General features: G+C 41.1%; 1 protein-coding gene and 1 long non-coding RNA gene across 14 annotated transcripts; one reads left to right on the top strand and one right to left on the bottom strand.

Annotated features, from left to right (window-relative positions):
• Window positions 1-102,624: 102,624 nt before the first annotated feature.
• Window positions 102,625-472,926, bottom strand: SLC4A4 (solute carrier family 4 member 4). 11 transcript variants are annotated; one of them, XM_089679581.1, is made up of 29 exons: window positions 472,675-472,926; window positions 387,157-387,230; window positions 338,251-338,433; window positions 234,440-234,575; window positions 217,791-217,951; window positions 215,914-216,093; window positions 214,507-214,548; window positions 211,945-212,040; window positions 206,467-206,543; window positions 193,545-193,577; window positions 192,562-192,719; window positions 187,328-187,415; window positions 183,561-183,715; window positions 182,345-182,458; window positions 181,015-181,189; window positions 172,445-172,578; window positions 169,217-169,488; window positions 162,534-162,601; window positions 157,716-157,907; window positions 153,928-154,041; window positions 152,517-152,678; window positions 149,564-149,742; window positions 147,313-147,385; window positions 142,154-142,222; window positions 140,828-141,001; window positions 139,771-139,932; window positions 125,353-125,449; window positions 117,856-117,932; window positions 102,625-108,036 (listed from the first exon to the last, which is right to left on the bottom strand). In XM_089679581.1, exons 1-28 carry the CDS (start codon window positions 472,725-472,727, stop codon window positions 117,889-117,891), a joined length of 3,465 nt encoding a protein of 1,154 aa, XP_089535707.1. In that variant the 5' UTR covers window positions 472,728-472,926; the 3' UTR covers window positions 102,625-108,036; window positions 117,856-117,888. The 11 variants fall into 11 exon arrangements, with proteins under 11 accessions (XP_089535707.1, XP_089535708.1, XP_089535709.1 ...); XM_089679582.1 differs by having other exon boundaries at window positions 125,359-125,449; XM_089679583.1 differs by having other exon boundaries at window positions 215,941-216,093.
• LOC149460512 (uncharacterized) lies at window positions 311,578-317,506 on the top strand. 3 transcript variants are annotated; one of them, XR_016313056.1, is made up of 5 exons: window positions 311,578-311,745; window positions 314,452-314,529; window positions 314,946-315,104; window positions 315,453-315,545; window positions 316,319-317,506. It is a non-coding gene; the product is annotated as an uncharacterized LOC149460512 (long non-coding RNA). The 3 variants fall into 3 exon arrangements; XR_016313057.1 differs by lacking the exon at window positions 311,578-311,745 and adding an exon at window positions 311,867-312,055; XR_016313055.1 differs by lacking the exon at window positions 311,578-311,745 and adding an exon at window positions 313,987-314,077.
• Window positions 472,927-505,948: the final 33,022 nt, after the last annotated feature.

The following is a 505,948-nucleotide window of genomic DNA, read 5'->3' as shown; positions in this document are numbered from 1 at the left end:
AGAGAAAACTTTTTCTAAAGGACACTACCAGAAATATGGAATAGCTTTCCAAGTCAACTACAAGTTAATACGTCAGTGTAAAGGGTCTCATCCACACCTGCTAATGTAAATGCATTCACAAGCAGGGCCTTGGATACTTTTTTCCTCAGAGGAGTCAGTCTTGGGCACCAGAGGAGAATAATTAGGCAGCGTACACAGTAAGTCCGGCCATGGACAGATCAAAATTTGGCTAGTTCAGTGGGAACCAGACGAATATCGATCTATCTATGGGCAGTCTAATTGTACTGAAGTCAATCTATCAATCAGCCTGTTGGGAGTTTTTTTGAATATATAACCAACAGCAGCGATTGTTGTTTTCTGGCGGCTTGGAAACCTCCCACTGTCAGTGCACAATAGTGCAGCGGAAGTGAATCATACAATTTTCTATCCTTCAACCTGTGGTTAAAAAGTGCATAATGTATGATCTGCCTCAATCACAGTGAATTATGTGTGTTTCAAAATTGTGCTAACAGTACGAGGGGCTTAAAACTACTCACTGTGTACACAATAACATAAGCTACAGTCCTTGTACCCAAAGAATATGCTATATTTACTGTGCCACAAGCGAGAGTCTACAAGACAAGAAACCTCAGCACAACCATTTGTAAAAAATTACACTGTTCCTTACATTTCTATGGAAGAAAATGGTGCTCTGTTGCTTTAAAAACCAATAAATCGAATATTCAGACAATGCTCAAAAATAACAACAATAACCAATTATGATATTCATACAACATATAAAAAATATAAGTTTATTTTACACAGTATACTGTGATCTGTTATACCAAACAATGATAAGGTGAGTATCCCTCTGCAGATCAGTCTCTGGCTCTTTGCAGCCACTTCTACATGCAGTCCCTTTAGGAGTGTATACAAGGAGTGCAGCGCTAAAATTCAAATGAAAAGGCTAAATCAATAAAATGTATAAAAATATACATGTATAAAATAAATTAATAATGAATAATATAGCAAATAAAAAGTTCATAAAAGTTCATATATTAATAATGGTGATACAGGATCCCAACCACTGCAACAATTAAGTGCTTGTGTTTTGAAGGTATAGTAAGAATGAGCACTCACCAGATGCGCATTGAATATGTGCATATAAATATATCCAACATGGTCCACTTTAGGGAACAGGATATGCCAGGCGTTTGGTTAACTTCCTTCAGTGTATTATACAGCACAGCAGAGACTCTTGGGTTGGGTAGGTGGTCAGCTCATCCAGAGGTCCCCTTTAAGGATGGATGGGTCTGCAGCCTGTATTACAGGGACTCCCTCCTGGTATTTGAATGGGCCAGGCTCAAAAGTAGGCTCAGGGATAAATAGTAAAGGTTACTCTATGACCATCAATGTACAACCAACAGGACTGGATGTAGCATTATCCACAAAAAGACGTATTCTTGAATGGTGTTCAATAGGATGTTTGAATGGATCTTGTAATAACTGTCACAGATGCGCCATGTAATCTCCTTTTGGTTGCTGAGTTACAGAGGATAGAGGCACAAGAGGCTTTCCATGTGCAGGCGGGTGGATGGACGGACAGATGGAGGTGTCCAGGAAACTGTTAGCAGAGGAGAGCGGACATCTCTACTTCTTCCACAAAGACCTCACCTTGCTGGTTCCAATGTGAATTAAGCTAAAAAAAGGAAATAGCAATAAAAACGCACCCCGTGTATTGAATAAAAAACTATGTATTCCACTACATATGTACTCACAATGGTATAATAAAATACTGCATTGAATCCAACTTAAACATGGAGTTTTCTCACCAAACTTCCAAATGGCACATGTCGGCTCCGCCCAACTAGTTTCATCTCTAATCACATTACTTCTTCAGGGTATCTACATTTGCTTTTCTGCACACAGCATACCTTGAAGAATATCTTCATTATCTCCTTTATGACAGCAATACACAAACACTATATTGCCAAAAGTATTGGAACACTCCTCCAAATCATTGGATTCAGGTGTTCCATACACCTCCATGGCCCCAGGTGTATAAAGTCAAGCACCTAGGTATGAAGACTGCTTCTAAAAACATTCATGAAAGAATGGGTCGCTCTCAGGAGCTCAGTGAATTCAAGCGTGGTACCATGATAGGTTGCCACCTGTGCAATAAGTCCATCTGTGAAATTTTCTTGCTTCTAAATATTCCACTGTCAACTGTTAGTGGTATTATAACAAAGTGGAAGCAACTGGGAACAACAGCAACTCAGCTACAAAATGGTAGATCACGTAAAATAACAGAGTGGGTAAGCGCATGCTGAAGCGCACAGTACGCAGAAGTAACCGTCTGCAGAGTCAATAGCTAAAGACCTCCAAACTTCATGTGGCCTTCAGATTAGCACAACAACAGTGTGTAGAGAGCTTCATGGAATAGGTTTCCATGGCCAAGCAGCTGCATCCCAGCCTTACATCACCAAGTGCAATGCAAACCGTCGGATGCAGTGGTGTAAAGCATGCAACCACTGGACTGTAGAGCAGTGGAGACATGTTGTCTGGTGCTTCTCTGTCTGGCAATCCAATGGATGTTTTTGGGTTTGGTATTTTCCAGGAGAATGGTACTTGCCTGACTGCATTGTGCCAAGTGTAAAGTTTGGTGGAGGGGGGGATTATGGTGTGGGGTTGTTTTTCAGGGATTGGGCTTGGCCCCTTAGTTCCAGTGAAGGGAACACTTAAGGTGTCAGCATACCAAGACATTTTGAAAATTTCATGCTCCCAACTTTGTTTGGGGATGGCCCCTTCCTGTTCCAACATGACTGCGCACCAGTGCACAAAGCAAGTTCCACAAAGACACGGATGAGCGAGTTTGGGGTGGAGTAACTTGACTGGCCCAGACAGAGTTCTGACCTCAACCAGAAAGAACACCTTTGAGATGAATTAGAGCAGAGAATGTGATCCATTCCTTCTCGTCCGACATCAGTGGCTGACCTCACAAATGCGATTCTGGAAGAATGGTCAAACATTCCCATAGACACACTCGTAAACCTTGTGGACAGACTTCCCAGAAGAGTTGAAGCTGTTATAGCAGCAAAGGGTGGGCCAACTCAATATTGAACCCTACGGACTAAGACTGGGATGCCATTAACGTTCATGTGCGTGTAAAGGCAGGCGTTCCATTACTTTAGCCAATATTGTGTATATACAGCAGCAGGACAAGTGTACCTTGCCCAGCCACTGTATATATGCATCACTATCATGTTCAAACACAGTCTGTGTGCGAACCTCAGAACTGTGACCAAGGTGTCACCAGAAGCTCATACTCAATGAAAATTAGCAACCAACATGCCAGGCTCCTAATGACTTTAGCACTGTGTAGCGAAATACAGTGCTGCAAGATCGAGAGTCCCACCTAATAGCCGTGAGCATCATACCCCATTTAAAGTGCCATCTCCTACTTGCAAGAACTTGCGTTAGCAAGGGATAAGATAAGTAAACTGCTTTTTTATGTTACCCCAAGAAAAAAAAAACAAGCATTTAAACCTTGCAGTAACTTGGAAGCCCCACTTTAAGGGTAATATTTGATTTACCTGGAGTTCAAGACAAATTTACTTTTGTTTTTGATTTTTTTAACACAGCATTCCACAAGCAACAACATATGCAGTAATAAATACTGCTGCAGCCTGTTTTACATAATTTGGTTATCTTATGTTATTGTTTATCAACTGTCATTCCATATATTGTCCCAGTGTAGTACACTATCCGAATTCTCAGTGAATGTCCTCCAATCACAACATTACTCCTAGCGTCATTCCTGTTTTGGACAAAAAAAATAATAATATATTTTTTCCTATTCTCTATATCTCATTTCAAAGACTGAGCATTACTTTTGTGAATTCTAAATGTAGCCATAAAGTTAACATGGTAGGTAGTTTCTCTTCCACAACTGTAAAGCAGATACATGTCAATCATGATGAACAGCACCTGCCAATCTGCTGAAAGGAAAAAACAGCAACCGACAGGATCCGAACTTTAGGATTGCTCACCCAAGAAGGATAGCTCCAGGAGATGACAGCTGAGCATAAACAAAAAAGTGAAGTCTCCTGGGTGATGTCATTGACCAAATATAGACCTGTGAAATTTCTGGGGAATCTTTGTTTAAGGATTTGCCAAAAACTGTGTGTGTGTTACTTACTGCTTACTCTTAATTACTCATACACATGGGGGGTGGTATCTGGGTGCCTCCTTATTGTTAAAGGGCACTTCTAGATTCTGATAAGCCTTCCTACCACAGACCCCCCACAACCACTGGGCCAGGGTTTGGGAGAGAGGCAGTTGTTTTCATTAATGTGGTTGATGGTCCCCCCTCATGTTGAGGGCATATGATCTGGTATGGCATGCTTCCCTTATCCCCCCCCCCCACACACACACACACACACACACCATCTCTTTCTGGCCAACCAGGCTGCATGGTAAGATAAGGGATTGTTGTAGATTTTTTAGAGGGGGGGGGCTCGCTTTTTTATTTTTTAGAAAATTAGTGTCTCTTTTTGGAGACGGAAGACAGAAAAATGTTACAAATTAGTATACACAGCTATTAAGCCTGTACAGTATGCAGGTATATTGCATATGGAAATGAAGTAAAAAATACCTTGGAATTCATAAAGACTGGCACAGACAGATTTTGCAAAAGTGTCTGTCATATAATTTAAAACTGATAAACAGAATGCACCAAATTCATGTTCCTTTCTATAACTTGTACCTGAATTCAGAGCATGCTGCACCACTTGTAGGATGCATGTGAGACAATTTCATAAAATCTGCCTGTGTCAATTTCTCTCTCAATATGCCAAAAGAGAGCTGGCTTTAATTAGCTTAATTTTTGTAAGATATGAAGTGTCAGTACTTGATTTTGAATTTGATGAATTAATTGCACAACAATGTAAAAGTGGCACATTTTAGATTAGAACTACCTGAAATTTTATGCACAAGTCGTTGTCAGATCCAAAAGTGCCACAGATGCTTCTTGAATTTGCCGCAATACATTAACAAGAGGGATTAATGCCAGAAGATTGGCACAGCAACTTTATTGAATTCCCCCATAGTGTTTTGATTCAGAAACTGAAGACGAAAGGACTAAGCAGGCAAATTGATAAAACAAAATAATAATTACAGCACTGATTCAATAATATAAAATATTTTTCCGTTTGAAAATTCCTGCACAATAAATCATTAAAAAAATACTTTTGTCAAATATAGTCTTCCAAACAATTCTTTTAAAATGTTTTTAACCAAAATGAATTTCAAACAAAATACTGTAAGTTCAAATAAAACGATCCAACGGTATAATGACAAAAAAAATTCCTATCACTAATATTTTTCTTTCAAGTGTACAGCAATCTTTGATCCAAAGTGTCCTTCACCACTAATACAGGAAAAAGTATGTACCGGACATGCGTGCCTATCTCAAAACAAGATTAGGTAAACACAGCTTGTATCAATTCCAAAGATCTTTAAGGCTTGACTTCCACTGCTGTCCTCTCCCCATTCAGTGGTTAGATTTCATAGCCAGCATTCCCCTTTGATGAAGTCAGAATGGACGAAACATGTAGGGTGCCTGACGCTGGGAATAAGTAGGAACTGTGTGCTTTCATTTTTGTTGTTTTTGTGAGCTGGAAAGAATTGAAGTTGCTGGTCTCTGTATATCTTTGCCAACACTTAAACTGCTGAAACAGCTTTTGATTACTTGTGTCAAATACATTTGGCTGTTTAAAGATACTACACTATTGGAACCTGTTTTGTTTTCCTTGTGTGGCCTTCTGGCTGCTCTGGCAAAATTACTGAAATGGGTTAACAATATCTATGCCCGTAGAGGAAGATCACTCAAAGCCAAACTTCCTGTCTGGAATCTACAATGTGCTTTTTTTACATTTTTAAAGAATATATTTTGTTTCCCTTTCAAACATCTACACCATATAAGGTTTGGTTGGCACTTTTATCAAGTAGTTGTAGCGGCTTTACTCCTCTAGCCTAGACTGAGTATTTCATTACATTTATGACATTGTATTAGTTCTCCCTTAAGAAGTGGGCCTTGACCCTGTGAAACTTGATGTCTACTTGCAAAGTATTAACTATATTTTCTACAGACTTTTTTTGTGACACCTATATTGTTGAAATGTTATGCTTTTAAGTGCCGGTTCACACTGATGCAATGGGGAATTCACACAGGTTTTTGTGTGTAGCATTACCCCCTTAGGAGTCACTAGAAATGTGGGTCCCCCTATAGTCCTGCACAAGGGAATTAAAACTTGGATAGGGTAAGGGGTGTATGGGATACCCAAGGGTATAGTAACTGAGGACAATGTCCTGGAACTATGTGCAAGTCTCTAGACAAAAATCCTCTTCTTGGAGAGCTAGCCAGCATCTCCCGTACTACCACCCCAGACCCCAGATTCTCCTAATCCAGCTGCATGAAGGAATCCCTGGAAAGGGGATCCAGTGCCTGTCACAGTAAATGTAAGACAGTCCTGGGTAGGCAGCTAATCTAGTTTCCCACTGAAGTGCTCCTTCCCCTTAATGGCCCAGGGAGGGAAGATTTACTCACTGTGTCTGTGAGCAGATGGGTTGGTGGCTGCTACCAGGCCTTCTAGCTGGCCCACTCCTTCCCTGATGCACAGGTGACCCTCGCTCTGGGGGTCGGTGAAGTCCTGAGCTTTACCATTTCCAGTGTCCCTTCCTGGAGGTGAGCCCCTCTCCATCTGCGCTCCCTCCCAGGCTCCTACTCTCCAGCCTTACTTCCTCTCCATCTTCCACCCAAACTCTCTCCTCTCCTCCTCCTCCTCTCCCTTCCCTCTAGCTGAGCATGCTCAGTCACTCTTGAGGGCTGTCCTGGCCCCAAGCCAAGCCCCCTGTTGGTGATTGGCCAGGATCCCTTGAGAGTGCAAACCAGCCACTCCTCACTTCCTCCCGCTGCTTCTAGAACTTTCTCCAAAGCTCTAGTGCAGGGTTAAATCCCAGAGTTGATCTGCAGAGCTTCTCAGCTCCTGACCGAAATTTGACCCCTCTGACTATTACACTGTGGCTGCTACTCAGTCCTTCTGACTAAGAATGGGACTCTAGCTCCCCCTATCTACCTAAAAGGGTGCTACATGTGCGATTTCCACACCGCATCAAAATCACACCCCATTCATGCAAACTTCTGCAGGTGTGTATGTTAAGTTAACGAAACCCCGAAATTGGTTTGCAAAACGTGGTGCGATCCTGCATGATTTTAGTGCAACTGCTTTTCAATTTGAGCCATACAGAATGTATGTCTCAAATTGCACCGCACAGAAATCACACGTGATTTGCCGAGGAATGTGGTGCGATTCCTTTGCAAATCACATGCAATGTGCACTGTGACCTGGCACTAAATATCTTTTTTAACAGAATGTTTGTATAATAAACGTATATTTTTTTTTACATATAATCTTGGTGTTGCACCTTTAAAGTCCTATTAGGTAGTGATGGTAGGGTCTTTTCAGGTTTTCTTCAGTATTTATAGCTGCTGGTTATTGGTAGAAGAATAAGTTATTTGGTTCACAGTTTTGCAATATAATTTTTTCACAATTTATGATATCCATCAGCGAGGAAGGGTTTATACATTTAAGTAGGCAAATTTCAATTAGTATTTCAGAGACTGGAAATTGAGAAAATGAATACATTTGCACCACAGCTACTAAGCCTTTTTGGAAAATCTGAGGAATAGAGCAGAAATATTGTATCTGGAAACAAAAAAAAGTAATTGAAAAGATAAACATCATTGTGCAAAGAGCAAGCAGATTGCAGCTGGAAATAAGAATTTGTTGCCTTTTCTTTAAAGACTGAATAAATGGCAAATTTTAACAGATTTGAAACCACAGCTGTTGCAGGCTCCATCATTAGGTCTTCCCCTTGTGTGTGACTACCTGCTGCCAGGTTAGCTGCTTAGCTCCCTGTGTTTCCTAATGGAACTTTCTGAGCATGTGTCCAATGATTTCCTGTGTTCCCTGAATATTATCAGTGTCTCCCATGTTCCTGACTCCAGCCAGCAACTTGCATCCCAGAACCCGTGTGATTTTCGGTACACTTCAGCCTGTAACCAGCATACCAGTACCTTTGACTTCCTTGTTCACCCCAGCCAGCACCCTATCTACCTTCACCTCTGTGACTCCCTGTGTATACCAGCCAGCAACCTGCATAACAGCACTGAATTTCCATCCCGCTCCTTGGAATTTTCTTGTCACTATGGTTGAAAACAAACATCAATATGACCTCACTAATGATTTGAAAATCAAACAAATGTTCCTACACTTTCCCTAGACCCACAAACTGTAATTCACTACAACTGATCACTGGCAATATGCAGCATGGAATATAGTACCGTGTATACAGTAGTCCATAGGTAGGGACAGTTAGTGCCTGGTACAGCAGGTAGTGACACTAGATGTTAGGCCCCTTTTAAGTAGAGCCCTCCTATACTAATGTCAGGAGTGAGTCAGCACCTACATGTAGGTAGGCAGGGACATACACAGTTTTGGGGCATCAGAGACAAACACTCCACACCTGTGAGTATGTAACCAACACACATGGGCCCTGGACAGAGCAGGAGGCTGGTTGGTGCGAACCTGTATGCAGGAGTAGCTGGCTGTAGACATTCTGTCCCTTAAGGAGGTAGGGGCTGGGGTGGATTGCAAAAGGCAAATTGCTAGGAGGTGTCTACAAAAAACACAGTCCTGTGAGTACTGATGACCCTGGGTAGAGGAGAGACTAGAGGGAGGTGGCTGTGGGATGCTGCACATGCTTTTACTTATGATTACTCTGGATCATCCACTTTATATGACTGACTGTGTATGTCAAGAGTCTCCAAAAATCATATCCTAGTGATGTAAATGTCTTATCATTCTCTGATAACACCAGCAAGGCGCAGTGAAGCTAACTACCGTGTGGCTATTCCTTCTCCTGGATATAAAGGTCTATAGCCGGGAATGCCATGAGGAGGCCTGTGGTGATAAGCAGGGCATATAATGGCAGGGGGGTCAGCATAGGTGGGATTGTGTTCTGTCAGCGCTGGAGCAGGGGTAGGGCCATGTACTTGGACGCCAAAACTAGCCAACCCCAAAGGCCCTCTAACAAGCCACACTGTACAGCCCTGTAGTAGCACAATACACTAGCATTTTTTCTCTCCCTCTTAGCACTGATGGCTGTCTCTCACTCTCACTATACTGCTACACACTGACAAAGGTCTGCTAGAAGAGCAGCCTTTTTTTTAGTGCACAAGTATTTTGGCCAAAAGCCATCATTGGCCAAAGTTGTGCATCTAACCAGAATCCATGCTCACTTGCAGTAAGCTGCACCCACTTTCCATACTTTACTAAAAGTTTAACGTCACAGCAATCCCCTCCCATCCTGAGTTCTGGCAGTCTGGACTTATACTCACCTTCTGCCCTGATCAAGCTATCGTACTGATGACCCAACCAGCTCCTCTTCATTCTGTACATGCACAACGCAGCCCCAATTATTTCTATTGGAAAAGTAGCAGACATAGCAGCTTCTAGCAGTCGCTTGTAGAATAGCTACCAGTATCTCTATAGGAATGAATGTGGCTTTGGTGTGCATGCTCAAAATGAAAGGGAGTTAGATTGATCCACGTCACTTGTAAAATTGATATATTGGGGCCAAGGGAAGGAAAGGTCCATGCTGCCTGCACTCAGAAAAGGTGGGGCAACTTTAACAAAGCTGAAGTTATCATTAAAGGATGCTCTCTCACTCTTATTTTCCCTGGTTGGCCCCAGGTACTCCAGTAAACATTGTTACTACCTAGTCCACGATGCATTTGTATGGAACTATTTGGAAAGGAGGACATCAAGTACAGTTTGAGGCTAATACTCTGCTTTACCCTCAGCCCTCGCATGACATCAAGTACATATCTGACTGCCAAACCCCATCTATGCTTTTACCTTAAATACTTCTGAGTCTCCAGAGTTCACTACATACTTTTTATTTTATTCTTCCATAATAAGCCCATGCAAATGATTTAAGTTACAATGACCACCCTTTGATCAGTGTCTGGAGCTGGCTCTATTATAAATGCTATCTTAGAAATTTATAAGGTAACATGACATCATTCCAATGTATCACTTCACTCATAGGAACTCATAGGATGGTCCAGCTTGGCACAATGTAAGCATGCATATGCGAGACCTGATCGGCCTCTGTGGAAGCTGGATCCCTCGCTCAGAAAGGACTCCATTTAGAGAATGCTTTGCATTTTTTTTTCAATGAATGCAAAGCATTCTTTGATAGGATGACATGGAGAGGGCCAGTGATGTTTCTGACCTTCCTCTCCACCTTATACAATCAGAGAAAAATGGAAGCAACTGGAAAGAGCAGCAACTCGGCCACAAAGTGGTAGTCCATGAAAAATGACAGCGGGTCAGCGCATGGTCCAACTGTCTGCAAAGTCAATAGCTAAAGACCTCCAAACTTGGTGTGGCCTTCAGATTAGCAGAACAACAGTGTGTAGAGAGCTTCATGAAATTAGTTTCCATGGCTGAGCAACTGCATCCAAGCCTTACATCACCAAGTGCATGCAAAGCGTCAGACACTGTGGTGTAAAGCATGCCGCTACTGGACTTTAGAACAGTGGAGACGTGTTCTCTGGAGTGACGAATCACACTTCCCTGTCTGGCAATCTGATGGACGTGTCTGGGTTTGTCAGTTACCAGGAGAATGGTACTTCCCTGACTGCATTGTGCCAAGTGTAAAGTTTGGTGGAGGGGTGATTATCGTGTGGGGTTGTTTTTCAGGGGTTGGGCTTGGCCCCTTAGTTCCAGTGAAGGGAACTCTTAAGGCGTCAGCATACCAGGACATTTTGGACAATTTTATGCTCCCAACTTTGTGGGAAGAGTTTGGGGATGGCCCCTGCCTGTTCCAACATGACTGCGCACCAGTGCACAAAACAAGGTCCATAAAGACATGGATGAGCAAATTTGGGCAAAGGAACTTGAGTCCTGACCTTAACCCGATAGAACACCTTTGGGATGAATTAGAGTAGAGATTGTGAGCCAGGCCTTCTTGTCTGACATCAGTGCCTGAACTCACAAATGCACTTCTGGAAGAATGGTCAAACATTCACATAGATACACTCCTAAACCTTGTGGACAGCCTTCCCAGAAGAGGTGAAGCTGTTATAGCTGCAAAGGGTGGGCCAACTCAATATTGAACCCTATGGACTAAGCCTGGGATGCCATTAAAATTTATGTGCATGGAAAGGCAGGCGTCCCAATACTTTTGGCAATATAGTGTATATTATCTCTGCAGTTCAGCTTTAAAGAGTTTCTCCCAAACATTTACACAGGTTTGTACTTCTCTATTTATGATTATGTATGCTGTTTTACAAAACTACAACAATAGGTTGGTCTTTGTATTAAAGCAGAGATAAATATATGGTCAGGATAAAGCCAAATGGCAATGGTATTGCTTAATAATGAATTCCCCACTATGACAGGTTATTTGTATGAAAGATAATCTCGAATAAAAGGTGACATAGGCACCACTGGAATCCATATTTATGTAAAATATGGTTCACAGCATAAAGAAAAACTGTAAAGCTTGTTATAATAATTCTCACAGTACCAACAATTCTGCTGACCTCAAGGGGAAAAGCTGCTATTTAAGCAGCAATACAATGCCTTAGTTGTATAACATGTTGTTATATAGTATACATAAAAGTTTTGCCAGCATAAGCACAAGTAACATATTTTCCAGTTGTTTTGTGATTCCTATTATCATTTAGCAAGTCATTTATGTCCTAAATGACCTTTCAAGCCAGCAGCCTAAGATTCTGCAGTTTTGCCATCTAATAAACAGACACATGGTGGCAGTAGGGTGTCATTTTGGAATCTATTGCTCTCCTGCCACCAACAAATCGATGTTAACTATGTTAACACATAGGATGTACCATTCTATTATCTCATCAGAGCAAAATAAATTTGTAGGCAATAGAAGAGCACAAAGAATCCAAAACCCGAACACTCTTGAAAAAGCCAAAAGCATTACAGCTCAGAATGTAAGCCTGCAACATCAGTTTTCAGAAAATGTAACCAAAGCAAAATATATTTATGCCCTTGCCAAAAGTGCTGGTTGGCGAATAAATATTAGTATGCTTTGTTTGAATGAATGAATGAATGAATGAATGTGCTTTGTTGCTATGTATAACAGCTCTCTTACTTTATGTGTGTTTTTTTTTTTACATTAGCCCACCTGCCAGTTGTATTATGGTTACATTCCCTTGCACTTTAGATTATAGCCCATACTAGGTGCATTTTAATGCACTTGCGTTTCTATTGCAATCAGTGAATAATATGTCACAATGCATCCTTGTTGATGTACAAGGCAAAGTGCATTGCAATTTCTGTTACAACACAGATTTTCATGTGTTCCATTGATGTTATTATTATTATTATTATACAGTATTTATATAGCGCCAAAGGGTATGTTCAGCGCTGTACAGTAGCAAGGGGGACAGAAGATGAGACAAGGCAGTAACAAAACAGTACACGAGGGGTTCGAGGGCCCTGCTCTTTCGAGCTTACAATCTAGGAGGGAGTGGAAGGTGATACCTGAAGGGGTGCGCCTGAAGGTGAGGAGGGTGGGTGACAGTCTGATGGATTGGGGTAGGGAGTTCCAGAGGATGGGGGAAGTCCTAGGGAAGTCCTGCAATCGGGCGTGGGAGGAGGAGACCAGGGAGCTAGAGAGTAGGAGGTCCTGTGAGGAGCGGAGGGCACTGGTAGGGTAGTATTTGGGGGGTATCAGGTCAGTTATGTAGTGTGGGGCGGCGTTATGAATGGCTTTGTAGGTCAGGGTTAGCAGTTTGAATTTGATGCGTTGGGCAATCGGGAGCCAGTGAAGGGATTGGCAGAGGGGGGAGGCAGATGTGGAGCGGTTGGTGAGGTGGTTGAGTCTAGCTGCTGAGTTTAGGGTCGACTGGAGTGGGGATAGCGTTCTTTGGGTAGGCCAGTCAGAAGGGAATTGCAATAGTCCAGGCGTGAGAGGATGAGGGAGTGTACGAGTTGTTTGGTGGTGTCTGGGGTGAGGAATGTGCATATCTTGGAGATGTTGCGGAGGTGGAGCCTGCAAGATCTAGATAGCAGTTGGATGTGGGGTAGGAAGGAGAGGTGGGAGTCCAGGGTGACACCCAGGACTTTGGCGTGTGGGGTGGGAGAGATGGTGGCGTTGTTAGTAGTGATGGAGAGGATGGGGGGGGGCACGGGGTGGGGGGAAGACCAGGAGCTTGGTTTTGGATAGGTTAAGTTTGAGGAAATGGAGCGACATCCAGTCTGATATGTCGTTTAGGAGGTGGGCGATGCGGGCAGAGAGTGAATTGATATCTACAATTAACACGTTTACCTTAAAATGAAGGATGAGCCCCATTTGGTATTTAATTATTTATTTTGAAATCTTGCTCTTTGTTTGTACTAAGTCTCTCGCCTATGTACGAATTTGAAATTTTTTCACCCTAGGAATGTTTGCAACTTATGCTTGTGTATTGGGCCTTTTTTTTTTTTGTTTTTTATTTTCTTTTAACTTTCTTTGAACTTAACTTTCTTGCTATTACAAAGGAGGGAGGAAATAAAGTCATATTTACCTATATTCTTGTGATTTTTTCTTTATACTTACCTATTTTTGTGAGTTCTGCCAGGGTCCCTGTTTCCACAATGCCATTTTGAAAATGACCATGATACTGCACATGCATGAACTGAAGTGTCCTTCATCTTCCACATGTGCAGTACGACACTACCCACATCTGTAGAAAAATACAAAAAAGTTTCCCACCCCTGCCCCCCCTCAAGTTAAGGTAATTTCCTACATCACACGCATGAGATAAAGGACATGTAATCATGAGCTTCATTTATCTAATGTGTGCACTCACAGTTTGGATACAGGATTAGGGATTAGGGAAATGGGGGGAAGTCCACTTTAAGTAGACATCCGAGGTCTGTTAGACCTCTGATGTCACCTATGGACCCCAATAAAGCTGATCAAGCACAGATCATGCTTGATTAGCTTCATCCCCAGCCCTGCCACAGCAGCTGGGGAATGAGAGCTCTGAACTGGGAAGGATGGGAGGAAAATACTGTGTGAATGGGAACACATAACAAATATATAATGGGATTTTCTCAAATATGAAGGCAAAAGTGGAAATACAATTTAAGACAAAAAAGTAAGGCTGCTTAGGCACAATTTACAATTCTAGATGTTTCATATGGGATAGGAAGTCTTCACTTTTGAATTTAACCACTTCCCATCCAGCCCATGTACATAAACGGCCGAAAGGGAGCAGTGCTGAAGCAGGTTGCTGTTCATAAACGGCCCCCTCATTCACTGCCTGTGCGTGCTCCCTGGACACAGTGGAACACTGATCACTGTACGGGACCTCTGTGTGAGGTCCTGATTCATGTGATCACTGATTGGCCAATCAGTGATCACATGAATAGTAGTAAGCAAGATGTCACTTCCTGACATCATTGCTTACTACTAGTGAAATCTGTGAATGATTACAGAGGTCACATGGTACAAGGCTATTCACAACAGCCTTGTACCATGTGACAAGCTGTGACCAATCACAGCTCTCACAGTATTTCTCAATGGCTGCAAGAATGCAACCAGAGAGAAGGAGAAATGATTGCTTTTACAGCCTTTATGGGTGTAAAACCAATCAGTGTAAAAAGAGAAAAAAAAAATCTTCATCACCCCCCACAAGTAGTACAGTGTCACTATGGTGACACTGTACTGCTAGGATGACAGAATGTTAAAAAAAAAAAACATAAATAATAATATAAAAAAATAAAATAAAAATGTAAAAAAAAATGTTAAATTATAATTTGTGGTTATAAACTCATTTTGGGTTTTTTTTTTACTAAAAAGATAGCTGAATACATTTTGGCCAAGATTTATGAAGAATGATTATTTATTTGCAAAATTTTATAAGAAAAACACTTTTTTTTTTCAAGAAGTTTGAACTTTTTCATTTATATAGCAAAAAAATAAAAATCCCAGTGGTGAATAAATACCACCAAAATAAAGTTTTATCTGTCTCAAAAAAAATGCTAAACAATTCATATAGGTACAGTGTTGCATGACCGTGCAACTGTCCTTCAAAGTGTGATAGCACTGAAAGCTGAAGATTGGCCTGGACAGGAAGGGGGTGAAAGTGTCCGGACTTGAAGTGGTTAAACACACTTTAGCAACTGCAAAATAACAACTACATAACAGAATGAAATGACAAATCTGTTATTATAAGAGATTAAAAATACAATATTGACACCAAACCAATTTTTTCTACCTAACAAAGGAACTGAGCTTCTTCAGCAGTTTTACCGCCCTCTACTTCTTATTGTTTGCACTGAACCCCTGTTAGAGACACAGCACGTCTGCTTTTCTTTGATGGTCATTTATTAACAGCAAACATGCTGATGAAAAAAAAGAGGAAAGAAACATAAAATCTCCTTTGTGGAAACTCATAAGAGGGGAGATATATTTTTTTGTGAATCAAGCAATATGACTGTAAAGCGACAATAGTCACTGCAGTTCTAAAGTATGTTTGGAATATCGAACGCAGCTGATGAAGCAGCATTAGGATATTATTCTTTGCTACTAAGCATTACTGCCTTCATCTTCTGTAAGCCACAGGAGGTTTCTGATCTCTGTCTAACTGCTCAGCAGAACAGCTTGTTCTACTTTCTACTTTCTACTCTGTACTGGAAGTTTCCAGTATTTTAATTAAGCAGTGTTACATGGGATTCCTGTACGCTTCTGGGACACCTACACTTAAAAACAATGGTCAATTTTATCCATGCGTGAATAGAATACCGGATAAGTCAACCCTTATCTTTGCACTTTGACAAAGTTAATTAAATAGTCTATAAATCTTTATATTATCTAGTATTTATCCTGCTGCCTGCCCTTTGGCCCAGAGGTCCATCACATAAAACATTCAGGAGCAGTCAGCCTCAAATCTGGCAATCTACATAGAAAAAAACTAGTGTTTTACTAGACTAGAGAGACTGAGGACCTGTCACTCACCAATCTCTCTCTCTCTGTCTGCTCACATTCTTGTTTAATAATTTTTATCCAATAGTGACATTAAAGCACAACAGTACAAAGAGCAGCTAGTCTACCCACACAGGGGCTACGACTGATGCCATCAAGTGGAACAAACTTGCATAAAAAGAATAAAGGAGAAGGACCATCCTCCGCAAACAATTGCATTAAACACAAAATATAAGAAGTAAACGTTCAGGGAAGATGCCATGGTTGTCAGAAGCAGCCCAGATATTAAAACTAGCAAATTGTGTAACAAATCCTGGGCATGGATAGATCTAAGGAGGGCACATGCCCTCATAAGAAGAGAGACAAAGAAGGAAACAGGAAAATTAGACAGAAGCAAGAGAAGGGAAGGAGCAATGGATAAGGGATCTGGAATCATAGGACTCACCAGTCAGAGCTAGCCCATGCTTGTTTAAGGAAGGTCAGGGAAGGCATACATCAACCACAGTTCCCAAATTTTCAAGAATTTGGCCTAAAAGTCATTAAGAATACTAGACATGTGTTAATTAAGTATCAGAACCGTCAAACGGTCTTTCAGTCCCTGGAAAGGGACTGTAGGTTTCTTCCATGCTTGGGCAATCGTCCTCTTGACTGCTATGAACAGATAGGATGCCAGTTTTTGCTGACGAATGAATAAGCTCAGAATAGGACAATGCAACAAAGCGAATTTAGCCTCCTTTAGGATGGTCAGGGGAAACTGATAATACAGCAGACCATACACACGAGGCCAAAAGCCTACCAGTCGTGGACATGTCCACCAGGTAGGTAAAACATCCACACAATGGCCACACCCCCAGAAACAGCAGTCAGTATAGTTTGGGTTAGCATGAGCTATGCAAGTGGGGACCCAATACCACCACCACAGCACTTTGTATGCTGCCTCCAGTGTGGCAGTGTTAAATGAACATTTAGCAATAGACGACCAGGCCTTGCTCCAGTCTGCCACATTAATTTCAAATCCCAGGCCTCGTTCCCATTGGGCCACATAGCAGAGAGAGGCATGATATGATTGACTATACAGAGAAACATAGAGAGAGGAAATGAGACCGGGGAGTGCTGGCAGGTATGCTCAAATGTGTTTTTTCAAAATGGATAAGACAACGTGCGTTAAGAGAGGATATGCAGTGTGAAAGCTAAAGGAAACAAAAATACTTTGACTGAGGAGCATTGTGGGATTCACGAAAGGCAGCCCACATCGGGGGGGGGGGGGAACAGGTGGTCAGAAAGTGTTGCACTTGTATGAGACCATGAGAGGTCCTCTAGGTGAAAGCCCAAGGTTGGTCAGGGCCAGGAGGAAATTGGAGGCTGTTGGTAATAGGTGGCAAATGGAGGAAGGGAGAAATAAGGGAGCTTGAGTAACACACCTAGTCCCTTTGATGCAAGCTGTGTTGCATAATTGGGTTTAAAACCATTGGTCACATTTTCTGTGGGAGCCATATAAGAGTCTGTATAGAAAGAAGAGTCAGTCAGTGGAGAGATTTGGGCAGCCAAAAAATACTTAGAGGTATGAGGGACCCCCAATCCCCCTTGTAACCTATGTATGAACAGGGTAGCCTTAGGGACCATGGGGCGTTTGTCAGCCCAAATAAAGCCAAGAATTCTACCCTGCACCAGACGGAGGGAGTGTGGAGGCACCCATACAGCTTAGGTGCAGAAATAATACAGAAGCTTAGTTAAAACTGTCATCTTCACTGAATTGATGCGACCTATCCCAGACAGAAATTAGCTCTGCCATGACTGCATGAGGGAGGTCAGTGAGTGAAGCAAGGGATAATAATTAGCAGAAAACAATGAGGAGTACGTAGGGGTCAGTCGAATGCCCAAGTAACTCATAAATGAGGACGCCCAGCTAAATGGAAAGTGGGATTGTAGGCGGGTAACCAGAGCTTGGTCCAAGGTGACATTCAATGCAACAGACTTGTCTAAATTGACTCGGATGAAAAGTGCGTCAGGAGGTGTAGCAGATAAGGAAGAGTCACGAGAGGGTTGGTCAGCGTCAGAAGGGCATAGTCCACAAAAAAGCTGAAGTCATGGTCTGCATAAGGAATTCCGGGACCATTTCGGTCCGCGTGAAGCGTGATTGATAAAGGTTCTAGTGCCAAAAGAAATACTCCACTCACTTTCAGTGAAACAGCATGGAGCAGTGCTAGGACATGGTCATCCAGTGCTCAGGATAAAGATGGAAAAAAACACCCAGGTGGTGGAGGAGATGAGGCTAAAAGTACCAAAATGTATGTTATGTTTGTAGCATGTGCAGAATAGTACCAATAGCTCCGGTACACCAAACTGAAGAGTTTAATATCGGTATACAAATATGGGGCTATTTAAGCTTTTAAGCTGTTGCCTATGGATCGTAAAATGTACGTCATTTGTTGCCATTGCATGGGTGTGCACAAGTTTAAAGCTTGACATGTTTGGTATCAATTTGCTCAATGTAACATCATCTTTTATATTCTACAAAAAAAAATCAGTTACATATTGTGGTTTTTAGCATTAAAATTCATAAAAATGTGTTTTTTCCTAAAAACCGCTGGCCAAATACTGTGTGCCATAAACAATTGCAAAGCCTACCAATTTATTCTCTAAGGTAAAAAATATACAGTGGAATTCTAAGTAATTTTCTAGAAAAAAAAACCTGATTGCTACATTTAAACAAAAAGTGACAGAAAAGGCCTGATCCTTTATGGATATTTCAGTTTACCAATCCTTACATGTAATTGCTATATTGTACTTTTTTTTAGTACATTTTCTTGTGTTTACACCGGCTGATACAGCCAGTAAGTGTGTTATTTATCAGCTTCCTTTAAAAGACCAAGCAGTATGGTGGTTAGAGTGCTTACAATGGTCAGCTTTTATTCTATTATGTAAAACCATTATTCCAAAAGCAAAAGAAATGTTAACTAGGGTTTTGCTTTCATTTCTTAGTCAAATCCATCTACATTTTCTAGTTCATCTAACACTACCCTTTTCCCAAGCTGACAATACTGCTGTCCAAAGGTGACTGTTGCTCCATCATAGTGGAGCCTAAAAAAGAAAACTAATGGAGCCACCACATACAGCATAATGATTGGTATGCTGCAACAGTTTTTTGGTTTTGGGTTTAGATGCGCTTTAGCCATATACATGTACTTCAAATAGCTGCAAACAACAAGGGTGAAAAGACTTTCTGATAGTAACAGCTAAGGAGGAATAATGTCCTAGGCTGCTGTGAAAATTGTGACTTGAAAGCAAAAGTTTAGCTTAAAAAAAAGACAGTCCATGCAAAATGTAGAATAAAAGGTAAAATAAATAAAAACTGTTTTTAATGAAATGCTCAACTTTAATTCAGAGCTATCCCACATAGTAGTTCTTTTCTGCCACAAGATGTCCTCCATCCATATGTAAAATGTCCTACAGCCATTATCATTCAATCTTCTTCCCTGAGCCCAGGCATAATTACTGCACTTACATGTCATTATATGAAGGCCAAGCAAGCAAGAAGAGTAACCAACCCCCTGACTTCTGCTGAAGAAAAAGAGAAGGAACGTCTTGACATTATCAGACCAGTCAGAAGAATCTTAGAAAAAAGGCATGCATCTACACTATGGCTGGCCATACATTATACAATTATCTGCAGATTTTCTGCCCAATTTCCTTTAGATTTACCTTCAACTATGTAGTGCAAGGGCCTGCCTAATTGGATACAACTGAAAGTGTTGTTTAGGTTTGTCCTCCTATTATATGGTTTTTGGTAAATCTAAACCAAAAATCTGCAGATAATTGTATAATGTATGGCCAGCCTATATTGCCAAAAGTATTGGGACATCCTTCCAAATCATTGGATTCAGGTGGTCCAATCACCCCATGGCCACAGATGTATAAAATCAAGCATCTAGTCATGCAGACTGCTTCTACAAACATTTGTGAAAGAATGGGTTGCTCTCAGGAGCTCAGTGGATTCAAGCGTGGTACCGTGGTAGGTTGCCATCCGCGCAATAAGTCCATCTGCGAAACTTCCTTGCTACTAAATATTCCGCGGTCAACTGTTAGTGGTATTATAACAAATTGCAAGCAACTGGGAACAACAACAACTCAGCCAAGAAGTGGTAGGCCACAAAAAATTACAACGGGGTCAGAGCATGCTAAAGCACACTATGTGCAGAAGTAAGAAACTCTCTGCAGAGTCAATAGCTACAGACCACCAAACTCTGTGTGGCCTTCTGATTAGCACAACAACAGTGTGGAGACAGCTTCATGCAATGGATTTCCATGGCCGAGCAGCTGCATCCAAACCTTACATCACCAAGTGCAATGCAAAGCATCGGATGCAGTGGTGTAAAGCACACCACCACTGGACTCTAGAGTAGTGGAGACATGTTCTCTGGAGTGACGAATCACACTTCTCTGTCTGGCAATCCAATGGGCATGTCTGGGTTTGGCACTTGCCTGACTGCATTCTGCCAAGTGTAATGTTTAGTGAAGGGGGGAGTACAGTGTGGGGTTGTTTTTTAGGGGTTGGTCTTGGCCCCTTAGTTCCAGTGAAGGGAACTCTTAAGGCGTCAGCATACCATGACATTTTGGACAATTTCATGCTCCCAACTTTGTGGGAACAGTTTGGGGATGGCCCTTTCCTGTTCCAACATGACTGCACACTAGTGTACAAAGGTCCATAAAGACATGGATGAGCAAATTTGGGGTGGAGAAACTTGAGTGGCCTGCACAGAGTCCTGATTTCAACCTGATAGAACACCTTTGGGATGAATTAGAGCAGAGAAAGTGAGCCAGGCCTTCTCATCCGACATCAGTGCCTGACCTCACAAATGTGCTTCTGGAAGAATGGGCAAACATTCTCATAGATATACTCCTAAACCTTGTGGACAGCCTTCCCAGAAGAGTTGAAGCTGTTATAGCTGCAAAGGGTGGGCCAACTCAATATTGAACCCTACAGACTAAGCCTGGGATGCCACTAAAATTCATGTACGTGTAAAGGCAGGCGGCCCAATACTTTTGGCAATATAGTGTATGTTTAAATGTACAGTAGGTCTATAGAGAGAGTTAAAATGCTAGATTTCCACCTTTAAAGAAATTCAGGACAATTCATAAGAGGTGTTTTTGTTGTAGCAATTCTAGTCTATTTATTTTGTCAACTTCTTCCCTAATGTTCAACAGATTTTTTTTTTTTTTGTACCCTTTCTCTATAACATGTTTATTAACCAATTTATGGAGAAAGGGTTCAAGAAAAATGACCTCTAGAACATTAGGGGAGAAATTGATAAAATGAATAGATTTGAATACCTACAATTGTACCCTTTCTTCAGACATTTTGAATAACCAATTTATTTAAATTGTATTTTTATTTCAAGGGATTCCGACATAAACAGCCTTTCTTTGGTATTAATTTTTATTTTAAAATCATTGTACTGGCCTCATACTCTTTTTGAACATTAAACAAGAGGTATTCAGATCAGGTTGTCTCTGACACTGACCTGTCGTTATCCAATGAGATTCTGCCTGGGGGCATATAAGGCTTCTAGAAAATGGCAGCAGCTAAGCTTCCTGAGGATGCACAGAGGTGCCTAAATGCATTGAGGCAGGGTATCACTTATGGGATACCCTGATATGTCATCACTTCCAGGATACCCAAATATGTCATTTCCAGTTGCAATGCATGCTAGCTCTATGAGCAGCAGTGCTTTTGAGTCTAAGTTGTTTATGTTGGTGTCTTTTATAGGCACCAAATAACGTGAGTGCAATATTCTATTACCTTTTTTGTTTTGGGTTTATTATGTTGATCACCACTGAGAGAGAGTTGACATTTCTCACCGTGGAACTATGTATAACATTTGTATTTATATACCATAGTGTACAACTTTGCACACACTAGATTTCAGCTCTTCAAGCATACATAGTGGTGAAGATTGCATACCATATAGTCTCAGGTTAAAAAAAGCATCATAATGAGACTTTATAGGAAAAAACCCAAGCTATAATAGAGCAAAGAACCAGCATGTAATGTCAGAACAAATGGAATTGTAGCATTTAAATATCCCTTGGTCCCACCCACCAGCCAGCAGACCAAACCTGGTGGGAAACAGCATTAAAATTAAAATAATATGGAGTGTACCTTTCTAATGACTAGAGATGAGCGAAGAAATGAAAAATTCGATTCGACTGATTCGGCGAATTCGTGGACAATATTCGATTCGAGTCGAATAAATTCGCTGTGAATTTAACTTAAAAAAGGGTGTTTCTAGGCTTCAGAGAGACTTAATATTAGTGCAGAACACTGTACCTTTAATTTAAATGCCCTTGGAGTCTGCTGGGGAAGAGAAATAATACTGTCTGTCAGTATGACATGCAGATGAGTGCCGTCGATCTTAGAATCACTGCACACTTCACTCCTTTGGCCAGTCACGGGGCCAAAACCAGTGTTTGGAGCCACAGTGTGGCGGTGGAGGCAGCAGCAATGGGAGGCCATACAGCAACCTATGACAAAATGGAAACCAGCTGGAGCGTGAGGAGACCTGAAAGTGGCACATGGCAGAGTGGGAGCAATGGGAGGCGGTACAGGGACCCAGGTCACACTGTGGGCCCAGCAGCAGCGTGACCAGGCGGTACGGGGGCCCATGGCCGATATGGGGCTTGGTGGCACCTATGGAAGGCCTGTAATCTGCCAGCAACCTATGACAAAATGGACAACCGCAGGAGTGTGAGGAGATTTCAAAGTGGCACATGGCAGAGTGGAAGCAATGGGAGGCCGTACAGGGACCCAGGTCACACTGTGGGCTCAGCAGCAGCGTGACCAGGAGGTACGGGGGCCCATGGTCGATATGGGGCCTGGCGGCACCTATGGAAGGCCGCTAATCTGCCAGCAACCTATGACAAAATGGACAACCGCAGGAGTGTGAGGAGATTTCAAAGAGGTACATGGCAGAGTGGAAGCAATGGGAGGCCGTACAGGGACCCAGGTCACACTGTGGGACCAGCATCAGCGTGAACAGGCGGTACGGGGGCCCATGGCCGATTTGACCTCATTCATCCCATAGTCCTGCCGACTCACGAATAGCGTGGCCTCCTCAAAGGGCCTGAGCAAGCGCAGGTGTCACACATGAGCTGACAATGGCTGACATCTAAGTTACACAGGGAGTACCTTTATCCGCTTTTAACATCAGGAAATCTGTGATGGCCTTTAGCTGTTCGTAAAGGCGGTCTAACATATGTAGGGTTGAATTACACCTTGTTGCAACGTCACAGCATGAGGAGTCGGTACGGGGGCCCATGGCAGATTACATGTCTGGCAGCAGCAATGGGAGGCCCGTAATCTGCCAGCACCCTATGTCAAAAAATTTAACACACCAGCAGTGTGAAGAGACCTGAAAGTGGCACATGGCAGCAGAGTGTGGCGATGGAGACAGCAGCAATGGGAGGCCGTACAGGGACCCATGAGAGACTCTGGACTTGGCAGCAGCATGAGGAGGTGGTATATAGGGGCCCATGGCAGATTAGGGGCCTGGCAGCAGCTATGTGAGGCCCGTAATCTGCCTGCACCCTATGTCAAAAAATTAAACACACCAGCAGTGTGAAGAGACCTGAAAGTGGCACATGGCAGCAGAGTGTGGCGATGGAGACAGCAGCAATGGGAGGCCGTACAGGGACCCATGAGAGACTCTAGACTTGGCAGCAGCATGAGGAGGCGGTATATAGGGGCCCATGGCAGATTAGGGGCCTGGCAGCAGCTATGTGAGGCCCGTAATCTGCCTGCACCCTATGTCAAAAAATTAAACACACCAGCAGTGTGAAGAGACCTGAAAGTGGCACATGGCAGCAGAGTGTGGCGATGGAGACAGCAGCAATGGGAGGCCGTACAGGGACCCATGAGAGACTCTAGACTTGGCAGCAGCATGAGGAGGCGGTATATAGGGGCCCATGGCAGATTAGGGGCCTGGCAGCAGCTATGTGAGGCCCGTAATCTGCCTGCACCCTATGTCAAAAAATTTAACACACCAGCAGTGTGAAGAGACCTGAAAGTGGCACATGGCAGCAGAGTGTGGCGATGGAGACAGCAGCAATGGGAGGCCGTACAGGGACCCATGAGAGACTCTGGACTTGGCAGCAGCATGAGGAGGCGGTATATAGGGGCCCATGGCAGATTAGGGGCCTGGCAGCAGCTATGTGAGGCCCGTAATCTGCCTGCACCCTATGTCAAAAAATTAAACACACCAGCAGTGTGAAGAGACCTGAAAGTGGCACATGGCAGCAGAGTGTGGCGATGGAGACAGCAGCAATGGGAGGCCGTACAGGGACCCATGAGAGACTCTAGACTTGGCAGCAGCATGAGGAGGCGGTATATAGGGGCCCATGGCAGATTAGGGGCCTGGCAGCAGCTATGTGAGGCCCGTAATCTGCCTGCACCCTATGTCAAAAAATTAAACACACCAGCAGTGTGAAGAGACCTGAAAGTGGCACATGGCAGCAGAGTGTGGCGATGGAGACAGCAGCAATGGGAGGCCGTACAGGGACCCATGAGAGACTCTGGACTTGGCAGCAGCATGAGGAGGCGGTATATAGGGGCCCATGGCAGATTAGGGGCCTGGCAGCAGCTATGTGAGGCCCGTAATCTGCCTGCACCCTATGTCAAAAAATTAAACACACCAGCAGTGTGAAGAGACCTGAAAGTGGCACATGGCAGAGTGTGGCGATGGAGACAGCAGCAATGGGAGGCCGTACAGGGACCCATGACAGACTCTAGACTTGGCAACAGCATGAGGAGGCGGTATATAGGGGCCCATGGCAGATTAGGGGCCTGGCAGCAGCTATGTGAGGCCCGTAATCTGCCTGCACCCTATGTCAAAAAATTTAACACACCAGCAGTGTGAAGAGACCTGAAAGTGGCACATGGCAGCAGAGTGTGGCGATGGAGACAGCAGCAATGGGAGGCCGTACAGGGACCCATGAGAGACTCTGGACTTGGCAGCAGCATGAGGAGGCGGTATATAGGGGCCCATGGCAGATTAGGGGCCTGGCAGCAGCTATGTGAGGCCCGTAATCTGCCTGCACCCTATGTCAAAAAATTAAACACACCAGCAGTGTGAAGAGACCTGAAAGTGGCACATGGCAGCAGAGTGTGGCGATGGAGACAGCAGCAATGGGAGGCCGTACAGGGACCCATGAGAGACTCTAGACTTGGCAGCAGCATGAGGAGGCGGTATATAGGGGCCCATGGCAGATTAGGGGCCTGGCAGCAGCTATGTGAGGCCCGTAATCTGCCTGCACCCTATGTCAAAAAATTAAACACACCAGCAGTGTGAAGAGACCTGAAAGTGGCACATGGCAGCAGAGTGTGGCGATGGAGACAGCAGCAATGGGAGGCCGTACAGGGACCCATGAGAGACTCTGGACTTGGCAGCAGCATGAGGAGGCGGTATATAGGGGCCCATGGCAGATTAGGGGCCTGGCAGCAGCTATGTGAGGCCCGTAATCTGCCTGCACCCTATGTCAAAAAATTAAACACACCAGCAGTGTGAAGAGACCTGAAAGTGGCACATGGCAGAGTGTGGCGATGGAGACAGCAGCAATGGGAGGCCGTACAGGGACCCATGACAGACTCTAGACTTGGCAGCAGCATGAGGAGGCGGTATATAGGGGCCCATGGCAGATTAGGGGCCTGGCAGCAGCTATGTGAGGCCCGTAATCTGCCTGCACCCTATGTCAAAAAATTTAACACACCAGCAGTGTGAAGAGACCTGAAAGTGGCACATGGCAGCAGAGTGTGGCGATGGAGACAGCAGCAATGGGAGGCCGTACAGGGACCCATGAGAGACTCTGGACTTGGCAGCAGCATGAGGAGGCGGTATATAGGGGCCCATGGCAGATTAGGGGCCTGGCAGCAGCTATGTGAGGCCCGTTATCTTGCAGCACCCTATGTCAAAAAATTAAACACACCAGCAGTGTGAAGAGACCTGAAAGTGGCACATGGCAGCAGAGTGTGGCGATGGAGACAGCAGCAATGGGAGGCCGTACAGGGACCCATGAGAGACTCTAGACTTGGCAGCAGCATGAGGAGGCGGTATATAGGGGCCCATGGCAGATTAGGGGCCTGGCAGCAGCTATGTGAGGCCCGTAATCTGCCTGCACCCTATGTCAAAAAATTTAACACACCAGCAGTGTGAAGAGACCTGAAAGTGGCACATGGCAGCAGAGTGTGGCGATGGAGACAGCAGCAATGGGAGGCCGTACAGGGACCCATGAGAGACTCTGGACTTGGCAGCAGCATGAGGAGGCGGTATATAGGGGCCCATGGCAGATTAGGGGCCTGGCAGCAGCTATGTGAGGCCCGTAATCTGCCTGCACCCTATGTCAAAAAATTAAACACACCAGCAGTGTGAAGAGACCTGAAAGTGGCACATGGCAGCAGAGTGTGGCGATGGAGACAGCAGCAATGGGAGGCCGTACAGGGACCCATGAGAGACTCTAGACTTGGCAGCAGCATGAGGAGGTGGTATATAGGGGCCCATGGCAGATTAGGGGCCTGGCAGCAGCTATGTGAGGCCCGTAATCTGCCTGCACCCTATGTCAAAAAATTAAACACACCAGCAGTGTGAAGAGACCTGAAAGTGGCACATGGCAGCAGAGTGTGGCGATGGAGACAGCAGCAATGGGAGGCCGTACAGGGACCCATGAGAGACTCTGGACCTAGCAGCAGCATGAGGAGGCGGTATATAGGGGCCTATGGCAGATTAGGGGCCTGGCAGCAGCTATAGGAGGCCCGTAATCTGCCAGCACCCTATGTCAAAAAATTAAACACACCAGCAGTGTGAGGAGACCTGAAAGTGGCACATGTTTGAGGCATGATTCATGGCGGATTTAGTCAGTTGTGTCAGGAACTGGTGGTTTGAAATCCAGACTAATCCACGCCTGATTCATTTTCACAAACGTGAGTCTCTCCACACTTTGGGTGGACAGTCGTGTCCTCCGCGGAGTTACAATACCTCCTGCCGCACTAAACACGCGCTCCGATGCCACGCTACTGGCCGGGCATGACAGCCTTTCAAGGGCAAATTCAGCTAGTTGGGGCCAAAGGTCAAGTTTCGTTGCCCAGTAGTCAAGGGGATTGTCTACCTCGGTTGGCAGGGTGCTGTCCAAGTAGGCCCAAGCCTGTTGTTTGAGCTCCTGCTCCAGGTCCACCTGATGCTGCTGCTGCTGCTGCGGCTGGTTAGTAGTTTCCTCACTGCGCTGGTGAAGAAAGCTACTCATCATCGACTGCAGACTGAGGCAGCCGCTGCTGGTGGAGCTGCCACTGCTCCTACCACCCCACCCCTCCCCTGCTGCCATGCCAGCGGAACGCGAGCGCACAGGGCCCACAGTGTCTGAGGATGGACGTTGGCGCACAAAGGCAGAGACCAACTGACTACATAGGTGGTTTTTATAGTACGTAATTTTGGCCTCCCTCTCAGCAGGTGTGAAAAAGGCCACCATTTTGGACCGGTAGCGAGGGTCCAACAAGGTGGACAGCCAAAAGTCATCCCTCTGTCTGATGGTTATTATTCGGCTGTCGCTACGCAAGCAACCGAGCATGCTATGGGCCATTTGTGCCAAGGAATGCGAGGGACTCCCTGCCTCCATCTCCACAGCATACTGCCACGGTGCGTCTGGGTCCTCTGTCTCCTCCTCCTCCTCCTCTACCAGATGCTCCTGCTCCTCCACTCCTGTCCGCTGAGTGGAAAAACCACCCATTTCACTCAATAATTCCTGAGCACAAATGTCCTCCTCTACCTCCTCCTCTTCTTCCTGTCCTGCCCCCACAGGGGTCATGTGGCGTTGAGATCTGTGCGCCACGTCTACCGCACCCTGACCAGCCATTGTTAACAGCATTTGTTCCAGGACGTGCAACAGAGGAATGACGTCGTTCATCCCATAGTCCTGCCGACTCACGAATAGCGTGGCCTCCTCAAAGGGCCTGAGCAAGCGGCAGGTGTCACGCATGAGCTGCCAATGGCTGACATCTAAGTTACACAGGGGAGTACCTTTATCCGCTTGTAACATCAGGAAATCGGTGATGGCCTTTCGCTGCTCGTAAAGGCGGTCTAACATGTGTAGGGTTGAATTCCACCTTGTTGCAACGTCGCAGATCAGGCGATGCTGTGGAATTCCGTTCTGCCGCTGCAGCTCAATGAGGGTGTTCTTTGCGGTGTAGGAATGGCTGAAATGCATGCACAGTTTACGTGACATTTTAAGGATGTCTTGCAGTGGGATGGTGGATTTTAGGAACCGCTTGACAACCAGATTGAACACGTGAGCCATGCATGGCGCATGGCACAACCTTCCTTGACGCAGAGCAGACACCATGTTCTTTCCGTTGTCAGTCAACATGGTTCCGATTTTTAGTTTGCGCGGAGACAGCCATCTGTCGATTTCTCTGTTCATTACACTCAGCAGTTCCTCCCCTGTGTGACTACGTTCGCCAAGGCATACCAGGTGCAGCACAGCGTGACACCGTTGCGCCCTGCACATGTGATATGCCGGTCGGGTAATGGGACTTGGCACGGGGGTGGCGGCTGAGGACACGGCGGAAAAAGAGGTGGTAGAGGCGGACATGCTTGCTGGACCAAGGACGTGCAAACGTGGAGGCAAAAGCGTCGTGACCTGTCCAAGTTGCTGGTGCGGCTGTGCCGGCACCACGTTCACCCAGTGGGCCGTAAATGACATGTACTGTCCCTGACCGTAGTTACAGCTCCACACGTCGGCGCTGCCGTGCACTTTGGCAGAGACCGACATGCTCAAAGACTGGCCCACCATCTCTTCTACATGTGAATGCAGGGCTGGCACTGCCTTTTGGGCAAAGAAATGACGGCTTGGCACTCTCCACCGCGGCGCGGCACAAGCCATCATTTCTCGGAAAGGTGCTGAGTCCACCAGTTGGAAAGGGAGGGACTGCAGCACCAGCAACTTGGACAGGAGGACGTTCAGCTTTTGCACCATCGGGTGCGTGCTCGCAAACTGTTGTCTCTTGGATACGGATTCCAAGAAAGACTGTTGACGGAATCCGAGAAGAGGAGTAGCAGGAGAAGGAGCATCTGAACGAGCGGAAGATGCCAACGAGCGACAACTCTCCTCAGCAGAGGTGTTGGAGCCTTGACTGGCTGATAGAGGGCGATTGACGACGTCGGGTGACGGAGCAAGTAACGGAGCGGGTGATGGAGCGGGGGCTGGGGCAGGCAGAACCGCCGTATGTTTATCACGGTTTTCCCAGGCCACCGAATGGTGACGCTGCATATGCTGACGCAACGCTGTAGTCCCAACATGGGCCCCCTGGCCACGCTTGCATTTCTGGCCACATAGTCGACATACGGCTACGTTTACTTCCTCGGGCGGCTTGAGGAAAAATTGCCACACCACCGAGTAGGAAACTTTGCCCCCGCTACTCTTCACTGGCTGACTGCTACTTCCTCCGTGCGCACCGGCACCACTACTGGCCGTGGTGGTAGGCTGCAGTGGAGCTGGTGCTCTACTCCGTGGACGTTTGGCTCCACTGACACTGATGCGACCCTGCTGCTGTCTCCTGGGCAACCCACCGACTGTTTTGCTCGCTGCCAAGCTGCCACCCTCTTCTCCTGATGATGCGGAAGAAATTGCCTGATGACGACGAGGCTGCCAAGTGCGATCAACCTCCTCATCATCAAGTAGGGTCTCCGCCTCACTACTAGCCCCCTCGGCTGCGTCTGGGTCAGGAGACAGACCTGTCTCTAGACCGGCTACCGAGCCACTCTCCTCGCCAGTACTTGTTCGCTTGGCTGCTGAAAAGGCCGATGTCTCCCCCCGTTCCTGACCGCCCTCTGTTAGCTCTTCCTCACTGTACAGTGGGGCTGAGCCCACAGCATGCGATACTTCGCTTGGTGAGGGAACAGCAAAGGACAGGGGCAGGTAGAGGACACGTGATTTCAGTGGGCTTGCTCCCGGGCCATGCCAACTAACGGTTGTGTCTGACGTACCCACCGACCGTTGGCTGTAGGTGTCAGAGGTGACCTGGGAAGAGGAAGACGACCGAGCCAACCAATCAATGACGGCAGGGTTGTCGGTGGAGACACGACCGCTGGATGACACCGGGAGCACTGGCCTCTGGCTGCGAATACTGCTGCCTCGACCCCTTCCTCTGCTGCCACGTCTGCTCGCTCCTAAAACATTGCCTCCTCTGCCACTCCTCTGCATGTTGTCTGACATACTATTTAATTCAACGATTAGGTGTCCCTGAGTAACAATTCTCTGGCACTCAGTAACAATTCTGTCTGTCCCTGAGTATGAATTCTGTGGCCCTGAGTAACAATTCTGTGTCTGTGCGAGTAACAATTCTGTGTCTGTGCGAGTAACAATTCTGTGTCTGTGCAAGTAACAATTTTGTGTCTGTGCGAGTAACAATTCTCTGGCACTCAGTAACAATTCTGTCTGTCCCTGAGTAACAATTCTCTGGCACTCAGTAACAATTCTGTCTGTCCCTGAGTAACAATTCTCTGGCACTCAGTAACAATTCTGTCTGTCCCTGAGTATGAATTCTGTGGCCCTGAGTAACAATTCTGTGTCTGTGCGAGTAACAATTCTGTGTCTGTGCAAGTAACAATTTTGTGTCTGTGCGAGTAACAATTCTCTGGCACTCAGTAACAATTCTGTCTGTCCCTGAGTAACAATTCTCTGGCACTCAGTAACAATTCTGTCTGTCCCTGAGTATGAATTCTGTGGCCCTGAGTAACAATTCTGTGTCTGTGCGAGTAACAATTCTGTGTCTGTGCAAGTAACAATTTTGTGTCTGTGCGAGTAACAATTCTCTGGCACTCAGTAACAATTCTGTCTGTCCCTGAGTAACAATTCTCTGGCACTCAGTAACAATTCTGTCTGTCCCTGAGTAACAATTCTCTGGCACTCAGTAACAATTCTGTCTGTCCCTGAGTAACAATTCTCTGGCACTCAGTAACAATTCTGTGTCTGTGCGAGTAACAATTCTGTGTCTGTGCAAGTAACAATTTTGTGTCTGTGCGAGTAACAATTCTCTGGCACTCAGTAACAATTCTGTCTGTCCCTGAGTAACAATTCTCTGGCACTCAGTAACAATTCTGTCTGTCCCTGAGTAACAATTCTCTGGCACTCAGTAACAATTCTGTCTGTCCCTGAGTATGAATTCTGTGGCCCTGAGTAACAATTCTGTGTCTGTGCGAGTAACAATTCTGTGTCTGTGCAAGTAACAATTTTGTGTCTGTGCGAGTAACAATTCTCTGGCACTCAGTAACAATTCTGTCTGTCCCTGAGTAACAATTCTCTGGCACTCAGTAACAATTCTGTCTGTCCCTGAGTAACAATTCTCTGGCACTCAGTAACAATTCTGTCTGTCCCTGAGTAACAATTCTCTGGCACTCAGTAACAATTCTGTCTGTCCCTGAGTAACAATTCTCTGGCACTCAGTAACAATTCTGTCTGTCCCTGAGTATGAATTCTGTGGCCCTGAGTAACAATTCTGTGTCTGTGCGAGTAACAATTCTGTGTCTGTGCAAGTAACAATTTTGTGTCTGTGCGAGTAACAATTCTCTGGCACTCAGTAACAATTCTGTCTGTCCCTGAGTAACAATTCTCTGGCACTCAGTAACAATTCTGTCTGTCCCTGAGTAACAATTCTCTGGCACTCAGTAACAATTCTGTCTGTCCCTGAGTATGAATTCTGTGGCCCTGAGTAACAATTCTGTGTCTGTGCGAGTAACAATTCTGTGTCTGTGCAAGTAACAATTTTGTGTCTGTGCGAGTAACAATTCTCTGGCACTCAGTAACAATTCTGTCTGTCCCTGAGTAACAATTCTCTGGCACTCAGTAACAATTCTGTCTGTCCCTGAGTAACAATTCTCTGGCACTCAGTAACAATTCTGTCTGTCCCTGAGTAACAATTCTCTGGCACTCAGTAACAATTCTGTGTCTGTGCGAGTAACAATTCTGTGTCTGTGCAAGTAACAATTTTGTGTCTGTGCGAGTAACAATTCTCTGGCACTCAGTAACAATTCTGTCTGTCCCTGAGTAACAATTCTCTGGCACTCAGTAACAATTCTGTCTGTCCCTGAGTAACAATTCTCTGGCACTCAGTAACAATTCTGTCTGTCCCTGAGTATGAATTCTGTGGCCCTGAGTAACAATTCTGTGTCTGTGCGAGTAACAATTCTGTGTCTGTGCAAGTAACAATTTTGTGTCTGTGCGAGTAACAATTCTCTGGCACTCAGTAACAATTCTGTCTGTCCCTGAGTAACAATTCTCTGGCACTCAGTAACAATTCTGTCTGTCCCTGAGTAACAATTCTCTGGCACTCAGTAACAATTCTGTCTGTCCCTGAGTATGAATTCTGTGGCCCTGAGTAACAATTCTGTGTCTGTGCGAGTAACAATTCTGTGTCTGTGCAAGTAACAATTTTGTGTCTGTGCGAGTAACAATTCTCTGGCACTCAGTAACAATTCTGTCTGTCCCTGAGTAACAATTCTCTGGCACTCAGTAACAATTCTGTCTGTCCCTGAGTAACAATTCTCTGGCACTCAGTAACAATTCTGTCTGTCCCTGAGTAACAATTCTCTGGCACTCAGTAACAATTCTGTCTGTCCCTGAGTATGAATTCTGTGGCCCTGAGTAACAATTCTGTCTGTGCGAGTAACAATTCTGTGTCTGTGCAAGTAACAATTTTGTGTCTGTGCGAGTAACAATTCTCTGGCACTCAGTAACAATTCTGTCTGTCCCTGAGTAACAATTCTCTGGCACTCAGTAACAATTCTGTCTGTCCCTGAGTAACAATTCTCTGGCACTCAGTAACAATTCTGTCTGTCCCTGAGTAACAATTCTCTGGCACTCAGTAACAATTCTGTCTGTCCCTGAGTAACAATTCTGTCTGTCCCTGAGTATGAATTCTGTGGCCCTGAGTAAGAATTCTCTGGCACTCAGTAACAATTCTGTCTGTCCCTGAGTAACAATTCTCTGGCACTCAGTAACAATTCTGTCTGTCCCTGAGTAAAAATTCTGTGGCCCTAATAACGTTTCTGTGGCCCTAAGTAACAATTCTCTGGCACTGAGTGAAAATTCTGTCTGTCCCTGAGTATGAATTCTGTGGCCCTAACTAGCGTTTCTTTGTCCCTAAATAACGATTCTGTGGCCCTCATTAACAAGTCTGTGTCCCTGAGTAATGGTTCTCTGTCCCTAAGTAACTTCTCTCTGTCCCCAATTCTCGTTTCTGTGGCCCTAACTCTGTCCCTGTCCCTAGTACAGAGCGGTCTGCCTCTGTTCAATGACTGCAGGCAAATGAAGATTTCCAAAATGGCCGCTATATATACCTCGACCATTACACAGTGCTGGCTGGCTGGCTGCTGATTGGCTGATGCGATCACATGTCGTTGAGGAATGCATTATGGGGCAGCGCGCCTTGTCTGCGCGCCTTCCCCGACATCCCCGCTCCGTCGCCGCACATGTCAGCCGCCATTTTCGGAAAAATTTCGATTCGCGCGTCCGAATTAGAATCGAAATTTTTCCGATATTCGACTCGAATTCCACTTCGGATACTTCGATTCGCTCATCTCTACTAATGACCATACAAATACTGCTTGGACCAATAGCAAAAATAGTATTGAAACAAAAAAGGCTCTACCTCCTTCTCTATAATTGGGACCTGATGGGGAAAATAGCAATGTTGATGTAGCCAATTGTTTAGTGGAAAAGAATGAAAAATCTCCTGTGCTCAAAGGACCAGCTATGGCATATATGGAAAAATCTTCATATACCTTAGCATTCAAACCAATACGCAATACTATGCAGCCCCCTAAGGGCTGGGGTAGCCCAATATAGCACTAGAAAATATGAAGAGAAAAGGGACGCACAAGGAATAGTGCCTCATCATTGGTGTCAGTGGGAGGAATAGTGCCCCATCATTGGTGTCAGTGGGAGGAATAGGACCCCATTGTTAGTGGCAGTGGCAGGAACAATGCCCCACTGTTGCTGACAGTGGGGGGAATAAGGGCCCAAGAGCCAGATAAAAGCAGGTAAAGGGACACATCCAGCCCCAGGGTCATAGTTTGGAGATCACTGATCTAAACCTCATAGTTCTTCGAGGGATAAGACTTCTGTTAATTCCTGACAAGAAAATATGTTTGTAGATATGATTGGAGCTATCATAGTATATCAAGTTGTTATTTCCTAAATCATGTAGATTCGCATGGCTGGTGTCAATATTATAACATATACATGTTTCTGATTACATTTGCTTTAACCACTTGCCGACCGCGCATAGCCGAATGACGGCTGCACCGCGGCCGGCTAGTTCTGGGTGGACGTCCTATGACGTCCTCCCAGAACGCGCTCTCCTGCGCGCCCCAGGGGGCGCGCACCCGGCGATCTCCGTGATCGCTGTGTCCTACGGACACAGCTGATCACAAGATGTGGTGAAAGGCCGATCCCACCGGCCTTTTACCACGTGATCAGCGGTGTCCAATGACACGCTGATCACAGGAAAATGCAAGTGCCGGTTCTCGGCTGCACTTTCCTCACGCTGTCAGATCGTGAGGAAAGTACTGCCGAGAACCGGCAGTTGTCAGAGCGGGGATCGGCACCGATCATCAGGGCACTGATGATCAGTGCCCTGATGATCGGTGCCCAGCAGTGACCCCCGCAAGTTCCTCCCAGCAGTGCGCCCACTAGCCCCGCCCACCCATGCCCAGCAGTGCCCCCACCTGTGCCCAGCAGTGCCCCCACCTGTGCCACTCTGCAGTGCCACCTACCTGTGCCCAGAAGTGCCACCTACATGTGCCAGCAGTGCCACCCACCTGTGCCCACCCACCTGTGCCCACCAGTGCCACCCACCTGTGCCCACCAGTGCCACCTACCTGTGCCCACCCACCAGTGGTGCCCACCAGTGCCGCCCACCAGTGCAGCCCAGCAGTGCTGCCAGTCAGTGCCACCAGTCAGTGCCCAGGGGTTGTGCCAGTCAGTGCCGCCAGTCAGTGCCCAGAAGTGATGCCAGTCAGTGCCGTCTATCAGTACCCATAATCAGTGTCACCTATCAGTGCCGCCTATCAGTGCTGCATATCAGTGCCGCCTATCCGTGACCCCTAATTAGTGCTGTCTATCAGTAGTGCCTATCCGTGCCACCTCATTAGTACTGCCTATCAGTGCCCTTTAGTGCTGCCTATCAGTGCCCATCAGTGCCGCCTATCAGTGCCCATCAGTGCCGCCTCATCAACGCAAATCAGTGAAGAAGAAAAAATACCTGTTTGAAAAATTTTATAAAAGAAACAAATAAACTTTTTTTTTTTTTTCAAATTTTTTGCACTTTTTTTAATTTATAGCGCAAAAAGTAAAGCGCCCAGTGGCGATTAAATACCACCAAAAGAAAGCTCTATTTGTGAGAAAAAAATGATCAAAATTTCATATGGGTACAATGTTGCATGACGGCGCAATTGTCAATCAAAGTGCGGCAGCGCTGAAAGCTGAAAATTGGCCTGGTAAGGAAGGGGGTATAAGTGCCTGGTAGGCAAGTGGTTAAAACAAAGCTAAGGCAACAGATTCTCACTTTCCCTCCAATGATTCAATGTATGCCAAGTCTCTTGTCAGTGCTGCTCCCTGTCTTCCTGACTTCTTCCGTTGTCAGTCTTCAGCCATTTTGATTGGTGGTGCAGGATGATGTAGGGTCTGCGCATTTACAGGGGTCAGTCACTCTGGCACACTGGCGCTGTGCCCAAACTGCAAACTGAGCTGCACATGCTCAGAGGAGAGGACTACACACAGGAAGGTAAGTTTATTTTATTGCAAAACAGGCATATTATTTCTATCTGCTCATAAAATGTTTTAATTTGATTTAGTTCCACTTTAAAGCATGTTGTTGCCCATCCTGGTACCAGTGGCGGGCAGAACTAGCACTGGATATAAACACTAAACAATTGCCACTAGAAAATAAGAAAAGAAAAGGGGTGCACAAGCCTTGCGCATTACCTCAACAAAAACTTTAATCGTAAAAAATAGTAGATGTATACTCACAAACAACAAATGTAAACAGGCGTATCATGACGAACAATTGTCCATGGTCTGAAAAGGTGCACGAGTCCCACATGTGAAAAGGACACTTGGAAAAAGCTGACGCGTTTTGAGGAGTTAAATTAGGAGTAGGCTCTGGTGAAGATGAGATTGCTCCTCGAAATGCACCAGCCATTTCCAAGTGTCCTTTTCACATGTGGGACTCGTGCACCTTTTCAGACCATGGACCATTGTTGGTCATGATATGCCTGTTTACATTTGTCTTATGTGAGTATACATCTACTATTTTTTACGATTAAAGTTTTTGTTGAGGTAATGCGCAAGGCTTGTGCACCCCTTTTCTTTTCTTATTTTCTAGTGCCAATTGTTTAGTGTTTATATCCAGTGCTAGTTCTGCCCGCCACTGGTACCAGGATAGGCAACAACATGCTTTAAAGTGGAACTAAATCAAATTAAAACATTTTATGAGCAGATAGAAATAATATGCCTGTTTTGCAATAAAATAAACTTACCTTCCTGTGTGTAGTCCTCTCCTCTGAGCATGTGCAGCTCAGTTTGCAGTTTGGGCACAGCGCCAGTGTGCCAGAGTGACTGACCCCTGTAAATGCGCAGACCCTACATCATCCTGCACCACCAATCAAAATGGCTGAAGACTGACAACGGAAGAAGTCAGGAAGACAGGGAGCAGCACTGACAAGAGACTTTGCATACATTGAATCATTGGAGGGAGAGTGAGAATCTGTGGCCTTAGTTTTGTTTTAAAGCAAATGTAATCAGAAACATGTGTATGTTATAATATTGACACCAGCCATGCGAATCTACATGATTTAGGAAATAACAACTTGATATACTATGATAGCTCCAATCATATCTACAAACATATTTTCTTGTCAGGAATTAACAGAAGTCTTATCCCTCGAAGAACTATGAGGTTTAGATCAGTGATCTCCAAACTATGACCCTGGGGCTGGATGTGTCCCTTTACCTGCTTTTATCTGGCTCTTGGGCCCTTATTCCCCCCACTGTCAGCAACAGTGGGGCATTGTTCCTGCCACTGCCACTAACAATGGGGTCCTATTCCTCCCACTGACACCATTGATGGGGCACTATTCCTTCCACAGACACCAATGATGGAGCACTATTCCTCCCACTGACACCAATGATGAGGCACTATTCCTCCCACTGACACCAATGATGAGGCACTATGCCTCCTTCTGACACCAAGGATGGGGCACTATTCCTCCCACTGTTACCAATGATGGGGTACTATTCCTCCTACTGACACCAATGAAGGGCACTATTTCTTCCACTGATACCAATGATGGGGCACTATTCATCCCGCTGACACCAGTGATGGGACACTGTTCCTCCCACTGATACCAATAATGGGGCACTATTCCTCCCACTGACACCAATGATGGGGCACTATTCCTCCCACTGATACCAATAATGGGGCACTATTCCTCCCACTGACATCAATGATGGGGCACTATTCCTCCCACTGACACCAATGATTGGACACTATTCCTCCTACTGATACCAATAATGGGGCACTTTCCTCCCACTGACATCAATGATAAGGCGCTATTCCTCCCACTGATACCAATGATGGGGCACTATTCCTCCCACTAATACCAATGATGGGCACTATTCCTCCCACTGTTACCAATGATGGGGCACTATTCCTCCCACTGATACCAATAATGAGAAACTATTCTCCCCTTATACCATGTTCTGCTCCTTCTAGTCACAGTTTGGCCCTCCTAAAGTTTGAAGGACAATGAACTGGCCCTTTGTTTAGAGAGTTTGGAGACCCCTGGGTCGCAAACGTGCACACCAGAGACTGACGCAGTCTGCCATTTTGTTAAGAGTAGCCATATTATTCCCTCATTCTTCCCCCCTCTCACTCTCTGAGAGGCACAGTGACAGATGTGTGTGTTAAAAGTGTCACAGGCCAGATCCCAGCAGGGAGCCACGAGGTGCCTCACTGTCCCGAGAATCTGTGCCATTTCCCTCCTCGGAAGAGATAAGACAAGCTTTCTCAGGAGTTGAAAGAGATTCTGACCTAATGAACCTAATGCAGCGTAGGTGACAGAATCAGATAACACTCCTCAAAATCTATTTTTCCCCTATGTCTCATATCTTGGAATATGAGAAACTTACATAAAAACCAGACATACCCTCAGATTGGCTAGGAGGAGCCGAACAGTTTGATGGCTCACTCGACTCGTCTCGCATACACAGGAAAGCAGAAAAATAGATCTCGTGAGCCGTTTAGTATAGAATTACATAATTCATATCTAATCAATCCACAGACTTGTCTGCATAATAATCTACCTGCTTGTGGAATGTCACTTGTGCAGATGGGAAGTTATGGGCCAAAATATGAGTTATGAAAAATTTTGGCTCTAGTTTAGGCCTACGCCCAGACGTGCCCTCCCAAACGGGGTATTGGTCCTTTGACTTCAGCAACACCCCCTGCTGGGAACTACAAATTGGACTGTCAGGCCCAAGATTAGAAGTTGAAGAATTCTCCCATTTTTTCCATTGTAACATAGGGAGATCAAAGCACCCTTCTGCTCGGAAACTTGGATCTGCTAACCCAGGACTTTGGCAAGTACTTTAACCCTTTCACCTCTCTCTGATATCTCTTTGCTGTGCTATGGTTCTTTGCATATGTATATATATATATCCTAGTTACATCTTTTGTCTGTAAATATTTGTATTGAACCCGTTTGACCTTTTAGTAATAAACCTTTCTTTCTAAAAGTGTTGAACTGTTTCTATAGCTCTGTATTGCAATTTACGAATTCCTGCCTCTAAAGAGACACTACTGTTTGTTTAATCCTCTGTATAACAGGCCTGTGTTATGACCGTGTTATGCAGACGATTATTTCACATATTATAGTGTTATAGCTGTTATTGCCAAGTTTCATCTTTCTCTGTACAAAAAGGAGGCGGTGACAGTGTAAAGGGTTAATTGCGTAATTAACCTGACCCAGCAATAATCACTCAGGCTGACGGCACATCGATCTGTTGTCCATTAGCTGGAAACTCGTTGTGCTGGGTGCAGCTGGGTGTGGCATTGTTACGCACGTTACATCGTGGTTTTAGATTGGCTAGTCCTTCAGTCACGAGTTTGGGGAGAAGGTCTGGGGTCTGACGCCGCGATCGTGACATATTGGTGGCAGCGATTGTGGGATCGTGACACCCTGGTTTAAATCATAAATATATTGGGGAAGGGAGGAGAAAAAAATATGTCCACCCTTAAAGTGGGGCTCCACACAAAGGGCTTCCCCCCCACTCCTCTTGCATAAATGGCAATTTTTTTAGTGGGGGCAGTGGGTACCTGGTTTTGACAGATACCCGCTCCCGGTCCCGCTCCCGCTCCCGTTCCGACCGCCTAGGCGATCGGAGCAGAAGTTCTCACCTCAGTCTCCCCACAGTCTTCTGGGACACATCACAGGTCCCAGAAGACTGCGGGATCAATCACAATACACAGCACGGCTCTTGCGCGCACAGTGGTCACCCAGCTGTGAAGCTGCAAAAAGCCGAATGTTCACAGTTAAGATGCTGGCGCCTGGGACCAAAGAGTGGTGGATAAAATGGCTGGGGTGAATGCAGAGCTATATCCTGGGACTATTGAGTGTCTGTTTATTAAAAGACAGCAGCTATAGGATTTGTAGCTGCTGGTTGTTACATTTTTAAAATATGACTGAAGCTCCTCTTTAATCAAGACTTAATGTTACTACTACATAAACCAAATAATATTATCATTCAGAATTTAAATCCTTATGTTATGTATGCATAAATGTTATGTATCGATACCCAGAAAACTAAAAAAAAAATGAACAAAACCAAATATCATTAACCGAAAACCACAACAAAAATCATATTCCCTATTGAAAGTGGGGCACCAGGATCTCCGATGTCTTTACCCACATAACTTAATTCTTTAACAGAAATTTCTCCCAGTCTCCACTACATGTCAAGCAGGAAACATGATCCAAAACTTAAAAATTAAGTTGTGGAACTTAATGTCCCTCCTGCACAAAATGTAAGCAATGGCTGGTTCAAACAAATGATAATGCAAAGCTGACTTATGCAAACAAAATCCTGTCTTTAATCCTCTGAGTCATTTCTCAATCATATAACAAACCTCATAGGCACTTCAGTCAATTTACTACATATTTTGAATTGCAGGTATAAAAACCTTTATGTTTAAACAATGATCATTTAGAGCAGTGGTCTTCGACCTGTGGCCCGGGGGCCAAATGTGGCCCCTTGCTTGCCTTTATCTGGTCCTTGGGGCACTATTCCTCCTACGAATAGGTAAATAGTTCCTGTACTGACATCAACAATTGAGCTTTATTCTTTCCACTGATACCAAGGATGGGACACTGTTCTTAACACTGACACCAATAATGGAGCACTGTTCCTTGCATTGACACCAATGATGGGGCACTATTATTCCCACTGACACTAACGATGAGGCACTAATAATTCTCCTAATACCAAAGATGAGACATTGTTTACTCCCACTGATGCTGTGAAATTTTCTACTCCCACTGGCCTTGGTCCATCCCCCTAAAATCTGAAGCACAGGAACCTGGCCCTTTGTTTAGAATGTTTGGAGACCCCTGCTTTAGATGAATGGTATACACAGCATCACCTTTAAGGACACTTGCAATCAGCACATCCAAGGCTTTAATAAGTTTATCACAAAGAGAAAATGCTCTTTTATAAAAAATCAAATTAAATTTGATTCAGCAACAAAGCTAAAATTGTCTCTTAAAATATTCCATTGATTTTAAATAATTTTGCTAATATCGGGAAATTATGCATTATACCAGGTAACAAACGGGATCCTTTTGAATTCTACCATTTACCTTTTTACCATTTCCCTATTTATTAAAATCAAATCTAAAAGCTTAGGCAGAAACACTTTTGCTTAAGTGTATCCCTCATGCCTCATAGTCTCCCTCATTTCTTTTCCAGATACATTACAATTTTATCGACTCTTAACATCTGAGAGTTGGAAGTAGCATGAATTACGATGAAAGCATTATGGAATAAGAAATTCCTGTCAGTTTGACAAAAAGATTACTCTTGAGAGTGTCACTACCCCAATATATTAATGTATCTAAAAAGCAACCTCCATTTCACTCCAGTGTATAAAAAGTTTTGAAATTTATTAAATTTCATGTCATTCTTGTATCCATGTTAAAAGGGTTGATTGTATAATAATAAAAAAGGGGTTGATTGTGGCTCTGTTCACGGAAAAAAAAAATGATTATCTTTCCAAAATCAGGAATACTGTTGAAACAACGTATCTGTGAAAAAAACACTTCTTCCTCTTATTATAATATTCTTTTTCTATTTCCAGTAAAGGGATACATTATCATTTGATATTACATCAAGTTTGACTTACATAGTTCATTATACACATGTATTTTATTGATTGCTTTATATCTGTGTTACATCTCACAATTTATCTAAATAAACTTTGCAAGAATATCACTGGACTTAATTTAGATGTCAAGCTGAAACAGGATCTAGCTCTGAAGGTCACACTAGCTGAATGATTAGCATGTGTGACATGTTCCTAATCTGTAGTTTCTGTCTGGAATTAATGAGGAGTCACAAACTTTGTTCTAGTCAGTATTTTGCAGCAATTAACTCCATTACTAGAGAACCCATAGCCTAACAGTCACACCCCAGTGTGAAATATTCATATATAAAAAAAAAATAGGCGTTTTAATTGATAGTTACCCTTTGCTGGTCAAGACTCAAAGCTGCACAAATCACTCATTAATAATTAAATTAGGTGATTCATTTGTCCATTTTCATTAGCATCTGCTAAACTTGACACATTTTTCCAAAATTAGTTACATTTACTTTTGTGTACATTAATGCAAATGTACATTAGAAGCATAATTTGATTACCAGCAGAGAAAAAAATAACAAACCATCATTCACCCCCATGGTTTTCCTTATAGCTGGAAAATCTCTAAGTAATGACAAGGCCAGATCCTATGTAACAAAAATGCTTATTAAAAAGCAATTGCAAACTTGCAATCTACTAAAATAACATAAAACATTGTTTATTTTGTACACTTTGGTATACATATGTGATAAACATATATGTATAACATTTGTATAGAGAACTAATAGAATCAAATATTATCTGAGGGACAGGAGCTATTAAAAGACCACAGGAAATCTTTGCAGCTATTTTTATGCTCACCACTCTTATTACCCCTAGGTCTCCATACATTCACAGACTCTCACAGGTCCCCAGGTTCAGTAATGGTAGCTTGAAAACCACAGGTCACAATATCTGGCTCTCTCACTTATTCAGTAGACTTTTTTTTTAGCACTAGCTATCTTAACGCTGTCAGAAAGACCCACTTTACTCTTAACCATTAACTGAGTACTTTGAGTGGGGTTGGACCCCAAACCCAGAATATTTTATAGCCTTTATCCATTCATCTCATGTTTAGGTCAGTTGACCTCTTACCTCACTTTCTTCCTGGAGTCTTCAACCATGACTTTCTGCTTAGGCACACGTAAAATAAAATAAAATGCATGCAAACTGGTAAATCCTTGGAGATCACCAAAAATAAACACAAAGAAAGAAAGGGGTTGCAATACAGAAAGTCAATTTTATTGTTATTTGTCAATTTCAAAGTTATTTGTCAAGTTCAACATCCACTACATGTCATTAACATACAGTATATAACACAGAAATCAGAAGTGGCATACAGAATGCATATTATTGACTGGACAAAACAAATCCATTGGTAATTCGAAAGTGACATCAAGCAGCAGGCATGGTTACTGAGATACATTCAAACTATACCTGTCAATCTCTAATCCAAAAGACAATCTAAAAAGGAAATAAATGTAAGATTTACAGAAAAAGATACAAATCAAAGTCACAATTGTGCCCATGAGGTGACAATGAGGTAGATTTACTAAAACTGGAGCACTCAGAATCTGGTGAAGCTATGCATGGTAGCCAATCAGCTTTTAACTATAGCTTGTTCTATTAAGCTTTGGCAATAAAGCCTGGAAGCTGATTGGGTTCTATGCAGAGCTGTGCCAGATATTGCATGCTCCAGGTTAAGTAAACCCCCCTACCCAGCACCCCCAAAACCCCCCACCACCACAAGCCCATACCTATTGCATCCAAAGTACGTATTTAATATATCTCTTATTGTTTCCAGACAGTGATATGAACACCATCATGTCTTGGTCTCAGTATCTGATCTATGAGCATAAATGTAATCTCGTCTCTATATGTCCTTACTCCAGAAAATGTTTAGGAACTGGAATTTTAATCTACTTAGTCCTAATCAAGAATCTATGCTGTGATATTCTATCCATAATCTACTGTTTTGTCTGTCCAATCTATAGCGGATTGCACAGACATTTCAACAGGTGCACTGTATATAGGCTCTGATAAGTAGGATGCAGGGGAGGACTGACAACTCATGGGGCCCCCGGGCAATAGGAGATCATGGGGCCCCTGTGTCATTGCCCAAACTCAAAAAAGCCTATGAAAAAGGTACCAAGGGCATCACATGGGGCCCCCTGCTGACCCCGGGCCCTCGGGCAGTGCCTGAGTTTCCAAATGGTCAGTCCGCCCCTGGTGTGATGGCATTTCATCCTATAATTTCTAGTGCCACTAGAGTTATAAAAGGTGTGACCCTTAGTAGCATTTCCAGTAAAAGAGGCTACCAGGTCTTTTGGGGGAATAGATCTGTACCTCATCAGTTCTTCCACTGTTTCTTATACACCTAATTACTTTATTGTTTTTGATTGTGTATTTTTTGTGTGCTCATTCAGAATATCTGGCCATATATTTAGGTCCACCCAGTTCACTGATTCTGACAATTGGTTTCATGGCTATCTGCTACACAGTTTGATTCCCAGATTTTGAACAATCGGCTTGTCACATGGACTTTGGTCTCTGTGTCCTATATTCTGATCTTGGCTTGGTGAATGGATCTCTGTTTCCTTGATGTAATGCTATTTAGGGGGACACCTTTTATAACTCTAGTAGTAACAAATTTTAGGATCAAATGCCATGTACCTTGGCTTTGGTACATGGACTCTAATCTTCACTGCCTGACTGAATATTGTTACTCATACTTTGATCTTACTTGGACTGAATGAATCTCCTCTGCCACTGCTATCCACACTGTCTGAAGGTTCTGGCCACTAGTTTCCATACCTTGCAGGTAGCAACATTAACAACATCAAGGAAAACATGTGACTACCATATAAATCAGAATGAAGACACCAAAAAAACCCAAAACACATTGCTGAGATAATGGATCTATCCGCTATCTAGAACAGCCTTTGGTGCCTAGAGTTTCTTCAGGGGTGCCTTGGCAAATGTCTAAAAATTGCCCAAAATTTGTATACAAGCCAGCAGGTGGAACAAGCCTGCCTTTTAGTTACACAAAGCCACAGGTTTTCATTGTGCACCTTTACAACCTTCTAACCGCCAGTGCCCTGACAACCAATGGCATCAGTTTTGTAAGGAGGATATCAGCTTCCTGCACAGCATCCTAGTTTGACTCTCCCCTGCCCCTCTCTATCAGTGCTGGGGTCACATTTGCTCAGTGATGGAGAAAAACTGAGGGAGAAGAGAAACACTGGAATACTAGTCAGTACAAGTGTGCAAAAGTGTATTTGCTTTGGAGGAATAAATCACCTCTAATGTTGGATGTCCGACATGTGTGGATGTTGTTACGTTATATAAAACTATTAGAATAATTTTTCACATTTTAGAATGGGGTGCCCTTTTAAAATTATGGACAGTCTTGAGGTACCCCATTTTAGTATTCAAGACTGTCCATAATTTTAAAGGGTGCCTTGACTGAAAAAAGGTTGAGAAACACTGATCTAGAACACCAGATAAGCAATAGATATAACTGCTAGTTCCTGCTTTGGCGGCCAGTGGTGGGAGAACAGGTGGCACGTCATTGGGGAGATTTACTAAAACTGGAGCAAACAAAATCTGGTGCAGCTGTTCATAGTGACAAATCATATTTTAGGTTTTATTGTCAACTCTTAATTGAACAAGCTGCAGTTAGAAGCTGGATGGTTACTACGCACAGCTGCTCCAGATTCTGGGTTCACCAGTTTTAGTAATCCCCCTCCCCCCCATGTGCTTCTTGGGCACCTCCCTCATTTCATTAGGGCAGTAGTTCCAATAAGGCTAATAATCGACTATACAGTGCCTTGAAAAAGTATTCATACCCCTTGAAAAAGTATTCATACCCCTTGAAATTTTCCACATTTTGTCATGTTACAACCAAAAACGTAAATGTATTTTATTGGGATTTCATGTGATAGACCAACACAACGTGGCACATAAGTGTGAAGTGGAAGGAAAATGATAAATGGTTTTCAAAATTTTTTACAAAAAAATTTCTGAAAAGTGTGGCTTGCATTTGTATTCATCCCCCCTGAGTCAATACTTTGTAGAATTATCTTGCACTGCAATTACAGCTGCAAGTCTTTTTGGGGATGTCTCTACCAGGTTTGCACATCTAGAGAGTGAAATTTCCACCCATTTTTCTTTGCAAAATAGCTCTGTCAGATTGGATGGAGAGCGTCTGTAAACAGCAATTTTCAAGTTTTTATCCTCAATTGGATTTAGGTCTGGACTATGACTGGGCCATTCTAACATGAATATGCTTTGATCTAAACCATTCCATTGTAGCTCTGGCTGTATGTTTAGGGTCGTTGACCTGCTGGAAGGTGAACCTCTGTCCCAGTCTCAAGTCTTTTGCAGACTCTAACAGGTTTTCTTCTAAGATTGCCCTGTAGTTGGCTCCATCCATCTTCCCATCAACTCTGACCAGCTTCCTTGTCACTATTGAAGAAAAGCATCCCCACAACATGATACTGCTACCACCATGTTTCATGGTGGGGATGGCATGTTCAGGGTGATGTGCAGTACTAGTTTTTCGCTACACACAGTGTTTTGCTTTTAGGCCAAAAAGTTCAATTTTGGTCTCATCTGCCCAGAGCAGCTTCTTCCACATGTTTGCTGTGTCACCCACATGGCTTCTCGCAAACGGCAAATGGGACTTCTTATGGCTTTCTTTCAACAATGGCTTTCTTCTTGCCACTCTTCCATAAAGGCAAGATTTGTGGAGTGCACAACTAATAGTCGTCCTGTGGACATTTTCTCCCACCTGAGCTGTGGATCTCTGCAGCTCCTCCAGAGTTACGAGAGTTGAGCCTCTTGGTTGCTTCTCTAATTAACGCTCTCCTTGCCAAGCACTGTAACTAACGTTATGGGCTAAATCCTTTAGATCCCATTCACACTTGAGAGAATTAAAGCATGTTTCCTGATGTGTCAAGATTTCTATTATATTCCATGTTGCCCGTTCACATCTGAGCATTATGCCATTTGAAGCCTATCAATCGAAGCTCAAAAAAGTGCAGACTTCTTTGGGGCATTTTTCAAGTGATTTGTTGCCTTTCTTTTTCCTAGTAACTAACGTTGTGTTAGCTAAAATAAAATTTTCAAAATGCCTAAAAGCGCCCAAAAACAGTGCAAAAAAAAGCTCCAAAACTTCCTGCACTCACGGTCAAGTGTGAGGGGTTAGGTTAACCCTGCAAGTGCCATGCTATCTGTTAATAAATTATAAATAAGCGTAAATTCAATGTAGATAAGCTTAGTTGCCTCACAATTTAAAGGACAAATAGAGAGGCTTGATAGGGTAAAGGGGAGCCCCTTAAACTTGATATTTACAAGAAAAGTCAATATTCTCATATCATTTTAACTGCATACATTTTGGGATAGTTTGACACATGGTTTCTAGTAATGACAATCTCTACTTTTGTATTTTTTAATTACATGTGATATGGCCTAAAGTTTGTGGACATCTGATCAGCATACCTACTATACATGAGCTTAGTAGCAATCACTGCATCCCCTGTTTTTGGAGTTTATTTGTGGGAATTGGTGCTCACTAAGTCAAAAGAGTGTTTGTGAGGTCAGGTTAATATTTTGGACAAAAAAGACCTGGCTCTATGCAGTCCAGTCAAGCTCCTCCACACCAAACTAGCCAAACCATGTAAATGGACACATTCATGCTTGAACATAAAAGGGCCATCCCAAATAGGACTTTAAGCACACAATTAATCTAAGATGCCTTTGTATGATGTAGCATTAACAGTATCTGTCACTAAAAAAACCTTCAGATTGATTGATTAAAAAAAAAAGGCAAATGGGCTGGTCACTTTGCTAGATAAGTTGAGATTTGCCAGGGAATTTACCCCCATGCTTAAGGAATGTGGTGAAATTTCACTTTATGATTGGATGATGTAAGTCAATAGGGCTTTACCTTGTTCACTAACCTCTGGGACATTTTTTTGGAAAGTGCAACTTCCCTTGCAATGTAAACAGCCATTTTACCTTTAGTGAATGTAAACCACTTTAGCTCAATAATTTGGAGGACTGTTTTTGGCTGTATAGATAGCTCTTCTAGTCAAGTATTTACAAACTTTTAGCTATATATATAGAATGCTCCATTTGAATTGTCCAAGATTTTGATATGTTAACTAAACTTTCAGACATTTTAAGATCAAATATACATTTTTCAAAGAAGCATCAGAAAAACCTGAGAGTTGACACCCAGGGCTGCTGTTAGAAACCACGGGGCCCCTTACAGCCAACCTGACAGGGCCTCCTTCAAAAATAATTTTTAAAAACACAGTTTACTATGCTTCAGTTATGAATGAACACAGTGAGTGATCAGAGCTGATCACTCAACTGTGTTTTATTAAGGAAAGGAAGGGGCTGGTTAATATGACATATTTAGCAGACCCTTTCCCCACTCTCCATCCTGAAGGATCCTATTGTGTGCTTGCAGCTGCTGGTGGGAAGGAGAGGAGGGCAGCCGGCATTGTGGGGCCCAGGCAGCGGGGTGAATCAGATGTGCACAGGGAGGGTGATCGGCATGGTGGGTAGGTGGGTGGGGGGGCACTTACTGGAACTGATCCCCTGTATGGCTCCCTCTGTAGCAGATAAAAAACAGAGGGAGGGAGAGGAGAAGAATCCACATCCAATTCACCCAACTGCCTGGGCCCCCCTGCTGGCCTGGGCTCCGTACAGGAGAACTGGTGGTACCCCCTTATCCACAGCCCTGCTGACACCTAAGTCATGGTTCTGAAAGCCTAAGTTCACATAAACACATACAGTTGTGGCCAAAATTATTCAACCCCCAATGCTGTAAAGGGGTTTAGGGACTATAGTGTACATTTGGAATTGTATTCAGAATCAAATCCTACAAGGACGTTGTAACTACCCAAATGCAACTAAAATGACATCAATTGTTTATGTAATACAGTAGTAAATGGTTCTTATGTGGTTTCTTCATTGCCACAATTATTCAACCCCTTAAAGACTACCACTCTGAAGAACAGAGGTTCATACAGGTGCTTTCCATCAGGTATTGAAAACACCTGTGGATGTCACCGAGCAGCAATCAAGCATAATAAGCACCAATTAGGCAGCTTTAAAATGACTGTGATACTCAGCTCCTTCTAGACATTTACTGGTGTGGTTACAAACATGGTGAAGGCAAGAGAATGGTCCAGGAAGACAAGAGAAGAGGTGATTTCTCTTCACAGGAAGGGCAATGGCTATAAGAAGATTGCAAAGATGTTAAACATACCAAGAGACACCTTAGGAAGCATCATTCGCAAATTCAAGGCAAAGGGCACTGTTGAAACGCTACCTGGTCGTGGCAGAAAGAAGATGCTGACTTCGACTGCTGTGCGCTACCTGAAGCGTAGAGTGGAGAGAAGTCCCCGTGTGACTGCTGAGGAACTGAGAAAAGATTTGTCAGATGTGGGTACAGAAGTTTCAGCCCAGACAATAAGACGCACACTGCGTAATGAAGGCCTCCGTGCCAGAACTCCCAGGCGTACCCCCTTGCTGTCTCCAAAGAATAAGAAGAGTCGACTGCAGTATGCCAAAAGCCATGTGGACAAACCACAAAAGTTGTGGGATAGTGTTCTGTGGACTGATGAAACAAAATTAGAACTGTTTGGGCCCATGGATCAACGCTATGTTTGGAGGAGGAAGAACAAGGCCTATGATGAAAAGAACACCTTGCCTACTGTGAAGCATGGTGGAGGGTCAATCATGCTTTGGGGCTGTTTTGCTTCTGCAGGTACAGGGAAGCTTCAGCGTGTGCAAGGTACCATGAATTCTCTTCAGTACCAGGAGATATTGGATGGAAACGTGATGCAGTCCGTCACACACCTGAGGCTTGGGAGACGTTGGACCTTTCAACAGGACAATGATCCCAAGCATACCTCCAAGTCCACTAGAGCATGGTTGCAGAGGAAAGGCTGGAACATTTTGGAGTGGCCATCGCAGTCACCAGACTTAAATCCGATTGAGAACCTCTGGTGGGACTTAAAGAAAGCAGTTGCAGTGCGCAAGCCTAAGAATGTGACTGAACTGGAGGCCTTTGCCCATGAAGAATGGGCGAAGATACCCGTAGATCGCTGCAAGACACTTGTGTCAAGCTATGCTTCACGTTTAAAAGCTGTTATAACTGTAAAAGGATGCTGTACTAAGTACTAAGATTGAATGTCACTTGGGGGTTGAATAAAACTGATAATGCTGTGAGCACAGAAAAGACATTTGTGGTTATTTCATTATAACTGTTATGTTATATTTGTCTGACCTACAAGTGCCTCTTTAATGTAAATGTAAGCAAGATGACTGAATGATCAAAAGCAATGTCAAACTGGCCAAAACACTCAATTTCAGTGGGGGTTGAATAATTTTGGCCACAACTGTACATAAATAATCAGCACAATGGGATATTATGTAATATTCAGTAAGATGTGTTTCTTGTGCTGCTGTGTCCTGGTTTAGCAGAAATCTTCCTCCTCTGATTCCACCCTCCACCACCATCATCTCCCAGTTTGTCAGGAGTTAGACCTAAGGGAGCTGAAACAGGCATTCAAGAGTGCCAAACTATGTCTTCCCTTTTCGTCCAACTCCTCCAATCATAGAAGCTGGTACTATAGCTTCTATCAATGGAACATGATTTATGAATGGAGAGAGTGGATCTTTCAATCATCCACTCATCTTCCATTTGTAGATTGCATTTCATTCATAGAAGCTGTAGTAGCAGTGGAATACGATGGTACAGTCAGCCACTCATGATGAGTTCCTGTCACAGCTCCTTTAGTTCTAATAACCCCCGCTGCACTAGAAGATTATAGAGGGGTGGTGAGAGAGACATTAGAGGAGGAAGATTTCTACTAAACCGGGACAAAGTGGCCCATGGGACACATCACACTACTGGTAAGCAATATCCCTCATGCTAATTTTTTTTAAGCAAACTTAGGTTTTAAAATATTATTTATAACAAGACTCCTTTGTATTAAATAAATGTACCCTTTCACCAAAATTCTGCACAGGGGAAAATGATGCAAACCTTTGGTCATAATATTCATCCAGAAATACAGACCTTTTCACATTAAAGGGAAACATTTCTTACAAGTCTGAGTCCCACTCCGTGTACCTTTTAATATGTACCCTCTACTCCTCCTTTTCATATTACTTTCTTGCGTTCCCAAAATCTCACTTCTTTACCCCTCTGCTCCACCCCAAAACTTGAACATCTCACCCTCACTACTACCATCTCCCTACTACTGCTCCCATCACCTCCTGCTGATACTTCACTCTCCTGCTGACCCAAACACCAGGACTGGAAGGCATGTGCGCTTGTGTACATCCCGCTCCCATGTTACTTTCCTCCCCCTTCTTCTTCTCCTAACCTCTGGGGATATCTCCCCAAAACCTGGCCCTCCACTTTTTCACCCCCACACCAGGCATCCTCTTTCTTCCAGGAATAGCCGCAATCCCCTCAATTTAATATCAGTCTCCGTGTTCCCAAAAACCACCCTCCCTTTTTCATGTGCGCTCTAGAATGCCCGCTCTGTCTGTAATAAGCTCACCTCTGCCCATGACCTTTTTGTCACCCGCTCCCTTAACCTGCTAGCAATTACAGAAACCTGGCTTCAAGCAGCAGATTCTGCTTCCCCCGCAGCACTTTCCTATGGAGGCCTCATCTGGACCCACTCACCCAGACCCAGTGGTCAGAAAGGTGGTGGGGTTGGTTTGCTTCTATCCCCACTGAGCACCTTTCAAGTCCTCCCTAACCTTCCCTCTCTATCCTTCTCTTCTTTCGAGACTCATTGCATCCGGCTGTTTTCTCCCATTTCTCTGAGGATTTCAGTGATCTACCGGCCTCCTGAACCGGTGTCCCACTTTCTTGATGATTTCTCTGCCTGGCTATCCTACTTTCTCTCCTCTGAACTACCCAATATCATTCTCAGAGATTTTAACATCCCTATTAATGTCAACAACCCGGCTACATCCCAACTCTTCAACCTAACCTTATCTTTTGCATTAGCACAATGTATACAGTCCTCCACTCACTCTGATGGGAATACATTAGACCTTGTTTTCTCACATCTTTGCACTCCCTACAGCCTCACAAACACCCCCTTTCCTCTCTCTGATCACAATCTTATCACCTTCTCAGTCTCCTCATCTTCAAACACCTATCCCTCCAAGCAGCAAACAATTACCCTCAGAAACCTTCACAACTTGAACCCTGCTCCTTTCCTCTCTGCAACTGACCAACTCTAAGACAGAATCTCTCCCCTGTCCTGCCCTGACATGGCCACTGCTGTCTAAAACAGTACACTTTCATTCACATTAGACTCACTTGCTCCTCTAACAACACGAAGCATCAGGCCCCGACCGTTACAACCTTGGCAGACTGACCACACCAGAAATCTTAAACGACATAGTCGTGCGCGGGAGCGATTGTGGCATAAAACCAAATCCCAGCAAGCATTCACCCAATATAAATCTGCTTTCTTAACATACAATTCCTCCCTTCATGCTGCCAAACAAGCCTACTTTGTCACTCTTATTAATACCTTCTCATCCAGTCCTCGTCGTCTCTTCTCTACTTTTAACTCTCTACTTTCTCTACCTCCACCTAGTACTTCACTCACTGCATTACTAACCTACTAAGTGACATATCGGCATGGATGTCACTCCACTTCCTCAAACTCAATCTTTCCAAAATGGAGCTCATACTATTCCCTCCAGCCCGTGCCCCCTCCCCTGACTTCTCCATCAAGATCAATAACATAATCATCAGTCCCTCCCCTCATGCCAGGGTACTAGGTGTAATCCTAGACTCCCATCTGTCCTTTCAGCCCCAAATCCAATCACTGTCCAAATCTTGTAGACTTCCCCTCCGCAACATCTCCAAGATACGCCCGTTCCTAACCTCGGAAACCACTAAGCAACTTATTCACTCCCTTGTTATATCTCGCCTTGACTATTCTAACTCCCTCCTCATTGGCCTACCTCATCGCAGGCTATGCCCTCTTCAGTCTATCATGAATGCTGCTGCCAGACTCATCCACCTTACTAACCGTTCGGTATCTGCCACCCCTCTCTGCCAATCCCTCCACTGGCTTCCCATTGCCCAACGGATAAAATTCAAAACACTAACAATAACGTATAAAGCCACGTATAAAATCAGGAGATAAGATGTGGACATTTGAACAAGAGGAGGAGCAGAGAAGACAGGATCAAATGGCCTTTTTACACAATGCAGAGGATTAACTCCTTAGGTTCCACAGTGAGTATAACAAACACGCTTTACTTCATATACAGACTGATTTTACTGTTGTGAGTTTTTGTAACACTTTAAGTAAAGTAAAATAGGAGAAGAATAATATAAGACTTTATATGTATTTATTTATTTATAGACATTAATGCTCACCTGCCCTCTTCTCTAGCTTGGAAAGCTAAAATATTTAAGTGGGGTCAAATATTTTCAACTTTTAAAACATATTTGCAGTGAAACTAATTTATATGAGATACTGGAATATATTTAATGCAGAGAGTTAATATAAGTTTGAACTACCATATGATTTAAATCTTATAATAATGTTCACATGAAGAGCCAAGGAGAAACAAGAGCGTGAGAAGAGACCTGAGCATGTCAAACTTAGATCAAAGTTTTCTCTAATTTAAACTAATTACAAACCTCTGAAATAATCTTGCAGTTTCTCAGGTCATTGTGACATAACAAATGTGGGAAGGCAAGTACAGTACCGTGTACGAAGGTAAAATATTCCTCTCCCACGTGGTTTCTCATAAATACTATTAGTCACCTTTTGTTCTACAGTCACTTGATGGAAGATTGCTGTTAGGAGACATGGCTTCAATTTAACCTTCACTTCTTGGTTATATCCTATTTCTCAATGTTATGTAAAGAACAGGTATCCCGTAAAAGCTGCTCATACTCGATATTAAACACCTGTTTGTCTTTACAATTGTCAAGGTGCTGTGTCCTGCCAGGGTAAGAGGAAGCAGTTCATTGTGCCAAAGTAATAGTTACCCTGGCTACAGGCCAAGGGAGATAATTGAAGGGAAATCTGAGACAGAAAAAGTGATCTGAATTCAGTGATCTGAGTAAAATAGAAAATATTAACAATACAAAAAGCAAATATAGTTACAGTATACTATTGTGTAAGCCCCTTATCAGTCCACCTCTAGAATATATAATGCAATGTAATTCACAGAAGGGCAACACATTCAGTTTATTAACCATCCCCCTATACACCCATAGCACATATTTACCTTTGGTTCCTTGCCACCAGGAGCAAGGACAGAAATCACTATGAAAGCTCCAGGTTATTCTAGTCAAAGCTTACACAGGGCAGAATGCTTTCTCCTTGACTCCCTACGACAGCACTGGACCAGTCACCAAGCACCAGCATGTTCACTTAAAGCAGTGGTTCTCAACCTTCCTAATGCAGTTCCTCATGTTGTGGTGACCCCCAACCATAAAATTATTTACCCAGTAATTATAATTAATGAGTGTCGTTTTACCTCCAGTACTGCTGCTTTCAACACAGTAGCTGCTTTTAACAGAGTAGCTGCTTTCAACACAGCAGCTGCTTTCTACACAGTAGCTGCTCTTTACATATTGGAAATATGTGTTTTCTGATGGTCTTAGGGGACCCCTGTGAAAGGGTCGTTCAACCCCCAAAGGGGTCGCGACCCACAGGTTGAGAACCACTGACTTAAAGCCACATACCTATCTACACCAGGAAGTGCTGGGTGTTTTATTCCTCCCCCTGGGGTTGAACAGAGTGGCAGCTGGGTAAAAAAAAGGTAGGTATATGTTTGATTGCCTCTGCATGGGCAAAGCCCAAGTTTTATATAAAAATTAAACAAATATAACAAACAGGATCTTAACGTTTCTCCCGTTCTGTTCACATCTAATCCTCGTGGTTATAATGAACTGTTTCACTAGTATTTAACACTGCAAAAGTTTTTTTTTCTATTTGGCAGCCATGATAAAAACAGCCTGCATGACCTTCATCAACAGAGCAGCTCAACATCAATATCAATAGGGAAGAGCTTCAAGAGGGCAATTTCTTTAAAAAAAACGAGGGGTCAAAGCACTAACTTAAATCTGGTGTGCACAATCAATGAACGTGTTGTGGGAATCATAGGAGGTGCATATACAAAGTAAAGGGACTTTACTGGTATTGAAGGGGAACACCATTCATATATGAACCTTTATTACAATGAATTAAAAGATACAACCAGGTTATAGCCACATTAAAATCAAAGAAACTGCACACTGCCTTATAAACACATTCAACTGCTAACTTGCTAGACCACAGAAATTAGCCTATTACAAAAATACATCTGAATAATAGAAATATGTAGAGATATATATTGTGGTCGTTAGTCCTCACGAGTCAACGCATTTCTCTTAATCCGCTTCCTCAGGATGCATGAGAGTTCAGCAGTAATAGCTATGGAAAACCAGAAAAAGACATATAGAATCTAGATACATAATATTCAAATATATATGCTTAAATTCACACTTTATCCTTGGGGGGGCGGGCATCGGAACAGATAGGAGATAGGCAGCCAACAAACGACAGTGAGTTTTGTCCTATTTAAATAATAATGATAACAGAAACAATTCAAGTCAAAACGTAAATGACACACAGGCTATAACACCTGAGACATGGGAGACTTACCTACCCAAAAGTAGAATGGAAGAAGAAACAGGACGGGTAATTCCAAATATAATGTGAAAAAAGAACATCACCAACAGGGAAGTCTTGCTGTAGCCATCTAAATGAAAAGACAACAAATAAGTACCCCATAGTTCTTGTTCTCAAAAACACACCATAAGAGTGAATCCAAAATTATCTAGAACCCTATATTTTATCTATTCACATTGAAATGATGACTCTAAGGAAGGCAAGTTCCATTCACCTTTACCTTCACCTAGCCAAAAACACCCTGGCACAATCAAGAAAATACTGAATGTAATAAAGTGACACAATCAAAATTGCAACCAAATTTATGGAGATAACCAGTTCACTGAAAAATGGACTTCAGCTAACAAGAAACCTACTTAGTAGCATATGTAGTGAAGGTCCAAGCAATAGAAAAAATTACCATAACATCACATCAATCCATGTGTTATGATATGGGCATACAAAGACCTATTAACCACAGGACCTAACAACAGGATCAGCTGGCACTTTTTCAGGTGGGTAAGTGTGGCTACATGTGAAGAGATGTTTAAGTTAGCTTAAGACATGTTAGCTGGTCCTGTTGTTGTCAGGTCCTTATATACCCATATCTATGGTGTTTTGCCATACAGAACATGTGGATTGATGTAATGTTATGGTCCTCTTTTGTAACTCTTCATATCTATTGTTCTATCTATAGTAGAATGGCCTAGCTGGGGTGATGTGGATAGGACCAAGCTGAAAAGGCAATGTGTTCAGCTCCCTGTGCCTTTACAGTCAATAAGGCTGTTAGTAACTGCCTCGTTATAGCTTAAATCTCACACAACACACACACTTACATGCAGATTTGCATGCATGATTTAGTTCACACACCCACACAAGTGCATTAAACTGTCTAAAACAGCTAATGTCAATCTACACCTTGGTGTGGAAATCCACAGAAATTTAGGATATACTGTAGATCTACGTTGGCTAGCCAGTAAGTGGGTAATGATTTATCATTTCAGAGTTGTGTTTCTCAGCATCATTATAATAAGGTATTCCATAGTAATAAAAAAGTTAAATAAATGTTTTTATTTTTAAAGAATTTGGACCTTCTTCTATCTAAGTAAAATCAATCATATTTTAACAGGAAATGTCTCCTTGTATGAAGCAAGGGAACTCATTGCTACTATCTTCAATGTATAAAATATGTGCCACAGAAAATATGTAAGGTCAAAGGCAGCGAATGTATGCTTTTTGCTTTTCTCTGTTGCACATTGACATTTAAAATGCTTAATGAGCCATGTAATAAACATTACACGTGGCACATTCCAATAAATAGTATTGGCAGAGGATATGGATTCTTGAAAATACAGTTAAATTATTTACTGTTGACACATAAAAGTCAAAGATTAATTTAGGACCACATCAGGTTTAAACCCCAGAGACATGCTGCTGCATAAAGTGGAATTAAACATTTAAAAAATAATAAATTGGCCCCCAGTATCTTTATGCTATAAAGTATTACTATGCACAGCATATTAGCACATTATGGAAGACTTACCTGTCAAACGATCCCATACAGTGCTCTCTGCTGTTACAGGTGCTCTTCTCCATGTCTTCCTTCCTTTCTTCTCCCTCTTTTCCTTTAAGACATCCCAATGGCTAGGAACCATTTTGGCACTAATAGGATCTCTTTTGCCATAAAAATCCTGTTTGTCAACATTTTTTACTTTTTAAGAGTTTAATTCCATAGTAAGCAATTACCATAAATCATGGAGTAAAAATAATGGATGTATAGCATTTAAAAAGAACAAAATGTGGAAAAATGTTTAAATTACTGTGTTATTAAATGAAAAATATGTATTTTCTTTGTTTAAAACATTGCAATTGGCACCAATTTTGGCACCAATAGGAATTCTTTTGTCATAAAAATCCTGCTTGTCAACATTTTTTACTTTTTAAGAGTTTAATTTCATAGTAAGCTATTGCCATAAATCATGGAGTAAAAAATAATGGATGTATAGCATTTAAAAAAGAATAAAATGTGGAAAATGTTTATATTACTGTGTTATAAAATGAAAGATATGTATTTTCTTTGTTTAAAACATTGTAATTGCCACTAATTTTGGCACAAATAGGAATTCTTTTGTTATAAAAAATCCCGTTTGTTAGTATTTGTTACTTTTTTAGAGTTTAATTTCATATTAAGCAATTACCATAAATCATGGAGTAAAACATAATGGCTGAATAGCATTTAAAAAGAATAAAATGTTGACAAATTTATTATTACTGTGTTATAAAATGAAAGATATGTTTTTGTTTGTTTAAAGCATTGTAATTGTTGTCATTTTAACATTTAAAACACCAGAAGCCATTTTAAAACAGAATGCTATTTACTCCCTGCAGGACATTGTAGTGCATAATGCAAAGTTTGCCTGTATTTTATGTTTTATTCATATATGTAGTGTCTTCCTGCTGTTTTCTACATAGAACTGCACTGTCCTGTGACAGGTTTCCTCCTTCTGACACATTTTCCCTTCAATTATTCATTTATATAAACCCAATCACTAAAATACTATTTACTGTAAGCTTTGCCACGTTAATGTAATGTAGACCGTTTTTTGAAAATATTTTTACATTTTCGTCTATTAATAAAATAATACCTGGTAATCATACCATGAAAATCCTTGTTCAGATACTTCCTTTTATAGGGTGACAAAGTTCTGTCCGTTTCTTCCAGTTGAGCTCCTGTGTTGTCCTCTCTTCAGACTACAAGTGGTTCTTCGAACACATGACAGAGACATGTTCTGTAGATTATGGCCTAGTTACTTGCTGGGCTGCATGTTCTCTTCGTGTACAGCCATCCATACTCTGTAACCCTTTCCTGCCCAAAATAGTTCAGGGCACTTAGACTCACTGAGGCGCTGTCGACATAGGATCCTCCCCTGAATGTCAGTACCCCCAGGAGGCCCCCAACCTAGCCTACCCAGCACCAGCCTGTTCACTACCTTCTTCAGGACTTAGAGCAATGACCCCCAATAGCAGTTTTACTCAGCTCCTCTTTCCACAAGTTATTCCCATCCTAAGGTTAAGATGAGAAAGAGTCCACACAATGACAACCTTTTAACTCTTTACTGAACCAGTTGCTTGACATATTACATATTTTTAGTCATCCCAGTGATGATGGCACATTTCTTAGTTGCAAACAGAATGAGAAAAACAGAGATGAGAGCTGAGTCAAGCAGCAGCCCATACCTTTATGGGTTTGCCAGAGTCCTACATCCCAAACTAAACAGATGTGAATAGTTCCATTAGTCCTGCACCTCTCCTACCTTTCTTCCCCCAGAGGGGACGCTTGCATAAGTGTTGGCCTGCTCCTTGCACTGCTTCAAATGATCAAGTCCCAGGTGGAATCCCACCCGATTATTATTACAGAGCCCTCTACTCAAGATACCCCACAGTGGCAAGAGCAGGGCTGGCACTTCCTAACCATTGATGGCATGCCCCACTCCCTACTCTGGTACCTCTAGGCACCTGCTCTGCCTACTCTTCACAGCATGGTTCCCAACCCTAAATATGGCTACATCTGATGGCCAATTTGGAGAAGAACACCAGGCACTCCTGTGTTCCTACCCTACCACTATTGCCTCCATCAGCAAACCCACCCTAAGAAATGTCATGCAGGCAATGCTGGAGCGCATATAAAAAATAAGTAGAAGAGAGTGCTCACATCTAAGTGCAGAGGATTTATTAAAATCAAGGTTAAAAAGTTAAAATGCGCTCATTGCATCAGAAGGGTTAATTAGAGTATCATTAAAACTGAGCTGATCCATTTGTACAGTGGCCAAGTTACGCAGAGGTTGGTGGGGATATGGCCCGAAAATGTAGAGCTGCACCAGGAAGCTGCAAGTATGAGGGAGGTGTAGTGAGCTAGGATATCCACTCTGAGGAGCAGCATTCATCTTTAGTACCTTCTTAAATGATTTTTATGGATTGTCCCCATGCCCACTCATATAATTGACGAATACAGTGCCATAGTTGTTGTGTATTGCTATTGCTGGAGTGTATGCATGTAAACAGGAAGAGGCTGCAAGGAAACTGCAAGAGACCATCTGCACTGAGATGAAACAAAGGATAAAAAAAAGGGAAACATAATAGTTTATTTAACCAATTGCTGACCGCAGATAGCCGAATGGCGGCTTCACTGCAACCGGCCAGTTCTGGGAGGGCGTCATATGATGTCCTCCCAGAACGCGCCCTCCCGCGGGCCCCCTGGTGGCGCGCACCCGGCGATCTCAGTGATCTCCGGACACAGCTGATCACGTGATGTGGTAAAAGGCCAATCACAGCAGCCTTTTACCACGTGATCAGCCATGTCCAGTGACACAGCAGATCACCGGTAAATGCAGTTGCCGGTTATCGGCTGCACTTTCCTCACGCTGTCAGAGCGTGAGGAAAGTACTGCCGATAACCGGCAATTGTCAGAGGATGGATCGGCACCGATCATCAGGGCACTGATGATCAGTGCCCTGATGATCAGTGCCCAGCAGTGCCACCCAGCAGTGCCACCCACCAGTGCTGCCCATCTGTGCCCAGCAGTGCCACCCACAAGTGCCCATCAGTGCCACCCACCTGTGCCCATCAGTGCCCAGCAGTACCACCCAGCTGTGCCCATCAGTGCCTAGTAGTGCCACCCACCTGTGCCCAGCAGTGCCACCCACCAGTGCCCAGCAGTGCCACACACCTGTGCCCATTAGTTCCCATCAGTGCCACCCACCTGTGCCCATCAGTGCCTAGTAGTGCCACCCACCTGTGCCCAGCAGTGCCACCTACCAGTGCCCAGCAGTTCCACCCATCAGTGTTGCCCAGCAGTGCCACCCATCAGTACCCAGCAGTGCCGTCAGTCAGTGCCACCATTCAGTGCCACCCATCAGTGCCCATCAGTGCTGCCCATCAGTGCTGCCCATCAGTGCTGCCTATCAGTGCCCATCATTGCAGTATATCAGTGCAGCATCATCAGTGCCACCTCATCAGTGCCAGCTCATCAGTGCCGCCTATCAGTGCCGCCTATCAGTGCTGTCTATCAGTTCCCATCAGTGCTGCCTATCTGTGCCACCTCATCAGTGCTGCCTAACAGTGTCCATCAGTGCCGCCTATCAGTGTCCTTCAGTGCTGCCTGTCAGTGCTTATCAGTGCTGACTATCAGTGCTGCCTATCAGTGCAGACTCATCAACACACATCAGTGAAGGAGAAAAATTACCTGTTTGCAATATTTTGTAATAGAAACAAAGAAAGACTTTTTTTTCAAAATGTTTGCTCTTTTTTGTTTATAGCACAAAAAGTAAAACACCCAGCGGCAAGTAAATACCACCAAAAGAAAGCTCTATTTGTGCAGAAAAAAATTATAAAAACTTCATATGGGTACAATGTTGCATGACCGTGCAATTGTTATTCAAAATGTGAGAGTGCTGAAAGCTGAATATTGGCCTGAGCACAAAGGGGGTATAAGTGCCCGGTAGGCAAGTGGTTAAAAGAAACATTTCAATTGTTTATAATACAAGGGGCTTTAGTGGAAGGGTGTCCTCCACATTCTATTCTAGAGTATGGCTTGTGCTGATCAGCATGCACAGTTACATAGTGCTCCTATTCACAAAAAGAACAAAAACATCAATTTAAGACTTAAACATTTTAGATTTGAAAACCTAAGTACTTTTGTCCCAGCATAGTCTGTTAGTGAAGATCCAATAAAGATGAGTTACTGTTGTAAATGTCTTGCTTGTTTCCTGCAGGAAAAGGAGGTGTCTGCACTGCCCATACCATACCAAGTCAGGCTACAACTGCCATTTTAAGGTGCAGGTTAGAAAATAATACAAAGAGAACAGCCTATTTGCCTTTAGTAAATCAACCCCCTGTGTCACTGTGAACTTTACTGTTTATTTACAGTATATTATTATTATTATTATTATTATACAGTATTTATAAAGCGCCAATAGTTCGCTCAGCGCTGTACATTACAAAGGGGGACAGAACATGTGACAGAACAATACCAATACAATGCAAAACATGAGGGGATTGAGGGCCCTGCTCTTTCGAGCTTACAATCTAGGAGGGAGGGGATAGTGGTACAGGAGGAGATAGCTGTGGGGGATGGAGTGGTAGGAAGAGTGGAGGAGGTCGGCAAGTTAGCAGGGGCTGGGGTAGGCTTCCCTGAAGAGTTGGGTTTTCAGGGTGCGCCTAAAGGAGAGGAGAGTGATAATCTGATGGGTTGGGGCAGGGAGTTCCAGAGGATGGGTGACACCCTGGAGAGGTCCTGGAGGCGGGCATGGGAGGAGGAGACCAGGGAACTAGAGAGAAGGAGGTCTTGTGAGGAGCGGAGTGTGCGTGCTGGGCGCTACTTGGATATTAGGTCAGAGATGTAGTATGGGGCAGTATGGTGGACAGCTTTGTACGTCAGTGTTAGGATTTTGAATTTGATCCGTTGCGCAATCGGAAGCCAGTGGAGGGATTGGCAGAGGGGGGTGGCGGAGATGGAGCGGTTGGAAAGGTGAATGAGTCTGGCAGCCGTATTCAGGATCGACTGAAGCGGGGATAGCCAGCGGTGAGGCAGGCCAGTGAGGAGAGAGTTGCAGTAGTCGAGTCGTGATATGATGAGGGAGTGGATGAGCTGTTTAGTGGTTTCTGGGGTTAGGAACGTGCGTATTTTGGCGATGTTGCGGAGGTGGAGTCTGCACGAGTTTGTTAAAGATTGAACTTGGGGCTGGAAGGATAGGTTGGAGTCCAGAATGACACCCAGTACTCCGGCCTGCGGGGCGGGTTTGATGGTGGCGTTGTTGGATGTGACGGAGAAGTCAATGGAGGGTGGTGTCCGGGCTAGGGGGAAGACAAGAAACTCGGTTTTGGAGGGGTTCAGTTTAAGGAAGTGGAGCGACATCCAGTCTGATATGTCGCTCAGTAGGTGTGTGATTCGGGCAGAGACCGAGGGGGTGAGGTGGGGGGTTGAGAGATAGATTTGTGTGTCGTCGGCATAGAGGTGGTAGTTGAAGCCGTGAGAGTGTATGAGTTGGCAAGGGAGGAGGTGTAAATGGAGAAGAGAAGGGGCCGAGGACAGAGCCTTGAGGGACCCCAACAGAGAGGGGGAGTGAGGGGGAGGTGGTAGCATTATAGGTAACGCTGAAAGAGCGTTGTGACAGGTAGGATGAGAGCCAGGAGAGAGCAGAATCTCTGAGGCTGAGGGAGTGTCGTTTTTTGAGGAGGAGGGGGTGGTCGACTGTGTCGAAGGCCGCAGAGAGGTCAAGGAGTAGGAGGACTGAATAGTGGCCATTAGCTTTGGCGGTTAGCAGGTCGTTGGAGAGTTTGAGTAAGGCAGTTTTGGTGGAGTGTAGGGGACGGAAGCCGGACTGTAGGGGATCGAGGAGGTTGTTGTCATTGAGGTGAGAGCTTAGGCGGGTGTATATAGACCTAAACAGCATATTTCTGACTACTATTTTCATGTCATATTGAAAAGTAGGTGCTGCGATGTATGCACAGCTTTGGAAAATTACTGGAAGGTGTTTTAGAAAATAAGTGCTGAAAAATGTAAAAATAATTTTGACTTTGGTATTATACTGTCCACCCATTAAACCTATTTAACAAGTATTAATATTTTATTGAATTCATGATTGTTTATATATGCATATAGTCACAGTGAAACAGAGCTACTTTCAGGCTCATATTATTGCAACTATAAGCACAGTTTAAATCTAGAAGGTTTCCTCTTGGCATTGTGCACCTTTGCACAGGAAAAAAACAGAAATCCTTCAGTAGAACTTGACATTCAGGTCAAGCTTTCTTGGCAAATTACTTGTAAATTGCCTATTATTACCACGCGTCTGGTACAAATGGCAATAACAAATAAGAAAACAATTTGGAAAACATTGAGAAAAAAATTAGAGAGGGTTTCCTGAAGTCCAGTAATTTATTTGCAGAAGCCTATGTACTTCAAAAATCAGTAACAGTATACCATTTCATTTGAAACCAAACTTATATCAAGTTTCTGAGCAATGTATACTTTTATTATACCCTGCAGGTTCCTTAGCTGCCTGGATAAACCATTTTACAAGAAAGGCATGACCATCTCTACATATAGGGCTCCCAAAAGTCAAATGGACTGCTATGATTTACTGCTCTAAATGGATATACACAGCACAATGTTTCCTAAAATGTACTAGATTAGGTACTAGATTTTATGTACCTTACATGAAAATGGTAAAGTAAGTCTTCATTTAGGTATATACTGTATATAATCACTATGGTTCTATGGTATACAATGTATGATACCCCAAAATAAGCAATCATTACAACTGTTATCAATCTTTTCTTTCCTTTACTATACTTAATGTTTAAAGCAGAACTACCTTCCATGTGGGCACCACAAACCAAAAATGGTATTTAATTCATTTCAACTATCCAAAGCAAATTCCCCCATTCATCCATGTCTCTATGCTTTATATTTTGCTGAGAATCCACTTTGAAATGTTTCTCTATGAAGACGTCAGAAGTCAGAAACGCATCAGAGGCTGAGCCGTGTAACGTTATCACTCCCGGAAGTCCCAGATCAGCCATATTTATATACCCTCTCCTTAGATGTCAATTCTTGAAGGGGAAATATGAAAATTGTTTAAAAAGGCAAAGTGCTCTGGATAATTTAGTGCACCTGTTTTGTGAGTAGTGAATTAACGTTCTGGATAATTAAACATTTAAGTGGGTTCATACTGCACCATGAGGGTTTCTGTCTTTTTACCGCTGTAGAATGGAGTTGAGCTGCATAACAGAGTGAGACCTGTCCTATATGTTCTGGGAGGATTGCTGCAGGAAAGCTCTGGTTGACCTCACCATTGTGTAGGTCAATCTTTGAAGTAAGAGACAGCAGTGACAGGTGGTGGGACACAACAGCGGAGCATTTTTGCACCTTTTTCTGGAGCACGCACATTATGAATGCATATGTTACCATGCACTATTAGTATTGTGGAGATACATAGTTGTAAAAGGAAGATTGTAGACTGTGATTTAAGAAAGATTGATGCACATTAATAATTAATAGGTCACATTATCACAATTTAAAGCATTTTTGGTCATGGTCATTTATTTATGTACAGTGTATGATTGCATGTTTTTTGCATAGTTTTCCCATATACTATTATTTTTGTTTAAAAAGTGCCTTGCAGCCTTCGGAAGAGTGCATGCATGTAGACATAAATGTAATAAAGAATGTAGCGCTACACCCAAACTATATATGCACATAAAAATAAATATATATAAATGTGAAATCACAAAATCTCATATAAAATATATACAGTTGCAAGAAAAAGTATGTGAACCCCTTGGGATTACGTGGAGTTTTGCATGAATTGGGCATAAAATGTGCTGTGAACGTCATCTAAGTCACAACAATAGAAGAACACAGTCTGCTGAACATAATACTACACAAACATTAGATGTTGCCATGGTTTAACTGCACATAACATGTAAACATTCACAGTGCAGGGAGGAAAAAGTATGTGAACCTTTGGACTTAATAACTGGTTGACCCTCCTTTGGCAGCAATAACCTCAACCAAACGTTTCCTGTAGTTGCAGATCAGACCTGCACAACGATCTGGAGTAATTTTGGACCACTCTTTTTCACAAAACTGTTTCAGTGTAGCAATATTCTTGGGATGTCTGGTGTGAATCGCTCTCTTAAGGTCATGCCACAGCATTTCAATCGGGTTGAGGTCAGGACTCTGACTGGGCCACTCCAGAAGGCGTATTCTGTGCTGTTGCAGCCATTGTTTTGTTGAATGACTTGTATGCTTTGGGTCATTGTCCTGTTGCATCGCCCATCCTCTGCGGAGCTTCAGTTGGCGGACAGATGGTCGTACGTTTTCCTGCAGAATGTCTTGATAAACTCTGGAATTAATTTTCCCATCAATGACAACAATCCGTCCAGGCCCTGAGGCAGCAAAGCAGCCCCAAACCATGATGCTCCCTCCGCCATGTTTTACAGTGGGGATGAGGTTTTGATGTTGGTGTGCTGTGCCTTTTTTTCTCCACACATAGTGTTGTGTGTTCTTCTCAAACAACTCAATCTTCGTTTCATCTGTCCACAATATATTCTGCCAGTAGTGCTGTGGAACATCCAGGTGCTCTTTTGCAAACTTCAAACATGCTGCAATCTTCTTTTTGGACAGCAATGGCTTCCTCCGTGGTGTCCTCTCATGTACTCCATTCTTGTTTAATGTTTTCCTTATTGTAGATGTGTCAACAAAAATGTTAGCATGTGCCAGAGATTTCTGTAGGTCTTTAGCTGACACTCTGGGATTCTTCTTTACCTCATGCAGCATTCTGCGCTGTGCTCTTGCAGTCATTTTTACAGGACGACCACGCCTAGGGAGAGTAGCAACAGTGTTAAACTTTCTCCATTTGTAGACAGTCTGTCTTACCGTGGACACATGAACATCAAGGCTTTTGGAGATACTTTTGTAACCCTTTCCAGCTTCATGCAAGTCAACTATTCTTGATCGTAGGTCTTCTGAGAGCTCTTTTCTGCGAGGCATGGTTCACATCTGACAGTGCTTCTTGAAACCAGTAAACCCAAAACAGGTGTGTGTTTTTTAAGGGCAGGACAGCTGTCAGCAACACATCCAATATCATCACACTGATTGGAGTCAAGGTTGGCTCACTCCTGGCTCCAATTAGCTCTGGGAGAAGTCATTAAGCTAGGGCTTCACATACTTTTTCCTCCCTGCACTGTGAATGTTTACATGTTATGTGCAATTAAACCATGGCAACATCTTATGTTTGTGTAGTATTATGTTCAGCAGACTGTGTTCTTCTATTGTTGTGACTTAGATGACGTTCAGAGCACATTTTATGCCCAATTCATGCACAACTCCACGTAATCCCAAGGGGTTCACATACTTTTTCTTGCAACTGTAAATGTGACAGTGTTGTCAATTGATATTAATTAGTGCTCATAAATGATAAAATCAACACAATATAATAGATAGCTCAAAACATGTGAAAAAACATTTCCATATATATATGTATAAACCGAACATACACATATATATGATTATAATCACACGTGCCTCTTGTGAAGTGAAATAACCATTACAATGGTACAAACAACAGTGTTTCTCAAAGTCCAATAAATATTGCTGGTGACCAAACAGTAAACAGTGCTTCCAAATATTACTGTTAGTGACCATAGGTGAAACTCGTGCAGGTCTCTGAGTGTATGCAAATCTGAGAATCCAACCACCATCTGGATAAGCCTCTCACCTCATCCCTTCGACCCTTGCGGATCAAAGAGCAGTAGTGGATCCCCCTCACGGATCCTCCAAGCAAAAAATCACTCCAAAGGTTGTTTTCTCAGAAATAAGTATTCCCACTCTGGCTCTTCTCCAGGAAAGTGTTGCAGTATCAATCTCTCAAATGAGACAAAATGAATCCTCCCATAGTGCAGTAAATTTTATTTATACCATAGGGACAGATAACATATAAGCATTTGCATTTACGTAGCAGCCAGTCCAAGAAACCTCATGCTTTCAGATGAGGATATGTCTGTGTGGGTGTACAGCTGAATACACAGGTGTACCAAAATGGCCGCCACGCCGGAAATGCGTCACCACGTCAATCCACTACTGCTCTTTGATCCGCAAGGGTTGAAGGGATGAGGTGAGAGGCTTATCCAGATGGTGGTTGGATTCTCAGATTTGTATACACTCAGAGACCTGCACGAGTTTCACCTATGGTCACTAACAGTAGTATTTGGAAGCACTGTTTACTGTTTGGTCACCAGCAATATTTATTGGACTTTGAGAAACACTGTTGTTTGTACCATTGTAATGGTTATTTCACTTCACAAGAGGCACGTGTGATTATAATCATATATATGTGTATGTTCGGTTTATACATATATATATGGAAATGTTTTTTCACATGTTTTGAGCTATCTATTATATTGTGTTGATTTTATCATTTATGAGCACTAATTAATATCAATTGACAACACTGTCACATTAATATATTTTATATGAGATTTTGTGATTTCACATTTATATATATTTATTTTTATGTGCATATATAGTTTGGGTGTAGCGCTACATTCTTTATTACATTTATTTATCACAATCACTGGTATATGATTTAATGTTAGCAGCTTCCCCTGGGATTTATATACACATTTATTTATTACTTTTATTAGTTTAAAACACTTGGGAGCGCAGGAGGTTCACACCACTACTATGCATGTAGACATGGAGTGATTGAAAGATGCTGCATGAATTCAGGAACACTGATATACAAGAATAAGGATAAAAAAATGTGAAAACACGCATTTTATTTTTTTAAATTTAGTAGTTGTTTATGACACTGAAATAGCAAACTAAATGTAATTCGGTTAGGGTTTACATCAATTTACGAGGGGCGTTCAAGTCAAATCAGGACTTCTGCATTTATATAATAAAAGAACATATTCCAAGGAGTGGAAACTACATTTATTTTTCAACATACTCCCCTGCTACATTTATATACGTATCCCAGTGGTTAACTAATGCCTGGAAAGCTTCAGCATAGAAGGATTTATCAGTACGCCTGAACCATCCTAAGACAGCCTGTTTCACTTCGTCATCGTGATCACTGTTCCCACAGATAGATCTCTTGTGCAATTTCATGACAGGTTATGAGTTGATTATCCAGGATCAGGCATTTCACATGCTGAATGTTCATAGGAATGACTTCTGTGGGCTGGGAACGACCGCAGCTGGGATCCTCACTGATGGATGTACAGCCATCTTTGAAACATTTACACCATTCAAATGTCTTACTGTGGCTGAACGTCTCATCACCGTACTGTGCTTGAAGTCTTCTGTGAATATCCGCAGGTTTTCTGCCTTAGTTCACAAGAAACTTCATTGCCACACTGTTCCATGCACACACTAACACTGTTGCCTGCCATCTTGATTAATGGTCTCTGGACTGACCAGTGACCTGTTTGCCGCCTACCAGTAATTGGACACACTTGCCACTTACTATTGCATGTAGTACCACTACTCTAGCATCCCTTTTTATACCTATAAAAATAAAAATCCCAACTTGAACGTCCCTTGTATTTATGTATTTATTTATTTATTATTACTGGCATTTATTCCTGTCAATTTACACACCACTTTACATATATTTTTTTTTTCCTGATGTAATGTCCCTGCCATAGGCTGGATAAATTCAGTTTTGGCTCTGCTGTGTGCAGCTGAGCAGCTATTTATTTTTTATTTTTGGTCAGGTCTATCCCTAAACCTTGGAAAGAACCTTTCAGAAATAGGATAGGAGGGTTAGCCCCTGAGTTATAAAATGTATTTGACCCCAGCCAATCCCTGGGGAAGGGGGCATCCAGAAGGTGTGGCTGGGGAGAAGATGGGATGGTCTGATCAGAGCTCTCTCTCTCTCCCCTCTCTCTCACTCTCTCTCCCTTTCCCTCTCCCTCTCCCTTTCTCCCTCTCCCTCTCTCTCTCTCCCTCTCCTTCTCTCTTTCTGGGCCTGGAGGAACCTTGTTGGAGGACACTACCTTAGGACATTGGATTGGAGAAGGATCCCTTTCACTAAAGACTGTCTCAAGGAAACTGGTGGGGTAGCTATCTCTGGACATTGTGAGTAGGACCTTTTGCCTAGAGCCCCGTATATGCCTGTACTTTGCAGGTTAAACACCAGCTGTTGTGACTGCTCTTACAGAGGCTTGGACTATCTGGCTGTCCCCTCTACCCTCAGCAATACTTTAGGTTGCTATTGAAGGACTTTGCCTGAGAATCTGTCCTCTAATGCCTGCATGTGTTTTGGGGTATCCTGCACCCTTATCCCTGCCTTGTTCAAGTACTGCAATAAATCTTCAAAAGTACACCCCTAGACTGAGCCAGAATGTTGTTGGTGTGCTCTGTAAATAGTACCTGGGGTGGCAGCCTCTAAACAGGTAGGGAAACCTAGGTTATTTCCAGCAGCCCCATCTGGGCTAAGAACTACACTTATGTTTTATGATGATTAAAAAAGATCAAACAAGAACAAAAGTATGATTATTGCCTAATTAGGCTTAATCTGTATTACTCTTCAATAATGAAACAAGAAATCTGATTAATAGCTTTTTGCAACAACTACTTTTTGTTCCAAATATTTCTCCGGTTGTGTTATAAATAGCCATAGGCCACCAGATGGCAGTGCTTGTCCAAAATAAAAAAAAATTACATACTGTAAAGTTCTGTGTCATCCTTTAATTACTTTGTATCTTTTGTGTAACCATGACTACATGTTAAATGAGTTGGATTAACACCTAATATATATTCATATACATTTCCATTGTATGTTTTTGCCTTCATCTGAATCGACAGTGGGTATAGGATTCTGTATATGGAGGTTTTCTAATGAGCATATTTATTTATTAATTTAACATGACTATCTGTGTGCAGATAATAAGTCAAAAGCTATCGATATCTTCTATGAAGACAAATGTGAGTCTAAAAAGATGTAAAACAAATTTTCCCAGGGAGGGTCGGTCCAAATATGTGAACTGAGGAAGAATCCTGGTGGTCATAATGAGGTGCTAAGTTTTCATGCTCATTATCTTGCTGGTGCTCCCTCTTATGCTTTCATATATGTATATAGGCAAGAAAAACAGATGCAGATGTATCAAGGATCATTTGGTGTTCGTTCTTCAACAGTATGGGATATGAGAGCTTCTTCATTTCTCTAGGAAAACAGCCACTGAGGTTGATTTACTAAAACTGGAGAGTGCAGCTGTGTATAGAAACCAATCAGCTTCCAGGTTTTTTTTTTGTCAAAGCTTTATTGAAGAAGCAGAAGTTAGAAGCTACCATGTAAAGCTGCACCAGATTTGCACTCTCTAGTTTTAGTAAATCAACTCCTTTGTGTTATACATTTGTAGAATAGAAAACTAGGAAGATGGTAAATTAATAATGAAGGGGCATATTTGTGGGGCCTTGACTTCCACGCCCTTTCATTGGCACCTTTCTCCTTAATCTAGTAGTAAATTGGGGGCAGTTGCTATTTTTATTTAAAGTGTTACTAAACCCCGGACCCTGCATTCACTAAATGTGGTCTCCGACAGTACACCCAATATGGAAATGCAATTATTTTAGTAAATATAAACTGCTTAATACCTTTTCTCATCAGCAGTCTTGTGACTTCTCTCAGTGTTCAGCAGAACACTGGTTAAAGCTTGCAGGAGGAGTTTTCTTTCTGCTCTAGGAGGATGCAAAACCCCTGACTTCTGTCTGGACAGTGCTGATTGGCCCTGTGCTGATCACATGTACTCTGTAAAAACCTCTCTTGCACTACACACTAAACTGAGCATGCACAGAGTGTCTCCACATGATATGTCTTTTAAGGAGACAAGTGGGAGACACTGGAAAAAGGGGAGGATCAAACAGCATTTTTAAACAATGCAGAGGATTAACCCCTTAGGTTCCACAGTGAGTATAAAAAGCATGCTTACAGCATATACAGACTGATTTTACCATTGTGGGTTTAGTAATACTTTAAATATGCAAATAAATCTGCATATGTGTACATGTGTTGCCCACTAAATGCCATGTGAGAGAGGGAAGGAGGCACCACTAAGTGCAGTATGGTAAAAAAATATATATATTTCTTCCATGTGGGTAAGTGCAATATGGTAAAAAAAACTTTAATGACAAACAGTAGAAATGCACTCACAGGAGTAAATAAAGGTAAAGCATATCTGCATATCCGGAAGAAGGGTCTCTCTTCTCCATCCTGTGGGGAACCGCTAGTGGAAAAAGTCCAATGGTCGTGCTGGAAGTGAAGTCCAAGGAGGCAATCTGAAGTGGAGCAGAACCAGCGTGGAACACACTGGCGGATGTGACATCACGGGAGTATGTTCCATGCTTCTTGCTCCACTTAAGATTACCTCCTTGGACTTCACTCCCAGCACGACCATTGGACTTTTTCCACTAGCGGTTCCCTACAGGATGGAGAAGAGAGACCCTTCTTCCGGATATGCAGATATGCTTTACCTTTATTTACTCCTGTGAGTGCATTTCTACTGTTTGTCATTAAAGTTTTTCACCCTACTGCACTTACCCACATGGAAGAAATATATATTTGAAATATATTTTAAAAATATTCTTCCCACATATATTGACATATTTTTGAAATGCTACAATTTTGGCCAATTTTCATATATTTCAATATATATATATATATATATATATATATATATATATATATATATATATATATATACACTGTATGTTGAAATGCTTTTTTTTTACACATTATATGAAAAATATTTTTAAAAATACATTTCAAATATACTGTATATCTTTAAAAATACAAATCTACATTTTTAGAAGGCATTTACAAATATATGTAAAAATATATGTTAAAATGACTTTTTTATATGTTAATATTTTTTAAAATATATTCTTCAGATTTTGTTTAACTTATAAAAATGTCATTTTAACATATATTTTAACATATATTTGTAAATGCATTCCAAAAATGTAGATTTGTTTTTTTAAAGACATACAGTATATATGAAGTGTATTTTTAAAAATATTTTTCATGTATTTTGTAATAAAAACGCATTTCAACATACAGTGTGTGTGTGTATATATATATATATATATATATATATATACTCCTTTGGCTGTGTTTTTAATGTCATTTAATTTATATCATTGCTTGTGTACACATGCCCTCTACCTCTTTTTTTGCGCCAAAATTGTATCTTATTTTTCACTAAATGCCATGTGGTATCTTATTTATAATCTGATTTCCAGTTACCCATGGTCCTTCAACATCAAATAATCTGCTATCGCCCACAGCCCGCTATCCATTCATAATCATAAACCTTTCAAGTAACATTATTTTTATTAATGCCTTGGAGAGAGCTCATGTAACTGACTCAATACGTGCCCCAGAAATCTGCTTAGAGCTTGATTTCAAATTAAAATATTCTCTCCACAAAATGTTTCATATTCTGTGAGACTCTGAGATAGATTAATGCTCAGCTACAGTGATGCTGAAAGGATAAAATGTCTCTTGTTATGACAGTGAGACTATTCAGAAGGTGGCACTGAAGGCATACAATTTGAAACAAAAAAGGCATGATAGGTTTTATACTTATATTTCTTAACTTTATATTATGCACCCTTTTTAAGAGCAAATGTTTACTAAGTATTCCTTTCAATGTATATTTTTTATCTCAAATTCCCCCTAAAGTGTGTACATGATTTCTGAGTAACATTGATCAATTAAAAAAAAGCAATAAGCTTTAGTATGTGTTTTTGAAATAGTAAATTGAGTTAAATTTGACCGGAGTTGTCGTTTTGGCTGGCATAAGCTTCTTCAGAAACAAGTAATAAGCAATAGCTGTAAAAAAAAAGTTTGCTAAAATCTTTGCAATATGTATAATTTACCTGCAAGGCACAGATTTTATGTCTACAAAAATTTGGGATTTCAGGAACGCATAGGTTAATATAGCCTGGATGTGAAGGTGCAGTTTCATACTTTTTATTTTATGTTGTCCCAATTAGCTATCACATAGACATAGCTCTATTGTCAGGAATCAGTAGCAGGGATGTTCAGGAAACTGGGACGAGATGCTTTAAGTGACGTGTATATGTAGTGAATCAAATTCCATCCAAACACCAGCAAACATAAAAACATCTAAGTGAACCAAAAACCCAGTGATAGAATACCTGACTAATAACAAACACACAGAAAGCCTAACTAACAACTAAGGGTCCATGCACACCGGGCTTAAAAAAATGCTGCTTTTAGAGGAGTTTAGTGTTTCGCCTATAGAAGCAGTTAATGTTATCCTATGTCTCCGTGCATATTACGACATTTACAGGCATATTTTAAGCTCAACGTTCAGAGGCAGGAAAAAACCCCTTCTGTTTTGCTTTCATGAGAAAAAAAACATTTAGAGGCAGAAAGAAACGCTGTATGCTAGTACACAAACCACTCAAAATTTGCATTTTTTTATGCCAGGAGCATTGACTTTTTTAAGCCAGTGTGCATGGACCCTTGCTATGCAAAATATGTACAAAATGGGGGCACAGAAAACCAACAGAAAACTGGAGGTGCAGGGAGCATATAGAAAGGGAAAACCAAATACCAAAAGGAACAAGGAAGAGCAGGGATAATGCAGCAGGGTACTGGGTACAGGGTACAGGTGAGTGAAAGGCACTTGTAGGGCAGGAACTAAAAACTCTCCCAGCAGCCAGCATCAGGTTGATACTGAGTATTGGGATCTGCTTGCTGCTGGGAGACACCTACTGGTGGACACCAAAACTACAAGCTGCCACATAGGGAGGCTATGTGCCACCAGCAGGTGATCCAGGTCCTGACATCTATTACACTTGTAACAATTTAAACTGTAAAGTAGTTGCTGGCTCTTGAATTACCAAATGTATTCTTTATGTATTTATTATTGCCATGTGTTCTAGCTACATATGCAGTAATAAATATGCTTTTTATGTATTTTATGTTAAATCACCCTGGCACGTTGGAGAGTCTTTACTTTTGTGCTTTTACACACAAACCGATGCCCTGGTTTTCGTTTAACAGACTGAAATTTAAGTTACTACTACTTTGTATCACACATGTTGTAACTTTTTTCTTTAAATACATTTTTTTAAAGTACTGCATCCTCAGATGTACATGTTGTTAATTGCTTAGGTCCCTGACACAAGCACCTGAATCTACTTAAAAAATATACAAAAAGCAATTAGTATTCTGTTTCACTAGAGAGACTGTGTGGAGAGTGGAGAGACAAGAAACAGTGTTTTTGCTATGGGGCCGTATTACATTATGCGTAGTTGTCTAGTTATATCTCTGACTGGATGTAAGCCAACTATCCCCTGAATAATTGTTAGATAAGCCACTGTAGGGCTGGTCAGCAGTGCAGGAACAGGGTCATCCAATGCCCAGGGCTAAAATGTAGGACTGTGCCTCATCCTGCTGCTAATGCATGATGTAAATGGGTGCACCACCCTGCCTGTTCTGGCATTCTCACTCTCTGCCTCTGCACTGAGCATGCATAGTCATTCACTTTCATTTTAGCAGCTGGGGATTGATGGGCAGATTCTCATGCACAGCATGTTATTCATGTCATCTATAGATGGTTGGGGGAAGACAATGGAGATGTTGGAGCACAGTGTGTAAGCACTAGCTGTGGTAACCAAGACTGTGGCCTGTGGCCTGTGGCCTGTGGCCTGTTACATGGGAGCATAGGGTTCACTAGTTGCCCATTGCTGACCTGGTGCATGCATGCAGTGGGGATCTTGTGAGCACCACTCCTCCCTCCTTGGGCAAAGATGCTCCATGCAGGGCAGCTGTCCCTCCTGCCCCCCTGTCCCCTCTTTTCTCTGCACTTCGCTTTCTTAAAAATTCTGTAACTTTCTCTTTATATTAAAAAAAATTACACAGCAGCTACTATTATTCCCAACCGTATTCAAATCTGGATCCTTTATGAGCCATAGAAAGGAATTGTAACACAAATTGGAAAGAGAGCAGCAGTTGCTTGCTAAGAACAGGGGGCAGCAAGCAAACCTCTTATCTGCTTAGAACGTGGGTATAGTTGTAGTCAACTGAACCTAATGCTGTTAGACACAGAGATCAAAGGTCTGAGATTGAGAACTCACATTCTGATTTCCTGTTGAATCAGCTTTTCGGAATAATAACTATTATTCAGGAATATATAATAACAGTGAATAAAAATTTCCTTGCTCTGCAGCAGTGTGAGAAGTTGTCATGCCGTCTATGGGAATTATTTTAAACAGTCAAGCACAATTGTCCAAAAACTCAGCCAGCAGTTTTTGGCATGCTGTGCTAAAATATATGACTGTATATCAGGATGCATTATGCACAGCAATACATACTGCCAGCCCATAGCTTTATTTGTCTGTTGTTATAAAGAGCTATATTTATAGCTATTTATAAAATGTCATACATACATAACTTCAGTATACTATTTTTTCAAGCAGAACTAATAGCATGGATTGCAATATAAACAGAATTAAAAATTAAAACAAGAATAAAGCATCTTTCAGAAAAAAGTATAAATCTTTTGAAAATTCTTGAAAAAAATGATTGTTATGTTTGAAAGCTGTGCCATATATTCCCTTCAAAAAGAAATTGTTTTAGGGGAAGGATTATTTGGAATAAAATATAAAACAATGTTTTCTTCTCAGTGTGTCTCAGTGAAATCCCCTGGTGATATAATGAATTTAATAAGATCCTCTGAGAACAGAACAACCGTTGCTTTGGCAAAATCTGTACCATGTTAGTTGACTACTCTTGTCTCCTGCGACTCCTATACTTCTGACTTCTGTGATCCAAAATAATATTACATTTGCAGTGATTGCTATATTCCAAATGTGTTTCCGAATTTGATTGATGTTGTATTGTTTGTATTTTACCAAACCTTTCAAAGTGTTCTAGTCTACAAGATTATAAAAGACATTATTAGTATGCACATTAGTATAACCTTTATTAAAATTTCAAGAAGGTTCTAATAATATAACAAGAAACAAGAGGGCGGGGGGTGAAATTTATTTTTGGATCTTGAGACTGGAATTTAGATTGAGAAATATAGTTTTGTTTTTGCCTTTTGTTTTTTTATTGTTAGGTAGTTTTGCACTTTAAGATAGAAACAAATATTGAAAGTGATATTATAGGCTATTTTTTAAAAATAATAAACATATCATACTTACCTGCTCTCTGCAGTGGTTTTGCACAGAGCAGCCCCGATTCTCCTCTTCTTGGGTCCCTCCCCTGCACTCCTGGAACCTCCCCCCTGCCAAGGCACCCAAGCAGCACTCTGCTGAGCCTGTGCTCTGCAAGTCCATTAACACACAGAGCAGCAGCTCGGCCCCTCCCCCTCTCTTTCTTAATTGGCTCATTGGCTGACCTGACCTTGGCTTGGTGTCAAGAGATCCCCGAACCTTCCACTTCTTAATAGGTGATTTAACAGTACTGATTGGCATATTCAAGGCTTTGGACATCTTTTTATGTCCTTTTCCATCTTTATAAAGTTCCATTACCTTGTTATGCAGGACTTTTGACAGTTCTTTTCTGATCCCCATGGCTCAGTATCTAGCCTAGTCAGTGCTTCCACATAAGAGCTAACAAACTCATTGACTATTTATACACTGACACTAATTGCAATTTAAAAAGCCACAGATGTGGGACATTAACCTCTAATTGGCATTGTAACCCGTGTGTGTCACCTTGTATGTCTGTACCAAGGCCAAACATTCCAGGGTATGTAAACTTTTGATCCGGCCATTTGGGTGATTTCTGTTATCATTATGATTTAAAAAGGAGCCAAACAACTATTTGATAATAAATGGCTTCATATGATCGTAATCCTTCAATAATAGAGCATTTTTTTGGCATGATCAGTCATATTTTCAATATCAATGCCAAAATTTCTCAATTTCTGCCAGGGTATGCAAACGTTTGAGCACAACTGTGTAAACCCACCTCATTGGATATAATCCAAACATACATATGGTAAAACTGGGGAACAGAATTGACAAAATACTTTTGTTTGCAGATTACCTACTCCAGATCTTAACACAACCATCCAGTTCTATACCTAAACTACTTTCTATTGTCAAAAATTGCTCCAAAATGTCTTCTCTCACTGTCAATAAGGCCAACTCCATAGCCATGAACATCACCCTTTCGTCTGACATATCAACCTCCATTAAGCTCACCTTTACTTTAAATGGCCCTACTCTAACATTGAATGTCCAGGCATAAACCTAACCCCTTCCCATCACATGCTTTAGTCAGCAAATTACATTCCCACTTTCCAAAAATACAAAAAAGCAAGCCCTTCCCTGGATCCCCTCTCAATGGAAGTCTTAATCCGTGAGCCCTCTATTCAACACCACCTAGTTGTATGGGACAGTCAAAAATATATTAGTATACTTATCTCATGCTTATTGTCACTGTTTGGTAACCCACTCTTCCCACCAGGCTTAGACTCCCCTGCTGCCTTTTAGTAGGGGATTCCAGGCCTGGTGGTAATAGTGAGTTTTGGTGAAGCGCCCATATTTTTATATGTTCATATTTCTTTCTAAACAGAAACTTTGGTGGCTTAGCAATGTACTAGCAACAAGTCAGAGCAGGATGAAGCTGTCTCTGGGAGTTGTTCAGTCAGGCTTCTGCAGATGCGTAAATGGCCTACACCTATATCAAAGGCGTTGTCCAACTTTTGTGTAGGCTACACAGTTTTTTTTTTTTATCTACAGGCACACTTTATCTGCACAAGCAGTTTTTTGTAAAGGTGAGCTAACCCTTCAAGAATTTACATTTTGGAGGCAGCCAAGACAAAGTCACAATCCTCATACTGGGGCTGTTAAGAGTTGGGCTATGCCCAAAGAGACTGCTCCAGCCATTTACAGGTAAGTCATTACACTAAAATGCCCCTCTGCAAGAAGTCAAGAAGTGGAGTGGCATAATAAAACATGTCCCCATCCAAGAACTAAAGAAGTTCTGTCAACAGTTCTGTTGTACAGAAATGCTTTATTGACCATGAGCTTAAGTGTCTCTTCAATACCTGCTTGCAATTCACTACTATGCCAGAAACATTGTTCCAGTGATACTTTTCTAAGAGGAAGGTGAGCCGAAACACGCTATGGATCTCATAAACAATGAGCCGCCCATCTAATAGTCAAGTTTACCTTGATGAAAGTGGAGAAGTAGGGTTAGGACCTCTTCCAGAAGGGTGTAGTGAGCACAAGCACCTCTGAGATGGGATGGCTGTAGGTAATACTGGACAAAAGTGACATCTGGGGTCTGAGATGCTGGAAGGGCACCCTGCATATTTGGGCCCACCTAATGAAATCAGACAACTGCTGCACAGTCTGGAAGAACTGGAGGGCCCTGACACACACTCTGTAGACATCTGGGTAGAAACTGGCATTGCCAGGATTTCCTTTGGGACAGAGGTTGTGGTACCACCTAATCAAGAATTCATACTCCTCAAGAAAGTCAACTTTAGCAATAGAATGCAAGACTTCTCTGTCCTTGTGAAACTCTTACCCTCATAAAAAATGGCCCCATTGCTTCCACAATGGTCCAGCAAGGTGTGGTACTAGTTAGAATCCCTGACACCAAGACTCTACTGGTAGAACTAGTAGTACTAGTAACTACTACTATTTACTAGTAGTACTAGTTAGAATCCCTGACTCCATAGCTTCTGGAAAGTGTATCTAAATGCTTGTGACAGATTTATCACTGCCCTATTGTTATTATCCCATTTGCACAGTGCCAGATAGCAAGGTCTGTGCTACTGTATGTGCATAGAAGTCACCTTCCAGTATATGGTAGGTGATAGGTGAACCTGTTTTTTAAATAGAGTTTACTTTATATGCAACTTTTGTTATTTTAGTTAACCCATTTCCATTGCACTGGGATCCTATAGCTAGTATTAGCTTAAGGCTGAATAACCAGCATAGGCTAGAGCCAAGTTAGGCATCTAATGGCCACTTCTGGTAGTTAGATGTCCGGGTATATTGGATGCCTATATAACAGATTACAGTACATGCTACTAGGGACTAAGCACAGAGCAGATAGGTTAACTCTGAGTCTTGGTATATAAAACTTTTATTATTTCCATATTGGTGTACATGTATACTTATGGTTAATGTCATATGATGGGTGCAGTAGTTCCTCTGCTCCCAATTACTTTGTAATAATTAAATAATATAATTATAATAGTAAATAATTTCCCAGATTACTAATTAATTATCCTGGGTAGGAGCACTGCCAACTTTAGCAAATGTTCTGGTTCTCTTATTTACCTACAGGTTTAGCATATCCTGTTTGAGGAGGGCCACCTCCCCCCCCCCCAAAAAAAAAGAAGAACTAAATATGTATTAAGAAATAGGGATAACTCAATACAATAAAGTAGTAAATAATTAAAATGATAATTTTTGGACACATTAGTACAGCAGTCTATTTGATTTACTTTTTGGCAACAATAATTTATTTGACATTATAGCAGAGCTCCAGCCAAGAATAGCAAATTAAAAAATAAAATAAAACTATTTTTCAGCAATATATACTTTCAGTTCATAGATTTCCCCAGCAGTAGTTTTTTGTGTCCACAGTCTAGTAGCCAGCATCAATCAACCCACTTCCTTGGAGTCCAGATAGCCCTGGACTCTTCCTAGCTCGTGACTGGATAGTGAAGGAGAAGCAGCACAATGATCATCTCTCATTTACTCTGCCTTATCTCCCTATCAGTAAGCTTCTTGTCAGCACATTAATGGATTGGCTCCTTGTGCTGTTTTGTCCTCACGCACTCAAGCTCTGCTTCACAGGGGCTACAAGAACCTTAAGCCAGGTCAAATTCAAGTCCTTCCACAACTTGCCTTTAAAATACATTTAATCAGGGGCGGACTGACCATTTGGAAACTCGGGCACTGCCCGAGGGCCCGGGGTCAGTAGGGGGCCCCTTAAGATGCCCCTGGTACCTTTTTCATAGGCTTTTTTGAGTTTGGGCAAAGACACAGGGGCCCCATGATCCCCTATTGCCCGGGGGCCCCATGAGTTGTCAGTCCGCCCCTGCATTTAATGATGTATGAACTATTGCAGGGTGGCTTGATTTGTGTCTTTGATCTCTGCCTAGAGTGCAGCTTTAAGGTTCTTTTCTACAAGTTTTGCAGAACATAGTTGTAGTATATTAGTGTATTCGTTCTACAAGTGAGAGAACATCTTACTGTAATCACCAGAAGATCAAAGTCTAAACAAGATTAATCATAATCTATCTACCTTGTACTACGCTTCTAATATTAATTATTTATTATCTACAAAATGACCTTCTGAACGAAGCCCTACGCTTGTTCAAAGTGATTATATATTACCAATGGAATTTATATGAAGCTCTTTGTTCTGCAGGGAATTTCAAAGCAAGCTTGAGCAGCATTTCTCACTGAACTACTGTAGATATAAAGTCACATGAGAACCCTCCCATCAGTGCATCTGTCCAAAGCAAACTCATTTTCCAATCTTACGGTTTAATATTAACGAAGATGCTGAGAAGAAAAACTAAAATCAATATTAAGCAGTCACGTGCTAAGGAAAAAGGTTGGCTTTTTTCTTAAGCAATTTAAAAGAAGGGTTCAAGGCTAATAAATGAATAATATCCTGAGATAGCTTGATTGGTGCCATAAACACTACAAAAGATCACGTTCCACTGTTTATTTTGGCATGTGAGTACCAGTGACCCAAGCAAATCTGCAGTGGAATTTTCCTAACAGTCACCCTTTGACATTTTGCATATTTAAAATATACAGGCTTATACATGAAAATTCAGTTAATGCACATTTTTGCTTTTTATTGTAATATCGACATAAAAAAATGGAACTCCAGACACATATAAAAGATACAAATAATGCAGTTCTGCATTTAAAGTGGTTGTAAAGGCTCAAGGATTTTTTACCTTCATGCATTCTATGCTTGAAGGTAACAAAAAAGCCTTCTCTGTGTAGCAGTGCCCCCAGCCCCCCCCCCCCCCCCAATGCTCACCTAAGCCCCTTCTCGATCCAGCAATGTGCACTGGAGTCTCGACTATCCTGGACACACACTTCTCATTGGCTGAGACGGAAGCTGGGGACATTGGCTCCCACTGCTGTCAATTACAGCCAGTGAGCCAATGAGGGGACAGGGCCGAGCCGTGGCTCCGTGTGTGAATGGACGCATGAAGCAATGGGTGACTCCATAGCAAGCTGCTTGCTGTAGGGGCACCCAACAGGAGGGAGGGGCCAGGATCGCTGGCTGGGGAAACCCAGAAGAAGAGGATCCAGGCTGCTCTGTGCAAAACCACTGCACACAGCAGATAAGTATAGACATATTTGTTATTTTTTTCTTAAAAAAAAAATAATAAGCCTTTAGAAGCACCTTAACCTTCCTGGCAGTAATCCCAAGTGTAGCTCGGGGTTAATTTCAGTACCAGAGGCGGTAACCGCTAGAAACACTCGGGATTACACTGCAGCGATCCCTTGAGCCTTACCTTATCCCACGTTCCCGCGAGGTCCTCCCGCTGTGTCCACCAACCATGTCCGCCGGCTAATGCCGGCATCCGTCTTCCGGCCGATGCCAGCATCCGTCTTCCGGGTTCCATTCCCTGTGAGCGTCGGGACATACGGGGGGGCGGAACTGGTGGGAGATTCAAAAAAGTAAAAATTTGACATACACACAATACACTGTAATCTCTTAGTATTACATTACTGTATCAAAGCATTTCACATACATTTTGTCCCTAGTGCTTTGTCCTGTGCCCTGCCTGCCTTTTAACGTTCTTTCTGCCTGGAAACTGAAAAACGTTCATGGCATCCAAAAAGCGTCCCTTTAGGTCAAAAGCGGTTTTAGACCAGCTAGAGAATAGAGATAGTAAATTAGAACTACTTGCAGAATTGAGTGATAATGATTTGTGGGGAAATTCGCCATCAGACACTGAAAACGATTTTGCAACTTTGCTCAGTGATGTGCGAACTTGGCGCTATATTTCAAATTTCAGTGTTTTTGGTTTGATTACATTATTGAATTAAATTTATTATTATTAATATTATATTATTTTTTATGATTATTTATTATATTATAATTTATTATTTCGTGTTTCAAACTTTATCATGCCTGGGATGTTTACTAGACTCTTGTTTGGACAGATTTAAATGAGTTATTCCTAAGAATTTCAGGCCTACAATATAAAACAACAAATTTCCATGAAAAACAATGTACCGCTTTGACATTCAAAAATATTGATTAGTTAGACCACCAGGGAGGTTAATAATATATCAATAAATGTGAACAGCGTAAGTATCTGAATTTGACTTGGTATTAGCCCCATGAGTTCCATTTGAAAGAGGAAAAAACTGCACAAGGACCAGATAGCTGTGCTAAGGCGCTATCAAGGATCATGCTGATAGTAGCAGAGGGCAGAGTTAAAAAGAGCTCATTAGTCTGCTGCTTCTTCTTATACTCCTAGTTGCAGAGCTGTGGTGCAGACATATTGCCTCCCAGCTACCAGTTAGCCACCCTTCAAAAAGTGATCTACACTTTTTAAAAGAGGCGCAAATGTAAATGAGCCCTTATTGTAAAATTATAATAATTTGTTCTAAAAAACAATTATATTGCTACACTAGTAAACAAATATGTGGCTATATATTAAGTTAAGAAGGGTTAAAACCTTTTCTGCTGTGGTTCATAAAAGTGAAGTGTTTCATTTACCAGGAGTCTTTCAGGATAGAGGTTTAATGTGTTTATTCACTTTGTTTTAAAAAATGTCCTGTGTTGAAAGTCAAGATGTTCCTTGTCCCTGCTATAAAAAGACTACTATAGATGTCTGCTAATTAGATCATAACCTAGAACCTACCAAAACTGGCCATATATCTTTCACTGATCTGTCTTCAATAAACTTAGGTTTGGTTGCTATGAGTAACTGTTCATAAAATTTGCATTTATTTATGTAGCGATACCCCCCCAGAGATCTCTTGTTAATACTTGTCCCCAGTGGTTGCCTTGACCTTGCAAGCCTCCCGACACCTCTGACACTCTGGGTTCACACATATTTCAACAGTATGAAATAACACCTTTAGTAACACCTCTATATTAGATGTGTTCAAACGTGTAAACCACAAAATGAATCATACATACCAAGTGAAAGCATAAAAGCAAAACACTGATAGAATGGAAATAACCAAATAGGAACACTTAACAGCATATATGGCCACGTATAGTATGTTGTAACTATATAACTAATGTAACTACAACACCAGCAGCAGGAAGGGGAAGAAAAGGCTTGTTGACTTCTCAGCTCCCTCTGAGCCACCAGCGTCACAATAGGGATGCAAATCTCTCTCTCTCTCTGTATATATATATTTGCATTCTATATATAAACAGATAACTTAGATGGCTTAGATGTGAAGAGATCCCTTTATCTAGAAATAGCAACTTGAGTCCTGAGATGTTTAAATTTCATGATGTGATAGTAGCTTCTGTCTTCTGCTTGCAATGATGGGGCCCATATACAGTAGTGAGTAATGGTAATTCAATGAGGATAGCAGGCTGTGGTAAATACTCAAAGTAAAGATCTCTTGGTACTGAGGTGTAAAGGTGTTTGCATGCAGTGTCTCTACAGTGTTGTAAGAAAGAGGTTGGGTATCCGCCCACTCACCAATCCCATGGATAGCACGGCCTCCTAGGAACAGGATTTTTGTACTGGCTCTTGGTTGTTCGCAGAGAAGTGCAGACTGACCGCCGAGAACCTGTCAGCAAAGTATGCAGAGATGACTGGCTGGAAACTGACTATTGCCAGTTCCAATGCAGAGAAGCTGATCACCGCTGTCCTTAACTGATGTGCAGAGTCCTGTAGTAGTAGCCAGAAATCAGTCTCTTGCTGTAGAATATATCTCCTCTCCCAGCTACCTTCTGGTTCCCCAGCTCTGTGGTTGTTGTAGTTCAATCAGCACTCAGAAATACAGTATGTATTGGCTATAGTTCCTCTGCTGCTAGAAGAACTGGATCCACTCTGCTTACAAGAATTGATGTAGCAGTCCCAGTACTGGGCAATAGGGGGAAAAGGATTAACCATAGTCTCATCTATGAATGTACCTAAATGGCATAATGATACATTGACTAAAAATGGCGACATTTATTAAAATCAAAATAGCTCTGTAGGTCTATACATTTTTTGCACTTTATAGCGGAGCATCTTGGAGTAGAGGAGATGCCAATAACATCCAGTCAGATTCTGGCTGTCCAATGCTGGCTAGAAAATTAAGCAATCCCCTACTATCAAAAACAGCCCTACTGTCTATTTATTGTAGATGAGCCCAAAAGTGCTTCACAGACTGACACAATAAAACAATGGGATCAATTTACTAAGGAAGTAGAGATTGTTCATTTTGCAAAGCTAATGCTTACTGAACTTAGCATCATGTGCAAGGGAAATGGAGGAAATCAGGGAAACCTTGGATGACTGGAGTGATCATAGCCTCACCTTATTTACTAAGCTCAAAGGATATTAACTTTGCTAAATTATTATTTTCTATTCCTTTAGTAAATCAGTCCTATTATTTACATTTTACATTTCATATCCCTGACTAAAAAGCTAAAAAATAAAGAAGAAATTGTCCTTCAAAAAAAGATGGATGATATTAACCATTTCAATACTGGGCACTTTCTCCCCCTTCCTGCTCAGGCCATTTTCAGCTTGAATGAAAATTGTGCGGTCATGCAACACTTTACCCAGATGAAATTTTTATCATTTTGAGACAGATAGAGCTTTCTTTTAGTGGTATTTAATCACCACTAGGTTTTTTATTTTTTGCTAAACAAACAAAAAAAGGTGGGAAAAAAAATTTTTCTTCATTTCTGGTATAACATTTTGCAAATAAGTAATTTTTCTTCTTCAATGAGACTGCGCCTGAGTACTGATAGGCTGCACTGATGGGCACTGATAATCTACACTGATAAGGCTGCACTGATGAGCATTGATAGGTGGCACTGATTGGAACTGATAAGCTGCACTGATGAGGCTGCACTGATAAACAGGGCACTGATGATCAGTGTGTTGATTATCAGTGTAAACAAAGTGCTGACAGCCTTGCTAGGTATCAGCTGTCTCTTCATCGCACAGACATAGCATGTGAGGAAAATAGTAACATTGTACTACTTTAGGGAAGTGATCAGTATTTTTTTTTTTTTACACAATTTGCTTATAGCAAAGAATTACTTTGCTATAAGCAAGCATTTACCTGAATGACATCGATTCATTCAGGTTTTTTTTTTTTTTTTTTGTGCTTAGCTGTGATTTGGCCACAGCTAATCACATGACATGTGCATGTGACCTGCTGTGACCATTCACAGCTAGGCACTAGTATACAATGGATGGCATGAATGAAGCCATCCATTGTATACAACTGTCATGTGACCTGCTGTGATTGGTCACAGCGGGTCACATGGTACCGGCAACGGGGCCGGTACTCAGATCTGTCATCAGCCGTGTCCGAGGTACACGGCCGGTGACAGATTGCGCCGCTGCGCGGCTCTCCAACCGCGCGAACTGCGCATGTGCGGGAGGACACCAAATGGCATACTCCCCAGAAAGGTAAAGCATTTTTGCGGCCGCCAAACGGCTATAGGCTGGGCGGCAAATGGTTAATCACCACTGGGGTTTTTATTTTTTGCTAAATTAACAAAAAAAGACAGCAAATTTTGAAAAAAAAAACCCACATTTTTCTTTGTTTCTGTTATAAAAATTTGCAAATAAAAAATTGTTCTTCATAAATTTAGGCCAAGATTATTTTCTTTGGTGAAAATAACCCAAATTAGGATGTATTATTTAGTTTGTAGGAAAGTTATAGAGTTCACAAACTATGGGATATATCTGAAAATTGATCAGTCCTGATGTACTGACAGCCAAGTTCTTGAGGTCCAAGAATGTCAGAACAGTACAGATATCCCCCAAATGACCCCTTTTTGCAAAGTAGACAGTCCGACGTATTTCATATGAGGCATGGCGAGTATTTTGAAGTTGTAATTTTTTTGTCATAATTTTTCAGAAAATGAAGAAATTCAAAAAATGATTTTCACAATTTTTTTTTATATATACCGTCACCAGTGCAGTTCAGCGTCATCATATAACTGACATGGTGGTGATCAGGGACACTGACTGGTGACAGTATGAAAAAAAATTATTTTTTTTTTATTATTTTAAATTTGTTATTAAATGTTTTTCTCTTTTTTTAAGATTTTTGTTTTCATATTTCACTATGACCAAAGTAGTATAATGTTACCATAGTAACATTGTACTACTTTGGGGAAGTGATCAGTATTTTCTTTTTTTGTTTTACACAATTTGCTTATAGCAAAGAATTACTCCTGCGCAGCCAGGCAACACATATTTTAAACTTGCATGCAGAAACAAGAAACAGTCCATGGGCTTGGTTTTTTAGTTTTATTAGGAAATGTAACTTGGATAGGGTATAGGGGTTATGGGATGCCCACATTTGATTGCAGAATAACAATTTGAGGACAACTTCCTTCTCTACAAAATGCTACAATGGCAGATGAATGACTGTGGTCCAGCCGGAAACCTGGCAGTCTCTTTTAGCAAAGTACAGCAACTTACAGGAGCTCTGAGTCCCCATGAATGGATTTTAACAAAGTCTCAACTTGTCGGAGCTCTAAGTCCCCTAAGTGTTCAAAATACCAGCCCACCTGGCTACGGGATCTGATCCCAGGACAAGAGATTGGGTAAGCTATAACTGTCCCCTGAAGACTTCCCAGAACTTGCATCCAGAAGACTTCTCCCTTCTAGGGCCAGGGGGTGTAGACATAGTCACACTGTGCTTGTCCTGCAGCTGTGGATAGAACTGCCTTCAGGCCTCTGTAGCTGAGCTGGTTCCTCTCCAAGTTTGGCAGGCTGTCCTTCCCTGGTGGACTGAAGGGCAGTGGAGCTCTGCCTTTCAGTCTTCCTCCTCCAGCTTCTAGCCTCCAGCCTTCTCCAGGGCCCCCTCCCAGGCTACACAGCAGCACCTCTCTGCACTCCATCTTTGACTGACTCCCCTACTGGCCAGGCTCTGCAAATATTTATGGGCTGATCTGCCTCACTGCCAGGCCTCCTGCCTGGGATTGGCCAGACCCCCATAAATATGAAGATCAGCCCCATCTCACCTCCTCCTACTAGTGTCTAGAAACTTCTCCAAGTTTCTAGAGTGGGGGGGGGGGTTACCAGAGTACTGACCTGTAGAGCCCTCCAGCCCTGACCTAAAGTAACTCTCTTACAAAAACCCTAGCGAGCCTCTAACTACTCTATACAGCTATGTACACCCGAGGACGCTACACAAAGGAAACATTTCTAAAAAATAAAAATTTTCAGTAATTTTACTCAATGCAGCATTTATATATCTAGCAAGGCTAAACATATCTACTCCACAACATCAACAACAAAGTCTTCAATCTCTAAGGATAGTATAAACTGCACTTTCTATGTAATATAGTGCCGTGGTAAAATGGAAAGGCAAATTTCATCTTTTTTACATCTTTTTTGCTTAAATCATTTTTGTAACAATAAAATTAGATAATACTTGTTTGCATGATGGCATGATTGCACAGGTTTAGGACTGGGCAACAACAGTCTTTACATGTTCCTTTAATGTACATTTGATCTCTTGCTGCTCTTTTATGCTATCCTGACATTACACAACATGGACCCATCTATTCAGAGATTTCTCCTATTTAATCTATAATGTCACACATCCAACCAGTACTAAACTTGAAGCTCACAATCAATTATTTAAATTACATTTCATTAGAGTTCCTCTAAATTTTACTGGATTGAGTGATGTTTGAGTACGTTTCTTTTCTTGCCATTTGTGTAGTCTTTCTCCTTGCTTGTCTCAGTCAAGGAAAGTGAATTTTTAGGTCTTTTACTCAAAACATTTCATAAAAAATGTAATGCTCCATGCACACTAGCTTAAAAATAAGCTCTCAGCAGCTGCTTTGAGCATTTTTTTCAGCCTCTAGAAGCAGATATTGTTATTCTATGTGTCCATGCACACTATCTTAGTCTAGAAGCGTTTTTGAAGCTTCAACTTCTAGAAGCAGAAATAAAACTTTTTTTTCTGTGTGTTTTGAGAGCAATTTTCCAGTAGAGAAAAAGGCTTAAAAAAGTGTTAAAAATTTGTAAAAACACAGCCGGTTTTTGACAAGCCCTTTAGTAAAAAAATAAATAAATGTCCCCCCGAAGTGGATCCAACATCAAGCTAGCCACTGACCCAAACAAACAAACCTGACGTTGGCCATTTGACAGCTCTGCCACCTCCAACCACTAAATAAACTAAGGGGCAGGGTCGCCCAGCAACATCGCTGGGTAACCACACCCCCCTTGTGATGTCATTGACCAGATATGCTGTTCACAAGTAGGCAGGGCCACCCTGCCCCTGACATCACTGGGTGGCCCCGCCCCTTAGTTTGTTTAATGGCTGGACGAGGCAGAACTGTCAGACGGTGGGAGACAGCATCAGATGCAGACATTTTTTTTTGTTCGAGTTGGTGGCTGGCATAGGAGCCCCCCCCCCACACAACGCACCCCCCCCATGATGAGGGTATGTGGTCTGGTATGGTTCAAGAGAAGGGAGCCCACTCATCCCCCCCTACTTTCCTGGCATGCCAGGCCGCATGCTTGGATAAGGCTCTGGTATGGATATGAGGGAGACCCCACACCATTTTTTTTTTGTGACAGCTGATGAGTTATTGCTTGTTAATGATGTGGCTTGCCGGCATGCTCCTTAACAACCAACTAAACTGCGAAAGAGCAACAAAACATCAGCACACAAAGGGGAAAAACATAAAAAAATGCTTATATTAAGCATTTTTCATACAGAGTTTTTCACCTGCTGATGTGCATGAAGCCTAAAAGTTGTATTTACGTTGACAAATAAATTGTCTTCAACAATCATAAAGGAGAAAGAGGTTTTCAAATAGGCCTCATAAGCTTCAGCTTTAAAGCCCAACTCCAGTTTGCATGCTCCACCTGAAAATTGTCCATCCAGCCCAATTATGTTCTCCACTAGCAATTGTATATTTTATAGCACATGATGACATCAAAGCCATTACAGCCTACAGCTGCCAGAATTGGGAGCAGCTGTGCATGGTGACGAATCGGCTTCTATCTTTCATTTTCAAAGCTTAACTACTTCCTGTCCAGCGATGTACCAGTACGTCGTTGGACTTCCAGTGTTGATAATGGAGTGATGCCTGCCGCTGCAGGCATCACCCCAGTACTGCTTTTTAGAACTGGCGGTCGGCTCTCTTGTAATAGCAATGGAAGTGGCTTTCCAGCTGCTAGATTTCTATTACAAGCAGCGGGAGGGGTCTCCCCTCTCCCACCCCCTTCTGCCACTCTCTAGGGCTCTCCCATCCCTCAAGGAGTCCCGAGACCCCGGGATCGGCTTTGAACGGCTTTCTATTATAGTTAACCGAAAGCGATGACCTGACATTACCTGACCTGACATCATTTCCACAAACTTGGCAAACAGTGCCATTTTTAAAAAATAAAAGCATTCAGAAACACCGATCTTGGTGTTTTTGAATGCTTTTAAGTACAGAGGAGGGATATGGGGTCTTATAGACCCCAGATGTCTCCCTAAAGAGTAGCCTATAGCTGTCACAAGGATGTTTACATTCCTTGTGACAGCAATAACAGTGATCAAAAAAAGAAGGAAACAGCGTAAAAATAAAAATGAATAAAATTAATAATGAAAAACAGTTTTTTACGTGCCCCCATCTTCCCGTGCTCAAGCTCTAAGGTGAATTCTTGCATCAGATCTGCAAGCATGCAAACAGCTATCGACCCACACATGTGAGGTATCACTGCGAACGTCAGATCATGGGCAGTAATTCTAGCACCCGACCACCTCTGTGGTAACCTGTAATCTAAAGTGGTAACCTCTAAAGGCTTTTAAAACATGCACAATTTTAAACCATGACATGTTTGGTATCTATTTACTTGGTGTAACATCATCTTTTATATTGTAAAAAAATGGGTTATGTATTGTGTTTTTTTGCAATAAAATTTTAAAAAGTGTGTTTTTTCCCCTAAAATTGCGTTCATTCTCTAGGCCCTCTGGTTTAAAAAAAATATTTAATGTTTGGGGGTTCTAAGTGGTTTTCTAGCAAAAAAAAAAATGATTGTTAGATGTGAACAAAAAGTGCCAGAAATGGCCCGGACTAGAGGTAGTTAAAGTAGTTGTATACCTCAGACATGAAATATGAACACTCGATCGAACCAATGATCCTTTCTGACCACCACCCAATTTTGATGACATTACAATTTCCTGATGCGCCGGGCGCATCCAAATCATGGAGATTGGACCCCTTTCTTCTTACAGACTCCTCTGTTTCCCTCCAGATCCGTGATTCTCTGACCAATTATTTCAAAGAAAATGTATCTCCTGAAACGACCCCTCTCACACAGTGGGAAGCACATAAATGTGTAACCCGCAGGCTTCTCATGTCTATAACCGCCTCGCGAAAACGTCTAGCTCAGGCATCTTTTGCCTCCCTACTGCAAAAAGTTCGTACACTTGAATGCACACATAAACGCTCTAGAGCCTTGAATTCTGCATCTGAACTAGATCAAGTGCGTAAACAACTTCTAGATGTTGTAGACAGGAAAGCCAAACGTAGTTTTATTCTTCAACAAAAACTCTTTTATGAACATGGAAATAAGAGTGGCAAGTTTCTAGCCCGGGCCTTACAAGCCAAACAGGCAACTCGACACATATACCAGCTTACTTCTAAGCAGGGACGCTTATTGAAAACATCAAAGAATATTGCAGCTGAATTTGAAAACTATTATTCTGCCTTATACAATTTACCTGTACCATCTAAACCTCCAGGTGACACTAGATCACGTCAGACAATTATCCAGACTTTCCTGAACCAATATCTCCCAAACCCAATTACTAGAACACAAGCAAAAGAGTTAGATGGTGCTCTGACCCTGACGGAGTTACAACAAGCTATTGCACAACTGAAACCTGGTAAAAGCCCAGGTCCCGATGGATTTGTCACTGCCTACTATAAGACTTTCCACGACATATTGGCACAACCATTTTTACGGGCCTTCAATACCTTAGATACACCAGGGCAATCCTTGCGCCATCTCACTGAGGCACATATTACGGTTATACCAAAAGAGGATAAAGACCACACACTACCAGCAAATTATCGTCCGATCTCTTTATTGAATGTCGATTTAAAGATCTTTGCAAAAATCTTGGCCAATCGCCTATTACATATTATAGATCCCATTGTATCAATGGATCAAGTGGGCTTCGTACCTGGGAGAGAAGCCAGAGACAACACCATACGGGCCATAAATGTTCATCATTGGTTAATTCAAAAACAACAATCAGGCTTTTTCTTATCACTAGATGCCGAGAAGGCCTTTGATAGGTTAGCATGAGATTATATGGAGGCGGTTCTTTTTGGCCTTGGATTGCCTCAGCGTTTCCGTACCTTCATTATGTCTTTATATACCTCTCCCACAGCTAAAGTGCGAGTTAACGGTCTACTCTCGGACTCTTTTTTGATAGGCAATGGCACCAGGCAGGGATGCCCACTATCCCCCCTCCTTTTTATTTTAACACTGGAACCACTGATGAATTGCATCAAACAAAACGATAATATCAAGGGGATTCATATCAATGGCAAAATTCATAAGATAGCGGCCTTTGCAGATGACATCTTGCTTTTTCTAACAGATCCCCATATCACTTTACCTAATCTGCTAAAAGATTTTGAACTGTTTCATTACCTGGCCAACTTCAAAATAAACTTCTCTAAATCCCAAGCTCTTAATGTCTCTCTTCACCGGGAGGTGATTAGGCAAGCAAAATCGAACTTCCCTTTTGCCTGGCAGTCGGAGGCAATTACATACTTGGGAATCCAATTACCGACTAATCTAAAGGAACTCTATGATTTGAATTTCCTACCCCTCTTGCGTAATATTTCCAAAGACCTCCAGACTTGGAACAAACCTTGGTTTTCCTGGTTTGGTAGAGCAGCCATTCTCAAAATGAATGTGCTTCCAAGAATACTGTACCTACTCCAAACAATACCGATTGCATTACCGAGTTCTTTCTTTACATCTTATAAAAGGCTCTGCTCCTCCTTTCTTTGGAATAACAAACACCTCAGAATTAGCTTTGTACAACTCACCATGCCTAAGAGAAGTGGAGGTATTGGACTACCTGACATTACACGGTACTACAGGGCGTGTCAATTGGCAAGAGTAGTAGACTGGACCTCGAACTGTGATCGTAAGATTTGGGTTGACGTAGAATCTGATTTTTCGATGATTTCGCTTGCCTCCTCCCCTTGGCTGGGAAATGCTCATATTCCCACTGAATTTCGGGATCACCCTCTTGTAGGCCCCACGTTAAACTGTTGCCGACAGATATTCCAGAACACTGAGCTCTCTTCCTCCCCGGGCCCCTTAACCCCACTCAAAAAGAACCCAGACTTTTTGCCGGGTATGTCCCGGACTTTCCTCTCTGGATGTGACCTTCCAGATAATCTGACAATACATCACCTTTTCAAAAATACTAAGTTCTTATCTAGAGAGGACATTTTGAAGTTATGGCCATCCCTGAACCTAACACCGTGGATCTATAGACAAATTCATCATTTTACACATAACGCCTCGCATTTACAAGACTACTCCAGGTCGCTTACTCCATTTGAGAAACTTTGCTTCTCGAATTCCCCCCAGCGACATGTTATATCCAAGCTTTACTCCCTTCTTGAAACTACTAGTATATCTCAACCTCGAAAAGCGTGTGAGGCTTGGATACGAGATTTACAAATACCTTTGTCAACTGACGACTGGGATCACATTTATGAACATATACATTCGGGCTCCATGTGTGTTTCCACGCAGGAAAGTAATTACAAATTATACTCTAGATGGTACAGAGTTCCGTCCCTGCTGCATAAATTTGACCCTCACATTTCAGAGTTGTGCTGGAGATGTAAACAGACAACAGGCACACTCCTACATATCTGGTGGGATTGTCCCTTGTTGCAGCCTTTTTGGGAAAAAGTGCGAGATATAGTCTCACAAGTGACTACTTACACTCTGGAATACACCCCGGCTCAATTTTTACTTCACCACTCCTCAATTCCGTTAAGGATGTACCGTAAGTCTCTTACCCTGCATATGATAAGTGCGGCAAAACAATGCATTCCTGTCCACTGGCGATCAGAACAGATTCCTACTGTGCGGGAGTGGTTTCATAGGGTCATCAGAGTTGCGGAGATGGAGGAATTGATTTCAGTGACAAGAGACCACCCGGAGAGATTTCGGAAAACTTGGGCGTGTTGGAAACACTTCCAAACTACCAATTTCTATAATCTCTATATGAATAACTAAAACTAATCTACAGGTCGTGAATACCGTTCAAAGTTATCACCTCTGGAATAGCGCCGCGGACCGTGTTTATCGAAATGTATGTTAAGTCCTACGGATAATACCTATTAGCTTGTCTACTATATTATATTATGGTTGGCTTAATAGCTATTACCTATTACTTGATCCATTCTTCCTCTTTCACTTCCTTCCCACCTCTCCCCCCCCCCCCCCCCCCCCTCTCCGTTCCCCCCCCCCTTTTTTTTTTTTTTTTTCCCTCTTACTCCTCCCTGTGCTTTCTAAATCTTCCTCCATATACAGTACTCTCCTCTTTTTCTTTTCTCTCTTTTCTTTCCTTTTGTCTCATATTTCTCTCTTAAACAACTATTTCTACATACAAGCAGAATCTTAACTTAACCGGGTGCGGAATTGCACGAGGCGTCCGCCTCAGACATCAATGCTGTTTTGTGCTCCACTACCCGATTACTTAAGCGCTTTTTACCCCCGACACTTGCATCCTCTATACCTCTATTGCTTACCATCCATATTTGCGAACTTGTTATTCTACTTTGTTTACTGGGTAGCGTGATCTCCTGTTTATGTTTACTGCATACGTCAATTACATGTCTGACTACCCGTCTGCGTTACGGGAGATTGCTTCAGTTATACGTGTGCAGAATGTGCTCCGTACATGTCTTTAATCTCAAATGTCTTGTATTTCAATAAAAATTTTTGGAAGAAATATGAACACAGCATATTTCTCTATAGTATTAACTTAATCCAGAGCAATGCTCCAACTTAAAAAAATCAATTGTTCTCTATGGTGCCTGTTCACACCTGACTGCGCGAACAGGCACCATAGGGAACAAATGATTTTTTAAGTTTGAGCATTTTTGGAGCTTCAAGCTACAAATCGATCAAGTGTGAATGCAGCCTTATACGTAGTAATTTTCCTTTGCTGCCTCATTCCTCTGCTATCTGCATGAGTCACTTCTAACAAGTTTTCCTGACACCAAGAGAAAAACAGTGACAGGGGAGTGCACAGCTTGTGATTGACAGCCTCTGTTCCTGTGTGCTGTGTGAAGGGACGTACAGTTGCAAGAAAAAGTATGTGAACCCCTTGGGATTACGTGGAGTTTTGCATGAATTGGGCATAAAATGTGCTCTGAATGTCATCTAAGTCACAACAATAGAAGAACACAGTCTGCTGAACATAATACTACACAAACATTAGATGTTGCCATGGTTTAATTGCACATAACATGTAAACATTCACAGTGCAGGGAGGAAAAAGTATGTGAGGCCCTAGCCTAATGACTTCTCCCAGAGCTAATTGGAGCCAGGAGTGAGCCAACCTTGACTCCAATCAGTGTGATGATATTGGATGTGTTGCTGACAGCTGTCCTGCTCTTAAAAAACACACACCTGTTTTGGATTTACTGGTTTCAAGAAGCACTGTCTGATGTGAACCATGCCTCACAGAAAAGAGCTCTCAGAAGACTTATGATCAAGAATTGTTGACTTGCATGAAGCTGGAAAGGGTTACAAAAGTATCTCCAAAAGCCTTGATGTTCATGTGTCCACGGTAAGACAGACTGTCTACAAATGGAGAAAGTTTAGCACTGTTGCTACTCTCCCTAGGCGTGGTCGTCCTGTAAAAATGAATGCAAGAGCACAGCGCAGAATGCTGCATGAGGTAAAGAAGAATCCCAGAGTGTCAGCTAAAGACCTACAGAAATCTCTGGCACATGCTAACATTTTTGTTGACACATCTACAATAAGGAAAACATTAAACAAGAATGGAGTACATGGGAGGACACCACGGAGGAAGCCATTGCTGTCCAAAAAGAATATTGCAGCACATTTGACGTTTGCAAAAGAGCACCTGGATGTTCCACAGCACTACTGGCAAAATATACTGTGGACAGATGAAACCAAGATTGAGTTGTTTGGGAAGAACACACAACACTATGTGTAGAGAAAAAAAGGCACAGCACACCAACATCAAAACCTCATCCCCACTGTAAAACATGGCGGAGGGAGCATCATGGTTTGGGGCTGCTTTGCTGCCTCAGGGCCGGGACGGATTGTTGTCATTGATGGGAAAATGAATTCCAGAGTTTATCAAGACATTTTGCAGGAAAACGTACGACCATTTGTCCGCCAACTGAAGCTCCGCAGAGGATGGGTGATGCAACAGGACAATGACCCAAAGCATACAAGTCATTCAACAAAACAATGGCTGCAACAGCACAGAATACGCCTTCTGGAGTGGCCCAGTCAGAGTCCTGACCTCAACCCGATTGAAATGCTGTGGCATGACCTTATGAGAGCGATTCACATCAGACATCCCAAGAATATTGCTACACTGAAACAGTTTTGTGAAGAGGAGTGGTCCGAAATGACTCCAGATCGTTGTGCAGGTCTGATCTGCAACTACAGGAAATGTTTGGTTGAGGTTATTGCTGCCAAAGGAGGGTCAACCAGTTATTAAGTCCAAAGGTTCACATACTTTTTCCTCCCTGCACTGTGAATGTTTACATGTTATGTGCAATTAAAACATGGCAACATCTAATGTTTGTGAAGTATTATGTTCAGCAGACTGTGTTCTTCTATTGTTGTGACTTAGATGACGTTCAGAGCACATTTTATGCCCAATCCATGCAAAACTCCATGTAATCCCAAGGGGTTCACATACTTTTTCTTGCAACTGTATGTCTCTTTCCTCCAATCAGTTCTCAGAGCTCTCCTCAATGAGTGTAACTTCAGCTCCCCGCACACTGCTTTTCATAGTTGAGAGATCTTGTGTAAATTCTGTACTTTCAATGGATGTAGGGGACAGATGCTGCAGATAGACAGGTACAACTTATGAGGGAGGATTTGCTTAATCTCTGTGTATCACCCAAGGTTAGTCACTACTAGGTATATGTGAGAGTTTACAACCACTTTAACTGAACAAGCTGAAGCTAGATGCTGATTGGTTACTAAGCACAGCTTCTCCAGATTATGGCTGCTCCAGTTTTGCCAAATTCCCCGGTGTGAATGAAAAGTGCCATGCTGACACCAACTCTAGGAATGGGACCATGACACTCTGTATTCACAGTATGTGTTCAGTCTTACAGATTGAGTGACACTAGATGACACTCGGGACTGAAAAGATCTTTAGTTGGGAAGAATTACTGCAGTGATTGATGGTATTGACTCAAAGCATAGGGAAAGACTCAGAGCAAAAGCCAGCATATTTTATCAGTGCTAATGTTTGGTCTTATAATGCTGTGATCCATGATAAGAATTCTTCTCTGCATGACGTCCACAACATTTAGTGCCTTCCATACCCTAATCTTCATACCACTCCATCATAAATAAATGCTGAGATTCAAGACGTGATAACATACACCTACATTGCTGTATCCACTTTCCTCTGCGTATCCATTGGTTGTAGTGTATGCTTGATGTACTGCTCCACTCCACATGGCCTTGTATTACAGTTTACAATAAGTCCCGTCTGCGAAACGGGAGACAGCATGTCATGTCTATGTTCTGACTGTGATCTATAGCTGTATATGCTCTATATGCTATCTTGTCTATTCTCATATTAATAAAGTATTTTTGTAATAACAGAATTCTTCTCTGAAGCCCCACATGCAAAGGGCAAAAGCATGGAACACAGACAAGGTGAATGTAAGGGAATTCCTGTACGGCAACTGGCTAATAGAAATGAGCATAGGCTTGCGCATGCGTGCAGAAATGTGCGCACACGAGTGCACACACGAAGGGAGAGTGCCCACTGTTTCTGGTGCCAGACAGACTATTTAAAGGAAGCTCTTACTCTCTGTCAGTGCTTACTGGTCTTCAGCTAACTTCCTGTTTCCTGCTGTATCCTGTGTGTATCAGTTACCGACCCGGCTTGCCACCGACCTGCTCTTGGATCCTGTTTATGCTTCTGCTCATCGGTTTCTGATCCTGGCTTCCTCCTGACCACGTCCCTGTCTAATGTTTCGGTACCTCATTGCCTGCTCGTTGCTGACCCTGGCTATTACTCTGACTACGCTTCTGGTTCCAGTTTTGGCTCTACAGTCTTGCCGAGTACCTGTCCTGGCTGTCATTGCATCAGCTCCAGTTGTCGATGTGTGCTCCAGCCTCACGCTTATCAGAAGTTCTGGCAAACCACGTACCCAGATCTTGCCGTTCCAGTCCAGTGCTTCCTTCACTTCAGCTTGCCGTTCCGGCATCTCCTCTGTTCCTTACTGGATGCCCTATCTAATTTACCGAGGTTACATCACCAGCTGCAAATTCCACAATCAATATCCACAGGCACTCGTGTTCCTCCTGTCCCTCGGCACCATCTGTTTCACCTTTAGTGGGGCCTGGGTTGGAGATACAAGAGAGGCTGACCTCGTCAATTCAGACTTCTATCAGGTACGTGACAGTGAATGCCATCTAAGCATCAATGCTGAGGGGGGAGGTTGAGTATTTTACTGTCAGCTGACTGGAGTAATGGTACTGCAGGAACAATTAAAAGGCAAAATTTTTAAACCTACTACAGGACAATTTTTTGGTACAGTTAATGAGGCTCCAGCTAGGAATGATGCTCTGCTGGACCTGGTAATCTCAAACCATACAGAGCTTATTACGAATATCCATTTAAAAGAACATCTGGGTAGCAGTGACCATAAAATGATTTCATTTATTGTTAGCTGTAAACAGCAAGCACATACAGGAAAAATAAAAATGCTCAATTTAAGAGAGCTAATTTTCCAAGGCTGGGAGCTGTTCTCCAAGATTTAGACTGGAAGAGAATATTTTCATCAAGCACAACACAGAAATGGGCGTTCTTCAAAAAGACTGTATGTGAACACACTACAAAATATATTCCCATGGGTAACAAGTTTAAAAGGCTAAAAATCAAACCTATGTGGCTTATGGCCAAAGTTAAAAAAAGCTATAGATAATAAGAAAAGAGCTTTTATTAAATATAAACATGAAGGAATGCTATCATCGTTTAAACATTACAAAGAATATAACAGAATATGCAAAAAGAAAATAAAGGCCTCAAAAATTGAAAACAAACGACAGATTGCAAAAGATAGCAGGACCAACCCCAAAAAATTCTTCAAATATATTAATAGTAAAAAGGTCAGGTCCGAGCATGTAGGCCCTTTACAAAATAATCTAGAGTGGGTGACTGGGGACAAAGAGAAGGCAAATTTATTTAATACCTTCTTCATCTCTGTGTATACAAAGGGGCATGGGGGAGCTCTTGTCCATAATGGGCATGGTATTGACACAGCTCCAGATGATCCACATTGGCTCACAATTGATATGATCCAAAAATAGTTAAACAGAATAAAGGTGAATAAAGCAGCTGGACCAGATGGCATACACCCACGGGTCCTTAACCACAAGCCTACAGGGCACTTATACCTCCTTAATGCCCAGGCCAATTTCCAGCTTTCAGCGCTGTCGCACTTTGAATGACAATTGCGTGGTCATGCAACACTGTACCCATATGAAATTTTTTCCTTTTTTTGTGACAGATAGAGCTTTATTTTGGTGGTATTTAATCACCTATGGGTTTTTTTTTTTCTTAAACAAACCAAAAACCGCTGAAAATTTTGAAAAAAAACGTTTTTTCTTAGTTTTTGTTATAACATTTTGTAAATAAGTGATTTTTCTGCTTCACTGATGTGCGCTAATGAGGCTGCAGTGATGGGCACTGATAGGCTGCACTGATGGGCACTGATGAGGAGGCACTGGTAGGTGGCACTGATGGGCATTGACAGGCATCACTGATGGGCACTGAAAGGCAGCGCTGATAAATGGCACTGATATATGGCACTGATTGGCGGCACTGACAGGCACTGATAGGCGGCACTGATGCGCACTGATAGGTGGCACTGACTGGCACTGATAGGCTGCACTGATAGGTGGCACTGATTGGCATTGATAGGTGGCACTGACTGGCTGTGATGGGTGACACTGAAAGGCAGCTCAGATGGGCACTGATATGTGTCATTGATGTGCACTGGTAGGCACTGATATGTGGCATTGATGTGGCACTGGCACGAGGCACTGATGAGCACTGACACAAGGCACTGATGGACACTGACAGGTGGCACTGCTGGGGCTACACTGATCATCAGGGCACACTGATCATCAGTGCCCTGATCATCAGTGTACATGTCCTCTCCACGGAAAGCCGATTACCGGCTCTCCTTTCCTCACGAGCTGTCAGCGTGACAGCTCGAGAGGAGAGAAATGCCGATAACCGGCATTTCCCTGTTTACATGTGATCAGCTGTGATTGGACACAGCTGATCACATGACCGAGCCGACATCTTCGGCTCTTTCTGTGATCAGTGATCTGCTGTGTCCGAGGGACACAGCGTCCTGCCGATCGCCGTGCTGTGCGCTCCCTGAGCTGTGTATGCGCTGTGAAAATGGGAGGACGTCATATGACGTCCTCCCAGAACGAGAGAACCACCTTGCTCCCGTCATATAACTATATGGCGGGCAGGAGGTGGTTAAAGAATTGAGCTCTGTCATTATAAAGCCATTGCTTCTAATTTTTTAGGGACTCTTTAATGACTGACATAGTACCACTGGATTGGTGTAAGGCCAATGCGGTGCCAATATTTAAAAAGGGGTCAAAATCTTTAGCAAGTAATTATAGACCTGTTAGTTTAACTTCTATAGTTGGGAAGATACTGGAGAGTTTAACCACTTCCCGTCGAGCCCATATATATAAACGGCCGGACGGGAGCAGTGCAGAGGTGGGTGGCCGTTTATAAATGGCCTCCCCGCTCCCTGCTTGTGCGAGCTCCCTGGGATTGCGCAGCACCATGATCCAGTGGAACACCGATCGTTGTACGGGACCTCTGTGTGAGGTCCCGATCATGTGATCACTGACTGGCCAATCAGTGATCACATTATTATTATTATTATTATACAGTATTTATAAATGAAGAGTAGTAAGCAAGAAAGTCGCTTCTGACATCATTGCTTACTACGTGTGAAATCTGTGAATGATCACAGAAGTCACATGGTACAAGGCTATTTACAACAGCCTTGTACCATGTGACAAGCTGTGACCAATCACAGCTCACACAGTATTTCTCAATGGCTGCAAGAATGCAGCCAGAGAGGACAAATTATTGCTTTTACAGCCTTTATGGGTGTAAAAGCAATCAGTGAAAAAAAAAAATCATCACCCCCCATCACTATGGAGACACTGTACTGCTAGGGTGACAGTATGTAAAAAAAACGAAAACATAATAATATAAAAAAAAATAAAAATGTAAAACAAATTTTTGAAAAATTATAATTTTTGGTTATAAACTAATTTGGGTTATTTATTTTTACTAAAAAGATAACTGAATACATTTTGGCCAATATTTATGAAGAAAGATTATTTATTTGCAAACTTTTATAAGAAAAACACTTTCTTTCAAAATTTTTGGACTTTTTCATTTATATAGCAAAAAAAATAGAAATCCCAGTGTTGAATAAATACCACCAAAATAAAGTTTTATCTGTCCAAAAAAAATGATAAAAAATTCATATGGGTACAGTTTTGCATGACCGCACAATTGTCATTCAAAGTGTGATAGCACTGAAAGCAGAAAATTGGCCTGGACAGGAAGGGGATAAAAGTGTCCGGACTTGAAGTGGTTAATAAAAGACTAAATAGATGAGTTCTTTCTGGAAAAAAATATTTTAAGCAACAAACAGCATGGATTCATTAAAAACAAACCTGATTTCTTTTGAGGAGGTGAGCAAAACCTTGGACAGAGGGGTGGCAGTGGACGTGGTATACTTGGATTTTGCAAAAGCATTTGACACAGTTCCCCATACACGGCTAATGTGTAAGGTAAAGTCTACGGGCTTGGAAAAATCTGTATGTAAATGGAAGGAAAACTGGATAAAAGATCGTATTCAGAGTAGTGGTTAATGATTCATACTCTGAATGGTCTAGGGTTTTCAGTGGTGTACCCCAAGGTTCAGTGTTGGGACCCTTACTTTTTAATATATTTATAAACGATATAGGGTCTGAGATTGAAAATACCATTTCAGTCTTAGATGACACCAAGCTGTGCAGTGGAATAACGTCCTTACAGGATGTCTCCAATTTACAAGCCGACCTCAATGCACTGTTTAATTGGGCAACTATGTGGCAAATGAGGTTTAATGTTGATAAATGTAAGGTTCTGCACTTGGGGGCTAAGAATATGCATGCATCATACATACTAGGGGAATACAACTGGGGGAATCAATGGTGGAGAAGGATCTGGGAGTTCTGGTAGATCACAAGCTTAATAATGGCATGCAATGCCAAGCTGCGGTTTCTAAAGCGAGCAAAATCCTCTCGTATTAAGAGGTATAGATTCCAGAGAGAGAGATATCATATTACCCCTGTACAAATCATTAGTAACACCTCATCTGGAATATGCAGTTCAGTTTTGGGCACCAATTCACAAAAAGAACATTGGGGAACTGGAGAAAGTACAGAGAAGAGCAACTAAACTGATAAGAGGTATGGAGGAGCTCAGCTATGAGGAAAGATCAGAGGAATTGAAATTATTCTCTCTTGAGAAGAGGAGATTAAGGGGGGATATGATCAACATGTATAAATACATCAGTGGTTCATATAGTGAACTCGGTGTAGAGCTATTCACTCTGAGGTCAATACAGAGGACAAGGAGGGCACTCTTTACGTCTGAAGAAAAATAAATTTAATCTCCAAACACGGAAAGGTTTCTTTACACTGAGAGCTGTGATAATGTGGAATAGACTCCCTCAAGAGTTGGTTCTGGCCAGCTCAGTGGATTGCTTTAAAAAAGTTGATCCAGGGAATATCCGATTGCCTCTCGGGGGATCAGGAAGGCATTTTTTTCCTTGAAGAAGCAAATTGGGTCATGCTTTGCTGGGTTTTTTTGCCTTCCTCTGGATCAACTGTGGGCATAGGATTATAACTTTTTTTTTCTTTTAATGGTTGAACTGGATGAACTTTTGTCTTTTTTCAGCCAGACTGACTATGTCACTATGTAATATCTATTTGTTTTCCTCTAGTTTTGGCTAGCAAACACTAAAATGAACAGGGATATATAAAGTAAGTCTGAAATTGTTCACCTTTATGAGCTTTGGAGGCCACTTTCTGGCAATGTGAAGTTACAAACATCTAACGATGATGGACACAAACACCTAGACCCTTGTCAATATCATGGCAATATCAGCAAAGCATGGTTGTGGTTCAGTAGATGTATACACATAGCCAACAAGTGTCCCTCTGTACTGTAACATCAGGAATACAGGTGATAAGTGGCCACCATCTTGGTGCGTACTAAGTATAGGGAACAGAAGAATCAGGACACATGAATGCATAAAGTTACTTTATTTTCAATATACATTTAATTTTTGAAAAATATAAATGCTAAAATATCTTCAATCTTTTGATTCCATAAAAGACACAATAGAAAGCTTCATAAAATTGAAAAATACTATCCTGTCATTATCATTATGCTCATTGTTACAGGTAAAATCACTACAGTCTCTGCTGCTTTCTTCATCTGCTCCATGTTTGATCATATTTCATTACATACAAAAATCATCATGTCTAACAAAAGACATATAGGCCATTTGAAGTATCCATGAGAGTATGAAAGTGCAGATCAACACCCTCCCTCTTTTCCCTCCTTGCTCTCCTGAAATAATACAAATACTACGTTAGCCATATTAATGGCTATAAATTAGAACAGTTGTGTTAACACTATGTCAGCAGTATAGGTCTGGGACAAAAACCTTCATTGATGTTGAAAGACCTGGAAACAAGATTCTCTACAACACAGTATTTTTTACAGTAAAATAACACATTGACATAACCTTCATTATTCCCTTAAACTGAAAAAACGTGTCAAGTTATATTAAAACAAATATATTGCTGTTTAGATTACCCCTCACCTCCTTTCCCTGTAGTAGCTGGATTGGCGATCCAAAAAGGTCCGCCTGCCAGTTGTCCAGGCAGACTTGATCAGAAGGTACATGCATTCTTATAGACAGGCAGATGTATTTAGACTTGTGTCTGTTTACACCTGCCTACATCCGGGTCTGACCTGTTCAGAAGGGGATCCATCCTCTTCTGTCTAGAGTGAGCACTGTGTCATCCACCTGCTCTGCTCTGATCAGCAAGGGATCTGCTCACAGATCCCCTGCTGATCGGAACAGAATCTGCCCCATCTGAGAGGAACCTAAGAAATTAAGAAAGCTGTTAACATTGGCACAGGAATACACAGTAACAATAAGTGGAGAGAGGTTCTAACCCAAATATTTTGTTGCAGTCTTTGTCCCCACTGGTTAGATTTCCCATCATAATCCCCCTAGTAGGAACACAGACAGCATTAAAAACCTAACAGATGTTCTATTCCTTCCCTCATGCCATCCAAAAATTAAAGTAAAGGTTTTGGCTGCAGTTAGGCTTTAAGTAATGGCATTGACATGTTTGCTGCCCTATGGAAACTGAACAAGTATTCTGTAGATGACAAAGGTTTATAAATAGCCATAAAAAATATGAACAAATGTCATTGAACACAATAAGTAATTCAAAGGCCAATATAGGCACAAGGGGATAAGATAATATAATTAAAAAGTTAATCAGTTCATGATCCAGCGTTAGTGTCACATTTTTCAGAAACACTGCATTTTTCTGTTATCTACCATAAAAAAGAATAGTTTTCTTTAAAAAGTTTACAGGTTACTACTGCACAGAGATGAAAATTAAGTTTCTTTTGTCAAGTGGGAAGACATTTTCTAAGCTGATAAAGCAGTACTTAATCTTTTTTTTTTTTTTTAAATTAATGCTGTGAAATAAAAAAAAAACTGTGTGGAAAGGTTTGGATGGGAGCAAACATTCCTCAAATCATGTATCACATCCTAGCTCTAAAAAAAGGCAATAGGATCCTCTATGAGTCTGTACCCCAGAGGGGTACCCCAATGGAGCAGAAAATGACATGGTTGGCGTTATAAGTACCTACTCGCAGTTTGTTACTACAATGGCTCTTTTCATAAAGTGGGGCAAATGGCAATGATCACATGCAAAGTGCAGTAACCCAAAGCAGCCAATTGGATTTGTTTCCTGAAATCAGATCAGTAAAGATTATTATTATTAATTGACTGGTAGCTTTCCTTACTGCATATTGCTTGTGCCTTACCTTTTAAAGGGTTGATTTATAGAGCAGCAATATGGCCTAACCATAGCCACACCATATTGCTGCTTTAAAAAATATTGTGACACATTTATAAAGAACATCTCTGTGCTTTATAAATGTGACTTCTGCTTCATGACTCTTAAGAAAGCAAAGCCCTGTTCATTCCAATCAATAGGGAAAAACGTTCTTTGAGAAGGAGGAAACCTGACACATGATGTTGACATTATGCGTTAGGTGATAGGGCTCCTCTACTAATCCAGACTGATATGCATGTTTTGTGCATTTATGCCTGAAATATCAAATGCAGGTGTAGCGTGGAGTAATCACTGAAATGCGCTGCAGAGAGTAGACAGTGGTATCCGCTCACTCTTATAAATTACCCCTACTATTCCCTTCCTTAGCCCCTGCTTTTACTTTTCTCATCAGCTACCATAAGGATACAGGTTCTTCCCCATACCTACTACCTAACATCTCCCCCACCCCAACATTTCTCCTATCCTTTATACTAAATGTGAAAACTTTGCAATTTGAGAGGTACCCATGGAAATTGACATAGCCTAAACTTGGTCACTAGGACTATAGTTCCTGGATGGAATATCACTGAACAACTACAGGGAATAGTTACGTTTATAACATTGTTCTTCTGCTATATTATGTACTGTCTTGAGACCTTCCCAATTGTTATATCTATAATTTCTGTCTATTATAGGTTTAATAATGTTAATTTTGTATCCTTGGCTGCATTTAAATAACAAATGTTTAAAAAAAATAAATAGAGCCCCTATTGCTAAGAAGATGTACCTTTGATTGCTGACAAATGGAAAGAAGGGAGTCACACTTTATATACAATATCAGAATATAAGTTTTACAAAATTTTAGTTGAAGAGTACTTTACTGGAAGGCAAGATACAGAATCCAGCAAACAATAAGTAGCATGGAAGTAATAACCCTCTGCACTGATGTGACAAGAAAAAGCAGTCGGTTGCAAAGTTTATTTGTGTTATTAGGAAACCTCTACCAAGCAAATCTGCTGACCTCCTCCTAAAAATGCTAGTTACCTGGCTGTCTTTTGTTTTGGGTAATTTGAGTCACTGAACAGATATGCAGCAAGGTAGGATACAGTGAAGTCATGGTCTTTATACTTATTCTGGGCCAGTATGTTAGAAAGAACTAAAGCCACTGAATCATCTGAGCAGCCAATCAACTAGCCTTTTCCAAAGGAAAGATTAGCAATGACAGTCTATATTATTCTGTGCATACAGGTTCCCTTTAGGCAGTTTAGGGGGCAGTATAAAGAAATATCACCGTTTATGTCCTTGTGCAAAACACTACTTTAGAGGAGCTAACAAGACAGAGGCTTACAGAAAACATACAATAGTGTCCCATACCTACCTAAAATGTTAACATCAAACCTGTAGCTCACATTGATTTTCAGTTTCAAATAATACATTATTAAATCAAATCAGCAGTTAATTTCAAGTACAAGAAACATTTGACTTTCATAATGGAAGACTTAGATATAAAACAACGGACAATTTTTGTTAGTGTCCCTGTTCAATGTGCCTATTTTTGTGTGTAATACAGAAAAGAAGAGCTATTATGAATATGTAACGATTTGCAGGCTCCCCCACCCCACTTCCCCCCAAAAAACTGACATATTTTGTTGTGACTTTAGACTTTGGCAATAAAGTAAAAGGGTATGGACATTGTGATTCTGCTGTCAGCACTTGTATGACATCAGTAGTGTAAACAACTAGATCTCATTGATTTATGCAAGAAGGATTTCCCTCTTTGATATCCACTAATCAACTGAAGGGAATCTACTGCAAAGGATAACTTGAGACCGATATGTATACAAACAGAACTGTCTCAGTATGTCTTGTTTATTAGGAATTTACCTCGTGAATTAGGTCCTAATCAATGATCATGGTAAAACTGTTCTGTTTCTTTTACAAAATAGACAATTCAAAATATTAAAAATTAGAAGGGTTCACCAGACTGTGTAGTGACAATGGAGAAGACTTGTACCTATTTCCTATTATTACATACATGGCTTCATTTTTCAATTCCAAGTTAAAATATAAAAATGTGGCTAGTTTATTTAATCAGGTAGAAACCTAGCAGTTCTCTGAGTTTTAGAAAATGACTTATGCTGTATGCCAATACGGGAGACTGAATGTCAGATAGCATAGTACACAGCATACTGCGGTGGCTGAAAAATTGTGTCCCTGAATGTGACATCATTGCCCTTGAAGGGTAAAACGTGGGCCAAGAAAATGTTAATTTTTCCATCCAATTTAAAGATACTAGGCACTATATAAAGAACTAAAGTGATCAGTGCTGACAATCAAAGGAGTATAGAAGCTTGTAGAAGAATTCATATTCAAGCTCCCTTTTCTATGTGACACACATAAGCATTGTATAGAAACATATTAACTAATAAACAAGAATGTGTTAGAGAAATTGCATAAATACCAAAAAAAAATAATAATTACAGTTTAAAAAAATCAACATTTCTAGGTTTTAATTGATCCCTGTTACCAGCCAACATGATTAATTATTGCCTAGGTAATCCTATCATACATCCCACACCACTTAAAATAATGGATTAAAAGTAAACCCCGTCTCCCTCATGACATCATTTAAAAAAATCAACTACCTCTGAAATGACTTTGTTGATCTCTTTAGTATAAAGTACAATTTTTTTAAGAGTTTGTCAAGTCCTAAGTATGGAGATTTGTGTTATAATATAAATCACATTGTGTACAACACATTCATACAGAAAAAAAGCCCAGTTTTCTACAAATAAGAGGTAGAACTACTTCAAACTATATGTTTCCTGCTGCAGGAAAAGAATTCATTTGTACAGTAATTTAAAAAAGTTAAAAAAAAATTAACAATATATAAGTTGAAGGTTAGGCCCCATATTTTATAGACAAGCTAGAATATATTAAATACTCTCCAGTAAATACATTGTGTATTTATAAGCAGGATGCATAGCATAGGGGCTTATTACCTTATGGCAATTGGTTTTATATTATTGATACATTTGCAAGTCAAGTACCAGTAAATATTTCTTGTTGATTAATACTATAGTTCTGTTCTGTCATGGAACTGCAAGCAGCTCTTAGATATGGAGTGGACATGCTGATCATTTTACAGTAGGTTGCATAGTTGCAAAGGAAGCGCTGCATTTAGAGCAATACAGAATTTCATCAGGCATTTGTTTTGTGCGATAAACAGATTATGAATTTTCAGGGGAGACACGTAGAAAGGCAATAACTTATTCTGACCAGAAATCAGCAGGATTAATACACCAGTCTGTATATACAGTTCACAGTGGAAGCGCTCTAGTCAGTACAAGCTGTTTTATAACTGCCAGCATGAGCATCATATAATGTCACACTAAAATAGTGTTGATTTTTCGTTTGGCTATTGATGACACAAGATCCGAAGAAGATGCAAAAAGTGATTCACATTTTCACAATGTTGTCTCTGTTCCTCGGGTTCTCCAGAAGTAAGTGTCATCATCTGGCTCAAGCTCTATCCTAATTTGAGGCACAAGTCGTATGGGAGTACTTGGTAAGCTGCAAGAAATAAAAAAAGATAAGTTATAGTTGAAGCTACACATTTTATTTTCAAGCTGCCAATGTTAAACCCTAAACCTAATATTAAATGTTTTCTATCAATAACTTGCATTTCTGTACCAGTTTTGGAGGACTTATCTTTTAAAAACCACTTCAGCCCCAAGCCATTTCTGGCACTTTTTGTTTACATTTTAAAATCAGTATTTTTGTTCGAAAATGTCTTAACATTAGATATTTTTTTTAAAGAAGGCGCCCTAAAGAATAAATTGGTGCTTTTTCATTTTTCTAGAAAGAAAAATGCCACCAGCACACCAAAGAATCTCAAAAAGGGTCTGAAGCTTTATTTAGTGGTCACATAATATCAACAGCAGCAACGTTTCAGAGCCATGCAGGGCCCCTGCACCTGCCTGACGAAGGGGCCTTGCGTGGCTCTGAAATGTTGCCGCTGTTGATATTACGTGACCACTAAATAAAGCTTCAGACCCAATTTAAGGATTTTTCTTTCTGGATTGTCTATGGTTCCCAGCCTGTGGTCACTACAGCACCCAAACACTATTTACAGCCACTTGCAGGAATGTGTGCGTTGAGAAAACTACATTTAAAAAAAAAATGTTATGTCACACGGTATTTGAGCAATGGTCAAATGCAATTTTTTGGGGAAAATACACATTTTTGAATTTTGAATACATAACCAAACAATTTTTTGTAAAATATAAAAGATGATGTTACACCGAGGAAATAGATACCAAACATGTCAAGCTTTAAAATTAGGCATGCCCTTGTAACTGTGAAAAACTACGTAAACTTAACTAATAATAGACAATGCTTTAAAAGCCCTTACAACTTACCACTTTAGATTTACAGAGGAGGTCTAGTGCTAGAATTACTGCTCATGATCTGACTACCATGGTGATAGCTCAGAACCGATGCACTTGGGGGACTTTAAATTTTTTCTGTTTTTTTTAATTATTAATTTTTTTTTTTACACTGTCACTCTAAAAAAGTTTTTATTACTGTTATTGCTGTCACAAGGAATGTAAACATATCCTGTGACATTTGACAGGTATTTTGTATGGAGGGATCTGGGGTCTATAAGACCCCAAATCCCTCCCCTGCACTTGAAAGCAAGATTGGTGTTTTTGAACATTTTCAGATTTTTAAAAATGGCACTGAAAATTTCAGAGTAAACCAGAAGGGATGTTAGGTTTACAATAAAGGAGAGCCGATCAAAGCCATTTCCGGCTTTGTTCGGCTGTCTAGCCAGCCAGCGGATGCGCCGGATGGTTGCTCGGGACTCCTGTTGGGATGGAAGATCCCAAGACAGCCGCGGAAGGTGGCAGGAGGGGGCGGAGTCTCCTCCTACTGGTTGAACAAGCAATCAAGCGGCTAGTTAAAAAAAAAAACACCCCTGCATAAAAAAAAAACAGGCAGACTTGATGGACCACTCGGTCTTTTTCTGCCGTCACTTTTCTATGTTTCTAAACATGTCTGTCACCAGATATGATTCTTGCATTTTATTTGGAAGGGAAGAGGGGATGTGATCTTCATTGCTACCCTGCTAGTAGAGCTAGAGTAGAGAGCTCTATTAGCAGCCTCCCACAGAGAGCCTCCCACAGAGTGATGATGATTCTCAGCCGCCCGTCACTTGTACTCACCCCGCGACTCACCAGGGAATCTTCCCTCCAATATCAGAGTCTTCCCATTAGTCGGGCTTGCAGTCTTGGATGATGGATCCAGAGCACAGATCCATCCTCCGTGCCTTACCCACAGGCAGGACATAGAGGTCCTCCCCTCCAGAATGAACTTGGAATCTGTGATCGAGGATCAAGGGTGCCCTACAGAAGGATATAGAGGATGTAAGACATAAGGTATCCCAGGTGGATGTCAGGGTGGCATCCTTGGAAGAAGCAAGGGACTCTTGGTTGACAGCACTGGAGGAATATTGTGCCTTTTCCAACAAATGCTTTACTACCATTCTCCTTCACTTGGAGGATGCTGAGAATTGCAGAGGGAGGAACAATCTGCGCTTAAAGGGTATATCGGAAGCCACCTCTGGAGCAGACCTTAAAACCACTGTTCATGCCATCTGTAACACCATATTGGGTAAAGCCCCAAATGCAGAGCTTGAATTAGACAGAGTGCATTGGATCCCACTGCCCAGATCTGGCGCCTTGGGTTCTCCCTGGGATGTTTTCTTCCGAGTCCACTTTCACACCATTAAAGAGGTTATACTTCATAAAACTTGGCTGAATGGTCCTTTGGACTTCAATGGGGAGCATATCCAGATTTTTCCTGACCTTTCTCAACACACCCAGCGAAAGAGGGGCATGGTGCACCCCCTGTTGGAGGTGATTCAAGCGACTGGAGACACTTATAGATGGGGATACCCCTTTCATATTCTCATCAGCAACCAAAACCGTTCCTTCACCTTGTATACCCCATGCAGACTTTGGAGGAGATGGAGAGTCCGAATACCACGGAAGAGTTAGACCTTGCATCATCTTCCACCAAAGCCATTAGCCATTACAGCCCCTTGTCCAGATGGCCTGACTCTAAATTACTATAAAACTTTTAGGGAGATCCTTTCTCCTCATTTCTTCAATTCGATTTCGGACAGCCACCTTCCCCCGCCAGACATGTTAAGGGCTCATATCACAGTTCTTCTGACTCCAAACAAGGACCATACCTTATGTAGGAATTATCGACCCGATGCCCTTTTAAATATCGACCTCAAATTGTTTTCAAAGATCATAGCAAATAGGCTTCTCCCTCACATCCCTGAGCTTATTCATGCTGACCAAGTGGGATTTGTCCCACGGAGAGAGACGAGGGGCAACACAACAAAAGTCATCAACCTGATCCATTCCGCTCGATCGAAGATCCAACCATTCATGCTATTATCCATTGAAGCTGAAAAGGCCTTCATCCAAGTAGATTGGCAGTTCTTGCAAGCCACTTTAGATCATATGGGACTGGGCACCCATATGGCGTCATGTATTCTGCATTGTATTCACACCCTACAGCCACGGTGAAAATTAATGAGACGCGTTCAGAAAACTTCCTACTGATTAATGAAACACGACAGGGTTGCCCTCTCTCTCCAGGGCTACAGCTTTCACTTAATGAATACAAGATAGAGGCCTAGGCTGACGATCTTTTGTTCAGTCTTACCAATCCAGAGATATCTGTACTGGAATTGCTTTCCCTGCCTGCTCAGTATGGTGAGCTTTCCAATTTCATTATTAATTTTTCTAAATCGGTGGCTCTAAATATCAATCTGGTGAAGGATCGTGTTGCACATTTACAGCAATGTACCCATTCCAATGGACCTTGTCCTCCATGCGTTATCTTGGCATTAACATCACTTTTGACACCTCTGCGTTATGTGAGGCAAACTGTAGCCCTCTGTTATCTAAAATTAAGTCGGACCTTAGAAAATGGAAAGGCTTAACTCTGACTTGTTTTTGTCACTGTAATGCCTATAAAATGACGCCCATACATATCCCTCAGGCATTCTTCGCCTCTCTGCGTGCTATGCAACCTGATTCTGTAGGGGTAGCAAAGTGGCCCGGACGAGATTCACCTTGCTAACCCTCCCCAAACAGAGCAGTGGAGTTGGCCTGCCAGACCTGCCATTATACTACATAGCATTGCACCTCTCCAGAGTGGTGAGATGATGCACGTTACCAAGATCTAAGCTGTGGGCCCAAACTGAACAACACTCTGCGCAGGTGACACTTTCAGCTTTGCCCTGGTTAAAGGTGAAATATTACTATTCTCTTAAAAGTCACCCCACTGTGGGAGCCACTTTTAAGGTTATCCACCAGACTCTTCAACAAAACAACAAAAGGGGTTGTCACCATATCCCCCCCCCCTTACTTCAGTGCTCTTCAACCCTGTCTTTCCTCCGGGAACCAATAGGCAGCTACGTCATCTGGAGGAGGCGGGATACACACAGTGTAGACATTTTATGACTCATCAGGGTTGGATGCCCCTTCAAACAATTGGCACTCTAGTACAACCCCCGTTGAGTTAACTGGTTGGCCTACCAATTGCGTCACTTCTTGCAATCTATTCCAGATCCGGGCCTGTATGCCAGATCACTCACCCCCTTTGAACATTTATGTGCCACAAAGGAATATACACCTCACCTCTTATCCATCTTGTATAAGATGCTGAGTACACCAGAGGAGGATTTTGTCCTTCCTTATGTGCGCAAATGGGAAGCTGACTTGCAGGTGTCCTTTTCTAGGGAACAAGTAGCCCGGATCATTCGATTGCTAACCGCTTCCAAGAACAGGGATAGAAACTCTTGTCCATTTTTGGAAATGCCATCTGCTGAATCAGTTCTTAGTCTTGCAGTGACCTCAGTGAACATGGGTACAGACCCATCGGCCTACCTATTACATTTCAACTCTGTGCCTTTACGTTGCTATAAACGTGCCTTGACTGTTCACCTACTGATTGCGGCACATGCATGCATTCCTGACTTATGGAAGCAAACCTCCCCTCTAACTATGAGTCATTGGTTTGCGAGGTTGAATGAAATTAGATCTATGGAAAGTCTAACTTCCTCCCTTAACAATAAGGAAGACGCATTTCAGGAGACATGGCGACCTTGGACGGTGTATACTTGCTCAGCGCAATACCTGGACTTCATGACTGCTACCCCTGGGCCCATCTGTGCCCATTTGATATTGGTTGGTTGGTGCTACTGCCTACTCCAGGCCATTTGTACTGGATGGTTCTTCTGGGGGGGAGTAAATGGAGTGGGGGAGTATAGTGTGCTTCCCTAGCCACCTAACCCTCCGAATCAGGAATGCTTCACATTCCTACTCCGTCACATACCCTCCCTTCACTTCCCCCTCTATCCCCTCCCCCCTTTTAATTTTTTTTTCCTTTTATTCCTTTTATTTAAGTCCTCATCTGGGAACTGCACAGGGTATCCCCTCCCCCAATTTTTCTCCCTGAGTGTCATTTTTCACAATATTTTTCTGTTTACACTGTTTATGGGAACGAGGTTGTTGTCCATAGTAATATGTCTTGACTCAGGCATTGTTTATTTTAGGATTATTACCCCGCTGTTCCAGTATAATTAGCATTTAACCAGTCTCTGATGTAGACAAAATGTACCTAGTCTAATGTTATTGGATACTGAAAATGTATTCACAGATTGTGCCCTTACATACTCATGGTGGTCCCTTGTGGAGCTCTTTCTCACATGAATTGTACATTGGAGTGATGGCACTTGTTTTGTAAATGCACAATGTCTAAATAAAGAATTAAAAAAAAAGATAATTTGTTTTAATTTAAAATTAAAAAATGCTATACTTCTCTGCTGTGTGCAATGGCATTACACAGAACGGTCCATGACCTCCTCTTCTGGAGTCCACCACTGATGTTCTCCACTCCTTATTCCTCCAAGTGCCCCCTCAGCAAGTCCTGTGCACTCCTGTGTCCACTACTCCAGAGCTGGGCTGTGTACAGCCATAGACATACACAGCGAAGCTTGGCTATGCCCCCTGTTCCCTCCTCAGGGGATTTGACTGATAGAAGCAGAAGCCTATGGCTCCCACTGTTGCCTGTGTCTCCTGTGAGAAGAGGAAGAGAGGAGAGAGGGACTGCAGATGGGACAGTGATGGATCGGTTGAGGAGTCAGGTAAGTATTTAGGGATGGGGAGGGGGGGGGGGGACAGGTAGTGGGATATTTTTTACCTTAATGCATAGAAAAAACTTGGACTTTAGAACTACTGTACTTTAAAATATGTGAATACTTGCATGTCTACAGCCTGCCCACTGCTTTGACTTGACTTTGCATGAATACCTTTATGCTGCCATGATCTACAAACATGGCAATGTCTATTTTGTTCTATCTGTTGCAGAAATATTTACAACATAAGATAAGTTTTATCTTTTTAGGCTAATTACTGCACTTGAAGAACAATAAAACTGGTTACAGGGTGCAACCTCCCACTATTTAACAAAAAGATGTTTCTTTTTATCCTTGTGTTTTACATGTACACTGTCGGTAAATTATGTTGGTAAACACTGACCTACATACAGTACCGGGATACATATATTGTAGTCGATTTCCAATTAACCCACTAGCTTATTCAGGCTTTTAATACTAGCATGTAATTTTATAAGCCTATTTACTCACATTTTTCTCTGGATTATACCCCTATTATTTGATTGATGTTTTCTGTGATTATAGTAATATAATGCAAAGCCATTGTATGTACATTGCATGATACAACCAACAACAGCAAATGTACATTTTTATTGAAAGGATACCTGATGCATCATTTTCATACACATGATTGATTAAATCCCTCTTTTCAATGTGCAGTCAATAATATACCTAATAAATCCTTTTATGCAGCTGAAAGTCTATGCCATGAATTTAGGCTGATCCCAGGTCCTTGTTTTGAGCATTGCTAACTATTATCATGTTGTTTCTGCTGTGAAAAAGGGCAATAATGAAATCTGGCACAGAGAGATTTCCTCTCAAGCAGAAGGTATCTAACAATGTTGTACACCACTGTCAGCACCATAAGAGTTTAATGGTAACCCTCAGCATTTGATAGAGAAACCAGAGGATGGGTAAACATCTCCCTACCTATCTTTCCAAGGGAAACATCTGTCCAACCCTTAATCTACCTAGCTCTTGTAGACTGAGTTATAGGATAAGTTCACCTTTGTACAAAAATAATAAATGCACATTTTTTTTTTGCAGATAAAAAAAAATTTGCATTTATTATTTTTTGTTGCAGGAGTCTGTAAAGCATTGCACCAGCAATCAGCAGATCACTGGTGCCATGCAGGTCTCCTGCAGATCTGTTAGTACATCTGCTTGCCCATACGGGATGTACAGGCAAGCATATAAACTGACAGGAAGACTCAGAGAACTACCACCACTGCTCCACAGCGTCATGTTAGTTCATTGAGAACCACAAGCCAACAACCGTAGTTTCTCATTTCTCACAGCGATTGAGTGACGTGGCAGGGCGGGCAGAGCCCTGCACAGCTACATTTTTATTAAATTTGACAGCTAGCGAGGGCGATCCCTCACTAGCCGTCAAAGTGGGGGAGCGGGGGCCAGTCTGATCATAACATGTTACATGTTACACATTAAAGGTGAACTTATCCTTTAACTATGAATAGACATTACTGTGATATGCTCTTAGAGAGGAAGTTAGTAGTTTTGGTAAACGTCTGTTACGGCATGCAAGCATCATTCTTTTATGAATCTGGGGGGGAAAAAATCATGAAAAACTTCTCTCAACACAATTAATGGTGCACTAAAATATTAGTGGAGTGTAAAACAACTTTTTCTGTTTAATTTTAAAGTGGTTGTAAAGGCAGAAGGTTTTTTTTACCTTCATGCAGTCTATGCATGAAGGTAAAAAAAACCTTTTACATGCATCTTCACCTGCCAGCCCCCCCATACTTACCTGAGCTCGATCTTGATCCAGTGATATACAGAGGCCATTGGCTCCCGCTTATGCCAATCAAAGCCCGTGAGGAGGGATTAGGCGGTGGGGCGTGTGTCTTATAGACACACTTAGCTGTCTCGGGAGTGAGCATGCAGGTGTGCCACATTACGCAGTGGAGAGCAGGATTGGGGCTGCTCTGTGTAAAACCATTGCACAGAGCAGGTAAGTATACTATGTTTGCTATTTTAAAAAAATAAAAAACACGCTTTACAATTACTATAGTGTGGAATATATATCCCTATTCTTTACTCCACCATGAACACCTTGCTTAGCATTAGTTATATCTAAACATATAGTATAATACCAGCCCTACATAATTTCAAAAGTCTTACAACTCTTTCTGTAATAAAAATTGTTTATGGGACCACCATGCTGGCTACAAGAGTCATATATATGTGGATGAGCAGAAAAAATGGGAGCTCCTTCTCAGCATATAATGTACTTGAAGTTGAAATGCACACGGGTAACTATACTGTGAATGCACTAAGGGTCAAGAGACATATCACAGTGTTTATCACCAATGAGCTAAGATCAGTACAGGAATAGATAGCAAATCATCCAGGATCATTTAGGAGCTTATATACATACAGTACAAGACTGTTGACTCACACCTGATTCCAAAGATCATTACCCAATTACATAATCAAAATTCAAATCCTTTTTCAATATGTACCACCTTATATTATGTAATGCCAACATTATAAGGTATTCTACTGCAAAACTATGGATTTCAATGTTTTACTTGTATTCACTCATTGTTTCAATTTCCCATAACCTCAGTAACTAAGTGACTTAGGTAAGTCAGGTATCTGACTTATCAGGTCATATAAACCCCCTCTCTGAGCAACTATTCCATTTATAAGTTTAAAAAATTGGTGAGGTTTACTGAACATGGTCTTCTACTTTTGAATGTCAACATCACTATGTTAAAGGAATGGTATTCTTATTGCATTAAGCATACTGGGTTGCAGAACATTATTGGCTAGCCCATGTTAGTATTCATTGTAGGCTAAGATAAAAACTGAATGTTGTGTCTTTCAAGACAATGATTGAAAAGTATGTGAAGAACATTATGTGAAAATATCTAGCATTGAAACTGGAATTGGAAGAGATATAACAAATGCAGAGTTTCACAGTGTCACACATCAACATTTCCTAGCTTAATGCCGACATTTCCTGGTTTCCAAGAAAGAAAAAAACACTGCCTAAATGAGGGAACTTTACAAAACTGAAATATCTGAGAACGTAGGAAGATAAAATAGACAGGTGGAGTTACATAGATATATAAATATAAAGAGTCACATGCATAGTACTCAAAAAGCAAAGTTTATCCAAGTGGATGATAATTAAAGCTGAATTCCAGGCTTGGATTTTATACATTGCATTCTTTTTAAAAAGGGCAAGGCTACCTGGGAATGGAGCCCATGCCTACCTGGGAATGGTGCCCATGCCCAGCAGGGCAGTCACTCGGCATGACACCCAGAAGACAACAAGGATCACTATAGTAGCAGACACTACAACACTGATTTACAGCATCCACTGGGATCCCACAGGTAATGAATATTCACACTTGCATTGGTCCAAGCAGGACCAATGTAACTATGCTATATAATCCATACCTGGATTTCAGCTTTAACATTTATCTAAACCTAAGAATAAAAAATGTAATATATTGCAGCTTACCAGTCCTTAGATGTGGTAGCTACATTCGTTTTTTGTTAATGCTTTTTTACTTTATTTTACCTACTGAATCTGCCAGTAATATAATTCCTGTCGTAGAGTAACAATGATCACTCACCCTACTGTATATAAGGAGGAGCAGCTGGTCACCATAGGACTGGACCAAAATGAAGCAAATAAGAGAAGTTCATTGTCAGGTTTTACTCTAAGGGTTAATTTTAATGGCAATAAAATCCCCTGAACTGAAATTTATGGTGGAGGGTTCCAGTACCCAAAACAATCATACTGCAAGTCAGGGACTGATGCATCAAAAAAAAAAAAAACCCAAAAAACAGAAAATGGATAGAGAAAGATGCAGAGGAAAAAAAAGAAAAGATGAGAGCCAAATTTTGAAAAACCGTGTGGAAAGCTGGCTAAACTATTTTCTTTACTCTTAACTTAGTATCAAATTTGCTCACATACAGTTTCATGGATGCAAAGCATCAGTATTGTCATTTTCTCACATAAAACAACCATTTTGCTAGGGCATGTTTGAAAATTATTACTGTTCAAAACTTTTCTTTCACAATGAATAAAAACTACTCCTGTAATTGGAAAGAAAAGAAAGTTAGTTAATGCATGCACGGTACAAGAGAATACTCACCTTTGTTTGTGTGTCTGAAGAAATGGAAGTCTTTCAGCATGATGTGTGTCGTTCAAGGAATGTAAATGGCTTTTCTCCTGCATGAAATACATAAATAGGTAAACAGACAAAATTGCAACTTGATTATACAAATAGCTACAAAGTAATGACAAATATGGTTATTAGTGAAATGAGGACAGTATACTTTCAGATTAATATTAGCCATTTTCCAAAGATTATGCAGCATTCCTACTTCAATGAATAGTGACTTTGTGAGTATAAAATATATAAAAAGTGCCTACTAGACAAAAACAAAGTAAGAGTAGTAGTTCAAGACACTCTGGTGAATAAATAAATATTCCTCTATTCTCCATAGGAAGACACAGTTTGTTGATATAGCTAAGCAACGTAGAGTTACACTGCCGCCTGCATGAGAAATGGGCAATAGGCACTGCCTATTACCATGATGGTAAACACTTCTGTTTGTTTGGCTCTGGGGCCAGGCACTGTGGTAATTCAACCTACATTTTTAAATTTGCTGCCATTTCTTCACTCATTCAGGATCTGCTGATGCCAGTTTATAGAGCACTATCCCGCTCCTCTCCTCTGGCTGCTCTGGCTCTGCCTACCCAGTGTCATATTCCTAGCCTGACCTTCAATACTATTGATGCAACATCTAACAGTCACTGTATTTAGTGCGCATGCAGATCCCTGAGGTGAAGCAGCTGCAAGGTATGTGTTAGCATCTCCTAAGCCTAAACCTAAACCTAGAGAAACTACTCTCCTGCCACTCTTTCATGAGGATAATGAAATTAGCATTTTTGCCCTACAAGCAGCTTGACAACCTTCCCTAACAGTGATAAAGCTTACTTATGCCAGGCTTTAAAAGGATTACAATTGACAGAGTGGGCTAACACCTTCCTATCCTGTATCTTAATGTCTTTTCATTTCTTCATGTCAGGTTCTAAACAATCAGGGCAAGCCAAAGCATAAGGATATGTCCAACACTGCTACCCCCACCAGCTCTATCAGGGGTTAGGGGACATCAAATTGCTTTTGTGGAGATTTGGGAAGCTCAAATAGAGGATGCATGGATATAGGAAATAATATAAAAATAAACTTTCACCTCCATATTCCACTTTGATACTTTTGCGATGCATCTACCAGTTTCTCATCAATGTCAGATGGTTCTATTTTCAGCTGTTCATGGGGTTATTTTTTTTGTTTCCCCAGCCATAAATGTTTTTATTCATAAACAGCTGTTACAGCTTCTAAACCCAAAGGTGGCATTCATCCCATCTTGGATTTAAAGGCACTCAATGCCTTTGTGCATCCTCAAACGTTTTGAATAGAATCTGGTCAGTTATTGCTTTGCTTCATCTCAAAGACATTATGGGGTTTATTTACTAAAGCTGGAGAGTCCAAAATCAGACTCCCTTCTGCATAGAAACCAATCAGCTTCTAACCTCAGCTTGTTCAATGAAGCTTTGGCAATGAAACCTGGAAGCTGATTGGTTTCTATGCAGAAGGGAGTCTGATTTTGGACTCTCCAGCTTTAGTAAATAAAGCCCTATATGACATACAATGACATTAGCATCCACTGAGATTGTGTATTTACATATTTCAATTTTCAAGGTCCTCAGCAATTTCTTTGCTTCACTGTTTGTAAAAACCTCTGTAGTTTGTGGCCCTACCCTTAGCCCCAGCAATGCTCACAAAGGTCTTCACACTAGTTACAGATCTTCTTTGTCTCAGAGGCATTCTAGTCATGAAAAACATCTGGACCAACATCTGCTGTGGGAGCAGACCTCCCTGACATTGGTCTCCATTTGTTAATCATGATGTAGCTTTTGGAGGTCTTCAGATGGATCCTGAACATCAAGAAGTCAGCAGTAATTCAATCATGTGGGTTGGAGTGCTTAGGTTTTTTACCAGATACCTTTGAGGCCAAGGTCTTCCTGTAGCCAGAAAAGTTGACAAAACCACAAGACAGGTTCAGAAACTTCAATCTTGATGTTGATTTTCCTGCGGAGCAGCACATATTTTCTGGCATTGATGGTATTGACCTTAGAAGAAGTTCAGTTCCACTCCAGCACTTGTCAACAGTACATTTTCACGTCATAAAACAAAATGTATTCTTCTTTTGGCCAAAATGAGCTGATTAAATTCTCGAACCAGGATGTCCCTATCATGGTAATGGTGTCTCCAGTGTCATCAGAGAACAGATTTGTTTTTCCCCATACAATGGAAGCTCATCATGATGGATGAAAGTCTTCTAGATTGGGCTGGAGTTCTGGACCCTCTGTTTGTAAGTTGTTGATCTGGGGGAAAATTGAAGCTTCCAATTAACGTCCTGGAGTTGCAAGCATTTGTTTGTCATTGCTTCACTGGACTCCTTTCTAATCAGTCATCTGGTCCGAGTTCATATAAGCAATGCCATAGCTGTGGCTTACATCACTCATCAGGAAGGGCACTAGGAGTGCTGCAAAAGTACAAGAAGTAGAGTATATCCTGTCCTAGATGTAGCTTTATTTTTCAGCAGTCTTTGCAGTGCACATTCTTGGGATGGAAAATTGACAGGCAATTTAGTAGCATTGTAGAATCTACTTTGCATGACTGAGGCTGAAAGCACTCTAATCATTCTTATAACCCCAGATTGTCCTAGGAAAATCTAATATGTTGATCATGTTTTTCCTGTTAGCTGAAGCACTGTAACATCTACTTGACTGGTCAGCTCTGTTATCCCAAGGATTGATTGTCTACCCTGCTTCTCGTTCTCTAGCTCTGGCAACTTGGCTGCTAATAATCAGGTTTTGATATACAGGCATAGTTGAAATTTAGTAATCCTAACTATGCTAAGCGCTCGTAAATTTACTTCTATTTACCTCTACTTCTACTTCTCTGGTACTTTTTTAGGCAACTGTGTTCTTTTTTTTCCCTCCAGTTGGAAGTAGAACAACATTTGGACCTTAGAACCCTCCAAGGCTGGGTGTCTCTACCCTGGCTGTTTTTTTCAACATCCTCTTGCTAACTATTCGCAACTCAAACTTTTATACAAGGGATTACACACATTTCTCCCACTGTGGAAGTCAAAGCTATTAGTTGGTGCTACAGGATCCTCCATTCAAATTTATCTGGAACATCTTTTTGCTGTTACTATCCCATATTGTAGCCTTTTGTGTGGCCATAACTTCAGCCAGAAGGATTTCTGAATTTTCAAGGGGTTTTAAGACCAAGGACCTCCTTTTTTTATCCAAAGTGGTCTCTATCTTTAAAAGCTGAAGTTTTGTCTTACATTAATACATTCTCTACATTAAGGTAAAAAAACTATTAATTTTCAGCTCCCCCCCTTCCCCCATGCGCCCAAAATACTTAGCTGAGCTTGATCTCGATCCAGCACTGCTCTAATCTTACAGCCTCAGAGACAGAAGTGGGAATCAGTGGCCCCTGCTGCTGTCAATCAATCCCTGTGAGGACGGAGTTGGGGGTGGGGCTGAGCCATGCTATGTTAGTGTTAAAAGACATATGCAGCCCGTCTCAGGATCAAGTCCACGCAGCTTGCTATGTGGGCACTCAGAATGGAAGAGGAGCCAAGACTACTAGCGAGGGAATCCAGAAGAGGAGGTTTGGAACTGCTTTGTGCAAAATCAATTCACAGAGTAGATAAATATAACATGTTTGTTATTTAATAATAATTAAAAAAAATCTACCTTTACAATCACTTGGTGTTACTTTCCCTGTGTCAGGGACCACCGCGACGCATGAGTCTGCACATGCGTAGGTGTCCGACAAGACATGCAGGCAGGCGGGCACTAGGACCCAGGCGCGCCTGTCACCTATGACGGCGCTGGTCAGGCACTAGGACCCAGGAGCACCTGTCAGCGCCGGGCGGGCTACTTAAACAAGCCCTGCACAGACACAAGTTGCCTGATGGTCTTCTCCCTGTTCCTGTGTTCCTGCTCTTCCTGTATGCTGATTGCCTTGTTGCTGACCCTGCCTGGACCTGATACCGCTGTCTTCTCCTGTCCTGACCTTTGGCTCGCCCTGACCATCCTCTGCCTGCTCCTTTTGTCTGACCTCCTGTTACCGAACCCGGCTTGTGACCCAATTACGCTTTGTCTACCGATCTGTACCGTCTGCCACGCTGTTACCTACCCGGCTTGCCTGACCATGTCACACCTCTTCACATCTGGCTCCTACCCGCTACACGCCATTGGCGGTTGCCTTTACCACTGTTGGTGTCACTCAGGGGTTGCGACCTGGTCCTGGTCTGCTTCAAGTCCATCCCCACCATCAGGGGCTCTGGTGAACCAGCAGACCTGGGCTTAGACTCCGCGCCCTGGGGGACTCCGGCCAGTGGGCCACTAGAGGTCACTATCAGTGTTCGTGACACCCTGTGTCTGGCACTGGTTCACCCCAGATTTCTCTCTATTGCCTGCAGGTGGTGAGGGTCATCAGGGTTTCCCTCTTGATCACTACTTCTTTTAGACAGATGGATTCACTGTTATTTATTCCAGAAAAGCCTAAAAGAGGGTCTTCATGTTCACTATTTTTAATTGGATTCTACAAATTGTGCAGAACTATGAATTGCGAGATAAAGTGTCTCCTTTTTCCATTAAACCCTTCTGAATTAGGGCGCTGCATGCTTTTTTGGGTTCTCTCAGATCAGTAAGGCTGAGACCTAGTCCTCTGCATAAGCATATTCTAAGTTCTGTAAGGTTTTAGTAATTAGGTTCTCCAAGTGGCTGTTTAATGCCCTTGGCTTCCCTTTTGCTTTGGTTTTTCCTTTCCCACCTCTCTGTTTGGAATGTTTTTAGACTTCCCTAGGTCGCTTAATTATTCTAGCTGTGTCCCTCAATGAAAGATAAAAAACCATTTGGATTTTTATACTCACCGTAAAATCCTTTTCCTAAAGTACATTGAGGGACACAACTCTACACTCTCCAATGCCATATTTCTCTGTTTGGACTGCTAGCTACAACTGTGAATGTGTGAGGTTGGAGAGGTTATAGCCTCAAAAGGGCTGACCTTCACACTCCTATGAGCTTAGTTTCTATTTCTTCTGTAGTTGGTAGTATAACCCAGGAATGCTCAATTCTCTTTCTCATGACCAGTCTTTTCCATGTAGTGTATGCTCTACCATTACATTTCATAATACCTGCTACATAAAACATTGTCTGTGTTAGAAATCACTTATTTTACCACATACAGGACAAGTGAATAATAAAATGCACTTGAAATCACTTACATTATAGAGGCACTTACTTACAGAAGCACTTACATTACATCAAAGTAAAAGACTTAAACCTATTGGCATAGTACAAAGGCACATATCACAAATATGAACGGGAAAGTCATTGTGAAAGCTCGTAGCTTCTTCTTGGCTTTTTTATGAATGTGAACTTACACATGGATAGCTTAGAAGGTAAACAAGATAACTGAATTTGCAAATTGGTCCTTAATAACATGGGAACTATATTGTAAATAAGATATGTAGCCTGGTTGTGGCAGGCCAATTATTTTTCTGCCCACTGCGAAATTCTTTCAATGCATATAAGCTCATAGCTCAACTAATACTTTAATCCCATCACAGATCTCCTCCTAATGTCCTTGTAATAAAGATGGAAACAACCAGCTTTCAGCAATGCACAGAACGTTGTGTACATGGAACAGATCACAAGAGAGGAACATATAACATTATGTACACATGCACAAAAACATAATATAACAATAATTATGACATGATTGAAAATGAAAAAAAAAACCAGAAGAATGAATACAATTATATACACATAGATGAATAGAACAAAATCACTTATTGATTAGAATGATGGTGGACCATGATAATTGAGATTTGTACCCCAGTGATAATGATTAGAGAGTCAAGATGTTAATGAGATTAAATATTTTTTTTTAATACAGGCAAAACAGTAAGCAATAAAAGAAATAGAAAATGCATAACCATAAAGATACCTGGAGAAACATAAAGAGGACATCATGCCATTTTAAATTAATCTTTATTTCTTTGATTTATACATCTGTTATTGTTACTGTCTTAATGCATATACAATTTGTAAGTGATGGGGCAGCAACATTTTTATTATATATGTATGCTCTGCTTTCTGCAAAGTAATGTTATACAGTAATTGTTTTATACTTTTAGATTGTAAGCTCTAATGAGCAGGGTCCTCTGATTCCACTTGTATTGAATTGTATTTTAACTGTACTGCCTGCTCTCATGTTGTAAAAGAGCTGTGTAAACTGTTGGCGCTATATAAATCCTGTATAATATAATTGTACTGGCTCTGACAGCAAGTCTTTAAGAGTGATCAGAATGAATGGAAAATAGGGCTATCAATGTGGTTTAATTTTTGCTGCAATACAAATATCTACTGAATAGAAAATTTACAAATCTGTGGTGCAGTCATCAAATATGGAGTAGCATGCATGTAAAATATGTGAAAAATAAGTATAAATGTGTACTCATTTAAAACTCTCAATGGTTTCCCATTAAGATCCATTAAGTGTATTACTATGATTTACACTGATCTGATTTGACATTGTGTAGTAAAAAGGGTTTGTTGGGTTCTGCTTTATCTGGCTTAAGTGGTTAAATGGCTACTCTCATTAAAATAAAGAGTTTTATATATAACAATATGGAATTATGTGATATTGAATGTTAGGACAGAAAGGGGTTTATTTACTAAAGCTGGAGAGTCCAAAATCAGACTCCCTTCTGCATACAAACCAATCAGCTTCCAGGTTTCATTGCCAAACCTTCATTGAACAAGCTGAGGTTAGAAGCTGATTGGTTTCTATGCAGAAGGGAGTCTGATTTTGGACTCTCCAGCTTTAGTAAATAAACCCCAAAGAGTCTGTAAGCAAGAATAGATAGCACACTTGTCTACGCACGGTGGTATAAAGCATGCACTGATCTGTAATTGCTCCAAGATCACAAGTGTCTCATTTGACCTTAATGGGATCCCCAAACATATGGTTCCAGGTATGGTACAGTGCAAAAGAAGTCCTAATTGTGATTATAATCTACAGACTTTAAATTTCTGAAGCAGAGCATAGTTTCAGGATGCGATGCCTGACCCTCTAGTGACCAAATAATATATATTATATACAGTATCACACAAAAACACCCATAGCTAAGTCATAGGGGTTTAATCCAAAAATGTTTGGGTAAAATGTGGTGTCCAAGATATGGTACATATCTGATCACAAAAGTTAAAATAGTCAGGTAAAGTTGCTATAGCAGCTTGAATTAATCTGCTATGATAGACTCTTAATTGGTTGAAAACATTGCTTGTCTTATCTGTCTGGAGCACAGCTAATTATTAAAATTGATTAAATGATATAGACATATGGACACGCACAGATGAAGGAGACTGTAGTATAAAGCTGAGAGAATGACAAGACATTAGTGGAAAGAATGATTAGTACGTGAAAGGAGAATGTGAGAGAATGGCTGCTTTTGTCACACGTGGCATGCAAGAGGTCACATCTACTCACTCTCACCGGGTTTGCTATCAGATAAGAATGGCTCCTGTTCCATGATGTCCATTGGGATTTTTATACTGGGGACATTTTCTGTATAGGGACTGTCAGACTGTGAAAGAAATGTGCACAATTTCTTAGATGAAACATTGTTACTTGTTTCCACAGCATCCGTCTTCTTGTTGAAAAGATGGCAGTGCTCCAGACCCAAAGTAGATAATTTTCAAATACAACCCCATTCTCTTTTAAGGCACCATAATAGCAGAATTCAGAGTTCAGGGGTCATTCCTAGTGGTTTGTTTGACGGTCTGTATAACAAGCTATTGGACATCAATTCCAACAATTCTGCAAACATTCTTATGTCTAAGATTATCATATCACTTATTTATGAATGTGTATTTTTTTGTTTTTTTTCTTGCATAAAGAACCAATTTAATCCTCTTATTTATTGCTATATTGATGTCAGACTGCATATACTGTAGAAAATATTTTTGTCTCTTTTTGTTTTAACTACAGCACATAGGAGAGTTGGGCTGCTGTTCTCAGTTACAAGCAACAACCTACCTTTCCAGCAGTCCTACTTTTTTTAATGCATTAATCAACAGTCTTACTCCCTGAGCAGCCCTGTTGATTGGAGGTGAAAGGTGTGATCGTTGTGCTGTACTTAAAGTAGAACTTTAGGCAAAAAATTTTTTCATTTTAGATAGAGTAATGGAGAATTATAACCCCTATCAGTTTTTTTTCGCCTTCTGTGTACCATTGGGGAGATTTCCCTTCACTTTTTGTTCCATAGCCAACCAGGAAGCGAGAGAAAACTCCTGAAATTAAGAGAGGCCCCCCAAGTCACTAGAACTAGTGTCACCATTGGAAGATTTTCCCTCTATTACTTTTCTGGGGACAACCCAACATTTGGGATATTCCTTTACTTTCAGTGAACAAATAGGGTGATTCTCCCCAGGGCTGTGGATAAGGGCGTACCATCAATTCTCCTATACGGGGCCCACCAAGGGGTTGGTGCACACAGGGGGGCCCAGGCAGCAGGATGCATCAGATGTGGGCAGGGAGGGTGTTCGGCATGGGGGGAGGGGGCAATTACTGGAACCAATCCCCTGTATGGCTCTCTCTGCAGCAGCTGAAAGCTGGCTTCTTCTTCTCTTCCTCCTGCCAGTTTTCAGCTGCTGCAGAGAGAGCCATACAGGGGATCAGCTCCAGTAATTGCCCCCACCCCCTACTGCACCCATCACCCTCCCTGTGCGTTTCTCCCTGCTGCCCGGGCTGCAAAAACATAATAGGATCCTTCAGGATGGAGAGTGGGGGAAGGGTGCGGTAAATTTGTCATATTTACCAGCCCCTTCTTTTCCTGAATGAACACAAGGAGTAATCAGTATCGATCGCTCACTGTGTTCATTCATAACTGAAGCCTAGTAAACTGTGTTTTTTTGGGGGAGGGGGGCCTGTCAGGTAGGCTGTCTGGTTTCTAACAGCAGCCCTGATTCTCCCTAACAGGGGCACAGACAGCAATAAAAATCTAATAGGTGTTTTAATCTATCTCTACTCTGTCCAAAACTAAAGAAAACTTTAGCCTTTAGTTATACTTTAACAGCAGCAGTCCAACAGATAAAACAGGGTATTTTTAAGGCCAACAAGGTCGCTCATCATATTAATATGACCAACAAAGAGACTGGGATTGGGGTGGGGCTAAGTTCAATATTTATTTTAAAAAGTGAGATTTTCTTAGCTCTTCAACTGTCTATATCTCTGGACTCTACTGAGTGTTTAAAGTGTGGTTTTTCACTTAAGGCAAGCTCTTTGTCTTTTATTAACATATTCTCATTTTGAACTTGTTTCTAAATCAGGAGCACAATATTAAAACATTAACTGGTTTGTGTGTATTATCCAGGAAGTCGCAATCCCCTGCTGAAACAATCACAATTATATTATTTATTTGATTAGATAAATAACACTAATGTGATATTTTAACCCAAGCACTTGCAACTCTCTTCAGCTTGCAGTATCCCCTTATTCAGTCCTTCTTGACTTGCCACATCTAATTTTACATTCAGCTGCTTCAGCTTACAAAAACAGGAATAAATATAGTAAGGTTTGCATAACACATATACATACTGCTATGAATAGCATGAACTTAAACAAAGCTTATTAAACCACAGAATGTAACAATCTCATCATGACATTTTTACTGAAAATATATGTTCGTCTCCAAGTAGTCGGACATGAGAATTAATGTTAATGTTTGCATCTAAGCAATGAACTCTAGCTTGCTAATAAAGGTATTAAAATGAATCAGCCAACTTAATGGATGTGGTATCGATTTTTTCAGATTTATACATACAATCTCATCATGACATTTTTACTAATCTGAATCATAAAGTATCTTTGTTGCATTTTCAATAAACCTCACTAAAGGAAAGGTGAACTAATTAAAATGATGTAAATTACTGATATTATATTGTCTGACTTTGTGTCTCCCCATGTAAGTTTCACCTTTTTGATGGCATGCCCCATGTACTGATTACCTGTATTTTTGGAATGCCTGAAGTAGTTTTGATTTTGTTTTTTATTTTGTGTGTTTTTGGTAATATCACTTGTACATGCTTGTTTGTTGAATTTTATTGTACACTTTTTTGTACACAAAAAAAAACAAACCCCAATAAAGATGGAATTAAAATGTAACATGTAAATTAACCACCTCCCGTCTGGCCATTGTATATAAATGTCCGAAAGGTGGCAGTGCAGGGGAGGGTGGCCGTTTATAGACGGCCTCCCCACCCCCTGCTTGTGCACGCTCTCTGGGAGCGTGCAGCACCGCGATCCGGTGCCCACTGTGTCCGGAGGACACAGTGGAACACCGATCGTCATACGGAACCTCTGTGCGAGGTCCCGATCATGTGATCACTGATTGGCCAATTAGTGATCACATGCAGAGTAGTAAGCAAGATGTCACTTCTGACATCATTGCTTACTATGTGTGAAATCTGTGAATGATCACAAAGGTCAAAATGATTGCTTGTACAGCCTTTATGGGTGTAAAAGCAACCAGTGTAAAAAAAAAAAAAATCTTCATCACCCCCCACAGGTAGTACAGTGTCACCATGGTGACACTGTACTGCTAGGGTGACAGTATGTAAAAAAAAACAAAACATAAATAATATAAAAAAAGATGTTAAAAAATTTTTTTATAAATGATAATTTTTGTTTATAAACTAATTTGGTTTTTTTTTTTGCTAAAAAGATAATGGAATAAATGTTGGCCAAGAGTTATGATGAAATATTTATTTGCAAAATTTTATAAGAAAAACACTTTTTTCAAAATTTTTGGACTTTTTCAATTATATAGCAAAAAAAATAAACATCCCAGTGGTGAATAAATACCACCAAAATAAAGCTTTATCTGTCTCAAAAAAATGCTAAAAAAGTCATAGGGGTACAGTCTTGCTTGACTGCGCAATTGTCATTCAAAGTGTGGGAGCGCTGAAAGCTGAAAATTGGCCTGGACAGGAAGGGGGTGAAAGTGTCCGGACTGGAAGTGGTTAATAGTAAAATCCATACAAGACACTTTACAATATTTAATGTCAAGTTGAACATGACCAAATACACTAATGTTAAAGTTTATTTCCCCTTTTGCAGTCCACTCTGAAAAAAACTCACTATGTTTTCCCATTTACACAGCAAGCCTGTAAACAAATTATACAAAAATGTTTAGGTATTTGAAACAGACCTCAACCCCCACCCCCTGCACTGTTCCTAAATGTGAATGTGATCATGTAACAAATATAAAGTAGATGTTATCATAACGTGACTGCAAAAGTAGAGTTACACTTTAAGGTAACATACAAGTCAAATATTTTCAACAACACAACCTGTGAATGCCCCTGAATATTCAGACACCTACAGAGACAGTGTGTATATATACACTCGCCGGCCACTTTATTAGGGAAAAGCTGTTCAATTGCTTGGTAACACAAATTGCTACTCAATGCATTTAGACATCTAGACGTGATGAAGACGGCTTATTCAAGTTCAAACTGAACATCAGAATGGGGAAGAAAGGAGATTTAAGTGACTTTGAACGTGGAATGGTTGTTGGTGCCTGATGGGCTGGACTGAGTATTTCAAAAACTGCTGATCTACTGGGATTTTCATGCACAACCATCTCTAAGGTTTACAGAGAATGGTCAGAAAAAGAGAAAATATCCAGTGAGCGTCAGTTGTGTGGACAAAATGCCTTGCTGATGTAAGAGGATAATGGACAGGCTAGTTTGAGATGATAGAAAGGCAACAGTAACTCAAATAACCACTCGTTACAACCAAGGTATGCAGAATATCATCTCTAAACGCACAATACGTCGAACCTTGAAGCACATGGGCTACAGCAGCAGAAGACCACACCAGGTGCCACGCCTGTCAGCTAAGAACAGGAAACAGAGACTACAATTTGCACAGGCTCACCAAAATTGGCCTGGTCTGATGAGTCTCGATTTTCCTAGAGATGGTTGTATGTAAAAATCCCAGTAGATCAACAGTTTTTGAAATACTTAGACAAGCCCATCTGGCACCAACAACCATGCCATGGTCAAAGTCACCTAAATTCCCTTTCTTCCCCATTCTAATGCTCGATTTGAACGTCAGTAAGTTGTTTTCACCATATCTAGAAGCCTAAAAGCATTGAGTTGCTGCCATGTGATTGGCTGATCAGCAATGTGTGTTACCAAGCAATTGAATGAATGTAAGTAATAAAGTAGCCGGTGAGTGTATATACACTATACTACCAAAAGTATTGAGATGCCTGCCTTTACACACACATGAACGTTAATGGCATCCCAGTCTTAGTCCGTAGGGTTCAATATTGAGTTGGCCCACCCTTTGCAGCTATAACAGCTTCACCTCTTCTGGGAAGGCTGTCCACTAGGTTTAGTAGTGTGTCTATGGGAATATTTGACCATTCTTCCAGAACAGCATTTGTGAGATTAGGCACTGATGTTGTTGCCACAACGTTGGGAGCATAAAATTGGGCGCCAAGCCCAACCCCTGAAAAACAACCCCACACCATAACCCCCCCCCCATCAAACTTTACACTTGGTACAATGCAGTCAGGCAAGTACAGTTCTCCTGGCAACTGCCAAACCCAGACACGTCCATTGGATTGCCACATAGAGTAACGTGATTCATCACTCCAGAAAACACATCTCCGCTGCTCTAGAGTACAGTGGCGGCGTGCTTTACACCATTGCATCCAACGCTTTGCATTGCACTTTGCACTTGGATGCAGCTGCTCAGCCATGGTAACCTATTCCATGAAGCTCTCTATGCACTGTTGTTGTGCTAATCTGAAGGCCACACAAAGTTTAGAGGTCTTTAGCTATTGACTCTGCAGTTGGCGACTTCTGCACACTGTGCATTTCAGCATGCGCTGACCCCGCTCTGTCATTTTACATGGCCTACCACTTCGTGGCTGAGTTGCTGTTATTCCTAGTTGCTTCTACTTTGTTATAATACCACTAACAGTTGACTGTGGAAAATTTAATAGCAAGGAAATTTCATGGATGGACTTATTGCACCGGTGGCAACCTATCACGGTACCACATTTGAATTCACTGAGCTCCTGAGAGCGACCCATTCTTTAACAAGTGTTTGTAGAAGCAGTCTGCATGCCTCGATGCTTTTTTGTTATACACCTGTGGCTATGGATGTGATTGGAACACCTAAATTCAATGATTTGAGTGGTGTCCCAATACTTTTGGCAATATAGTGTGTATTATATATACAGTGGATATAATAAGTCTGCACACCCCTATTAAAATGTCATGTTTCTGTGATATAAAAAAATGAGACAAAGATAAATAATTTCAGAACTTTTTCCACCTTTAATGTGACCTATAAACTTTACATCTCAATTGAAAAACAAACTAAAATCTTTTAGGAGGGAAAGTAAACAAAAAAAACTAAAATAATGTGGTTGCATAAGTGTGCACACCCTCTTATAAATGGGAATGTAGCTGTGTAAAGAATTAAGCAATCACATTCAAAATCATGTTAAATAGGAGTCAGTACACACCTGCCATCATTTAAAATGCCTCTGGTTAACCCCAAATAAAGTTCAGCTGTTCTAATAGGTCTTTCCTGACATTTCCTTAGTCGCATCCTACAGCAAAAGCCATGGTCCGCAGAGAGCTTTCAAAGCATCAGAGGGATCTCATTGTTAAAAGGTATCAGTCAGAAGAAGGCATTACATATAGCATGGGGCCTTCTACAACTGCTCCTCTACTTACGTAGTTTACTGTCTATCTTGCCCCTGTGATCTGCTATATATAGGAAGCACCATCAGGACCCTACGCAAAAGATTTGGTGAACACCGTATGCTGGTGGATGAGGGTATCACTAAACACAGTGTACCATGTCATTTTCCTGAGTATCATTCCAAATCATCTCAAGATCTGTACACTTGGGTAATTGAGTCCATATCTGACTGTCTTCCTCAGGCTGAGTGCTTTAAAAAACTCTGGTGACAGGAAACATATTGGATCTTTACCCTAGATACTCTGGCTCCAAAATGTTTAAACGAAGAGATCGAAATCCATACAATCATCTAGCCTCCATATATGGGTTGCAGTTCCCAGTCTTTAATTATTTCCTTTCCGTACCTACCTTCATTTTAACGTCACCATGCAAATGTTTTAGGAAAACGTCACATCTGTACGTGTACTCATATACGTATATAACTCATGGAGAAATTATTTGGATAATCTAGAATATATTTTAATATGTCTATTATGTGGTTCCTATACTTACCTTCAATTCACATATTCCAGGTATCCAAACTTCACCCACCTTTTTTCTCATCGGGGTGGGTAAGTAATACCATGTCCTAGGATTTTATATATATATATACTTTTTATAATAATGTTTCATATTTTAATGTATACCGATTATATTATATATAATTATATATTATATATAATTTCAGGTTTTATACTCATATAAGCCCATTGTGTCATGAGAATACACATGACATATGTCCGATATATTACTGTTTACTCATTTACCACCACACAATAATGTCTTTAACTCTGTTGTTCCTCTTCATATGTTTTAATTCATTTATTATTTTTATTATGTTCACCTTTGGCATCACTGCTAATGATATGTATTGAAGTTTTTTAATGGTACATCGTATCAATGTTATAGCAGCGATGTTTTCTAGTATGGCCACCGCATTACCTCCACATTAATAATTGTGCGCCTTTAAGCCTAGCCTTCCCTTGTATTCCCGCTCCAGTCCACGCCCTTATGTGTCCTATTTAGATGGCCATCCTCACTGGCCAATCAGGTCTGAATAAGAAGCTGCTGCTTTGAAACACCTCACCGTCCACTCACGTCATTATGGTTTTGGTTGACGTCACGTCCGGCCTGGCACCATTTTGCGGTCCACGCTGGTCTACGCGGCAGTGGGCCGCACAAGGATACCTTTCCTGCTTTACATCAGATGCGTTGAGATCGCTTTCCATCTGTTGTCTCCTGGGAGTCCGGAATGGTTTTGTGACATGCCTTCCTTTTATCCACTTGCTGTGAGTTGCCAATTGTCTGTTTCTAATAAATATATATTTTAATGCTGCACTTAGTCTGGCGCCACTCTGCTTCTTTTTGATACATGTGAAAACAATCTCCCATATTCTTTATATGTCTGGGCTATGGGGTACAGTGGCAAGACGGAAGACTTTTCTTGCGAAGAAAAACATCCAAGCCCGGCTAAATTTTGCAAAAACACATCTGGAGTCTCCCAAAAGCATGTGGGTATATATGCTATGGTCTGATGAAACCAAGCTTAAACTTCTTGGCCAAAATTCCAAAAGATATGTTTGGCGTAAATACAACACTGCACATCACCAAAAGAACACCATACCCACAGTGAAGCATGGTGGTGGCAGCATCATGCTTTGGGGCTGTTTTTCTTGAGCTGGAGCTGGGGCCTTAGTCAAGGTAGAGGGAATTATGAACAGTTCCAAATACCAGTCAATATTGGCACAAAACCTTCAGGCTTCTGCTAGAAAGCTGAATATGAAGAGGAACTTCATCTTTCAGCATGATAACGACCCAAAGCATACATCCAAATCAACAAAGGAATGGCTTCAGCAAAAGTTTTGGAATGGCCCAGCCAGAGCCCAGACTTGAATCTGATTGAAAATCTGTGGGGTGATCTGAAGAGGTCTGTGCACAGGAGATGCCTCGCAATCTAACAGATTTGGAGTGTTTTTCAAGGAAGAGTGGGCAAATATTGCCAAGTCAAGATGTACCATTCTGATAGACTCATACCCAAAAAGACTGAGTGCTGGAATAAAATCAAAAGGTGCTTCAACAAAGTATTAGTTTAAGGGTGTGCACAATTATTCCACCATATTATTTTAGTTTTTTATTTTTACTTCCCTCCACCTAAATGATTTCCGTTTGTTGTTCAACTGAGTTGTACAGTTTATAGGTCACATTAAAGGTGGAAAAAGTTCTGAAATGATTTATCTTTGTCTCATTTTTTTACATCACAGAAAACTGACATTTTAACAGGGATGTGTAGACTTTTTAAATCCACTGTATACACAATATATACATACATACCATTAGTGCTGTAGGTACTGGAACAGATTTTCAGGTTATAGGTGGATGACCTTGACACTCACAACAGTTTATGTACTGCTTCCAGATCATAAACTGTAAGATATCTCTATTAAGGAATAGTTACTACAGAAACATACAGGAATACAAAAATTATATATCAGGGCTTCTTATCTCATCTTATCCACAACTGTGCTGTTTGCCTGTTATTCTCACGAACAGCACATTAAGTTTTAAAGTAGTAGGATCATAAAACTACGGTGTTCAATAACAGTTTTTCTATGGTAGCGTTTGCGCTAACAGCAGAACAACAGTCTCCACTGCTGTCTCTAAAGCATGCTTTATGCAGTGCACCTGACTGAATAAAATGTTAACATCTAAAACACTGTTCATGTAGTAATCTTTTAATAGCTCACATGCACTGGTGCAGCTTACACTTAACATAGTGTACAGCATACACAGTGTATTCTAAAGAACTATGGAAAGTTTTTGCAGCTTTATGACACTAAATACATGTAGATTTTTGCTTATTTTGGCATTATATGAATAGAAACGGAAAGAAAAAAGCATATTAACTGTGTCATTTCCATGTCACTTATATGGCAACATCAGCTTTAGATGCAATGCCTGAAACAATGTACCTGGAACTGTAACCATGAACTCCAAATCTCCAAATGCCTTTTTTACAAGCTGGCAGAAAAACACAGTAAGAAATGATTCCATGAAAAATAAATTACAGGGCTAGTAAGTAGTAGGTATATATGGATTATTTTTGGAGAATAAGGATATAGGGTTTCTTCAATACTCCCTGTTTAAGGGTTCTAACCTTCATTCAGTGATCACGTCCTTAACCATTTGCCAACCGCAGATAGCCGAATGACAGCTTCACTGCAGCCGGCCAGTTCAGGGAGGGCATCATATGACGTCCTCCCAGAATGTGCCACAGAGGCGTGCACCCAGCAATCTCCGTGATTGCTGTGTCCTATGGACACAGCTGATCACATAATGTGGTAAAAGGCTAATCACATCAGCCTTTTACCACGTGATCAGCCTTGTCCAATGACACAGCGGATCACCGGTAAATGCAGTTGCTGGTTATCGGCTGCACTTTCCTCACGCTGTCACAGCGTGAGTAAAGTACTGCCGATAACTGGCAATTGTCAGAGGATGGATCAGCACTGATCATCAGGGCACTGATGATCATTGCCCAGCAGTGCCACCCACCAGTACCGCCCACCTGTGCCCAGCAATGCCAGACCCCTGCGCCCACCAGTGCCACTCACTTGTGCCCATCAGTGCCTAGTAGTGCCACCCACCAATGCCCATCAGTGCCACCCATCAGTGCCGTCAGTCAGTGCACAGCAGTGCCGTCAGTCAGTGACACCCTTCAGTGCCACCTATCAGTGCTGCCTATCAGTGGCCATCAATGCTACCTATCAGTGCCCATCACTGTTGCATATCAGTGCAGCATCATCAGTGCCACATCATCAGTGCCAGCTCATCAGTGCAGCCTATCAGTGCTGCCTATCAGTGCCCATCAATGCCGCCTATTAGTGCCCATCAGTGCCACCAATCAGTGCCCATCAGTGCTGCCTCATCAACGCACATCAGTGAAGGAGAAAAATTACATGTTTGTAAAATGTTATAACAGAAACAAAGAAAAACTTTTTTGCTCTTTTTTTCTTTATAGCACAAAAAATAAAACACCCAGCAGTGATTAAATACCACCAAAATAAAGCTCTATTTGTGTGAAAAAAATGTTCATATGGGTACAGTGTTGCATGACCACGCAATTAGCATTCAAAGTGCGACAGCGCTAAAAGCTGAAAATTGGCCCGGGCAGGAAGGGGGTATAAGTGCCCGGTAGGAAAGTGGTTAAAGTAGTTCTAAAGGCAAAAGGTTTTTTACCTTAATGCATGCTATGCAGTAAGGTAAAAAACCTTCTGCATGCAGTCTCTCCCTCCCCCGAATACTTACCTAAGCTTTATCTAGATCCACTGATGTGCATGAGAGCAGTGGCTCTCTCTTTCCTCAGTGGTCAGAGAGGCAGCAGCAGGAGCCTTGGCTCCAGCTGCTGTCAATCACAGCCAGTGAGGAGAGAAAGGGGGTGGGGCTGAGCCGCACTTAGTGTGGCTCAGGAGCGAGCATGTACAAGTGCCCCCATAGCAAGCAGCTTTGGTAGCTCGGGGACCCGAGAAGAGGAGGATCAGGGATGCTCTGAGTTAAACCATTGCATAGAGCAGGTAAGTATAACATGTTTGCTATTTTAAAAAAAACTAACACTGTGCCTATAGAAGCACTTTAAGGCACACCATTATAGGACATATATGTACATTACATGAAAATTCTATACATTCGACATGTTTTAAAGATGCAAGCTTCCTTGATGATTTCTCTGCCTAGCTACCCTATTTTCTTTCCTCTGAGATACCCTTTATTATTCTTGGTGATTTTAACATCCATATTAACGTTAGCTCCCCAGCTACCTCTCAACTCCTCAACCTAACATTGTTTTTTGGCCTAACACAATGAAAACACACTTCTTACTCTGATGAGAACATCCTTGACCTTGACCATGTATTCTCCCACCTCTGCACCCTTTGTATCACCCTTTTTCATTTTTCTGACCACAGCCTCATCTGTTTATCAGTCTCCCTACTGTTAACCCCTTATCCGTACACCCACAGCAAACAGTTACCCATAGAAACTGTTGTCACTTTAACCCTGCTCTTCTCTGCATTGCAACAGACTACGGAAAAATCTCAGCTCTGTCCGTCCTGCCCTGACCTTACCATTTCTGTCTACAACAGCTTGCTCTCATCATCTCTGGAAATATTTTCCTCTGTCACCCCACACAGAATTAGACCCTGATCTCTACAGCCAGACACCAGAAATCTCAAGATATTGTCATTTTCTTAAGCGACTATGGAGTACAACCAAATCAGTGCAAGACTTTACCCTATAGAAATATGTACTCCAAAAATACAGTTCCTACCTCTGTGCAGACTTATTTTACCACTCTCATCAACAATCTCTCATCCAATCCTCACCAAACCTTTTCTACCTTTAATTCTCTATTTCACCTCCCACTGCCTTCACCACTACCTCTAAATCACAAGATCATTTTAAAAACAAAACTGATGCAATTTGTGATGTGCTCTCCACTGTCCGGATACTGTATCTTCCCCAACTAACATACCATGTCCACCAAAGCATTCAACATTTTCCTCAATTGATTCTCTTACCACAGATTAGATGGATTTGCATCTGTCTGAGGCCCTGGGGCCATATTCTTTACAGCTACTGCATTCACCTTCTTGCTCTAGTCTATGCTCTCTAACTCACATTCTCATACTCTCCCTCTCTACTGGCATGTTCCGCATGCCCCCCCGCCCCTCAAACATTCACTGGTCACCCCCCCCCCCCCATAATTCACAACCACGGAGCCACACCATTAATTTCCTCATGAATCACTACTGACATATCTACATGTATGGCACACCATTTTCTCAAACTCAATGTTTCCAAAACTGAGCTCCCAATATTTCCTCCTCCCATGTCTCCATTGAGAGACTGAAAGCAACAGCACTGCAAGCAATCACTTCATTCAAACCAGGGTGCTAGGAGCAATCCTGGACTCTGTTTTCTCTTTTTAGCCCTACAACCAATCACTGTTCAAATATTTTTACCTTTGTGTCCTCAACCTTTCCAAAATTCAACCCTTTGACTAGACAACACTTCTATGTCACTACCTTGTTATCTTTCTGCTCAGCTATTGCAACTACCTAATTGTTAACCAATAGGCTATTCCCCCTTCAGTCTATCATGAATACTTCTGCTAGACTCACCCACCTTACTCTCATTATGCTCACTGTCTGTCTACTCCCTCTGTCAAGCCCTCCACTGGCTTTTGCTCGTCCAGCACATAAGGTCCAAAATAATACTGTAACTACAACATACCAAGCCATCCACAACTCTGCTCTAAGCTACATCATTAGCCTCATCACAAACTATCAACAAAGTTGAGCCTCCCAAGACCTCCTGCTCTCTAGTCCCCTTGTCACTTCCTCCCAAGCTCGATTCCAGGATCTTATCCAGGGCTTGGCCCTTCATCTGAAACACCCTACAAGAACCATTGGGCTATCTCCTACTGTCTGCCTTTAGGTGCATGCTTTAAAACTCATTTCATCTGGAAAAACTATACCACCTCTACCTAACAACTTCATTTTTAATTTCTCCATCAACTCATCCCCATATAATTATTACTTTTTTCTATCACTTGCCTCTCCTATTAGATTATAACCTCTCACAAGCAGGACCTTATGAAGCCTCTTGTGTTGGATTGTATTTTAAATGTACTGTCTCCCCTAATTTTGTAAAATGCTGTACAAACTATTGGAGCTAAATCCTATATATTATATAGTACTACTACTAATAATAATATCCCAGTGTATGATTACTATGAAATCATACAAAACGTAATTAAAAAATCTATTTTGCTAAATTATAATCATCAAACAGCTATTTAACTCAACTATATCCTAAGTATATGGCAAATGAGTACCTAAAAGACATTATTTTGCCAGTAAAGCTTTCAAGTGCCTAGCATTATGCCTCAGGAGAGCTCTATAATGTATTGCTGACTGTCCACAATGAAAGTGAATTAAGCACACAGCACACTAGGATTACAAAGACTTTCATAAACTCTCTGCCCATTGCCATTATTTTAGATATCATCCTATTTGCGCAGTAACGAAAACGAATGTGCCTGTAGCAAAGTTGATTACATTTAAGATCATAAAAGTATGTATAAATCTGAAAAAATCTATGCCACATCCATTAAGTTAGATTATCCCATTTAATACTTTTATTAGCAAGCTAGAGTTCATTACTTAGATGCAAACATTAAGATTAGTTCTCATGCCTGACCATGGACAGACACACATACAAAGCTTAAATGTTAAGCTGGGATTAGAATACAAGGCATCAAAATGCCATTTCAGAGCTCATAATCATCCAAACAGTTGACATTGTCATTCTGGATTTTAGAATGGGTAACATGTGCATTGTAATGGACTGTGGCAGAACTTTCTATACTTCCTGAGAGGGTGAAAAAAAGGTGAACTGTTCAAGCTGTATTAAGCATACAATGCCTATTAACCAGTGGACAAATGGATGTACCATTACACAGCGATTAAGCAGCAAAAACAGGTAACCTCTATAAAATTTAACCAATAAATGACAACAACTGCGTATTTATAGTGATGCTATCATCAAAACTAGGAAAATAAACACCATTTTATATATTTTAAACACTTATTTGGTTTTTCCATACAGGCATATCTTTTATTCAGTAAGGTGCTTGTTTACTGATTATTGATGGAGCTTAACATGTTCTGGCTATGTTTAGAAGAATATTGCTTTATTATTCCTCCCGGGATTCCATTCTGCTTTTTTCTCACTTAGATTGAGTAACCTATATTACTAAAGGATAAACAGTGGGAACCAAGGCATTACTGATGAATACAGAATATCTAAGGGCCTGCCACTGAGCTGGTGGGACTAACGCTCAGTCCTGACCATTCCATTAAATTGAAAAGTTTCTTCCTTGGAGCAAACTTATATCACAAGATTGTTCAGTAATCCCACCCAGAAATGCATCATACACTGGAAATATATAAAGGTATAAAGAAATTAAAACACATAATTCAAAAACACCATCAGAAAAAAATGTATATATCAGATAAGGCTGATAGAGAACACAAATGTAACCATCATGAGCTGTTGTTAGGAATGTTGCTAATATCTTACATCATCATTGTCACTGTCCACACTTCCCTTCTTCTTCTTTTTTTTCTTCTCATCTTCTTTCTTCTTCTTGTCTTTCTCAGGGATGACATCATCGAGGAAGCTAAGGTCATGCTGGGAGAAGAGGTAGTCCATAGCCTTCCTTACTGCTACAAGGGCAAGGATCTGCAAAAACACAAGTAAATGTAGATAATTAAAGAGATAGTGCACAGTTGGACAAGAAGTGAAGTGTACCTTCCCCAAAGAGTCATGGACAGTGCTAAAAACAATGTAAACACTTTATAGCAGAACGATTAAAACCCTTAAGTATGTCTGTGAAGGTTTACCTTTATCCAAGTCATGGTATAGGTAATAGTAGCTACACCTCCTGCCATAGGACAATGACATCTTGACACATTTGTTGTCACCATAGTGACTGGACTCAGTTGCCCATGTGGTTATAAATACTGAGGTATGTCCCCAACACTCATTTGAATTGAGAACATTACTTTGATAAACATATTCAGCATTCTAAACAAAGCCATTTGAACCTCGCTTCCTATCTGCTAAAATGCTCTCAGCAGGCTCATTAGTATCAAATATGTTACTGACAGAAAATGTGAAAATGGTGAATTTAGGCTTCAGGGGACAAAAAGAAAACCTTACAAATGGCTAAATGAACATACCTAGACATTATCTGTGGCCTGAAGACATTAGTTTAGTATATGTCAGTCAATGCAAAGCAGTTACACAGTATCAGTATTTTATTGCTAAGGTGGAGTTAACATGGGGCAATTGATATATTGCTTGATTCTCTTTGATCCATAAAACAAAGATGGTGGCCCATAAATCTAATTAGAATTCTAGACTACTCCACTTGTAGCTAAATAAGTCATTTTGGCTGCATTCACAACCACATAAATAGAGTAACATAACATTTATGAGAACTCACATGCTCAAAACGAAATTCTTCTCTATCTAAAAACACTAAAGATTTATTTAAACTAAGGATTCAAAGAAACCAGCCATGCAGTTTGATACACTTTGATGCCTTAAAGTTATATCTTTCATATAAACTCACCATTACTGGGAATATAATAGCTGCCACTGTGGATTTTAGGATCCAAAGCAGTGCCAGACATAAGATCTGAATGAAAGTGAAGAGATGCACCCTGCGTAGAGGAACATGCCGTAAATAAATGAAGTCTGGCTGGTGCTTGGCTGGCATCAAAAGCAACTTCAGGCGGTCCATGAACTACAGTAAATGGAGAGAAAAACGCAAAAGAATGTTAAAAAAAATGAACCTCTGTGCAAGGGATGGAAGTCAGAATAGTACAGAGCACTGTTGGCTTCACATGACTAAAATGGTAAGAATGCTACCCAGCTCTCGATATTTTTTCTTTAATGGCCACATCAGTATAACCCGATGTCTTTCTGACAGACTTGTAATGTGTTAACTTTCTTTTTCTGACAGTTGCACATACAAGTTTTCTCACCTCTACCAAAAAATATATGCTTTCACGAAGAAAGAAATGAAGAAAAGTTTCCCTGACCTCTGTAGAGATCAAGTCTTCTACACCTTTGAACATTAAATTGCAATTCATTTAATGATTTGAAGAGCTTGGAAGTGAAAGTTAAGAAACATAATGGCTGTGAAATTCAGGGGTTGCTACTAGTGATTTAATTTTATTGTAAGTACAATTTTTCTGATTTAATTGCATACCTAGTACAATATTGATAATTAAGCTTTAAGCAAACTTAAAGAGTAACTGCACCCTGGACATTAGCATTATAATATGCCACTCATATTAAAAGTGCTGTGGGGTATACTATCTTAATGCTCAAGCCATTATTGTTTAGGTGTTATAAAACAAAGAGCTTCTGTTTACCTATAGGACTCAATAAACAAGATATTTCTTAGGTTTTGTGTCCCTCAGAAGTCATTCCATGCATTTAGTACATCAGGAAGTCATGTTTCATCCAGTTCTTGACAGGAACAAATAATGTGTTTAAAGAGTTGGATGGAATCTTTGTTTTAAGAATTTAATAAGACATTTGCTCTCCAGTCAATTTACTTTGTGCTGTAGTCTCAAAGGGAAGAAAGGCAACTATGCATATTGCTTAAGAATTGCATTTGGGGAACAAAGAAGTTTCCTTGGCTGCAACCTCATTAGCATCAGCTTTTTGTATGTTGATGCAGCTAGGTCTAGCCATAACATATGGACACAGGTGGCCACTAATGAAATACTGTAGGTAGTCAAACAATTTCTTATGGCCAGTTTGGGCATGAGAGACTCCTAATTTGAGGGAAGTCAATAAACCTGAACAATACACCCTGTACTAGACTGTTCTGTACCGATAGTGTCAGCAGTGGACACTAGTTTTTAATATACGACTAATGACATACCTGTACTCCATTAAGTGAAGCCACCCCCATGTATAAGAAGACACCATACAGGACAGGCATGGGGATAAACTAGAAAATATGAAATATGAAAATGTTAGATCAATGTATTATATTGTTGAATTATTATTATTATTATTTTATTATACAAGATTTATATGCTGCCTACAGCTTGAGCAGTGTTTTACAGAGCAGTTACAATACAATTCAATACAAAAGAGTTAGTAAGGCCCTGCTCCTTAGAGCTTACAATCTAATAAGCAGTCAATCATAAAAATTGTTTTAATAAAGGAATAGTTTTATTTTTTGTAGTGGAAAAGGGTTGCAATTTTTGTCAAGTTTTTACTGCTTCCTACTTCCCTTGTGGATTTCCCCTTGCTTCCATTCCTTCTAACAATAATGGCCTTAGGATATGACATGAAATCTCCATCAGGGAAATTGACAATGTCCTTGTGCTAATTATTACTCTATTCGGTCCCCTCTAAAAATATTTGTATTGGTCATGTGTCCTTGTTGGAGAAATTTTTTCTCACTTCCTGTCCTGGTGACAATGTTATCACAAAAACAAATCTGGAAAAATATATGTGCAGTAATATAAAGGAGTTCTGACAATTACAACAGCATTTCCATTAGCTGTTGATAACATGAGCTAATCACTGTTTATTACTGGCATATTATGGCATACACACAAAAATAATTTACATAAAACACTCAGAAAGTGTAGGATACAATCTAAGCGAGGGAAGGTGGATATGTATTGCGATTGTTCTTTGGTCCCTGTTGTTAGTCCTGCAAAAAGCAAGTGTGACATATTATCCTTTGCAGCATCTCTTGTCATCCACTGAACAGTGAATAAACATGTCAGGACAGGTGACAAAATGGCTTGATCACTCTGGAATGATCATATTTCCTCAAGTAGAATGACTGTTATAGCAACACATACATGTCCTGCTTGAAATGATCATCCATAAGTTTTGTGCTTTTTCTTGAAAAGGCCAATTAGAGACAAAACATTGGAAACCTCTGTTAATTTATGTCTACGATTTTAAAAACACCATCACTAGAAGACCACTTTAAAATGGAATTAAAGTTTGCCCTTTGATCAGCAAGTTCTAATTTCTATGGCATCTCATTAGTGCTCTCTGTGTTCTGTGAGATCACTAGCTCCCAACTGCAGCAGAAATTACTTTTTACAATAAGTTAATTAAGCCTCTTGCCAAATCCCTGGGACCTTGGCAACAAAGCTGTATGGAACACGTCAGATACATTTAATTACATTATATGTTCCTTAGCCAGAATTTTTCTGTTAATATTATTTTTTTTTTTTACTATTACATAGGTCATATTAAGAAAGTCAGTTTAAAATGAATTCTACAATTTCTAAAACAAAAGGAGAGTGCTGTGAGAATTTGCTAATGTCCTAGTATACCGTAAATCCAACACTTGCATGCTTTGAAGATACCATTAGATGGCAGTGTCAGCTCATTCAATATTCCCCATCTAAATGGCACACAAGGACAGTGTCGCTCATTCAATGTTCCCTATCTAAATGACACGCAGTACATGTTCTTTCCTTCTCTGTCTTTATAATAAAATCCCAGTGTTCATTTATTAATCACTTTGTTTAATATTTTCCAAGTATTCTTAAAAAGCACACACAGCACAAGACAACAGATTTTTACTGTGGCACAAAATCAATTGCTAAGTAGTAGACAATACAGAACTGAATCACTCATGACTTGTAAAGGTTAGAACATTTTTTGCAAAATAATTCTTGATAACAAGGGAGTGGTGAATAAAGCTACATCACACTGGTGGGCCAGAACAACACCATAGCAAAATGTACGTGGTCTTTTAGCAATCCTGTCACTAGCACGTTGTCACCAGCAACAAGATATTCATGTGATATCAATCTTAGGGAGAAGAATTTAGCACAGTGTGGAAAGGTTAGATACTTTGTAAGCTTTTTGTTGTTAACTGTGTCCCCGTTGCTGTTTTCCCTTCACTTTCTCAGATGTTGGCAATACTGTCCGGGTGACCGGAAATAAAAGGAATTTTCCCCTATGGGGCTACAGACTGCAAAAAAAGTGACCTTGTTGCTAGAAAAACAACTGCACTAAATAGAGCTTGTAAAACAAGAAGACAGGTACTTCCAATCTTCCCTCTTTTTTAGGAGGTACAGGTATAGCCAGTATCTTGCACAGCTGCGCTCTACTGTTCTGTGCCCTGTCCCCTATGACATTACTGTGCCCTGTAGTGACATACTATAGAGGGCAGCAGATGGAGCCACAGCACAGTAGCAAAGGGGTTGATTTGCAAATACGCTGTTCACTTTGCAAAGGAATTATCACTTTGCAAGTAACTTTTACCTTAAAGTGGTTGTAACAGTAGAAGATTTTTTTTACCTTCATGCATTCTATGCACAAAGGCAAAAAATCTTCTGCATGCAGTTCCTGCCCCTTTATACTTATAGGTCTATCCATCAGGTGAAGGCTGGAGGTGATGGTTCCTCACTAGTGGTGATTCCATTTAATGTTATCTTGAGCACAGGAAGGGATTCTCTCTATAAAAGCTGACAAAGACTTTCATCGTATTTGATTATTGAACATATTTTTATGAGAACTGTATTCTATGTGAGAACCCTAGAATACATAGAGGATTTGCAAGGTTTTAGCATCTGCCCTGGATTTCTAGAGTATCATATATTGTGTCATTTGCAGCGCTGTCCTGTTAGCAATATAGGTAATTATGACATGTTTGCTATTTTTAAAAATATAACGGAGCCTTTACTATCGCTTTAACTTAGTAGATGTGGTGAAAATTCACTTTGGAGAGAATGTGCAAGGAAAATGGAAAAAAAAAAAAAACAGTGTTATTTTGCTTGCATATGATTGGATGTTGGCAGTTAGAAGAGCTTCACCTCATTCACTAAGCTAAGGGAAACTCTCCTTGCAAAGTGCAATTTCCCTTGCTACGTCAACAGCCTATTTGCCTTTAGTAAATCAGCCCTACGGCATCCAACATTCCTGGAAATGTCAGATATCAGCATCAGCTTTAGCACTGCAAAAGATAGAAGATTGGAGCTGCCACTTGCCAGTGTGGCAAACACTCCTCTTCTTCTTTTACAGGGCACTTTTAGTGCAAAAGTTTTCCCAGTGACTGGGAAGTTTTAAAAGATAATGCGCGATAATGGAAACTGTTAACTATACAATACACTTTTGTGAATTGACATTATAGTAGTATTTTTCCAACTCGGACTGCAGCTGGTAACTGGAAAACTGTTGCCAACTGTTGCAGAGCTAGTACAACTACAAAGTGATGTATAACTAAATATGACAACAATAGATCATCTTGAAAAGTAAACTTATAATAGAACCAACAGGATACTTGCAGGACTCCTATGTGCTTACAGAATGTAACATTTGCAGCTGCTACAGCACTGAAAAGTGATACAATATAAAGCAGAAACACACTGATCTCTTTCGGTTATATCAACCTCCCTTACTGAGAAGGCAAATAGTGCTGGAACAGACGGTACTCAATAGATTCAACAATGAACTGGGAACAGAAACAGAAGTATCTGGTAGTACTGATTCTATTAACTTGCTACATGCCAATAGAGCGATAACAGATACTTGGTAATTGTTTGTTCAGCAGGACTTGGTTTATAGAAAGGTCATATATCCCCAGGCATATGAGGGGAACATCCCCAAGGGTAGACAGGCTTTGTTTATTATCTTATCAAATGTCTCTCTTCCATATGTATTCAAGCATAATATAAAACCCATTCTCTTTTCAATCCTCATGCACATTTTTCTACAAAGTACTTGGAATACTGCAGACAAAATGTTACATTATAGTAATAAATGACTGAACCCACTCATCTAATTCCAAAGTGCCTTTCACCTCTTTCTAAAGAGGTAACAACACAAAAACATGTAATATATTGGAGCTTATCAATCTGTAGCTGTAGTGGCTGAATTACTTTTTTAGGCTTTTTTTCCCCTTTATTTTCACCTGATGATCTAGGTCACTAGGTTTGTTATTTTTATCTTCCTTTCGACCAAGCTGTCCAGCAAAAGTGGCAGTTAGAAAGTTGAGACAAACCATTTACCACTGACAGGGGTGCTTACAATGGTCTTTATCCAAAAAGGAAAAAAAAACTGCTTGCTGTAACTGCTTAAGGCCTCATGCACACAGGATGTTTTCTTAACTCTCCTTTCCTTCAGGCAGCAGCATTTTGGCAGAAAAAAATGCCTGATACTTGTAAAAGTGTGTACCTTGTTTAGACACATTTAGCTGCATCAAGCATTTAGGAGTTAATTCATTTCACTGGCCAGAATAAATAATTTATTCTGGCCCTTGAAATTAATTAACACTAAAACACTAAACGCGCCTAGCATTAACAAGTATCTACATGCGTTTACATTCCTTTAGAAGCATTAAACATTTTTTCTGCCAAAACTCTGCTGCCCCTGGACGCACTGGCAATGGGTTTTTTCCTGCCTCTAAATGTTTATGTGTGCATGGACACATAAGGGTTGATTTACTAAAGGTAAATATATTATGCACTGCAAGTGCAGTTGCTTTATATTTGAGGGGAAGCTCTGAAATGAGGCGAAGCTATGCTGATTTCTTTCATCAAATTATGTGAAAGAAAAAATGCTTTTTTTTTTTATTTTGCTTGCATGTTCTCCTCAGATCTAGAGCAACTGTACTTTCAGTAGACTTGCAAGTGCACTTGCAGTGCACAGCCTATTTCTCTTTAGTAAATCAAGCCCATAGGCTAACATACAGGGGAGTTTAGATGCAGGAAAAAAATGCCAGATACCCCTAGAAGCAGCTGTGAAAATGTCCAGTGTGCATGACGCCTAAAAAGTGTTAGCTGGAGTTCAATTTTAATTTGTTAGCCAAGTCCATCTAAACCTGCTAGCATATCTAACAGTATCCTCTCCTCATATTGACAATGCTGCTGTCCAAGGGTGTCTCCATTGCTGCTGCATCCACAGCAGAGACAGCCAAGGACAAGAAGTTTATTACAGGCCTGAAAATAAAGAAAGAAAAAGCCCTAAAAAATATTTATGCAGCCACCACATTCATAGATTACGGATTTTGATAAATGCACTTGTGATGAAAATGATACATATGCATTGCATGGTTACCTTTAATATGGGTGCCATGAAGACGGATATACCAGTCAGTAAGAACACAACAATACCTGTAACTCGCTGCTCCCTGCAACAAACAGTAAATGGTTAACTCTGTTCAGCAGAATATAAATATCACTAAATATCATTAACAGAAGAATATTCTTTTATTAAAGAACATGGAGAGAGTATTTGTTCCCTTGTTTTGGATAGAATGGGTAAGGGTTTGAATCTCTGTTAAGCGTTTATTCCTGTATGTGTTCCCATGCAATAAAAACATATTTTCCGGTGATATTTGTCTAAGTGGGTAATTCCTTTCACTTTGTGGAGAGTTTCTATCACTTTCTGTTGAGTCAGAAGTGAAAGGAAATTTTCCCAACGAAACACTGAAAGCAAACGATAAAAATTGACAGGGATTTTGTATTCCAAATTTTAAAAATGTTTTGGATATACATACTGTACAGCCTAATTAAATCCAAAGGACTCTAAATAAAACATTAAGCCTTGATTCAAACTATGAATTGCATATGAATTGCACAGTCAATCCTGTTCAATTCACAGGCTCAAATTGCACCACATCGCACCAAAGTCATGCATGCAACAATTTTGGAACCGCACTGCAACCGGATTGCACGGTCGTATTGTACAATGCAATCCGGTGCAGGCAAATGCGCTGCATTTGGGGTGTCGTTAAGATTGTACTGACACCCGCTGCAGATTGCAAGGGTAGTGTGATTTGAATGTGGTGCGGGAATTTTGTTTAGGCCCGGTTCACACCGTGATTCACATGGGATCCAAATGCACTGTGATTTCAGCCCATTCATTTGAATGAGCTGAAATCATGCCAGACCGCAGCAAAAGTAGTGCATGGGCTACTTTACAAAACACAGAACAACTAGATTGCATGGTTCTTTTTTACCATACAATCCAGTGCAAATGCACTGTGTTTATGACCCGTGTTTGGGATGTCATTAGCATTGCACTGACACCTGCTGCAGAACACAAGTGTAGCACATTCTGAATGTGGTGCAGGAACCACGCACGGAAAGCAGGTTTCCTGCACTGCATTCTGGTGTGAACTGCATCTAAGCGAAATATTAAAAATAAACGGAAAGGCTGCCAATACTTCAAACATACACTAAATACACAATTTTAGTAGATAAATTAGTTATATGCATACTGAAGTAATGCACAACAACCATTTAGAAAGCACTAGTAATTATTGCCTGCTAATATTATACTGTATGTAGTGAAGGCAAATTTCTAAAACTAGAGCAGATATAGTCTGAAGCAGTTTTACACAGTAACCGATCAGCTTCTAGGTTCAGCTTGTTCAGTAAAGCTTTGAAAATGAAAAAAAGAAGCTGATTGTTTGTTATTCACAGCTCCAGATTCTGTCTGCTCCACACTTAGCAAATTCGCCCAGTGTAATTTTTAACAAAAAAAAACACTGGGCTGTATTTACCACAATGACACTTGTGGAGCAGTGTCTAGGGCAGTTGGCTTAGAGGGGCAGCAGCAGCTCTTGAAATGTACAAATTGTGATAGGTTTTAACTTTTTTTTTTTAATTCCCAAATTCTGGAGATTTGTGTTTAATCTCAGCAACAAAATTGTAGGGGAAAGGGGTGCAGAGGATGTACAAATGGGTCAGAAGGAATGAAACAATCTTTCCATTGTTCTGTTTAGCAGGTCATGCAGTTTAAAAGTAACAATGACTATATCAGATCTCATGATGTCTTTAATAGAGCATTCTATAGTTTTTGCTAATAATTAGCATTACAATATAACAGTGACATCATTTAAATGTACCTAGGGCAGCGTATTGTCTAAATAATTCCCTGCACACACATACAGTTCAGGAACAGGCACACTGCTCCTGCAGTCTGCGTAGCTGCACCAAGGTAGTAAAAGGCAGAAGGAATAATGAAGGAAATATTGGAGGAGCCTTGTCCCTCAACAATAAACTGTAGAGAGATCAGAACGTAACTATAACTATTATGTTTAACTGGTCCTGTGCCATGAGTGAGCGTGTTGACAATTGATTACATAAGTTTGGTAACTTTAATATCAGGAAGGACAGAGCGTCACAGCGTAATATAAGAGTGTCAGAGAAGGGAAGCAACATGCTGACCAACACCTAGAAAATATATGGTATTTTGCCAAGAGGACACACGATGAAAGACAGAAACTCAATGGGGCTCAAGATGGTTTTTGCCCAAGTGTAGTCTTTGTCCATCATTGTGTGTATTTATTTTTCAGTAGTACCTTACTCCCAAGAACTTTGGTTGCTCTCCTGGAGCTGATGTCTCAGTTTCCATTTTCAAGCTGTCGATGTGGGCAATAGAGATGACAGTTGCAGCCACATACCAAGGAAGAGCCATGAAAGAACACACAATCATCAGCACAGCCACCCAAAACAGGTCCAGGTGGTACCCAGCTCCTTTCTATGAATGAAGACAGATGAATTATTTAATTCAAAGCAAAACAAACAGGTCACTATTATTTTTGTGGTCATAACAGCAGAAACATCAGATTTCATTTTTTATGTCTGCCAACAATACCCATTTTAAGGAGTATCTGTGCAGTGATTGTAGAGAAGATATAATGACTACATATATGTTATTAATGTGGGGTCTTGCAAAATGCAGCTATTGTTCCAGTGATGGAATGCTACTACAAACTGCAAGGAGTAATTCACAGGAGACATCTGAGAATTCAGGAAGTAATGGATAAAATTGCACATATAAGAATATCAGGAAAGCGAAGAGACTTCATTATTCTAACCAGAGCGATGTCTGGATTGGAGTGAATTACTCTTTATGTCCTGTGAATTTACAACAGGCTAAAGTCACTAATTGACACTGAAAGTGATCTGGGGAACAGAGAATAAAGGTCTTCCACTGAGCATGACATGTTCAAACCTCACAACATGTCAGTTCCACCCTGCTTAACCAGAACAATCACTGCACTTGACAGAGTCTCATTTGTAGTGCATGTGATACTTGATTGATCTATGAGTAAATAATACATGTATAGATCTGAATTGTTCCAAAAGTAATTAATGTTGAAAAAAACTGGTTAAAATATTATTTTAGATTCCTAAGAGGTATGCAAAGCTTAACACTATGAATGATATTGAAATATATAATAACACGTTAATCTGATTTATCTCACATTGTTATAAGTGAAAAGTAAAAAATAGATTGAAAGTGTCTAGAATATCCAATAATATACATTTGCTTATGTTTTAAGCTATCTATATAAGCTATAGTAGATCATCCTTTAGATTGTAAGCTCCACGAGCAGGGCCCTCCTATTCCTTCTGTACTGAAATGTATTGTAATTGTACTGTCTCCCTTATATTGGAAAGCGCTGCACAAACTGTTGGCGATATATAAATCCTGTATAATAATAATAATAATCAGGATGACTGCTGCTGTAGTACAAGTATGGAGCTCCTCCTAACTAACTTCTGAACTACTCTCACAATAATATGACATAAAACTCCTAGCTAAGGTGAAGATTTTAAGCTAAACACTTAGCAGGTATTAGGGAAAACCCTGTATTTATGAATACATTATTTTTTTAATACAAGTAATGTAAGTACGAGGAGCATTTAAGTCAAACCGAGATTTTTAATTTTATAAGTATAAAAAGGGATGCTAGCGTGGTGGTACTACACGCAGTAGTAAGTTGCAAGTGTGTCGTATTAGTGATAGGCATGTCACAGGCCAGTGCAGAGACTGTTAATCAAGATGGCAGACAACAGTGCAAGGAACAGCATTTGGTGATGAAGTTTCTTGTAAAAGAAGGTTTTAACCCACGAATATCTACAAAAGACTTCAAGCACAGTACGGTGATGAGACACTCAGCCACAGTAAGACATTTGAATAGTGTAAACATTTCAAAGATGGCCGTATGTCCGTCAGTGATGATCCTGGCCGTGGTGGTTCCCAGCCCACAGCAGTCATTCCTGTGAACAATCAGCATGTGGAACTCCTAATCTTGGATAATCAACGCATAACCTGTTGTGAAATTGCACAAGACACGCATCTTTCTGTGGTCAGCATTTCAGCACTGATGATGACATGAAGTAGGCTGTCCTAGGATGGTTCAGGTGTACTGACAAATCTTTCTATGCAAAAGATTTCCAGGCATTAGTTAAATGCTGGTATAAGTGTATAATAGTAGCAGGGGAGTGTGTCGAAAAATAAATGCAGTTTACACTCTTTAAAAATTGTTCTTTGATTATATAAACTCAAAAGACCCGGTTTGACTTGACACACCCCTCATATCTAAATTTCACCTGGCCTCTTGCAGCTCCCTATACAGACTAGAAGAGGGAGAAGCAGCATAAGAATCAGTAAGCTGTGCTGCAGTGACCATGTGGTCACAGGCAGGATACTGAGAGAAGAGAGTAGAGTGACTGAGAGAAGAAGTCTGCTGCTTCTCATTGCACTGTCCAAACACAGGCTGGGGAGGGACAAAACATGTGTAACAAATGTTATTTACCAACAGCAGAGAAAAAATAGGTTGCCTGTCCTGCCAGACAGGGCTGTGCTGTATAGCAGGGAAGAGTAAATCCCAGGAGTTGATGGATATACAAAATCTATGGGTAGATAGAATAGCTCCTTTATATGTATTTCTGAACACTTAGCCTAGAGTTCAGCACTAAGGACCAACAATTTGACACTGATTCCACTCATATTTCTCATCCACTCAGTTCTTTAACATAGGGGCTAGTGAGAGAGACCAGCAATTAATGTTTCCATCATGAATTGCTTCCACTGCCCTGAGTGTATGCTAACGACACCTCTACATCACTACCTGCATACACTATTTTCAGGGGGCAAGGTTAAGGGACTTGAACATATACTGCTCACTGCTTTGAAAATCTAAGATTAGACAAGAAAGAATACAGTATATTTGGTAGTGCTATCCTGGATATTAGTGAAAATAGTAGTAGTTTTCCATTAACCTGTATTCTAGATTTTACTATGCCAGGTAATGAAAGGTGTTTGCATAGGGCAAAAGTAAAGATGGATGGAATTGCAAACTCCCGGTGAAATTTTCAGTAATATAACCCTGCTGCCTGTTTGGAAACAGTTCTGTGACTGACTATAAATAAATAAATGGTGTCTGTAGCATGCTGTTTAATATTTCAGTGGTCTCTGATAGAGAAGTGAAGAAATGCGGAGAGCCAATATTAAAGACGCACCTTTAGCTTGTGTTCCTTCCTGTTGACGATGACACCTGTAATCTGTTGATCCATGAAGATTAAGATGGTGACGAGTAAAGCCGGCAAAGCAGAAGCCAGATACACCCACCAAGGGTTTCCTCCAAAGGGGGGGACAAACCAGCCTCGGTTGGGACTTGTTGGCTTAAAGGGAAAAAGTTGTATATTTAGTGAGGTGAACAGTTTATCTAGCTTGGTCTGGTTCTAGTTACTGATTCTGCAAGGGAAAAAATATTTTGTGAGCGGCAAACTCTTTTTCTTGGCAAGTGTTGCTCTATTTAAAGACTTCTACTAAAATCTATTTCTTCTATGAGAAGAAAATGAAGGTGGAAATGTGCACAACATTTTACTCACTTGCATATCCAATACATTGAAGTTGCTCTGCCAGTCTTTCGTTCACACTAGTGCTGAATTTCAAAACTTGGTGTCAGTCATAGTGATTTCAAAGGTGAGGGCAGGCACCAGAAAGGGATGGAGAACTCTAAAAGCTGCCATACAGAGCTCAAATTTTTGGTGATTCAACACCCAACTTCTGTCAAAAGAGCCAGTGGAAAATTGTTGGCTGAACAGTGACTGCATCCAATCAACTGCAGCCAATATCTAGGTATTCTGGCAGTCATGGGTGCACACTGCCAAAATACAATAGCCGACAAGAGAGATTTGTCCATCCGTGCTGTTTGGTGTCTGTTAGATTTACTTTGTTCGAGCTGCTGGCCGAACAAAAAAAAAATCTATGCATGTATAGCTAGCTTAAAAGAACATCAAAAAACCGGACATTCATCTCAGGCTGCCCTTGTCATTTAATCAAAGCGTGTTATCTTTGTTGCACCATGGGGGCAGTAAATGTATGCAGTGCAAATTGTAGTCAGGCTAGTGTCAGTCTACACTACAGAACAATCCTTTCTTTCTACTTTATGTTGGTGCTCTTAGCACATTGTAGTAAACCAAAAAATAAAAGCCACAGATTGTGACAGGTCTGTTTTATGCAGTTATAACAAACCAAATATCCCTGATCTATAAGGTAAACATGCCGGATTTACATTATTAAACAAACAGATGTGTGTCATATGCAAAGTTTTGTACCAGGAAAAGGTTAAAACCCCTTTTTTTTTTGCTTATTACTGTCTCACTGCAAATATTTTTCTTCACTTTACCAATGACACTAATAGCATGTAAGAGAAATATTTTGAAAGTGTGGGAAAATCCTCTTATCGACAGCTGTCCCCAGAACAGGCATCCCTGACGGAAGATTCCCATTTATTCCTGTTCCAGGGACAACTGCAAAATTTTGGATTTTCCATCACTTTCTATCCCTGGACAATGGTCACCAGGACAATTAGAGAGGGTAAATAGGGAAAACAGATAGCAATAAAAAAAACCATATTGTACTCACCTTGAATTCACTTGGGACAATCAACTTTGGTGTATCAACTCCAACAAGAGCATCAATTCCACAGAAAATCAAAATGGACAAAATGATGGCAAAGTCACTGATCAGTTTTCTGGCCTATAGTATGAAAAAGACCCACAGAGATAAGTATCAAAGTGTAAGGTCGATCATTATATTTAAAGCAGACACAGTACATTTGTACACGTTTGGATTTATATTGTAATAAGGATTGATCAGGCACATATTACTAATGAAACATGTCTACGATTTCTAATTAAACACATAACAATAGCCTAGGCTAAGAGACCCATTAGCACACAAGGTCCCAGGCACACATGTCTTGAAGCCCCTCTTGCTTATTATATAAAGGTTTATTAATCAGTCAGAATATAACTTGGGAAAACATGGGACTAACTGAATTCTGCCAGAATGATTTAAACTTTTTTACCACATTATAATGATAAAGGTCTAACTGGTAGGAAACTTTGATGTGGCCTGGAGAGCCAGAGGGCCCCATATAGGTTTTGCTTTGGATCCATATTAAGTATAGTTTTGCTTTTGTCACAATACTGTACATTTTGTGCTTAGTTAAACTAACAGGAAACGCTGCAGTAAGCAAGTTATATATTTCATAGTGTGGGGCTTACAAAGGGATATTAAAAATACATCTGCTAAGATAATACAAAGAGATATTAAGATACACCTGCTTCATTGTGTTTTAGCTACATTTTATGCAGAACAATTTGGTTCAAGTTTTCTCAACCCAAGCTAAAATTTCCATTTTGCTGACCTCAAAAAAAATATTCTGATGCCGGAAAGAGTTTACTTGAGTGGATTTTCAACAACCTGATACTTTAATTAAGTGACTGCAGGTAATGTGAATATATGTTCTGCTCCCGTAGTTTCACAATGCCCTGCATGATCACACACATTTCCAAAAGGCAGGGTACTGGTATCGCTTGCTGGATGACACACACAGCAGGAAACTGAGACTTTAAATGAACCCAGATCGACAGTCAGAATAAAGACAGGATATATACATTTCTACAAAAGACCAAATCCCCCCCCCAAATTCTACCTCTTGTAGAGTTACATGATTTAAAGATTCAGTTTTTATGTATAGTAGTGAAAGCTCTTAGATGAGATGTTTCTGTTTTGTATTGTTTCGTACTTTTCACACTTACCATCTAACTGCAGCTAAACTCAAAAATGCTAAAAAGAAAGAGTAGAGGGCTCTGGGAATCATTGTTGCCTTGCCCAAAAAGGACTTGAGCAAGACAGACCCTTACAGTATAAAAGGGCTTGTACCCTCTACAGTAACTGCTACGCTTGAATTCCACACTCCCCATTTATTTATTTATTTATCGAGTTTATATAGCGCCAAAGGGTTTGCTCGGCGCTGTACAATAGAGGGGGGGACAATACATGAAACAGTACAGTAACATCAAACAGCACACAAGGGGTAAGAGGGCCCTACTCTTTCGAGCTTACAATCTAGGAGGGAGGGGGTAGAGGTACAGGAGGAAAAGGCTGTGGGGGATGGAGTGGTAGGAGGAGGGAAGGGCAGCGGCTGTTAGGTGAGGGTGGGGTAGGCTTCCCTGAAGAGGTGGGTTTTCAGGGAGCGCCTGAAGGTGAGGAGGGAAGGTGACAGTCTGATGGATTGGGGTAGTGAGTTCCAGAGGATGGGGGAGGACCTGGAGAAGTCTTGCAGTCGTGCGTGGGAGGAGGAGACCAGGGAGCAAGATAGAAGGAGGTCCTGTGAAGAGCGAAGGGTACGGGTAGAGTGGTACCTGGGAATCAGGTCGGTGAGGTAGTTAGGGGCAGTGTTGTGCATGGCCTTATAGGTCAGAGTGAGCAGTTTGAATTTAATGCGTTGGGCAATGGGGAGCCAGTGGAGGGAGAGGCAGAGGGGGGTGGCAGAGGTGGAGCGGCTGGTGAGGTGGATGAGTCTGGCAGCTGAGTTCAGGATGGTCTGAAGTGGGGAGAGTTTGCACTGGGGTAGGCCGGTGAGGAGGGAGTTGCAGTAGTCAAGGCGTGAGATAATCAGGGAGTGTACGAGTAGTTTAGTGGTGTCTGGGGTAAGGAAGGAGCGTATCCTGGCGATGTTCCGGAGGTGGAGCCTGCATGTATTTGTGAGTGATTTGACATGAGGTTGAAAGGAAAGGTTTGAGTCCAGAATGACGCCAAGGACCTTGGCTTGCTGGGCGGGATTGATGGTGGTGTTGTTGGTAGTGATGGAAAGGATGGGGGGGGTACGGGAAGGGGGAAAGACGAGAAGCTCGGTTTTGGAGAGGTTGAACTTGAGGAAATGGAGCGACATCCAGTCAGAGATGTCGTTTAGGAGGTGAGTGATGCGGGCGGAGAATGTGGGGGTGAGGTGAGGGGTGGATAGGTAGATTTGAATATCATCAGCATAGAGGTGGTAGTTGAAGCCGTGGGAGTGTATGAGTTTGCCAAGGGAGGAGGTGTAGATGGAGAAGAGAAGGGGTCCAAGGACAGAGCCCTGGGGGACCACAACAGAGAGGGGGAGGGAAGAGGAGGTGGCGCCGTTGTAGGAAACGCTGAAGGAGCGTTGGGATAGATAGGACGAGAACCAGGAGAGAGCGGTGTCTCTGATGCCAAGGGAGAGTAGTTTATTAAGGAGGAGGGGGTGGTCGACTGTGTCAAAGGCCGCGGAGAGGTCTAGGAGAAGGAGGACAGAGTAGTCGCCTTTGGCTTTGGCGGTTAGTAGATCGTTGGTGATTTTGAGGAGGGCGGTTTCGGTGGAGTGTAGGGGACGGAAGCCGGACTGTAGTGGGTCAAGGAGGTTGTTGTCAGTTAGGTGGGCGCATAGGCGATCGTAGACCAAGCGCTCAAGGAGCTTGGACGTGAGTGGCAGCAGGGAAATTGGTCTGAGGTTGTTGAGGTCAGTGGGGTCCAGGGAGGGCTTTTTGAGTATGGGGGTGATGTGCGCATGTTTTAGGGGGGAGGGGAAGACGCCAGTAGAGAGGGAGAGATTGAAGATGTGGGTAAGGGAGCGGATGAGGGAAGAGGGGGGTGACCGGAGGAGTTGAGAGGGGATAGGGTCCAGGGGGCAGGTAGTGAGGCGGGCTTCTGAGAAGACTCTGGTGACTTCCTCAGTGGTAGTAGGGCTGAAGGAGTGCAGTGATGGGGGGGTTACGGTAGGCAGGGCCTTGGGTGTGGTGGGGGGCAGTGCCGTTGCAAGGTCAGAGGAGGGGAGAGATGAGGGGGTGATGGAAGGGGGGAGGCTAGAGGCTTTAAATGGTAAATGCCTCCACCTTTATGAGATGCTGTATTCCAAGCCTCCATAATTTCAATATGTGTGTCATTTGCGCTATGGGATACTTGTGGCACATTTAGTGATGTCAAATGCAGGCCACATGTGCAGGGTATACACATCTATAACTTTACCTGCGTAGTATCTATTACATACTATAACCTGCGTGGGATCTTGTAATAGTATGTAGATGTTGCGGCTATATTATATGTATGCCGCTGTCACCATGACATATGATCACCGCTGTCATCATTACAGTATGTATGTATACTGCTGTCATCATTATTATGTTGCTGGCATAATCACATTATGTTTCTAAGTGCTTTTCGCAAGTTTTTGTGATATGACAAAAGAAACCTTTTGTCATATATGTAATCAATCCTCAACTCAACAAGATGTAATCATTAATTTATTCTCAGTTAGGTATTCATAGCAGCAGTTAGTGGGTAACAGCAGAAATCTGTAAAATACTTGTCTATACCTTTATCTTTTTTCAATTCTTTTAGATACTCACTGTGGTTGGAAAGTAGCGGCTGGTTTTGAACTTTTTCAAAGCCATAGAGCATGTGTAGGTGCCAAAGAACAGGATAAAAGACATTAAAGTGATGTCAGGAACAAATTTACAGCTTCTGCCAACAAGCTGGCCTCCATATTTCAGACATTGCTTTTTGTTCAGAGATGACCATTCAATGGTGTGGTTGTGGTACTGTAAGGAAGAATACATATGACTGACATAACAGAATCACCTAATTTAGAACATATAACTTCATAGCAGTACCCACAGCAGCACTAAACAGAACTTCAATCCAGCACCAGGAATTATAAAATGCATATTTAATTTTAAAGAGTTGCAAAAATCTTTTTACACATTGTGGACAAGCACCCTGAAAGAATAACTATTCTTTCCCAAAATACTGGGTTCCTGCAACACATAAAGTATGTGCTGCCAAATCACAGGCGTACCAATTTTTAACCCTATATATCTGGCACTATACATTTGGGCCTAAACAGTGCTAGTGGAAAAGAAGATTTAAACCTAAAACATAATAGAGTGTATCTGAAAATGTATAGTAATTATGTGAGCTAACATGTAGGGCTCTCATTTATTTACTATGAGCAAGTCTCTACCACCCATCTTCGCCTCAGCATATAATAGTATCTACTGTAATTAGTTCTGACTCCCTGTTGGAGTTTTCTGAATCTGATAGCTTCTAAAGAAATTGCTAGTGGCTCCCTGCTGTACTAGTTCACAAGAGTACCCTTAAATAACAAGTATCGCCTGAAGTTGAAAATCCTTCCTAAATCCATTAGGGGAAACAGGGCACATAGCACTTGTTCCCATTCAAATCTGTGCAGTGGTTGTTGAGCTAGCATGCTCTTGACAGCCTGCACAATCCCTGCCCATTCCTCCTCTGAAAGCTGCCAGGATAGAACATCTGAATCACTCCATCTAATTGTACAGCCCTGTGCCTCCTCTGCTCCCTTTTTGCCCTGAAAACAAAGAGCCCAGACTTGCACACTAGCCTCCTGCTATTTCGGAGGAGAAAAACTACAGTTGTAACTGTCTGCTGGTGTTGTTGTTAATGGACAGCACTGAAGAAAAGTGCCATCATTCACAAAACACTAGCCCACAGCAACACATGCCAGCTACTACAGTGGTCTCTCTTGGGCAACTGAGCTAAGACCTTCCCAATATTCTTGCCAAACAGACTAAGGTAGAAGCTTGCGTGTGTTGTTGTAAATTTGTGTTTTTGTGAATGATGCCGATCCTCTCCAGCATTCACAACAGCACAAGCTGACAGTTATTACTGTAGTCTCTCTTCCAAGAATAAGTGATTGGGTCTGGGCTCAATCTTTTCTGTTAATATAAGAAAGTATTTCAGTCTTTTTTATATCAATGCAAGGAATTTCTTTTCTGTTGAAGGAAGATGGCAGAAGATGACAGAGCTGAAAGAGGAGATGAAAGACTACATAATTAAGAGGGGGCACTGGATTCAGTGATGGCTGTAACTTCTTTACAGGAAAGTTCATAAATTGAGCTTCAGCCTGGTGTGGAGTGACAGACAGAAATAAAAATGTTGAATTTTTCAGAACCACTACGCAGATCTGAACAGGACCAAGTGCTATGTGCATGGAGCAGCCTGGGGGATTCAACAATAACTGGCAACTGGTTGTGACGTGCGCGACAGAGACTGACGCAGTCCGCCATTTTGTTAAGAGTATCCATTTTTCTCCCCTCACCCCCTCCCGCTCTGAGAGGAGACATCTGGTCAGCGTGTGTGTGTGTGTGTGTGTGTGTGCTGGTTATGGGTCACTGGCAGGCCAAGGCATATCTGAGCTAGGTGCCTAGCTGTCTGGGCGAGCTGTCCCATTTCACACCTCGGAAGAGATAAGGCAAGCTTTCTCCAGAGTTGAGAGAGATTCCAACCTAATAAAACCTAACTCAGTGTAGGTGACAGAATCAGATAACCTCTGTTAAAACCATTTTCCCCCTATGTCTCATATCTTGGAATATGAGAGACTTACATAAAAACCGAGCTTTTCGCCAGATGGGCTAAGAGGAGCCGAACATTTTGGTGGGTCACTTGCCTTGTCTCGGACACACAGTAAAGCAGAAAAATAGATCTCGCAAACCGTTCAGTGTACACTTTCATAATTCATATCTAATAAATCCTCAGACTTGTCTGCATAATAATCTACCCGCGGGTTGAGTGTCACTTGTGCAGATGAAAAGTTATAGGCCAAATATGAGTTATGGGAAATTTTTGCTCTAGTTGAGGCATCCACCCATCTCTCCACGCCCTAAGCGGAGATTGGTCCTTGACTACAGAGCCACCCCCTGTTGGGGATTACAAAACAGGCTGTCAGGCCTAAGAGTAGGAAGTTGAAGAATTTCCCATTGACCATTGTAACATAGGGAGATCAAAGCACCCTTCTGCTCTGAACCTTGGATCTGCTAACCCAGGACTTTGGCAAGTACTTTAACCCTTTCACCTCTCTCTGATATCTCTTTGCTGTGCTATGGTTCTCTGTATATTTATATATATATCTTAGTTACATCCTTTTTCTGTAAATATTTTTATTGCACCCGTTTGACCTTTTAGTAATAAATCTTTCTTTCTGAAAGTGTTGAACTGTTTCTATAGCTCTGTATTGCAATCTTGAATCCCTGCCTCTAAAGAGAATGCTACTGTTTGCTTAACCCTCTGTATAACAGGCCTGTGTTATGACCGTTTTATACAGACGATTATCTCAATCGTTATCGTGTTATAGCTGATAATGTCGAGTTTCCTCTTCCTCTGTACAAAAAGGAGGTGGTGGCAGTGTGAAGGGTTAATTGCGTAAATAACCTGACCCAGTAACAATCGCCTAGGCTGCCGGTACATCGATTGTGGCCCATTAGCTGGAAAATCAGTGTGCAGGGTGCAGCTGGGTGTGGCATTGTTACGCACGTCACATTGCGGTTTTAGATCGGCTAGTGAGGGTCTACAACCTTTAAGACATAAAGAGCCACTTGGACCCATTTCCGAGAGGGAAAAAAAGACTGGGAGCCGCAAAACCATTGCAACATTTAAAACAAATCCGACACTGCATATATTGCAAAAAGCGCTCTGGTCATGAAGGAGGTTTAAGGGCCCAGTAAGCAAAGGGTTAATCAGGGCCACAGTGTATCATCATAATCACAATCATAGCCTTAGGTCAGTGGTGGACAACCTTTTTTTTCAACTGAGCCAAATCTCGCCAAAACCACGATTGAAATTTATTTTGAGAGCCACATTTTTAAAACTGAAAATACATCCCCCATATAGTAATTCATCCCCCATAGTAATTCATCCCCCATAGTAATTCATCCCCCATATAGTAATTCATCCCCCATAGTAATTCATTCCCCATATAGTAATTCATCCCCATAGTAATTCATCCCCCATATAGTAATTCATCCCCCATAGTAATTCATCCCCCATATAGTAATTCATCCCCCATATAGTAATTCATCCCCCATAGTAATTCATCCCCCATATAGTAATTCATCCCCCATATAGTAATTCATCCCCCATAGTAATTCATCCCCCATATAGTAATTCATCCCCCATAGTAATTAATCCCCCATAGTAATTCATCCCCCATATAGTAATTCATCCCCCATAGTAATTCACCCCCCATATAGTAATTCATCCCCCATAGTAATTCATCCCCCATAGTAATTAATCCCCCATAGTAATTCATCCCCCATATAGTAATTCATCCCCCATAGTAATTCATCCCCCATATAGTAATTCATCCCCCATAGTAATTCATCCCCCATATAGTAATTCATCCCCCATATAGTAATTCATCCCCCATAGTAATTCATCCCCCATACAGTAATTCATCCCCCATAGTAATTCATCCCCCATATAGTAATTCACCCCCCTATAGTAATTCATCCCCCCTATAGTAATTCATCCCCCATATTGTGTCAATTCACTTACCTTTGCTCCACGCGTTCCTCTCGCCGTGTTCCCGCGCCGTTCCGGTCTTCAGGGCGGACTGTGAGAGGAGAGGAGTTCGTCACGCTGCCCCGCCTACATCCTGACAGCCAATGTTTGCCACGCTCCGTGGGCCAGATTATAAGGTCCGCCGGGCCGTAGTTTGCCCATTGCCGGGCTAGCTGCAGAGTCCTGACTTTTGGGGCGGCCGACTGAGAGGAGGGAGGGGAGCAGGCGCCCGGCACACAGAAGAGCCGCAGCAAAGGTGAAAAAGAGCCGCATGCGGCTCTGGAGCCGCGGGTTGCCGACACCCGGGCTAGTCCTTCGGTCACGAGTTTTCTTCTTCAGTTCTAATTTCATTGCTTTAAGATCCCAGCTCTTGGCATTCAAGCCCTGCATTCTTTTCTACATTAAAGGCACTCTTATTAACTTAAAGTGGTTGTAAAGGCAGAAGGTTTTTTACCTTCCTGTACTCTGTTCATAAAGGTGAAAAACCTTCTGAGTGCAGCTTCCCCTGCAGCCACCGCCCCCACCCATACTCACCTGAGCCAGTGATGTGCATGACAGCTGAGGCTCTGTCGGCTCTCTCACATCTCATTGGCTTAGAGACAGTGGCTGGAGACATTGGCCAGTGGGGAGGGAGTGGGGGGCCGGCCAAGTCACACACTGTAAGTCTTATGAACAGGGAGCTAGCACAAACAAGTGCCCTCAGAGCAAGCAGGGATGAGAGCCAGCGGTGGACTCCAGAAAAGGAGGATTAGGGCTGCTCTGTACAAAACCATTACACAGAGCAGGTACTATAAGTATGTTTGTTATTTAACAAAATAAAACCTGGGCCTGTAAAATCACTTTAAGATACTTACTGGATCCTCAGTGGTAGTCAAGAATTCCAGGGGAGCTTCTGTGGTCTCATTAAAAAATGAGCTGTTACCTGCAACATAATGTTTTTAGTTTATTGCCATATCCTCATCACATATAACAAAAATCAGCGTTTGTTTATGTAGTGTTTTTATTTGAATTTATTTTTAATGTTCAACATATTTCAGATCTTGTTCACACCATGTGCAGAGACCTGCATTTTTCTGCATCTGTAAAACGCAGGTCTGTGCAAGGGCACAGATGTTTCTGTATTTTTCCGCAACACACATAGAAAATGCACACGTGTGCATAAACATAGCGTAATAAAAGGGGGAAAAAACAAATGTACTTCTATCTTTCTACCCATAAAAGGTAACAGGAAGAGATAGCAGCAGATAAAGGTTAACAATGCAAGAAAAAAAGCGCACTTCAGCAGAATATTAAGATGCTTACAAATGCACTGAAATGCACATAAAAATGCATGTAAATATGTATCTATGCTCATCAGCTCTGTGCGTTTTTTCAATGAAATTTTATGCACATATGGTGTAAACAAGTCCACTGTTTTTAAAAAATAATGAAGACAGGTATACAGCATGTGAACTGCATCATAATTGTGGGGATACACAGTAAATAATCTTCAAACTCCCAACTGCAAATCCCTCCTTAATGTAATCCCTGGTAAATAATATTACAAGATTACTATGAACATGCTCTTGGTAGATATCACATACACAAGGAAGCATACATTCACACTTGTACATAGTGAAGCCAAAAGGTGTAGGAATTATAAATAGCATAGATTTTGAGAGATTAAAGAGTATGCAAACCCAGCATATTCCTTGTATGTGCCTGCTGTACCATGTATTTGTATGAAAAAGTAACCTGTTCTCTTTGTATTGAAATCCCTGGTGTTCCTGCCAGTCCCTCTGCTTTCCTATTAAGAACTGACCACACTAAGCAGGAGAACACTCCAGAGGACATGTGATCACTTAAAAAAAGGGGGGGGGGGTTTTTTTTTTAATCTATACTCAAATGTTTTACCTTTCATTTCTATTTTAACCACTTGCCCTCCAGAAGATTCCCCCCCCCCCTTAATGATCAGGCCATTTTTTGCTATTCGGCACTGCGCTATTTCAACTGATAATTGCATGGTCATGCAATGCTGTACTCAAACAAAATGTATGTCCTATTTTCACACAAATAGTGCTTTCTTTTGGTGGTATTTGATCACCACTGGATTTTTTAGTTTTTTGTGATATACATGCATGCATATATATGCATATTTCTCAGACATTCAGAAAACCAGAATAATTTTAAAAATTGTAACTATTTAAGGAAGAATAAATGTCAAGCCAAAATGACTAATCATAGCGATCACATGATGACATGTAAACATAAACTGTCATGAATGGCAGCCATTCATGACAGCTTGCTTACTATTGTGATCAGTCACATAGTACAAGGCCATTCACAGAGGCCTTGTACTGTATAATATCTGTAGCCAATCACAGCATCACAATAGCAAGCAAGCTGTCATGAATTAAAGCCATTCATGACAGTTAAAACGATAGCTTATGGCAGTGATCAACATTGTTATAAGCATTCACAGTGTAAAAAGAGAAAACATCCATGATCACCCCCCTCCAAAGTAGTACAGTGTTACTATGATGACACTGAACTACTCTGATGACAGTATGTAAAAAAATTGTTAACAAAAAGAAAAAAAATGTTAAAAAACAAATTGTACTTAATTTCTTTATTTTCCAAAAAAAAAAATTGTGACAAAAAATTACAATTTCAAAAGACTTGCCTTGCCTCTTACTAAATACCCTTTGGACTGTCTACTTTCTTGGGTGGTATTTGTACTGTCCTGGCATTTTAGGGCCTCAAGAAATGAGACAGACTGTCAATACATCTGGATTAATCTATTTTGAAATATAGCTATACCATAATTTGTAGACTATATTGTCTATAACGTTTACACAGACTAATCAATATACACTGATTTGTTTTGTTTTACCAAAGAAATGTAGCAGACTACATGTTGGCCTAAATTTATGAAGAAAGATTATTTGTTTACAAAATGTTATAACAGAAACTAAGGAAAATTATTTTTTTTGAAAATTTTTTATCTTTTTACATTTTTCAAAAAATAAAAAAACCAATGGTGATACCACCAAAGAAAGCTCTATTTGTGTGAAAAAATGATATAAATTTAATTTGGGTACAGTGTTGAATGATTGAGCAATTGCCAGTTAAACCAGCACAGTGGTGAATAGCAAACAAAATGCCCTGGTCATGAAGGGGGTAAAACCTTCCGGAGTTTAAGTGGTAAAGAAAACAAGTTTTGGCTGGACATACACTTATGTTCTTATGCAACTTTTTACCCTGATCTGCACATCTCTTGCTGTCATGTGTTTTCATATGGAAATTGGTTTGCTCAAATCAAGACTGAACCTAGATTGGCCAAATTCACAGGTAACTGAAGATTTCCTTATTCACTGATCCACTATATCCTGTCACCCCCCAATCTCCAATGAAGTAATCTAGTAAAAGTGTGGATCCCTATTAGATCACTCCTGGGTCCTGTGCTCTAGTGAATGATTTTCTAAAGACAAATAGGCTGATCACTTTGCAAGAGAATTTCCCCAAGCTTAGGGAATGTGGTGTAACTCTGAAGACAGTATTCAATCATATGCAAGGGAAATAAGAAAAAAACTATTATTTTGCTTGCACATGATTGGATAATGGAAGTCAGCAGAGCTTAACCTCATTTATTAAGCTAAGTAAAAATTCTCCTGCACAGTGAAAATCCCCTTGCAAAGCCAACAGTCTACTTTCTTTTGGTAAATCTAAAATTTTGTATACATGTGTAGGCTGTACTGGCTTTCTCACTCTCTGGACCTTAAAATCCATCGAAACACATTTCAAGTACATGTCCAAATGCATGACATTAACACATATAAATAGAAAAGCTGGAATCTAGGCTGATAAATGTAAACCATTCTTCGCTACATACAGTTCATGGCTTTTCCCACAGTCAGCGGGAACTTTGTGCTGTTTTTCTTTCAGAAAGTATTTAATATTTAATGCATTGGCTTTTGTAGTTGACACAACAGGAAATGCTAAACATGTGGTCTGTTGAAAAATGATTGTAATTCCACTCTCCTGGTTCAGAAGTTTAAGAAATCTTAAGGTTAATTGCGAAGGCATTATCTTGTGCATAATTACTTATTAAACGTGGTCAAAGCAAAGTGATTTTCTTTCAACAAATGATCTTTAACTGCACAGACACATTTCCCAAGTATGCGTAGATGCGCACCCAGAATATCAATTGTGACTGCTCAAATATAAAAAAGCTATGTGTACATTTAGATCTTTGCTCCATCAAGAACAAGTAGGCCTTCAATCAATCACGGTTTATCTGACGTGCACATTTGCTGTTCAGTACAAGAAACATGTACAGTGATGGACTGTCTTAATAAGGTGTAACTTAAAATTAAAAATAATAAATATTTGTGAATAGGCAGGCTTTTTATGCAGAAGAGACATGTCATGTCTTTTGCATTAAAATGTCTTACCTGCCTGTCCGCACACACAGCTCAGGGTACACTTTTGGCATCTGAGGAGATGAATGAACTCCAGCGCATGCATGGGAGTGATGCCTTCGTGGACTGGCCAATCAAATCATCCAATGATCAGAACCTGACTGAAGACCATCCGAACATGTCAGCAGCTAGTCAGGGAGCTCCTGAGACACCGCAGCACTGGAGTGGAAGTCAGTATAGCTCTGCTTTAATCAACATACATACTATAATTTAATTTAAAGTGAACCTCTGATTTGCTCATGCAGGGATACACAGGGATGTGACCTTCCCTGATAGTGCTCTTTCTCAAGCAATGAGTCACATGTTCCTTCATACTCAAAGTACCAAGAATTTACTTTAACTTTAGGCTCTGAATGGAGCAGTGGGGGAGTGAAAAAAAGGGTAAGCAAATATGCTACTGAAGATGGAGGAATTAAAGTAAACCTATTATTTGCCCTCAATGGGTAATTCAAAGGTTTAAAGGACAAGTTCACCTTTGGGAACATCTAACATGTTCCCAAAGCTGCAGCTGCTGCCTGCAACCCCCCTCCCCCTGTGACAGAAGTACAGGGAGAAGTTCCTTGTATTAGCTTTCAGATTTAAAAACAGTGCTTCCACAGTCCGCCCACATGGTGGCGTCATTCATTTACAGTGTTCTGTGAATGAATTAACTACATGAACTACAAGTGCTGACATTCTTAGTGGTTATGGGCTTGTAGTTCTCAATGAATTACCATGGCGCAGTGGAGCGCCATGGTAGCTCATTGAATCTTCCTGTCAGTATATCTGCTTACCTGTACATCCTGTATGGGCAAGCAGATACTATATACTGACAGATCTGCAGGAGACCTGCATGGCACCAGCAATCTTCTGATTGCTGGTGCAATGTTTTAGAGGTTCCTGCAGTCAAAAATAATAAATGCAAATTTCTTTACCTGCAAAAAAAGTGCATTTATTATTTTTGGTCAAAAGAATAACTTATCCTTTGAAGAATATGTAGACCCAACATTTCATATTCCTGATATGTGCTTGCTGTACCATGAACTTGTATGATAAAGCATCCTGTTCTCTTTGTATTGATTTTTTAGTGTGAAATACTTGGTGACCCTGCCAGTTCCTCTGCTTTCTTGTTAAAAACAGATAGAATGTTTTTTAAATCTATACATAATTTTTCTGCTTTTTAATTTTTTACAAGGTGCGGGTTTACAATCAATTTAATAGAAGCCTAAAATTCAAATGCTTCTACTAAACAACTGATCCTTTTGCATTAACCATGGACTGGATGCAGAGTTCACTCTCTGTTCATTTTTAGGCCCCTTTAACACAAATGTTCCAATCAGGTCCGTCTGTGTCCATGTCCAGTCTGCATAAGTGGCGCAGACAGGGGCCTGTCATTGGCCTGCTTAGCGTTAATCAGCAGATAGATCCCCTGCTGGTCAAGCAGATTGAAGTCCATTCCATGTGAAAGCGGCTTTAAGGCTGAACGTTTAAAAGGTGCACACTGCAAGGGTTAAATTCACATTAAGTCTAGAGGTAGAGAAATACACTGTAATACTTACCTTATTCCTCGCTCCAGCAGGCTCTCACTAAGCTGTGTGATTGATCCCCCAAAGCCTGTCCTCTTCACATTCTGACACCATCAAATTCAATGCAGAACCAGTAGTTCTGCTTTGTAAGTGAGGATGCCGAGGACTCACACAACTAGGTGTGTTGGAAATGAGAGCACCACAAGCCTACCAAGACAGGGAATAAGGTTTGTATTACAGCTTATTCCTCTACCCCTAGGCTTACTGAGCATTTACCCCCTGCAGTGTGAGGAAGGTTTGGGGCACACTTGGGGGCCCTTTTAAAAAAAATCCAGAATTAAGCTTCATTATCTTCATTAAGCTATCATTTTACACTGTTAGACATATACAGCAGGCCTCTGTGAATAGTCATATGCTTTATTGAGTATGCCAGGAACCCTAAAACCTACTATGCAAATGCCAAGCAGCTCCTGTGATCATAATTGCCATGGTTAGCCTTACTGATCAATAGTTAGTTGTGGGAATTGGGAAGAGGGAGAATGAGTTCTGGACCACAGAAGCTATTGAACATTTGCCCAACAAAGCACCCTATGTTTAGGAACATCTGTGGCTATATGGCATGTGACTATGCAGTTGTATAACTTTATGTAAAACATTAACACATCATAATAATAAAATCTATGTTACGATGACCACTCTTGCCTATATATCCAAAACTAGCATTAAATTCATTTTAATTATTTTTTTTTTATGTATTTGTATTTAATTAGTGTTACACAATTATACTATATTAGATGAAATAAACACTAAAAGCTGATTCACACATGTGCAGTGTGGATTGAAGCTCAGGTTTCACAGCTAATTGATACAGTAGTTGTTCAGCGGTTCATGTCAGGTTTATATCAGGTTCAGGACAGAATTAGCCCAGGATTTTATCTTGTTCACACATGTGATTCAGAAACGGTTCCCATAGAAGTCAATAGCCTGTAATCCATACCTGAAACTGAAGGCCCTGCTCAGAAAACATACATGACTCTTTTTCGAACCACACTGAATCCGCACCACCAGTGCACAGGACATATGTGAACAGACACCATAAAAAGCAATGTTTTTTCACATGTCATGTGGATTGATGCAGTTCAAACTGCATATATGTGAACTGGCACTAACCCTCTTCAACACATACTGACAGTGTAATATGGTATTTAATTTTGAATTTCTATAATTATACTGGTTTATATAAGGCAGTGTAAGGAGCATACATTTAATATCAAGGCATTTAAAAGTAAATGTATGCACACAGCAAGTCACAGCAATAAACTTGTTAATATATAACTTTTGACTAGGTTACTTGTGCAAATGCAGAATAACTTAATAATAAATTAAAATAAATTATTAATACATTTTACCATGTAATCCCAAAGTAAACAGGTATGCAATGCACAGGAGAGCAAACAGACCTCTTACAAAAAGGAAAGAAAATCCCCAGTTGCCATATTTCATATCAGGAGGTCAATATCAAATTCAGAAATATGTCAGAAATTAAATTTATTCTTTTACATGCACACTTACTTGGATCCATCGGGATGCAGGCACAATTAAACAATGTAACATCATAGACTGAAAAATCTGAGTTGATTGGATAATAATCTGCAAACTTGATCATTTTCTTAAATGCATCATAGATGAAGATGAAGCTGATAAGACAGGCAAAGCCTTCCTCTGTGAACCGTGTAAAATACTTGACCAGGGAACTAGCATCTGTTGCCACCAATATGAGACACAAGAAAGCTGACCACAAGCCAATCCACAAGCGGAACTCTAAGTAGTCAAACCCGTTATCTCTAGAAAATTAAAGACAAAGAGGAAAATAAGACATGAAGAAAAAATAAAGCTTTACTAGACCAGCATTGTGCTTGGTAAAAAGTAAAACCATTACAATTCTAAAAAATGTCATACATGCAACACAAAATTATGTGATAAGTAGTCGTGTTCATTAAACAGTGCATATGAATATATAAGCTGAAGTTACTATTAGCGAAAACTGTGTAAACTAGTAAACTAGTAAAATAGGAGAGTGCAAAATCTGGTGCAGATGTGCATTGTCGTTAATCAGCTTCCAACGTCAGCTTGTTCATTTAATCGCTAATTATTAAATGCAATGATCCATAACTGCCAAACAAAATTCATTATGGGCATCATGGTGGCTAAGTGGTTATACTTCCACCTAGCAGCACTGGAGTTGTTGGTTCAAATCCCAACTACAGCATGGATTTTGCATGTTTTCCATTTGCCTGGGTGGGTTTCCTCTGGGTTCTCCGATTTCCTTTCCCCCACCAAAGACATGCTGGTAGGTTAACCACTTGCCCTCCAGAGGACTTACCCCCTTTCTTGACCAGGCCATTTTTTGTAATACGGCACAGTGTTATTTTAACTGACAATTGCGTGGTCATGCAATGCTGCACCCAAATGAAATTTACGTCCTTTTTTCCCCACAAATAGAGCTTTCTTTTGGTGGTATTTGATCACCTGTGCGTTTTTAATTTTTTGCGCTATAAACAAAAAAATACTGACAATTTTGAGAAAAAAATATTTTTACTTTTTGCTGTTAAACATTATAGTACAGTAAAAAAATTAAAAAAAATTCAAGTTTGTCATAAATTTAGGGCAAAATGTGTTCTGCTACTTTATGCAAAAAAAAAAAAAAAAGATGGTTTACGTGAAACTTATAGCGCTTACAAATGGCGGTACATATACTGAAATTCTTTAATGGCGGCGATCAGCGACTTATAGCAGGAATAACTAACTCTGGGGGGTACTGACTTGGTGTCAATGATATCCCCAATGACACCAATACAGTGATCAGTGCTAATAAAAAGCACTGACACTGTACTAATGGCACTGGGCAGGAAGAGGTTAACATGTGGGGCAATCAAAGGGTTAACTGTGTGCTGTTTCGCTGTGTGCAGTGTGCGCTTTACACTGTAAGCACACTGCTTTGTATGGCTTGTATGGGTGCCGGGGAGGAATCAACAGCCGGGACCCGGTGATTGACAGCCGAGACCGTGAATGTCCGTGATTTTGTGCACCCATGCCACCCTGTAGCAATATTTCTACTATAGGTTAATAAATTGGCCCTAGTATGTTTATGAATGAGAGTTATGGATCTTAGATTGTACATTCCATAAGCGTTAGGGACTGATGTGAATGTACAATTTACACCCTGTTCCAAATTATTATGCAAATTCTATTTAAGTGTCACAAAGATGAAATAGTTTGTTTTTCGGTTTAACTCATGGATGGCATTGTGTGTCAGGGCTCTTTTGATCACTGAAAACAATCTCGGACACCTGTGATAATTAGATTGGCCGGAGAGCCCAATTTAAGGAAAACTACTAAAGGAGGGTGTTCCACATTATTAAGCAGAGCACCATTTTCAAGCAATATGGGGAAGAAAAAGGATCTCTCTGCTGCTGAAAAGAGTGAAATAGTTCAATGCCTTGGACGAGGTATGAAAACATTAGATATTTCACGAAAACGTAAGCGTAATCATCGCACTATTAAGAGATTTGTGGCTGATTCAGAGCACAGACGGGTTCGTGCGCATAAAGGCACATTGAGGAAGATTTCTGCCAGATCCATGCATCGGATCAAGAGAGAAGCTGCTAAAAAACCATTACATAGCAGCAAACAGATATTTGAAGCTGCTGGTGCCTCTGGAGTCCCACGGACATCAAGGTGTAGAGTCCTCCAGAGTCTTGCAACTGTGCATAAACCTTCTATTCGGCCACCACAAACCAATGCTCACAAGCAGAAACGGCTGCATTGGGTTGAAAAATACATGAAGACTAATTTTAAAACAGTCCTGTTCACTGATGAGTGCCGTGCAACCCTGGATGGTGCAGATTGATGGAGTAGTGGATGGTTGGTGGACGGCCACCCTGTTCCAACAAGGCTGCGACGTCAGCAAGGCGGTGGTGGAGTCATGTTTTGGGCCGGAATCATGGGAACAGAGCTGGTCGGCCCCTTTAGGGTCCCCGAAGGTGTAAAGATGACCTCTGCAAAGTATGTGGAGTTTATGACTGACCACTTTCTTCCCTGGTACAGAAGGAAGAACTATGCTTTCCGTAATAAAATCATCTTCATGTATGACAATGCACCATCTCATGCTGCAAAGAATACCTCTGCATCAATGGCTGCTATGGGGATAAAAGGAGAGAAAGTCATGGTGTGGCCTCCATCCTCCCCTGAACTCAATCCTATTGAGAACCTTTGGAGCATCCTCAAGCAATAGATCTATGAGGGTGGGAGGCAGTTTATATCCAAACAGCAGCTCTGGGAGTCTATTCTGCAAACACAACAAATGACAATTTTCAGTTCTTTACAACCTATAAAGTGTTTTGAAACTTACTGTGCGTAATAATTTGGAACAGTGCATTCTAAGTTTTTTATGTTTAAAAAAAATACTGTTATCATTAGGAGGTTTGTTCAATAAAATGTGAATTGTACTCTTAATAGTTGATAACATGAGAATTATGCTGACTGTTATTTTTATCAATTATTTAGGTAAATGAGAAAAATATCATTTGCATAATAATTTGGAACAGGGTGTATATAAATCGCTATGTAAGTACCTGTAATAAATAAATAATCATGACCTGGATAAATTAATGACACTCAAGAACTAGCACCCTTTTCTTTTTAATAAGGCACTTCATGTCATGGTGCTTGTAGAAATTCAACATGCAAATTCCTTTGACATTTCTTCACTGTACTTGTAATAAGTCTAATTTGACTTACTTGCTGAAGTTAAATAACAGTCTCTCAAACACAAGGACAGGACCCGTGCTGCTCAAAATTGTAAGTGGCTGACCAGCAAAAAGGCAAAATACAGCACCAGAGACAGCAGTACCCAGGAAGCTCTCCAAAACACCCTAGAGAAAAAGAATAGAAGCTTCCATTATATCTAAATGTATATGTTAGCTTACCTGTGAAAAAAAACAGAAAAGTAATACAGTTTATAATAAAAGTAAGTACCTCTAACATTCTTCCTGACAGCTGCCCTACTCGCTAAATCCATAAAAGTATCCTTATTTTCTGAATGGCCCAGAATCACAGCCTGTGATAATGCAGACCATCCATTTTTCATTTGTGATAAGTGGTAAAATATGTAGAAATGTGGCCTCTAAACATACTGCATCTGCAAAAGGACCTGCTTATGTTCTGTGTAAAAAAAAGTCACTTAAAATAAACCTAAGTCTAGATTCACACCTATGCAGGTTGCAATTGAGGCGTTTCTGCATTGCATTTTACGCTGCGTTTTTGCTGCATTTTACGGGGGTTTTTTCCCATTTTTTTATTTTTCTTGTTGCTAGGCAGATTTTAAATGCAAAACGCTTTAAAAACGCATAAAATATACTGAAAAAACGCAGCAAAAACACAATGCCTGCTTTTTTGCAGTGTTCCCATTGACGTCTATAAAATCAAAAATGCAACGTTTTGCATTCAAAAAAATCCCTGACCCTTTCCAAAAAACGCATCGGGTGAAAACGCAGAGATGTGAACCTGTCCCATAGGAAATCATGTTAAATGGACTGTACTGCGTTTCTGCAAAACACAAAACACTGCAGAAACTGCTTAGGTGTGAATCCTATTCACACTGCTGCTCCCTCAATGTCATGCAACTTCCAGTGTGACTTTGCATTTCAACTTACTCACGACTTGATGCGACTTTCACGCAACTTTTCTCTTTTGCGACTTTGGCCTAAAGCCGCAGTCAGATTTGCAGAGAAAGAACAAAGATACAACTACCTTGCGACTTTTGTGATTTTAACACTGCAGTCTATGGCACTCATGTCACACCGAAGATGCAGAAAAGTAGTGCAGGAACTATTTTTTTTTATCGCTGCTACTTGCTACAGCAATTAAAGTGTTACTAAACCCAGGACCCTGCATTCACTATATCTGGTCTCCCACAGTACACAGAACATGGAAGTGCAATTAGTTTAGTAAATATAAACTGCTAAATACCTTTTCTCAACAGCAGTTAGAGCAGTGTTGTGACTTCTATCAGTGTCCAGCAGAGCACATGTTAAAGCTTGTAGGAGGAGTTTTCTTTTCACTCTAGGAGGATGCAGAACCCTTGGCCTTTGTCTGGACAGTGCTGATTGGCCCTGTGCTGATCACATGCACTTTCCCAAAAAAAACCTCTCTAGCAATACACACCAAACAGAGCATGTGCAGAGTGATTCCACACGATGTGTGTTATCAAGAGATAAGAGGGGGATACTGGAAGAAGGGGAGGATCAGAGAAGTCAGGATCAAACAGCCTTTTTACACAATACAAAGGATTAAACCCTTCCACAGTGAGTTTTACAAGCATGCTTTACTGCATATATAGGCTGATTTTACTGTTGTGGGTTTAGTAACACTTTAAGACAGCACCCATTGAAATGAATGTGTTTTTAAATATCTTCCTTCTGTGTAGCAGGTCGCAGCAAGTCACAGCAGTGTGAACTAGGGCTAAGATGGCAAATTTAGAGGTTCCTTCATAATTTGAGCCACCAGCTGCAACAAACATACTTTCCATAAAATGTGCAGCCTGAGCAGACTAAAGACTACAGACTACAGATATGCTTATTTTCAAATTGTCAAAGTCAACAGCTAAGCCCTAATTTCCATATGTAACCACTCCATCTGGCCGCTGGCGTATGCAGTGGTGTATTTAGGTTTTGTGCTGCCCTAGGCAACACAAAAATTGATAGACACCAGAACCCTTCCCCCCCAGGAGGCAGAGCCTGACACCCCTGCCCCCCACCCAGGAGAGCCTTCCACTACCATGGCCCCCCATACACTGGCCGCCAACCCTCACTCCCAGGCGAGAGAGAAAAAGACACTCAACTTCACAGCTGCAGACATATCCGGGAATGAGAGTTGGGCTCTGCATACACTGTATAGCAGCCCACAGCCTATCTTGGATTTTACCTGATTCACATGTCACGTGTGTCCCTTCTTCTGTCCCTTCTGCCCCCTCCCCCCCCCAAAAAAAAGCCACCCTAGGCAAATGCCTTGTTTGAATTGTTGTAAATATGCCCCTGGGCGTATGATTGCTGCCCTACAGATTGTGGTGATATGTGGCTTTAAAGTGTGGAAAGAATATATGAATAAAAACCCGTTATATGACTCACCAAAATGCCATATTCTAATATTGGTCATAGCAACATAAATATTAACCAATTTATAATAATTTATTATTACGTCACATACTTTATGCTCATATATCCAAACTGGGCTAAATGTCCAGGTTGTGGGCCCAAGGAACTTAATATATACCGCTTATTGATGAAAACTGTAATGGTGGGCACTGTGGTCAAGAGGAGGAAAAAAGGCAGGGGTCACCTGCCCCTACCCCTGTTTCTTCCTCCTCTTGACCACAGTGCACACCTTTATAGTTTGGCACCACCAGCATCTAAAGTAGCAACCTGTGGTAAACTATTCACATGTACATATATGCTGGAACAATCAATGGAACATATACTAAACAGCAATTGATGGAAATATGTGTGAAATTCAGAACCTGTTAATTGCTGAAGACTTTTATGTTGCTTTTATGGGTAAAACTTGAAGTGGATTTTCATCAATAAGCAGTATATATATCGTTCCTTGGGTGCACAACCTGGACATTTGGCACAGTTTGGACATGTGTGACAGAAAACTATGGATGATCATATAAAATTGATTAATATTCATGTTACTGTGACCAATATGAGAATATGACATTTTGGAGAGTTTTTAAGATATTTGTTTGATTTTAGCTTTTATATGAGGTACAAATAAAGGTATAATTTTGGCATTTGTTGGGTGGAGTTTTTTGATCAGTGGAGGCTTTGATTGACTTATTATGTGTGTGGTGGATTTTGTGGGGGAGGTAGAGTCATGAAACATTTTTTTATTCATATATTCTTATTACAGTGACTCCCTAACTCCAAATGCCCAACCTACACACATATTATACTATACATATAATTGGGCATTTAGGTTTCTTTGGTGAACCTAGAGGTCTTTTATTTTAGCTTTTTGACAAAGATTTAAGGTATGGACTGTTACTAAGAGCCTACCTACACCTTCTCTAAGCAGTATGTCAGAAGTGGGATTCTGGATGCCAATTGGGGAATAACTGAGTCTCACAAGGCAGACAGAAGCAGAACTGTTTATTCGATGATTTTGTATCAGTGAGTTGTTTAAAAGCCAAATAATTGATATTTCTTTAAACATTGACATTGTCTTTATTAAAACATTTGAACTAGTCCAACACTTAATTTTCCCTAATTTTTAATAATGCTAGTCAGAGTCCATCTTATATTGGTTTGAATTTAGTAAAGAGAATCATAATTGCCTCTGCACTCCGGACCTAAGAACACTTTACTGACAAAAGCCGTATGTGTAGATATATAAGGTTACACAAAGCTGACTTCCTAGTTAGAATTCCGTCTCAAGGAAACATTAAGCATATCAATTACATCTGACATTTCAGGGCAGTTTTTTCAGTAACAATAAGCACACGGTATGCTAGTGTCATAACATAAGTCATTCATACAACAAACCATAGGTTTGTTAAGATATATAACATTTATGATACTGTATATCATGTAAATGCCACTAGAATTGATACCATTTTCATAAATATAATGATAATTATCAGCAGTGCCTGGACTTCAGGTTTAGGCATAGGCTAAGATTTAGTCTTAGGTTTAGCTGATTAATCTCAACACTATGGAAATCTAAATAGATACAGTATGATATACTGTCTGTGCATGTTTTACAATTAGGCCTAGAAAGGAGTAGCAGCCATTTGGTACGAGAAATGATATGGGCTATACAAGTGCAGTGGTATCATCACTTTTAGCACCTTGATGTCATTATGTGCATGGAGAAGCATCACTGAATGCCTTAGTATAATGAAATGACAAGGCGTATAAAAGCAAGAGTGCTGCTTTTCCAGATAAAATTAGTTTGAATAAAATATTCTATAATGTTAAAAATATTCATTACATTTTTATGTACAATGAAGATTATTTTATGATAGAGAACATATTATAGAACACAGTGACACATATGGCAAAGTCATTAATCTATGTCACAAAAGTAATATAAATTGAACTGTACTTGACCATTACTTGATAACAGAGGAGAGACCTAGTGAATGACAGCTTGAAATAATTACAGTAATAGCGTGTCTTAAATTATAGCCCCAATAACATAGCTTACTTTACTATTTCTTTCCCACATAAACACTATTGGCACCAAGAACAACAATTATGTGAGTTCCTGTTTAAGTCTGACTCCGGCTAAATTAGAGACAAAATGCTATCTTCGAAAGGAGACTTGCATGTGGCTCTTAATTTATTAACGTCATGGAAAGGGAACTCGAGGATCTTACACAGCAATTGTTTGGAAACAGTGTTACTTTGTTCATATTACCCAGCTGTTGTCACAGTAGATGAGTTGTCATGGTCAGTGCAGAATGAATTCACCATAACATCCCAATGTTGTTTACATTGGACATCTTTTTATAAGCAAATCACTATTTAGAACTATAAATCTAAACTGATTATTAGATTAATATGAACATGTCTTGGATGCTATTTATTTGTCTGTTATCTGCTTTTTTGTGGCTTGGTAGATCTTGGACACATTTTACATATAATGCTTAAGATCTATATATGATTATATGTACCCTAGAGCAGCGTTTTTCAACCACTGTGCCGCGGCACACTAGTGTGCCGTGAGATATTGTCTGGTGTGCCGAGGGAAAAATTGCAATTTCATCCGTAACATGTGGCCTCGGCTCACAAATAGACCAATCATTAGAACAGCAATGGGCAAACTACGGCCCGCGGGCCGTATACGGCCCGGCGGACCTTTTAATCCGGCCCGCGGAGCGTGATACTGTCAGGATGATCTGTCCCCCTCGACGTATCTGCGCATGTGCCGGAGATCGCCGATCGGCTGCTAATGCCTGAAACTGGCACATGCGCAGATACGTCGAGGGGGACAGATCCTCATAGGAGACAGATTTTCATGCTACACCGGAACGGCGAGAGGAACGCGCGGAGCAAAGGTAAGTGAATTGACACAGGGGGGGGCTTGGGGACTTAATATGGGGGATAAATTACTATGGGGGATGAATTACTATGGGGGATGAATTACTATATGGGGGATGAATTACTATGGGGGATGAATTACTATGGGGGATGAATTACTATAGGGGGGATGAATTACTATGGGGGATGAATTACTATATGGGGGATGAATTACTATATGGGGGATGAATTACTATGGGGGATGAATTACTATATGGGGGATTAATTACTATAGGGGGGATGAATTACTATGGGGGATGAATTACTATATGGGGGATGAATTACTATAGGGGGGATGAATTACTATATGGGGGGTGAATTACTATGGGGGATGAATTACTATGGGGGATTAATTACTATATGGGGGATGAATTACTATGGGGGATGAATTACTATGGGGGATGAAATAACTATATGGGGGATGAATTACTATGGGGGATGAATTACTATATGGGGGATTAATTACTATGGGGGATGAATTACTATATGGGGGATTAATTACTATGGGGGATGAATTACTATATGGGGGGTTAATTACTATGGGGGATGAATTACTATGGGGGATGAATTACTATATGGGGGATGAATTACTATGGGGATGAATTACTATATGGGGGATTAATTACTATGGGGGATGAATTACTATGGGGGATGAATTACTATATGGGGGATTAATTACTATGGGGGATGAATTACTATGGGGGATGAATTACTATATGGGGGATGAATTACTATGGGGGATGAATTACTATATGGGGGATTAATTACTATGCTTACTATGGTGGAATATTACTATACTTACTATGGATGACACATACACATCATTCATCTACTCTTGGTCCGGCCCCCGGGTCCAATTATAAAATACTTTATTATTTCATAATAAAGTAATTATAAAATAATTTCTTTGTGTTTGATTCCTATTCAAGAGAATTACTTTATATATAGTCAATATAGGCACAGAGGTAAATTTTTTTAACATTTTCTAATGGTGGTGTGCCTCGTGATTTTTTTCATGAAAAAAGTGTGCCTTTGCACAAAAAAGGTTGAAAAACACTGCCCTAGAGGACATATAGCTAATAAAATGTAATAAATCTATTTTCCTAAGTACATTTGAAAACATTATATGGAAAGAGTGAATACTCCTTTTATTGAACTTGTCTGCTGAATGAAAGCTCCCGGCTTGTCCTTTTGATAAGGTATGTAGTTTCAGTTACACTGGTTCTGGGGCTGGCTAATGGGGCACTGGTGAGTTGCAATTCTCATAATTAGGTATACAGCCTAAGAGGAAAAAGTGGGATGCATGGCTGATGATCGGGCTCTTAAGCTAGATGATGATGGTCAGGATGAAGGATAGGGTAAAACTTTATGATGATACAGTTCAGTGTCTGCCTGATGAGGGACAGGTTAAGTGTTACTAAACCAACAACAGTAAAATCAGTCTGTATATGAAGTAAACCATGCTTGTTATACTCACTGTGGAACCTAAGGGGTTAATCCTCTGCATTGTGTAAAAAGGCCATTTGATCCTGTTTTCAATGCCCCTCCTCTTGTTCAGATGTCCACCTGATAAGACAGACTGAACCCATAGCCACATGCACATGCTCAATTTAGTATGAATTGCTAGAGAGGTTTTTTTTTTTCTTGGGAGAGTGCATGTGATCAGCACAGCGCCAATCAGCACTGTCCAGTCAGAGTTCAGGGGTTTTGCATCCTCCCAGAGCAGAAAGAAAACTCCTCCTACAAGCTTTAACCAGTGCTCTGCTGAAGTCACAAGACTGCTCTAACTGCTGAAGAGAAAAGTTATTTAACAGTTTATATTTACTAAAATAATTCTATTTCCATGTTCTGTGTGCTGTGGGAGACCAGAATGCAGGGTCCTTCGTTTAGTAACACTTTCAAATGCACATCTAATGATCAGGTTCTCTGGCTAGGTGGGTGATGAGGAACATGTAAAAATCACATGAATTAACTAGGTTCTAAGGCTGGATAAATAAAGCATACATGAGATGATCAGGTTCTGAAACTTTGTGCAATGCATTTCTGATAATTTTGTTTAGGGGTTAGCTGGTGATGATCAGGGGAAATACACATCCAATAATGTTCAGGTTCTGTGGATAGCTGATGGGCAACAGGTGAAATGTATATCTGTCAGCTAGTTTCTGCAGATGGCTGATACAGAATGGAGGTGAGTGATGAGGACTTGATGAAATATGTGGCCAATTATCAGGTTTCTGGGTGCCTGATCAGGAACAGGTGAAAATCCTGTCTGATAATCAGACTCTGGAGTTGGCTAAAAAGCAACAGGTAAAATACACATGTAATAATAAGGTTCTGTTGCTAGCAGATAGTAAACAATAAAATTCACAATTGATAACTAAGTTCCAGGGCTGGTGTATGAGACACCAGTGAGATATGTTCTGATGGCCAGGTTTTAGAGCTGTGAGATAAGGAAAAGGCAATATACACAACTAATTTCCGTTACTTTAGCATGGTCAATGGTCATGCATGATTTCACAGTTCAGTGAAACTCAGAATTTACGGTCAAATATTTGCACATGAACTTATAATGCACTACATAAACAATGTCCCTAATCAGATCGTTCTCTAAAAGCCAATAACCTGAAAGAATAGACAAGCCAGCCTTTGCTATACTGTGCTATTCAGAGCTTGCTAGTCCCTAGTGATAAAAAATTTCCCAGGTACAGGAAATAGCAGGTACTGAAATTGAAAGGTTGCAACAGGTCTAGAAGCATTAAAAATGAGTATACTGAATGCTCTGAAGAGGGTATATTGCAATTCTTGGAGAAGAACATGTTGTGCTTGCTCAAAGCATTTAGTTTCTAAAATCACTCTGAATCTGCAAATCATCAATACAGCCTGTTTAGTATTATGGCTTTCTGATGTCAGGAGCAATGTCAAATTATATTTACAAAGACTTCAGGTTCTTCTTGTTCATGCTCTTTCTCAATGGGAGAGATTTACTAAAACCGGAGAGTGAAATATCTAGTGCAACTGTGCATGGTAGCCAATCAGCTTCTAACTTCAGCTTGTTCAATTAGGCTTTGAAACAAAAAAAAAAAGGAAGCTGATTGGTTTCTATGCAGAGCTGCACCAGATTTTGCACTCTCCAGTTTTAGTAAAACAATACCACTGTATAACTAAACCTTAACATGGGATATGTTAGGACTCCACCAATAATAATAAGAATGAGACACTTTTCATTACCTGCATGTTTTCTGTAGCATCTCCAAGAAGACCTCCGAAGGTAATAGCATTGGTCACAGTTCCCAGGTAAATGAAGAGTGTGGCTGAAAGTGACTGGATGCTTAGGCCATCATAAAAGTCACTTGCAAAAAAAGGTGCTTTCCTCTTGATATCCTCAACTAACCCACCACAAAACCTATCAAAGTTGTGAGAAGCAAAATACTTATTTGAAAAGGGAATTTCAATGTCAAAAATAGTACAGACAATGTAAATTATATAATTTCACTAACCTTTACTGTTATCCAGCAACAACAATGTGAATATATCTGTGCTATCTATATTGGTTAACCAGCTGTTGTTTAGGAATTAAATAATACCAAGGACCCATATACACCTAGGCAGCGTTGCATTAATGCATGCACATTAAGGTCATTATTAAGGAAGCCCAGGAAGCCCAAAAATCAGACAAGCATCAGTTTTTCTGACACATGATAGTGGGCTGTTGTGTTGTTGTGTGGTATGATGCACAGCAATGTGTATTGGAAATACATTGCCTTTGTGCATTTAGGTTCCATGGAAAAATGATTGGATTCACAAACCACAATAATGCGCATTACCCTGATGTACCACAATGGATATGTGTGAATGGGTCCTAAGAAACACAAGGGTAATATCTATTGTGTTTGCCTGCAGCCTATTGGGGACCTTTAAGATACAAATATCTTGCTTAGGTACAGTGTCATTATACTGAACAAAACAACCAATTATATTAATATATTAGGGGTTTCATTAATAAAAAGTGCAAATTGCTAAGAGCAATGTTTAGTACTCACAGCAACCAGTCAGAATCAATCTCAAACACAAAACATTGTGCTGGGAAATGTTTATATACAGATGGTGGGCAGAAATGGCTTTATCAATATAGAGTTACATTAAATTGTGTATTTTATATTTGGCAGGGGTTCAGTTTAAGATATGTTGGTATCTGGATACTCTCTTCTGAGCTCTTCTTTCTGATAATGCTCTACAACCCATAACCACCTTCTTCTAGATTGCGCTGAAAACCTCTCCTGTGCTGAAGCTATTTTAAAAGTGACGCTAGCATGAGTATCACACCCAAATGGTGATATAAAGGGGTTTATTTACTAAAGCTGGAGAGTGCAGAATCAGGTGCACATCTGCATAGAAACCAATCAGCTTCCAGGTTTTATTGCCCAAGCTTAATAGAATATGCTGAGCTTAAAAGCTGATTGGCTACCATGCACAGGTGCACCAGATTCTGAATGAACCAGCTTTAGTAAATCTCCCCCAAAAAGTGCATTAAATACTCCACTACTACTGAGTCACTAACCGTCCAGTTCTTCTTAATTCTGGAGCGTCACCATGTCCTCCACCACCATGACCAGCATCATGAGGAGTGTCTCCATTCATTTGTACATTCTCCCCTCCAGCATACATGTTTTTCCTGTGGATAGGTCAAATTTGAGATAAATATCATTCATGTAAAGCAAATTTCTAGGCAATAAACATGATATCAGGATCTCAAGTATATACCCCACATATAATATGCATTGCTGTTATAGGAGCAAGCATTTTCCATCTGGCTATTTTCCATCTGACCATCTATCCCTGAAGTGATGGTAATGATACCCACATGATGGTTAACTATAGCAAAGTATGGCTGCTTTTTCCTTCCCGAGTTACATCTTATCCCCAGCCTTCTGACTACTTAATAAAGGAGCAGAAGCATATTAATGAGGTCAACCTTGTGTTCTCCCGTGAGCATGTTTATTGATAGCACCGTACAAAGCAATGAGTCTTACTGGCTCAGAGTACTGCTTTCCAGAGAATTAACAAAAAAACCTTAATACAAATATGGTCTAAGGTATTTATACTAGCCATACAAAATGCTGTAATTAATTTTGCAAACAAATGCATGACTAAATTAAAAGGTGTTTTAATATTTGTCTGGAGGTCAGTTTGATTAGGAACAAAAAAAGAGATATTTTCTAGTATTCAACTATGAGGAGATTCAGCAAGTCAGCTAAAATCACTTGGGTTGATATACTAGTAAGTATACAATAGTGTTGTGGCGTTCACTTTGAATATCTAATCATGTACAAAGGAAATTTAAGCCCAACTTTGGGAGAGTCTAACCCTTTCCCCCACAGGAAGTGTTATCCACTTGTTTTGTCTAGGGCTGTGGACTATCATTTGGCATCATCATGTCCATTGCAGGGATATTTACTCTACATTGGTCTTAATAATGTCAGGACCTTAGACTGCTGTAGTGTGGGGGGTGAAGCTGGAACTGGTCTAGCAGCACAGAGGAGCGCATACATATATCTTCTTTTTCTTACAGTTGGGCCTGAAAAAAAAATGGATCTTTGTGTGTACATTTTCGGATGATTGAAGTGAACAAAGCAACACTATATTTACTAAGCTCAGTGAATGCTCACTTTGCTAAGTAAATGTTTTTTACTCCTTGCATACTTTAGTAAATCAATGCCACTGTGTTATTAGGTGTCCTCACTGAATGCATGTTAATGTATATGAAAACACTATACCTCTTATCAGATGAAGGAAGAGTCTTTGGCGGTTCTATCCTTATAGTTGGGTCCCATTCCCCAGGTGGAAGTACAATTACTTCATCTAAAAATTCATCAATTCCAGCGATCAGGTCCTGCCTGTCTTTAGCTTTATAGGCGATGTCATGAAATACCTGAAATTGAATAACAAAATGCAAAGCTTCCAATAATGACACGGCACCAAAAATATCAGTTTGTGTAACGTTCTTCCACAGTCTAAGGTTTCAGCTTTAAACTTTGTTTTACCAATATTTTAGAGCATATTAAAGGCAGTCACATCTAAAGCTGGCCATATATGTACAGATTTCTTTCTGAGTGAAAAAGATCTAACACATTACTCCATCCAACAGTGTAGAAGGACAAATTTCCCACTGAATCTACACTACTCAAAAAAATTAAAGGAACACTTTGTAACCAGAGTATAGAATCAAGTCCATTAAACTCCTGGGATGTTGATCTGGTCAGTTAAGTAGCAGAGGGGGGTTTTAATCAGTTTCAGCTGCTTTGGTGTTAATGAAACTAACAACAAGTGTACTAGATGGGCAACAATGAGACAACTGCCAAAACAGGAATGGTTTTACAGGTGGAGGCCACTGACATTTTTTTCCCTGTTCATCTTTTCTGACTGTTTTTCACTAGTTTTGCATTTGGCTAGGGTCAGTGTCACTAGTGGCAGCATGAGGTGATACCTGGACCCTACAAAGGTTGCACAGGCAGTCCAACACGTGCAATACATGCCATTGTCAGACGCATTGCTGTGTCTCACAGCACAGTCTCAAGAGCATGGAGGAGATTTCAGGAGACAGGCAGTTACTCTAAGAGAAAAGAACAGGGCCGTACAAGGTCCTTAACCCATCAGCAGGACCGGTAACTGCTCCTTTGTGCAAGAAGGAACAGGATGAGCACTGCCAGAGCCCTACAAAATTACCTCCAGCAGGGCACTGGTGTGAATGTCTCTGACCAAACAATCAGAAAAAGATTTCATAAGGGTGGCCTGAGAGCCCGACGTCCTCTAGTGGTCACTGCCCGGCACCACAGAGCTTGATTGCCATTTGCCATTGAACACCAGAATTAGCAGGTCCACCACTAGCGCCCTGTGCCTTTTTACATATGGCAGCAGGTTCACTCTGAGCACATGTGAAAGGGTCTGGAAAAGCTATGGAGAACGTTATGCTGCCTGTAACATCATTCAGCATGACTGTTTTGGTGGTGGGTCAATGATGGTCTGGGGAGGCATATCCATGGAGGGATGCACAGACCTTTACAGGCTAGACAATAGCACCCTGACTGCCATTAGGTATCGGGATGAAATCCTTGAACCCATTGTCAGACCCTACGCTGGTGCAGTGGGTCCTGGGTTCCTCCTGGTGCACAACAGAGCCCAGCCTCATGTGGCGAGAGTATGCAGGCAGTTCCTGGAGGATGAAGGAATTGATACCATTGAATGTCCCCCACGCTCTCCTGACCCAAATTGAATATAGCACGTCTGGGATATCATGTTTGGTCCATCCAATGCCGCTAGGTTGCACCTCAGACTGTCCAGGAGCTCAGTGATGCCCTGGTCCAGATCTGGGAGGAAATACCCCAAGACACCATCCGTTGTCTCATAAAAAGCATGCTGTCAGGCATGCATACAAGTACGTGTGGGCCATACAAACTACTGTGTACCATTTTGAGTCGCTGCAATGAAATTTCAGCCAAATGGACTAGCCTGCTGTATAATTTTTTCACTTTGATTTTCGAAGTGTCTTTGAATTAAGTCCTCTGTAGGTTGAAAATTTTAATTTCCATTAAACGATGGGGCATCCTTATGTTCCGAACACATTACCCAATCCATATCAGTATAGACATCCTCATTGAGATCTGATGTGTTTTCAAAGTGTTCTTTTAATTTTTTTTGAGCAGTGTAATATATTCTGACAGCTGATTCTCCCGACTGTCAGAATATACGTAAAGTGCTTGCATCTGATTGGATGCTGGTGCTGTTTGGCCAACAATTTTTCATTCAGCTCCTTCGATTTTTCAATATATACAGTGCTCAGCATAAATGAGTACACCACAACAGATTTGTCAGAAAACCTTTCTTTTCCTTTCAGAATTAACATTGTTTATGGGACACTATAGTACAAAATACTCCCACAAATGCAGTCCATTAATTACAAATAAGATTTGTTCATTTGCACACACAAAAAAGTACGTTTCCTAACAAGTACATTCAAGATCATGTTGCAAAAATGAATACACCCCAATGAAAGTCTTAGAAACAAAGCTAAATTTTACACAACAAAATCCTAATTACCAAGAATTCAACTATAGGTGAGTCTAATTATTCATTAAACAGGTGTCCAGCAGACAGTTTATTATAAAAGGGCATTACTTAACAAAGAAAACCCCTTCCCATTTCATGCTGTCAGCAATGGCACCACATGAAATAGAAATGAAACAAACCCTGAGAAAGAGAAAACATTTGTTTACACAAGAAAGATGAAGGCTACAAGAAGATCAGTAAAGCTTTACTTATCAGTCAGGATACTGTACAAAAGCGATACAAAAATTTAACATAGACAGAACTGTCACCATCTCATAGTGACATCCAGGCTATCCACAGAAGTTAACACCACGACAGGAGTGTCTTCTGATGAGAAGGGCTGAAGAGAATCACCATGCAAGTTCACTGCAGTTAGCTAATGAAGTAGAAAGCCAAACTAGGGTGATTTTCCCATGACACAATATGGCATACACTGCAGAAGAATGGCATGCATGGGTGTCATCCACGAAGGAAACCTCTCCTAAAGCCCATGCACAAAAAAGCCTGCTTAGAATTTGCCAGGGCCTATGCTGAAAAAGAAGAAGACTACTGGGACTCTGTACTCTGGAGTGATGAGACCAAGATAAATGTTTTTGGAACTGATGACTTCAAAACTGTATGGCATTGCAAAGGTGAGGAGTACAAAGAAAAATACATGGTGCCTACAGTGAAACATGGTGTTAGCAGTGTCCTTCTGTGAGGCTGCATGAGTGCTGCTGTTTTTGGAGATGGTATCATGGTATCATAAATTCTCAGATGTACTGCTCTATATTGAAAGAGAAGATGCTGCCATCACTCTGTGCCCTTGGTCATCGTGCACTTTTCCAATATGACAATAATCCAAAACACACATCTAAGGCCTTTGTTGCATTTCTGAAGAAGAACAGGATGAAAGTGATTCAGTGGCCAAGTATGTCTCTTGATCTGAAGAGACAAGTTGAGCATCACTCTCCATTCAGCATCCAGGCTCTAAAAGAAGTTGTTCTTGAAGAATAGAAAAAGATAGATGTTGCAATATGTCGCCAACTTGTTCATTCCGTGCCTAGAAGACTTGGTGCTGTCCTTACAAATTATGGAGGTCATACAATATACTAGATGTAGTAGTTTTTTGTTGTGGGGTGTATTCATTTTTGCATCAACTAATTTGAGTAAAACTGAAGATTTTGTAATCTAAGTTATATTATTAATCTTACATTCATGTAATGAGCTAAACAAATGTTCTATAAAACTCAGCTTTGTCAAAATTTTGGAATTGTTCTTGTGTTCATTGAGATATTGATTACATTTTTTTTTTCAAAAGGGGTGTACTCATTTATGCTGAGAACTGTATGTTTTGATTATGATGTAATGTAAAAACGTTGATAGTGGTGTAATAATCTGAAGTGTGTTAAGGATATACATGCATATAATAGATGCCATCTACATTACTTAGTATTACCTCATCAGACATTAAAGTGGCTATACTTCTTCCAATCTCATGGTATGACTTGGCTTTTCCTTTTGGTCCCAGGAGGATAAAAAGGAATCTAGATATACAATGCAAGAAGAAATAGGTAAAATCCAAATGCATTTTTAATGTCCATTAGGGATTCTGATTTCTTTAAAACCACTGCAAGACATTTACGTGGTGGCAAAAATTGTATAATTATTATATGCACCAGAAGTGTGGAATTATGTGAACCTATTTTAGCAGTATACTCAATTTATAGTCCATTTATAGCTAGAATAAACAAATCAGTAATATCAGAGTTAAACTACTGGATCTTTGTCAACCTGGCTGGCTACAAAGATCAGTTATTGACAGATTAGTTGAGGGTTAGGAAAAGACTTTTATTCTCTTCATTAGGGGATATCTCCTCACTCCTTGGGTCAAAGGGACAACAGAAACTTAACCCAACTCTGACCACTAATGGCACAGGCAGCAATACAAACCTGACCCAACCCTGCCCACTGACCACTATGGGCAAAGGCAGCGATGCAAATTTGACCCAACCCTGCCCACTAACCACCAAGGGCAAAGATAGCAATGCAAACCTGACCCAACCCTGCCCCCTGACCACTAATGGCAAAGGCAGCCATACAAATCTAACCGAACCCTGATCATTAACCACTAAGGGCAACAATAGCAATACAAACCTGACCCAACCCTGCCCACTGACCACTAAGGGTGATGGCAGTGTTACAAACCTGACCCAACATTTACCACTAACCACGAAGAGCAAGGGCAGTGATACAAACCTGGCCCAACCCTGCCCACTGACCACTAACAGTAAAGGCAGTCATACAAACCTGACACAACAATTTTCCTTCACTCCCCAGCTGTTCTATTCTGCTGCTGCAAGGAAGAGAACTGTCTGTGTAAACTACAAGTCACCAGAGTTATAGCTTACATAGGGCTATGAACTTTCTGTGTGACAGTACTGATTGGCTCAGCACTGTCACATGGAGTAAGTCACATAGTTTGTTTTCCAGAACAAGAATTCCCAGTACTTACTTTGACTCCTGGTGCTGAATAAAGCCAATAAATATTATCCACTTCCCGCCACAGTACATGACTGCCTGCTTCCGGGTCTGCGGATGTGGGCATGCGTGCCCCCTTTTGACCTGTGCTGTGATTGGACACAGCATAAGTTTGGCATCTAATTTCAGCCAATGATTTTGGCTCACATCAGCTGATCAGCTGCATCCAATTACACACAGAGTTCTGTGTTTACAAAACACAGAACTCTTTGTACAGGGAACAGCAAGAGAAAAAAACAGTCATACAGCAAAGTAAAAGCAGCACAAATTACATACAGTAGACATTGTTAGGCACACAGTTAACCCCCTGATTGCCCCTAGATGTTAACCCCTCCCAGCCAGTGTCATTAGTACTGTATTAGCACTGATAACTTTATTATTGTCACTACTGATGTCAGTGTCAGTTAATCAGTTAGTGTACCTCCCAGTCAGCGTCAGCTAGCACCAGACTGCCCGCTACACTATCACAGTCCCACTATAAGTCACTGATCTTTACCATTACCAATGTAGTGTTATAGCTGCGGAAATTCCAGTATATATACCAGTTTATAGGTGCTATAACTTTCACATAAACCAATTAATATGCACTTATTGTTTTTTTTATTTACCAAAGACAGCAGAATACACTTTGGCCTAAATGTATGAAGAAATTTGATTGTTTGTTTTTTGTTGTTGGATATGTTTTAGAAAATAATGTTTTTTTTTAAGTTTTCGGTCTTTATCATTTATATTCTAAAACTAAAAAACCCAGTGATGATCAAATACCACTAAAAGAAAGCTCTATTTGTGGTCATGATAGGGTAAAACCTTCTAGAGGTCAAGTGATTAATAAATGCTGGTGAGGGAAATTAAAGCCTAATACAGCAAGTATTTATTATTTTGAATACAGAACAAAACCTGACTTTATTTTAACCCACAAAGAGGTTTCTAGATAAAAATAGAACACTCTGGATATTTTTAATGTGCTTTACTGTTGCTCCACATATGCATGTTCTCTTGTGGTAGGCAGTGAAGCTAAAACAAAGGCAATTCCTCTCCATCTTCAAATGATTGGGTATTCAAAGTTAACACAACTATAATTTATTTAGTAAATTGGCTTAAAGTAGAAGGAAAATCAAAACCTAATTATATCTAAACCTGCTCCCACCCCCATTATAAGCCTGTTCTATCTGCCTTGTAAAAGGAAAGAGACTATGCTTAACTATTCTGAAATCGCTCCGGTCCAGTCACATAATCAGATTCCAGCGCCAGCTTCAGTGTAGAGGAGCTGACAGTGGATGCACCATAGTGAGCCTATGGATGATGTCACTGTGTAGGCTTTTCAGCCGTTGTCAGAGATCTTACCTCTTCACTGAAGTTAGCTGCTGGATAGGTCATGTGACTGGACAGAAGCGCATTCAAAAAAGGTAAGTATAGGCAGCATATTTCCTTTTACATGGTAGACAGAATACGCTTAGAATGGGGGAGGGAGTAGATTTATGCTTAGTTAGGTTTTGACTTGTCTTCCACTTTAATGCTTGTCTTCATTAGGACTTCAGAGGGCTCCTACAGTACACACCAAGTACACTTGCATAGTTTACCTCTACTCCAATTCACTACCCTATTTACAACTGTTTGCTCAGTAGCATCATCAGCACCATTGGTATTTCTTTCTGTAAGGCTATTAGCACCAATTAACTCCTTAATTGTTAATCATCAATGTGGGCTTTAGTCACTCTATAGATAACCCTAAATTACTAATTGTGTAAAGACTATTTTTTCAGCCAAATATGAATTCCTCTACACCTCACTGAAGTATACCTTATTTTTTTAGACTACTGTACAATTACAGCACAGGTAGCATACTGTATTTGCAAGAAATCATTTTTTTCAAACTGTACATCTCATTAAATAGGCATGATATGGGGTAGCATGCCATTTGGCTTTCAGTAGGTATTTATAACAACAGATGAGATCTTTATAGGTTTACACAAATGGCTTCTTTTCAGAATGCTGGGGCTTTCCACTAAATAGACTGCTCTCCTGGGATTTTCATATTGGATTTTCACCGGATTCAGATACTGCAAATGGCGCCACATTTCTTACAAATGTAAATTTAATTGAATTGTTAAATTGCAGATAAAACTTGGTGCTAAAAACAACAAACAGATAATGGATTTTAGAATAAAAAATAAGAACAAAAAAAATGCACTGCTCTATTTCCATTAGTATCGTGCTTCATAGCACTTTAGTTTTCTTGTTATTATTGTAATGATTATATCTGTCAGTGTTTAAATTCCACATTATCTCATTGAATGCCCTGGAGAAAAGCTACATCAAAAAGGAAGAAAGAAAAAGAAAATGCCCATCAACAGTACTAGGCGAAATAGCAAGTGATGTTACTTGCTTTAGCCTACCCTCCTTCCTAGATGGATATTGTAGTTAAATAGAACCTGACAGTGGAGTAATGGCCTGTACTAGGACAAAGTATCAGTTTGCTAATTGCCCTAAGAGTAAGAGACTGATAGTCTAATAATCTCACATTCAAGCATAATGTTCATTATCCAAAAGGAGAAGGCCCCTAAAGGGCAGACGGACTGTACTGGCATGATTTATTTACCCCACTAACTCTGCAGATGACAGTCGGTAGCAGGTGTACTTTAGGGTTTTATCCTAATGCATGCAACTGCAGGATTACACACTAATTGTGCTTTCAACACAACTAAAGAGATTTCTAAAGTGCCTTTAAAGGTGGCCATACATGTTGGAAATTATAGTAAATTTTGTGAATGAGATGATGCAAAACAAATGGAACGCATGAATTGTACATCAGACTATGGCATGTCAATTGTTAACACTGATCTAGAGGGGGAGACCTTGCTAATTATCATTTCCAAATTATTTGAGGTGATCACAGAAAGGGAGGGGGTTGTTGATTTTGATTAAATTTCTACACTAATACCAATCACAAACTGTTTTTTTAAATGGAAGAGGATTATTTATGTTTTATACAATTGACACAAAGCAATTAATAAAACTTTGCCACAGCTGATCAACATTCGGTGGTCGATATCTGTCAAAATTGGATTTTGATTGTTTATAAGCTTCGGTTCCAGTGGGCAATTTTTGTCAGAATTAGCTGCATCTGTTGATTGCTTTGGTTGATGGACCATATGTGTTTCCGCCTAAAAGGAGAACTATGAGTTAAAAAAACAAAAACCTACAAACTCACCTCTATGCTACAGCATCAATGTGATACTGCTGCTGTCTCATGATGGCTCTAGGACTGAGCACAGGACTGCTGATTGCTCCGCTCTGTCTGCCTGGAGAGGAGATCAGTGACTGTTAGTCGCCACTCTTTGCTGTGCTCCTCCAGCTCTCACTGGAGCGCTGGGCTGGGGAGAGGGGTGGGAGCGGCTGGCTCCAGCTGAGAGGCAGAGCCAGCTGCCAAGCAGGCAGTTGGATGGATCCCATCAATATGACCAGGATACTTGCAGAGCCTGGAGCGGATCTGCTACATCAGCTTTTAGCAGGCAATAGCCTGACTTTGGGTCAGAGGAGAACGAAAGTAAGGTTACTCCTGTGACCCACAAGAAAAGTATGACCAAAAAAGTTTTGGCCATAGTTATATTTTGTGTAAGCATACACACATTAGGGGACTGTGACAAGAATGAGTCAACCATGTTCTCAATCACATCCAATGAATTTATATGGATTGATGGGAAGGCTTTAAATGGAACCTGTCAGGAAAGCAATATGGGGGCAGCTGCCTTGCATTAAAAGATGCAGTTTCCAGGGATTTCTTTTTAATTCTCTCACATAGTGAGTCACTGACCCAAAACAAGCATTTGCAGTTCAGACGCCCAAAAGCTTCAGAGGATGTATGCATATTCCAGTTCAGCCCAGGGGTGTGCTTGTCCAAAATCAAGTCAACAATTGTAGCCCCATGAATGCCAAACTATACTGGCATAATAGGAGCTTCTGATAGCCTGAAAATGTACAGGTTTTGTATTTCCTGTTCAAAGGAAGGTGAGGTAGAAGTTTCTGACTGATTGGGGTCACTGCTCCAAAAAGATATGACTGACTCCATATCAAGAACCAAGTATATTAGTATAAACCTACATAAGAAGATCTCTTACTCCTCGTAGCAATAGAAAACAAACCATGTCTTACCGTGTTGGTACAGGAACTTCTGTGAGGGCACCAAACATCACTGCATCCTTTAGTCGGACAAAAGCAATGAAGGGATTCTCTAGGAAGTCGACCTCTCCAACAAGTACATTTGAAGCTTCAGCATCTCTTGGCAATTTTTTCATGAATTTGTTTTTCAGCTAAAAGATATACAAAAGTATTGTGAGTATATCTCAAAAGTTTGCTACTAACAGAGCAGCCAAAATTCAAATCTTAAGGACTGTATAATCTGGTGACAACCTTTGTGTCAGAGTGTGACATCATGCGTTTTCCTGGTGTTTTAATTATTTGCTACAATTAATAATATACTGTAATTACAAGGCTAATTAACCCAGTAAATATACAATAATGGTTAAAAATAAAACTTGCAATACCCCATATAAACCAAAGTGATAGAGTAAAAAAGCACAAATCTACATTTCTAAAGAACTACCCACCACGGCACTTTTAAACATTTTCAGTGTGCATTTCACAGATCTGAAGGAAAATTTAATTACAAATGCATGATACAGTACTTTGTGCCAAGCTAAAAGACACTGGTATAATAGAACAAGTGTGGATGAGAAGGAAATAGGTAAATGACAACAATACAGGTGGGATGTGATGACCTCTGTTCTTATTTGAATCTACAGTCTGAGCACGTTCCAGTATGGGCAGGCTACCAGTGACACCACATACAAACTCAGCAATAATGTGCAATATTTCTCAGATATTTGCTATAGATGTAGGGGGTATAGTAAACCAGGGCCTATCTTGACTCTCATGACTAAGCAAGGATATACCCCTTCTAATTACATTATTCTGCAATAGGGAAATGGCAATATCTTATCTTGATGGTTTTCCTGTTTATGTCATTAGAAATGTACATGCACACAAAACAGAAGCATACTAACATTCTGTGTGTATGGTATGCATCATGCAGGAGTCATGCAGTGGCAGCAGTGGTACCATGCATATTTTCTCACCTGCTTTTGCTTCATGAGTTGAGTTTTGTAGGCCTACAAAATTTCAAACATTGATTCTAACACTTGGTGATGCAATTAACAGGATACAGTTTATTTATGGGATCATGCTTACAGTTTCTTCAGTGTTAATATCTACCTTTGTAGTGTGGAAAATTGGAATGGCAAATAGACAACTCACGATATACCACTAGCTTAAACTACTATACTCTCATACATTTATTTACCTTCAGTCTTGCACAATTGTACAGACATCTCCCCTATACAGAAAACGGTTAGTTGCTTTCACTGCACACTGAACATCTCACGGTCTGATCATCAGTGGGTCCAAAATAAATTATGCAATGGAAACCAAATGGTTTTATTTAAAAATGTTTACCAGTATGCTGATGAGGGGAGGAAGGTAGAACCAGGGAAGGATATCCAAATATAAGCAGATTAAACTTCAGCGTTAAGAAGACCAAATATCAATAAGCTCTTGAGACTACACCTGGCCATACGCTATGCAAATTTTGGCTTTGTCCCAATCAAACAGTTGAAATTTGCTTAGTGGGTGGCCATCCCTGCATGTCATCCTTCGACTGAAAATTCAGAGGAGCTGGGCAGAAAATTGTCAACAAAATAGTGTCTGCACCCAATTCAATGCGGGCACTGTTCAGGTATTTTGATAGCTGTTGGGGCCAGCTGTCAAAATACAATAGCCACAGCAGAGATCTGTTCATCAGCGCTGTATTGAGTGGATGGAGAAATCTGTTAGATTTTGTTTTAATTTCGCCTAAGGGCTAAATCTATCAGTGTATGGCCAGCTTAAGGTCAGTTCTGATATTTAAATTTGTAACCACAAGTTCAGGCAGAGTAGCCTGAAAGGTCATCCTCACCCAAAACACATTTCAGCAATAGATTGGCGCAAGCTGAATATCTCATAGATATGCTATTGGAAATATTTCTTTGTAGCAGTTTGGGTCTCTGCCTCCTTCCACAAAATCCTACAGTAATACAAATGTCATTTTCTCTAGTTGAATCCCAGGTTGTTTGCTCTACATTGTGGTGAAGCCTTTGAATTTGGAAGAGACTATTTAAAGCCCTGTCAGGTTACAAACAAAATCAAGATCAAAGATCCCTGCAACAGGTGGAAGGTAGGAGACACAGGATGCCGGAGAGAAGTATAAAAACAACTTGTATTACAGAAACCTTTGATCATGATCATTTTGTAACCTGACAGGGTCACTTCATTCTTAGTAATGGTACAGCACTACTGCTGAGAATTCTGGTTTAGACATTGTATTTCGTCACTGGTGTCTAAGAAATAACAAATCAAGTGAATGATCCAATTTGCTAAACAGCCACTTAAACCTGGGCAATAAATTAAAACAATATAAAATGTTTTTTTTTTATTTGTGGCATCATTTCACAATATGACATAAAGTGAATCTTAACCACTTGCCGCCTGGTCACAGTATATTTACTGTGAATGGGTGACAACCGCAGGCTTGGCAACGTAAATAAACATTGTGAGCTTGCTTCCGGGTTTGGGACATGTGCGTTCCCTGCTGACCCACACTGCGGTTAGACACCATGCAATTTTGTCAGCAGATGTCTTCCAATAATTTATGGCTGAAACCTGCTTATCGGCTGTGTCCAATCACAACACAGAGTCCTTTTTGTACAAACACACAGGACTCTGTACACAGAGCACCAATCTGGCTGTTTCTGCTCCCTGCAAACCAGGGAGAAAAAACAGCCAGATTTATTTGTAAAAGCAGCACATATTACACACATTACACTTGTTAGGCACACAGTTAACCCTTTGATTGCCTCCTAAAGGCCAACCAGTAATGCAGTAGAAGAACATGAAATTCTGAATATGAAAGTAATAAAGCAGATTCAGTTCTGCCTTAAGCTTGTACTTTTCCCATTGCAAATTCATCTATTGTTCCACCATTCTCCCAATAGTCTAAAATATTTTACTAAGTTAAGCTACTTTTGCAAAAGCGGCATGCATTTTTGTGATTTTTGTAAGGGCATACAATGATCTGCTGTGGCAGGAGTCTTGGAGACCTTTATGTCCTTACAGTGGTTGTATAGCCTAAACATTTTTTACCTTAAAGTGTTACTTAACCCACAACAATAAAATCTGTCTGTATATGCAGTAAAGCATGCTTGTTATACTCACTGTGAAACCTACGGGGTTAATCCTTTACATTGAGTAAAAAGGATGTCTGATCCTCTCTTCTCTGATCCTCCCCTTCTTCCAGTGTCTACCAAATATCTAGAGTTTGTTTTCTTGGGAGAGTGCATATGAGCAGCACAGAGCCAATCTGCACTGTCCAGAAAGAGGGTCAGAGGTCCTGCATCCTCCTAGAGGAGAATGAAAACTCCTCCTACAAGCTGTACCCAGTGCTCTGCTGGACACTGATAGAAGTCCCAAGACTGCTCCAACTGTTAAAGAGAAAAGGTATTTACCAGTTTATATTTACTAAAATAGTTGTATTTCCATGTTCTGTGTACTGTGGGAGACCAGATATAGTGAATGTAAGGCCCTGTAAGTTAGTAACACTTTAATACATTCCTTGCATTAAGGCAAAAATTTAGGTTAAATTATCGCCCCCCCCCCCACCCCTTTATTCTTACCTGAGTACTCACTCGATCCAGAGCAGTGTTCGTATGCAGTGGCTTTCTTCTCTTCTCTCCACTCTCACAGGCTTTGCTGAGAGCAGAGGGAGCCATTAGTTCCCACTGCTGTTGGTAAAATCATGTAACGAGCGAACAGGGGGCAGGGCTGAGCAGCACTGTCTGTGTCAATTAACACAGACAGCGGGGGTCAGGATCGAGTATGCAGGTGTGCTACAATAGGAAGCTGAGAAGGAGCCAGGACTGCCAGTGGGGCATCAAAGAAGAGGAAGTTCAAGGCCACTGTGTGCAATTTCCTTGCACAAAGCAGGTAAATATAGACCTGTTTGTTATTTAAAAAAAAAACAAAATGTATAACTTTACAGTCACTTTAATGATGTTCTTTAGAATAAGCTGGCAATGTATTTTGTTAAATAAATAATAATATTAATAATAGATTATAACCATGCAGCTTTGTTATTATGCGGAAATAAAGGCTGTCCTTTGATTTCAATGGTAATGATAAGCACAATAGAGCCTTTTCAAAAAAAGAAGGTATTTGCTTGTCTCCTTTCCAGCACAAATGCAAAAAATATGGAGTTTATTGCTTATCTCAAGATAGTGTGCCAAGCCATACAAATCACTCCTTTATGCCACTGTAGCCAAATGTATGAACTGCTCACTGGCTTATAGTACAGATACAGCCCAATATTATAAAGCTATTTATACCAAACAGGTAATAATTAAGTTCCTTCAGTTCTTAGATCAAAGACATATGGATATTCTAAAAAAGACTTGTGTATGAAGAACAAGTGCTGTGTCTATCTCTCCAACCGCTTGCTGCTTCTACATAAGTCTGTCTGTACCTGCTTGACTGCTAAGTGGAAAAATAACTTCTACTGCCAGCAGGTTAATGAAAGTAAAGTAGAGGATTATAGTAATATCATCTGTAGGGAAACTCTATTAGACTGTGCCAAAGAATTACTGTAATACACAGAGGCCAAGGAATTTGGGGAGGTTCAGATGTTAGGCATTTACTATATTTAACATGAAACATACTTCTAATGCATTCATAATGAATGTAAATGGCAAGTTAACACATTATTTGTGTGATTCAGGGGTTTAGGATATCTCCTGCTCATAGCAGGAGCAAGCTCACTGATAGTATTCTCGTGCAGACAATAATACAAGGAGGCTTCATCATGGCCATATCCGCATCTGTTTTATTATTTTATATATTTCTTACATACAGGAGTGGACTGGGACACTGGGGCTCATCAGAGGAAATGGAGTGTAGCACTTCAGTGCAAGAAATGGTTGTGGATTACTGTGAGTGGGTGTGAAAACTGGGCCACACATTATGCAAGGTAAATTATATTATGATCCCATAAAACAATATTACAACACTATAGCATATTATACATATACTTGGGAACTTTTCAAAATTGGTAAGGTTGAGACTGTGGTAGGGTGAGGGGTAGTAGACAACTACAGCACACCATGTCAAAATGAGAGTTATGGTCTAATAGTAGTGATAGTGTGCCAAGGCTAATTATGGGGCCAGCTGTGATTTGGTTTGCTATTGACAGGAATGCAGAGGATTGAATTATATGGTATAACGATCTTCTAAATGCTGACTTGACAATATGGAGTCAAAAACAAAAAGGCACTCCTGAAAGCTGTATTGTGGCAAGCATTGCTTCACGTGTCTGGATGAGGTCAAATGTGGCAACAGGTAAGGGGGTTACAGCATGGTATGGCTTAGGCTGGGAGTAAGACTTGGAAGGTGGAAACCTCCTCATGCTGGGTCTCCATATATGCACTTCTGTACTTGGACAGACTTACACTTTTTTCTCCCTTAGGTCAGCAATGTCATGCCCCCCATTAACACACACACATGGCACAAAATTATACTTACCAGCACATGCAATATTATAACCACACAGTCACAAGACCAAACATGTCCACAGATACAACATAATTAACATACTGAAACAACCACAAAAATGTCCACATCAACCTTATCCGTACCACACTGACACAGCCAGAAACATCCACAAAAGCATAGCTAGTATCTTGCTGACACAAGCAGAGGACAGTAGTGTAAAGACACTATCATAAACATTTCCACAGAGACACCATTAATCCAGTACTGACAAAAGCAGAAATATGTCACAAGGACACAATCAGTACCATACTGACAGAATCAGAAACCTGAAGGTGCTACAGAGTCACTTGCAGAAGGCTGTAAAATAAAAGCCATTCTGGTAGCCTGTATTTTCAAACATCACGGCTAAGTGGCTCCCCATCTGTTGCTGGTATTCCACACTTCCAGGTTTGTTGTATACCTTCTCCTTCTGCTGCTCTACAAGACATAGGAGCTTGCAAAAGGAGCAGGCTTTGGCACAAACAGAAGTGTGGAAATACCTTCTGAGGTTGAAAAGAAACAAAGCAGTGTCTTTTGAAAAGGCGGTTAGAAAACCTATAATTAATATATATGCTATTATTTTATAGCCCAGGCTTTGGAAGAAAACTAAAATGAGCTGGCCTGGGAGCAAGAGGCAGAGTGCCCCAAAGATTCTTAGACCATAACAATGGCTGCATTGTGAGGCTTCAGAAGCACAATAGCACTTGAAGTTATTTAATTTTTCTCCACAAAGTTTCTTCCAGTCCCTGGCATATTATGTGGGTGTGGTGGCTGGTGGCCAAGGCTGGTTTACAGGGTGGCTTGGAAGAGGACAGGAGGCAGACTGTGAACTTGGAGACTGAGAGGTGCTGTGGTGTATCAAACCACTGCCTGCTAAGTAGTGGTGAATACTATTGGCCCTGGAGCAAGGGGCAGGCCTCTTTGAAGTGGTGGGCAGGCCCCTCTGGAACAGGTACTGTAATTGGCAGCTTAGTGAGCTGTCAAATACAGCCCCTACTCATCAGATTTTAAGGTGCTTTTGCCCTACTTACACTAGAGGTTCCTCTGTAGCTCTGCTAGGCCAGTATGCAAAGCACACAGCCATTTATTCAATAATCCAGTTGAGACTCCTATAATTTCTTGCCATGACTACTGCAAAACTGTCCTACTTACAGTGTTGTAGTGCACTGCCTCCAACAGGGATATTTTTTTAATTGTCCTGCCTGTGCTATTTAATTTGGCCACTAGATAGAGCCCGGAATGAATGTACTATTTACCAGAAACTGTTTAGTTAATAAGAGTACTCATCATCCTTCATTCTAAGAAGAGGAAACAGGTGCATCTTGGGAGCTCCATTTTATGAACTCAGGGAAAGAAACTAGCCATGATTCTCTGCAGCACAAGAAGGATTCATTTCTATTTGCAGCCTAATTATTTCATTGTGTTTTGTAAGTTTCTTACGCTGACTGTATTCTCAATAGTTTCACCCCACCCTGTTTTGTTAATAAAGCTTCAAAATTACATTCAGTTTGGCTTATTGCAGAATAAGAGGGTTTAGCTGCATGTCGAGTTACACAGAGGGAAATGTGTAGCAAGGACAAAACACACTACCTATACAGTCACCTCTACAGTTTATCATGCATTCCCCGGAAAGACATATCTGTCCCTTCTAACACTTCTGTCTGCCAGTCTATAGATTTAAGCAAACCTAAGAATAACATTCAAGTTGCTTTTCCTTTAACCACTTCATAGGCGCTCTATGGCCAAAATACTGCTGATAACTGGCAAGTGTCACAGAGGACATCCGCACTGATCATCAGGGCACTGATGATCAGTGCCAAGCAGTGACGCCCAGCAGTGCCACCCACCAGTGCCCAGCAGTGCCACCCACCAGCGCCCAGCAGAGCCACCCATTAGTACCAGCAGTGCCACCCATCAGTGCCCAGCAGTGCCACCCATCAGTGCTGCCCAGCAGTTGTGCCCATCAGTGCCGCCAGTCAGTGCTGTCAGTCAGTGCTGCCAGTAAGAGCTGCCCATCAGTGCCGCCCTATCAGTGCCCACCATTGCTGCATATCAGTGCAGCATCATCAGTGCCTCCTCATCAATGCCCACCAGTGCCGCCTCATTTTTGCCACCTTATCAGTGCAGCCTATCAGTGCCCATCAGTGCTGCCTTTCAGTGCAGCCTCATCAATGCACATCAGTGAAGGAGAAAAAATACCTGTTTGCAAAATTTTCTAATAGAAACTAAGAATTTTTTTTGTTCTTTTTTTGTTTATAGTGCAAAAAAATAAAATACCCAGTGGTGATTAAATATCACCAAAACAAAGCTCTATTTGTATGAAAAAAAATGATAAAAATGTCATATGAGTACAGTGGTGCATGACCACACAATTGTCATTCAAAGTGTGAGAGCGCTGAAAGCTGAAAATTGGCCTGGGCACGAAGGGGGTAAAAGTGCCCGGTAGGCAAGTGGTTAAAACACTCCACAATTCATCCTCCACCTATACATACAGTATTTCTGACCTCATTCTCCCCAAAACTGTCACTCCTCCAGTGTTCTAATAAAGCCTTCCCCTACTAACATAAATCTGTGTATTTCCTGAATACTTTTTTTAATCAACCTAGTTCTCTGGAATTCTGTACCTTGGTCAGTGAAAACTCATTGCTTCTAAACTAGCTATCCTCCTTCTCTACCCAGCCATACTTTAACAAGTAGCTAACTCCACCACCATCTCTCTTATCTACCGTGAACCCCACCTCTGAGACTCTAAGGTTTTCAACATTTCTATCCTTTAACTATATAATGTAATGGCCCGCACAGTATTTTCACATATATTTCTGTTTGTGAAGGAACTACCAGTCTAATGTCTCTTTTATGACCACTCTGACACGCATCCAGGACAATACTGGTGGAAGCCATTTAAAGGATAAGTTCACCTTTTGTAACATGTTACACCCATGTTCAGGGTGTACCATGTATTGATCAGACTGGCCCCCGCTCCCTGCTTCGACATCTAGTGGGGGATTCTCTACCCTCCCCCACCCCGGCTTGCTGTCAAATTTTAAAAAATGAGGTAGTGCAGGGCTGCGACCGTGTCACTCATTCACAGTCCTCTGTAAATGAGAGACCACAAGTCCCGACAGCCTTAGTGGTACGTGCCTGCAAACTTTGCCACAGTTCTCATGAGTTTTGGCCATAACTAATAACTATCTTTCAAACGGACTCAAATAGTCAGATAGATGCATATTGTAGTCCATGTTCTAAAAAAATGTTGTTCTCTGTACTTTATATCTTTAGTTCTGTCCAGTTTTTTACTGTTCTACATGCTGTAGCATGTTTACACATAAAGGGGTACATCTATTAAGCAGTAAATCTAATAAACACAAAACTTTCACTGCAGTAGAATCTTCCTGGTACATGTTATGCATATATTTTAATCGACAGTGACTGATTTACCACCAGTGAATTTTTTGAAAATCACATTCACTGCTTTATAAATACACCACAAAGTGTTAAAGTCCTTATGCCTATAAACTTTAAAGGATACAAAAATCCCCTTGTTTCTCTCCATCCCGCTACTCACTGAGCAGCCTGAGTGTACTGGCTTTTTTCTCTGTGCTAGAGATGCAAGCCATGCTGCTTAGCCTACATAATCGGATTATAGAAAGCAGTCCTTCTGCAGCTGCCTCCATCTCTGAAGGTGAAATTATTTCACCTCTAATCACACCTATGGCATGTAAAAATCTAACAGCAAGACCTAACGTAACCTTTGCTTCATAAATTCAGCATGCACAGACACTTGCTCAAAACAAGTAGCCACTACTCACTAAGACCAAGCAAGCATCTATGTGAAAATTTCTACCATAGCAACTGTTTATACACTTTCCATTTGCAACTAAAGTTGGTCATTGAATCAGAGTCACCCATATACTATCACAGACATGTCTATACCTATACCTTATTTTGGTGTTGACTCTTCTTCCATTTTTGCTTCCTTTGGTTTAGAAAAGTAATTCTAGTTATTAGTGGCGCACCGAAATGAAAATTCTTGGCCGAAAATCGAAACCGAAATGTGCAGTTTTTAAAAATGAATATATATTTTTTGGAAAAAAATACACTTTGATTAAAAATTTTTTTTATGTAAAATATGAAAGAGGATGTTTCGGAGAGTAAATAGAAACCCAACATGTCACGCTATAAAATTGTGCACGCTCGTGGAATGGCGTCAAACTGCGGTACTTAAAAATCTCCATGGGTGATGCTTTAAAAATTTATACAGGTTACCAGTGTAAAGTTACAGAGGAAATCTAGTGCTAGAAATATTGCTCTTGCTTTGATGTTCGTGGCGATACCTCACATGTGTGGTTTGAACACCATTTACATATGTGGGCATGGCCTACGTATGCGTTCACCACTACGTGCGAGCATGGGGGGACGGGGGCACTTTAAACTTTTTTTTAAAAAATGTATTTAATGTTTTGTTTTTTGCACTGTCCCTTTAAAAGAAATGTATTCTTATCACAAGAAATGCATGCATTCCTTATGATAGAAATAATTAGCGACAGGTCCTCTTTATGGACAGATATGGGGTCAATAATGTAAAGCATTGGATCAAAAAAAAGCATTGATCTTGTGCTTTATAAAAAAAAAAAATGGCCGAAACAGGAAGTGACATCGCTCTAGTCCTCCAAGGGCATAGAGATGAGTGGCGGCCATCTTTCCTTCACACATCTCTATGTCCAGCGCCGGGATCAATGGTTTCTCAGGTAAGGCTGAGAACTATCGAACGCTGGCTGTGGCGGCAGCGGGTGGGCGGCGGCAAGGTTTTTTCGGCACCTGCTTTTTTTCATTTCGGCCAACGGCCGAGAGGGGTGTTTTCGGCCAAAACGTTTCGGCCACCGAAACTTCAGTGCATCCCTACTAGTTATGCTTGAGTATATCCACATGATCAATAAACCTACTATACTTACAAAGAACTTTTGTTATACAAGTGTTCAGGCTTGTTCACATCCAAGGGGCCACTAAGCTATCATCTCAAAATCAAAGGAGAAATGATTAGTGCCCTTTATTTAAACTGCACCTTATAAACACAGCTACACAACTGCCTGGGGGTCCTAAAAACATAACCTGTTAGTGGTCCCTGTAATCATGCAATGACAGGGAAATCAAACCTGAGTCAAGATCACAGCTTGGTTTCCTGGGCCTGGCAGCAACAATTACTATCTGTGTAACCGCTGTTGCTTTACCTGTGCTTTGAAGGCAAGATAATGGAGCTGACAGGACTGAAATAGACAGAGAGCTGGGCTTCAGCATCACTGCAAGCAAAATGTGATACAACCGTGCTGAGGGAGGGACACTTGTTACTGCACAGAGTGATCCACTTCTTAATTACAGTGGACAACTCATTTACTGTTACAACATACAATAATTTTGTGTGGTCAACTTCAGAAATTAAATTTCATCAAAAGGCAAACTCCAGGCAAAGGTAAATATTTTCTGTCCAGATCACTAGATCAGGTTTGATACAGGTTTGACGCAAATACAATGCGCACAGTTAACTGGAACTTAAAGTGGTTGTAAACTTCAGATATGAAATATGAAGAAAGCATATCCCTCTATAGTGTGTATGTGTCTCAATAAGGGGGCATTAAGTGTCAATTCTGTCAGCTGCTTTGTTCCTCTGCTATTAGTTTTCCTGACACCTGACAGGAGAAGGACCTTCAGCAGATTGACAGCCTCAGCTTGGTTTTTGTGCTGTGTGAAGGAGGTGTTTCTCTTCCCCTCCTCGTTGAGCTCTGTAGAGTGTAACTTCAGCTCTCCTCTCCCTTTTTTCTGAAGTCTCTTACAAGCTTTATAAATTCAGCAGTTTGAACGGTTGTAGAGAAGAAAAGACTGGAGATAGACAGGTACAACTTATGTAGGAAGATTTGTCTCATCTCTGTGTATCACCTGAGGACAGTCATTTCACTGGGTATATGTAAGGGTTTACAACCACTTTAATGTATGAAAGGTAGAGAGTAGGAATATAACTGAAACCTTTTAACACATTCAGGAGGAATCCAATAAATCCCTACAAACACCTTTCTGGCACTATGGTCCTTTAAAATGGTCTGTGATAGATGCAAAAATCCCTACCACCTGTTTCAGTAACTTAACATACATGTGCTGCAGATTTAGGTGGTTCCTAAGAGCACTACTTTTACAAAGATAATGAAGCTGGAGGTAATTAAAGTGTTACTAAAGCCAGGACCCTGCATTCACTATATCTGGTCTCCCACAGTACACACAACATGGAAATGCAATTATTTTAGTAAATATAAACTGCTAAATACCTTTTCTCAGCAGCAGTTAGAGCAGTCTTTTGACTTCTAGCAATGTCTGACTGAGCATTGGTTAAAGTTTGTAGGAGGAGTTTTCATTCTCCTCTGCTTATCCTATGAGACTGCATAACCCCTGACCCTCTGTGTGGACAGTGCTGATTGGCCCTGTGCTCATCACATGCACTCTCTGTGAAGCTTGCCCCCAAGGCTCTGTTCTATCAGGAGATGAGTCGGGGACAGTGGAAGAAGGGGAGGATCAGAGAAGACAGGATCAAACATATTTTTTTTCACAATGAAGATGATTAACCCCTTAGGCTCCACAGTAAATATAACAAGCATGCTTTACTGCACATACAGACTGATTTTACTTTGTAAGTCAACTTAGAACTGGTTCTAAAGTGTTACTAAACTCACAAAGACAGCAGGCAAAGTGCCTGTCCCTGCTTGCAATGTAGCAGAGCTGCATATTTGCTGCCACTACACTCTCTCTGTCACTGCTTGTTACTGGCAGTGATTCTGCAGTGAGCAGAGCCTAATGCGGAAACTGAGACACTAGTTCCCCATAAGGTTCTCTCTTGCCTTGTAATTGACAGCAGGCAGTGGGTAGATTCTAGAACCAATAGCAGGCTGTCTATAGGCTAAGGATCTGCCCACTACCTGCTGTTGATTACAAGGGGAGTGGAACTGATGGGGAACAAGTGTCTGTGAGTCCCTATCCTGCTCCACCCCCAGATACAAAACTCCCCACTGATGCGCTGTCTGTGTGACAGCTGCAGCAGTGGGGAGGAAACACAGTTGCTATGACTGAGGAGTGAGGGTTCAGTGCGCCTCCTCCACATTTGGTGTGTGCTCCAGATTCTACAACAGATATCTGTTGTGTGGAGGTGCATCCGACTGTCAGAGGGTCATGAATTCCCTTGATTAAGGGTGTGAATAAGGTTCAGGAGAGCAGTATTTTCATTACAAAGGTGACATCAAGAGCACAGAGGTATGACCTCAGACTAGCAGGAGGAAAGTTCAAAACTAACCTTAGAAAGTATTATTTTACTGGAGGAGTAGTTACTTGGAACAGGCTTCCAGTAGGGATGGTGGGGCTGATTTACTAAAGTATATTGTTCACTTTGCAAGAGAGTTTTACCCAAAGCTTAGTGAATGAGGTGAAGCTCTGCTGACATCCATCATCCAATCATGGGCAAGAAAAATATTTTTTAAAATGTTCTTATTTTATGTTATTCTTTTTACATTATATTACATTAGTTCATTCTAGTAAAACAGCCTCCTAAGGTATTGCTGAAACAATATGTTTACCAATTATTCAGCAACATATTTCTATGTAGTCATAAAGGTTGAATTCCAGCCAAAATGTTTCTTTTTATTTGAAGGCAAATCTCCCTAAGGAGGATACAAACAGCAGAAAAAAACTTACAAAGGCTCTAATCCTTCTCCATTCTACCCAAAATGGAAAAAAACGTTTAGATGCAGTTCCAATTACAGAGAACCTTCCCTTAAAGAAAATCTGTAGATGCTATTCTTCCTCAGATTTTAATTGCTAGTGCCCCTTTGTGGCTTCACATATTCTCTGCTTTTATTGTGTAAATTACATTATGTTAAGAGAGAAGAAAGAGAACTTAATTGTTGTGCACCTTGTCTTCATCTGAAGCCATACACGGCTAAGAATCGAATGTAATAAGCGAATTTGTAAAGTGCAGTAATTCACAGCAACCAATCCCATTTTGATCTACTAACATCAGATAACTGTTAGATGAATTTGGATTGATTATTGTGATTTACTGCACTTTGGCTTACTGATTTACTGACTATGTTTGTTGTCCATTTTCTTCCATGGTGACACCACATATCACACTTACACATCAGGATTTCTGCAGGAATTGGACTGTCTTGACTGAAGTAACCAGCCACACTGAGTAGACAGAGCATAGTTTTTTCACACCAAAGATAGCATGTCCTAAAAAAAATGTTACTTTACATAACTGAGTGAGTAAGAAAACAAAGTAGATTTTTGAAGATTTATTATATATAAGGTATCCCTTTGAACGAAGATAACAATATGTGCCAACACACTTACTTGATCTTTGTCAGGCTTGTCTGAAATGTCATTCAGACTGGAGGATGTCAGGTTCCTGTGTGGCGTTGTTGGACTACCTATAAAACATGCAAAATAATATTAAGTATTGTTAGGGATTCAATTCATTAGGATTCAAGAATCCTATAAAGGTCTAGCCAACAAATTGTGGATGTTTGTACAAAAATCTGGATCTAACTTGTAGCATACAAAGCATAAAACTATATACTGGTAATGTATCAGCCAGTTTATAAATACCTGGCAACACTTTCATTTTACCAGCAAAGTAAATCTGAAGTAAAATACTGAATATATTTCTAATAAGGGAATAGCAATGTGTTAAGTGCATTACCAATCAAACAGATTCATTATTAGTCTGACTAAATTAAATCAAAGAAAGATGAAATCTGGTTGCTATGGGTTCATGCTTAAATAAGCCCAGTACAACAAACTTTTATAACCAATGGCTCAAGACCCAATGTGGGTTTACGCTGTTTGTTTATGTCTAGATGGGCAGTTTTAAGGATCTTCAACAATGGTGATCTCACTGTTGAGTTAAAAGATAAGTTAATTTTTTTAAAAAATGCCCATTTTTTTGCAGGTAAAAAAAATGTGCATTTACTATTTTTTTGGAGCCTGGAAAACATTGCCATGCAGGACTTCTACAAACTGTCAGTGTACCTGTGTGCCCATACATCCCGTATGGGTAAGCAGATACAGTTTGACAGGAAGACTCAATAAACCTCCACAGCACTCCACAGCATCCTGGTAGTTTATTGAGAACTACAAGCAGACAGCCGCAAAGGCTGTCGGGACTTGTACTGTAGTTCATTAATTTATGGAATTTATGACCACGCTGTTCTCAAAAAGACACAGCTGGTACAGGGAACTTCTCCTCGTTGTGCTGTCACAGGGATAGAGGACAGCGGGAGGCAGCTGCAGCAGTGGGAACATGTTCCAACCTAAAAACAGGTGTAATATGGTACATGTTCCCAAAGGTGAAATTATCCTTTAACTTTAAAGAGGCGACTGGGTTAATTTAATAAATATGTATAAGCTGTTCATCAAAGGCTGCCACACAGGGCTCGATTTTCTCTTGTTTAGCCCATGGGATGAACAAGAGGAAATCAACTGGTTCCTTTAATCTACGCTAACAGTGTGGATGGATAAACCTTCCATCCGGTGATTGTATTCAGGCAGCTGCAGGTACCCGAACAGTGACTGCATGTGGTAGGATACACTGTTCAGCCGATAATTTTCTACCTGACAACAATGTGGATCAAATGGAATATAAGCTGTTTTCACTTCAAACCTCCAATTGCGTACTGAAAATCTTTGTTTTTCAGATTTAACACAGCCTCCATTATTTACTAAGTTGAGCTAACATCATGCCCATTGCAGGATAACCCAGATGCTCTCTGATGAACACAGTTTGTAATGTGTAAACAATCCAAGTGAATATTGGGACAAACTACACCAAAAAGACAAAAAGACCAACATCCATACCATGTGCCCATTGAAGCCCACTGCATTGATAATCTTACTAATAACAACCTCCATTCACCATGTGAGCAGACAAGTCTTCCCTGCACTTGTGGGTGCTTGCTTAAGTTGATAACTGTATCACCAATCAAGCTATGCATTCACCTGTCTATATTAGGTATAACTGTATACAGCACCAACCAAATCATTAAAAATAACTGAAACTGTTAAAAAATAAGCAATATTTCTGTAGGTTTCATACTTAATGTATTAGGCCATTAGTTGATCTACATTGAAGTCTGTAATGACCACAGGGCATGACATTCTGCAAATAACAGTTTAGAAGGTAATGTCATTCAATGGAAAATATAGGATGTGGGCTGAAAATACATTAAACTTTGTAAAATTAAGGCGCTCTCACTATATACCTCCTTGAAGGAGTTAAGTATATGAAACACTGAGGTGCTTTAATATGTTATGTATTTACAACCTAACAATATAATAAAACTGCAGGGAAAATCTTTTATCTAAACATAGTGCTCAGCTTTGACTTATAGCACTGCCCCCGTCAGCATCCTTTCATGGAATAATAACAGCATACATCCGCGTAATTATTTTCCAGCAAATTAATAAAACAGTAACAAGAACTTGGCACATCGTTAGATTTTACAATGCTTGAAAACAGCAACAGGAGTGTTCTTTCTCGCCCACTGTATACATAATAAGAACAGGTAACATATGCACTGTTACTGCTTTAAATATTAATTACTGCATTTGTGCTATTATCCTAGGGGCTGATACATACAGCAAACAGCTAAGCCATCTCATGTAATGCAATTCTACCTACTACTTATGCTCTTTCCAGGATAGGTCATAAGTTTCCCATTCCCATCTGGATCGCAGCCTTGTTGTCAGCACTTAACAGCACAAAATGATTCAACGACACAATAACTGAGCAGCTGGATAGTGCACTAGTGCATATTATATACTTTAATTCACATGGTAAAGATTTGTTACTATACTTCAACCTATTGGTCTCAAAGTTGTAAATATGCACTTAAAGAATAAAGGGAAATTTTACATTTTCAAAAGTTATTATGAGTAGCAGAAAATGATGTAACTTAGCCTGGGCCCTAAAACTTAATACAAATGAAAATATACAAAGGCTGAGGGTGCCGTGAAGGTTTTGTAAGTCCAGTAAGTTTTTATTTTTCAATAAAAATGCCACAGCAGTATTCAACATGTTTTGGGAGCCCAATGGTCCCCATTGATCAGGCCTTGTTGTGAAAAGAAAAAATCATACACTGGAGCAGGGTCAGCTGCTTACAGGAATTTCTAGGAATCCATGCAAGGATTCACTGAGGTCGCTAGTCTAACAACAGCCATATTGCTGCTAGACTGGGACACCACACACTGATCTAAATTGTCCGGTCTCTGCTGAACAAGCCAAATTTTGATCCATCTATGGCCAGCTTTACTGCTACACTATACTGCCAAAAGTATTGGGACGCCTGCCTTTACATGCACATGAACTTTAATGGCATCCCTGTCTTAGTCCGTAGGGTTCAATATTGAGTTGGCCCACCCTTTGCAGCTATAACAGCTTCAACTCTTCTGAGAAGGCCTGGCTTGCAGTCTCCACTCTAATTCATCCCAAAGGTGTTCTTTGGCGTTGAGGTCAGGACACTGTGCAGGCCAGTCCAGTTCCTCCACCCCAAACTCGCTCATCCATGTCTTTATGGACCTTGCTTTGTGCACTGGTGCGCAGTCATGTTGGAACAGGAAGCGGCCATCCCAAAACTGTTCCCACAAAGTTGGGAGAAACAAATTGTCTAAAATGTCTTGGTATGCTGACGTCTTAGGTGTTCCCTTCACTGGAACTAAGGGGCCAAGCCCAACCCATGAAAAACAATCCCACACAATAATCCCCCCTCCAAGCCTTACACTTGTCACAGTGCAGTCAGGCAAGTACCGTATACTCCTGGCAACTGCCAAACCCAGACACATCTATCAGATTGGCAGATAGAGAAGCGTAATTCGTCACTTTAGAGAACACATCTCCACTGCTTTACAGTCCAGTGGCAGCGTGCTTTACACCACTGTATCCAACATTTTGCATTGCACTTGGTGATGTAAGGCTTGGATCCAGCTGCTCGGCCATGGAAACCCATTCCATGAAGCTCTCTATGCACTGTTTTTGTGCTAATCTGAAGACCACACCAAGTGCGGAGGTCTTTAGCTATTGACTATGCAAACAATTGGTGACTTCAGCGCACTGTGCGCTTCAGCGAGCGATGACCCCGCTCTGTCATTTTACGTGGCCTACCACTTCGTGGCTGAGTTGCTGTTGTTCCCAGTTGCTTCCACTTTGTTATAATACCGCTAACAGTTGACCATGGAATATTTAGTAGCAAGGAAATTCCACAGATGGACTTTTTGCACAGGTGGCAACCTATCACAGTACAAAGCTTGAATTCACTAAGCTCCTGAGAGCGACCCATTCTTTCACAAATGTTTGTAGAAGCAGTCTGCATGACTAGGTGCATGGTTTTATACACCTGTGGCCATGGAGGTGACTGGAACACCTGAATCCAATGATTTGGAGGGGTGTCCCAATACATTTGGCAATATAGTGTAGTATTTTTATATGCATACTGCAGTTTGGTCGTGAACATTAAGCAGAAAAGGAGAAGATATAAAAGATAAACCTTGTGCTTAGTTCTACCAGGGAGATCTTAATGTATTTTGGAACTGTCAAGATTAAAAGATAAGTTCACTTTTGATAACATGTAACATGTTCCCGATCCTGCCACTGCTGCCCTATCCCTGTGACAGCAGTATGGTGAGAAGTTCCCCGTACTAGCTGTCACTTGTTAAAAACAGTGTGGCTATGTGGGGCTCCGCATACAAGGCAGTGTCATTCATTCACAGTGTTCTATGAATGAACGGGCTACAAGTCCCGACGGCCTTAGTGGCCATCGGCCTGTAGTTCTCAATAACTACCATGGTGCTGCGAGCACAGTGGTAGTTTTTTTAGTCTTCCTGTCAGAAGTATCGGCTTGCCCGTACGGGATGTCCAAGCAAGTAGTCTGCAGGAGACCTGCATGGCATCAGCAATATACTGACTCTTACTAAAAAAAATAATAAATGCACATTTCTTTACCTGCAAAGTAGAAAGGTGAACTTATCCTTTAAGGTCTTGATTTCATGCTGTTGGATGGTGCTAGGATATTAGTAAAAGGTTAGGTAAAGTTTAAGTGTGAGGTGTAAAAGATTGAAGTACAAATCAGCACTTCAAATCACAGCTTGAATTTCAGCGGGTTTAATATCACCTTTCCAAAATATCTATCTGCCAGCCCAAGCAAGTTACTTGTCTGTATGTCATGTTGAACATGTGCAACTCAATGTAAATGTATACACTGTACTGATTGTTGGACTTACTCAATAGATTAGTGAAAATATCAAAACATTTGTGCAAAATGTAGTACCCATAGCCATCAAAAAGAATCCATCTTGCACTGGTCAGACTTCAAAAGAATCGGTATAGGATACTGCACTTGAAACATTACTACTTTGTCTATTTAAAATGGAACTCCAGGCAAACAGCTAAACAGACAATTGAAATACATACTGTATATGTTCACTGTTTTACCTCCGAAAAGATGTGACATTTTTTGAACAACAAAATGCTTCTTTATTGTAATGTGCATATTTTCCAACCCTTCAGATCTCAAAGGAATCACCTTATCAGGGTGCATAAACACAGACCAAAAAAAGTGAAATGCAGGCAAAATGCATATTAGGGGCATGACATACAAATCTTATTACTGGTAAGTAATTTCAGTTAATAAAACCAAACAAGTTCATACTATCCATTACCTTATTAAAAAGAAAATTACAAATAACACTGATTTGATACAACATAATCATTAGTACTCAACAAACTTTTTTCTTCTGTTCTAACACATTTCACACAAAAAGTGACTGTTCCCAACTTACTGAGCCATCCCATGCTGGGGCTGCGCCGCACTCGGAGATCATCATCCGACATGCGGGTTGCCAGGCAGGGCACTGAATTCTCTAGAGGACTGCGTGCTAGTACCAAAAGCAGACAGCAGAGGAGAGTAGCAGCAGGAGGAGCAGAAGGAAAGCAAAATAAAAGTGAGAAGAATAAAGGATAGAATCACAACTAAAAGCTTTAAACAGGACAGCAGAGAACAGCAACATAATTTCTTTAGACACGTGTCATCTTCTGCATAGTGTAGGTGCTTTATTTGTATTGTGTTGCAATTCTTAATGGCCAACTAGTAGTGTGATAGACTTGAAGGTCTTTATTTATTTAGAGGAAAGAATGATATCAAAATTACAGATGTTCTGGAGAACTACTTTAACAAATATATATATATATATATATATATACACCCACACAGAGGTGAGATGAGGGGCAATGGGGGCGAGAGTATCAAGGAGAAATGAGAAGAGTGGACAGAGAGGAGAGAGGAAAGAAGTGAAAAAGAAAAGGTAGAAGAAGGGAAAGAGGAGAAAGATGAAAGGAAAAAAAGAGAAAGGAAAGACACAAGTAGAAAGGAGAGATGAGAGGGGAGAAAGAGGAGTGGGGGAACAGGGATAGAGGGAAGAAGAAAGAAGAGAGGAGGGTAGGGGAAGGAACATAAAATGAAAGAAGGACAAAAAAGAGAGGAGAGGAGAGGAAAGGAGAAGAAAGAGGAGTGGAGAGGAAAGAGAAGAGGAAAAAGGAGAGGAGACGAAAATGAAGAGAAAAAGTAAATAGGAGAAGAAAAAGAAAAGAAAAGTGGAGAGGAGAAGAAAGATAAAACAAAAGAGGAGATGAAAAGAAAGAGAAAACAAAAGAAAAGAGGGGAGGAAAGAGGTGAGAAAAGAGAAGAGGAAAGAGAAAAGAAAGGTGGAAAGGAGAGGAAAGAGGAGAGGAGGGACAGGGATACAGAGAAGAAGAAAGAAAAGAGAAGGGTAGGGGAAAGAAGAGAGAATGAAAGGAAGATAAAAAGGAGATGAGAGGAGAGGAAAAAGTAGAGAAGAGAAAAGAGGAGAGGAGACGAAAGAGAAGAGAAAAAAGGAGAGGAGAGGAAAGAAAAGAGAAAAAAAGGAGAGGAGAAGGAAGAGAAGAGAAAAAAGGAAAGGAGAAGAAAGATAAAAGAAAAATAGGGGAGGAAAAGAAAGAGAAAAGAAAAGAGGAGATGAAAGAGAAGAGAAAAAACATGAGAGGAAACAGAAGAGAAAATATGAGAGGAAAGATATGAGAAAAGAGAAGAGGGGAGGAAATAGAAAAGAGGACTGGAAAGAGGAGTGGAGAGGAAAGAGGAGAGGAGAAGAGAGGAGAGGATAGATCCATGGGTTACAATCATGCTAAGCTAACTATGTTCATGGAGTTTCTAAGTTCTCCCCAACTTCCCATGGATCCCACTAAAAAACAAATTGGCATGTAAATTGGTATCTAACACAACTAGATCTAGAGTGTGTATATGAGTGTGTGTTTGTGTATGTGTTTCTGTAAGAAGCACTGTATACTAGCATGCAAGCCCCTTAGGATAAGGACTGCTTAAAATGCTTCAGCATTATATAAATAAATAAAAAACATATGTTTCAAGGCCACAATCTAAATACTTCAACAGAAGGTCTTTTTTAGCCCACAAACAAAACTGAGATATTCACATAACCGCAGTTTTCTGACCTGGACTCTTAACATCATTGCAACTATAATATAATTGTAATTTTCCTACCCAGTATGTGTAAAGGTGTTTAAAGAAAGTGAATGTTTATCCTAGGTTAATATATCTGATGTACTCCTATTTTGTACACTGGTGAGCCAATAAAATAACAATTAAAATAAATTAAGATGGACAGTGATTCAATATTTTAATGAAAAGGTCAAGTTCTCCTTATTACAAAGAAATTCCACATAGCTTTGGCATAAACAAAATATACATGACCAAAAGAGAAGCTACACAGACTGTGCACATGTTTCTTGAATGAAACCCATAAAATGGCATGTCATTCTCCTTCATTCTGCTTGTGATTTCCTGAAAATAGCAGTATTCATCACCAACATAACACACTAGTGCATCTAGGCCATGCAGCAATAAATCCTGCCAATTATAGTCAGCCAAACAAAGGTAAATAGGATTACTATGAACCAACAAACACAGTGCACACGTACACATAGCATAAGCTGTATACAATATATATATATATATATATATATATATATATATACACAAAAATGAGAATGTCCAGGCCATGTGTGATTAAGATGATATAACAAACACGTAAAAAAATTAATTACTGTTAATGTGTTCACTGCACAGCAGCATGAAGAATGAAGATGATTAAAACACTCCCTTAAGGAGACAGACATAGGCAACCAAGAGCCTACAAGTTCTTACAGTACAGAGTACAATCACTTACATTTAACAAAACAGATTTGCACTTATGTAACAACAAAATGGGATCCATATACATGGAGGTTGCCTATCCCTGCTCTATGATAACACACACATGAGAACAGCTAAGTACCATGCTATTCACCTGAGAGGAATGAGTTTTTCATCAAGCCCTCCTCTCTCCCTCCTGTATAAATCACATTACAAGATTGTAAAACATTAGAAAAAACAATGTATGTAATTGATCGTGTGAAAATGAAATGAATAATGATGAGTAGTAAAAAAAAAAATCTGAATGTCTGGATACTATGTAAACGTGATTTAGAAGCATAAAGTCCTGTTTTTCCCTTGGTTTCTCTGTACTACTACTCAGAGGGATTGTGGCTTACAATGTAGTTTACATTGTAAAATGACCATTGGTAGTTGGGAAAACTGTCTGTCTGTACTATGGATGACGTTTGAATAAAGACTGGTGTTTTTATCAAAATACTATTATAATAATTATAATTATATAATTATATTATAATTATAATTAATCATTTTACTAGCACTACTCATCTTCTTTCTTAGTTTGCTGATAGATGTTCAGGATGGGGGGGGGGGGGGGACATCAAGAGATCTACTTTTCCTCATTACAGTCAAGAAGTGGGTGCAATTTTCTTTCTAAAAGCATTGTTTCTGTTGTCTATAAGTAAATGAGATCAGTAGTGAAATAGTAAACATTACCTGCAAGTACTAACTAAGGCTGGCACTTAAAAGTACCTGTAACAGTGTCCCATGACAATTGTGCTCAGTGATGCACTGGTTGCATTTATGGCACATACTGTATTGCATATGACTATGTTGCAGTTGAAATATCTGCATTACAATTATATTTCCCCATATGTGTGATCCCAAACTTCCACTCATGTGCCAGTTCAAGATCTTACAGATTGTGCTGCAGTCTATATGGCAAAATCTATCAAAGGTGACATTGGCCAAGCATGTTATTAATATGTCTAAGCAATTTTTGTTCAATATACATCTAGGAATATACACAGCAGACATTAGTTGATACTTGACAGCAGATAGGCTTGTATCCTTCTGCCTATCTCTACAGCTGAGTGATTGTTAAATGTGCCAAAGGTTTTCTTGACTGTATATACAAAATAATTATCTGGGGGTTTTGATAAGACATGTTAGGAGTTAATATTTTCCCTTTTTAGGAAGTCAAAGGACAATATCAAAAATCCAAAAATATATGACTTTTTTTATGAGATACATCAGTGCTACATCACCAATTTTCTAGCAAACGCAAAATATAAGGTCTGCAGAGATGGGTAAATGCAGCAAAGGTAAATATTAGAAAAGTGAATTGGCATCTAGTGTCAGCTATATGCAGATGATGCTGTGGATGTGTGTTGAGTTCTCTACAAGAAACATAAAGTTACTAAACTACGGTGATCATAAACTGCAATGCTCTTCAACTACTTAGATTATGACAGTGAGACAAGAATGGAGATGGGAAGTAAACAGAAAGGAGGGCAGCAGCAGAGACTGGCCACTACATTACCATTATCAGGGTTGGTAAACATCCTACTTGCGCTGGAGACTGTTTTCCCTATGTCAGCCAAAGAACGTAGATTAGATTTCTTGGTCTGGTGTCGGTGTTTCCTGAGCAGTGTGTAGGTCACCTTGTCCTTAAACTCTGGCTTCAGCAGACCTGTCTCAATCTGGTTATCAAGGATTTTCTCTGTTAAGAAAATGAATAAAGTCATTAAATTAAACTTTTACAAAACTTGAAAAATTTGAACTGCATATGCGAAAGTTAGATGGGTAATTTATATAATTATTTTTCTCTACATACTTTTTAGACCTATCATTGATAGTTAAAAGGAACCCAAACTGGTTTAAAACATTTACAAGGTAACAAGGTGAACAGGCACCTTTAAGTGTCTCCAGATATCTGTATTAGTGTTCAAACTGATACTTTTGTACATTTGTGGAACTTCTTTGGGTTCCAAGTTGTACATGGGGACTTCAAGCCCAGCTATCTCCGCAACAAACCCCACCTTCTGTCATTATTTAAATACAAAATACCTGAGCCTCAAGAGCTTTGGCCCTTGCCAAGTGAATGAAAGAAGGTGGCCTTGCACCAGGAAGGGTGAATTTATTATTGAGTTAAAAATGTTTACCTGTGTGTGTGTCTCTACAAATTTTAAAGTTTGGATATGACAAATTTTACATAGTTACTTTGGTCCAGCTTGGACTAATGTACGTATTTATGTGCCATACCTGACCGATCGTGGAAGCTGGAAGTCACTGTAGTAGGCCCCCCTGCTGCAGTGATCTCCATTAGCTTCTGGGTCTTTTGCTCAATGGATGCCCTGCTGCAGTGTGAACACAGCAGATATCTTGCTCAGGTGCCATACAGGGAACACATTGCATTTTTTCAATAAATGCAAAGCATTCTCTGATTGGAAGAGGTGGAATGATAGGGCAGTCTCGCCATGTTCATTACCTCATTGAAGAAGAGGAGAATTCGCATTCGTTGAGAAAATGCAAAGTGTTTCTGAATGGTACAGGAATCTTGCCAACAAGCGATTTTGTAACTACATCAACTTTATGCTCAGAAAGGCAGCATCAGTTTCAATATTCTAAACATTTATGGCTAGATGAAGCTTACACAAAGAGAATGTATAGTGTTTTGTTCATATTTTCTTTATTTTTGTGTTAAGAACAAAGGTCAGGCCTCAGTCAGTCATATCATTCACATTTCATACAAGTCCTAGAATGCTCAAAGAAATAGCACTCCTTGCAAAACATGTCTCGCACAACAAGCCTTACTCAAATGGTTTTATTGAATATATTTCAGCAAAAAATATGGCCTTTACTTGAATAATGCAGTGCAGACTGATTGGTGCACAAGATAGACACAGCGATAAAATATATGTAGACATACGGTATATGTGGAACATAATTGATACAAAATTAAAGTGGTTCTAAAAGCAGAAAATGTTTTACCTCAATGCATTCTCTGTATTAAAGTAAAAAAACCTTCCACTGTCCGTGCCCACCCCAAACACATACCTGACACCAGTCTCAATCCAGCGTTCTTGATCCAGCCCCACTCTGCTCTCTTCCTGCATTCACAGGCTTTACTGAGAGCAGCAGAAGCCATTGGCTCCTGCTGTTGTCAAATCCTGAGAGAAGGGTGAGGGAACGGAGCCAAGCTGTGTTGTGTGTGTCTATGGATGTGTACAGACCAGCTAGGGAGCAAGCCTGCAAGCTGCTTGCTATAAGAGAACACAAAGAGAAGGAGCAGACAGTGGACCCCAGAAGATGTTTGGGGCTGATCTGTGCAGGTAACTATAATACATTTGTTTTGTTTTTTTATTTTAAAAAAGATTTAGCTTTACATTCACTTTAACCTGCCTGTTTGATACTCACCAACTACCTGTGGGAGTGAATTGGCCTCTAGGTCAAGTAGTATCGTCCCTTTTTCAATACACGTCCTCAGCTCAAACAAGCTGTGCAAAGACAGTGTGGCAACATGGGGTTTACTCCATCTCTCTCCACCCTGCTCCACCTTCTCTTCAAACTTTATCCATCTGAAATGCAAAATTGAATGCATTGTGAGTTGCTTTTCACAGACTACAATTGCAGAAGAAAGAAAATTAGGAATCTTGAAATTATATAGACACCAACTCTAAATATACAATATATCAGGGAACAAAAATTGTATACTTACCTAGTAAATATAACAAAAGACACGAACACAAGCAGGCAGAACATTCACAGACACACAGACAGCTCACTATGCAGCTGGAAGATGTGTTTTTATTACATTAGCACACCCACATTTGTGATGTGAACCAGAGCAGATGGCAACATATGCTTTTGGCATTGTGACCTGGAACAGGAAGTTATGTTGATCCCTTTGGCGAATAGGGACAGGCTAGTTGTAGCAATACATGGGCATAGGAGAATCAGTCAGCCATGACACTACAAACTGCAGCAACAACATCATTACAAGGAAATTCAAACAAACATCGCAGAGACTTTAACTACGCTGTAAAGGTCAATGCACACTGGCTTAAAAAAAACTCTGGTTCTACAGAGGATTTACATTTTGCATGTAGAAGCAGCTCAATGTTATCCTATGTGTCTATATACACATTAGGACATTTAGAGGCATATTTAACCTCCTTAGCGGTATTCCCGAGTGTAGCTCGGGGTAAAATTGAGTACCAAGAGCGGTAACCCCGAGATCCACTCGGGCTTACCATGCGGCGTTGCTCAAGGAGTCCCTGCAGCACTTACCTTGTCCTTCGCTCCCATGATGTGTCCCCTGTCTTCCGGCCGATGCCGGCATCCGGCTTCCGTGTTCCGGTCCCTGTGACGTCGGGACATACGGGCGCCAGAACCGGCGGCAAATTTGAAATTTTTAAAAAATGTAATTTTTTTTAAAATGATTATTACATAGTAAAACATTGCTGTTTCAATGCATTTCACATACATTTTGTCCCTACTGCTTCGTCCTTTGCCCTGCCTGCATTTTGACTGTTCTTTCTGCCTGGAAACTTAGAAAAGTCCATGGCGTCCAAAAAGCGTCCCTTTACGTCAAAAGCGGTTTTAGACCAGCTAGAGAACAGCGATAGTAAATCAGAACCACTTGCAGAATTGAGTGACAATGATTCGTGGGGAAATTCGTCATCAGACACTGAAAACGATTTTGCGACTTTGCTCAGCGATGTGCGAATTTGCCTCTGTATTTCAAATTTCAGTGTTTTTGGTTTGATTATATTATTGAATTAAATGTATTATTATTATATTATTATTTTTTATGATTATTTATTAAATTATAATTTATGATTTCGTGTTTCAAATTTTATCATACCCGGGATGTTTACTAGACTCTTGTTTGTACAGATTTCAGTGAGTTATTCCTAAAAATTACAGCCTACAATAAAAAAAACTACATATTTCCATGCAAAAAAATGGTACCACTTTCAGCACAAAAAATCGGAAATAATCATACCGCCGAGGAGGTTAAAACCCATTGTTTAGAGGCAGAAAAAAAAACCTTCAGTTTTGTGTTTTTGACAGCAGTTTTCTAGCAGGAAAAAAAACGCTAAATGCTAGTATACAAAATGCTCAAAATGATGAAGGAAACTAGAGTTTTTTAAGCCCAGAGTGAATGGACCCTAATGCATGGTTAAAACAACAAAACATTTGAAAACACCCTGGGGTGCGGTTTAAGCCTTAGGGTAAGCCTAAACATGAGGTTAGGTGTTAAGCGTTAAAGGTGTATTTTAGACAATCTAGAGAAGGAAGGTGTTGAACAAAATATTGTTACATTACAGTTTAGGGGTAAAGACATGTACAACACTTTTAATATTTTTTGTCAGTGCAGAAAACCCAACACAAAACACCAACTGTGATTGGATAGCAGTGCTTTAATAAATGTTGACCTATGGGAGTTTAGGCATCGATTTGAGCACTTCTGAAATGGACCCAGTTGTGGCAGGTTCTCCTGTCTCAACATACAGAGTGACTTCATGAGGAGCTTGCTTCACTGTACATGGCTGTCCATCCATGGATCATAATATTCAACTGACACTTTCCTCCTGTAAATATTTCATCAGTTTATTTAACTGTATCTTTAACTAGTATTGAACTTGCTTACATTTAGGCCAGTTCTATTTGTTCATGCCTATTTTGGACTAACAATACCAAGCCAAGATAGCTGGGTGCCAGTGATCTGTTTGTCAGCAAGTACAATTTTGTATAAAGTGATGAAGTAAACTTTTCTGAAGAATTTTGATACACATTGCTGTTTAATAATTATTCTTGTTGAGGTGGAGACAAAAATAAGGATAAGAAAACTTGCCTAGCTAGTTGGAAATTTGTGCAAAGGTCAAACCAGTATTCGTTATACAGTGACAGTATAATGTCAAATGATCTTATAATTTGCATTCTTTAAGAGACAGGGACACTTTTATAAGCACAAAATCTGCACATTTTGCAATAAAAGGTGGAATGCAGTAAAAAAAATGTCTCATGGTCTCCAATGCCTCTCATTGGCTTTTCATCCAGCTGAAACCAGAGTGCACTGCCTCCAATATCATACTGATTATGTGTTATAGTCATTGTAAACTATATTTAAAGGCATGGTCACTCTTACCCAACATAACTACTTTTCAAAACTGATTTTTATTCTGTCCCTTAAACCATTGGATTTGTTATATATACTGTATACACTCACCGGCCACTTTATTAGATGCACCCGTTTAATTGCTTGGTAACACACATTGCTAATCAGCCAATCACATGGCAGCAACTCAGTGCATTTAGGCATCTAGATATGGTGAAGGGGGACACATTTCAGCACAATGTATTAAGACAAAGACACCTCCATGCCTCCAGTTACGCAGAACATACAACCTAATAAACAAAAACGGATGGGTTAAACCCACAAGTGCTTTTTCTCTAATAAACTAATGAATTCAAAAGATTAGAGACTGGTTGAAAGGTGTAGTGTATTATAACAATTATGATAGTTATGATAGTTAAAGTGCATGTAAGCCCCTAACTATAAACTCGTATTTCCTCTTGTTTGGTCTGCTAAACATGCCACTGAAAGTGTTTTGTTATAAACACTGATAATTCCTTGTGCTCCCTACCTGAGCAAAAGGAGGGGCTATAGGGATGTCTATGTGGAGGGTAAAGGGTTGAGGAGAGGTCAGTGTTCTTTCAAATTTATCTGAAATTAAATAGGCAGGACTGACACCGTGTGCTTAGGAATTCAGAGCTGTACTGCCATATAAAAGCAGAAGATAGAAGCATTTTCTATAAAGGTCTACAAACTGAATAAGGGCTAATTCATACTATTTGGAGTGACAGATGTTTTACTGCAGTGTTCCCTACCAAGCCGGGAACACAGAACTGTCGGAGCAGTGAATCTCTCTGGCCACTCTGCAGCATAGTGTGAATTCACCCTACGTCCAAAAAGGAAGGACAACAAAGGTCAATGGATCAGTATGACAACAAAGGAATTGGTGTTTTAGGAAGCTGTGGTCATCAATTGCAGCCTCCATACTACTGCATTACAGGTTTCCTTTAAGTTGGTTACATATTTTAAAATACGATTGTACAATCTCCTAATTTACCAACTGAAGTGCAATCTGAGGATCTTCCTAAGTAATTTATAAAATTTACATCCAATCAGAGAGGTACCTGCACTAAATATTTGCTGGTATAAATTACAGAAATTGCACATCATGTGGCTAGCATCAGGCTAGTTATAGATAGTGCTTATCAGGCTTGATGGCATTTCCTTTGCCAAACAGTTTTTTGACTATTAAGCTGTTATCTTGTGTTTGTCTGCCACCTCAGCTTAACCATAGGCATTGGATAGTGATCACTGGATGATCTGCAGAGCTGACATGTTATGGCCCTCTTCTCTCTCTCTTTTTGCACGTCTGAGTTTCCATCTTTAGATGATTAGCTAATCATACACAACACATTTACTATGGCTGAAAGCATCATGATCTGGCACTGTTGCATGCATGCTTTGCAAACAATCTTCCTGATTGATTAGATGGTTACTGTGTATGGAAAGATATTTTGAATCATTCTGTGATCATTATGTCAATAACTCTTCTGTCATATTATACAATGGCTGAATCAAAACCTGTCCAATGACAAACGGACCATCACACATCTTGTAGCCTGTTCACCCTCCAACTCGAATGATTCTCCTTAGAATGTTATTATTTGCAACAACCTCTGCCTTCAACATGGCTTAAAGATTTTTGGGACGTGTACAGTATGTGAACTGTTCTAGCTTCCAAAAAGTTTTTGATTACTTTGTTTAACCAGTCCTGTGATGCAGGCACCACTGCCAAACGGCATAGCCAGGCTTTGGACCTCCACTGCTGCGGCACTGCAGCATGGTACAGAGCAATTTCCCCAGCCTTCTGACTGGATAGAAAAACAGAAACACTGATAAATGTTCACTCTATTTTCTCGTTCTGTAACTGAGTTCTCTGTTTGCTTTGCAGCATAGCCTGATTGGCTCAAAGTGTTTATCTCCCCTCTCTCAGGCACAGTCCTGCTGTACAAGGAATGACAGATGCAGGATATAGAGGTGAACGTAGACACTTACCCTTAATCACATTAAAAAATAAATGTAATGATTTCAAATTACTGTGTTAAAGCTGAATCCCAGGTATGACTATTTTTGAATAGCTACATTGTTACAACTAGGACCAATGTAAACATCCATGTGCAACAGCTGGCCATTCCTCATGGAGGCTGGAAATCACTGGAGCAAGCTACAGTGATTGACTCTGGTTTCTGGGTCCAGTGCCAAGAGGCTACCCTGCTGCTTAGTGAACACATGAGGTTGTTTGCTCACCCTGGGCGGCCTTCTGAGAATACTTTGCATTTTCTCAGTGAATGCAAACCATATTCTGTTTGGACAAGTTGAAAAGTTTGACATCACAATCATGACTTTCCACTTCGTGCTTGTAGTTTTGTCGCATGCTCCTACATACTGAGAAGTACTCACTAGTACTGAATAAATTGGTGAGGGAGTACAGGAGAGGTACGTATATGCCAGAAAGGAGGGCAGCAGTAAACTTACTTTGCCCTGAATGTGAAAGGCACAGGTTTGCTTTAAGTTTAACTTTTCTTCCAAAGACTATTAGTAAAATGCCAGGAATTAATGGGTATAAAAGAGAATCAGTGAAGCTCTTTTGAAATTGTTTTTCCACATAAGAATGCTGCATTTGCCTAAGTCAACCAAAAGAAATCCAAACTGAAATAAACAGGCTTATATAATCAGAACCAAATCTGCTTACCACTGCCCTTTATTTGACTCCCTTCTCTTCATAACCTAAAGGCATCCAATGCCATTGTTGTTCAGGATGTGTTTCACCAGCAACCTTTCCCTACCACCACCACCACCAACCTGGGTAGAAAATAGAAATATATGGCCTGCCTCAAATCAGCTTCATAATTGCATACCTTTAGTCCCATTATTCTGGTGGACGCTTGGCAAGGGTCATGGTAGCCAAGCAACCCTCTATAGCTGCAGCATGAAAAAATCCAAATTACAGTTATCTATTGGAAATGGCTAAAGGTTTTTTAAACCAACCCAGAGATAGCTGTGAGAAATGTGATAGCTGCACCACTGCTCACCACACTTCAAACAGGACGTGTGCCCTAAGTAACACTTTTCTACAGAGGAGTTCTCCATTTACATCAGCACTGGCCAATCCTTTCTCTTACTTCCCCCAGCACCATATCAAAAGATGTACTGCAAAGCTCTAAGGTAAACCACTGTATCTTGCCTATTTAATGATTAAGGGAACCACCTTAAAGCAGGATGGGTGTGAATTTTTATTACATTTAAGCTGGCCATTCACTAGTAGATTTAAAATTAAAATTAACATTTATAAGAACATTCATACGAATGTTCATACAAAAATGTCCATAAGCACATTTGATGACATGACAAATGTTGTTCAAAAGTACTAAAAAAAATGTTGCATTTACCATTACATTTTGGAATGACTGAAATCTCCCAAACAAAAACCACATACACTGTTAGACATTAATTCCATCCTGCTTCTTCAAGTTTTCTTGTCACTGAGGTTGAAAATAAAATTTGATTTGACCCCACTAATGCATAGACAGTTTTCTACTACTGTATGGCCAGCTTGATACTTAGAAACGTTCACATTAGAACTACTGTATCTTCTATTCCATGTTACAGTGCTTAACTTGGAATAATGTTTTGCAATTTACTACTCATGACACACCACGTATGCCAAACGGGACAACTTTTCTCCTAAATTACTCCACCTTGAACCATGTGGTCTTTCCTATGTACAGTAAAGATTCTGTTATATTGAAATAAAACACTGAAGAAGAAATGTTTACATTAGTAAAAATAAATGTTGTTCCTCTTTTATTTGAACCATTAGATTTCTACTTTAAAAAGGAAACAAAATTATAAATCATATTTTAGTAAAAGCCCCATGTCTTCCAAAACACCAATTGCCTAATAAAAAAGAGCAGATCTTGGATCATAACTTCCATTCTAGCAGCTGGCACACTACAAAAAAAAGAGCCTTTGTGGCTGATGGTGTAGTTGCCATCATTCCTGTTTTTATATAACACAATAATTTTTTACCTTTAAAATGGGATGTTCAAAGTAACTAAATGAATACATTCAAATTCTTAAAAACATATTTTATTTAATTTGTTTATTAATTATTAAAAGGAAAAGATGATGTTATAATATAATCCAAGTCATGAAACACATCATATGGTGATATACACAAGTGGGATGTATAGATACAGTATACATGTCCATCATACTCTTTATACATCATAGTATTTCCCAGTTGCTGAATAATAACACACCACACAATCACATAGTCCTGACTGTAGGGTTTGTTCAGCCTTAGGGTATCCAACACATTTAAAGCATTTAGAAAAAACCCTGTTCCTCAGGGATGTGATACCACTCTGTAGAGTACAAGAATCCGTTTACAGTATGCCCATAATACATTATAGTACAATTTGCATTGTTGCTCATTTTTGAAAATTAAGAGGCCCAACCTAATTTATATATTCTACAATTTGCATTGTTGCAATTTTTAATATTCAAAAAGTGTATACCTAGTGTATACTTAGATGTTATATATGGCCCTTTGCCACATTTATATGCTCTCATGTATATAGATATGTATACACTTTTTGAATAATAAAAATGTAACATCTTATTAGAACTCAATATTCAATTATAAAATCCATTGGTAAACAACTATATTATTGGTATGATTTAGAGCCCCTTTCTCTCTCTCTCTCTCTCTCTCTATATATATATATATATATATATTTATTAGGTGATATCATTAGTTAAGAGAATATATAAATTAGGTTGGGCCTCTTCTGTCATTCTTGCCTTATTGGCGATAATTATATTTCATTTTTTGGTCACTACTGGCCTGGTGGTCTTTGCACAAATCCCAGGTGTTCCTAGATGTTTTGGGCAATATATCCAGCAACATTCTATGGGTGGCCTCTATCCATGAACCATTTGCATCATATATAAGTGGATTTGTAAACTTTAATTTTCAAAAATGAGCAACAATGCAAATTGTACTATAATGTATTATGAGCATACAATAAATGGGTTCTTGTACTCTACAGAGTGGTATCACATCCCTGAGGAAGAGTTACGGCTTAAGGCTGAACAAACCCTACAGTCAGGACTATGTGATTGTATGGTTATTAATCAGCACCTGGGAAATACCACAATGTACAATGACTATGATGATCATGTATATATATTCCTCTCACTTACAGTTGTGCTCAAAAGTTTGCACACCCTGGCAGAAATTGTGAAATTTTGGCATTGATATTGAAAATATGACTGATCATGTAAAAAAAATGCTCTTTTATTGAAGGATGATGATCATATGAAGCCATTTATTATCAAATAGTTGTTTGGCTACTTTTTAAATCATAACGATAATAGAAATCACCCTAATGGCCCGGATCAAAAGTTTACATACCCTGGAATGTTTGGCCTTTGTACAGACACACAAGGTGACACACATGGATTAAAATGCCAATTAGAGGTTAATGTCCCACATCTGTGGCTTTTTAAATTGCAATTAGTGTAAGTTTATAAATAGTCAATGCGTTTGTTAGCTCTTACGTGGAAGCACTGACTAGGCTAGATACTGAGTCACAGGGATCCGAAAAGAACTGTCAAAAGTCCTGCGTAACAAGGTAATGGAACTTTATAAAGATGGAAAAGGACATAAAAAGATGTCAAAGCGTTGAATATCCCAGTCAGTACTGTTAAATCACCTATTAAGAAGTGGAAAGTTCGGGGATCTCTTGATACCAAGCCAAGATCAGGTAGACCAAGAAAGATTGCAGCCACAACTGACAGAAGAATTGTGCAGGATTCAAAGAAAAACCCACAGGCAACCTCAAAAGAAATATAGGCTGTTCTGGAAAAAGATGGTGTGGTTGTTTTTAAGGAGTACAATACGGTGATACTTGAACAAAAATGAGCTGTTTGGTTGAGGTGCCAGAAAGAAGCTTTTACTGCACCAATGCCACAAAAAAGTCCAGTTACAATATGCCTGACAACACCTTGACATGCCTAACCAGGCCTTTTTTGTGCCATTGGTGCAATAAAGGCTTCTTTCTGGCACCTCGATCATGCAGCTCATTTTTGTTCAAGTGTTATCATATTGTGCTCCTTTAAAACAACCACAATGTCTTTTTCCAGAGCAACCTGTATTTTTCTTGTGGTTACCTATGGGTTTCCCTTTCTAACCCGAACAATTCTTCTGGTAGTTGTGGCTGCAATCTTTCTTGGTCTACCTGACCTTGGCTTGGTATCAAGAGATCCCTGAATTTTCTATTTCTTACTGGAAGTGATGACTGGCATATTCAAGTCTTTGGACATCTTTTTATGTCCTTTTCCATCTTTATAAAGTCCCATTACCTTGTTACGCAGGACTTTTGACAGTTCTTTTCTGATCCCCATGGCTCAGTATCTAGCCTAGTCAGTGCTTCCACGTAAGAGCTAACAAACTCATTGACTATTTATACACTGACACTAATTGAAATTTAAAAAGCCACAGATGTGGGACATTAACCTCTAATTGGCATTTTAACCCGTGTGTGTCACCTTGCGTGTCTGTACGAAGGCCAAACATTCCAGGGTATGTAAACTTTTGATCCGGGCCATTTGAGTGATTTCTGTTATCATTATGACTTAACTACTTGCCTACAGGGCACCTTTACCCCCTTCCTGCCCAGGCCAGTTTTCAGCTTTCAGTGCTGTCGCACTTTGAATGACAATTGCGCGGTCATGCAACACTGTACCCATATGAAATTTTTATAATTTTTTTGAGACAGATATAATTTTCTTTTGGTTTGCTAAACAAACCAAAAACAACTAAAATTTTGAAAACAAAAATTTTTTCTTAGTTTTTGTTAAAAAAATTTGTAAATATTTTCTCCTTCACTGATGTGCGCTAATGAGGTTCCAGTAATGGACACTGATAGGCTGCACTGATGGGCACTGATAGGTGGCACTGATGGGCACTGATGAGGAGGCACTGGTAGGTGGCACTGATGGGCATTGACAGGCATCACTGATGAGCACTGAAAGGCAGCACTCATATATGGCACTGATATGTGGCACTGATAGGCGGCGCTGACTGGCACTGTAAGGTGGCACTGACTGGCACTGTTAGACGGCACTAATAGGCAGCACTGACAGGCACTGATAGGCAGCACTGATAAGCAGCACTGATGTGCACTGATAGGTGGCACTGACTGGCACTGATAGATGGCACTGATTGGCAGCACTGATAGGTGGCACTGACTGGCACTGATAGGCGACACTGAAGGGCAGCTCAGATGGACACTGATATGTGGCATTGATGTGCACTGGTAGGCACTGATATGTGGCATTGATGAGGCATTGATGGGCACTGACAAGTGGCACTGCTGGGGCTACACTGATCATCAGGGCACACTGATCATCAGTGCCCTGATGATCAGTGTATGTGTCCTCTCTGTGGAATGCCGATTACCGGCATTACAACTCGTGAGGAGAGAAATGCCAATAACTGGCATTTCCCTATTTACATGCGATCAGCTGTGACTGGACACAGCTAATCACATGACCGAACCGACATCTTTGGCTCTTTCCGTTGATCGGTGATCCGCTGAGTCCGAGGGACACAACGCAGTACCGATCGCTGCGCTGTGTGCTCCCAAAGCCGCGCGTCATATGACGTCCTCCCAGAACGAGAGAACTGCCTTGCACCCGTCATTACCTTATATGGTGGGCGGGAGGCGGTTAAAAAGGAGCCAAACAACTATTTGATAATAAATGGCTTCATATGATCATCAGCCTTCAATAAAAGAGCATTTTTTGGCATGATCAGTCATATTTTCAATATCAATGCCAAAATTTCACAATTTCTGCCAGGGTATGCAAACTTTTGAGCACAACTGTATGTACTGTATATCACCATATGATGTGTTTCATGTTTTGGATTATGTTGTAACATCCTCCTTTCCTTTTATAATGATATGTTTTTAAATAGCAAAAAATAAAATATGTTTTTTAAATTTTGAATGTATTCATTTAGTTGCCTTGAAAGTTTAATTTAGCAGCTGGCAAACTTGTAGTGCTCCCTACTGCTTACATTGGTTCTCTTTCAGTCAGTTGAGCCCAGTACTGAACTTCATCTTAGTCTTCAGTAGTCTTCTATGGGCTGCCTGGACATAAGTCTATGAAAGAATCAACAGGCAACCAACCCATAGAAATCATCCAGTTTGAAAAAAGGTATAATCATTAAAACATATGATTACCTGGTAAATAATTCCTAGAACTAACAATGAGCATACCTTATTACAGGATGGGGGTGGAAGGGTTTGAGATTGGTCACCAGAAGGATCAGCCACCATGTGACCACTGTGATTGGCTGACACACTGGTCAAATGATCTAGAGCCGGTCCTGCTGGCTACCGATTGTTAGTGTGGGCTGTAAACTGTCTTTGACAGCTCTATCTCTGTGCTGGGAGAACGCAGTCAGTGTCCTCTCAGCACAGAAACATTGGCCACAAACGTGCGGCATGTGGGCATTATTAAAGTAACATGCATACATGTTACGTGGACAATAACAGGTTAAGCAGCCTTGTGGAGAATACTGACATGCATTTGGTTTAAGTGTGACTTACACTGCATTTCATATAATTGTCCAACATTAACCTGGACAGGCAGCTCATTGGGGCAGCAAGGAAAATGAAAACGAAATGGCATACATCTTCAAGCCATATTAATTTTTATGAACGCTTCCCTTAACCATCTAGTGCAGATAAAACACCCTTTATCTAAAAATAAAAATAAAATGCACTTACAGAGCTGCAACCTGATCACAACATGTAAGGAGGCAAATCAATCTCCATTGGATGTCAGGTCACTGTACAGATACCAGAACTATAACTTCTGGAAAGCAGTTGTTGCATCTGTAAAGTGACATCTGATGGGCACTGATTAACCTGGTTACATGCTCTGATCAAGTCATAGCTTTGTAAGTGGAATTTATTATAACTTTAGGGCCCTTTCACATGGTCCACATTCCGTTACGATTTGCAGGATATCTATTTACAGAACCCCTGCTGATTTGATCAGATTGGACAGATGACACATCTGTGTCTGCTCAGTTCGTACGGCTAGGAGTAAATGGACTCCACTGTCACTACCCTCCGATGCAATCTGCATAAATGGAAGAAGATGTATCCATTTTCTCTTTTTTTTTTAGCAGACCAGACAGGACCCAGAAGTAGGTGGAAATGGACACAAGTCTGTTTCCACCCACCTGTCTACAAGAATGCACCTACCAATTTTATCTGATAGGATCGCCCATGTGAAAGGGGTCTTATTGTTTAAAGGGTGTTTTATCTGTAGTATCTTGTGCACTCTGTTTTGCTATACTTTTACTCTCAGCTATATATGCCTTCAGATAAATGAGGAGCTTGCAAGGAAGATCAATCTACTTTGGTTCTAGTAAAGTGCACTACATCCGAAGATTGTAATGTTGTACTGTGCTTATTAACCTTACCTGTATTAGGCACAGTTCAAAACTTCCACACCAATACTTAGGGGTGATGGATGGGCACAACTAAAGCTCTAAGCACCCCGTTTTGAAACCTTTATGTATGAGACCCCAAAGTAGTAGATGATGTAGTACACCCTAACTGCATTTAATCTTTTTAATAAAAAACACTGCGTGAAATAAACAATTGTCACTTTTACTTTTTATTAAAATATGTGTTCATTCTTTTTCAAATCTGAGTGTTGCTGATTTCCTGTGGCCTGTGAGCACTTCAATGATGGCTAATTGGCATTTCTAAGAGTGGGTTTCCTGATGGTGACAACAGTGGAACATGCCTGCATAATACTTGTTGAATTGGTCACTTGTAGTCTCCCTCAAAAGGCTGCGAGACAGGATAACAACACAAGGGCACAACTGGGAGACAGGGCATTTTCACCCTATAAAGGAAGTGTCTGAACAAGAACCTTCATGACAGAATTACCATGTACTATTTACAAAATGTAGAACATGACTTTTGAACATACATTAACATGTCAGAGGTTATAAGATATTTTAGTGACTGGATTTACATATGCTTAAGCCCAACCCCACAAATGTCATGGCTTCCATATTATGCACTGGAAAGATCTAACAAGTGTGAAACAGCTGCATGCAAGATGGATACATGGCTCTATATTTAGGCCTTGCTTCTCCATATTCCCTTCATTCTGGACACATGGCTTTCACAAGCCACAAAGAATAATTTTCTTGACTCTAACCAGTCTTAAAGATGAAAATGAATCCCTATTTTTTTTTCTTTTTGATAAAGTGATATGTGAATAACTTTTGTTTAAAAAGCAAAGCTATGGCTCTAGTTAATGTTATTTCAGTGTGTAAAGGAAGTGACAAGTAAAATCCTCCCTTCCTTACAGGGCAGCTGTCTGTACACCATTCTCTCATGCTGACTGGGCAAGCTCTGCTAAAGTTAACAAGCAGGGAGACAATAATGACAGAATCTACAGTTTATCAAGTTTTATCATTCTGATCTTTAAAGCTAGATTGTGCCTAGATATAACAAAAACAGTTAATGTATTTGCAACAGTTTGAATTATTATCTTCTTATGCTACTGTAAAATGCAGTTGGGCGGATGGCTTAACATGGGAAAAATGTTGCTGTGTGTTTTTTCAGTTACATTTTATGACAGACACAGTATATGTGGGAACTTTCTGCTTTCTTGGCTAGGTGAGAGTGACATAGGTGCCCCCCCTTCCTCCTCATTGGAAGTTCACATCACACATCCCATAGGAGTCACAGCATTCTGCATATGTTCAGACATGGTGCTGCCCTCTGCCAGGTATTTGGCAAGTGGCAGAAACTAGCAACATAGCTACAAGGTACCAGATACCAGAATTCACTAGTGAGTGTTCACAAGAATGTTGGGGGAGTGACGTTCCTCTTTAATTGCATTTTTACACAATCTTTCTTTGTGCCATCTTCTTAAATCCCACCCACTTTTTCAGATTATTTTGTCTGCCATAAGAGACTTTTCTGTTACAAACAGAGCCCCTATGTGTAGGGACAAAATGACCATTAGAATCTCTTAAATCTTACAGTTATACATGATACAGAAATGCAGTTCACAGTAATCCCAAAAGAAAACCAACGAATGCAAGGAAGCATTTTAATTTAAATTTGCCCATTTAACAGGAGAATCAAAGATAAATGGAAAAATATATGTCTATAAAAACGGAAAGGATAGACATACTGGAAATTAGGAATACCCAAAATGGCTGATGGAATCATCCTAACATGACATTGGTTATGTCCACATAGTCATATAAACTTTTGAAGATGTGTAAGAAGTGACATTTTTCTTACACAACTTATTTAAACTGAAGACTAGGTATGATCTTTATTGCATAGTTACATTGGCCCAGGTTGGATATAGATGAGCAGGCACTCTACACAGGACCCAGAAGATTGCGGTGATCACTGTAAAAGCAGGAACTACTAAAGTGATTGTCAGGTTCCCCAGGGCTCCCTTCAGTATGCATGCTTACATAGATCCAAGCTGGACTACCATAACTATGCAATGAAGAACACATCTAGACTTCAGCTTTAAGTCTGTCACATGATAAATCAAAAAGAATAATTAGTATCTAAATACTGTATGTATTATTTGAAAATACAGAATATAAATGTTTAACAGTTTATAGCATATACAGTATATATAGTGATGTGGGGTGATTAGACTAAGAATGGCAGAGGCATTTTAGTGAGACATGTTAGTCCAAACTTGTGCTTTAAGGGCCTGGTGCCCACTTTTATTAAAAAGGAAAAACAAAGACTTTTTTGCCCACACAGGGGAATTGGTTTCGAACAACTGATAATGTTAGTCCACCTGGCTACACTTTGGTAGCTCCACTGCTACTAGTACTGATCCCTCAAAACACCGGTTCTTAAGACTCACTTACTGCACAAGCCCAAACCTGGGCTCTAAATAGGGTTCTCCAACTCCCTCGAGCTTGCTCACTTCTCCAGAGACTTCTAGACTCCCTCCAGACCCCTGGTTTCACTAGCCACCTCAGTTTCCTCAGTCTCCCAGACCCTTTCTTGATATCCCAGATTCTTGTATCTTTCTCGACTTTCTCAGTCCATGGGCAAGGGATGCAATGTTAAGCAGGAACACTCAGCTCTCCTGGCAGGGCTCCGTCTTCAAATAGCAGCAACTGCCCTAGACTATCCTCAGGCATTCATAATAAGGGCTGTGTGCACCTGGACACACTCGCTGCTAGTTTTCAACAAAACCCGGACACTGAGTTGGGGATTTCTTCCCTCTCAAGACACTTTGAAACTTCTGGAGCCCAATCCGGGAATACCAAAATTTGGAGAAAGCTGTAAAAACAGTTTTCACAGCTCATAATTGACATTCCGGAGTCTTGCAATCTACACATGTGTGAAGCCCATGTCCTTTTTCCAACCGTTTTCACAGTGGTAGGGCCTCACACTGTGACTATATATATATATATATATATATATATATATATAAATTATGAATATACTGCATATCTAAGTTAAATATATTAGCACATTTAATGCAACGCATTTTTTCTTTTTTTTAAATGCAACTTGCACTTACATTCAGCTGAGAACCTATTGATGTGGTAGGCAGATTTACTAACAGGAAACAACTCAAACATATCTTGAATGTATATTTCTCTCAATAATATCCATGTGTAAAGTCTGAATTGTACAGGGCCTACTGTAGACTAAATGTCTTTAGTCCTCAGCAAACTTCATGACATGAAGGGCTTGGAATGTGATTAGCAATCAAATCACGTGTCTTTGCACTTGGTGTAGTACAGGGGTCTGAAGGGCAATGAGACCACATTTGGCTGCCAAGGCATTAACAAATAATTCCTAGATGGAATTACAAACCACGATCGTTTGCCTTAGATAGCAGCTGCCCGATGACCCAACCAGTGTATGAAATCAAAATGACATATTACCATGTGCACACATGCTGCTGGCTGCATGTTGATGTACTGACTGCACGTGTTATTCTTACTTTGCCCGGTGATAGCCCTGAGACCTAAAGAGGATCACTTCTAACCAATAATCCAAGCAAATTTACAAGTATCTTGCAAATGGTAGCTTATGTTGATAGTGTAAAATGGAACAATGGATATGAATCAAGTACACCACAAGTTTCACTGACACCATAGAAACCACCAGTGAATTTCTGGGTCTTTAGGTATTCCTGCTTGAGATGTTTACTGCAACTCTAGTCCTGTTGATTTTCCAGAAGACTAGTTGCCCCAAACAAATAACCTGATTCACACTGTCATTGCAGGCTAGAAAATAAAAGAAATCTATTTTTCTGCATGATTTTCCTTTTTTCAAATGTCTGGATCTAAAAGATGGGACAGAGGCAGGTCCTCAGTGAAAGAGACAATTGATGTGAGGCATCATGTAAGATTTAGCAGTGTCTACAATTCATACTTTTTGTGGGATGTAACAAATGAGTTACATTACGCTGTTGTGACAGGATTTGAAAAACTGGAAACTACACTGCTTATCTGTACTGTAAATGTTTACATATAAATTATTGAACAAATGAAAATGAAAGGAAGAAATACAAATGATTCTACTTTTAGACACTTTGATCATGAAGTCACTTTTTATATCTCTCTTACTCTTCAAATGGTAACAGCAAAAGAGGAAAATGAATGATGAAGGTACTCTAATATTAGATTGCAATCATCATTGTGAAATGTACTAGACCATTTACTGTACATCTCAAATAAATTATTGTTTTACTTAAAGTACTTCAGCAAATGCAATAAAGTAAATCTAAAAGACTGAACAAAACTTCTGTATGAATCAATCGGTATAGCTCAGATTATATGGATCTAGGGATATATAAAGTAATTAGGGCTCACCTGGCTGTCTCCTTCCATTCCATTTCTTGACCATCCACAGATAGTAGCTCATCAAGCTCAGTGAAGAGCTGAGGGGGTGCTGGGCCTTCATCTTCTTCCCCCAGAATAAACCGAATGCGTTCTGCAGCAGGGGAGACTGTAGAGGTGAAAATACTTCGATTAACAGCCTGGTTGATAATAACTGAATTACGGCTTGGAGCACACTGTTTGCTCCTACTAGCATTCAGCCTGTTCTCCAGACTTTCTTTATCAGAAGACATAGTCCCTGTTGAGGCAACTAGACCTGACGGTTTATCTGCTTGTGTTGTCTCTATAGCTCTAAACTTTTTAACAAGTCTCTTGGGTAGGCAGTACTCTAACGATACAGTATTTTCAGACAATAATACCACCCTAATACGCTAAGGTAAGCAAACTTTAATATTTATATGGCAGGGAACCAGTTTAAACCAAACCAGCTTGGGCAACATTACTGGATAGGAGCATCCATCTACAGATTCCCCACCCTCCAATCTAACTCATGCCATAGTCATTGGTTTGCAGGTTTAGGGACTTATTACCAACAAGGCAATGTTTAACATGAGACAGTCTGCATTTTACATGAAGACTAGGACAGAATACATTATGTTAAGCATCAATGCACCTGAAAAACAGCTTGAGGTCAATTTCAGCACAACTGACAGCGGACTTTTGTTAAGCCATTATGTTCAAAAGACTATCATTTCTTACAAAAATGTAAACTTTTCTTTACTGGTAATAGCTATATCTTTTTAACAGTTTCAGACATTTTCTGCAGACATTTCATGTGTTTTAAAAAATGCTAATACATTATTAGTACAACAAACTTGCTATGGGTTTTAACACAGACAAGTAGCAATGCTAAGAACATTCATTATATATTTACTATGCATGAGCATTCAGCACTATGTCAGCATTACAGAATGCCTTTTGATAAGTTTACCAGTTGGAAACAATATAGCTACATTGCAAAATTGTTTATTAAGATCTTATGCTTTCATAAACTTTGAGAGGAATTTATCAAAACTGGAGCTGCCAAAAGCTGGAGCAACTGTGCATGGCAAACAAACCTATTTCCATTTTCAAAGCTTAACTGAACAAGCTAAAGATGGAAGCTGATTGGTTGCCTTTCACAGCTGCTCCAGATTCTGTCTGCCCCAGTTTTGATAAATGACCCTCATTAAGTTATAAAATGTTTTTGTTAAATCTGGCAAGATGTCTCAAAATATTTAAAAACCTGTTTTCAATGTACATTTTCCATTCTTTCTCTACATTACACTGTCAGTTTAACTTTGGACAATTGAGAGAATTGGAGGAGTGGGATTAACTGAGTATATATACAGTAGGACATTTGGGTGAAAGGGCCAACTGTTGAAGTCCTTACGTGCTATAAATTTCAGATTACAGTCCAACAGAATCCACTTGTAAGTAAAATATCACCTGAAATATCATCATTAAGATACCAAGATTCAAAATAACATCATTTACAGTAAAGAAACAGAAATGTATCTAGATGCAGTCTTTTTAAAGTGATTTGTTACTTACAAGTCTTAGGTTAGCAGGGATAAAATAAAAGTCCTGGCAGCTTCATTCTTTTAATTTTTAGTTTTGGATTGTTTTGGATATATATATGCCAGAGGTATTCAGTATTTAAACCTTCAAAATTTGAGTGCAGTCTTCAGAACAGATCTTAACTCAGAACTTAAAACTCAACCTTTGGTAAACAATCTTCTTACACTTGCTACATGTGAGGTTTGGTTTCAATGGTTTATTATACCTGATGTAGCCAATTAAATGCATTTGAAAGAAAGCTCGTCATTTTAGTTTCCTTTTTGACATCTGTAAAGATTTATTTATGACTGCGGTGATCATATATTTTAAGGTTTACAAGATGCCACAAAACATTTAACTGCAAAATGTAAATGCAAACATTGCAACTCTGTACGTTGTCCAGCTTTACAGGACACCTAACAAAGTTCCCCAGTTTAATAGCATTATATGATCATGAACCATACTGACAGACAATAGGTTGACCATAGCTTTAGCCAAATTCCAAGTTAAAAGTATCAGTTCTGTCCACTGGTCCTTGGGCAAATGTTAAGATTCTTATATGTAAAGAGTGCTTTGCAAAACCCAGGCTGATTGGTATAGGTTTCTTGAAAGGGATCTTCTCACTGTACTGTCAGTACACATTCACTGTACTGTCAGTACACATTTCAAGAACACTTTGGTTAAAGTGTTAGCGTGTGGAATCCATGTCTAAAAAGTGTCTGATCTTTGAGGGAAAACATGTCTTTGGATCTAGCCTAAATACTATTATCAAGAATGCTACTAGTGGCAAAGTGCACTTTTGCTTCTCAGCAGAAGACTGGGAAGATACATCCTTTGCTGCCAGTTAAGAAAAGTCCTTTTTGTTTCACCACTCCTGCAACATCCATGTACAGAACCTCCCACGCTTGGCTTCCAGTCCACCTGCAAGGCCTGGAGCTCAAAGTTCACCAAACCGAGACAAACCTTTCTCTGGATGTAGGTGAACCCCGATTTTCCAAGATGGGGGACGTTTGTTAACCTTTGCAGATGCTTGGACAGCCTGCAGTTCAGTTGTCTCAATATGGGAGGTAGTTTCCAGTGGCTAGATGCTGGGGTTTCGCTTCCTATCCCCTCCTAAATTACTCCAGATTCTCACCTACAACCTTCCAGTGTCACTATACAGATTAAACATCGCAGTCAAGCCCTCTTGGGTCCTCTGCATCTGGTTGTTATTTCCCTAGTTTCTGTGACAGATCCTGTGACAGTTCCTGTATCAGGGGTTTTACTCTTAACCTTTTCACTGTGCAGTGCTCTTGTGGCATTGCCATTCTTGAATACTTAGGTAATCTACTGTTGAAGGAACAGTGGACTTAGGACCTGTCAGAAAACATGGTCATGACTGTCCAGACGTTAAAGCATTTTGAAGGATCCTGAACCTTCAGAAATCACCCCAGGAGTCAACTTTTCATTTCTCTGCTTAGTCCTGGACACAACTTTGACCACCACCACTGCCCACTTTGACTCCAGACATCAACAATGCATCATTCTCTCATTGTGCAACAAGTTAGTCTGATCCCTGAACAGACTGATTTATTTGGTTCTAGAATCAGGGAAGTCCTTCCTTCCTAACTTTTGGAAGATCCCCATATTAGCTTTACGTATCACAAACCTTTAAAAGAACAATGGCAAGTAAAAACCAAGTGAAATTCTAGCTCGACTTTCAGGTTAGAAAACAGCTGGTCAATACAGTAAGTCCCCTACATATGAACGCTCTAATTGTGAACTTTCAAAGATGCGAACATGTGTTCATATGTCCAATTGTGTAAAGCTGGGTACATGCACTCAGTTTATTTTTTTCACTCAACCCAGTGAGCTGAACAAATAAAAAAAAAATGACACTAGCAATGTTGGTGATGCGATCTCTCCTGCTGTGCCTTTGTGTTCTGGCAGGGGGACTCTCCCCGCCAAAACACACTGATTAGCGCTCACAGCCATTGCCTGCAAGCGATGATCTTTGTTGGGCTTACAAACAAGGTGGACTTACGAATGAGCTTCCAGAATGGAAAATGTTTGTAAGTAGGGGACTCAAAGTAATACTGAATCAGATCAAATCAAAAAAGGGCATTATTTGTCTGCACAAAGCTTAAAAAAATAGTTTGTGGAGAATATATATTGTACAACCAAGGTAAAATATGCTTTATATGGAGTCAGAAAATAACAAAAGCTGATTTATAATCTCTTGTTACATGTTGCTGCACACAATTGTTACAGATCATTTTTCACCAAACTTGACAATGACAATACTTTGTTGTACTTGTGTTTGTTGCTTTCATGCAATATGCATTTCTTCTGCTAACCAAGACCCTATGCAGACTTGTAAATGAGTGCAGCTGTAAACATGAAGTTTTTAATCCTCAATCGTCCCATCTACAGGTGAAACTCGAAAAATTAGAATATCGTGCAAAAGTTCATTTATTTCAGTAATGCAACTTAAAAGATGAAACTAATATATGAGATAGACTCATTACATGCAAAGCAAGATAGTTCAAGCCGTGATTTGTCATAATTGTGATGATTATGGCTTACAGCTCATGAAAACCCCAAATCCACAATCTCAGAAAATTTGAATATTACATGCAATCAATAAAACGAGGATTGTACATAGAACAATATCGGACCTCTGAAAAGTATAAGCATGCATATGTACTCAGTACTTGGTTTGGGCCCTTTTTGCAGCAATTACTGCCTCAATGCGGCCTGGCATGGAAGCTATCAGCCTGAGGCACTGCTGAGGTGTTATGGAAGACCAGGATGCTTCAATAGCGGCCTTCAGCTCTTCTGCATTGTTCGGACTCATGTCTCTCATCTTTCTCTTGGCAATCCCCTATAAATTCTCTATAGGGTTCAGGTCAGGAGAGTTTGCTGGCCAATCAAGCACAGTAATCCCACTGTCCTTGTACCAGGTTTTGGTGCTTTTGGCAGTGTGGGCAGGTGCCAAGTCCTGCTGGAAAATGAAGTCAGCATCCCCATAAAGCTTGTCTGTGGAAGGAAGCATGAAGTGCTCCAAAATCTCCTGGTAGACGGCTGTGTTGACCCTGGACTTAATGAAGCACAGTGGACCAACACCAGCAGATGACATGGCTCCCCAAATCAACACAGACTGTGGAAACATCACACTGGACTTCAAGCATCTTGCAGTGTGTGCCTCTCCATTCTTCCTCCATACTCTGGGTCCTTGGTTTCCAAATGAGATGCAAAAGTTGCTCTCATCAGAAAAGAGGATTTTGGACCACTGAGCAACAGACCAGGTCTTTCTTTCTTTCTTAGGTAAGACGTTGTATGTTGTTCAGGAGCGTCTTGACAAGAGGAATATGACATTTGAAGCCCATGACCAGGATCCGTCTGTGTGTGGTGGCTCTTGTTGCACTGACTCCAGCCTCAGGCCACTCCTTGTGAAAGTCCCCAACACTTTTGAATGGCCTTTTCCTGACAGTCCTCTCCAGGCTGTGGTCATCCCTGCTGCTTGTGCACCTTTTTTCTTCAACACTTTTCCCTTCCACATAACTTTCTATTAATGTGCTTTGATACAGTACTTCACCTGTATGTATTAGGATGGTATTTCACACTGTAATGTATGTCAATTGTTCTGTGTCATTCAAAATGGGTATAATTGATAACCTTAGCACCACATCCCATATATAATATCAAAAATAGAAAAAAATTATTAGTGGGTGTTTTTAGGTGCTAATATAACTACCCTCAGGAAAAAAAACTGAGGACAGCTATATTAGCACCAAAAAAGTCCCACAACCCTTTTTTTTTTTGTTATATATCGTTGTTCGTCAAACTCTGATGCAGTTCCAGCCTGTAAGTATATATGTGAAACTATCACTATTCCTAATAGAGGTGAATAGGGACAATTATACACAAATCTGTGTGCACGCTATCTATCATATTACTATGTTTGATATACTAAAGTAGTAAAAGGTGTTCACTATTATAATGTGAATTTTCTTTTTCAAAAGTAAATGTTGGTAAATAAAGCAAAGCTGTATTCACATTATTATTACAGGCATATATATATATATTTTTATATATATATATATATATATATATATATATATATATATATATTATGGGCAGTTTCCATATTGTACATTTCTATCAGTCACTGTCCCCAAGCCTATCTCACATTCATGCATACACATACTAGGGCCAATTAAGACAAGAGCCAATTAACTTATCAGTTTTTTTTTGGAGTGGGGGAGGAAACCCATACAAGCACAAGGAGAACATTCAAACTCCATGCAGGTTCTGTACTGGTTGGAATTGTACCCAAGGATCTTAGCAGTGCAAGGCATAGGTGCCACTGTGCTGCCCAGTTATATCCAGTCATATGCGAGCAAGAATCCTCTTTTCTGTAATTTCCTTTGCTCATGTTTGCGTAGTAAAAGAGAACCCAGGTTCACCTTATTTACAAACATTTACTTTGTGACATGAACATATACTTTGCAAAGTGAAAGTGAGTCAAACCCTATTATAAATGTAAATCCACTGGGAAACAGCAGAAGACATTTTAAACACTGAGTGCATCTGTAGTCCAGCAACCAATGGCTCTGTTCTGAAACGACCTGTATTTACCTCGTCATCTTTATGTAAATGCAGCACATAATCGAATTAAAGAATTTGTTTGGTCACACGTCTCCTATACCTGATTATTAGACCACGTGCACTTTACTACCTTTTCTGTAAGTTAATGAGCCATTTACACTCTGGATGTGTTCAACCAACAGAACACCCCATTCTCATCTACTGCACTAAAAATACACAGGTCATCAACTGGACAAAGGGAAAAATGCCATGTGATAGAACTTTGTTCTCAGATAGGATGCCATAGCTTTAGACAGGGATTAATATTTCAATGTTCTTATGTCAAGTATAATAAACCTCATTTATCCATTAAACTTACCTTTACTTAACATTTTAGAACCTTCATGTTTACAGTATATTTATACCTAATTAATGTCTGTAAAAATGTAATATATTACAGCTTACCAGTCTTTAGATGCTGAGTTTGCATTAGTTGTCATTTATTTTTCATTTTTATCTGGTGATCCTGACAGTAACACACTTCCTGTCTTAGGGTGACAACACTCACTTATCATAGTGTATCTATAAAGATGCTATGTTGTCAATCCAGGCAGCTTTTCCGATTTGGACTACAAACACCCTGCCCTATCCTCATCCCTATAACATACTGTATGTGGCAGGTGTTTTGAAGCTCATACTTGGCAGGGTTGTTAATGCTGCATAAGATCACAGCAGAAATAGAGTGCACAGGTCGTTACGAGCCATAACAAAATGTTTTAATGGCAAAGGGGGGAAAACAGGGTAGATTTGATTTTAATCAAGTTGATTTAAATCAAGATTTTTAAAGAGAAATTGTCATCGCTGTCCTGCAACGGCTCTTCCTCTGACCCGCTGTTGATTGACAGTCCTATTCACTTTAATGGGTCAGCTGGTGATGCAGCAGTGACACAACAAGGTGAGGGATGTGGCAGCAGCAGGTGAGTGGATGCCTGCTAATAGGTACTGCCATGATGGATCTAATATGACAGGTGCTCGTTAAATGTAAGGAATCCGACTCATTCTTACTGGTAGTTAGAATCTTTAATATTTGCAAACCAAATGAAGGTTTCCTTTTTAAAGGCAAATTTGTCTTTATTAGATTTTGCATCAAATCAAACAGTACATAGCAGGAAAATGATAAGAATTTCAACAATGGAATGGGCGAGAATAAACAACAATATAGGTAGTAGTATGATCCATGGGGATGGAGGAATACAAATCCAACCATAGTTACAAAGGAGGCATCCCCAAACAGGTGATATTCAACAATAATAAAATAATTCCCTAAAGCCTAAAAAATATACCCATGCAGAAAGAAAAGGAGATAAGGAAGAGAAAGAGAGAAAAAAAAGGGGGGGGGGGAGAAGGGAGACACCAGATGTAAAGATATTGAAGGAAGAGAGGAAAGCAAAGGGAGAGGGTCGGGAGACAGGCATGGCAACATGTGCAGACAAGGTGACCATCCATCGGTATCCCAGCAGGGTGATCCCACTGGTCGTACCTCAGTATGGACTACAGAGCCGCACCGAGGAACATACCAGGGGGAGTAAGGCACGACTCCATTAAGGCATGACAGAGGAACAGAAAACTCGGAGAAACGAAGTGGAGGAGAAATGGAGCCAAACTGACCACAACAACTTGTGTTTACCATAGGCATCATTGGCAAATGCCAACATTTCCTCCATACGCATGGTGTCATTAAGTACCGAGACCCACAGGGGGAGAGGCGGGGGAGTAGTCGAATTCCAGAAGAGAGGTATCAATTGGCGGCCCGTGGATAGAAATAAGCGCAGCAAATTTTTCTTCTGCGCAGCCAGTGAGCCCGGTAAGATAGAGAGGAGAGCAATTTCCGGTGAGGGGGTCAAGGACTCACCATAAATCTTGTCATATATAGCAAAGACCTGTCGCCAGAAGGGTTGTATTAGGTCGCAGTCCTACTAGATATGGAGCTGTGTACAAACAGCTTTAGCACAGCGCCAGCATAGATTAGATGTAGCAGGAAATATTTTGTGTAAAGAGAGGGGGTCCCTGTACCATCGAGAAAAGAGCTTAAAGTTCTTTTCTTGTGAATAACAAGAAATAGATGATTTATGGATGAAATGAAATGACGTGGACCAGTCTGCAGCCGAGATGTCTTTACCAAGATCTCGCGCGCACGCCTTGGTGTAGGGAGGGTGATCGGAATAAAGAGCATTGTGTAGAACTTTATATAAGGAGGCTAGGACATGTCTAGGCAGATTAGAGAGGGAGCATAGCCACTCAAACTCAGTAAGCGGACGATGAATGTCGGAAGAAGAGTGTAGGTGTTTGCAAAATGTGGATAACTGTAAAGTGGTCAACTAATCCCGAGATCCGCCCCAAAGGAGCTGATTGAGGACAGATAGAGTCTTGGGCTACAGGCCATAAGGTGCGCGTAAAGGGACTGATGACAGAAGAGCCCATGCCCTGAGGAAGAGCAGGGTTGTCAAACATGGGTGATAAAGGAGAGGGATCAGACGATAAAAGAGAAACAATGTCCCATTGGTACCACAATCGCAATACAGCCACAGTCAACGGGGACAGACTAAGAAAACGCCGGTGGTCTCGACTATAACCCCACGGCAAAGCCCGAAGGTCAACTGGAGACAAATCTTGTTCAATCATACAAGAGGCTTTAAGGAAGGGCCTGGGAAACCAGTCAAGGATTCGGGCCAGCAGTGTGGCTCTGTAGTATAGTTCAAAGTCCGGTAAACCTACTCCGCCTCCGGACTTCAGGTACGTAAGCACCCTATATTTTAACCGTGAGAAACCTTGGTGCCAAATAAATCTAACTGAAAGGGAGCGTAGGGAGAGAAAGAAACTCTTAGGGACAGTCTGGAAAACGTATAGTAATTTCGGTAGGGTGTCCATTTTGTGGGTGTTGATGCGGCCGAACCAGGGTAATGCCGAAGCACCCCAGGACGCCAGATCAAGGTTTCCTTTTTAGAATAATAAGCTGTCAGGTTAGTAAAACAGCTATATCAGACCCAATTTTAGGGTAATAGGTTAATCACACATAGTTGGAGAACTACTCAAATTCTTTTAATTCATGTTTTTTCTCATGGTTACTGTGAAATTGTGTGAATGCGTCAATGCAGTGCATGTTATCTCAGCTTGGATTCATTAAATAAGTTTACCAAAAATGTAAATATTGCAGAATATACAGTCTCATGCTACATAACTAAGCTCCATTCATGCTGAATAGGCTAAATTATTAATGTATCTTAAATAGAAAACTATATTTTAGTCTTTATTAAAATTAATTTGATATAAATCAAAAAAGTCAGAGTTTAATAAAAAAAAAAATCAGATTTTTATCCACCCATCATTGATTTTTATCCATCCTGGGGGAAAATAAGGGGATTTAAAGTGTTACTAAACCCAGGACCCTGCATTCACTCTATCTGGTCTCCCACAGTACACACAACATGGAAATGCAATTATTTTACTAAATATAAACTGCTAAATACCTTTTCTCATCAGCAGTATATAGCAGTCTTGTGACTTCTATCAGTGTCCGTCCAAACACTGGTTAAAGCTTGTCTTATGAAATTGCATAACCCCTGACCCTCTGTCTGGACAGTGCTGATTGGTCCTTTGCTGACCACATGCACCCTCCCAGGAAAAACAAACGACTCTCTAGCAGTGCACACCAAACCGAACTTGTGCAATGTGTCTCCGAGGTTGTGTTCTATCAGGAGATGAAATGGGGAACGTGGAAGAAGGGAAGGATCAGAGAAGTCAGGATCAAACATCCTTTTCACACAATGCTGAGGAGTAACCCCTTAGATTCCACAGTGAGTATAACAAGCAGGGGAAGGGAGAAGTTCTTCAGGCATAAAAACACATGTGTTGTGCATTCACAGGCATAGGGCATAGAGCATAGGTGTAATAGGAGTGTACAAGTGTAAACAGGAATAATTAGAAAAACTGGGATTCTGCATATTGAGCGCAGTCAGGTGTAGGGAAACAAGCTGATGAATATTTGAGTGTAAATGGTGGCTAAGACTTGCAGCAGGGGCTGTGGGGGCAGATAATGGTACAGTATGTGTAACTGCACTAATGGTGCAGTTTAAAGTGCTACTAAACCCAGGAACCTGCATTCACTATATCTGGTCTCCCACAGTACACACAACATGGAAATGCAACTGTTTTAGTAAATATAAACTAAATACCATTTCTAATTAACAGTTAGGGCAGTCTTGTGACTTCTCTCAGTGTCCAGCCAAGCACTGGTTTCACCTTGTAGGAGGAGTTTCCATTCTGCTGTAGGAGGCTGTAGGACCCCTGATCTCTGTCTGGACAGTGCTGATTGGCCCTATTCTTATCACATGCACTCTCCCAAGAAAAAAAACAAAACCGCTCTAGCAATACACACCAAATTGAGCATGTGTAGAGTGACTCCACATGATATGTCTTATCAGGAGATAAGAGGGGGACACTGGAAGTAGGAGAGGATCAGAGAAGTCAGGATCAAACAGTGTTTTTACACAATGTAGAGGATTATCACCTTGGGTTCCACCTGATTTTACTGTTGTGGGTTTAGTAACACTTTAAGCATGTATTTGGCATTTATTAATCTTCAGCACAAACTTAGCAAGTTATGGTAGGCATTTAGTAAGCTTAAGTAGCTCTAAAATGGATTCAAGGAAATTGACTGATGCTTTCTAAGTAATTTGAGCAGGTTTGTTGATCAAGATGCTCTTCAAATAAGCAACTTGAAGCTAACAATAAAAAATGTCTGTGTATATTAGGTTGTAGATTAAAATGGTTGATGGACAGCACAGTTTTTCTTCCTTAGGCTAACCTAAACAATATAAAGCATGATTTGTAGCTTCACCAGAACCACTTCAACACTCAACACTTTTTATTATAGTCAGTGGTGCCCATTCACACCTGTGCACACTGTAGCTTGAAGCTTGTCCTTTGAAATAATACATCAGCTTTTTTGAGCGGAGGCAATATCATGGGAAAACACGCACAACATGCAATATTTTGCCTAGTAACTAGCTTTCTGTTAATTAAAAATAAAAATTGCTCAAGCCTAAAATACATGCAGAGATGAGCAAAAACATATGTACCAATGTTCAAAAAAAGCTTAAAAATTTACCAAAGATGCTCAAATCAAGTTTGAATGGGGCCTTACAGAGTAAAATTTCAATAGGGGCATGGTTCTGCATATGCAGAACACCACTACTAGCCAAGCAAATGCATTAAGCTAGAGTATTGAAACAGCGGGTAGTATTGGTCACTGCTTAAGTCCTTTGATAACCATTCTCAGAAATAGTATGTCTGTTATTCAAATGATCATGGTGAAAGTCATTTGAACTTAGATCTTGTCTACAACAGTGCTCATACAGGGAAACGACCATACAGCCCAATCCAGTGTCTTTGGCTTTCGAAAAAAAAATTTTACATACTGCTTGTACAGTAGGTCTCTTTATTCTCCGATCACAAATGTCCATGTGCAGCTATTTATCAGCCAAAACTATACGTAGTACATGATTATAAGGAACATTTAAATAATAATTGTATTGACTGAAAAATTTTCCTGCGCATAGTCAGTTTGGTATGATCAGTAGCTGAGACAGCTACTATAAACAGGGCTGGAATTCCTATTAGGCACTGTAGGCATGTGCTTACAGGCGCCCTTCCTAGAAGGGCGCCCATCTGGGAAGAGAGAGAGAGCTGGATATGTAGAGAGAGACTGAGTCTGTGGACAGTTTATTTATGCTACTGCTTCCGGTCCTGGCGGCTCCCAGGTGGTCTGAATGGCCCCTTCAGTATATTCACAAGGGCCCGGGATCTGTAGCGTCGGCTTGTAGGCAGATTTACACAAGCTGCCAGTGCCGCATTTGCTGATAAAAATATAGTTTCGGCTCACATTCCCTGCTGGTGGAGTGATATTACTCACAGCCACTTCTTCATTGCCCACCTCTTTCAATGAAATGCTGATGGAAGGGCGGGCTCTGGCTGAGAGGGAGTCAGCAGCACGTTGGCAGACATCACATTATTATTATTATACAGGATTTATATAGTGCCAACAGTTTGCTCAGCGCTTTACAATATAAAGGGAGACAATACAGTTCAATACAAGAGGGTTAGAAGGGACCTGCTCCTCGGAGCTTACAATCTTACAATCAGCACAGCGGGCAGAGGCAGCTGTCAGTGTGAAGTGCACACATAGGCACAGGAATACACTGAGTGAAGGATCCTCTCATCACGTCTGCAGAGAATTCTCAGAAAAGGTACAGTCAGTAAAAGAGATACACAGTGAAGTGTGTTTGCCTTGCCCCAATGCAATGTCCTGGTTCTTGCATGATGAATAAGTTACAGTGCAACCTCTGCAGACCCTAATGTAAAAGGGAACTCTGATGTAAGAAGGAACACTGCGGACCCTGATGTAAAGGGGAATGTAGCTGACTGTGACATGGGGGGGGGGCTTTGGTGACAAGAGACCACCTTACATCAGAGTTCCCCTTTACATCAGGGTCCTCAGAAGTCCCCTTTGCACTGTAAGAGGGAACTCTACAGATTCTCATGTAAAAGAGAACTCTGAGGACGCTGATGTAAGGGGAACTGTAGGGAAACGTATGTAAGGGGGGTTTTTTATCAAGAAAACAAGGTCGGTCTTACTGTCTTTTTTTTGGAGGGGGGGCTCCTGAGATGTAAATCCTGCCCTGTCTATAAAGTGTTGTGGTTTATACTTTATACTAGATACAGAGTGCATAGGATTACAAGTATTATTGCGCAACACACCCAGTTGATTGTGGTCTTGTGACATTTTTTTCTTCTTTACGTCTTGTTAAAATATAATGATGCCAGCTCTGGGCTTTGTTTTATGTAAAATCTAGGCAATGTACAACTAAAAAGTCTTAAATGTTAAAAGCTATAAAGTGGTATAGTAAAGTCTGAAATGTATGGTATCTGAACTGAGAGTTTTAGGATATGCAATAAACAGCAACACTGGGTATGTAATTATCTTACCACTATATAAGATATTCTTACTATTAGGGAAAGCAAGGCGAAAGATGATAGCTGTAAATAGACTCTAAAAAGACTTCAGTATGATGATTATCTAATTAAAAACAACAAATGACATGGATTGTTTGCTGTCTACTGTTTTATAGGGGCATACTGGAAACAAATTTTGGAAAAAAAAAATATTTCAATGCACATCAAACATACACAGCTAAAATGGCATAGCTACATAATTGTGAAGCCAAGCCAAAAATTACAAATGTGGACAGCTGTTTATTAGTTCATTTGTTAAACCACATTTTATTCACATTTTAGCTCCTATGCATCCAGGATGAACTGGTCAATCATCAAAATGTCTATTTAATTTTTCAGGAGATTATTATTATTATAATACAGGATTTATATAGCGCCAACAGTTTGCACAGTGCTTTACAAAATGAAGGTAGACATTACAGTTACAATACAATCTGGTACAAGAGGAAACAGAGGGTCCTGCTTGTTAGAGCCTACAGTCTAAGAGGAAAGGTTGTGTGATACAAAAGGTAATAGCTGTGGGGGATGAGCTGATGGAGGAAATAAAAGGCAGTTAACTAGTTGGAAGCAGGATAGGCTTCTTTAAAGAGAACAGTTTTCAGGGATCGCCTAAAGGTGATAGATTAGGAAATGGTCGGAAAGATTTGGGTAGGGAGTTCCATAGGATGGGAGAAGCTCGGGAGAAGTCTTGGAGATGAGCATGGGAGGAGGTGACACAGAAATTATAGAGAAGAAGGTTTTAGGAGGATCAAAGAGAGCGGTTTGGTTGATATTTTGAGACCAGGTTGATGGTGTAGCTGGGGGCAGACTTGTGGATGGCTTTGTAAGTTATTGTTAGTATTTTGAACTTTATTCGTTGGGCGAGTGGAAGCCAGTGGAGGGATTGGCAGACAGGGGTAGCAGACACTGAACGGTTGGTAAGGTGGATGAGCCTGGCAGCAGCATTCATGATGGACTGGAGGGGGGTAGCCTATGTTAAGGTAAGCCAATGAGGAGGGAGTAGCAGTAGTCAAGGCGAGAGATAACCAGGGAGTGGATTAGGAGCTTTGTGGCATCATTAGTTAAAAAGGGGCATATTCTGGAGATGTTGCAGAGGTTGAGGCGGCATGATTTGGACAGGGATTGGATGTGGGCCTGAAAGGATAGTTCAGAATCCAGGGTTACCCCTAGCACCCTGGCATGCAGGGATGGGTTGATAGTTGTGCTATTGATCCTAACCGAGAAATCAGGGGAAGAGGCACGTGGGGGAGGAAATATTATGAGCTCAGTTATCAGGAGATAACTGTACTCATGCTGTAAGCAATGTGGATGATTTAATCTGTAAAATTTAATTTGGTGATTTTATTGGGTTTTTTTGACAATATATTATATCTCAGTCATGTGAAGACTGAGCTCTACAGTCACTTTTGCAGAATTTGTTTTCTTATTCCGGGTCACAATCCTGCACAATGTCCTTTTGTCTGTTTCGGTAAGTTGACCATGTCGACCCCGCTTATGCTTATCAGACATTGTTTTCCCAGAATCTGTATATGCCGTCATAACCTTTGATACTGTACCTCTTGATACTAGAAATAAATTGTCAACCTCAGTCACAGATGCACTTGCTAAGTGGGCACCAATAGTTTGCCATCTTTGAAGCTCAGTAACCTCTGACATGACAGCGCACGCAGTGAATGAAGAAAATTAGGCTTCCCACCTATTAGCTAGATGTCTCATTACACAGCAGAAGCAAAAAAATGTTACATCCCTTTCCCTTTGAACGCGAAACGTTGCCACTTTCACGCCTGCAAATCATGTAGTGTTTCCATTTTTTGTCCAAACCATGTACACTGCCTAGTCCTGAACTGCATTCCTATATAGACGTGGCCATCTTGGTAAATGCAAAGTTTTGCTTTCTCTAGCCAGAGGCCTCAGCTAAGAGAACATTGAACAGTTGTCAAATCAATAAATATTACTCAAAATCAGCTAACATTAGTAGTCAAAGGCAGCAGAACCTTAGATCCCACACTGCAGATATTTAGCTATGAGGATGTAGGTACAGGAGTGCCTACGCATACTCGCCATACTCATGTACCAGGAAATGCACTGCTATTTTTCAGGAGAATTTTCAGACAAAGGTACAAATACCATTTCTAGCCATTTCAAAAAAGACAGCAACTTTGTACTTTCTGAGCTCAGGTCTACTTTAAAAATTATGCACAAAAAGCAACTCCAAAAAGACTACTTAACCGAACAACAGTTTAAGATAGAATCACACGGGTAAGTATCCATAAAAGTCAATTTTAAAACCAGAACAGCAGTAGATCAGATAAACGTGTTTGTGCTGAAAGCTTTCACTGTGTCGCCTATTGAATTAATGACTGACAGCTACTGCTAAAAGGTTAGGTAACAGGATGAGAACAACTACTGTAGAGATAAGTACTCAACAATCAGTAAAGTGAAATGGCAAACACTTATTGGACAGCATAAACCACAACAATATTTGGGATATTACTGTATGTGCTACATAACGCACCACTTATAGCAACCTACACACTAAGAAACAATGGGCTGTCAACAGTCAACACCATGTTAATGTTCAAGAATCACTTTGTATAGCACAATCTAACCCAATAAAAAGAAAAAATTACAATAAAATAGACTCCAGTATAACATAACTCCAAAAAAACAGCATAACAACATTTGATAATAACAATATACTTAGCAATATCACATGGATGGTGCTGCTTATTGTAGTTAAAGATTGTGGTGACATTATCTTCGGCCTCAAAGGCCCTGACACTAAAACACAGTTATGTGTCTGTTGACTGACAAGAGAAAATTCTACTCTCACGGGCTTATGCCATACTCATTGCCCTCTGCTGTGCTTCAAGCCCATACTGCCCTTGATGTCTAACTGACTTTTACCCACTTTATATCTACGGTGTATAGTGGTTAAAGTGACATTTTCCATGGCATCAGGTGCCACCATGGAAAGGTGCTCTAGAGTTTCTTTTCATGATCACAAAGTGGCAAGACTTCTTGAATATAACAGAGAAATCAGCATTATTCTCTTTACTTTCAGTTGGGTTGTCTACTGACCAGGAAAGATATAAGTGAAGGATCCATTTTTTTTATATTACCCCTAATCAGGAATCAACATTATTCTCTTTACTTTTAGTTTGGTTGTCTACTGACCAGGAAAGATATAAGTGAAGGATCCATTTTTAACATTACCACTAAGCAAGAACAATGTAATGCTGCCAGTGGTGTGGCTTATATCATAACATGCCACTGAATCACCAACGGTAAAAATAAAAACATTGTAAACACCCCTCTTACATACAACAAACCTACATCTTTGAATTCTGCTGTTGACTGGAGGAGCAATGGAGAGAGGAGCCCAGATTTAGATTTGTTCCTTTCAAGCGCATCTTGACTCTTAGGGGTTTATTTACTAAAGCTGGAGAGTCCAAAATCAGACTCCCTTCTGCATAGAAACCAATCAGCTTCTAACCTCAGCTTGTTCAATGAAGCTTTGGCAATGAAACCTGGAACCTGATTGGTTTCTATGCAGAAGTGAGTCTGATTTTGCACTCTCCAGCTTTAGTAAATAAACCCCTTAGTGTTTAAGGGTCAACACCAGCTGGTGAGTTGGGGAACACAAGAAGAGAGCACATTACTGTTGTTCCTGAACCATCACAAGTATTGCACTACTGCACCTTATTCCAAGGACTGCACTTATTTCATGTTATTGGATTATTGAGCACATGGACTGAATATTATATTATATGTTATATGTTACTTAAAAAGTGTATGCGATGAGGGAAGCACTGTTAAAACACAGTCAGGTCCATATATATCTGAACACAAGCACAATTTTAGTTTTTTTCAGGTATTTACCAAAACATATTCAAGCTATAGTTATATAATGGATGTGGGCTGAAAGTGCACACTCTCAGGTTTAATTTGAGGGTATGTACATCCTAATTGGAGGAATAGTTTAGGAATTACAGCTCTTAAGAGTAGCCACCCTCCCTTTTTCAAAGGACCAAAAGTAATTGGACAATTGAATCAAAAGCTGTTCCATGGCCAGGTGTGGGCTACTCCTTCATTATTTCTTCATCAATTAAGCAGGTAAAAGGTCTGAAGTTGATTCTAAGTGCGGTATTTGCATTTGGAATCTATTGCTGTGAACCTACATCATGCGTTCAAAGGAGCTGTCCATGCAAGTGAAACAGGCCATTGTAAGGCTTCGAAAATTAAACACATCCATCAGAGAGATAGCAGCAACATTAGGAGTGGACAAATCAACAGTTCGGTACATTCTGAGGAAAGAAGAATGCACTGGTGAGCTCAGCAACATAAAAAGGCATGGACGTCCACGGAAGTCAACAGTGGTGGATAATCGTAGGATCCTTTTTATGGTAAAGAAAAACCCATTCACAACATCCAGACAAGTGAAGGACACTCTCCAGGAGGTCGGTGTATCATTGTCCAAGTCTACAATCAAGACAGCAAATACAGAGGGTTTACCACAAGGTGCAAACCATTCATGAGCCTGAAGAATAGAAAAGCCAGATTAGACTTTGCCAAAAAATATCTAAAAAAGCCAGACCAGTTCTGGAAAAGCATTCTTTGGACGGATGAAATTAAGATTAATCTGTACCAGAATGACAGGAAGAAAAAAAGCGTGGAGAAGGCTTGGAACAGTTCATGACCCAAAGCACACAACATCATCTGTAAAATATGGTAGAGGCAGTATGATGGCATGGGCATGCATGGCTTCCAGTGGCACTGGGTCATTGGTATTTATTGATGATGTGACAGCAGACAGAAGCAGCTGGATGAATTCTGCAGTGTTTAGAGATATACTGTCAGCGCAGATTCAGCCGGATGCAGCAAAGTTGATTGGACGGCGCTTCTCAGTACAGATGGACAATGATCCAAAACACATTGCAAAAGCAACCCAGGAGCTTTTGAAGGAAAAGAAGAGGAATATTCTGAGTCAATCACCTGACCCAATTGAGCATGCATTTCACTTGCTGAAAGCAAAACTAAAGGCAGAAAGACCCACAGACAAAGAACAACCGAAGACAGCTGCAGTTAGAGCCTCGCAAAGCATCAGAAAAGAGGAAACACAGTCTTTGGTAATGCCCATGGGTTCCAGACTTCAGGCAGTCATTGCCAGTAAAGGATTCTCAACAAAATATTAAAACTAACATTTTATTAATGATTATATGCATTTGTCCAATTACATTTGAGCCCCTGAAGATGGAAGGACTGTGTATAAAAATGGTTGCAGTTCCTAAAATTTGTACTTGATATTTATGTTCAACCCCTTGAATTAAAGCTGAAAGTCTGCACTTCAAATTCATTTGGATTGTTTTATTTTAATTTATTCTGGTGGCATACAGAGCCAAAAGTATGAAAACTGTGCCTGTGTCCACATATATATGGACCTAACTGTATGTAATTTGTGAATGTAAAGAAACATGCAAGATTTATTTTTTTAATTAAATGCACTGCAATACATCACTGACGTCTGAACAGGCAGCACTGAAAACGTCTTTGATGTACTCTTGTGCAATAGAAAACACACATTGTATCAAAGAGTATGAGCAGACCCTAAACAAGTATCATAACATATTATCTGTGACTGAAGTCAGCACCAAAGAGGTTATAGTGACCTTAGAATTAATGATATTCTCAAAAGCCCTCACTGGCTGGTCACTTTGGGCCAACTGAAAACAAAATTAGGAATCATTCCAAATATGCTTGTTACGTTTCTTTGTTGAGCACAACTTTAATTACAATGTAATTACCACACTTTTGTCCTCTTCTTAGCAGGCTAATGCACCATTTACATATTTTAATGGAATGGGTCTAATGGGCCAGTTAGGAGTATATTAGACCCATGTTAATTATTGTTAAAATGCTTATAAGAAACATGAAAGCCTGGGGATACATTTACAAATTCTTCTAAACTAACAAGACTTGTAAGTTGTAATTAGGGAAGCAAATTGCTGTAATACTGACATGCATCACATGATGATTGAGGCATACTGCTTGCAGGTCATAAACATGTACATAGCACACATTGGGAGTGTGACCTTAGCCTTAGCTTTGGCTCTGCCTCTTACTCTTACTTACTTACTTACAAGAAGAATATGCAGCCTCCTACTCCTGACTGGCTTCTCTTTGCACCTAACTCAAAACCTTCAGTACTTCTACGCTCCTCTTAAAGTCTGTCGGTAAGCAGATAACTTTGTATTATTTATCTTTACTTTTCCCATCAGACGTTTTGGGGGAGATTTACTAAAACTGGAGCACGCAGAATCTGGTGCAGCTGTGCATGGTAGCCAATCAGCTTCTAACTTCAGCTTGTTCAATTAAGCTTAAATATAACCTGGAAGCGGATTGGTTTCTATGCAGAACTGCACCAGATTTTGTATCATGCTGTTTTAGTAAATAACCCCCTTTGAGTCAGGGGTGGACATGTTAAGCTACTATATTGATAATACACTAGAAATAATGACTTGACACCTATCCATTGGCTAATATGCACATATCAGGAGACAAGAGTTGTATGGGAGAAAGATCCCTCTGTTTAGAAATGTTCAATCTTCAAAGCTCTCTGTTGATAGTATAAAGATATGGCAGTATCCTTGTCCAGTACAAGGAGCTCAACTGACATGGTTTGAACAGCAAGTGATCATATGTGGTAAAAATAGTTTTTGGAGTGTCAGATCTCTCATATATATTTATGTATGCTCAGTATATCAGTAGTAAAATTAAGATTTATTTAAAAAAAAAACTGGGTTTTTTAGCCTAAGTAACCTACCTTCTCAAACTATAGGGGGCTTCTGGACCCTGTGGTTTCTTACAAGTAAACAGAGAATAAAAAATGGTGTAATGCATAACATAAATGATTTGATATAGTGATAATTTAAAACGATATATGTTTATTTCCATAGCTCAAGCCTCTGGTTATAAGCAGTTTTTGAAATATCAAATCACTCAAATATATTTTGTCCTTTGTCTACAAAATCCTTGTATTTTATTAATAGGATGTGTTTACTTAAGGCGATAACATTGATTCCTGTACCATACAGCAAAATGTATGTCATTTAAGCTTTTTGTGTCATACAAAATGTATCTAAAGTGCAAAATAAAATTCCTCTACAAAAGGATAGTTTACTTATGAGAGTGCAAAACTAACATTGTTTTTAAAAAGATTTTTAAAAGAAGAAAAAATAGATTTTTAAAGAAAAAAAATGAAATTGTTTCCCAGAATCAAAGCCTCACAAATCAATCAATAAAATCAAAGACCATGGACCTTACTTTAACTATTTGGTGCAACAAGTAAATATGAAGCCAATAAGTGGACCAAACAGTTTCCTACATATTACTTTTATTACAGGTATTTATATAGCACCAATAATTTAAACAGCATTTACATACACTATATTGCCAAAAGTATTGGGACATCCCTCCAAATCATTGGATTAAGGTGTTCCAATCACCTCCATGTCCACAGGTGTATAAAATCAAGCATCTAGGCAAGCAGACTGCTTCTACAAACATTTGTGAAAGAATGAGTCGCTCTCAGGAGCTCAGTGAATTCAAGTGTGGTACCGTGATAGGTTGCCACCTGTACAATAAGTACATCCCTGAAATTTCCTTGCTACTAAATATCCCACAGTCAACTGTTAGTGGTATTATAACAGAGTGGAAGCAGCTTAGTAAAACAGCAACTCAGGCACGCAGTGGTAGGCCACGTAAAATGACAGAGCGGGGTCAGTGCATGCTGAAGCGCACAGTGCGCAGAAGTCGCCAACTGTCTGCAGAGTCAGTAGTTAAAGACCTCCAAACTTTGTGTGGCTTTCAGATTAGCACAACAACAGTGTGTTGAGAGCTTCATGGAATGGGTTTCCATGGCCAAGCAGCTGCATCAAAGCATTACATCATCAAATGCAATGCAAAGCATTGGATGCAGTGGTGTGAAGCACACTGCCACTGGACTCTAGAGCAGTGGAGACGTAATCTCTGGAGTGATGAAACACGCTTCTCTGTCTGGCAATCTGATGTACGTGTCTATGTTTGGCGGTTGCCAGGAGAATGGTACTTGCCTGACTGTATTGTACCAAGTGTAAAGTTTGGTGGAGGGGAATTATGGTGCGGGACTGTTTTTCAGGGGTTGTACTTGGCCCCTTAGTTCCAATTAAGGGAACTCTTAAGGCGCCCACATACCAAGACATTTTGGACAATTTCATGCTCCCAACTTTCTGAGAACAGTTTGGGGATGGCCCCTTCCTGTTTCAACATGTCTTTGCACCAGTGCAAAAAGCAATGTCCATAAAGACATGGATGAGCGAGTTTGGGGTGGAGGAATTTGACTGGCCTGCACCTCAACCCCATAGAACACCTTTGGGATGAATTAGAGTGGAGACTGCAAGCCAGGTCTTCTCAGAAAAGTTGAAGCTGTTATAGCTGCAAAGGGTGGGCCAACGCAATATTGAACACTATGGACTAAGACTGGGATGCCGTTAAAGTTCATGTGGGTGTAAAGGCAGGCATTCCAATACTTTGGAAATATAGTGTACATATTGTACACTCACATCAGTCCCTGCCCTCAAGGAGCTTACAATCTAAGATCAATAACTCACATTTATACCCATACTAGGGCCAATTAACATACTAGCAGTGTGGAGGAAACCAGAGTACTCCACACAGGCAAAGGGAAAACATGCAAACTTCAAACCAATGACCCTAGTGCTGCTAGGCAGGAGTGTTAACCACTGTGTAGCCCATATCATTGCTATTTCCAAAATGGTATTAAATACAGCCATACTGTACTATGAAATTCTGACAGAATAATTAGAATTCTCTTATTAGACGAATGTGACAGAAACAAAATACTTTAAGTAGACTTAAACCCTAACTGTCACTTAGTCATTCACTTTGTATCATAAACAATTACCACATTCTTTTCACCTCTGCATTCTTTTTTCAGTGCAGTGCAGTTGAGCTCCTTTAAATGGTTTCTGCCTTACCTGTCAGTGTACTCATTTTAGAGTTGGTTGCAACTCATTGCTCTGGACCACTGCAGTGATAATGGCAATGGTAAACCGCGTCGGCACAATGCATATTGGCACATCTACAATACATAAATGTTAACCACGGGTGCATATGACAGGCTGACAATACAGGAACATGGCCTTACAGGATTACCAGGTATTCTTATAATGAAAGCTTCATAAATAGAAACATTTTAAATGACTTATTAAATCAGATTAAAATGTTAAACATTTTAGTAACCAAGTTTAGGTCTACTTTCTAAATATTATACAGTTTCCTTATAAATAATTAAATATTTAATCTGATGGATACTGATGGGCTAAAACGTCCACTGGCTTGCTATTTCTTTCTGGGTCTCCAGCAATGCAGAAGTTTACAGGTCCTCTAGAGTCTACAAGTTCCCTGCTACCTAGATTCTGTAAGTACACTGAAAATCCAACCCATAAAAGTAAGATGGAGAGTGATTTATTATATTTTGCACTATAAAAAAAAAAAAAAAAAAGACCAACAATTTTGAGAGAAAAAAAAAAACAATATTTTTGACTTTTTGCTATTAAATATGTCCAGTAAAAAAATGTAAAAAAATGTCTTTGCTAAAAAAAAATCCCAACATGTGTAAATTAATTGGTTTACGTGAAAGTTACATCGTTTACAAATGACGGAATATATACTGTATTTTCCGGCATATAAGACGACTTTTTACCCCTTGAAAATCTTCTCAAAAGTCTGGGGTTGTCTTATACGCCGGCATACAGCATACTGACACCTTTTAGGGGGGCGGCACGGTGCCGCCGCCGCCCCCCCCTTCCAATGGAAGGGACACTAAGTACAGGGGTGGGCAGGGGCTGCTGTTTCTTACCTGGCTCCGGTCCCACGACGATCCGGTCCAGGAAGCGCGGCTGCTCCTTCAGTTCGGCCACTGGATGTTCGTGTGGCTGCTCGGCTCCGCCTCCTCACCGGTGATTGGCCGCCAGAACTGTAACTCAGGAAAGGCACACAGGCGGCCAATCACCGACGAGGGGGCGGAGCCGAGCGGACCCGCAAAAATCGAGTGAAGAAGCGGCCGGTCACTGTCACTGATACCAATGATGGAGCACTATTCCTCCCACTGACACCAGTGATGGGGCACTATTCCTCCCACTGACACCAACGATGGGGCACTATTCCTCCCCCCCACTGACACCAACGATGGGGCACTATTCCTCCCCCCCCCACTGACACCAATGATGGGGCACTATTTCACCCCCCACTGACACCAATGATGGGACACTATTCCTCCCACTGACACCAATGATGGGGCACTATTCCCCCCACTGATACTAATGATGGGGCACTATTCCTGCCACTGACACCAATGATGGGACACTATTCCTCCCACTGACACCAATGATGGGGCACTATTCCTCCCACTGATACTAATGATGGGGCACTATTCCTGCCACTGATACTAATGATGGGGCACTATTCCTCCCACTGACACTAATGATGGGGCACTATTCCTGCCACTGATACTAATGATAGGGCACTATTCCCCCCACTGATACTAATGATGGGGCATGATTCCTCCCACTGACACCAATGATGGGGCACTATTCCTCCCACTGACACCAATGATGGGGCACTATTCCTTCCACTGATACCAATGATGGGGTACTATTCCTGCCACTGATACCAATGATGGGGCACGATTCCCCCCACTGACACCAAAGATGGGGCACTATTCCTCCAACTGATACTAGTGATGGGGCACTATTCCTCCCACTAATACCAATGATGGGACACTATTCCTCCCATTGATACCAATGATGGGGCACTATTCCTCCCACTGATACCAATGATGGGGCACTATTCCTCCCACTGATACCAATGATGGGGCACTATTCCTCCCACTGATACCAATGATGGGGCACTATTCTTCCCACTGACACCAATGATGGGGCACTATTCCTCCCACTAATACCAATGATGGGGCACTATTCTTCCCACTGACACCAATGATGGGGCACTATTCCTCCCACTAATACCAATGATGGGGCACTATTCCTCCCACTAATACCAATGATGGGGCACTATTTTTTCCACTAATACCAATGATGAGGCACTATTCCTCCCATTAATACCAATGATGGGACACTATTCCTCCCACTAATACCAATGATGGGACAGTATTCCTCCCACTGACACCAATGATGGGGCACTATTCCTCCCACTGGTGTGCATTGCTAGAGGGGTAGTCTTATACGGCGAGTATAGCCCAAACACTACATTTTAGCAGGAAAAGTAGGGGGTCGTCTTATAAGCCCAGTCGTCTTATACGCCGGAAAATACGGTACTGAGATTTTTTTTTTAATTTTTACTAGTAATGGCATAGATCAGTGACTTATAGCGGAACTGCGGGATTGCGGCAGGCATTCCGACACTGGGGGGAACTGACTAACTTCCACTGATATCACCAGTGACACCAATACAGTGATCAGTGCTAATAAAAATCACTGACACTGTACTGACACTGGGCAGGAAGGGGTTAACATTTGGGGCGATCAAAGGGTTAACTGTGTCCTGTTTTACTGTGTGCTGTGTGTGTGTGTGTGTGTGTGTGTGTGTGTGTGTATGTGTGCTTCACTGTAAGCACATTGCTTTTCATGGCTCTGCTATGTAAAGGCATGCATAGCAGTGTGCAGGAGCTGACAGGGGAGAGAACTGTATTGTTTATTTACAGTTTTCTCCCTCCATTGGTAATGCTCCTCGATCACCGGGTGCCGGCGACTAATCCCCAGCCAGGACCCAGTGATTGACAGCTGAGGCCACGAATAGCTCGCAAGCGCCCCTACCCGGAAATGCAAAATCATGTGATTGTGCGCACCCGTGCCGTCCTGTAGCAGTATTACTGCTATAGGGCGGACGGGAAGCAGTTAAAAAGGAATACTGTATCGTATGCACCAATGTGCATAAATCATTCCAAAAATGCTTAGACTCCCATAGGGTACTCTAAGGAATCTGTTTTTTTTTTTTCAAGTCACATGGAAACGCTTCCATTCAGTGGGATTTCTCTTGTTGTGCATTGTTGCACGATGGCAGAAGTGTGTGCAGTAGTGAACACTGAGACTAAATGAATAATTTAAACTTGTGTTCACACTGAATACCCATCGGGGAGATTTCTAGATTTTATTATCAAAGCTTAACTGAACAAGCTGAAGTTAGAAGCTGATTGGTTACTATGCATAGCTGTGCCAGATTCTGTGTGAAATGAAAATAGCAGTGTTTGTATTCTTCTTTACAAACTCAAACATTCACTATATAAACTGAACAATGTTTGAAGATTTTGCTTTCCTTTGAATCACATAATTAATATTTAGTTGTATAAGCACTGTTTCTGAGAACTGCTGTACATCTGTGTTGCATGGAGTCAACCAACTTCTGGCACCTGTGAACAGGTATTCCAGCCCAGGATGATTGGACAAATTCCACAGTTCTTCTCTATTTCTTGGTTTTGCCTCAGAAACCGCATTTTTGATGTCACCCCACAAGTTTTCTATTGGATTAAGATCCGGGGATTGGGCTGGCCACTCCATAATGTCAATCTTGTTGGTCTGGAACCAAGATGTTGCACGTTTACTGGTGTATTTGGGGTCGTTGTCTTTTTGGAACACCCATTTCAAGGGCATTTCCTCTTCAGCATAAGGCAGCATGACCTCTTCAAGTATTCTGATGTATTCAAACTGATCCATGATCCCTGGTATGCCATAAATAGGCCCAACACCGTAGTATGAGAAACATCCCCATATCATGATGCTTGCACAACCATGCTTCACTGTCTTCACAGTGTACTGTGGCTTGAATTCAGTGTTTGGGGGTCGTCTGACAAACTGTCTACGGCCACTAGACCCAAAAAGAACAATCTTACTTTCATCAGTCCACAAAATGTTGTGCCATTTCTCTTTAGGCCAGTCAATGTGCTCTTTGGCAAATTGTAACCTCTTCAGCACATCTTTTTTTGCAACAGTGGGACTTTGCGGGGGCTTCTTGCAGATAGCTTGACTTCACATAGGCGTCTTCTAATTGTAACAGTACTCACAGGTAACTTTAGACCTTCTTTGATCTTCCTGGAGCTGATTGTTGGCTGAGTCCTTGCCATTTTGGCTATTCTTCTATCCATTCGAATGGTAGTTTTTCGCTTTCTTCCACGTCTTTCAGGTTTTGGTTGCCATTTTAAAGCATTTGCGATCATTTTAGCTGAGCAGCCTATCATTTTCTGCACTTCTTTATATGTTTTCCCCTCTCCAATCAACTTTCTAATCAAGGTACGCTGTCTAAACAATGTCTGGAATGACCCATTTTCCTCAGAATTTCACAGAGAAATGCACTGTAACCAGCATGTACAACATTTGCTGCCTTCCTTCCTTAAATAACGGCAATAATTGCCACCTGTTTTTCAAAGAATGAATGACCTCACTAATAGAACTCCACACTGCTATTATTTTGAACATGCCCCTTTCAATTAGTGATTCAATGACACAGAATCAGCAGCATGCATGTCATGACTGTTGGGTCGGTTGGATTTCTATTACTCTACTACACCTGCTAGTAAATTATTTGCCAGGTAGAAATATCATTTCTACCAAAAACAGTGATTGACCAGGTTAGTGATGTCTGACTGCTATTATTTTGAACACAACTGTGTATTTTTAATCAGGCAAAATTTTGACAACCAATATTGAAGAAAATACAGGCAATCTAAAGAATTAGGTTTGGTTATTTCTGTATTGAGTACCTGCATGTTGGGGCCCTAATCAAGAAAACACATTCTGACTTTCCATAGACACAATTAAGTGTAAGGTCATATGCTTAGCTTTCACTCTTTAGTTCCAGTTCTGAGAAATGTGTGCACATACTATTATGAGATGTATTACTTTTTTTGCTGCATGGTCTACTGTGGGAGGCATACTTCAATAATTAACAATTACACACCAACACTCTGTAAATGGTTATCTGGTGAGCAGACAACATGCACTAATTTCATTACGTCAAAGGAGATTGTGTAATTTCCTCAGCGTAATATGGTTTCTTGTACAAGAGTATTAGCACATTACCTACATCATTCTGTATAACCTGCAGAGGTGTTGCACGTCTAACTACAGGACCAGATGTTAGAAAATAAAAGAGGATACTTCTGTAGGTAGTGTTTCTATAGTGCCCCGCAGTCATCTTCAGAATGAGTATATTCCTTATGGAAAAACCTGCTTATTCTAGTGAGAACTACTGGACACTAAACAAAGCACACACTGGAAGTGCCTGCTTTTCTGAGTTCCAGTATCTATCTTTGAAGCAGCGCTTTGATGATATATTTACTGTTTCGGAGATGGGTATGTATGACAAAGAAGATGAAACCTGCATAGAAGAGACACAAAGGTGGACAGAACAGAATCTCAAACTTCTATATATACTTACTTTGTGTATATTGTTGCTAAAAAAAAAAAGAATTACAAAAAATATGTTTTTAACAATAGATAAAACAAATGTCTGTTATCTTGCAACCAATGCAATGAAAGTTTACTTTATTCCGATTTCTCTGTAATCCGCTGCTGTCAGACCTCACTTGGTCAGCGGGACTGTACTTCCTGTGCTGTGTAATGTCATCTCTTTCTTCTTCTTGTATCAATCAAATTCAAAGTGACTGGTGGTGAGAAACCTCTTTGAAACTATATTTTTTTATGTCAGGATTTCTATAAGAGACAAGGAGCCTGAAATGGGTGTGTTTGAGAACAGCTTTCCTGCATCACAAGCTTGGATTCTCAAATCACCAGGATACTGACAAAAAGGACTGTGGTGGACTGGTGAACTAATGGCATGGTGAAGTACTACACAGGTATGTGTCTCAAGATTTGAGACTGGACTTTGACTGGAGTATGCTTGTAATATCATGATTAACAACATATATACAGTATATATATTAACAGACTTATTGTATGTATAGCATCAAACAAATAGACAAGGGAATAAATGAAGATAACAGGTTGGCAAAATTGAAGGGGGCCTGTGAGACTGAGAAACATTGCCTTACTGTAACTATGTGATTGTTCATTAAAACTTTTGGACCCATATTGGTGATCCTCGGTGTGCTAATGACATTCTCCCTTGCTGAGGTTGTAAAGGCTTTCCCAGAGTATAAAGGGGTGGGAGCGTATCCTTTCTCCTAGGTGAATGAAATGGATGCCCATTTTGGCCATCTAAATAGAGATGTGCCTTTTAAATTGCCCTCATCTTTAAGGGATATGCTCTTTGTGCTATCTGTCCCAGATGTGGGAGTAAATGTGAGAAAAGTGGCAAGACCCTATAATTTCACTGGATGAGGCCTGAAGGGTTGTGCTTCTCAGTTACAGCAAGTACTTACAGATGTATTTAAAGTGGAGCTCCGGGGAGAGAACACGGCCGGTGAAACCAGCCATGTTGAGGACACCGCTGGACCAAGGGACTGGTAAGTGTCTGTATTTTAAAAGTCAGCAGCTACAGTTTTTGTAGCTGCTAACTTTTTTTTTCAGCTGGAACTCCGCCTTAATCTCGTTCTAGTAGGGGGCTGTCCCCACATGTTTAAAGATGTCATATTGCCAAAGATGAAACATGTTGCCATAAATAAAGTAAGGTATAAAAGTGAAATAGGATGCTGATTCCTGCCTATTGTGTTTGGGTTGGACGGAGGTAGATCCATCAGAATCTGTGAATCATAACATAAGAATATGAAATTAATTTCATTTCATGCTTTCTTTCGAATATCATCCAATCAGCTCATTCTATTTCTCTTTGTAACAAATGATCATAACAAATTAATACAACATTAATTTAATTCCATTTGTTGCTTTGGATATCGTTCAATCAGCTCATTCCATTTCTCTTTGTGGGTTGGACTAGCTGGACTTTAATATATGAAACTAATCCGAATATACAGATCGAATCTGAATATACAAAACAAATTCCAAAAAGGAATCATTCTAACACAACAAATATGAAAAAATGAAATTAATAACTTAAAGAAGAAATACAGCCAAAGCTTGTTTTGGTGGCATTTCTGTGGATCACAGGAGTGCAGTTAGTTCTGAACGCCTGTGACCAGATTTCAGCCGACAGCGGGCTCCACTCAGTTGGGGTTCACCCAGATGCCTGGACTAGCACCTGGCTCAGCCTCTCAGCAAGCTGCTGAGAGCCTGATTCAGCCACTCCCGCCCCCTCTACCCCCTCCAGACCGGCATTTCAGTGAGGAAGGGGGGCAGAGCAGACAGCGGTGACTGACAGTCACCATTCTCTGCTCAGCACGGCAAGGAGAACTGAGCAATCAGTGGTGTCTGACCACTCAGTTCTCACCTTTAGAGCCGGTGGGGGACAGATGCAGCACTGTGTTGATGCTGCATCCACCTAGGTAAGTATCATTAAAAAAAAAGACCCTTACTCTTCTTTTACCGAATGAATCCACAACTAAACACATTTTTTTGCCATGCACAGCTCTAGTTTGTGTGATGTTCTGTGTGGAGCTATGTCTGACTTTCACTGTATGATCTGTGATTGTATAATGACATTAAATTACAATGTGTTTTTGAATCATTTTCAATCCAAATCCAATTTAGCATTATTTCTTTTAAAAATTAACTCTGGAAGTTGTGCCCAAAAAGGCAGGCAGAAAGGGAAAAGGGCTGCTCATCAATATTGCCTATAATCTCCCTGCAAACTATCTTATCTGCAAGTGTCTTTGTGTGGAGGTGACCATCTTTGTAGAGGCAGAGCTTTGACTTCTCATGTCTGAGCCTCCAGCAAGGAGAACAGTCAGCAGCACTGACATCACTAAATCTCCCTCCAAGTCTCCTGGGATTCCCAGTTAGAGGCACCAGTGCCTTTGAGCTCTGGTTGTACAGCTATGGGACAGTAGATAGAGAAATGCCTAGGTAACTTCACATACCAGGAAGGGCACTGCTATTTTTTTAAAGAAGTATTTTTTTAAGGGTACTGCATATGCACACATAACACTGATAAATGTTCCCTATAACACAGCAAACCTTCAATTTTACAGTTCAGATCCAAAATCTGACAGTTCCAACATTCTCTTAGTGCCGGGTGTTGTTGGAGTGCAGAAAGTGTTCCAGTCCCTGGCAATCTGTTGCCACTCTGCTAAGTAGTCGGAAGACTGCCTCCCACTCCTTTTCTTGGTATGCCACTCTAGTGATGTTTTGGAATATTGCATTTAAGATGTAACACAGATGGGTTGATTTTCTAAAGGCAACTAGACTGTGCATTTTGCAAGCTCAGTTGCGGCAAAGCTTCACTTTGTAGAAAATGCCCAATCAGGTGCAAAAAAAAAAAACATTATTGCTTCAACATGATTGAATGATGGAAATCATCAGAGCTTTGCCACATGCACTAAGCTCTAGGGAAAATGAGTGCAACTGCATTTGCAATGTCTATTTGCCTTTAGTAAATCCAGTCCAGAACTTCTTTGATATAAGTAACACATTACTTTACTCCAGGTTATATGTATAAACCTCCCCATAGTAAATCGGTGACACTAAATTGTGCAACAGTAGATATAAAGACAGCTATTGAGGTGGCAGTGAGGAGTGGAAATCATTAGTGGAACTTCACGGCACTGAATTTGTACAGCTGCAAACTATCACCCATTTGATTATTATTATTATACAGGATTTATATGGCGCCAATAGTTTGCTCAGCGCTTTACAATATAACGGGAGACAATACAGCAACAATACAGTTCAATACAAGAGGGATAGGAGGGCCCTGCTCCTTGGAGCTTACAATCTAGATCTCCACTAACAACAAAATGATTGTTTTGGGTGAACATCACCTTCACAAATTATAAATTAGTTATTTGTTTAAATTTTGGATAAACTGACAAGAGTGGGTGCAGTTAGCTACTATTTCAGATTTTGACATAACCAGTTCAAAGTTTTGAATGTTTCAGTGTAATGAATTGCTAAGGGGAACAATGCTTTGTCTCTTGCATTTATGTTAATTAGAAATGAATATCGCTCATGTGTTTTCTTATGCTACTGTACAGCCAAAATGGGAACATGGCCATTAAACAATGAATGGAAGGGAAATGAGGTGTGTCAAGGGTATCGGCCTGAAGTCACATACATTGACTCCCAGTTCACCCTCTGGACCTTCCTCCCCACTACTTGTAAGATCTGTTATCAGTGTGGGAGTTTAAAAGCCTTAATTTCCTTGCAGATTACTTCACTAAGTCAAAATAAATGTAATCAACCAAAATAAAGAGTCATTTCCAAATGCAATTCTTTTTTTTATAAGTGTATGCAAAATTATATTTTCCAGGAAAAAGGCCTTTGGATAAGTGTCCCATGGAAAAAAACAAAAACTTATAAAGGTCATACAAGGTAAACTGGTGATCAGTAATGTCAATTCTAAGTTTTTTTCACATTACAATATAATAGAAAAGTTTGGAGAGAAAAATCTATGCCCAGACTTTAACTTTTTTCCTCAAATGCTAGTTTTTATGTTTCTGCTTAGTAAATGGACATGAATGGGCATGTGTGCACAATTGTGCATCCATGAAACTAAAAACAATGTTTACATCTATGTCAAGGTGTACTTAATATATCTGTATAATTTTATGTATATGAACAAACGTTCCTGTAGGGGTTCCTTTTAAATCCAGGTTTTATGTTACTTCAATTAGTTTGTTTTGGCCAAGCTGGCACACACTATTTTCTTCACTATAAAACGTGGCCACTTGCAGCACTGTATAAACTGCATGTAGCATCAGCTACATACATGATTCAGCAATGTGCTCAGGCTGTGGTAGGAGGACTTCCCATCTGTTGCCGGAGAAAGTTGAATCAGTCTGAGCACTATCACAGCCATTCACAGAAAACTTAGCATTTTTATGAATTAATACAGGGTTGTTTCTAATTGGTAAAAGTGGAGAAGCGAATGGATGACATCATGATCTGCACCTCAGCCAGTCAAAGGAAGCCATGTATTCATTCATAAAAGTACAATGTTTTGTGAGAATGGCTGAGAAGCACTCAACTCAACCTGATTCAGCCTGAAGGTACGTTACCACCAGTGTGATGTGCTGCTGTCTCATAGTTTAGCAGAAATCTTCTCTCTCTTATCCTCCCCTACCTGTCACAGCTCTCTCAGCTCTATTAACTCCCACCACACTGGAAGATGCTGGGAACTGCAGCAGGTGCTCATCAATAGTGCTGACTATGCCTGTCCTTTCTGGCCACCCCCTTCATTCAGAGAAGCCATACTATCACTTTTATGAATGAAAAACACTCTATGAAAGGAAGAGACAGATCTTTCAATCATCCAATCAGCCTACTAAATTTAGTGTTTAACCCCTTGCCTACCAGGCACTTATACCCCCTTACTGCCCAGGCCAATTTTCAGCTTTCAGCACTGTCGCACTTTGAATGACAATTACACGGTCATGCAACATTGTTCCCATATGAAATTTTTATAATTTTTTTCACACAAATAGAGCTTTCTTTTTGTGGTATTTAATCGCCTCTGGGTGTTTTATTTTTTTCACTATAAACAAAAAAAAGCAAAATATAAAAAAAACTAAGTTTTTTTTTGTTTCTATGATACAATTTTGCAAACAGGTAATTTTTCTCCTTCACTGATGTGCATTGATGAAGCTGCACTGATAGGCAGCACTGATGAGCACTGACAGGAGGCACTGATAAGCGGCATTGATAGGCGGCACTGATGATGCTGCACTGATGGGCAGCACTGATGAAGCTGCACTGATGGCGGCACTGCTGGGCACTGATGTGCAGCACTGCTGGGCACTGATGGGTGGCACGGATGGGCAGCACTGATAGGTGGCACTGATGAACACAGGTGGGTGGCACTGAAGGACACAGGTGGGTGGCACTGCAGGGCACAGGTGGGTGGCACTGATGGGCACAGGTGGGTGACACTGCAGGGCACAGGTGGGTGACACTGCTGGGTGGCACTGCAGGGCACAGATGGGTGGCACTGATAGGCACAGGTGGGTGGCACTGCTAGGCACAGGTGGGTAGCACTGATCATCAGGGCACCAATCATCAGTGCCCTGATGATCAGTGCCAATCCCTTTGCTGACAATTGCTGGTTCTTGGCAGTGCTTTCCTCACGCTGTGACAGCTGTATTTACCCGGTGATCTGCTGTGTCATTGGACACAGCTGATCACGTGGTAAAAGGCCGCCGTGATTGGCCGTTTACCATATCACATGATCAGCTGTGTCCGTAAGACCGTAGGACCGCTGGGGGGTGCAAAGGGGGGCGTGTTCTGGAATGATGTCTATGGACGCTGTCTCAGGATTACACAACCGCAATGTCCTTCAGCTATAGCGCGGTTGGGAACTGGTTAAAGCAGAAATGTGGTCAGGTTATTCACATGTCCATGAACATTTAAAAGCAGCAAGTAGTCTTTAAAAGAGAAGTATAGCCAAACCTTTTTTGGCTGTACTTCTCCTGTGGATCACTCCTAATACCTGCTGCCAGCTGATGTCACAGGGCCAGGTCCACGCTCTGAAAAGATCCCAAACACATGATTAGGGTCCACCCAGAAGCCTAGACCAGTAGATGTCTCAGCCTCTCAGGGAGCTGCTCAGGGCCTGAGCCAGCTGCACCTGCCCCCTCCAAAACCCAATGCTCCAATGAGCGCTGGAGGGGCAGAGCCAAGAGCTGGTGACTGACAGTCACAGCTCTCAGCTCAGAGCAGAGGGGGAGAGGTGAGTGATCATGGCGTTTGATTGCTCAGTTCTCTGTGCAGAGCCAGCAGAGGACAGATGCAGGATCAGATTGCTTGTAAATACAAAGTAGGTGCATAGGAAAAGAAGAGAGCAGAGATGTAGCTTAAATGGATTTCACGGCTGGAGGATGAAATACTCCACAGTGCCTGCAGCTGCTGAGATTAGTGTGTATTACTTTATACTGCTTGCTAAGAATTTGGAAATATTTAAATGCCTGGCCAACGTTCTAATTTAAACCTAACTTATGCCAAAACTAGTTTGATCAAGTTTTTATTGCTGCTTTTCATCTATATTTAAATATTTGCGCGCATATTTTTCTTTTTGACCTTTGTGCCTGCAATGCAGGCACTATTTGCTTTTTTTCTTTTGATGTCTGAATTTGCTTTGAAAGCTCATCTATCACACTGTTAACTGGTTCAACTGTTTTGTAGCTGACACACACTGCAGATTTGCAATCAACGCAGTATGTCTCAACTTTGCAGTTGTCTCATTTATGGCATGTCTGTTATTGTGTTTATATATATATATATATATATATATATATATATATATTTTATATATATATATATATATATATATATACTGGGTCTCTTGGTACCACATCACATTGAAAATATGGGTGTAGCATGCTGTTAAAGGTGGAGTTAAGGCGGCTCATTCAAATGTCTTTAGACATTTTTTTGGACATGTATTAAGGGGATTTATAGAGAACCTACAATTTACTCAGCCCTTTTTATATTGTACATTCACATCAATCCCTGACTGATGTACACATACTAGGGACAATTTGGACAGGAGTCAATTAACCTACCAGCATGTCTTTGGAGTGTGGGAGGAAACCAGAGTAGCCAGAGGAAACCCACACAAGAGAAAATATAAACTCCATGGAGATATCATCCTGCTTGGGATATGAACCAAGGACCCTAGTGTTACAAGTCTGGTACAAGCTGCCTGCACTATACACTGTTATTGGCAATACAGCACACCACAAGATGCAAAGCATCTGTGCTGTATTTGCAGTTTCTTTGTGCACTGGGGTGCCATTCAAAATTAATGAATTTCATTGCAATGCTGTAAAGGGATGTAGCATACCATAACATGCACTGTGGTAACATGCTTGTTACTGTTACGTACCGTACTGGATAGTTCCAATAGGGTCCTCATGAAGAGGTCTGGTGTAGGAAAGTGCTGCTGAGGAAGCATGTGAGAGGAACACACTGGGAGTGTGTGTCTGGCCTGTGTGGTCATGAATGGACAGGGAATCTAAAAGGACTAGAGGTCTAACTGAGAGAACCAGGGCAGCAGTAAGGCTGGGGCTGGACACATTTTGTTGAGCAAAGAGGGCTTTGCAACGGATAGCCAGGAGGCTGAAAATAATTTTTTTGCAGGTTGTTTTAGACTAGATGCATCCCTCTGTGATATTCCTATCTATAAATCTCCATTTTAAACATGGAAAGATATTTCTGAAAAGTACACGGGTGAGTGGACTGTTCTACATTTGATACTGATCTCTACAATATAAAGTAGTGTATGATCTCCTTTAATGAAAGACAGTCTATTCCTGTCCTTAATATTTTGCCATGACTTTAGGGACAGTGGACCTATAATTAAACCATCTTAGATCACAGCTGAGCCATTGGACTTATATTGCTTGTAATGGCTAAGATCCCAGGCAAATATTTACATTCAATGTCTACTTTTTATTGGTTAAATTACTATAACTGTCTTGCAAGCTTTCTCTTTCTCTCTCTCTCGCTCTCTCTCTCTCTCTCTCTCTCTCTCTCTCTCTCTCTCTGTCTGTCACCCAATCTCCAATATATAGAAAAAACAAAAAATTCCAATCTGCAGCATTTTGGATATATATTACTAAAACTACAATGTGCTTTTTTGTATATATATATATACAGTCAGGTCCATAAATATTGGGACATCGACACAATTCTAACATTTTTGGCTCTATACACCACCACAATGGATTTGAAATGAAACAAACAAGATGTGCTTTAACTGCAGACTGACAGCTTTAATTTGAGGGTATTTACATCCAAATCAGGTGAACAGTGTAGGAATTACAACAGTTTGCATATGTGCCTCCCACTTGTTAAGGGACCAAAAGTAATGGGACAATTGGCTGCTCAGCTGTTCCATGGCCAGGTGTGTGTTATTCCCTCATTATCCCAATTACAATGAGCAGATAAAAGGTCTAGAGTTCATTTCAAGTGTGCTATTTGCATTTGGAATCTGTTGCTGTCAACTCTCAAGATGAGATCCAAAGAGCTGTCACTATCAGTGAAGCAAGCCATCATTAGGCTGAAAAAACAAAACAAACCCAAAAGAGAGATGGCAAAAACATTAGGCATGGCCAAAACAACTGTTTGGAACATTCTTAAAAAGAAGGAACACACCGGTGAGCTCAGCAACACCAAAAGACCCGGAAGACCACGGAAAACAACCGTGGTGGATGACCGAAGAATTCTTTCCCTGGTGAAGAAAACACCCTTCACAACAGTGGGCCAGATCAAGAACACTCTCCAGGAGGTAGGTGTATGTGTGTCAAAGTCAACAATCAAAAGAAGACTTCACCAGAGTGAATACAGAGGGTTCACCACAAGATGTAACCATTGGTGAACCTCAAAAACAGGAAGGCCAGATTAGAGTTTGCCAAACGACATCTAAAAAAGCCTTCACAGTTCTGGAACAACATCCTGTGGATAGATGAGACCAAGATCAACTTGTACCAGAGTGATGGGAAGAGAAGAGTATGGAGAAGGAAAGGAACTGCTCATGATCCTAAGCATACCACCTCATCAGTGAAGCATGGTGGTGGTAGTGTCATGGTGTGGGCATGTATGGCTGACAAATGAACTGGTTCTCTTGTATTTATTGATGATGTGACTGCTGACAAAAGCAGCAGGATTAATTCTGAAGTGTTTCGGGCAATATTATCTGCTCATATTCAGCCAAATGCTTCAGAACCCATTGGAAGCCGCTTCACAGTGCAGATGGACAATGACCCAAAGCATACTGCAAAAGCAACCAAAGAGTTTTTTAAGGGAAAGAAGTGGAATGTTATGCAATGGCCAAGTCAATCACCTGACCTGAATCCGATTGAGCATGCATTTCATTTGCTGAAGACAAAACTGAAGGGAAAATGCCCCAAGAACAAGCAGGAACTGAAGACAGTTGCAGTAGAGGCCTGGCAGAGCATCACCAGGGATGAAACCCAGCGTCTGGTGTTGTCTATGCATTCCAGACTTCAGGCTGTAATTGACTGCAAAGGATTTGCAACCAAGTATTAAAAAGTGAAAGTTTTATTTATGATTATTATTCTGTCCCATTACTTTTGGTCCCTTAACAAGTGGGAGGCGCATATGCAAACTGTTGTAATTCCTACACCGTTCACCTGATTTGGATGTAAATACCCTCAAATTAATGCTGACAGTCTGCAGTTAAAGCACATCTTGTTTGTTTCATTTCAAATGCATTGTGGTGGTGTATAGAGCCGAAAATGTTAGAATTGTGTTGATGTCCCAATATTTATGGACCTGACTGTATATATATATATACAGTTGTGTTCAAAATAAGAGCAGTCAGACATCACTAACCTGATCAATCACTGTTTTTGGTAGAAATGATATTTCTACATGGCAAATAATTTACTAGCAGGTGTAGTAGAGTAATAGAAATACAACAGACCCAACAGTCGTGACATGCATGCTGCTATTTCTGTGTCATTGAATCACTAATTGAAAGGGGCATGTTCAAAATAATAGCAGTGTAGAGTTCTATTAGTGAGGTCATTCATTTTTTGAAAAACAGGTGGCAATTATTGCCTTTATTTAAGGAAGGAAGGCAGCAAATGTTGTACATGCTGGTTATGGTGCATTTCTCTCTGAAATTCTGAGGAAAATGGGTCGTTCCAGACATTGTTTAGAAGAACAGCGTACCTTGATTAGAAATGATATGGGGATGTTTCTCATACTACGGTGTTGGGCCTATTTATGGCATACCAGGGATCATGGATCAGTTTGAATACATCAGAATACTTGAAGAGGTCATGCTGCCTTATGCTGAAGAGGAAATGCCCTTGAAATGGGTGTTCCAACAAGACAACGACCCCAAACACACAAGTAAACGTGCAACATCTTGGTTCCAGACCAACAAGATTGACATTATGGAGTGGCCAGCCCAATCCCCGGATCTTAATCCAATAGAAAACCTGTGGGGTGACATCAAAAATGCAGTTTCTGAGGCAAAACCAAGAAATAGAGAAGAACTGTGGAATGTAGTCCAATCATCCTGGGCTGGAATACCTGGTTCACAGGTGCAGAAGTTGGTTGACTCCATGCAACACAGATGTACAGCAGTTCTCAGAAACAGTGCTTATACTACTAAATATTAATTAAGTGATTCAAAGGAAAGCAAAATCTTCAAACATTTTTCAGTTTATATAGTGAATGTTTGAGTTTGTAAAGAAGAATACAAACACTGCTATTTTTTTGAACAGTCTAATATTCACTTTTCTTCAATTTTTTTAGAGGAACAATACAAATTTGATATATTTTTCTTCATGTTTTGATTTGGAATAGAATGTGTAGTGTTCCCAATGCATTTGTGTGTATGGAAATAAAAGCTATTAGAAGGATTTTGAGCTTTATTCACTTTTTTCAACACACTGCTATTATTTTGAACACAACTGTACATATATGTGTATATATAAAATGTTACATTATGATCTAGATTTGTCTGTTCTTGCCTATTTGTATATTTTCCCATGACTTTGCTAAGACCTTGAATGAAAAGAAAAAGATTATCACTTTTCTGAGAGGTATTCATAAACCTCAGGGTTCATTAAAGTCTCTGTGTAAAAACACTTGAGTTTTTCTTGGAAATACTTGTCGTCTATATTTTAGGATTGGGCACAAGGCTTGACCCCATTGTTTGTAAAGCCTATAACACACATGCTAATCTCCTAGAGATCTTCTGTATAGAAAAATATGGTAGTAATAACTATAGTGCAGTTAGGGGGATAAGACTAATTACAAGCCAGCACCAATCCGGCTTTCTATGCCAGCGAGGGAATGGGAAAGTAGAAGTGTTTTCCATTACATCAGAAGTGTATTTTAAAAATAGATTAATAATTGAAATCAAGAATTAAACAGGCTGCTTACGAATTATCTGCAAGAGTTGTAATAATACAAAGTTCAGATATAATGCTTTCATTAAATCAATATATAACTGCTATTATTGCCCTTCACAGCTAAAACAGCTGAGGAAAAAAAGATATGATATACAGAACAGGACCTCCATGGTGGCTATACTCTTACAATATAGTCGGTCAAGCAGTCACACCGACAGTGGAGCTACATTAATTACACTGGGAGAGTGACTTCCCTATGTAATCTGCAGGACTAGCCAGGTGCCTCTTCTGCCTCATACTGACCTTATGTAGGGAGATCCTACAACCCCCAACACATTTTTTGCTTTTTTGCTATCTGGGTCCCTGTAGGAGATTTTCCAGTTTGGGTGACAATATTGCCAAAGAAAAGAAGTAAGCGAAAATCTCCCCTGACCTCAGACAGCAATAAAACCTGATAGAGGTTTTTCTACTACTTCACTGTATCCAAAACAAAAAAAAAGGTTGAATGGACATACAATTCATTTTCTGGATAATGCAAATCAGCTGTGTAAGAATACTACTGAATAGATCAGACAGATCTGCATGATAATATTCAGGCAAAGCAAACAACTGCAATTTTCAAATTTTCCATATCGATTCAAATAATGCATGAATCCAAACAGTAGTGATAAACAAATTATATGATTCTCTGTAGACTGGACTAATCCATATCATTATAAATAAAGAAAATGTATATTGTGTATATATTGTTTTTAAAAATTATCTTTTGTGATACTATAGGAAGCAGAGAGGTTTGGTCATCTTGTTTGTATATCCCTGTGGGTGTAAGTATGAAGTGATTAATCTCAGTCATTCACTGTTCAAGTTGGCTCCAACAGTGTGTGCTAGAGGTAATATTCTATATTATGGATATTTGAAGCCCCAGTCAATCAGCAGACTTGGGGGTTTGCTGATGCATGCTGGGAACATTATTAAAGCTGAACTTTAGGGTTGATCAGTGTTGCATACTTACATTGGTCCAACTTGGACCAATTTAAGTAAGCATATTTCATATGCTGGTGCAGCTGACAATCACTGTAGAATTTATGGCTAAGGAATCACTCACTTGACACTGCCACCATTCACAGAATGCTTTGGATATTTTCAATGAATACAAGGCATATTCTGATCATATTATCACTGCCACCTTGTTCAATCAGAGAACACCTTGTATTCCGTAAAAATAAAAATACAAGGCATTCTGTGAATGGCAGAAATACCCAGCAGAACGTAGAAGATTGCAGCTACCAGTGTAGTACTGCTGTCTACTACAGTGATTGCCAGCTTTCCAAGTGGTCTCCAAGGTATGAAACACGCACACATATATTAGTTTAAGCAGGATTAAGGTAAATTTGCAATCAAGATCATACCTAGATTATACCTTTAATCCTTTTCCGCCGCGCCTATAGTAAAATGACAGCCGAGCGGGGCTTTCGTCGATCTGGGTGTACATCAGATGATGCCCTGCTACGGCGAGCTCTGTCACCAGCTGTGTCTGGTGACTGATCTGTGTAGCGGATTGTTGCAGATACCATGTGACCGCTGTGACCAATCACAGCAGGTCAAGTGACAATTGTAAACAATGAATGACTTCCTTTCATGCTATCCACTGTATACAATTGTGTTGCTAGCTGTGATTGGTCACAGTGAGCACATAGTACAGACTGGGCCAATCACAACCCATCTGTGTCATGTGATTAGCTGTGACCAATCACAGCTAATCACAAGAAAAGTTACTGAATGAATGCATTTCATTTAGTAAAATTCTTGTTTATAGCGATGAAATAAGCTATAAGCAATCATAATGTGTAAAAAAAAATACTGATCACTAACCACTTGCCCTCCAGAAGAATTACCCCCCTTCCTAACCAGGCCATATTTTGCAAAACAGCGCTGCGTTACTTTAACTGACAATTGTGCAGTCATGCAGCGCTGTACCCAAATGAGATTTATGTCTTTTTTCCCACAAACAGAGCTTTCTTTTGGTGGTTGATCACCTCTGTGGATTTAACTTTTCACGCTATAAACAAAAAAAGACTAACAATTTTGAAAAAAAAAACAATATTTTTTATTTTCTGCTGTAAAACATTCCAGAAAAAAATTTTAAAAATCACATTTCTTTATAAATTTAGGTCAAAATGCATTCTGATACATCTTTTTGGTAAAATAAAATCCCAATAATTGTACAATTGATTACTTTGCGCAAAAGTTATAGCGTCTACAAACTATGGTACTATGGTATTTTTTAAAATGTATTTATTTTCTTACACTAGTAATGGCCATGATCAGAGACTTATAGCGGGACTGCAGTGGACATTTTTACACTATCTGGCACTAACTAACACTTTGTAGGAACCAGTGATACAGTGATCAGTTCTAAAAATATACACTAATCACTGTTCTAATGACACTGGTTGGGAAGAGGTTAACATCTAGGGTTAAGTGTGTGCCTAGCAATGTGCTTGGTGTACACTAAGTGGTGCTTTTACAATGGGAAGTGATGGATCGTGTTCCCAGCTCTGCAGAGATACACAATTCATGACTCCCCCCATCACAACAGAAATGTATCAATGGCACTAATCATTGGGACAGTTCCCTAAAAATTCTACATCACAGCTATCTAACCCCATTTAGACTCTCAAAACTTTATCCTGATGCATCTCCTTCTTGTTGGAGGAATTGTGGTGGTATTGGCACTTTGCTGCATGTGTTGTGGGAATGTGGATATATCTGGAATTTCTGGAAAGAGGTGTTTAATCTGATTTCTAGAGTATATACAATTCCCAATGGCATTGTTAAATCTTACGTTGAATGTATTTCCATTCCAGTCCCGCACAGTGGTCGCTCACATTTTAATTACAGCTCGATTAACTCTTACTAAAGCATGGAAATCCACTGCACCTCCTCTAGTTACGGAGGTTATTCATAGAATACAATATCAGTACCTGTATGAAAGGTCCTATGCAATTTCAACTAATTTTATACAGGTCTTTAATGCTAGATGGTTACGCTGGAATGTTGAGTTCCCACTCCCTGACCTTTGATAACCTATGACAACAATTGTTCTTATAAACTGCATATTGAACATATGTGTACTCTGTTAGACCTTTTTTCTGTTCTTTTTTTTGTTTTTTTTGTTGTTTTTTTTTCTGGAGTCTAGCTTCCTTGCTACTTTGTATTTTCTTTTCTTGGTCCATGTTCTTTTGGATCTTCTCTCACTGTGTTAACTTTACCCTTTGTTTTGTGTTTAATTTGTGTTTTGTTGGGCAACCAACCGTGTAGTGTTATGCTTATTCTTTTGGCATATTACCAGCATATTTTGTTCTAATTTTTTGTATTAAATTTGGAAATGTCATTGATACCATTCATGATTAATTATCTGTACAGGTTGGTTGCAGTGTCCTATCGGCCCAACTTTGATAACTTTGACATGTTTGATATGATTTCCACTAATGTCACGGTTGCTCACTCTATTGTTGTTTTTATTTCTGAAAAAAAAATGTAATAAAAATGAATTGAAAGAAATGTATCTATGTACACATTAGATACAGCTGTTTTTCCTCCCTGACCAATGATCTGCAGGTGTCCACGAGCAACTGCTTTTAGATTGGTGTGTACTGTGACATTTCATATGTATACGTGGTTTTGCACAGGAATGTCGCACTGTAGCAGTAAAGCTGCTATAGGGTGGATGTTAAGTGGTTAATAAAAAAAAAAATGTTTCCATACTGTCACCAGTCAGTGTCTCTGATCACCACCACACCAGTTATATGATGATGTTGTACTGCACTGGTGACAGCATATTAAAAAATGTGAAAAAAGTAAGTACAATGCTTGCTTATAGCAACGAACTTCATTGATATAAGTAATCATGATGTGTAAAAAATATATATATACTGATCACTTCCCCAGAGTAGCATAATGTCACTATGGTAACATAATATTACTCTGGTCACAGTGTGTTATAAAAAAAAAAAATGTAATAAGAAAATGTAAAAATTAAAAAAAATGTAAAATATATTTTTTTGTACTGTCACCAGTCAGTGTCCCTGATCACCTCCACATCAGTTATATAATGACAAGGTTCTGCTCTGGTGACAGTATGTTTCAAAAAACAACTTTTTTTTAATTTATTCATTTTCCACAAAATAATGACAAAAAAATTACAACTTCAAAAACCATGTCTCTTACTAAATACCTCAGACTGTCTACTTTCCAAAAAGAGGTAATTTGAGGGATATCTGTACTGTCCTGACATTTGTGGGCCTCAGTATAGCAGGATTGATCAATTTTCAGATATATACAATAGCCTGTTGGGCTCTATAGCTTTCCTACAGATTAAATAATATACGCTGAGTTGGGTTATTTTCACCAAAGAAATGTAGCAGTATACATTTTGGCCTACATTTATAAAGAACAATTATTTATTTGCAAAATTTTAAAACAAAAACGAAGAAAAACTTGTTTTTTGCTCAAAATTTCTGTTCATTTAGCAAAAAATTAAAAACCCAGTGGTGATCAAATACCACCAAAAAAAAGCTCTAGTTGTGTGAACAAAATGATAAGAATTTATATTAGGTACAGTGTTGCATGACCGTGCAATTGTCATTCAAAGTGCGACAGTGCTGAAAGCTGAAATTTGGCCTGGACAGGAAGGGGTAAAAGTGCTCTGTATTGAATCGGTTAAATACTTGAAAGTCTTACTGGCATGTGTCTTCCCTTCTGGGCTTTTGACCAGTGTGGAAGCAACTGTTAGAAGTACCTTGTTCCCAGGCCTTTGGGCCAAGAGATCTGGAATGCTGAAAGGATCCCCCTTCTTGGGCAAACTCCTTCAAAATGCTAACTGCCATGGATGTTCTAATTGGGCCAAGAGAAAACCAATTGCAGTTTTCTCCAACAATGGAGCTGGTGAGTAAGGGACTGACTGGGTGGAAAGTCAACAAAGGACCTTACTCTCTAAACATGGTCTATTTCTAATCCTTTTGCTGCTAGCTAGATAGAAAATGTACTTGTATTTTGCATTTCTTCAGTTACTTCCTGATTTCCATGCCTAGGCAAATGATGTCATACATCCCAGGGGTCTTGAGGAGTGAAGGGAAGTTCTCAGCTTAGCGCAGATGGATTTTTTAGGAAGTAAACACTACATGAATTATCTGCCCTTACTAAAGAGAGCCACTGCCAGAAATGCTAGGAGATGTTTTTCAAAATGATTTCTCAGCAAAACAAACCATGGAGATATGGATGGATGGAGCAGTTTGCTTTGACTATTAAATGAATTACATAGCATTTTTGGTTTGTGGCACTCAGATGCAGTGCAGTTCCACTTTAAAGTAAAACTATAGGCAAACCTTTTTTTTTTTGGATAGAGTAAGGGAGGGTTATAACTCCAGTCAGTTTTTTTTCACCATCTGTGTTCCATTGGGGAGATTTCCTTTTACTTTCTGTCCCATAGCCAAACAGGAATTGAGAGGAAATTCCTGCAAATTAAGGGAATTCCTTGGGGACCCCCAGATCACCAGAACCAGTGTCCCCATTGGAAGATTTCCCCTTTACGACAACCCAAAATTTGGGATTTTCTTTTACTTTCACTTTCATCGATAATGGTAAATAGGACAAACAGAGGGGGTAAATCTCCTTAACAGGGCGCAGACAGCAAAAAAACTAACGCGTTCTAATCCCTCTCCACTCTATCCAAAACTAAAAAAAAAAGTTTTGCCTTTAGTTATACTTTACTGAGATAACACTAAGAGCTCATGTACACTGCAGCTGATAAACTCACATTCAGGAGCTTTTTTGCCTTTTTTGTCAGCAGCCCCTGAACTCTCCCTAATGTTTTCCTATGTGTCCATGTACACATAGTCGTTTACAGTCATTTACAGGCAGTTGAGTTTACAGTCGTTTTTTGAACACACCAAACTTGCATTCAGGAGTAGATTTTATCGGCGTTTCCAACGTTTGTAAATGCGTGTAAACGCGGTTAACCGCGTTTATAAGCGTTTGCGTTTAGAAGCGTGTTTTAACTGTTTCATGTCCGGATACTGTCCAGTGCCTTTTTTCATCATCAGAAATGAATGCAAAGTGTATTCCAGGTACTCAAATGGACCAGTACACCATTGCAGTCAGTTCCAGGAAAAAATGGTAGAACGTGCTGCATTATGCTCATGATGGGATCCATAGTGAATACAACCAGAAAAGACAGGTCATCTCAACACATACTGCTATCTCTGCTTCTGCTCTCAATATCTCTCAAAATGTCTGAAATAGTTAATTTTGTACTGTTTTTCAGTGCATTCTGGGCATTTGGGAAGGTCTCCTGAGGTTATCTTTTAAAAACGCTTCTAAACGCAAACGCACATAAATGCGGTATGCAAACACGGCTAAACTAACATTTTTTAACCTACGTTTTCCAGCAGTCAGTTTCCATCGTTCAGAAGAGTTTTCCAAACGCCCCGTGTACATGAGCCCTAAAACCTCAGTTGTCAGTGACTCACATTAGAAGCTGGTGTTTCCAGCCAGCATAGCCCTCTGAGAGGGACCCAGAAAGTTTACAAAGATATGCAGAGCAGACACTGTTCTATGTACAAACCTTCAGATATCCTGTTGTCCATGCACTAATGCAATAAACTTTACAAAAACCATATCTAACGTCACTGGCACTCATCTTTTGATGAATGTGCCTGGGACTAACTGTTAGTAAGCTGAAGACAGGGGCAGACTGACCATTTGGAAATTCGGGCACTGCCCGAGGGCCCGGGATCAGTAGGGGGCCCCATGAGATGCCCCTGGTACCTTTTTCATAGGCTTTTTTGAGTTTGGGCAAGGGCATAGGGGCCCCATGATCCCCTATTGCCCAGGGGCCCCATGAGTTGTCAGTCCGCCCCGGCTGAAGATCAATATTTATATAATTCATCTATTGCAGAGCAGTACAAATAGAAGTAATACCAATAATTATATACTGTATGCATATTAGTTCTACCTCATAATTTATTCTTTCAAAATTAATTTTCTGAAGTGACGATAGATGAGTAAGTGCAGAAATGTTTGTTGTTTAGTAATGCTTTTTAAAACAATCATTTTACTGTAGCTAAATCACTGGAGAAAAAGAAAAAGAAAAAACATTGTTTTTGCCTCCAAGACTTTACTTCTTTATGAAAGTTGAGCAGATTTACTGATACACATCAAGTAACACACAGCCGCTCAGCCATGCTGAGAATTTTCTTTTATTCTTTGTGCTGACACAGGCATTGTTCGTGGTGGTGAAAACATAGCTGCGGGAGAGACAGTGTTTATGTAAAAAAAGCAAACTTCTTGGCTTTCACAGCTCCTCAGAATTTTCACGTGAATGTGTTGGCTAGAATTGGATGAAGATTTAAATTGGCTTAGGTAATTATAGCTACACAATATCAGTTCCAGCTTTGGGATTAACATACTGTGAGATTGTAGGCAAACAGTTTTACAGAGAAAAAAAAATTCTGTTAAGAGTCATGTCAATGAGTAAAGACTTTGACACTCATAGCAACCAGTCAAAAGAGCTTTCTTTTCATTTTAACCTATATCATAATAACTTGAATGTGGTTGCTGCTTGCAATATAGGCCAGTTTCTCTTACAGACCTTTCATTATGAATGATGTCTTAGAGTGGTAGTTAACTCTCTTCTGTAAAATCGCACTGACAGGCAGGGTTTTTATAACAGAAGCGGTCCTAGAGGTCTCTTCTGTCATAAATGACCCTCCTGCCTGTCAGTGCGTATTGTGCAGCTTAGACTGCATTTACAGCTCACACTGTGTACTGCAGCAAAGTGACTCCCGTGCGCATGCGCGGAAATAACGTCACCACAGCCCGGCCATTCAAACGGACAAAGATATGAAACTCGGAAAGAAGACCTGGTTAACATGGAAGCGTTGTGGACCAGAGAGAGATGACAGCCATGCGCTGAACGGCTCCGTTTGTAGGTAAGTCTCTCATAATATAATAGTATGTGGTGCAACTAGTACATTGTGACTTGAACCTGCAGGGGGACACTTTTTTTAGGCTCTTAATGAGACTTTACTTCCACTTTAAGACATAAAGCCCAATTATGTTCTCAGTGGGTTTTATTTGACCCAATAGAGGACCACAGATGGATCGGTGATTGGGTAAGTCTGCAGTTGAGTGTCCAACAGGAGATGACTACAGCAGATGAAGATGATTTTTTATGGGCTGCTGGGAAATCCAATTTAGCTATTTTTGCCCAAGCTGAAACTAAGCTGTAACCCCCTATTCCTAACTAACCCCTAAAATAACCGCTTAACACCCATCTTTTTCCACCCTAACACTAAATCTAACCCTAAGTGAGCACTTAATCTTCCAGCCCTAACACCTAGGGGTGTTCTATATTTGCTATACACTGGAGTGTTACTCTACACTACAGCCTACATTTTATGGGACATAAGTCCAATTCATGTCATGGAGTTCATTCTGCTTTAAGCAGCAGTGAGAACTCCATGGTTGGCAGAGAACCCATTCACAAGAATCTAATATTTGGAGAGCCGAAGCCAGATGTGCCTACGCACATCTGAAAAACATGTTGATGAGCTTTATAGCTATGCTGTGTTTTTTCTGGCTACACTAGACTTATGCAGGCCATACACGGGTCGAATTCCAAATAAATTTTCTTTAGAAAATTGGAAATTCCATGCGTTTTGTAATCCGATGGTGCCACCATTGATTTTGAAATTCAAACAACCAAGCCTTCAATTTCATCTCATTGTGTTACAGAAAAAGAATTTTCGTGGCCAAGAATGTTCTTTTCTTTCTAGGTCACAGCTCATGCTCATTTCTTTTTCGTTTACATTCCTCGCACTATTCTCCCATCATTGATTCAAAATTAGTTTTTTAAAAAATTTCCAACATGCCCAATGGCTCAAATTCGATGGTCACATGAAAATCGGCCGTTTCTGTGACCCACTAATGGGGTGAAATTCGAACGAAAAGTCTTACAAAAGCTTTTTGAAAGAAAATTCTTTTAGAATTCGACCCATGCATGGCCGGCTTAACTTTATAAATAGAGTCTTAGGCCTAACACCTAAATTGAGCCATTATCACTTAACCTTCTGCTCTCCAATTTTAGCCCCTAAAAAGTGTCCCTAACTTCTGAAGTAGACCAAATTTAAAAAAAAGGGAAGATTTGCTGTCAAATAGAATATGTAAAAATGCTTATTGTGCCTAAGCAGTACATTAAAAGATTTACCTCATCTAAAGAATTCCTCCTGAAATATAGCAGAGCACTTCCTGGCATGTAAATGTGCCTAGGCATTCCTGTTTCTTGAGCCTCATAGATGTATATCTGCAGTTTAAGATCTCAAGCAAAACCCAGCCTCTGCCAAATTGCCTTTCTAAACTTTCCAAGCCATTGACACTCAAAGTATATCTAAAGCCAAAACTATTTTCAGCTGAGAAGGAACAGCTTTAAACTTTGGTCAGGCTTTTTTTGACATGTACAATATGTGCCATTAGGAAGATTCTTCTTCACTTCTGAATCTTAACGAGAGCCCTTAAAGCGGAACTAAACTTAAAGTGGAACTTTAGTCAGAAAACTGAGTCATGCTAGATCACTTCAAGCGGCTCCTTTTGCAGGTATAGCCACAGTATGTACAACATTAAAATTAGGTGCCTATACTGTTTAAAATCCAATAATACGCCCTGTTCTGCACATGCTCAATTTCTCTCCATTTATAGGCATTGTAGGCACTGTGTCGAATTTGTAGAGGTCAATCTGCTGACAGTTTAAGAATTAAAGCGGAACTAAACCTATCAATTTAACAGTTTCAAAAAACAGTTACATTCCTCGCAAGTCACGAATGCTAACTGTCATGTTTGCTTGTGTTCTTAACCAAACTCTCAAACAACCAATTGACTGGTGTTATAACTAATTATATGTGCATCACCAGGCCCGGACTGGCCATAGGGCACACCGGTACTTTCCCGGTGGGCTGAGGCCACGTGTCCCAGGGCCAGGGCCGGATTAACCTAGGGGGCTAATGGAGCTGCAGCCTCCCAAATGCCTAAAAGGAACAGGCTGCTCCAGGGCCAAGACTAAGGGGCTGCATGTGCCCAGGGCACCGATAATTTATCTCCATCCTAAGCTGACAGGAAAGATGTCTCTATTTCTGCCCAAAGCAATGTGGACTGCATAGGAATACACAGCCGCCAATCAGCAGAGAACTTTCCCAATTCCCATCATTCCTCTCACCTCACCTTGCCAGTCTGAGGAATCTGATTGGGAGCTACAGAAGAGGGTGGACAGAAAGGTGGAAGTGCTGCAGTTCACGTGTAAGTGTACGCTTTACTAGTGCACAGTGAGGGTGCAGAAGACGGGAGCAGTACAACAGAAGATCTTATGTGTATTCCTGACTGAGGTGATGGAATGACTGACTGGTCCTCTCAGCACAGAACCAGACATCAGTGAGTGGTCTTTAGTCCACTAGGATCTAGGATCACTGGTTGTGATCGCAGCTCTTCCCATGCAAGGAATTATCTACCTCTGCCAGCATCAGCTACGTCTTCTACACAGATCTTTATAGCTGGAGAGCCCCCACTCTCTCTCACCCCCCTCTCTCATGCCCCTTTCTCTCTCACCCCCTCTATCTCTCTCACCCCTCTCTCTCACACACCCTCCTCACCCCCTCTCTCTCACCCCCTCTTTCTCTCTTCCCCCATTCTCTCTCTCACCCCCCCTCACACCCTCTCTCTCTAACCCCCTCTTTCTCACACCCCCACTCTCTCTCTCTCACCCCCTCTTTCTCTCTCTCACCCCCTACCCCTCTCTCTCGCACCCTCCCTCTCTCACCCCCCTCCTTCTCTCATCCCCCATTCTCTCTCTCACCCCCCTCACACCCTCTCCCTCTCTCACCCCCCTCTTTCTCACATCCCCTCTCACTCCCCCCTCTCTCTCACCCCCTGTCTCTCTCTCTCTCTCTCTTCCTCTCTCTCGCCCCCACCCCTCTCTCGCCCTCTCTCTCTCACCCTCCTCTCTCTCACCCCCCCCGCTTTCTCTCATCCCCCATTCTCTCTCTCACCCCACACCCTCTCTCTCACCCCCTATTTCTCACACCCCCTCTCACCCCCTGTCTCTCTCTCTCTCTTCCTCTCTCTCACCCCCCACCCTCTCTCTCTCACCCTCCTCTCTCTCACCTCCTTCTCTCACCCCCTCTTTCTCTCATCCCCCATTCTCTCTCACCCCCCTCATACCCTCTCTCTCTCTCAGCTCCCTCTTCCTCACACCCCCTCTCACCCCCCTCTCTCTCTCATCCCCTCTTTCTCTCTTTCACCCCGTCTCTCTCTCTCTCTTCCTTTCTCTCACCCTCCACCCCTCTCTCTCTCTCACCCTCCTCTCTCTCACCCCCTTCTCTCACCTTCTCACTCTGTCTCAGTCTGAGAGCTGCATATAGAGGAAATGGTAGTGTACTTTGATCAATGACAGAAGAGTAAAGGAGAGAAGGTATGGCAGGATGTGAAGGGGAACAATCATAGAGAGGTAGATAGAAAATAATTGATAGAAAAGAATAATAGTGACCAGAGAGGGAAATGGCAGTGGATAGAAGGAAAGGAGAATGATTCAGAAGGAAACGTAGCAAGGATGAAGGTAAAGGAAAATGTTCAGGAGGCCGAGCATGCATTTACGGAGCAGAAGGATATATTTATATATAGTACACGAAAACCAATCCGAACTAAGGGGTTGATTTTCTAAAGGAATGTTTAAAATGAAGGCTTATATAGCTTAGTGAATAAAGTGAAGATGTTCACTTCCATCATGCAATCATATCCAAGGCGAAATCTCTTGCACATGAATGTTTAAACTGCGAATCACAGCTCACCTTCAAGTTGACACCTGCAGCTCACCAAAATGTCAGTTTTTTAAGTCTGCTAGAATTTTGATCCATTTCTCCATTGAAACACACTGTGACTGACTCTCTTTTATTTCACAATATATTTTTTTTAATAATTCTGTTTTTAATTACACTTCTGATGGCAGTAGATAGATCCCTGCAAATGACTATTTTATTGCTCTTTCTATAAAATCATTGTTCTTATTTTTTGTTTTACAAGTTTTCTTGGTTTCTGTACATGGCTCTTGATCTCTTTCTTTTCCACTGCTTCCTGCATATCTGGGAAGTTATGACTGGCAGCAGCAAGTGAGGAAATGAAAACTAACGACTTCCTCAGTTTCACACTTAAGGTACGATTCATATACTGATATTCAGTTCAGGACACATATGAAAACAAGGAGCGGTACCTTGTACAAAAACACTGCAAAGAAACAATTTTGAGTTGTTCTTAGTCACAAAATATGCCCAGTGCATTATATATAAGTAGTGATGGAACTACAGAATATAGGGCCCACATGAAAATGGGACCCCAACCCCAGCCCCCTTCCCAACTTCCCAAGTCTGGAATAGCACTGAACTTTCGTTATGCTGATGCTGTCATTATATGCATATTTGTAGTAATAAAAAGGTACTGAGCAGCAGCTCCTTTTACCAGAGCTGAAGTGGAACTAAACCATCCTTTCCTTTACAGCCAAGGAAGCTGTAATCCTAGCCTCTGTTTCATCTGCAGTGGCCATGGTGCTGCACATGTATTCAATTATGATACCAGACATGTGATGGTTTGACAGTTCAGTTGAAAGCACAAACAACTATGACAGATATTTTTCGCAGCATGCCTTGAATATGTGTCATGTGAAACAATTAAATTGATGGGTTTAGTTCCATTTTAAGCTATTACATCCAATCCTGCTGTAAAAGAGCTTTTAGTTTCTATTCAGTACATTAGTTCTTGTGTAATAATAATTCTTAGCATTCTCTTTTTTTATATTTATAAGTATTATCGCATCTTTCAGCATGGCCTACAAGTCAAAGACACCACAAGAATAAAGTACGAAGAAAAAACATACCGTTCCGAATCAAAACCAAAGACAGCAAAGTTCCAGGGCCGTGATGAAAAAAGAAGGATATTACACTTGGAAGTTACAATTACACAAAGCAAAGGGAGCGGTAATAGATCGCTAAACACTGTAAAATGGAAGTGCCCTTAAATAGGGACTAACAACTGACCCCCAGGATTTCCACATGTAGATATAGCTTCCACAAGAAAAAAAAACAGGTCCAATGATAGGAGTTGTTTTTCAATTTTTTTATGTCCATGCATTGAACTATGAAAGTGGCTGTAAATCCTTAAGGTTTTTTTTTTACCATAATGCTTTCTTTGCATTCAGGTAAAAAACCTTCTGTGCCTGGGATCCTTCTCAGCACCCCCTTATACTGACTGCCATCACAAGCCAGCGCTGTGCATGAGAAGAGCAGCTCTCCCAGCTCTGTCCCTCCTCTCTAGGCAGATCAATAGCAGTAGGAACCATTGGTTCTCGCTGCTGTCAATCAAACTCTGTGATGACAGCGCAAGGGGCAAGGCCGTGCCCCACTGTCTGTTTCTATGGACGCAGGCAATGGGGTGCAGGAGCAAGCCCGCATGAGTGCCCCCATAGGAAGTGGATTCCTAGGGGGGCACTGGAAGAAGAGAAGTAGCCAGGAGTACCAGTGGGGGACCCAAGAAGAGGAGGCTGCTCTGTGCAAAACCATTGCACAGAGCAGGTAAGTATAATAAAAAGCTTACTATTTTATTTTAAAAAAACAAAACATATGCTTTAGAGCCACTTTAAGTTTCATGCTGACATTTGCTGAACTGGATGCATAGCCTATAGTAGAGTAAATCTTCACATTCTTGCATCAGACGTTTCTGTTTGTGTTCAAATATGAAGCATGCCACATAGCACTGCACAGGTTAATGCATGACCTCTGTCTATAGTCTAAGAACTGACATTTCCTGTGAAGAAACTGTATATCCCACAATCCCTGGATTTTTTTAAACTAGTGTTGGTGCAGTTGAGAGTTAAACAGGAAATAGATCTGACAGATACAACAAGCAGATAATTCACAGACGAGCAGACAGCTCACCATGCAGCTGAAAAAAACATTATTATATTAACATTCCCACATTTGTAAGGCAACAGAGAGGAAATGGGAAATGGCTAGGCATGCACTGGACACTGTGTGACACGGAACAATAAGTTGCCTGTACCTAGGGACAGAATGACTATATAGACATATGGGAATCAATCAGCCATAACACTACAAACTGCAGCAACAACATTTGAGCCCATCATTAAAGGCAAGGCAAACAACACATAGACTATATTTATGGAAAAATATGTACAGTGGCCTGTCTGTTTCTTTAAAAGAGAAGTATGGTAAAAGTTTTTTTCTTTTTGATGGTCCTGTATAGGTGAGTATGTATTTTTTTTATTTTTTTTTTGCTATCTCACATTACTTGCTGTATGCCTAGCTGTCAGAGGGACATGAATTTAGGGCAATTCTCTCAAATATGGTGAAAGAAAGCAACAAAAAGCAAGGAAATATTTAAAGCAATAAATAAAAAAAATGTAACCTTAATGGCAGGTTTCACTAATTAAAATGGCCTTGTCTGCCACAGAATCCTGCAGGCAGCAAATTTAAGCCATGCATTCTTTCAGTCGAACTGTAAGATGGTATTGTATAAGTAACAAATAATCCATTTAAGAATAAAGAATAAATCAAGATATTTTATTTGTAATATAAATTGACAAATGTGCATAGCATCTATAATATTTTGGCATCAATCCTGGAGTGTTATTGTCAAAAACAATAGACTATCTTCACCAACATAACATTTTTTAAACTTTTCTGCATGCTTCTCTATAAAGAAACCCTAAAACCAATTCATTTTCTTAATCATGTAGCTATTTCCAACCTTTTGGCACCTGTGAGTGAGTGGTAACAGTGACATCCTCTGGCTGCACAGTGACACTGATCAGACTCGGTTGTTGGCTCATCTCCAGAAGTAGAGCAGCCGAGGTGAGTGTATATGAATCACTTATAAGCATGTATCGGATAAGAAGTACAACATTAGCTTACCAAAGGATTTATTCTGTTCACGTGCTTTGCCTTACATAACAGGTCTATAAAGATACAGTACATATTCCATTATCCTAGCACACTGGAGTGCATATGTATCTGGTGGACTGAGAAGTCACATATAATATCTGGAGAGATGATTGTTTGATATGTAAGAATAATTATTTTTTAAAATAATAAAATTGTATTTTTCAGACCAAGTACACGGAATTCAAGTGCACAACATGATACAGCAATGATCAAAAAATGTACAATCCTAAGAACATTACATTATTCACAAAACCCAGAGTCTTTTCAATAGTCTGAGTGAACCTAGTTTAGTAGGAAACATTCAGGTAAGAGGGTTGAGTGTACAGTAATGTAAATTGCTTTAGGTTAGGTAATGTAAATTACTGTAAATTTAGGTTGCCCCATGTAACAGAAGGAGAGGTAAAGTGAAAAACAAGGGCAAGAAAGGTAGCATAGTGGAGGGAAAAGGTGTAAGGGAGGTTAGGATCATGGTCAATTCACCCAAACCTGATATTTTAAAGTGGTAGTAAACCCGTTTTTTTATTTTACCTACAGGTAAGCTTATAATAAAGCTTACTGTAGGTAAAATTAATATTTCCTAAACGTGCACCGTTTAGGAAATACCCTCTTTTTTTAAGCCGATGCATGCGTTCTGAAGGAACAGTATATCTGTGCTGCTCCTTCAGAGCTGTGTGCCATGGCCCGGGACTCCCACGCACATTTGTGGAAATGATGTCATCGTAGCCAGGCCTGTCAGAAGGCTGGAGCTCGCGAACCCGGAAGGAAGGCGGGTGAAGATGGAATCCTCTACAGCAGTGACAGCGTGCCGCTGGAGAGCTTGTTTTAAGGTAAGTTTTACATAATGTGCTAGTATGTGATGCATACTAGCACATTATGACATTACTTTTCTGGGGACTTTTTTTATTTTTCTGTTTCCTTCGGTTTACTACCACTCTAAATATGGATGGACAATAAATATCTTATCCACCTTCTGCTTGCTTTTACAGTGCCCTGAAAAAAGTATTCATTTCCACATTTTGTCATGTTGCAACCAAACATGTAAATGTATTTTATTGGGGTTTAATGTGACAGACCAACACAAAGTGGCACATAATTGTGAAGTGGAAGGAAAATGATCAACGGTTTTCAAATTTTTTACAAATAAATATCTGAAAAGTGTGACAAGCATTTGTATTCAGCCCCCCTGAGTCAATACTTTGTAGAACCACCTTTCGCTGCAATTACAGCTGCAAGTCTAGAGAGGGAAATTTTTGCCCATTCTTCTTTGCAAAATAGCTCAAGCTCTGTAAGATTGGTTGGAGAGCATCTGTGAACAGCAATTTTTCAAATCTTGCCATAGATTCTCAACTGTATTTATGTCTGGACTTTGACTGGGCCATTCTAAAACATGAATATGCTTTGATCTAAACTATTCCATTGTAGTTCTGGCTGTATGTTTAGGGTCGTTGTCCTGCTGGAAGGTGAACCTCCACCCCAGTCTCAAGTCTTTTGCAGACTCTAACAGGTTTTCTCATAAGATTGCCCTTGTATTTGGCTCCATCCATCTTCCCATCAACTCTGACCAGCTTTCCTGTCCTTGCTGAAGAAAAGCATCCCCACAACACCATGCTGCCACCAACATGTTTCGCGGTGGGGATGGTGTGTTTCAGGGTGATGTGCAGTGTTAGTTTTTAGTCACACATAGTATTTTGCTTTTAGGCCAAAAAGTTCACTTTTTGACCAGAGCACCTTCTTCCACATGTTTGCTGTGTCCCCCATATGGCTTCTCCCAAACTGCAAATGGGAATTCTTATGATTTTCTTTCAAAAATGGCTTTCTTCTTGCCACTCTTCCATAAAGGCCAGATTTGTGGAGTGCACGACTAATAGTTGTCCTGTAAACAGATTCTCCCACATGAACTGTGGATCTCTGCAGCTCCTCCAGAGTTACCATGGGCCTCTTGGCTGCTTGTCTGATTAATGGTCTCCTTGCCCAGCCTGTCAGTTTAGGTGGACAGCCATGTCTTGTACAGTACAGGGGGAGTCAGGGGGGGGCACAATACTAAGATCAGGAGGGCACAGTATAAGTTCTGGGGAGCTGTCTAAGCCATCTCAGGACAGCTTAGTAAAAAGTGTGACTGTCCCAGCAAATCCAAGCCAGCTGTCAAGTAGGATGTAATGCAAGGATATCGTGGGGCCCCCATGCACCTGTGGCCCCTGCATTAAGACAGCCATGCATTAAGACAGCCTTGGAGGGACCTCCAGCAAAGTGACAGCCTCAGCTCTGTTCCTGTGAATTAGGTGTATTCCTTCCTATCAATCAGCTCTCAGAACTCACTGAGCTCTGCAGAGTACAATTTCAAAACAGGAACTCTCTGTCCCTTTTTTTTAACTTTCAGACAAGCTTTATAAATTCAGCACTTTGAACGAATGTAGAGATTAGAAGACTGCAGATAAACAATCACAACTTATGTAGGAGGATTTGTTTCAGCTCTGTGTATTACCTGAAGTCAGTCACTTCACTGGGTATATAGTGCATTTATAAAGTATTCATACCCCCTTCACATTTTTCAATTTTATTATGTTGCAGCCTGACACTACAGTTGTTTAAATTCATTTTTTTCTCATTAACCATTTTGCTGGCAGCAGGGGGTTTTACACACAATCCGGTGGATGCAGCCTCCGGTATTGTGTCTAAAACTGACAGGCAGAAACCTGCCTATCAGCTGTGCTGCCGACCAATTGCTTCCACACACCCCTGGTACCAATGCATCTCCCCCCCAGCGCGTGTGCCCACACCCCCGCACACCATGAAATCGGCTCCACTTACCATCCGCAGGCCCGGGGCAGCAATGGCGGGTAGCAGCAGGTGAAGGTGAGGAAAGAGAGCAGGCACACATACGCTCTCCTCCCCTTCTTTCTGTGACCCGGAAGGCAACGTGTGTGACGTCACTTCTGGGTTACCCCTGTCACTTTCATGGCTAGCAAAACCAAGAAGAAATGTATTGCAATGCAGTCTGCATTGCAATACATTCAATGGTGCCCAGGAGACTTTCAGGGTCTTTTAGACCCTGCATGTCTTATTAAAGAAAACCTGTCACCAAAAAAAAAAAACAATTACACACAAGCACATAACAAATAAAGTTACACACAAGCACATAAAACCCCCCCCCCAAAACAATCTACGAATGTAAACTTATGCGTCGGGGACGCCTATACATGAAAACGCTGATTGCGATCTACATATTACTGCGCACGCTGGAGTGACAGCAATAATTTTAGCACCAGACCTCCTCCGTAACACTAAACTGATTACCTATAGGGGGCCTTTGAAGTGTCTCCTTTAAGTTTGTCGCCATTTCACGGACTGTAATTGCTGCCAAAGGTGTTTCAACAAAGTACTGAGTAAAAAGTCTGAATACTTAAGCACATATGATATTTCAGTATTTTCAATAAATTTACAGACATTTCTAAAATCTTGTTTTCGTTGTGTCATTATGGGGTACCAAGTGTAGACTAATGAGGAAAAAAATGAATTTAAACAACTGTTCTATCAGGCTGCAACACAAAAAAAATTGAAAAAGGTGAAGAGAGTCTGAATACTTTATGAACTCACTGTATGTAAGGGTTTACAACCACTTTAAGTGACAATCGTATCTTAACTATTGATCAAAATCCAATGGCTTATTGGAATTCCCAGTTCAAATCCCAGAAAGGGCATGATCTGCATAAAGTCTGCATATTCTCCGTGTGCTTGCTTGGCCTGGTATTCCAGTTTTCTCCCACACTCCAAAGACATGCTTGTAGGTTAATTGGCTCCTGTCTAAACTGGCCCTAGTATGTGTATGTATGAATGTGAGTTAAGTGACCCTAGATTGTAAGCTCCTTAAGGGCAGGGACTGATGTGAGTGTAAAGCATGACGTAAAAATTCACAGCACTATATAAACATATGTAATAAATAAATGAAAGCAAAATTGTTAATTGTTTTTGGGTTGTTATGAGCACTGCTAGAGTCATAGAGAGTCCCATCTAGACTACAGAAATAATATAAGCACATGTTTTCAAAGTTATCGTGGGGTTCTATAGGTTTTGTTTGCCTTTCTACGCAAATATACTGCAAGTCTTGGGTCATGGAATCTGTTATGAGGTGAACGTGTCTTTTTATGTTGCCATTTTACTACAACTGGACTACGACAGTGTAAGAACAATTTTTTGCAAACCATTTGGACTATATTTGGTGCTGAGGACCAGTAATAAGTAGTGATTCATAGAAACTATTTACCGATCTGCTTTCATTAGCCTAACCACACTAAACTGCTGAAACCTGACCTGACTGGCTGCTATGGATTACAGTTCACTACTTCTCTTTGCATAGTTCTTAGGGCAGGTCTCTTTTTCAATACCTACACCTGACCCCTTACTATTACCAGTAATTTGCTTTTAAGCCTGCTTGCAGGCAATTCAATTATATCTCTAACTCTCCAAAACCTCCTTTTGTACATCTGTGTAAAAAAATTGGAATTACAAGAGAGTCTGCTTCACAAAACACCGCCTAGTTACAAAAGCACTACTGAGTGATCATGTCCAGACTTTCAAGTGATTGAAAATAGCTGTCCAGGTATAAAGCAATATTATTTTGACATTCATTACTCCCAAAGACTACTACAAAACTACCTAGAGGAATGATGATCAAATTATCACATAATATTCAGTATGTGCAATGCTACAGAAGGCTTGTCAGAAGAGACATACAGCAGGGAATAGGCAGAGACTAAGGACATACAAAGGTGGTCACTGCAGAAATACTACAGAAGATGGTTAAGATATATGATATATTTAAAAAAATCCTACAATCATTGGTGGTCAGTGTTGCATTTTAACCCCCCCCCCCAAAAAAAAAAAACCAATAGCACAATCACTGTTGGTCAGCAGCACTCGTCAGACCCCCCACTTTCACCTCTGAGCTGCCAATCCACCTTCCTGTTGTGTTTACAAAGATCCAGCCTATTGACAGCAAAAGAAGAGGAGCTTCTTCTGTTTTGAATGGGCTGAATGTTTGTAAACTTCTAAATACTGCCGGTGTTTACACTTGTGATGGCTGTGATTGGTTCACAGAGCCACTCTGATTCACTTTGTACTTCATAGCTGTGATCTGAGCTGTGCAATGACAGCTAAAATCACAGCCATTCATAGCCACACTGGCTGTCCCAGTGTATTTTCTAAAGTGCTGTTTATAATTTGCGCTCCAGAAATACAGGTCCACCTTCTTGCCAATATTTTTACAATACAGTGGTACATTGTTGGTTAAAATGGCTTTTTTTTATATTTCCCACACCCAGTAAGAAAGCTCAGAGAATATACATAAAAAAGAGAAAAAGGAATGAACAGCACAGAAAAACCTAAAACGAAAGAAATTAATTAAACCAATAAATTAGCAAAAGCTAAAGCAACAGAGAGTGCAGAGAATCTGTGGCCTCTTCATTAGGTTGCCCAGACCCAGTCTCACATACATGTGTGTCTGTGTTAGGGATGGGAATAGTTAGAATATAATACTAAAAAATGTTTTGGCTGGTTTACCACTTTAGCCCTACATCCCCTTCAGTTCAATCCACATCACCATGGGTTATATGTAATAACAGTTTAAACCTGTGTACAGGCTGATCAGACCTCTAAGAGACCTATAAGATGATTTATGACTGGTTTCGCTGGGTTACGGCACATAACTGCCCTGTGCACTATGTTGTTACATAAGGCCTTTGTACATTCTGGGCCTTCCTGGACCTTTTGCTCATTTACTTTCTCATCACTTCTGTCTCCTTGGCTAAGCAGACATAAAGAGAATGGGACATCTATTCATAAAGCCAGTTCTTTCTTGCTGGGAAAGGACTAAGTTTACATTTACTAAATAAATGATGCCACTTGATGTGGAAAGGCTAAGAAATATCTAAAGAGAAGACAGGGAAAAAAGTGGAAAACAGTAGGCGGAAATAAACAATGAGTGGACTTGGCAACCATGAAAGGCAGCACTGTGTGACAGCACAAAAACACTGCTCGCCAGTATCTTGGTGTTCACTTCCTGAGTGGAGTTTGTACAGACAGCCATTGTTCTACATGGGCACACAGCAAAGGTTCACCAATACATGGAAATTCACTTTGTCAGTGTAGCTATATAGAAAGCTGAAAAGTACAGCTATATAGTTTAACACACCATTAAAGCATAATCAAATAGCAAGTTAATATTAAATCAAAATTTCACTCAAACTCAAGTTTTCAAAACTTGTGAACAGGAAGGATGTTTATTGCATGCTATGTCTTTTCTGCAATAAAGGAGTCTTACCTTCCTCCTCACAGAACACATTATAATGCACACTGAGCTGTGTATGTGCAGTTTAGTGCACACTATGTTATTGGCACACCTTTGTGCCAGGATGAATGAATTATGTGCGCATGTGAGGGAGATATGTCATCCTGGCCTATCTAGATGACTGAAGGCCCCAAACCCAGAAGGTGGGGAAAAAATGTTGGTGCCGTTTAGGGAGTTCATGGAGGTCACATTGCTGAAGGGGAGGCGAGTGTTGGAGGGTTCAGTTCTGCTTTAAGTGGAGAGCAAAAGCCTTAAGGCTACACTCTAGACCAGAGGTCTCCAAATTTTCAGAACAAAGGGCCAGTTTACTGCCCTTCAAACTTTAGAGTGGCCAATGGGAGTAGAAAATTCCCTGGCATTGATGGGAGTAAACAATACTATAGGCTTGGTGGTCAATGGGAGTAAAAAAAATTACATCGTTGGTGTCAGTGGGAGGACTAGTGCCCCAAAACTGTTGCCAGTGAGAGAATTAGTTCCCCATCTCTGGTGTTAGTGGAAGGAATAGCATCCCATTATTGATGTCAGTGGGAGGAATAGTGCCTCGTATCAGTGGAAGGAATAGTGCCCAGAGGGCCAGATAAAAGCAAGCAGTTGGGCCACATCCAGCTGGGCTGCAGTTTGACAGATATATTAATTAAAGCAACAATTAATGCAGCTATGTATTCATTAAAATCAATAAAGTATATTTAAACTATTTATTTCAACAAAATATTTAATCTTAATGTCTCATCCCTCTAAACATAAATATAGGCTGAAGTGGGAACACTACCTACATGTCGACCTGAACCTCGAGGATTGGCATAAATTAGCGGGCAGATTTTGGATTCATGTTTATAATTTCCTTTATTCTTTAATAGGCACAAATTTTAAAAAGAATCCACAACAGGCTCTATTGGGCCAATCCATCGTAGAGGCTCCATAGTTTGTGAGGAGGCTGATCTATTTTGTGCTATTAGCAGCTCAAATTGCAATAGGTAGGTCGTGGAAATCTCCCACTATAGCGTCTCACATAATTAAGACCTAACTCTCCTGGATAATGGTCACTGAGAAACTTTCAGCTATCTTCAATGATAAATTACCTCAGTTTGAAAAGATTTGGGAGCCCTGGATCGCCTATCTGTCAGGAAATACCCTGAGTCTGTAAGCTTTCCTGCAATTTTGATATAGAGCTCTTTAATTGTACAGACTATATTATACAATCCTTTTTTCCTTTTTTTATTTTCTATCTCTTTTGAAAATGTTGTTTAGTGTTTTTATTTTGGAATTAATCTGATGAGTCAGGAAGTGTTGCTCCCCTGGGTGGTAGTAGCAATACCTCTTTATGTGCAGGTACTATCTTCAGATGAGGGCTGTTTATGTTTGCTTACAGCTTTTTCCATCTCTTTGGAATTGTACTGTCTGTAACCTTTAAATTTTTGCCAAAATTATGGGAAACAAAAATCATTAAAGTATATTTAATCTCAACATTTTTTTTTGTTTTGGATAGAGAATAGTAGGGATTAAAACCCCAATAAAGGTTCTATTTGCTGCCTGTGGTACTTAGTCCTGGTAATCAACATAATTCCATAATTTTGAGCTGCTGCTAGAATAGGAATAGGGGGAAATCTTCTAATTGGGACATTTTCAGTTTGTAAAGATTTCCATTTATTTCCTGTTGTGGCCAAAGGACAGGAAATTAAAATAAATATACCCAATGGAACAAAGATAACAACAAAACAGGGATCTTAAGCATTTCCTGCTATATCCAAAAACAAAGTAAATAAATGTGTGGCCAGGTATATTTTTCAGTGCAGCTAGTGTATAGTGCCTTGCAAAAGTATTCATACCCCTTGAAATTTTCCACATTTTGTCATGTTACAACCAAAAACGTAAATGTATTTTATTAGGATTTTTTGTCATAGACCAACACAAAGTGGCACGTTATTGTAAAGAGTAAGGAAAATGATAAATGGTTTTCAAAATTTTTTACAAATAAATATCTGAAAAGTGTGGCGTGCATTTGTATTCAGCACCCTTTACTCTTGATATCCCTAACTAAAATCTAGTGGAAGCAAGTGCCTTCAGAAGTCACCTAATTAGTAAATAGAGTCCACCTGTGTGTAATTTAATCTCAGTATAAATACAGCTGTTTTGTGAAGCCCTCAGAGGTTTATTGGAGAACATTAGTGAACAAACAGCATCATAAAGGCCAAGGAACACACCAGACAGGTCAGGGATAACGTTGTGGAGAAGTTTAAAGCAGGGTCAGGTTATAAAAAATATCCCAAGCTTTGAACATCTCACAGAGCACTGTACAATCAATCATCCAAAAATAGAAAGAGTACGGCACAACTGCAAACCTACCAAGACATGGCCGTCCACCTAAATTGACAGGCCGAGCAAGGGAAGCATTAATCAGAGAAGCAGCCAAAAGGCCCATGGTAAATATAGAGGAGCTGCAGAGATCCACAGCTCAGGTGGGAGAATCTGTCCACAGGATAGCTTTTAGTCGTGCACTCCACAAATCGAGTAGCAAGAAGAAAGCCATTGTTGAAAGAAAGCTATAAGAAGTCCCATTTGCAGTTTGCGAGAAGCCATGTGGAAGAAGGTGCTCTGGTCAGATGGGACCAAAATTTAAGTTTCTAGCCTAAAAGCAAGACACTCTGTGTGGCAGAAAACTAACACTGCACATCACCCTGAACATACCAACCCCACTGTGAAATATGGTGGTGGCAGCATTATGTTGTGGGGATGCTTATCTTCAGCGGGGACAGGGAAGCTGGTCAGAGTTGATGGGAAGATGGATGGAGCCAAATACAGGGTAATCTTAGAAAAAAAAACGTTAGAGTCTGCAAAAGACTTGAGACTGGGGTGGAGGTTCACCTTCCAGCAGGACAACGACCTTAAACATACAGCCAGAGCTATAATGGAATGGTTTAGATCAAAGCATATTCGTGTGTTAGAATGGCCCAGTCAAAGTCCAGACATAAATCCAATTGAGAATCTGTGACAAGACCTGAAAATTGCTGTTCCAAACGTTCTCCATCCAATCTGACAGAGTTTGAGCTATTTTGCAAAGAAGAATGGCCAAAAATGTCACTCTCTAGATGTGCACAGCTGATAGAGACATACCCAAAAAGACTTGCAACTGTAATTGCAGCAAAAGGTGGTTCTACAAAGTATTGATTCAGGAGGGCTGAATACAAATGCACGTCACACGTTTCAGAAATTTATTTGTAAACAATTTTGAAAAACATTTTTCATTTTCCATTCACTTCACAATTATGTGCCACTTTGTGTTGGTCTATCACATAAAATCCCAGTATAATACATTTACGTTTTTGGCTCTAACATGACAAAATGTGGAAAATTTCAAGGGGTATGAATACTTTTTCAAAGTACTGTAAGTACCTGATTTTATCCTCATATCAGTTTCCTGCAATACACTATACAGCAAGTCTTGGGAGAGGGAGGCGCAGCAATATAAGGCAGTAAGACTCTGCCTGCTGTACATTTGCTGACATAGAAAATAGTGACAAGAGGAGAGGGATGACCTCATCAGTGTGCTGCTACTCCTTACTGTCTATTCAGCATGCTTGAAGTGTGACTAAAGCATTCCTGACCAAACTGCTGTAGTGCAGCTTAATGATCTATCTATGCTATTTGGCAGAGGGATCTACAGATTACAAAACTGGCTGCACAGAATTAAAACGCCTTCAATAGGTACAAATGTTCCTGAATATGTATTTACATTGACATTTAACTGCTCAAAAATGATGTATGTACTCAGCAAAGTGAATAGTAGTTAATTAGATTCATGCGTGAAATTTAAGATGAACTATAGCCACAAACACCTGAATTGTTTGATTTTACTCACATTATAATAAAAATGGTCCCTTCCTGCTGCTATTAATGGTATTGGGAAAGTAAAGGAAAATGTTTCATATTAAGAACATTTATGCATTTTTTCAAAATATTGTAAAATACTGGTATTGGAAATTCCTGGCTGAACCCAACTGGTAATTAAATGGTGGGAATTCAGGAAATGTTGTTTGAAGCAGAGATATTATAAATCTTTATGTTCACTACTACAAAATTAGGGAAGATTTGTTAAAACTGGAGCACATAGAAACTGGTGCAGCTGTGCATAGTAACCAATCAGCTTCTAACTTCAGCTTGTTTAATTAAAGCTGCCATACATTATATGATTTTCTTGTTCAATTTCCTTTAGATTTACCTTCAATTATGTAGTGCAAGGGCCTGCCTTATTGCATTCAAATTGAAAGTGTTTAGGTTTGATCCCATAATATTATTATTATTATTATACAGTATTTATAAAGCGCCAATAGTTCGCTCAGCGCTGTACAATATATGGTTTTGGTAAATCTAAAGGAAAACTGTACGAGAAAATTGTATAATGTATGGTCAGCCTAAGCTTTGTCAGTAAAACCTGGCAGCTGAATGATTACCATGTACAGCTGTATCAGATTCTGTGTGAACCAGTTTTAGAAAATCTCCCCCACAGCGTCCATGCACAGCTCAATTAATACAGCAAATTCAAACATTGTTTACATAATCTGTCTCACATCTAGCTAAAAAAAACTCTTATTGCCTCTTAATATTGGTCCGTGTGTCAGTTCTATCCAATATTTCAGTACAAAATGCAATGATGACGTAAAAGTACAGTAACCGAAATTAGATCAATGAAAGATAAATCTGTTGACACGAGCATTTTGCACAACATTTTACCTAATTAAATAATCCTGGATGTGGTATATGTAAAACCATACTAGCTGATTCAATAAGCCAGTTCAAAGAGCAGTGATAGTGCACAGGTTTCAGTAGCCTAGAACAGCTAATTAAAGTTCCATTTACTGCTCTAATTGGACTGATTGAGTTACTGCCATTTGTACTTCATTATTGCACTTTGCCCGTATGTCTTTCACTCTGCTACTTTAGTTTGAGCTCTGTATTATTTGTCTTTTTCAACTTGTAGGTAACAGGACCATGTTTGCCTGCATTGGAATAAAAAATGATTATGGCATTGGTCACTTCAAACTATAGTGAGTATTCATCAATCTTGTTTCGGCGTAACAAAACTCTACATACTGACCTTTTCTATGAACTCCGATAGCCAAAGTATTAGGAACTAGTGCAGCCAAGAAGAGGTCCATGCTACTGGCTCAAACCTGCTAACACAGTTTCTGGGTAAACCACTATATAAGCTGGAACCATGAAAGGCAACTATTGTTAAATTCTAACTTTGCAAATAAGATTAGGTGGAATTTACTTTCAAGGGAAAATCTGGATTTTCGTTGTGAAAATGTTGCAAACGACATTCACATTGCTCAGGCTCTTACATGAATCAAAGTGGAATGTCAGAGAAGTAGACAATAATTCTAGAACAATTATATTGTACATGAAGGCGCTTGCTGCAAGCTGGAAGCTTACATCACAAGATGCTCTCTGCAGCAGGATCGAAGTATATTTAATGCTGAAAAGATGTAAGGAGTTGGAAAATGCTTGTTAACCTATTTTTTCTTTTCAGTTTTGCCTGCAAGGCCTCAGCTTGTCATGTTGTTAGATCTGGCTCTCATCATAAAAGCCATCACTCATGTTCTTCCTGTTTCCTCATATCCCAAGCCTAAAGCATGGCTTTTTGGAGTGCAATAAAAAAGTCGAGTATGATGCTTACTCTACAATGTAATGATACATTCTCAATAAAAACAAAATGCGCTGAGAAGAGGTGAGTGACACAAATAGGCTATAGGTACAAACTACAGAAGTGCTTGTCGATCCTTGACAAGTAATGTATTCTGGTGAGGACACAAGTGTATTAACTAGCAATAATGAAATAAAAAATACATTTAGGGGCCATTAATCTCCACTCTGTTCAGCAGGGGATCCATGAACAGATCCTTTGCTGAATCAGAGCAAAACTGGGGTGAATTGTGAAATCCATGCCTGTTCAGTTTTTACAATGCTAGGAATGGGACTTATTGTGGTAACCAACTGTATCCACAATGGTAACATTGGTAAAATAAGTTCCAATGTTAGGGAAAAACAACTAACTGGAAAAAAAATGTCCACATCTACAACCAAATAAATATGTTCTGCTGTGAGCTGAAACATCCAAATACCACCACCAATCCAAGGGCAGGGAGATTCATGCGAGAGGAGAACACCTCCACCACCAAAAATATAAACTGAAAACTCACAAAATGGTAGGGTCGCACTGCATGTAAGAGGACATTTATGTATATGTTATATTCCTCTTTTGTAGATCATCCACTTTTCCCAGTTGATAAGGATCATGGACACTCTCCAATATGATGCAAATGAAAGGAATGCTCCAATAGTGTAATACTGTAGAGCCTAGGTGATCAACTTGTGGCCTAAGGGCCGCACTCGGCCCTTTGGCAAATGATGTTCGGCCCTTGGACCTCAACAGTCTGTAGTGGAAACATTGATTAGTGTAATAGCATTGATCTCTACCAGTCTCATATTTCCAATTCCATATTGTGTTCTGTAGCATATCCCCAGTCAAAAATGTAGCATGTCCACACTCTTTGACCCTCATTTCCTCTATTAGGTCTACATCCTCATGGGTGACCTGTGATGGTTTTATGGACTGCTGGATGTCACATTTAGGTCCAAAAAATTGTAGAAGCAGTCATTTTCTGTTTTTTTTCCCCCAGACCTAGACATACTTGGAAGTAGGCAGATGTAAACAGACATAAGTCTGTTTACATCTGTCAGCCATAGACCTGCACAGAGTATCAGATCAGATCCATCTGAAAAACTGGCAGACAGACCTGATTGGAAAACACTTTTGACAGGGGCCTTAAAGTGATATTAAAGGTTCGGGGTTTTTTTTTCTTAAAAAATTAAACATTATACTTACCTGCTCTGTGCAATTATTTTGCAAAGAGCAGCCCCGATCCTCCTCTTCTGGGGCCCCTCACCACCGTTCCGGGCTCCACTTTTGGTAATTGCCCGCAGAGCAAGCGGCACTCATACATGCTCAGTCACAAAATCTTCTGTGTGTCCATAAGACACACAGAACGGGGCTCGGTCCTGCCCCCTGCTCTTCATCACTGGCTCTGATTGACAGCAGCGGGAGCCAATGAGGAGCTCAAATAGAGCCAAAACAGCTCAAGTTTAATAAATTAGATCTGCATTAGTAAATGTGAACAAGGGTGTGAAAGTGAGCAACAACTGTAAGTCACACAGTTCAGAAATGCAGCATGATGGAATCTGTTTATTACAGCTGACAGGTATTAAGAATACTACAGAAAAGAAAGAATAGTGGATTTGAAATAAGTAATCTCTGTCTTGTGTGAGAATAAATCCCTCTACATTAAATACAAGGGGCACCTATCAGTAAAAGGAGCAACACTGATATTACTTAAAGCTGAAATATGGCCAGAAATGATTTTTGGCCATTGGTTGAAAAAAGATTTGCTGTAATGGTGATGTCGCTAACTGCTGTGCTGAAACTTGTAGTTCTGGCCACAGTACACTGATCACTGTGGCACCTCCTTCTTTAATAAAAAGCCTTACATTCTTATTAATGATTTTAATAACTGCAAGGTGCTCTGTGACTGGAGGAGGTGCAGATGAACATCACATTCAACCCTTTTCCAATCAGAGTGCCTTGCATTTATTAAAAAATATGCAAGGCCCTTTATGAACAGAGGAGGTGCTGAGTGAATGATCCACAGTGATCTATTTACTGAGTGTATTTCAGCAAAACCAGAAGCCTCAGCACACCAACAGGAGACTGCAGTGTGAAAAAAGTAAGATTCGTAAGAAACACTGCAGCAGCCAGAAATGGGGCAAACATCATTGGAGCTCATTTATTTTTACTGTGTAAATGACCAAAAATAATTTTTGGCCATAGTTCAGTTCTAAAAAAAAGGTGATGCTGTCACAGTTCCATGTATAGGTTCAGTTTTCTTTTGATTGTCTCATGAGATTTCTAGCATTAACATTATGCTATTCAACTCAACATTAACAATAGAAGAGTGTCATAGGTATACTTACTGATAGGATCTTAGTATATACACAGACCGTAACGTCTGGGCTACTTGCCTGACAGAGGTATTACTTTTCTGTGACATACTTTCTAGGTTCTATGGTCTCTAAGGAATTGTATTTACAGAAAGTGTATTGATGACAGAACAAAGCAGTATTATATATGGAATATGCTATCACATATTAATTTTTAATACAGAAGGTATCATGGGTTTGTCTCTGAAACATATAACATCTCTGAAAAATATACCTGCTGCTGCAATCAGCAGGCAGTACCACCTGTTGAACACAACCCATTCAATACAATGCCTCCTCACTGCCTGTTAAAAGCTCTCTGAAAACAATCTGAGTATGGATCATTGTTCAGAGAGCAATGCTAGTGTAAAATAGCCTTTAGTCTTGATAAATAACATTCAAGAGGTAAAGATATTTCATACTTAAAGTGACATTAAACAATATCTTTATTTACCAAAATAATCCACACACATGGAGAAGTAAAGCCAAAACATTTAGTATAGGTGAGTATATTTATTTTTTTTTTAGAAAGCCATACTTCCATTTTAATGGCCCTCTAATCTATTTTTCATGAAATGATTTCTGTGTGTTTTTCTGCTTCTTTGTAATGTTCTCCATGAGCTCCTGAATGTATGCCTTTCTCACTCACTTCCATTTGCTTGGAAAGAGCATACTAGTGGCAATCATGTGCACTGCTCTAAGTACAATACAAATGCCATAGTCCATCTCAGGAGCAAGCAAAAGAGAGTGGCTATGTTCCTACAGACAGTGGGATCACAAAGATTAACATAGCCTCCCTCTAAAAGGAAGTCAGATCACGGAAGCAACAAAAAATGTTGGGATTTGGAGGAGGCTGAGAGCAATGGAAGGTACTTTTTTAGTTTACAGATACCTGAATAGATTAAAAAGTAAAAAAGAACAGAACTTAGTGTCCCTTTAATAAAGAATTTAACTAAGCACTTATTACACCAAAACTGGCAACACATTCCCCAATACCTGTAATAAACACAAGTAGAACTTAAAGCTAACATTTAGCTAAAAATGTTTTTGGGTATATAGCACCAGGGATATAACTTATTTCTAATGGAATGTATCACATGTCCTGCTTGCTGTTGTTATTGTAAAACTCCTCGCTTCAGTGATGCTAGATCCTCCTTATGTTAATTTCACAGAATGCAAAGCGTTCTGCAAATGGAGAGGGGATCCTGTCATTCATCCTCCTTTCCTCAATTCACGGAACATTTTGCTTTATCTGAAACAAATACAGGAAGATTGTGAAAGACTGGGGTGAAAGGGATGCCAGATCCCTCAGTGATGCCAGATCCTCCTTATAATAATTTCACAGAACGCAAAGCGTTCTGCGAATGGAGGGGGGGATCCTGTCATTCATCCTCCTTTCCTCAATTCATGGAACATTTTGCTTTATCTGAAACAAATACAGGAAGTTTGTGGAAGACTGGGGTGAAAGGGAAGGGTTAGTGGCATGATCCTTCACTGTTACAGCCAAGGCTGTTAACCCATGCAGAGCTAGAAGTTCGCCACTGCCAGGAGGATCTGGAATCACTGAAGGGAAGATTTTTACAGCAAAAAGCAGCCAACAAGCCACAGGATATACTTCATTAAGGGTAAGTTATGTCCCTGTGCTAAACTAAACTTCAGCTTAAAAAAAAAGAAAAAAAAGTTTATATGTGCAGAATCTTCTTCTTCTGCTCCATAGGCCATAACTGCTCAGTCCTTCTATGATGCGATATCAGCTTCCTCTTTGCTGTTCTATACAAATCATCTTGGTATTGACGCATTAAAGAGTTGACCACAGGCACAACATTTCTCTGGTTGTCAGATACTGTACTTAATATTGGTTGTGCCCTTGTGAAGGTGTGGATAAAATTATTAAATGACTTTCTATAGACAGATCTTGCTTTGTAGCACCCTGTTTAAAACTTTAGTATGGCCCCCTACTCATGTAAGAAAAACAAAATCATGGTTACTAGGTTGTTAGATCATCCGCTTTACTACTGAACATCTAAATTACACATGTTGTGTGGTCAACTAGATTTGGTTAACATCCACAGAATTTGTGTAATTTATATGTCCGTGATTAAAAAGATGAGCTGACAACCCTGCTTCATACTTTGTTTGCAACTTGGCATCCTTTTTAGAAGCTTCCTCATCACCTTGGAAACTTCCAGAGTGTTTAGGCAGCTTTTATAATGGGGAAAGAATAAAAAAAAAGAAAAGGGCGACAAGCAGGGGCCCGAGTTTGGGGACGTATTTAGTGCTAAGTGTACATGGTATAATACGGTGAAGATCCCGTGTGGCTGCTGATCACAGGATGGCACCCTTTGCAACCATACAGGTCTCTCATAAATAAGGCCGGTTATAGATACAGTGGTTTCAATAGCTACTACATTTGAAACAATATTCTTCTACAAACTAATTATTCTTATACTTTGAATAAATTGTTTCCTATGTGCTAGTAAATGACATCTCACTTCTTCACCTAACAGAACAGTGAAGTAGTTTGTTGCAACATTATATGATGGTATTCAGAGCAAAGAAGACTCCTTGGAGCATGGAGATAGTCAAATCTTTCATTAAGGTACATGTTATAGCTAATTGCAGAGAATACTTAATGAAGGTTTTAGGAATCAGTCTGCTAAAAGGCAACCTATGGTGTTGATGCTATCTAGATGGGTCATCATGATCAACTCAGCCCTGGCAGGAATCAGCTGATTAGCCAGGAGAGGGCTTATTGATTTACAGTTTTAAAAAGATAGTGTGGATCTAAGAAGATAGATAAATATAATTATCAGCCATTCAGAGAGTAGTGGGTCCAATAAATAAACTAGATGAAATGGAAACCATTGTGTTTATTAGTGATGAAAGCTTTTACTTTAACAATTGTACCATACACTTGGCAACAAGTATTTGATCAAGTGTTAAGAGATGCCCGTTCACTCTGTAGGATATACTACATACAGAAACCCTACGAAGAAATGTGTAGAACCATACGGAGCAGGGCCCTCCTAACCCCCCTGTATTGAACTGTATTGTTGCTGTATTGTCTTCCTTTTATATTGTAAAGCGCTGAGCAAATTGTTGGCGCTAAATAAATCCTGTATTATAATAATAATATTAATAATCTATCAAAGTGTAGGACTGATGACTTGGCATAGCTCCCAAAAGCTGAAACAGCTAAAGATGAGTATTTAGCATTTCTATGTACTTTATGTGCATGGATAAACACATGTGAAGTTATTGGTTAGTTAAAAGAGCCTTGAATATGCAGAAGTTTACTAATTAGACACTCGTTAGACTTTAAATCAGCCTTTCTCATACTTTTTCACAAGACGTCCTCTCTGGGCATGAGAGTTTACACTTGGGGCGCTGTTGGGAGCAGGTTTGTGCCAGGAGGGAGGATTTGGGGTGTTTGTGTGCTAGGATGGAGAGGGGTTAGGAAGCAGGGTTTTTGCTAGGAGTGAGGATTTGTGAGCAGAAGGTTTGTCCTAGGAAGAGGATTTGGAGGGGTTGTGCTGGGGGATGGGGGTTGGGAGTGAAATTTGTGCTAGAAGTAGGGATTTGGGAGCAGGGAGTTTGTGCTGGGAGGGAGGATGTGAGGGGTTTGTGCTACGAGGAGGAATTTGGAGGGTTTGTGCTAGGAGGGGGAATTTGAGAGAAGAGTTAGAACCTAAAATCGCCTAACTCTGCTTCACATACTATGTAACACATGCAAAATCGTGTGTTTTCCCATAATACAGAAAAATGTGCTGCCTTTTGCAGTCATGCAGGGGTGCCAGTAATTCTTAATCACACCCCCATGCATCTAGCAAATACGCGTATGTTTGTGTCCGTTAAAAAATTCAATGTGCAGGAACATACAAAAATGCGCATGCACTTGGACAAACCTCCTGGTATGAACAAGCCCTCAGACTGGTGTGCCCCAGGATTGTACACATTTCTAAAGGGTGACTTGACTGAAAATACGGTGGAAAAACACAGCCTATGGGTCTTCCGTGCCCCTCTCATGGCAGCAGGCCCTTTAATGGGTTCTTCTATTTTCCTGTAATGGGTGGTGTTACCTTGCCCCCTTGACATCACTTGTCAGTCATCCTGACTCATGACCTTAGTTAGGATCCCTTCCCTCCCCTCCCCTCTCCCTTCCTTTACTGAGTCAGGCATTGCCTCTTTACCCATAACCGACAATCTGTGATGCTTAATTTGATGGATCCTAGTTTTTTTAATGTTTGCTCTCTCTAATGTTTTCATTATTAGCTGACAATGTCTTATCTGTTTTTTTTACAATCTGAAAATATTTCTACAACACTGTATCATTTCTCCTGGTTGTATGATAAAACTTTTCAATAAAAAATTATTGAAACAGGAAAACACTACCCTATGCTTCCACAGAACCCTAAAGTCAGGAGAAAAGCTGCTCTTGAAGAATGACAGATCATAATACTAAATTCAGTGTGGGCACAACCATTTTGAATTATAATCTGCAGTGCCCAGGAGCACTCAACGTTACCATGATAGGCAACCCTGCCAACCAGCAATCAGGCAAAAGTATACAGTCTTGGTTTTAACGCAAGGTGCAATAATTACCATTTATCCATAGATATATGCTTGCACATGAACAGAATATAATCTGTGGGAATTATTCTCTGAACCTCCAGTTTTCACAAAGCATGCACAAGCATTGTACTGTAATGTTCCTTTAGGCTGTGACACCATCCATAGAGATCAGCACAAAAACAGCCAACATTTTCCAAACCACCTGATCATTTTTTGTGACAGTTCCTCATAATATCCTTATTGCTGGACTGTAATGACAGAGGTAGACATGTTCATATCATACCACAGTATGACTTCATGTAACGTTTTTGGTTATCTATTAGGATAGTGCTGAAATATTATTTTTAAAGTTGAAGCCAAGGTTTGTGTTACATAAATTCCAGACTCCAACTTTCAGTTTGATAATAGTCTGCGATATCACAAGGTGCTTTTTCAGTCTATTCGTTTCTATATCTGATGACCCAAAAACACTTCTTGTATGGTCCTTACATGTGCTTTCCGCTTCTGCAATGGGATTATCTTTGCTTATACCTGGAAAGAAGGGAATAAGACACAATTTTCCTACTCAGCTAATGCTGGCCATAGATTGTTAGAATTTTGGCTGGTTTAGCAGGGACATGCCAAGAATCACATCATCTATGGGCAGGCTGATTGCACCCAATTCGATTGTTGTTTGATTTGGGTACAACCAGTATGTTTGATTTTTGCATGCGGTACAATAATCACTGTGTTCTCCCAGCAGGGACAGCTCCCCGCTCAACCCCCACCCATGCCGGGAGAACACAATAGTTCTAGATGTGTTGATGGAGGAATCAAGCGATTTTCTTTCCTATAACCCATGCTTGCAGGAAAGAAAATCCCATTGTATATGGCCTGCCTACATTTATCTATTGTGACAAATGTTTCTTTGTTATTGAACAAGTATTTTGATTCAATAAGTGCAATGATTATCTTTTGACCTTGGTTATGTTATATATTTTGTAAACAATGGTCCATACATCAAATAAATCAACCTATTTGGACAGCTGTCTTTTTCATTTAAGACATGTTACTAATCTTATGATAGACTAATGAATCCTTTAATTAGCATGTTAGCTCAGTTAGCAGCTTCAATGATCAACATTAAAGAAACAATTGTATCTCATCAGCAGCTTATTACAAGCAGTGGGGAGACACTATGTGCCATGGAGCAGGCACACTCTACAAATGTAAAACAAGTGGCTGGGAGGGATTTGGAGTTACTGGAAAACAGAATAGCTTTGTATTCAATTGCTAGGCCAGCACTGTAATAAGAAGTGCAGCAAAGCACACATAATATAAAGCAAAAAAAAGGTTAAGATTTAAGCAGTGGGTACTTGAATAGCTCTTCATGAATACAGCATAACTAGTCATAATCAGTTAAATCTGTCTTCTGACACAGCAAACATGGCACTTTTATATTTTCCAGCTGATTGCTAGGTACCATATATTGGATAAGCAGTACTATAGTAAACCTATTTTCTTTTTTCAGGAGCTTGCACAGTGAAAGGATTGTTTCAGTAACCTCTTCAGTACCATTTACTATTTATTTATTTTGATCAGTGTATTGTTAGCCTAATGCAGGCCATAGATGGGGAGAAAACCGGCCGATTTTTCTTAAAAAAAAAACAAAAATCGGTAGTTCAATCGGCCGACGTTACCAGGAACGGTGAAATAAATCGGCCGATTTTCATCCCGTCGACAGCCAACAAAAAGTGTCTCTGCAGAGAGCTCCGCTATTTCTTTGACAGTTCTTTGACATTTATAGTGGCTGCAACATTGTATCTATTTGTATCCATTTCGGATACAGATGTTTTTATTCAGAAACAGATACAATGTTGCAACCGCTATAAATGTCAAGGAACTGTCAAAGAAATAGCGGAGCTCTCTGCAGGAACACTTTTTGCCGGACTGGAATTCTTCTTCTTTTTCATCCTCTTCTTCTTCATCTTCTTCTTTTTCTTCATCCTCTTCTTCTTCATCCTCTTCTTCTTCATCATCCTCTTCTTCTTCTTCTTCATCCTCTTCTTCTTCATCCTCTTCTTCATCCTCTTCTTCGCCTTCCTCTTCTTCTTCATCCGCTTCTTCTTCTTCTTCATCCTCTTCTTCTTCTTCCTCTTCTTCTTCTTCATCCTCTTCTTCTTCATCCTCTTCTTCATCTTCTTCCTCTTCTTCATCCTCTTCTTCTTCTTCCTCTTCTTCTTCCTCTTCTTCTTCTTCTTCCTCTTCTTCTTCTTCTTCATCCTCTTCTTCATCCTCTTCTTCAACCTCTTCTTCTTCTTCTTCTTCATCTTCTTCTTCATCCTCTTCTTCATCCTCTTCTTCATCCTCTTCTTCATCCTCTTCTTCATCCTCTTCTTCTTCTTCATCCTCTTCTTCATCCTCTTCTTCTTCCTCTTCTTCTTCTTCATCTTCTTCTTCTTCATCCTCCTCTTCTTCCTCTTCTTCTTCATCCTCTTCTTCTTCCTCTTCTTCTTCATCCTCTTCTACACTGTAAAATCCAATAGCTTTCCCAACTTAGATATATTTGTTAATTTTACTCATATATCAAAAATATGCCTTCTTACTAGTGTTTATTAAGTTAGAGTTAATTGCAAGGTAATGAAACCATTTTACTTATTTTTTTGAGTGAAACCAACTTAAAATAATCAAGTTGCAACAAAGGACGCAGTGGCAATACTACACCAGTAGGAGGCAGATATGCATTAACTGTCCTTAAAGCCCAACTCTGGGCAAAAAGAAAGAAACTCCTATGCAGAGGAGCTTTGCTTGCATTGCAAGGGTTAGCTGTTTTTGCAGGGGAGAAAAAAAGCTTAAACTCAGCTGATCCTCCGATACTGCAAATGGCACTCCCCCACGATCCAACAGTGGACTATTCCTGACATCCTCATGTCCTGCCGGTCTATGGGCTTGCTGACATCAGGACCAGTTCACTACTCAAGAATGCTAGATCATGGGGGGTGGAGTTGCATGAGCTGCAGGGATCAGTTTTGTACAGGGAGAATTGAAAGATCAGGTAAGTATATCTCCTTTCTCTCACCACTAGACACAAATGGGTAGTTAACCCTTGCAGTCCCACTGCAAGGTAATATTTGTTTTGCCTGGAGTTGGCTTTAAGTGATTGTAAAGTCTAAACAATTTTTCCTGCATTAAGGTGATACATGTTTAGGTAATATTATTGCCCCCTCACTCCCCTTATTACACTTGATCCAGCGCTATGTCTGTCTGTATAGTGGCTTTCTCTTCTGACTTTCAGGTCTAACAGGCATTGCTGAGGCAGCTGCTCCTGCTGTCATCAATCAAAGCCAGTGAAGAGAGATTGAGGTATTAGGTGGAGCCAGAGTCTGTCAATTGACACAGACAGCGGCTCAGGATTGCACCTGCAGGTGTACCACCATAGGAAGCACACTTAGAACATGAGGAGCCATGAGCGCCAAAAAAGGACAACTGGGGGAATTGCACAGAGCAGAAAAGTATAAACCTTTGTTATTTTTTTAAATTGTGTTTACAATCACTTTAGTCCAGTGTTTCAGTATTGCTGCAAATGTATTAAAAATGCCCTAACAGACAGCCAGTTACAGTACATTTTCTCCTGCTGGCTCTTTTTTTCACAGTGCTGTCTTTCTGGTTCTTTTTGGTCCTTTAAGGAAGAGAAAGGGTTAGGCCTCTTGCACATGGGAGTGATAAACACCTTGTGTTATACTGATCTCTAATCAGATGTACTGATGTCTATGACACAATGCACACTACTGACTAAACACTAATAAAGCAGCACTGAGTAAAGTGTGCAAGAAAAAAATATAAAGTACACTTAGTTTGTGTCTATACTCTGTACATAATCATTTACATGCACACAGGAATACAAGTGTATATCCATACACAGCCTCAGAGCTTGAATCATTATTTGTCCTATCTCCACCCACCTACAATTTCCTCCTCCCTACTTCCAATAGGACATGGGCTTATTAGTGACAGACAGTTGTCTGCACCAATGAGAAGCAGAGGTCCCAGCTAAGCTACAACAGTATGCCGGCAGAAGGCACGTGGACATCAGACTGGAAGGACATCCAGGAGAAAGAAGAGCTGCTGAAGAGGGTGTGAGAGGCACAGAGTGAGTACAGTGAGAAATGTGGGCAATTAGACTTGAAGGATGGACAGATCTGAGATGTAGTGGAGGTGTCTGAGCAGTGTGAGCTGCAGAGAGGAAGCGCGCAGGAAAGTCCATGTGCTGTAATATGCCACTCCTCCTTGGTGTTCAGTGTCTGCTTCTCCTGAGAGCTGTGTGGGATCAGGAAGGTGGGGGCTGAGAGCTGTGTGTGATCAGGAAGGTGGGGGCTGTGTGAGTTGGAGAGAGACAGAGTGGGGGAAAAGCTGAGTTCTGTGACTGCCATCCCTCTTGGGATTTAGTATCATCTTTGGAGGTGAGTGTGTGTTGCACTGTGATCTGGAGAGAGGAAGTTTATGGGAAAAGCTAAGTTCTGTTCAATGTGTGCTTCCATATCTGTGTCCCTCTGCAGTCTGGGGGGGGGGGGGGGGGGCAATGTGCAGCAGTCTCAGTGTGTGTTTTTTCTCTCTCTCATGCCCCAGTTTGGTAGATTTTTTTCCTCTCCTTTTTACTGCTATCACCAAGAGTAGAAAAATCTAAAACAGGAATAAAGGCAAAATGTTAGAATTGGAGACATAATTTCTGGTGATCCTGGTGGCTACCATGGATTTCACTTCACTTTCAGTGTTGGCTATGAAACAGAAATTAACCTGTTTGGGACCGCCCCACACACATATACGGCAACAGGGTGGCACGTGCAGGCTAAATCCCGTAAATGTACGTCGAGGGTGCAGGCGGGCAGGGGAGGTGCCCACGTGCTCCCCAGCGCCGCTGTCACTGTCTCCTCACACAGAGGGAGACAGCGCAGGTATCCGGCAGGCTCGATTGCCACCAGCTACCCGACAATCTTCACTATGAGAGGAGAACGGCGAGCTGCCTATGTAAACAAGGCAGCTCGCGGTTCTTTCGGTAAGGAGCGGAATGATCCCCGCCTTCCTGTCATCGGGAGACAGATCACTCTGCTCCATTGGACAGCCCAGCTCCCCTCACAATTAGAACATGCCCAGGGATCTCACTAGTGTTAGCCCCTTCCCTCCCAGTGACACCAATACAGAAAAAGTGCTTTTTTTTAGCACTGATCTCTGTATTGGTGTCACTGGTTCCCAAAATGGTTCACAAGTGTGCGATGTGTCCACCCCAATGTCAGAGTACTGCTAAAAATTGCTGATCGCCACTATTACTAGTAAAAATCTAATAAATTATAAAAACCATAAATCTTTCCCGTAGTCTGTAGACACTATAACTTTTGCACAAACCGATCGATATATGTCTATTGGGATTTTTTTTTTACTAAAAACATGTAGCAGAATACATATCGGCCAAAATTGATGAAGAAAATTGACTTTTTTTTTCATTATTTTTATTGGCTATGTATTATAGCAGAAAGTAAAAAATATATTTTTTTCAAAATTGTCGCTGTTTTTGTTTATAGTGCAAAAAGTAAAAACCGCACAGGTGATCAAATACCACCAAAAGGAAGCTCTATTTGTGGGAAAAAAAGGACATCGATGTCACACGACCGTGCAATTGTCAGTTAAAGTAACGCAGTGCCGTATCGCAAATAATGGCCTGGTCAAGAAGGGGGCAAATCCTTCTGGGGCTAAAGTGGTTAATAGGAAATCTCTTGAGTTGGACAGGGATGACAGAAAACTAATGGGTTTTAATAACTGCCCTTACTTTATCAAAAAAATTTTTGCCTTCAGATTTTCTCACATTGCTAATTATATATTGTACTTAATTGTAACTTAAATACTGAAATTTGCACTTACAATTGTAATTGTCAAAATGGCAGTAAAAACTTGGCTGTGTCAGTAAATTGTGGGTGTCTTATCAGTAAATTTATTTTGGTAGGTTGGCAACACTGTAGATGGAGTGTGGACACTGATCATCTGGGGCCTGGGGGGTGCAGATGCTGACTACCAGCAAGGAGGATGGGGGTGTGGCCACCAACCAGCAAGGGGAGGGGTGCATGCGGCCATGGACTGGCAAGAAAAGGACGCAGCCAACAAGCACTATTTGGGGGAGCAGCCACTGATTGCCAGGGGCTTGGCGTCTGACCACCAGGAGCACATTGTGCTCTACAATCACTCTGCTCTATGAATGCTTGTATAATGGCTATCTTCAAACCTATTGTGGGGGGGGGGGGGCACTGGATGAAAAGACACTTGACCACAAAGGACAAGGGGCACAGACACAGCTTTTATTACAGTTATTTATGACCATTTTTCCTGTACTCTATTCTTTCAGTCAACAACGATCCATTCCACAGAGGAAGATTTTACCTTTGTGTAATGGTAATCCTTGATCCATATTTACCGACTGGACAGTCTCTGCCATTGTGAGTATTTTCTGGGGTATACAATCACTGACCACATGGGGGAGTGGATGCAGATACTGCCCACCACGAAGGGGGGGTGCTACAGGGCACAAAAGCCTGTGTTCAGGATGGAGGCCGTAAATATAAACTCTGCATTACAAACCACTGAACTCTGGATGCTGCCTTAAACCATTGAACTTATCCTAACCACTTAACTTAAAATTGAATGTTTCATTTAATATTTTATTGTAGTATTTTTTTTTCAATGCTTGCTGTAGTTTCCTATGCTTATAAAGAATGCACATACGGTATCAAAGACTGTGTCTGCCTGTAATCTACTACACTAGGTTGTAAGGGGGAACTTATTTTTAAGTAAGGAATTTTGTCCTTTTCAGAAGAATTGCTCACAGCAGCTGCCTGAGATCTCTTCCTTGAACAGACTCTTTGTCAAAGTGGGCTTCAGTACACCGGAGGTAAGATGCCAATAGCTAGTAATATTTTAATGGATTTTCCTGCAATAGGTCTAACTAGAACTCTGCCTTTCAAACTTCTGAGCTCTGGTTCACAAAACTACTGAACTATACATGTAGAATTCAGTAGTTTGTAAGGCAGAGTTCAGTAGTTGGTAAGTAAATTTAGGAGTTAAGCAGTTTTGTGTTGGCTTACAAACCAATGATCTCTGAATGCAGAGTTTAGTAGTTTGTAAGGAAGAAAAGTTTACCTTACAAACCACTGAACTTCACAGGTAAAGGTGAGGGAAAAGCTGGGGGAACCACAAAGAGAGGGAGGACAAGGATCTGCTTGCTGGGGCACTGGAGAATTTGGGAGAAACTTATTCAAATATTAGGGGAATAGAGATTTTTTTTTTTGTTTTGTTTTTGTGTTGTAGGTGTTTGCAGAGTTCAATAGAATAGCCACCACAAATCTGCAGAATAACTTTTTTGATGCCCTGGATCGATACACACCATGCTTTGTCACAATCTTCAAGTCCAAGAAAGGAAGTGTTGGAGAGACATTGTCCATGTTTGTGCAGCAAATTAATTCAGAGGTGAGTCTACTGCAACCCTCTTTTTGTTTGTTCTCAACTTACAAAACCTTTCATGATTCACTTTGTTGTAATATACAGAAATATGTACGATACCATAAATGTACAACCTGTAACCTCTACTACTATCCCTTTTGGCCTATGTTGTTACCTGTATTGATTTCAATATTTTAAAGTGGTCTTGAGAAGTTGTGATCCAATGATGTTAAAACATCGAAGCTATGGGTGTAATTTAAATAACTTCAAGCAGTAACTTTCCTGAACTGTCAAATAGTGTGATATTTGCTTCATAAACATGTAGGTTTACATTTTATGCAATATTAAACTGAACTTTTGATAATTTACTTCTAGAAACCTGATGTGACAGCAATGCACACCCTTGTGCTCTGAGGCCTCCCTGTTCTACTTGGTGATGACCCCAGTACATTCTACATCACCTGCTTCGTAAGTTATCATAGTTGCACCTTGGCAGTTGTGGGGGGATTTGCTTTGTATTCCTTAGAAATACAGATTAATACTTATTATATTACTAGTACAGTGGTGGGCAATGCAGTTTATAAAATGTAATCCCTTAGTGAGGGAGGGTAAAACAAATGTTAATGCCTGAACACAATTTTGCAACTTAGACGTGTTAGTAGAACTGTATCATTACAACTACTTTGTGTATCCAGATGGATTATACCCTTTTTTGCGTGTGTATATAGCTATCTAACTTAAAGTGATATTAAAGTCCTTGTGTGTTTTTCTGTTTAAATATAACAAACGTGTTATACTTACCACCTTTTGTGCAGTTGGTTTTGCACAGAGCAGCCCAGACCCTCCTATTCTCGGGTCCCCTGCTAGCACTCCTGGCCCCTCACTCCTGCTGAGTGCCCCTACAGCCAGCAGCTGTATGGGGCAATTGTGCCAAGGCTGTGTGTGTCTATTTAGACACAGAGCTGCGGTTTGGCCCCACCTCCTCTCTCTCCTCATTGGCTCACTGACTTTGAATGCAATGGGAGGTAATGGTGCCCCACTGCTGTCTCAATTAATGAGGACCTGCTGCACACAGAAGGTGCTTTATCCTAATGCATAGAATGCATTAAAATAAAAACCGTTTAAAAAAATGCTTTAAAGGAAGAAACCTTCCAAAAATAGATTGACTTTGACCCTTACCTTGAAGCTAAAACTAACCATATACAACACAGTGACAAATAATCATGTTTGTTTTTGTATAGCCTTCTGACAGTGATGAGGTCTGGGCACGTTTACCTGTTGGACTGAAGACTGTCATTGATGAAAGTATGCCTGCTTCTCCAAATCATCTCCACCTTGACCCAGTGTCTATTGCCATCATAGCCGAGGGAGGTACTGTAATGGAGGATCTCCAGAACCTACCTCAAGCACTCTTTGCCTCTTCTTTGGACTTTTATATGCTTTACACTTGGAATACCCTAAAGCCATGAAAAACACTTTTATATTCATTCAAAGAGGGATGCTTGGCATGTGGGAGAACAAACTCCCACCAAAACTGCAAAGTCTGAAGAATTTCCTGTTGTGTTAGAATGTTTGTTTTTTGTTTTGTTTTGTTTTTCTGCATGCCTGTGACCTGTTTTCAGTAGACTAAAGTTAGCTGACGTCACAGAGCTCAGAAACCTTAGTGTGCTGTTTTAAAATTTATTGTAATAGATGTTCAAGCTGGCCAACTGCATCAAAATGATCTGTCTTTGGCCCTTGCATACCAAATCACCAAAATAGAAAATATAGGCATACCTCAGTGGTTGTACAGAACCAATACAGGCTAAAGTAATTTCATATATTGCAATTGATGTTCAATTGCCTCAAAGTAATCTATCTGATCATACAACAAACATACCTGAGTGGTTGTATATTACCAATGTGGGCTAAACTCATTTCATGTATCATAATTGATATTAAAGCTGACCAACTGCCTCAAAGTGATCTGTGCTTGCGTGGAATAAACTCATGGATGCAGTTGTCTAGTTTGTATGTCTCTACAGTATAATATATGCAATGAGTTTATTCCATGTAAGTACAAATCACTTTGAGGCAGTTGGTCAGCTTTAATATCAATTGTGATATATGCAATGAGCTATGCCTATATTTTCTATTTTGGTGATTTGGTATGCAAGGACCAGAGACAGATCATTTTGATACAGTTGGCCAGCTTGTACATCTCTATAATATATGCAAAGTGGTCCTTTCACTAGTTCCTACTCATCCTGTAAAAGGTCCTTTACTTGCAGGCAGAGTTAATTTAGTGGACCTATTGTGAGTATGGTGTAAAATGGCATGGAGGAAAACTACTATTAAAATGGTTGTAAACTTCAGACATGAAATATGAACAAAGTATATTCCTCTATAGTGTGTACTTGTCTCCATTAAAAGCAATGAGTATAATTTCATTTCTGCTGCTTCATTTCTCCATATCGGCATGAATCACTTCTGACAAGTTTTTTTTTTCCTGACACCAAGAGAAAAAAGGTGACTGGAGGGCCCTCTAGCAGATTGACAGCCTCAGCTCTGTTCCTGTGAAGGAGGTGTCTCATCCCACCAAACAGTTCTTAGAGCTCTCCTCACTGAATTTCTGCAGAGTTTCATTTCAGCTCTCCACCCTCTGTTTTCTGAACTCTCGGACAAGCTTTATAAATACAGCACTTTAAATGGCTGTAGTGAAGACTGCAGATTAACAGGTATAACTTGTGTAGTAGGATGTTTCATCTCTGTATCACCTAAGGCCAGTCACTTCACTAGGTATATATGGAAGGGTTACAACCACTTTAATTGTATGAAAAGATATATTTAAATAGGCAGTCATGGAAAACTCTGGATATTTTGTCAGGTTTTAAACCAAGCATCAACGTTTGTTATTATGGCTGTTGCTTACTTTAACAGTTTGTGTAAGTAATATGTAAATTCTCTACAAGGGCAATAAACAGCTCTGTATGTGCCCTGTTACACAGCTGTTTACACAGCTATAGATTCTATACTGTAATGACGGTACAGCAACATAGTGTGACTGTGATGGAGTGGTGGGCAATCTAGAGCTAACACACTGGCTGGGAGGGACACCAACTGACATCAATAGTGACACTAATACAGTGATCAGACAATAATGTACACTGTATTAATGACACTGACCGGGGGGGGGGGGGGGGGGGGTTATCTGTGAAGTGTAATGTGTGTCCTATGTGCTGCTGTTTAGTTGTGAGGGAGAAGAAACACGACCTCTGTTCACAGCACAGTGATCTGGCTCTGTCTGTGTAAATGTGATTTGAAAGAGAAGGTCAGCAGGTTTCAGCCACAATCATTGGCTGAAACCTGTTGATTGATGTGTACTGCATCCAATCACAGCATGGGTAGGCAGGGGGTGCCAAACCCAGAAACAGGCCCATGCCATACAGTTAGATAGTCTGGCCTGCCCAATACTGCTTGTCTGCAGTATTGGGCAGATGCAAGATGTTAATGTAAAATGGATGTTTGGATAAAACTAAAATAAAACAAGTAACGCTTACTTGGTTTTTTTAAGGCAATCGGTTTGCATGGTTTTAACAAGTAAATTGGATTGCTGTTCAAGTAACCACAACTCAATATTCAGAGTTGCAGAAAATATCACATTAGTTAGCCCAACCTAAATAAATGTGTCATTTGGAATACATTACACAGTAAACTTAACTTAAAATGATTTTGTTATTTTAAATGGCAAATCCGAGTATTCCATACTAAGTTAAGAGTTCACCTAACGTAAAATTTTCAAGTACTATTCACTATTTTTTGTTAGTTGTGTATACTAAAGTGTAAGTTCACCACACTCAATAAGCATTTGTAAAAAGAAAATACAATTCTTATTCTAGTTTACTTGGTTTTTTTGAGGCAATCGGTTTGCATGCTTTTTTTAAGTAAGGTTTACTAATTGGATTTTACAGTGTACTTCCTCTTCTTCTTCTTCTTCTTCTTCATCCTCTTCTTCATCTTCTTCTTCATCTTCTTCTTCATCCTCTTCTTCTTCATCCTCTTCTTCATCCTCTTCTTCATCTTCTTCCTCTTCTTCCTCTTCTTCTTCTTCTTCATCCTCTTCTTCATCCTCTTCTTCATCCTCATCTTCTTCATCCTCTTCTTCTTCCTCTTCTTCATCCTCTTCTTCTTCATCCTCTTTTTGTCTTCCTCTTGCAGGTCACTGCTCATGCGCAGATTTTTTATCGGTAAAAAGATCGTCCGATTTGCCCATAATTGAAAATCGGCCGATCGGCAAAATCGGCCGATCTTTTTCCAACTTTACCGATAAAAAAAATCTGCCAAAATTCCAAAAAATGGCCGACCTATTGACCCACTAACGATCTGAAAATCGGACGATTTTATTTTCGGCCGAAAAATCAGCCGATTTTTGACCCATCTGTGGCCTGCATTAGACCCTCAACAGAAGAAATCTTCCATCACACTGCAAACGGTTTAGGAGAAAAAGTCAGCTATTATGTCCAACACTGCTAAACAGAAAAAGAAAGCAGACAGCTTCTTCAACACTGGGGTATCCTTTTATGAAACTGAGATCAGTGGCGATCCTAAGGATCATTGCTGATCTCAGATCATTAGTGGTTTAGGAACCAGAGATGATCAGCGGAGAACATGTTCTCCTCTGATCATCTCAGCACACAGTGTATGAAGGAGCGATGTCAGCCCTTCACTGGCCATCTGTGTGAAAATTCTCCTTCCAGATTCTCCAGCCCAGAGGTGGAGAATCGGGGGAACCGCAAACGAAGCAGCAGTAATTTACCGATGCTTAGTAAACTGTGTGTTTGACTGATCTCTTACTGTAATTATTATTATTATACAGCATTTATAAAGCGCCAATAGTTCGCTCAGCGCTGTACATTACAAAGGGGGACAGAACAATACCAATACAATGCAAAACATGAGGGGATTGAGGGCCCTGCTCTTTCGAGCTTACAATCTAGGAGATCTCGCAAGATTACAGTAAGAGCAGCCGTTTTCCAGCGTTCAAAGCATTTGTAGATCACTTCTCTACTCATTAGGAGAAGTGATCTACACCACTTCATGAACAGGCATTCAAAAAAGAACTGGCTCCTCTGAGAATGCCAGAGAACTGAGCAGCGGTCATTTACCGCTGCATGTTAAAAGGACACCTTAGTTTCCACTGACTCGTGAAAAAGAAGACAGTTGTTACCCAAAAAGAAAAACAGGAAACAATCGTACTAAACTATTTGGGTGTTTTTTTGTTGGATTGCTTATTTTATAGCAAAATAAAATGGGAATATGGCAAGCCTGTGAAAACCAAGTGCAAAGTTTATAGAATTGTCATTAGAAAATTGACATAACATCATTAGATTGCTCACTACTTACAAATGTGATAATATCTTCCACCAAATCTCAACCAAGGTTCCACGGAACCCTAAGGGTCCTCCAGGGGTTACGTGACCTCTGACTGATTGACCTCCCACCTGATGGTACCTACATACAGTAGTTCCGGGGGCCAACACCATTTAGCAGAGCCAGCAGCTTTACACAATGATTTAGATGTCTGTAGGAGCACCACTGTAAAGAGGGCATTCTTCCCACAGGACACCATTGTAAGGGACAGTCTTTCCACTGAATTGATTTTAACACGGGTTCCCTGAGAACCTGAAACATAGTTCAAAAGTTCCAAAGGGATAAAAATATGTAGAAAGAGTGCTACATACAGAGAGTAGCATTTTTGTAAAATTTTAACACCTGATTGCCATGTGTCACAGTTGGCATTATGATGTATATTGCTCTATGACCTACACAGAACTGTTCACTGTAGGGAAGTGACTAATACATAAACACATAAATATTCAAACCTGCATCAGGTTAGGTTATGATAACCAAAATTCCTAGCTGACACAGATGAGGGGAAAATGCTCTTTGTATTTTATTCTTCAAAAATGATACAGAACCTGTATATTTACAGGCTGTCCATAAATATCTTGCTGGTTAGTAACCCAACTGTAAGGTTTGGTAATAGTGCACACGGATGTGCAAAGTTGTTTGTTCATATGACTGACAGAGGTTCTAATACTTCCCCATTCCAAAACGTTTCTTATTGTACGAGTTTCTCAACTCTATTAAATGCTGAAAATCCCAATACTGGGCCAAAATACACAAGTGATGAGCTGTGTAAAGAGAGCAAATACAGTCAGGAGAATATTTGCAGTATAGACAGTTGGCTGCAAACCAATTACCCTATATCTGCAGTGATGAAGTGAATATGATGTCAATGCAGCTTCCATTCACTATGTGAACACTCACTGTACTTCTTTAGAAAATCATTGTTAATGAGTTAGTCACTAGGCAATCACCTAAAAGGGCCACAACCTTTTCTATAATGCTGCATATAATAGTAAAGGGTGTTAAACATTACACATTTTAAGAATTTAGAGGTGGTAAATGAGAAATATCCACTTTCTATTAATATAATTCTCAAAGGTAACATCATGGGCTTCATTTTATTAAGTGTTCTTGCATGGCAAGACCACTTACTGTTATCTCACATATATATTCTTATTATTATAGCCAAATTTATCACCCTAACTCCTCCCACAGTTTTTACACTACATAGACAGTAATATACCAAAACGTGCGAATTATTCCCGATTCGTGTGCTATTACTTTGTGGAACGTTTCGCCAAATGGTTCACAAAATATCGCCGTTTTTGTGGTGAAATTGGTCCCATAGGAATGAATGGCAGAATGTTCAAAACTAGAGTGGGAGCTGACAAAAGCTAGAGTGTGAGCTAAAAAATCAGGACATGATTTGTAAACTGCCATCACTCCCTCATTTTCAAGCCACTCCACCCAGTTGTAGACTACTGGTGGAGGCAAGAACACTTCACACAATTTCCCCAGAAATTGTATCTTTTCTAGTTATTATTCTTATAATACATTATTTACAGTCAGGTCCATAAATATTGGGACATCGACACAATTCTAACATTTTTGGCTCTATACACCACCACAATGGATTTGAAATGACACGAACAAGATGTGCTTTAACTGCAGACTGTCAGCTTTAATTTGAGGGTATTTACATCCAAATCAGGTGAACAATGTAGGAATTACAACAGTTTGCATATGTGCCTCCCACTTGTTAAGGGACCAAAAGTAATGGGACAGAATAATAATCATAAATCAAACTTTCACTTTTTAATACTTGGTTGCAAATCTTTTGCAGTCAATTACAGCCTGCAGTCTGGAACGCATAGACATTACCAGACGCTGGGTTTCATCCATGGTGATGCTCTGCCAGGCCTCTACTGCAACTGTCTTCAGTTCCTGCTTGTTCTTGGGGCATTTCCCCTTCAGGTTTGTCTTCAGCAAGTGAAATGCATGCTCAATCAGATTTAGGTCAGGTGATTGACTTGGCCATTGCATAACATTCCACTTCTTTCCCTAAAAAACTCTTTGGTTGCTTTTGCAGTCTGCTTTGGGTCATTGTCCATCTGCACTGTGAAGTGGCGTCCAATGAGTTCTGAAGCATTTGGCTGAATATGAGCAAATAATATTGCCCGAAACACTTCAGAATTCATCCTGCTGCTTTTGTCAGCAGTCACATCATCAATAAATACAAGAGAACCAGTTCCATTGGCAGCCATACATGCCCACGCCATGACACTACCACCACCATGCTTCACTGATGAGGTGGTATGGTTAGGATCATGAGCAGTTCCTTTCCTTCTCCATACTCTTCTCTTCCCATCACTCTGGTACAAGTTGATCTTGGTCTCATCTGTCCATAGGATGTTGTTCCAGAACTGTGAAGGCTTTTTTAGATGTCGTTTGGCAAACTCTAATCTGGCCTTCCTGTTTTTGAGACTCACCAATGGTTTACATGTTGTGGCGAACCCTCTGTATTCACTCTGGTGAAGTATTCTCTTGATTGTTGACTTGGACACACATACACCTACCTCCTGGAGAGTGTTCTTGATCTGGCCAACTGTTGTGAAGGGTGTTTTCTTCACCAGGGAAAGAATTCTTCGGTCATCCACCACAGTTGTTTTCCATGGTCTTCCGGGTCTTTTGGTGTTGCTGAACTCACCGGTGCGTTCCTTCTTTTTAAGAATGTTCCAAACAGTTGTTTTGGCCACGCCTAATGTTTTTGCTATCTCTCTGATGGGTTTGTTTTGTTTTTTCAGCCTAATGATGGCTTGCTTCACTGATAGTGACAGCTCTTTGGATCTCATCTTGAGAGTTGACAGCAACAGATTCCAAATTCAAATAGCACACTTGAAATGAACTCTGGACCTTTTATCTGCTCATTGTAATTGGGATAATGAGGGAATAACACACACCTGGCCATGGAACAGCTGAGCAGCCAATTGTCCCATTACGTTTGGTCCCTTAACAAGTGGGAGGCACATATGCAAACTGTTGTAATTCCTACACCGTTCACCTGATTTGGATGTAAATACCCTCAAATTAAAGCTGACAGTCTGCAGTTAAAGCACATCTTGTTCGTTTAATTTCAAATCCATTGTGGTGGTGTAGAGAGCCAAAAATGTTAGAACTGTGTCGATGTCCCAATATTTATGGACCTGACTGTATATAGCGCCAAAAGGTTTGCACAGCACTGTACATTATAGTGGGGGACAGTACATGAGACAATACAGTAACAGGACAAAACACGAGGGGTTCGAGGGCCCTACTCTTTCGAGCTTACAATCTAGGAGGGAGGAGACAGTGGTACAGGAGGAAGTGGCTGTGGGGGATGGAGTAGTAGGAGGAGTGTAGAGTGTAGATCAGCAATTAGGTGAGGATGGGGTAGGCTTCCCTGAAGAGATGGGTTTTCAGGGTGCGCCTAAAGGTGAGGAGGGAAGGTGACAGTCTGATGGATTGGGGTAGAGAGTTCAAAAGGATGGGGGAAGTCCTGAAGAAGTCCTGCAGTCGGGCGTGGGAGGTGGAGACCAGGGAGCTAGAAAGTAGGAGGTCTTGTGAGGAGCGAAGATTACGGGTAGGGTGGTATTTGGGTAACAGGTCGGTGAGGTAGTATGGGGCAGCGTTATGAATGGCTTTGTATGTCAGTGTTAGTAGTTTGAATTTATTGCGTTGGGCAATCGGAAGCCAGTGGAAGTATTGGCAGAGGGGGGTGGCAGAAGCAGAGCGGTTAGTAAGGTGGATGAATCTGGCCGGTGAGTTCAGGATAGACTGAAGAGGGGATAGTCTGTGATGAGGTAGGCCGGTGAGGAGGGAGTTGCAGTAGTCAAGTCGTGAGATAATAAGGGAGTGAACGAGTTGTTTAGTAGTGTCTGGGGTTAGGAACGTACGTATTTTGGAGATGTTGCGGAGATGGAGCCTGCATGAGTTTGCCAACGATTGGACATGGGGTTGGAAGGACAGGTTTGAGTCAAGAGTGACACCTAGAACTTTGGCTTGCGGGGTGGGACTGATACTGGCATTGTTGGTCGTGATGGAGAGGGTGGAGTGGGGGGCACGGGCTGGGGGGAAAATTAGGAGCTCAGTTTTGGAAAGGTTCAATTTGAGGAAATGGAGCGACATCCAGTCTGATATGCCGTTCAGTAGATGGGCAATACAGGCGGAGACTGAGGGGGTGAGGTGAGGGGTGGAGAGGTAAATTTACGTGTCATCGGCATAGAGGTGGTAGTTAAAGCCGTGGGAGTGTATCAGTTTGCTGAGGAAGGAGGTGTAGAAGGAGAAGAGAAGGGGCCCGAGGACAGCGCCTTGGGGGACCTCAACAGAGAGGGGGAGAGGGTGACGTTATTAGTAACACTGAAGGAGCATTGGGATAGATAGGAGGAGAGCCAGGAGAGAGCGGAGTCTCTGATGCCAAGGGAGTGTAATTTATTAAGGAGGAGGGGGTGGTCAACTGTGTCGAAGGCCGCGGAAAGGTCGAGGAGTAAGAGGACTGAGTAGTGGCCATTAGCTTTGGCGGTTAGCAGTTAGCAGGTCATTGATTTTGAGTAGGGCGGTTTCGGTGGAGTGTAGGGGACGGAAGCCAGACTGTAGTGGATCGTGGAGGTTGTTGTCAGTGAGGTGGGCACTTAGGCAATTGTAGACCAAGCGCTCGAAGAGCTTGGAAGTAAATGGCAGCAGGGAGATGGGTCTAAGGTTGTTCAGGTCAGTGGGGTTCAAGGAGGGTTTTTTGAGTATGGGAGTGTTGCGTGCGTGCTTTAGGGGGGAGGGGAATGCGCCAGTGGAGAGGGAGAGATTGAAGATGTGGGTGAGGGAGTGTCAGGAATGGACTGGCCAGCAATAGTGGGACTCAGCTGCCTTATGAGCTGCAGTACCAGGGCTGGCCAGCGGGTGCTCCCAGCAATCAGAGACTCAACCTTGCAGTCAGTCAAACACCTGGAACTAATTATACTGGTGTATTTAAGGGACATTCAGACCTGCAGACTCTGCCTTGGTGTTGTGTTTCTCTTGGGCCCTGCATCCTGTTCCTGCTCCCTGTTCCTGTCTGATTCTCTGCTGACCCTGCTCTGATCCCTGGCTTGTCTGACCATTCTCCTCTGCCTGACCCTCTGTACCACGCTGCCCGCTACCTGCTGAACCTGGCCTGTGACCCCGACCATTCTCCGCTTGCTCCCCCTGTACCTACCTGCTCAATTGATATTGACCCGGCCTGCCTGACGACGCTTGCATTGTATGTACTGTTATCTGTGGGTGGTTGGCTTGGTTCGTTTGCACTGTGTTATGTTTTAGTATTGCACTGCGTTTATGTTTGTATGGTTAGTGTTATTAAATTACATTGTTTATAACATATCTGAAGTCTGCGTTTCCCTGCGTCAGTCACACACCTCTGGTCATACCCGGGAGCCCTGACATTACACCAAGGCCAATCCTGACCAGAAGTGGCTGCACAGGGAAGCCATCTTGGTTTGTTGATGGGAAGGATGGATCTGGATGAGGTTGTGTATTTATATCTGCTAGTGTTTGATGACAGGGAGTATGCTTATCAGACTCTGAAGGAGTATACCCGGGATGAACTGCTAGAATGTATACGGCTCGCTCATGTTCTAGTAGATCAGGGCACAGAGTTCTCTGAGGTGCAGCCATTGATTCAGGTTTGTGTAGAGTTGGTTTCATCTGGTACCCCCGAATACAGGGATGAATTTTTGCCACCATTTAGTGCAGACCAGGTAGAGTCCCTGGTGTGGTTATTAGAGGATGATGTGGGTTACTTTCTGGAGCGTTATTCCACATGTTCACCACAGGTACTAAGAGATTGTATAAACGCAGTGCAGTCATTGACCAGACAGGCTTTGTGTAAGCTCAGCTTTGTTCAACCCATACTGCAGACATGGACAGACTTGTTGCACCCAGCCTCAGTCAGCTTACAAAAACCCAGTCCTGCTTCTAATCTATTTCCTCAAAACTCTATTCCTGCATTCCCAACAGCTCCTCCTGCCCTGCTATCTACCGCATGTCAGTCCCCTGTTCCCACTCGCTGCACCTATCCTGCCTTTAACCCTGTAAAAAAGCCCTCTGTAGCAACTGCTCCCTCTCCTGTTCCATCCTCCAGTTCTTCTCTGTCTCCAGCTGCTCCATTCGTTTGCAGACCTGCGTTTACTTGCAGTGCTCCAGTAGTTAAAACCAGAAAAAAGCGAAAATTCTTTCCAACCAATACCATCCTGCCAGTATCCAAACCGGTGAGCCTGCCGTCTGAGAACCTGCCTTCCGTGGTTCAGCCTGGTGCCTCGGCACCCGCCATTCAGCCTGATGCCTCTATTCAGCCTGGTGCCTGTACCCAGCCTGATGCCTCTACTCAGCCTGGTGCCTCTACTCAGCCTGGTGCCTCTACTCAGCCTGGTGCCTCTACTCAGCCTGGTGCCTCTACTCAGCCGGATGCCACTACTCAGCCGGATGCCACTACTCAGCCTGATGCCTCTACTCAGCCTGATGCCTCTACTCAGCCTGGTGCCTCTACTCAGCCTGATGCCTCCACTCAGCCTGATGAACTGATCCAGCCTGATGATCCTATTAGGCCAGTTGACTCGATACCCGCTGTTGATCCAGACGATCCGGTACCTGATCCAGTGCCCGCTGTCGAGCCAGACAATCCGGTACCTGATGACCCGGTGCCCGCTGTCATACCTGGTGACCCGATACCCGCGGTCGAGCCAGACAATCCGGTACCTGATGACCCGGTGCCCGCTGTCGTGCCAATTGACTCAGAGCCCGCTGTCGTACCTGGTGACTCGGTGTCCACTGCCTTGCCAGATGACGCGGTGCCCGCTGGCGAGCCAAATGACCTGATGCCTGGTGACTCAGTGCCCGCTGTCATACCTGGTGACCCGATGCCCGCTGTCGAGCCAGACGATCCAATGCCTGGTGATCCGGTGCCCACTGCCTTGCCAGATGACGCGGTGCCCGCTGGCAAGCCAAATGACCTGATGCCTGGTGACCCAGTGCCCGCTGTCATACCTGGTGACCCGATGCCCGCTGTCGAGCCAGACAATCCGGTACCTGATGACCCGGTACCCGCTGTCGTGCCAATTGACCCAGAGCCCACTGTCGTGCCTGTTGACTCGGAGCCCACTGCCTTGCCAGATGACGCGGTGCCCGCTGTCGAGCCAAATGACCTGATGCCTGGTGACCCGATGCCCGCTGTCCAGCCAGACGATCCAATGTCTGACCCAGTGCCAGCGGTCATGCCAGTTGACTCGGAGCCCACTGTCGTGCCTGGTGACTCGGTGCCCGCCGCTTCTCCTGGGGGCCCGAGACCTGTCGCTCCGCCTGGGGGTCCGGCGCCCGCCGCTCCGCCTGAGGGCCCGAGACCTGTCACTCCACCTGGGGGTCCGGCGCCCGCCGCTCCGCCTGAGGGCCCGAGACCTGTCGCTCCATCTGGGGGTCCGGTGCCCGCCGCTCCGCCTGAGGGCCCGAGACCTGTCGCTCTGCCTGGGGGTCCGGCGCCCGCCGCTCCGCCTGGGGGCCCGATGCCTGTCGCCCCACCTGGGGGCCCAATGCCTGTTGCCCCGCCTGGGGGCCCGATGCCTGTCGCCCCGCCTGGGGGCCCGACGCTTGTCACCCCGCCTGGGGGCCCGACGCCTGTCGCCCCGCCTGGGGGCCCGATGCCTGTCGCCCCTCCTGGGGGCCCGGCGCCCGCCGCTCCTCCTGGGGGCCCGATGCCGGTCGCCCCGCCTGGGGACCCGATGCCGGTCGCCCCGCCCGGGGGCCCGATGCCTGTTGCTCCGCCCGGGGGCCCGGTGCCTGCTGCTCCGCCCGGAGGCCCGCTGCCTGCTGCTCCGCCTGGTGGCCCGGTGCCTGCTGCTCCGCCTGGTGGCCCGCTGCCTGCTGCTTCGCCTGGTAGCCCGATGTGCCTCTGCCCGGAGTCCGGCCCGATGTGCCTCTGCCCGGAGTCCGGCCCGATGTGCCTCTGTCCGGATTCCAGCCCGATGTGCCTCTGCCCGGTGTGCCTCTGCCCGATGTGCCTCTGCCCAGTGTGCCTCTGCCCGATGTGCCTCTGCCCGGAGTCCAGCCCGATGTGCCTCTGCCCGGAGTCCTGCCCGATGTGCCTCTGCCCGGAGTCCTGCCCGATGTGCCTCTGCCCGGAGTCCTGCCCGATGTGCCTCTGCCTGGAGTCCTGCCCGATGTGCCTCTGCCCGGAGTCCAGCCCGGTGTGCCTCTGCCCGGTGTGCCTCTGCCCGATGTGCCTCTGCCCGGAGTCCAGCCCGATGTGCCTCTGCCCGGAGTCCAGCCCGATGTGCCTCTGCCCGGAGTCCAGCCCGATGTGCCTCTGCCCGGAGTCCAGCCCAATGTGCCTCTGCCCGAAGTCCAGCCCGATGTGCCTCTGCCCGGAGTCCAGCTCGATGTGCCTCTGCCCGGTGTGCCGCTGCCCGCAGTGCCTCTGCCCGGAGTCCAGCCCGATGTGCCTCTGCCCGGAGTCCAGCCCGATGTGCCTCTGCCCGGAGTCCTGCCCGATGTGCCTCTGCCCGGAGTCCTGCCCGATGTGCCTCTCCCCGGAGTCCTGCCCGATGTGCCTCTGCCCGGAGTCCTGCCCGATGTGCCTATGCCCGGTGTGCCGCTGCCCGGAGTCCTGCCCGGTGTGCCAGTCTTTGATATCCCGCCAGTTACCAGACCCGGGCGGTGGAACATTTTGCCCAGCTAGGACTGTTTGGAGCGTCCTGAGGCCGCTTCTTGAGGGGGGGGTACTGTCAGGAATGGACTGGCCAGCAATAGTGGGACTCAGCTGCCTTATGAGCTGCAGTACCAGGGCTGGCCAGCGGGTGCTCCCAGCAATCAGAGACTCAACCTTGCAGCCAGTCAAACACCTGGAACTAATTATACTGGTGTATTTAAGGGACATTCAGACCTGCAGACTCTGCCTTGGTGTTGTGTTTCTCTTGGGCCCTGCATCCTGTTCCTGCTCCCTGTTCCTGTCTGATTCTCTGCTGACCCTGCTCTAATCCCTGGCTTGTCTGACCATTCTCCTCTGCCTGACCCTCTGTACCACGCTGCCCGCTACCTGCTGAACCTGGCCTGTGACCCCGACCATTCTCCGCTTGCTCCCCCTGTACCTACCTGCCCAATTGATATTGACCCGGCCTGCCTGACGACGCTTGCATTGTATGTACTGTTATCTGTGGGTGGTTGGTTTGGTTCGTTTGCACTGTGTTATGTTTTAGTATTGCACTGCGTTTATGTTTGTATGGTTAGTGTTATTAAATTACATTGTTTATAACATATCTGAAGTCTGCGTTTCCCTGCGTCAGTCACACACCTCTGGTCATACCCGGGAGCCCTGACAGGGAGCATAGGATGGAGGAGGAGGGTGACCGGAGCAGTTCTCTGGGGACAGGGTCAAGGGGGCAAGTGGTGAGGCAGGCTACTGAGAAGACCTTAGTGACTTCTTCAGTGGTAGCAGTGCTGAAGGAGCGGAGTGTTGGGGAGGATAAGGTGTACGGGATGTTAGGTGTGGTGGGGGGCAGGGCGGTTGCGAGGTCATAGAAGGGGAGAGTTGATGGGGTTATAGTGGGAGGCAGGCTAGGTGGGGAGGTAGGTTGAGCATTGGTGATGTCCTTACGGATTGCGTCAATCTTGTTTTGGAAGTGATTGGCAATCTTGTGGGTGGTAAGTGAGGTACTGGGTGGCGGTGGGGGGGAGAGAGTAGGGAGTTAAAAGTGGAGAAGAGCCGGCGAGGACAGGTGGAGAGGGTGTTGATGAGGGTAACGAAGTAGGCTTGTTTGGCGGCATGGAGGGAGGAGGTGTAGGTGAGGAAGGTGGATTTGTAGAGGAAGAAAGCTCGAGGGGATCTGGTTTTACGCCATAATCGCTCCAGTGCATGACTGCGTTGTTTAAGATTTTTAGTGTGGTCGTTCTGCCAGAGTTGAAGCGGTCGGGGTCTAATGCTACCGTATGGTCAGGGGTGCTAAGGAGTCTAGGGCAGCTGATAGCGAGTCGTTGTACGTAGTAGTGGCCAGGTCAGTGCATGACAGTGGGAGGACACTGTCGTACAGATGGTCAGCTGCAGAGTGGAGAGGGGCCGGGTTCAGGTTGTGGAGGTTACGGCTGCTTGATGGTTTGAGGTTCGGGGGGGGGGAGGGTGTGTTAGAGGATGGGGAGATGGAGAACGTAATGAGGTTGTGGTCAGAGAGAGGGAAAGGGGTGTTTGTGAGGTCGTGGAGGGTGCAGAGATGGGAGAAAAGGAGGTCCAGGGTGTACCTGTCGGTGTGGGTGGAAGACTGTGTGAGTGAGTGAAAAAGAAGAGGTTAAGTGGAGTAGTTGGGATGTAGCCGGATTGTTGACATTGATAGGGATATTGAAGTCTATAAGGATGATGGTGGGTAGCTCAGAGGACAGGAAGAAGGATAGCCAGGCGGAAAAGTTGTCAAGGAAGCGGGATAAGGGTCCAGCAGGTCGATAGATTACTGCAATCCTCAGAGGGGTGGGGGAGAAGAGTCGGATGCAGTGGGCCTCGAAGGAGGAGAAGGATAGAGAGGGGGGGTTTGGGAGGACCTGGAAGGTGCTCAGCGGTGACAAGAGCATGCCGACCCCACCACCTCTACGGCCGCTCGGTCTGGGTGAATGGGACCAGACGAGACCTCCATAGGAGGGGAGGTGGAGTCAGTGGCTTGGATCCAGGTTTCGGTGACTGCTAGGAGGTTGAGGGAGTGGGAGATAAAGAGGTCATGGATGGCAGTGAGCTTGTTGCAAACTGAACAGGCGTTCAGGAGTGCAACCGAGAGTGGAGGGGTGGATGCGGGGAGGAGAGGGACAAGTATAAGGTTGAGGGGGTTGCGACGGTTTGTGGGAGTAGGAGGGTGCCTAGTGGGTGAGTGAGGTGGTGAGGGGCCAGGGTTTGGGGAGATATCCCAGGCGGTAAGGAGGAGAAGGAGGGTGAGAAAGGTGGCATGGGAGCGGGATGTGCAAGAGCGTGAGTGTCTGTTTGTGGTGGCGTACTGGTCGGTGGGAGAGTGGAGTAACAGGAGGAGGTGGTGAGAGCCATAGTGGGGAGATGGAAGTAGTGAGGGTTCAAGGTATAGTTGTTTTGGGGGAGTAGGGGGGTAGAGGGGGGAGATTTAGTGAATGGAGGAGAGGAGTACGAGGAGAAGGAGTACAGGTGGCATATTAGGAGGGTGGGCGGAGTGCTGGTCAACTGAGGGAGGTGAAAAGTTTCACATCAGGCCGTGTAGATGCGGAGAGTCTGTCGCGTAGTGGCGGAGGGGTTCATGATTTCTGTTTACTATCTTTACTCATTCCAAACACTCCACACTCTGCCCACTCCATAAAGTTACTCTGCCCAGTCCAACCTTTTCACAGTTACTCCAGCCACTCCAACCACACAACAGTTACTCAAGCCGCTCCACCCAGTTACTCCGCCCACTCCAGTTGTAGACTACTGGTGGAGGCAAGAACACTTCACACAATTTCCCCAGAAATTGTAGCTTTTCTAGTTGTAATTAAACTGAGAAGGGAAAATAAAGTCTTTGAAGACAGAGTGAATATTAAAATAGTCTGGCTGGCTTTCAGAAAACCTGCACATTAGATTAAAGAGTTCAGACATATACAATTGAAGGGTACTATTACTGAACTGGATACTTGAATGAACACTGGCATATGACAGAGCACAGATAAAACAACATTGTGCTGGACCACTATTCATGAGCTAAACCAGTGTTTCTCAATCTTATTTCAGTCAAGGCACCCTTTAAAATTATGAACAGCCCTGAGGCACCCTTTAAAATTATGGAGTCTTGAGGCACCCCATTCTAAAATGTGAAAAACTATTCCAATAGTTTTATATAACGCAGCAAAATCTACACATGTAGGACACCTAACAATAGAGGTGATTTATTCTTCCAAAGTAAATACACTTTTGCACACTGATACTGACTAGTATTTCAATGTTTCTCTTCTTCTCCAGTTTTTATCCAACACTGCGCTACTGTGACCCCAGCACTGATGGAGAGGGACAGGGGAGGGTCAAACTAGGATGCTGTGCAGGCAGATGACATCCACCTTAACAACTGATGACGTCATTGGTTGTCAGGACGCCGGCAGCTAGAAGGTCGTAATGGTGCGCAATGAAAACCTGTGCCTTTGTGTAACTAAAAGGCAGATTTGTTCCACCCTCTGGCTTTTATACCACTTTAGGTAAATTTTTAGACATTTTGCTAAGGCACCCCTAAAGAAACCTCAAGGCCGGCAGCTAGAAGGTCGTAATGGTGCGCAATGAAAACCTGTGCCTTTGTGTAACTAAAAGGCAGATTTGTTCCACCCTCTGGCTTTTATACCACTTTAGGTAAATTTTTAGACATTTTGCTAAGGCACCCCTAAAGAAACCTCAAGGCACCCCAGGGTGCCTGGGCACCCTGGTTGAGAAAGGCTAAGCTAAGCTACTGTGATCTTGGATATGTAGGGAACCAAAATAATGAACAGATAATACAACAGCTAAGGAAACAACACATTAAGGTACAAGTAAGTAGTTGTTTCATATATGTTGGTTGGTTATGTACAGCATCTAATCCTGAAATTCACATCTTTGAATGAGATCTTTGTGGATACAGGATATATTCTGTATAATGCTGTATTTAGGTTTTTACTTTAAGATGCAGTAACCTATAGTAGCCTAGCAGAATCCATTCTGTAGTGGTGTATTGGTTTGCTGTTGGCATAGTGAAATGTTATTGGTTGATAAGGGTTATTGTACTTAAAGCTGTCCGTACATAATAGGGTTTCTCTTGTTTAGTTCCATGGGCTAAATGAGAATAATCACTCCATTCCCCCATCCTTACTAAGCAACCTGAATGGATAAATCTGCAGTGCTGGCTATTGTATTCTGACAGTCAGCACCTGTGGCTGTGAAGAGTACCTGTACACTGACTACATTTGATTAGATGTAAGTGCTACTCATCCGAGATGTTTCCACCTATTTCCTTCAACAAAGGTTGATTGAAAAATCAATTTTTGTTGAGCCGGGTGGTATTGACAGTGCCACCCTCAGTACGACTTTTGGCTGATTCAGCAGGAATCTGACAGAATTCAATCCATCTATAGCCAGCACCCAAAGAATTATATCCTAAATAAGGTAAATAATCTCTCCTGCTACCCTGGATCTATGCCGAGAACACTCCTATGTACTGTATTACCTGTTCTCCACATAAAAAACGGAATCAAGCCACCGCTCTTTTCAACACAGCCAGTGCATTTCGGATAGCTGCCATGCTTTGTTCTGTTTTCGGCTAGTCGTACTGAAGAGGGTCAACATGGCAGTAAGGCAATTTGCATTTATGAAAACAGAAGCAAGCAATAGCAGCCTCAATTTTTCTATTTGGAAGAGTTTCCATTAAACTATTTGGCAGTGCTCGGTAGCAGGGGCGGACTGACCATTTGGAAACTCGGGCACTGCTCAAGGGCCGGGGGTCAGTAGGGGGCCCCATGAGATGCCCTTGGTACCTTTTTCATAGGCTTTTTTGAGTTTGGGCAAGGACACAGGGGCCCCATGATCCCCTATTGTCCAGGGGCCCCATGAGTTGTCAGTCCACCCCTGCTCGGTACTGTGGTCGAAAAAGATCTACACTGTGATGCAATATCATTTTCAGGGGATTTGCTAGTTCAAATTAAAAAAAGGAACAGCACCACGTTACTGCTCAGCAGGTCAATAATACTCACTCTACCACTTAGAAGTGTCAACAAGCCCACTTTCCATACACACCTAGCCCTGCAGGGCCTTTCCAAACCTCTGTGTCCCAAAGCAGCAGCTTGAGCTGCCATGGCTATAGTTGTGCCCTGGCAAGACAGCACCTTTCAGATTTTAGGTGATCTCTGATCTCTTAGTTCAAACAAATGAGTCAGACACAAAGCATACAAATCTAAAAAAAAGTCAGATATAAATCTTTGTGTGTTTACAAAATTAAAATAATAATAATAATATACTATCCAGAATTTTATATATGCCCTTTTGTGACTGGTTCATTTTAAAAGGTCAGTAAGCACAAGACTGATATTTTGGTTTTTGGGTAGAATCCTTATTTTTCAGTGACCTGAGTGATGAGATCTCTATACTTGGGTTGCCTAGACCATCCATGACAAAAACTTTCTTATTCTATGCAGTCGCAGAAGATCTTTAGGGTACAAATAGAAGTAAATCAGGTTCCTGTATACACCATGACTTTAAGTGGTTCATAAACTTAAAGTGGAGTTCCACCCAAAAGGGGAAGTTTTGCTTGTCTGCCTCCTCCCCCCTCCACTGTCACATTTGGCCCTTTTTGGGGGGAGTGGGTACCCACTCCCACTTCTGGCTCAGTTCGCTGCGGCGAACTGAGCCAGAAGTTAAGCCTCCTCCTTCTCCCCGCAGTCTTCTGGGACATTTCACAGGTCCCAAAAGACTGCTGGACCATTCATGAGGTACAGCACAACATGTACATGCGCAGTGGGCACCCGGCTGTGAAGCCAGAAGCTGTCACAGCCAAGTGCCTTCAGTTGAGATGCTGGTGCCAGGGGGAGAAGAGGGAGAGAATGGATGGCGCGACTGAGAACATCGTTGGATCCTAGGACAGGTGAGTGTGTGTTTATTAAAAGTCAGCAGCTACAGTTTTTGTAGCTGCTGACATATAATAAACACAAAAAAAACGACCGGAACCCTGCTTTAAAGCAAACCTAAACTGAACTATGGAGGTTGCCATAGCTATCCTCCTTCTGAAAATGTGAGTTATCTGGCTGTATTTGGCTTTAATAGTTTCTGAATCACTGATTTCCCTGGCTCTCCCATTGATCCATTGCCTTCAGTGCTTCCTGAATCACTGATTAGTCTACATACTTATTCTGGGTCAGTGGCTCATAAAGTTTTCCGAAGAGGGCCAGCAATGGCAGTTTTCTTATTTTCCTCAGTGCACAGTGCTTTAAAATGACTGTGTGAAATAGTTAAAAATTTGGAACTAAGCACATACTTGTGAAGGATAGACTGAATATCTACCTCTCCAGCCACCTACACCACTGATTGCTACTCAGATCACAAGACATGGTCCAACAAAGTCCACTGGCAAACCAAAACCTCAGAGCATCAATCTCCTGGATCTTCCACAGCTCTCAATAATTCCTCTTGCAGACTTCCACCCATTATAGGTTACAGTAATGACATGGAAATCATTGAGGTCAGCACGAGGAACCAGTGAGAACTGTGGGAGACCCTAAAGATTGACACTCCCGATTTTTCAGTTTCCTTGCAGACTTCCAGGTCCATTCCCCTGAAAGCAGTGCTTAGTGGTGCGGGCCACAGGAAAATTAGATTGATTCTTCTTTTTAAGGGTATGCTTTTCTAGTGATTTTTACTTAAGTGACAAGGTCACTTTAATATTGCCTGCAACCTACTCATAGATGTCAAGGTAATATTGAGCTTGACGGAATTACATTAAAAAACATTTCAGTGATTACAGTATGTTTCTCAGCAATCATTTTTATAAACAGAAAGTCAATACAAATGGAAGTCATGTTAATTATTATAATTAGATTTTCGGTAGTACTGTGGAAATATGAAATTCAGCTTAACTGAAAGTTAAACATGAAATATATCCAGATGACACATGTACCTGACTCAGTCAGGCCTTAGTACAATAGTGGCATAAGAATAAGCATGGTATGATACTATCTAGTTTCTGCATCTACAATAAATCCCAAATTGCATGTGTTCAGGGTGAACCTACTGTAAATTGCTTGCTAAACAAAAAAGCTGGTCATTTACTAGTATATTTTCAAACAAATGTTTGTACAGTGATTTAAAAAATTTGCATGAAAATTTTCAATACATTCGATGACTTAACAAATGTCGTTCAAAAGTATTTAAAGGATAAGTTCACTTTTTGGAATATGTTACATGTTCTACCTATTTTTAGGGTGTAAGATGTAACATGTTCCAGCATCTGCAGCTCTAACCCCACTGCCCCCCTCCCCTCCCGTGACAGCAAACTGGGGATCTTTTCCTAACTCCCACTGTCACTATTATTCAAAGTTTCCTATGAATGAATGCCTGCAAGTACCATCAGCCTTTGCCTTTGTTCTCAACATACTGCAAGGGTGCTGGTGAGCAATCTCATAGCCCATTGAGCTTCCTGCCCTGCGGTAACTGCCTGCTTGTATAGGAGATACAGACAGACATTGTACTGACAGTCTGCAAGAGCCTGACACCTGCTAATCGTGGGTGCAATGATTTACAGGCTCTCAAGAAAAAAAAAAAATAAATGCATATTTTTTTTACCTGCAAAAAACCTGTATTTATTTTTTTTGTAAACCGAATTTATCCTTTTAAAAATGTTGTTTGCTTTAAAGGTTAGATTTTGGAATAAATGGACTTTCCAAATAAAAACACCAGAAATATTTTCCATCCTGCTCCTTCAAAATCTTCTTGTCACTACAGTCAAAAATTACCATTGATTTGGTCACACTATTATTATTATTATTATACAGGATTTATATAGCTCCAACAGTTTGCACAGTGCTTTACAACGTGAGGGCAAACAGTACAGTTACAATACAATTCAATACAGGAGGAACCAGAGGGCCCTGCTTGTTAGAGCTTAAAGTGTTACTAAACCCAGGACCCTGCATTCACTATATCTGGTTTCCCAAAGTACACAGAACATGGAACTGCAATTATTTTAGTAAATACTTTTTCTCATCAGCAGGATATACCAGTCTTGAGGCTTCTATCATTGTCCGGATGAGCACTGGTTATTCTTGTAGGAGGAGTATTATTCTGCTCTGGTTGCCCAATGAGACTGCATAACCCCTGACCCTCTGTCTGGACAGTGCTGATTGGACCTGTGCTGATCACATGCAGCCTCCCAAAGAAAAGAAACCTCTCTAGCCATACATCCTAAACTGAGCATGTGCACAGTGACTGCTAGAGCTCAGTACTATCAGCAGATGGATTGGGGACAGTAAAAGAAAGGATCAAACAGTCTTTTTACACACTGTGGATGATTAACCCCTTAGGTTCCACAGTGAGTATAACAAGCATGCTTTACTGCATAAATAGACTGATTTTACTGTTGTGGGTTTAGTAACACTTTAAAATCTAAAAGGGTAGGGTCACTAACAATTAGAAAATTGAATGAATGTTCTTAAAACAAAAAATCTGGATTCAATTCTACTACTGTATGGCCAGGCTAACTGTATGGAATTGACTAAAGATAGTTTTTTTGGAGGTTACAAAATAAATTACTGTATCACCCAATATATGGCTTCCATTCAGTAGCCCAAAGAGGCATACAAAAAAGAAGGGTTTGTGAAAAGGAATTCACAGAAAAGCGGCTACATTATGAACAGAATGTGATACTCAGAAAAATTTCCAAAAATTATGCTTTATTACATATAAATATTTGACATATGGGCAATCGCCCTGGTTTACCATCACCTCAGTATGAGACAATACACACAGACCTAAAACCATATAAAATAACGTTAATGTTATTTTAAATGGTTTTAGGTCTGTGTGTATTGTCTCATACTGAGGTGATGGTAAACCAGGGCGATTGCCCATATGTCAAATATTTATATGTAATAAAGCATAATTTTTGGAAATTTTTCTGAGTATCACATTCTGTTCATAATGTAGCCGCTTTTCTGTGAATTCCTTTTCACAAACCCTTCTTTTTTGTATAACTGTATGGAATTACCTTCATTTTACTGAACTGTAAAAAAAACTAACTGGAAATTGACTCACTGAGAGGCTTAAGGATGCTGGACCCTTGGTCATCTGCGTTTTCAGTATCAGATTTCTCAACGTCAGAATAATTCTCTGATTTGTCTTTATCTTTTTTGTCTTTGTGGCTGGTTCTACGTCTGTGACGTCTTCTCCTCCTATAGCTCTTGGGAACATGGACTCCTATATAGACAGTGTGGTGACCTAGAAGATAAATGCAGAATGGTGTCATTACATGTCATCCTATTATGCGATGTGTTCCAAGCATAATGTAATTGCAGGCATTAGCACATCCATCAGCAGCATGGAATAAATACAAATTGCCCAATTACAAATTGAATTCACAGCCATATATTATCCCTACATTCATTTTAAACAATCAAACCAAAATCACTACATTAGATTTTTCAGCTTCATACTGATGATACTGGGATAGTGCCAACAGTTTATGTAGCGCTTTACAACATAAGAGCAGACAGTACAATTACAATAGATTTCAATACAGTAGGAATCAGACAGCCCTGCACATTATATATACTCATATACCTCATAAAGACAAACAATAGATTTGGAAATGATTCAGTGGGATAGAACCCCTGCCAGTCTTTTTCTGCAACCTATGCCTCTGCTGGGATTTCCACTGGTTTTTACACTGCATGGGCATTTCTGCCATGTGCATGCAGCCTTAGGGAGATTCATTCTCTCGAATTCTATCTATTGTCCTGATTACCAAAGTCACAGGGAAAGAAAGGGAAGGTAAATCCAAAGTTTTGAGTTGCCACCAGACAAACTGTCAACGAATGGATATCCCTCACATTTGAAAGATATACTCTCAACTTCTGTTGAATCTGTAGAAAGTGAAGAGAAATCTGCCTAATGAGACACAGATAGAAAAAAATGACAGCAGTTTTACCTTCCCCCACTATGTCCAGAAGTAGAAAAAAAGTTTGGCTTTAGATCAAGTTTAAAATCTGTTCTGAAGATATACAGTACATTTAACCACTTGTTGACCAGCGACGTACCGGTATGTCCTTGGTTTGGAAGGGTGATATCTGTCATTGCTGCTGCTTCGGCAGCAATAACCAAGATATAATTTTTTTCAGCTGTTTTTTTCATGTAAAAGTAATCCTAGTGACAAAGAAGCCACTGGATTACTTTTACAGGCAGAGGAAGAAGGATCCCACCCTTCACCCAGCTCTCCTGAGCAATCAGGGAGCCTGGTTGGGATGCTACCAGTGACATCAGCTTCCCTGAACATCATGAGAGGATCTCATTTTGTTCCTCCCACAGTGTAACATCAGAAACTGGCAGTGATGAGGATTTTGTCACTTCTGGTTTTGGTTCCTTTGTTTACAAACCATTGCCGGCTTGTGTACCAGCAGATAAGACCAATCTCAGTTTTATCTGCTGCTTTGGAGGCCAGATGAGAGATCTGGAGTCTCACAGACCACAGATCCCTCCATAAAAAGGACCTGGCATGTCCCATTCTATTACAAGGTTGTTCATCCCTTGTAATAGCAATAAAAGTGATAAAAAAAATGTAAAGGTACAGTGTAACAATTAAAAAATAAATAAATAATAAAATATTGTTCCCGCATGCATACGTAAACAGTGATCGCGCCACAAATTTGATGTATAACCACAAACATCAGAGCGAGAGCAATAACTCTAGCACCAGACCTCCCTTGTAAATTTAAAGTGGTAACCTGTAAAGGCTTTTAAAGCGTTGTCTATAGATAATTTAATGTACCGTAATTTGTCGCCGCTCCATGGGTTTGTGCAATTTTGATTGACATGTTTGGTACCTATTTACTTGGCATAACATCATCCTTTATATTTTACCAAAAAAGGGGTACTGTATTATGTTTGTTTGCACTAAAATTCCTTAAAGTGCATTTTTTCCAAAAATTTTGCATTTGAAAAACTGCTGCGCAAATAGCATGTGAAATAAAACATTTTAACACCCACAATTTTATTCTCTAGAGCCTCTAGGGTTGTAAGGCCCCCTAGGGTCGTAAGTAATTTTCTAACAAAAAAATGCTGATTTTTACATGTTTGGAGAGAAATGTCAGAATTTGCTGGGAGCTCAAGTGGATTATTTGTAAGTGTGTGAAAATATAGCATATTGTATCAGATCTAAATTCTTTAGCAAATATAAATGAGAAGAAGTCATAAAAACAATGAAACTAAAATACAAGCATCTGAATGGGTTCCAAATATTTGAATCCAAGAAATTTGCAGAAATTGTTCTCATGCATCATTGTATAGTAGATAGGAAGTGTACTAGAAACACAAAAGAAAGCATAATGTTAATTGTTTCCTGCAAGTCACCATGGGGAGGAGCAGAACATGAACTGATCTAAAGATACAACCTGGCAGATTTTTGTGTGACTCTACTTTAGTGGCTTCTCATTTGCTTATTTGAGGTTATTCAAGTCAATTTGTGCAATACATGTGGCCCTTTGTTTGCTTTTGTCCGGCCCTTGAGGCATTATTCCTGCCACTGATACCAACAATGTGGCACTATTAGGGGACTATTTCTCCCCCTAATACAAAAGAAGAGCCATTGTTTATTCCCAACGGCCACAGTACGCCTCCCTAAAGTCTGAAAGACAGTAAACTGGCCCTTTGTTTAGAAACTTTGGAGACCCGTCGTAAAGCATTGCAATGTCAGGCTCCTGAAGGCTCTCAGTACACTGAAGTCCAGGAAGATCAAGGAACTATGAAAGTGCTCATCAGTGCCCTTGCAGTTCATTGAGAATACAAGCTATCCGCCGCAATGGCACTTGTAGCCCATTCATTTACAGAACTCTGTACATGAATGACGCGGCTTTGTGGTTGGAGCCCTACATGGCTATGCTGTATTTAAATTGTGACAGCGGGTGTGGAGAGAAGATCCCCTGCCCGCTGTCACAATGGGGGATTGGGTACGGGTGTTGGCAGGTGCTTTAGCAACATGTTACACCCGGAGTATCGGTGCAACATTTAACATGTTACTATAGGTGAACTTATCCTTTAAATCCCTCAAAACAATTGCACAATTATTGGTGGTCAGTGGCACTCATCTCTCACCCCCCCCCCCCCCCACACACACACACACCTCCATCATTGATTGTTGCTGGCCCTTTAAATCCCCCCAAAACAATACCTTGACATTGCATGATAGTTGTCCTTAAATCCATTTCAATTGGTTCTGCCTTTAGCTAATGCTCTCTGCATTGTGCACACAGGGTGCAAAGAGCCCTACATTCTATTTATTCCACATGTTCAAAGTAAAACTCTGTTTTAAGCAGTAAATCCCTTGCATGTATGGGTGATTTGGTGAACTTGGACCTCAATTGAAAATATGTAGTGGTAACTCCTCAATATCTGGTCTAAGAATTGGGTGATAGTAATTGTATACATCCCTCCATCTTTTCACTCTTTTATAGAAACACATGATAAAATAGCTATCCATTGCACTGCAAAAATGTTGTTAATAGGTGATTTCAATACTAAGTCTCTGGACTTAGGCAGATCTCACTCCCCAAACCTGCCTCCGTGGCCTGTTTACCTGGGCCCAAAGTGCTTCTTTAACTGAGATTCGAGGTAGAAGCACCCCTTACTCACAGCCCTCCTGTGCTACTCCTTCACAAATAAGTCAGCCTCTCGTACAGACTTTGCCAATCCAACTCTACTACCTGATGATTTGGGAGCCCTGGATCCACTATCTTGTAGGGAATGCATAGAGTCTGAAAGCGCTCCTGGAGTCCTGCTGTAGAGCATTGTCATCACACTGAATACCCTACCTACTCCTACCCTTTTCTTTTCCTCTTTTGCTTCTTTTGACTGCAAAGTTTTGTACCACCAGACTGATTATTTGGAAAGTCCTCTTTTGAGTCTAGGAATTCCTGTGAATAAGGTATGGTAGATGTGCAAGCTCATTCACAGGCCTTTTACTGTTCTGTATGTAATTACTGGCTTATTAAGTCTGATAACAACTGTTTTATTAACAGTTTGTACTTGTTTGCTATGTATCACCTGAAATCTGCCAATAAAAATAATTTTAAATGAAAAAAATGTGGCAGGGCAGTGACAAACTCAAGACTGGCTGAACAGATCCCTTTGCAGGTAAAACATACATATGAATTTGAATTCATACATACACACTGGTGTTTGTTGGTTACACAAGCACTACATTTGTTCGCTTACTCTTGATATCTGGCAGTGAATGGGTCACGCATCCAATTTTGATAATCTATAATGTGCACACGTGGTCAGAAGATTACAGAGTTTGTCGAGTATCGTTTACAACTATAGAGCATTAGTCCCACTAGCTTATCCAGCATCATGTCTAATATTGTGTCTTAAGAAAATATATCAGTCGTGCTGCATAAAGAGCAAATTTCCCAGCCAATACAGAATAGCTTCTCGTAAGGAAAATACTTGGCTAGTCAAGGCAAAAAAAATATATATTCACACCTAACAAAGGAATATGCAGATGACACAAGTGACAGTACTGACATCATGACAGAATTTAGTATCATGATTCACCCCACTAAAGAATAGCATTTCCTGCTAAATTCGGGTTTTATGAATTCAAACAGTACTCAACTCAGCCCATCCCTATATGTGATGAAAAGGACACTATGTTGAAATGCTGTTTGAGGAAATAATAAAAAAACAAAAAGCACGCACTTCCAAAATAGAGATTCGCTTAGCAATGTTAAGAATTAAAAGCAGGAGGGTTTGATAACGAGGAAGTAAAGCAACAAAACTAGCCAGTCATACAATAAGCAATGTAAAAGTAATTATCAGATCTAACAGAAGTTAATAATTATGCTTATAGCAGCCTCTGTAGCTGGTGTGGTCCTAAGAAGCCATTGTGAAACCAAATAACCCAGCTCTTACATGGAGGATATTGCTAGAAGAACTGTAAAATGAATCACTCAATACTCATCGACATATTCCTCATGACTCTTTACAGCAGAGCAATTTACTTGGCCTACTGCCCTCTCTTTAGAAAATAAGTGACTCAGAGCCCCCTTGGAAATCTACCTTTTTTAAAGTGGAACTTCACCCAAAAGGAGAAGTTCCACTTTTCTGCCCCCACCATTCACAAGGTGCTGCGAAACTCACACATGTGCAGAAGGAAGCCAGCTGTAAAGCTAGGACTCACAGCCAGCTTCCATTAGTAAAAATGCCAGGGGCCCGAAGAATGCCGGTGAAGAACAAGTGAGGACAGAGCTGGATCCATGTACAGGTAAGTGTCCTTATATTAAAAGTGAGCAGCTGCAGTGGTTTTTTGGGGACGCTGAAGATCCTCTTTAAGGTGCAGTGACAGGTTTGTGTTGTTTTATGTATCTCTCTTTCTACCTTTGTCTACTAAAGAAAGATGTTGCAATTAAGATACCTTGAAATAATATTAGTAATAAATAAAATCATTCTTAAATCAACCATAGTAACATGCGCATTACACATAGAAAATTAAGATATGGAAGCACAATATTGAAATAAAAATCACAAAACATATTAAAATAATGCTAATGAGAAGAATGAACTCAGTGCACTCCTGTCAACTTATTAATGTTCGGCTGTATTTTTGTCCCCGTGACTAGCTATTTGCAGTCAGTTTCTTTTTTTAGTTAACTGATTTCTGACCGCACTAAACCCATATTCCACTAAATGTGATAAAGGAAATGCAATACTTCCGCTCTCCGGGGCAAATCTGAGGAACATAAGACCAGATGATTTTATTGGGACCCTTTTCGCTTCTCCGATGAGTTCCTCTAATACTCATGACCTCTGTGTCACATAGGTGGCAGGTTGTGCCTAACTGGTATGGGTTGCTACTGCCCCCACGGTGGTGACCCTCTTTCATTTCCCTTCCACTCCCCCATATATATATATATATATATATATATATACATACACACACACTTTTCCTCTCTATTTCGTCCCCCCTTTTCTTTCCTTCTCTACCCTACTACACAGTATACACAAATTTTTTTGGTGTGCACAAAAGCCAGCTGGACCCCCTGCATTCAGCTTCCTTCCATGATTGCTAGTTCCTTTTGGGTGACAGTGAGCATCTCACGGTGTCTTGGCATGGACCCTAATATACCCCTCTGGTGGGCTCCATTGTTTCCCCTCTGCATATCCCTGTCTACTGGTTGATTTTGAAACTTTCTTGGATTCGGTTAATAATGGATGTATACTTTGCTTGCTTATCAATCATCTTACTGACTGGAAATTATTCACCTCATGAACATATGACTTGTACCAAGTCATTGGCTGAATGAGAAATCTCTGCTTTAAGTTTGTGAAGTCTACAATTTCATGTAATTGTTGCATACCTATAAATAATAAATAAAAAAAAAATAAAGGAAATGCAATAAAAAACCTTTGTACTATGGGGGAAAGATGAAAGGAGATATAGTTACCTGACCCTCCGTTCCCCTCTGCACAAGATCGGTCCCTATAGCTCCTGTACTCGGGCACTCCAGTCTAGCAGTCTTGAGTCCTGACATTAGCAAGCCCAGAGCAGCATCCACAGCCCTGCTATGGACATAAGGATGCCAGGAGCAGCCCCCCACTAGATCGTGCGGGAGCTGAATTTGTCAGGGGAGTGAACGTTTGGGTAAGTATGTGTTTCTCCTCTCCCATGGACAAAAGGAGCACTTAACCCTTGCATTGCAGCCCCATCTTTTTCTGTCTGGAGTTAGGCTTTAAGACGTGTTGGCAGAACGTGACCACTGATTGGTTGTAACTTCCATTTTGTGAGTGAGATGAAACATGCACAAATAGCACAGGTCTGCAAAAAAAATTTTTTCAATAGCTGTTTTGGTTATTCCATGTAATCTTTATGTTTTTTGGTGCGCTGAATCCGAAAATGACCTCCATTTTGTCATAGGACATCATGTTTCCTGACAATTTAGGTAACTATGTTAAATAAGGCAATACTTCAAAATAAATGGAAATAGACTTATAAAATTAAAGTTTTATTACAATTTTTTCATGAAAATCCTTTTTTGAACAGAAATGAGCTCACCTACACACACTAAACTCGATTCTTCTTCCCTGTGAGATGCCTCTTGGTGCATTTATGCTTGTGAGTAGCATCTGGAATGTCTCTCTGAAGCATCCAACAGTAGTCTGCCATCATTGTAATGCTCCATTTTCCCTGCTATCTCCTTTCCAGCTCTCTAATGTCTTGGTGGAATCGTTCACCTTGTTCCTCACTCAAAGCTCCCAAATTTTCAGGAAAGTAGTCAAAGTGGGACTGGAGGAAATGCACTTTCAAACTCATCAGGCAACCTAAAGCTTGAAATGCTTTCAGCATTCGTCCGACAATCTTTTTGTAGTGAGGATCTTTGTTATTGCCTAAAAATTTCTGTACGACTTCTTTAAATGCAATCCACCCTTCTTTTTGAGGATCCGTCATGGTATTGACAAACTCTTGATCAACTATAAGCCTTCTAATGTCTGGTCTGACGAACACACCTTCCTTCAGTTTTGCCTCCGACAGGCCTGGAAACTTGGTGACCAAGTATTTGAAGAATTCTCCATCTCTTGGAAGTGATTTTAAGAATTGCATCATCAATCCTAATTTTATGTGGAGAGGTGGTAGAAGAACTTTATGGGAAGGTACCAAAGTTTCTCGGAGGACATTTTTTTCACCGACTGTTAGCACCCTCGGCTGCCAACTGTTCTTGGTCCAGTGATTTTGTCGGTCTCGACTGTCCCATAGACACAGAAAACAAGGATATTTTGTATCCCACCCACTGGATTCTTCAGGAAAGATTAACCCCTTCTACCATTAGAAGCACAGACTCAGGGCTGAGGCTTACACATACAGCATGCTGCTGAGTACCCCAGTAGTCAGACATGTCACTCAGAGCAGCACTTGTATTCATCCCCTTTGCAGGGGGGGAGGGGCAGAGATTGTTTACCTGTAAATAACAACAAAGGGCCAGAAGAGAACTAGGGAAATGAGGAAATAGAATTTTTTTCCCCTAAAACTTGCTTAGCTTATGTATATATTGCTGACCATCAGATTTACAGTGCTATATATTTTTTTTACATAACTCGGACAACCCCTTTAAGGTTTTGTTTGGCATTTTATATCTTAAATGCACTTATGTGAATTAATAATAGTAATTTGGACTTTACATTTGGTTAAAAACCCATAATATAAAAAAAATACCAAAAATTAAAAAAATTTGATAAATTTGAAGACAATTTTGTATTTTGTGGCAAATCATGACATCTAGGAGTTTTTCAATATTTTATTTGTTTTCAGCACACCAAAATACATGGAAATTAGATGAAAATAATCAAACAGCTTTTTAGTCGCAGACCTGTGTAGTTTTTCAACATTTTCTTCCCTTCATGCTTCCACCACCCACTTATTTTTATTCAATGCCCCCCAATTGCACTCGAGGCAACAACTACCCGCCCCCAACCCATCATTCTAGAGCCCCCCAGGGGGTATATTGCCCACTTTGGAAAGCACTACTTTACAGGATTTTAGCTGAAATGTCTACACCATATGCAGCTCCATTAGTACACACGGAACTGTTAGATCATGGGGAAAAAATTACAGCAAGCCTTTCATAACACCAACCACACATTACACTCCTATTCCCACATGTCATCACCAGCCTAAATACCAACTTGCTGAGAAGATAAAGAGGACAAAATTATTTAGGCAAAATAAACACTGTTGTCTTGCCCTTAGACTGGGGTCTCCAAGCTTTCTAAACAAAGGGCCAAGTTTACTGTTCTTCAGACTTTAGTGGGGCCGGATTGTAGCTGGGAGGTAGAAAATGTCCAGATTCAGTGGCAATAGGCAATGCCTCAGACTTGGTGGACAGTGGGAATAAATACATTACAGAATGCCTTTGGTTAGTAGGAAGAGGAATAGTGCCCAATAATTGGTATTGGTGGGAGAAATAACGCTTCATCGTTGGTGTCAGTGGGTGGAATAGTGCCCCATCAGTGGGAGAAATAGTGCCGTATGGTTGGTAAATATGCACCAGCTATACTCTTTCGGGGTCTGTTCTTGCTTGTTGCAAAAGGCTGTTTATTGATAAGATATAAAAACATTGAGGGTTTAATATTATTTTGAAGGAAAACAAGGTTAAGGCTACTAGTACTATAATAACCTAGCTATTACAGTGAAGGTTTACTATGTTCTCAGTCAGATTGTTAATCTGGACTGCAAGTATAGCAAGTTACTAAACGTGCATATTTTCATTCATGCTGGAATGAAATCAACAAGATTGCCACCCACCCCACCCTCAAATTACTGTAGTGATTGTTAAAATATCATGCCACCCACCCACTGTTTTATTCATTGAGACTTGGCTGACAGACAACTGCATTTATGATTATATTCTTGGGAGTTTTATATAACACTTCAAAGTCCCACAGAGCATATGCTTGTAATTTACATTGAATTTAAAATAGCATTATCATAAAAATAAATGTATAGTAACATAGCACGCGTTTATAGGAATGACATGCATGGAATACTATTTCAAAATACACCCTAACTATAATGCAGTGAAATTGTAATCAAGTGCAAAAATTAAAAAAAAATCAGATGGACAGAATTGTCAAACTGAAATTTCCTGCTCTGCATGGTCACCAGTAGTTTGAGAACAGGTGTGAAGTAACCATCTAGAGAAAGGGGAGGCCTAAGGAAGAACAGATTGTGTCTCCTGTGTCTGCATAAATAAAAAGGCACTTCATTGTTAAAGTGGAAGTAAAGTCCACTTTTTAACTTGTATCTACAGGTAAGCCTATAATAAGGCATACCTGTAGGTATGGTGAATATCTCCTAAACTTGCACTGTTACGGAGATAGTCATTCAGCATGCAGCTGGTGATGTCACCAGGGCAGGGGCACCCATGCACTTGCGAGGGAGTGACATAATAGCAGCCCCAGCTACTCATATAGCCGGAGTCCGTGAACACGGAAGGGAGACCGGGTGAAGATGGATACACACAGGAGCCATGACAGCAGTGCATACTAGTACATTATGACTTAAACCTGCAGGGGCCCCGATTTGTTTGTTTTTTTATTGTTGTGGCAATTTACTACAGCTTTAACCACTTCAAGTCTGGATACTTTCACCCCCTTACAGTCCATATTCAGCTTTCAGTACTATCACACTCTGATCAACAATTACTCAGTCATGCAACACTGTACCCATATGAAATTTGTATCGTTTTTTTGAAACAGATAGAGCTTTCTTTTGCTGGTATTTGATCACCACTAGGTTTTTTATTTTTTGCTATATAAGATACAAAATACAGACATTTTTGAAAAAGAAAATTTTTTCTTTGTTTTTGTTATAAAATTTAGCAAATAAAGATTTTTTTCATAAATTTAGCCCGAATGTATTCTGCTACATTTTTGGGGTAAACATAGCCCAAAACAGCGTACATTATTTAGTCTGTGTGAAAGCTATAGAGTCTACAAACTATGGGACATACTGTATAATAGTTAGCTATTCCACCTGGCAGTACTAGGGTCATTGGTTCGAATCCCAACTATGGCACCACTTGCCTGGAGTTTGCATGTCTTCCTGTGCCTATATGGGTTTCCTCCGGGTACTTTGGTTTCCTCTCACACTCCACAGACATGCAGGTAGGTTAACTGGTTCTTGTCTAAAATGGCCCTAGTATGGATATGTATGAATGTGAGTTAGGGACCTTAGATTGTAGGCTCCTTGTGGGTTAGGGACTGATATGAATGTACAATACATATATACATGTAAAGCACTGCGTAAACGTTCAGTGTTTATATAAGTACCTGTAATAATATTTGAAAATTGATCGGTTGAGATTCTAATATGCCAGACACTGGTATGACATATGGTAGTGATCAGGACGCTGGTATAGGGTATGGTAATGATCAGGACGTTAGCATGAGGTATGGCAGTGATCAGGATGCTGGTATGGCGGTAATCAGGTAGCTTGTATGGGGTATGAGGGTGATCAGGATGCTGCTATGGAGTATGGTGGTGTTCAGAATGCTAGTATGGGGTATGGCGGTGATCAGGACGCTGGTATGGAGTATGGCGGTGATCAGGACACTGGTCTGGGGTATGGCGGTGATCAGCACGTTGGTATAGCATGTGGAGTGATCAGGATGCTAGCATGGTGGTGATCAGGATGCTGCTATGGGGCATGGTGGTAATCAGGATGCTGGTATGGGGTATGGCGGTGATCAGGATGCTGGTATGGGGTATGGCAGTGATCATGATGCTGGTATGGGGTATGGCGGTGATTAGGGAACTGGTATGGCATATGGCGGTGATCAGGGGATGGTATGACATATGGTGGTGATCAGGGTGTTGGTATGGGGTATGGCGGTGATCAGGGCATTGGTTTGGGGTAGGGCGGTCATCAGGACACTGGTATAGCGGTGATCAGGACACTGGTATGGTGTATGGAAGTGTTTTTGTGCACACTGGGACAGGTGACAGGGGCTAACTGCAGTATTTTATTATGAAAACACTGGGGCACTCATCACAGACACTGGGGCACTAAACTGGGACACTGGGGTGGCTGGCACAGCAGTCTGTAAGTGTACAAGCAGCCTGACAGGCTGGGAGCAGAGAGAAGCAATCTTTAGTTTCACTAGTGTTTACAATGTGAGTGCTGTGACTATGTGAATGCCCAGACACAGCGGTAATGTGGTTTGCTGTGTCTGGCCAACACACCAATCGCCGGGTTCCCAGGTGCGCGCTCTGTGAGCCATGCAGGAGCATCCGATGAAGGCTGACGTACAGGTACATTATCCCACATCGGCAAATCTTGCTGTCCACCTTCTATATGCAATGGGCGGACTGGAAGACTTTAAGGAAAAATATACACTATATACAAATGTATAAAAAATATACACAATATACAACATATAACTTTACGATATGGAAGCTGAAGTTTAGGTATGGTAGTTTTTACATTGGATCAATGTAAATATGTATGTTTCATACTTTTGGTGTCCTGGTGGAAGCTGGAAATTACTAAAGTAGACACTGCTATTACAGTGATCCCCACTAGCTTTCGGGGTCCCATGATGAGTGGTTGCCCTGTTGCATTCTGAACACAGGAGGTTGCTCACTCGGCATGGGTGGCATTTAGAAAACACTTTGCATTCTCTCAATGAATGCAAAGCTTTCTCTGATTGGACCAGGTAGAGAGGCAGGGCAATGAAGTCGTGATCTCTACCTCATCCAGTCAAAGAACACTTTGCATGCATTGAGATAGGGCAAAGGGGTTGATTTACTAAAACTGGAGAGTGCAAAAGCTGCTGCAGCTGTACATCGAAACCAGCTTCCAGGTATTTTTGTCAAAGCTTACTTGAACAAGCTGAAGTGAGAAGCTGACTGGTTATCATGCATGACTGCACCAGATTATGCACTCTCCAGTTTTAGTAAATCAACCCCAGTGTTCCCTGAATGGCACCTGTGCCAAGTGGGTGACCTCCTGTGTTCAGATAGCAGCAGGGCAGCTGCTCAGCATGGGATACAGAAGCTAGCGGCAATCACTGTAAGAGTGGTGATTACAGCCTCCAGGGAGTATGGCCAGGCATGGTGCATACATGCATTGGTCCAATAGAATTGTCATGCCCAAACATCAGCTTTAAAGGAAAGTTCACCTTTCTAAAAATAAAATTAAATGAAAAATTTTTTTAGGAGACTGCAACTACAATTAGCAGATTGCAGGTGCAATCTTAGGTTACGTTCACACTAGCGTTGTGTGCAGGCGGCAGAGAGGCATTTGGGAAGCGTTTTTACCACTTCCCAAATGCCTCTGACAATTCTGCACATTGCAGCACATGGTGCTGTTCTAACGGGAGCATTAGCATCGCGTCTCAGCAAAACGGACGCCTCTGGTCGAGTCAGGAGGCGTTGAAGCCTACTATTCTAGTCTATGGTGCTGCTCCGCAAACGCCCGGCCGGTGTTTGCGGAGCGGTTGTGATGCGGTTGCGGGGCGTTTGCGGAGCGGTAACACCATTCAAACTTCATTATAGGTGTTTGTGGGGCGTTTTTAACGCTTGGCAAATGCCTAGCAACCCCCGCTAAACCGAACATTAAAAAAGCTCCGCAAACGCTGGACCAACGCTTGCCAAACGCTGTAGGGGTGTTTGGCAAGCGTTGGTAAAACAGTCAAGTGTGAACGAGCCCTTAGGCTCCTGTAGACTGTCAGTGTAGCTGTCTGCCTGTACCTCTTTTGGACAAGCAGTTACTGAATGACAGGAAGCATCAATGAACAACCTAGAGCGCTCATCAGCGCTCTGGTAGTTCATTGAGAACTACAAGCCATCAGCCACAAAGGCTGTCGGTACTTTTAATTCATTAATTCACAGAACTCTTGAATGAATGACGCAGCAATGTAGGTGAAGCTGTTTTTAAATAGTGACAGTGGGTGCTGGGAGAAGATCCCCAACCCGCTGTCAAAGGGAGGGGGGGGGGGGAGAGGCTGCAGGGAGCGGGAACATGTTACATGTTCCACCCTAAAAACGGGTGGAACATATAACATCTTCCCAAAGTTGAGCTTAACCTTTAAAACATTGTGCATTACATTAAGTTCTTGTTTAGTCTTATATGAAAGCCTACACTGGGGGAAGCCATAGACAGAACATTTCTTGCAAGATTTGTTTATGGACATCAGAAAAAGACAGGCCAAATGAGTGCACCAAGCAGCTTGGGTGATTATATATATGACAAGAATATGAAGAGTGTTTTCATATTGACATGCTCTAGTTTGGTGTTGGTATTTTCCCAGCAGTTGCACTGGTATTTATAGTAATGCAGGCCATAGACGGGTCGAAAATCGGCCGATTTTTCGGCCGAAAATAAAATCGGCCGATTTTCGGATTGTTTGTGGGCTAAATGTTCGGCCGTTATTTCGGTATTTTGGCAGATTTTTTTTATCAGTAAAGTTTGAAAAAAATCGGCCGATTTTGCCGATCGGGCGATTTTCGCGGCAATGATGGGCAAATCGGCCGATCTTTTACCGATAAAAAAATCTGCGCATGAGCAGTGACCTGCAAGAGGAAGACAAAAAGAAGAAGAGGAAGAAGAAGAGGAAGAAGAGGAAGAAGAAGAAGAGGATGAAGAAGAAGAAGAGGATGAAGAAGAAGAAGAGGATGAAGAAGAAGAGGATGAAGAAGCAGAAGAAGAAGAGGATGAAGAAGCAGAAGAGGCAGAAGAAGAAGAGGATGAAGAGGCAGAAGAAGAAGAGGATGAAGAAGAAGACGAGGATGAAAAAGAAGAAGAAGAAGAAGAGGATGAAGAAGAAAAGGATGAAGAAGAAGAAGAGGAAGAAGAGGAAGAGGATGAAGAGGAAGATGAAGAAGAGGAAGATGAAGAAGAAGAAGAAGAGGATGAAGAAGATGAAGAAGAAGAGGATGAAGAAGAAGAGGATGAAGAAGAAGAAGAAGAGGATGAAGAAGAAGCAGCAGAAGAGAATGAAGAAGAAGCAGAAGAGGATGAAGAAGAAGAAGTAGAAGAAGAGGATGAAGAAGAAGATGAAGAAGAAGAAGATGAAGAAGAAGTAGAAGAAGAAGAGGATGAAGAAGAAGAAGAGGATGAAGAAGAAGAGGATGAAAAAAAAGCAGAAGAAGAAGAGGATGAAGAAGAAGAAGAAGAGGAGGAAGAAGAAGAAGAGGATGAAGAGGAAGATGAAGAAGAGGAAGATGAAGAAGATGAAGAAGAGGATGAAGAAGATGAAGAAGAGGATGAAGAAGATGAAGAAGAGGATGAAGAAGAAGAGGATGAAGAAGAAGAAGAAGAGGATGAAGAAGAAGAAGAGGATGAAGAAGAAGAGGATGAAGAAGAAGAGGAATTCCAGTCCGGCAAAAAGTGTCACTGCAGAGAGCTCCGCTATTTCATCTGACAGTTCCTTGACATTTATAGCGGTTGCAACAATGTATTTATTTGTTTCCGAATAAAAACATCTGTATCCTAAATGGATACAAATAGATACATTGATGCAACGGCTATAAATGTCAAGGAACTGTCAGAAGAAATAGCGGAGCTCTCTGCAGGGACACTTTTTGCCGGCTGTAGATGGGATGAAAATCGGCCGATTTTCATTACCATTGCTGCTAACGTCGGCCGCTTGAACTACCGATTTTTCGGTTTTTTTAAAGAAAAATCGGACGATTTTCGACCCGTCTATGGCCTGCATAACCTTGTCAGCATGTCACTGGTAAAGAATTACACACCTGTAATAAGAAGGGCTCTGTACAATCCTTCCCAGCAACCCACTTGTTAAAATGCTGCCTTTTCAGTGCTCACTGGTTGCTGCAGGTATTCAACTGGCCCAAAGAAATTGAATACCTGTTGTTCCCACCACATGCAATGGTTCTTCCTGCTGACTCCTATGTCCTGTAGTGAATTACGAGACTGCAGGGGAAACCACAGTATGCTGTTGGGCAGCAGGTATTCCACATACCTGTAAGTGTATAGTGTTTCAGCAATTCAGTCACCAGGAAAGTAAATATAAAGCCTTAGTTATTACAGGTATGTAATAGTTTATAAACGGCCCTTTGTTGACATGGTCACTCAACTGTGCACATGCTTTTACAAATGCACCTACAGTCAGGTCCATAAATATTGGGACATCGACACAATTCTAACATTTTTGGCTCTATACACCACCACAATGGATTTGAAATGAAACAAACAAGATGTGCTTTAACTGCAGACTGTCAGCTTTAATTTGAGGGCATTTACATCCAAATCAGGTGAACAGTGTAGGAATTACAAGAGTTTGCATATGTGCCTCCCACTTGTTAAGGGACCAAAAGTAATGGGACAATTGGCTTCTCAGCTTTTCCATGGCCAGGTGTATGTCATTCCCTCATTATCACAATTACAATGAGCAGATAAAAGGTCCAGAGTTAATTTCAAGTGTGCTATTTGCATTTGGAATCTGTTGCTGTCAACTCTCAATATGAGATCCAAAGAGCTGTCACTATCAGTGAAGCAAGCCATCATTAGGCTGAAAAAACAAAACAAACCCATCAGAGAGATAGCAAAAACATTAGGCGTGGCCAAAACAACTGTTTGGAACATTCTTAAAAAGAGGGAACGCACCAGTGAGCTCAGCAACACCAAAAGACCCGGAAGACCACGAAAAACAACTGTTGTCGATGACGGAAGAATTCTTTCCCTGGTGAAGAAAACACCCTTCACAACAGTTGGCCAGATCAAGAACACTCTCCAGGAGGTAGGTGTATGTGTGTCAAAGTCAACAATCAAGAGAAGACTTCACCAGAGTGAATACAGAGGGTTCACCACAAGATGTAAACCATTTGTGAGCCTCAAAAACAGGAAGGCGAGATTAGTTTGCCAAACGACATCTAAAAAAGCCTTCACAGATCTGGAACAACATCCTATGGACAGATGAGACCAATATCAACTTGTACCAGAGTGATGGGAAGAGAAGAGTATGGAGAAGGAAAGGAACTGCTCATGATCCTAAGCATACCACCTCATCAGTGAAGCATGGTGGTGGTAGTGTCATGGCGTGGGCATGTATGGCTGCCAATGGAACTGGGTCTCTTGTATTTATTGATGATGTGACTGCTGACAAAAGCAGCAGGATGAATTCTGAAGTGTTTCGGGCAATATTATCTGCTCATATTCAGCCAAATGCTTCAAAACTCATTGGACACCGCTTCACAGTGCAGATGGACAATGACCCAAAGCATACTGCAAAAGCAACCAAAGAGTTTTTTAAGGGAAAGAAGTGGAATGTTATGCAATGGCCAAGTCAATCACCTGACCTGAATCTGATTGAGCATGCATTTCACTTGCTGAAGACAAAACTGAAGGGAAAATGCCCCAAGAACAAGCAGGAACTGAAGACAGTTGCAGTAGAGGCCTGGCAGAGCATCACCATGGATGAAACCCAGCGCCTGGTGATGTCTATGCATTCCAGACTTCAGGCTGTAGTTGACTACAAAGGATTTGCAACCAAGTATTAAAAAGTGAAAGTTTGATTTATGATTATTATTCTGTCCCATTACTTTTGGTCCCTTAACAAGTGGGAGGCACATATGCAAACTGTTGTAATTCCTACACCGTTTACCTGATTTGGATGTAAATACTCTCAAATTAAAGCTGGCAGTCTGCAGTTAAAGCACATCTTGTTCATTTCATTTCAAATCCATTGTGGTGGTGTATAGAGCCATAAATGTTAGAATTGTGTCCATGTCCCAATATTTATGGACCTGACTGTAAAACTAGATATACAATTTACATAAAATAGTTCCACTGTAATAGACATTAAGAAATGTGTTCCATTGTATCTTATTTTGTATCCAATATAAGTGCCAGCCTGTACCCTGGATACATAACTACTTAACATAAGATCATAAGGAACAATAAAAATGGTGGTACAATAAAATGGTGGTACAATAAAACCACACAATGACAGATGTCATTATCATCAACGGTATTTCAAACAAATGTAAGAACTGGTTTTTTTGCTAATACGCAGGGCAATCAACTACTCTTGATAGCAATGAAGCCGAGCTTCTAATAATAACATTATTTACAATAATTAGAATAATTAGGAGCTGGCCCTTCTAATTCCACTTGACTATCAACCTGCGTGATCATTCCAACGTCACTGTCAAATATCTACATGTGGAGTCAAGGTTTCCTCTGGCTTAATCTGGATTATCTGATGAGAGCACAAAGAGCAATGAGAATATGCAAAGTCACGCACGATAAGCAATCAGCAGATCCACTGTATCTGGAGTAAAAATGAAGTCTGGCTTGTTGCTATGGGTTACAGCACTTTCTTCAGGTTTGTTGTGATGCACTTTTACACTAGTTCATCTTTACCACGGTCTGTTGTCGTTTATTGTGGAATAATGTCCTAAAGCTAACAGAATTGCAAAATGAATGCAATTATAATATGTAATCACTATCTGGATTTCGTCCAAAGAAGCCTAGTGAGATGCGTTTGATTCCTCTGCCAGGGCAAATGAGTTTTGACACTAGAGTAGAAGTTACTGGTGCCCAGAGAGCCTGTCTAAATGATAACTTCCTACGTCCTCTGTCTGTTTGCCTCTGTTGTTGGGCTGCAATATTGTGTCATGACAACTACAGTATGCCAATGATTATGACAGCAGCTATATCTACTACCCTACTTTTTTATGGAAGAAGAGCGGGAGAAGAGCGCAAAAACATTTCAACCCCCAACAGCTCACAGACAATTTTCTCCAATGATGTTTGCTGTGATCTTTGTATTGGAGGTGGCTGGAATCATACAGTAATGGCCTTGTTCTGACCTGGCGCGTAAGGTTCTCAAAATCGAGCATTTTGCGACTTTGTTTCACTATCTTCTCCTGTGCAGCCTGTGTAAAGTAGAAGTTGCTACAGGGGAGTCCTGTTGTTAAAAAAAAGCAAAAAAAAGTGCAAAAACAGTGTCAAAAATACATGTACATACCTTTCTGATGTGAGTCTATTCAGAAAAAAATCACATCAAAATAAGCACATGTAGCATTTTCAAAACAGGAAAACAAAAAAGAATTTCAATGTGAATGTGCACCACAGGAAAATAACAGATTCCTCTGGTTGTATGATGTCAAGCAATGCATGAAAAATTGCACAGATGTGAACGGGGGCTTAAAGGCTCCACACTAGCATGGTACCAACTGTTCTGCTTCTGTATATACTCCTGTTCCACTGCCTCGATACTTCACCTTAGACTAAATTCCCTACAGCAAACAATGAAAGGCTGCAGAAAATAGCCTATGAAGGCAAGGGCCCACTTTGTGAAGTTTTCATTTATTTTATTGTCATACGTGTAAGGCCATCTGGGCTCCCTTGAAGACTTACCAAAAAATTTCAATTACCTTGCTGCTATTGGACACTTACGCTGAGCATTACCAGGGAGAAAGCCAATGGTTTCCACATCCTAGCAACAAAGCAGAATGAGAGAGTTGCTGAATGGGAGCTTTTCGGCCAGCCTCCTCGAGGGGGAAAAGGAGCAAATGGCCTATAGGTGTGACAATATAGATAATGAACATTAATACCTACTAGGGCTCCTTGTTTACATAGGCAATTTTCTGGAAAAGGTGAGCTTAAACTAGCCATACATGGATCAAAACCTGGCCGGTTCAGCATGGACCAGTCGAATTTCAATCTATGTATAGGCAGGCTGGTTGTACAGGCGTTGATCTATCAATCGACTTCTGTACAGCCAGTCAGTTGATTTTTTTTCTCTCAATCAGCACCGCTGGCTATATCCAGTAGAACTAATCAGTTTATTCTGATGGTGGGGAAGTCTACTCGCAGTCAGAATACAATAGCGCATCAGGAGGTACCCCCCCCCCCCTCCTTCCACATCAAGTGTGTGGATTGGCGAATCGAGTTATTTTCTTTCATTCAACCCACTGGTTGAGTGAAAAGAAATGACTTATGTACGAGCTGCCTTAGCCTTTAGGCTGATGAGCCCCCATTGATTCACTCATGTCTTATTTAAAACTGTAACTCCCCCTCCTTTAAAACCACCGCATGGCATGTTTCTAAATAGCAATGGCTTTCAAGTTCTAACAATGTTCTCTGTTCAAACATGTTTATACCAAGATCTAACATTGCTCTGTTCTATACAGGTGACAAGACCTGTTCTGATATAGTAACATGTCACTCTTTGTATTTTTGTCACACATAGACACATTTTATAACACAAAACCAGTTTTATTTCCTATCATGTTCACAGTTTAGTCTCATTGTTCGTTTCCCTGACAGAAATCGCACAGTATTGGGTAATATATATTTCACATTTAGAATAAAAACATCTCATCTAGTCATTTGTTTTGCACACACAATTTGTTTTTTCTTTGACATTTCCCCCCATTCTACAAAAGAGCACTTTTACTGATATCAGTCATCACAACCTGTGCATTTTTTTCGTTCCCTGCTTTTCAAGCAGCACCAACAAATATGCTGTCTTTTTCTAGGCTTATTTATGGGAAAGCCAAGTAGACAGACTGACTTTTCCGTCCCCTGTCTAGGCTTTAAAAACATGCAGTCTCTCCAGTATGTGCCCTTAGGCCATCTGCTGTAAGGCTTCAGACCAGACACAGGGGCTACCACGTCCAATATTATTAATAGAGAGACTTGCCTCAGCTTATTCGGTGCCCATTAATGGCTGCTGGATCCATAAACATCACCCCCTGGGAATCCTTATAACTTTCATTATATTAATAGAGTCATGCTGATTAAAGTGCAAGCACACTGTGACTTTATTTACACTTCCAAACAATGTTTCAAAAAGAAAAAATACGTGTTTTTTGAACATCATTAACTACTTGCCCTCCAGAGGATTTACCCTCCTTCCTGACCAGGCCATTTTTTGCATTACGGTGCTGCGTTACTTTAACTGACAATTGCGCGGTCATGCAACACTGCACCCAAATGAAATTTACATCTTTTTTCCCGCACTTTCCCAAGCTTTCTATCGGTGGTATTTGATCAGCTGTGCGTTTTGAATTTTTTTTGCTATAAACAAAAAATGACCAACAATTTTGAGAAAAAAACAATATTTTTGACTTTTTGCTATTAAACATGTCCAGTAAAAAAAAATTTAAAATATAATGTGGTCACAAATTTAGGCCAAAATGTATTCTGCTACATATCTTTGCTAAAAAAAAAACCAATATGTGTAAATTAATTGGTTTACATGAACGTTATAGCATTTACAAATGGCGGTATATATACTGGGATTTTTGTTTTTTGCTTTTTATTAGTAATGGCAGTGGTCAGTGACTTATTGCAGGACTGCGGCAGGCATTCTGACACTGAGGGGGAACTGACTTGGTGTCACTGACATCCCCAGTGACACCAGTGATCAGTGCTAATAAAAAGCACTGACACTGTACTAATGGCACTATACATGCAAAGCAGTGTGCAGGAGCTGACAGGGGAGAAAACTGTTTTGTTTACAAACAGTTCTCCATCCCGTCAGAGATGCTCAGCAATCACCGGGCGCCGGCGAGTAATCACCGACAGGGACCCAGTGATTGACAGCCAAGGCCGCGAATGGTGGCGTGGGTAAGGCTCGCACGCGCCCCCTACCTGGAAATGCAAAATCACACACACACATATATATATTTCAGTACTTCTACTATAGAGTGGATGGGAAGCGGTTAACAGTAGATATATATGCATGTTTATATGCTTAGAGGTCAGATTTCAAGTGGAACTAAATCCAACAGTTTAACGGTTTCCCAAAACAATTCCATTGAAGGCATGCCATGAATCACTGTCACAGTTACCCATTTGCTTATGTTAGCTTTCAAATGAACAGTCACATGGTTGGTGTCATAACTAATCACATGTGCAACTGTAGATCAAAGATGGCAGCTTCCTTGACAGTAAAGTATAGGAGGGTTTAGTTCTGCCTGGAAGGCTAAGTGTTATAGTAAATAGCATTGACAGTCAAGAGACCTCAGTAGATATTAACCACTTGAGCTCTGGAAGCCCTTCATGACCAGGGCATTTTTTTTGCTAATTAGCACTGTGCTGAATTGCTTGATCATGCAAAACTGTACACAAATGAAATTTATATAATGTTTTTCACACAAATAGAGCTTTATTTTGGTGGTATTTATCACTGATTTTTGTTTTTTTTTATGATATAAACAAAAAAAAACATTTTGAAAAAAAAAAAACATTATTTTCTACTCTCTGTTATAAAACATATCCAATTAAAAAAAACCATCAAATTTCTTCATAAATTTAGGCCAAAATGTATTCCGATACATGTCTTTGGTAAAAAAAAATCTCAAAGAGTGTATATTAAATGTTTTTTCCAAAATTTATAGTCTACAAAGTATGGTAAATATACTGGAATTTACACAGGTTTGCAGCTACACTGGTAATGGCAATGATGGGACTTATAGTGGGACTGCGATAGAGTGGTGGGCAATCTGGCGCTAGCTAATGATGGCTGGGAGGAACACTAACTATCAGACACTGGCATCAAGAGTGACACTAATATAGTGATTATTGCTACTACTGTACTCCCATAACCTTTAATGAGGGGTGGGGCCCCCTCACGTTTATCTGCCCTTGTTTCAGATTTATAGAGTTAGGACCACAGATACTCAGGGTGCCATGACGTGGCTCTGTGGCTTACGTATGTATTTGCAAATGTGTGCTAACTAAACCCCTGTTTTTAAACGCATGTTTCTAGACAGGTTAATTTGATTTTTGATAGTTGGCCAACTGGCTGGCAGATTGAACTGGCTTTTCTTATCCCCCTCTGTTGATAAGTTATACATATCCATGTTCCTTGCCGACAATAGCCGTGATTAGACTGGGGTAGGCTGGCAAGTTGAACTGGATAGTTCTATTTTTTGAATTTTTCACATAGTGATGCCCTCCGTGTTCACTGTTTAAAAAGCCAGTTATAGACCTGGGCAGGTGATCAGTTTTTTGTATGTTTTGTAGGTTCAGTGGGTGCACTGGACTCCCTAGCTGCCGTTGTGCTATATGCTGGGTGTCAGGTGCGATCCCATAACCTTTAATGAGGGGTGGGGCCCCCTCACGTTTATCTACCCTTGTTTCTATCCATTTAAATGCATGTGCCTCCAATGTGAGGACTCTCTAGATTTATGGAGTTAGGACCACAGAATATCAGGGTGCCGTGACGTGGCTCTGTGGCTTACGTATGTATTTGCAAATGTGTGCTAACTAAACCCCTGTTTTTAAACGCATGTTTCTAGATAGGTTTGTTTCTGCAAGACCAGAAAATTTCCTTCTGGACATACATTCAACTCAGACACGTTTGGCTCCCGTCCAGATCCCTCACCCCTTTGGAATCCTTTTGCAGTAGAGACTAGCCTCAAAGCTAACTGATTGCCACCATCTACTCACTCTTGTTTGCTGAACAGTCACTGAAACGTAAGGAAGGCATGTACAAAGTGGGAAGATTTGGGTTTGACTTTGGCAGATGAGGATTGGGGACTCATTTACATCTACATTCACAAAGGGTTGCTGATGATACAGGGCTCCAACACTAATACACAGATTCAGCCCTTGAGTTTCCAACATTTTCTGTGGATCAGAACTAGGTACAACGAGCTTCTTTGCCACCTTCTCATGTAGATTGGTTGAGAATGGTTAATAATATACTAATATGAGAAAAGCTTGCCTTTGTAAGGAAGGGGGGTGTGGGCAAATTTGAAAAGATATGGAAGTTATGGGCTGAGGCGCATAGACTGATACCCGGATCTGGGAATACTAGATAATGTCTTTTCTTTCTTTTTCTTTGGTCTCCCTGAAAATATGGGAATAATTGTTTCGCATTGTATTTTGTTATCAGTGTCTTTAGTTTGGGGTTTTTTTGTTTTTTCTGGGGGAGGGTGAAAGTATGTATTTGTACAAATTAAAGTATGCTTTTTTTCTATATTTATGGAAAAGAAAAATGTGTTTAATAAAAACAATTTGACAAAAAAAGTTGATGTATTTCTTTTTCTTTTCTTTTTTATTCTTTTCATGCAATGATGTGACATGTCTGTTCCTTGACTATGGTAATTTGTTTTCATTCAATAACAATTCTCACGATAAAAAAAAGCTTCTCCTACTTCTAGAGGAAGAAGAATTATGTACAAGAACATTGCTTGAGTGTTTCACTGGAGTTTCACTTTACCGCTATTCAGTGCTTGAATGCTTGGTGTGTTCACCATGAAAGCCACAGCCCAATGGAGTGTATTCTGTTGAATCACAAACCTAATGAAGTAATCGTTTGAACAGGCAGTTTCTTTTATTTTTAAAAGATCCAGTGTTGTGGATCTGAATAAGGATGATCTCTTTGATGGGATTACTTGTGTAAAGAATTTTGTTACTGAAAAATAAGGAATGGAATGTCAACAGGTTTGATGTGTGTAACAAATGGAGTGAATGCTTTTCTACCTTCCATGAAAGGATAGTACCATGAGCTTCTGAAGCTAGTCCAGCTAATGCTATGTATGCCTGCAACCAATGCCCTTGTTGAACGAGTGCTTTCTACTATGAATATGATGTAGACTTCACAACATTCCAGACTAAGGGGTTGATTTACTAAAGCAGGAGAGTGCAAAATCTGCTGCAGCTCTGCATAGAAACCATTCCAATTCCAGGTTTTATTGCCAAAGCTTAATTGAACAATCTGAAGTTAGAAGCTGACTGGCTACCATGCAGACCTCACCAGATTTTGCATTCTCCAGTTTTAGTAAATCAAACCCTAAATGTTCATTCCACTAAATGTATGTTGACAGTATTTGTAAACTGCTCATGTTAGGAATTTTCACGGGACTGAGATTGAGCTCTGCAGTCATTTTTGCAGCAGTTGTTTTCTTATTCCTGGTCACAATCCTGTGCAATGTTCTTTTGTCTCTTTTGGTCAGCTGACCATGTCAACCACACTTATGCTTATCAGACGTTTTCCTGGAAACTGTATATGCCTTCATAACCTTTGATACTGCACCTCGTGACATCGCTAATAATATAGTAACCTCAGTCTCAGAGGCACTAGCTAAGAGAGCACCAACAATTTGCCCTTTTTGAAGCTCAGTTAGCTCTGACATGAATCCGTATTACTAGCAGCACGCAGTGGATGACGAAAGTAAGGTTTCCCACCTGTTATCTAGGTGTCTCATCACACAGCGGAAGCAAAAGAATGTTACACTACTTCCGCTTTCAATGCAAAACATGTCATCACTTTCACACCTGCAAATCATGTAATGTTTCCATTTTTTTGGTCTAACTCCTGTATATGTGTGTATGTATGTATGTATGTGTATATATATATATATATATATATATATATATATATATATATATATATATATATATACACACTTTTTGTCTTGCATATACTTTTTTCTTATTGATTCTTAGATGTGGCTGTTGCATCAGTTTTTTTTTTTACACTTGTTTTCCTTTTCCCCTGGTAATCCTGCCATTAACACATCTTAAGCCCTAGGGTGACAAACTGCACTGAGCAGCATTATCACTCTAGGAAATGGGAGTGTGTTTAAACTTCATAACACCTCTCCCCATTCTCCATAACAGGAGGTGCTTTGTAGTCAAGGGAGATAGCAGGGAACAATGCTAACTGATAAAAGTCCAGACGCAGGATGTGATGTGCACACTTTACATTCCTATAGTAGGAAACAGGATGTGCAACCCCATGGTCTTTTCTCCTGCATATATTCAGATAAGATCAATTTGTAAAAAATCACTTTCAATTGGTTAACAAATGTGCATAATCATGCCCCCCCTATACAGTGGAAAATTCTAATTTAGCTCTGGTGCATGAGGCTGCTGTTGCTAGAGGGACCAGGAACACTGTCCAGTACCATTGTCAGCAGTCTGTCAAACTGTATGAAAGTCTAACAGCTGCTGCACCTGGATGGGGCTGGGCAGTGCACCTAGTGATATGTATGTTTATGGCAGTATGATCCCAGGGACAAATGGACAGAATGCACGTAGCCTTAGTTCCGGGCATTTGTCCCTGGGTACATACTACCCCAAACTGAAGTACTGCTGAGTGCAGCGCCCAGCCCCATACAGATGTAGCAGCTGTCAGACTCTTAGCTGTTTGACAGGCTGCTGGCAGTGGGGCTGGTTGATGCGCCTGTGCCTCCCAGTCACAGCTAAATGCCAGAGCCTCATGCACCAGGGCGAAATGTCAAGTGTGCTATGAGGTCTATAATAATATAATCAATAGAAACTGACTGACATGCGGCTGACAGAAGCTGAACGTTCGTTGTACTATTATCAGATGGTTAGTACAGCAGAACCTTATGAGCTGTCAGTTTTTTTTCGTTCAGCCTGCTGGGTTGAATGAAAATAAATTGTGTGTACTAGGCTTAAGTGTCCTTATATTAAAAGTCATCATCTACAGTATTTGTAGCTGCTGAATTAAAATTTTTGGGGGGGCACTTAACGTCTACTTTCATTTGGAAGGGTGTCCACACACATTTGGCCATATAGGTAGGATTGACAGGTGTCCACAAACCTTTGGCAACATAATATGTTCACACATGACGTTCTGCCCTGATTTAATTCCAAGGCAAGTAATATTTGATTTGTAAATGAGGTGCATAGGTTTCAGTTAATTTTCAAATTAAGGTGAATATTTATAAAAGTATCCCTGGGCCCCTGTTTCAAGCAGTGGAAAGAACACAAAAAGCTGCAATATGACACAGCAATTTATAGTTATCCACACGTACAGATCTGCATGGCAGTGTAAAAAATGATCAGAAGCTGTCCGAAGTAGCAAATATATAAAAAATAAGTAAATGTGATTTTCTACTGAATTTGATTTGATATTCTCCTATTACAGCAATATAACCCTCTGTTTAATTACCTAGTAATCTGCATTTCTCCACTAGCTGTGTCAGAATGATTGTAAGGTATGTTGCACAACATGCAATGTTTGTACAGCATTTCAAAAATTAAATGATCTGGGCGCTACTGTTCAGAAGAAGCGGATGTCATCTCCTTTCTTTGTGTTCTAGAACTGACACATGTTGAACCATACTGCACCTCGACCAATTAGGAACATAAATGATTAGACGTGTCTTAGAACACAATTATCTTGTCATCTAGGAGGTGTCTGGAAAAGCAGACAAAATCACATCATATACAGTATGTATTGCAGAATTAATGCACATTAGTATTAAAGAATATTTAGGCTGAACTCCTGCCTTACCTTCCATCTTACAAAGGAGTACAGGCTCCTCTCCTGTACTGAAATGACTTACTACGGTATGATTTCGCTGTAAGCTTCTCACAGTGTGTATTAGAAGATGCAAAAAGTAAGATACAGCCTGCCTCATCTCCTGGCTAGAGTACATAAAATATTATCTAGCCCAGTGGTCACTAAATGGCTGTCCACAGTCCGGAACCAGACAGAGGGACAGTCCCGTCCAGACTGTAGCGACACCAACGCCACCGCCAGGTGCACTCCTCCGGGCCCCCCGCCTAGCCACTGACACCATCCCCACCGCAGGCGGGGAGCGAGGAGCCGCAGATCGGGACCGAGGGGCGGGAGCTGCCCAAGTCACCATGTCAACAAGTGGGCGACTGCATGGCCAGCCAACATGAAAAGACTCCTGCCCCCCACCTTGAGCCGCAGAGAGAGGAAGTCCCCACACACCAGCAAGCTGGGCAATCACTAGCTCCCGCCACCCTGTCCTGACCTGCAGCCCCCCACACCCCGCCCACCATGAGGGTGACACCGGTGGCCGCGCGGGAAGCCCGGAAGAGGACACCCAGCAGCGGCACGGCCGCTGTCTGGACAGGACTGCTCCTCAGTAGGCAGGGTGTGAGGAGCTGCATATCAGGACCGAGGGTCAGGAGCTGGTGACCACCCAGCCCGTCAACATGCAAAGACCTCCACTCTCTGCTGCTCGAGACAGAAAGCAGGAGCCCCCCCACACCAGCAGGCCAGGCAGTCACCCACTTGTCAACACAACAACCTAGGCAGCTCCAGCCCCCCACACCTCGCCCACCATGAGGACAACACTGGTGGTGGGCCAGAGGCCCAGGAGTGGAAACCCCAGAAAGATTGGTGTCTCTGTTCTGCCTAAGGTACCATAGGACCGTACAGGGGAAGGATCGCATTAAAAGGGGTTTTGGGTTGTTAGGGGTGCTGTGTTGTGTTAGAGGCGCTGCGTTGTGTTAGCGGCACTGTGTTGTGTTAGGGGGCACTGTGTTGTGTTAGGAGGTGCTGTGTTGTATTAAGGGACGCTGTGATGTAAGGGGGGGCAGTGTTATGAAGGGGAAAAGAGGACACTGGAACTTCTTTAAAGAGGGGACTGTGATTTAGAGGGGACTACAGTGTGAAAGGTACACTAAAGATCATAATGTACCAGGGGACTGTGATGTGTTATATCACTAATATGGACCTCAGATTTGGACCTCTGCTGGAAGGAAATTTACGGACCTCCATAAATTTTAATTCAAGACCCCTGATCTAACCCTTTCCTTGTCTGTATTACTAGCCCTGGCCTTTCCTATTCATCCTTTGGATTTTAGTTCTGTCAGTCATGTAGGCTCAGCATCACATGTGGGTGTTAACTCCCTACTTCCTACAGTGCATCCAGAAAGTATTCACAGCGCTTAACTTTTGCCACATTTTGTTATGTTACAGCCTTATTCCAAAATGGATTAAATTAATTTTTTTCCTCAACATTCTATAAACAATACTTCATAATGACAACGTGAAAGAAGTTCATTTTGAAATCTCTGCAATTTATTAAAAATAAAAAAAACACATGTACATAAGTATTTACAACCTTTGCCACGACACTCAAAATTGAGCTCTGGTGCATCCTGTTCCCACTGATCATCCTTGAGATGTTTCCACAACTTGACTGGAGTCCACCTGAGGGAAATTCAGTTGATTGGACATGATTAGGAAAGGCATAAACCTGTCTATATAAGGTCCCACAGTTAACAGTGCATGTCAGAGCACAAACCAAGCAATGAAGTCCAAGGAATTGTCCGTAGACCTCTGAGACAGGATTATACCAAGGCACAGATCTAGGGAAGGGTACAGAAAAATTTCTGCAGCATTGGAGGTCCCAGTGAGCACAGTGGCCTCCATCATCTGTAAATGGAAGACGTTTGGAACCACCAGGAATCTTCCTAGAGCAGGCCGCCCGGCCAAAATGAGAAATCGAGGGAGAAGGGCCTTAGCCAGGGAGCCAACTAAGCACCGATGGTCACTCTGAAAGAGCTCCAGCATTTCTCTGTGGAGAGAGGAGAGCCTTCCAGAAGAACAACCATCTCTGCAGTACTCAATCAACCAGGCCTGTATGGTAGAGTGTCCAGATGGAAGCCACTCCTCAGTAAAAGGCAAATGGAAGCCCGCCTGGAGTTGACCAAAAGGCACCTGAAGGACTCTCAGACCATGAGAAACAGTACTCTCTGGTCTGATGAAACAAAGATTGAGCTCTTTGGTCTGAATGCTAAGCGTCATGTCTGTACAAAACTAGACACCGCTCACCACCTGGCCAATACCATCCCTACAGTGAAGCTAGGTGGTGGCAGCATCATGCTGTGGGGATCTTTTTCAGTGGCAGGAACTGGAAGGAGGTCAGAATCGAAGGAAAGATTAATACAGCAATGTACAGAGACATCCTTGATGAAAACCTGTTCCAGAGCGCACTGGACCTTAGACTGGGGCAACAGTTCATCATTCAATAGGGCAACGGCCCTACGCACACAGCCCACATAACAAAAGAGTGGCTACAGGCCAACTCTGTGAATGTCCTGAAGTGGTCTTGCCAGAGCCCAGATTTGAACCAGATTGAACATCTCTGGAGATATCTGAAAATGACGATGTTCAAATGAATTTAATCCATTTTGAAATAAGGCTATAACATAACAAAATGTGGCAAAAGTTAAGCTCTGTGAATACTTTCTGGATGCACTGTATTTTCTTCCTGCATTGCAAAGAACACAGAGACGACAGGATGATCTCACTGAGTATGCAATAATGTATGGAATGTAAATAGAAAGTTTTTATTTAAAGTGGTTCTGAAACCAAACCTTTTTTTACCTTCTGCATTAAGGTAAAAAAAATCGTTCAATGTCATCTACCCCCAACAACCCGCTTACCTGAGCCCAATTTCGATCCAGCGACATGCCTGTCTGCAGCAGCGCTGCTCTTCTTTCCCTATCTCACAGGAGGCTTGACAGCAGTGGGAGCCATTTGATGCACATAGCCTGGCTCAGGATTGAGCCTGCAGGTATAGCAAGCCACTTGCTATGGGGGCACACTCAGAAGAGAAGTCACCAAGCTTGTTATTTACATTTTTTTAAAAGTACCTTTACAATCACTTTAATAATTTTATTCACCTGTTAATGAGGAGGGGGGGGGGGGCAGTAAAGGCAAAATATAAGCACATTAGACAATTTTAAAAATTCAATCATGATAGGAGCTGCCTCCCATGTTTACTGGTCTTAAAGCGGAGTTCCAGTGAAACTGTAAAAAAATAAACGTCAGCATCTACAAAAACTGTAGCTGCTGACTTTTAAAAAACAGCCACTCACCTGTCCCTTAATCCTGCAGTATCCTCCCCGCAGCCCGTTTCACCAGCCACTTGTGTTTCAGGCACTGGCATCTTCAGTGTGGGCACCAGGCTGTGACAGCTTGCGGTTTCACAGCCGGGTGCCAACTGTGCATGCGCTAGTAGCTCTGCTCTTTCTGAATGGTCTCGTAGTCTTCTGGGACCTGTCACGTGTCCCAGAAGACTACGGGGAAGGAAGGGGGAGGTCAACTTCCACTCCAGATCACCTAGGCGATCTTAGCGGAAGTGGGAGTGGGTACCTGTAAATTTCAGGGTCCCGCTCCCCAAAGGTGTTAATCCTTAACGAGGAGCAGTCATTAAAGCAGAACTTTGGTGGAGCTCCGCTTTAAGCAGCCCATACATGATCCTTCTTTTTTATTTATTTCTTTTTTTTAATTAAAAAAAAAATGACTCAATTCCTCCATCCACACACGTGATGTGTATGGGAGAATCACTCCCAGTGGTATTGTATTCCAACAGCAAGGAGACTTACCCGCAGTCAGAGTATACTGATAATTAGGAAGTTTTCAAACAGGCTGGTTGTACAGTACATCAGATTGACTGTATAACCAGCCTTCCCATGTATAGATCAGAATTCGAAATGCATGGCCAACTTTAGGTTAATGGACACATTATTCCTTTTTGGCTGATTAAACATTTGTTTGGTCATTATGGCTTTTATGTTTTTTTGCTACACAACTGTAAATACTTGTCATAAGTATATCTCTGTAGTACTTATCTTCCTTTGGATCACTTTTTTTCTTTGTATGGCACCATAGGGTGCTTTTGTTTTCCTTTTTGCTTCAAAAAACAGACACCTCAGCAAGTAATTTCAGCCTGTGCTTTTTTGAGCTGAGCAAATTGTGACCATACATTGGCATACCATTCATCCTGTGAAAAAAAAGATCAATCTAAGGAAGAACACACTGGCTACACTAATCCTTGATGTGAACATGAAAAGAAAGTAAGCTATGTGTAGGAAAAGTATGCCCACCTAAATAAATGTAGTACATTAGACCAATTAAAGCTGAACTCCAACATTTCCTTCAGTCTTGCACAGTTGTCCAGGCCCCTCTCCTGTCTTGAAATCGCTTACTCTGATTTCACTTAGTACTCTAAGCTTCTTACAGTATGAGACTGCAGCAAGCAGCAAGGCAGATAGAGCCCATCTTAACTCCTGGATGGAGGATGTCCATCATCATCTAGGCCTTTCCTCCCAGCCTGACTGTCCCTGAACCACCCCTTTCATTCATTTGATTTTACATGTAGGCATTACCTAGGGTGATCTACATGCAAATGCATCCTGTTCAGGAATCCCCACTCCTCCACTGACAACCACCCATGAAGGCATTTTCATATTTGCATAACTTCTCCGAAGAACCAGACAGCTGATTGTATCAGGGCTGAAGTACTGCAGCAAGGAGCTGTGATGTTTTCAAGAAGCTATGTACATCATCCCACTAGCCCTGCAATAGGGAAGCACAGAAACCTAGTGACAACATCACTGGATCTAAAATAAGGTATGAAAAAAATGGAAAGGTTTCATTTAAAATGTAATTACCATGAAAATGAAGGAGTAAAGGAGGACCTAGACAGGACAAAACATAAGCATATTGAACTTTAGCTTTGGAGATAACCTCATATACAGGGGCGGACTGACCATTTGGAAACTCAGGCACTGCCCGTGGGCCCAGGGGTCAGTAGGGGGCCCCATGAGATGCCCCTGGTATCTTTTTTATAGGCTTTTTTGAGTTTGGGCAAGGACACAGGGGCCCCATGATCCCCTATTGAGGGCTCGGGGTCAGTAGGGGGCCCCATGAGATGCCCCTAGTACCTTTTTCATAGGCTTTTTGAGTTTGGGCAAGGACACAGGGGCCCCATGATCCCCTCTTGCCCGGGGGCCCCATGAGTTGTCAGTCCGCCCCTGCTCATATAGTGATTGACCTAAGAAATTGACCCTTTTAACTCTAGGTGCCTACAGGTCACCTTGTATTTCTTGTAGAGTGCCCTTGGTTCTCAGGGTACTGTGGTACTGTGATATACAAATAGCAACCAGCTCCTGAAGTTGCTTACTTATTATATTTTTATATTATCATATTTATTTGACCTAAGTCTGCATCTTTCATTCCCTCCCTGTAAAGCTGTATTTCCTTTGCTTTACTTTACACACATTTCCAACTTCTGAGTGTGCAGTGTATGAGAGAGTGGAGCTCTAACCCCAGTAACCAAGTTTTAGGCAGTCCATAGCAGGGGTGGACTGACCATTTGGGAACCTGGGCACTGCCCGAGGGCCCGGGGTCAGTAGGGGGCCCCATGAGATGCCCCTGGTACCTTTCATAGGCTTTTTCGGGTGTGGTTTGAGTGTGGGCGAGGACACAGGGACCCTATGATCCCCTATTGCCCGAGGGCCCCATGAGTTGTCAGTCCGCCCCTGGTCCATAGAGGACAGCTTGACAGAGGTTGTCCCTGCTTGACAGAGGTTGATCGTTAGACTGACTTCTGCCAGATGGACAAGCTGACAGCACCTAGTTACGCTGTTAGAGTACAATATCCTGGGAATGGAGGGGGGATTCCACCATCCAACTTGTTTGTGTAGATGGAAGACTGTTTATTTTACTTCATTCAGCTCTGGCTGAACAAAAAAAAAACACTCTATGGCCAGTTTAAGGCTTAGGCAGCAAAAGTAACACTAAATTGGAGTCAGTTCTTTTTTTTGCATGCTACAGTGCAATTAATAATGTGCAAATCTACTAGATGAAAAGTCCTCCTGATGCTGGTAAGTCTTCAGACCCATCCACACAAGTCACATGACATACTGGCAATTTAGCCTAAATACAGAAATACAGTCACTTTCCAATACAAAGATGTAAGCATGAACAGTATATGTAATTTAGTATGTTTATCATGTGTAGGTTGTGTCATACACTTCCTGATCCTAAATGTTTGTCCAAGTAATTCATGTGCTGCAGTAGTTAAGAACTTGCTTAACCTATTAGTAAAGTCACACCCATGCGAGAAGTTTCGTGTATTCAACCATCCCTGCCAGTGACCTACTAAACACTGTGCTGCTTTACTAATCTGGCACTAAACTTGATGTGTGCAGCTCTTGACCAGGAGATTTATGCTGGGTTTCCCAAGCTTATTGTATGAGACCTGGCTTCATGCCAGTGAATAAAGCAGCTAAGATTTGCCAACCCTGTGGATCCATGCACAGAACAGGAGAGAGACAGAGTGTTACTTAAACTGAACTGGTAAGGTTTTCCTAACTTTTTTGGTGAATGCTGCAAATCTAGACCAGCCATTCTCAGTCAGGCACCCTTGGAACCCTCAGGATCCTCCAGAGACTTCTAGGGGTTCCTTGAGCATTTAGTAATATAACAGGACATTCCTTCCAGTGACATCTAATGTGAGGGAGTAATAAGTTTTACCACTGACTACCAATGTAAGGGAGTACCTATCTGACTTACCCCAATGTAAGAAATAATCTATTCTACTAACCACCAATGTAAGAAAGAATCCATGCTACTGACCATCAATGTGAGCAGAAACCTATCCTACTGACCACCAATGTAAGGGAGAACCTAGCTTACTAACCCCCAGTAAGGGTGAACCTATCCTATTGGCCACCATAGTAGGCAAGAACCTATCCTACTGACCACCAATATAAGGGTGAACCTATTCTATCCTAACCTACTGACCACCATAGCAGACAAGAACCTATCCTACTGACCACCAATGTAAGGGTGAACCTATCCTATCCTATCCTATCAACCACCATAGCAGGCAAGAACCTATCCTACTGACAGTCAATGAATATGAAAACTATTTCTTGAATGTAAAAAGCACCTTCATAAACAAATGGCAACTGCCCCCATCTATAACTGGCCTTTGCAGCAAGGAGCACATGGAAGGGTGACGCATGTCAAACAACAAAAAAGAAAAATTCCCGGCTCAACTTACCGACCAACCAGCAACCAACTGAATTGTCCTGTCTAACAGTTTGTGTTAAAAACAGGGGTTTAGTTTGCACACATTTGCAAATACATGAGTAAGCTGCAGAGCCTCTTCACGGCACCCCATTATTTTCTGAAGTCCTAACTCTATAATTTTGAGAGCCTCCATAGTAGAAGCACATGTATAATAATGGATAGACTGAGGGCAGGTTAGCCAGGAGGGAGCCCACCCCTCCTTAAAGCACAGGGGCGCACTGGACACCCAGCATATAGCACAATGGCACCAGTATATCAACAGTACAAACAAATGGCAACTGCCTCAATCTATAGCTGGCCTTTGCAGCAAGGATAAAGTATAAAGCACCTTTATATTGACCACCAATGTATAAGGGCACTTTTTTCATCAACTTCCAGTGTATGAAGAACACTTTTCCACTGCCCACTCATTATGTAAAGGATCATTTCTCCACTGAACACCAATGTAAAAGTACTCTGCAATATTCACAGTCTGCTTTTCTTTTCTGGCCATCATTTTTAGAGGGGGGTCTTAAAAATTATCCACACTGAGTGTCAAATATTCTAGGTATGCAGTATTGTTTTTTTTATTAGTTCTACAAATTACTTATCATAATAATGCACCATGAGCTTTAAATATAATTTTAGCAGACATCCCATGAGACCCAAAAATTATTTCAAGGGTTCCTCCATGATAAAAAGGATGAAAAAGCCTGAAAAAGATGCACACTTACCTAAGGCCCTGATTTCTACAACTTTAGGCTAAGATCCACCCCTGCTGTCTCAATGTCATACTGACAGTGCCATTATTGGTATAAGGCACAAGTGACTCATTCTTCCTCCTTCATGATAGTGCTGAAGATTGGCTACTCATATCCTCAGTGCTGTCACATTTTGGCACAAAGAAAGCCATCAAACCTTTGTAATTCCCATGTCATGATTTGAATATTACCCATTGGTGAAGAAATAAGTGGGGGGGGCAAGTATAAGCTGCCAGACAGGTTACCAATAAAGTGAACCTGTTACTTTGCTCTGCATGGGGAAGACACAGGTTCACTTTAAATCATCAAGTGTAGGCATATATTAAATATCCTTGTTTACTACAGCTTTGTATTCATTGCAAAAAAAATATTTCTAAACAGTATATCACTTTCTTTTTGTAGGGCCTTACTGCCATCCCCCATACAACAGTATTTTGTAGGGCCACTTCTAAATCAACCATTTTATATTTTAACATTTTTCCAAATCCCTCTCACCCCATTTGGTTTAGAAGTTAAATGTTGCTACAGATATGACCATGTAAAGGTTTCTGGGAAGTGCCATTCATCTCATAGTTTAGTCAGCAAAAATAAACCCCCTTCTTTGGTGTCAGTGGCAGATATAATAACCCTCAGGACTGGTGTCAATGGCAGCAAAAAATAAACACCCCTTAAATGGTGTTAGTGACAATGCCAGCAAAAACTTCCCCCTTCTTTGGTATCAGCGATAGTAATAATACACTCCCCTTCATTGATGTTCAGTGGTTACTTAACTAAGCACCACTCTAATGCTGCATCCTCCCTCCCTTTTGGTATCAGCCTGGGAATCAATGTCAGGCAGGATATCTCTCCCCTTAACAGATAGTGCCAACATCATTTGAGTGCTGGGTGCTGAAACGCAGAGAGCATTTTAGCACTTAGCCCCAATTCTACAATTCAACTATCTCCTTGGCATATTGAGGCCTTAAAGTTGCAGTGATCTGGGATCAAACAAGCTGTGTGTGCACCTGCAGCACGGTTCAAGTTGTGGCATAACCCCAGATAGTATTAGGCTAATTCTGGGGGATGCTATGTTGTTAAGAATGAACCATGAAACTGAACGGTAACTGCATTGTTAGATCTTTTGGCTCAATATCATCTAAAAAAAAAGCCAGTTAATGGCTGTCTGTCACATTGTCAGCTCAAATGCGTGATGATCTAATAGCCATCATAACTGTGTAAGTGGTGCTAAGACAGCAAGACTATTATCTTAATTTATCTTTCACAGCAGAAGAAGATTTATGTCTGTCTCATACTTGGCCATATAAGACACTGCCTACAGTATACTGATTCCACATTTGTTTATTAATGCTGCAGATTCATCCTTACGCTACCTTACTAACTAAATTGCCGTAGCAGTATATTTAGCCACAGTCAACAATGAGTTAAAAGAATTTCTATCCTCAATATTCATCTGTAATGGAATATATGACAAAGAGGTCTCCCAGTACATTCAGTATTTCATGACACAAAAAGTCACATAACTGTTCTGCAATTAAGGTCTATTATACATGGATTACCAAGCAGAAACTAAGTGCTGTGTAATCGCACGGTAATTATCTAGTTATCTGCATCTTTTGAAAGAATCCCTTTTGCCAGCTCTGCTACTCAGGCGGAAAACAAAAATTGGACCATGGAGTCTCATATCTTTCCTGGTTACCCTAAAGCAACAAGGCCAGTCTCGGTGTGGATATGGTATTTGAGGCCTAAGCATGTTTTCATTGTACTGCACGTTCCTGGGTGCTGGTGCCACTGGAACTGATGCCTGTTTCTGGTGTCAAGATACAATGCTTGTCTGGTGTTCGTAAATCATAGTCACTTGTGCCTAGGATTGCAAAAATCTAAGTCTGAATAATTCTAGTTACATTAGCAATCATCTTAAAGGAACTGTCTACCCAAAGCTGATATTTTTGTTTTTCTCTGTTGCTAGAGTGCCAAACCACTTGAGAGCTTCCTACGGGAAATCTCACATATTTTCACACGCCAGTTATTATCCATTATGGAGGAGGGGGGGGGGGGTTCCTTTGGATTTTTAATTACATATTCTGTCCATATTATAATAATTAAAGGAGGTGCTAACGATGGTCAGCCTTATTCATATCCAAAAGAAAAATAAAAGTACTTTAGTTGGCTTAAAGAGACAGTCAAAGTTACATCATCTCTGACCTTCTGACCACCTTCCCTGTGACAGTGCCTGGGCCTAGCAGCCAATTGCTAGGCCCAAGGACTGTCAAATGACCAGGAAGTGTCATCACCAGTGCCCCAGGTAACTAATGTGGACGATTTCAGTGCCACCTGCTGCAGAACAAGGAGCTTCAAGGAAGTTAAGTATAAGGGGTACTCTTTGTAGACACATAGGGGTAGATTTACTAAAACTGGGGCACTCAGAATCTGGTACACCTGTGCATAGGTAGCCAATCAGCTTCTAACTTTAGCTTGTTCGATTAAGCTTGGGCAATAAAACCTGGAAGCTGATTGGTTTCTGTGCAGAGCTGCCCCAGATTTTGCACTCTACAGTTTTAGTAAATAACTCCCACTGTCACTTTGATTCACATAGAGAAAGTAGCAATGCCTTTTCAATTTGTTGTCAGGGTGACAACACTGCAGTGATTTCATTGCAAAACAAACAGCATTGTCAACCTGTTACAGATAGTGACAGCTCAATGAATCTACTGGCAGGATCAACAGGTAATAAAACTATGTTACAGAGGGAAGAAAATACTGAGTTTGTGTTATTGAGAGATTAGTGCATGCACGGCATTGATTTTCACATTTTTCCGTAGACAAAGTGTATCTTAACTCACCTTCTCTTGCTCCCTCGACAGCACCAACATCTTCACCCGTTCTTCTTCTAGGTTCGGGATCCTCAGCCATTAACCTGAATTGGTCAGCAAGAATAATGTAACTCCTGCACATTGCATGAGAATTAATTTATTCTGGCACCAAAATGTGCTATTCGAATGTACACCAAGTTGTGCATGCGTAGCTCAGTGTATATTCTCAAGCAGACTACAAACAGGCAGGTAAGTGTGTTTCATTACTAAAGAGACATGTTTCTTCTGCAAATAAGGAGCCTGTCTCATTGCATTTATTAACAGTTTAGTTCTGCTTTAAATGATAGCACTGGAATTTAATACAGTTCTATAGCTGAAGTAAAACATGAAGCCTATTCAGTCCTGTTGTGATAAGTACATACTTTATATAATTTAAAAGGACTCTTTCGAGAAATGCTAATCTTTGTATCTCTGAAGTTCCCTATGATATAATAATAACTGTAGGAAATGTGCTAGTTTGGAAAAATGTGTAACATTATCAGGTGTGTTCAGTCACATAGGGGAAGATTTTCTAAAACTATAGCACTCAGAGTCTGCTGCAGCTGTGCATGGTAACCAATCAACTTCTAACTTCAGCTTGTTCAATTAAACTTTGACAATAAAACATGGAAGCTGATTGGTTTCTATGCAGAGTTGTACCAGAGTTTGCACTCTCCATCTTTAGTAAATAACCCCCACTGTGTCCTGGAGCAACTTCAACTGTATTCCTACAGGAAAGACAAACACATATATTACTTCTTATATCAGGTTGAATCAACAAAGCTATATTTTTTTATAGCTACAAAGCTACCAGATATTTTTGATACTTTCTAAGGAGGATCAGCTCTAAGAACACTAATGTTTATTTCAGGAACTACAGCACAAAGCTCTACCAACATTATAGACTATTCTTAAAGTGGTTCTAAAGGCTTGAGGTTTTTTGCTTTTTTGCATTCCATACATGAAGGTAAAAAACCTCTGTGCAGCTTCCCTCACAGCCACCCCCCAATACTCACCTGAGCCCCATCTCGATCCAGCAATGTGCACGGAGCCTCAGCTGTCCTGGGTCTTTCTATCCTCATTGGCTCAGATGTGGGAGCCATTGGCTGCCAATCACAGCCAGTGAGCCAATGTAGAGAGAGAGGGGTGCTGAGCCAAGCAGCAGATCTATGTATCTTATGGGTGCATAAATTGGGGCTCAGAAGTGCTAATGCAACTGTGCCCCCATTGGGAGCACTGGTCAAGGGGGAGGTGCCAGGAGCGTGGGTGGAAGACCCGAGAAGGAGATCGGGGTTGCTCTGGGAAAAATCATTGCACAGAGCAGGTAAGTATGAAATGTTTTTTTTTTGTTTTTTAACTAACCAAACCTTTATTATCACTTTAATACGTAAATGGAATTTATTTCCTCAGAAGAATGTTAGGCAATTGTTATCACAACATGAACAAATCTGTGTGCTCATTTTAGTCTAGCCACTGGAAGATAGAATAGTTTGTTGTGTTCTGAAAATTGGAAAACTGTATATGTGTTATCAATTGATAAAATATAAACAATTGCTACACTTGTCCGTCTGAAATGTTATTAACGTCTTGCTGACTTCCTAATGCATATGTGCAGCAGCAAAGGGGGCATTCTTTAATATCCACACACAGCACATGTGTGTCCATGGCCAAGGTTTCTGATCTGTGTACAGGCAACCCCTGGTTTCTGGTTATGATCAGGAGCTGGTGGGACAGCTGAGTGGGGCCTAGGATAGAACCCTGTGTCTCTTTAAGCCAACTAAAGTAGCTACTATCAGACCTGATGGGGAATTAGTCTTCCAGTTCCCTTTCAGGCTCCTAGTACAAAACTCTGTGACCATGTGCCTGTCAGTGTGATGGGTAACGTTGCATGGGAGCGCAGGAGTGTAATTGGATAGGAGGGTCCAATATGGATGAAGTCTATGACACCTTTAATAAATTGTTTTTCAGAACTCTTATTAGAAATTGGAGGCAATGAGGACAGTGTAAGCATCTTATATAATTCATAATTGCTAGTAAACATTGCTTTGCATATTTAAACCAATATGAAAGCTCCAGAGTACAGTTCACACAAGGCAAGTGATGGACTTGACAGTATCACTAAATCTAGCCATACACATATAGATTTTTATGCTCAGCCTTTAAGATGAGTAGAAAAAACATTTCCAGCGTGGATGGATGTATCTCCCACTGCAGCTATTGTATTTTGACAGCCAGCCCCCTCCAGCTGTCAAAACACCAGAACAGTGCCTGCATCTGATTGTATGCGTCTGTTGTTTGGCAGACATTTTTCCACTTGGCTACTTCGGTTTTTCATTCAAACAATGTGAAGAACTGGCTTAAAAAATTCCCACAGTGTATGGCCAGCTTTACACTTTCAGGTCCATTGACTTTATTCACATGGAGAGCTTTCTTCCCTAAAATATGAATGAATACCAGTCACAATGAACCATCTCAAAAAGCAGATACGTAAACCATTTGCCCTAACTGTGATTTTCCATACAGTACAGGACTTGTCATACTTAATTTGGAACCGAGTGGAAGGGAGTGACACTGTATCATGGCTGAGAAAGGAACTAATAAAGCTGACTCAACATCTTTGGAGTGTGGCGTTCCTACCCTGCTCTTCAAAATGACTACAGATATAAATCACACATGAAAGCTGCAATATAATTAACTTTCTCTTTTGTTTTGGCAACACGTGAGTGTATCAGTGGTTTACATGAATAATCAATGTTGTATTTACAGTAAATGGTATTACTGCTCATCATCTACTACTAGTGTAGCAGTTTTTTAACTACAGTTCATATCTGTGCATTCTTGTTGTGCCATATTATTAATACTTTACAAATAATATTATTTCTTTAAAAGATCATAGCCTTAACAAGCAATCCTACCCTTGCTTTATTTATGGGGGTTCTAGTTCAGTAAGGTTCTTGGGATAGTCACTATACTTCAAGGTGTCTCTACATGCATCAGTTTGGCTGATGTACTGGACAGGCCAGGAAATACCTAACACAGTCAATTATATTTGTGAAGGAGTAGGGGGTGGGGCAGAATTTTGATCCTATAAGCTGACATGATTCATATACTTATTAACACCTTTCCAAAATATGCAGTATCAGGGTGGTTGGACCCTAATGCCCAGCTTCTGCATATATGCGTCGTTGTCTTGTTCTGGGGCATGCACTATTGGCACTCCCAGAACTGTGACTGAGCTCTCATGAACAGCTCACAAAACTGAATCCTCATTTATGTTCGGATTTTACAGTTATAGTTTGGAGAGAAGCAAATACATAAAATCCTTACATTTTTGTTATTATTAATGTGTAAAATGTAATAAAAAATGCTAAGAACAGTTAAAAGATAACATAACATTGTTCTATTTTCACATACGTGTTATGTTCCATTTGGTATGTCTAGCTCCATTGCCTAGATATGTATTTGATTACATTTCTTTTTCGTAACCATACAGTTAATCTGTGTATAACAGTTATAGAAAGCAACGTATTGCATGGAGGGGGGGCATAACACCTACGTGCAAATGTAACAATGTTACATTAGCCTGTAACCTTTTAGCATTTTGTATTACATTTTACAGACTGATATAAATACCAATCTAAGGATCGGTTCACACTGTCGCAGCTTGGGATCCGACTTGTGAGACCCCAAGTCACATGGCATGTGAAATCCCATGTTAGTCAATGAGAGCTGTCTTAATTAGCTCTACTCAAGTGACTCCAACGTTAGAAAATGTTCCTGTACTACTTCAAGGAGACTTCTTTAATGAAAGTCGCCTCCAAGTCATATCCTTATTTATACTGATGCGATTTGGATCCAACATTACAGGAAGATTACTTGTAGCTGATGTTCTCATTGGCCACAGACAAAGTAGCATGACATGAAAGCCGCCTCAAAGTAGTACTCATGTCGTATTAAGTTGTTGGTAAATTGTTAGGATGTCGCCTGACAAAGTTGCAAAGCAATTTGCGTGACTTTCAGTATGTACATATACCCAAGTAATACCTGTAAGGTTCAAACGTAAATTAGGATTCATTTTGAGAAGAGTATATTGATGTGGGTTGACCCTTATTTATTTCTATATGGTCAGCTCACAGTCAACTACCGTCAACAGAAAGCAGGTAGGATGGGCTCCAGATGTCATCAGCACTATGCATCCGATAACACTGCCACATGATCAGGAGCCTTTCCTATTCGCCTTGGGCATCAAAGGCAAATTAGCACACCGGCTCCTGCCACCATAAAGGGATAAAAAAAAACAACAAACTTTAAAAGGACTATATAATACTTCTGAGTATTCTTCTGTTTTTAAATGTGTATTGTTCGTACCTGATAGCAGTACACCAGTCATTGGTGATTTTGGGTAAAAGTGATGAAACTTGTGCTGAACCCAGACCAATTGTCTAGTTAGTTATATTGGAAAAAAGCAAGATGAACACATAAAGATGCATTTACCAAAGTTGAGCTGAGCAGTAACCACTTAATGGAATATGGATTTTTCATTATGTTGCCATTTCCAGAAACCATGATTTAATAATAGGTAATAAAATTATATGGCTTACACTGGAAGCATCTTCACTGAAAATGACACTGCTAAGATCTTTAGCCTTATGAGTTAATACCCAGGACTAATAGCAATTTATTGTTTTTTTTTTTTGTTTTTGTTACTTATGTGTACCAGATATAAACAAGATGTAGATCTCACACAAAGGAGCACCTGCAAGTAAAATCTGTACTGGGTACAAAAAAAATAGAGATCTTGCTACACTAAGCTGTCTTTTCCTCACAACAGAGCATTTAACACCACAGTTGCAAAACATCAAAACAAATAAAAATGCACAAAAATATATTTTTTTAAAATTGCAAATGGGAAATTGGGAGATTTCTGTGTTAGAGGTCCCAATGCTTCTTAAAGCGAAATGTTACCCATAGCAACTTGATAAAAAAATAATGTTCTTTAGCAAGGAATATACTGTACACTCCACATTAATAATTATGCTACCCAAATTAGTGTGTGCTGTAAGTTGCCTTCAGCATTGCTCATGTGTCTTCTTGCTGGAGGCTGCCATTTTGCTGAAGCCCAGAGCCCCTGAGCAACAGTAAATCTTTAGACTATCAGCAGATCAGCCTCTACATTTTTGGTACAGTGCCGAAAAATAGAGAGCAACTGAGCACATTCAGAGCAATATAAAAGTTTTACATAGCTATACCTGAAAAAGAAGCCAGCATGACCTAGTAGGACTTAATTTTTTGACTAAAGTTCCATTTTAAACTGGTTATACACTGTTTCAACATAGCCCTTCGACAGAAGTTGATCAATCAATCGACTTCTGCTCAGCAAAATTGGCTGCACATTGACTGAAATCTGATTGGTCCCTGCCTAAAATGGCTGAATATCAGAGTATGGCTAGCTTTAGTGTTGTATATACTGTATGTGAAAGAATGTTTAAGGCTAGATTCACACTATTGCACTGCAGAAATGCATGGAAGCAAAAACCCTTCGGTGCTTTGTGGTTCCATTCACTTTTAGAGACCCACCAATGCATCTTGACAACAATCAAACTTTGCAAAGCCTTGCAACCCACTACCAAGTCTTGTTGTGCACTGTGTTTTTGGTGTGTCATTTCATTTAATTGAACCAGTTTAACTTGTGATATTAGAAGCGTTAAACGCATGTGTTATTGCAATGCAAAGCTGTGAACCTAGCCTAAAATAATATAAGCAGCAAGTGACCATACCCCCTCCTCTGCATGTCGGAAGTGAGTATGATTGAATGAGGGACAAATACCAGCTCTCCTTCCCATTTTACATACATTGGGGTTGAGTTACTAAAGGCAAATAGACACTTTGCAAGTGTAGTTGCACTAATGTTCAACAGAGCTTAGTGAATGTGGTAAAGCTTCACTTTGTAAAGAATACCCAATCAAGGAAAATAAAGAAATAGCATTTTGCTTGCACATGATTGGATGATTGAAATCAGCAGAACTTCAAAACATTTACTAAACTCTGGGGAAATGAGTGCAACTGCACTTGCAAAGTACACAGTCCATTTGCCTTTAGTAAATCCACCCCAGTATGTCAGTTATGACAATACTGTAGTAAAGGCAGACAAGTACAGCATGGCCAACATTGACTTTCAGTTAAGTTCATTGGGCATTCTGCCTTTCAAACATGACCCATTCAACTGAATGGGGCAGCACCCCAACCACCCCGCAATATACATGGCAAAGGTATGAGCTCTTAGGAGCTAAAGCAGGTGGAGAGGGGGCAACATAACACCTCCTGACTGCCTGTTTACTGCCCTCTGAAAAGCGATCCGTCGCAGATACACATGCAGGTGTACATGAGCCCTTACAGCTGGTTTTCTTTAGAAAGCAGCCACATTGTGAGAAGAAAAGCTTTGCCACTACCAACATGCTAGAGAGAAGGACTCTTGCTCTCTGTGTGGAATCAGTGATCTCTTTGCAGAGGTCAGATACACCCCTGTTGGATCAGTCAGCAGTGAATTTGGCAGTCAGCAAAGCTCATGGTCCCTGGTGATTGGAAAGGTCTAGCTGTCGCTCATCAGAGGGTGTGTCAGATCTCTGCAAAGAGACTACTGCTTCCACACAAGCTGGTAGAGGACAGGCTTTTCTATTTAGGGCTTATTCACAGTGCAAGCTAAATGCTCAGTTTTAGAATGTGGGCAACTGTCTTCTGCATGCAGGGAGCTGTAGTGAGTGAGTAGTGTGTTCGACGTTTCAGCTCATTTTTTTTAAACTTTATTTGAGGTGTACAAAGTGACATTTCATTCATGTCTCTGCACAGCAGCGTGATGATGTGGTGCCTTCCAGCGCACTGCAGTAAAATGTCTGCATTTTACCACAACTTGCCACACTGCACCTCCCAACTGTGTTGCAGTGCGAATGGGGCACATAAAAAACAATTGTGTTCTATATGCCTTAGCATTGACCTGTATTGATCCAGTGTGGAAAACTGCAGGTGACTGAACTATGTGTAAATGAGTAGAACTTAGTCTGTGGCTGCTAAAGAAAATGTTTATGGACTATACTGCCCACAGGAGGTTGAAAGGACAGTTTATACACGTAACAAAAATGTCACCATTTATATCCATAGGGGTTTAAGATGACCCATCAGTGTTGCCTTAAGGGGAAAACCAGAAGACCTGACATTACAGTTAAAGAAGAGGTGTCCTGTGCTGCACACAAGTGTTCAAATGGCACACAAGCGGGTCTTTAACACTGGAAATGCAGAAAAGGCATGGCTCACCGATGGATAGAGGTGAAAGGGAGAAGTGTATGATGACAAACACAAGCAAAGATGGCAGCTGTGCTAGGCCAAGATGATATGCTGGTAAGAAGGTGTGCTCAGACAAATTTAACTGGCACTGAAGAAGAGCCCATGCATATTCTTTGCACAATGGAAATCTGCAGTATACTGTATATGTTTCTGTTGTGTAATTTTATAGCTTGGAAAAATCTAACAGAAGTCAAAATGTCCTACTACACCTTCATGATGAAGTCACTTCTGTTGAGGACTGATGCTTAGTTTTGTGTGCTGCTGTATTCCTTCTTCTGCTTTTTAGTTCCCACCATTACAAATTACCCTACCCTAAGGAATATTAGCACTTTTGGCTTAAGAGATACTCATCACATTCTAACACGTTACAAATAGTTCAATAACTGAAAGTTGTGCTCAGAATTGGGGGTATGGCTGGCTCCCATCAAGCTTTGTATAGGAAGGTTTAAAAAGTGTCTGTGATTTGCAAATGCATGGAAAAGCAATAAGTTCACTTTTCTGCAGCCTATACTTACCACGCTACTCTATTCAGCTGCCTAAAGTGAAGGGAATGCCATGTGTAAGCTATAAGTTGCTGGATTTGTGGCTTACAGAAGGCTACGGACTTCCCTTATGACGGCGTTGATTTACCCACCACTGTCACATGAAGCAAGTCACATGCTTTTCTATACACGGAAGGCTCCTGACACGGAGCAAAGGAAAGGTAAGTATATGCAAGGATGAGTACAAAGGACGTCCGATCAGCTGCACTCCAAACATTCCACTTTATTGAACCAAGATAAAACCAATACAGACAGTGGATATACAGTGGGGGACTGGCAGGTAAACACGTTTCACGCTAAAGACAGTGCTTTTTCATTACCATTGGGGTAACTAATAAATGCTGTCTTTAGCGTGAAACGCGTTTACCTGCCAGTCCCCCCACTGTATTTCCACTGTCTGTATTGGTTTTATCTTGGTTCAATAAAGTGGATTGTTTGGAGTGCAGTCGGTCGGACATCCTTTGTACTCATCTATGCAGCACATGAGCTGGGCTAGCACCTACAGGAGGAGTTGTGCTTAGAGACTGGGAGTCTCTCTACCTTGAGCAGCTGTAAAAATATTAGTATATGCAAGGAAGTGGTATTGGGCAAACCTGTAGCTATACCCTGAATGGGCAAAGCACAAGGTTGCTTGAAAGCCCATTTTAACCATTTCCCCTAATTTTGAATGGAGTGGTGAAAGCCTGGAACTTATTTTGAGTTGTAAAGTGCAAAATCGGGTGCACCTCTGCATGATAGCCAATCAGGTTCTAACTTCAGCTTGTTCAATTAAGCTGTGACAAAAAAAAACCTGGAAGCTGATTGGTTTTTATGCAGAGCTGCCCCAGATTTTGCACTCTACAGTCCTAGTAAATCAACCCCAATATCTCCCAGAAGACAGAAAGACAGCATTTATAACTGATGGACTAAAGCATTGGTTGAAGCTTAGCTTTAATTTCTTATGGTAGAGACGTATAGCAGTTCTATCCTTCATGTATTCTGTTTTAGAAAAGCAACTGCAGTAATTTCTTAGCAGATGCTGACATTATCCAGACTTTGGAGTTTAGCCATATCTAAAATTGTGTGTATGTGTTTTGGATCTTTACATCTAATCACTCTAAACATCTTTTCTATATCTTTAACTGGTTTAGCTGACAAGTATTATGACAAGCTGAAAGGCAGATTTTCACCAAGATCTTTCTTATTTAAACAGTAAATCTTCTTTACTTCTTTCTTAAGAAAATTGTCCCTGCCAGTATCTAGGCTGTGCAGACTAGAATATGAGCAGTCAAACAGTGCAAACCTGTGAGCTTATTGCTAGGCATGTAGGATACCAGAGTTGCATGTATCCAGATTTCCCAAGGTAAACTTAGTAAGACCTCTTGCACTCAGGCATCTGTGCCTGTACAACGTAAATTCCAATCTACTCTCCTGCTCAGGAAGTGCTACATACATCTGCCGATAGATATGAATGGCTGTGTGCGGCTGCACTCGGATATATCACACTATGTAAACACAAGTATAGCATTACCAAAAAAAAGAAAATTCTGTGCTTTACACATGTTTATGAAAGCTCATTATACCCGAGTACACTGCACAGAGCCATTCATGTCTATAAGCAGCTGAGCACAACACCTGAGCTTCCTGGGCGGTGGAAATATGCCAGATTTACATTGCACATGCTGAGGTGTCTGTGTGCAAGAGGCCTAATAATGAGACCAAGGTCATGGCCCAGTTAAATTAAAGCAGCCACAATGACAGGGCAAGTCTCTAGGTTTTGGCCCTGTGACACTAAAATGTTCATCCAGTCTCTAAATTACTGTATTTGTTATTTTTAAACAACAACATAAAGGAAAAGGAAAAAAAAACAATCTCTTTTTTATGTATTTTGATTCTTCATGGTCCGTGTACTTGAGAACGCAGCAGGGGTGTGTCCTTCACCTATATACTTGCTAAAAGGTGTCACTTTTTTCTCGTTATTGGTTACTGGTTATGATAGCACAAATCAGATCTTACTATCACCAATAAACAACTTTGCTCAGCTTCTGATGAAGGAAAGCCAGCTAATATACTAACTTCCTTTCAAACCAAAGTCAGAACAGTTATTTTTCCATGATTTATGATTTAGTGAAATTTACAGGGAGCTTTGCATATATCCAACACTGACAATGATAATGGGATCTTCAATGTAAATTCAAAATGTTTGACAGCTAACATGGAGCAATAGACTGAATCAGGAATGTCAAATATTTCAGTTTACGAAACTGTAAATGTTACAGGCAGTTCTATACAATGCACAAAATGTAACATTTTAAGGTATAGTAACTGCTTAATTGGAATTATTAGTTTTGATCAAAATCAAATATTTGAGCAAGCAACATAGAATGGTAACCCACCTCTCGCAATCTATTTGTGATTACTATGAGACCTCACTCCATAAGCTATCAGTTACACTGACTCTCATAGATCTAATAGTTATACCACAGCATCCAATTTAGCAGCAATTCAGATGCATGCTGGGAGAAAAGTTCTGATGTGAAAACTGCCTGTCTGTGAACTGACATGTAAAAGAGGAATGTTCTCGCCCTGTCACATGGGAGCGAGTAAGCTCTATAAAAGCTGCTGTAATAACTTCAAGGGTTAATCTCACGTGTGATTGGAAAGAATATTTCCCCTTCACCTCTACATGAACACATCACAGCAATGTGGCACTTTCCATGCTGATTGTTCTCTAACTGGAAGTACTGGAATAAAAAGGCATCCTTATATTGTCACACTCAATATAAACTAATGCAAGAAGTAGCTAAAAAATGATCTCAGCTAAAAACAGATGGGTATTTATAAAACTAGGGATGAATATCAAGCAATTTCCATTCATCTTATGTAAACATGCAAATATGCATACTTTTTGAAATTGCCCAATTTTCAACCTCTAAATTTAAGGCTTTTTGCACACGGATGAAAAAAAGCCACATATGGAGCCGTGTAGCATTTTTATTTATGGATCTGGACAATGCACACAGCAGCATAAAGATCCATAATGCAGCTAGGCGGTCAGAGTTATTGACAAAAAAAAAAAATTCATGTTTGAATGTAGTAGTACACGATAGTACACACAAGCATATACATTCAAACTGAAACAATGGCAGCTAGAAGAGGATGAAAGAAAATTGCGCACGGTTACGAGTATGCATGTTTGCACATCTTTATTTGAATATATGTGAAGAATTGTGTTTTTACTCAGGATCATTCTATTAGCCTCTGGCAGCAAGATCCTGCATATAAACATCAGTAAATGATTACGTCCGTGTGCAAAAGACCTTATGAATGTCACTGTATATAAAAAGAGCTATAGTAAAATAAAAGCAACAAATGTACATGTGATATTGAGTATCTTACCTTCCACCTCTTCTTCATCACACACATGCTTCAGGAAGGAAGCCCCTCTGTCCAGAACTGCCTCATCCTCCATCCTGTAGTAGTAAAAGAGAAAGAAAGAGTGCTCAGACCTCTCCTGGAGCGAGCTGCTAGACAAGCCCCTACTCTTAGGCAGGTTCACCTGGGCACCGCTGTTCATATTATTACAGGAGGCCTCCCTTCTGTTCTGGTCTCGGAACTCTGTTCAGTTAGGTAGCCATGTGATTAGGATGGCCAGTGTGGCTAGAATCCCCGAGCATTAGTGCTGACAGGGGCAGTAAAATTGTATTCCTGGTCTGAAGACTTTTATTCCTTATTATAGGGCAATCAAAAACCATTTTGCCTAAGATCCTGAAAGGGATCCATGGTCCCTTAACGGAGCAGATCCATGCAAAGCAGGGGGCATGACAGGTACACACAAGCAGACACACACATACTATAAGAAGCCCTGGCTTACTGGAGCCTCTTAATTCTTCTCTGTTGAGAAGCAAGCTTTGTGTCACATGCTGGGATGACAGAAAGCTGACATTTGAGGATTATGCAGAGCTCCTCCAGCCACCATAGTCACAACAGAGCAGGACATCTATGGACACTGTCAGTTATTTCTCACTTGTACTTACACTTTTTATGTGCAGGCAGAAGTTTCTGTGTTGTGTTCTCTTTTAGTTTTAAGTAGATAATCTGAAATGTCTGACTTCTCTTCCTATTTGATCAATCTGAGTTGCCTAAAGTAGATGTAAAAGTTAACCATTTTGTAGAAGCAATGTGTATCATAAACAACTGTCATGTCCTTTCAATAAGAAACTTATTTTCTTCCTTTTTCAGCATTTTGTTGCCTCTCAGTGCTGTTGATCTCTGGATTCTTTGCAGCCACCGTCCTTCTACATACAGGTAAAACTCTAAAAATTAGAATATCATGCAAAAGTTAATTTATTTCAGTAATTCAACTTAAAAGGTTAACCTAATATATGAGATAGACTCATTACATGCAAAGCAAGATAGTTCAAGCCGTAATTTGCCATAATTGTGATGATTATGGCTTACAGCTCATGAAAACCCCAAATCCACAATCTCAGAAAATTAGATTACATGCAATCAATAAAACAAGGATTGTACATAGAACAATATCGGACCTCTGAAAAGTTTAAGCATGCATATGTACTCAGTACTTCGTTTGGGCCCCTTATTACTGCCTCAATGCAGCACGGCATGGAAGCTATCAGCCTGTGGCACTGCTGAGGTGTTAAAGAAGACCTGGATCCTCCACTAACGGCCTTCAGCCCTTCTGCATTGTTCGGACTCATGTCTCCGACTCTCATCTTTCTCTTGGCAATGCCCCATAGGTTCACAGACTGTGGAAACTTCACACTGGACTTCAAGCATCTTACAGTGTGTGCCTCTCCATTCTTCCTCCATACTCTGGGTCCTTGGTTTCCAAATGAGATGCAAAAGTTGCTCTCATCAGAAAAGAAGACTTTGGACCACTGAGCAACAGACCAGGTCTGTTTTTCTTTAGCCCAGGTAAGATGCTTCTGACGTTGTTTGTTGTTCAGGAGCCGCTTAAAAAGAGGAATACGACATTTGAAGCCCATGTCCAGGATCCGTCTGTGTGTGGTGGCTCTTGATGCACTGACTCTAGCCTCAGTCCACTCCTTGTGAAAGTCCCCAACACTTTTGAATGGCCTTTTCCTGACAATCCTCTCCAGGCTGCGGTCATCCCTGCTGCTTGTGCACCTTTTTCTTCTACACTTTTCCCTTCCACATAACTTTCTATTAATGTGCTTTGTTTACAGCACTTTGGGAACATTCAACTTCTTTTGCAATTACCTTTTGAGGCTTTCTCTCCTTATGGAGGGTGTCAATGATGGTTTTCTGCACAACTGTCAGGTCAGCAGTCTTTCCCATGATTGTGATTCCTACTGAACCAGACTGAGAGACCATTTAAAGGCTCAGGAACCTTTTGCAGGTGTTATGGCTTAATTAGCTGATTAGAGTGGGACACTTTGAGCCTAGAATATTGCACCTTTTCACAATATTATAATTTTCTGAGATTGTGGATTTGGGGTTTTCATGAGCTGTAAGCCATAATCATCACAATTATGACAAATCACGACTTGAACTATCTTGCTTTGCATGTAATGAGTCCATCTCATATATTAGTTTCACCTTTTAAGTTACATTACTGAAATAAATGAACTTTTGCACGATATTCTAATTTTTTGAGTTTTAGAAATCTGTGCGGCTCCGACAAAGTCAGAACCGCACTGATATGACTGTTCTAATAGAGGACAATAGGGTGCGACTGGGCATACGATTTGCAAATCGGGATATAACAAGAATTCAACTACAGGTGAATCTAATTATTCATTAAACAGGCGTCCAGCAGTCAGTTGATTATAAAAGGGTGTTACTTAACCACTTGCCTTCCAGAGGATTTACCCCCCTTCCTGACCAGGCCCTTTTTTGTGTTATGGTACTGTGTTACTTGCAACGCTGCACCCAAATTAAATTTATGTCCTTTTTTCCAATGAATATAGCTTTCTTTCGGTGGTATTTGATTGCCTGAGCGTTTTAAATTTTTGTGCTAAAAAAAAAAGACCGACAATTTTGAGAAAAAAAAATATTTTTTACTTATTGCTATTAAACATGTCCAGTAAAAAAATGTAAAAATTAAATTGCGTCATAAATTGAGGCCAAAATATATTCTGCTACATGTCTTTGTTAAAAAACACGTAAATTATTCTGTTATGCAGAGCCATGCAAAGCAGTGTGCAGGAGTTGACAGGGGACAGAACTGTATTGTTTACATACAGTTCTCTACCGCCATCGGTAATGCTCCGCGTTCACCGGGTGCCGGCGAGTAATCACCGCCGGGACCCGGTGTTTGACAGCCGAGGCCACGAATAGCGGCACAGGTGCCCCCTACCCGGAAATGCAAAATCACTTATATATATATATATATATATATATATACGTGATTTTGCACACCCATGCCGCCCTGTAGCAGTATTACCACTATAGGGTGGATGGGAAGCGGTTAACAAAGAAAACCCTTCCTATTTCATGTTGTCAGCAATAGCACCACATGGAAGAGAAATGTCACAAGGTCTGAGAAAAAAAATAATTTCTTTAAACAAGAAAGGTGAAGGCTACAAGAAGTTTAGCAAAGCTTTACTTATCAGTCAGAATACTGTACCAAAAGTGATACAAAAATTTACAAAGATGGTACTGCAACCATCTCACAGAGACGTTCAGGCCATCCACGGAAGTTACCACCTCAACAGGAGTGTCTTCTGATGAGAGGGATTGAAGAAAATCACCATGCAATCCCGTGACACAATACGGCATACACTGCAGAAGAATGGCATGCATGGGTGTCATCCACGAAGGAAGCCTCTCCTAAAGCCCATGCATAAAAAGCCTGCCTAGAATTTGCCAGGGCCCATGCTGAAAAAGAAGAAGACTATTGGGAATCTGGAGTAATGAGACCAAGATACATGTTTTTGCAACTGATGGCTTCAAAACAGTATGGCATTGAAAAGGTGAGGAGTACAAAGAAAAATGCATGGTGCAGTATCTTTCTGTGGGGCTACATGAGTACTGTTGATGTTAGGGAGCTGCATTTCATTGATGGTATCATGAATTCTCAGAAGTACTGCTCTATATTGAAAGAGAAGATGCTACCATCACTCCGTGCCCTTGGCCGTCGTGCACTTTTCAAACATGACAATGATCCAAAACACACATCTAAGGCCACTGTTGTATTTCTGAAGAAGGACAGGGTGAAAGTGATTCAGTAGCCAAGTATGTCTCCTGATCTGAACCCAATCGAACACCTATGGGGAATTCTGAAGAGACAAGTTGAGCATTATTCTGCATCCAGCATTCAGGCTCTAAAAGAGGTCATTCTTGAAGAATGGAAAAAGATAGATATTGTAATAGGTCGCCAAGTCGTTCATTCCATGCCTAAAATACTTGGTGCTGTCCTTAAAAATCATGGAGGTCATACAAAATATTAGATGTAGTACTTTTTGTTGTGGGGTGTATTCATTTTTGCATTAACTAATGAGTAAAACTGAAGATTTTGTAATCTAAGTTATATGATTAACCTTACTTTCATGTAATGAGCTAAACAAATGTTCTATAAAACTCAGTTTTGTCAGAATTTTGGAAATTGTCTTTGTGTTTGTTGAGATATTAATTAAAATCTTACTTTTCAAAAGGGGTGTACTCATTTATGCTGAGCACTGTATATGTAACATCATCTTTTATATTTTACAAAAACAAATGGGGATTTTATAGTGTTTGTGTGTACTAACATTCATTTTAGTGTATTATTTCTTCAAAATTGTGTTTGATTAGCAGCTGATTTTAAAATGCGTGTGAAGAAATTAAAAAAAAATGTCCCAGACAGCAAGTGGTACTAAGAGAAATAGAAAGGCTGTCATTTCTGACTTCTACTTCTGAAAATGGTATTTACCAGTCTGTCATAATGATCCAATTGTTTTAATAGTTCAGTTACTGAAACAAGTATTTGCACTCTATTTCTCTCAGCAAAGATTTCTTTAACATTATGTAAGCAATTCAGATCCACTTTTCTAACCCATGTTAATACCCAAAGCTGGGAAATTGTTGCAGTGGAAATACAATTTATTAGCCATTTTATTCCGTTAGTAAGGCTTTTTTAGTATCCATTGCATCTAAGAAGAAATATTCAGATTTTACTCACTGTCGAGGAGGAAGCGAGAACACAACTGTCTATTATCAACAGATGTCTACATAGCTCTCACATAAATGTTATAAACCCCATTTTCCAGAACATGTAAAAGATTAGCTGTTCTGTACTGCTCTACAGGTCAGAACTGGGTCAGTTGTTATAGGTAACAGAAGACATTCAGATTTTTGGATCAATATGTATATATATTTCATATTCCATATGTCTAAAGTTCCCCTACAGCAACCAGAAAAAGTTAAGTATTTCTATAGGGAAGAGCACCTTTACAATCTGTGCTAACATAAATCTAAGGCAGATAATAACTACTAAAGAGCCGGGCTTTAACGTAAGAAGGATAATGCCAGTCAAAGTTTCAATTTGCCACTGGGGGATTCTGCCTCTTCCTGATCCATCCCCTGTTAGATTCCACCTCCAGCATGTAAACTGGGCCTTATCCAGTGAGATCTCACCTCCAGCATACAGACTGGTCTTTCCCCAGTGAGATCCCACCTCAAGCATACAGGCTGGTCCTTACACAGTGAGATCACAGCTCTAGCATACAGACTGGTCCTTGCCCAGTAAGATTCGACCTGCAGCATACAGACTGGTCCTTGTCCAGTGAGATCCCGCCTCCAGCATACAGACTTGTCCTTGCCCAGTGAAATCCCACCTCCAGCAAACGGACTGGTCCTTGCCCACTGAGATCCCACTTCAAGCATGTAGACTTGTCCTTGTCCAGTGACATCCCACCTCCAGTACACCGACTGGCTCTTCTGCAGTGAGATCGCATCTCCAGCATACAGACTGGTCCTTCCCCAAGTGAAATTCAACCTCCAGCATACATAATTGTCACTGCCCAGCGAGATCCCACCTCCAGCATACAGACTTGTCCTTTCCCACTGAGATCCCACCTCCACCATACAGACTGATCCATGCCCACTGACATCTCACATCCAGCATACAGACTGGTCCTTGCCCAGTGAGATCCGATCTCCAGCATACAGATGGTTACTTACCCAAGTGATACTCCATACTACTCTGTGGTCTAACAAATGGCCCAGCAGCATGTCTCAAGTTTACAAAAATTTGGAAAAAAAAAACAAGTTTTATCCTTTTTTTCCAAAGCCGTTTTCTGGTTTTGTTTCCGGAAAAATTGTTATTTTATAATGATAAATAATATATCTATGGCATGGTATTCAAACTATCTAACATGAATACCTTAATTAAAGATTTCTGAGACATTATATAAGTCTTAAATTATTGCAAGTTTCCTCAGCTGAAGACAATCAAATCCTGGAATACAATTCAAGTAACACTGCACTTCCCATTGCAATTCTCAAACAAGAAGAGAAATATGAATCTCTGCCACTAGGGGGTAATGCACGGGAAAGGCTCTACTTCAGTTTGCTTGTGGGCTCCATCTTGTACCTCCTATAGTTGGGTGATTATTGGGATACAGTAGACGATAGTTTCTGTCCTCCTCTCAGGCCTACATTGACAGGTAGGAGGGTAAATTTGACTGACAAATTAGTTTATCTTTATAACCTTTAAATGATTTCTATTACACCATCACAGCATAATGTTTCCTTATGGTCTCCTCTCAGTAAGATGGTGAGACCAGCTTCTAGCTTTTTTTGGAAATATTTCCACAGTGCAATTTCTGCTGAGAGCAATTTCCAAATATTGTGAGAAGAAATATTCTTTTCCAAATGCTACAAAGATGACAGAACACACCCTTGCAGAGGCGCCCTAAAGACATTAAAAAATACTTTATGGAAATAAAAGATGAGGACTATAATGAAAGTGCAAGAAACAATTCCCTCCAGAGTTCTCATTCCAGAAACACTTTTTCTGCTGCTTCTGAATCATCACAAATCATAAAAAGCAAGTTTAATATATTTACTGAATACGCTGTACTTTTATTTCAAGCATAATACTTTTAGATACACTGCATTTCATGTTCCCGGTTTAACAAAATGACTTTCAATTTTTTAAACTAATCCACACTGCCTTTTTTGAATTTTTCCATTTTTCCCAGAAAAAAAAACAGGGAAAAAAGTTTTTTCCCCATGGCTTCAAAATTTCCGGAAATGTTACATCTCTAATCCTTGACCAGTGAGATCCCACCTCAAGAATACAGACTGGTCCTTACCCAATGAGACTGCACCTCTAGCATACATACTGGTCTTTGCTAAGTGAGATTGCCACCTTCAGCATACAGACTTGTCCTTGCCCAGTGAGATCCCACCTCCAGCATGCAGACTGTTCTTTCATCTTTATCCCTCTTACTGCACACTAACTCTCCACCTTCTCATCTGGACAGTGCTCAATCTGCAATCACATACTCCCATCACACATCACTCCCTATTATCCATTCCACACATAACTCCCCAGTATCCATACTGGCAGTGAAATGCTCTTTTTTGTATAAAAGCATTATCTGAACAAAAAAAAAATGTTACACATCTTTTGGGAGTGTGAAAACATTTCCCTGTATTGGTAGATAGTCCAGCAAGTGATACTCTGTACTATGCTGTGATCTAAGAACTGGCCAAGCAGCATGCCTCTTACACCTGACCAATCTTCTACTACCCAAATGCAAACACTCTCTAACTAGACACTTGTTTAATACAGCCAGGGCCTGTATACTAATCCAGAGGAAAACAGACACAATACCATCCTACCCAACCTTTCTTTTATATTTGCAGAAAATCAACAAAACCCTCATAGACCTTAGAATTAGACTTCCACCTCACGAAATTATCATCCTACCTGCATGATTCTTCCCACTTACTGTGTTCACTTTCCACAGTACAATAAAATTAAATCATTCTGTAGATATTAGTTCAATACACAAATATATAGAACACAGCTTTGGTCTAAAAGCAGTTTCAAATTATCTTTCCTCAGACCCTCTCATGCAAAAAAAATATATTTGGACAGAAATATTCCAATCACAATACATTTTTTCAGTCAAGATTACAAACAGATAAAAGGCATAGGCACTGTAATGAAATTCACACCCAGGTATGCAAATCTAACAATGGACTACCTTGAAAACAAATTATTAGGTCCAGACACAAAGTACTCCTCTAAAAAAAGTTTTTATCTTAGATACAATGATCATCTACTCATAATATGTGAAGAAAACCCAAACACAATTCCAGAATTCAATCAATATCTTAATAACAAGGAATGATCACTCAAGTTTACTAACCATACAGACCTAGTAAAATTATTAGCTTTCCTTGATCCCCAACTTTAGATCCATGAAGAGTTGTCAATTTTATCTAGAATTCTCTTTAAGAAAGTAGACACAAACAGCTACAATGATTTTGGAAGCAGACACAATAAAAGTTGGAAAATGAGTGGACCATACAGGCAGTTCCAAAGATCACAGAAAAATTGCACTTCCTTACACCATTCTGATAGATAGTCGTATCTCCTTACAGGGAATTTCAGGAAAAACACTACTCCAAAACCCTGATTCTAAACTCTAGGGAAAAAGCAAGGAAATAAAACAGAATATCTATTATTCCCAAAACGTAAGACCAATGTGACAGTCCAGAAACACAATACAAACTTCAAAACCAGATATAATACAAAATCTCCAAAAAATAAAAAGTTGGCACCTTTTGAGTAGTGATCCTTGCCTCCAACAAATCTTTCCAAGTTAATTATTTTAACAAATTTCTGGGGAGCAAAACCAATCAAAAATTGTATTGATCCTAGCAAACTAAAGACATTAATGAAATAAGCTACAAACAAACAATTGCAGCTAAACCAAAAACATCTAGTCGGTAGTTTTAATTGTCTACTGAAACTGGTTCCAGATCCAAAGCCATTATACACTTGAGTAGCAGATAAATGTATCCCATTAAAATTATGATAAAGTGAAGCTGTGTTTGTAGTATATCTATTAGAATGTCCCTGCGGCCTTCATTATGTGGGACAGACCATATGTAGCACCCCTACCCTAAGCTGTCTAAATTTAGTTTTTGGCTCTGCTGTACCCAGCTGTGCAGCAATGTATTTGCATATTTGGTCAGATCTCCTCAAACCTGGTGGTTAAATGCTCCTGCCTGAAGTTTCCAGAAATGGAATAGGAGGGTGAGCCACTGGGTTATGATTATTTTTTCCCCTTTAACCAATTGCTGGGAGGGAGCCCAAAAGGTGTGTCTGGGAAGAAGATAAGTGTTTGGGAGGGTCTAATCAGAGTCTTTTGAGTCCTCTCCCCTGGGAGGCAGTCTGAGTTACAGAGAAGCTGCTGCTAGGCCTCAGTGTGTGCTTAAATGAGGGTCTTAGGGGAACCTGAACCTGGAAGATTACTGGAGGACACCAGCTGTGGAGGCTGAGCTGGAAAGAGAATTCTTTCATGGGCAAGTGCTGCAGGGACACTGGCTGGGGAGCTGCCTTTGGACATTGTGTGTAGGACCCTTCGCCTAAGAGCTCCAGGTGGGCAAGTACCTTGAGGGTTAGATGCCAGAGGTTGCTATAAGAACTGTTCATATAGAGTCTGAGGTCAACCGGTTGTCCTCTCTACTTCCAGCATTACTGGTGGCTGCTACTAAAGAACTAAGTACTGATTGAACAGAATTTTACTTGAGAAATTGTCCTCTAATACCTTTTGAGTATTTTGGAGTATCTTGCACTGTCATCCCTCTACCCACTTGTGCTCAAGTAAATCTTCAAAAAGACAACCCTAGTCTGAAACTAAATTTGTCTGTGTCATCTGGTGCTGGTATCTGGGCTGGCAGCCTCTGAACAAGTAAGGGAGGCTCATTCAGTTCAAGCAGCCCCTCTGGAGGTCATCATTACACACACAAAAACTCAATCGGAAAACTCAGGAGTATCACAAAATGATTTATACCTATACAGCAATTACCACATTCCACGAGATATGACAGGTTCAGAAGATCAAAGCTAAACACTAGGGAAACTACCCATACAGTGGGGCTCCCCCTGGACTGCAAGGGTTAAATGATCGTTTTAGTCTAAAGTACCTTAAAAATTTTACTTACCTTATCTCTCCTTCCCTTGCTTTCCTCTTTTCTCCCACACTTATGGGTGAGCTCTGGGTGTCTCCACTTACAATGCAGGACTACTGTTTGTGCATTGTGCGTGATGACATGATCAGAGTGCAAGTGACAGAGTGTTGAAGAGAAGTAGCTTTGGTGGACCGGGCCTGTGAAGAAGAGGAAGCCCATGGAAGTGAGATAAGGTAAGTAAAAATGCATTTATAAGGTACCCTAGAAACACAACTGGACATTTACCCCTTGCTGTGCAGGGGCAGATGGCACTGCAAGAGTAGGTTTGTAATTTCCCCAGAGCTCAGCTTTAAAAGCTAGGGAGTTTTTTTTTTTTTTTTAATTGAAAACATTACACCCTGGCAGACTATATGGCATAATAAAATCACAAGATTAAGGGCTCGTTGACACCTGTGCTTGGGGAATGGTACAAACAGGCAGCTGAGCCACATACTGCCCCCCCCCCCTTAAGCTGCAAAGGCAACCTGATGGAGGTGTTGCAAACATTATCCCTGGTGTCGCGTTTGGCATGACACGTGCAATGCAGCTGGTTATGGCGTGGTGGTGGCGGCATTTACAATGTTAAAGCAGCCTTGTTTAACCCTTCTGAAAAGTGATCCAGGTGAGAGGTGAGTCAGTGACAGCCGCATGTGTAAACTTAACCCTATAACCATTTTGTTCTCCAATATAGATTCTGCCTAACATCATTCCACTATAGTTTAACATACTTTTTCCTTAGTATAAGCAATTGAAGGATTAGGAAACCCATTTTCACAAATTATTGCTCTGGCTCCATCCAGTTAGAGGTTAATTTCTTCTTCACATTAGCTCATGTTATGGTTCACGTTTTTATTCCAGATATCGTTTCCTCCTTGTTTGGAAACTACCTCATTCTTTGGTGCATACATTCATTGCTGCATTGCTTAACACTTTTTCCTCAATATAAACAACCTACATATTAAGTAATCCATTGACAGTAGTTATCACTCTGATTCCATTCATGCATAGGTTTACCCATGTTATCTAAATTATGTTTCACTCTCTTTGTACTGTCTCCCATTATAATGTACAGCGCTGAGCAAACCGTTGGCGCTATATAAATACTGTATAATAATAATAATACTAAAATAATTTAACTTCCATGTTGTGTGTACTGTGGGAGACCAGATATAGTGAATGCAGGGTCCTGGGTTTAGTAACAATATAAGGAAGTAAATGTGTGGGGATCTTCCCAAAGCAAATGTACAAACTTCAAGTTTGTTCAGGTCAAGAGGAGTAGGCTAGAAATAATTAAACCACAATGTTAACCACTTCCCGACCAGCCGTTGTATATAAACAGCCGGACGGTGGCACTGCATTGTCGGGTGTCCGTTTATAAATGGCCTCCCCGCACCTTGCTTGTGCGCACTCCGCGATCTGGTGCCCGCTGTGTCCTCCGGACACAGTGAAACACCGATCGTCGGACGGGACCTCTGTACGAGGTCCCGATCGTGTGATCACTGATTGGCCAATCAGTGATCACATGCAAAGTAGTAAGCAAGATGTCACTTGTGACATCATTGCTTACTACATGTGAAATCTGTGAATGATCACAGAGGTCACATGGTACAAGGCTATTCACAACAGCCTTGTACCATGTGACAAGCTGTGACCAATCACAGCTCACTCAGGACTTCTCAATGACTGCAAGAATGCAGAGAGAAAGAGAAATGATTGCTTTTACATCCTATATGGGTGTAAAAGCAATCAGTGTAAAAAAAAAAAAAATCTTCATCACCCCCCACAAGTGACAGTATGTAAAAAAAATAAATAAATAAAAAATAATAATATAAAAAAATAAAATAAAAATGTTTAAAAATTATAATTTTTGGTTATAAACTAATTTGGATTTTTTTTTTACTAAAAATATAACGGAATACATTTTAGCCAAGATTTATGATGAAATATTATTTATTTGCAAAATGTTATTAAAAAAACACTTTTTTTCAAAATCTTTGGACTTTTTCATTTACATGGCAAAAAAAAAAAATCCCAGCGGTGAATAAATACCACCAAAATAAAGCTTCATCTGTCTAAAAAAAATGGTAAAAAATTAATTTGAGTACAGTGTTGCATGACCGCGCAATTGTCATTCAAAGTGTGATAGCGCTGAAAGCTGAAAATTGCCCTGGTCAGGAAGGGGGTAAAAGTGTCCGGTCTGGAAGTGGTTAATACATGGTTCTACATTTTGAACATAGATATGCTTTAAAAGAGAAGTATGTTTTTTGGTTTTTTTAATCATACTTACCTAGGTGAATGCAGCATCAATCCAATGATGCATCTGTCTCCCACCGGCTCTAAGGAACAGACACCACTGATCGCTCAGTTCTCCCTGCTGCTCTGAGCAGGGAGCGGTGACTGTCAGTCACTGTTTTCCACTCTGCTCCCTCAGCACTTGGAGCGCTGAACTGTGGAGGGGGCAGGAGCTGCTGGCTAAAAATGAGTTAGAGGAGTGTAGAATGAACTGCACTCCTGTGATCCACAGGAGAAGTACATCCAAATGAGCTTTGAATGTACTCCTTCTTTAACCACTTGCCCTACAGAAGTTTTACCCCTCTTCGTGGCCAGGCCATTGTTTGCTGTTCGGCAAAAATGTTGCCATTTTTTTTTTAATTCTCAATATGGAATTTTTTATTTTATTTACATTTTTTTTAAATACTTTTATCAGAACAGTACAATGTTGCCATAGTAACAGTGTACCGCTGTTGGGGGGGGGGTGATCAGGGATTTTTTTTTTTCTTTACACTTTGCTTTGCAGGAGACATAATGATCAGTTCTCCTGCAATGCAAAGTTTGCTGTCATGAACCTGACTCATTCATGAACTAAGCTAGGTTTTTGACAACTCAAGATAGTGATCTGTTATTGGCTGGAGCTGGTCACATGTGACAGCTGTGGGACAACCACAGCTCACCAGGAAGAGAAGCAGAGCTGTTATGAATGAGATTGATTCATAACTGCTTTGCTTATGTGATGTGATCACATGATCACCGGGTCTCGTTCACCAGGATCTTCATTCCGCTGTGTCCGCCGGACACAGAAGTCGTGGGGGGGGGGGAGCGGGGGAGCACTGCGCACCCACTGGGGCGTGCGGTGACCCCCTGTGTTAGTACAGCTAGAGCGACGTACGGGTGCCTCACTTTGCCTGTACAGTTGTGACCAAAATTATTCAACCCCCAATGCTGTAAAGGGGTTTAGGGACTATAGTGTACATTTGGAATTGTATTCAGAATCAAATCCTACAAGGACGTTGTAACTACCCAAATGCAACTAAAATGACATCAATTGTTTATGTAATACAGTAGTAAATGGTTCTTATGTGGTTTCTTCATTGCCACAATTATTCAACCCCTTAAAGACTACCACTCTGAAGAACAGAGGTTCATACAGGTGCTTTCCATCAGGTATTGAAAACACCTGTGGATGTCACCGAGCAGCAATCAAGCATAATAAGCACCAATTAGGCAGCTTTAAAATGACTGTGATACTCAGCTCCTTCTAGACATTTACTGGTGTGGTTACAAACATGGTGAAGGCAAGAGAATGGTCCAGGAAGACAAGAGAAGAGGTGATTTCTCTTCACAGGAAGGGCAATGGCTATAAGAAGATTGCAAAGATGTTAAACATACCAAGAGACACCTTAGGAAGCATCATTCGCAAATTCAAGGCAAAGGGCACTGTTGAAACGCTACCTGGTCGTGGCAGAAAGAAGATGCTGACTTCGACTGCTGTGCGCTACCTGAAGCGTAGAGTGGAGAGAAGTCCCCGTGTGACTGCTGAGGAACTGAGAAAAGATTTGTCAGATGTGGGTACAGAAGTTTCAGCCCAGACAATAAGACGCACACTGCGTAATGAAGGCCTCCGTGCCAGAACTCCCAGGCGTACCCCCTTGCTGTCTCCAAAGAATAAGAAGAGTCGACTGCAGTATGCCAAAAGCCATGTGGACAAACCACAAAAGTTGTGGGATAGTGTTCTGTGGACTGATGAAACAAAATTAGAACTGTTTGGGCCCATGGATCAACGCTATGTTTGGAGGAGGAAGAACAAGGCCTATGATGAAAAGAACACCTTGCCTACTGTGAAGCATGGTGGAGGGTCAATCATGCTTTGGGGCTGTTTTGCTTCTGCAGGTACAGGGAAGCTTCAGCGTGTGCAAGGTACCATGAATTCTCTTCAGTACCAGGAGATATTGGATGGAAACGTGATGCAGTCCGTCACACACCTGAGGCTTGGGAGACGTTGGACCTTTCAACAGGACAATGATCCCAAGCATACCTCCAAGTCCACTAGAGCATGGTTGCAGAGGAAAGGCTGGAACATTTTGGAGTGGCCATCGCAGTCACCAGACTTAAATCCGATTGAGAACCTCTGGTGGGACTTAAAGAAAGCAGTTGCAGTGCGCAAGCCTAAGAATGTGACTGAACTGGAGGCCTTTGCCCATGAAGAATGGGCGAAGATACCCGTAGATCGCTGCAAGACACTTGTGTCAAGCTATGCTTCACGTTTAAAAGCTGTTATAACTGTAAAAGGATGCTGTACTAAGTACTAAGATTGAATGTCACTTGGGGGTTGAATAAAACTGATAATGCTGTGAGCACAGAAAAGACATTTGTGGTTATTTCATTATAACTGTTATGTTATATTTGTCTGACCTACAAGTGCCTCTTTAATGTAAATGTAAGCAAGATGACTGAATGATCAAAAGCAATGTCAAACTGGCCAAAACACTCAATTTCAGTGGGGGTTGAATAATTTTGGTCACAACTGTAGCTGCTACCCAGCCGCAGTACATTGCGGGTAGCGGGCGGGAAGCAGTTAATGCTAGTATTACCTTTGTTTACATTACCTATTCCTCTATTTAATTGTTACTAAATTATTATTATTACAGGTACTTATAGAGCGCCGTCAATTTACGCAGCACTTTGCCTATATTGTACATTCATATGAGTCCCTAATAATCAAGGGGTGTACAATCTAAGGTCCCTAATTCACATTCATACATACACATACTAGGGCCAATTTAGACAGGAGGAGCCAATTAACCTACCAGCATTTCTTTGGAGTGTGGGAGGAAACCGGAGTACCCGGAGAAAACCCACACAGGCACAGGGAGAACATGCAAACAACCAAAATGTGGTTGGGATTCGAACCAATGACCCTAGTGCTGCTAGGCAAAAGTGTTAACCACTTAGCCACATTTGTTATCACAACTGGATACATTTAGCACTTGATACAATTTTTCTGCACTATTAATATTACTTTTATACAGGATTTATATAGCACCAAGAGTTTACAAAGAGCTTTACAACTTGAGGGCAGACAGTACAATTTCAAAACAATTTAGTATAGTAGGAAGCAGATGGCCATATACGTCTGCACACATGCACTTCATGGGGATGCGTTTTCCCTGAAAGCAATGGGTCCCCTAAAACACAATACACATTTTCCCATCACATGCACAGTCAGCTCACTTAAGCACTTTATCACCACTGAGTCTGTTTAGACTTGCAGACTCCATCCTAGATTGTAAGCTCCTAGGAGCAGGGCCCTCGAACCCCTTGTGTACTGAATCATATTGTTACTGTACTGTCTCGTGTATTGTCTCCCATTATAATGTAAAGCACTGAGCAAACTATTGGCGCTATATAAATCCTAATAATAATAATAATAAAGGTGACAAAAGTATGATGTGGCAAAAGTATGATGAAAGGCAGTAGATGGGGGGGGGGTGTAGTAAAATGTCACGCTCGGTGGGCAGTTGCACTGCTAAACACAGCCAATTCAAGCTAATGTGGACACGCCCTCTTCCCTTCTCACCACAAACCCACATTTTTCAGTCCATTCAGCTCACCATATTAAATATGGACTTTTCACCAATATCATTAGCTACTGTACATAATATTAAAGCATATCTATGGTCACAATCTAAAAATAATATATTCTTTTTCACATTTATTTCAATTATTTCTAGCTTACCCCACCTGCTCCTACTTACTTACTTACATTGTGATGATCCCCACACATTTATTTCCTTGAATTATGTGATGTGCATTCACTGTGCCCTGTAAGCAGGCACTGCTGTGCCTATTCCATGAAGCATTATAAAGAAATCCTTCAGGTCTACTAACATTTTTATTATAACTAGAAAAGCTACAATTTTTGGGGAAATTGTGTGAAGTGTTCTTGCCTTCACCAGTAGTCTACAACTGGAGTGGGTGGAGTAACTGGGTGGAGTGGCTTGTCACTCTGCTGCCTGCTCACACACCTGGGTTCCTATGGCAACTCACTCTACAGCAAGCGAAGAGAAGAGCGGTTAAAAACAAACAGCTCCAACTTGCTCACTTCACTGGTGGTTGCCATCTTCAAATGATTGTAGTTTAGAAATTATAAATCTTACAGCGAAGAGCTTTATATTGTGAGAATCACAAGACTCAGACCTACATTTGGATGTATAGTATGTCTCTGAAATATTAAAAATGAAGGCACAGTCGCAGTTTAGAAATTGCCCTTCAAATTTGAGGTGGCTAGAGTGGAGTTTCAATGAATGTCAATGGGCGCCGTGAGTTGCAAACAAACGGTCATATTGTGAAAACTATCAGGACTATGGCTTAGCCATGGACATTTTTAGTGGCAGCAGGGATAGCTGAACGTTTTGATATAGGATTTGTGTAGGTGGACTTGAAAATGAGGGAGTGATGGCATTTTAGAAATCATGTCCTGATTTTTCAGCTCACACTCTAGCTTTTGTCAGCTTCCACTCTAGTTTTGAACATTTCGCCATTCATTCCTATGGGACCAATTTCACCACAAAAACACAGATATTTCGTGAACCATTCGGCGAAACATTCCACAAAGTAATAGCACACCAATCGGGAACAATCCGCACGTTTCGGTATATTACGGTCTATGTAGCGTAAAAACTGTGGGAGGAGTTAGGGTGGCAAATTTGGCTATAATAATAAGAATATATATGTGAGATAACAGTAAGTGGTCTTGCCATGCAAGAACACTTAATTATTGTATGGAGATTTTGGTTTCATGCAAACTGGGGCTTTTAGAAACGCTTTTCACCTGGCAATTGAAAGGCAGCATCAAAAACGCGCCTAAGCCGCATTTTTGCAAAAATGTTCAGGCGTGTCAAGCGCTTGGGCGTTTATTTATTTCATTGGCCAGAATATTAATATAAAATTTTCAGCCTTTAAATGCCCCTTTCTCTAAACTCCTGTAAATACATATAGTGTGCATGGACACAAAGACTAACATGGAGGGGTGTTTAGAGGCAGATAACATTACTAAATGTCTTCCATGTTCTTACATAGTGACATGAAAAAATAACTTATTCTAAAATACTAACAGTTTCACTTGTTTGTCGTGCGTGGACAAAGTAATGAACACATTACTTTACATCTTTGCCTTTTAACCACTAGCCTACAGGGCACTTATACCCCCTTCCTGCCCAGGACAATTTCCAGCTTTCAGCGCTGTCACACTTTGAATGACAATTGCGCGGTCATGCAACATTGTACCCATATGAAATTTTTATCATTTTTTGGAAACAGATAGAGCTTTCTTTTGGTGGTATTTAATCACCTCTGGGATTTTTATTTTTTCTTAAACAAACCAAAAACCACTGAAAATGTTGGAAAAAAAAACTTTTTTTCTTAGTTTTTGTTATACAATTTTGTAAATAAGTGATTTTTCTCCTTCACTGATGTGCGCTAATGAGGCTGCAGTGATGGGCACTGATAGGTGGCACTGATGAGGAGGCACTGGTAGGTTGCACTGATGGGCATTGACAGGCATCACTGATGGGCACTGAAAGGCGACACTGATACATGACACTGATATATGGCACTGATAGGCGGCACTGACTTGCACTGTTAGGCAGCACTGACTGGCACTGTTGGGCGGCACTGACTGGCACTGATAGGCAACACTGACTGGCACTGATAGGTGGCACTGATTGGCAGCACTGATAGGTGGCACTGATTGGCATTGATAGGTGGCATTGACTGGCACTGATGGGTGACATTGAAAGGCAGCTCAGATGGGCACTGATATGTGGCATTGATGTGCACTGATGGGCACATGGCACTGATGGGCACTGACAGGTGGCACAAAATGATTCAGAAAAAATGAGGAAGGGTTGTAACAGCGCAAACACTGCAAAGTCCTGGGAAATGGTAGTATGGGTGATGGTGGTATTAGTGGCTACTGTATGAAGAGCGTAGGATTCCGTGTGGCACTGAGGGCAAGGCTTCCAAATAAGCTGTAGCAACTTCTGTAGATGAGAAAAAGGAGAGAAGCGCCTCTAAGTGCAATAAGTCTTTTAATTCAAGTCTAAATGTAGAAACACTCACATGTGTGAAGTAATCATAAGCTTAAAAACCGTGGTTAACAATAGTTAACGGTGGGGTGGTAACCCGGGTGAAGAGCCGTCATCTCTCTGCAATGTGGGGAGGTCAGCTCTCGGCTGGAACAGCGTGGTGGCTGGAGGGGGAACAGCGGTGAGGCCAGCCTTCATGCACGTCCTCCCTCAAAGCCGGATGGAACGCACGCTGGAACGTAGCGGCGGCGTGGCCGTGATGACGTCAGATCCCAGGGTGCACTGCGACGCGTTTCGGAGCATGCACTGGCCGTGGAAGGCGGAAGTGCACTCATGTGTGAAGTAATCATAAGCATAAAAACCGTGGTTAACAATAGTTAACGGTGGGGTGGTAACCCGGGTGAAGAGCCGTCATCTCTCTGCGATGTGGGGAGGTCAGCTCTCGGCTGGAACAGCGTGGTGGCTGGAGGGGGAACAGCGGTGAGGCCAGCCTTCATGCACGTCCTCCCTCAAAGCCGGATGGAACGCACGCTGGAACGTAGCGGCGTTCCATTCCATCAAGCTTGAAAAAGGAGTGCACTTCCGCCTTCCACGGCCAGTGCATGCTCCGAAACGCGTCACAGTGCACCCTGGGATCTGACGTCATCACGGCCACGCCGCCGCTACGTTCCAGCGTGCGTTCCATCCGGCTTTGAGGGAGGACGTGCATGAAGGCTGGCCTCACCGCTGTTCCCCTCCAGCCACCACGCTGTTCCAGCCGAGAGCTGACCTCCCCACATCGCAGAGAGATGACGGCTCTTCACCCGGGTTACCACCCCACCGTTAACTATTGTTAACCACGGTTTTTATGCTTATGATTACTTCACACATGTGAGTGTTTCTACATTTAGACTTGAATTAAAAGACTTATTGCACTTAGAGGCGCTTCTCTCCTTTTTCTCACTGACAGGTGGCACTTCTGGGGCCACACTGATCATCAGGGCACACTGATCATCAGTGCCCTGATGATTAGTGTACATGTCCCCTCCACGGAAAGCCGATTACCAGCTCTCCTCTCGAGCTCTCAGCGTGACAGCTCGAGAGGAAAGAAATGTCGATAACCGGCATTTCTGTGTTTACATGTGATCAGCTGTGATTGGACACAGCTGATCACATGACAGAGCCAACATCTTCGGCTCTTTCCGTGATCCGATCGCCGCGCTGCGCGCTCCCTGAGCCGCACATGTGCAGAGGGAATGGTAGGACGTCATATGACGTCCTATCAGAACGAGAGAACCACCTTGCGCCCGTCATTGTACTATAGGGCGGGCGGAAGGTGGTTAAAGATAAATATCCCATGTGGCAGCACTCATTTACATTTGTGTTACTTTTGAAGCGCAACGTGAAGTGGATCACTTTTCAGCAGGCATTATGTCATTTTCTCACCATCTGTTTTAACCACTAAAAATTCCAATCACTGTGCATTGCATGCAGTCGCAGTGTGGCCCCATTCAGTTTATGTACACTGTGCAAGAGAAAGCATCATGGCCCCATGTGTGTGTGTGTGTTTGGGGGCTGGGGGTTAGAAATGCAGCTCAACTGTGTGTTTTTACTGCCCACCCCCACCGCTAGTGTAAATGAGGCCTTATACTTTTTACCAGGGCTCTAGTTCAGCAGGGGCAGCCTAAATTTTGATTAATGTGCAGCTATCGCTTGAATCATCTTATCGATTTCTGCCTGCAGCCATTGATCAGTGTATTCTGACATCGGTGATTTCCGCTATCAGAATACAATGTTCTGCGATGGATGGGGAAATGTTTGTTTGTTTTTTCCCAGACAAAAAAAAGCTACCCATATATGGCCAGCTTTACTTGAAGGGGTTGTTGTCTTTTCTGTGGAAAGAAAAGGGGAGCTATCCTTTTAATCACAGATATTGTGTGTGATCTGGCACTTCCAAAGTTTGGAAAAGAGCTTGTTATCTACCAGTAGTTAACTCCTACATGACCCAGCTACTGCAGGTAATGTATGAAATGGTCTTATCGCCTGCAAATATTGGGCTGTGTCAGGTAGTCCTTGGTATATTCCATACTAACCCTATGCTAAGAACTGTGTGGGAGTTGAACTCCCATTAACTGCCATTATTTATGTCTGCCTTGGGGCCTTGAGGCTCCTGTTTCCACGTATTCTGATGATATGGTGTAATCACTGATTTACTATCTGGAATCAAAGTTCTCTACTATTTGCTTACTATAATAATAACTGGCACACTAGCTGGATTCAAGTTTCCTTCTCTGTGACATTCAGAGGTGTTTTCTGGTGTTACACAACACAATACTAGAATTATTGTTCCTGTATCAATATTTATATGGCAGTCTTCTCTCTCTCAGTCATTTCCCTTCATAAGCTGCAACCTTTCCATGACGCTACTGCCATACTGGAATTCACTGCACAGAGAATACTCGTTGAGGGGAAATCATTAGCAGACGGAATCTTTAGCAGCTGTGCTCGCAACCAATCAGCTTCTATCTTCTGCTTGTTCAGGATGATGTATTCAACCCAAAACCATAAATCTAATATATTGCAGCTTACCAATCATTAGACGTGGTGGCTGAATTAGTTTTCTTTTTTAGGCTTTTTTCCTGCTGTTTTCACCTGGTTATCTGGCCAGTAACATATCTCTTGTATTAGCGTGCCCCCATTCTGGATGAAAAAGCAAAGGGAATAGCTTTGGACATCAGCATTGTCTGTTCCCTTTACAGGCATACCTCAGTTTACAAATTTAATTCATCCTGTGGAACTTTTCGTATAGTGAAAAATTTGTAAACCGAAATGCCGTTTCTCATAGGAATGCATTGAAAACCAATTAATCCGTTCCTGAGGTCAGAAAAAAGTAAACGCTACTAAAATACTGCATGAGTTATTTTATCAAGTCATGTGGTATTTTAGTAGTGACAACCATGTGTTAATCTTTCAGCTGTCAGCAGGGTTCCCCACTGACCACTGAATGTAAAAGAATTTTCGGCAATTAAAAAATGTTTTTAAAAATCGGCATGGTGTCCCCACTCCCATCCATACCAAGCTCTTCGGGTCTGGTATGGATTTTGAGGGGAACTCCCACGCCAAAATGAAAAAAAAATGGTGTGGGGGTCCCCCCAAAATCCATACCAGACCCTTATCAGAGCATGCAGCCCGGCAGGTCAGGAAAGGGGGGGGGGGGAGCGAGCACCCCTCTTGAAACATACCAGGCCACATGCCCTCAGCATGGGGGGGTGCTTTGGGGCAGGGGGGCTTCCCCTCCCCCAAAGCACCTTGTTCCCATGTTGATGGGGTCAAGGGCCTCTTCCCTACAACCCTGGCTGGTGGTTGTGGGGGTCTGCGGCCAGGAGGTTTATCGGAATCTGGAAGCCCCCTTTAACAAGGGGGCCCCCAGATCCCGCCCCCCCATGTGAATGAGTATGGGATACATGGTACCGATATTCATTCACAAAAAAACAAAAAGTGTAGTTTTAAGAAAGACAGGACACGGTCTTTGACAAGTCCTTTATTAAAAGGAAAAACTAAAAGAATGCCCCCCGCAGTAGATCCAACGTCAATTGCGATGCCTGCCGCTGACCCGAAAAAAAGAATGAAAAAAAAAAAGGCTCCGCTTACGATGACGGCTCCCGCCATCTGCCTGCTCTGGTGGTTTGACAGTTCTTAAATAGGTAAGGGGCAGGGCCACCCAGGGACATCACCAGAGTGAACCCGCCCTATGTCACATCATTGATGTCACATGGGGTGAAGTCACATGCGTGATGTCCCCGGGTGGCCCTGCTCCTTACCTATTTAAGAACTGTCAAACTACCGGAGCAGGCAGATGGCAGGAGCCATCATCGGAAGCAGAGCCTTTTTTTTTTTTCATTCTTTTTTTCGGGTCAGCGGCGGGCATCGTGATTGACGTTGGATCTACTGCAGGGAACATTATTCTCGTTTTTTCTTTTAATAAAGGACTTGTCAAAGACCATGTACCCCATACTCATTCACATGGGGGGGGCAGGATCTGGGGGCCCCCTTGTTGAAGGGGGCTACCAGATTCCAATAAGCCCCCTGCCAGCAGACCCCCACAACCACCGGCCAGGGTTGTGGGGAAGAGGCCCTTGTCCCCATCAAAATGGGGACAAGGTGCTTTGGGGGGGAGCCCCCCTGCCCCAAAGCACCCCCCATGTTGAGGGCATGTGGCCTGGTATAGTTCAGGAGGGAGGGGGTGCTCGCTTATCCCTCCCCCTTTCCTGACCTGCCGGGCTGCATGCTCGGATAAGGGTCTGGTATGGATTTTGGGGGGGACCCCCACGCCATTTTTTAAAAGGCTGGCCATATACTATACAATTTTCTTGAGATTTTTGCTTTAGATTTACCAAAAACTATATAATATGAGGTCAAACCTAAATAATGCTTTCAGTTGTATCCAATTAGGCAGGCCCTTGCAGTACATAATTGAAGGTAAATCTAGAGGAAATTTGGCAGGAATTGGACAGAAAATTGTAAAGCGCATGGCCAGCCTTTGGCACCTACCACATAAACAAACTGCAGCAGTAACCTCTATAAGATGAAAATGTTGAGAAACAGTGGCTTCCAGAACTTGAATGAAGTATGTTGGGGGGGGGGGGGGTCCAGAATTACAGGACTCAGCCTTTCAGGTCACTGACTATATTTTTAATTTGTCCATCCCTACTACAAAAGCTATATGTATGGTTGACTATACAGTAACTCCAATATTTGAAACTGTATAGCTAATCTTTGTGAAAATGTTTGCTAGGCTATAGTTTTCTTATGTAAGACTCAAGTAGCTAATCCATCCTGCTTCTTCGAATTTTCTTGTTACTACGGAATAAAGCGAACATTGACTTCACTTTACTAACTATTAGAAAAACGAAGATTATAAAAATGAAAATCCACTAGTGTACACCCAGCTTTACTTTGTGACTTAGGCAGGCCATAGATGATCTGATTTCCTTTCCTGCAGCCTATGAAAGAAACTCACTCAATTCCCCCATCAACACTCACTGAATGGTCCCCGCAGCGCTATTGTGCTTTGGGGGGGGGGGGCAGGGAGCCTTCACAGCTGACAGAACAAAATGGTTAGTGATAGTGGCTATAGCTGATGGGTCAACTTCAGTACAACCAGCCTGCCCACAGATGGAGCGAATCTCAGCAGGTCCCTGCTGAACTGGCTGAGATTCAATCCATCTATGGCAGACTTTACTGCCATCTGCTTGCTCAGTAGATAGTTTTTTTGGATGTAATAAAATGAATCACATCATGCAAAGTGTGATTCTCTGTAAAAGGACCGTTTACATCCAACTGTCATCCAATACGATCCACTAGACGGATGGAGAAAAGATCCCCATCCATCTATTTTTAGCAGATCTGATCATATTGGATGCAGGTGGGTGTAAACGGACCCATGTCCATTTATATCCCCACCCCATAGAGGGCAAAGAATGGTCCAATCAGTTCTGCCTGAGAAACAGACAAGCAGACCTGACCAGTCCACCTGTGTGAAAGGGGCCTAAATGAAAATGTATCTAGTTCCTGAGTTAAGTGTACAGGACTTATACATGCAGTTAAAAACACAAAGTTTTACTATTTAAAATCATGCAGTAACTGGCTCTTTAGGCTGATTTTTACTTTGTCAAAGAGAAATTTGTAGGCTGCCACTGCTGATATTTTCTTCTCAGAACGCCAGTAACCTGGCTGTCGTTGATATGCTGGCTTTAATTCTGAATGACTAACTGGGAACAAATACAGATATACAGATATTGGGAATTCTGGCTTTTCTGTATCAGTTGCTGCAATCTTGACTCATAAGTACTGTAACTAGACCTAACCAGGCAACTAGCATTTTTAGAAAGAAGGACATTATTTAAAGAACTGCACTTGGCATGATGTAGGCTAAGAGACCAGCTATAATACTATGTTCTATGTGTCCAGTCAAAGCCAACCAATCCTTGTGTTTCTGCCTATCTACTGTATATAGTTCATTATTGATGCACCGATATACCAGCCGCTGAAAATTATCAGCCAAAAATAGGGTTATCGTTGCTTTGCTGATATAAAAAAAAAGCTGCTGATAATGGCTGTTTTTTTTTTAAATTCTTATTATTGTGCAGCATATTTAAGTTTTTTAATATATTTTATAAAATATATAATTTTGTTTACTGTCCAATTTTTGTGTGTTACTTTCAATAAAAGTAATTTTACGTTACTGGATTGTATTTTTTAAAATTCATATTTATTTAAGTTCCTGATATTAATTTTAAAAAATTAGAATGTAATATAATTATATATAAAAAAAATATGTTTTTTAAAACTCTCCATTTAACTTTCGGATAAGTGCATTCTGAATATTCATTTCGGTGCACCATTATATTTCATGATAGGAAATAGCTGTTTTGCTATGCAACTTCTTAGAAGCATAGTGGGGTTGTTCTGTGTCACTTTACTTCTCAATATGAAAGGGCGTGTGTATTTGTTACAATCTGATGTACAATCTCATTAGACCTACCCATTTTGTAGTGTAAGAACCTGCCTGACAGGATACAAGTCTAAAGGATTATTAAACTAGGAACTCATATCACACAGCTTTGGTAGGTCTAAAAAGATATAGAACTGAGATTGTACAAGCAGCTCGTAACACGTGGGGCTAAACTTTCCGCTACTGTAACTATAAAGCCAGTGGCAGTACCAATAAGTAAACAGTCTCCTGGTCATTATAGCAGCCAGCTGTTGATTTACTTCCAGCTGCCAACACTCTGGTATAAGTCAGTTGGGTGGCTGTAAAGTCATCCGATCACTTCTACACTGCCAGGAATGTGTCAAGTCCAAAACTTTTGTTTTATCTTTTTCATTTTGGACAGAATGGGTAAAGATTAGAACCCATGTCAGGTTTCTACTGTTACCTGAGGCTTAAGCTGGATATGCAAGTTTTGTTTAGTTTGTTTGTTTGTTTGTTTAACCAGGGTGTTGAACAAAACAAACTCACAGGTCCCCACATCCATACAAGCACTGTGGATGCAGGGATCTCCCCCACTGCACTATTGTATTTTGACAACTAGAAAAGCTACAATTTCTGGGGAAATTGTGTGAAGTGTTCTTGCCTCCACCAGTAGTCTACAACTGGAGTGGGTGAAGTAACTGGGTGGAGTGGCTTGAGTAACTGTTTAGTGGTTGGAATGGCTGGAGTAACTGTGAAAAGGTTGGACTGGGCAGAGTAACTTTATGAAGTGGGCAGAGTAACTTTGTGGAGTGTTTGGAGTGAGTAAAGATAGTGAACATTACACTAACCAATTGATTGATCAAATTTAAAAAGTGCACATGGCAAGTTTGATAGAGTGAGAAATGCATTTCAACTTTAATTTTTCAGCTCACACTGTAGCTTTTGTCACTCTGCTGCCTGCTCACACACCTGAGTTCCTATGGCAGCTCACTCTCCAGCAAGGGCAGAGAAGAGCGGTTAAAAACAAACTGCTCCAGCTTTATATTGTGAGAATCACAAGACCCAGACCTACATTTTGATGCATAGTATGTCTCTGAATTATTAAAAATGAAGGCACAGTCACAGTTTAGAAATTGCCCTTCAAATTTGAGGTAGCTAGAGTGGAGTTTCAATGAATGTCAATGGGTGGCGTGAGTTGCAAACAAATGGTCATATTGTGAAAACTATCAGGACTTTGGCTTAGCTGTGGACATTTTTAGTGGCAGCAGGGATAGCTGAACGTTTTTATATAAGATTTGTGTAGGTGGGCTTGAAAATGAGGGAGTGATGGCAATTTAGAAATCATGTGCTGATTTTTCAGCTCACACTCTAGCTTTTGTCAGCTCCCACTCTAGTTTTGAACATTCCGCCATTCATTCCTATGGGACCAATTTCACCACAAAAACGCCAATATTTCGTGAACCATTCGGCGAAACGTTCCACAAAGTAATAGCACACCAATCGGGAACAATCCGCACGTTTCGGTATATTACTGTCTATGTAGTGTAAAAACTGTGGGAGGAGTTAGGGTGGTAAATTTGGCTATAATAATAAGAATATATATGTTAGATAACAGTAAGTGGTCTTGCCATGCAAGAACACTTAATGAGGACTTCCCCCAACAGAATACACTGATCAGTGCTGCAGCAGTTGATCGAATACTGGTGTTCCAGTAAGACCGTTCAACAGAAAAAGGTCCAATGACAGGCTTCTCTTGAACAGACAGGGCTACACATGGATCGAAATTCATCCAGTTCCAGCTCTACAGAGATTACTCCCCACATTCTATCATAGTAACAATAGCTTTGCCAGACAGGAAGTGATTAAACATCTGAAATAGGGATAGACACGGAAAGTGTTCACTGCTCGCATGTATTTGTACACCCAGTGGTTGCCTACAGTTAGGGACTGATGTCTGACCCTAACCACATCTGTCTAATATGCTGATTCATGCGACAAGTGACACCTCCTCTCAGTCTGTCATTGCTTTGTACAGGCTGAGTGGCTGCAGTTGTCTGCATACACCTGTGATCCCAAAAACAAGAATCCACTAATTCTTGCCACTAGACTCCGCTGTATGTAGATAATTGCTCCTTATTAAAAGGGGTGAAAGGTCCGCTTTACCTGTTTGCCTGAAGTTTAATTGGAAAGTAAACTAAAGTGCCAGCTGTGTCAGAGGGTATCCCAGCTTATTCCATCCTCTAAAAGGTTACAGCTAGTAGGTTTTGGTTGAACCAGGATTGTAAACTTGCTGTACTGAATGTGTTGAAAACCTCTCATTGTTATAATCAACTTTAATGCAACCTGTTTTATGAGAAATATAAACATGTCCATTGGTGGCCTCAATACTTTCAGTGAAATCGAACAAGCATGCAGATCAGTAAAGTTAAGAGTCAAGTCAGAGATCCTCATATACATATATGTTTCAAGTCGATGACTCTATTGGAATAGCATGGCAATGAGAGAACTAGTATTGTCATGAGGGGATGGCAGTAGAGGTTTCCTTTAAACTAAAGCTATTGTTGGTTAGAAATGCCATAAAGAAAGCTGTCTCACCTGATCACATGAACTAGTTATTACTTGATTTCAGAATATGCAAGCGATATGTTCTTGAGCAATACCTACATTCTCTCTGACAAAAGAAACAACACATTTAGATCAGTATGAGTTTTTTTTTTACATGTCTGAATGTGGCTCTATTATAGCCAAAAAGTTTAGGCACATGGCATCATTAGATCCATATGCTAGAACAGCCTTTTTCAGCCAGGGTGCCCAGGCACCCTGTGCTGCCTTCACGTTTCTTCAGGGGTGCCTTGGCAAAATTCCCAAAAATGTTATACAATCCAGCAGGTGGATCAAGCCTGCCTTTTAGTTACACAAAACCACAGGTTTTCATTGTGCCCCATTACAAAGTTCTAGCAGCTGATGACATAAAAAACCAAGGATGTCATCAATTGATAAGGAAGACGTTGGGCACCTGCAAAGCATATTTGCTTGTCACTCTCCTGCTCCTCTCCATCAGCACTAGGGTCACATTAGCTGCATGAGGGAGGGGAACTGAGGAAAAAAAGAAACAATGGAATACTCATCAGTACCATTGTGCAAAGGTGCATACAGTAAACGGACAACATTTTGGTATTTTACCTGTAAGCAAACAAAAAAAGAAAAAAACATCTGGGGAATTACATTACACTGTTGACATGTTACTTGGGCTTGCCCATATTATCTCCTTCAATTATCCAGTTAGAGGAAAATTTGTTTCTCAGCTTTAGTACAGAATCATTGCTTTAGCTCTGAAAGACAAATGATGGGCTACTCTGGTCTGTCCTAAAATCTGAGATCTCTTTATGTAGTTACTAAACAGAGTATACAAGGGAATACTGCCCAAATCCAAAATGGGCTCCATTTCTCTGCAACGTCTAAACCTTTTTTTACCAATAACAACTTGATAAACAATAATGTTCTTTAACAAGGAACATACATTCTTCACTAATAATTATGCTATCAAATTTAGTGTACTCTGTAAATTGCCTCCAGCATTGCTCCTGTTTCTTCTAGCTGGAGGCTGCCATTTCCCTGAAGCCCAGAGCCCCTGAGTTGCAGTAATTTTAGGATGTCAGCAGATCAGCCTCTAAATTTTTAGCACAGTGCTGATAGACAAAGAGCAACTGGGCATGTGCAAAGCAGGGTGAGACAGTGTATCACTGGATTTTAAACAGTATAGGCACTTATTTTTAATGTTATACATAGCTATACCTGCAATAGGGACCAGCTGGAAGTGATCTAGCAGGACTTCATATTCTGACTAAAGTTACACTTTAAAGGAGAAGTACAGCCAAAGCTCTTTTGGCTGTACTTCGCCTGAGGATGACAGGAGTGCAGTTCGTTCTGCACTCCTGTGACCCATTTGCAGCATTGTCAGCCACCTATGTGCACTCCATCATTTGGCCAGTGGCCTGCCTGTCAGGTTTGCACTCACCTCCTGCTTGGCTCCACCTGTTATGGTGCAGCTGAGTTGCTTTACACAGGAAGCCATGAATGTTCATTGGTCCGACTGAAATTACTTAGGATGGTTTCAGTATTATGCCTTTTAGCTTTCCTAAAGATATACTGTATGTGTAAAACTATGGTAGCCATGTGAGTGTGTAAATACCTTTTTTTTAAACCGACCCCGCACTCCCTGGTTTTCTGTCAAGAATGATGTCCCTGCTGCCTCCTGGTATACTAATGTCAAACATTCCAAGTAGACTTTGTGGCCATCTACCACATGTGCAACAGAGCATCATCAGGGGGCAAGAACCCAGAAGAGACAGCTGACTCCAAATAACGTCACAAAAGAAGATGGCGCAGCACATGGCATGCATCAACAAGTAGCAGATTATACCAGACAAAGCTGGAGTATATTTTTTGAGGAAAAGCCAGAGGACAATGTAAAACCTGTTCAGACTAAAAACAGACTGAAAAATAAAATTAGGAAAGTGGGGTGACAGTCCAGTTTAACCACTTCCCGACCGGCCGTTGTATATAAACGGCCGGACGGTGGCACTGCAGGGTTGGGTGGCCGTCTATAAACGGCCTCCCCGCACCCTGCTTGTGCGCGCTCCCTGGGAGCGCGCAGCACCGCGATCCGGTGCCCGCTGTGTCCTCCGGACACAGTGAAACACCGATCGTCGGACGGGACCTCTGTACGAGGTCCCGATCATGTGATCACTGATTGGCCAATCAGTGATCACATGCAAAGTAGTAAGCAAGATGTCACTTCTGACATCATTGCTTACTATGTGTGAAATCTTTGAATCATCACAGAGGTCACATGGTACAAGGCTATTCACAAAAGCCTTGTACCATGTGACAAGCTGTGACCAATCACAGCTCACTCAGTTCTTCTCAATGAGTGCAGGAATGCACACAGAGAGAAAGAGAAATGATTGCTTTTACATCCTATATGGGTGTAAAAGCAATCAGTGTAAAAAAAAAAAAAAAAACTTCATCACCCCTCACAAGTAGTACAGTGTTTAAAAATTATAATTTTTGCTTATAAACTAATTTGGATTTTTTTTTTTTTACTAAAAAGATAACAGAATAAATTTTGGCTAAGATTTATGATGAAATATTATTTATTTGCAACATTTTATTAAAAAAACACTTTTTTTCAAAATTTTTGGACATTTCATTTACATAGCAAAAAAAATACAAATCCCAGTGGTAAATAAATACCACCAAAATAAAGCTTTATCTATCTCAAAAAAATTGTAAAAAATTCATTTGGGTACAGTGTTGCATGACCGCGCAATTGTCATTCAAAGTGTGATAGCGCTAAAAGCTGAAAATTGCCCTGGTCAGGAAGGGGGTAAAAGTGTCCGGTCTGGAAGTAGTTAAAGAAGATGCCTTGATTGGAATGATCATGTACTCCTTGCCCCAAGGGTACACAAATATGCGACCTCTCGGCAGCAGGGCCTTGACGCTGAGAGACCACATATTTGTGTACCAAAATGTAAACAAACTGTGCTAAGCTTTCCGTTAGGCACAAGTAACTGTGGCGGGAGCGAGCATGGCTCACTACTTCTGCCTCTAAAATGCCCCAGCATATTAGCCTATGTGTCCATGCACACATAGGCAATTAGAGGAGTTTAGAGGCAAGGGCATATAGAGGCAGAGAAAAAAAACACTATCAGCACATCCAAGAGCAGTAGTGTTTTTGCTGAAAAAAAGCTTGTGTAAACATGCGTTAACCCTAGGCGCATTTAAAGCTTGGCGTTAATTCATTTCAATGGCCAGAATAAATTATTATTTTGACAAATGAAATGAATTAACACCAAAGCGCTTAGCAAGCCTAAATGCTTTACACATGTTTATAAGCGTCTCTTAGATTGTAAGCTCCAAGGAGCAGGGCCCTCGAACTCCTCATGTATCGCATTGTATTGTTATTGTACTGTCTCGTGTATTGTCTCCCATTGCAATGTACAGTGCTGAGCAAACTGTTGGTGCTATATAAACACTGTATAATAATAATAATAATAATAATAATAATAATAATAAGCGTCAAGCGTTATTTCTTCCAAAACGCTTCTGACAGGAGGAAAACTGTCTAGGAGAGACGAACAAATGTCCAGTGTGCATGAGGTCTTAGAAGTACAGCATATTAACACAATACATTTGTTTCTCAATACTGGAAGTCTTCAACATGAGGTCCTACTGTCAAAAATGAATCAACCACTTCTTAACACTAGAGGCGTTTTATGTGCTTTCCTGTAATTCGATCAATATTGTTGTCATAATGATCACATCATTGGGTGTCCATCTTACCAACTAGGGCACACAATTGAGCGTACTCCCACCACAAAATAGTGACATATATGTATCAACACAGAAAAAGGCCCCTCTCCATTTGTGCATCATAAAGGGGTTAAAGATTAACACTATACAGCTCCCTAACCATTAGCTAAATGTTTAACCTATCCCCAATGTAAGCCCTTAAAGGTTTAGTTCACCTTTACTAAAAACTGCCTACGCAGATAAGGGGGGTCTGTAGATAAAAACAAACTGGGCAGTTCTGACTAAAGTTGAATAGTGCCCTTGCTATAGGTGTAGGCCATTTGCGTACCTCATGAAGCCTGACTGGAATACTCCCAGGACATTGCTAAGTGAGGCCTAGTCATTCCTGCCATCTTCACCATCACAATAATGACTAGGCCTCACCATGAGCAGTAACGAATCGGCCTCACTTAGCAATGTCCTGGGAGTATTCCAGTCAGGCTTCATGAGGTACGTAAATGTCCTACACCTATAGCATGGACATTGTTCAACTTTAGTCAGCGACACACAGTTTGTTTTTTATCCACAGACGTCTCTTACCTGCATAGGCAGTTCTTTGGTGAAGGTGAACTATCCCTTTAAAGGGAACTTTTGAGAAAATAAAAAGAAGTTACTATGGCTGGTTTGTTTTTAAAAGGTACAAGCTCTGGGAATTTCATTCTTATCCCGATGCATTAGCTAGTAAGACACTTGCTTGTAGGTAAAGGAACTTAGATTTTACAGGCTACATGCTTGTTACAGGTCCGTGATTTGCTAGGACCTGTAACCTGCATCTTTCAAACCACATGAGCAAGGCAACTAAAAAATGTCTTTCCTATGTTTACTATAAACATCTCTTTGGACCCTAAAAACCCTCACCTAAACCCTGCAGCTCTTATATTTAGGTATTCTGTCCAAGCTAGTTCTTATTGGGGTCCACAAAAATAGAATATAATATTCCACCATTATACACACTGTGTGTAATTTAAATACGGAAAGAGAATGTGAATACACGAAATAAAGGTTAAAACCTGTTTAATCCCTTTCCCTATGATCCTATTAAGCACTGCTCTCCAGACAAGATATTAATAACTGTACACATGCATGCACTATTCAGATTGACAAATGATACAAGAAAACAAATGTCGCCAGAATGATATCCTAATGTTATCTCTAACCTTTCACAATATTACGACAATCATTTCAAAAGGAAGTGACATTCCTAATAAGATATGCAATACAGAGTACTTTGGAAATGGCAGAAAGTACTGTGAGCTATCATTATGGAAATCTGAAGAGGAAGTTATTAGGAAATGTCAACTGTGTGTGGCAGTATGAAGGAGTACAATAGCCAAATTGAAATGCCTACCACCTGCTTATGCCGCAATATTTGTGTTTTCCTTTGTTCCAATTGTAACATACCAATGTACTGTACTCTACAAGAGAAAGAGATATTGCAGATATGAAAGCTAGCTGCAACCAAAATTGATATTTATGTAAAGCTGGCATATTACTGTCATACACTAGTCTCATAAATCTTGGGGGGGCTAGAAGAAAGCTACCACCATTAGAATTTCCAGATCCATTCAAATGCCTTGGGCAATACGATGCTCTTAATTTACCCAGTAAATTCTCCATAATTTAGAATACACATATTATTGGCAATAGCACCTTTGTTATGGCCTTGTGGGTGGTGGTAGAGGCACAATCCACTGCAAGGGCATACATGCCAACTGTTCAAGATTTACGGGGACAGCCCTGCACCTTGGCCCTCTATCCTGTTGATGCTGTGTCCCGGGCTATGATCCAGGATCACAACATCAACCTTATTTGAACTACTGCACACCCAAAAGGTAGTACTTGTGAGGATCCAGGCTGTGAGTGGGCGGTTACCACATATTTAGATGTGGAGTCTTGGTGGGACCAACCAGTATGTGGGCATGATGGGTGGTTTGCACATACTGGGTTTGGTCTGGGCAGAACCAATAATTAAGTAGGCATGATTTGTGCGTGCCCACCCAGAAGGTATGCTGTGCCTACTTACACACTATGGTAAATGCCATCTCCCTACACTTCCACTGTATTGCTTACCTATCCCATTGCCTGTGCGACCCATCTGTTCTCTAATCAGGAAATACTGCCTGAACAATCTTCAGCATCCAGCACACTTCCTAGTGAGTCTGATGCCTGATGCCTCTAGCTCTACATTGTGGTTCTTCCACTACCCCTTATATTACTGCTGTGCCCTGTAGGGACATAGAAGTCAGTGGGAAGAACCACAGACTGCAGAAGGTGACCAAGCATTCCACAGACCCGGAAGAGTACTGGAAGCTGAAGATTCTTCCGGAAGTGGCTGTAGAACATATAAGCAGAATGGGCAGCAGAAACGGTACTAAAACCTTTTTATTTTTGTTTATGTAAATCAGCCCCATTTATAAAATGTCTGTTTATGCTGCTTTACAAAAGATTACCAGGAGCCAGCTCACATTACCTGCATGGTAAGAAACTACCTTTTACCATGCTGGAAGTGTCAGTTATGACCTGTGCTCTGGCTGGGGTTGCTTTGCATATATAAAGCACACAGCACTGTTTACTTTTTTTTAACTTTATTGAAATGTTCTAGTGGGGACATGTAATTTGTTTCTATGCACTGCAGCTTATCTGTGGTGCACAGAAACACAGGGTGAAATGAAGCTGTGGAGCAGGAGGGAGAATTGCAGATGATCCAGCATTCCACACCGCAGCTCACCCAAAGGCTGCATTCAAGTGTGAACAGGACACACAAAAAAACAAAAAGTGTGTACCTTCCCTAAATATCTACAACCTACAGCAACAAAAAAGCAGAAAATAAAAAAGACAAAATAGCAAGATTTATAAAAGGTTTATGAAACAGAAACAAAAGGCTAAAAAGAAAGGTGTTTTTTTTAGAGCTGTCTGTTTTAAAACTAACCTGTTATTCTAATTTTTTTTATCAGAAGGCATTGTCTACCTTATGTAACAGATCAGATGAACATTTGGGCTCACGCAGCTTTCATGAAAGTGGATATTTATGGCTCAGTGCCAGAGCAATAGTTTGATTGAATGAATGAATTAGTATGATGAGTGCTCGAGGTTGTCCCTGCAGAGTAATGTATAAAGGAAAAATAGCTCTGAAGGGAATCCTGGCACAAGAATGGTGTAAAATAATAAAAATAAAGATCTCACGGATCATTATTGTTGTTAGAAGATATTAAAGTAAATGATATAAAATAAAACATACAGCCTAAATGAATCTTGCAACAATTACATAGAAAATGACTTAAAGAGTATGTAAACCCAATATTTCATATTCTTGGTATGTACCTACTCTACATGTACTTGTGTTAAAAAGTATTCTGTTCTCTTTGTATTGCTTCCTTTGTGTGAAATCCCTGATGTTCCTGCCATTTCCCCAGCTTTCCGATTTCAAGCTGATCATGCTAGGAATGAGAGCACATCCTTTCCAGAATGGTCAGTTTTCTAGCTGTGCTGGAAACACAACCTGTCTGTCCTCCAATGATCAGACTTGTGCTGACAATCATTCCTCCCTGAACAGCCATTCACTGAGAATATCAGTGTACTACTGTTTCTCCACCTCTAGCTCTCCAAGCCCCTTATGCAGCTGAGAACAAAGATTGTGTGATCACTTATTAAAAAAAGCAAAACAAAGTTAATATAATATTTTGTATATATGCACAAATATTTATCCTTTTATTTCTATTTTAAATTAAATAGGTTGTTTTACAAGATACACATATATTTTAAAGGGTTAGTCCATCCACTAAGGTTGTTTTTGGAAGATGTTGGAAAGTTAAAGCCCAACTCATTTTTATTGTTCTTTAGTGCTTACTTTATGTTAACCTCTACCACTTATGTATGCAATATCTATCTACTTTCTGCAAAATGTTAAAATGGCCGCCAGCATCATCAAACTGCTATGACTGACAGCAGCATTGATGTCATGTCTTTGACCCTCTGTGAGCTTTGTCATTCATAAAGCACAGTCTGTGATGAAACTGATACTGGTGCAGCCTTCTTTCCTCACATCAAATCAAACTTCATATTGAACAACCTTATTGCTACGTTGGCAATGGGTAGCATTACAATACTCTAAAGAGCAAACAATGCCATCAGCATGTAGTATGTGGTCATGGTAATGCAGCTGCATGCAGAAATGCATATCCTGAGAACCTACTGTATACAAGAGGATAGGAACTGCACCACCAGCACCTAACACTGCCCTCAGTGTTTCCACATTAGTGTGTACACGCACATATCAGTAATTAAATATGTACGCAGTTTAGCAAATATGAATGGGTACATATCTAATACACACTTCCAGTATTTCTGTGTCACCTTAAAGGTCAAGTAGGAGCCCATGAACTAAAACAAAGCTAGTGCAAATGTGCATAAATGAAGTTATAAGCTGACTATTACAACATTTGAATGTTTCATTTTTTAATTATACTACATAAATCCCACTGTGGCTAGCATTCTTATGCCCCTTTCATACAGGACAGACTCCATTTTGCTCAGCAGGGGATCTGTCTGCTGATCCCCTGCTAAGCACAGCAGAGCGGGAGGATGACAGGTCTATGTTTGCTCAGTTTATGCAGAGCGGACACAGACAGAGCCCACTCTGTTCTATGGGTGGCTGAGTGTTAATGCTGTCCATTTACGCCCAACTTCCCTCCCACACGATTCCCCTAGACAGAGGAGAATGGATTCCTTTTATTTTTTTTTGTTTTTTTTAGTAGATCTCTCTGGAGGTCGCCAATTTATAAGGATACATGGACCATCCACTCAGGTCCGCCTGAAAAACTGACAGGCGGACATGATCGGATCACCCGTGTGGAAGGTGCCTTACTCAGGGATGTCAAACCAGGCTTAGGGTCCATATATGCAAGTACTTTGTAATGCTTTCCTGTGTTTTTTTGTGGGTTTGTTCCCACAATCCTATACTAGTAGGATACCTAGCCTTTGAAAGGCTCCAGAACCAACATACGTGTGTTGAAAAAATATTTTTAGCTTATTAGCCAGGATTCCCATATTTAGAGACTGACAGGGTCTAGAAAAATGAGGCAGGATTAGGCTTGCAGCGATACTGAAAGGCTTTGGCTTTGTATAACTGAAAGGCAGGCTTGATCCAACTGCTAGCTTGTATACAATTTTTGGACAATTTTTAGGCATGTCGCCAAGGCACTACTGAAGAAACCTGAAAGCACCCCAGGGTGCCTGGGCACCCTGGTTTAAAAAGGTTTGGTTTAACCCATCACCTGCATAATTCTGATGTTGACATCAATGGGAAGAGGCATCTGCACATGACCAAAGCAGTCTCTCATCTTGTCTCTCAGATATGTAACAACTGACATCAACAAGGTTTTAACTGTCTGTAAAGGTGCAGTTTTCCCATTGGCCACCAATTAATGGGGATTCATCCCGATGACCCTCACAATAACAGGGCATTCCTTCCGCTGAACACCACTGTCAGAGAACCCTTCTCCCTGTAATCACCTTTCTCCAACTAAGCACCAATCTGTGGGGGCCTTCTCACACTATTTACCAATGTAAGGGGCACCTGTTCTACTAATCATCTTCCTCCCACTAAATGCCAATCTGAGAGGTGTCTTCACCCACTGACCACCAATATAAGGGGACAATTGTTGCTCTGACCACCAATGTAAGGAGACATCTCTCCTAATGACTACCAATGTAAGGAGATACCTCTCCCTCTGACCACCAATGTAGGGAGGCAGCTCCCTCACTGACCACCAATGTAAGGTGGCATCTCTCCCAATTTTTCTTTATTAAAATTCTTGCAATCAATAAAGATAAAATCCATATACAGAATATACATAAATAAATATATATATATATATATTTACACAAAAAAAGAAATATAGCAAATTCTGCTCTCAAACAAGAGATGGCTTCATAGCAAAAAGCAATATCAAATAAATGAAGATATCATTAAAGTAGTTGGAAAGGCTGCAGGTTTTTACTTTTATGCATTCTATGCATGAAGATAAAAAACCTTATGTGTGCAGTATCCCTCCCTTCCACCCCAATACTCACCTAAGTCCCTTCTCGATCCAGCGATGTGCACTGGAGTCTCGGCTATCCTGGGACTCCCTCTTCTCATTGGCTGAGACAGCAGCAGTAGCCATTCTTCAGAAAGAAGATACTAACCAACAAAAACTAATGCAGGCCATACATGGTTTGAATTCCGAACGATTTTTCGTTTGAAAATCGAAAACTTTCATTCGGTAATCCAATGGTGCCATCAATGCTTTCGAAAATCGACCGACCAAGTCATAAAGTTCACCCCATATAACAGGTGAAACTTTCTATTCCTTTCAGGTCCTTTCTTATGTGCATATTCTTTTTGCAAAAATGATCGTACGATTTGACCATCATTGAGTCGAAAATCGGTCATTTTTCACGAATTTTCCAACATGACTGATCACCGAAAGGGGGAGGAACCACGAAAATTGTCCGATGCCATTGACCCACTAACAAAGCGAAAATCGGCCGATTAATCTTAGGTCTGATTTTAGGACGAAAAATCGGTCGAATTTTGACCCATGTATGGCCGGCATTAGTTAGTGTAAAAACAGCATAAGACAGCAGCAGGAGCCATTGGCTCCCGCTGCCATCTATCACAGCAAGTGAGCCAATGCGAAGAGATAGAGGGCGGTGAATGGACACACAGAGCAGTGGGTGCCCCCATAGCAAGCTGCTTGCTGTGGGGGCACCCGACAGGAGGGAGGAGCCAGGAGAGCCTTCGGGGGACCCAAAAAGAGGAGGATCTGGGCTGCTCTGTGCAAAACCACTGCACACAGCAGGTAAGGATAGGCATGGTTTGTTTTTGGGTTTTTTTAACCACATGCCGCCCAGCCACTGTAGAAATACGGTGGCAGGGCGGCACGGCTGGGCAAAACCACGTTTTAAAACGTGTGTTTGCAAAACAGGTAGGGGCCACCGCGTGAAAAATAAAAAGCGCACAGGTGATCAAATACCACCGAAAGAAAGCTCTATTTGTGTGAAAAAAAAGACGCAAATTTCGTTTGGGTGCAGCATTGCATGACCGCGCAATTATCAGTTGAATTAGTGCAGCGCCGAGTAGCAAAAAGAGGCCTGGTCATTAAGGGGGGTAAATCCTCAGGAGGGCAAGTGGTTAAATATGTCTTTAGAATCCCTTTTATGGGGAAAATAACTCTTACTAAGAATCACATCACTATATCAAACATCAAACCTGCAAAGTCATGAAACAAAACCCTCACCCGTCATGAATGCAGCATTTCTACAAAAAGAAGATACTAACCAACCAAAACTAAGTTAGTGTAAAAATAGCATAAGAGAAGAGCCCCTCACCCAGAGATGAACACTTCGCCAAAGGCAGGTGTGATATTCCTCCACACCCCTATCCAGACTGCCTGAGGCCCCCTGCCCTACTTAAGACCCTGAATCTTCCTAATCTTACTCAGAATATCGTGCACCACCACCTCAACAGGGTGGACTTTCTTCTGCAGGGTAATCTGACACCATGCATTCCACATGAAGTAATGGACAGCGAGTCAAGAATGCCCTGTACACCCACTCCGCAAAGCTCATGCGATAAAGGATAAAGGTGGCATCTCTCCCACTGATCACTGATGTATAGGGGCATCTTTCCCACTGACCACCAATGTAAAGTGGCATTGCTCCTGTCACGGTCGCCCGATCGCCACCCTCAACATGTGACAATCGCACGACCGCGACCAACAATAATACGTCACTCCCGCGGCGTCAGACCTCAGACCTTTTCACCAAACTCGTGACCAAAGGACCGGCCGATCTAAAACCGCGGTGTGACACGCATAACAATGCCACACTCAGCTGTGCCCTGCACAACGATTGTCCAGCTAATGGAACGCAATCGACGCACCAGCAGCCTGAATGCGCTTGTTACTGGGTCAGGTTAATTATGCAACTAACCCTTCACTGCCACCACCCCTTTTTGTACAGAGAAAGGGGAAACTCTCTTTATCCAATATACACGGTAATGGTTGAAAAGTCGCCTGTCCAATATGGTCACCGCAGGCCGATTGGGCAGAGGATTAAACAAACACAGTAGCGTCTCTTCAAAAGGCAGGAATTCGTAAATTGCAATTAAGCACTTTAGAAACAGTTTAACACTTTCAGAAAGAAAGATTTATTACTATAAGAGTCAAACAGGTGCAATAAAATATTTACAGAAAAAGATGTAACTAAACTATATATTTATATATAAACATACAAACATCCCAGCAAAGAGATAACAGGGAGAATTTAAAAAAAAAAAAGTTACTTGCCATGTTCAGCCTTAAGGTAAGCAGATCCAAGTTGCAGAGCGGAAAGGGTCTTTGATCTCCTGCTGTTACGATGTTAAAATTAGGAGATGTCTTTTGCTTAATTTTTAGGCTTGCCAGCCTGTCTTTTAAAGTCCCCCTGCAGGGGGGGGTGGCTCTGAACAATGGCCAATACGCTGTTTTGGGAGGGGTCAGTCGGGCGAACTCTGAATTAGAACCAACATCTGTCATAATCCATGACATGAAACATAAGGGAAAAACCTGACTTGAGAAATGTTCATTTCATTCTGTCACCTTTAACTGTTAGGTTTTATGAGGTTACAATCTCTTTCAATTCCTGGGAGAAGCTGCCTTATCTGTTTTATGATGTGTGAGCCTACACAGTTTCTTGGGTCAGTGCTTCCCAATTCTCTGAGGAACACTGGCCTTATCATGACTTAGGTGAGGAAGGCTACACTTTCGCAGATTGCTCGGCACCGAACTAAGGATGCCTTAACCTGTGGTTGACCAATAACCAGCCCACCATGTGTCACTGTGCCTCTCAGGACGGGAGGGGGAAGGAGAATAAAGGATTGAGGAATACTTCTAATAAAAAAGGGGAACTCCACGTCCAACTCTGATGAGCAAGTTTGCTACAGCTCCCACTGACCACCAATCTAAGAGGGTACTTTTCCCACTGACCACCAATGTAAGCTAGCATCTCTCCATCTCGCCACCAATGTAAGAGGGTTTATCTGCCACCGACCACCAATGTAATATGTCATCTCTCCCACTGAGTACCACTGTAAGAGGTACCTCCCCTACTGACCACCAATGTAAGGGGCATTTCTTTCACTAACCACCAATGTAAGGGGACACTTTTCAACTGACTGCCAATGTAAAGAAGCACAATTTCTACAACTTGGTGACATGAAAGGAATGTGATCTGTAAATATAATCTTCTTTAGCAGGGGTTACCTAAGATCTGAAAATATTTCAAGGGTTTTTCTGGGGTTAAGAGGTTTCAGAAAGTCTGCTCTAAAAGAAGAAATAGACATATAACACATCAGCCTGGAGGCTCAGAAACAATACCACTGTTGTAAGTAACAACTACCCAATGTTACACAGGTGCAATATAGCAAATATACAACTGCTATCCACAGCAACCAGAAGTGTATTTTAGCTTTGTTACATGCACTGGAACGATGACAGTTAGGCTACGTTCACACTAGCCTTGTGTGCAGGCGGCAGAGAGGCGTTTGGTAAGCGTTTTTACCGCTTCCCGAACGCCTCTGCCAATTCTGCACATTACAGCACATGGTGCTGTTCTAACGGGAGCGTTTGCGTCGCGTCGCGTTGCGTCGCGGCAAAACGGACGCCTCTGGACGAGTCAGGAGGCTTTGAAGCCTCCTATTCTCGTCTATGGTGCCGCAGCGCAAACGCCCGGCCGGCGTTTGCGGTGCGGTTGCGACGCGGTTGCGGGGCGTTTGTGGAGCGGTAACACCACTCAAACTGCATTATAGGCGTTTGTGGGGCGTTATTAACGCTCGGCAAACGCCTAGCAACCGCCGCTAAACTGCGCATGCGGCGTTTGCGGAGCGTTTGCCGAGCGTTAATAACGCTCCGCAAACGCCGGACCAACGCTTGCCAAACGCTATAGGGGCGTTTGGCAAGCGTTGGCAAAACAGCCTAGTGTGAACGAGCCCTTAGAAACTAAAATCTGTATACAGAGCATAGAGCTGTCAGCAGACATCTATGGAGTTGCAGCAGTTTGACTCTTTAGCGAAAACATGTTGGGAACAGCATACCATAACGTTCAATAAGTCAGCTAGGAATTCATATTTTACAATTCTAAAATGGAATTCATTATTTTGAGAAAACAGCACTGCAATGGACTAGAAAAATGTATTAGTGAATTCTGAGGTTGCACTAGACAAGAATTGTGAGTTTGCCCCTCAGCTTGACAAATTCACAAAGTACAGGCAGAAAAGATTAACCTGCTATAATGATTTGCAAAATCTACTGCACAAAGCCTGGTACACACAGGCAGTTTTTTTTTATCCAATCCAGCAGGCTTAATGAAAAAATTGAGGAGCTCACGAGGAGCTTGCTGTACTAACTGCAATGTTAGTACAGCAATCTCCCCGCAGAACACACCTGTTTTTCTAGCATGCTCGTTCAACGGAATATGGACATTTGGCCGGCTTCTGTCGGAATGGGCTGCTGAACGCACGGGCCACATGTCGGCCGGTTTCTGTTGAACCAGCCAGCTGATATTCGGCCCGTGTGTACCAGACTTAAAGTGTTACTAAACCCACAACAGTAAAATTAGTCTGTATATGCAGTAAAGCATGGTTGTTATACTCACTGTGGAATCGAAGGGGTTAATCCTCTGTATTGTGTAAAAATGCTGTTTGCTCCTGACTTCTCTGATCCTCCCCTTCTTCCGGTGTCTAATAAATATCTCCTGATAGAACAGAGGCTCTGGGGCAAGCTGCACATGCTCAGTTTGCTGCGTACTGCTAGAGAGTTTTTTTTGGGAGAGTGCATGTGATCAGCACAGGGTAAATCAGCACTGTCCAGACAGAGGTCAGGGGTTCTGCATCCTCCTACAGGAGAATGAAAACTCCTCCTACAAGCTTTAACCAGTGCCCAGTGCAGATAGATATCACAAGACTGCTATATACTGCTGATGAGAAAAGGTATTTAGCAGTTTATATTTACTATAATAATTGCATATCCATGTTCTTTGTACTGTGGGAGACCAGATATAGTAAATGCAGGGTCCAGGGTTTAGTAACTCTTTAACAATCCGTGACTTCTAGCTCTATCTTCTGATTACTGCAGTCTTGTGTGTGGTTGACTAACACTGTGATGTTTTTTAAAAATGTGTTATTTACCCAATGCATATAAAGAGCGACGTGTTATGCAACAAAAATTAAAATGTCTTTGAAGCATAAAGGACAATTGATTAACAATTTAGGACAACAAGGGTGTTTACTAATTCTCGCCTTAAGATAGGTGGCCTGACTCATGACTGATAACATATGTACTTTACACAGATCAACCTCAGAAGGGAAAATAATAGCCGCGTTAACCTATCTTAATCAATTTTTACACATTCACACTACAGAGGCCAGCAGAAGGTTAGTGAAGAATGATTGTTCTTTAATGTTACTGAGAGTTATTAAAGATGAACTCCAGCCTTACCTTTAGCCTTGTACAGGCACCACTCCTGTATTGAAATTGCTTACTGCACACTGTGAACTTCTCATAGTATGTATTAGAAGTTGCAACAGTCAAACAGAGTCTGCCTCATTTTCTGGCTGGAGGATGTCCAGCATCTTCTAGAACATGGTGTACACATTACAGGCCTTTAAAGACTCTCAGCAGTGGAATGATTTCATGTCCCCAAAGGTCAGCCATTCTCAAATGTTTTACCCTGGAGGAACACTTGAAATAATTTTGATGTCTTAGGGAATTTTATCGTAAAAAAATAATGAACACTACGCAGTTGAGAGTTTAAAAAAAAGAATAAGGAATCTGGCATTCCTAGAATATTTAACACCTTGAGCCAATTATTTTACAACACTCCCATGCTCTATACGCAAATAACAGGCATTACAATAAATGAATAACAATGGCCGTCCTTACAATGGTGGACCCCATACATTGGTGGGAAAATGTCTCCTTACATTGATGGTCAGTGGAGAAATGCCTCCTTACAGTGATGGTCAGTAGAGAAATGCCTCCTTACTTTGGTGGTCAGTGGAGAAATGCCTCCTTACAATGGTTGTCAGTGGAGAAATGCCTCCTTACAGTGATGGTCAGTAGAGAAATGCCTCCTTACAATGGTGGTCAGTGGAGAAATGCCTCCTTACATTGGTGGTTAGTGGAGAAATGCCTCCTTACAGTGGTGGTCAATGCAGAAATGTCTCTTTACTGTGGTGGTCAGAGAAGAAATGTCTGCTCACATTTGTGTTGAGTGGAGAATTATCTCATTACACTGGTGGCCAGTGGAGAAATGTCCCTTCACATTTGCGATCATTGGGAAAATCCCATTTGCACTGGAGATCAGTGTAGAAGTTTTGCCTTACATTGGCAGTCATTGTAATTGGGAGATCAAACTGTCACTGCTCAAGGATCCCCTAGCAATCTCTGGACAAAGCCTAGGGTTCCACAGAACACTAGTTGAGAAAGCCTGTCACAAGTAGATATCAGAATGAAAATTCTGATACACATCCAGCCTTCGTTAACACCACTCCAAAGAGATGAAGCAGGTCATAGCACATATCAGCCCACAACCACAGTTGACTGTAAAATAAAATCCCATTACGCCTGTAATTGAAACTGTCTGAGGTCAGGATTAGCAAAATGTTTCTAATCATTTCCCACGCCGCACAGTAAGTGTGAAAGTATGGGTAACAAGTTCTTCCTTCATAAATTTTACTTTGATAATCCCCCTTCATGAGATATCTTGTGACCAGCTCACAAAGAAAGTACTTTCGAGTAGCACCAAGCACCTTTTTTTCACCTAAACCCATCACATAGGATAACGCTTCTGCAAATCCTTAAAAACAGCAATTCTTTCTGTGAATAAACACATGTATTTACTAAATAGATAATAAAGAAAATGTATACGAGCGCACCTATAAATGCAAAGTAGCAGCTGTGCACCAGGTAACCATAAACCCCATAAACAATATAAATCAGAAGATGCAGCGCTACAGAAGGCGAACACTATAAACAAATAAATAAATAGATATATAGATAAATAAATAAATAAATAGATGAAACAGTTCATATGATGATATCAAGGTGACTTCAAGTGCTCTCATCTATTCATATCTTCCTGATAGTAAGGTGCTGTGCGATATAGTGCTGAAGAAATGCACACTCACCAGAACGCACAGTTAAATGGGCGTTTGTAAATATAAATTTCCCTTGGGTTCATCAGCTGGTCAAAGTAGGATCTGCAATGTGATAGCCTCCCTCCAGTACTCCTGGATATTACTGGGTAATCCCTTGGAAGGTAGCCTGTGGACTGCTCCTTAGTGCTTACACACGTTCCTTTCCCAGCAGAGAGATGAGTAGCTGTGAATTGATACTCCACAAGGGAGTCAAGACAGAGACATCTCCATAGTGTAGTAGATCAATGGTTTATTTCAAGTAAAACGAAGGTAATAAACAGCAGTGTGTGAGAGAATCTGTGGACTAACCGTCCAATGCTAAAGATGGCCGCCGGAGCTCCACGATGCTCCGGCGGCGTGACGTCACGGCGTTCCTGGCTCCTCCTACGCGTTTTGTGCACACGCACGTCGTCTGGGGGGATTTGCCACAATCAGTAAATGTATTTACTAAAGCAATGTAAAAGCTAGGTGTAAAGTGCAGTTATACAAGGCAACCAATCACAACTCACATTTTATGTGGTCTGACTAGCTAACTCTAAGGCTAGCCACAGATAGTCCTGGATGATTGAAAAAAAAAAGATTCCCCCATTCACATGGTGGACACTGGAATCCTCCCCACTGTGCCATTGTATTCTGACAGAGGGGCACACATATCCACTGTCAGAATACACTGATCAGCAGTTGGAGCCAAATGGCTGCAAGCTAATTATCAATAAAAGTTTTTCAACAGTCCTATGTAAGAGAAGTCGATCATTGACTTCTTCTGTTGAGCAGGAACGGTCACAGATGGACAGAAATTCAGCTGATCCCTACTGAACCGGACAAATTTCAATATATCTATGGACAGCTATAGGATTAGTCATATGGAGTCCCCTGGGCTGAGTCCCCAACAGTATCTTATGAGACATCAATCATGAGATTTTACTTCTGTAGTTTCTGGCTTCTTTCCCACCTGATTTAAAAGAAATATCAAATTTGGGTAGACTGCTCCTTCACATTTGATCACTTGCTTTTGGTAACTTGCACTACTTCCTGCAAATAAAAAATATTTGCTTCTATGATGCAATATTTGCTTCACATATATTGGCCTGGGTAAGCTATGCTTTCAATCCGCATTATGTATTACAGGAGTATCAGGACTATCTATTGGATGCCCTACCACTTCAAGATAAAAGCGCTTAAAATATAACTAAAGTCAAAAAACAAAAATTACATTTATGGTTCAGGTTTCAATTCTCAGTTGTTTCAACAAGTTTCTTTAGAATTCTCTGTACATTTAGTCCCCATAAATATATTGCAATCATTCCAGATTTCCATCTGCATTCATTTCCTTTAGAGATGTGTCTACAATCCATTCTGCTCTTTCAATATCTCCATTTGTAGCCACCCATTCAGATGAATTGAGAGCACAAGGCATAAGCGATGACGAGTGATGAGCCTGAGTGAAAGAACACATCCCTGGCAACCCTTTAGAGAACCATGTTCCTCCCTGCTGGCAACTGGATGGTGCAGACTTTAGTTGTGCTGATCAGTTGCTTGATTACTGTTCTAAAAGCAGATCGGATAGAATGTAATCAAACAACTGATTGGCTGACTGCATAGCTAAATTCTATACCAGATAGTGGCAAGTAGTCCGCCTGCAACATATGGTGTAAAGGGTGCCTGGGGATGTGTTCTTTCACTTTTGCAATAGGCAGAAAGGTGATGTATCAACCCTTGGGCCTACACCCACTAGCTGTTATGAAGAGCGTGAAAAACAGCAGCTGCAACTGTGGACTGAGAACCTGAACACATTTTCAAAGCAAGAAAAAGTATTTCAGAAATTCTGATGCAGCATTTTAAATCAGTGAAGAATAATGTTCTTTATTAATACGTAATGTAATGAATGTGAGTTTGGCGCTCCTTAAAATTTAGCTACATACTGTATTTTAAGGCACTGATATATTCAATGATTTGTAAAAGGCAGTCTCATAACTTGGAAGTATACTGTAATGCTTTATAGTTCTGTTGCAACTTTATTCACTAACTCGTTGAAAAGATCTTCTAGTAACATACCTTATCACAAGGAGTGAGCTGGAAGGCTGAAGTCATGAGAAGGCAGCATATCACCTCTATCTTGAGCTCTTTACTGCAGTCTGGAAATTGCCATTCTGGCACAACCAGTCCAGATGCCATTATAACTCAAAGCACACTTTATCAAGATCTGTTAACTCAGAAAGACAAATACAGTACCTGCCTCAGAAGACATGCTCTTCTCATTTCTTCATACTCGTTAACAAAAAAAAAAAGATACTGCTGTTGTTCAGATATAACCTAGGGAAAAACTCTACTCTTGGTGGAAATTATTTAACTTATATTCATAAAAGCCAATTTGTTATTTAAAGCTAAACTCCAGGGAATGAAAAAATTCTCCCCTGCAGTGGATTTGCCCCTCCCCCCCCGCCCCCACACACACGCACTTCAAGAATTAAATGCTTGCTTGGAACAAGTTAGCTGCAAACAGCACCCAATCCTCTGAATCCACAGCCTTCCTCTACATCCACAGCCTTCCTCTAGACCAGCAATGGGCAAACTACGGCCCGCGGGCCGTATACGGCCCGGCAGACCTTTTAATCCGGCCCGCGGAGCTAGGCTCCCGCTAGGCTCCTCTCACAGTCTGCCCTGAAGACCGGTGTAGCATGAAAATCTGTCTCCTATGAGGATCTGTCCCCCTCGACGTATCTGCGCATGTGCCGGAGATCGCCGATCGGCTGCTAATGCCTGAAACTGGCACATGCGCAGATACGTCGAGGGGGGCAGATCCTCATAGGAGACAGATTTTCATGCTACACCGGAACGGCGCGGGAACACGGCGAGAGGAACGTGCGGAGCAAAGGTAAGTGAATTGACACAGGGGGGACTTGGGGACTTAATATGGGGGATGAATTAATATGGGGAATGAATTACTATATGGTGGATGAATTACTATATGGGGGATGAATTACTATGGGGGAGGAATTACTATATGGGGGATGAATTACTATGGGGGATGAATTACTATGGGGGATGAATTACTATATGGGGGATTAATTACTATATGGGGGATGAATTACTATATGGGGGATGAATTACTATGGGGGATGAATTACTATGGGGGATGAATTACTATAGGGGGGATGAATTACTATGGGGGATGAATTACTATGGGGGATGAATTACTATGGGGGATGAATTACTATATGGGGGATGAATTACTATGTGGGATGAATTACTATGGGGGATGAATTACTATGGGGGATGAATTACTATAGGGGGGATGAATTACTATGTGGGATGAATTACTATGGGGGATGAATTACTATATGGGGGATGAATTACTATGGGGGATGAATTACTATATGGGGGATGAATTACTATGCTTACTATGGGGGAATATTACTATACTTACTATGGATGACACATACACATCATTCATCTACTCTTGGTCCGGCCCCCGGGTCCAATATATGAACCCATTGCGGCCCTCAAGTCAAAAAGTTTGCCCACCCCTGCTCTAGACTGTACGATCGGTCCCTGCAGCCTCTTCTCCCCTATGCTCTGGCAGGAACAGGCCCTCTGACGTCATCAAGCCCAGTGCAGAACCCCCTATTTAAGATGTGAAGACCCCGAGGGACAATGAGTATAGCTGAATAGAGGAGATCACTGACTACTGGGGGAGTGCAGGATCGAGTAAGTAAAATTGTTTATAAAGGCCCATTAGACATAAATGAGCATTCCTAGATTGTAAGCTCTAACGAGCAGGGTCCTCTGTCTCCTCTTGTACCAGATTGTAACTGGAATGTCTATATAAATCCTGTATAATAAATAATAATAATTTAACCCTTGTTGTGTGTGCACAGCCCCACTGCAAGGCATGATTGTTTCTTTTTTCTAGAAATAGGCTTAAGGCTGCATTCACACATGACAGACATGAAAACATGCATTTCTGCCCCATGTCCAGAAACACGCGACAAATGTGCTATAAAGCACATAACATTCGCGGTGCCATTAATTGTTAATGACACCTTGAAAGCAAGTAGCAGATGTGCATTGCCAAATACACTTAGCTCAGTGCCAAAATCTGGAACTTGAGCTACTTTGGTGCAACTTAATTAAAGTCTATGGTGTGTTGCACTAAAATGTGCGTTGCTATGCTCAGTTGTGAATGTACCCTTACTTTTATCAAGAACCCACATCTGGAGTCTCCAAGAACTATACTGAAGTCAACACACATGACAATCTGATTGTACATCTCAGCAAATACGTTCAGCAGTGACATCATCGCTGGCTGTAATCTTTGCTCTTCTGCAAAAAACAAAACCCTCTAACTAGCAATTTTAAATTGCCTGATGTTAGTTCCACTTTAAGTCCTTGTTCACACCATATGTAAAGTAAAACTTGCAGAGAAATCAGTTTACATCAGTTTACATGCACGTTTTAATGAGCTTTATACATGTTGCAGATTCCTGTGCAAAAAAAATCGGTATGCGATACTAGTATTGTGGTGTGAACAGGGCACATAGAAAACAATTGATTTTGTTGTGCCTTTACAGAACTCGTGCAGAAAAACTGACATCTCTGCACCATGGTGTGAGCGAGCCCTAAAGAAAACAAGTTACAACTGCAGTTATGAAAGAATTGAAATATTCATCATTATTATTCAGTCTTAAATGTTTAAGGTTTACACATGAAAGTCTGACGTGTTTCTACATCTTCTCTCTGTGGATGAATGTAGGGCTTGTTAGAGGTGAGAGGTCCTTGAAGTCTGACAGTTGTTGCTCTGCCAATTGCCTGACCTTATAGAGATAACACAGGCTTACTGTATCATATAACAGAGCCTTGTAGCTAAAGCTGAACTCCTGAGAAAACTAAAAGTCTTCCCTTGCATTGGTACAAACAAACAGCTATTGCCCCAAACTATAACTGACCTACGCAGCAAGGAGCACATGGAAGGGCAACGCATGTCAAACATCAACAAAGAAAAATTCCCAGCTCAACTTACCAGCCAGCCTGCAACAAACCAAATTGTCCTGTCCCTGCACTGCAAGGGTTAACTGCTTGTTAAGTCTAGGGCACAGTAAGAGCTCTTTTACTTAGCCAGTCCTCCACTCCCCCAGCAGACCATGCTCCCTTACTCCCTGGTAATGGACTGTCCCTTGGCCCCCTCACGTGCAATGCAGGGTTGTGGTCCAAAAATCAGGTTTGATGAAACCAGATGACAGCCGGATTATAGGGAAAAAGAGGCTGCAGGGACCAGTCTAGCCGTGCAGATTAGCCTGTGGGAATGAAGGTAAAACTGCTGTACCCAGTTCCCAAGACATAAACATGCAGTTAAAGTGGAACGTCACTCTCTCAATCAACAGTGACTATTTTTATTCCTTACGCTGTTAGCATTAGATAGGAAAGAATATCATATGTACTTGATTTAAATTGTTTTTTACATTCTTTAGTCATTTCCTGGTTTCCGTGCCTAGGCAGATGATGTCATACATTCCAGGAGTCTTCAGGAGGGTAGGAGGGGATTTCTCAGCTAAGCACACCCTTCTGCCTGCATGGCTGAGCTAAGGACAGATGGATTCAAGGAAGTAAATGCTATATGAATTATCTGCCCTTACTCAAGATGGTCATGGACAGAAATGCTAGAGGTGTTTTTCTAAGTGATTTCTCAGCAAAATAAAACACAGAGACAAGGATAGATGGGGGAGTTTGCTTTGAATATTAAATATGAACTAAATAATCCTTTTGGTTTGTGGTGCTCAGATACAGTGTAGTTCCACTTTAACCTTTGCAGTGTGGGTGCACACCTTCCTCTTACATGCAATGTACATACTGTACATATTTCATAGACAAACATGCAATAGTACTGTATGAGACTCTGCCACTTTAAGAATACTGAAAGATGAAAAGAAGTATAAAGTGTAGGCACCCAGAGGTGCCTGCAAATACCTTCAGCAGCTTTTTGTATCTGCTGCTTCACCCAAATATGGTGCTTCCCTTCCTGCCTACAGCACATTCCTATTGGCCATTGAGGTGTGGGGGAATGGGCAAGCTGTGACGCTACCAGCAAGTACCAGACCTTTTCCTGTGGATCGGCCAACATTTTGCAGGAACTAAAAGCAGCTGCATGCGCAGTATGTTCATGCACCTTTAGGTACCTTCACTTTAAAGCTTTTTGTTTTGTGACAGTGTCTCTTTAAGACTAAAAATTCAGATTCTTCTAATCCAAATCATGACTGCATGTCTTAAAAACATTGGTATGCATTAATCAAGGATAATAACAGTGGCCACACGCTTCTCTTTATAAAAGGCAACAAGTAAATGCAAATTAATCTAAGATATTAGTTTTATATTACATATTTCAATGGATTACATTGTAAAGCAGGAATGTTTCTTACGTCATCATAGAATATTGGGTCTCCATTCACAAATGAATAGTAGGAGGCCTTCAGCAATAACTCTGGAGGAAAACATGTTTAACCGCTTTGTGCCATTGTAATACATATAAGTGGTGGAAGGCCCATGACGGCTCAAAGTTGTGTGCTGAGAGAGCGCCCCAGTACTATGACTGAACTGTCACCAGCAGCTCTAGGTCTTGGTTTGTGACCGTAAGCCAGCAGGATGGGCTACTGATCATGTGACTGCTGTGAGAGCCAATCAAAGCAATCAGGTGACTGGACATCGCCTCTGCCTAAGACTTGCTTAACCAATTCAAGCTGGCCATAATCATATATGTGGACGCTCGGCAGGTAAGCCTTAACGCCGAATGGCCACATATATTTGGCCATGTTAAGACAACTTACCATGCTGAGAGCGCACTCTCTGCACGCTCCCAGTACAGTAGCCAGTGGGGATCGGTAAGCTCTTGATGCACACATTTGCGATCGGGAGCTTTCCGATCAAGTGACTGCTGTGACATCCAGTCACAGCGATCACATGACCCCAATGCCTGCCTCCGCCTCCTGGTTTTTAGAATTTTTAAAGGGCCAGAAAGTGATCAAAGAAGCGTCAGCAAAAAGGGGTTAAGACATTTGTGCATGAGCCCAGTCAGGCTTTTAATATTTCCCACAACCGCTGCTTTAAAGTAGAATGCCAGTCATTACCTAACTAGTGCTAAACCTATTCCCACCCTCGTGCTAAAACTATTTGATCTGACCCTGTAAAAATAAGATATGTATACTTATCTAAACTGAAGCCGCTCCAGTCCGGTCCCAGGCTGAGCTGTCAGCAGCGGCTTCTGTGTGCAGCAGAGGCAGCAGACAACGGATGCCTCATAGTAAGTCTATGGGTGATGTCATCTACCAGGCATTTCCCAGCCATTGTTGGCTCTCTCCTGCACAGAAGTCACAGCTGGAGACCTTACTGAAAAGGCATCAGTATAGGTAAGTACAGGCGTACCTCAATTTACAAACACCTCGGTTAACGCAATTTTCAGTTTACGAATGAAAATCCATTGAAAATAATGGCTCGGTTTACTAATTTTTTTCGCAATACAAAAGGATTAATTGGTTTTCAATGCTTTTAAAAAAACTTTTTTAATCATATCCCTGTACAGTACTATGCCTTTAAAGTGCATTTTCAATGCATTTACAAATTTGTTTTAATCGAGTCCCTTTATGCCTTTAAAGTGCATGTTATATATATAAAGAGTTTTGAACAGATAAAACTTTTTTTGACTTTTTTCTAACCTCCAGAACGGATTCATTGGTTTTCAATGCATTTCTGAATTAATTTTTAATCATGTCCCTGTACAGTATTTATGCTTTTAAAGGGCACTTTAAAAAGAGTTTTGAACAGATAAAATACTTTTCTTACTTTTTACTGACCTCCGGAATGGATTAATTGGTTTTCAATGCATTCCTATGGGAAAACGCGTTTCGGTTTACGAATTTTTCGCAATACAAAAAGTCCCACAGAACAAATTAAATTTGTAAACCGCGGTACGCCTGTATAGCCATTTTTTCTTTACAGAGTTAAATAGAATAGCTTTAGAATGGGGGTGAGAGTAGGTTTAGTGTTAGTTAGGTAATGACTGGAATTCTACTTTAAAGGATAACAATAACTTGTAGTACCGTATTTTCCGGCGTATAAGACGACTTTTTAACCCTTGAAAATCTTCTCAAAAGTCGGGGGTCGTCTTATATGCCGGTATACAGCATGCTGACACTTGGTGTCAGGGTGGCACTTTTTAGGGGGGCAGAGCGGTGCCGCCGCCGTCCCCCCTTCCAACGGAAGGGACACTAAGTACAGGGGCGGGCAAGGGGCTGCTGTTTCTTGACTGGCTCCAGTCCCACTCCCACGACGATCCAGTCCAGGGAGCGCAGCTGCTCCTTCATTCAGTTTGGCCGCTCGAAGTTCGCGCAGCCGCTCGGCTCCGCCTCCTCACCGGTGATTGGGCGCCAGAACTGTAGCTCAGGAAAGGCACACAGGCGGCCAATCAGCGGCGAGGAGGCTGAGCCGAGCGGACCCGCGAAAATCAAGTGAGGGAGCGGCCATAAAGTGTGCCATGCAGAGGTGCTGCTGCAACCACATATGTTGGCTGCAGCAGCACCATACTGGAACAGGGGTCAGCAAGTGTCAGTGGGAGGAATAGTACTCCATCATTGGTGTCACTGATACTAATGATGGGGCATTATTCCTCCCACTGACACCAACGATGGGGCACTATTCCTCCCCCCCCCACTGACACCAACGATGGGGCACTATTCCTCCCCCCCCCCACTGACACCAACGATGGGGCACTATTCCCCCCCCCCCACTGACACCAACGATGGGGCACTATTCCACCCCCCACTAACACCGATGGAACACTATTCCTCCCACTGACACCAATGTTGGGACACTATTCCTCCCACTGACACCAATGACGGGGCACGATTCCTCCCACTGACACCAAAGATGGGGCACTATTCCTCCCACTGACACCAATGACGGGGCACGATTCCTCCCACTGACACCAATGACAGGGCACGATTCCTCCCACTGACACCAATGACGGGGCACGATTCCTCCCACTGACACCAAAGACGGGGCACTATTCCCCCCACTGATACCAATGATAGGCCACCATTCCTCCCACTGATACCAATGATGGGGCACGATTCCTCCCACTGACACCAATGATGGGGCGCTATTCCTCCCACTGACACCAATGATGGGGTGCTATTCCCCCCACTGATACTAATGATGGGGCACTATTCCTCTCACTGATACCAATGATGGGCCACTATTCCTCCCACTGATACCAATGATGGGGCACGATTCCTCCCACTGACACCAATGATGGGGCACAATTCGTCGCTCTGACACCAATGATGGGGCACAATTCCTCGCTCTGACACCAATGATGGGGCACTATTCCTCCCACTGACACCAATGATGGGGTGCTATTCCCCCCACTGATACTAATGATGGGGCACTATTCCTCTCACTGATACCAATGATGGGCCACTATTGCTCCCACTGATACCAATGATGGGGCGCTATTCCTCCCACTGACACCAAAGATGGGGCACAATTCGTCGCTCTGACACCAATGATGGGGCACGATTCCTTGCTCTGACACCAATAATGGGGCACTATTCCTCCCAGTGCCAGTGGGAGAAATAGTGCCCCATCATTGGTGTCAGAGCGACGAATTGTGCCCCATCATTGTTGTCAGAGCGACGAACCGTGCCCCATCATTGGTGTCAGTGGGAAGAATAGTGCCCCATCATTGGTGTCAGTGGGAGGAATAGCACCCCTTCATTGGAATACCATACTGAAATACCATACCATATTGAAATCAAATCTGATGTTTTTTAATTTTTATTTGGTGTGCATTGGAAGAGGGGTAGTCTTATACGGCGAGTATAGCCCAAACCCTATATTTTAACAAGAAAAGTAGGGGGTCGTCTTATACGCCCAGTCGTCTTATACGCCGGAAAATACAGTAATTAGACATAAAGTGCGTGGAACTCCCTAAAGTCTTAAAATCACTTGTCAATACGCTGCATAAACGCTGCATTTAAGGACTGCAGCAAGATGGACACGTATCCATTCCTAGCCGAACAATATTAGACTACAGATTTAAATCCCTTGTCAGATACTGTCCAGCAAAAAATCCACCTTGACACTGAGAAGCTTCCCATTTTAAGAATGTGTCATAATACCAATAAGCCTGCAGGCAAAATTTGAAATTGCAGACCTATGTTTCAAAAATACTGAAAACCTGCAACTTTTCCTGGAAATTACCTATAGAGATTAGAATGGCAAACTTCTTACATATCACACGTGTCAAACTAGATTTTAAAAGGGCACAGAGCAAGGCCATGAAATGATCAGAAATCTAGAACACCTTTTATGAGCAAAGTCAAAGTCGTAGTGATAAAACATCTTTCATTGTATATTGTGCATGATTAGAAAAAGTCATAAATCAGTGTTTCACTTGTGTGTGCACATACCTTCCAAGCATGCAGGTAGCAAACCCCAGATCTCCAACACTTATGCAGGCCATAGATGGGTCGAAAATCGGGGGAAAATTTGTTCGAAAGAATAATCGGCCAATTTTCGGATCGTTAGTGGGTGAATTTGTCTGCCGTTTTTCGTGATTTTGACACATTTTTTTAATCGGTTATGTTGGGAAAAAAACGGCCGATTTTGTCGATCGGACGATTTTTACAGCAATGATGGAAAAATCGGCCGATCTTTTTACCGGTTAAAAAAATGCGCATGAGCCGTGACCTGCAAGAAGAAGAAAAAGAAGAAACAGAAGAAGATGAAGACAAAGAAAAAGAAGAACATCTGTATCTACTTGTATCCATTTCGGATACAGATGGTTCTATTCGGATACAAATAGATACAATGTTGCAACCGCAATACTTTTAAATGTCAAATATAATAGTGGAGGGTCCCTGCAGAGAGCTCAGCTATTATATTTGACATTTAAAAGTATAGCAGTTGCAATATTGTATCTATTTGTATCCGAATAGAAACATCTGTATCCGAAATGGATACAAATAGATACAATGTTGCAACTTTGCTATACTTTTAAATGTCAAATATAATAGCGGAGCTCTCTGCAGGGACACTCCACTATTATATTTGCCGGCCGTAGACAGGACGAAAATCAGCCGATTTCTTTTACCAATGGTGGTAACATCGGCCGATTGAACGAACGATTTTTTGTTTTTATTTTTTTAAAAACAGCCGGTTTTTGACCCATCTATGGCCTGCATTAGGCCTCCTTCACACTGGCAGGGTTCACCCTTTGTTTATATGCTTTTAGAGGACATTTCTAAACATATATAAATGCATGTAATGATTTTTCAATGATAGGCGAATGAGTGGTGACGTCATTTCCGTGTTTCAGACAGCAATCGCCATCTTGGTACAACCATCCCTATGTGCATTACTATACATGTGGGTATGGGTCTGTTGACCTTATTTTAAATGTGAGTAGATTTCTACCTGCTTTTATTCATTAAACAAGAACTTATTACACTTGTGATTTATATTTTTCCTGTTTATGAAATTACGGAGAAGAGTCGTTTGATGTACGCCAGATGAGGAGACATCCCTGAGAGCTGTTTGATAATTGATTGACCAAAAGCGTTTGTGACCTATATTGTTTATAGGACAAAGTTGGAGGTGAGCGTGCATGCTAGCTGGTGGAGGACCACATGCAGTGTATTTCATAAAAGCTGAGGACCACTGGTACATTTATTTCAGATTGAAGATTTATTTGGCACATCAAATTTTATTTGTGAACTTTAAGAATTTATTGTTTTCACCTTTTACCAGTTTTTTACACTGGTGGATTTATTGAAGATTTGTTTTGGCACATCAGATTTTCACTTTAATTGTAAATATTTATATATATTTATTGCTTACACCAAATTACTTGTACTGTATATTTGTGGGTCGCTCAGCCGGGTGTTTACTTTTGTTTTTTATGTTACTTTATTTTGGATTTTAATTTCTTGAATATTGATCATCCACACTAGTTTTTCAGTTTTTTGTATTTTCACTGGGGAACTGGAGAAAGTACAGAGAAGGACAACCAAACTGATAAGAGGCATGGAGGAGCTCAGCTATGAGGAAAGATTAGAGGAACTGAATTTATTCTCTCTTGAGAAGAGGAGATTAAGGGGAGATATGATCAACATGTGAACTCGGTGTAGAGTTATTCACCCTGAGGTCATCACAGAGGACAAGGGGGAACTCTTTACGTCTGGATGAAAAAGAAATGTAATCTCCAAACATGGAAAGGTTTCTTCACAGTAGGAGCTGTGAAAATGTGGAATAGACTCCCTCAAGAGTTGGTTCTGGCCAGCTCAGTGGATTGCTTTAAAAAAAGCCTGGATTCTTTCTTAGATACACAGAATATAACTGGATACTAACATGTATAGGTAAAGTTGATCCAGGGAATATCTGATTGCCTCTCAGGGGATCAGGAAGGAATTGTTTCCCCTGCAGGAGCAAATTGGATCATGCTTTGCTGTTTTTTTTTTACCTTCCTCTGGATCAACTGTGGGTATAGGATTATAACTTTTTTTTTTGTTTTATGGTTGAACTGGATGGACTTTTGTCTTTTTTCAGCCAAACTAACTATGTAACTATGTTAACAGGTGCTCGACCTGGTGTTTATTTTTAATGTTTGATACTGAATTTCTCACACATTATGCTTGTAGTTTATTAATTATGATTACTAGCCTCTATTGATCATTATTTATCAGTCATCTTTATGGCACTTTAATGTGAGCTCTCAAACCGCGTTTACTTTTTATTTATATTTATTTATGTTGGTTTGACATTCACATATTTTACTTTTACTAGGAATATAAGAGTAGCACAGCATCATTTTGATTTATTAATTTGTTTGGTTTGTGGGAACACAGTTAAGTGCTTGCAACTCGCACTGGCAGGTTAGATTATGGCAGAGCAGGAGGATTTTTACCTGTTAAACAGGAGTAAGTAAAATATGTGCATACTATGTATGGAGCAATATTGTTTTCCTAAACCTTGTCTGTGTACAATCATTCTTTCCAAACTCTAAGTAAAGGATTTATTACATATGTCACATTTGAGGTGGAGACCCAGTGAACAATGGCTGCTGTCTGCATGGAAACCTAATTCTGTCAAGGTACTATAGCTTCCTGTAACATGAATCACTGCACGCAGATTTATTTTTGAAATGGGAAATGATAGCTTTATTACCATGTATACAAACATAAAAAATAGATTACATTGTTCTCATTCATTATGATCCTACTGCCGCTTTAGAACTCGTTTTCTATGTGCCCCGTTTTAAACCACAACGCTGGTATGATGTGCCGTACGTTGCAGTGTGGAAAAATGCAACACATCTACTTGCTTGCTGGAGATATTTTCATGGTTATAGGTTTTGAACTAGTCTCTAGAGAGAACAATCATCTTCTCTGCCTTCTAACTGCAGAAAATAAAACATTACATAGACAAAGGACACTAAATAACAGTTCAGACCTTAGACCAGACAGGAGCTGGCTTAACTGCTTAACAATCATCACTGGGTAGTGGTTTGATGATGTCAACTGGTTTCAGTCCCACCTTAAGCTTAACAATAAATGTCTTTTTGGTGACTAAAGAAAGGATGCTGATGATTAACTACTTCAACACTGGGCCTATTCTGATAGTTCTCTCCTACATGCAAAAATCTAAATTTTTTGCTAGAAAATCAGTTAGAACCCCAAATCAATATATATTTTTAAGTAGAGGCCCTAAAGAGTAAAATGGTGGGTGTTGCAATTTTTTATGTTACACGATATTTACATAGCGTTTTTTCAAATGCAGTTTTTTGGAAAAAATACACTTTAGTGGACTTTAATGCACGAAAATACAATATAATACCCAACTGTTTGGCAAAATATAAAAGATGATGTTATGCTAAGTAGATACCTAACACACAAGTGCCAGAACACAGCACTGTATACTGTATGTAGCTGATGCTACATACACTTTATACAGCGTTGACAACGGATGCATTTCTTAGTAACAGAAACAGTTTGCTTTTTGACAATTTTGCCCAAACTAACTATCTGAAGTAACACAAAACCTGCAGTAAGGTTTTAAACTGGTTCTAAAGGCTAGATATTGTTTACATGAATGCATTCCCTGCATTAAAGTAAAAAACTTTCCCCCCATTGTATACACACCAGATTCTTATCTTGACCCAGCATTGTGCCTATCTGCAGCAGCTCTCCCTTCTCTCTCTATTCACAGATACAGAAGCCATTGACTCCTGCTGTTGTCAATCAAAACCTGTAAGCAGATAGAAAAGGTGGGACTGAGCTGCACTGTGCAGTCCATTAAGGGACTGAGCCTGCAGGTGCATCCCCATAGGAACGGGATTCCTGCTGTGACGCATAAAGAAGAAGGGCCAAGAACACTGGCAGTGAATCCCAGAGGAGGAGGTTAAAGGCTGCTCTGTGCCGCCAGTGAAACATTTTAGGCTGTTGATCTTGTGTGGCAGAACATTAAGTTTGCCAAAGACTGCCCAGATTTAATCAGGTTCCTACTGAATATGCCGTGTATGGCGAGCTTTATTGACCTACAGGACTAAAATTCCCAATCTCAACTTGATTTTTGATAAGCAAAGGATTATGGAAGTTCACACACAGACAGAGTTTGGGTAGCTAGCAACATTAAATATACTGATGCATTAGTACTTGGTTCCTGTAGCATCTCTAACCAATTTTTCATTAATACTAAAGTACCACTTAACAATCCAAAAAATGGCAAGCCTCACTCCAATAGAGTCACCACATCTCTATTGCAATCCTCTAAGCTGTCAGGTCATCAACTATGGATACCAGTCCATACTAACGCATTTCACCCCAGAAATGGCCTTACTCATAGAGACTGAAGTACCCCTTAAAGCTTACACTGGAGTCACACCTTTCTCTATGTATTTTTATATCCATTGTCAATGAGTGTTTTAAGGCATTTCTTTTAAATGCAATGATGTGTATTGTCAAAGCATTGTCATGAGCTGCCATTGACATCAATAGGCCATTTAGTAGGCATGAATGCATCAAAAATTGAACATTAATTTTTCTGACCGGCATATGTTGAGCACAAGCACACTGGAAAATCCATGTCCATGTGTTAACACGCAATAACACACACATGTTAATAACCATAGATGTAAATGGGCCCTTAACCTTACCCTACCCCTATGTATTACAAGTGCATAATACATGTACTGTTTACATTTTCTATTCATTTCAATAGCAATGCTTCAAGTGATTCAAAACTTAATTTTTTTTTCATAATAATAACAAACATGTCATACTTACCTGCTCTGTGTAATGGTTTTGTACAGAGCAACCCAGATTCTCCTCTTCTTAGATCCCCCACCAGAGCTCCTGGTCCATTCCCCCCATTGAGTGCCCCCCTAGAAAGCCACTTCCTATGGGGGTACTCGTTCATGCTCACTCCTGAACCACGTCTGTGTGTCCATTGACAGTTTTCAGCGTACAGAGAGCTAAAAAGTCCACTGTTGGCTGACTTCACAAGCAAAGAAAAGATTACCACCCTATGGTTGGGAACCGCGCAGAAGCCAGGACCGACACATGGCTCAGCACCCCCCCCCCCACCCCCTTTACAGCCTAGTTTCCAGGGAGTGCTGGGGGGTGGCAGATCAGAGAGCCAGAGACTGACAGTCACCAGCTCTCTGATCATGGAACACTGAGCTCACTGATCATTCAGTTTTCAGTCTTCAGAACCGGCAGAGGGACAGATTCAGCATTGGAAGTATCTTTTTTTTTTTAGTTTACCCATACTCCTCTTTTAAGGTGAAAACCCTTCTACCTTTAGAACCACTTTAACAGCCATAAACAAAAAAAAGCTATATGTCCTATTCTATAACAAAGCTGCTGCGCACTGATATGAGCTAGCCAAGAAAGAACTACAGAAAAAGATAAAGAAAAGTAAAATTTGTTTGTTGTTATTATTGTCATTATAAGAATGTCCGTGTTTGTGGTAAATTTCCCACAAAAACACTGAATAAGCATAGTATATTATCTAGATAAACGCAGTTTGCCTGTCAAGCAGTCTATATATATGCATACTGCACAATGAATGATGATTGGCCCTAACAGGTTCCAATGTGCCACACAAGGCCAAGACTAGATTTGTAGCCCTCTAATACCCAGAATTCAGAAACAATCTACATCATGTGTGTCAAACTAAAGTGTCATCATAATGTTACAATAAAAAATGCTGATATGTCAAAAAGAAGGATTTTAACAAGCTAAACCTTGTTATTTTCTGCTGACATGTATACACTGGAGCAACAGGAAGAGACATCTGTCAACATAAATAAAGATGAAATAAATATACAAGGGATAATCACATAAATAATTAAAAGGGATTACAAATAGAAAAATACTCGAATCTGTGAATATGAAAATATACGTATTTGAAAAGGGAATCTCTTTTACAGCAAGAAGAATGATTTGTAAGTGCATGGTTATACAATACTTCAACATTGTTCCCTGCCACCCAGCTTCTGAAGCAATAAACTCAATCTAACCAAGAGCTTGCATTTAGTAGAAATGGCCAATCTCATCATCTAGCCTCCACAGAGCTGGTGCAGGAATTCTGTATTCAAGAAATATGTCCCTGAACACATCTGTTCCTAAATGCAAGTACTGCTCTGAACAGCGTCCAGCTACAGACAGCCGCCACCTATTTTTGTACACTATATGGGCCACACCTAGGGTAGCACAGTGGCTAACTGGTTAGCACTTCCACCTGGCAGCACTTTGGTCATTGGTTTGAAGGCCAACCAAAGCACAACCTGCCCAGAGTTCGCATGTTCTCCCTGTGCCTGCATGGGCTTCCTCCGGGTACTCTGGTTTCCTCTCACACTCCAAAGACATGCTGGTAGGTAATTGGCTCCTGTCTAAATTGGCTCAAGTATGTATGTGGGTTAGGGACCGTAGATTGTAAGCTCCTTGAGTGTTAGGGACTGATGTGAATGTACAATATATATGTAAAGCGCTGTGTAAATTGATGGCGCTATATAAGTACCTGTGCTAAATAAATAAATAACCACGCCTGTGCAGGGGCGGACTGACAACCCATGGGGCCCCCGGGCAATAGGGGATCATGGGGCCCCTCTATCCTTGCCCAAACTCAAAAAAGCCTATGAAAAATGTACCAGGGGCATCTCATGGGGCCCCCTACTGACCCCGGGCCCTCGGGCAGTGCCCGAGTTTCCAGATGGTCAGTCTGCCACTGCGCCTGTGCAGGAGTCCCAAATAAAGGGAGCTTCTGAAAGCAAAAGTTGGTCATCAGTTTTTACAATACTTTGAAAAAATTACAAAAGAAAACAGATTTGGTGCTTATATAGCCCTCTTTATCTAAATTCAGTAAGATTTTCACACTCCTTTGAATGACTGCATCCTTCTTAGAAATTATTTTATGCTGCATGATCTCTCTGCTCCAAGAAGTATGTGCTAGAGTGCAGTGAGCAGAGAGAGGAGATGATACGGCCACCAAACATGCTTTGCTGCCATTTTCAAGGGCTAGTCAGGAGATAATCATACTGAGAACTGTCGGAATACAGCTAGATATAGCAAGTTAACAACAATAAATGGTTAAGTTAGATGCATTCTGGCTGTATCAGTTGAAAAGAAAAATGTTTATTTTTGACTACACAGTTTGGAAACTTTGGAAAATTCTGAAAATTTTTTCAAAAAGTTATTTCATTTTATGATTGCACTATACTAAGCCTACATTGATGCATCAAGTGTAACATTATTACCTGAAAATTACAAAATGATTTTCAGTTTTTCAGCTACCTAGCTGTGAAAGTAGTTTTATCAGAACCTTCTCTTAATCTACAGAACCTAAGTGCATGCACTGCGTCCCACATATAAAAGCTAGAGGACAGATAAGAGGACATATGTATAAGATTACAGCTGTCGGTGATGCAGGTCACAAAATCATTGCAACATCTGTGCTGCCAATTTAACATTCAGGCAGCACTGGGTCATATCCCCTGCAGCAGCAGCAGCATTCATTCCACATACTCCTGAATTCTTGCAATGCCTGCAGTGAGCTATCAGTACCATCTGGGAGCTGGTCACAGAACAGCATCTAACTGGTACTGGTAGCCCCATCACCAATATGGTCACTACACTGCAGCTATCTTCTGAGTTGAAAATAGATAACAAGATTTAATTACCCTTAGGTTCAAAATTGTCACTGTAAAATAAAATATGCAGCAAAATTACAAGGCCATTTCTCACAATAAAAAGTACATAAAAACCAAGATAAAGATAATGTTTTCCTACTGTTGTGCTAAGAGTATGACAAATATATCATCCCTCTTTAATTATAACATATAATTTAAATGATTAGAAGAAATAAATTAAAAAAGAATACATAATGAGAAAAATAGATATGTGTATATGCATACATACATACAATATAACATATATAATCCATAACACGCATAAAACATGCATAAAATGAAACCTACAAACATACACATAAAACTTGAAAAGCTGCTGCACCTTGAGTGACCAGTAGGTGGCGATGAAGAACCCTTCGGTTACACTGCACAAGTAAAGGCTGCTCTACTGGTTGAACAGAAAACATTCAGTGGTTGGGAATACCACCTCCTACAGATAAGTAGGAAAAGTATTTACTGATCAGTATTCCAATCAAGTCTGTGTTAAATGCCCAACAGTTACATGTCCCAGATTTAGGCTACTTTCACACTGATCCTCCACAAAAACACAGCAAAAACTCATAGGCGTTTTTGCCACGCTCTCTGAGCGTATTTTAAAAGACATATGACCTAAAAACTGCACCAAACGTGTTTTTGAGGTGCTTATCAGGCATTTTTTAAGGCATTTTCAGGGGTTTTCCATTCATTTCAATGGGAAGAGGCGTTTTTGGGGATTTTTTTTTAACTCCCCGAACATGCCCCCAAGATGCTGCAAGGAGTTTTTACACAACGCAAAACAACTTCAAAAACTCCTCAGTGTGAAAGAAGCCTTACACAAAACAGTTCAGCACCAGGTTGCAGAGTACAAGCAATTAGCTGAACAACGCCTTGTGAGCTACTAGTTTTACTTCATTTGGATGGCTGTAGGGGGCTTGATCATTAGAAGTGATACATCTGCCTCTAGCATTTGATTGCTGTTCTTGGATCATTTCCAATTTAATGGGAGGCTACATCAAGTGTGTTCATTTTCAAAAATGTTATCACATAGGAAGATTTTCCAGCTTGTTGAAGGGTGTTATTCCTATGTACCACACATACAGTATATTCCCAACAACATGGTGTGCTGGATACACACAGCATACTACTACAATAGCCCAATAATGTGGAGTACTGGATACACTACTATTACTGGCTATTACTACACTAGCCCAACAATGTGATGTGCTGGATACACTGAGAATACTTCTACACTAGCCCAATAATGTGGTGTACTGGATACACACAGAATATTACCACACAGTCCAACAACAAGCTGTGCTGGATACACACAGACTACTACTATACTAGCCCAACAATGTGGTCTGCTGGATACACACAGACTACTACTATACTAACCCAACAATGTGGTCTGCTGGAAACACACAGACTACTAGTACACTAGCCCAACAACATGATATGCTGGATACACACAGACTACTAGTACACTATCCCAACAACATGATGTGCTGGATACACACAGACTACTAGTACACTAGCCCAACAACATGATGTGCTGGATACACACAGACTACTAGTACACTAGCCCAACAACATGATGTGCTGGATACACACAGAATACTTCTACACTAGCCCAATAATGTGGTGTACTGGATACACACAGAATATTACTACACAGTCCAACAACAAGCTGTGCTGGATACACACAGACTACTACTATACTAGCCCAACAATGTGGTCTGCTGGATACACACAGACTACTACTGCACTAACCCAACAATGTGGTCTGCTGGATACACACAGACTACTACTACACTAGCCCAACAATGTGGTCTGCTGGATACACACAGACTACTACTACACTAGCCCAACAATGTGGTCTGCTGGAAACACACAGACTACTAGTACACTAGCCCAACAACATGATGTGCTGGATACACACAGACTACTACTACACTAGCCCAACAATGTAGTCTGCTGGATACACACAGAATATTACTACACTAGCCTAACAATGCAGGTTACTGGATACACACAGACTACTACTACACTAGCCCAACAACGTGGTGTGCTGGATACACACAGACTACTACTACACTAGCCCAACAACGTGGTGTGCTGGATACACACAGACTACTACTACACTAGCCCAACAATGTGGTCTGCTGGAAACACACAGACTACTACTACACTAACCCAACAATGTGGTCTGCTGGATACACACAGACTACTACTACACTAACCCAACAATGTGGTCTGCTGGATACACACAGACTACTACTACACTAACCCAACAATGTGGTCTGCTGGATACACACAGACTACTAGTACAGTGGTGGGCAACCTTTTTTTTCAACTGAGCCAAATCTCGCCAAAACCATGATTGAAATTTATTTTGAGAGCCACATTTTTAAAACTGAAAATACATCTCCCATATAGTAATTCATCCCCCATAGTAATTCATCCCCCATATAGTAATTCATCCCCCATAGTGTAATTCATCCCCCATAGTAATTCATCCCCCATAGTAATTCATCCCCCATATAGTAATTCATCCCCCATATAGTAATTCATCCCCCATATAGTAATTCATCCCCCATATAGTAATTCATCCCCCATAGTAATTCATCCCCCATATAGTAATTCATCCCCCGTATAGTATTTCATCCCTCGTATAGTATTTCATCCCCCGTATAGTATTTCATCCCCCATATAGTATTTCATCCCCCATATAGTAATTCATCCCTCATATAGTATTTCATCCCTCATATAGTATTTCATCCCCCCATATAGTATTTCATCCCTCATATAGTATTTCATCCCCCCATATAGTATTTCATCCCTCATATAGTATTTCATCCCCCCATATAGTATTTCATCCCTCATATAGTAATTCATCCCTCATATAGTATTTCATCCCCCCATATAGTATTTCATCCCTCATATAGTAATTTATCCCTCATATAGTATTTCATCCCCCCATATAGTATTTCATCCCCCCATATAGTATTTCATCCCTCATATAGTAATTCATCCCTCATATAGTATTTCATCCCCCCATATAGTATTTCATCCCCCCATATAGTATTTCATCCCCCCATATAGTATTTCATCCCTCATATAGTAATTCATCCCTCATATAGTATTTCATCCCTCATATAGTATTTCATCCCCCATATAGTATTTCATCCCCCCATATAGTATTTCATCCTCTCATATAGTATTTCATCCCTCATATAGTAATTCATCCCTCATATAGTATTTCATCCCTCATATAGTATTTCATCCCCCCATATAGTATTTCATCCCTCATAAAGTAATTCATCCCTCATATAGTAATTCATCCCCCATATAGTATTTCATCCCTCATATAGTATTTCATCCCCCCATATAGTATTTCATCCCTCATATAGTAATTCATCCCTCATATAGTATTTCATCCCCCCATATAGTATTTCATCCCCCCATATAGTATTTCATCCCTCATATAGTAATTCATCCCTCATATAGTAATTCATCCCTCATATAGTATTTCATCCCTCATATAGTATTTCATCCCCCCATATAGTATTTCATCCCCCCATATAGTATTTCATCCCTCATAAAGTAATTCATCCCTCATATAGTATTTCATCCCCCACAGTACTATTCCCCCCCCCCCTTCTAGTAAGCCAAGTCCCCCGTGTCAATTCACTTACCTTTTGCGTTCCTCTCGCTGTCTTCCCGCGCCGTTCGGGTCTTCAGGGCGGACTGTGAGAGGAGCCTAGCTCCCCTCCCCTCACGTTCGGCACGCTGCCCCGCCTACACACATCCTGACAGCCACATCCGCAGGCCGGATTAAAAGGTCCGCGCGGACTTTTGGGGCTGCCAACCGAGAGGAGGCAGGGGAGCGGCCGACCGAGAGGAGGGAGGGGAGCAGGCGCCCGGCACACAGAAGAGCCGCATTAGACTGGGTAAAGAGCCGCATGTGGCTCGCGAGCCGCGGCTTGCCGACCACTGCACTAGCCCAACAACACAGTGTGCTGGATACACACAGACTACTACTACACTAACCCAACAATGTAGTCTGCTGAATACACACAGACTACTACTACACTAGCCCAACAACACAGTGTGCTGGATACACACAGACTACTACTACACTAGCCCAACAACGTGGTGTGCTGGATACACACAGACTACTACTACACTGGCCCAACAACACAGTGTGCTGAATACACACAGACTACTACTACACTAGCCCAACAATGTGGTGTGCTGTATATACACAGATTCATATCATACTAGCCTAACAACTCTTTATGCAGGATATTGTGCAGTGTTGTGCTGGATAAAAACTAACTTCTATTACACTACCCCAATAACGTGTTGTGCTGGATATACACTAACTACTTTTACACTAGCCCAACAATGTGGTGTGCTGGATATACAAAAACTACTACTACACTAGTCCAACAACTCTGTGCTGTATATATACAGATTCATATCATACTAGCCTAAGAACTCTTTATGCAGGATATACACAGACTACTACTACTACACTAGCCCAACAACGTGGTGTGCTGGATATATGCAAACTACTACTACACTAGCCCAACACTGTAATATGCTGAATATATGTAGACTACTAGGTTTTTAAAAACACCCTTAGTAACCTTGTCTTTTCAATGTGCCCCTAACATACATTGGGCAGCACAGTGTCCTCTGCTGCTTTGTCCAGAGATGCAGAGAATGTTCCAGACCTAGGTATTGATTATTGGCAGGTAAAAAGGGAGGCAAAAATCTGGGGTGTAGCCTCTACCAGAATTGTACAAATGAGGGTTGCTTTAATGCATAGTTATGTATGGTAAGTACTGTGATGTAATGTACAATTCTGACAAAAGAGAGGCAGGCAAGAAGCAGTGTAACAGTCCAACTGGAGTAAACTAGTATAGTAAAGTATATAGAAAAGAAACACAGCAGTAAACTATATTATTCACATTTACATATGCCATCCCATAAGTCTAGCTGTTGGCTGGATAATAGAAGCTACTTTACAAAGGTAGATTTTCTAAAGAGACGTTTTCAGTAATATACCTTATAATCCAAACATGATGCAATTCAGTAGGCTTTAAACATTTATCAGACAATTTTCACAGTGAATTTCCACTTCATAAAAATGAATGGATTACAAGATAACTATGTAGGACCTGGAACTGTCCCTGTAAGTGCAATTCAAACTAATCTCAGCTGTATGACTAAAATGCAATAACCTTAAAGTGGCACTAAAATCAGGTTAAAAAAATCCAATCAAGTATGTATTCTTCATTTACAAAAGCACCTTCTATCACTCTCAACCTCCTCTGAATCACTTTTTTCTTTTTGCTGTTGTGATCCAATTTCTTGCCGATGAAGGGTGTTCTTTGGAGTGTGCCATTGGGATCCATTATTCATCAAGCTGATCTTTGGGACCAAAAGTGCGGTTAGACCAGGCATAATATTTATGAGGTCACACTGCTGGAGGTGAGCAGACATCTGGTGGAGGAACTGTGCACTCTCTCTGCGTTTGGAGCACCGGTGTTCATAGGAAGAAGGATATTTATTCAGAAACATTTTTTTATTGGGACTTTTAATATTAGTATTATCACTTACAGTATCTACTATTTTATTTATTTTTAGTTATGTTTTGATGTGTAGCGCTGCACAGTATTACTTTTTATTTATACGTTAATTCTGCACGGTCCCTCTGTATGCAGAAATGTAGCCACCCATGAAGAATAGGTTACAGGGCCATCAAGTAGTAAATGTGTATGGATAATTTTTGGAGAATAAGGATATTGTTTAGTGTCACTTTAAGAGCGCTACTTTCTAGGTCAAAACTGGACAATGGACTGAGTTTTATCTGGTTTAATGTGCATATCTACAGATACAGTGTTTCACGTTAACATCACACTGCACAAAATTACGTCCCTTACACTTCAATCAAATGGATTTTTGTATAAAAATTCTGGGAATGAAATGTTGGAGGTTTTGCATATAACCACCATTCAGGTGATTAAGATAATAGGATTTTAATTTTAACTCTAAAAATGGTCAATTGCTTCAGATTCCTTTGCTACAGAAGGATGCCCCTTTCATTTTTTTTTTACCTAGCTACATAGTTAATCTGTTTGAAAAAAGACACAAGTCCATCTAGTTCAACCTACAAAAAGGGGACAAAAAGAAAAATTATACAATCCTATATGCACAGTTGATCCAGAGAAAGGCAAAAAAAAAACAATAAAGCATGATCCAATTTCTCCAGCGGGGGAAAAAATTCTTTCCTCATTCCCCAAGATACAATCGGATATTTCCTGGATCAGCTTTACCTATATTAGTATCCAGTTATATTTTGTGTATCTAGGAAAGAATCCAGGCCTTTTTTTTTTAAACAATCTACTGATCTGGCCAGAACCAGGTCTTGGGGGAGACAATTCCACATTTTCACAGCTCCGGAAATTCAGATGGTGCTACAGATAAGATTAGTATTATGAGATGATGCTGGAGGTGGGCACAGGATTATACACAAAAAAGGAAAGAGAGGGTCCATTTTCCATTTTAATCAGAAAATCCAAGCTGACCATTGGCAGACAAAGATGGCAAAGGATTCTGTTTCAATGATTTTTATTGAGGTTTTTCAAGTAAAGATAAAGATAACGTGTGTAAACTGCAAGGTGACTACATTCTCCAGGAGATACATTACATTCATAGGTCATATAGCTCAAGTAGGTTCAGGGATTTGTATCTTATTATATAGTTGCAATTTATAATTATGGTTGCATAAAGGAAGATGGATCTCTTGGGTGGGGCATCCCACCTTCCCTATGCAAGGAGCACAGAAGTACACACAGCTGCTTCAAATATATTACACGACAATGTAGGAGATCCAGAGATTACAGAAATTACTATTCGTCAGAGAAAAAACTTATGGTAGAGATAGAAAGGGGCTGGAATGGATCGGGAGGTGGGGGGTCAGATTCCCATCCCATTTGGTTGCTCACCCATTCATCACTCATGGCTCCTAAAAGATAGTGGGGGTTAATTTACTAAAACTGGAGAGTGAAAAATCTTGCACAGCTGTGCATGGTGACCAATCAGGTTCTAACTTCAGCTTGTTCAAAAACTTGGAAGCTGATTGTTTTCTATGCAGAGCTGCACCAGATTTTAGTAAATGAACCTCACTGCATCCCCCAATGAATCCCAGACATAACTGGATGAAGGACTCCATCCTGACATCTTCAGTTATCATTTAAAGGGGCGATTGTATTAATAAATCTGTACCCTATTCATAGTAAACATATACTCAGTGAGGTGAACATATACTGGGGGTAAAACTGTGCAAAGTCAATAGGAATAAAATATAATAAACTTAAGCAGCGCCAAATTTGGCCATGCCATAGGTAAAGAGATGGCTCAAGCTAATTCAATGTAAGTCGGAAGACAGTCTGTAGGATAATATAAACTAAGCAGAGCATATACTGACTAATCAGAAAACACTTCATGGATATTGATATTGATAGCTCTGTTCCACTACAAGGGACAGTCTGGAGAGGGTTTCATATTGTTTCCTATTCAGCATAGCAATAAACCCAATAGTAGTTAGTCACATTCAACTGGACTTGCTCTGTAATGTTGAAGCTTTTGTAGCTTCCCCAAGCCACTTCTTCCGTTGTAATGAGTGACCTGGAGAAGCTACAAAATGTCTTCAACATTACAGAACAAGTGTAGGTGAAAGTGACTAACTACTACTAGATATACCATGACCTGGATAAATACCGTGTTTCCCCGAAAATAAGACACTGTCTTATATTTTTTTTGGCTGAAAAAAACACGCTAGGTCTTATTTTTTAAATGTCCAGGCGTGGACAGGGGGTGCAGAGGTGAGCTGCAGGCAGTTGTGGATGAGGGTTACTATAGAGAGGGTCGGTTGATGAAAGTTGTGAGCTGCAGTCAGGTGTTGCAGGGGTGACTTGACAGGTGAGTTTCAGACAGGGTGCAGATATGAGCCACAGACAGGGTGAAGGGGTGAGTTGCAGACGGGGAATGCGGAGGTGAGCTGTGGCCAGAGGGTGCAGAGGTGAGCTGTGGCCAGGGGGTGCAGAGCTGAGCTGTGGCTGGGGGGTGCAAAGGTGGGTTACAACTCAGCTCACCTCTGCACCCCCCCCAGGCGGAGCTCACCTATGCACCCTGTCTGCAACTCACCTGAGTCAATTTACCTCTGCAACACCTGACTGCAGCTCACCTTTACACACACCCCCTCCCCCTCCATTTGCAAAACACAGCTGTCAGCAGCCAGCCCCTCTCTATAGTAACTCCCGTTTTGGGTCCTATCTTCCCACACAGTGCACCAAGCGCACTTACTCACCGCTCCACCTCTTCCCCACTGGTCGGTGATCACCCCTGGGACATCCGCTTCCATGCATTAGGCTGCAGGAGGAGATGTCCCACCCCTAAACACACTGCATACTGCACCCGCAGATATCTGTTCCTTCCCTGTTCTACAGTGAGTACAGAGGTAGGGAGGTTCTGTGGGAGCGGATGGTGCTGTCACTTCAGCCGCGCTTCTGTGTTTATAAGAGACAGTAGATATGGGTGTGTGCAGGGCCAGTGCCGGAGGTGGCAGAATGGCGTTCCACCATGTTCCTGCTGAAAAAAAGGCCTGATCACAACTAGGTCTAATTTTCGGGGTAAGTCTTATACTTTAGCAATTCCCAAAAGAAGCACTAGGTGTTATTTTCGGGGTAGGTCTTATTTTAGGGGAAACAGGGTAAGAGCCTTCAGAGACATTGCAATAAAACCTTTTTGTTATGGCAGACTAAAGAGCAGGTATTTTACACTTTTGAATGTGAATGGCTTTAACAGTTTGCTGATATCTAGACAGCAGAATGTAATAGTGGGTATCAGCCAAGAGAAGGCTGGCTAGGGGGAAGAAGGGCCATTATTGTGGGTAGGCGCTGTGTCGGGGTCTATTTCACTGCAAGGCTATATTTCAATGCAATTTATCAGGACAGTCAAAAGACTTCCAGGAAAATAAACTTAAAGAGGTTGTAAGGCTTATTTATTTGTAAAATAACAAACCTGTTATGCTTACATGCTCTGTGCCATGGTATTGCACAGATTGGCCCCTTCTGGGGTCCCCTGCCAGCAATCTTGGCTCCTCCTCTTCTTGGTGCACCACCATAGGAAGATGCTTCCTATGAGGGCGCACCTGGGGGCTCACTTCCGAGCTGTGCTGTGTAACTCTATAGGCACTCTCAGCTTGGCGTGGCTCCTGGTGCTCTCAGCCAAGCTTGTGAGAGCATGAAGAAGGGAGAGAACAGATGAAGTCGGGCACAGCACTGGATCGATACAGGACTCAGGTAAGTATTAAGGGAGGGGTGCACAGAAAGTAGTAGAGCATTTTTTACCCTAATGCAGGGAATGTAGAAAAATATTACTTTTAGAACCACTTTACTGTGGCCATAAACCATTCGAAATTGTCCCCTCTCAACACGATTTCTGTTAAAGGGATAGGCTGGAAAACGTTTCTCGATCAGCAGTGGCAACCAAATGGCTGCAGTCACTAACTGGTGTATTCAAAAAGTCAGAACACAAGGGCCCGATGGGGGGATTCCTCCATCCACCTTGTTTGTGTGGATGGAGGAACCTGTGTTTTTTTTTTGTTAAAGCATATGGCCAGCTTTTTGGTATGATTGTGACTATCAAAGGGCTCATTCACACAGGCACTGTGGTTTGTCCAATGTGAATGATGCCTTTGTTTATGTCATGGGTGTCAAACTGGCAGCCCTCCATCTGTTGCCAAACTACAAATCCCATAAAGCATTGCAAGATTGACAGCTACAAGCATGACTCCCAAAGGCAGAGGCATGATGGGACTTGTAGTTTTGCAACAGCTGGAGGGCCGCCAGTTTGACAAATCCTGGTGTATGTGACTGCAGCTGCCTGGAGAAGTATGCAGACAGCCTATATTACTCTAGGGGGACACAGTGGCTGTACCCATTCATAGGTTGCAATTTGCGTTGTGCGGCACAAAACACACACTCTGCATTCCTTCCCCAAATCACCTGTTATAGTGACCACAATATGATACAATACCAAAATATTATAACTGTGCAATGAGGCCAAACCAGTCTCTGTGGCATTGGCAGCTAATAATTCATACATTCTTGTCATTGGTGTCTATGGGCTTCCACGGTGAAGTAATCTAATTTATATACATAACATAGAAGATTGTAACCTAGTGGGTAGGAAGCTGTGCAACCGAAGATCAAAGTAAACTTTCTGTGAACTTTTGAGGAATCTATTACATACCAGCATGCAACGTGTACAAAGCTACTCAGCAAAAAGACTCTCTTAGCATCTCCAGTTTTAACCATAGTCAAGAGGCTAAATAAAGCCGAGTTTGTAAGTCATTGAGAAGGACAGGCCCGAAACACTGAGCTCATGTATTCCTTAGAGACTGGGACACAGAGAACACCATATGGGTTTCAGTGTAACTGATAGGGACTCCTCAGCTCTCTTTCCTCACATCACATTCGTAGGCATGGTCATGAATACAAGCGCTAGCTGCTCTGGAATCCTGACTCACACATACAAACAGAGACATGAGGCAACTTATCACCATGCTGATATAGTCTATTGATACTACCCTACAGAAAGCTCAATCTAGTCTCCCAAACAAAGTGGGGCTGGTTTACTAAAGGCATAAAGACTTTTCACTTAGCAAGGGAATTTTCCCCAGAGCTTAGTGAATGTGGTGACGTTTTACTTTGCAAAGAATAATTACATGCAAGGAAGATAACAAAAAAGCAATATACCTACACGTTATTGGACGATGGATATCAGTAGAGCAAAGCCCTGAGGAAAATTAACATTCAAAGTGAAACTTCCCTTGAAAAGTAAACAGTCTATTTTTTCTTTAGTAAGTCAAATCGAATATGTCCTTAAAACTATGTAAGGATATGTAAAGCCATAGTGAACTTTCTTGCCCAGCATTAAAAAAAGAAATAAACAGCTTTGCCAGCAAACTTTGAAGTGGTATGTCCTTCTAATTGTGCTCGGAAGTCCATGATCATATGCATTACAACTGCTTTCACAGAGCAGTCCACTCTAGAGATGGAAATGTTAATCACAGAGCTCCATGCATTAAAAGAAGCAGTGATCCATTAACTGTTACACATTTACTGAGCTCTGCGGCTACAGACTCAACAGCTATTTTGTTGTTTTGGCTAAATAGGAAATATCAGCTCATTTATCAAACTTGATCCACATGCAGGTACTGTTACTATTTCCCACAGCTTCCAAGAGTAAATGATAAAATGTATCTACAGTATATCAAAAACTTGTTCATTTCCAGTTTCAATAGGAAATGTTTAACATCCATGCCAGGGTCCTTCTTAGATATACCATAGGAACTGATGGAAAATCCCCTCTTTGACAGCTGTAACTGGAACAAGTGTCCCCATTGGAGGTTTTCCCCTCACTTTCCCCAGTTCTGGTGACAACTGCAGCATTTTGAATTTCCCATCATTGTCTATCTTGGAGGGTGAATCTCCATAGCAATAGAAAACCTAGCAGGGGTTATAATCCATTTGTACTACAAAAATTAGTTTTGGCTTTATATGTGCTTTAAATATCTAGCAGCATCAAATCTTCCTAAAATGTTTCTTTCAGTCATTTTGTAATACTGTGTTTCTAAACCAAATGGGTCAATGCTGGACAGGTGCAGCCATACACCTACCAAAATCTGAATGATCTAGTCCTTCCACACCACAGTCAAGCTTCTAGATCAAGCAGGAGACAAATAAAACAAATGTGCTTGATGACCAAAAACATACATGTGATGTGATCAAAGGGGATAACTATCAGGCAGGAATATCATGCGGTTCTAATAAATATGCCAAATATTATCAAATTAGGGCTAAAACAACCCGATACTCTATAATCGCTATGTTAACTGTCACCTAACCCAAGAAGATTAGAGGCAGATCAAAGAACTGTGGAATCAGTCTAGCATTACGATGTTCCACTACTGATCTCTTGGATTAACTTCTATATACCACCATTGGAATGTTTAACTGGTAACACGTGGGCCAAGCCTGAAAGCAAGACCCTCCAAGGCTTCTGCTCATTATCTCTATAAACTATTGACACTCCAAACTCGATTCAGCTCATAAACATACAACTAGTACACGTGGAACCTTTATAAATATACTTGTATCAAGTTGCATTAGCATTTGAAAGATAACAGTGCTGAAGAAGTAGCGGATGAATATAGAGTAATTTAAAGCGGAATAACAACTCATAACATAAAAAAATATGTTCTTTAGCAAGGAACATACATTCCACATTAATCATTATGATGCCAAAATGAGTGTGTACTGTAACTTTCCTCCAGCATTGTTCCTAATTCTTCTAGGTGGAGGCTGCCATTTTGTTGAAGGCCAGAACCCCTGAACAGCAGTAAATCTTTAGGCTGTCAGCAGATCGGCCTCTATATTTTCAGCACAGCGCTGAAAAATAAAGAGCAATTGAGCATGTGCAGAGCAGGGTGAGACTAGATTTTAAACAATTTAGGCATTTATTTTTAATGTTTTACATAGCTATACCTGCAACAGGAGCCAGCATGAAGTGATATAACAGGACTTCATTTTCTGACTAAAGTTCCACTTTCATTTTGTCTTAATTTTTCAGAAGGGTCATTTCACACCAGGGGCACAGACTGAAATGTTGAGGGACTGGTAGGATACCAAGGTGGCCACTTTTCTAAGACTTATGCATACTTTTTAACTGAACAATATTAGATTTATCTAAAAACTATAATGTCACATTATGATGTAAAGTTAATTACATTTTTAATTGTTTATTTAATAGATAGATTGAAAAGTATTAAATTATATAACATTTTAAACCTGTATGATGCACAGAATGTATTATCTATTGAGTAGGACACTCAATAGAAGACCTGGGCACATGCCCTGGATGCCAGGGTCTAGCATCACTCATTTTTAAGTACATTTTGTTTTCAAAAGCAAGACCATCTTGGCTGTTCAATGGGGGCAGCAGATATTCATTTTACAGAACAATCATATAAAAGGTCAAATTTTCATGCTGAAAACTCCTAGTCATCTTGTGGTGACCATCCAGAGCATGGGAGTAAACCCCAGCTCTGATGCCTTACTAAATTGTGCTTGAGTTGGGCCTATGAATTTATTTTCTTAAAGTCAACAAAAAAATTTTCATAGTTACTTGTAACATCCACATCTTACAAAACCTCCTATGCAATGTTTACATCTTCCCTGAAGCTATATTTGTTTTTTTTTTAATTCTTGAATTGTTGGTGATATACATATATGGAAAACCCTAACATGAAGTATCACAGCAAATACAGTGTAAACAGTACATCCAGGTACATACTGATAGAATGCATGTACCACCAGGGTAATTCATTAGTATCACCAATAACAGTTTATATGAAATGTGAAAAAATTAGGCAAAAGAGATGGTCCACACTAAATATAAATACAGCTCCTCCCAGGCCCAATAGGAATGGTAACTATAAAGTTCCTGAACCACAGTGTGTAGGAAGGGGATATGCTGTAGATTAGGGTGTAGGGAGAAATAAGTAGCTGAAGGGGGGGGGGGTGACTATAAGGAGATGAGGGAGCAGGAGAGGCAGAATATAGGGGCAGGAAGAAGAGATGGGGGTGTGAGGGAATCTGCTCTACACAGGATCCTAGGATGACCCAACTGCATCGAAATCCCATGTCTCATTAGGTGAGATCAGAAAGGTCAATAGGACCTGATGGTTTCCTTTGATTTAAAGCGGTAGTAAACTTTGCTTTGTGACTTTTACCTACAGAAAAGCTTATAATAAAATGCACTGTTTAGGAGATAATGTACTTGTTTGGCAGCAGGTGACATCACCGGATGGAGCCAATGAACCTGGAAGGAAGACCGGGTGAAGATGGAAGCCCTGTCCGTGGTGGCAGTGCTCCCCTGCAGGGCTTCATTTTGAGTTAAGTCTTTCATAACATGCTAGTATTCTGTGCATACTAGCACATTATGATACTACCTCAAAGGGGGACTGGACCTTTTTTTTTGTGTAATGACTTTACTACCGCTATAAGAAGAGCAATCTCCTGTACGCTGTCTCTGTGTAACACAATTTCTTTTTATTAAACAGAACTACACTGAAACTTTCTCACGTACCGCAAAGCAGGTTTCACTTCTGGAATTAATATTAGTGTGAGTCACCACTATGCACACTATAAATAGATAATAATTAACATATAATAAGGTACCTTTGTGTTTTAAAAACAGAAATGGATGTTGATGTGACATCTGCTGGGGGGGTAACTAAAATAACCATCGTTAGAAAACTGAATTAAGCTCTAATTCTGCCCAGAATGACATCTTCTTCTAGGAAAACTGCAAGGCTTAAAATTGTACTGTCTGAGCCCAAGAACATAAAAATTATATACCATTCATGGACAGCAAATGTGTTGGCTATGGCGTTCTATTCTGAACAGAAAAGATACCAGTGGGTATAGTCCCACTGAGAAAAGAGGTCCTTTAGGAGAACAATCTGCGGCTTTTAGCCACAGCTTGTTCTCCTGAGGACCTCTTTTCTCAGTGGGACTATGCCCACTGGTATCTTTTCTATTACATGCATCTGGTCCTGAGAGCACCACCTTTCAATTTTGGGTGAGTCGGCATCATCTACAAACTTATTGTCCATTAAAATCTTTCTTTGCTTGGAGATCCAGATTTTAGTTGCTTTTTTGTGATAATTGTTCTATTCTGAACATACTGCATATACACAGCTAAAGAGGGGTTTTCTTTTTATTGAGTGTTCCTCTGGATTATCTATGTGTTCTGCATGTGGAGCTTTCCTATTTATTTTTTTCTATTGGTTGAAATAGGTGAACTTGTGTCTTTTTTCAACCTATGTAACTGTTATCATTGCATTTAGCTTTCTATGTTACATCTGAGGGTTGGAACATAATATAAAGTCAATCCAGGCCTTTTTCTAAACTGCAATTTTGATATCTCTATATAGTTAATGAATGCAAATCAAATGATTAAGCGATAGGACTTTGTATTTGCTTTTAGGTTTAGTCATTGAGCAGTCATAGCATTCAGGATACATGCACAGGTGTACAGCACAATTCAGTTTCAACAAACGCATGGTGTGTTGATGACATTCAGGCTTTTATTGTAGCACCTGACATCAGTACAGTTACGACTGGCAATCTTTAGAAATGTGTGGTATTGTATTACACAACATCGCTAGCATAAAAGTGAAACTCAAGTTTTCCATTGAGCTAAGCTGAGAACAAGAAGGAATGTAGAAACTCCCCGATTTGCTGTTTGAAATGAACACAGTAAATTAGCCCTGTGTTAAAGTGTTACTAAACCCACCACAGTGAAATCAGTTTGTATATGCAGTAAAGCATGCTTGTTATACTCACTGTGGAACCTAAGGGGTCAATCCTCCATATTGTGCAAAAAAGGCTGTTTGATCCTGACTTTTCTGATCATTCTTTCTTCCACAGTCCCCAATCCGTCTGCTGCTAGAACAGAGCCCTTGGAGACACTCTGCACATGCTCAATTTGGTGTGTATTTCTAGACAGTTTGGTTTTTTTGGGGGAGGGAGAGTGCATGTGATCAGCACAGGGCCAATCAGCCCTTTCCAGACAGAGGGTCAGAGGTTATGCAGCCTTATAGGACAGTCAGAGGAGAATGAAAACTCTTCCTACAAGATTAACCAGCGCTCAGCCGGACACTGAAAGAAGTCACAAGACTGCTATATACTGCTGATGAGATAAGGTATTTATCAGTTTATATTTACTAAAATAATTGCACTTCCATGTTGTGTGTACCGTGGGAGACTAGTTATAGTGAATGCAGGGTCAGGGGTTTAGTAACACGTTAAAGCAGCCCTTTATTCATTTTTGAGTTGTCCTCTTTCCTGCCTCCTCCCAAGCCCTCTTTCACATTAGCAAAAACAAAAAACATATTATTTCAAAACTACAAACTTTTTAAAAAATTTTTTTACTTCTGAAAGCCTAGGCCAGGATGACATCACAACCTGAAACAATAGGTTTCTGAAACAATGACAAACTGACAAACATAAAGCATGACAACCTCATACAGTTTAATGTGAATTCTGTTATTTACTCTATAATAAGGACATACAGTATTTTTAAAATAAAAACAGCTATACAGCCATCTATTAAGGGATCAGATGTCAGATGTACTGACAGTACAGATTACAGTCATCTCCTGGGAAAGCCCAACCACCACCACTCTAAGAGCTGTGCACCCTTCTATCATTACGTCTTAGTGCTTTAAGTTTAGCCATGCCTATTAAGATTTCTTTTATTCAGTGTACTAAATGAGGCAACTCAATAGAGTCCCCCATCCATACATCTAAATATCTATTAACGGATCAGAGGTATTGACAGCACAAAACAAAGCGTCATCTCTTGGGAAAAGCCCAACCACTATCCCTCTAAGAGCTGTACCCTTCCATCAACAGCTCTAACCAGCACGGATGGGGGAGTCTCCCCTGCTGACTATTGTATTCTGTCTGAATACCCAAATACTGCCTGCATCTGATTGGCCGTGGTCACTGTTCAGCCGTGAACACCCCCCCTGGCAGATTAAAGTTTGTCGAGCCGGCTGGTGCCGACAAGGCCACTCACATCTGGAATTTGGACATTTCATGCGAAATTGAAGCCGTATATAGCTACATAAGACTACCTTTTGTGCTTTACTGCACAGCTGTGACCTCTAGGCAATCCTATGCTAAATGAACTCTGAGCTCAAGCCTTGTAATGCGTGTGATCCTGCAGAACTCATTCCTACTTCCATACAGTCACTGTGAACAAATAATGAAGTCTTTTATTACAAGAAAGTAAGTAGTCTTATGGACGCTTGCACATGACCTATGCATGGTGCTATAGGGGACATGCTTCTACTCATAAATTCCAATGGACGTCTTCTGTCTCTAGATCTCATAATCATTTAACTCTTTGCTTCTCCAAACTTGGAATCACATCCTGACATCTGATGTTTGGTTGTTTATGAGGGTTAGCTAAACATTTGGGTCACCATACACATTACAATCTGACCATACAATCCTTGTACAATCAACTGAAGATTTCCCAAATCTATTTCATATCAGGACCAACCTATTCAATCCAATCAGGTATGCCATTGTTACATAGTTGCATACAATTACATAGTTAGCCTGGTTGAAAAGAGACACAAGTCCATCTAGTTTAACCAATAAAAGGAGAAAAAAATATATACAATCCTATGTATACAATCCTATACCCACAGTTGATCCAGAGAAAAGAAAAAAAAAAACAATAAAGCATGATCCAATTTGCTCCTGCAGGAGAAAAAATTCCTTCCTGATCCCCCAAGAGGCAAATCGGATATTCCCTGGATCAACTTTACCTATAAATATTAGTATCCAGTCGTATTGTATACATTTAGGATAGAATCCAGGCTTTTTTTTTTAAAGCAATCCAGTGAGCTGGCCAGAACCAGCTCTTGAGGGAGTCTATTCCACATTTTCACAGCTCTTACAGTGAAAAAGCCTTTCCATATTTGGAGATTAAGGTGTCCTTTTATCATGCAGTGGTAAATGACCGCTGCTCAGTTCTCCGGCATTCTCGGAGAATACAGTTCTCCTCTGAATGCCTTTTTATGAAGCGGTATAGATTGGTTCTCCGAATGAAGGGAGAAGCGATCTACAAATGCTTTCAACGCTGGAAAATGGCTGCTTTTACTATAATCTCGCGAGATTACAGTAAGAGATCTGTCAAACACCGTTTACTAAGCAGCGGTAAATTATCGCTGCGTCGTTTGCGGTTCCCCCGATTCTCCACCTCTGGGCTGGAGAATCTGGAGGGAGAACACAGATAGCCAGTGAAGGGATGACATCGCTCCTTCATATACTGACCATCTGTGTGCTGAGATGATCAGTGGAGAACGTTCCCCACTGATCATCTCTGTTTCCTAAACCACTAATGATCTGAGATCAGCAACGATCCTTAGGATTGCCACTGATCTCTGTTTCATAAAAGGACACCTAAATCTCTTTTCCTCCAGCTGTAAAGAGTTCCCCCTTGTCCTTTGTAATGACCCTAAAGTGAACAACTCTACAACAAGTCCACTATATGAACCACCTATGTAACATGTTAATCATATCCCCCTAATCTCCTCTTCTCATGAGAGAATAAATTCAGTTCCTCTAAACTTTCCTCATAGGTGATCTCCTCCATGCCTCTTATCAGTTTGGTTCCACTTTCTCATGGTCCACGATATCCTTTTTGTGAATTGGTGCCCAAAACAGAACTGTACTACATAGGAAATTGTATAATCAGATTGCAATGTGTACGATGAGCTTTAGAGTCCGGTAGCAGTCTCTGACACATGACAGCGACAGGAGCACAACTAAAATCACTACAGACCAATCGCCTGCTTCAGGACACATTTTAGAAAGAGCCTAATAGGTGATTTTCTCTTGTTATTACAGGGATGATTGCAGATAATAGCTCAGTGTTCTAAGGGCCATTCACATTGGAAAGGCACACTCCATGCACCGCTTGTGAACATGCTGCCTGTGTGAGTGCCAATTGTTAATGAAATCCCAAACAGATCACGCAAACGCAGCCACCAAACCACATGGTACCACATTTAAGTGCAGCCGCCAAACCGCACCACTTTTTCTGGCCTCCGGTACATTTAGAAGCCCATTGAAATGAATGTGCTGTTGCAATAGGAACACACGGGACTACGCAGGAACGCATGCATTCCAGTATGAACTGACCCTAAAGGAGTCCCACCGCAGACAAAGAGTTTTTATTTTCTATCTTTTGACTGGATACAAATGGTTAATCGTCCACGATCCACATGCAATCAAAAGAGATTTCAGGTATAGGAAGATTTTTTTTAGCTCTACACTCCCTATATCTGCTGGGACTGTTGAAAACATTGCAGACATTTAAAAAAAAAAAATCTCAGTTATCAAAAGTAGCTCTAGCCTAAAGCTGGCCATACACTAGGCAATCTGAGTGTACAATCTCCTTTGGATCATCAACTATGTAGTGCAAGGACTGCCGAACTGGATACAAATTCAATGGATTGTTTAGGCCGGCCATACATGGATCAAAATTTGTCCGGTTCAGCAGGGACCACCTGAATTTAGATGTATGGGTCAGGGTTTTCCCCTTCAATCAGTGTCACAGGCTATAGCTGGCAGTACTGGTCAGTGTATTCTGATGGCAGGGAAGTCTCCCCTCTGTCATAATACAATAAAGTTCTGTACAACCTATGTAAACATTGAATACAGAATTGTCCTTCCGTTTTTGTTAAGGTGTCCATCCCTCTTAACTCAGCAGGAGTGATTCCCCCATCGAGTGTGTGGATGGAAGAATTGGGTCATTTTTTCATTATACCCTCTAGATGAACAAAAAAAAAGTGAAGCCTGTATGGGCTTGCGTTAGGTTTGTCTTTATATCACATACTTTTGGTAAAGCAGAAGACTATTGTACAATCTGTTTGTATAGTGTATGGCCGCTTTTTGATTTACTCAAATGAGAGCTGGCTATACATACCACCCATTTGTTAAACTTTAATCTGAACACTGGAAAAACCAGGCTGAAAATTGTCATCAGAACAGTGACTACATCCAATCAATCCAAGCAAAGCCAGGCACTGCCGGGTATTCTAAAAGCTGCATGTAACGGATGCTGTCAGCATACAAAAGCCGTACGGGAGATTTGTCCATCTGCTCATAGTGTAGCTGGAGGAATTTGTTAGATTTCTTTTGTTCAGCCCACAGAAAGACTGAAAGAAATCTATGCTTATGGCCAGCTTAAATAGGAGGACAAACCTAACCAATCCATTCAATTTGTAGCAAATCAGGCAGGTCCTTAGTTTTTAGTAGATCCAATGGTGGCGACACACACTTGAATTTTATTAAGCGATTGGTGTGTGGTCCAATCAAAACTATGGAATTGGCAAACAACTGTACAGGCGTAACTTCTGGTTAGAGTCAATAGATCAGATCTGATTAAACTGAGTCGATCAGCCGGGGTGGAAAATCATGTTACAACGTTGGCAGCACTGAGGTGCTCTGTTCATGAATACGACTGTATTTCGATCGATCAGATTATGAGATTGCATGGTGGAAACAACGATGCAGTTGATAACTTGTGCTCATATCTCCCAACTATTGACTGAAATCTACTACCATGTTATATCGATTAAATGGGTTCTGGACTAGAGATCGCTTGTCCCTATCGAGAGAAATCAATAAGAATGGGCAGCACAGTGGCTAAATGGTTAGCACTTCCGCCTGGCAGTACTAGGGTCGCTGGTTCGAATCCCAACCATGGCACCACCTGCCTGGAGTTTGCATGTTCTCCCTGTGCCTGCGTGGGTTTCCTCTGGGTAATCTGGTTTTCTCCCACACTCCAAAGACATGCTGGTAGGTGAATTGGATCCTGTCTAAATTGGCCCTAGTATGTGTATGTATGAATGTGAGTTAGGGACCTTAGATTGTACACCCCTTGAGGGTTAGGGACTGATGTGAATGTACAATATATATGTAAAGCGCTGTGTAAATTGATGGCGCTATATAAGTACCTGAAATAAAAAGGAAAGTAAATTGATAAAATAGCACAGCGTATGTGGCCACCCTAAGCCTAGGTTCACACATATGTGGTGTCAAATCGCTCAGTTTTTCAGTGCGAATGTAGGGAGCAGCAGCATTGCGAATCATATGCGTTTCTGCTTGAATAGCAGTGAGATTTTGATACAATTTTCAGGAATCACAGCAACTCCTTCCTCCCACAGGAAACTTATAGCATAGGGGATGCTCACGGTTCCCATTGAACTCTATATATCACAAATTTGGATTGCAGTCACCAAATCTTGCACACGACCCTTTTCTAAAAATTAACCGCACATATGCGAACACCCACCATAGAAAACTCGCACACGACCCTTTTCTGAAAATTAACCGCACATATGCGAACACCCACCATAGAAAACTCGCACACGACCCTTTTCTGAAAATTGACCGCACATATGCGAACACCCACCATAGAAAGCTCGCACACGACCCTTTTCTGAAAATTAACCGCACATATGCGAACACCCTCCATAGAAAACAGAAAACTCGCACACCCTCCATAGAAAACTCAAACACCCTTCATAGAAAACTCAAACACCCTCCATAGAAAACTCGAACACCCGCCATAGAAAACTTGTACACCCGCCATAGAAAACTCGCACACGACCCTTTTCTGAAAATTATCCGCACATATGCGAACACCCTCCATAGAAAACTCGCACACCCTCCATAGAAAACTCGCACACCCTCCATAGAAAATTCGCACACCCTCCATAGAAAACTCGAACACCCTCCTTAGAAAACTCGCACACCCTCCATAGAAAACTCGAACACCCTCCATAGAAAACTCGAACACCCTCCATAGAAAACCCGAACACCCTCCATAGAAAACTCGAACACCCTCCATAGAAAACTCGCACACCCTCCATAGAAAACTCGAACACCCTCCTTAGAAAACTCGAACACCCTCCGTAGAAAACTCGCACACCCTCCTTAGAAAACTCGAACACCCTCCATAGAAAACTCGCACACCCTCCATAGAAAACTCGAACACCCTCCTTAGAAAACTCGAACACCCTCCGTAGAAAACTCGCACACCCTCCATAGAAAACCCGAACACCCTCCATAGAAAACTCAAACACCCTCCATAGAAAACTCGCACACCCTCCATAGAAAACTCGAACACCCTCCTTAGAAAACTCGAACACCCTCCGTAGAAAACTCGCACACCCTCCATAGAAAACTCGAACACCCTCCATAGAAACCTCGCACACGACCACTTTATAAAAATCAACCGCACATATATGAACATCCTCCATAGAATACTCGCACACGACCGTTTTCTGAAAATCAACCGCACATATGCGAACACCCTCCATAGAAAAATTGGAAATGACCCTTTCCGAAAAATTAACCGCACATATGCAAACACATTCCATAGAGAACTCGCACACGACCCTTTTCTGAAAATTAACCGCACATATGCGAACACCCTCCATAGAAAACTTGAACACCCTCCATAGAAAACTCGAACACGACCCTTTTCTAAAAATTAACCGCACATATGCGAACACCCTCCATAGGAACTCGCACACAACCACTTTATAAACATCAAGCGCACATATGAACACCCTCCATAGGAACTCGCACACGACCACTTTATAAACATCAAGCGCACATATGAACACCCTCCATAGGAACTCGCACACGACCACTTTATAAACATCAAGCGCACATATGAACACCCTCCATAGGAAAGCATGCTATTCCAAATGTCATCCGAATCGTGCTGCTCGAAACGCATTCCAAATCGCACATATGTAAACCAGGTCTGAAGGCGATTGTACGGAACATAAAATTTGGTACTCACTGGCCATACACGATGTGATCAACCTGAACAATCAATCTCCGATTTGACAAAATGATTGACAGCAGGATAAAAATGACGTGGCTGTGCGACAGACGTTTTTTGGCGGGGAAATGAAAACTGACCATACACATTCGGTTGATGGCGTTCTTTTTGCTAAACATTCCCCACTTTTGATCGCTCAGGAGTTCAAAGGGAGACCTGTGTTTCAGTCTGATTGACCTGATCTGATCGTCTTATCGTAAGTGATTGAAAGTTGGGGTTCGCATGTATGGAACATTGACAGAATTATGCGGTCGGTCGGTTTAGGTTGAACGTTTTATAGCCGCCATGATCTGAAAGCACACATGTATACCACATCTGTAGTAATGGCATGTTGCTAGTACAGAGACGGCTGATATTGACAGTCCATAGTGAACCACACAACAGATGACCAAAAAGTGTCCTGCATATGCTGGCCATACAGTTTACAATGTGATTGTACAAGCTCCTGTAGATGCACCAACAACTAAGACCATCCAATCCAGCAGACAGCTGATGTTAAATGTAAAGATGTTGGTACAATCAGATCGCACAGTGTATGGTCAGCCATGCATGTGTCCCCAGTCCTGTGTCTTACCTTGTTCCTGATGTGAAGTCACCCGATGTGATCAGCTGCTGTCCTCTTCTCATTCACTTGTTGCTCCAGGACTGTCCGGGGAGAAGAGGAATGGTCGTGGCTCCTCCGATGTGCCCTCCTCCTGCCCGATCCTCGTCCTGCCTGTCAGTGTTGTGAAGAAATAAAAGTGGTAGAGTGGAGTGTAATAATGGGGGGTGTCAGTCCCTGGAGGAAGGTCCCAGCACAGGCAGTCTGAAGACTGGGAGCTGAGCCATTTAATAGTGACAGAAGTTCGCTCCCCCCTCCATTGCCTGCCTCCAGCTCACATTGCCGGGGAGGAGTGGCCTTGTACAGAAGGAGGGATGAATGTGCCCACAGCTCCGGCTTCTCCCTTCCCTCTCCATAAGCATGTCTTTATTCCATAGACTGGGAGCCAGTCGTGGGGTGTGCAGGCTGAATGGAGCCACCGGGCCGCCTTCATTAGAACTTACCTGCATGTGGAGTGCGGCCTGGAGGAGGAGGAGGGCTCGGTGTGGTGGAGTCTTCTTCCTCCACTCAGCTTCTATGTATTATCCATGAATTATTGAGTGTGCCTGCCTGGAGGGATACAGGGAGTGCCAGCTATCATGGCCTCTACTACTTGACAGGACTTTCATTGTGTCACCTGCTGCCTGCCGGCTCACTTCTGGGGTCCTCATTACCTCACCTAGAAAGGAAAGTTCTGGAAGTACAACTACAAAACTCTGCCGGGGGTTCTAATGCCTCATTCACAAGGCCGCTGACAGGGACGGACTGACAACTCATGAGGCCCCCAGGCAATAGGGGATCATGGGGCCCCTGTGTCCTTGCCCAAACTCAAAAAAGCCTATGAAAAAGGTACCAGGGGCATCTCATGGGGCCCCCTACTGACCCCGGGCCCTCGGGCAGTGCCCCGAGTTTCCAAATGGTCAGTCCGCCCCTGGCCGCTGAGACCCATGGTCTGTGTGTGCCCATGTAGCAGGGTTGCCAAACTCCCAAAGTGAAATTTAAAGCAGAGTTCTGGTCCCTCTGCACAAAAAATAATTAAAAGCAGCTACAAATATTGTGACTGATTACTTTTAATATTAGAGTACTTACCTGTCCAGGGATCCAGTGGTGTCCTCACCCCAAGCCGATTCTTCAGTCAGCTGTTGGGTGCTGGTGCTGCCATCTTGACTAAGGGAAACCGACAGTGAAGCCTTCTGGCCTCACAGCCAGTTTCCTACTGCGCTTTGTGTAGGGCCATCTTTAAGCCCTTGGCGCTGGCACCTCCCGGCCCTTTAAGGGTTCCAGGAGGCGGGGCGGGATTTTATGGTCATGTCACCACCGTGATTCGCAGTCACAGGATTGGGAAAGGTCCCGATCGAAAGAGGAGATTGGGACCTTTCCGTGAGTACCAAATGTGTGTGCTGGGAGCGTGCAGGGTGCGTGCTCTAAGCACATATGTTTTTTTTAATAGAACACAAATGTGCAGCAGCTCGGCGTCTAAGCCCAGACTCCGGGAGGCCGCACATTTGCGTTTGGCCGGTGCCAAGAGGTTAATATTGATTGGGCCCTGGGTAATCATTTTCTTGGGACCCCCTCTCTGACACATACAATAAATTTCAGGTAGACTTTAAATCAGTTTACTACAGAAGATCAGATTGCAATTGGTTGCCGGAGGTTGAAGCACATCATTACCACTCACTGGTTGCTAGAGGTTACAGCACATTGTTTCCACTTGCTGATTGGTTAGTAGAGGTTACTGCACATCCTTACTGCTCACTGATTGATGACTGGAGGTTACTGCACATCATTATCGCTCACTGATTGGTTGCTACAGGATACTGCACATCATTACCGCTCACTGGTTGCTAGAAGTTACTGCACATTATTACCGCTCACTGATTGGTTGCTGGAAGTTACTGCACAATATTTCTGCTCACTGGTTGCTAGAAGCTACAGCACATAATTTCTGCTTGCTGATTGGTTGCTAGAGGTTACTGGACATTATTGCTGCTCATTGATTGGTTGCTAGAGGCTACTGCACAACATTTCTGCTTGCTGGTTGGTTGCTAGAGGTTACTGCACAACATTTCTGCTTGCTGTTTGGTTGCTATAGGTTACAGCACAATATTACCGCTCACTGATTAGTTCCTAGAGATTACAGCACATCCATTCTGCTTGCTGATTGGTTGCTAGAGGTTACAGCACATCATTGCCGATCACTGATTGGTTGCTAGAAGTTACTGCACATTAATACTGCTCACTGATTGGGTGCTGAATGTTATCACCACTCATTGATTGGTTGCTAAACATGATTGGTTGCTCACATTTTGAGCTCACCTCTGCTAAAAACTGCACTCCTACCATACATCTCTGACATCATTGTGCCCCTTTGACCAACTGTCACCACTGTACCTCCTTGCAGACCTGTGCAACTACCCTGCGCCCCCTCACGCCTCTGCCACAACTTCCCACCATACACATCTGTAACCAATGCCCCTCACCCCTGTCCCCCCCATACCTGATAACACACCAATGCTAGCACTGTTCCTCCCCCAAACTCCCCTGCGCACTGTACCCCCTCCAACACCTGCACTCCTATGCCACCCATTTGCTCCCTGCCACCACTGCACTTCGCCTCTCTACCATTGCCATCAATACTCCTCTTGCTTACCTCTGTACCCCTAACATATCTCAACCACAATCTTTGTCACCACTGTACCCCCAGCACCATTTTTCCCACCATCCAGGTCATATCACTGGGATGTTGCCACTTATTGCCTGCAAATACTTTGGGACTCGCAGTGCAGAGATCTTCTTACCACAGCCGGACCACTCAGCAGCATGCAATACATAAAAAACAAGCTGTGCAGCTGAAGAGGAGGCAGGACAAGGGTGTTGTTTTCTGCAGGCTCCTTGCAGGGATTGGAGCTTGCCTGCAGACCGGGCCGCTGTCTCCCCACAGTAAAAGGGATCAAATCCTAATGCCGCGGGCCACAGCCTCATTGTCTGGCCAGCATGGTGACCAGGGGAAACAGTAATGAGACTACACATTACTGACAACCAGGACCCAGCCCATCAGCACCCAGACATCCTGGGACAATGGACCAATTAGCTGGACTATTCCGGGACTGTTGGTAAGTATGCTATTTGCAGGCAGCACGGGGTCGAGGGGCATCTGCTTTGAACACCACAAAAATGACAGGGCCCTGGGCAACTGCCCCTTTTTCCCCACAACAAAGATGGCCCTGGCTTTGTGAATGGGCTGCAGTCTTCTGGGACGCAGAAGTAGGAGGAGGTACCTGTCAAAACCAGGTACCTTCTCCCCCCCAAAAGGTGCCAAATGTGGCAGGGGAGGCAAATAAGCAGAGCTTCCACTGTTAGGTGGAACTCTGCTTTAATGACATGTCACAAAAAAATTACTGGCAGTGCCAATTTTTTTACTGATATGACAAAAAAATTTCTGACAGCCAAACTGTTTACTGACAATTCAAAAAGTTTGCCAAAATGACCATTTTCAGTGCAAATATCAATATTTAAGCTACAAACATGTAGCTAGTGCAATTAGCAATGTGTGTAAGGTATAACAAAAGACAAAAACAATATTTCTCCTTTTACGTGAAGGTCAGGTTAGTATAACCCAGCACAGAGTTCCCCCTTACATCTCTGTAGGGTTCCCCTAGATTTACAGATGTCCTGCTATAAGGAGTGCATTTCAGCAGTGCAAACCAGATTCATTTGTATATGAATGCTAATACATTTTGAATACGTTTTACAGCAGATATTCTCTCTCCCCTTAGAAAGCAATGAAAAACAGTACACTAAACACTCTGCCAGGGAAAAGCAGTCAAAAACACATTGGAATCTGATACTTCCCATTCAACTCTATAGAGTGCAATTTCAAATTGCACTCTCCTAAAGTCCCACAGGACCCTTTTTCAAAATCGCAGTGCAACTTCAACACATTTATCTGAACGCTCTCAATGGAAGGACATTTCATTTGACTTGTCATGCGAATTCAGACTCTCACATTGCATTAAAAAACATACGTGTGAACCAGGGTTTACAGTGCAGGGGGTAACTGAGGACCCTGATGTGAAAGAGAAAACTATGGACTCTAATGTAAAGGAGGACTCTGATGTAAAGGGGAATGTTGTGGACCCTAGTGTGAAGGGAAACTCTGTTGTATAGGGGTCTCTGTTCACCACAGCCCCCCCTTACTCAAAAGTCCACAGAGCTCCCTTTTACATCACAGTCCACAGTGTTCCCCCTTACATCAGACTCCACAGAGTTCCCCTTTATATCACAGTCCACAGTGTCCCCCCTTACATCAGACTTCACAGAGTTCCCCTTTACATCAGAGTCCACAAAATTCTCCCTATACATCAGAGTCCACAGGGTTTCCTCTTACAATGTAATGCCACACGATGAGAATATCGGAGAAATGACCGTCCGTTTTTTTTTGTTTCGTTTTTTTTGCATGCTAGTCTCTTATCAAAAGTGAAGAGGTTACTCAACTTACAAAAATTCTCATACAACAGAATAGAATTTCGGAAGTGATGTCATGTTTCTGTATTTTCAGACAACTACTATACTGATTAAATGAAAATTGTGCGATCTGGTATCATACAAGAAATATTTTTGCGGTTGTCCCTTCACTTATTGTTGCATGAACTGTCGTGCCCGACTCTTGAAAGCTGTATACTAACAATCAGATTATTGTACAAAAATGTTCATGATTTTCTTATTGTGTGTTCAGGCCTTAAGGGGCAACTCTGCGGACACTGATGTAACAGGGGAACACTGTGGACCCTGATGTAAAAGGGAACTCTGATGTAAGGAAGATCTGGTCATCAGAGCCCCCTCCCCTTACAAAAGAGTCCACAGAGTTGAGAGTTCCCCCTTATTTGCATCAGAGTCTGCATGATTTCACTTACAATGCAAGGGGGAACTTTGTGTACCCTGATGTAAAGGGGAACTCTGGACGCAACTATCATCACATCCTTTTATTACAACCATATTTTGCAATTTACATGTCCCCACTGCCTGTCCCTGTAGACATGGGCTCAAGTTCCCAGTATGACCACTAGGAACAGAACCACTGCCAGCACCAACACAACAGCACGGATGAGGAATAAATGAATACAAAGGAGTTCAGTGACAGTCTTAATATGGTGATGACAAGCTCTCACCTGGTGTCAGTCTCTGATGGTGGCTGGCGGTGCTCCTACTCCAGAGTCCCAGCTTGGCTCCCGCTCCAGTCCTGCTGTAATTCATAAAAGGGGCCAATCGGCTACATGACATCACCTCACCCACCCCTGTGTGAGCCCGGCCCGCAGTTCCAAAGCCGGCCCAGGGCCATACATTTTACAGGCAACCGCTGTCCATAACAGACATATACAGATAGTACGTAAATCAGCAGATTTTTACAAACTGTCCGTAAATTTACAGATGGTTGACAACCCAGCCATGTACGCATATGGGGAAGCAGCAACTGCATGGACAAAGCTACTTTTAGGCAGGTGCCCACTATAGGTGATACCCGGTCATGTCCTACCTCATGTTGTCATTTACTGTGCTGGTTAAAAGTGTTTAGTATGTAATTTGCTATCGGGCTGCCCGGAAGTCAGAAGAGGGTTAATGTGCCAGCTTCCCAGTGTCCATGGCTCTGCCCCTTGTGGCGGGCTATAAATACAAGGGGAAGGCAACCTTGCTGGGTCCTTGGATGGGGAATTGAATGGAAAACTGCTGCTACATGTAACTCTGTTTTCACTTTTGGGGTTCCCCTTTGGTGGGTACGCAGTCAGGGTACTGAAGATAGAGTCATGGACCTAATCCTTTGCACTATTTATGAGGTATAGTGCTGGGCATCCTTAGGTTAGGGTGAACTAGAGTGATGTATGGAGGAAATCTGTGAAAGACTGTTTTATACTGACTTGTAAATGCAAAAGTGTTCAAGTAAATGTTCTGAAGTGTCAACGAGGTGCCCGGTCTGAACTTACTTAAAGTGTACCCTTCTATATACCCAGTGAAGTGACTAACCTCAGGTGATACACAGAAATAAGACAAATACTCAAACATAAGTTGTACCTGTCTATCTGCAGTCTGCTCTTCTCTACATCTGTTCAAAGTCCAGAATTTATACAGATTGTCTGAGCTTCCAGAAAACAGGGGGCGGCGATCTGAAGTTACACTCTGCAGAAGTGAGGAGAGCTCTGATAGCTGATTGAAGGGAAGTTACACCCCCCCCTCCACACAGCTCACAGGAACAGAGTTGAGGCTGTTAATCACAGACTGTGTGCTGGAGGTCTCTCCCCTGTGTAATCTTTTTTCTCTTGGTGTCAGGAAAACTTGTCAGAAATGAATCATGCTTTTAGCAGAGGAACAAGGCATCAGACAAAAATGACAAGTTCACATTATAAAGGGATATGCTTTGTTCATATTTCGTGTCTGAGGTTTGCAACCATTTTACCCACTTGGGTACAGGGCACTTTTACCCCCTTCTCTCAGGCCAATTTTCAGCTTTCAGTGCTGTCACACTTTGAATGACAATTGCACGGTCATGCAACACTGTACTTATATGACATTTTTATAATTTTTTTTCACACAAGTAGAGCTTTATTTTGGTGGTATTTAATCACCCACTGGGTGTTTTATTTTTTGCTAAACAAAAAAAAAAAGACGGAAAATGGTTTCTAATATAACATTTTGCAAACAGGTAATTTTTCTCCTTCATTGATGTGTGTTGATGAGGCTGCACTGATAAGCAGCACTGATGGGCACTGATGAGGCTGCGCTGATGAGGCATTACTGGTGAGCATTGAAGAGGAAGCACTGATGAAGCTGCACTGATATGCGGCACTGATAGGTGGCAACGATGGGCACTAATAGGCAGCACTGAAAGGCACTAATAGGCAGAATTGAAGGGCACTGATAGGTGGCACTGATTGGCAGCAGTGATGAACACTGACTGGCAGCACTGATAGACACTGGCAGCACTGCTGGGCACTGATTGTCAGCACTCATGGACCCTGATTGGCATTGATAGGTGGCACTGATGGGCACTGTTGGGGCTGTACTGATAATCAGTGCCCTGATTATCAGTGTAGATGACTCTTTTCACACTTGCCAGTTATCAGCAGTACTATCCTCACACTCTGACATCTGTCACAGCGTGAGGAAAGTATTACCAATAACCGGCAAGTGTGTTTACATCGTGATCAGTTGTGATTGGACACAGCTGATCACGTGGTAAAAGGCCTCTATGATTGGCCCTTTACCATGACATGTGATCCAAAAGGACACAGTGATCACAGAGATTGTTAGGTGCGCGCCGCAGCGGGTGTGCAGGGGGCACAGTTCTGGAAGGGCGTCATCTGACGCCCTCCCAGAAACGGACGGCAGCGCTGTAGCTGTCATTCGACTATAGCGCAGTCAGCAAGTGGTTAAAAAATCCTGCATGCAGAGTGATCAAAGAACAGGGCTTAAAATATGGATGAATTATACATTACAGATACATTACATCAGTCTAACCTGCAGTGGAAGCCATGGATGTTATATTGCTGTTGCTAGGGGTAACCAGAGTGTTGTCATGTGCCAAAGCAGCCAGCCAACAGGTGGTCAAGGTGACACTGATGACTGGTAGTGAGGGGGTTTGAGAGATTGATCCCCTACCTAGCAACCGGTGCCTCATATACGGAGACGGAGACGGAGCTGCACAGAGTATTCCAAGTACTTAGCCTGAGAGGTCACAGAAGAAAAGAAGTAAGAGGCCTTGGGACTGGGGATGCTTGGGAACATGAGAAGAGATGATCTCTAGTGTCAGGGAAAAGTCTCATAATGTTACTGGAAGCGAGGGGACATGTCAGCCTGTGCTGGTGGAGTGTGGTACAGGCTCCACGGTAACCATTCGGAATTGCTGCATCCATTAGGAGAAGCTAAAGGAAAGTCAAGAAGTGAAACATACACAAAGTGTCAGCTGTGCAAATGAAGTCTGCTCGCCTCTAAGTCGGAGTGCCACCTTTGGCATTTGTGTGTGTTCAGGACCACTCACCCACACAAATGCCAAATTGGGATGAGCAGCCTTGTCTGTGCAGCTGCTGTGTCCCCATACACCTACATGGACTGCCTGCACACATCATCTGCAGACTTCGGGCCTCGGCGGCTTTGTGAATGAGGCCTTATAACCTCTGCCAGAGTTTTCTTTTGCCATCTCTGTCCCATTAAATAGATTCCCCTTCACTTCCTGTTCCATATCTAAAATAGGAAGTGAGAGGAAATCCCTCCAAAGTTAGGAAAATATCTGGGGGGCACCAGAGCTAGTATCCTTATTGGAATTTCCTCTCTATTCTTGCTCTGGTGACAGGCAATACAGTGACTAAATGGTTAGCACTGTCACCTGGCTGTACTAGGGTCATTGGTTTGAATCCCAACCACGGCACCACCTGCCTGGAGTTTGCATGTTCTCCCTGTGCCTGCGGGGGTTTCCTCTGGGTACTTTGGTTTCCTCCCACACTCCAAAGCCATGCTGGTAGGTTAATTGGATCCTGTCTAAATTGGCCCTAGAATGTGTATGTATGAATGTGACTTAGGGACCTTAGATTGTATGCCCTTTGAGGGTTGGGGACTGATGTGAATGTACAATATATATGTAAAGTGCTATACAAGTACATGTAATAAATAATCTAAAATGTCAGATTTCTTTCACTCTCAGTGGTAACAGTGAACAGGAACTTAGGGAGGGTGAATCTCCAATCCCTCTCCACTATATCTAAAACAAAAAAAAAAAGTTTTTATTCTTGAAGTAGAATTAGGTGCAAAACTTCCAACAGGAAGTGAGAGTCCCTCCAAAGTAAGGGATGTCCCTGGCAGTCATGAAGACTAGAGTCCCCAATGAAATTATTCTCCCCTATTCCTGTTCTGGTGACCAGGTAAACAGGACACATAGAGAGGGTAAACCTCCCTAAACCCTGGTTCACACTGATGCAACTTGTCATGCGATTTGATACTGTCACACCTGAAATCTCAAAAAGTAGTGCAGGAACAACTTTCAAAATTGGTGTGACTCTGACAAAGTCAAAGTTGGACCCTATGATTTGCAATGGAACTGTGCTAATCAGTGTGACTCCGACTTTGTCGGAGTCGCACCGATTTTGAAAGTGATTCCTGCACTACTTTTTGTGATTTCAGGTGCATTTTGCATAGACATCTCTGCACAGATGTCTTCCAAGTCGCGCTGACATCTGATTTTGAAGCCTTTTTTTAAAAAGATTTCAAGTGGGACCCTGTGTGAACTTGGGCTAAGGTTCAATTCAAATGACCATAACAGCCATAAAAATGTTACTTATCAGTAAGGTAAAGAACACAAATTTCCTGCATAATGAACAGTAAATAGATCTGTTTTTTAATACATAAAAATTGTCCTGTTCTTTTTTCAATGTCATAAATTTACTGTATATGCAGAGTATATCCTCAGCTGCAGATTTTTGGGATCTTGTGTGAATGTCTCCATTGACAACAATGAGCTGCATTCAGATCCATAAATAAAAAACAGTTGTCACTTCATTTTTTATGACCGCATGAATGGGGCCTAACAGGGACACAGACTGCTATAAAAAGTGGCAGGTGTTCTAATTCCACTCCACTCTATCCAATACTGAAAAAAAAGGTTTTACCTTTAGGCATTATTAAACCCGACAAACTTTTATCATATTGCAGCTTACCAATTCTTAGATATGATGGCCTTCTTTCTGCTATTTTCATCTGGTGATCCATCCAGCAAGTCTGCTTTTCAGAAGTTCAAGCTCTCCAGCAGAATGCATCAGTTTACATGGATGAGACAAATCACTGCCAGGGGTGTTTACAATGATCAACTGTTATTTCTATTGTAAAACTTTTATTACCAAAAGGAAAAAACCTACTGTAACTGAGTATAAAGTGTGAGCTGGAGTTCGGCTTCAATTTGTTATTGTATCTAAATCTGCTAGTACATCTAACACTCCCAGACCCCTCCTCCTCCCCTTCCCCGGACTGACAATGCTGCTGTGCAAAGGTGCTCCCTATGCTTCATCATCCATAGCCTGTGTCTGTATAATACATGAGGTGTGTTACTGGTCAGATCACCAGGTGAAAACAGCTAAAAAAAGCCAAAGAAAAGAAAACTAATGCAGCCACCACATCTAAGGATTGGTAAGCTGCAATATATATGTAATATATGTTACATTTTTGGTTTAGGTTTAATACTGCTTGAAGTATATCTTTAGATAAACTTGTTATTTCATGATTTTTAGACAGTGTATGTGCTAATTAAATCCTTGGTCAGATTTTGTTATGCTGCCTGTGTCCCATAAGTTCCTTCACACAGTTGTAATGAGCACTGCATACAGCATTCCGTTTTGTACGCAGCTCTATACTAGTCTATTGGTCTACTTGGAATAGGTATTTGACAAAAGTGAAAAAACCAATAGACATCAATTGTCTTTCCTGAATGCGTTGTGCATCCTATAAGGTAGATCTACGCATTTCTTAGATGCTCCCTTTGATATTATCCATCTAACAACCACCACCTTTTAGGAAGCCAAACTATGTGTTTTACAACTGGGCCTTAATTTTTGCTCATCAAATAACATAAATTGGTTTTATGTAATCAAGGATCTACAGTTATTTGCTTGTAAATTAAACTTTAAAGCCTTCTATGAGCAACAAAAACAGGCACAACAGTCATCAGAATCAACTATACACCAGAATTTTATTAGGGCTTAGAACATTAACCCTATTAGAGAGAGAAGGAGTCTAGGACAACCTGGATGACCTCTTCCATGAAATCGACACAGTACCAACAGGCAAACTGTATACCAACATGCCCCCTTTACCTAGAGAATACAAAAATAAATTGTAAATTTCCATCTTCCAGTTATCACAGCGTAAAACTGTTATTAGATCTTATCTGTAAGGAGGCTGAGGATATCACCCCAACTATAAAATCTTCCAATTTATCCAATGCCCAACAACATACTCTCTTTCAGCTTTGGCATCGTGAAGGTATAATCATCAAACCCTCTGATTAAGGGAGCAATATAGTCTTCATGTCTGAAATCCATTACATCTTTATGTGTCATAAAATTTTGAAAAATCATTATTGGTGTCATAAAATTAAATATTCCAATATTTCCATTTTCCAGAGACAGTTTGAACCCAATACTGACATGGCATTTCTCAACAACTTAATTTTCAAACATACATGTGAGTTTCTGCAAGTTAAATTTCCAGTAACTCTTACCTTCAACGCTTTACCGGAAACTGACATAAATATGAAAGATCCAACAGGCAGACCAATCATCTCTGGCATGGACATACACACAAAGCTAGTAGATTGGTGGATGACTATCTCCACCCTCATGTTGAATCTCAAGGATACCATTCAGCTTTTAACAGTACTAGACAAACTTCATATTACAGAACAGACAATTATAGCTTCCATAGACGTGGAGGCTCTTTACTCTAGCATTCCACACACACAAGGCTTGAAAGTCATTCTACGAGAAAGAAGCACTGATTATAACCATTACAATGTATTCAATCTAGAAGTTCTGGAATTCATTTTAGCCCATAATGTGTTCCTATTCAATGGCTCCTACTACCTCCAGGTGCAGGGCATTGTGATGGGGAGTACCTGTGCCCCATCATATGCCAACCTTTACCTGGGGGGTGGGAGCAGTTCATCTTTTCCTCTGTCCATGTACCCGTGTTATGTTACCTTATGGTGCAGGTACATTGACGATATACTGATATTTTGGTCTGGGACTAAGGATCTTTTGATTTAATTTGTCAACTGTTTAAATGTCTGGATATATCCAAATGGATTTGTTCAGAAAACCTACAGCAGGGAACTTACATTTAATAGTGCCCACCCACACCATCACATTAAAGGTAGTTCTAAAGGACAATACTTGTGAATTCACAGAAATTGTATCAACATGGCTGTTTTTAGAGACAGGCACAATCATCACAAACACATTTCTTGCAACGGAGATATAGCAGAAAGTCTCCTAAAGATGAATACCAACAAACCAAAACAGCCCTTATGATTTACTGCTTTTTCAATCAGAGGATCTAGACACCACCCTCGCAAAGATCCAACAGAACATTAAGTTTATTAATCAGATAAAATTAGATCAGTACTTGGCAAATTCTGGCACGTTCTTACAGAGGATCCCACAATACACAAATTTATAGATGACAGATCACATTTGACATTCTGTAGAAATAAATCACTACAATATCGAATCACTTCTCTTCTTCTGTCTGTAAAGATCTTTGTTTCTCTTTACCTAAAGTTATCTTTATCCACTTTGCCCCTCCCATTAGTTGACCCTTTATGGACCAGAGCAATTTTTATATTCTTGCTATGGACCTGTTTATTCAGCAATAACTTTGTCATTACTTAAGATAAAAACGTAATACATTACAAACATAATACATATTGTTTTTTTATGGGCAAACAAGGCTTTCTTTTTGTGAATATTGTCTTGCAACAATCACTTTTTTTTTCTGCAATCCATAAACAATTACACATGTACAAAACCTAACAAAATACACTTTTTCTGAACAGTGTTAAAAATAAACAGTGTTACTGCACATAGAAAGTTCCCATTTTGTTCTGTAATTTGTCCTGTTTTAAAATGACACTAAAATTATGATTTTTGTACAAAGCATTGCAAAGTTATTTACAAACAAAATAAAGTAGGTTTTTTTTTCAATTTTTTAAATGTGAAACTTGTAAATATATGTTAAAGGGGTAAAAATATTAACTAACTAAACAAACAAAAACAAAAAAAAGTTAAATATTATTAGTTAATAAAATAGACACTAACAAACAAAATCAGCAGGAAAATTATAAGTGAATGGAGAAGGAGAATAAGGAGTTAATTAGGGCTGATTAGAGTAAACTAAGGGTTAGTAAGGGCTGAAACAGAGGAACATTTAACTACTTGCCTATGGCCCTATAGCAGATATACGTGATTTTGCAGTTCCGGGTAGGGGGCGGGCACGCACGCAGCCCTACCTGCACTGCCTTTGGTTGCAGTGGATGTCAATCACCGGGTCCCAGCCTGTGATTCTCAGCTGGCACTCAAGCAGCATGTCTCCCTAGTAAAACAGCAAACAGTGTAAGCACAACACACAGTTAACCCTTTGATCGCCCCAGATGTTAACCCCTTCCTGCCCAGTGTCATTAGTACAATGTCAGTGCTTTTTATTAGCACTGAACACTGTATTAGCATCACTGGAGATGTCAGTGGCCATTAGTCAGTTCCCCACCAGTGTCAGAATGCCCGTCGCAGTCCCATTGCCATTACTAGTATAAAAAAATAAAGATTCCAGTATATATACTGCAATTTTTAGACGCTATAACTTTCACGTAAACCAAATATATTACACGTATTGGGATTTTTGTAACAGAATACAATTTGGCCTAAATTTATGACGAAATTTGATTTTTTAAATATTTTATTGAATGTGTGTTATAGCAAAAAGTCAAAAATATTGTTTTTTATTTCAAAATTGACTGTGTATTTTTGTTTATAGTGCAAAAAATTAAAAAACGCAGAGATGATCAAATACCACTGAAAGAAAGTTCTATTTGTGGGAAAAAATTATATAAATGTAATTTATGTACAGTGTTGCATAACTGCACCATTGTCAGTTAAAGTAACGCAGCGCCATATCGCAAACAATGGCCTGGTCAGGGAGGGGGGGTAAATCCTCTGGAGGAAGTGGTTAATTAAAAAAAACAACTAAACTTTTTTTTACTTGTCAGGTTGCTTTAACTGACTTTATCTGCAGATGGAAGTTCATCCCTTTGAACAGTAGATGAATAAACAGATACAAAATGAGACATTGTTTCTTTTCAGTAATGTTGTTGATAAACACTGCCAGACTGCTTTTCTTTGACAGCTCCAGCTGTCAGAACTTTCTCTGTGAACTCTGCTTTGATTAATCAGAGCTGCATTGCCCAGTACTGTGACAGAGGAGGTCTTGGAAGCAGGGCAGAAGGACTGGACCTATTACACACACCCTGTGTACAATGATTAGATTTTTTTGGGTATGTCTAGTCAGAGTCTGTAATTGGTTAAATGTAGTAAAGGCGAAAATTGTTGATACATTAATGAGAGTAGGGGGGTTCGTCTCCCCAACTCACAGGTGTTCAATTCTAAACATTTTGTGATACCATTGGTATTGTCTAAAATTCAATCAGAATAAAAGATCATATCACATATATCTGTTGTAGCATGATTGAAAAATTGATTCCTAGACATTTTGCTATAGCTCACCAATACCAACCCAATTCTCTTAGATTTATGGCTTTGGAACATATTTATCCCCCACCTAAAGGAAGTGACTTTGATCATATTATTCTACAGACAGAAACTAGATAGATTAATTTGCTGAAGGCGACTATATCACTACTAAATCACTATTTCTTTATTCAGACTCCTCAATCTTGGTCACCCTCGTGGATAGGATCTGCACCCACTACCGAATTGTACCATCCTCATACATGTTGACACTGGATTTTATAAAGCCTAATTTTTACCAGCAAGTACAGTCTATATATTGTAAATATAATATATAAATCTATGTATAGATGCCAAGTGAGGTAAGAAAGCCATTTGTATATGTACTGGCAGATGTAGAACTCTCCATATTACAATTAACTTACAGGCGCTTTATTTTTTTTAGGTATCTTCATGTGGATATTCCATATGCTGCTTTGAAGCTTTATTTCTGTATTTGTTGCCCTGTAAAACACCATTTCATTCAAAACACCTTGTTAACATTATTTGGGGTTTTAATGATTGTGTTTCCTTCTATTTGAGCTATCTATATTGTTTTGTACTGTAGTGTCCCATATTGATAGCTAATCTTTACTACATTTTTATTGCTATGCTTGCACCCTATAGTTCATTTGGCTTTACTGACAGCTGATACTTACCATATTATTCCCTTTGCTTTTATAACACCCTGGCCTTATGGCTTATATTTTAGACTTTCTTCTTTCTTGGGACCTATGTTTGTTTGGGGAGATCTCCCTTGGGCCGGCAAGTGCAAAGAGTTGACGCTATTCTTTTTGTTTGGATATCACACTTCCTTCTTTTAGGGGTTAGAGAGTTCTCTAGAATGTATTCCAGGTTTAAAACTAGAGGTATTATCTATCATTATATTTATTATGACTGTCTTTTCTTACACTACACAGACAATGTACTTGTGGATATATTTGTACTTATTTAGGTCAGATATTGTCTATTTATGTTTCTCTTTTCTTCTAGAATATACTCTATATAATATATATATACATATATATAATATCTCTATATACTCTATATAATATATATATATATATATATATATATATATATACATATATATATCTATAATATGTACACCTGTTATTCCTTTTAACAAATCATTGGACTCACCTCTGCATTATCTTAGCCTTCCTTTTGGAGCTTTTGACTGCTCCCCTTTCCCCTTGCTCTATTTTTTCCCTCATCACAGTCAAACTTTATGGGGTTTACCCAGTTTATGGGTGGACAATGGTTGATAACCAGTTATGTGGTTTGTGTAAGATATTACAGCCTGAGTCTTGGTCTCTGGTGACTAAATATGTTGGTCTGTTAATAGTTAACAGCAGTTCTGTTTGGTATTAAAGATTAAAGTTTATTTCATAATTAAAGTAAATTTAAACCCAATAAATGGGTTGTGGCCTTAATATTCCCACAATCCTTGTTATGTGTTTACTTTTTAATTTAAGTATGTTGTTATGGCATGGTGGGTTGATAATAGAATGTACAATCCCATGACCTTGGTTAGTAATTCTGCACATGCACCACTGGGGGCCTCATTGACTTTTTCAATCTAACAGTATGTAATCACTGGTGTGTAATCAGATTACACATTGTTGTTATTGACATGTCAACCAGGAGCAGTATTGGCGACCCATAGGATCCCTGTACACTGCCTGCTGTATGCATGTAAATGTTGCATCAACATTATTTGCTTACAGAAAATGCACAAGATCTTTCTACCAGCAAGATCCTGCATATTTTCTATCTGTTCGAAAGAATGAGCCCTAAGATTTTATTTTCCTTCTTGTCTTGAGACACAACAGGGCATGGGAGGACATCTCTGTGAAGTGAAATTAATTGTTTTTTCTTATGAAGTTATCACTAGACCAGGATCCCCACTGGAAGACTACATCATAAAGGGCCTGAGTTGATGAGCTTTGAGCTTGTGTCGATGACCTCATTTTGAGACACTTTTGACCTTGTTCACTTTTTCACGTGCTTCAAGAGGATTTTGCGCACCCATAGACTTTTATAGCAGTGCAAAACCTGTCTGAAACAAACAAAAGCCTGTTGACACAGGTACTCATACTGGTCCTGTTAAAACTAGAATTTGGGATCTGCCCTCACTTTCTGTCCCCTTTACCATGGTAACTAGGACTAATAAGCAGAGTGACCCTACCCAGTGAGTATCTTGTTTGTGCTATAGACTATGCTGGACTGACTGGATCAGTCACTGATCATACGTGGGTGGGTAGGGAGATGTCCCTCCAGTCAGTTGTGCCCAATGGTGGACACTGGCAGTAAACCCTCTTAGGGTTTGGGCTATTGCCTTTCTGGTATGACCTTGAGGTCGTTTCCACACATATACTTTATAGAAAAGAAGGAGCACCCGATGTTCAAAAGAATGCAGTTTTGATGGTAGAATAGGAGACATTTATTGAGAGTAACGACAAGTACTTGTCATTACTCTCAATAAATGCCTCTTAATCTACCATCAAAAGTGCATTCTTTTGGACATCGGGCACTCCTTCCTTTCAATTCTTCCCAGTGAAGACACTGATAGCATGCATTAAAGATTCATACTATTGCCCAGGATGCATAAGACAATAAAGCAAGTTGTGTTAGGGGACAACTGAACAATTTGCTGTTTGAAGCTTGAAACTCCAAGAAGATCACCAAGCAATATCCTTTCGATCAAAAAGTACATGAACTTCTGTTAGGCAGATTGGAGTGCTTTTAGCCACAAAGATTTGAATGGGAACACATGAAAAGCGTGCCACATGAGCATTTTACAAGTTTTGTCACTCATTTCCTGGCCAAACAGTGGTTCTCCAACCCTAATTCCCCCCCCCCCAATCCCCGTGTTAATAATTGCTGTGCTCAGGTGTTAATTCAGCCTTAGGCTACTTGCACACAAAGCGTTTAACCCATGTGCGACCAATCCCAGCATTTTAGTGTGCACAGGAAGCACCGGCTGAAGCCTGTCAGTGTCTACAGCAGACTGAAATATTCTGCAGCTGGATGGGCTGAAAGCTGTACCAAGTGGTACCTCCTGAGTTCAGGAATGGATATTAGCTGAGGTCCGGGCATACATCCCTGCATGTAACACTAAACTCAACTACTCAAATACATCATTCAGTTTCTATGCAGTCAGGAAGGCCTTTGCAATGCATAGTTGTTGGTGTATCTAAAGGGGATTGCACAGTGAAATTGTAATGTGTTTGGTGAGCCTTATGGTTGCCACATCCACTGCTCCATTGTATCTGTAGCCTCCCTTGGACAGCAGCATTGTGTAAAGAGTAGTGCCAGCTGGACTAGTTGATTTGAATGGACTTTACATAGGTGACTAACTAATAGAAGCCTTTTCCAACATCAGTTTTGATAGTGAAACAATTAGATCTATAATATAAAAAAAGCATCCTTAAAGTAAAACTATAGCAAAACTTTTTTTTTTTGGATACAGCAAGGGTTATAACCCCTGTCAAACGTTTTTCAACATCTGTGTCCCATTGCAGAGATTTCCATTCACTTCCCTTCTCATAGCCAAACAGGAAGTGATAGGAAAACCAAGCAAATTAAGGGAATTCCTTAGGGACCCCCAGGTCACCAAAGCTGGTGTCCCCATTGAAAGATTTTCCATCTATCACTTTTCTGGGGACAACCCAAAATTTGTGATTTTCTTTTACTTTTGCTATCAATGATATTGGTAAACAGGACAAATAATGAAGGATATTCTCCTTAACGAGTGCACAGACAGCAATGTAAACCTAGTAGGAGCTCTAATCCTTCTCCACTCTATCCAAAACTAAAAAAAAATAGTTTGGCCTTAAGTTATACTTTAACCATAAACAAAGAGCAGAAGTTTTTATAACCAAAGATGTAAAAGAATGTGAACACTTTATTGTTCTTGCTGGAGAAGAAGTTGTACTCGAAGACCTTCAGTGCTAGAATCTCCCTGCTTCTGTGTCGTTTTGTGGATTTGTGCTTTGTTCTGCTGCCCTTTTGACCATTATCCATTAGATCACCAGTCACTGGGTGGAGTAGAAAAGCCCTGCCTTTAACACAATTGCCACCTTCACAGAGAGACGCAGTGCAAATAATTTTGGGGGTAATTATTTTTATATGGCCTTTTTGATTTGAAAACAAAAATAGCTGGGAGCTATTCCCTGCAGTACTCCTTTTTATCTCAAGTTGGTTTGGTTGTCTTACTGGTGGAATGATAGCCAGTGTTATACAACCTGGAAAACTGAATGAACAGTAAGAAAAAAAAAACAACCTGGCAGGAGTTTAACCCTCTCATACCCTATCCAAAACTAAAAAGTATTGGATATACATACACTTTAATTTTTCTAGATGATGTATTAGGGTACAGGGCACTTAAAAATAAATTGCTCCTTGGTGTAGTGTCATCCTCAAAATGTATACCATTAAGCAGAAATATATGCAAAAGTATATAGTTCATTTGCACAAAGATATGCATAAACCATTATGTGTGATGCTTATTTTAAAAAATGCTTGGTATATAAATAAAAAACTGTTATTAAAGCCACCAATCCAAACATTAGCAATACATAACACTATTATCCCAGATGCAACTTGGTCAATGTGTACATTTTCATGCTTCTTCAGGACCTGGGTGAAATAGCCAATGTACAATATCATCTGTCATCACGTAACTTACTGACTTAATATTTCGTACTTACTGTAATTTCTTTTTTTTTCTGATTTACAAGATTTTTCTTCCATATTTTCTTTTTTTCCGTTTTTTTTGCATCCAAGTTATCTTTTCCTCTCTGGCCATGTAGGAAGCACCGCATAATTTCTGATTATACATATTTATCATTATTTTAGATCAAATAGGCAGACCACCATAACATCTGGTCACCCTGCCCTATGGTGTACATGGCACAGGCCCGTTTTCATTGATGCTGTTTATTTCAGGGACTTGTCTGTCCTTTTCCATTTCTTGGTTCGCCTTCTGATGGGCTTTTTTTGGATAAGATAAAAAATAGATGTTTTTTTTATATCCCCTCTATTGAAAATATTGGAATCTTCTGTTAGCAAACAACGTAAATCAAGGACTTTAGTTGGGATGGGATTATTTGGCAGCTTTTTTATCCTTTGCAGTCTCTTGGTATGTGATTGTGCCAGAACATGGTGTTATATATGCTCTCCTTATGTGATCTCTGACTAAGCAGATTTTAAATATCTGCAAATGGAAGACCTACCTCTACCCACTTACAAGCATTGTAAACAGCCTATTAAAAAATATTCACCAACCTTTTACGCAATCTCAGCTTGACGCAGTAGTGGTTGGGAAAGGGTAAATTACTTGGCGAGGGTATCTGCTTGGTAAATGTGCACTTTGTAACTGCATCCAGTTTAGGAGTCTGCTTTTTATATCTCTTAGTTTTATAACATGTACAATATAAATACCATTTTTATCAGATGGTAGCTTTGTAATCATTTCATACTAATACTGACACCTTAAAAGTCCCATATGTGCTTGTTGGACAATGTGTAATTAGTTTAATTGGTTTGTGATGTCTGGATATTAGTATCTTTCTTATGATTAATTGTTACATGCATGTCCAAACAATTTTTGTTTATGTGTGTAAAGGAGAAATATAGGGAACTGAAAGAAGCCCTTCTAGACTGTTGGCATCATAATGTACATCTCATCTCCATTAACCAAAGGAATGATAAGTAGTATTGCTTTTAGCTCTTGGTTCTTATAAACACGTTCCATTCAGAAAAGTAAGCATAGTGTGCTGCAAAAGCTGCAATACTACTTTATTTTAAGGTTGCTGTACACAGGTAATACAACTGGAAATTGCTTGGAAAATTATTGTTACTTCATTTCAAGTACATTAGTGGTGGTCTTTAAGGTTCCAACACACACACATGGTGAAGATGAAGGGTAATGTACCCATTTCAGAACAGAAATGACAATTCAATGGACTAGCAAACAAAATAATACTACACCCTACCAAACCAGGCATGTTACAATTAATCAATCAATCAATCAAAAACACTGAATGGAATTTGTTTTCTGGAGGAAATCAGATAGCTCTTCTCATATAGCAACTTCCAAGTTATGACCCTCGACCAAGCAAGATAATAAAGAACATCACAGATCCTCCGTAAGGCTAGGTTGACATTTGTGCGGCTCTGCGAGCCATGGTTTGCACAAGCACGGCAGCCCATTTATTTGAATAGACTGCCCCACCTCCTGAAATACAGGGAAAAGCATTTTAGAAATCGCAGCCCGCAGGGGAACTGCAAGTGCAACTTGCAACTGCATAAATATGTTGGTGGATCAATAAAGCTCCACATCCCTGATAAATTGTATACAAAGAAAGAAGGAAAGAAAGTTGCAAAAATTCGGGACTTTTTCAAGGCGCTACCTCTCAAACAGTAACCAGGAACTCATATAAATACTGTTAAAAACATAACTTTGTTGACGCTGGAAGTGTTGTTAATTAAAAGGTTATGTTTTCCAACCATAAAACCAAAGTTTGTTATATTCCCACAGTAAATACACTGTTAAAATATTCAGTTCACATATTGTTGTGTATATTCTATGTAGTAATCATGGACTGGTCTTTCTGAGCTGAACTGTATACTTTAACAGTGTATTTACTATGAGAATGTACATAACAAACCTTGATTTTCATGGTTTTAAACCAGAAAATTTTAATTCACAACACTTTCAGTTTCAGTAAATGTATGTTTTTATCAGTATTTATATAACTTTGTGGTTGTTGTTTGAGATGTAGTGCCTTGAAACATTCCTGTTTTTTTTAAGTCTTTGTCATTAGAAATTAAAGTATCTTTTAGACTGAGGAGAGGAGAATAGTCCAAAACCCTGACAGTGTTCTTTGTCCTATAGGGGAGATTTTTATTTGCTTCCAGTCCTCATGGAACTACAGTAAAATGCTCTCCAAAGTGAGGAAAAATCCTTGCCCCATTTGGGAGATTTTTTTCTCATCTCCTATTCCTCTACAACTGTAAATTGTTAAATTTCCCATTACTGCCTGGGAAGGTGAATGTTCCAAGCAGAAACACATGCAACAAAAAGATCTTGATTGAAATCCCAAGGGCTCTTTCACACTATGTTTCCATTTAAATCCTAGGGGACTCTTCACACCACTACACTGTGGGTGCAGTGCATTTTGAAAAGACATGCATGCACATCGTGTTTTCCATTTTTGGTGAGTATTTAACCCCTTCACGCCTGCGTCTCCCGGCCCTTTAAGGGGTTTCTGGGTTTAAGCTCTTGTGATCGCCGTGATTGGCTGTCACGGCAGTCACATGATTGGAAAGGTCCGGGTTGCAAGGAGAGATCCGCACCTTTGTGTGGGACGCCAACACACATGCTGGGAGCATGCAGGGCATGCTCTTAGCACATGTTTGTTTACAAATGGTATGCAAATATGCGGCTGCTCTGTGCCAAGGCCCAGCAGCTAAGAGGCTGCATATTTGCATACGGTCGGTGTGAAGAATTTAAGTTGCATTGCCATTTTTCACAGGCACAAGCAACCAAAAAACGCACCAGAAATGCACTGGAAACGCATCTGAAAGACAAAAAACACATATTGATTTATTTATTTATTACAGGTACTTTTATAGCGCTGTCAATTTACGAAGTGCTTTACAAACGCATATGTGTTTTTACAGTGATCTTGCTACAGAGCAGTGTGAAAGGGCTTTAGCCCTTCCACAATCTACCCAGAATTTGAAACCCTTTTATCGTTTTCATCCAAGGAAGCTGCCATCTTAGCATCTATTTGATCTACAACTGCCATGGTGCTGCACATGTGATCTGTTATGACACCAGTCATTTGATGGTTTGACAATTTGGTTGAGAGCACAAGCAAATGTGACAGCATTCCCGGCATGCAGGAATTGTAACTGTTTTTGGAAACGGTTAAATCGATGGGTTTAGTTTCGCTTTAAATATGTTTTGGAATTTGTATGAAGAATTTATTCAGCAAAAGAGTATCAAAATTCCTGATCTCTTAGTGTTGGCTAACACTTAATTACCATGCCGTATATCCTGTGCATTTTTTACTGATACTGTCTGCTGCTACACGTCTGAAGTAAATTCAAATTATCATCAACAAGGTCACAAAAAAGAGAGGGTGAACCTCCCCAACGGGGACATGGACAGCAAACCTGATGGATTCTAACCCTTCTCTGCTTTACCCAAAGGTTAAAAGAAAGTTTAAGCAATAGATACTCTTAAAATAAAGCAATATAGGATTACAAAGGAATTAAGTTTCTGTTCTTAAGAAGCACTTTCTGTAGGAAGTTATCTGTACAAGGGCAAACAAGGACAGAATACATAGATAGACATTCTTAAGTTTAGTAATTATTATTTCAATAATGCTATTTCAACATGGTGTGGAAAAGTTAAATTTTAAAAATTATTTTGTAAAAATCTGTTTGAAACAAGAAAATATGTATCACCAGTCTTGTAATTATTCAAAGTTACTTACATTTCTGTTCCATTTTTTGACTGCTTCCATATGTTCAATCATCGTATAAAACAGCATACTGCTGAGTTGCACAAACAATTTTGCAGCTCTCCTTTCATCTCACAGACATTAAATGCCTGTCATGTTTAGTAGCAGTACTGAGCCCAGCTGTATATTTTATTTAGTTGATTTTTTTATCAAAACAGGTGACATTTTGGATTATTAAAGTAAATCTATGGTCACCGCACACACTTTAAACACTTCAAGACCAGTCTGTTGCACTCTGTTTCAGTCCATACTATTCTTCTGCCTGTCACACTTTAATGACAATTACACTTTAATGACAATTTAATGACAATTAGTCATGCAACAGTGTACCCAAATTAATTTTATATCATTTTTTGAGACAGATAGAGCTTTTTTGTAGTATTTAATCAGCACTGAGGTTTCTAGTTTCTACTATGCAAAGGAAAAAAAAATAGAATTGGGAAAAAAAAGTTTTTCTTAGTTTTCTTATAAAACTTTGCAAATAAATCTTTATTCACACATGTTGGTCAAAAAATGTTCTGCTACATTTCTTAGTGAAGGAAAAACAAATCTGATTAATATTTAGTCTGTGTTAAAGTTTTGACCAGTCTTTCTCAACTTTTTCAACATAGAGGAAAGCTTGAAATAACTTTACAGTCTCAAGGAACCCTTAAATGGTTACATTTATAGCATAGCATCAGGGGTCTCAGGGGTCACAATTGTGACCCTGCTCATGATCCACGAGGGCCAATACTGTCTCCCTGTTACTATGATGGGCAAAGGGGAATCCACAGCAAAGTGGAAGCTCTGAGCTTTTGGCTCCATTTTCAAGTCCTGAGCAAGAGAGTAGCGGAGGAAGGACGTGGTGAGGCCAGCCCTGCAGGATGAGAAAGTGTCAGTGCTGACAACCAGGCGGGAATGGACACCAATCTGTCAATGGGCTGACTGAGAGAGGAGGAGGAGAGCACCATCCAGGAGCTGGTACTGCTGTCATTGGGGAGGTAAAAAGAAACCAGTTGGATCCGTGCAGAGAACAGACACACACCACCCCTCCCCACAACTCCTGCTGACACTCACACAAATATTCTCACAAAATCCCATGCCACCTCCTGAGGGGCCCCCGAGGGACTGCGGGCTCCAGAAGCTGCAGATTTTACTGTGACAGCTTGAGCAGGATGAGCAGAGGGGGAGCTGGATGGGGAATCTGTCATTGTCAGCATAGAGAGGGGAATAATGTGACATTACCAAGATGGTGTGTGTGAGTGGGGAATCAGTAATTCCATGGGGAGCCATGTGTCGTTACTAGAAGGAGGACACCTGAAGGTGGAGGTCATCTGTCATTACCTGGTGGGGAAGGGGGTCATCTGTCATTACCTGGTAGGGGAGGGGGTATCTATCATTACCTGGTGGGGGTAGAGGGTCATTTGTCATTACCTGGTGGGGGGAGGGGGTCATCTGTCATTACCTGGTGGGGGAACATGTGTCATTGCCATGAGGGGAAGTCATCTGTCTTTACTGGGGGTTATCTAAGATTAGCTGAAGTGGGGGACTCTTGAAGAAGGGGAGGCAGGAGGGCATGTGTCATTACCATGAAAGGGGTTTTACTTTTCCCCAATATCCTGCACCTCCATATCACTGCAGCCTGGCCATGAGAGAGGTACCTGGGTGCTGTTTGATTAGCCCCCCACCCAGCCCAGTATAGTACCCCCCTCCCGCCCCTGCTCAGCCCTGCACGTGCACACAAGGTGGAGGCAGACAGGCCACACTGTGAGCTGCTGTGTGAAAGCGGTGGGCTTGTATGTGGATCTGGAAGTCAGAGGGCCTGCTTAGTTTCCTCTTTTACATACAAACATACCGCTATGACCCGACAGCTCAGAGTGTGTCCTGCCTGCCCCCACCTTGTGTGCACGTGCAGACGGCAGCAGGAGAGAGACGAGAGAGACAGCCACCATACAGCTATTATATCTTGGCACACTGTGGAACATAGCGGGGGGCCCCATGGCAATTTTACATAAGTTTCAAGCTACGCCTCTGTCTATAACTCATGATACCTTACTGTAATGGTCAGTGGGAAGAATGTTCCTTACACTTGTGGTCATTGGTAAGAATTAACCACTTGAGCTCCTGAGGATTTACCCCCCTTAATGACCAGGCCTCTTTTTGCTACTTGGCGCTGCACTAATTCAACTGATAATTGCGCGGTCATGCAATGCTGCACCCAAACGAAATTTACGTCCTTTTTTTCACACAAATAGAGCTTTCTTTCGGTGTAATTTGATCACCTGTGCGCTTTTTATTTTTCACGCTATAAACAAAAAAACGCCCAAAATTTTGAAGAAAAACAATATTTTTTATTTTCAGCTATAAAAAATATATAGTAAACTCAAAGTTGGTTATAAATTTAGGCCAAAATGTATTCTGCTACATGTTTTTGGTAAAAAAAATCCCAATAAGTGTATATTGATTGCTTTGTGTGGAAGTTATAGCGTCTACAAACTATGGTATAAATACTGCAATTTACGCCATTTTTCTGCTATACAGCGCTGCGCTAGTTTAACGGACAATTGTGCAGTCATGCAATATGGTACATAAATGAAATTTACATCCTTTTTTCCCCACAAATTGAGCTTTCTTTCGGTGGTATTTGATTGCCTGTGCGGTTTTTATTTTTTGCGCTATAAAAAAAAAAGTCTGACAATTTTGAGGAAAATAAAACAGTATTTTGGACTTTTTGCTATAAAACATGTCCAGTAAAAAAAAATGCAAAAATCAAATTTAGTCATAAATTTCTGCCAAAATGCATTCTGCGACATGTCTTTGCTAAAAAAAAAAACCCAATACATGTAAATTAATTGGTTTACGTGAAAGTTATAGTGTTTACAAATGGCGGGAAAGATACTGGGATTTTTAGGGGTTTTTTTATACTAAAAATGGCGGCGATCAGCGAATTATGGCGGCGATCAGGGACTTATGGCAGCGACCAGCGACTTATGGCGGGACTGCGGGACTGCGGCAAACATTCTGACATTGGGGGGTACTGACTTGGGGTCACTGACATCCCCAAAAACACTAATACAGTGATCAATGCAAAAAAAAAAAAACTGACACTGTACTAATGGCAATGGGGAGGAAGGGGTTAACTTTATTTAGCAGCGAAGGGTTATAGGAGTGAGGGGAGTGTTTTACTAGGGGGCGGGGGTGTGTACTGGGCGGGACAAGGCTGATCCAGAAAGTGAAACTATTCTTTCTCGATCAGCTCATCCTCGAGCTGACAGGGAAGTGACAGACAGCACAGCTACTGCAGCTGTGCTCTCTGTCACCGTTTACCGCCGATCGCCGGGACATAGCCGCTAACGAGCGGCTGTGACCCGGCAACTGACATCTGCGGCGGTGATCCACAGGACAAATAGGGCGGCAGCGCGCCTCGCGCGTGCCCCCTATTTGTTTACAAAACACACGTTTTAAAACGTGGTTTTGCCTGTGAGTGCTGCCCTGCCACCGTATATGTACAGTGGCTGGGCGGCATGCGGTTAATATAACCAACTTTCTCTATCAAACATATAAAAATCACTCCTATTCCAATACCAACATAAATAAATTAATTATAAACTCATCCAAATAAAATCTAAATAAATTAAATAAAATAAATAAAACATACAAATAAAATTGTCCCAAAAAATGTGTCCAAAATATACATCCAATCAAAGATCCATAGGTCACTCTTTCAAAATCCAGTGTTGGAATTCCAATTGTCCTATCACTCTTCGTGAACCTCAAAAAAATAAAACTATAATAGTGTATTACCTTCTATAAATAAATCATGAACATGAAAATACAATGTCTGTGCAAATAAAAAGTGCAACAAACTACATAAATTCGGCTGTGAGCAAACAAGTGTATCATGCAAACAAAGTGCAGGAAGTGACAAAACGCATCGGGACACGTGACGTCTGACGTACTCACGCGGAAACCGGAAAAGCCGTCGTGGCCATTTTGAAAGTGGGAATATGTGTTTTCCTTTACCAGGAAAACACTAAAGCTGCTCTATGTGTAGGAGTGGATTTCTACTGACATCAATGTAAGATTTTAAATAAATGTCTTTCTCTTTGATATATATACCTTTTGAGTCTCCTATTTTACCTTCATGAGGAATATGGAGGATTGACCACAGGAGTGACAGAAAGCTGGAAAGTGGCATTAACTGACCAAGGATATCCTGCAAAGCTTATCATTACTTCCTGAGGGTAATTATTCAATTGCACTAGTTGGAAGTGATCACTGATTATTCACCATATGAATTGGAGTGTTCACGAATACTGATTGGGTGTATAATAAATACGTTGATTTAGGTCTTTCTGGAATACCACAACTACCCACCTGCTGTGCTGGAATCCTCCATATCCATATTGTGTCACTATCATATTAGTGAACAATGGAATGCCCACACTTAGAACACATTTTTTTCTGCACTTAAATGTAACTTTGGAAGGTCTGCATGACATCTAACCTCACATCTGACACACTAACAGAATTCTTTAGTATTGAGTGCCAAACACAGGAATAGACATTCTCTAGCTGTCATTTCTGTTCAGAAAGCAAGTCCATAATTTATAAGCCATCTTTCCTTTGCAACTCCTGTCTTTAGGAGCACCACATAGCTGTAACCACTTCCCCAATGTATACTAAGTCCACAGCATTCAGACTAAAAGGCCTTTTGCAGCCTGCTACAGGACCTGTAACAGAAGGTCAAGGGAGACAGGGCGGCTACAACTGTCCCTTCTGAGTTTTGTACCGCCTTGTCTGGGACTTCCACCCCATGAAGGGCCCTGGGACAGTAGCCAACTATATCCAAATAGCTCTGAGATGTTTGGCTCCCATGCCCCATCTCACTCGGCCCCTCTTGCACTGGCATATACTGTATTTGGGCACTATGTACATCCATTACATAACTAAGGAGGGACCTAACACTCATTTACACAGTTCCCCTTCCAATACTATTGTGGGAAAAGAGCCATCTAGTGCATGACAAGCTAACTGCACCTGCCAACATGCATCCCACACAAAATAAAATCAGGTTATTTTAAAAGATTTGTCAAATTAAAGTAAATAAAAGGTCCAATGTGTGGCATTTCTGACACAAATTTGGCATATGGTATTTGCTGGTGAAGAAACAATTCTTTTTTAGTCTAAAGATGGCCATACACTAATTGAAATTCAGCCTGTTCAGCAGGGAGAGGCTGAATTTAGACTTCTGTAAAAGGGACATGCTGGAATTGTTTTCTTAATCAGTGGCAGCTGCAGCCACTGATTAGTGTATTCTAACAGCAACAGGTCCCATCATGGGACACAATTTCCCAGCTGGGGGATTCCTTCATCTATCTCAGTTATGTGGACTGAGGAATCTGTTGAAAGAGAAAAAACTGTCTATGACCTTGGTATGCTAACATCTTAAGAGTTCCCTTCGCTGGAACTAAGGGGCCAAACCCAACCCCTGAAAAACAACCCCACACCATAATCCCCCCTCCACCAAACTTTACACTTGGCACAATGCAGTCAGGCAAGTCAGGTTTTCCTGGCAACTGCCAAGCCCAGACACAGATTTCCAGACAGAGAAGTGTGATTCGTCACTCCAGAGAATATGTCTCCACTGCTCTAGGGTCGAGCAGTCACGGGCTTTACAGCACTGCATCCGACACTTTGCATTGCACTTGGTGATGTCAGGCTTGGATGCAGCTGCTCGGCCATGGAAACCCATTCCATGAAGCTCTCTATGCACTGTTTTTGTGCTAATCTGAAGGCCACATGAAGTTTGGAAGTCTTTAGCTATTGACTCTGCAGACAGTTGCCAACTTCTGCGCACTGTGGGCTTCAGTATGCGCTGACCCAGCTCTGTCATTTTACGTGGTCTACCACTTGGTGGCTGAGTTGCTGTTGTTCCCAGTTGTTTCCACTTTGTTACAATACCACGAACAGTTGACCGTGGAATATTTAATAGCAAGGACATTTCACAGATGGACTTATTGCACAGGTGGCAACCTATCACTCAAATTCACTGAGCTCCTGAGAGCGACCCATTCTTTTACAAATGTTTGTAGAAGCAGTCTGCATGCCTAGGTGCTTGATTCTATACACCTGTGGCCATGGAGGTGATTGGAACACCTGAATCCAATGATTTGGAGGGGTGTCTCAATACTTTTGGCAATATAGTGTATATCTGATATACATATGTAGTACCCTTTAGTGTGCTACTAGAATATTGTAATGAATTATAGTTAAAATCATTGTGTATGACTCATGGTAATTGTGTGAGATTGAGGTCGGATTATTGCAGGTCAGCTGGATGACTTAACAGGTTGTGGCTCTGTTGCCTCCTCCTGACTCTGGAGGACCATGGAACCTTCCAGAAGTAGGTAAGCAGGAAGGGGTGTAGACCTAATCTGCATATTCATGGGAGTCCGGCCAATCCCAAGTTTGGAGGCTCTAATAAAGTGGTGGACTGGCCTCCCATAAATATGGAAGAGTCAGACTGACAGAGGAGTCAGGTGGAAGATGGAGTGCTGAGGACTGTCGGTGCCTGGGAGAGGTCCCCTAGGCCTAGGGGGGCTGGCCTCCAGGCTGCGTGAGTACAACAGAACTCTCTGGAATCTAAAGGAATCTAAAAGGGGATAGACTGCCACACATAGCAAGCTTTCCACGGACAGTGCTGGGCTCAATCCTTTATACTTTACCCAGGAGATCTTCCAAGAAGCCAGGAGGGCTGGTAGTATTTGCATGCTGTGGAGCTGGGAGAAGCTCTATAGGGGGGGAGAAGACATCTCTGTATGTAGCTACGAGAAGTAAAGCAGATTTTTGAGGGCCTGTTAGTTCCTCACCCATAAAGGGCAGCTGCTACTGATCTGCAATGACTGACAGCTTTCAGGAACAGTCCAGGGTCTGCCTTTATACATAGGGAGGAAGTGTGACCCTTCTAATGTACAGTTGTGGCCAAAATTATTCAACCCCCACTGAAATTGAGTGTTTTGGCCAGTTTGACATTGCTTTTGATCATTCAGTCATCTTGCTTACATTTACATTAAAGAGGCACTTGTAGGTCAGACAAATATAACATAACAGTTATAATGAAATAACCACAAATGTCTTTTCTGTGCTCACAGCATTATCAGTTTTATTCAACCCCCAAGTGACATTCAATCTTAGTACTTAGTACAGCATCCTTTTACAGTTATAACAGCTTTTAAACGTGAAGCATAGCTTGACACAAGTGTCTTGCAGCGATCTACGGGTATCTTCGCCCATTCTTCATGGGCAAAGGCCTCCAGTTCAGTCACATTCTTAGGCTTGCGCACTGCAACTGCTTTCTTTAAGTCCCACCAGAGGTTCTCAATCGGATTTAAGTCTGGTGACTGCGATGGCCACTCCAAAATGTTCCAGCCTTTCCTCTGCAACCATGCTCTAGTGGACTTGGAGGTATGCTTGGGATCATTGTCCTGTTGAAAGGTCCAACGTCTCCCAAGCCTCAGGTGTGTGACGGACTGCATCACGTTTCCATCCAATATCTCCTGGTACTGAAGAGAATTCATGGTACCTTGCACACGCTGAAGCTTCCCTGTACCTGCAGAAGCAAAACAGCCCCAAAGCATGATTGACCCTCCACCATGCTTCACAGTAGGCAAGGTGTTCTTTTCATCATAGGCCTTGTTCTTCCTCCTCCAAACATAGCGTTGATCCATGGGCCCAAACAGTTCTAATTTTGTTTCATCAGTCCACAGAACACTATCCCACAACTTTTGTGGTTTGTCCACATGGCTTTTGGCATACTGCAGTCGACTCTTCTTATTCTTTGGAGACAGCAAGGGGGTACGCCTGGGAGTTCTGGCACGGAGGCCTTCATTACGCAGTGTGCGTCTTATTGTCTGGGCTGAAACTTCTGTACCCACATCTGACAAATCTTTTCTCAGTTCCTCAGCAGTCACACGGGGACTTCTCTCCACTCTACGCTTCAGGTAGCGCACAGCAGTCGAAGTCAGCATCTTCTTTCTGCCACGACCAGGTAGCGTTTCAACAGTGCCCTTTGCCTTGAATTTGCGAATGATGCTTCCTAAGGTGTCTCTTGGTATGTTTAACATCTTTGCAATCTTCTTATAGCCATTGCCCTTCCTGTGAAGAGAAATCACCTCTTCTCTTGTCTTCCTGGACCATTCTCTTGCCTTCACCATGTTTGTAACCACACCAGTAAATGTCTAGAAGGAGCTGAGTATCACAGTCATTTTAAAGCTGCCTAATTGGTGCTTATTATGCTTGATTGCTGCTCGGTGACATCCACAGGTGTTTTCAATACCTGATGGAAAGCACCTGTATGAACCTCTGTTCTTCAGAGTGGTAGTCTTTAAGGGGTTGAATAATTGTGGCAATGAAGAAACCACATAAGAACCATTTACTACTGTATTACATAAACAATTGATGTCATTTTAGTTGCATTTGGGTAGTTACAACGTCCTTGTAGGATTTGATTCTGAATACAATTCCAAATGTACACTATAGTCCCTAAACCCCTTTACAGCATTGGGGGTTGAATAATTTTGGCCACAACTGTATCATGCGAAACAGGGCATCCCATAATCCCTATTTCCCTATCCAAGTTGATTTCCCCTAATAAAACAACAAAACCAAGCCCATGGACTGGTCATTGTCTTTGGATGCAAGTCTGTGTGAGAAATACCTGTTGCCTGGTTGTGCGGAGAGAGGCTTAGGGATACCCAATACACAGTGGTGGTCCTCACGAGGGTAGCACCACACACACACACACATATATATATATATATATATATATATATATATATATATATATATGTATATATTGGGGTGAATTTACTAAAGGCACATTACTTTTACTAGGGAAAATGAGTGCAACTGCATTTGCAAAGTACACGGTCTATTTGAACTTAGTAAATCAACCCCATTGCCTTTTAGGTTGATACAGAAGTGTTACTAAACCCACAACAGTAAAATCAGTCTGTATATGCAGCAAAGCATGCTTGTTATACTCACTGTGGAATCTAAGAGGTTAATTCTCTGTTTTGCGTAAAAAGGCTGTTTGATCCTTTCTTCTCTGCCCCTCCTTTTATTGAAATATCCACCTGATACAGACTGAATCCATAATCACATGCGCATGCTCAGTTTGGTGTGTATTGCTAGAGAGGGTTTTTTTTTTCTTTGGGAGGGTGCATGTGGTCAGCACAGGGCCAGTCAGCACTGTCCAGACAGAGGGTCAGGGGCAGGGGCGGACTGCCAACTCATGGGCCCCCCGGGCAATAGGGGATCATTGGGCCCCTGTGTCCTTGCCCAAACTCAAAAAAGCCTATGAAAAAGGTACCAGGGTCATCTCATGGGGCCCCCTACTGACCCCGGGCCCTCGGGCAGTGCCCAAGTTTCCAAATGGTCAGTCCGCCCCTGGTCAGGGGTTTCACATCCTTCTAGAGCAGAAAGAAAACTCCAAGCTTTAACCAGTGCTCTGCTGAAGTCACAAGACTGCTCTAACTGCTGATGATAAAAGGTATTTAGCAGTTTATATTCACTCAAATAATTGCATTTCCATGTTGTTTGTACTGTGGGAGACCAGATAGAGTAAATGAGGGGTCCTGGGTTTAGTATCACTTTAATAGCTTTTATGTAATCATTTCCTTTTTGGAATGATTTACAAATGCAGCTGTTTTCTGTGAATTAATGTTATCACTTAACTTCATTATATATAATATTTATAAAGATTTTTTTTGCTTCTGATTTATGTCAACCATCCTTTACCACACTAGTCCTTGTGTATCTCAGCCAAGTTCCAGCCTTCTTGCACCTTCACCTTCACCTTCGTTCCCTCTGTGTTCCAGCCAGCCATTTATTCCCACCACCTGTGCACTCCAGTGGGCATTAGTCCACCCTCCCTCCTCCAGGCCCAAAGGATCCATAGCACTAGCTGAGCCTCCGTAGAGTTGAACAGGGCTGACCTCTGGGTGTCTCTAGTCTTTGAGTATGGCTCCATTTAATTTTACAGGGACTCACTACAGGTGTGGCCAACTCTAAAGAAGATATCAGCCACAGGAGGTAAAAAGTGGAGGCGGCTGCGGTTGTCCTCCTGAGGTCAATAAGCAGCTAGGTAGAGGGGCTTTTATGTTAGTTTAGCTTAGGAGGCCTATGTAGATAAGACTAGTTCCCTTTTTACTAAAATGGAACTTATCCTTTAAGGATTTTTAATGAATACCTGAATGCATAACTGGAGTAATTTGAAGCTTTTATATTTGCCAAGACTTACACTTTATGGGCTTAGCTACATGTAATATTTTAAATGGCTTAACAGCATGAGATTAATCCCTTGTTGACTGCGGAATCAATGAAATCAGTTGTATTGGAAACGTGGCTGTTGTCAGCATGAAGTTATTACTGTGTTAT

The sequence above is a fragment of the Staurois parvus genome, unplaced genomic scaffold (assembly GCF_062004578.1).
Source record: "Staurois parvus isolate SC_StPar_1 unplaced genomic scaffold, SC_StPar_1.0 ptg000227l, whole genome shotgun sequence".
NCBI classification, from domain to species: domain Eukaryota; kingdom Metazoa; phylum Chordata; class Amphibia; order Anura; family Ranidae; genus Staurois; species Staurois parvus.
This window is presented reverse-complemented; position numbering and strand designations above follow the sequence as displayed.

Excerpts from the sequence above, each read along its gene's own strand:
- SLC4A4 (XM_089679581.1), bottom strand. The coding sequence starts at position 472,727 with ATGAGAAGAGGACAGCAGCTGATCACATCGGGTGACTTCACATCAGGA. Across the intron at positions 217,952-234,439 it reads GAATGGAAGGAGACAGCCAG|ATGGATAAAGTTTGAAGAGA; the intron begins GTGAGCCCTAAT and ends TTTGCATTTCAG. Across the intron at positions 162,602-169,216 it reads CTGCATCCCGATGGATCCAA|GTAACAGCTCATTTTTTAAT; the intron begins GTAAGTGTGCAT and ends ATTATGTTGCAG.